Genomic DNA, 576,716 nt, shown 5'->3' with positions numbered 1-576,716 from the left:
CACTACTGGGGCAATACAGCAGTCCAACAGCCACGTTTAGATTGCCACTTATTTCACTCAGTGTTTGCTAGTATAATGGCTTAGTAACAATGAGTTTGAGTGTGCAATGCAGGCAGAGGTGCTGAAAATATCTTTGCACTTGTGGGACGATACAGAAGTCCAACAGCCACGTTTAGGATGCCACTAAGCTCACTCAGTGTTTGCTAGTATAATGGCTTAGTTATAATGAGTTTGAGTGTGCAATGCAGGCAGACGTGCTGCAAATATCTTTGCACTAGTGGGACGATACAGAAGTCCAACAGCCAAGTTTAGGATGCCACTAAGTTCACTCAGTGTTTGCTAGTATAATGGCTTAGTTATAATGAGTTTGAGTGTGCAATGCCGGCAGACGTGCTGCAAATATCTTTGCACTACTGGGGCAATACAGCAGTCCAACAGCCACGTTTAGGATGCCACTTAGTTCACTCAGTCTTTGCTAGTATAATGGCTTAGTAACAATGAGTTTGAGTGTGCAATGCAGGCAGAGGTGCTGCAAATATCTTTGCACTTGTGGGACGATACAGAAGTCCAACAGCCACGTTTAGGATGCCACTAAGTTCACTCAGTGTTTGCTAGTATAATGGCTTAGCAACAATGAGTTTGAGTGTGCAATGCAGGCAGACGTGCTGCAAATATCTTTGCACTAGTGGGACAGATAATGGCGTGCTGGAGGAAAATGTCCGGTTTTATAATGCAGGGACATGTGACATGGACATCCTATCACACATGCCCTTGCGTCTTTGGCTAAAAGTCCACTTAGCTGTGTGTGTGTCTGGGATTGGCTGACATGCTGGCCCGCCCCACAAGACGCACGCGCTTAGGAAAGGAAGACAAGGAAAAAAAAAAATGGCGATCGCCATTATACATACAGCAGTGATCTGAATGCGCTGTTCCCGCACACTATAAACTGAAATGTCATAATAGTGTGAGTCACAGAGTGACTTACACTATTACAGCGGAAAGCCAGCTAGGAATTAGCTGTTTTTTTTTCTGCTAGAACCGTTCTCGAACGTATCTAGAACTATCGAGCTTTAGCAAAAAGCTCGAGTTCTAGTTCGATCTAGAACAGCCCCCAAAATCACTCGAGCCGCGAACTGGAGAACCTCGAACCACGAACCGTGCTCAACTCTAGTTATGACTGTCAATGTGACCTCCTAAACAAGGTACTCAACATTCCTTGCACACTCAGAGGGTACAGCTTGTTCTACCTCTCTGTGCCTATTCAGTCTCTGGCATCGAGAGGATTTGCCTTTTTTGCTTGGCTCCTTTTTACTGCAGCATCTTTCCACTTCATTGGAGGCACAGTCTAAAGTTGTCTATGTCACTTCCTCCAGTATACTGGACCAATTAGTCCCTACTTAACCTGACTTTAGAATCTTTTTCTGGAGCTACCCCATTTATAACAGCCATACTATTTTCAACGCCCTGGCAAAACCAGGTAGTAACAAAAGTTGTCCTTCCTCCTTGATACCATCAAAAACCCACACCCAGGTACAACACACAGCCATTAAAGCCTAGCCACCCCCTCATGAGAATAAGGACACACCAGTGGGCAGGATCAGGCAGATGAGAAGGCCCACCTAGGGGTCCTTAGGTGTCAGGGGTGGGAACACAACAGATCAGTTGAGGAGTTGAAGTAGAGTGGAGTCGAGTCTGAACTGTGCTGACAGTTGAAGTGTAGTTAGGGGTAGGAGCCCTTGGACTACCCGGCTATGTGGCAGACAGTGAACAGGACCACAGGCGACGAAGATTCGGTCACGGGAGACCTTAACTGGACTGGGGCAGGGTTGTAGCCCACGGTGCCGACAGCGGGAATCCAGTCCAGAGGCCGTGCACAGACGGGGTGCCTGGACCTTAGGACGAGGAAGGTTGCATGTCCCGTGTTAATTAACCAGCAGAGGACGAGGTTTCAGGCCTTGTTCTCCCAAAGCTCAGAGAGCGAAATGGAAGCCCAACGTGGGGGATACGGTGTCAGTCAGAACCCACAGAAATCCCAAGGTTCATATTTCGCGGGCCACAGTTCCCAAACAAACACAGAACCGAGAGTGGACTTCTCCGTTCCATGCAAAGTCGTCCGACAGAGGAGACAAACACAGAGTGCTGGAGGAAGAGACACCTGTTTACTAACCAGGGTGTGGGACCCGAATACACCCTCCAACGGCAGCCGGTCACTGGCAACTTGGTTTACCACTGGACTAGTGTGTGAATTACTGAACTGTGAGTACACCATTGATCCCCGGTCCAACCCGGTACACCACCTCCAGCAACTATTACTCCCGTGTACCGACAGCGGGCCCCTGGGACTACACCTCCCCTACCCGTGGAGGGGATCCCATCTTGCTGCCCTCACTCCATCAGCCCCGGGCGCCCCATCACCAGGCAGCAGGCGGTGTCACCATCCCTCACCGCAACCCACGGATGGCATCACAGACACAACAAACCTCCCTTAAATATTTCCCTTTCTGACGGTTGTGAGGACGGACGGCCGTGCGAGCCCAGGTCCGGTCACCACTTGAGCCACAGCAGCGAACCCGGACCCGAGCGGGCCCAGAGAAGCGGCAGTGGCCCCCGCCTGCAACATATTTGTTACCTTTTTACTAGTCCTAGTGCTAAGTTGGACAAACCCACAATTCTCTTTGGTCACCTCTAAATGAGTTCTGTCAACATTAGAAGGCACTAATGCCTTCTCATTACCCATCAACACATGAGTTGGAACCCCTTCAGCCTCCTGCTTTGGTGGGGATTCCTTAGGGCCATTCCAGCTCTTATATATATAACTGGACACTCCCCCTTCTCCCACAAGTCCCAATATAATACAAAATCTCGGCTTAGTATAATTGGATTTGGTAAGTCCAGAACTACACCAACTCAAGTAGATGTAGAAACTTGGCACTCAAGATAAATGTTAATAGTGGTGTTTTATTGAGAGGAACTTGTAGGACCAGCACAAGCACAGACGTTTCCGTCAAAGACCTTCATCAGTGTGCATGCAGAGGGTCCTCACAAGGTGCAGCAACTGGGGTAGTTAGGTATGAGGCGGTGTCCATCGCTGTCTATGTGGCACTATGCCAGTTGCTACATCTTCTGAGGACCCCCTGCACGCACACTGATGAATTTTACAGTTAAAACAGGAGTCCCAAAACATACTGTTAAATGTATCAATATACTCTAATCATTTGTATTCAAATGTTTGGTTACAGCACTGCTCAAACATACAGAACACGTAACAACAGATGCCAGGACATAGGAACACAGCCTCAAAATTCAGCAACAGTACATATTTATAGTTGTGAGGACTGGAGTACAGTTGCCAGTTTCAAATATTCAAGCATGTAGGCAAATAATAAATCACATGTATAATGTGATTTAATTTCCATTTTTGTTTTATTAAAACACTATTATTCCCCCTTGGGAATTATTCCCCCTTTGGGAATTAAAAAACTTAACCATGAATTCTATGTTGTTTGTTAGGTACCTAAAGTAAGTATCATATTTTTCGGATTATAAGACACACTTTTTTTCCCAAAAATTGGGAGGAAAATGAGGGGTGTGTCTTAAAATCCGAATATAGCTTACAGGGAGGTATAGAATTGGCAGGGGGCTGTCTGAGCGGGCTCTGTGTGCGGGCGGCCAGGTGTCTGTCGATGCGTATGGGCGGCCACGTGTCTGTCGGTGCATGCGGGCAGCCAGGTGCCTGTTGGTGCATGCGGGTGGCCAGGGGCCTGTCGGTGGCAGCTGTGGCTGCCTCTCTGTCCCAGCGGCTGGCTGCCTCTTTGTGCCTGTGGGCGGGCGACCTGCTGGCTGCCACTCTTTGCGGGCAGCAGGGTAGCTGTGCAGACTGCGGTGGCTGTGCGGTGGGTGTCCCAGTCTGTCCACGGTCTGGGCTTCAAATAATGGCGCCCGGAGTCAGCGCATGCGCAGATAGAGTTGTTTTATGAGAGCTCCATATGCGCATATGGCATTTCAGGTGCCATTTCTTTAAAGCTCAGACTGCAGACAAACTGGTACACTCCCTGCACTAGCCTGCTCCACACCACACAACCACTGCAGCTTCCTCTGCCGGGACTGACCCGCCGCCACTGCCAGGACTGACCCGCTGCCGCCAATGCCAGGACTGACCTGACTCTGCCAGGACTGACCCACCGCCGCTACTGCCAGGACTGACCCGCCACCACCGATGCCAGGACTGACCCACTGCTGCTGCCATTACTGACCCATTGCCACTGCCACTGCCAGGACTTACCCGCCGATGCCAGGACTGACTCGCCACCGCCACTGCTAGGACTGACCCACCACCGCCGCTGTCAGGACTGACCCGCAGCTGCCAGGACTGACCAGCCGCTGCTGCCAGCAAAGCCTCTGCCTCCTGTGACCCCACTCTACTACCGCTGCCGCCCCTCTCCGGTAAGACAACACCAAAGTATAAGATGGACCCCATTTTTTTTTTACCTTTTTTTATCTCTAAATTCGGGGTGCATCTTATAATTCGGTGTGTCTTATAAAATAAAAAATACGGTAATTTGTAGCAACAAGCAGCAGTATTGTTGTGATATGTATGATTGTTAAAATTGATTACTAAACGTTTGTAAAAAAAATAATCTTTTTGTTTTGCTTTGTTTTTTCGCTTGTAAAGTCATCCCTTCCTTAGAAAAAAATGAAGAAAAAATATTGTCATGAATCACCTGTTATGGAGAGGATTCTGCTGCTGACACTGTTATGAGCGTAATGTCCTCCAATTCTGTACTAATGTCCCATCCTGTTCTATATGCCCCCCATCCTGGTGTATATCTTCCCCATCCTTATCCCATCCAAGTATATATGGCCCTCATCCAGGTATATATGTCCCCATTCTAGTATATATGTCCCTCCTCCTGGTAAACATGATCCCCATCTTGGTATATATGTTCTCCATCCTAGACCTATTCTGGTACATATCTCTCATCCTGGTATATATGATACCTTATCCTGGTAAATATGCTCATCATCATGGGCCCAGCCTGGCGTAATGCCTCTTATCATGCTGCACACATATACTCACCATCTCTCCTCCCCCCCGATGCATGGTGTCCTACTCTGATGCCAGCAAGTAACTTCAGGATGTAAGCAGAGCAGTGCATGATGCACCCCAGTTACACTGCAACGTTATCTGCCAGAATATTCACTGCTAATTCACTACATAATGCTAAGCGTGGGGAATAGTGAATATTTATTATTTTTAATAGCGAACACACATGATAGCCCAGCCACTGCAGAAATCCGGAAGCTGACTGATCACGTCTGCTATTAAAGAGAATGAATATTCACTGCTCCCCAAGTCTATAATAACACCCACCTGTCGGTGCTATCTTCAGTGCCTTGCGGAGGGCACGATTATGTATGTGAGGAGTGAATATTAATTTTCTTTATTAGCAGGAACACTGTTAGCCTCAGTGCTGACCCCTTCCTCCTGTGACCCTGCTCCTACCTCCTGTGACCAGCTCCTCCACCGACACGACCCACACAGCCGAGTACCTCCAGACTACAAGATGCACTCTCCACTTTTCTCCAAAACTTTGAAGAAAAAGTGCACCTTATAGTCAGAAAAAATACAGTAAATACAGTGAAAACAAAAGGCTTACAATGTTTTGAACTTTTGACATTCATGCTCCATATCCACTACATCTTTGAGCTTGAGACTACTTTCATTTTGTATACAATCATCTTGCCTATGTCACATATAAGCTTGACTAGCAACTATTTAGCATATGATTAGATATGCATGATTCTTGTCATGCTACTGCATTGTTACTGTATTGATCCTGCTGTTTGAAAAAAACAATATTCCTGTATACTACAAATTACAACCTCTTCTCACATTCCCTAATAGCTCAGGATTTTATTAGGTTAATTCCCAAGCGAAAGGTCACTGGTTCGATTTGAGGAGCAGCCATGATGAAAATTTCCCAAGAAAAGAGAAACAGCCTCAACCAGCTGATTGATGGCATTCTCTTGGCCAAGAAAATTGCAAAATTGCATCATGTGAGTGTCATGACAGTTGGAAGAATACAAACTGAAGTCCGCCCATCCATCCATCCATCCATTCAAAAACCAAGAGTAGGACATTTAGGCAAAATATTAGAGTCAACAAATCAACTCATCAGAAGGTCTATCAGTTGTAGAGCAATAAACATGACAGTGGAGGTGGCTGCTATACCTCAAAATAGAAAGACTTTCATGCGAGCACCATGCTATGCACATTACACAAGTCTGGAATGGTGGCCTGAAAAAAGGTGAAAAACTTTAACTTTAATATCAAAGTGTCGGCTCGAATTTGCAAAGCAGTATGAAAAGTGGACAGTAGAAGATTAGAAACTACTGATTTTTAGCAATGAGAAAAAATTCAATAGATGAGAGAGAGAGCAAGAGAGAGAGAATGTTTATATACGCTAAAAGTACTATGCCTTTAATCCCTTAACGACCACAGGCAGTAATATTACGTACCTGCGGTCATAGTGTTAATCCCCACCGACTGCTGGTGGGATCCGCGCACATGTCAGCTGATTTGTACAATCGCTATCCACCCATACCTGTTAACCCCTTAAATGCTGCTGTCAAAATGTAACAGCGCCATTTTAATTCACCATCGCGGTAATCGCATACTCACTGGCCTCCACCGGAAGTCACGTGATGGGAGACTAGTAAAATAAAAAAAAGTAAAGAAAAGTTTTAAAAAATTAAAAAAGTAAAAAACCATAAAAGTTCAAATCACCTCCCTTTCGCCCCATTGAAAATTAAAGGGTTAAAAAATAAACAAATATATACACATTTGGCATCATTACGTTCAGAAAATGCCCGGTCTATCAAAATATAAAATCAATAAATCAATCAACCAATCTGATTGGTACATGGCATAGCAGCAAAAAATTCCAAATGTCAAAATTGGGTTTTTTGGTCGCCGCAAATTTTGCGCAAAATGCAATAAAAGGTGATTAAAAAGTAGCATCTGCGCATTAAATGGTACCATTAAAAACATCAGCTTGAGATGCAAAAAATAAGCCGTCACTGAACCATAGATCCCAAAAATTGAGAATGCTATGGGTTGTGGAAAATGACGCAAAACGTGCGCCACTTTTTTGCATAAACTTCAGATTTTTTAACCCTTTAGATAAAAGTAAACTTATACAGGAAGAGAACTGTGGACTTGCACAAGTCTGCTTTATCCTTGGGTGCAATTTCCAGATATCTGAAGGTGCCTCATTCATCTGTAAAAACAATTATATGCAAGTACAAACAACATGGGAATGTCCAGCCTTCATACCACTCATGAAGGAGATGGGTTCTATGTACCAGAGATGAACATGCTTTGGTCAGACATGTGGATATAAACCCAAGAATAAAAGCGAAAGAAGTGAAGATGTTAGTAAGATTTTGTTATTAACCACAGTGAAACGAGTACTTTATCAATAAGGGCTGAAAGGCCACTCTGCCAGGAAGAAGCCATTACTCTAAAAGAAACATAAAAAGCTAGATTAGTGTGTGCAAATGCACACAGGAACAAAGACCTTAATTTTTAGAGACATGTTCGGTGGTCTGATGAAACTAAAATTGAACTGTTGGCTAGAATGACCGTCGTTACCTTTGGAGGAAAAAGGGAGGATCTTTGAAGCCTAAGAACACAATCCCACTGTGAAACATAGGGGTGACAGCATCATGTTGTGGGGTTGTTTTGATTTAGAAAGGACTGGTGCACTTTCCAAAATAGAAAGAGGAATATGTGGCAATACTGAAGCAACATCTCAAGACATCAGCCAGGAACCTAATGCTTGGGTGGAAATAGGTCTACCAAATGGACAATGACAATGGACAACCGGCAGGACTTTAAAACCAGGATAACGTTGCTGGTTCTTGGCAGCTTTTATTTTGACAATCAGTTCCCCTGAACTGGAGAGAACTAACTGACTCCAGCCCCTGTTTTCTACTATACTCTGCTCTACAGATGAGAGAGGAAGAACCACCCTTAGGGTACTGCTTCCGATGTGACAGCATCCGAAGCGATATGCTAATGACCCTCTGCTGCAGGTGTCAGCCAAGGGTCATGCGACTGTGATGCGATCTTGCAATCGCATCACAGAAGCAGAGAATATGGGGGGAGCACTTTCTCCCCATCTCCTCCGTTGTCTGTCTTTGCGTGCACCGCTCTGCAGTTGCATAACATGCAAGTGCAGTGCGATTTTGCACACCCGTGAGCCGAGACTCGGTGCAAAACACAGCATGTCGTGATTGCACCAAGAGCCCTATTCGTGTGGAGAAATAAAAGTACAGAGGACACTGCCTCATTGATTAACACTGGTGCGAGTGCAATCCTATTTTTTATCGAATCGCACTCGCACATAAAAATCGTAAGGGGACAAGATCCCTTACTCAGTGACTATGAAAATATAAAACAACTCAGCTTTACAAATACAAATTGTGCTCTACTGGGAATCACTGATCTGTGATGACCCAGGTACTGACCACCATTGTACAAAATATGAAATCTGGAAAAATGTCATAGCTTCAGGGCATTATAGGAGGCTTTCTGAAACTTCACTATTTTGGGAACTAAGACCAGGCAAGACTTTTTTTTGTGTGTGAACTGCAAATGAATCTCAAAATTTTTTAATTCGTGGGATCTCAGGAAATTCTACTCAAACTCGATCTTCTTTGGATAAATCTGTTCATCTCTATTGTCAACTAGCTAACATTTTACTTGTCTGTTGGAAGTTCTCAACAGAAGTGGAGCACACATATGCAAGATGACATGAAAAAAAAATTACATTTTAGCTCACTGCAATGACATGTTAGTGTACTTCAGATCTGTGCAATTTCTGTGCTTTAAGCCAGCTTTACACCTTACAATTAGGTATGCGATCTCGTATGCGATGTGACACACCCAGGTCGCATATGCGATCTAATGAGATTGCACGTAGGTCGTTCATTTGCTGTCACACGAGCGTTAGTAGTCTATGTTAAATTGATCAATTTTGTGTGCGATCCTTTAGATCAGGTGTTCTGTGACGTATGCATTGGGCACCCTTTTTTTTTTTTTTTATTTATTGACTTGCCAAGCGTGTGTAATGTGTAGGGATGCGTTTTTACTATGTCATCTGCCATTCAGCTCTGCTACATGGCCGCTGACAGCAGACACAGACAGCCATGTAGCAGCGGTGAATGGCAGATGACAGCAGACACAGACAGAGCCGCACTGTCAGAATGAACTCGGGTGAACTTCACCCGACTTCATTGTCATGCTGCGGCTCTGTCTGTGTCGCATCCTGATTAGCGGTCACCAGTGAAGACTCACCAGTGACCGCTAATCCCCTGAGTGACTGAAGTTAGCTGCCCTCTCTCATACTCACCGATCCCCGATCCCCGGCGCTGCACGGCATTCACACTGCTCCGGCGGCTTTTACTGTTTTGAAAAAGCCGGCCGCCCATTAAACAATCTCCTATTCCCTGCTTTCCCCGCCCACCGGTGCCTATGATTGGTTACAGTGAGACACGCCCCCCACGCTGAGTGACAGGTGTCACACTGCATCCAATCACAGCAGCCGGTGGGCGTGTCTATACTGTGTAGTGAAATAAATAATTAAATAATTTAAAAAAACGGCGTGCGGTCCCCCCCAATTTTAAAACCAGCCAGATAAAGCCATACGGCTGAAGGCTGGTATTCTCAGGATGGGGAGCTCCATGTTATGGGGAGCCCCCCACCCTAACAATATCAGCCAACAGCCGCCCAGAATTGCCGCATACATTATATGCGACAGTTCTGGGACTGTACCCGGCTCTTCCCGATTTGCCCTGGTGCGTTGGCAAATCGGGGTAATAAGGAGTTATTGGCAGCCCATAGCTGCCAATAAGTCCTAGATTAATCATGTCAGGCGTCTATGAGACACCCTCCATGATTAATCTGTAAATTACAGTAAATAAACACACACCCGAAAAATCCTTTATTAGAAATAAAAAATACACACACATTCCCTCATTACCAATTTATTACCCACAACAAAGCCCTCCTTGTCCGGCGTAATCCAGCATGATCCAGCATCGCATCCAGCGCTGCTGCATGGAGGTGACCGGAGCTGCAGCAGACACAGCCGCTCCGGTCACCTCCACGCAGCTAATGAAGACAGCCGCGCGATCAGCTGAGCTGTCACTGAGGTTACCCGCTGTCACTGAATCCAGCGGTGGATGCAGCGGTGGCCGCGGGTAACCTCAGTGACAGCTCAGCTGATCGCGCGGCTGTCTTCATTAGCTGCGTGGAGGTGACCGGAGCGGCTGTGTCTGCTGCAGCTCCGGTCACCTCCATGCAGCAGCGCTGGATGCGACGCTGGATCATCCTGGATTACGCCGGACAAGGAGGGCTTTGTTGTGGGTAATAAATTGGTAATGAGGGAATGTGTGTGTGTTTTTTATTTCTAATAAAGGATTTTTCGGGTGTGTGTTTATTTACTGTAATTTACAGATTAATCATGGAGGGTGTCTCATAGACGCCTGACATGATTAATCTAGGACTTATTGGCAGCTATGGGCTGCCAATAACTTCTTATTACCCCGATTTGCCAACGCACCAGGGCAAATCGGGAAGAGCCGGGTACAGTCCCAGAACTGTCGCATATAATGTATGCGGCAATTCTGGGCGGCTGTTGGCTGATATTGTTAGGGTGGGGGGCTCCCCATAACGTGGAGCTCCCCATCCTGAGAATACCAGCCTTCAGCCGTATGGCTTTATCTGGCTGGTTTTAAAATTGGGGGGGACCGCACGTCGTTTTTTTTAATTATTTAATTATTTATTTCATTACACAGTATAGACACGCCCACCGGCTGCTGTGATTGGGTGCAGTGTGACACCTGTCACTCAGCGTGGGGGGCGTGTCTCACTGTAACCAATCATAGGCGCCGGTGGGCGGGGAAAGCAGGGAATAGGAGATTGTTTAATGGGCGGCCGGCTTTTTAAAAACAGTAAAAGCCGCCGGAGCAGTGTGAATGGCGTGCAGTGCCGGGGATCGGGGATCGGTGAGTATGAGAGAGGGGGATAGACTGACATGGACAGAGAGAGAGGGACAGAGATAGTGACGGACTGACAGAGATTAGTGTATGACAGACATTGTGAGGCGCTTCAGAACGCAGCTTTTCAGCTGCGCTCTGAAGCAGACCTTTTTTAAGCTGCGGTGCAGAGCGCACACCTGCGCACATAGCATCAGACACCGAAATCGTATGAGGGATGTCACACGTTACAATTCACTAGTTTCGTACTACCAAACGTCCAATGTATGAGGAATAAACGACGTGTATGCGATCACCGTATTTTCGTTCAATATCGATCGCATGTAGGTTTCACATGCAAATACATCACGAACGATGCCGGATGTGCGTCACTTACAACTTGACCCCGACGACGGATTGAAAGATCTATTGAAGTGTGTAAAGCAGGCTTAACTTAAAGTATTTACCCCCTAGGGCAATCTACTGAGCAGAGCCAACCTAAAAGACAACACAGGGCAAAAACAACTACCTAAATGCTGATTAAGTAAGTTGCAGAATACTATTTCCAAATATAATTGAGTAAAGACTTTTCTCATGTTCTATTATTAAAATTTTCTACAGAATGTAAATTACATTTACTGACCTGCACCTGTCATTAATTAATTGCTACTCCAAGTTTTAATAATGACTGTCCTGATTAGCAGCATTTTATCATTTACTTCCTAATGGCTCAATTTGCACATTGGATGAAAAGCACAGAGATTTTATTTATGCTATAGCACAGTACATACAATTATTTTCTTGGAAATCTTTATTTTTATACTTTTTCTGATGACTACTATTCTAATAAATATGGAAATGCAAAATGTGAATTATATCTCTATTCAATGGAACTTGCCTTACTCCCAACAGAATATTTTCCCAGTTGGCATTAATTAGTAGTATATATTTAGATTTTTTTTCTAGAGCAATTATATGCAACATATGAACTTTAAATGCCTGAGGTCAGGGTCCTACATATAAAACAGCAAAAACAGGGTTCCTCTGGCACTATTTGCTGATACAAAGCTTCAATGGAAAGTTCTCACATCTTTCTTTATTGCGATTTATAAGAATTAGAAAACTTTCCCAACAAACCACACCTATAGGCATTTATGACATACTAGAAGGTGGCCCGATTCTAACGCATCGGGTATTCTAGAATTTATTGTGTAGTTACATAGTTACATAGTTACATAGTTACTTAGGTTGAAAAAAGACCTAGGTCCATCTAGTTCAACCTTCCTCCACCAGTTCTACATTTAGTCACTAAGTCATTTATAACCAACAATGTTTTGTGTACTGAGCAAATCATCCAGCCCTTTTTTAAAAGCTGTTATAGTATCTGCCATTACTACCTCTTGTGGTAGGGCATTCCACAGTCTGACCGCTCTAACTGTAAAGAACCCTTTCCTATTTAGGTGTCGGAATCGCTTTTCTTCCACTCGCAGAGAGTGCCCCCTGGTCCTTAGTATTGTTTTCGGAAGAAATAAGTTATGTGCCAGTCCTTTATATTGACCACACATGTATTTATACATATAAATGAGATCTCCTCTGAGACGTCTTTTTTCTAAGCTAAACATATCTAACTTTTTCAATCTGCCATCATATGGGAGGCCTTCCATTCCTTGTAATAGTCTAGTTGCCCGCCTTTGAACTGACTCTAACTTCTGAATGTCCATTTTAAAATGTGGAGCCCAAAACTGGATCCCGTATTCCAGATGTGGCCTTACAAGTGATTTATAGAGGGGTAACAATACGTTGGGATCACGGGATCTAATCTCTCTTTTTATACAACCTAAAATCTTGTTTGCTTTAGCAGCTGCTGCTTGACATTGAGAGCTGCTGCTCAGCCTATTTGTAATGAGAATACCCAAGTCCTTCTCCTGTTCTGTAGTCCCGAGTTTACTTCCATTTAATGTATACGCAGCTATAGGATTACTCCGTCCTAGGTGCATTACTTTACATTTATCAACATTAAATCTCATTTGCCAAGTATCTGCCCATTCTGACATCTTATCCAGATCTTTTTGTAATATTGTACTATCCAGGTCAGTTTTTAATATCCTACATAGTTTGGTGTCATCGGCAAAGACTGACACTGTACTATCAATCCCATCCACAAGGTCATTAATAAAGAGAGTAAAAAGAATTGGTCCTAGCACAGATCCCTGCGACACCCCACTGCTGACTATAGCCCATTTAGAGAATGTAGCATTTATGACTACTCTTTGTTTCCTATCTTTTAGCCAATTCCTTACCCAGTTGCATATTGTGTCCCCTAGTCCTTGCTTCTGGAGCTTTAGTATAAGGCTATTATGTGGTACAGTATCAAATGCCTTTGCAAAGTCCAAATAAATCACATCAGCTGCATTACCAATATCCAGGTTTGCACTTACCCCCTCATAGAACCCCAACAGGTTGGTTAGACACGACTTATCTTTCATGAATCCATGCTGTTTGTCAGTTATCATATTATTTTCTGCAATATATTTTTGCATGTCATCCCTTAAAATGCCCTCAAAAACTTTGCATACTACTGATGTCAGGCTTACTGGACGGTAGTTGCCTGGATCTACCCTCTTACCTTTCTTAAATATCGGTACCACATCAGCAATCCTCCAATCCTGAGGCACCAACCCTGTTACAAGTGAGTCTAAAAAGATGAGATACAGCGGTCTGTCGATTACGGAGCTCAATTCCCTCAATATTCGTGGATGAATGCCATCTGGCCCTGGGGATTTGTCAATGTTTAATTTACTCAGACGTAGGCGTACTTCATCTTGTGTTAAATTAATTATATCGGGTGGTGGACTTTGATTTTTCACTTGTTGAATGATCCCTGGTACAGTCAGTTCCTTGGTGAATACAGATGAGAAATGTCTATTTAATATCTCAGTCTTTTGTTTGTCCTCTATAACTAACTTGTTATTATATTTTAAGGGTCCGATACTATCCTTTGTTTTCCTTTTGGCGTTACTGTATGATTTTTGTTATATATATAGATGTTGTCTGTACTTGCCAAGTATTTGTGTAGGGCGCTGTAAATGTTCTGGCTGTTATCTGGGTGGGGGGGTGTGAGAACGGTTTTGTATGTGTGTTGCGTTGTTTGTAGAGCGCTGTGTGTCTGCAGCGTTGTGTGTGTGTGTGTGGTGCTGTGTGTTGCATTGTGTGTGTTGTTTGTGGAGCGCTGTGTGTCTGCAGCATTGTGTGTGTGTGTGGTGCTGTATGTGTTGCACGGTTTGTGTGGGTGTGTGTATGTTTTGGGGGAGGTATGTTTTGTGCAGTGTGTGTGTGTGTGTTGGAGGAGTAGTCCTGGAGGGAGAGGAGTATAATAGGAGGAATAGTCCTGGGGGGAGAGGAGGATAATAGGAGGAGTAGTCCTGGAGGTGAGGAGTATAATAGGGGGAGTAGTCCTGGGGGGAGAGGAGGATAATAGGAGGAGTAGTACTGGGGGAGAGGAGTATAATAGGAGGAGTAGTCCTGGGGAGAGAGGAAGATAATAGGAGGAGTAGTCCTGGGGGAGAGGAGTATAATAGGAGGAGTAGTCCTGGGGGAGAGCAGGATAATAGGAGGAGGAGTCCTGGGGGGAGAGGAGTATAATAGGAGGAGTAGTCCTGAGGGGAGAGGAGGATAAAAAGAGGAGGAGTCCTGGGGGGAGAGGAGGATAATAGGAGGAGTAGTCCTGGGGGAGAGGAGAATAATAAGAGGAGGAGTCCTGGGGGGAGAGGAGGATAATAGGAGGAGTAGTCCTGGGGGAGAGGAGGATAATAGGAGGAGTAGTCCTGGAGGTGAGGAGTATAATAGGGGGAGTAGTCCTGGGGGGAGAGGAGGATAATAGGAGGAGTAGTACTGGGGGAGAGGAGTATAATAGGAGGAGTAGTCCTGGGGAGAGAGGAAGATAATAGGAGGAGTAGTCCTGGGGGAGAGGAGTATAATAGGAGGAGTAGTCCTGGGGGAGAGCAGGATAATAGGAGGAGGAGTCCTGGGGGGAGAGGAGTATAATAGGAGGAGTAGTCCTGAGGGGAGAGGAGGATAATAAGAGGAGGAGTCCTGGGGGGAGAGGAGGATAATAGGAGGAGTAGTCCTGGGGGAGAGGAGAATAATAAGAGGAGGAGTCCTGGGGGGAGAAGAGGATAATAGGAGGAGTAGTCCTGGGGGAGAGGAGAATAATAGGAGGAGTAGTCCTGGGGGAGAGGAGTATAATAGGAGGAGTAGTCCTGGGGGGAGAGGAGTATAATAGGAGGAGTAGTCCTGGGGGGAGAGGAGTATTATAGGAGGAGTAGTCCTGGAGGTGAGGAGTATAATAGGAGGAGTAGTCCTGGAGGTGAGGAGTATAATAGGAGGAGTAGTCCTGGAGGTGAGGAGTATGACCTGACGAAGGTGACGCCGAAACGTGCGCGTCGGGGCTGGCATCACATGTGAGCATTGGTATCCCCGTGTCCAGGTAAAAAACCTTTCTTTATGTATTCTTTACAACCATATCTCGGCTGATTTTCTGCCACAGTTACTCCTTGCATAATAGATCTCTAACTATTATGTATGCTCTATCAAACTCTTATCTATACATGCCTTGCATGTACATCCTTTCAACCTCCACTTACACATGTGTATATACACCTTGATTAACCCCTTTTTACACATATTCCTTCTGGTATTGACTTTTATATACTTTTACATGTAAATTTTTATTACTTTACATACCATTGTTACTATCACTGTACACGTGCAGGTTGATAATTGTGTATTTGGCTTTTTGCTTTATGGCTAGTGTTATATATGTTTATCTTTTATCAAAAGAGCTATCTTTTGGTCAACCACCATATACATATTATTGATGTCTATTTGATATGATATTTCAATCTTTTTGAATTTTTCTAGCAACCATCAGCTTTAGTATTGTGAATTGATTTTACATTTTTGTATGTCATTCATCAGCCTCAATATTAACGTTGTAATACCTGTACATTGATACCTGCCCTTACTGCACACAATATTTATACATGTGATGCCCCTGTTTTTAGGTTTTCTGCCAATTGGCAATCATTTTTAATAATAAAATTGTTATACTTTTTGACCTAACCGGTTTCCTTTAGAATTTTTTGTTCTACTCCTCCTGGGGGTAGAGGAGTATAATAGGAGGAGTAGTCATGGGGGAGAGGAGGATAATAGGAGAAGTAGTCCTGGAGGTGAGGAGTATAATAGGAGGAGTAGTCCTGGAGAGAGAGGAGTATAATAGGAGGAGTAGTCCTGGGGGTAGAGGAGTATAATAGGAGGAGTAGTCCTTGGGGAGAGAGGAGGATAATAGGAGAAGTAGTCCTGGGGAAGGGGAGTATAATAGGAGGAGTAGTCCTGGAGGAGAGGTGTCTGATATGTGAAGTAGTCCTGGGGGGAGGTGTATAGGTGCCCAATGTGTGTGGGGGGCGTGGCCGAGCAGGGCAGACGTGGCCAAGCGGGGAGGCGTGGCCGAGCGTGTGGGGGCATGGCCGAGCGTGCGGGGGCGTGGCCGAGGGGGCAGAGTGTGGGGGCGTGGCTGAGGGGGGGCAGAGTGTGGGGGGCGTGGCCGAGGGGGGACAGAGTGTGGGGGCGTGGCCGAGCATGGGGGCGTGGCCAAGCGGGCAGAGTGTGGGGGGCGTGGCCGAGGGGGCAGAGTGTGGGGGGCGTGGCTGAGCTGGGCAGAGGCCGAGCGGGGACATGGCCGAGTGGGGATGTGGCCGAGCGGGGGGGCGTGGCCGAGGGGGCAACTATGCAAAGCGGTTTCCATATTTACCTGATGTGTATCATTGTTATCAGCGTACGTGTGCCGGGAGTCAGGGTATGCTAGTAAGCATGGTACACATCAGGTAAGTATTCAAAGAGACAGTGCTGGGTCACGTGTTGGTCTCCTGCTGTGCAGCACGCATCAGCGTGTGACAGCGGGAGACCAACGATCTGAATGGGCAGGGAACCGGCATACGCCGGTAACCATGCTACACAATATTACCCGATGTGTACCATGGTTACCAGCGTACCCTGCCCCCCGCACGCACGGGAGCCCACACCAGCGTACGCCGGCAACCCCAGCAATGCGAGGGTATGTGTCGGCTGGGTTCCCGGCGTACGCTGGTGTGGGCTCCCGGGGGTACAGCACTCACCTGGGATTCCGGGCTCCGTGTCGGTTCGGGGAATGCATGCGGGGGGCGGGGCCAGAGCGAGCGTGCAATGCGTGAGTAGGGCAGGGCATGGCCGAGTTGCCAATGCGTGCAGGGGGCCAGGGCGAGAGGCCAATCCGTGTGGGGGGGAGCCTGGGCGAGCGGCCAATCCGTGCGGGGGGGCGGAGCCAAGGCGAGGCGAGCGGCCAATGAGACGCTTGTCACGGTAACGACAGAATTTAGGAGCAAGACAGACAGACAGACAGAATAAGGCAATTATATATATAGATACTTTGCATATCCTATAAAAGCCTCAAATGGAAAAACCACTTTGAATTTGATAACAATTGAAAATTATATACTGACTTTACAAATATATTAGAGATGGGTGCATCAATTCAATGCTGACTCTGGAATTCATTCAACAAGGTAAATTCGAGGTTAATGTGAAATGCCTAAAATGACCGCCATCCTTTACTTTACTTCAGAGAATAAAGGAAAAAATCACGGTATGGCTGCGCTGCTAAGGATGACTGTGGGTTTGAAAGGATCGGTTCCCTGCTTACGCCAAGTTGTACACCCTGCAATTCCCTAAGGCTATCTCCCCAGCGTTGTACCTGATGTACAACAGTACCAGGTGAGTGTGTCCATCACACTGTTTTACTCCTATAATCAGTTTTCACACAGGAGCGCCCTCTCTGTCCTTTATTGTTTCAGTCATCCTTAGCAGCGCAGCCATACCGTGATTTTTTCCTTTATTCTCTGAAGCTTGTATCTCCTTGTGGAGCTCACGGGGCTGCTGCAGCTTATCTGGGATTTGTCTCCATCCATCAACGCTTGCCATAAGGGCTGGTGAGTCATCGGCATTGTATTCAGAGGACCGTCCATCCCAGACGAGGAGCTGTAAACTCAGCCCTGGTCCGGTGGCTGTGATCTCCATGTGGGATAATCGATCGTGTGAGCGGCCACCGAGGACAGGACCCCTGTGGGTTTGAAAGGATCGGTTCCCTGCTTACGCCAAGTTGTACACCCTGCAATTCCCTAAGGCTATCTCCCCAGCGTTGTACCTGATGTACAACAGTACCAGGTGAGTGTGTCCATCACACTGTTTTACTCCTATAATCAGTTTTCACACAGGAGCGCCCTCTCTGTCCTTTATCCTTTACTTTACAGAAGATTGCATCAATCATGGAAAGTTTATATAACCTTGGGTGCTGCAGGACAGGCTCCCCAAAATGCATTACAGTAGTCACATCAATTGGTCTAGCTCAGCCAGTCAAGAGGATCTATGATTGCCTGTAAAACAACAAATGTTGAAACGTAGCAGTCATTTTGGAGAGAACCTGGATAGTGAGATTTCAGAGCTCAAACTTAGCAAGATAGCTAAGGAGAGAAACTTATAAAACAGAAGACAAATTTTATAGATGGTGTAAAGTACACAAGAGCAGTAGTGAAAAATATTAGTTTAGTCCAGGGGTCTCAAACTCGGCTGCATGTATGGGCCGCAGATAGAAAAAAAAATAATTTGAGAGACTGTTTTTTTGCAGCACAAAGTGACATTTTAGTGATACCATATTTTTCTTCTAAACACCTTTGGATCACTTTTTTTGAACATTTTTGGCTAGTTTATTTTGTAATTTGAAATGGTATTCATCGTATGGGTTAGGGTACGGTTTTACAATGTAATAAAAAATTCTGAAAAAAGTCACACCGTCAGTTTTTACCAACGTTTCGCCTCTTATATTCAGAGCCTTCGTCTGGGCAAAAATGATCTAATATATGAAAATTAGACAATATCATTCTTCACAAAGGAGGAAATAAAAAATTCTGAAAAAAGTCACACCGTCAGTTTTTACCAACGTTTCGCCTCTTATATTCAGAGCCTTCGTCTGGGCAAAAATGATCTAATATATGAAAATTAGACAATATCATTCTTCACAAAGGAGGAAATAAAAACCAAAAAGCAAATACAAAGTATATACAATACAGGCATGCATAGTAATATGTACTGGCGATACGATCATATAATGATTATATATAACAATATGCATGCTTGGGGAAATTATGCATTGGAATTATACTGGAATCACCAGTATTAAGACACAATTCAAGCTATCTGCCTGTTTGCGGTGCACAGGACGCTTCACTAGTGTACACACCAGTACTAAGACACAATTCAAGCAACCTGCCTGTATGCATTGCACAGCATGCTAAACCAGTGCACACACCGGTACTGAAGACACAATTCAAGTGACATGCCTAACATCCTTACACCATAAGACTGAAAAAGACTGAGCGTCATCCGGCGTCAGCAGCATCCATAAATAGCCTAAGCATTGTTTCAAACAAACTCACACCCAGTCAGTGTGGGTGTCGTTCACTGGCAAATCCAGGGATGCTTTGTCATAAGAGCAGCTAACGTCACTCATCCAAACAGAAGGTGCCACATCACAAGCATGCTCAGTGGCCCATTTTCTGCTTTTTGATTCTGGCAGGGCAGATTCAGCCCGCACATGTGCAGTGGCCTATTTTCTGCACTTAGAATCTGACTGAGCAGATTCAACCAACAGAGCATCACGAGATTCAGCCATTGAGCCATTGAGACCGGTACCTGGGCAGAGCAGTGGCCACAGAGGGAACCTCGGGCAAGGGAGAGAAAGAGGGCACCCGACTCTGGCACATAAAACCTGGGACCCTAAAAAAGGCCCAATAGTAACCCTGACTAGTGAGGGGCAGATGAGGTACACTAGACAACACAACTGCACAAGCAACACACCAGGGAAGTAAAGACAAACATGGGGAAAACTAACAACAAAAAGATATTGCCTGAGCACAGTAACTAGACTAGCAGAAGCTTCTTCACAGGTGACCAAGACACAACTGAGTTTGTATCTTCAGCAGGGAATGCTGGGATACACCACTATTTAAAGCAGAAGGACGTAACTACTTAGTGAATGCAGCTGATCACTCCAGAAGGAACTGCTTTGGAGAAGCTGCAGTTTCAACACTGGCACTTAACCACCCAAGTGCCAAAAAAATTGAAACCCATTTAAATAAAAAGAGCCAGATGAGAGGCTCCAGTCCATAGGCTCTCACTGATCTCAACATGCAGGGAGACAATCAGGACACAAGGTTTCGGCGAACATACCAAGCCCATTGAATTTAAAGGGAGGCCAAACTTATGTTTTGTAAAATGGTGCAGGGGGCTGTAAAAAAAAAAAGAAAAGAAAGCAGAACATACTTACTGAATCTCCGGTGAGGCTGTAACTGCTCCCATGGCTGTACATCAAGGGCTGCTGATTAGCTCTAATCCATATTCACTGCTTTCCCCACCCACTGGTGTCTCTGAATGGCTACAGTCAGACCTCGCCCCCAGACAGCGTCTGTGATTAGTTGGAATCAAAAACTCTGTCTGCAGGTCTATCATGTTATAAAATAAATAAATAAAATTGGCGTAGGGTTCCCATCTTTTGATATAAGCACAGATAAAACCCTTGGTTACTGGCTGCAGCCCCCAGCCATGCGCTTATCTTGGCTGTGTATGAAAATAAAAGGAATCGCATGCAGTTTTTTTAAATACCAGCCCCTAGCCAAGGTAAAGCTCAACAACTGGGGGCTGGTATTCCCAGCCTGGGGAATCCCAGGGTTATTGGGCCCCCAAGTCTAAAAATAGCAGCCTGTAGCTGCCCAGGATTGTCACATCCATTAGATGTGACAGTCCCACCACTCTACCTCGCTCATCCAGATTGCCCTGGTGCAGTGGCAATCAGAGTAATAGGCAGACATTTCAGCATCAAATTTGTACCTCCTGGAAGAAAACTTCACCAAAATGGCGTCAAAACCGGTTTTGTGTATTTATTTTGCAAAAAACTGCATCACTAACGCATCATACAGCCTATGGTAGTGATGTGGGTTTTTTTGCCAGGAGGTGTAGATAGGGTGCAGGAATATGATATAGAATTTTCAGCGCCAAATTTGCACAGTTTTCTGCCAGGATATGAAGTTCTGTGAACTCAGTGAGAGTAATTTGAGGTTCCCTGAAGTTATCTGCGGTCACATTTGGAGGGCCGTGGGAATTAACCTGAGTGATGTCACTGCTGAGCACTGAGGCTCATTCTCTGCCTGAAGTTACAGCAAGCAGTCATGTTTTATGTCCGCACAATGTTAGTTCAGATGTAGCAGAGCTGGAATCTTCATGGGACTTTGTGTGGACTACGTCAGACCTGGGTCTTTTGGGGATTGATAATGGGATGAAAAAGGGTGCTTTTTGTATTTTATTTCAAATAAAGTATTTTTTTCAGTGTTTGTTTATTTCCTTTTACTTAGTTATGTTTATTTAATAAACTAGTTTATTAGTTATGAGGGAGTCTCATAGACGCTTCCCATTACTAATATAGGGCTTAGTGGCAGTTGTGAGTTGTGACAGGACTGAGAATACCAGCCCCCAGTTGTCGGGCTTTACCTTGGCTTGGGTGTCAAAATTGGCGGGACCGCACACAGGTATTTTTATTTATTTATTTAAATTTAAAAAAAGTCTATGTGGTTCCTCCTATTTTGATTCACAGCCAAGATAAGCGCATGGCAGCCTGTAGCCGTGGTCTTTATCTGTGCTTGTATCAATAGATGGGGGACTCTATGCCATTTTATTTATTTATTTTATACCAAAATTTAGACACATTCTTTTAATATCCCCCTAAAGAGGTCAGATAAACGATGAAACGCGCATCGGGAAGAAGGCAGACAGACTTTACAGACCCTGTATAAGGTATTTACTATCCTGTTGCATTGCTTCACTAAGTGGATCTGGATGTAGCGCTCACGCCAGTGCCATCTAACCTAGCATTTTTTCAAACAACTATTATACTGTTATCTTATTGATACATGCCATTTAAGGCATGAGTTTGTTCATCAAAATATACACTGTATAAATAATTATTATTTGATCATACATGCACTTTCTTAAACAAGCACTTTGATATTTATTTATTTTTTCTATTTCTGCAGTTTTTTGTTTGCATCTAACTACTTATATATAGCTTAACCCCTTAACGACCTTGGACGTACTGAGTACGTCATGGTGACATGGTGCTAAACGACCCATGACGTACTCAGTACGTCCTGGCGAAATCGCGGTCCCGGAGCCCCGGGGAGTGAAATTTCTTTACTTAAACGGTGGATTCGGGAAGGAGGGGACCTCTGCCTGACCTCAGGAGGGGTGGTGCCTCCTCCCCGAACCTACAGAGGCTGTGATTGGCTGACGAACGCCGCTCAGCCAATTACAGCCACTGTAATGTTCCAGCCATTGAAAATGGCTGGAACATTGAAATCCAGCCCTGATCAGTGCTGCTGTAGCACTGGTCATTGGCTGGAGCTGGGTGATCGATGCTTCACCCGCCCCCAGCTCTGATTGGAGAGACCGGTCTTGTGACCGCTCTCTCCAATCAATGTGGATCTGCGGCCTGTGACCGTCCCTGGAAGCTGAGGAGAGCGGTAAGTTGCTGTCCCCGCCGCCCGCCCCTGTCCCCGCCGCCCGCGTCCCCGCCGCCCCGCCACTGTCTCCGCCGCCCCGCCGCTGTCTCCGATCCCCCCGCCATGCTCCCGCTCCACCGCCGCTGTCTCCGATTGCCGCGCCATGCTCCCGCTCCACCGCCGCTGTCTCCGATCGCCGCGCCATGCTCCCGCTCCACCGCTGTTCCCGCCGCTGTCTCCACCGCTGTCTCCGATCGCCCCGGCGCCATGCTCCCACTCCGCCGCTGTCGCCGATCGCCCCGGCGCCATGCTCCCGCTCCGCCGCTGTCGCCGATCGCCCCGGCGCCATGCTCCCGCTCCGCCGCTGTCGCCGATCGCCCCGGCGCCATGCTCCCGCTCCACCGCTGTCCCCGCCGCTGTCTCCGATCACCCCGCCATGCTCCCGCTCCACCGCCGCTGTCTCCGATCGCCGCGCCATGCTCCCGCTCCACCGCCGCTGTCTCCGATCGCCGCGCCATGCTCCCGCTCCACCACTGTTCCCGCCGCTGTCTCCGCCGCTGTCTCCGATCGCCCCGGCGCCATGCTCCCGCTCTGCCGCTGTCGCCGATCGCCCCGGCGCCATGCTCCCGCTCCGCCGCTGTCGCCGATCGCCCCGGCGCCATGCTCCCGCTCCGCCGCTGTCTCCGATCGCCTCGGCGCCATGCTCCCGCTCCGCCGCTGTCTCCGATCGCCCCGGCGCCATGCTCCCGCTCCGCCGCTGTCTCCGATCGCCCCGGCGCCATGCTCCCGCTCCGCCGCTGTCTCCGCCGCTGTCTCCGATTGCCCCGCCGCTGCTCCCGCTCCACCGCTGTCCCCGCCGCCATGCTCGCCACTGTCCCCGCCGCCGTCGCACTCACCTTTTTCAGCCGCTGCTGCCCCCAAATCGGCCCCCACTGTTCCCGATCGGCCGCCGCCGCCGCCTCCTTCATCAGCTGCCCCTTCTCCATCGCCACACCTCCTATCCCTCCATGTGCTGCAAGCCACCCTCCCCCCACGTGGGGGGAGGGTGGCTTACAGCACATGTGGGGGGAGGGTGGCTGGCTTGCAGCACATGTGGGGGGAGAATGGCTGGCTTGCAGCACATGTGGGGGGAGGGTGGCTGGCTTCAGCCACCCTCCCCCCACATGTGCTGCAAGCCAGCCACCCTCCCCCAACATGTGCTGCAAGCCAGCCACCCTCCCCCCACATGTGCTGCAAGCCAGCCACCCTCCCCCCACATGTGCTGCAAGCCACCCTCCCCCCACGTGGGGGGAGGGTGGCTTGCAGCACATGTGGGGTTAGGGTGGCTTGCAGCACATGTGGGGGGAGGGTGGCTGGCTTGCAGCACATGTGGGGGGAGGGTGGCTTGCAGCACATGTGGGGTTAGGGTGGCTTGCAGCACATGTGGGGGGAGGGTGGCTGGCTTGCAGCACATGTGGGGGGAGGGTGGCTGGCTTGCAGCACATGTGGGGGGAGGGTGGCTGGCTTGCAGCACATGTGGGGGGAGGGTGGCTGGCTTCAGCCACCCTCCCCCCACATGTGCTGCAAGCCAGCCACCCTCCCCCCACATGTGCTGCAAGCCAGCCACCCTCCCCCCACATGTGCTGCAAGCCAGCCACCCTCCCCCTACATGTGCTGCAAGCCACCCTCCCCCTACATGTGCTGCAAGCCACCCTCCCCCCGGGGCCCCCCCTCCTCCATGTGCCATCTCTCTCTCCCATCAGACTCTGCCCCCCTCCCCGATCTGCTGCCTGCTCTCTCCCATTTTCCATCTACTGCCCCCTCTCACCCTCCTCGATCTGTTGCCTCCTTCATCTGCTGCCTCTTCTGTCTGCTGTGATCCTGCTGCCTAGATCCATCCTGTAAGGTAGGTATCCTCATCTCACCTCCCCCCCATCCTCTGCCGCTCCTCTATCCGCTGCGCCATTTCCCATCCATCCGCTGCGCCATTTCCCATCCATCCGCTGCGCCATTTCCCATCATCCATCCGCTGCGCCATTTCCCATCATCCATCCACTGCACCCTTTCCCATCCTCTGCCGCTCCTCCACCCGCTGCGCCCTTTCCCATCTTCCATCCGCTGCGCCCTTTCTCATCTGCCGCCCCGCCCTCTCGCATCGCATTATCCAGCGCAGTTGCTCGCTTCCAGACTGCAGTGGATGATGCGATGCGAGACTCGTGCATTGCTCTCACGTTTGGCACTGGTCTTGGCAGGCGCTCATTTTTTTTTTTTTTTTCTACTGATGTCTGTATTTTTTATTTCGCCAAACTAATTTTTTTTGTATGGGGGGGGGGTCTAGTTTCCAAAATGGGATCACATGTGGGGGAGCTCCATTGTTTAGGCACCTCAGGGGGTCTCCAAATGAAACTTGGCGTCTGCTAATAATTCCAATCAATTTTACTGTGAAATGGCGCTCCTTCTCTTCTGAGCCCCGCCGTACGCCCAAACAATTGATTTCCACCACATATGAGGTATCGTCGTACTCAGGAGAAATTGCACAATACATTTTATGGTGCATTTTTTCCTGATACCCTTGTGGAAAAAAAAGCTACCTGTTTGAAAAAACAATTTTGTGGTAAAAAAAAATAAAATATTTTCACGGCTCAACATTACAAACGTTTGTGAAGCCTCTAGGGGTTCAAAGTGCTCCCTAAACAGCTAGATAAATTCCATGAGGGGTCTAGTTTCCAAAATGGGGTCAATTGTGGGGGAGCTCCGTTGTTTAGGCACTTCAGGGGGTCTCCAAACGCAACATAGCGTCCGCTAATAATTCCATCCAATTTTGCTGTGAAATGGCGCTCCTTGCCTTCCAAGTCCTGCCGTGCGCCCAAACATTTGATTTCCACCACATATGGGGTATCTGCATACTCAGGAGAAAATGCACAATACATTTCATGGTGCATTTTTTCCTGATACCCTTGTGATAAAAAAAGCTACCTGGTTGAAGCAACAGTTTTGTGGTAAAAAAAAAAAATTTTCTTTTCACGGCTCAACGTTATAAACTTCTGTGAAGCCCCCAGGGGTTCAAAGTGCACATCAAACATCTAGAAACAATATTTGAGGGCTCTAGTTTCCAAAATGGGGTCACTTATGGGGGAGCTCCATTGTTTAGGCACCTCGGGGAGTCTTCAAACCCGACATGGCGTCCGCTAATGAGTGCAGCTAATTTTGCACTCAAAAATTCAAATGGCGCTCCTTGCCTTCCGAGTCCTGCTGTGTGCCCAAACATTTGATTTCCACCACATATGGGGTATCTGCGTACTCAGGAGAAAATGCACAATACATTTTATGGTGCATTTTTTCCTGATACCCTTGTGATAAAAAAAGCTACCTGGTTGAAGCAACAGTTTTGTGGTAAAAAAAATTTTTTTTCTTTTCACGGCTCAACGTTATAAATTTCTGTGAAGCCCCCAGGGGTTCAAAGTGCACATCAAACATCTAGAAACAATATTTGAGGGCTCTAGTTTCCAAAATGGGGTCACTTATGGGGGGAGCTCCATTGTTTAGGCACCTCGGGGAGTCTTCAAACCCGACATGGCGTCCGCTAATGAGTGCAGCTAATTTTGCACTCAAAAATTCAAATGGCGCTCCTTGCCTTCCGAGTCCTGCTGTGTGCCCAAACATTTGATTTCCACCACATATGGGGTATCTGCGTACTCAGGAGAAAATGCACGATACATTTTATGATGCATTTTTCCTGATACCCTTGTGAAAATACTAATTTTTATGGCTAAAGTAACATTTTTGTGTTAAAAAAGTAAAATTTTCATTTTTTCGTCTACATTGCTTTGGTTGCTGTGAAGCTCCTAAAGGGTTAATAAACTTCTTGGATGTGGTTTTGAGCAGAGTGAGGGGTGCAGATTTTAGAATTGGGTCACTTTTGGGTATTTTCTGTCGCCTAGGTTTCTCAAATCACTCCAAATGTGATGTGGTACCTAAAAAATTTTTTTTTGTAAATTTTGTTGGAAAAATGAGAAATCGGTGATGAACTTTGAACCCTTCTAACTTCCTAACGGAATTTTTTTTTTTCAAAAATTGTGCTGGTGTAAAGTAGACATGTGGGAAATGTTATTTAGTAACTTTTTTGTGTGACATATCTCTCAGATTTATGGGCATAAAATTTCAAATTTTGAAAATTGCAAAATTTTCAACATTTTCGCCAAATTTCCGAAATTTTCACAAATAAACGCAAAACATATCGGCCTAAATTTACCACTGACATGAAGTACAATATGTCACGAAAAAACGATCTCAGAATCGCCAGGATCCGTTGAAGTGTTCCAGAGTTATAACCTGTCAAAGTGACACTGGTCAGAATTGCAAAAAATGGCCGGGTCTTTAAGGTGAAAACAGGCTGGGGGCTGAAGGGGTTAATATGTAACTATCTATTGTCTTCAGTGGTCCTTTATTCTCACATCCGTTCCTGTCTTTTTGGAGTGACCTTGTCTTTATAAGCAAATTGTTGCCAGTAGCTACAATAGGAAATGTGTTCAAATTTTTTTTAATTTTTATAAATAATATATATACTTTTAAATTTCTATGTTTAATGGTGTTTTAACTCTTGTGAATGGTATCTTGCCCATTGCTTTTACTTGAGAGGTTTTTAAAATACTTATTTCAAAATACAGACATGCTGACAGGGGCTGTAATTCCAACCAATCACAGATGCTGTCTGGGGGCAGGGTCTGACTGCAGATAATAAGAGATGCCGGTGGACGGGGTAAGCAGTGAATATGGATTAGGGATAATTAGCGACCCTGAAAGTACAGCCACGAGAGCAGTTACTGTTGGGAGACTCAGTAAGTATGTCATGCTTTAACCCTTTTGCTTCCTTTTTTTACAGTGATTTCCCTGGCCAATCACTACTTGGCATGGCTGTGGTGAGGCCAGGAGTGGGTTTCCTGCAAACAAACAGTTATCGAATATTGCTGACTTTTGAGCAAAGTGTTCTGTAAGCCAAGCCTGAACAAAACCGGCCAAGGTTCGTCCCGAATCTGAAATTGGCAAATGTGAACCAAAGAGGTTCGCTCATCTTTACACAGGAGCAAAGACCTTAATTTTTGGAGACATGTCCTGTGGTCTGACAAAACTAAAATGAACTGTTTGGCCATAATGACAATCGTTATGTTTGGAGGTAAAAGGGAGAAGCTTTGAAGCCAAAAGAAGATAATCCCAACTGTGAAACATGGGGGTGGCACCATAATTTTGTGGAATTGTTTTACTGCAGGAGGGACTGGTGCACTTCACAAAATAGATTGCGTTATGAGGAAAGAAGATTATGTGGCCATACCAAAGCAACATCTCAAGACATCAGCCAGGAACTTAAAGCTTGGGCGGAAATGGGTCTTCCAAATGGACAATGACCTGAAGCATACTGCCAAACTGATTACAAAGTGGCTTAAAGATAAAAAAGTCAATGTTTTGGATTTGCCATCACAAAGCCCTCATCTCAATCCTATTGAAAATGTATTGGCAAAGCTTAAAAAGGCAAATGCTAGCAAGGCTACCTTCAAACATGGCTCAGTTACACCAGTTCTATCAGGAGGAATGGGTCCAAATGCCTACCGACTATTGTGAGAAGCTTGTGATAGGAGATCCAAAACGTTTGACCAAAGTCATACAGTTGAAGGTCAATGGTACCAAATTCTAATGAAATGTATTTAAAAGTTTGACTTTGCAGAAAGTACTAAACATGCCTTAAAACATTCGCTCTCTAATTATTGTGGCATTTGGCAAATATAAATAATTTTGGTTCCTAATTGACCTAAAATGGGAAAGGTTTATTCTGATTTCATGTCAAATAGTGAAAAATACTGGTACATGCATATTTGTCTTTTTAGATAGTGTATGTAAAATTCTGGTTTCAACTGTAAGTGGGATATGGTTTCCAATAACATTTTGAATAAGCAATTCTGCTTTCCCAAGAGATTTTTTTATATTACTACAGTCCCAGAAAATATGTTTTAAGTGTCCATTTAAATCACAATCTCTCCAACAAAGGGCAGAGTGAGATTGAGAAATTGTATGCATTCTTTGAGGAGCGACGTACCATCTGGTAGGTTACAATGTTTTGAACGTTTGACTTTCAGGCTCCATATTTCACCATCCACTTCAGCTTCAAATATGAGACTACTTTCATTTTATAGACAATCATCTTGGCTATCTCATAAATTTGAGTTGCAACTATTCAGCATATAATTAGTTATGCAGATTCTTGTCATGTTACAGCATTGTTACTGTTTTGCTCCTAAAAGTCTAAAAAAAAATTATTTTATTAGTATTTTGTAAATCCACCTTGGGATTTCAACACTGCCTGAAGTTTTGGGGGGCATGTTCTTGATTAGATTTCAGCATATATCAACTGAAATCTGATCCCAGGTCTTTTCTACATTTTCCCAATGTTGATGCATACTGTCGACTCCCTTGGGTATATATACAATTTTTTTTTCAACTCTATCCAAAAGTGTTCAATTTGGTTGAGGTCTGGGGACCATGGGGGCCAATCCACCACCTTTCCTTCATTGTAATATCTTTGTCAATCTTGACGTATGCTTCAGGTCATTGTCCAGCTGGAACAATATGTCATCCTTTCATACCCATTCTACTCAAATGTACAAAGTAACTCATCTTGTAGGATACTCGCTTGCAGCTCGGGATTGAGACCTTACGGAGCTGTAAATCCACCCAGTCAGCCACACTCATGTTGCCCCAAACCATGACACTTCCACCACGCTTGACTGTAGGCAAGGCACACTTGTCTTTGTACTCTTCAATCACGTATGCTTGACATTATCTGAACCAAATAAATTTATCATGGTCTCATTAGACCACAGGACATAATTCTAGTAGTCTATGTCCTTAGTCTTCTTGTCTCAGCAAACTATTTGCATGCTTTGTTGTGCATCATCTTTAGAAGAGGCTTTCTTCTGGGATGACAGCCATGCAGTCCAGTTTGTAGCATATGGTCTAAGCACTTTCTGGCTGACCATAAACCCTTTAACTGCTGAAGCAATGCTGGCAGCACGTATACGTCTAATAATGATTCATCTAGTTTAATAAGACAGGTTCCACTCAGAACACACCATGTCTGAGTAGAACATGTCTTATTAAACTGCTTTATGGTCTTGGACACCATGCTGCAGCCCAGTTTCAGGGTGTTAAATTCTTATAGCCCAGGCCATCTTTATGTAGAGCAACAATTCTTTCATTCAGATCCTCTGAGAATTCTTTGCCATTAAGTGCCATGTTGAACTTTCAGTGACCAGTATGAGAGAGTGTGTGAGTGATAACACCAAATTTAACACTCCTGCTCCCCATTTACACTTGAGATCTTGTAACACTAATGAACCACATGACACTGGAGATTGAAAATGGCTAACTGGGCACAAATTGGACAATTTCATTTAGGGGTGTACAGTGTACAGTGGGTATAATAAATATTGAACACCACAAAAGAAATTTAACCATGGATGTCCATAAATTTAGTTATGTGAAATAATGAGAAATGATACAGGGGAAAACTATTGAACATGATTACTGAAATTTATTCAATTTGCATACAGAAGTCTTTGTTGGAGATGACAGCTTCAAACTGCATCCATAATGAAGAAACTAGGCACATTAATCATTCAGGTGTGATTTTGGCCCACTCTTCAAATCCTGAAGGTTCTGTGGGCTCCTTGTATGAACTCTGAGCTTTATTTCCACCTATAATTTTCTATTGGATTCAGGTCAGGTGATTGGTTGGGCCATTCTAACAGCTTTATTTTCTTTTTCTGAAACCAATTGAGAGTTTCCTTGCCTGTTTATTCACCCTCATTTCATCTAGATGGCAGCAGATTTTTATCATGAATGTCTTGATATATTTGTCCATTCATCCTTCGTTCAATAAGTTTGCCAGTGCCATATGATAGAAACAGCCCCACACGAGGCTGCTCCCACCTCCAAACTTCATTGTTGGTATGGGGTTTTATGGGGTGATATGTAAAGCCTTTTGGCCTCCAAACATGTTGTGTATCATGACATCCAAAGAGTTCAATTTTGGTCTCATATGACCAGACTATATTTTCCTAGTATTTCACCGCATTGTATAAATATTGTTGAGCAAATTTTAAACCCGCTTGAACATGCTCTTTGTTCAGCAATGGGGTATTTCATGGTGAATGTGGGTACAGGCCATGGAGGTTGAGTGAATTACATTTTGTTGTTTTGTTTTTTTTAAACAATTGTTCAACAATTGTTAATTCCAGGCCTTACTGTAGCTCTCCACAGGTGGTCCTTGACTCTTTCACAACTCTTCTGATAACTCTTTACACTTCTTTGTCTGAAATCTTGTGGGGAGCACCTAGTCATGGCCAGTCTTAGGTTAAATTATGTTCTTTCCACTTCTAGATTATGGCCCCAAGAGTGCTCACTGGAACCTTCATAAGTTTAAAAAAATGTATGTAACCAAGGCCATCAGTCTGTTTTACAACAATAAGGTTGCAAAGGTCTTCAGACAGCTCATTTGTTTTACTCATCATGAGATGTTTCTTGTGTGCTACCTTGATAATGATATACCTTTTTTAGGCTATCAGTTGAACCTGCTGATATTATTTTTCAAAGTGGCAGGATTGCTTTCTAATTACTAATAGATTTCAGTAGGTGTTATAACTTTCCATGGCTTTTTTCACCTCTCTCACGCCTTAGCAATGCATGTGACAAGTTTCTCCTTACAGGAGGCATCTTGAAGCTGTCATCACCAATAAAGGTTTTGTACAGAGTATTAACTGAATTTCAGTAGGTATGTTTCATACTTTTTCCTTTTGCTATTTTTCATTATTTGATTGACTAATCGAATTTACAAATTAAAAATTCTGCCAAGCTGGTGAATTTGAGTTTTAGTCTGTAAAATACATTTATTTTAAGAGAAAAGCAATCTTTCAAACTAATTACAGTACTTGGATATTTTTCTCATCCCATACCGTACATATTTTTGTGGGTTTAGTAATGATATAAGAGTAATGTTGAAAACCAAGGAATTATTTCACAGGCGTATATGAGACCTTAGCTGTCAAATAAAGAGATAATCCACTATAAGGATATTTAGGTACACCTTATTTATATTCATAGTATTAATAGTAAAAGGCACATTTTCAAAAATACTTGCAACCTGCAAACACTGAAAGTAAGCATTTTCCATTCCTGTGTATACTAGCACTGTATCACTTTACCTGAAGCCAGCAACATTGATGAGGAATATTCATGAGGCACTAGTTTCTATTAAATATATATGATGAATTACCATGAATATTGATTTAGGTTACAGAATACCTGACATCTCAGTGCAGGTGACTGAAGCGTATTAACATTAACAAAGCCAATACATTAGAAAATACATACATGTGAAATATTTTGCACAGCTATTCCTATTTTCTTGTGCAAGAAGATCACAATCCATACTATGCTAAAAAAGAAGAAAATTACCAGTAAAAACAAATGAAATAGCATGCAGTGGATATAAAAAGTTGTCACACTTCTGTTAAAAAGCCAGGTTTTTGCAATGCAAAAATATCTTAACAAGAAGGATAGTTTCAGAACTTTTTCAACCTTTCATGGCCCCTATAATCTACTCAGTTCAATCTTTTCAGGTGGAAAAACAAAAAATAAAAACTATAATAATATGGTTGTATAAATGGCCAAACAGTTATATTAATTCTTTATTCAAGTGCCCTTTGAGTTTATGACAGCATTCAGTTGCTTTGGTCAGGAGTAGGGCTGAGTGGATCCGCACTGTAAAAGTCCTGATCCGAGCGATTTCAGCGCTCTCTGGGTGCCGGACCCGGGCGCGGGATTCCGGGTGCACGATCCGGATTCGGCAATTAAAGTAAAAATAATGATAAGAAGAAAGAAGTGAGAGTTTTATACTTACCGAGACTCGATGTCATGGTGGCACACTGCTGTACTGTCCATCACATACACACAGCTTTCCGTGTTTTCCCTGCCCATCGGCTATCCTCTCGTCTGTGATTGGTTACAGGCTGACGTGCCCCCCCAACCTGTGACAGTCTCTGCTGCAGTCATCGCTCATCGCAGCTCAGTAATAGGCTACACTCAGAGCTGGCAGTCTCCTCTATGGCTGCTAGCTTTGAGATGTAGCAGAGCTGGATGTGTCGTCGTGGGACCTCGTGTGGATTACGCCAGAGCTGCAGGGTGATGGGGATTAATAAAGTGGTGAAGGAGGGTGTGTGTTTTGTACTTTATTCCAATTAAAGGATTTTTCTGTGTGTGCCGGTGTTATCATGGCTGGGGATGAAAATTAGGGGGGACTGCATGTCGGGTTCTTTTTTTAATTATTTATTTAAATAAAAAAAAAAAAAAGCCGGGGTCACACTTACGAGGGATACACTGCTTTTCCTGCCCACCGGCCGTCCTGGCGCCTGTGATTGGTTACACTCAGCTGACATGCTGCCACTCAGGATGGGGGCACGTCTAACTGCAACCAATTGCACGTGCCGGTGGGCGGGCAAAGTAGTGAATATTGACGTGTCGGCTCCAAAAGGGAAAAAGCGTGACCCGGAAGGATTGTGCTACCATGACAGTGCCTTGGTGAGTATGCCGCGTTCGCTCCTACCCCCCTATCCCCTCCAAAAATGTTTTTAATCTCCGGATTCCGGTCCCCATTGACTTATCTGGGCACCGGATAACGGAGTGGATTGGAATCTTTTAAAAATCTGGCAGCGATCCGCCGGTCCCGGTTTTTGGGGCATTTGATCAGCTCTTCTCAGGCTATCAGCTATCAGCAGGGCACATCTAGAATTGTCACTTTTTGCCAACTCTTCCTATTGGTAGAGCTTCAAATCTGTCAGATTCCAAGGGCATCTCCTCTGTACAGCCCTCTTCAGGGCACCCACAGATTTTGATAGGAATCAGGTCTAGGTGCTAACAGGGAGATTCCACAACAGTGATCTTCTGGTAAAGCCATTCTTTTGTTTATTTTGACTTATGCTTAGGGTCATCATAATGGGAAAATTCCTCTTCATTATCAGCTTTTCAGCAGAGGCCTAGAGATTTTGATGCAAAATTCACTGATATTTGGAACTGTTTATAATTCCCTTGACTTTTAAGTATGAGTAAGTAAGCAGTTCCAGCTGCTGAAAAAACAACTTCAAAGCATAATGCTGTCTCCTTCATGTTTTACTGTGGGTATGGTTTGTCCTTCTTGAACTGACCAGTGTTAGCTTTGTGCTAAACATAACTTTGGAAATTATAGCCAAAAAGTTCAACTTTGGCCTCATCAGACCATGTTTTCCCACAACTTTTTGACAGACTTGATTTAGGTTTTGAAAAAATATACCCATTTTGTAAAAAAAAGTTTAATTTTGTCACTCTACTTCAGAGGCCAGACATATGAATAATACAGAATTTTGTCATCACATGCACTACACAACCAGTAGATAAGATCCATAAAACCTCATAGCTGTTACTGAAATCACCACCTCAACAGACAATACCTATAAAAACATATATGTGGAACAAAAAAACAAAAAACAACACTTTTGTTTAAGCGCTCATTTTTCATTAGCTCAATTCTAATATCTAAGACTTGTTCTATGTACACAAAAGGCATTTTTCTCTTATTATTCATAAATTTGTCTAAATCTGTGTTAGTGAGCATTTCTCCTTTGCTGAGATAATCCATCCGCCTCACAGATATGGCATATCTATCTTATTATACAGCATAATTATTGCACAGATGTGCCTTAGGCTGGCCACAATAAAAGACCACTCTAAGATTGAGTAGCACAATGCCACAGATGTCGCAAGTTTTGAGGAAGTGTGCAACTAGCATTCTGTCTACAGGAATGTCCACAAGAGATGTTGAACGTGAATTGAATGTTTATTTGTCTACCATAAGCCATCTTCAAAGGCGTTTCAAGGAATTTGGCAGTACATTCAACTGGCCTCACAACTAGAGATGAGCGAACCGGTCCCGGTTCGGCTCGAGGCGGTTCGCCGAACGGGGGGTCTGGCTCGAGTTCGGCTCGTCGAACGTTCGACGAACCGAACTAGAACCAATAGGCTATAATGGGAGGCAATCACAAACACATAAAAATGCATTATAAATGTACACAAACAGTTAATAAACATTGCCATAACACTTACCGGTCCTCGCGATCCCTTCTGCACTCTGTCTCCTGCCGCTATTCCATCCGATGATCGCTGAATCCTCCCGGTGACCTGCACTGCCAGCAGAGAAGCAGGACCTATCGTGACGTCAAAATAGCCATGTGACCAGTCACGTGGCTATTATCTCATTGGCTACAGACTGGTCACATGACTATGACACGTCATGTAGGACCTGCGAGTGCATCTCTCCGGTACACGGTGCACATATGTGTATCGCCGTGTACCGGCGACATGCTCTAGCACACGGTCGACTCCCCGTTCCGTTAGGGACCGGCTGACACAGCCGGTCATTAACGGAGATCACCGTTGCCATAGCAACGCAGTTAGCGGTGACGTCACCGCTAACCGCGGCTCCGGGAGCACCGTTGCTATGGTAACGCGTCTGTCAGCGTTACCGCTGTTACCGCTAGCAGCCAGCAGTGATCACTCACGGAGTGAAGGCTGCACGCTGCTTCCCGATTGTAGTGAGCATTGTAGTTAGGATGGAGGTTCCCCAGCCCCAAGTGATGCCCCTCACTACAATCGTCACTACTACTACACTAGAAAGAAAGAAGACAGAAGAGCAGGATCGTGGAGGGCTGACAGGGGTAATAAAGATGGAGTCTCTAATGTGTCTGTGTATTTATTTCTATTAAAGTATTTTTTCTCTGTGTGGTGTCTTTTTTTAACCCTTTATTGGAGATTCTTAATGGCCGGGTCAAACGTGCCTGACATTAAGAATCTCTGGCTTAATACTGGCTGGTAAAACAAAGCCAGTATTAACTCATGATTACCCAACAAGCCACCCGGCTCCAGGGCTGTTGGAAGAGTTGGATACAGCGCCAGATGATGGCGCTTCTATGAGAGCGCCATTTTCTGGGACGGCTGCGGACTGAAATCCGCAGCAGAGGCGCCCACAAACCTCGGGCTAACCTGTGCTGCGGATTCCAATCCCCAGCTGCCTAGTTGTACCCGGCTGGACACAAAAATAGGGCGAAGCCCACGTCATTTGTTTTTTAATTATTTCATGAAATAAGTGAAATAATTAAAAAAAACGGGCTTCCCTATATTTTTGGTTCCCAGCCGGGTACAAATAGGCAACTGGGGGTTGGAGGCAGCCCGTGGCTGCCAGCTGTACCTGGCTAGCATACAAAAATATGGCGAAGCCCACGTCATTTTTTTGGTGGGCAAAAAACTTCTGCATGCAGTCCTGGATGGAGTATGCTGAGCCTTGTAGTTCTGCAGCTGCTGTCTGCTCTTCTCCATACAGACAGACAGCAGCTGCAGAACTACAAGGCTCAGCATACTCCATCCAGGACTGTATGCAGAAGTTTTTTGCCCCCTGAAAAAATTATGTGGCTTCGCCATATTTTTGTATGCTAGCCAGGTACAGCAGGCAGGTACGGCTGCCCCCAACCCCCAGTTGCCTATTTGTACCCGGCTGGGAACCAAAAATAAAGGGAAGCCCTTTTTTTATTATTTCATGAATTTCATGAAATAATTAGAAAACAAATGACGTAGGCTTTGCCCCATTTTTGTGTCCAGCCAGGTACAACTAGGCAGCTGGGGATTGGAATCCGCAGCACAGGTTGGCCTGAGCTTTCTGGGCCCCACTGCTGCGATTTGCAGTCTGCAGCCGCCTCAGAAAATGGCATTTTCATAGAAGCGCCATCTTCTGGCGCTGTATCCAACTCTTCCAGCACCTGCCTGCTATACCTGGCTAGCATACAAAAATATGGCGAAGCTCACGTCCTTTTTTTGTAGCTTTTTGGCAAAAAAAAAAAAAAATGCTTCCCTGGATTTTCCATTGCCAGTGAAGGTAACACCAAGCAGTGGGGGTTAGCAGCCAGTAGCTGCTTGGATTACCCTTAGCTAGCAATACAAAAAATGCAGTGGGAGCTAACATATATTTTTTTTAATTATTTATTTAAATAACTAAAAATAAAATGGGCTTCCCTGTATTTTGATTGCTGGACATCACAGTGCTGTAAAAATAAATCTTTAAAAAAATGACGTAGCGCTCCGCGGTATTTTTGATTCTCAGCGCAGATAAAGCAGACAGCTATGGGTTGCCACCCCCATCTGCCTGCCGTTACCTTGGTTGGCAATCAAAATACAGGGAAGCCCATTAATTTTTTCTATTTAAAAAATAGTTAAAAAAAAAAAATTACGTTGGGTCCCCCCATTTTTGATAGCCAGCTAGGGTAAAGCAGACGGCTGTAGCCTGAAAACCACAGCTGGCAGCTTTACCGTGGTTGGGGATCCAATGTGGAGGTCCCCTCAGGCTCTTTTTTATAATTATTTTATAAATATTAATAATTACACAATAAAAGTAGGGGACCCCCCAAATTGGATCACCAGCCAAGGTAAAGCGGACAGCTGTGGTCTGGTATTCTCAGGGTGGGAAGGTCCATAGTTATTGGGCCTTCACAGCCTAAAAATAGCAGGCCGCAGGCACCCCAGACGTGGCGCATCCACTAGATGCGCCAATCCTGGCGCTTCACCCCAGCTCATCCCGTGCCCTGGTGCAGTGGCAAACGGGGTAATAAATCGGGTTGATACTAGCTGTAAAGTCACCTGAGATCAAGCCCAGCAGTTTGTGATGTCATGGCGTCTATTAGATACCCAACATCATAAACTGTCAGTACTAACAAAAACAAAAAATCGACAAAAGAAATTTATTTGAAAAAACAGTCCCCAAAACATTTCCTCTTTCACCAATTTATTGTAAGAAAAAAAATAAAGGGGTCCCACGACGACTCTGGACCGTCTAGAATATGGGGGGGGAGACACTCAGGGAACGTATCCCCCATTTTCTAGGAGTGCGGACCCTTCATGTGAGGAGTGTGGGTGCAATGAATCTGCACTCACTCTCCCCGGGTCCACAGCAGCAGAGTCCATGTCGTAATGGTTGCTACCAAAGCTGCAATGCCCTGCTCATGAGGTAAGGGCATGCCTAATCAGGAGAACTACTGTAGAGGAAGCTCTGCTCACTGGTATATAGGTGCTCAGAGGTAATAATAGATAAAATTAGTGAGTAACCTCGGCACTCTATATCTCCCAGACTAAGTCAGTAAGTCACAACGGATAGTAATGCAAAATCACTCTTTATTGGTCCGTATTAAGAAAATTTTTTTTTCATAAGCATATATGTTTTTGTCCAAAACAAGTTACAAATGACGTTTCGGCCTGAGCCTTCGTCAGATTGGACTTATCTGCATGTAATCATGAAAAATGACAATAATCAGTATCACATAAGAGTGAGAGAACAATAACATAAACTCGAACAATGTAGAGGTACAATTGGGATGCAGCAAAAAAATTGCAACACAGCAAGAAATGAAACACATGATACAAATGTCATAATACAGTACAAGGACAATATAGTAATGACAAATATGGGGTCAGAGTAGACTTAGACAGCTCTGGTACGAAAGAGATGTCAATCATAAAGTAACATGTGCAGTAGGTGTAGAGCTACACTATGCATGGCAGAGCTAATGGGTAGACCGACCATAGAAAAAGTAGAGAAAAAGTGGAGAAAAAGTGGAGAATAAGTGGAACATAAGAGGAGAAAAAGTGGAGAAAAAGTGGAGAAAAAGTGGAGATTAAGAGGAGAAAAAGTGGAGAAAAAAGTGGAGAAAAAGTGGAGAAAAAGTGGAGCATAAGTGGAGAAAAAGTGGAGAAAAAGTGGAGCATAAGAGGAGAAAAAGTGGAGAAAAAAGTGGAGAAAAAGTGGAGAAAAAGTGGAGCATAAGAGGAGAAAAAGTGGAGAAAAAGTGGAGAAAAAGTGGAGCATAAGAGGAGAAAAAGTGGAGAAAAAGTGGAGAAAAAGTGGAGCATAAGAGGAGAAAAAGTGGAGATTAAGAGGAGAAAAAGTGGAGAAAAAGTGGAGCATAAGAGGAGAAAAAGTGGAGAAAAAGTGGAGAAAAAGTGGAGCATAAGAGGAGAAAAAGTGGAGATTAAGAGGAGAAAAAGTGGAGAAAAAGTGGAGAAAAAGTGGAGAAAAAGTGGAGCATAAGAGGAGAAAAAGTGGAGAAAAAAGTGGAGAAAAAGTGGAGAAAGTGGAGAAAAAAATGGAGATAAAGTGGAGAAAAAGTGGAGAAAAAGTGGAGAATAAGAGGAGAAAAAGTGGAGAAAAAGTGGAGAAAAAGTGGAGAATAAGAGGAGAAAAAGTGGAGAATAAGTGGAGAAAAAAATGGAGAAAAAGTGGAGAAAAAGTGGAGAAAAAGTGGAGCATAAGAGGAGAAAAAGTGGAGAAAAAGTGGAGAAAAAGTGGAGCATAAGAGGAGAAAAAGTGGAGAAAAAAGTGGAGAAAAAGTGGAGAAAAAGTGGAGCATAAGAGGAGAAAAAGTGGAGAAAAAGTGGAGCATAAGAGGAGAAAAAGTGGAGAAAAAGTGGAGAAAAAGTGGAGCATAAGAGGAGAAAAAGTGGAGATTAAGAGGAGAAAAAGTGGAGAAAAAGTGGAGCATAAGAGGAGAAAAAGTGGAGAAAAAGTGGAGAAAAAGTGGAGCATAAGAGGAGAAAAAGTGGAGATTAAGAGGAGAAAAAGTGGAGAAAAAGTGGAGAAAAAGTGGAGAAAAAGTGGAGCATAAGAGGAGAAAAAGTGGAGAAAAAAGTGGAGAAAAAGTGGAGAAAAAGTGGAGCATAAGAGGAGAAAAAGTGGAGAAAAAGTGGAGCATAAGAGGAGAAAAAGTGGAGAAAAAGTGGAGAAAAAGTGGAGCATAAGAGGAGAAAAAGTGGAGATTAAGAGGAGAAAAAGTGGAGAAAAAGTGGAGCATAAGAGGAGAAAAAGTGGAGAAAAAGTGGAGAAAAAGTGGAGCATAAGAGGAGAAAAAGTGGAGATTAAGAGGAGAAAAAGTGGAGAAAAAGTGGAGAAAAAGTGGAGAAAAAGTGGAGAATAAGTGGAGAAAAAAATGGAGAAAAAGTGGAGAAAAAGTGGAGAAAAAGTGGAGCATAAGAGGAGAAAAAGTGGAGAAAAAGTGGAGAAAAAGTGGAGCATAAGAGGAGAAAAAGTGGAGATTAAGAGGAGAAAAAGTGGAGAAAAAGTGGAGCATAAGAGGAGAAAAAGTGGAGAAAAAGTGGAGAAAAAGTGGAGCATAAGAGGAGAAAAAGTGGAGATTAAGAGGAGAAAAAGTGGAGAAAAAGTGGAGAAAAAGTGGAGAAAAAGTGGAGCATAAGAGGAGAAAAAGTGGAGAAAAAAGTGGAGAAAAAGTGGAGAAAAAGTGGAGAAAAAGTGGAGATTAAGAGGAGAAAAAGTGGAGCATAAGAGGAGAAAAAGTGGAGAAAAAAGTGGAGAAAAAGTGGAGAAAGTGGAGAAAAAAATGGAGATAAAGTGGAGAAAAAGTGGAGAAAAAGTGGAGAATAAGAGGAGAAAAAGTGGAGAAAAAGTGGAGAAAAAGTGGAGAATAAGAGGAGAAAAAGTGGAGAATAAGTGGAGAAAAAAATGGAGAAAAAGTGGAGAAAAAGTGGAGAAAAAGTGGAGCATAAGAGGAGAAAAAGTGGAGAAAAAGTGGAGAAAAAGTGGAGCATAAGAGGAGAAAAAGTGGAGAAAAAAGTGGAGAAAAAGTGGAGAAAAAGTGGAGCATAAGAGGAGAAAAAGTGGAGAAAAAGTGGAGCATAAGAGGAGAAAAAGTGGAGAAAAAGTGGAGAAAAAGTGGAGCATAAGAGGAGAAAAAGTGGAGATTAAGAGGAGAAAAAGTGGAGAAAAAGTGGAGCATAAGAGGAGAAAAAGTGGAGAAAAAGTGGAGAAAAAGTGGAGCATAAGAGGAGAAAAAGTGGAGATTAAGAGGAGAAAAAGTGGAGAAAAAGTGGAGAAAAAGTGGAGAAAAAGTGGAGCATAAGAGGAGAAAAAGTGGAGAAAAAAGTGGAGAAAAAGTGGAGAAAAAGTGGAGCATAAGAGGAGAAAAAGTGGAGAAAAAAGTGGAGAAAAAGTGGAGCATAAGAGGAGAAAAAGTGGAGAAAAAGTGGAGAAAAAGTGGAGCATAAGAGGAGAAAAAGTGGAGAAAAAAGTGGAGAAAAAGTGGAGAAAAAGTGGAGCATAAGAGGAGAAAAAGTGGAGAAAAAGTGGAGCATAAGAGGAGAAAAAGTGGAGAAAAAGTGGAGAAAAAGTGGAGCATAAGAGGAGAAAAAGTGGAGATTAAGAGGAGAAAAAGTGGAGAAAAAGTGGAGCATAAGAGGAGAAAAAGTGGAGAAAAAGTGGAGAAAAAGTGGAGCATAAGAGGAGAAAAAGTGGAGATTAAGAGGAGAAAAAGTGGAGAAAAAGTGGAGAAAAAGTGGAGAAAAAGTGGAGCATAAGAGGAGAAAAAGTGGAGAAAAAAGTGGAGAAAAAGTGGAGAAAAAGTGGAGAAAAAGTGGAGATTAAGAGGAGAAAAAGTGGAGCATAAGAGGAGAAAAAGTGGAGAAAAAAGTGGAGAAAAAGTGGAGAAAGTGGAGAAAAAAATGGAGATAAAGTGGAGAAAAAGTGGAGAAAAAGTGGAGAATAAGAGGAGAAAAAGTGGAGAAAAAGTGGAGAAAAAGTGGAGAATAAGAGGAGAAAAAGTGGAGAATAAGTGGAGAAAAAAATGGAGAAAAAGTGGAGAAAAAGTGGAGAAAAAGTGGAGCATAAGAGGAGAAAAAGTGGAGAAAAAGTGGAGAAAAAGTGGAGCATAAGAGGAGAAAAAGTGGAGAAAAAAGTGGAGAAAAAGTGGAGAAAAAGTGGAGCATAAGAGGAGAAAAAGTGGAGAAAAAGTGGAGAAAAAGTGGAGCATAAGAGGAGAAAAAGTGGAGAAAAAGTGGAGAAAAAGTGGAGAAAAAGTGGAGCATAAGAGGAGAAAAAGTGGAGAAAAAGTGGAGAAAAAAGTGGAGAAAAAGTGGAGAAAAAGTGGAGAAAAAGTGGAGAAAAAGTGGAGATTAAGAGGAGAAAAAGTGGAGAAAAAGTGGAGAAAAAGTGGAGCATAAGAGGAGAAAAAGTGGAGAAAAAAGTGGAGAAAACGTGGAGAAAAAGTGGAGAAAAAGTGGAGATTAAGAGGAGAAAAAGTGGAGCATAAGAGGAGAAAAAGTGGAGAAAAAAGTGGAGAAAAAGTGGAGAAAGTGGAGAAAAAAATGGAGATAAAGTGGAGAAAAAGTGGAGAAAAAGTGGAGAATAAGAGGAGAAAAAGTGGAGAAAAAGTGGAGAAAAAGTGGAGAATAAGAGGAGAAAAAGTGGAGAATAAGTGGAGAAAAAAATGGAGAAAAAGTGGAGAAAAAGTGGAGAAAAAGTGGAGCATAAGAGGAGAAAAAGTGGAGAAAAAGTGGAGAAAAAGTGGAGCATAAGAGGAGAAAAAGTGGAGAAAAAAGTGGAGAAAAAGTGGAGAAAAAGTGGAGCATAAGAGGAGAAAAAGTGGAGAAAAAGTGGAGAAAAAGTGGAGCATAAGAGGAGAAAAAGTGGAGAAAAAGTGGAGAAAAAGTGGAGAAAAAGTGGAGCATAAGAGGAGAAAAAGTGGAGAAAAAGTGGAGAAAAAAGTGGAGAAAAAGTGGAGAAAAAGTGGAGAAAAAGTGGAGAAAAAGTGGAGATTAAGAGGAGAAAAAGTGGAGAAAAAGTGGAGAAAAAGTGGAGCATAAGAGGAGAAAAAGTGGAGAAAAAAGTGGAGAAAACGTGGAGAAAAAGTGGAGAAAAAGTGGAGAAAAAGTGGAGCATAAGAGGAGAAAAAGTGGAGAAAAAGTGGAGAAAAAAGTGGAGAAAAAGTGGAGTAAAAGTGGAGAAAAAATGGAGAAAAAGTGGAGAAAAAGTGGAGATTAAGAGGAGAAAAAGTGGAGAAAAAGTGGAGAAAAAGTGGAGAAAAAGTGGAGAAAAAGTGGAGAAAAAGTGGAGAAAAAGTGGAGCATAAGAGGAGAAAAAGTGGAGAAAAAAGTGGAGAAAAAGTGGAGAAAAAGTGGAGAAAAAGTGGAGATTAAGAGGAGAAAAAGTGGAGCATAAGAGGAGAAAAAGTGGAGAAAAAAGTGGAGAAAAAGTGGAGAAAGTGGAGAAAAAAATGGAGAAAAAGTGGAGAAAAAGTGGAGAAAAAGTGGAGAATAAGAGGAGAAAAAGTGGAGAAAAAGTGGAGAAAAAGTGGAGAATAAGAGGAGAAAAAGTGGAGAATAAGTGGAGAAAAAAATGGAGAAAAAGTGGAGAAAAAGTGGAGAGAAAGTGGAGAAAAAAATGGAGAAAAAGTGGAACACCCTTTGGTACCTTTCATGTGGCACTAAGGGGTGCTTAGCTTTGTATTTAGCCAAAAAAATGAAAAAAAAAATGACATAGGGTTCCCCCTAGTTTTGTAGCCAGCTAGGGTAAAGCAGACGGCTGCAGCCTGCAGACCACAGCTGGCAACCTCACCTTGGCTGGTAATCCAAAACTGAGGGCACCCCACGCTGTTATTTTAAATTAAATAAATAATTAAAAAAAAAAACCACGTAGGGGTCCCCCAAAATTGGATCACCAGCCAAGGTAAAGCAGACAGCTGGGGCCTGATATTCTCAGACTAGGGAGGTCCATGGTTATTGGAATCTCCCCAGCCTAAAAATAGCAGGCCGCAGCCGCCCCAGAAGTGGCGCATCCATTAGATGCGCCAATCCTGGTGCTTCGCCCCAGCTCATCCCGCGCCCTGGTGCGGTGGCAAACGGGGTAATATTTGGGGTTAATACCAGATGTGTAATGTCACCTGGCATCAAGCCCTGGGGTTGGTGAGGTCAGGCGTCTATCAGATACCCGACATCACCAACCCAGTCAGTAATAAAAAAAAATACACGACAAACACATTTTTATTTGAAAAAACACTCCCCAAAACATTCCCTCTTTAACCAATTTATTAGATTGAAAAACAAATCCAGGTCTGGTGTAATCCAAGGGGTTGCCATGACGATCCACACTGTCCCAGTCAATGAAGAGCAGGATGTTCCCCATTGGCTGGGAGAGCAGTGCAGTGACCTGAGCTAACATCAATGGGTCAGCCCAGGTCACTGCAGGGGATGACAAGTGCTGCTGTCAGCGAGGTACATTACCTGCGCTGATCTCCAGCACACTGACAGCCCCTGTCACTGAGGTCAATGACCGGCGCCTTCACATCAAGTATCGCGAGAGGTCCGTGACGTCACCGCCAGTGTCAGTCTCGGGTCGGAAGCGAGAGGTGATGTGACAAGCGGCGGCCATGGAGGACAGTGACAGCGCTGAGGTCGGGATGGCGGGACTTCATCACCGCAGGTAAGCCGAGCGAGCGAGCGAGCGAGCGGGCGGGCGGGCGGGCGGGCGGGCGGGGGGGGGGGGGGTGGATGTGTGTGTGTGTGTGTGTGTGTGTGTGTATGTATGTGTACATGCCGCGGGCAGGAGGGGGCGGAGCGAGCTGAGCGGGAAAGTGTGGGCTTCCTGCACGTAACTAAGATAAACATCGGGTTACTAACCAAAGCGCTTTGCTTGGATACCCGATGTTTATCTTGGTTACCAGCTTGTGGCAGGCTGCCAGCGATGGCTCCTGCTCACTGTAGCTGTAAAAAGCCCTGCTTTTTGCTGCTAGAACCGTTCTCGAACGTATCTAGAACTATCGAGCTTTTAGCAAAAAGCTCGAGTTCTAGTTCGATCTCGAACAGCCCAAAAATCACTCGAGCCGCGAACTGGAGAACCACGAACCACGAACCGCGCTCAACTCTACTCACAACTGCATACCACATGTAACAACAAAAGCCCAGGACCACAACATCCAGCATCTTCATCTTCAAGATCATCTGAGACCAGCCACCCGGACAGCTGCTACAACAACTGGTGTGCATAACCAAAGTATTTCTGCAAAAACCATCTCAGGTGAGCTCATCTGCATGCTCAATTTCCTCATCGGGGTCTCTACTTGACTGCAGTTCATCATCGTAACCGACTTGAGTGGACAAATGCTCATATTTCGATGGCATTTGGCACATTGGAGAGGCATTTTCATCACAGATGAATCCCAGTTTTCACTGTAGAGGGCTAATGGCAGACTACATGTATAGCATCATTTGGGTGAGCAGTTTGCTGATGTCAACATTGTTAATCAAGTGGCCCTTGGGGCAGTGAGGTTATGGTATGGTGATTCATATTTTATTTACAGCAAACACAAGTGCATTTTATTGATGCCATCTTGAATGCACAGACATACCGTGACAAGATCCTGGGGCCCATTGTTGTACCAATCATCTTCAAACACCACCTTATGCTGTAGCATGATAATGCACAGTTACATGTTGCAAGAATTTGTACATACTTTATAGAAGCTCACAGTTCTTTTATGGCCAGCATACTCACTGGAAATGTCACCTATTGAGCATGTTTGGGATGCTTTCGATCAGCATATATGACACCGTGTTCACATTCCTTCCAATATTCAGCAACTTTGCAGTCATTGAAGAGGAGTAGACCAACATTCCACATGCTGCAATCAACAACCTGATGAACACTGCGAAAGAGGTGTGTTGCATGTGTAAAGCAAATGGTGGTCACACCAGACATTGACTGGTTTTCTGGCCCCCACGGACCACACCAGATTCTATAAAACTGCACATTTGAGAGTGACCTTTTATTGTGGCCACCCTAAGGCACACCTGTGCAATAATCATGTTGTCTAATCAACAATTGAGAGGTGGATGGATTATCTCATCAAAGGAGAAAAGCTCCCTAACACAGATTTAGACAAATTTATGAACAATATTTGAGAGAAAAAGGCCATTTGTGTACATAGAACAAGTCTTCGATCTCTCTGTTCAGCTCTTGAAAAGTTGGAGCAAAAACAATAATATTGTGTTTCAATTATTGTTCAGTGTATATTGATATTAATTGCATCACTTAATATTAAGCAGGATTAGATATGCTAACATCCTCCTGCATACCATATAAGTCTACACACTGCCCTACTATATACATTATGAGCCCCCACACAGGCACCTAAATATAGTATGAGCCCACACAGCCCTCTATATACAGCATCAGCCCCACACAGCCCCTATATACATTATGAGTACCCTATATTCAGTATGAGCCCCCACACATCTTCCTTATATACTGAATGAGCACCCCAATACTAAGTATGAGCCCCCACATAGTCCCCTCATAAAGAGTATGATCCCTCACATAGCATCTTTATACTTAGTATGAGCTCCCACACAGTCCCTCTTTATAGAGCATGAGCCCGCAAATAGTCTCTTTACACACAGTATAACTCCCACATAGCCCGCTAATTTCATTATGAGCACCCAGATAGTCCCTAATATACAGTATGGGACCTCAAATAGTCCTCTATATAAAGTATTAGCTCACAATTTACAGTATGAATCCCCACACAGCCCCTATATAAAGTATGAGCCTCGACATCTCCCCTCAAAAAAAAGTATGAGCTCCCACACAGTCCTCCTATACACAGTAAGAACCCTCACATAGCCTCATTATCCACAGTATGAGACCCAACATAGCCAAGGTATATACAGGATGAGCCTTCACATAGCTTTCGTAAACACAGTATGAGTCACTATATACAGTACGTGACCCCAAATAATTTCTTAATACCGAGTATGAGCCCAACATAGCATATGAAAATGAGCCCCCACATAGCTTCCTTATACACAGTATGAGCCCCATATACTGTATACGCCCCCAAATAATATCCTTATGCACAGTATGAGCTTTCCTATAAACAGAATAGGCTATCACATAGCCCTCCCATATCCATTATGAGCCCCAACAAAGTCTCCAATAAACATTATGAGCCCTCACACAGTGCTTATATGTACAGCCACACATCTCGAATAGATGGAAAAAAAGGCCCACCACATACTCACCTCCCCCCTGTTCCCGCAGTACTGTGCTCTGCTCCGATCTCCGGTCTTCTCCAGTCTGCAGTCCTGCACTGACACAGTGGATGCAATGACATGACGTCATCAGTTGCACATGGTGATTGATAGAAGAAGGAGCTGATGGCTCCGTACACCACCAATGTTTTTGCCACTATCTGCTTCCTCAGAAAGTAGATAGCAGCGATAAGTGTGCAACAGGTGGCGGAGTACATGGTGCAGCCCGCGTGCCACTGGTTTCAGCCCTTTGACTTTCTCGGTCCATAGGCTGGACTGGAGCACCCTGAGTGTCCATCCTTGTGCTAATGCATTAGTTTCTGTGACATAGACAGGTAAATTCTTTTGCCCATTCTGTGCTGTGTGATACTGGATTTTTAAATTCTTGGAGGAATTTTAATTCTTTAATCTGTGGATTTGCCTTTAATTTAAGTCTAAATGGGTTATTAAGCTATTTAAATTAAACATTATCCAGGATGTTGGAGTTTTTGTTCATTAGAGTAAGAACTTACCACTAAGTAGTTGCTAAGTACCATATGCTTTTTACGTGTACAACTAGTATAGATTTACTTACTCCATTACTACTACTTATTTACTTACTCATTTTTCTTTTTTAGTTTTTTTCTAATAGTGGCCATAGTGTGAATGTGAACCGACAAATTGCCCTTATACTAACAGTATGCTGGCCCATGGTTTCGGATTAGCTTTAGATTCTTGTGCGTAGCACATTTGGGGAAGGGCCGCTCTCCTTTGTGTATTTAGTTATCCACGGTCAGGAGAAATCACAGTCAGGTCCAGGTCCACCTCTGCCCCATTTATTTTGAGGACTGCTGGCACATTGCAAGGTGAGTCACTAGTCTTAAGCACTATCCTTCTTGGTTACACCTTGTCATGATGTAATTTCAATGCCAATGTGAAGCCCATCTGCAGCAGTCACCCCAGGGACCTCACTCCACCTTCAGGGACGCCACAGGGTCTTCACTTGGTATTTCTGGCAACAGGTATGTCGGTTTTGTATGTATAGGAGACGTGACGCCACTCACGGTTTGCGGTCAGGGATATGGGTGACTGCCACTGCAGGTTTAACGAGCGTCTGGGGCTGATGGAGTCTGCAGTCGGATGGTGTGGCCTCCCGTGAGTGAGGCTGGCCCCAGGGGCTCGGGTGTATAGAACAACAAGTCCCAGAATAACTCAGTCTCAGTCCAAAATGTCTTTCAATGGATCTATACTCACTTTTAGGTGTTTTGTGAGGTACCCGGGTGATGCTGTGATTAAACCAGGTGAAACCAGGTATCCTTTAGGCCGGTGTAAGGGTAACCATTAACTCGCCTTTCTAGCACTTCTTGTTTCGGATAACCCCTGACTTGAAGTACCGTGGGATTCATCCAGGGAAGTCGCTACTGCCTTTTCTCCCCTTTTTGGCCCGTTTGCCAGCAGCGTGGACCAAGTGAGATGGCTCCAGGCTCGATCCCTCTTATGGGCCCCCTCGTTGCTGCTGAGGGTCGGACTCTAGATGGTTGGTGAGGGACTTGTGGTTCCCCTCACCGGCAGGTTTAGCAGGTAGTTAAACTTGAGCCTACTCTGGGAACCTGTTTCCTGTACGTGCCTAGTCACCAGAGGTCCCCGTACTCGACCGACTGACTGGTAACCGTTCTCCACCGCTAATGGCTACTTCACGTTCAGGGTTTGACTAGAGTGAGCGCGCGTCTGCGTCTCCTAGCAACTCCTGCTCACTGCTACCAGACTGGCTTTCCTCCTACTTTCCTGACAGCCTCTGCAACTTTTTCTCCTAGCTCCTCCACTACACCCTTTGATGAGATGTGGAGGCAAGCCCCCTCTTGAGTCTGCCCAAGGGTCCCATCTAATGGTGTGGGAGACCTGGTTGCTATGTGTCTGTGCGTACACACCCTATTCCAGCCTTCAGGATTACCTGTAAGTATTGCCCAAGCATGGGTGCAGTACTCAGTGGTGCCTGACCTGGTCAGGGGCGCGACACCAACAAAACCTTAAAATTCCTCCCTGCAGGTATGAGATCTTCATGTAAACATGGAATCAGTTTTTAAACAGAGTTCTACAAGACATGAGCCCTGATTCATCAAAGTGCTTTTATAAGAAATGTTGCATAAAATATAGTCACAACATTTTTGCACAACTCAAAGTTACCCAAAAAATGTTGTGACTTTTTTCATTTTTACATCAGTTTGTACAGAAAATCTAAAATGGGCATTTGCCCAGAGAATCTAAAATGGGCAAAACTTGGCGCAGAAGAGGGCTGTAATGCTAAAGCTCATCTAATTAATGATGAATAGTGTCAAGCTTTACACGCACAAAGAAGAAATATGCTACTTTTCAGACAGGTCGGATTCTCTGAGAAGCTTATGCCTCTTAATTAACCAAAGAAAAAGACTGATGGCACATCCTATCTTTCTAATGTGAACAGGTGCGAAATATGAAACATAGTAACAAAAAGGAGACAGTTGCACTGTGTAGTGCTAAAATATGTGGAACAATGAATATGGGAATATAGACATGCAATACTGCAACGAAGAAAAACATGTAAAAATTGAGATACTTTGCACACAAAATTGGCCCATCTACCATCGGCAAGGTGATCTCCTTTTTGTTGGGTCCCTATCAAAATAATGCCTCTGTTTGGGTTACAAAAACCCCTACAATTTATGGGTGGACAGGAACCTGCAAATGGAGAATTAAAATTGTCTGAGGCTGAAGAGCAGGAGTGCATGTCTATATTTCCATATTCATTGTTCCACATATCTTAGCACTGCAGTGTGCAACTGTCTTCTTTTTGTTCTTAATGAACCAGGAGCCTCTGACTCCACCACACCCCCTTATCAAGACCAGTATAGACAGTGCTGGTCTTGCTGAATCGTGGCTACAATTTTTAGCTAATGAAGATTGTATTAACCTTCACCAGTGTTGTGTTAATCAGTAAAAACATTTCTGCAGAGTTTTTTCTATTGATTCCGATGATTCTTCTGTCTTGTATTTTACACAATAGTTGCTTATAATAAATTGTGATTTATATTATTAGAGAAATTATAATTATGAGCAATAACAACTGAAATAGGAACATACTGTGAACAAAAACATATACTTAGCTTCTCAGTTATTACTGTTTTATTTATTGTACCAATACTACGATTATTACAACCTCTTGAAAACATCACAAAAATGTAATCAATTTTGAAGAAATGCTAAGAAATCTTTCCTTACTTGAACTGCATTCATATACATTCTATTTTTTATTTCTTGCTTTTCAACACAATCTGATTCATCTCAAAGTGGATATCAACATACTCTGTGCTCTCTTTCATGTATTGATCATTCAATTTTCTCCCCTTTCATATTTGAATGAAGCGGACCTCAGACTTTCATATGAGCTTTACATACCAAGCAGTAGAAAAATATTGTACTGAACTCATTTAAATTATAAACTAAGAATTTATTAAACTTATCCCTTCTTTAGTTCGGTTACTTTTACACATAAATACTAGTAAAAACACATTTGAAGTTGTTAAAATTTATTTTGCAACCACTTTCAAAAACTTTACATAAGAAAACAGTTATGCTATCTTTTTTTTATTATTGTAGATGGACTTAAGACAGCCACAATCATGATCCATATTACAGATTAAAGGCATTGTCCCACAAATACAACTTGCACAAGACAATGCAGGAAACAAGTGGAACAGTGAGCACCAAATTGTGGAGATGTCGTTATCAAGAGAAGAACCTTGTCTATTTTTGATTAGTTTATTGGCTGCTTTCACATAAAACAACGTGGTTTGGAAAATGGGTTTACTTTATCAAGTTTACATAAAGCCGAATCAGAAATTTTAACCCATAAAAAAGGGGAACAAGAAAGGCAAAGTTATCAGCTCACCACAGGAAGCTGACAGTAGTCCATTCCATAAGACCCATGAGAAGCCACATGATTAAAGACTAGAGATGAGCGAACCGGCCGTGGTTCGGCTCGAGTTCGGTTCGCCGAATGGAGGTCTCATTCGAGTTCGGTTTGGCGAACCACTCGAACCGCATAGGAAACAATGGGAGGCAATCACAAACACATAAAAACACCTAGAAAACACCCTCAAAGGTGTCCAAAAGGTGACAAACAACTCACAACACAAACACATGGGAAAGTGACAAGAACAAATTCTCATGCAAAAACAAAACAGCGTTACAAGGAAAAGAGGATGAGACACAGATATAGGCATGGCATGCCCTTCTAAAATCATGTAAAACACCACAAGGTTACTCCAAGCGGAGTCTCCCTTTTTTTCCAAAAATTGGGCCACACACACCCACTCCTTCAGTGGCAGCACTTGTGCCCCAGTTGTACACTTCACAGCTAGATTTGCATCAAACACATTCAAAAATACGCCATACTTAACTGTCCCCAGGATGACACCGGGGTAGGTAGCAAAGTATTTGCTGAACCATGAATTGTTCATCTTGGATCATTTTTAAAAACACTGTAAGCAAGGGTTACTCCAAGCGGAGTCTCCCTTTTTTCCAAAAATTGGGCCACACACACACCCACCCCTTCAGTGGCAGCACTTGTGCCCCAGTTGTACACTTCATAGGTAGATTTGCATCAAGCACATTCCAAATCCACAAGCATTTACTCTCCCCAGGATGACACAGGGGTAGTAAATTCCTTGTGGATCCTTGACTTGTTCATTTTGATGAACGTTAGTCAGTCCACATTATCACTGGACAGACGCGTGCGCTTATCTGTCAGCACACACCCAGCAGCACTGAAGACACGTTCAGAGACAACGCTGGCAGCTGGACACGACAAAATCGCCAAGGCGTAACTGGAGAGCTCTGGCCATTTTTCAATATTTGAAGCCCAAAATGAGCAAGGCTCCATTTGCAAAGTCATGGCATCGATATTCATTTGGAAATACTCCTGTATTATCCTCTCCAGCCGTTAACTATGTGTCAGACTTGTTGTCTCTGGTGGCCTTGCAAAGGATGGTCTAAAAAAATTATGAAAAGATTCAATAAAATTGCTGTTACCAGCACCAGATACGGTGCTGCTGGTACGGGTAGACTGTTGAAGATGACGAGAACGTCCCATGTTTGTCAAGTTACAACTGGGAGATTCACTCCCTGCACCACAGTTGTTTCGTGGAAAAGCCGAGCTAAGATCGAGTAACAGCTTTTGCTGATACTCCTGCATAAGTGCGTCCCTTTCTATGGCTGGAATTATGTCACAAAATTTGGACTTGTACCGGAGATCTAATAGTGTGGCAAGCCAGTAGTCATCATCACTTCTAATTTTGACAATACGAGGGTCATGTTGGAGGTAGTGCAGCAAGAAGGCGCTCATGTGTCTTGCGCAGCCATGCGGACCAAGTCCACGCTGTGTTTGTGGCATAGAGGTGCTAACCGTTCTTTCTTCCTCTGACATCTCCCCCCAACCTCTTTCAACTGAAATTTGACCAAGGTCTCCCTCATCCACTGAGTCTTCCATGTCCATGGACAGTTCATCCTCCATTTCTTCATGTTCTCCTGCACCTTCCTCAACTTTTCGCCTGCTACCATGAGCCCTTGTTGATCCCTGTTCCCCATGGTCCCATGCCTGCCGCGTTGGTGATGATGAACGTCTAGACCTTGGTGATGTTGTTGTCTCTTGCGCATATGAATCCTCCTGTAGTTCCTCCACTTCTTGTTGTCCCACCCCGTGACTCCGAATAGTGTTTAGCGTATGCTCCAGCATGTACATGACTGGAATTGTCATGCTGATAATGGCATTGTCAGTGCTAAACATATTCGTCACCATGTTGAAACTGTGCAGAAGGGTGCATAGGTCCTTGATCTGAGACCACTCCATCAGGGTGATCTGCCCCACCTCTGCATCTCGTTGGCCCAGGCTATACGTCATGACGTATTGCACCAAGGCTCGATGGTGCTGCCACAGTCGCTGTAACATGTGGAGAGTCGAATTCCAGCGTGTCGGCACATCGCATTTCAGGCGATGAACCGGCAGGCCAAAAGACTTCTGGAGCAATGCAAGTCACTCAGCAGCGGTGGTTGAACGGCGGAAGTGAGCAGACAGTTTTCGTGCCCTGTTCAGAAGGCCATCTAGGCCGGGATAGTGTATTAAAAATTGCTGGACAACAAGGTTCAACACGTGAGCCATACAAGGCACGTGTGTCACCTTGCCCAGGCGAAGGGCCGCACCCAGGTTTACAGCATTGTCGCACACAGCCTTACCAGGCTTCAGGTTGAGTGGAGAAAACCATTTACCAAACTCAGTCTCCAGAGCTGCCTACAACTCAGCCGCTGTGTGACTCTTATTTCCAAGACATTTCAAGCTAAAGACAGCCTGATGCCATTGCGCTCTGCTGCCAGCATAGTAATGAGGGTGCGTGATTCCTTCTGCGCAGTTAGAACACTGGTAGCCTGACCAGGCAGGCTTGGGGCGGAGGTGGAGGACCCAGACGAGGTGGAGGAGGCAGAAGCAGTGGCGGAACTTGGACAGACAGAGGATTGACACACAAGTCGTGGGGACGGCAAGACTTGTGCAGCAGACCCTTCACCATCTATCACCATAGTTACCCAGTGCCCAGTCAGCGACATGTAACATCCCTGTCCATGCTTACTGGTCCAAGTATTGGTGGTGAAATGCACCCGTTCACACACAGAGTTTCTCAAGGAAGCGGTGATGTTGTGCGCGACATGCTGGTGTAGCGCAGGCACACCTTTCTTAGAGAAGTAGTGGCGACTGGGCACAGCAACAGTCATAAGGTCTCTAAAATCCTGTGTGTCCACCAGGCGGAAAGGCAGCATTTCGGTAGCCAAGAGCTTACAGAGGGATAAAGTCAACCTCTTAGCTTTGTCATGGGTCGCAGGACATGGCCTTTTATTTGTCCACATCTGAGGGACAGAGATCTGGCTGCTGTGTGTAGACAGTGTTGAGTAGGGTGTCCCTGGAAAAATGCAGGTTTGTGAAGAAAGTGCAGGCATAGACATGATGTTGCCTTCATCCAACGTTGGTGCTATCGATGTCTGAGAGAGCTGTACACACGCACTTGTTTCCCCTTCCAAACCAACTGACGACCTACCAAGCAAACTGCCTGTTGCGGTTATAGTGGTGGAAGTTGTGCGTGGAAAACCAGGTGTGACAGCTGTCCCCACAGTCCTAGAAGATGAAGAGCGCGCGGATGCACTGGAAGGGGCAGGCGGTAGATGGTTCGCTCCGCTAGGCCGCATTGCAGCACGGTGAGCTTCCCACTGGGACATATGATATTTATTCATGTGACGATTCATGGAAGAAGTTGTCAAACTGCTGAGGTTTTGCCCTCTACTAACAGAATCACGACAAATTTTACATATCACATGATTTGGGCGATCTTTTGCTATGTCAAAAAAGGACCAGGCTAGGCAAGGCTTACAGGGCATGCAACCTGCTGATCCACCCCGACTAGTGCTCAGAGGCACAGTGGTGGCTGAGGATGCAGTTGTAGACGTGCTACCAGTACTCCGACTCTGTCCAGGAAGGCGCAAGGTAACTTCCTCGTCAGTAGCATCCTCCTCCACCACCTCTGTTGACCTCCTCGAGTGCCTGACTGTGGGTTGACAGTAGGTGGGATCTAGAACTTCCTCATCAATTGTTGTGTTTGCACTCCCCTCGCCCTCAGACTGAGCCTCTTCTTGCCCTGACCGAATATTTAAGTTGTCATCCCAATCTGGTATCTGCGTCTCATCGTCATCATTATGTTCCTCATTGTCTATTACAACAGGTGTTTCAGTTTGGGAATAAGGGTCAACATTATGCTCAGAAACTTGTTCATCATGGCCTGAATCTGAGTCACAAAGGTTCTGGGCATCACTGCAGACCATTTCCTGGTCTGTACTCACTGTAGCTTGGGAGCAGATCTCTGATTCCCAGGCTATAGTGTGACTGAACAGCTCTGCAGACTCAGCCATCTCAGTTCCACTATACTGTGCAGGGCAGATGGAGACTTCAGAGCTGGGAGAAAGCAAGTATGATTGGGATGACAACTCAGAGGACTGGTGTTTTTTAGATGCGGTAGTTGAGGTGGCGGAGAGGGCACTTGTTGGAACACTTGAGATCCATTCAAGTATTTTCTTTTTTTGGCCATCATCTACCTTTGTTTCAGTTGTTCGTGTCCATAAAAAAGGGAGCACATCGGATTGTCCACGGTAAGTAGTAGACATCTTACTTTTGCTGGAAGATGGCCTATCTTCAGCAGATGTTAATGGAGCTTTGCCACCTTCCCCACGGACAAATCCTTTTTTTCCTTTTCCAACATGCATCTTCCCCTTTCCACCAGCATCTGTCATTTTGCCACTCATTTTGATTGCGACAAGATTGTGCTCATAAAATGTGGTAGTAAAAATTGAGAGGTGGTGTAGATTGCAGTGGTAATCTAGCTTTATTAACAGCAGAACAAACAACAATAACTATCCCTGACAATGCAACTATGGCCCTTAAACTGGCAGCATAGTTTGCTATTAGAATGGCTTAGTAACAATGAGTTTCAGTGTGCAATGCAGAGGTGCCACAAATATCTTTTAAACCAGAGGGACAATAATGAAGTCCAACAGCCACTTTTAGGATGCCACTAAGTTTCCTCAGTGTTTGCTATTATAATGGCTTAGTAACAATGAGTTTGAGTGTGCAATGCAGTGGTGCTGCAAATATCTTTGCACTAGTGGGACACTAGTGAAGTCTTACAGCCACTTTTAGGATGCCACTAAGTTTCCTCAGTGTTTGCTAGTATAATGGCTTAGTAACAATGAGCTTGAGTGTGCAAAGGGCTGGAGGGTACAGTGGCAGGGTTGTGGGTCTGTGTAGAGGAAAGGAAGCCTCACTTTATATCCCTCCTAATGGGGAAATGCAGCAAGGAAGTCCCTGACCTTAGCTATACAGACGCTCTTATCTGTAGCTGTTAAAATCTGTTTCCACAGACCTGACTGTCACCTATGGCTCTGAGCCTGCTGTTATTAGCCCTTACAAGGGTTAAAAGAAACTTCTTTCCCTATTCTGTATAGCGCTGTGTGTAGAGCGTACACAGCAGTATCGGAGACAGGAGCTATGCCAGCGGGGACTGACACCCAGACGCAGAAGTCAGATAATGGCGTCCTGACGGGGAGATACCCGTTTTTATAATGCAGGGACATGTGACATGGACATCCTATCACACATGCCGTTGCTTCTCTGGCTAAAAGTGCACTTAGCTGTGTGTGTGTCTGGGATTGGCTGACATGCTGGCCCGCCCCACTACACGCGTGCGCTTAGGGAAGGAAGACAAGGAAAAAAAAATGGCGATCGCCATTATCCCAGCAGCAGTGATCTGAATGCACTGTTACCGCACACTGTACGCTGACTTACACTATTACAGCGTAAAGCCAGCTAGTAATTAGCTTGGCTTTTTGCTGCTAGAACCGTTCTCGAACGTAACTAGAACTTTCAAGCTTTAGCAAAAAGAGTTCTAGTTCGATCTAGAACAGCCCCCAAAATCATTCGAACCGCGAACTGGAGAACCACGAACCGCGCTCAACTCTATTAAGACCCTTTCCAAAACACGTCAGGAGTAGAGTGGAGCGATGTTCGAGGTTCGCCAATTTCATGTTCGAGTGATTTTGGGGGGTGCTCGAGATCAAACTCGAACTCGAGATTTTTACTAAAAGCTCGACAGCTCGAGTTACGGTTCAATCACCAAAAGCATGGCTTTTTACAGCTACAGTGTGCAAGGAGCCATCACTGGCAACCTGCGGTAAGCTGGTAACCAAGGTAAATATCAGGTATCCAAGCAAAGCGCTTTGCTTAGTAACCAGATATTTACCCTGGTTACGTGTGCAGGGAGCCGACACTTCCCCGCTCGGCTCCGCCCCCTCCTGCACCCGGCATGTACACACACACACTCACACTCACTTGTTCCCAGCCATGCAGTCACCGGCACTGATGTCCTCAGCGCCACATGGCCCCACTCGGCGCCACCCACCTTGCACTCCGCCACCTCCGCGGCTAACACACATTACCCCGCTTGGCTCCACCCACCTCACACTCTGCACACATTACCCAGCTCAGCTCCACCCACCTCGCACTCCGCACACATTACCCCACTCGGCTCCACCCACCTCGCACTCCGCATACATTACCCTGCTCGGCTCCACCCACCTCGCACTCCGCTGCCCGCAAACATTACCTCGCTCAGCTCCACCTACCTCGCACTCCGCACACATTACCCCGCTCGGCTCTACCCACCTCGCACTCCGCACACATTACCCCGCTCGGCTCCACTCACCTCGCACTCCACTGCCCGCACACATTACCCCGCTCGGCTCCACCCACCTCGCACTCCACACACATTACCTTGCTTGGCTCCACCCACCTCTCACTCCGCACACATTACCCCATTCGGCTCCACCCACCTTGTACTCCGCACACATTACCCCGCTCGGCTCCACCCACCTCGCACTCAGCACACATTACCCCGCTCGGCTCCACCCACCTCGCACTCCGCACACATTACCCTGCTCGGCTCCACCCACCTTGGACTCCGCTGCCCGCACACATTACCCCGCTCGGCTCAAACCACCTTGCACTCCGCACACATTACCCCGCTCGGCTCCACCCACCTCGCATTCCGCACACATTACCTCGCTCGGCAACACCCACCTTGCACTCCGCTGCCCGCACACATTACCTCGCTCGGCTCCACCCCCCTCGCACTCCACACACATGGCCCTGCTCGGCTCCACCCACCTCGCACTACGCACACATTACTCCGCTCGGCTCCACCCACCTCGCACTCCGCTGCCTGCACACATTACCTCGCTCGGCTATACCCACCTCGCATTCCTCACACATTACCCTGCTCGGCTCCACCCACCTCACACTCCGCACACATTACCCCGTTCGGCTCCATCCACTTCGCACTCCGCATACATTACCCTGCTCGGCTCCACCCACCTCGCACTCCGCTGCCCGCAAACATTACCTCGCTCAACTCCACCTACCTCGCACTCTGCACACATTACCCCGCTCGGCTCCACCCACCTCGCACTCCGCACACATTACCCCGCTCGGCTCCACCCACCTTGCACTCCGCTGCCCGCACACATTACCTCGCTCGACTCCACCCACCTTGCACTCCGCACACATTACCCTGCTCGGCTCCACCAACCTCGCACTCCACACACATTACCTCGCTCGGCTCCACCCACCTCGCACTCCGCTGCCCGCACACCCACCTCGCACTCCACACACATGGCCCTGCTCGGCTCCACCCACCTCGCACTTCGCAAACATTACTCCGCTCGGCTCCACCCACCTCGCACTCTGCTGCCCGCACACATTACCTCGCTCGGCTTCACCCACCTCGCACTCTGCACATATTACCCCGTTCGGCTCCATCCACCTCGCACTCCACATACATTACCCCGCTCGGCTCCACCCACCTCGCACTCCGCACACATTACTCCGCTCGGCTCCACCCACCTCGCACTCTGCTGCCTGCACACATTACCTCGCTGGGCTCCACCAACCTCGCATTCCGCACACATTACCTTGCTCGGCTCCACCCACCTCACACTCCGCACATATTACCCCGTTCGGCTCAATCCACCTCGCACTCCGCATACATTACCCCACTCGGCTCCACCCACCTCGCACTCCGCTGCCCGCACACATTACCTCGCTCGGCTTCACCCACCTCGCACTCCGCACACATTACCCCGCTCAGCTCCACCCATCTCGCACTCCGCACACATTACCCTGCTCGGTTCCACCCACCTCGCACTCCACACACATGGCCCGCCCAGCTCCACCCACCTCGTACTCTGCTGTCACAGTCTTCCATGGCCGCCGCTTGTCACATCTCCTCTCACTGCCGGCCCAAGACTGTCACTAGCGGTGACATCACGGGTCCTGCGATACTTGGTTGTGAAGGTGGCGGTCATTGAACTCTGTGACAGCTCTGCTGTCAGGAGTGCAGCGATCACCGCAAGTAATGTACCTCGCTAAGCTCCTGACAGCAGCACTTGTCATGCCCTGCAGTGAGCTAAGCTGACCTATTGATGTTAGCTCAGGTCACTGCACTGCTCTCCCAGCCAATATGGAACATTCTGTTCTTCATTGACTGGGACATTGACTATGGTATGGATCATCATGGGAACCCCTTGGATTACAGCAGACCTCGATTTGTTTTTCTTTCTAATAAATTGGTGAAAGAGGGAATGTTTTGGGGAGTGTTTTTTCAAATAAAAATGTGTTTGTCGTCTATTTTTTTTTATTACTGACTGGGTTGGTGACGTCGGGTATCTGATAGACGCCTGACATCACGAACCCCAGGGCTTGATGCCAGGTGACATTACACATCTGGTATTACCCCATATATTACCCCGTTTGCCACCGCACTAGGGCAACGGGATGAGCCGGAGCAAAGCACCAGGATTGGCGCATCTAATGGATGCGCCACTTCGGGGGTGGCTGTGGCCTGCTATTTTTAGGCTGGGGAGAGTCCAATAACCATGGACCTCCCTAGTCTGAGCATATCAGACCCCAGCTGTCCGCTTTACCTTGGCTGGTGATCCAATTTTGGGGGGACCCCCACGTGTTTTGTTTTTTTTTAAATTATTTATTTAATTTAAAATAACAGCGTGGTGTGCCCTCAGTTTTGGATTACCAGCCAAGGTGAAGCTGCCAGCTGTGGTCTGCAGTCTGCAGTCGTTTGCTTTACCCTAGCTGGCTACAAAAATAGGGGGAACCCCACGTCATTTTTTTTTAAATTTGTTTATTTTTTTTGGCTAAATACAAGGCTAAGCACCCTTTAGTGCCACATAAAAGGCACCAAAGGGTGCAAAATTACAAAATGCAGGAGAGTGGGACATTATGTGTCTTTCTGCCATTATAATGACAGAAAAGAATGATATGAAGTGTAAAAGCACAGGAAAATCACCAGAGCGCTCTACGCTGTAAAAAGCAGTGGAAATGGCACTGGAGTGAACATGTGACCGCTTCATGTAGGTTGAAGCTATAGATCCTGGGTAAATTTATGTATTTTCCCTCCTTCAGTTTTATTGCAGTACGCAAAAAAAACGGAAGTCACACGGATGACAAAAGGATGACATACGGACCGTATACGGTATGGAAACGGATGGCACACGGATGCACCCGTGACAAAAATTGACCGTTTTTTGCGGACCGCAAAAACGGATCGGTCGTGTGAGTGTAGCTTTATTCTGATCTGCCGTTTATAAACAGCAGGCAGAAATAAGTGAATAGCGTACCCCAGCGTCAGAAAATCTCTGGGGTTTCAAGGGGTAGCTGAGACCCTAGAGATCATGATTCAGGCCGGTTTTTCCAGTCCCTGCTCACGTGATCACCGGTATACACCGTATACCGATGATCACGTTACAGTAAATGACAGCGTCGGTAAAAAATTATTTATCTCCCATCTGGCATGAACAAACATATCAGATGGGAGATAAATCTCCTCCCCGGTCCCCTCCGGTCCCCCGGTGTCACCAAAATGCCCTTCCCCGACCCACTCTCGGAAATCCAAGATGGCCGCGCGCACAGCAGTGCGCCGGCCGCATTCACTCTACTCCTCTGATTTCTGTTGCATGTGCCATGACACATGCAACAGAAAACCCCTCCCCAGGCAATGCCAGGTCACCCCCTATAACATCACCGGTGTTCCCCGGTGTTCCACGGTACCTGTACAGCATTGATCCCCCGCAGCCCCCTCTTTCACAATAGACGCTGCCGCATGCACAGAGCGGCTGTCAGCTCAGCTTCCTGTGTTCAGACACAGTGAGTGGTGGTAACCATGCCCTGCTCATGAGGTAAGGAACATAGTTGATCAGGAGAGCTATACTACATTTCCAAATGGAGGTATTTGATTTTATAGTTGCCCTGCTGAACGACTATCAAACATGAGAGTCCGTTATACGCCACAAGAAAACATGTCTAAATAGCGAGCTCTGTTGTTTAGTATTCGTTCAGCTTGATAACTGGACTTAAAGGGGTATTCCATCTCCAAGATCCTATCCCAATATATAGTAGGTGGAATAGCAATAATATCAGCAAATACCAATATTTGGAAATGTAGAATAGTTCTCCTGATTAGGCATGCCCTTACCTCATGAGCAGGGCATTGCAGCTCTGGTAGCAACAGTTATGACATGGACTCTGCTGCTGTGGAGCCGGGGAGAGTGGGTGCAGATTCATTGCACCCACACTCCTCACATGCAGGGTCTGCACTCCTAGAAAATGGGGGATACGTTCCCTGAGCGTGTCCCCCAATATTCTAGATGGTCCAGACTCATCGTGGGACCCCCTTATTTTTTTTCCTTTCAATAAATTGATGAAAGAGGGAATGTTTTGGGGAGTGTTTTTTCAAATACTTTTTTTGTCGTCCATTTGTTTTCTTAGTACTGACAGTTTGTGATGTCAGGTATCTGATAGATGCCATGACATCACAAGCTGCTGAGCTTGATGTCAGGTGACCTTACAGTTAGTATCAACCCCATTTATTACCCCGTTTGCCACCGCACCAGGGCACGGGATGAGCTGGGGTGAAGCGCCAGGATTGGCACATCTAGTGGATGTGCCACTTCTGGGGCACTTGCGGCCTGCTATTTTTAGGCTGTGAAGGGCCAATAACTATGGACCTTCCCAGCCTGAGAATACCAGACCACAGCTGTCTGCCTTACCTTGGCTGGTGATCCAATCTGGGGGGGCCCTACTTTTTTTTTGTAATTATTAATATTTATAAAATAATTATAAAAAAAGAGCCTGGGGTGACCTCCACATTGGATCCCCAACCACAGTAAAGCTGCCAGCTGTGGTTTTCAGGCTACAGCCGTCTGCTTTACCCTAGCTGGCTATCAAAAATGGGGGGACCCCACATCATTTTTTTTTAACTATTTTTTTAAATAAAAAAAATTAATGGGCTTCCCTGTAATTTGATTGCCAGCTAAGGTAATGCCAGGCAGGTGGGGGTGGCAACCCATAGCTGTCTGCTTTATCTGCGCTGAGAATCAAAAATACCGCGGAGCTCTACGTCATTTTTTTTAAAGATTTATTTTTACAGCACTGTGATGTCAGGCAATCAAAATACAAGGAAGCCCTTTTTTTTAGTTATTTAAGTAAATAATTAAAAAAAATATATATGGGCTCCCGCTGCATTTTTTGTATTGCTAGCTAAGGGTAATCCAAGCAGCTACTGGCAGCTAACCCCCACTGCTTGGTGTTACCTTCACTGGCAATGGAAATTCCAGGGAAGCATTTTTATTTTTTTTTTGCCAAAAAAACTACAAAAAAAATGATGTGAGCTTTGCCATGTTTTTGTATGCTAGCCAGGTACAGCAGGCAGGTACGGCTGCCCCCAACCCTCAGCTGCCTAGTTGAACCCGGCTGGGAACTACAAATATAGGGAAGGCTTTTTTTAATTATTTCATGAATTTCATGAAATAATTAAAAAAAAAAACGACGTGGGCTTCGCCCCATTTTTGTGTCCAGCCGGGTACAACTAGGCAGCTGGGGATGGGAATCCACAGCGCAGGTTAGCCCAAGCTTTCTGGGCACCTCTGCTGCGAATTGCAGTCCGCAGCCGCCCTAGAAAATGGTGCTTTCATAGAAGCGCCATTATCTGGTGCTGTATCCAACTCTTCCAGCTGCCCTGATGCCGGTGGCTGGCTGGGTAATAATGAGTTAATACTAGCTTTGTTTTACTAGCTAGTATTAAGTCAGGGATTCTTAATGTCAGGCAAGTTTGACCCGGCCATTAAGAATCTCCAATAAAGGGTTAAAAAAAAACACACCACACAGAGAAAAAATACTTTAATAGAAAAAAATACACAGACACAGTTAGTCTCCATGTTTATTATTCCCTGTCAGCCCTCCACGATCCATGGTCTTTTGTCTTCTTTCTCCTTCAACCCATGCAGCTCTGCTACATCAGCAGCACTGCATGGGAGAAAGACTCTGCTGTTCCCCGTGCAGAATTCACTCCGTGATTGATCAGTGCTGCTGGCTGTAAGCGGTGACGTCACGCCTCACAGGCGCGTTGCTATAGCAACGGTGCTCCGATCATGTGATTCCCGGTGCCGCTGCGGCTGTAAGTGGTGACATCACACCCAACAGGCGCGTTGCTATAGCATCGGTGATCTCAGTTATTAATCGGCTGTGGCAGCCAGTGAATAACGGAACGGGGAAGCAGAACGGGGAGTCGACTGTGTGCCAGAGCATGTTGCCGGTACACGGAGATACACAAACGATCACCTCGTACTGGAGATCCTAGCGTGACGTCAAAGCCATGTGACCAGTCTGTAGCCAATGAGATAATAGACACGTGACTGGTTACATGCTATTTTGACGTCACAATAGGTCCTATCATCAGTGCTGGTTACCAGGAGGATGAGAAACCAAGGAAAAAAATTGTGAAAACATACCCTGCTGTAACTAAATAAAAGCATAGTGCATATAAACATAGGGTACTTAGTAAACACTGTTTTTGATCAAAAAAAGCATAAAGCTATCCCACCAAATGTCAAGGTGTACCCAGTTGGGATAGTACCTACACTCTCTAATATTAAAACCTTACCATGGGTCTAAAATAAGCCTCAATGTGGCTAAGGGCTGAGAGCGACTGGGTCCCAACAGGACACACACAGTCAGTTATTTTGTTTTTTTGTTTTTATTTTGTTTTTTTGTTTTTTTGTTTTCATGTGGTTACTGGGAGGATGCAGAGATTATTGGAAGGAAAAGTGGCTGGAGACAGAGTACAGGACGGATCGCGGGGACAGGTAAGTGTTATGGCAATGTTTATTAACTGTATGTGTACATTTATATTGTGTTTTTATGAGTTTCTGTTTGCCTCCCATTGTTTTCAATGGGGTTCGAGAGGTTCGAACCGAGTCGAACTCGAGCTTCTAGAGGTTCGCTCATCTCTACTGGTAAGGCCTCTTTCACATGTCTGTGCAAAAGCACAAGTTTTGCACTGTCCATGGTGTAGGTGCAGATATGTGTGTGTTTGTATGTGTGTTCAGCGTGTGCTGTTGTGGCGCCCCTGTGGCTTCAGTCGCCACAGAGTATTGCAGCTCATTCAAGTTGTAGGGGGAGAGTTCCACTTGGGGTAGAAGAGAAGCAAACACACACAATCACTAGTCAGTCTACCCGGTACATCAGTTCTGGGACACGACATCAATTCTTTCTTCTCTACACAGGACCTGGGACTAGGGGTGTATCGCTCAGCCGAGGTGCATCACAAGGACAACTCTGACAAGGGATTTTCTTCTTCTTTTCAACACCGGTGACTTTTTCTAACTTATCCGGGGTCGGCGGAGCCCATTACAGCAAGTGACCGCTATTACCCGGGCGAACAGCATGAACTGTGACTAAAGACACCTGGAACCGCAGCAGCAGACTCGGACTCTATATTACCGGCACTGCCGCACCGCGTATCGGTGCCAAATGCCATCAATGCTCTTCTCATTATCCTCCCTGGAGCCCGCTCCACCTATGGGTAACGATACCATCTCTGGCTGCTACCACCATCCTCCCCGGAGGACAGCGACAGCAGCGGTGGCTAATCCCTGACCGCATACCACAGGTGGCATCACGACATTCATCCTACTACTACCCCCCCATCTTCATCTACCCTCCTTATTGGTGTACATCTCGGGGCACGAAGCCGGGCAGGTCACCACGACATCGCAGATCATCACACTAGCCCGGTGATGAGTAACGCAGGTACGAGACACCCCGTGCCTGACATCCCTCTGCCCCTGGGTGCTACACTGTCAGTGTGCTATCCATGTGACATCCGCATAGCTACCGAACAGCATGAATGTTTATACTTACCTGTGTATGGTGCTGATGTCTCCATCCCTGCTGCTGCTTCCGGTCCTCTGTGCAGTGAATAGGGAATGAGTATAATGAGCGGGGGTTGGAAGCAAGTGACATCAGCAGCAGAGACAGTAGTGCTGTAGAAGGTGAGTGTAGAAATTTATTTTATTTCACAGAAGCGTGGTTGTCTCCGGTACGTGTCACACTGATATCACACAAATCATTCGTGTGGTCCGTGTGACACCCATGCTGCTGGAGAAAAAGGGACATGTCTACGTGTGGAGCACACGGACAAACCTATGCTCCACACGGACACATGGTACATGGAAAAACATGTATGTGTGCGCAAACCCATTGATTTTAATGGGTCTACATATGCCCAAGTCTCCAATACGTATGAAAGAGGATGTCACACGTCCCGGAGACACAGATGTGTGAAGGGGGCCTAAAAAAGAGCATATACAACAACACCGAGAATGTGATTGGACAGAGACAATGAGCAATAGACAACAGGTGATCGCCGCATACCATGATTAAAGAAGCAAATGTGAAGGTAAAACAAGAATTTAGCAGGTGACCAGGAACTGACCAAGCTGTGGCTGATCAGGGAGATAATCAGATCACAGAGCAGAAGCTCACTGGTTCCAACCCCAAGACATAACAAGAGGCAAAGGAATATCTGAGTAAATACTCAATTCAAACACAAGACCCCTGTTCATCTGCTGACATCTTTATGTATAGTAAGTTTGTTGAGCTTCTCCTGCAAAATTCAACTGCTTTTGCTTTTAACCTTTTCCTGCTCCATATTCACCAGCAGGATGTTAGCATTTTCTGCCATGTACCAGATATATTATGGCAAGATTCATTTTTTTCCCAAGTTTTCTAATTGACATTACATTTCACCTCTACCTGCTCCTCATTTCTTACTGCGGATAGAAAGGTTGCCTGAGTTAATCAATGCTGATGCTGCTGTGATCACAAGATTATATTAACTAGCAAGCTCCAACTACAGATACATAGAGAGCTTGTAGATATTTGTTCCTGTAAATATACATATGTAACTTTATTTCTTTCTCTCACCAACTAACATAAAGAGCTGCATTAATTTAAGTCTATGTCCATTCTGCCCCACATTAAAATGCAAGTAATGTGCACCTGGGAAATTAATAAGCTGCAGTAATAAAGTGAACAGAGCATTACTTTAGATTATATACTTAAATTTACATAGTTATGTACACATAAAAGGTATTGTATAAAAGGTATACTTAAAGGTTTTGAACTAGAGATATGCTTTAAGGGGATATGTACACTCTAAATATTCATAATACATAGATAGAATACAAGTCCCATGTTATTACTTCTAAAGGAATCATAATCTTGTTGAGTTATAGGATCTAAGGTGTATACTATAGAAATAGTAGAAGTATTATGGGCATATGCAATTTAATGTCATGTATGATAAATTAGGATGATCGAATACCTAAAATATTCGGCTTCGCCTATATAGGTCACCACTATTCGACTATTCGCGAATATTCGATGTGCAATGTAAGTCTATGGGAAGCCTGAATAACAACTATTCTGAACTATTCGGGCTTCCCATAGACGTACATTGCGCATCGAATATTTGCATAGCGGCGACCTATTCGTCGGATATTTGCGAAGCCTAATATTTGAGGTATTCGATCATCCCTAATAAAAATGTATGTTTTTATGCTATTGATTCATATGGGTTGTACAGCATCCTTATAAGGCATCATGTACATAGCAATATTTGCTCAATAGGATTCAGTATGGTCATGGTTTCACTCCAGGGTTTGGTGATCTGTGGTTGTTGGGCAGTTTCCCTCTTGGTTGGACCACAGCCTGTTTGGAGTTGTTCCCAAAGCTGAAGGATCTCTTGTTTTTCTTTCTTATGTTTGCCTTCCTGTTTCACCTCTATTTCAGATATGTACACTTTCTCATTTGTTTTGCCCAATCACATTTGGGAGGTGCTATTTATACTTATTACTCACATGCCTCAGTGCTGGCTATATTTCTTACTGGATGGCTGTCTGGAGTCCTAGCACCACAGTTCAGATGTTCCTACTGAGACATTGCTATTCTATTCCCTGCAGTTTGATTGTGTGACTCCTTTCTCAGTTATCTCCTATTTTGTTTCAGTTAGGTTTGGTAGGGTTTACACATATTGTTATTCTTTTTGGGTTCTTGTAGTCCATCATTCATGTATGACTGTGTTGCATGTTCCTAGACCTGTATCTCACCCTCTGTTTGTGTGCACTTTATTTGTGTTTATTGTTATTTTTGTGTTACACTTGCTTTATAGCTGAGGGTGTAGTTAAGGATACAGAGGATCAGCTATCGACGAGTGGGGGTGCTACTACTTGATCTTAGGGTACCAACCTCTGATGTCAAGCAGGGACAAATCAGGGTCAGGTCTAGGGCAAGCAGCCTGTTTTGGGACCTGTGGATTTCTGGTTTAAAATCTCCCCTTATTTGTCCATCCCCGTGAGAGTGTTAGGCTTCAAGCGCGCGTTCTAAGAAGTGACATGTCACTTCTTCCGTGCGCTTTGCCGGCAGCTCCTGCTCTGTCTATGGGAGGAGCTGCAGTCAGAGCGCATGGATTTAGCTTTTTTTTTTCACTACGGACATTTTCTGCAGCGATTTGAAGCGCACGTGTGAATTTCTGCAGTGACTGTACGCAACGTGCGCACATAGCCTAACAAGTATGTATAAAATCAATGCATCTAGGTGAGAATACCTCACACATTTATTCAATGAACCAAGTAATGACTATTTTCATCATATTGGTTAAGAATCTGTTGAAAAAGATCCATTCATGCCCTTACAGAAGTTGGTTGGATACAGAGGTACACTAAAAGGGTTGTGCTCTCAGAAGAAGCCCTAATAAATTGAATTAGCTTCTTCAACTGTTACCTTATGGACAGCATACTGGAAAATGTTAATATCTAGTAACAGAAAAGATTATGGCAACAACTCTTTTACTATACTTTTCAGAAACAGTTTTCTTATCATGGCTAATTGAGGAAACAATATAATTAGAGCGTGAGTATAGTGATTCTCATGAATGCCTAATCAAAATGTAAATGTCCGGATAGTTAAACCAAGGATAAGCTAACAAAACAACGGAAGAATCATGTATTTCAGAGACAACTACCTCATAAATGTGACGGCAACAATTACAAGATATCCTCTTCAGCGGCCGAACGTTATAGACTCACTGGAAGTACAGTATATAAAGAATAGAGGTTGATGAAAATGATCACTTTGTAAATAAGCTGTAGTTACTGTTTATGTCTTAATAAAGTCTTACTTTGTTTTTGATTTTTTACTCAGAAATATAGCTCTTACTCAATGAACTGCAATTCATGGAATTCAATCTTCTCTCTTCGTTGTTTTTGATTTTTATTCAGAATTATAGCTCTTATAGATCAGCATTTCATTGAATTCAATCTTCTCTCTTAGTTTCCTAACATTTATTGTTAAGTTCTCAGATGTGAAGTATATGATAGAGTAATTTACACCAATCTGCCATACCATTATAACCACTGACAGGTAGAGTGAATAACATTATCTCATAACAAGGGCATCTGTCAGGATTGGGGGGTATATTGAAGAGTCAGTTCTTAAGGTTGATGAGCTTAATGCTGAGAAATGGCTAATATAGGGATTTTAATAACCTTGACAATGGGCCAAACTGTGACCTCTACATTTACAAGAAAATGTAAATGAATCCTTTGGAATTTACTATATTTCTACACTGACTACTGATAAGATGTGGTTAGATTTATATCTAAGCCATAACTCTAGTCTTTTTAATAATCCATCATCCTTTGGTGCACCTAGTATTCTGAAGCTGTAAGAGTTATAACTTGTTCTGTAGTGGAGATGTTGCTTGGATCCAGGAAGGATCCGCAGCTGTTTTTTTAGTTTGAAGCGAGGGTGCCCGGAGAGGTAGCCATGGGCAAGCGTGGAATTTTCATCACCCTGGCATGCTGCTTTTAAATGAGACCTGGGTGTGTATGCAGGTATTGTCTCTTTATCTACCTTCAGGCCAGTCCTGCTGCACTCCTCACCCGGTCCATGGGAATCACCGATAAGGATGATAGACACATTCTTAACAAGGCAGTCTTTACTGGGTACAACACTTGTAAACAGGATATAGCTGGCAGAACACTTCATTTCATCTTCGATACAGAGGCACAATCATGGTGTTTATTGGCAATGGCACTTTCTTGTTAATGGTTTACTAACCGGAAGTTAAATTAGTCCTCCTTCTTTCTATGGCACCAGAGCCCATGGATCGATATGTTTCAATGGGTTCCCTGTCCACTACCACAGACGGTGAACACCTTGAAGGCCACTCTTGGAGCTTCTATCTCTTCACTGTATTCTCAGTCGGGCAGCACCTTCACTTCACCGGGTTCCCAAAGTCTGAGCACCACTTAGTTTCATAGTTTCATAGTCTTTAAGGTTGAAGGGAGACTCTAAGTCTATCTAGTTCAACCCGTAGCCTAACATGTTGATCCAGAGGAAGGCAAAAAAAACCCAATGTGTCAAATAAGCTCCAATGGGGAAAAAAATTCCTTCCTGACCCCACATATGGCAATCAGACTAGTTCCCTGGATCAACACCCTGTCATAAAATCTAATATACATAACTGGTAATATTATATTTTTCAAGAAATGCGTTCAGGCTCTGCTTAAATTTTACTAGTGAATCCCTCATTACAACATCATACGGCAGAGAGCTCCATAGTCTCACTGCTCGTACAGTAAAGAATCCTCATCTGTGATTATGAATAAACATTCTTTCCTCAAGACGTAGCGGATGCCCCCGTGTTCCAGTCGCAGGCCTAAGTGTAAAGAGATCTTTGGAAAGGTCTCTGTACTGTCCCCTCATATATTTATACATTGTGATTAGATCCCCCTAAGCCTTTGTTTTTCCTAACTAACTAACCCCAAGTTTAATAACCTGTCTTGGTATTGCAGCCCCCCCATTCCTCTAATAATCTAGGTCGCTCTTCTATCTACCTGTAAGATTATGCTATTTATAACCTTCTATACTTTTGCTAACAAGAAATGCATCCATTCCTCTCTTAAATTCATTCAGTGAGTTGGCCATCACCACTTCCTCAGGAAGAGAGTTCCAGAGCCTCACTGCTCTTACCGTGAAGAACCCTCTTCTATGCTGATGTAGGAATTTTCTTTCCTCCAATCGAAAAGAATGCCCCCTTGTTCTTGTCATAGTCCTTGGTACAAACAGATCATGGGAGAGATCTCTATATGGCCCTCTGATATATTTGTACATATTTATTAGGTCTCCCCTAAGTCTTCTCTTTTCTAGAGTAAATAGACCTAATTTTGATAACCTTTCCGTGTATTGTAATGCACCCATTCCATTTATTATTTTAGTAGCCCGCCTCTGAACCCTTTCAAGTTCAGTAATGTCTTTCTTCAGCACCGGCGCCCAAAATTGCACACAATACTCCAAGTGTGGTCTGACTAGTGATTTGTACAGAGGGAGAATGATGTTTTCATCTCGTGCCCCCAGACCTCTTCTAATGCATCCCATCACCCTATTTGCTTTGGTGGCTGCTGCCTGACACTGGGCACTCCAATTTAGATTCTTATTCACTAAGATGCCTAAGTATTTTTCCATGTCTGATTTCCCCAGCAGTTTCCCATTTAGTAAGTAATCGTAGCATCTGTTTCTCCTTCCAATTGAAGGAGAAAAAATTTGCCATTTTTTATGAATTGGCCATTTTTTCCAGCCTCCTAACAATGGATTTGATTAATCTTGGACTAAAATAGCTATGTGATTTAGTAGCTTTAAATGGAATATATTAACAATATTATTGGAGAAATTATATGCTAATGTCCGTAGATTTTGTATCCTTGAAAACAGCATACTAAGTCTTACAAGCACAAGAGGAATTAGACAAAATGTACTGTATATATGTAGCGCCCCTGAGCCCCTCAGGGCACTACAAGGAACTGCATCCTCTTGGGGATGCAGAACCTATCCCCTAGGGCCTTGAGTACCAGTGCCGATACCACCAAAGCACAACCAAAATCCTAGTTCTCCACTCCACAACGGTCATAGAGGGTTAACCATGTAAGGCGATGGTCGCCATGGAAGGAACGAGTCCTGGGATTAGCCAGCCTGGTGGGAGGGGTCAGCAGTGAGTTGAGAGGAGTTAAGCACACAGAGAGGTGTGTGGATGTGCCGGAGCTGGTTCCATGCAGCAGTGACCCTGGGGGCATGGGAGAGAGGTCGCCAGGGTGGGTACGGACAGGTACTGCTGGGACCGGAGCACGCGCGGGGCACAGGGCCCTAAATCAGGAGCCAGTTCTACACAGCTTGATAAATACTAGCCCGGTAAGGACACCTTCATGGACTTCACTGAACCAAATAATCCGGGGGTATTAGCAATAAACTAGGAATGGGGTTCGGACACTTACCTCCCCACAGCGTCTGCACTGTCCGCTGTTCGGAGAAGGAGACTGTAACCCCCAAAAGGGACAGTCAGACCCTAAATGCACCACGCTACAGTGACCCAACCAACAGAGAGTCCCGGGGACAGAGCAACCTGGGTCATTACGTAGGCACTGATACTCCAAGGGACCTGAACCAGTAATCGAAGGGCCTGAGTGAGTAGAGACTGTTCAAGACAACCTGGTGTGGTCTCCATTATTAACCTGTCACATCTCCCAGGCATGGCCCTACCTGCAAGGGCCTAACATCATTGCTGCTACCACCATGAGCTCTGGGAGTACACACATTCAGCAGCGGCGGTTCTCCACCTTTAACCACAACCCACACGTGGTGTCACATGAACATTAACTTTTATCTCCCCTGTAAATATTCCCCTTTTACAAAAGAAGCCCCAGGGTATGGGATTGGGCAACGGCCACCAGAGTGACATTCCCATCCGCAACCACCCGGGACCGAGTACCCCCTTCCCTGGGTGCGACATGTACATAGATACATATACACAAGGAATACCATTGCTATGAAGGGATGTTCTTAGTCTGCAATATTAAGTAGGTGATATATTTCAAACTAATAACCACATGAATGACAGAATGCATATGAATAATATCAAAGAAAATATGGTTGAAATTGGACCAGGCCACCCTGTTCATTGCTCTGTGGCCCAGTTTTACTGTTCACATGCCCATTGGATGTGCTATACTGCTTTGCAGCAATGTTTGAATTCCAGGATATGACTTCCTCAGCTGATATTACAGAAATATAGGATTATAGACAAACTACACACATTTGTTTAACATGAACATCGACCCACAGTGTTATTTTCCCACAATCTCCAATAAGAAGGCTCAGTAGTTGAAGTTTGTAGCAACCGGTACCACCTGTTCATGCAAATAAAATCTGTAATAGAGGGATGTGAAAAGTATGATGAGTAATTTGGGTAATGGCATGAGCTGGATGTGATCATCTAAATCAAGGAAGACTGATAAATATAATTTAAATATATCAGCCAAATCACTTACATAGTGAACAAACAATATTGAGACACCTTCTTTATTGGGCAGGCAATTCTGGATGTGCAGACATTTCAGTGCACCAATAAATGCTATTGTGTATAACTGTGAGGGAGTGAACTGTGACCTGCAAACCCCCAGAAAATGTAATTGTTTTATGAGGGTGTATTTATACTAGTAGTTGTTAGTGTGTCTTTGGGTGCTGTGCTACCAGTCACCACTAGATGTCACCGGTCCTGGGTTCCCTAGCTGGAAGGGAAGACTTAGGAAGCAGGCATTGTTACCGAGGTGAGAGGGTTAACCGGATGAAGCTGGCCCACATAGTGTGGAGCATTTCCTGGGTTTAGTTAGTGGAGAGTGGCAGTAAAGTGAAGAAAGGAGATGTAGCAGAGTCTGGAGTGTGGAACTAGAGAGGAGAGCAGCAAGAAGTTGCAAAAGGAAACTTACAGAGGTGACAGTCATCACATAGGCAGCAGGTTGGAATAGACCTGAAGAAAGGAAAAAACAGAACTGAGTGAGTCAAGTGTGTCACCCTATTCTGAGAACGGTAACTTTTACATTTATTCATTGATTGTGCTGTAATAGAATGTATTTTTTGTAAGATTAGTTTTTAGCGGTACCATTTTAGATAAAGCCCGCTTTACACGCTACAATATATCTTACGATGTGTCGGCGGGGTCATGTTGTAAGTGCCGCACATCCGGCATCGTAAGGTGCATTGTAGTGTGTGACAGGTACGTGCGATTGCGATTGAATGTTAAAACGTTCATCGCATGCGCGTTGTTCAGTTCCTAAAAATTGAACGTCAGATTGTTCATCGTACCTGCGGTAGCACACATCGCAGTGTGTGACACCCCGGGAACGATGAACAGATCTTACCTGCGTCCTGCGGCTCCCGGCCAGCAATGCGGAAGGAAGGAGGTGGGCGGGATGTTTACGTCCCGCTCATCTCCGACCCTCCGCTTCTATTGGCCGGCTGCCGTGTGACGTCGATGTGACGCCAAACGTCCCTCCCACTACAGGAAGTGGACGTTCGCCTCCCACATCGAGGTCGTATGGACGGGTAAGTATGTGTGACGGGGGTTAATCGTTTGTGCGGCACATTCAACAAATTGAACGTGCCGCACATATGATGGGGGCGGTTACGATTGCATACGATATCGTATGCGAAATCGTAACATGTAAAGAAGGCTTTATAAGACGCATCCAAAATTTTGAGAAAAAAAGGTAAAAAAAAATGTGGTCTGCCTTAAAATCCTGTGGTCTCTGACCGGGGGGGGTTGGCAGTGGTGGTGGAGCAGGGTCACCGGATGATAAGTGGTGGAGCAGAGCGATGCTATGGGCAATGCGGGCGGCAGGTGTCCCAAATTCTGTGAAGTAGGCAACTTCCAGAAACTATTGGTGGTGTGGACGTCAAAGAAATGGCGCCCGGAGTCGGCGCGTGCAATCTCAGATCTTATCTGCGCACGTGCCACCTCCGGGTTTCCATAAGTTCACTGTTGGGAGATAAAAAAGGCCGGAGGCAGCAAGTGTGCAGATGAGATTTTGAGCCCAGAGCTCCATCCACACATGAGCCACCTCTGGGCGCCATTATTTGAACTCCATACCACCAATATTTTCAGGATGCCCCTGCCTCACAGCTCACCACTCACCGGCCCCAGCACAGCACACCGCAGCAGCAGCCACAGTACAGCCCGCCACTGCACAGGCCCCAGCACAGCCCGCCACCACACAGGCTCCAGCACAGCTCCTGCTTCCTGCAACCCTTCTCCACTATCTCCCAGTAAGGTGCATTTGGATTTTAAGATGCACCCCTTATTTTCCTCCCAAATTTTAGGGAGGAAAAGTGTGTCTTATCCGAAAAATCCGGTATTTTTTTCTGGAGGAGGAGTTGAACAAAACCAGTAATTATTGCATTACTTTTCTTTTTTTAGTAAATGAAACAGCTGTTTCATGATATTTTTACTGATAATCTACTGATAATTGTAATAAAGCAAAAGTTAGGAGGAAGATGCCAGTATCAAGTTATACCTTGTATAAACATTTTGTTTTAATTTACTCATTTTATTGTCTTAATGTAAGAAGTGCTTTTTATAGACAATATTAATTATATTTCTTTAAAAAAAAGTATTTATTCTGATTAATATTATTAGTGATGAGGACACCAATCTTGACCTCATAAATCAAAGGAGGGCATTCTAAGAGTTCATTGAATGAAATAACAAAGCTCCTACTTAACAGAAGTCAAAAGTAACTTGACCCTCTGAAATCTAACTCCTTGATGTAGTCAATTAAACAGCACTTGCTTCACAACAATATTAAAACAGGGGAAAAAAAACCTAGTTTGAACTAAATTAACCACTTGTTGCTGCCGTTTAGGAATGAAGCCAAGTGTTGATGGTGAATGATCAATTTCAATATAAAGTACAGAAATGTGATAGACAAAGAGAGCTCTCTTACGAAGAACACTAGCATGCAAGATGAAATGCATACCTTGAATGACTCTGACCTAAGTCAGGTTCTAGAGAACATGCCGATGAAGACGAACCCATCAATTCTACCAGTGACAATTTAATAAAAATGAAACTGGGCCCTTCACTATGGTGTCAGGTTATATTCTGGTGTTATATTCCTTCAATAAGGGCAAACCATAGAGGTAGGAAGTTCAGTTGCAATGTGGCTCTTAGTGGCTCTTGGAGAGAGAGGGACCAGTCTTTGTTCCGTCCTCCTCCTATGCTGCTGCTATAAGTCAAGACCACCTATGCCGAACTCACCTTTCCAAGGAAACTGTATTGTTTGGAAATCAAGAGGTTAGAGAATTGGGTTAAGAGTTCTGAGAATAATGTGAGGGGGAAAGAAATTACTAGGCTCTTATGTCCCTGTTGAAAAATTCTAGCACCATAATGGGGCCTATGGGTTTCATGTTTCCTTTGGGACTTTGGGTCTCTTCTCTTCTATGTTCCTCTGACCTCCATGTCCATTGGGACAATTTAATAACCAAGTGTTTGAAAACTATGCAGTTCATTCTCTCTATAGATGAGTGTCATCTCCTACTAACCAATATTAAGGCAGATGTAGCCAACTAAAGGCTACTTTACACACTGCGATATCGGTCCCGATATCGCTAGTGTGGGTACCCGCCCCCATCTGTTGCGCGACACGGGCAAATCGCTGCCCGTGTCGCACAACAGCCGTCACACATACTTACCTGTCCGGCGACGTCGCTGTGACGGGCGAACCGCCTCCTTTCTAAGGGGGCGGTCCGTGCGGCGTCACAGCGACGTCACTGAAGCGTCACTGAACCGCCGCCCAATAGCAGCGGAGGGGCGGAGATGAGCGGGACGTAACATCCCGCCCACCTCCTTCCTTCCGCATAGCGGCCGGGAGGCAGGTAAGGGGAGCTTCCTCGTTCCTGCGGCGTCACACGCAGCGATGTGTGCTGCCGCAGGAACGAGGAACAACTTCGTTACTGCTGTAGTAACGATTTTTGAGAATGGACCCCCGTGTCGCCGATTAGCGATTTTGCACGTTTTTGCAACGATGCAAAATCGCTTATCGGTGTCACACGCAACGGCATCGCTAATGCGGCCGGATGTGCGTCACAAATTCCGTGACCCCAACGACTCCGCATTAGCGATGTCGCAGCGTGTAGAGCCCCCTTAAGACTCTTTCTGTTGACTGAGCATATGGCAGCCATATGGGCTTCCTCTATAGCACAGATACCCTAGTATTCTACTTTTCTTAAAGGTATGATACAAACTATTTTAGACTTTACATCTTTCCTTCAGAAACTGCAGTTTGTACATAAATCACTTCTTCTGTGCTTGATTTCCTTAAAGCCCCGTTACACGCAACGACATAACTAACCGATATGTCGTCGGGGTCACGGAATTCGTGACGCACATCCGGCGTCGTTAGCAACATCGTTGCGTGTAACAGCTCCGAGCAAGTGTTAACGATCAAAAATACTGACCTTATCATTGATCATTGACACGTCGTTCAAATCCCAAATGTTGTGCTGCTTTTGGCAGCAACGAGTGGGCGTGTCGTTATTGCAGCTGCTCTCTTCCCCTCTACTTCTATTGGACAGCTGCCGTGTGACGTTGCTGTGACGCCGCACTAACTGCTCCCTTAGAAAGGAGGCGGTTCGCCGGCCACAGCGACGTCGCTAGGCAGGTAAGTCCGTGTGACGGGTCTGAGCGATGTTGTACGCCACCCACAGGGCAGCGATTTGCCCGTGACGCACAACCGACGGGGGTGGGTGCTTTCACCGGCGACATCGCTAGCGATGTCGCTGCATGTAAACCCCCATTTACAGTAAGTAGTCATTGAAATGCATACCATTAATTGCTCCACTTGTCCAGTTGCAGTTGTAAAAAAAGCACAAAATTATGACTTTCGTAGCTTATCTGTTAAATGCAGACATAAAGTTCATATTTTTGTTTAATAAATGGTAAATTAGAAAATGTAAACAGAGAGAAGAAGAAAAATCAAGTGCAAATGCCATTTTATTGAAATTAATTGAAAATACCCTGATCTCCCATCTGAGGTATTCCAAGAGCTTGGTAAAATTAATCTATTTAGATTTTCAGAGATTTCGTTTGTAGAATGATGGCTTTGTTTTCTGTTCTTATACGCAGCCGTCCAACATTAATGTGCTGTTTACTGAGATAATACACAACTCGGTGCAGCAAAAGCCTATATCTTTGGATTTTGTTCTAAAGAACTGTAGAGCCACATAATAAAATATGATTTTAAAAGAAGCAGGGTTATAAAGTGGCTTAGTATAGCTAATAATATGCAATATCTGAGTCTGCAAACATTTTGCATGAGTTGCATGAAACTGACATGTTGCTTGCTTGCTATGCATTTCCAGAAGCATAATTCTGCATTTATGCATAGTAGGTTTAGGTTATTACATTCTGCCAAAAAGAAATACAATTTCCTAGAAAGGTGTATGTAATATTTTATGCCTAGCTATTAATATCCACTTTACTGTTGAAAACAGCAATAAATAATGCAAATTCAAAGCATTTTCTAATGGACTGTCAGAGCTGTAAATAAAAACACGTGCAACCCTGACCTGATACCTAATTATGTGGGTATAGAAAATGACACTCACTAATCAGCAAATATGTGTCACTCATAAGAATATATATAAATATATCGGATTAGTAGAAAACTTGCCTTAGAGCTCCAAGTTCCTAATGCAACATTTGTAAAAAGGCTCAACATCTGTTCTGTGCTATTTATAATTGTTTTGGTCCCTTCAGGCATTAGAGCCAAGAGTTACGTCTGCGTCCTTCTATATCCTTGAGGCGATGGACAAAGAGTATAGTTTCAGGTATATAAAAAATAGCTCATAATGTATAACTTATTACCATATTTGTAGAGTGGTGCGAGGCGGTAGTCACGAGCAAGGGATTGACTCTGGACACACTGGATGTGTGGACTTAACTAAAGGTCAACCTGGAACCTTGATGGTTAAGGGACCTGGACACTTGAGTCCTGCACTAGTAGAAGTCACCCAGTATCTTGACAGTTAAGGAGCTTAGAGGTTACCATTCCATCCTTCAGTTCCTATCGTCTTGGGCCACTCCATTCGAGGATTGGTCTCTAGTTACAACGCTGTTCACACTTTGTGTCTCTGGCCACCCTTGAGATTCACGTTATCTTGCGTTCTATCTGCTTTGCTCCATTGCCACAAACCACCCACTGTATGCAACCTTCATGACCGACTGACTATACATCTGTCATGTTCACTCACTAGCCCTTCATTGATTCTTTCTAGAATGTACCATTCTTTCCTCGAAGAAGACCCCTCCCAGGTTGGACTAGTCCCAACACTTAACTGTATTCTATGTATGTTGCTGGGAAGATCTTTTTTTTTTGTTACAAAATATTCTAACATACAGTAAATATTGCAAATTTCACATTCATTACATTATTACATCCTACATTATATATTTCTCTATCACAACATACATTATACCTTATATTATATGGGAACATTAAAATTCACATACCAAAATATTTACAAAAGACTAGTGATGTGCTAACGTGCTCACCGCTGATCGCTAGTCGATCAAGCATCAGGGTGCTCAGGCTGGCTCGGTGGTCAATCGAGTATAGCTGCTGTTAGAGTGCCATGTCAAGTCCCCGCGCCACATGTTTAGCAGCTGTTTTTCAGCCACTAAATGTGCAGGGAATGCCTGACAATCACAGTAATGCTGTAGCCATGTTGGTTACTGGCATTACTGTGATTGGCTGACCGCATCACGTTGTCTGGTCTATATAAGACCAGGTGACATGACGCTCAGCTCACTGTACCAAGGAATTGTGTAAGAAGAACTGCTGAAGAAGGGATATTGAATTGCCTAACACTCCTTGCTGCTGCAATGTAAAAAATATATTTTATTGACTAGTATGAACTGCATTTAGTGTAGGGAGAGCTGCTGGAGGAGGGATAATGTATTAGAAGCATCTAGGCAGGGATTATAACCTTACAGTCCTTGCTGCTGCAAAGTAAACTTATAAATCCTTTTCAGGGCTAAGTCTAAACCATTCTTTTTTCTAATTATAATGCTTTAAGCTGAATTTAATGTGAGAAGAACTATTATTGCCTTACACTCCTTGCTGCTGCAATATAAAAAAAACACTATAGCCAGTTTCTTTCTTCTCTTTTAATGCTTCTGTACTATGTACTATACTGTATACTTTTAATCATTAAAATAAATTGAGTTTTACAATTTTGCACGGAAACTTTGTACTTGTTGCATTACCTTATTTCACTGTAAAAAATATCTATTCTATTCTCTAATAATACTGTTGTTAGCTGCATTTAGTGTACAGCTAGCTGCTGTAGAAGGGATAGTGCATTAGAGTTATTTAAGCAAGGATTATAGTATGTGATGCAACGTAAAACCAAAAGTACTTTTTTGGCCTACATCTATTCCATTCTAGTCACTATTAATACCGCTCTTAGCTGCATACCTAATTTAAATTTTGCAAGGCTGCGATAAGGGACGAAGATGTGGACATCCTGCTGATGGTAAACACAGAGGCTGTGGCCCAGGGCAAACTGTGAGTATTGTGGGAGCACTCTCATCATCTATACCTATCTTCATATCCCACTTTGCAGAAGGGTACATGACACCACTGTTGAAGCCAGAACAGTGCCTTCCGGTGGTGCGTTTGATGGCAGATAATGGTTTCAGTCTGTTTCCCAGCACCACCCTGTCTTCCACATGGTCTAGTCTCACTAATGAAGAGTCTGTACTACATAATTCTCTCCCTGATCCTCCTTCCTCCTACCATGGCGAGTTCCAGGAGAAAAGTGATCACAAACTGGGACACTCTGAGGAGCTCTTAACCCTTTAGTGACGGAGCTAATTTTCACCTTAATGACCAGACCAAATTTTGCAATTCTGACCAGTGTCACTTCATGAGGTTATAACTCTGGAACGCTTCAACGGATCCCGGTGATTCTGAGATTGTTTTTCGTCACATATTGGACTTCATGTTAGTACCAAATTTAGGACAATATTTTTTGTGTTTATTTATGAAAAAAATTGAATATTGGCAAAAATTTTGAAAATTTAGCAATTTTCAACTTTTGAATTTTTATACCATTAAACCAGAGATTTCTGTGACACAAAATAGTTAATAAATAACATTTCCCACATGTCTACTTTACATCAGCACAATTTTGGAAACAAAATTTTTTTTTGTTAGGAAGTTAGAGGGGTTCAAAGTTTATCAGCAATTTCTCATTTTTACATCAAAATTTACAAAACCAGTTTTTTAGGGACCACATCACATTTGAAGTGACTTCAATAGGCCTAGATGACAGAAAATACCCAAAAGTGACACCATTCTAAAAACTGCACCCCCCAAAGTACTCAAAACCACATTCAAGAAGTTTATTAACCCTTCAGGTGCTTCACATGAACAAAAGCAATGTGGAATGAAAAAAAGCAAAAATTAAATTTTACCTAAAAATGTTGCTCTAACCCAAATTTATTCACTTTTAGAAGAAATAACACAACAAAATGGACCTCAAAACTTGTTCCCCACTTTCTTATGAGCGCGCCGATACCCCACATGTGGTCAGAAACCTCTGTTTGGACAAATGGGAGGGCTCGGAACAGAAGGAGCAATATTTGAATTTTGGAAAGCAAATTTGGCTGAAATAGATTGCGGGCACCATGTTGCATTTACAGGTCCGCTAAGGTACCTAAACAGAAGAAATCCCTCACAAGTGACACCATTTTGGAAACTAGACCCCTCAAGGCTTCTATCTAGGGGTATAGTGAGCATTTTAGATCCACAGGTACTTCACAGATTTTGTTAACGTTACGTTGTCATATTGAAAATTTTAATAATTTTCTCAAAAATGTTGCTTTAGCATCAATTTTCTCACTTTTTCAAGAGGTAATTCCAAAAATTTGACCTCAAGGTTTGTTAACCACTTTTTTATGAGCGCGGTGATACCTCACATGTGGTCTGAAACCTTTGTTTGGACAAATGGGAGGACTTGGAACGAAAGGAGCAATATTTGAATTTTAGAAAGGAAATTTGGCTGAAAAAGATTGCGGGCACCATGTCGCATTTGGAGGTCCCCTAAGGTACCTAAACAGCAGAAACCCCGCACAAGTGGCCCCATTTTGGAAACTAGGCCCCTCAAGGAATTTATCTAGATGTTTGGTGAGTACCCTGAACCCTCAGGTGCTTCACAGAATTTTATAACGTTGAGCCATGAAAAAAAAAAAAAAAATTTTACCACAAAATTGTTATTTCAACCAGGTAGCTTTTTTTTTTACAAGAGTAAAAGGAAAAAATTCAGCATAACATTTATTGTGCAATTTCTCCTGAGTTTGGCGATAGCTTATATGTGGTGGAAATCAACTGTTTGGGCGCATGGCAGGGCTCGGAAGGGAAGGAGTGCCATTTGACTGCAAAATTGGCTGGAATCAATAGCGGACGCCAGGTTGCATTTGGAGAGCCCCTGAGGTGCCTAAACAGTGGCGGCCCCCCACAAGTGACTTCATTCTGGAAACAAGATACCTCAAGGCTTTTATCAAGGTGTATAGTGAGCAGTTTGAATCCACGAGTACTTCACAGAATTTGATAAGCTTAGGTTGCCATATTGAAAATTTTCATTTTTTTTCACAAAACTGTTGCTTTAGCATCAAATTTCTCACTTTTTCAAGAGACAACAACAAACCGTGGACCCCACAGGTTGTTATCCAATGTCTTATGAGCACAGGGATACCCCACATGTGGCCAAAAACCTCTGTTTGGATAAATGGGAGGGCTTGGAATGGAGGGAGCACCATTTGAATTCTGGAAAAGTTGAAATAAATTGCGCGCACCATGTCACATTAGCAGGGCCCCTTGGGTACCTATACATCAGAAAACCCCCACAAGTGACCCCATTTTGGAAACTGGATTTTATTCAGGAGTATAGTAAGCATTTTGAATCCACAGGTACTTCACAAAAATGTTGCTGTAGCAACAAATGTCTCACTGTTAGGCTCTGTGGCCATGATCCAGCGACACGGCATCTAGTACACAGTGTCAGCCTCCTGCAGAGATGTGAGTGTTGTCCACGGGAGAACGCAGCTGCCCAAGCCCACGATTTGGGTTCAGGCCGCTGTGGAGCTCTATGCTACCTGCAGAGAACACTCATCTCCGCAGCATAAATTGACATGCTGAGGCTCGGGAAGCTGCGCCACAGGTCCGTTTATGCTGCGGAGAAAAGAAGCACATTGGGCATGGGATTTCTAAAAATCCTTCCACTGTGCTTCTACTGCACAACGCAGCATTATGGACACAGGGAAAACACTCTGCGCCCAAAACGCTGCAAACCCTGATTGTGGGCACACAGCGTAAAATGCTACAATGGATGAATGGATAGATGTCAAACAAATATAACGTCCCATTCTCCTGCATATTCTAAGCTGGCGCCCTTTAGTGCCTTTCATGTGGCACTAAAGGGTGCCTAGCCTTGTATTTAGCCCCCCAAAAAAATTAATAATTAAAATAAACGACGTGGGGTCCCCCCTATTTTTGATAGCCAGCTAGGGTAAAGCAGACAGCTGTAGCCTGCAAACCACAGCTGACAGCTTCACCTTGGCTGGTGATCAATTTGGAGGGCTCCCCAGGCGTTTTTTAAAAAAAAAAAAAAACGTGGGGTCCCCCCCAAATTAGATCACCAGCCAAGGTGAAGCGGACAGCTGGGGTCTGGTATTCTCAGGGTGGGAAGAGCCATGGTTATTGGACTCTTCCCAGCCTAAAAATAGCAGGCCGCAGCCGCCCCAGAAGTGGCGCATCCATTAGATGCGCCAATCCTGGCGCTTCGCCCCAGCTCATCCCGCGCCCTGGTGCGGTGGCAGACGGGGTAATATATGGGGTTGATACCAGCTGTAATGTCACCTGGCATCAAGCCCTGGGGTTAGTGATGTCACGGCATCTGAACAGATACCCGACATCACTAACCCAGTCAGTAATAGAAAAAAAAAAGACAAAAAAAAAATTTATTTGAAAAAACACTCCCCGAAACATTCCTCTTTTACCAATTTATTGAAAATAAAGAAATTCCGGTCGCTGTAATCCATTTTGGAGGTCCCGCGCCGACTCTGGATCTTCTAGAATATGGGGGGCACGTTCAGGGAACGTATCCCCCATTTTCTGGAAGAGCAAGCTCTCCATGAGCAGTGTGGGTGCAGTAATCTGAGAATACTGCACTCACACTGCCCCGGTCCAACCTAGGGCAGAGTGACCTGCAGTAACCTCATTCCAGAATATGAGGGGCACGCTCACAGAACGTACCCCCCATTTTCTGGAACAGCAGCCTCTCCATGTGAGGAGTGTGGCTGCAGATCACTGCACTCACCCTCCCCCGGTCCACAGTGGAGCCTGTGCATCAGCGACGTCAGCAGGATCCCTGCTTGCAGGGATCCAGCTGACAGCCGCTGTCTGCGCATGCGCCGCCAGCATTGAAGAAGGAGGCGGCGATCGCGGGCCCGGAGCGGCAGACAGGTAACGTATAACCGGGGGCTTGGGGGGGGGGGTGACCTAGTGGGACCTGGGGACACCTTTCTGCCGCATGTGACGTGTCACATGCGGCAGAAAGAGCAGAATGAAGGCGGCCGCGCGCTGTGCGCCGCCATCTTCCACGCTCCGGAGGGGGGAGGGGGGTGGTGGCTCTGGAGAACCGGAGGGGGCTCCGGTGACCAGAGGGCTCCGGTGGACCGGAGGAGGGGTCAGGGGGAGGACATTTCCCTCCGATCTGAAATGTTTGATCATTTCAGATCGGAGGGAAATGACTGCAGAGCCGGCGCCGGAGGCAGTTTTCTGTGCGCTTCGGCGCCATTTTGGATGTCCGGTGGGGGTAGGGGTGGGGGTGGGGGGACTCTCCGGTACCGGGGGCTTTGGGGGCACTAGGGGGTTAGATTTCTTTCTCATCTGACATGTTTGATCATGTCAGATGAAAAAGAAATCAGTTTTACCGGCCATTTCTTTTTTTTTCATGTGTTCGTCGGTATACGGTGTATACCGCCGATCACATGATCGGGGTCCAAAAAAAACACCCCGATTCATAATCTGGGGGGTCTCAGCTACCCCCGGTAGCTGAAACCCCCGAGATTTTCGGTCGCTGGGGGGCGCTACAGGGTTTTTTCGGGCCGCCGCTTTAAAGCGGCGGAACAGAATAAGTACCCTGTTTTGCCGCCGCTTTAAGTCATACGGCCGTCGTTATCAGGTTAATATTTACATGTATTGATTCTAGCCTCTTGGCCTGCATGTTTCAAGAGGGACATGAGGAGATTGTGCAGTGATGCCTAAATATATGAGCTACCACGGTCAGAAGAAGATGATGGTGGGGAATGGCAATTACTGTCTCAAGAGGTGGATGATCATGAGACACTGTTGCCAACAAGTCATGTGATTAAGTCAACACGTCAGCAGTAGGGCCACCGTGCAGAAGTGGAAGATGAGGTGGTGAATGATAATGTCCTTGGCCCAACCTGGGAAGGTATTTGGTAAAGCACAGACAGCAGTGCAGAGTGGGAGGCATCCGCAGCATCATAACAGGTACAGTAGGAAGAGGCACTGGGATGGCGATAGGGAGAACACTGGCAACTGTTCCTGAGAGCACCCAAACACGGCAAGTTCCCAAGCCAAGAGTTAGGTGTTCCCCATTCTGCCGTTTTTTTACAGAAAGTGCAGAAGACAAGAAAATTGTAATTTGCATCCTGTGTGGTACCAAGCTCAGCAGGGGCCAGACCACTACTTGCTTCATCTCCAGCATGCTCAGGCACATGTTTTCTAAGCACCTGACTAGGTGGTCTGAGCGCCTGAGTCCACAATCAGTGTCTGCGGGTGACCCCACTGCCTCTTCCCCTGTGCTATGTGGTCAATCAACTGGTCAATCACCAGTCCAGGATGCAGGTATGGATGTCTCCAGTCCTGCACCTGTTATTATATATTTGCAACAACGTCCACTTCCTTGTCCCATGTGACGGGGGTGTACAAGAGAGCAAAGGATGGACGAGGCCGAGGGACGATCCAACAGGTTTATTCACAAGAACACTGGAACAGCACACGATAAGTCCACGTAAAACAGATTCGGGGGCCCTTCCCGACAATCCTCGGACCGGATAACAAAGCAATCGTCCTTACAGTAGTCCAAAGTGTTCCACACAATCCCACGGGCCGCCACACAGGCCTAGCTCCGTCCGTGTCCACAGCCACCCAGGCTGGAGCTCCTTCCTCTCTTCAAGTTTCAGCTCACTCTGAAGTTACAAAAAGGGAAAATGCATTGTCTGTGCTCCTTGACCAGCCCACCATGTTTGTTCAGGGGGTAGGGGTCACACATCCTGTCCCATTGCCGCATTCAGTTGTCTCTTTCCCATGCCTTGGAATACCAACGGAAATACGCAGCCACCCACACAGAGGCCCAAACACTAAATGGGCACATATGCAGACTGCTTGCCCTGGAATTGTTGCTGTTTAGGCTTATGGATACTGAGGCTCTCCACAACCTCATGGCAGTGGCCTTCTTTCATACTTGGTCCCCAGCAGCCATTATGACTCCTGGTGTGCTGTCCATGCCTTACACAAGAACGAGTCCCATAACATAACTCGTGCCCTGACCAACAGCTACTGTGAAGGTCCACTTAACCACCAACATGTGGACATGTGCTTGTGGCCAGGAACTCTACATTTCCCTGACGGCAAATTGGGTAACCAATGTGGAGGCTGGTACCAATTCGGACCAAGGAACAGTTCACGTATTACCGACGCTTAGGGTTGCGGGTCCTAGTTCAATCAGGGTATCTCCCATGTCCTACACTGGTTCCTGCACCCACTACCAAAAAAAATGTTCTTACCTGTATGTGTATACCCCCAAGGGGTAAATGTTTTTCAACCCTTGCACTCACTGCATAGGTTTTACCAGTGTAGGAGTACCTCTTTTTTAAAAATTGTCTAAAAAAATTTTTCTGAGACCTTCCTCTTTGTGTCTACCAGAGTGTATTGCAATACCGCCTTTAAATTTTTGCTAGGCCTTGAACTTAGTGCATAGGTTTTACCAGTGTATGAGTGCAATTGTCCAATAATTTAATCTGACGCTATTCTCTAGATGTCTTCCAGGGTGTATTGCAATCCCTCCTTTAAATAAAAGCGGTGAAATTGATGAGAGTTGACCCAGCCATTAAGATGCTATGTTCACACATTGCATTTTTGCTGCGTTTTTTTGCAGCATTTTTTTCATGAGTTTTATGCAAATTAAAAGCTGATTTTTACAGTACCAGCAAAAACTAAGAGATTTCATAGATCTATTGCACACTATTGTTTTTTTTCCTGTCAGAAATGGAAAACTGTTGCTTTTTTTTCTAAAGAAGCAGCATGTCAATTCTTTCAGTGTTTTTGCAGCTTTTTTTTCAACATTGACAGCAATGAAAGAATGCAAAAACAAATGTGAACAAAGCTTAAGAGATGGAGAAGGCAATTTTTTTTGGCTTTTTCAATTTGTGATCAGCCTGTGTCCAACACCTGGCACCCCTGCCAATCAGCTGTTCTTGGTGCCGGCAGCAGGAAGTACTCAGTTGCAAAGCTACTCTATTTTCTGAAAGTGGCTGCAGCCGGGATCTGCACCCCTGCCTTTCATTGATTTGAATAAGAGGCGGATATGCAGTACCCAGTCGTGGCCACTATTAGAAGACTGAGCAGCTCTGGAACATTTCTGGTCACCTGCTGCCACCGCCAGCACCAAAATCAGATAATCTGCAGAGGTGCCGGGTGTTGGACCCTGGTAGATCAGACATAAATGTTTAAAGGGACTCTGTCAGGACGCTTTTGTTATGTAATCTAAAGCCAACATGCTGCATGAGTTAACATGAATTTTACAGGCAGCTGTCTCTTATCTCTGCCCCCTTCTGATTATCAGATTATATCTATGTAAATGTACACTTAAAGCCTCCTGGGCAGCTCCCAGAGCTCTGCTACATACAAAAAATAAAATCTTTCAATATATCAGGATGGCGGCAGCAAGTAATCTAAGTGATACATTGTTAGATTCAGAATCTCTTTGCCTACATCTTGCTGCTCTTAGATGAGGTAGATAAAACCCTACTGACAGATTCTCTAAAAGTAGTGGACAACCAGTTTAAATGTACTGAACCTATATTTTTAAATAATAATTCTTTATTGTTTGCTTTACTCATATCACAAAATGGAAAGTAAATGTGGCTCACTATAACCTTCCTACAGGTTTCCTGTAGCATTGTGTTTCTCTTTTTTTTTCTTTTTAGAGCACTCTTCATAATTTGAAGGAAGCCAGAGGTAGAAGCTTCTCTCATTGCCAGCCAGAGGTGGAAGAGCCAGCTTATAGATGGAGAAAAGCAGGGTGAGGAATTTGAGAAGAAATGTCCAAGGCATATGACAGCAAGACGTTATGCCTACAAAAGTTGGCCGGGGCTCTATAGTGCATACACACTTAGTTTTGTGAGCAGTGCTAGTCACAGCATCAGTGATGAAAAGGTACAGTATCTTGTCTCGTCAAGCTCCTTCTCCTCCAAATGCATACACTTGAGATACATAAAATTATGGTAGCTGATTAATTTGGCATAGTGAAAGAGAAAATCACACACCAAGATGCAGGGTTATATGAGGCAGAATAGTTAGGCCTTACAGTGCTTCATTGTAGGGTTGTCAAGCCGGAATACAAGAGAACAAGGGATGCTGGCGTCCCTCTGTACGTTGTGCAGTGTACCTGCTTCTCTCTTCTCTGCCGTTACGTATAAGTTCAGTCACCGGCTGTTGTTCCCGGTGGATGCTCATGTGATGGTCAGCTCTGCTCTCGTCTAGGCTGTAGGTTCTGCACATGTGTGGGGTATCCAGCTCTCCAGCCTAGGAGGGGCGCACGCGCACACTTACTCATCTTTTATGGGGAGATGAACGCACCTTGCTAAGGTGTGCCCAGTAGGGATGGGCAAACCCAAACTGTAAAGTTCGGGGTTTGTACCGAACACATAGTGTCCGTGCACAAGGTCACGAACACATGTTTTGTGTTACAGTTCGGGTCTAGGGGCTGTAAAAAAACCAAAACCCTCCGACATAGTCCAAAGGCGAGCATCTCTTCAGCTCTGCTACATCTGTGTGAGGAGACAAACACAGGTCTGCTCACACAGACAAGCAGGCACAGTCAGATATGCCCTGGGTAAGCTCCACTGACTACAGGACCTTCCATGATGTCATAGCCATGTGACCTGTCTGATGTGAATATTGTTACCTTGTAGGTTACAGCACCTTCTGTGACGTCATAGCCATGTGACCAGTCTGGTGTGAATGTTGTTGTGACGTCACTGCAACACTGTTGAAAGTGAGTGCTTGTCGGTGGTGAAAGTGGTAACGTCAGCTGTGCCCTCGGCTAACCCTGACTCTGACATCAGCGCTCTCACTGCTGACAAGCGCTCACTTTATGGCAGTGTTTCAGTGACGTCAGTCAAGGTTACCCGGGGCACAGGTGACCGGCCTCAGCTGTGCCCTTGGGTGAAGTCTCTGACAGCTGTCAGCTGAGTCTGTACCTGAGTTTGTGTGAGCAGACCTGTCTGTCTCCTCACACAGATAGAGGAAAGCTGAAGATGCTCGCCTGCCTTTGGACTACTTCAAAGAGTTTTTTTGTGGGTAATAAAGATAGAGTCCTAAATATCTTCTGTTTTATTTGTAATAAATATTCTCTGTTGTTTTATTTTATTTTACTGTTAAAATAACAGACAATCACAGACGCTGTCACAGAGTGGGCGTCTGTGATTTGATGCTGGAGTAACCTGAAACCAGCCCATACATTCTAGCATCTAGAATGTATGGGCAGATAACAGGTTACTCCAACAGCGTGACAGCGTCTGTGATTGGCTGTTGGGTCCCTCACACATATAATAGTGTAAAAAATAATGAAAAAAATTTAAAAAATGATATAGCGCTCTGCGGTACTTTTGATTCTCAGCGCAGATAAAGAGGACGCCTAAGCGCTGCCACCCCCATTTGCCTGGCTTTATCTTGGCTGGCAACCAAAATACAGAAAAGCACATTAATTTTGTTCTAATTATATTTATTTTAAAAAAATAATTAAAACAAAAATGCGTTGGCTCCTGTCGTATTTTGATCGCCAATCAGGTAAAACAGGCAGCTGAGGGCTGGGATTCTCCGCAGCGAGCAGCAACCCTGTAAATGATGCATTGTTTCTTAGCACCACTTCCAGGCACTTTACCTGGCTCATCCAGAGGCCCTGATGGGGGTTGTACGCTGGGTAATAAAGGTGTTAATACCAGCTTTGTATTCTCAGCTGATACTAAGCCCGAAATTCATGGTGTCACGCCAAATTACACATGGCCACCATGAATTTCTAGTAAACAGTAAAAAGAAAAACACAACACATAGAATTTTTTTTATTAGTAATAAAACAAAAAACATTTAGAGACTCCATCTTTATTATAAAAAAAACATTTGTCCGACGTAGTCAACAGGGAGAGCAATGTCAGCTCTGCTTCATTGCTCTTTACAGACAAATGTCTATGCAGAGCAAGAAGCAGGTTGACAGTGACAGTGAAAGTTCAATCCATGGCTAAGCCATGGACTCAGGTGAATCCGGCAACGTGAACATGGCCGAAAACAGCCGAAGACTGCCGAGTGATGAGCAGTGCAGTGAATACCACTGGAAGTTAATTATTGGACCCAGAAGCAGCCAGGAGACAGCGGCTGAGCGGATCTGCAGGACGCGTCATGGGAGCGGTAAGTATAATGACAATGTTTATTATTAACTATATTCTTTATTTTACAGTCCCCCCACCCCATCCCATAACTGTAAAGTCCAAGGTCAGTATTCCTACGCACGTTTGCGTTATCTCTAACCCTGAACTCTTACGTTACAAACAGTTCGGGCGAGTCTCCCAAACACGAACATCGGGGGTTCCACCCATCACTAGTCCCCAGCTTATTGCTGAGAGGCACCAGCTATTTAAGGCTTCTCCCCCCCGATTGGAGAGGCAGAGCATTTTATATCATTTTTGTATGTGTCTTGACATGTGATTCCTGAAGGACTGGTGTCTTCTGTTCCTGAGTCAAGTATACTAGCAATCCCCCTGGACTCCAGCCTGGTCCTGTATTCCTGAAGAGCTGGTGTCTTCTGTTCCGGAGTCCAGTATACTCCCTGAGTCAAGTCACCTGTCTGAAGCTGGTATCCTGTTTGCAGTCCGGTTAACCATTGTCCCGGGTCTTTAGGTATCTGCATATTCAGGGATCGGCGTATCTGGTTACTGGTATTCCCCCTGGACTCCAGCCTGGTCCTGTGTACTGTATTTGTGTTCCTGCCATGTAATGTACCCTGATATCCTGCTGTGTGATGTACCCTGATATCCTGCCATGTGATGTACCTGAAGGCCTGCTGTGTTACTTGTTATCCTGCTGTGTCCTGTACCTGAAGTCCTTCCATGTCCTATGAATAAAGTTGTGTTTTATGTAACCTGACGTCTGGATGTACCTGCTGTGCTGACATTACTCTGCTGTGGTCCATGCCTGTGCCTGCACTGTCCTGTTATGGTCAGTGCCTGCTGTACCCGATATCCGGTGTCTGATGACTTCTGCCTGGTGTCTGGAGCCTGACCTGATGTCCATGACCTATGGCTGAGGACCTACTCTTGGTGTCTCATGCCTGATGTCTGCTGGTGCTTAAGTTGCTCGTTCCTGTTCAGGTTCCTGCTCTGTATTGCTGCTTCCTCAGTCCGGCTGTCACCCTGGCCCGCTCAGCTGCCACAGTCCCGATCGCCTGCCTTGGGGGTGGCACCTGATTTCCCGCCTTGCGGTGGGCACTTATTCAAGCCCCTCCCTCTGCTAAAGGGTAAATCCGGGTTCCCCCTGTGGTCCAGTGGGTCCACTCCTACACCCCGGATGCTCGTTGCCTTCCTGGATCCGCTGGCGATGAGGTCGTGACAAGGGTAAAAAGCTACCTATCAGCATAAAACGCAGCAAATTTGTCAATAAGGTAGTTTTCCTACCCACATTTAAAGGTTCAACAAACTATCTTAAAACAGGTTAAGATATATTAAGGGCTCATTTTTGACAGACAAAATGAGAGTGTATTTTATAATTAAAGATTCTGCAGTCAACAGTTTGTTAAAGAAAAAAAATCAATGACCAAAAGCCATTCTCTGAAAAGAATTTATAATGATTACTTGATTCATCACCGGCATGAATGTCAACATTTCTGGTGAAAGGTATGAATTAGATTAGCTGTTGTATCACACTACCCGATTCACCCATTTTAGGTGAGCTGGGCGAAACTAGTGTGAAAATGGCAAAAGTCTCAAAATGTTCATCCTCAAATTGTGCAAAAATTTGGCAACTGCTCAAAGTTGTTTAACACCAGATTTCTGGAAAAAAAAACACTTTGAAAAATCAGGGCCTACATGTCTGAAAAGGGTATGCTGTCTTACAAAAAAAACCCAAATACAATATTAGGAAATTATAATTTAACTAGATGGGGGACCGATTCTAACGCATCGGGTATTCTAGAATTTATTGTGTAGTTAATGTATGATTTTTGTTATATACAGTGCCTACAAGTAGTATTCAACCCCCTGCAGGTTTACACATTCGGAATTAACTTGGCATTGTGACATTTGGACTGTAGATCAGCCTGGAAGTGTGAAATGCACTGCAGCAAAAAAGAATGTTATTTTTTTCTTTAAATTGTGAAAAGTTTATTCAGAGGGTCATTTATTATTCAACCCCTCAATCCACCAGAATTCTGTTTGGTTCCCCTAAAGTATTAAGAAGTATTTCAGGCACAAAGAACAATGAGCTTCACATGTTTGGATTAATTATCTCTTTTTCCAGCCTTTTCTGACTAATTAAGACCCTCCCGAAACTTGTGAACAGCACTTAAGCTGGGTTTACACACTGCAACATCGCAAAGGACATCGCTGTAACGTCACCGGTTTTGTGACGTAACAGCGACCTCCCTAAGTCTCTGCTAAGTCTCTGGTGAGCTGTCAAACAGGCAAACCTGGCCAACAACTCAACAGCGATCCGGACCTGCAGAGCGACCTAGCTGGTTGTTGGGGACGTTGATAAGCAGCCTTTTGAAAGGGAAGTTGCTAACAAAGTCTCTGCAAAGTCTTTCACACACTGAAACTTTCCAGCGATGCTTGCTGCACAGCTGGAAACAAAGGACCTAGGAATGGTCCTGAACGATTTGTAACGATTACAACTTCACAGCAGGGGCCGGGTCGCTGATAGGTTTCACACACTGCAACATCGCAAACAACATCGCTATTGCGTCACAAAACCAGTGACGTTACAGCGATGTCGTTTGAGATGTTGCAGTGTGTAAACCCAGCTTTACACTTGGTCAACATGGGAAAGACAAAGGAGCATTCCAAGGCCATCAGAGACAAGATCGTGGAGGGTCACAAGGCTGGCAAGGGGTACAAAACCCTTTCCAAGGAGTTGGGCCTGCCTGTCTCCACTGTTGGGAGCATCATCCGGAAGTGGATGGCTTATGGAACTACTGTTAGCCTTCCACAGCCTGGACAGCCTTTGAAAGTTTCCACCCGTGCCGAGACCAGGCTTGTCCGAAGAGTCAAGGCTAACCCAAGGACAACAAGGAAGGAGCTCCGGGAAGATCTCATGGCAGTGGGGACATTGGTTTCAGTCAATACCATAAGTAACGTACTCCACCGCAATTGTCTGCGTTCCAGACGAACCCGTAAGGTACCTTTACTTTCAAAGCGTCATGTCAAGGCTCGTCTACAGTTTGCTCATGATCACTTGGAGGACTCTGAGACAGACTGGTTCAAGGTTCTCTGGTCTGATGAGACCAAGATCGAGATCTTTGGTGCCAACCACACACGTGACGTTTGGAGACTGGATGGCACTGCATACGACCCCAAGAATACCATCCCTACAGTCAAGCATGGTGGTGGCAGCATCATGCTGTGGGGCTGTTTCTCAGCCAAGGGGCCTGGCCATCTGGTCCGCATCCATGGGAAGATGGATAGCACAGCCTACCTGGAGATTTTGGCCAAGAACCTCCGCTCCTCCATCAAGGATCTTAAGATGGGTTGTCATTTCATCTTCCAATAAGACAACGACCCAAAGCACACAGCCAAGAAAACCAAGGCCTGGTTCAAGAGGGAAAAAATCAAGGTGTTGCAGTGGCCTAGTCAGTCTCCTGACCTTAACCCAATTGAAAACTTGTGGAAGGAGCTCAAGATTAAAGTTCACATGAGACACCCAAAGCATCTTGATAACTTGGAGAAGATCTGCATGGAGGAGTGGGCCAAGATAACTCCAGAGACCTGTGCCGTCCTGATCAGGTCTTATAAAAGACGATTATTAGCTGTAAATGCAAACAAGGGTTATTCCACAAAATATTAAACCTAGGGGTTGAATAATAATTGACCCACACTTTTATGTTGAAAATTTATTAAAATTTAACTGAGCAACATAACTTATTGGTTTGTAAGATTTATGCATCTGTTAATAAATCCTGCTCTTGTTTGAAGTTTGCAGGCTCTAACTTATTTGCATCTTATCAAACCTGCTAAATCTGCAGGGGTTGAAGACTACTTGTAGGCACTGTATATAGATGTTGTTGTGTGTAGTTGCCATGTATTTGTGTAGGGCGCTGTAAATGTTCTGGGTGTTGTCTGGGTGTGGGTGTGTGTGAGAGCGGTGTTATTTGTGTGTTGCGTTGTTTGTGGAGCGCTGTGTGTCTGCAGCGTTGTGTGTGTGTGGTGCTGTGTGTGTTGCGCGGTTTGTGGGGGTGTGTCTGTGGGGTACGTGTGTGTGTTTTGGGGGGAGGTATGTTTTGTGCAGTGTGTGTTGCTCGGTGTGTGCGTATATTTGTGTGTGCCGCGGTGTTTGTGTGTTGGGTGTTGTGTGTGTGCGGCGTTGTCTGTGTGTGTCGGTGTCTGTGTAAGGCGGTGTTTGTGGTTCCCAGTGTGTGTGGTGCATTGTGCGGTGCGTGTGTGGCAGTGTGTGTATTTTGGGGGGAGGTGTGCACCCCCATCGTGCTCCATCCCCCATGCTGCGCACCCCCATGGTGCTCCATCCCCCATACTGCGCACCCCCCATCGTGCTCCATCCCCCATGCTGTGCACCCCCCATCGTGCTCCATCCCCCTTGCTGCGCACCCCCCCATTGTGCTCCATCCCCCATGCTGCGCACCCCCCATCGTGCTCCATCCCCCATGCTGAGCACCCACATCGTGCTCCATCCCCCATGCTGCGCCCCCCCATCGTGCTCCATCCCACATGCTGTGCACCCCCCATCATGCTCCATCCCCCATGCTTTGCACCCCTCATCGTGCTCCATCCCCCATGCTGTGCACCCCCATCAAGCTCCTTCCTTCATGCTGCGCACCCCCATCGTGCTCCATCCCCCATGCTACGCACCCCCATCGTGCTCCATCCTTCTTGCTGCGCACCCCCATCATGCTCCATCCCCCATGCTGCGTACCCCTATCGTGCTTCATCCCCCATGCTGTGCACCCCCCATCGTGCTCCATCCCCCTTGCTGCGCACCCCCCATTGTGCTCCATCCCCCATGCTGCGCACCCCCCATCGTGCTCCATCCCCCATGCTGAGCACCCACATCGTGCTCCATCCCCCATGCTGCGCCCCCCCATGGTGCTCCATCCCCCATACTGCGCACCCCCCATCGTGCTCCATCCCCCATGCTGTGCACCCCCCATCGTGCTCCATCCCCCTTGCTGCGCACCCCCCCATTGTGCTCCATCCCCCATGCTGCGCACCCCCCATCGTGCTCCATCCCCCATGCTGAGCACCCACATCGTGCTCCATCCCCCATGCTGCGCCCCCCCATCGTGCTCCATCCCACATGCTGTGCACCCCCCATCATGCTCCATCCCCCATGCTTTGCACCCCTCATCGTGCTCCATCCCCCATGCTGTGCACCCCCATCAAGCTCCTTCCTTCATGCTGCGCACCCCCATCGTGCTCCATCCCCCATGCTACGCACCCCCATCGTGCTCCATCCTTCTTGCTGCGCACCCCCATCATGCTCCATCCCCCATGCTGCGTACCCCTATCGTGCTTCATCCCCCCATGCCGCACCCCCCCCATCGTGCTTCATCTCCCCATGCTGCGCACCCCCATCGTGCTTCATCCACCCATGCTGTGCACCCCCCATCATGCTTCATCCCACCATGCTGCGCACCTCCCATCGTGCTCCATCCCCCATGCTGCGCACCCCTCAGAGAGGAGTATAATAGGAAGACTATAATAGGAGGAGTAGTCCTGGAGAGATAGGAGCATAATCAGTGGAGTAGTCCTGGGGAGAGAGGAGTATAATAGGAGGAGGAGGAGTCCTGGGGAGAAAGGAGTATAATAGGGGGAGGAGTCCTGGGTAGAGAGGAGTATAATAGGAGAAGGAGTCCTGAGGGGAGAGGAGTATAATAGGAGTAATAGTCCTGGGGAGAGAGGAGTATAATAGGAGTAGTAGTCCTGGTGAGAGAAGAGTATAATAGGAGGAGTAGTCCTGGGGGGAGAGGAGTATAATCGGAGGAGTAGTCCTGGGGGGTGAGGAGTATAATAGGAGGAGTAGTCCTGGGGGTGAGGAGTATAATAGGTGGAGTAGTCTTGGGGGGAGGTGTATAATAGGTGGAGTAGTCCTGGGGGGAGATGTATAGGTGCCCAATATGTGTGGGGGGCCGGGGCCGAGCGACCAATGTGTGCGGTTGGCGGGGTCGAGTTGCCAATGTGTGCGGGGGCGGGGCCGAGTGGCCAATGTGTGCGGGGGGTGGGGCCGAGTGGCCAATGTGTGCGGGGGGTGGGGCAGAGCAGCCAATGTGTGCGGTTGGCGGGGCCGAGCGGCAAATGTTTGTGGTTGGCGGGGTCGAGCGGCCAATGTGTGCGTGGGGCGGGGCTGAGCAGCCAATGTGTGCGGGGGGCAGGGCTAAGCGGCCAATGTGTGCGAGGAGCGGGGCCGAGCAGAGCAGCCAATGTATGCGGGGGCGGGGCCGGGCCGAGCGGCCAATGCGACAGTTGTCACTGTAATGACATCATTTTGGAGCAAGACAGACAGAATAAGGCAATTATTTATATAGATAGATTAGGGTTTCCTTTTAAGGATCAGTTATATTTTAGACTATGCACACATCATTCTTTACAATATTGAACAAAAAAAAGTGTATGGATATGTATAAAGGAAACCGGGTGTCTCACTGTGCTATCACCAATCACCGGATTCGATAAAATTATTTCACGTCTTTATTAGATTGCCAGGTTCAGGTCAACGTGTTTCCGAGGTCGCAGCCCGATTCCTCCGAAATGTGCCGAAATGCATTGACCTGAACCTGGCAATCTAATAAATACATGGAATAATTTTATCTCATCTGTCTGATTGGTGATAGCGCGGCGAGACACCGGGTTTCCTTTATATATATATCCGCTTGAATCCTTTCGGGCTGCAGCTACTTGACCTCTTTACTACGCGATTATAGGAGTTGTGACTGACACAACCCCTATAGGTGAGTCTACCTATTTTATTCTTCTTGTTGTTTTATCTGGTAAGACCCTATTGCGCTACTTTTCCACAGCCTTAAGCGGGCTTTCCACGCTACGATATCGTTAATGATTTATCGTCGGGGTCACATTGTTTGTGACGCACATCCGGCGTCATTAACGATATCGCAGTGTGTGACACTTATGTGCAACCTAAAACAATCGCAAAAGCGGCCAAAATCATTTGCCGCGGAGAGGTCATCCTAAAACAAAAAATCGTTCTCTTCTAATTAGCGATATTGTTCGTCGTTTCTGCGGCAGCACACATCACTGTGTAAAAACAAAAAAACAAAAAAGTGAGCCGGAGAATGAGATGGTATACATGGTACTTGTGAGACCATGTTCACACTGGCCATGAGACAAAGAGAAACCAAGGAAAAAATTGTGAAAAATACCCTGCTGTAACTAAATAAAATCATAGTGCATATAAAAATAGGGTACTTAGTAAACACTGTTTTTGATCAAAAAAAAGCATAAAGCTATCCCACCAACACCAAGGTGTACCCAGTTGGGATAGTACCTACACTCTCTAATATTAAAACCTTACCATGGGTCTAAAATAGGCCTCAATGTGGCTAAGGGCTGAGAGCGACCGGGTCCCAACAGGACGCACACAGTCAGGGGGATTCACAGATTGAAATGTCCAGCTCGCTGAGAAGGGGGCCACTCCCTGTTTTTACTGAATACAAAAAAACTACATAAAAACAAAAAAGTGAGCCGGAGTATGAGATGGTATACATGGTACTTGTGAGACCATGTTCACACTGGCCATGAGACAAAGAGAAACCAAGGAAAAAAGTTGTGAAAAAATACCCTGCTGTAACTAAATAAAAGCATAGTGCATATAAACATAGGGTACTTAGTAAACACTGTTTTTGATCAAAAAAAGCATAAAGCTATCCCACCAACGCCAAGGTGTACCCAGTTGGGATAGTACCTACACTCTCTAATATTAAAACCTTACCATGGGTCTAAAAAAGGCCTCAATGTGGCTAAGGGCTGAGAGCGACCGGGTCCCAACAGGACACACACAGTCAGGGGGATTCACAGAATGAAATGTCCAGCTCGCTGAGAAGGGGGCCACTCCCTGTTTGTACTGAATACAAAAAAACTACATAAAAACAAAAAAGTGAGCCGGAGTATGAGATGGTATACATGGTACTTGTGAGACCATGTTCACACTGGCCATGAGACAAAGAGAAACCAAGGAAAAAATTGTGAAAAAATACCCTGCTGTAACTAAATAAAAGCATAGTGCATATAAACATAGGGTACTTAGTAAACACTGTTTTTGATCAAAAAAAGCATAAAGCTATCCCACCAACGCCAAGGTGTACCCAGTTGGGATAGTACCTACACTCTCTAATATTAAAACCTTACCATGGGTCTAAAATAGGCCTCAATGTGGCTAAGGGCTGAGAGCGACCGGGTCCCAACAGGACACACACAGTCAGGGGGATTCACAGATTGAAATGTCCAGCTCGCTGAGAAGGGGGCCACTCCCTGTTTGTACTGAATACAAAAAAACTACATAAAAACAAAAAAGTGAGCCGGAGTATGAGATGGTATACATGGTACTTGTGAGACCATGTTCACACTGGCCATGAGACAAAGAGAAACCAAGGAAAAAATTGTGAAAAAATACCCTGCTGTAACTAAATAAAAGCATAGTGCATATAAACATAGGGTACTTAGTAAACACTGTTTTTGATCAAAAAAAGCATAAAGCTATCCCACCAACGCCAAGGTGTACCCAGTTGGGATAGTACCTACACTCTCTAATATTAAAACCTTACCATGGGTCTAAAATAGGCCTCAATGTGGCTAAGGGCTGAGAGCGACTGGGTCCCAACAGGACACACACAGTCAGGGGGATTCACAGATTGAAATGTCCAGCTCGCTGAGAAGGGGGCCACTCCCTGTTTGTACTGAATACAAAAAAACTACATAAAAACAAAAAAGTGAGCCGGAGTATGAGATGGTATACATGGAACTTGTGAGACCATGTTCACACTGGCCATGAGACAAAGAGAAACCAAGGAAAAAATTGTGAAAAAATACCCTGCTGTAACTAAATAAAAGCATAGTGCATATAAACAGAGGGTACTTAGTAAACACTGTTTTTGATCAAAAAAAGCATAAAGCTATCCCACCAACGCCAAGGTGTACCCAGTTGGGATAGTACCTACACTCTCTAATATTAAAACCTTACCATGGGTCTAAAATAGGCCTCAATGTGGCTAAGGGCTGAGAGCGACCGGGTCCCAACAGGACACACACAGTCAGGGGGATTCACAGATTGAAATGTCCAGCTCGCTGTTTTTTTGATCAAAAACAGTGTTTACTAAGTACCCTATGTTTATATGCACTATGCTTTTATTTAGTTACAGCAGGGTATTTTTTCACAATTTTTTCCTTGGTTTCTCTTTGTCTCATGGCCAGTGTGAACATGGTCTCACAAGTACCATGTATACCATCTCATACTCCGGCTCACTTTTTTGTTTTTATGTAGTTTTTTTGTATTCAGTACAAACAGGGAGTGGCCCCCTTCTCAGCGAGCTGGACATTTCAATCTGTGAATCCCCCTGACTGTGTGTGTCCTGTTGGGACCCGGTCGCTCTCAGCCCTTAGCCACATTGAGGCCTATTTTAGACCCATGGTAAGGTTTTAATATTAGAGAGTGTAGGTACTATCCCAACTGGGTACACCTTGGCGTTGGTGGGATAGCTTTATGCTTTTTTTGATCAAAAACAGTGTTTACTAAGTACCCTATGTTTATATGCACTATGCTTTTATTTAGTTACAGCAGGGTATTTTTTCACAATTTTTTCCTTGGTACACATCACTGTGTGTGGCACCGCAGGAGCGACGAACATCTCCTTACCTGCCTCCACCGCCAATGCGGAAGTAAGGAGGGGGGCGGGATGTTTACGTCCCGCTAATCTCCGCCCCTCCGCTTCTATTGGACGGCTGCTGTGTGACGTCGCTGTGACGCCACATAACCTGCCCCCTTAGAAAAGAGGCGGATCACCAGCCAGAGCAACGTCGCAGGACAGGTAAGTCCATGTGACGGGGGTAAGCGAGGTTGAGCGCGACGGGCAGCGATTTGCCCGTGTCGCACAACCGACGGGGGCTGGTACGATCGCTTGCAATCTCGCTAGCGAGATCGCAGCGTGTAAAGCCCGCTTATATCTCGTGATCCAAAATAAAGTGTATAACATACCATAAACAATTTTTTAGGAAAATGTGCAATACAAGGTAATATTGTAGTTTTGTAATTCAGCCTGAAGAAGGAGCCTTGATGCTCTGAAAGCTTGCTAATATAATTTTTCTGGTTAGCCTATAAAAGTATCACTCCTAAAATACTTTTGTCATTCTTGGGACATAGTATTTCAATTAGGAAAATGTAAAACATATTCCCCTGTATGAATAAAAAAAATATTTATCTTTTTCATTCTGCCAGTCCCATGAAAATTGAACTGCATTCGGATGTCATCTGAGTGCGGTCAGATTTTTTTGCCTGGACCCTTTGACTCTGAATGTCCAGTCCCATCCAATTTACAGGGGTAGCTTGGCCATGCTGCAATTTTTTTTTATTGGACTAACTCTGTCCCATGAAAAACTCGGCCATATGCACAGTTCTATAGAATAATATTGGTCGCAGTGTGATCCAATGTTTCATCGGATCGTACTCGGACCTCAAATATGGTCTACACGAGCCTAAATACTGTGAAATACTTTGTCTCTTTAGGCAGAGATGTTTAAACAGGAAGCACAGGCAAACCACAATCTAAAATGAGGTCTGGTCAAGATGGTAGAACTACAAAAAAAATGTAGGCAAATCGAAAAGAAATAGATTACTACTGCTGTGTCTCTGAAGGGGGAGGGGGGTTTCCATCTCCTGGGGTATATTTTTAGAACAAGGCAGTGCACAAATTTCCCCAGAAGTCAATGTGCATAGAAATATTTGGTAAGTGCCATCTCTATGCCTTATGTAAAGTACAAAAACGTGTTAAAGGAATGTCACCAGGTGTTTGCTCTCCCATCTGAGAGCAGCATAATGTAGGGGCAGATATCCTGATTCCAAAAACGTGTCACTTACTGAGCATTTTTTGTCATCTTGATAAAATCAATGTTTCTCTGCTGCAGATCTAGCTTAGGCCTCCAACACACATCCATTAAAAACACGCACGTGCCGCGAGACACGTATTTTCCCTGCGTGTTGCATGTGGTAAGTACGTGTCTCGGGTACGTGCGGTCCACGTGTGTTCTCCGTGTGCTATCCGCGATAGCACACGGAGAACCGGTAATTTGCATACTCACATGGTCCGCGCTGCTGTCCAGGGTTCTGATCTTTGGTTCCAGCCCTGCCCACTCCCCGCTGATGCTGCTTCCGGCCGAGCTGAGGGGTGGAGATCAGCGCCTGTGACAGCACGCCCACCTCCTTTACACGCTCATAACGAGCGGCGGCCGGCAGGAACATTTTGCAGTGGAAGATTCTGCAGGGCTGGTGGAGGTGAGTATGTGTTTTTTTTATTTTTAAATTAATGACTTGTGTTCTCCGGCGCGTCACATGGAACCGCATGCACACTACATCCGTGTGGTATGGGTGCGGGCCGTGTGACACCCGTGCTGCCGTAGAATACGTGGACATGTCAGCATGAGAAAATCACGGACGCATGTAAGTACGGGACGGACACACGTTCCGTTCCAAAATACTTACGTGCGTCCAAACAATAACGAAAACATAGGTCCACGTGTCTCCGTGCCGCCGGTACGTGAAAAAATTGCCAAACACATACCGGCGGCACGGATGTGTGTCTTAGGCCTTATACCGAGATTATGAACATGCTGGACTACCTGGCAAGTAGTCCTCTAATGATAATCTCCTGCTGATTTTATTAAAGCTACACTAAGCAGCCCAGTAAGTGACATCACTGGAATCAGGATCTCTGTCCCGACGTCATGCAGCTCTCAGATTAGGTGGCAAAAATCTACTGACAGATTCCCTTTAATAAACTAGATTTACAGAAATTTCAAGACCATAAATTTGTGCTCAGAAAGCATACTTGATATTTTTTTTTTCTATTTTAGCAATACCTCGGTGTTCATGGTATAAGCGTCTTCTATTTAGCACTTTCTTAGAACTAGTTTGACATTTTTAACAAACCAGCAATGTTCCTTAAATTCAAAGCACTCCATTTATTTAAATGGACGTCTCAATCACATCTCCATGACAACACTAAATGTACTCATACATATTTATCTAAATGAACACAATGTAAGAGTCACTTTTGTAGCCTGATTTTACCAGTAACTTTCTGCACTCCCTTTGCATGAAGCACGCCTGATTGCAATCACGGAGGAACAAAAAAGAATATGAGCCATGCAATATTTATCTTATACAGCCACCTGACTTCTAGAATTCCTGGAAGTAAATCTTGGCACTGACCTATGCTATATGCAGAAAGTGGCAGCATCATCAGTTCTGATTGCGGAGGCAATGACTGGCAGTGGAAGCGAATCTGCCGGGTATGCGTTAGAAGCAGGTGCTGACCTTTCATTACATTTTGATTGTTTTTCTTTGGTCCATATTGATGAGAATATTGAGTTAAATTTGTTATTTTTCAGATCCCAAAGAATCATGACAATTCTCGAGAGCTTCTGAGGACCTTTTTCCAGTTTAATTCAAAAGAGGCTTTATTGATCCCCTATGTTTCAGCACAAGTGTTTAATGATTTGTCCTTAGTGAGAGATTCTCACTTTCATTGTCAGCGTGAGTCTATAAGCAAGTAATCTACTTGATTTGTCTTCCTTTTACCATAAAGTATTTCCAATTTACACTCAGCGTCTATAAGACAAACTCCTTTAGTCATTTCCATTACAGTTTATTAATACAGGAGGGTCGTCTATTATATTTTATTCTCCATTTCTTCCTACCAGATATTGGCTAATATGCACACTTTGGCATCTTCTAAAAAAACAACACATTTTCTGTGTCCTAGATTTTGCTTGGCCTTTATTCAGCCAAGAAATGTCCATCTGCTCCATATCTTTAGTTCATAAGTATTTAGATGCAAGTGGAGACTGAACAAATTGTAACCCATCATATTATTATAATAAAACAAAGAAGCAAATATTTGTTTTTATCAGTCTAGATTTGTGTTTTGTTATATCAAGGCCACAAAACAATAGTGCACTGACGAGGGATAATCATCCCGAAACACTGTGTCTGCAAACTGAGGTTCTGATCTGGCATAAATCCTGAAAAGGCCTGTTAAATGACCCCTTTTGACTTATAGGATTGTCACTTCTAATAGGTGGCACAAGAGTTTGTCTCCATCCTACCTGGAGAGACAATTTGAATATTTCCCAGAGGAGCATTGCACAGCTATAAGACTCTTCACTACTGACAGCCAGATTTGTCAGTCTCCACACTGGTTTGTCAGTCTCCACAAGGAGAAAAGTTATCCCCTTCTACCCCAGTATAGCTTCTCATTCAGCCAGATCAGATCTCATACTTTGCACTGATGAGGGACAATCATTCCAAAACATTGTGTGTGCAAATTGATGTTCTGATCTGGCATAATCCTAGGTCATATGAAAAGGCTTGTCAAAAGACCACTTTTGACTTTTAGGATTGTCACTTCCAATAGGTGGCACTAGAGTTTGTCTCCTTTCTCCCTGAAGAGACAATTTGAAGAAATCTTCCAAAATGATGCAGAAAGATCACAGCATAGATAAAAGTTAATGTTTGAGGGTTAATAGTGTTGTAAAATATCAAGGCCATAGGTTAGGTGTTATGGTGCTGGTTAACTCCATCACACCAACTACTTAGCCCAGGAGGACCTGGTGTTTAACTGGTTCCGATTTCTTTTTCATCATTCTAGGAAGAATCTGTGGACAAGTTACCAAACCCCTATAGAAATACAGCACCTCAGTCCACCAAAGAAAATTAACAATTCTATAAGGTAACACGTTGTAGGATTCCTAACTATTGGAAGACACGGACAATTACAACAATTGCGGAACGATTTGGAGTGGTGAAGACCTTGAAGTAATCAAGAAGGGCAATCAAAAATAATTTTCAGACCTGGTCCCAGTGGTTACATATAATTACATAGGCTGAAAAATACCTAGATCCATCTAGTTCAACCTTCCTCTACCAATTATACATTTTGTCACTAAATCATTTAGAACCAACAATGGTTGTATGTACTGATAAAAATCACCCAGCCCTTTTTTAAAAGTTGTTATAGTATCTGCCATTACTACCTCTTGTGGTCGGCATTCCACAGTCTGACTGCTCTAACTGCAAAGAACCCTTTCCTATTTAGGTGCCGGAATCGCTTTTCTTCCATTCGCAGTGTATGCCCCCTGGTCCTTAGTATTGTCTTTGGAAGGAATAAGTCATGTGCCAGTCCTTTATATTGACCACACATGTATTTATAAATATAAATGCTTTCTCCTCTGAGATGTCTTTTTCCTAAACTAAACAAATCCAGCTCTTCCAACCTCTCATCATAAGGGAGGCCTTCCATTCCTTGTAATAATCTAGTTAACCACCTTTGAACTGACTCTAACTTCTGAATGTCCTTTTTAAAATGTGGAGCCCAAAACTGGATCCCATATTCCAGATGTGGCCTTACAAGTGATTTATAGAGGGGTAATCTATATATATATATAGGGGGATCACGGGATCTAATCTCTCCTTTTATACACCCTACAATCTTGTTTGCTTTAGCAGCTGCTGCCTGACATTGAGTGCTGCTGCTCAGCTTACTTGTAACCAGACTACCCAAGTCCTCCTGTTCTGTAGTCCAGAGTTTACTTCCATTTAATGTATATGCAGCTATAGGATTACTCCGTCCTAGGAGCATTACTTTTCATTTATCAACATTAAATCTCATTTGCCAAGTGTCTGACTATTCCGACATATTATTCAGATCGTTTTGTAATATTGTACTCAATTTGTACACATACTGTATATTCATGATGAGTAGATTGTCAACCCATGCTTAGGTTTTCCCCTGGAAACATGTTTTCTGGAATGTTCACATGACTCTAGCGCCCCTTTAGAAAACGTTTTCCTCCTGGAAATAGTAGTACCTTAATCAGTCTCTTATTGCAAATTGTGTTGTTCTGTTGATGTATCGTCTTTTTCAAATTATTATTAAAAACAACAAGAACAAAAAAAAGACTTACTAAGCTCATCCCCCTCTGAAAAAATGTCCATAGTAGTAACAAGGGCTGTGACCGTGGAACACATGCCGATGATAGGATGCACCAATTTGGAATTTCGAAAAAAAATATTCCGGATTCATCAAATTGGCGCAAGAATCATAAATTTGGCTCTAACTGTTAAGGGTGCTTTACACACTGCGACATCGCTAGTGATCTCATTAGCGACGTGACACGCCAGATCGCAGATAAGATTTTGCCAAGATCGCACATAGGTCATTTTTATAGCGCCGGTCATATGTGCGATCTCGACAAATCGTATGTGCGATCTGGTGTGTCACATCGCTAACGAGATCGCTAGTGATGTCGCAGCGTGTAAAGCACCCTTTAGACACTTTTTACTTGTACACACCAACTCAAATCAAGTATAAAAATACATCAATGTTTAGTGAAAGAAAATTGCTCATGTCATCAATAAAATGTAATAATTTCTCTATTTTCCCACCACTTTTTTTTGGTACTTTTTGAACAGGTATCTAAAAAAAAAAGGGCATAAAAAGTGTGTTAATAACATAATAAATTCAAAGAGAGCCATGTAAGACATTTTTGGCTATTGAAAAAAAATTGACTGCTTTTAGGGCTCATGCGCACGTTGCATTTTTTTTTTGCATTTCTGCAGCGGTTTAAGCTGCAGCGTCACATTGTCAAAATGCATGCGTTCTGCTTCTCCAGCAAAGTCTATGAGAATCATGCAAAATTCGTGCGCACAATGCTTTTTTAAATACAGCGTTTTGATTGTCAAAAATTTGACAAAATCTCTGTGTTTAAAAAAGCAGCATGTTACTTCTTTTGTCCATTTTGGCAGCGTTCTACACCCATTGAAATCAATGACTTGTAGAAAAACGCTACCAAAATGCTAAGCAGTGCGTTTGCACTGCATTATTGTTGCGATCCACATGTTTATTTGACATAACAAACACAGGTCTTTCGGTCTCTCTCTTTCTCTCGGTCTCTCCCTGCCACCCTCTCTCTCATACTCACCGATCCCCGGCGCGGCACGGCGTTCACACTGTGGCGGACTCTCCTCTTTGAAAATGCCGGCCACTCATTATTCAATATCGTATTCCCTGCTTCCCCTGCCCACCGGCGCCTATGATTGGCTGCCCCACGGTGAGTGACAGCTGTCTCACTACAACCAATCACAGCCGCCGGTGGGTGGGTCTATATCGAGCAGTAAAAAAAAATAATTTAAAAAAAACGACGTGCGGTCCCCCCAATTTGGATACCAGCCAGGGTAAAGCCACACGACTGAAGTCTAGTATTCTCAGGATGGGGAGCTCCACATTATAAGGAGCCACCCAGCCTAACAATATCGGCCAGCAGCCGCCCGGAATTGCCGCAACCATTACATGCTACAGTCCCGGGACTTTACCCGGCTCATCCCGAATTGCCCTGGTGCGGTGGCAAACGGGGTAATAAGGAGTTAATGGCAGCAGCCCATAGCTGCCACTAAGTCCTAGGTTAATCATGGCAGGCATCTCCCCGAGATACCTTCCATGATTAACCTGTAAGTTAAAGAAAATAAACACACACATCCAAAAAATCCTTTATTTGTAATGAAAGACAAAAAAACACCCTCTTTCACCACTTTATTAACTCCTCAAAAACACATCCAGGTCCGACGTTATCCACGCAAGGTCCCACAACGCTTTCAGCACTGCTACATCGGAAGCTGACAGCGGCAGTAGAACACTGCAGCTCCTGTGAGCTCCATGCAGCAAATGAAGTGAGTCACGCGATCAGCTGTGCTGTCACTGAGGTTACTCGCGGCCACCGCTCTCAGGTGCAGGACTGCAGCTGTGGCCGCGTGTAACCTGAGTGAAAGCACAGCTGATTATGCGGCTCACTGCAGTCACTCAGGGGATTTGCGATCACAGGTGAGTCCTTCACGTGTGACTGCAAATCAGGCTGTGACACAGAGAGAGAGACATGCGATGTCAGTGAAATCGGGTGAACCTCTGACGTCACTGCTGCGGACTCCTGTGTCCTGGCACTGACCTCGAAGGTTCATCTGAGTTCATGACAGCACACAGAGCCACGCGATGACAATGAAGTTGGGTGCAGATCATCCGAGTTCATTCTCATCGCCCGGCTCTGTCTGTGTCTGCAGTCAGCGGGCATGTAGCAGAGATGAATTGCCGGGGGACCGCACTGACAAAAATGCATCCAAAACACATGTAAAATGGATGCAAAATGCATCCAAAATACTAGCGTTTTGGATGCATTTTTTTTTGTCAACATGCAGCGTCAAGTCTGCCAGAGGGTGCATTTATTTCTGCACTGGCCAGGACGCAACGTGCGCATGAGCCCTTAGAGTGTCCTAGGATACTGGTTAAAAGGCTGTGCCTATGGAAGAGAAAGACAACTATCAGAATATATGTGAAAAATGTAAGTTCTGCAGTGTGTGGCCAAGCTAGCTATCCCTCTAGCGAGCTATTCTGTTATTTCTTTCTATTCTTTCTTTTTATCTATTCTATGTTCTTTTTTTCTGTCTACTCTATATTTTCTTTCGATCTATCTATTCTTTCTATTTCTTTCTCTTCTTTCTATCTATCTTTTCCAGCTATCAATTATCCTATCCTATCATATTTTGTTTCTCCTTTACAAAACACATTAACAAAATTGCGTCAAAAACGCTGCAAAAAAGCGGCTAAAATGCACCATCATTACAACCCTTTTCTTTTTTTTACATTTCCAGGCTTCCTGTGACAAGGTGCAGTTTTGGTTCCAGTTTAACCCCTTCACCCCCGGCCACTAAAACACCCTAATGACCGGGCCATTTTTTGCAATTCTGACCAGTGTCACTTTGACAGGTTATAACTCTGGGACGCTTCAACGGATCCTGGCGATTCTGAGATTGTTTTTTCGTGACATATTGTACTTCATGTCAGTGGTAAATTTAGGCCGATATTTTTTGCGTTTATTTGTGAAAATTTAGGAAATTTGGCGAAAATTTCGCAATTTTCAAACTTTGAAAATTTATGCCCATAAATCTGAGAAATATGTCACACAAAATAGTTACTAAATAACATTTCCCACTTGTCTACTTTACATCAGCGCAATTTTCGAAACAAATTTTTTTTTCGTTAGGAAGTTAGAAGGGGTCAAAGTTCATCAGCAATTTCTCATTTTTCCAACAAAATTTAGAAAATAATTTTTTTTAGGGACCACATCACATTTGAGGTGACTTTGAGAGACCGAGGTGACAGAAAATACCCAAAAGTGACCCCATTCTAAAAACTGCACCCCTCACTCTGCTCAAAACCACATCCAAAAAGTTTATTAACCCTTTAGGTGCTTCACAGGAACCAAAGCAATGTGGAAGGAAAAAATGAAAATTTTACTTTTTAACACAAAAATGTTACTTTAGCCATAAAATTTTCATTTTCACAAGGGAGAAAAGAGAAAGTGCACCCTACAATTTATTGTGCATTTTCTCCTGAGTACGCCGATACCCCATATGTGGTAAAAATCAATTGTTTGGGTGCACAGCGGAGCTCGGAAGGGAAGGAGCGCCATTTGAATTTTTGAACGCAAAATTAGCTGCACTCATTAGCGGACGCCATGTCGGGTTTGAAGACCCCCTGAGGTGCCTAAACAATGGAGCTCCCCCACAAGTGACCCCATTTTGGAAACTAGAGCCCTCAAATATTTTTTCTAGATGTTTGATGAGCACTTTGAACACCTGGGGGCTTCACAGAAGTTTATAACGTTGAGCCGTGAAAAGAAAAAAATTTTTTTTTACCACAAAACTGTTGCTTCAACTAGGTAGCTTTTTTTTTCCCAAGGGTATTGGGAAAAAATGCAACATAAAATATATTGTCCATTTTCTCCTGAGTACGCAGATACCTCATATGTGGTGGAAATCAAATGTTTGGACACACGGCAGTGCTCGGAATGCAAGGAGCGCCATTTGAATTTTTGAACGCAAAATTAGCTGCACTAATTAGCGGACGCCATGTCGGGTTTGAAGACCCCCTGAGGTGCCTAAACAATGGAGCTCCCCCACAAGTGACCCCATTTTGGAAACTAGAGCCCTCAAATATTTTTTCTAGATGTTTGATGAGCACTTTGAACACCTGGGGGCTTCACAGAAGTTTATAACGTTGAGCCGTGAAAAGAAAAAAATTTTTTTTTTACCACAAAACTGTTGCTTCAACTAGGTAGCTTTTTTTTTCACAAGGGTATTGGGAAAAAATGCAACATAAAATGTATTGTCCATTTTCTCCTGAGTACGCAGATACCTCATATGTGGTGGAAATCAAATGTTTGGACACACGGCAGTGCTCGGAAGGCAAGGAGCGCCATTTAAATGCAAAATTAGCTGCACTCATTAGCGGACGCCATGTCAGGTTTGAAGACCCCCTGAGGTGCCTAAACAATGGAGCTCCCCCACAAGTGACCCCATTTTGGAAACTAGAGCCCTCAAATAATTTTTCTAGATGTTTGGTGAGCACTTTGAACACCTGGGGGCTTCACAGAAGTTTATAGCGTTGAGCCGTGAAAAGAAAAAAAAAATTTTTTACCACAAAACGGTTGCTTCAATTAGGTAGCTTTTTTTTTCACAAGGGTAACAGGAAAAAATGCACCATAAAATGTATTGTGCATTTTCTCCTGAGTACGCAGATACATCATATGTGGTGGAAAGTAATTGTTTGGGCGCATGGCGGGGCTCAGAAGAGAAGGAGCGCCATTTGACAGCAAAATTGGTTGGAATCATTAGCGGACGCCATGTCACGTTTGGAGACCCCCTATGGTGCCTAAACAGTGGAGCTCCCCCACAAGTGACACCATTTTGGAAACTAGAGCCCTCAAATAATTTTTCTAGATGTTTGGTGAGCACTTTGAACACCTGGGGGCTTCACAGAAGTTTATAGCGTTGAGCCGTGAAAAGAAAAAATTTTTTTTTACCACAAAACGGTTGCTTCAACCAGGTAGCTTTTTTTTTCACAAGGCTATCAGGAAAAAATGCACCATAAAACGTATTGTGCATTTTCTCCTGAGTACGCAGATACCTCACATGTGGTGGAAAGTAATTGTTTGGGCGCATGGCGGGGCTCAGAAGAGAAGGAGCGCCATTTGACTTTTCAAACGCACAGACGCAGTGCACTGATCGGCCGCTGCAGGACGCACGGTCGGATGCGATAAAAAAAGCGTCGGGGATACGTAAAAAAAAAAGTCACGCCAAAAATTGACCATGGATGCAGATATGTTATGTGCATCCCTGATCAGCGCTCGGCGGGACGCACAGACGGATGCCATACAAAAATTGTCGCGAATACGGAAAAAAGTCACGCCAAAAATTGAGCAGGGATGCCGATCCGTTATCTGCATCCCTGATCAGCGCTCGGCGGGACGCACGGACGGATGCGATACAAAAAGCGTCGCGAATACGGAAAAAGGTCACGCCAAAAATTGAGCAGGGATGCCGATCCGTTATCTGCATCCCTGATCAGCGCTCGGCGGGACGCACGGTCGGACGCGATACAAAAAGCGTCGCGAATACAGAAAAAAGTCACGCCAAAAACTGACCACGGATGCAGATCCGTTATCTGCATCCCTGATCAGCGCTTGGCGGGACGCACGGACAGATGAAGTGTAAAAATGGACAGGATAGGATACAAGAAAAAAAAAAAAAAAAAAAAGTTATACTCACAGTACCAAGAGGATCACTGACCAGAAGAGTTGCAGAGGAACAAGAAGGCAGTGAGATAGACAGCTTTACACCAGCAGCAGGCAGGACGTTGGACAGATCAGCAGAAGGACCCAGCGATGGAGGCAGATGTGATCGGGCCAGTGAAGACCTCGGACGACCCGTGAAGGCAGGTAAGAGGACGTCGGGGGGGGGAAGGGGGGGATGGGGAGAGGGGGGGGCAGAGGGGGGGCAGATGGGGGGGGTTAGAGGGAGAGCAGAGGGGGCGGAGAAGCAAAGGCAGAAGGAAGGAACCTTGGAAGCAAAATAGAGATGACAGAGGAGGCAGGCAGATCGCGTGGGGAGCAGATCGGGATGCCGGGGGGCAGATCGGGGCGTAGGGGGGCAGATCGGGGCGTAGGGGGGCAGATCTGGGGGGGCACGGGCAGGGGCCTTCACGGGAGCGCGCAGGGGCCTTCACGGGAGCGCGCAGGGGCCATCGCCGGAGCGCAATACTTACCTTTGGAGCTGGCGCGGTGACAGCAGAGGCGGCGTCTGCGGCGGCAGCAGCGGTGGCGTGGTACCAAAAGTACCAGCCACTCCACGCTGCAGCCATGTTGGGGGAGGGTCCCCAGAGCAGTACAGGCCTGGGGAGGGCGGCCACCGGCAGATCAGACCGCCCCACTGCACACTGATTGGAGCGATTGCGCGTCATAGCACGATCGCTCCAATCAGTGCTGCAGGGGCTGGGGGCGGCATGTTTGAGGTCCACCTATGATATGCTGCAGCAGCTGCGGCATCTCATAGCTGGATCTCACAGGATCGCACTAATTCGGGCATTATTTTTGCCGAAATTAGTGCGATCGATGTGGTTGGCGGTTCAGATTTGAACAGCCAATCACATCGATCGTCGATAGGGGGTGGCGATGCCACCCCCCCTGGGGTCAAGCAAAGGTCCCCTGCTGTAAGAAACAGCAGGGGACATCATTTGAAAGCCGTTGCTATGGCCACGGCAATCAAATGAAGTTTAGGCAGTAAAATTACGTCCCTGGTCGTTAAGTCACGTTAAAATAGGACGTAATTTTACTGCCCGCGGTCGTGAAGGGGTTAAACTGCAGCGTGCGCATATAGCTTAAATCTTCCATTTTCTTCCATGTTAAAGGAGCCTTAGAATAGATCACTGCTACGTAGGACAGTCATACGTCTGGAAGCTGCAGAAGGATCATCTCTACTCTTTTTCATTCTTCATTCAAATTCATATCCTTTTCATACAAAGCTCTGCAGATCACATTGATGTTAAATAATTGAAGAATATAATTTTTCTAAAGGTTTGGCAATTAGTGATTTCTTTTCTCCTTTTAACCCTTTGACGACATTTTCCATACGTGTATGGTGCATGCTTAGACCTCTCCTCTAAACTGCAGATGTACTACACAGCCAGCATCTGCCTCCAACAACAGCCATCAAAGTTGAGCTCAAATCAGTGCGGTTAACCCCTTAAGTGCTGCTATTATTCTTAGGCAGTGGTGTTTAAGATGAAAGTCATCCCTTTTATATAAAAGGAGAAAAAAAAACACCTGAAATAGGATCGACAGAGGAAATATTTTGAAGATACTTTTGTAACTAAGGCCAGTGTTCATATTATTGCCCTAATATTCAAGCCTCACTCACTTTTTTTTTTAAAGTGAACTACGATGACGATAGAACCATATGGTCCTGGCTCAGTTCAGTAAACTAGAAAAGCACCGGCTGCATAAAACTCTCATAAGGTGTTGTGTTGAATACTACTACTTAGTTTCTTACATATTTTCTCACTTAAACTTTTGCTAGTTTCAAACAACTTTGCATAAACCAATAGTACAGGTGAATTTATGAAACTTTGTAATATATTTTATCAGAAAATTCTACTTCTTTCTCTTCTTATAAGTCACCTTTTCCCTCCAACTTTCCTCTGCCTCCTGAACTCGACATCCACTTTGATGATCAACTCAAATCTGTCTTGGACTGGTAGCTCATGGAGACATCAGATTAGACATTTTATTATTCTGTATGGAGGGGTGGGAAGCGGCGAGCAGTAATCCGCACATAGACGGACAGGCAGGCACAAGAAGAATGAGCTGCAGTTTCAAACAACTGTTTTAGCGGACTAGAACTGGATTTACAGCTACACAGCGCAGTACTGCTGTATAAATGTTTTTGATGCTGGTGCTACTGCTTCTGTTCATGTGGTGCAGAGAAATGTGTTTCTCTGTATTGTGAACAGGAGACATCATAACATCCACCAACTAACTTTAAAGTAATGCACTACTACAGCAGGGTTTTTTTTCAGTGCTGCAGTGGTGCTTTTACTGCCCCCAGTCTAAGGGGGGCTTTACATGATGCAACATCGCTTCCGAAATATCGTCGGGGTCACGTCGTTAGCGGCGCACATCCGGCGCCGGTAGCGACATCGCAACATGTAAATCCTAGGTGCGACGATAAACGATCGCAAACGTGTCAAAAATCGATATCTGTGTAGCGTCGGTCATTTCCATAATGTCGGGTCGACCGCAGGTACGAAGTTTTTTTTTTCGTTCCTGCAGCTCCACAGATTGCTGTGTGTAAACCCACAGGAGCGACAAACATCTCCTTACCTGCGTCCCGACGGCAATGTGGAAGGAAGAAGGTGGGCGGGATGTTATGTCCCGCTCATCTACGCCCCTCCACTTCTATTGGCCGGCCGATTAGTGACGTCGCTGTGACACCGAACGCACCTTTCCCTTGAAGGAGGGATAGTTTGGCAGTCACAGCGACGTCGCCGACCAGGTATGTGCGTGTGAAGCTGCCGTAGTGATAATGTCACCACATCCGGGGGCGGATACTATAGCCAATGCTAGCGATGTCGCAACGTGTAAAGTACCCCTTAGACTCATACTCCGTTTTTTTCCTCTTTCATCAACGCTGCTCCGGTACCATGGCACCATCTTGTGACAGCAACTTTTGACCGGCCAGAAGAAACATCAAAAGCTCTCAATGCGAGTATATGAGAGACAAAATGAGGCTCCATAGCCTTGCACTGAAGTATGATCTCCGGCATGCTCCATCAAACACTGGAGCAGCCGTCAGGTTACAAACTACCGTAGACCAATGGAAGTGGCAGTGATATAAGGTGAAGACGACGAAGGATGATTAAGGTTAAGCATAAGTGTAGTGAACTTAAATTAAAAGCACCACTCCAGTGGTGAAAAACAAACGCTAGAGTAGGGAGAACCTGCATTATGAAAGCTGGTGAAGGTGGTATATACAAGCCATATAATGGACAGAAATAGTGTATTTTCTCATGTGCACATACCAGTGCATATTTTGAAAATATTCCTGAAAAGGTAAGTATACTTTAACCCCTTAAGGAATGGATGATTTTCCATTTTTTCCTTTTTTGTTTTCTCCTTCCCTATTCCAAGAGCCATAACTTTCTTTATTTTTCAGTTGATATAGCAGAGTGAATGATTATTTGTTGCTGGATGAGTTTTACTTTTAAAATACTCCATCCATTTTATCATACGATGTAATGGTAAGCAGAAACAAAATCGTCCTAATGTGAAAAGTAGCAAAAAAAAGTAAAAAAAAAATGTTTTTTTATTTACAGCACTCACTTTACCATAAAACTTACCAGGCACTATGATTCTCCAGGTCAGTATGATTACATAGATACCAAACATGTAAAGTTTTTGTTTTATTTAAGTGGTGAAATTTTTTTTTTAGAAATTTGAAAAAAACTTTTTTTCTTGTGTCACTTTTCGAGAACAGTAACATTTTCAATTTTTGGGACCTGGGTCTGTGTAAGGGCTTTTTTCTTGTATCCCGAGATGTTGTTTTTATTGATATTATTTTGAGAGTATATACAATGTGTTGATTGCCTGTTATTACCCTTTTTCTGTTGTCACGGAGAAGAAAGGCAGCAATTCTGGCGTTTTGATTTTTTCTCATTACACTTTTTACTGATCGGATTAATTTATTTTATATTTTGCTAGATCAGACTTTTACCAATGTAGTGATACCAATCGTGTTGTTTTTTTTTCATTTTTTACTTATTACTTAATTTTTACTTTGGTAAAAGGGGGTGACTTGAACTTTTAATTTATTTCCATATTTTTAAAACTTTTTTTTTTTACTACTTTGCAATGTATTGAATAGTCCCCTTAGTAGACTTGAACCTGCAATAGTCTAATCACTTGTTCTATATACAGCAATGACACAGCATTGCTGTATATGGAAGAAATCACAGTCTCTTATGAATGACAGCCATCAGCTGGTTTTCATGGGTGCACCGAGATGACAGACAGAGGGGTCATCAGCTGACCCCTGGCGATCATGATAACTTATTAGTATCCCACGATTGCGCCACGGGAGCACCAATGAGGGCTAGAGAACAGCAGGCCCCCCTGCAGGCACATGTTAAATGCTGAGGTCTGAGGTTGACAGTGGCACTTAACAGATTTATAGCCATTGGCTGAGTGCCACTCTACCCAAGGCTGTTGAAAGCTGATTTAATTAGCCAATATTTGCCTGTATCTCCAGGGAATGATGCAGGCTCACAGGGAGACAACTTCTGACATACGTAGTACGTCATAAGACGCTGAGGAGTTTAAGAGGACTTGTCAGCTCTCCTGACATGTGTCTTAGTAAAATCATATATTAATAATGAAATAACTGAATACAGGAATACAACAGAATTCTAAGAAACAATGCTCCAGTACTAATTTTTTTAATGAGGTATAAAAATATTTCCCAATATATGTCAGGAGTGGTGACTGATCTTCGTCATACTGAGTTTCCATCTTCAACACACTGAGTTTTTTGAACAGGTAAAAAATCAAGAGGTTTTAAGCAGAAATCTCTTTACGAAACTCCTGTATTAGGGAGTTTTGGGAGGAGTTTTTTTTTGTTATGAAGCAGTTTAGAACAGTTTGGGAAGCGATTTTTCTTGAAGTGTTCTTTGAAACCTTTTGATTGGACAGTGCCTAGCTCGGAGAGGTTTCCTTCAGGATCCTATGCAAAGAAGTGACATGCACTTTCTTCCTTCAACCCGGCATAAACTAAAAAAACCAAAAACTTATCATATGAACAGCAAAGGAATTTCTCATATAAATTAATTGGAGAATAGGAACTGCTCCAACAAACATCTAAAAACTCACTGTGAAGATAACCTAGGAATATACTGAAAGTATTACATGGTAATAGGGGTGCGGTGCATGGAATACCATTCAATCTACAGTGATATGAAAAAGTTTGGGCACCCCTATTAATATTAACCTTTTTTCTTTATAACAATTTGGGTTTTTGCAACAGCTATTACAGTTTCATATATCTAATAACTGATGGACTCAGTAATATTTCTGGATTGAAATGAGGTTTATTGTACTAACCGAAAATGTGCAATCTGCATTTAAACAAAATTTGACCGATGCAAAAGTATGGGCACCTCAACATAAAAGTGACATTAATATTTTGTAGGTCCTCCTTTTGCAAAAATAACAGCCTCTAGTCGCTTCCTGTAGCTTTTAATGAGTTCCTGGATCCTGGATGAAGGTATTTTTGACCATTCCTGTTTACAAGACAATTCCAGTTCAGTTAAGTTTGATGGTCGCAGAGCATGGACAACACGCTTCAAATCATCCCACAGATGTTCAATGATATTCAGGTCTGGGGACTGGGATGGCCATTCCAGAACATTGTAATTGTTCCTCTGCATGAATGCCTGAGTAGATTTGAAGCGGTGTTTTGGATCATTGACTTGCTGAAATATCCATCCCCTGCGTAACTTCAACTTCGTCACTGATTCTTGCACATTATTGTCAAGAATCTGCTGATACTGAGTTGAATCCATGCGACCCTCAACTTTAACAAGATTCCCGGTGCCGGCATTGGCCACACAGCCCCAAAGCATGATGGAACCTCCACCAAATTTTACTGTGGGCAGCAAGTGCTTTTCTTGGCCTGCCACTTCTGAGCTTAACAAGAACTGTACCTGTGTTCTTCCATTTCCTTACTATGTTCCTCACAGTGGAAACTGACAGTTTAAATCTCTGAGACAACTTTTTGTATCCTTCCCCTGAACAACTATGTTGAATAATCTTTGTTTTCAGATCATTTGAGAGTGGTCTTGAGGAGCCCATGATGCACTCTTCATAGGAGATTCAAATAGGAGAACAACTTGCAAGTGGCCACCTTAAATACCTTTTCTCATGATTGGATACATCTGCCTATGAAGTTCAAAGCTCAATGAGATTACAAAACCAATTTAGTGCTTAAGTAAGTCAGTAAAAAGTAGTTAGGAGTGTTCAAATCAAGAAATTGATAAGGACGCCCATACTTTTGCACCGGTCAAATTTTGTATAAATGTGGATTGCACATTTTATGTTCATACAATAAACCTCATTTCAATCCAGAACTATTACTGAGTCCATCAGTTATTAGCTATATGAAACTGAAATAGCTGTTGCAAAAACCCAAATTGTTATAAAGAAAAAAGGTTAAACATTAATAGGGGTGCCCAAACCTTTTCATATGACTGTATAAAGCTCAGATTCAAGAAAGAAATTTTCCAGCAAATGCAGATAAAAATAAAATATACCTTTTATTCAAGAATTAAAAGCATAGATAAATTAATGAAGGCATAGAACAGATGGGTCTACGCGTTTCAGGCAAACGTGTCCTTTAAAAATAAAATATACCTTTTAATCCAAAATGAATAAAGGACACGTTCGCCTGAAATGTATAGACTCGTCAGTTCTATGCCTTCATTAATTTATCCATGCTATTAATTTTGAAATAAAAGGTATATTTTATTTTTATTTTCAGTTGCTGGTAAAATTCTTGGATCTGAGCTGTATCATTTTTGCATCTTAGACTATTCGAGAGTGTAGAGTTGGTTTTATTATTTTGTAGCATCATGCCACGTGAATCCTAATTGTTGAAGGCACTTTTGTAGATCTGTTACAAAAATATATAGACCTTTTTTGTTGCATCTATCAGGATTTCATAAAATGACTTTTGGGCACCATCACAGCACGCTTGCCTGGAAATACTGACCCTGCTGGGCAGAAATACCTCATACTATCATATTTGATTTTCAGATAAAAGACTGATCCTGGGTGGTCCTTTAAAAAAGAAACACAAATAATCCTCCAGCAGACTACACTATAGTTCGAAAAATATATTTACAGTCTATTACAAAGATTACAAATGGGTGTCTATGAAATGGAAATATTGTAAATGTACTTTACTATATTTAATGAAACATCTTAGAAATGACTTTTTTTATTCTAACAATCAAATAAATAAAAGATCATAAAATAACAATGTATAGAGATTAAAATGACTGTAACTTAAAGTAAGCAGAAGAGTATATCCATTTGTGTTTTCTGCAGCCATCTTTGGTCCTATATGATAAAATACATTATGTAGCATTGAAATACCTGTTTTTATGAATCTCTGCAAGTAAAATAGAAAAATATAGTGCATTTTCGATGTATTCAGAGCTCACTACAGAGAAATGTGTATACAAAACAAGACAGTATAAATAAAATTTACACACTTTACACTGAAACATTTACAATTCTGTGGATGCCCACATAATCGAAGACCAAATTCTCATCGATCCCTGGGATCTTTCTTTAAACAATCCGAATCTGTTCTACATGATGGGTCGTCCACCATCTAAACATATTTTACAAATATATTTCTTACTCTAAAGATATGCACAAAGGGAATATCTAGAAAGACACAATTTATTATTGCTTCTGGTTGACAGGAGAAAAAAAAACCAAACCAAACAAACGTCTGCTCATCAGATACCTATTTATAAAAGCTCAATTCTATATGTTTTAAGTATTAACTTTCTGCTCTAAGATGCCCATCTCTCGAATGGTAAACAAAAGAGTTTCCCTTGTCACCCTGATATATAGAGCTAAATATAAAATCTAAACCGTACAATCAAACATGGATTGCATTCAACAAGATCTTGTAGAAAATATATTTTGGCTATTTCAAATCTATTGTACAAAAAAATGTTGATTCCTCCGTCACCTTGCACTTATTTGCAGGCAGTGAAAGGTTTAGACAGTGACTATGCCACGAGAGTCTTTTGTTTGTTTTTTTGTGTTTTTTTTTATTGAAGTTGACATTCGCATAGGGAAGGCTTTGTATTTTACAGTACTAGTTTCTAGTATGTAGGTTAGGAGACCCTGTTTTTTCAGAGAATTAAATAACTCTCAATTTTAGCAATTTTTCATGACTTAAAATTTTTCACTGTTTTCTATATCAAAGGTGCCATGGCCGCACAGAGTGCCATTTATTGCTTTGTATTCAGCAAGTCCTTAGAAAATATGTAAAAAGAAGCAGTTATTAACCTGTAGAGTTTTTACTTGCCTGCTGTTCATTTGCCAATGTCTACATAAATATCTAAGTCAAATGCCAGAATAACAGCATTCAAAATATAACTCTAACCATGCTAACGATATTAGTCTCCTAATAAATGTGCAATTAAACATATCGACTGACCCTCTCCGAGAAAACAAATCTAAGGAGAATAACACATTAAAAAATAAGATTATATCATAAAACACAGCTTAAGGAAAATAGTTTTGCCGTATTTACCAATAATCTTGAGATTTTGTCCAACAAATATATTCTTTTTTTTTTAAAATGAATTATATACAGTACATTTGAAAAAGTCCATTGGGCAAAAAGGAGGTTAGAGAGCTCTGTTTGTTCTGTATTCAGGTAGTACTTTGTTATTACTGCTGTCATCCTTGCCACGTGAGTCTGAACCAATTTCTCTCTCGGGAAATGTCTGGTGGCACTTAGGAGTTCAAGTCTGTAGGTGCTTGAGGATCTAGTTGGTTTTGATCTACAGCAAAACGCTGTAGTAGAGAGGACTCAGTTAACTGAGCAGATTCTAGCAGCAGTTCTTGTGTAGTGAAGGCCAGTGCTGTTGTCTCATAGTCTTACCTCCCTCATGAGGGAGGCCTGTCTATCACACCTGTATTCCGGTTCCATGAAGATGTATCATTTGTGCTCTCATAGTCTGAATACTGCTCATTATCTTCTTTTGATGGCCAACCAATGAGATTCCTAAGCTCATGACATCACTGCAAAGAAAAGAAAAAAAAAATCGCATAGTTTACAATGTCAAATCATGTAGAAGCAATAAATGTGTGTACTAAGATTTGTCACATGCATACACAAAAGGAAACTGTACACAAGGAGCAAACACCAAGCTAACAACAGTATCGGGTGCGTAGAGTTGCTTGGCCAGGTGAGTGTTGATTCTTTTGTTCTCTTACATCATTCTGCATGTTACTTTAAGTGGCCACAATACCTTCTTTAAAAGGAGTTTGCTAAGAATTATTATAAAATAAATACCGTATTTTTCGCTTTATAAGACACACCTGATTATAAGACGCACCCCCAAATTTGGTGAAGGAATAGAGAATTTTTTAATAAATGGGGTCCGTCTTATAATGCTAGTGTCCGTCTAACAAATAATATAGGGTATATGTCCCTCATAGCCCCCTCATCCTAAAATTAGCCCCCTTAATCTGGATATGGCCACCTTATATTGAACACGTCCCCCAGTGATGCCACATTTCCCCTATGGCTGGCACACATCCTCTATGGCAGGCAGACAGGCCCACTGTGGCAGGCAGACAGGCCCACTGTGGCAGGCAGACAGGCCCACTGTGGCAGGCAGACAGGCCCACTGTGGCAGGCAGACAGGCCCACTGTGGCAGGCAGACAGGGCCACTGTGGCAGGCAGACAGGGCCACTGTGGCAATCAGACAGGGCCACTGTGCAGGCAGACAGGGCCACTGTGGCAGGCAGACAGGGCCACTGTGGCAGGCAGACAGGGCCACTGTGGCAGGCAGACAGGGCCACTGTGGCAAGCAGACAGGCCCACTGTGGCAGGCAGACAGGCCCATTGTGGCAGGCAGACAGGGCCACTGTGGCAGGAAGACAGGGCCACTGTGGCAGGCAGACAGGCCCACTGTGGCAGGCAGACAGGCCCACTGTGGCAGGCAGACAGGCCCACTGTGGCAGGCAGACAGGCCCACTGCGGCAGGCAGACAGGCCCACTGTGGCAGGCAGACAGGCCCACTGTGGCAGGCAGACAGGCCCACTGTGGCAGGCAGACAGGCCCACTGTGGCAGGCAGACAGGGCCACTGTGGCAGGCAGACAGGGCCACTGTGGCAGGCAGACAGGGCTACTGTGGCAGGCAGACAGGGCTACTGTGGCAGGCAGACAGGGCCACTGTGGCAAGCAGACAGGCCCACTGTGGCAGGCAGACAGGCCCATTGTGGCAGGCAGACAGGGCCACTGTGCAGGCAGACAGGGCCACTGTGGCAGGCAGACAGGGCCACTGTGGCAAGCAGACAGGCCCACTGTGGCAGGCAGACAGGCCCATTGTGGCAGGCAGACAGGGCCACTGTGGCAGGCAGACAGGGCCACTGTGCAGGCAGACAGGGCCACTGTGGCAGGCAGACAGGGCCACTGTGGCAGGCAGACAGGGCCACTGTGGCAAGCAGACAGGCCCACTGTGGCAGGCAGACAGGCCCACTGTGGCAGGCAGACAGGCCCACTGTGGCAGGCAGACAGGGCCACTGTGGCAGGCAGACAGGGCCACTGTGGCAAGCAGACAGGCCCACTGTGGCAGGCAGACAGGCCCATTGTGGCAGGCAGACAGGCCCACTGTGGCAGGCAGACAGGCCCACTGTGGCAGGCAGACAGGCCCACTGTGGCAGGCAGACAGGCCCACTGTGGCAGGCAGACAGGCCCACTGTGGCAGGCAGACAGGGCCACTGTGGCAGGCAGACAGGGCCACTGTGGCAAGCAGACAGGCCCACTGTGGCAGGCAGACAGGCCCATTGTGGCAGGCAGACAGGCCCACTGTGGCAGGCAGACAGGCCCACTGTGGCAGGCAGACAGGCCCACTGTGGCAGGCAGACAGGCCCACTGTGGCAGGCAGACAGGCCCATTGTGGCAGGCAGACAGGCCCATTGTGGCAGGCAGACAGGGCCACTGTGGCAGGCAGACAGGGCCACTGTGGCAGGCACACATCACCCTCTGTTACATATCGCCCCCATGTTGCAGCTTATAGTATAATAAACTCTTTACCTTCTACAGCACAGTCCTGTCTCGTGTGTGTTCCTCCTCGGGGTTGAACTCCTCCTGTCTCCTGCATTTCCTACTTCCTAGTTCTAGTGGAAGTCATGTGATCGGGACAGCAGAGAGAGATATCTCTGCATGCCTAATCACAGCCAGCAGGAGGGAGACGGGCAGACGCTGGAGGAGGTGAGTAAAGAGTTTATTATTTTACTATGGGCAGCAGCAGCACGGGAGGCCATATCTAACACAGGGGGAGGGGGGATCCTGTGCAATCAAAGGTAAGCACAGGCAGATAATATGCACAGCTCCCCCAGCACCATGCTTCTGATTGACAGCGGCTGTGCATATTATATGAGCGGGAGCAGGAGATCAAACGCTGCCGCTCCCAGCCCCAAGCAGTCCCCAGCACCGCTCCAGAGCTGCCCGCACCTCCACTGGACTCTGTGTGTGTATATATATTGTGAGACTGTGACCGGGGTTATCTATGACGGCCGGTATGTCTCGCCCCGGTTGTGCTCACTCCATGATAATCCACTATAGGGTTAATGCTGTTTTCCCTACAGGCTGAAGGGAGGGATAAATAGATTCAGGAACAAGGGCAGGTGTGCCGGGTGTGAGGGGGTGATCACATCTCCCTGAGTTCTCTGCCGGAAAGGCACCTATGTACTATTGTGAACTTTTTCTTTGGAATAAACCGTGTGCTGTGAACCTTGGTGCCTGGATCCCGTGTCTTCTGCAGCGCAGCCGACGACGCTACCTCACATATGGTGGAGAATCGGCGGGCATGACAGCCGGTGAGGTGTAGCATCCATTCCTGGTGACCCAGCTGCGCATGTCCTGGATTCGAGCGGCTATACTACAGCCCAAACCCGGCGACGCCATGGAGGACATACTAAAGCATTTGGCTCAGGCTAATGCACAGCAGCAACAGGCTAATGCACAGCAGCTACAAACCAATGCACACCTGCTCCAATCCTTGCAAATGCAGGAAAAAAAATTCCAAGAACAGATGGATCAGGCCAATGCACGTCAGCAGCAATCCTTGCAAGTGCACCAAGAACAGATGGATCAGGCCAATGCACGTCAGCAGCAAGCCTTGCAATTGCAGGAAAAAAGGCACCAAGAACAGATGGTTCTCCTGGCCAAGTCGATCCGTGCCAGACCGGCAGCAACAACCCCGGGACCGGATGACGACGGCAGCGTCCGGAAAGCGGTGAGACAAGCGTTGCAAAAGATGACCCCGGGTGATGATGTGGAAGCGTTCCTGGCGGTGTTTGAGCGGGTGGCCGAGCGGGAAAAGCTGCCGACCCCGCAGTGGGCTGAGGTATTGTCGCCCTATCTGACGGGGGAACCCCAAAAAGCGTACCTGGACCTCTGTACCGAGGACGCCATTGACTATGTGACCCTGAAAGCCGAAATACTGGCTCGGTTGGGGGTGAATACCTATGTACGGGCTCAGCGGGTAAATCAGTGGTTCTTTGAGGAAGCCAAACCCGTACGCTCCCAGGCCTATGACTTGTTGCATCTTGTAAAAAAGTGGTTGCAGCCTGACACTCTGAGCCCGGCGCAAATGGTGGAAAGGGTAGTAGTGGATCGTTTTGTGCGCACTTTACCCGTCACCGTTCAACGGTGGGTCGGACAGGGTGACCCGAGTACCCTGGACCAATTAGTGTCCTTGGTAGAGCGGCATGTGGCTACGCAGGACTTGATACGGGACACTGAGACTTTGCGTACCGCCCGTCGGTCCGGTCCCTCTAAGCCTAGGGCCAAGGACCCACCGCTGACACCGGTGCGGGAGTCCGCTACCGTCCCGTCTGAAACCACACCCTCCGTCCCTGAGGTCCGGAAAACTACGTACCCTAAACGACAACTCGTCAAGGGGGTGTGCTTCCCTATTAGATGTTGGCGGTGCCAGCGGGTGGGACATATGGAAGCCCAGTGTCCACTCACCCCGGAGCCCATGGATTGTGGGGTTACCCGGCGGGGTTCAATGTATGCTCAGGTGGTGTGTACCGCTGACCTGGTCTACCCAGAGACTGAGCCCCACTTGTGCCAAATTCAGGTGAATGGATGTCCGGTTACAGGCTTGTTGGATTCCGGAAGCTTAGTGACCCTTGTGCGATCAACCCTAAGGGCTAAAGTAAAGGCCACAGGACGTACCGTGGGGGTGGTTTGCATACATGGGGACTGCCGAGACTATCCCACGGGGATAGTCACCATCACAGCACCTTGCGGTCAGGTGCAACATGAGGTGGGACTTATTAATACTCTTCCCTATGATGTGATCCTAGGAAGGGATCTGCCCTATTTTTGGACTTTATGGAAGGGACCTCATAAGTCCCCTCAGATATTGGTCAGTCCGGGACCTGAGCCCTACAATCCTGAATCCGGGACGCCTGCCGTAGGGGTCCCCATGATAGGGACAGGATGTGAACCTGATAGGTCGCCCCTAGAGGTATTGGCAGGAGAGGCTGAGACGGTCGAGCCCATCCCGGAGTTGGAGGCGTCCCCGGATACGTTTGGGACAGCCCAACTCCAGGACCCTACGTTAATACATGCCCGGAGTCGGGTGACAGTAGTTGACGGGGTGGCACAGCTGCCTGGTGCCCAGGTAAGATACCCCCATTTCGCTCTTAAACAGGATTTACTCTACCGGGTAGATGAAATACGGGGCGTAGGGGTGGAGCAGTTGGTGGTGCCCCAGCCGTATCGCCGGCGGGTCCTCGACTTGGCTCATAAACACCTGATGAGTGGTCACCTAGGGGTCAAGAAAACGCAGGAGCGAATATTGCAAAGGTTCTATTGGCCCGGGGTCTTTGGGGAGGTAAAACGGTTCTGCGAAACCTGCCCGGAGTGTCAGCTTACCGCACCCCTGACCCACTTTCGCAGTCCGTTGGTACCGTTACCCATTATAGAAGTCCCTTTTGAACGGATAGGGATGGATCTGGTGGGGCCCCTCGTAAAGTCTGCTCGAGGGCACCAGCATATCCTAGTGATCGTTGACTATGCCACCCGGTATCCAGAGGCGATACCTCTCAGACATACTGCAGCCAAGCTTATAGCTCGGGAGTTGTTTGCTGTGTTCTGCCTGGTGGGGTTGCCCAAGGAGATCCTTACGGATCAGGGGACCCCATTCATGTCTAAAGTGACCAAAGAGCTATGCCGGCTACTCCAGATCAAGCAGTTGCGTACGTCTGTGTATCATCCTCAAACGGACGGTTTAGTCGAGCGTTTCAATAAAACCCTGAAAACCATGCTAAGAAGGGTGATCTCAAAAGACGGGAAAGACTGGGATATGATGCTTCCCTATTTGATGTTTGCCATACGAGAGGTACCACAGGCATCCACGGGGTTTTCGCCTTTTGAATTGTTATACGGGCGACATCCCCGGGGATTGTTGGACCTGGCAAAAGAAACATGGGAACAAGAGCCCACCCCCCATAAAAGTGTGATTGAACACATTTTGGGTATGCAGAACCGCATAAGCGCGGTCATGCCAATTGTGAAGGAGCATTTACAGGAGGCTCAGGCCGCGCAAAGCGGCCGCTACAATAGACAAGCCACCATGCGGACCTTTAAACCCGGGGATCGGGTGTTGGTATTAATCCCCACGGCGGAGAGTAAATTCCTGGCTCAGTGGCAAGGCCCCTACGAGATAAAGGAAAGAGTCGGGGTGGTTAACTATAAAGTATTGCAGCCCGGTAGGCGGAAACCTGAACAAATATACCATGTCAACCTATTAAAACCTTGGCAGGAACGGGAAAGCCTGATGGCTGTTTTTTCCCCACCTCCCTCCTCTTCGGGTCGTTCACATCCGGCTCAAGCGACCTCCGGAGAGGACGAACCGGAAGTAAGGATTGGAGAAGCCCTCACCAAGCAACAGAGGCGAGAGGCCAGACGGTTGGTTCAGCAGAACCCCGATGTCTTCTCCGAGCTGCCCGGTAGGACCAGTCTGATACGACACGATATTGTCACCGAGCCCCACCTGAAGGTACGCCTGAAGTCATACCGGGTACCGGAGGCTCGACGACAAGCCATATCGGAGGAAGTAAAGACAATGTTACGCCTGGGGGTCATCGAAAAATCCCGAAGTGAATGGGCTAGTCCGATTGTCCTAATACCAAAACCCGATGGCTCCTTAAGGTTCTGCAATGACTTTAGGAGATTGAACGAAATATCCAAGTTCGATCTCTACCCCATGCCCCGGGTGGATGAGCTGATTGATAGGCTGGGACAGGCGCGATATTTTACCACGCTCGACCTGACCAAGGGGTACTGGCAGGTGCCACTAACGGAGTCCGCCAAGGAGAAAACCGCTTTTGTTACGCCGGAGGGTCTCTTCCACTATGTTGTCTTGCCTTTTGGGTTACATGGCGCTCCGGCCACGTTCCAGAGGTTGATGGACTTAGTGCTGGAACCCCACCAGGCGTATGCATCAGCGTACCTGGATGACATCATTATTTATAGCTCCGATTGGCAGACCCACTTGGAACAGGTACAAGCGGTGGTGGACGCGCTTCGAACAGCCGGATTGACAGCCAATCCCAAGAAATGTGCATTGGGACTCACGGAAGCCCGCTACTTGGGCTACGTGATAGGCCAAGGAGTGATTAAGCCCCAAATTAACAAGGTTGAGGCGATCCAGAAGTGGCCTAGACCCCTGACCACGAAGCAGGTTAGGGCCTTCCTGGGTATCGTGGGGTACTACAGGAGGTTTGTAAAGGATTTTGCGGGACTATCAGCCCCCTTGACGGACCTTCTCAAAGGCAAGAAGTCCGTCATGGTGCGCTGGACTCCGCAGGCCGAGGACTCCTTCCGGGCCCTGAAGGAGGTCCTGTGCGGACAGCCCGTTCTGGTCAACCCTGATTTCCGGAAGGAGTTCATTGTACAGACTGACGCCTCGGAGGTCGGCCTGGGGGCAGTGCTGTCTCAGGTGGTTCAGGGGGAGGAACACCCCGTCACCTTCTTGAGTAGGAAGCTCACCCCTCCCGAGCGGAATTATAGCGTAGTGGAGAAGGAGTGCCTGGCGATCAAGTGGGCCTTGGAGTCCCTACGCTATTATCTGCTGGGACGGCAGTTTCGCTTGGTGACGGATCACTCTCCACTGGTCTGGATGAGGTCCGCCAAGGAACGGAATGCCCGGGTTACCCGGTGGTTCCTTTCTCTGCAGAACTTCCGGTTTACGGTTGAACACCGGGCCGGTAGGTTGCAGGGCAACGCCGATGCCTTGTCCCGCGGCCCGTGTTTGATGGCTGGAGTTCAACCCCGCACGCTTGAACTGAGGGGGGGGGTATGTGAGACTGTGACCGGGGTTATCTATGACGGCCGGTATGTCTCGCCCCGGTTGTGCTCACTCCATGATAATCCACTATAGGGTTAATGCTGTTTTCCCTACAGGCTGAAGGGAGGGATAAATAGATTCAGGAACAAGGGCAGGTGTGCCGGGTGTGAGGGGGTGATCACATCTCCCTGAGTTCTCTGCCGGAAAGGCACCTATGTACTATTGTGAACTTTTTCTTTGGAATAAACCGTGTGCTGTGAACCTTGGTGCCTGGATCCCGTGTCTTCTGCAGCGCAGCCGACGACGCTACCTCACTATATATATATATATTATATATATATATATATATATATATATATATATATATATATATATATATATATATATATCTATACACACACATACCCCCCCTCCCGTATATTCGGATTATAAGATGCACCCCCTACTTTCCCCCAAAATTTGGGGGAACAAAAGTGCGTCTTATAAAACGAAAAATACGGTAATTAAAAAGTACACATTTAAATATTACATTTTTTTCTAAATAAATACCTTTTATTTAGCAAAAAGGTATGCTTTATCTAGTGAACTCTGCCAGGATTTTAAAGAATGAACATCCATTTCAGTCAGCCTGACAGGTTTAGTGCAGTGAGTATGTGTGTCTTGCGCCAAACACTGCTCGTCCTAGGATGGCTGCACACTGCTAGATGAAAGTTGAGATATTTAAAACCTTGACAGAGTGCACTTGATGAAGCATAACTTTTTGCTAAATATTTATCATATCACATTTTTCAGAGAAACCCCTTTAATTATGTATCTAGACAACACTAATCCACAACATAGAAATCTATAGGCCTATATAATGCTTCTGATATTTTAAACAGGATTTTGTGTGTCCTGTTCAATTAGAAACCTAATTGCAGAACTACTGTCTCCTAGAAGCATTTCTTATGGACCCATGAGGACTCATAAGCCATGGAAAAAGCTGTACAAGGCATTCTAACATTCATTATATACTTACTTAATTGTCATTCCGGCAACAGCTTCAAGTGAATTGTATCCTGCAGAGCTAAAGTTTTCCTTATACCGTTCCATCTTGATAGCTTCTAACCACTCTCCGACAGAGCAGAATGTTGAGAAATCAGGGGTATTCTGGTCCAGAAGTGGGCTGACAGGTCTAAACATTATAATAAGAGATAATTAGAATTAATATGACCCATAGTGTTTGAAAAATGTACTATGTATGTGCTGAGGCTAAATTGTTGTTTTTTTTTTGCATATATGTAATTTTATTTATCTACTTGTATTAAATAAGGAAATGAATGCCTCACTGACCACCCCATACAAAATTTGCTGTGTACAGTAGCTGCAATCCATTTCTTGTCTTCCCATCTAGGTCAGGGGGTGTCAAACTCATTTTTCCGTGGGCCACATCAGCATTATGGTTCCCTTCAAAGGGCCGCTTAAAATTATACAGGTTTATGCAGATCAACATGCAACATGGTACGAGCATGGACTGCAATGCACATACTGGTTAGAGACTATAAGACAGCTGTCCCTGGATAGAAAGCCTCTACAAGAGCCATGGCTATACATAAGCTGTCCCTGGGTAATAGGGCTATACCATAGCTGTCCCTCGGTACTAGTAAAATAAAAGAGCTATCCCTGGGTAGTAGGGCTATAAGAGAGCTGCTCCTGGGTAGCAGTGATGTAAGACAGTTGTCCCTGGTTAGTAAGAGTATATGACAGTTGTCCCTGGGTAGTAGGGCTATATGACAGCTACCCCAGGGTACTAGGGCAAGGGTGGTAGGGCTATCCAAGAGCTGTCCTTGGGTAGTAGGGCTATGCACCAACTATACTTGGTTAGTAGGACTATAAGAGAGAGTGGTCTCTGGGTAGTAGGGCTATAAGACAGCTGTCCTTGGGTGCTAGGGCAAAAGGTAGTAGGGCTATCCAAGAGCTTTATAGACAAATAAGAATTTTAAGTATCAGCCTACAGTCATATCCATAGTACTCCTCAGTTCCTGATGCACGGAAACAACCAGGGCTTGGACTCCCGGAGGAAAGTAGCTTCAGACACCATAAGACAATAATTCAGCCCCAGGGAAAAAAAATCTAGGTTTCCTAGAATTTTAATATATCTGTCTATGGATTTTAATATGGGATCCAATAAAAGTTAAATTTTAATTTATGATGAAGCCTTTTTTCCCTGGTGCTGGATTATTGTCTTATGGTATCTAAGAGCTTACCTGAGTTATAGGGTTAGGGACGCTGTCCCTAGATTGCAGGGCTATGGTTGCTGTCCTTGGGTTGCAGGGCTACGGGTGCTGTCCCTGGATTGCAGGGCTAATGGCGCTGTCCCTGGGTTGCAGGGTTAAGGGTGCTGACGCTGGGTTGCAGGGCTAAGGACGCTGACCCTGAGTTGCAGAGCTAAGGGCACTGACTCTGGGTTGCAGGGCTAAGGGCGCTGACCCTGGGTTAAATGGCTAAGGACGTTGACCCTCGCTTGTAGGGCTAATGGTGCTGTCCCAAACCTCAGAGTCCAAGATAGACTGTTCCCTATGCTAAGTATTGGCTGCATTTGCTCTAAAAGATGGAACCTGGTCCCTTTGCTTTTGTTGGACTCCATGCTAAGTACTGGCTGCCTCTGTGCTGATTTCAAGGATCAAACATGAAACATGCTCCTTATGCTCATGACACCCCCTTTGTTAAGTGCCTCCTGACTGAGTCCCCTTGATTTCAAAGATGGCACCAGCTCCCGTTTGCTGGCTCCGCCCCTATGCTAAGCGCTGTCTGTGTCGGGATAAAAACGCAGCCAGTACATATTAGATGAGGTGGTGCCAGCACAGGGGGAGGGTGCCATCTTGAATTTTGAGTCAAATTACCTGCAAACACAGATGGAGGGGTGTGGGAACCTCCAGCTTTGACCACAACTAACCTGAGTGATGTCACTACTGATTACGTGGCTTACTCAGTCTCTGCCTAAAGCTTACAGCGGGCAGTCATGTTCTATGGCGCCCGCTGTGACTCCGCTGTAGCAGAGTTATAATCGTCGTGGGACCTCGTGTGGATTACGTTGGACCTGCTCGGGTGTTTCTGGAGTTAATAAAGTGGTGAAAGAAGGTGTTTTTTAAAAATTTTAATTTCAAATAAAAGGATTTTTTCAGTGTTTGTGTTTTATTTATTTTGACTTACAGATCAGTAATCGGGGTTCTCAGATGCCTCCCTTTACTAATCTAGGGCTTAGTGGCAGCTGTGCGATTACATTAAACCCTCATTACTCTAATTGCCACTGCACCAGGGCAATTGGGATGAGCCGGGTAAAGTGCCGGGATTGTCACATCTAATGGATGCCGCATTCTTGGGTGGCTGCAGGCTGCTACTTTTAGGCTGGGGGGTCTCAATAATCATGTGTCTCCCCAGCCTGAGAATACAAGCCCCCAGCTGTTGGGCTTTATCATGGCTGAGTATCAAAATTGGGGGGGCCACACGTGGTTTTTTTTAAAAAAATTTCTACACTGCCAAGATAAGCACATGGCTTAAGGCTGCTGCTTGTAGCTGTATCCTTTTTCTGTGCTGGTTATCATAATATGGGGGGACTTTATGACAATTTATTTTTACTGTACAATAGACCCACAGACTGGGTCTTTGATTAGAAGCGTCAGACACGCTGTCACTCAGCGTGGTGACCCATCTGACTGCAACCATCACAGACACCGGTGGGCGGGGAAAGCATGGCATATGCATGAAGCTGATAAGCGACCCTGGAAGTGAATGAGCGGCTGCAGGAGCAGATACAGCTGCACCAGAGCCTCATTAATCATGAAGCGCTCACTTCATTCTTATTCTCTTTTTTTCTCCTTTTTCTTCATTTCCAGAATTGTCAGATCTAGATCAATGCTCGGAATTACCTGAGAATTCCGGCCCCGGCACTTTGGTATGTTTGAAACCGTGCGGATCCGGACTTTTACAGTCCGGGTCTGCCCATCACTACTGGTTACACATCTGCTTCTTACAAAATCAGTTTTACTAGAAAGAAATGTTTCCTCACAAATATCCCTTTGAGAACCAAAATCTTCCTTAAGTTTTAGTTTTTGTTATTACCATTTACATTACTAGTATGAACGTTAGCTAAAATAAGCAATGGTTTCTTTTCTTGTATTTTAGTACCTTATTCTTGTTCAGATTTTTGTAATGTAACATCCAGAAAGCTATATATAATTGGCAGAAGAAGCCATTATCTCCGTATTAGAAAGATGTGTTATTCAAAAATCTGTTAAGTAAAGCAAAGCCAGAATTTGTTGCGGCCTAATTACATTTTGGCCAAGGACGACACTGCTCATTTGGAATAGATCGATAAAAAAAAACCAAAACTGTTTCAGCTCAGCTGTAGAATTAATATGTCAGTTAATACATGTTGAAAAAAAATAAAGCATGCATACTAAAGTTCTGTGTGCATAGTACATGGTGTCTTTTTAAGAAACTACTGTGGAAATGACTGCTGTGTTATGACTCGGTGGTTAAAGTCTTGGCAGTTTCCCCAAGTTTCCGCTTTCAAATTCAGTAACATTAAGAAATGTAACTATTCTAAAATGGTGATCCTCAAAAGACCTCATAAGAATATACATGAGTACCGGATAAACACATTTTCATACTTGTGAGTCAACTAAAGCTGACACTTAAAGTCTAAAAGAATTTCATATGCGTCCTCTCAATATATCTGTACATTAGTAGGAGTAACTGTGTGAGCCATATGTTAATCTAATCATTTTGCTAAACATGCTGTAAAAATATGTTGAGTCAAGCAAAAAGCGGTTTTACATTTCTTTTAAACTTTGTAGACTAGATAGGTTAGAGGCATTACAACTGCTGTGGAGTGGAGAGAAGGTGTCATTTACATTAAAATAACAGACTTGAATAACAAAGTAAAACACTAATTTATGCAATAAAACAAATATTTGTTTTATATTATTTCATATTCGCATATTTATTGTGCAAAAAATAACATGCAGAAATGAGCTTGGCAACATTATAAAATGGGATACACATACATGTATTTAAAAAGCACTCCCACCATAGTTTTTATCCTCTTAATATATTGCAATCATCATATTATATAGCAATGTGTTCTTACAATTGATTATTTTGCCTTTCTACCCAGTTCATTCATCTCTTTTCCATTAGATATACAGTATGAGATCACATGGTTAAAAACAGACTAGCTGAATCCTACCAAGGTCTATGTAGAAACAGGAAGTCCCTTATCCCAGTATGACTCATCCTCTTCCATCTGCTGACACAGTTGCTCCACTCTTCCCCCTGCCAGGAACTATAAAGTGATGACTCAAGCAGTGAAAAGAGACTTCATGATTCTACATAGAACTTAGTAGGATTCAGATAGTCTGTTTTTAACCATGTGATGTCATGGACCTAATGGAAAACAGTAGAATGAACTGGGTAGAATGGCAGAATGAGAAATTGTACCTTTCTGTGAATGAATAGAAAAAAGTTTTTCCCCCACTTTTTAGCTTATAATGTATGTCAACTCAACATTAACATGAAGAACTAAGAAAAAAAGAGTTTATTATACCAAATCCATATTTTATTAAAGAATAAAAAAATACACAAAGAAATACAAAAAATACAAACAATAGACCCAAGTGACAATGTTTAACAGACAAAATTGCAGAAATAGCTCATCATCTTATAGCAGAAATATATTAAAGGGGGCTTTACACGCAACGACATTGCTAACGAGATGTCGTTGGGGTCATGGAATTCGTGACGATCATCCAGCCTCGTTAGCGACATCGTTGCGTGTAAAGCGTACAAACGACCGCTAACGATCAAAATTACTCACCTAATCGTTAATCGTTGACACGTCGTTCTAATGCCAAATATTGTTGCTGTTGCAGGACGCAGGTTGTTCATCGTTCCTGAGGCAGCAAACATCGCTACATATGACACCCCAGGAACGAGGAACAGCAGCGTACCTGTGTCTTACGTCAACGAGGTGGGTGCGTCTTTCTTTCGGCTGCTCTCCGCTCCTCTGCTTCTATTGGACGGCTGCCATGTGACGTCGCTGTGACGCCACACGAACCGCCCCCTTAGAAAGGAGGCGGTTCGCCGGCCACAGTGACGTCGCTAAGCAGGTATGTGTGACGGGGACTAACGATATTGTGCACCACGGGCAGCGATTTGCCCATGACGCACAACCGACGGGGGTGGGTGCGATCGGCAGCGACATCGCTAGCGATGTCGCTGCGTGTAAAGTGGCCTTAAGTCTATAGATGCAAAAGTGTATAAAATCCTTCCAAAAAGTATTTATATGAAAAAATAAAATGTTTAACAAGAATTTTTTTTAAATTCACTATATAGTTAATTACATTTTTTTTTTATTGTTAACATTTTTTTTTTCCATATAAATACTTTTTGGAAGGATTTTATACCCGTTTGCATCTATAGACTTAATATATTTGTGCTATAAGGCGATGAGCTAGTCCTGCAATCCTGTCTGTTAAACATATTGTGACTTGGGTCTATTTTTTGTATCTTTAATAAAATTTAAAAATCTTTAGAGTTAAAAAAACTTTAAAAAATATGGATTTGGTAATATATATTCTTTTTCTTGGTTCTTCATCTTTCTGTGAATGAGCAACAATAAATGTTTTTTTTTTCAAAGTTAGGACTACCTTTCACAAATGAAGAGTGTCTACAGTATGGAGCACAATTTAAGACCTGATTTGAAGAAATTTCCAAGAAATTGTGATAAGAGAGCACTTCAGGCAATATAACTAGTCAGGAAGTGCACATATAATGTCAAGTATTAGGTAGGTGAGCATACATTATTTTGCTTCTCATGTGCAGCAGACATGAATACAATGAGATAAAAGGAAGGATCAGTAATCAAACAACATAAGCAACTCTTTGAGGTTTAACATACTGCACATGCAGATAATGTAGTTCTATCACCATGTAAATAGCCTGAGCAAGACGTTTTATAAAGGTATCTTGTCAGTTGTGGTAAATCTCTATTTTTTTTTATAAATGCTTTAGGAAAAGCAGTATAGTAAGGTGTATGGACATACCTACACACCTCTCCTGTCGAGAACAATCAGCAATTTTGTAAGCTTTACACTTACTCTTAAATTTAAGAAATTATTTTCTAAACTATGCAACCCTCACTTTTATTGTGCTATTGTTTCTTTACTTTGTCTTACCTGTTGCATGTTCCCATTGGAGTTTTCAAGCTATTGGGGTTCCGGATCATTTTGTCAAGAATACCAACAATCTGCTCAAACTTAGGTCGTTCCCCACGCTCCTTCTGCCAGCAGTCCAACATTAACTGGTGAAGACCTGCAGGACAATCCATTGGTGAAGGCAACCGATAACCCTCCTCAATAGCTTTAATAACCTACAACAGAAAAATACAGCAATTTTATAAAATGAGTGTAAAGAACTAGTTGACTCTATAAATCCCATCAACAAGTTAAGACCAGGATTGTGGTCTGTGGCCATAGCTCTTCTTTCATTTTATGTGAAAATATTTATTAAACTTCCCATGCTTTTCTTTTTATCGCCCACGTTAAGCTGTTAACAAATGATACCAATTTTCAAAAAGTTTAGGTTAACCTGCATTTACACTGCAATGTAATTTTAAATAAGCATTGTTAAAAACACTTGTTTCACGATTACCTTGTAGTCTAAACATGCTGCTAATCACCTGCTACACAAGCAAAATGCTCATTCATTAGGTGAAATCTTTGTTTTTAGTGGTACATTATCAGGTGTAAACAGGACTCTCAGCACTGTGGACAACCTAGGCAGCCTTTGCCTATGTATGATTTAGTGTAGATCGCTCAGTACAAATAGTTTGCTTTAGGGGTGCTTCACACACAGCGAGCTCGCTGCCGAGGTCGCTGCTGAGTCACGCTTTTTGTGACCTCATTAGCGATCTCGCTGTGTGTGACACTGAGCAGCGATCTGGCCCCTGCTGCGAGATCGCTGCTCGTTACACACAGCCCTGGTTCATTTTCTTCAAAGGCGCTCTCCCACTGTGACACACAGATCGCTGTGTGTGACAGCGAGAGAGCGACAAATGAAGCGAGCAGGGAGCAGGAGCCGGCGTCTGACAGCTGAGGTAAGCTTGTAACCAAGATAAACATCGGGTAACCAAGGTGGTTACCCGATATTTACCTTAGTTACCAGCCTCCGCAGCTCTCACGCTGCCTGTTCTGCCGGCTCCGGCTCTCTGCACATGTAGCTGCTGTACACATCGGGTTAATTAACCCGATGTGTACAGCAGCTAGGAGAGCAAGGAGCCAGCGCTAAGCAGTGTGCGCGGCTCCCTGCTCTCTGCACATGTAGCTGCATTACACATCGGGTTAATTAACCCGATGTGTACTGTAGCTAGGAGAGCAAGGAGCCAGCGCTCAGTGTGCGCGGCTCCCTGCTCCCTGCACACACAGCTAAGCGGTGTGCGCTGGTAACTAACGTAAACATCGGGTAACCATACCCGATGTTTACCTTAGTTACCAGTCTCCGCAGCTTCCAGATGGCGGCTCCGTGCAAGCGCAGCGTCGCTTGCACGTCGCTGCTGGCTGGGGGCTGTTTACTGGTCGCTGGTAAGATCTGCCTGTTTGACAGCTCACCAGCGACCATGTAGCGATGCAGCAGCGATCCTGACCAGGTCAGATCGCTGGTCGGATCGCTGCTGCATCGCTATGTGTGAAGGTACCCTTAGTCTCCTGTGTAAACAAGCATCTAAACCATCACTGATCTGTAAAAGTTTAATGAGTGGCAGTCGTATTGTGCGGTTGGTCAATCAAACTGTGTAACTAGACCCTTAACGCCTTCATGACATATGACGTAAACTTACGTCATATGCCATTTCCCTGCCTTTGATGTGGGCTCGCACGCTGAACCAACATCTTTCCCTGCACATGATGGCTGATTTAATCAACTTATCATGTGCCTCTAACAGTTGCGGGAGAATTTTGAGATCTGCTGCTAGTGGTAACCAGTTAAATCTCGCTGTCAATCTCTGACAGTGGGAATTAACATGTGGTAGCAGGGAGCGCGTCATTCCCAGACTCCATCTGAGCGCCTGTGACATGATCGTGGAGTGCTGATGGGTTGTTATGACTACTAGGAATCAGATGATGTCCCATGTCTGTCATTAGGATCCTCCTGGAAACACTGACTATAAGCTTGCGTTTATGAGGATCGAGATAATTGCTATACAGAGCAGCGCTGATGCATTGCTCTGTATAGCACAAGCGATTAGGCAATTGTAGCTTCAAGTAAGCGTTAAAAAGACTAGTAAATAAAACAAAGTGGAAAAACAAGTTTTTTAAAAAATAAACCCCCCCCCCATAAAAGTTCAAATCTTCCCCGTTTTGCCTCATTGAAAATTAACCCCTTCAGCCCCCAGCCTGTTTTCACCTTAAAGACCCGGCCATTTTTTGCAATTCTGACCAGTGTCACTTTGACAGGTTATAACTCTGGAACGCTTCAACGGATCCTGGCGATTCTGAGACTGTTTTTTCGTGACATATTGTACTTCATGTCAATGGTAAATTTAGGCCGATATTTTTTGCGTTTATGTGTGAAAAGTTTGGAAATTTGGCGAACATTTTGAAAATTTCGCAATTTTCAAAATTTGAAATTTTATGCCCATAAATCTGTGAGATATGTCACACAAAATAGTTACTGTGTAACATTTCCCACTTGTCTACTTTACACCAGCGCAATTTTCGAAACAAATTTTTTTTCCGTTAGGAAGTTAGAAGGGGTCAAAGTTCATCAGCAATTTTTCATTTTTCCAACAAAATTTACAAAAAAAATATTTTAGGTACCACATCACATTTGGAGTGACTTTGAGAGGCCGAGGTGACAGAAAATACCCAAAAGTGACCCCATTCTAAAATCTGCACTCCTCACACTGCTCAAAACCACATCTAAGAAGTTTATTAACCCTTTAGGAGCTTTATAGCAACCAAAGCAATGTGGAAGGAAAAAATGAAAATTTTACTTTTTTACACAAAAATGTTACTTTAGCCATAAAATTTAGCATTTTCACAAGGGTATCAGGAAAAATGCACCATAAAATTAATTGTGCAATTTCTCCTGAGTACACCGATATCTCATATGTGGGGGAAATCAATTGTTTTGGCGCACGGCAAGGCTCGGAAGAGAAGGAGCATCATTTGAATTTTTGAAAGCAAAATTGTCTGGAATAATTAGCAGATGTGATGTTGCGTTTGGAGACCCCCTGAGGTTCCTAAACAATGGAGCTCCCCCACAAGTGACCCCATTTTGGAAACTAGACCCCTCATGGAATTTATCTAGATGTTTATTGAGCACTTTGAACCTCTGGGGGCTTCACAAAAGTTAATAACTTTGAGCAATGAAAATAAAAAAAAAAAAAATTACCACGAAATTGTTACTTCAACCAGGTAGCTTTTTTTTTCACAAGGGTATCAGGAAAAATTGCAACATAAAATGTATTGTGCATTTTCTCCTGAGTACACAGATACCTCATATGTGGTGGAAATCAAATGTTTGGGCGCACAGCAGGGCTCGGAAGGCAAGTGTCAGGTTTCCAGGTTTTCCAGTTCTCTTTTGATTGCCCTTGCCCTCGGTTAACATGGAGGTTACCGTTCTGTTGCCCTACTTCCTGTCCAGCTGCTTAAAAGGCCGCCTCTAAGTCCAGTCCAGTGCCTGAGTATACTGCCTGCTGTGTGCTCCTGCTGTGTTGCTGCTTATTCCTGATTGCCTCTGGATTCCCCTAAAAGACTACCTACCGATTGACTCTGGACTGTACCCGGCTCTTCAAGGCTGTGCCCGGATTCTGTTTACCATCTTCGGTCAGCACTCCGCCTGGTTCTCTATTGGTTCGTAACCATTCTGGACAAACATTTCCCGTACGGACACTCATTGACTTTACCGCTTGCTCCTTATCCCGGCTGCTGCGCACTTAGGCCTTCCGGGGTAGATTGCCAGACAGTCCCTGTATAGGGGTTCGCTCTGGTGGTCTCCCTGGGGGAGTCCGGTGCGTGGTCCCGGGAATTCCCTCCGCGTCGATTCCGGAAAGTATTGCATGTGTTATTGTGTTGCTGTGTTGTTCTGTATCTACCGTGGTTGCATACTATAAAACATCTTGTACCCGGAACTCGTCTCTGATTGTCATTGCCCTACGCTATCGAAATCCTCAGAACATAGAATAAGTATTACATTATACTCAGGCCATTAGAGGATTTCGCTGGGGCAATGACTGAGACACGAGTAGATCAGCTGTTCTCCATGATTAACTCCCTGCAGCAGGAGATGGAGGTGGTGCAGACTAAGCTTAGAGATGTGGAGGCGCAGCTGGGCCATGATCACCAGGTACTGGGTCCGGCTATACAGGATTTGCAAGTCAGAGTGGAGGCTCAGGAAGCCGTCCCCACTGCGTCCGTATCAGCTGCCGGTATGCCTAGGTTACCCCCATTCCGTTTCAATGGTGATCGTAGTCAGTTCCGTGGATTTGTTAACCAATGTATACTGTTTTTCGATGTACATGCTGATTATTACCGTTCTGACCGGTCAAAGGTGTTATGTATCATCATGTTATTAACCTCACGAGCACTGGCTTGGGCTAATCCTATGATAGAGAACCGGGACATCCGTTTAAATCACCTAGATGACTTCCTGAACGCAATGGCACAAATGTTTGATGATCCGAATCGCCGTGCTACCGCTGAATCGGCTCTCCTTTCCTTACGTCAGGGAAAGCGTTCTGTCGTTGAATACGCCACTGAGTTCCAGAGGTTAGTGGTAGACACCGACTGGGGAAACAATGCATTATTGTCCGTTTTCAGAAAAGGTTTGTCCGGTACCATCAAGGACGAGTTAGCCCGTTCTGAATCCCCAGGGGATTTTGACCTGTTTCTCCAGCACTGTGTGCGCATAGATACCCGTTTGACGGAACGTAGACAGGAAAAATGGGCAGCTATAAACCGTGTAAATAATAATACGTTTCCTTCCAGAGAACCCGCTCTCAGGACGCCACGGGAGGCCGAGGACGTTCCTATGCAAGTGGACTCTCTGCAAAGACGAGAGACCAACGAACGTCGTGAACACCGGCTCCGTGAGCGTTTGTGTTTCTACTGCGGTCAATCGGACCATTTCTTAATCGACTGCCCGAAACGTCCGAATCGCCCAAATAAGGTATTGGCAGCCATGGCAGAGTGTGACAACACGGACGCAGAGTCGGATATCTCTGAGGCAAGTGGACACTTGGATGCGGTATTTCCCTTGACTGTAATGTCTACCTCACCGAAGGACTCAGAAGGGAAATATACCCATTGTTCACTCCCCATTCAGATCCGGTGGGAGGGACAGCTAATTCCTACCTCTGCAATGATAGACTCTGGGGCAGGGGGAAATTTCATGGACTTTTCTTTTGCCAGAAAACACGGTATCCGAACTCAGCAAAGATCCTCACCGGTTACCATGGAGACGGTAGACGGATCTCCGTTAACCTCTGGACCAGTGGATCGGGAAACAGTACCGCTAGAATGCGTGATGAAACCAGGTCAGCAGGAGACCCTTATTTTCATGATGATCTCTTCTCCACATTTTCCGATTATTTTAGGTATTCCGTGGCTACGGTCTACAAATCCGGTCATCGATTGGGAAACTAAGGAAATATCCTTCCCACCGCAGAGTGGTTCGGCCATTTGTCCAACTGTTCCGGTTCCGGTAACACCACATGCAGAAGGCACGGTACAGGTACCTGTTTTACCCCCGGTTTATCGTGACTTCGCTGACATATGCGACAAAAGAAAGGCCGATCGGCTTCCTCCGCATAGACCGTATGATTGCCCCATAGACTTACTCCCAGGGGCAGAGATCCCGTTTGGTCATGTTTACCCGTTGGCGGCACCTGAGCTAGAAGCCCTAAAGGAGTATATTGATGAAAGCCTGGCCAAGGGATTTATTCGCCCGTCTACCTCACCCGCAGGGGCACCCATCTTTTTCGTGAAAAAGAAAGAGGGGACTCTGAGACCCTGTATTGACTACCGGGAACTGAATAAAATAACCATCCGGAACCGGTATCCGTTACCGTTGATTCCGGAGCTATTGGAGAGGGTCCAACAGGCAAAAATATTCACCAAATTGGACCTCCGTGGGGCATATAATCTGCTTCGTATACGTCCCGGAGACGAGTGGAAGACCGCGTTCCGATGTCGGTACGGACATTTTGAGTATTTAGTGATGCCTTTTGGACTTTGTAACGCTCCTGCGGCATTTCAACATCTAGTTAATGATATTTTTAGGGATATCATGGACCAATTCATGGTGATCTATCTGGATGATATTCTAATCTTTTCTGATTCTCTCCAGGAACACCAGGAGCACGTCAAGACCGTACTTACCCGGCTGAGGGAAAACCACCTGTACATTAAACTGGAGAAATGCGAGTTCCACTGCTCACAAATACAATTCTTAGGTTATGTCATCTCTCCTCAGGGGCTGAACATGGAGTCTAGCAAGATACAAGCAATTCTAGACTGGCCGGAACCGGGAAACATCAAAGAGGTACAACGCTTTGTCGGTTTTGCCAACTTTTACCGACGCTTTATCCGTAACTTTTCAGAGATTGTTCGTCCCATCACTCTGTTGACTAAGAAAGGACAGAAGTTTGTATGGTCCGCCCAGGCCCAGGAAGCGTTCCATCGTCTCAAGGGATGTTTTACCTCAGCACCCATACTAGTACATCCGAATCCCGCACTTCCCTTCATCGTGGAGGTCGACGCTTCTGACTATGCATTAGGGGCCATTCTTTCTCAAAGGACCGGGGACAAGAGTCTCCTGCATCCGTGTGCCTTCTTTTCCCGCCGGTTGTCCCCTGCAGAAAGGAACTACGACATTGCGGATAAGGAATTATTGGCGATTATTTCCGCTTTCAAGGAATGGAGACACCACTTACAGGGAGCCGCGCAGCAAGTGATAGTACTCACAGATCATCGTAATCTGGAATTTCTTAAGTCTGCCAGGTGCCTGTCTCCACGGCAAGCCCGTTGGAGCCTATTTCTTAACCAATTCAATTTTGTCGTTACATACCGTCCAGGTTCACGTAATGGGAAAGCCGATGCCTTGTCCCGAATCCATGCCGTGGACTCCGTGCCTGGAACCCCGTCTCAGACCGTGTTATCGGATGCCAATTTCGTTGGAGTGATCCAGGATCAGGACTTATGGAAGGACATCAAGCTGGCCTATGATGGTGATGTATTTCTTGCTGCCCCCCCGAAGGATGTAACTCTTGTTCTTCGGAATGGTGTGTGGTTGAGAGAACGACGCATTTATGTCCCGGAGGCCGTAAGACTTCGGGTTCTCAAGTTGGTCCATGACTCCGTGTTGGCTGGTCATAGGGGGGTACAGAAGACGCAGGAATTTCTAAGCCGTTTTTTCTGGTGGCCTACCTGTTTGAAGGATGTGAAGGACTATGTCCACTCCTGCGTGGTTTGTGCCCGGTGCAAGGTCCCTCGTGTGGCTCCTACGGGACTCCTCCAACCGTTACCCGTGCCATCTCGCCCTTGGGGGTCTATCTCCATGGATTTTATTGTAGAGTTGCCAGTCTCTGGCGGGCACAATACCATCTTAGTGGTGGTGGATCGATTAACTAAAGCTGCTCACTTCATTCCGTGTACCGGTCTTCCCTCAGCCGCAGAGACAGTGGATTTAGTGATCCAGAACGTATTCCGTTTGCATGGGGTACCAGATGAGATCATCTCTGACCGGGGCGTGCAGTTTACGTCTAGGTTCTGGAAAGGCTTTTGTACGGCACTCCAGATTGATGTCTGTTTGTCTTCTGCATACCATCCTCAGACTAATGGGCAAACCGAACGGACGAATCAAACCCTGGAACAATACCTTCGATGTTACGTCAGCCATCTCCAAGACGATTGGTTGAAGATGCTTCCGTTGGCGGAGTTCTCCTATAACAACACTCAGAGCAGCTCCACTAAGGTAACTCCCTTTTTTGCCAACTTGGGTTACCATCCGAATGTGTTACCTAGGTCCCCGGTTGCGGTTTCAGTACCGGCGGTGGAGGACAGAGTTTCAGAGCTTCGACAAAATCTGGAGGTTCTGAAGGACACGGTGGCTACGGCCCAGGAGCGTTACAAGAGGTCAGCGGACGCTCACCGGAAACCGGCACCCATGTATAAGGTAGGGGACTCTGTATGGTTATCCACCAAAAACCTTAGATTGGGTGTTCCTTCGCAGAAGCTGGGACAGAAATTCATCGGTCCATTTAAGATCACCGGGATCGTGAGCCCTGTGGCCTGTCGGCTACGGTTACCGCACCATCTAAAGGTACACCCGGTTTTTCATGTGTCTCTCCTCAAACCCGTTTCCCCTAATATGTTTCATGGTCGTGTCGTGCCTCCTCCTCCGCCTGTGATGGTCGACGGCGAGGAGCAGTTCGTCGTCGAGGACATTATTGACTCCCGGCTCCATCGACGTCGGCTTCAGTATCTGGTACATTGGCAGGGGTACGCCCCCGAGGACGATTCCTGGGAACCGGTGGGTAACATTCGGGCACCCCGGAAGATCGCTCAGTTTCATCGACGGTACCCGGACAAACCTGGCCCTGATCCGTCCTGAGGCCGTCTCTGGGGGGGGGGGAGTAATGTCAGGTTTCCAGGTTTTCCAGTTCTCTTTTGATTGCCCTTGCCCTCGGTTAACATGGAGGTTACCGTTCTGTTGCCCTACTTCCTGTCCAGCTGCTTAAAAGGCCGCCTCTAAGTCCAGTCCAGTGCCTGAGTATACTGCCTGCTGTGTGCTCCTGCTGTGTTGCTGCTTATTCCTGATTGCCTCTGGATTCCCCTAAAAGACTACCTACCGATTGACTCTGGACTGTACCCGGCTCTTCAAGGCTGTGCCCGGATTCTGTTTACCATCTTCGGTCAGCACTCCGCCTGGTTCTCTATTGGTTCGTAACCATTCTGGACAAACATTTCCCGTACGGACACTCATTGACTTTACCGCTTGCTCCTTATCCCGGCTGCTGCGCACTTAGGCCTTCCGGGGTAGATTGCCAGACAGTCCCTGTATAGGGGTTCGCTCTGGTGGTCTCCCTGGGGGAGTCCGGTGCGTGGTCCCGGGAATTCCCTCCGCGTCGATTCCGGAAAGTATTGCATGTGTTATTGTGTTGCTGTGTTGTTCTGTATCTACCGTGGTTGCATACTATAAAACATCTTGTACCCGGAACTCGTCTCTGATTGTCATTGCCCTACGCTATCGAAATCCTCAGAACATAGAATAAGTATTACAGCAAGGTGCGACAATTGACTTTTCAAACGCAAAATTGTCTGGAATCGTTAGTGGATGCCATGTTGTGTTTGGAGACCCCCTGAGGTGCCTAAACAATGGAGCTCCCCCACAAGTGACCCCATTTTGGAAACTAGACCCCTCATTGAATTTATCTAGATGTTTACTGAACACTTTGAACCCCTGGAGGCTTCACAAAAGTTAAGAACGTTCAGCCGTGAAAATATATATATTTTTTTTTTACCATGAAATTGTTATTTCAACCAGGTAGCTTTTTTTTCCACAAGGGTATCAGGAAAAAATGCACCATACAATGTATTGTGCAATTTCTCCTGAGTACACAGGTACCTCATATGTGGTGGAAAGTAATTGTCTGGGCACACAGCGGGGCTCAGAAGAGAAGGAGCGCCATTTCACAGCAAAATTGGTTGGAATTATTAGCGTACGCCATGTTGCGTTTGGAGACCCCCTGAGGTGCCTAAACAATGGAGCTCCCCCACAAGTGACCTCATTTTGGAAACTAAACCCCCATGGCATAAATCTACATGGGTAATGAGCACTTTGAACCCTCACGTGCTTCATACATTGAGGCATAAAAACAAAAAAGTACTTTTTTTTTCCACAAAATGTTATTTTAGGCTCCATTTTTTAATTTGTACAGGGGTAACAGGATAAAGTGGACTGCAGAATTTGTTGGGCAATTTGTTCTGAGTACGCTGATACCTCATATGTGGCAGAAAAACACTGTTTGGGCGCACGGCAGAGCTCCAGAGGGAAGGAGCGTCATTTGACTTTTTAAATGGAAAATTAGCTGGAATCGTTAGCCGCACCATGTCGCGTTTGGAGATCCCCCTGATATGCCCAAACAGTGGAGCTCCCCCACATGTGACCCCATGTTGGAAACTAGACCCCCCCCCCCAATACAAAGAAATATTAGTTTGGCATAATAAAAAATAGAGACGTCAGTAAAAAAAAAAAATATATATGCACCTGCAACTGACACTAAGGCAAGTGCCACACGTGAGAGCAATGCACAAATCTCGCATCGCATCACCCGACACAGCCGCACACTCCTGTCTGGAAGAGAGCGACCGTGCCGGATGATGCGGTGTGAGACTCGAGCATCGCTCTCATGTGTGGCACTGGGCTGACCCTTACAATATTCAGTAAAAAATACTGTAGTTGATGATTACTACAGTATAATTTTACTGGCCCTAAACTAAGTTTATTTGTATTTCTTTCTTAGTTTACAGAAAAAAAAATTAGGACGAACGCACAGATGTACTGCAAAAAGGGGGGGTACTAGGTGGGATGGAAAAAAGATGGATGGAGGATAGAAGAGGGCGCAACGGATGCAGGAGCGGCGGAGGATGGGTGAGGAGCCAAGGGCGGAGGATTGGTGAGGGGGCACGTCGGAGGATGGGAGGGCGTGGCGGATGGAGGAGCGGTTGAGGATGGGTGCGGGCACAACGGATGCAGGAGTGGCGGAGGAAGGGGGGGCGAGGGGAAGGGTGGAAGGGGAGTGGGAGGTGAGATTGGGGATAGCTACCTTACAGAATGCATCTAGGCAGCAGGATTGCAGCAGATCCGGGAGGGGGGGAGGGGGCAGAGGATTAAGGGGATGAGAGAGAGCAGGCAGCAGATAAGGGAGGGGGCAGAGGCTGATGGGGGAGTGAGGTGGCAGATGCAAGGGCGCAGAGGCTGATTGGGGAATGAGGTGGCAGATGCAGGGGCGCAGAGGCTGATGGGGGAGTGAGGTGGCTGATGCAGGGGCGGTGGAGCGGCAGATGCTGGGGCGGTGGAGCGGCAGATGGGGAGAGAGCAGTGACTGATGGGGAGAGGGGAGCGGCAGATGCTGGGGCGGTGGAGCGGCAGATGGGGAGAGAGCAGTGACTGATGGGGAGAGGGGAGCGGCAGATGCTGGGCGGTGGAGCAGCAGATGGGGCGAGAGCAGTGACTGATGGGGAGAGGGGAGCGGCAGATGCTGGGCGGTGGAGCAGCAGATGGGGCGAGAGCAGTGACTGATGGGGAGAGGGGAGCGGCAGATGCTGGGGCGGTGGAGCAGCAGATGGGGCGAGAGCAGTGACTGATGGGGAGAGGGGAGCGGCAGATGCTGGGCGGTGGAGCAGCAGATGGGGCGAGAGCAGTGACTGATGGGGAGAGGGGAGCGGCAGATGCTGGGGCGGTGGAGCAGCAGATGGGGCGACAGCAGTGACTGATGGGGAGAGGGTACGGCAGATGTTGGGCGGTGAGCAGCAGATGGGGCGACAGCAGTGACTGATGGGGAGAGGGGACGGCAGATGCTGGGCGGTGGAGCAGCAGATGGGGCGACAGCAGTGACTGATGGGGAGAGGGGACGGCAGATGCTGGGCGGTGAGCAGCAGATGGGGCGACAGCAGTGACTGATGGGGAGAGGGGACGGCAGATGCTGGGCGGTGGAGCAGCAGATGGGGCGACAGCAGTGACTGATGGGGAGAGGGGACGGCAGATGCTGGGCGGTGGAGCAGCAGATGGGGCGACAGCAGTGACTGATGGGGAGAGGGGACGGCAGATGCTGGGGCGGTGGAGCAGCAGATGGGGCGACAGCAGTGACTGATGGGGAGAGGGGACGGCAGATGCTGGGGCGGTGGAGCAGCAGATGGGGCGACAGCAGTGACTGATGGGGAGAGGGGACGGCAGATGCTGGGCGGTGGAGCAGCAGATGGGGCGACAGCAGTGACTGATGGGGAGAGGGGACGGCAGATGCTGGGGCGGTGGAGCAGCAGATGGGGCGACAGCAGTGACTGATGGGGAGAGGGGACGGCAGATGCTGGGCGGTGGAGCAGCAGATGGGGCGACAGCAGTGACTGATGGGGAGAGGGGACGGCAGATGCTGGGGCGGTGGAGCAGCAGATGGGGCGACAGCAGTGACTGATGGGGAGAGGGGACGGCAGATGCTGGGCGGTGGAGCAGCAGATGGGGCGACAGCAGTGACTGATGGGGAGAGGGGACGGCAGATGCTGGGCGGTGAGCAGCAGATGGGGCGACAGCAGTGACTGATGGGGAGAGGGGACGGCAGATGCTGGGCGGTGGAGCAGCAGATGGGGCGACAGCAGTGACTGATGGGGAGAGGGGACGGCAGATGCTGGGGCGGTGGAGCAGCAGATGGGGCGACAGCAGTGACTGATGGGGAGAGGGGACGGCAGATGCTGGGCGGTGGAGCAGCAGATGGGGCGACAGCAGTGACTGATGGGGAGAGGGGACGGCAGATGCTGGGCGGTGGAGCAGCAGATGGGGCGACAGCAGTGACTGATGGGGAGAGGGGACGGCAGATGCTGGGCGGTGAGCAGCAGATGGGGCGACAGCAGTGACTGATGGGGAGAGGGGACGGCAGATGCTGGGGCAGTGGAGCGGCTGATGGGGAGAGTGCAGCGGCCGCCGTGACGCTCTCCTCCTGCTGCGCCACCCCCTGCATCTGACGCCGCTTGCTCTTACTGCTGAGTAGCGGCATCACATGCAGGGGCGCAGTGGGAGAGCAGGGGCGAAGCACATGGAGCAGGGCAGCGGTGGATCGGGGGCTGTGACTCACAGATGGGCGCCTGCAGGGATCGCTCTCCTCAGATTCCACGGAGGGAGAAGCTAAGGAGAGCGATCTCCTACAGCAAGCTCACCCGGTTCCAGAGGCACGGTGCTGCTTGGAGAAATCGGTCACAAGGCCGATCTCTCCAATCAGAGCTGGGGGCAGGTGCAGTAAAGCTCACTGAGCTCCAGCCAATGGCCAGTGCTGCAGCTGCACTGACATAGCTGGATTTCAATGCTTCAGCCATTTTCAATGGCTGAAACATAACACTGGCTGTGATTGGCTGACGAACGCCGTTCAGCCAATCACAGCCTCCGTAGGTCCGGGAAGGAGACACCACCCCTCCTGAGGTCAGGTACAAGTCCTCTCCTTCCCGAATCTACAGTTTTTTAAAACCGATCGCGGTGCCCGGTGCTCTGGTGCCGCGATTCCGCCATGACGGATCTAGCCGTCATGGGTCTTTAAGTACCAGGGCACCATGACGGCTAGATCCGTCAAAGGTCGTGAAGGGGTTAAACAATGGAGAAAAAACAAAACATATTCAGTATCGATGTGTTCAAAAAAAATACCCTCATACGGCTATATTGATGTAAAAATAAAAAAAAGTTATGGCTGTTGCAAAAAGGTGAGGAGAAAAGAAAAACAAACCAACGGAAAATGACCATTGCGTGAAGGGGTGAATGTCTCATAGTTTTCCAAAGCAAGAAGTGACAATGTAACACCAATGGCTCCCATGAGAACCGTTCACTTATCAGAAATGGCTTCTATAAATTCCACAAAGAGGGTCATTTACATTTACTGATCATGATGATATGATCAAAAAAGATTCCAGATTCCTTCATATCCATCTACATTTGGTAATAACAATAACTATTGACAAAGCTACATCATTTGACTCTAGGAGTGTTTCTTCTTGATGCAATTGCATTGTTTGGGCTGCACATATTTTATATATGATCATTATACTTGCACTGTATAAGAAGAATATCAATAAGCACAGAATATCTAAAAATGAAGTACAAAAAAAAGTGTATTGTAAAAAAACAAATCAATGCAACTTGGGAGAATATTTGTGAAACTAGATACTGCTCATATTCAATAAAACCGTTAACTAATTCAACCATCGTGGCTCATACGACTTCATGGAGAGGGACTACGTATTATTATATTGTCACCCGAAATAACTACTTTCAGAAAACAGAAAGAGAAAAAAATCTTCTAGAAAACCTAACAATTCATTCAATGCAGCACACCTATGACAAGGCAACAAAAAGAGTTAAACGTGATCCCACTGCGGTTTTGTGCTGAGTCCTGCTTTCATAATAGAGAAACCTTTAACTGCAAATGTGGTGGTTAAGTTAAAACATATTGCTGCAAACTTCATTAAACCCTGGAGACCTGAGCAGAAATGCACGGAGAGAATCAATCAAAGGGACATGTAAAAGGTTAGAATGATGTTATAAGGTAATTCATGTCACTGACATTGAGTTATAAAGCACTTGGAAAAAACACTGGTGTAGTATTCATGTTCTTGAATATCATGCAGTGAAGGATTGTCTGAAATTGACTTGTGGGAAGACTGCGACACAAAAGACTTTCTCAACCTGAACAGGGGAAACAAGTTTGACTGGTGAGTGGCAATTAATTCTTATCCTGATGGCAATGCAGTTACATGAAAGGACCAATTCATAAATAAAATGGATTTTTATTCACAAAACTCTGAACTCATCTGGAAATGAAAAATTAAGATGTTTTTCATTTTTAGTAAAATAGATTTATAGACTTTTGGAATTTTCACCTTGACAAGCAAAAAAAAAAAAAAAAAAAAAATAAATATATTATATATACATATACATATATATATATATATATATATACACACATATATACATATACATATATATACACACACACACACATTTATATACACACATTTAAATACATATACACTAGGTTGACTGGATCTCATAGGGGGGGGGAAATGTTGGAATCTTGTTCGTTTGGACCCCACACAAAACGATTCCCCTTTCCAGATATTGAGATAGCCAAAATTTGAGCTCGATCAAACGACGTTAACCTGTGCTGCTCGCTGCTCAAAGTTTGAAAAAAATATAATTTTTTGGCCAAAAAGCTGACATATGGAGCCATAACTCCAGAACGGTAAACAATAAAAACACGCTTCATATCTCAAAAGAAAGCTAATGTTGTTCTTTAAAATTTATATGTTACACACAGGGTGCATGTAATTTCTATTTTAGTGATGGTGATTTTACTTCAGCGTACAACCGACCTTTTATTTATTCAGTTTAGTTTCTAAAGTGCCTTTGAGCTGGTTAGATCGAACAATTATCCAGTGAAGATATTTTAACGTTTTTTTTTAAATTTTCCAAGTGTGTGTGTTATTGTTTTTATAGCTATTATAGTATTATTTTAAAAGATGTTTGAAAATATTTTATTGAAATTTAAGTTTGTAATATATTTTGTTTCGTTTTTCTAGTTAACTGTTATTTACCTATTGGACTCTGAAATGGCATTCACATCAGGTGTACAAAGCCGGAACAAGGATAAAATATTTCTTGTGGGCTATCCCATCCACCAGATCACCGGTTGTAAACTACCCTCAAATTATCAAGTCTTATGTGCTTTATTTTATAATTTACATACTGTGAAATTAACTGTAAGAGAATCAGCAAAACTGACCATACGAGAAGTGTTCATTTTTTGGGGGAAAGCTCGATCCCGACTAAACATGAGCAAGATGCAATTACTAAGCTGGAAAAACTTCACGCCGAGTGGAGAAGTCTTCAAAAAGACCGGAAGAAAAGATCGGAAACGGCCAAGAACAAATTTAAACAGTTTGTTGAAAAGTTGAATGATCTCCTTGATATTGTTCAACAAGATACCTTGGCTCTGATGAAATCAGAAGAAGATAAGGCGTTTCTCGTGAAACAGAGGCAGAAGGGTCGCCCAGGTTCCATGGCTGGAGTGGATCTCAAGTTGTCTCGAGCTGAAGAAATCAAGGCGCAAAAGGAACTTGCAAAAATGAACCGACAAATTAATTAACTGAGAGTCACCCCAGAGATGACTACAAGGAGCTCTTGCAGTTGGTTCTCGTATTTGTTGGATCACTAGACGGCTATGTTGTGGGTTTTAGAACTCCAGGAGCCATTCATCAAGCTAGGTGGATGGCAAAGGCTATTTACTGCTTAATAATTGAAGGGCATTGACATCTTGCATTGTGGTATTAGGGGGGGAGATCTTAAAAAGCAGTTGGCACAATTGGAATGTCGGTGGATAGTCACCTTGGGTACCATGACACCGAATGGGCTCAACGAAAAACTCAGTTTTGCATCCTTTCTCTAGTAAGACAGGAGTAATATGATATGAATGGTGTTTTCTGATTCAATTTTAATTTTGTTTTATTCTCTGCTTTTAAGTGATTATTCATCTGTAAAGGTCGATGATACATAGCCTTATGAAGTTGGGATGTATCGAAATACCATCTGTCCATGTGGATCCTCATTTAATCTTGGAAGGATATTTCGGCAATATTATATTCATTGAAGGAATATGCTGTTATTGATGATTTATGTAACCCTCTGTATGGTAATTTAAATTGATTCCTTCTTTTTGGGGGTAATTGTGTATGAAGGTTTATGAGTGATGTGAGTCTCGTTGATATTAAAATGGTCACACATAATCTAAGAATAATAATAATAAAACACATGAACAAATGTATATGTATATAAATATAATAAAATAATGGAATTAATTATGTGTCCTGACTGGCATCATTTTAGAATGTTGTCCGTTTATTTTATGTGTGACCCCATCCATGTACTTTGGTCTCCATTCATATGGGGGCGGTACATGTGGTGTATTCATATTAAGTTTAGTCCGTATCACTCAGGACCTATTTGATGTCATAAGGTCTTGTGGGAATACGTTATGATATTGATGACTCATGTAACCCATTATATGATAATTAAAATTGATTTCTTGTGGATATTTGTGTGTGAAGGGTAATGAGTGATATGATTCCTGTTGATATTAAATGGTCACACATAAATTAATGATTACAATAAGAAAAAATATGAATTAATATATATATATATATACATTTGGATACAATAAAACAATGGTATTAATTATGTGTTCTGATTGGCATCATTTCAGAATGATGTCTGTTCTTTATGTGTGACCGTGTTTATGTACTTGGGTCTCCATTTATATGGGGGCGGTACATGTGATATATCCATATGAAGTGTAGTCTGTATCACTCAGGACCTATTGTAATACCACAATGTCCTATATACATTGAAAATCTCTGAAAACCCCCCCTTTTTTGTATGTACATGCATATTTGTACCCATGTATATAAACATTACTGGATGCTGTTATTATCAACTCTTCTGTATGTAATTGAAAGCATATAGTGCCTTATTAAGTGGGATGCACTATGTGCTTAATGAGAATAAAGCTATAATCACCTAGTTTACTTACATATAATACGCTTTGCTCTTAAACATACTATCTTTGTATGTGGACATACATCTATTTTGAGGCATATTAGGTCATTAGGCATTAAAGGTATGTGAATATATATGCTCGAATCCCCTTTTGTACTATACGGTGATGTGCGCCGTACGTGCGCGCGCTTTATGACAGCCTTCCCCGGGTGTACACGTTCTGCGGCCTCCTTATGCCCGATGCGCATGCGCATTGACGTCATCGGGAGATTTCTCCCCGGGCATGCGCACCGTGGCTGGAGAGCTGCATCATGTTGCCACAACAACCGGGGGCTGTGCATTGCGCGTGCGCCGACATGACGTGCGCACATCACCGGCCGACTAATGAATGGATCAGGTGTATTTAACGCTGTGATCAGGGAATGAACGCACTTCCACCCCCGCCTCCAGCCTGCTGAGGAAGCGAGAGCGATACGCGTTCAGGACTGGGAGCTGCTTGTCTTCCCCCCACAGTTTGGATCTCCTGCCCTTTTTTCTGTCCTTTATATGGGTAAGCCTTGATACATTCATAAACTCTACTTTGATATCTATATAGAGTTGGGCGATTACCCTGGGACAGTCTTTAGGCTTCATTTTTCTACATATATGTGCAGCAGTTTTTTGACTTAATCTGGCCCATTAGGGACGACACACTTTTTATTGAAGCAGATATTTTGTTATTGCTGCCAGTATAGATTATGCAGGTTTGCATTTATTGATTGGGATCCACACACACACTTATGTGGGGGGTGATTGCTGGTAAGAAGTCCTCCTTATACCTCTAAACATCTTGTTTATTGATGAATAATGATATTTTAAATTCATATATGTATGTCCTTTTTTTCAATAAAGATTGTTATATTTTATGGAAATAGTACTCCTTTGTGTGTGGTTCATACACATTTTTTGCAAATTGTATAGATGGAGTTTTTCCGGATAATTAATCCAATATTTGGGGAATCACTTTGAAATATATTCTTGGGTTATATAATGTACCTACCGAATTTTTCCCTCCGGTCTTTGATCGTGTTTATATTTTTACTGCTTAATAATGTTCATTTTTCGTCGTCAATTTAAGATGTCTAAAGAAGAAGAAAGTTCTGTGCGTGCCATTTCTGTTTTCCTAGTTAAAATTTATTGTAAAGCTTGGTTCAATGCTCCAAAAGCTCATCTTGCGCCAAAGCAAGATTTAGGTATTTTGCAAAGTCTGTTAGACTATAAAGAATGTGACAACGACATTGCAGAAATAGCCCTGACCAAATTTTCGAACCATTTGTGGTATTTGAATGCAGAGTTGGTGGGATTATTGTTTTTTGATCCCACCATTACAGACGATGAAAAGTTGTTAATGGCTAATAAATTGCTCAGTAGCACAGATGAACCATCAGAGCACGCTAGGGTTGTAAATCCAAAAGTTAGGAAAGAAAAATTAAAAGAGATAGTTGATGGAGGATTGGTAAATTTACTTACCAAAGAAACATTTACATTCTTTGACCGATTTAATATATAAAGAGATTTCCTAAGACAAAATCCAAACACCTGGCCTCAAAATAATGACTTCCAAGAAGGATTGAAAATTGTCAAAACATTAAAAGTAGTTAATGATATGGCTGAGCGTGGTGTTAAATAACCGACTTAAACGACCTTCTGACAAAAGATGAAGAACAAAAGCAATATGTCCTGCAAGTTGTAAGCAAATGCCGAGCATTATATTCTGACGTTTCAAAAACTACTTTAACAAGAGCTCTAGAATAGATTAGATAACTATGTAAAATTATCAACTCATGTAGGTACTACGTCTGTATCTTTTCTGTGTCTGTTTTTTATGTATTACCGTATTTTTCGCTTTATAAGATGCACTTTTGTTCCCCCAAATTTTGGGGGAAAGTAGGGGGTGCGTCTTATAAACCGAATATACAGATTATATACTGCAGGGTCCAGGGGAGGTGGAGGCCGCACTGGAGCGGTGCTGGGGGGGTTGGTAGAGGCTTGTGAATCTGCGGGAGGCAGCCTTTCATCTCCTGCACCCGCTCATATAATATGCACAGCCGCTGTCCACCACCATGGTGCTGAAACTGCACCGCGGCGATGGGCTGGGGGAGCTGCGCATATTATCTGCCTGTGCTTACCTTTGATCGGACATGCCCCTTCCCCCTGTGTTAGCTATGGCCCCCATGCTGCTGCCCATAGTAAAATAATAAACTCTTTACTCACCTCCTCCAGCGTGTCTGCCCGGTCTCCCTCCTGCTGCTGTGATGTTGCACGCAGAGATATCTCTCTCTGCTGTCCCGATCACATGACTGGCACTAGAACCAGGAAGTAGGAAGTGCAGGAGACACTGGAGGAGCTCAACCCCGAGGAGGGTGACACCAGACAGGACACTGCTGCAGAAGGTAAGGAGTTTATTTTACTAAAAGCAGCAGCAACATGGGGGCGATATCTAACAGAGGGCCTGTGTGCCTGCAAACAGTGGGCCTGTGTGCCTGCAAACAGTGGGCCTGTGGGCCTGCAAACAGTGGGCCTGTGGGCCTGCAAACAGTGGGCCTGTGGGCCTGCAAACAGTGGGCCTGTGGGCCTGCAAACAGTGGGCCTGTGGGCCTGCAAACAGTGGGCCTGTGGGCCTGCAAACAGTGGGCCTGTGGGCCTGCAAACAGTGGGCCTGCAAACAGTGGGCCTGTGGGCCTGCAAACAGTAGGCCTGTGGGCCTGGCCACAGTGGGCCTGGCCACAGTGGGCCTGGCCACAGTGGGCCTGTGTGCCTGGCCACAGTGGGCCTGGCCACAGTGGGCCTGTGGGCCTGGCCACAGTGGGCCTGTGGGCCTGCCACAGTGGGCCTGTGGGCCTGCCACAGTGGGCCTGTGGGCCTGGCGGCCACAGTGGGTCTGTGGGCCTGCCACAGTGGGCCTGTGGGCCTGCTACAGTGGGCCTGTGGGCCTGCCACAGTGGGCCTGTGGGCCTGGCGGCCACAGTGGGTCTGTGGGCCTGCCACAGTGGGCCTGTGGGCCTGCTACAGTGGGCCTGTGGGCCTGCCACAGTGGGCCTGTGGGCCTGGCGGCCACAGTGGGTCTGTGGGCCTGCCACAGTGGGCCTGTGGGCCTGCTACAGTGGGCCTGTGGGCCTGCCACAGTGGGCCTGTGGGCCTGGTCACAGTGGGCCTGTGGGCCTGGCCACAGTGGGCCTGCCACAGTGGGCCTGTCACAGTGGGCCTGCCACAGTGGGCCTGTGGGCCTTACTGGGGGACGTGTTCAATATAAGGTGGCCATATCCAGATTAAGGTGGCTAATTTTAGGATGAGGGGGCTATGAGGGACATATACCCTATATAATTTGTTAGACGGACACTGGCATTATAAAACGGACCCCATTTATTAAAAAATTCTCTATTCCTTCACCAAATTTGGGGGTGCGTCTTATAATCAGGTGCGTCTTATAAAGCGAAAAATACGGTATATACCTCATTTTTATATTTTAAAATAAAAAATGTCATTAGACTTATCAGTATTACTTGTTTTTTTGTTATATTTCTACTTTAAACTCAAAAATATACCAAAAAAACAAAATGTATCACTTAATAACAAAATATACGAAGTATGCTCCTAGTGGTACCAGGTCACGTTCTTGGGGCTAAAAGCTGTTGTAACTCAGTTTGACTTAAAATAACAACAATTATGTATAAAATTATAAATTTTGAAGAACAACATTATCTTTCTTTTGAGATATTAAGCGTGTTTTTATTATTTACCGTTCTGGAGTTATGGCTCCATATGTCAGCTTTTTGGCCAAAAATTTGGATTTTTTCAAACTTTGAGCGACGAGCGGCACGGGTTAACGTCGTTTGATCGAGCTCAAATTTTGGCTATCTCAATATCTGGAAAGGGGAATTGTTTTGTGGGGTCCAGACGGACAAAATTCTGACATCGATTTTTTGCGGTCACCCTAATATACATATGTGTGCATATATATATGCCTGTGTATATCCATATATACATACACACACGCACATACTGTATGTCGATATATATATATGTGATTGTGTATATATATTTATATACATACACACACACAATAGATAGACTGGATAAGAGCGAGATATGGCTCCTCCCTTCATTGTGTTACCCGCAACAAGAAGATAGATTGGGTTCCAAAAAACATATTTTTTTTATAGAAACATTATCATACAGATGCTTAATTGTGGGACGAGGGGGGGGCAGAGGTAGGATGAGAATTCATACATTTCAGAAGTTAAAACAAAATGGTGGTACTTTGAAGCCTTGGTAATGCAGTGAAGGAAAGATGAAGTTTGGTTGCTTAAATATTATGGATGCATGTTACCTGTGGCACAGCTGTCCTGGTGTATTTGTTTTATTGCTAATGCAAATATTCATTTACTTCTTCATAGTTGGATCTCTTAACCATTTAGTGACCAGGTATGAAAGTGCCCAATAACTATACATTTTTTTATTCACAGATGAGGCTTTTTTTAATTTATTTAATTTAATCTTACCATTTTTCAGGTGGTGTTCTAGTGTACATAAAAATGACCATGTAATTTCCATATTTTTTTTGTTTTACTTCTGACTTAAACTTGGAAAAATAAGCAAGTTTTGGTTTAATTTCTTTTTGTTTATTGTTTTTTAACTGCTCATGTTTCACACCAAATAATCTGCAGAATATACTATCCAGGTTATTACAGATTTACTGTTTTGTGAATATATTTTTATTCAATAAGAATTTTTTTTGGGGGGGGGCTGGAGTGGGGGTGAAGGGGGAATTAATTAGGAGAAGTAAAATAATGTGCTTGCAGAAGTGTGAACACCCTCATATGACTGAAAAAGTGGTTGTATCCACAAATTATCTAGTCACATTTAAATTCACATTAGATAGCAAGCAGCACATAGCTGCCATAATTTAAAGTAATTCTGATTAACCTCATAAAGATCAGCTGTGCTAATTGCATTTTACTGACTTTTTCTTACAACAAAACAGAACAACTCATAACATAGCAAAAGTATCACATTGTTGAAAGTTGTTAGTCAGGAGAAATGTATTAAAAAAATTCCACGCCATTAGATATACCATGGAACACAGTGAAGAAAGGTAATTGAGAAATGGCTTACATTTAGCACAACAGTGAGATTACTGGTCATTCCTCAAAAATTGATAAAAAGAAAATTAAAATTGGTCCAGGAGGATGCCAAATTCCTATTGCAACATTAAAGGAGCTGCAGGAATTTCTGGTACGTAATGGTTGTGTAGTGCATTTGATAATACTCTCCCATATTCTACAAATGTCTGGTCTTGGGGTGGAATGGTAATAAGAAGGCCTTTTCTAACAAAGAAAAAAAGTCAAAGTCCACTATGTTTTGTCAAAATCTAGATCAAATTTGCCAACAGAATGTGGAAAATCATTAGAAAAAAAGGTAGACTTTTTGGTCAGAATTCCAAAAGGTCTGTTTGGCACCAAGCCAACAATGTGCATCATCAAAAGAACATCATACCCATAGTGAAGCATTGTGTAGGCAGCATTTGCTTTAAGGCAGTTTTTCAGCAGCTGGAACTTGGGCTTTAGTCAAAGTGGAGGGAATTATGAAAAGTTTCAAATATCAGTCAATTTTGCATCAAAACCTTCAGGCATCTGCTAAAAAGCTGAAGATTAACCAGAATTTCACCTTTCAGCACAGCAAGAACAATAACTCTAAGCATAGCTCCAAATCAACAACAGAATGGCTTTGCCAAAAGATGATCAATGTTTTGGAAAGGCCCAGCCAAAGCCCAAAAATATGCAGATTAGTTTTGGACACCACTAAATAGAAAGGTTGCCCTGGAGATAAAAAAAATAGTACAAAGAAGAGCCACAAAACTCATAAGAGGCAAGGAGGATTTTAGTCATGACCACAGATTAGTGTAATTATCTGTCTTGAGAAGACAGCACTTGTACAGACCAATTGTGAGCTGTCAAATGACTAGAAATCAGTTGCATGCAAGCTAATAAGCAATCAATTAATAGTCCATTTAGAGAGGCCTATTGCACTTTCATGCTCATAAGGACAGAGGACATATAACATCATAATTTTAAGCAGCAGATGTTCTGTTTCACAGAGAATTATAATTTTTAAGCAAGCCTAAAAAATAAATTCATCCAATGAGTGAGGGTTTTTCTCACTCTTCGGGTGATTGCCAGCTTATGTTAGAATGGTCCTGAAAATAATAATAGTTGAACTGGCGGGTCCTTTGACTCTACTCTGAACATAGGTGGGTAATAAATTATATATCTTGCTACAAAACAACCAAAGCAAAATGGTTATATACAGTCATGGCCGAAAGTGTTGGCACTCTTGAAATTGTTACAGAAAATTATTGCAATTACACATGTTTTGTTATACACTTGTTTATTTCCTTTTGTGTGTATTGGAACAACAAAAAAAATCAGAGGAAAAAAATGGCAAATTGGACATAATTGCACACAAAATCCAAACATTTTGGATAAACAATTTGTTTCAAGCATGTGATGTTCATTCAAACTTCCCTGTGGCAAGTAACAGGTGTGGGCAATATGATAGTTAAATCTGAAACCAGATACAAAGGGGATAAGTTGACTCAATTTTTGCATTGTGTGTCTGTGTGTGCTACAATAAGCATGGAGAACAGAAAGAGGAGAAGAGAACTGTCTACCGACTTGAGAACCAAAATTGTTGAAAATATCAACAATCTCAAAGCTACAAGTCCATGTCCAGGATTCTTGATGTTTCTTTGTCCACGGTGTGTAACAATCAAAATATGTATAATCCATGGAACTGTAAATTCTCTCTCTGGACGTGGGCCACAGAGAAAAATTGATGAAAGGTTGAAACACAGGATAGTCTGGATAGTGGATAAGCAGCCCCAATTAAGTTCCAAAGAAATTCAAGCAGTCTTGCAGGCTCAGAGTGCATCAGTGTCAGCGCAAACTAACTATCCAAATTTGCATGAAATGCGGACACAGACGCAAAAAAGCTAGACTGTAGTTTGCTAAATGTATGCGACTGAGCCAAAATCCTTCTAGGAAACCTTTCTGGCAAAGCACATCATTCTACAGTTTACCAAAAATGGAATGAGGCCTACAAAGAAAAGAACACAGTATATACAGTGAAATATGGTGGAGGTTCAAAGATGTTTTGGTGTTGATTTGCAGCTTCTTGCACTGAGTGCCTTGACTGTGTGCAAGGCATCATGAAATCTGAAGATTACCACATGGTTTTAGGCTGCAATGTAGTGTCCAGTGTCAGAAAGCTGGGTTTGCCTCCTAGGTCATGGGTCTTCCAGCAGGACAATGACACCAAGCATATTTCAAGAGGCATCCAGAAATGGATGGAAACAAAGCGCTGGAGAGTTCTGAAATAGCCAGCAATGAGTCTGGATCTAAATCCCATTGAATACCTGTGGGGAGATCTTAAAATTGCCGTCAGGAAAAGGAACCTTTCAAATATGAGAGACCTAGAGCAGTTTGGAAAAAAAGAGTGGTCCAAAATTCCTGTTGAGAGGTATAAGGAGCTTGTTGATAGTTATAGGAAGCGACTGATTGCAGTTATTTATTCCAAAGGGTGTGCATCCAAAAATAGAGTTGAGGGTGCTAACCATTTTGTCCAGACTATTTTTGGAGTTCTGTGTGAAATATATCCAATTTACATTTTATTCAGTTTTTTTTTTTGGGTTGTTCCAATACACACAAGGGAAATAAACATATGTATAACAAAACACATGTAATTGCAATAATTTTCTTGGAGAAATAGTTCATTTTCTGGAACAATTTCAAGGGTGCCAATAGTTTTGGTCATGACTATATATAAAATATTCTCTTTCAGCATATCTTAGAAAGTATTGTATGAAAAATGACGCTTTGAAGGGCCGAAATATGTGACTTGTTTTTTTCCTGTGATAAAGTAAGATGGAGTAGTACAAGGATTAACAGTAGCAGCAAGAAAGTGATGATAAACGAACCTCCTTGCATGGGAATATAATATGATAGGAAAAGCACTAGATATGCCTAACAGTCTTCAATAACAGCCTGTCCAAGGATGATTTGTCTGATGAGACCACCCACCGTTAAGAACTAGATTCAATGAAGATATCACTGCTCAATAACATGTTTGTTAATTCTGCTACAAACAGGAGTGTGACATTAGAGACGGCGGTTAAAGACGAAAAGCTGAAAGTCAATTGGCGAGCTGCTCAAGATAAGACATGCTTAAAATTAAACTTTGAAAACACCGCAGCAAGTGACTTATGAATTGAATCTCTTCACAGCTTATGTCCAGCTCGGGGATAAATACAGACGAGAGCCTTCTAACTCTGCAAGCTAAACAATAAATGATAAACCCCACTTCCCGTGCGCTTGTTTGAATGTTAAGCAGCTGTAGCTTTACAATCATTTTATATTCTTGTCAGAGATGTGTATGTTTGCTGGTAGAGCTTGAGGAAGGTGTCAAAGATATGAAACTTTACTGAGTACCAAGGGGAATGTAAATATTGCTTTTTCCCAACCCAAAGGATTTGTTTGCACATATTTTGACAGTCCATGAAATCTTTGACACTGAGCCCTGTCAGATGTTAACAACTTTGCACTCTGCAAAAAAAAAAAAAAGTACGGTTCGTCACAAACTTTATCTTTTTCAGGGTTTGTGATCTTTGTCTCCAGAACAATCATGCATGAGAAAGCTTAATTTGGCTGAAGTGAATGAGTTAGATTTTACAGCATATAAACTGAGCACTATTTTATAAAGAAAAAAAAGTATTCATTAGTTAGTGGAAATAAGGACAAGTTAATGTCTTAGAGAATAACTACCATATACATTTTTCTGATAAATTAATTGCACACCTGAAAATAAAAAACTTTGTAATTTATCTTATTAGAGACATTTGTTTCTTTCTCTTCCTGGACTGACCAGTCACTCTCTGGTTTGCATCTTTTTATTAACATTTTACAAATTTTAATACAAGAAATAGAAGGAATAAGGGAGGAATTAGGGAAGGGAAAAAGGAATAGACATAAAGGAAAAAAGGAAAAAACAACAGTTAAGTGTCGCCTTCATGGCCAATGCTTCATTCTCAAACATCTTAATTCAGAGGTAGAATCTGTCTTCAGTGACTACAGATTTTACCATTACTGAGGTAGTGCAAAAAGTTTTATAAAGAACTGTCCCAAGTAATAGAAGTGAAGATGATGTCACTCCCCGCAAGATTGAAAAATGTTCTTTGTTATCTCAGCAAACAGTAAAAATAAGATGGGGAGAGTACAAGCAGACAGCAGACTGTTGACACGAAACAGCATTAGCCTGTGGTTGTTTGCCTGTACTCTCCCCAGGCAATGAGATAAGAAAGAACATTATTCAATCATGTGTTGATGTCATTTTCACTTCTATTACTTGGCATTTTCAGTGACGTTATGTATAAATACAGTGCACCATCACTGCAGCTAGCTATGTGTATGGACTTTACCTGGGTATAGAGATGGGCAAAACTGAACTGTAAAGTTTGGGGTCTCTGCCGGATACCTAGTGTTCATGCATGGACCCTGAAGAAGGACTCCTCAGGGAAATCCGTATAACTGCTCAGGTTCAGCCACCCAGATAATGATAGAACTTTTTTAATAAAAGGGGAAAGAAAAAAAATAAGGAACAAAGCAGAACTGTTATACTTACCGCCCTTCCCCACGACTGTCACACTGCTTCCAGGTCCGCTCATTAACCCTCATACATATTCACTGCTTCCCACGCCCACTGTCAGTCCCAGTGTCTGTGATTGATAGCAGTTAGATCGCTCTCCATGATGTGTGACAGAGTAAGTGATTGGTTGGAGTCACACATGCTGTTTGCAGCTGCAATTTATTTGCTAGGAGATGCAGATTTCGTGCAATAAATTGGTGTATAGGTTTCAGTACCAAATCTGCACATCTAGGCAATAAAAAATGTGATTTTCTGCCAGAAGACGCAAATCTGATTGAACTCAGTTTACCTGAGATGAGGTTACTGTGCTCAATCAGTTCACCTGAGGTGAGTTGACCTGCGGTCATAGGTGAAGCTGAGTGGGAGCCTCTACAAGTGACCGCAGTTAAACTCAGTGACATCACCGCTCACAGCTACGGCTCAGTCATTCTCTGCCTGAAGCCGCAGCAGGCGGTCATGTTCTGTACCCTCACGCTGCAACGTCAGGATGTAGCAGAACCGAGATCGTCGTGGGACCTTGTGTGTTTGTGGGGGTTAATAAATTGGAGAAAGAGGGTGTTTTTTCGTACTTTATTTTAAACAAAGGATTTTTTTGGTGTTTGTGTTTTTCTTTTCACTTACAGGATTAGTAATGGGGGGTGTCTTATAGATATCTCTACATTACTAATCTAGCGTTTAGTGGCAGCTGTGAGCTGTCATTAACCCACTACATTAACCCGATTGCCACCGCAGGATGAGCAAGATAAAGTCCCGGTATTGTCGCATCTGATGGATGCACAATTCTAGGTGGCTGCAGGCTGCTATTTTTAGTCTGAAGGTCCAAAATAGGCCTCCCAAGCCTGTGAATACCAGCCCCCAGTTGTCGGCTTTTTCTTGGCTAGGTATCAAAATTGGGGTGACTGTACGCCGGTTTTTAAAATGATGTATTTATTTAAATAGTTAAAATTAAAAAAAAAAAAAAAAAAAAAAAAAAAAAAAAAGGCTGCATAGGGTCCTTCTTATTTTCATACACAGCCAAGATAAGCACATGGCTGGGGGCTGCAGGCTGTAGCTGTATGCTTTATTGGTACTGGGTATCCCAATATGGGGGGGGATCCTATGCCAATTTATTTATTTATTTTTATACCACTATAGGGACGCAGATTCCAACCAATAACAGATGCTGTCACAGAGTGGGGGCACGGTCTGACTGCAACCAATCACAGATGCCGGGACTGACAGTGGGAGGGGGAAGCAGTAAATATGTATGAAGGTTAATGAGAGCACCCTGAAGCAGTGTGACAGCTTTACAAGAGACTCCATAAGTATAACATTCCTGCTTGAAACTCCCTATTACGGGTCCCCATAGACTTATATGGGGTTCAAGTCCAGTCCCGAATGTCATATTTTTTTAAAGTCACACTGAATCGGTCAAACGCTAACATCTGCAGCAGGTTTACGTATCACTACCTGTGTACATCATCATGCATTTATGGGATGAAGACAGCACTGCCAAGCGGTTTCCTTTTTGCCTTGTCTATGGAGATTTGTAGTGTCGCTTTAGGAAAATTTGTGTCTGTCTCTTGCTCTTCCCTCTGCACCACCTGTCATCTCCGACCTCAATAATAGGAAAACGTGTTTTCATTAAATACAGATATTCTACATGAATTGAGAGTAAAAGATCAATCTAGGAGTATAAAAAAGTTCTCTGATAAGATATATTACAAAGTTGCTTATTTTCACATGTACTTTTATTTTATGAATTAATAATTAAAAAGGTTACTCGTTAAAGCAGTCACCAGCTTTCACAAAACAAACTGCATATATTATAACATAGATAGCATAGGCCTCATCTTTGTACTTTAAAGCACCACTTCAGCAGTTTTGTTTTTTTTCCAGTGGTGCTTTAATCATAAGTTCGCTGTCATATAGTTACCTTTCAGAAGCTTCACCTTTTATCAATACCACTCCGGTGCTGTGGCGCCATCTTATGACTGTAATTTCTGACTGGCCAGAAGTCATGTTACGTCACAAGGTCTCAATGCATCTCTACAACAGCCAGAACCAGGCCAGAAAGAGGCTCTCAGGCTTGTGTTGATTTGTGACCTCCGGTACGCTCCATGAAACACTAGGAGCTGTTGACAGGTCACAAATCACCGATAGGAGCAGTGGTGATAGAAAGTGAAGCCGCTGGAAGAGGAATATAATACAGAGGGAAGGGGAATTGCATTTAAGGTACCACTCCAGCGGTGTGATAAAAAAAAAACCCTGGAGAAGTGCTTTAACAATGTGTAAAATGGCTAATATATTCATGATTGTAATATAATCATTTATGAAAAGGCTTCAGCTGGACTCAAAATCTTTTATGAAGTAGGAAAAATTTCAAATATTTTATAGCCATTTTGACATGGTAAGTAAACCTGTCTCATCAGATTTAAGAAATTTATTTAGTAATGTCTTCAGTTTTTATTGTGTAGACTGGCAAATGATCATTTTCAAAACTTCTGATTTTTGTAACGCTTACATCCTGGTTTGACATATCCCAATAAGGCCTTTCACCGTACGACATTACTTCCCACATTACAATTCCATAACTCCATACATCACTGGCAGATGTAAATTTGCGGTATTGGATTGCCTCTGGAGCTGTCCATCGAACGGGGATCTTTCCTCCCTAACAAAACAAATAACATTAATTAAATATAATAAAAATAGATGTGTAAGAAAAATAAAAAATTAAAGTTGATTTCTACACTAAACATAACATTTACAATATAGAAAAGGTTAAAAAAAACACAAAAAAAAAAAAATCAGAAATACAACACAAAGTTGGGTTTTACTGTTGAACTGCAAATTTATAAAATGTTAGCTGTGACATACTTATGCTTTTAGAAATTCCAAACCTGCATTTTAAATTGAAACATTTCAAAGGAAACATTGTCAAAGCAACATGTATTGTATATAGGCAACTTTATAGCCATTCTCTTCATTTAGGGTACCTTCACACTTAGCGATGCAGCAGCGATCCGACCAGCGATCTGACCTGGTCAGGATCGCTGCTGCATCGCTACATGGTCGCTGGTGAGCTGTCAAACAGGCAGATCTCACCAGCGACCAGTGAACAGCCCCCAGCCAGCAGCGACGTGCAAGCGACGCTGCGCTTGCACGGAGCCGCCGTCTGGAAGCTGCGGAGACTGGTAACTAAGGTAAACATCGGGTATGGTTACCCGATGTTTACATTAGTTACCAGCGCACACCGCTTAGCTGTGTGTGCAGGGAGCAGGGAGCCGCGCACACTGAGCGCTGGCTCCTTGCTCTCCTAGCTACAGTACACATCGGGTTAATTAACCCGATGTGTAATGCAGCTACATGTGCAGAGAGCAGGGAGCCGCGCACACTGCTTAGCGCTGGCTCCTTGCTCTCCTAGCTGCTGTACACATCGGGTTAATTAACCCGATGTGTACAGCAGCTACATGTGCAGAGAGCCGGAGCCGGCAGCACAGGCAGCGTGAGAGCTGCGGAGGCTGGTAACTAAGGTAAATATCGGGTAACCACCTTGGTTACCCGATGTTTATCTTGGTTACAAGCTTACCTCAGCTGTCAGACGCCGGCTCCTGCTCCCTGCTCGCTTCATTTGTCGCTCTCTCGCTGTCACACACAGTGATCTGTGTGTCACAGTGGGAGAGCGCCTTTGAAGAAAACGAACCAGGGCTGTGTGTAACGAGCAGCGATCTCGCAGCAGGGGCCAGATCGCTGCTCATTGTCACACACAGCGAGATCGCTAATGAGGTCACTGCTGCGTCACAAAAAGCGTGACTCAGCAGCGATCTCGGCAGTGAGCTCGCTGTGTGTGAAGCACCCCTTACACTGTAGCACTCGCACTTAGGAGATTGAGCTAAAGTAATTCAAAATGTTATCATTTATCTGCCTAAACCAATTTCAGATATAGCTGCAAACAGGGACTTAACCATAAAATAATTAGCATGAGGCTAGGCTTAAGGCCCCTTTACACACTGAGACTTTCTGGCGATCCCACCAGCGATCCCAACCTGGCCAGGATCGCTACAAAGTCTCTGGTGAGTCGCTGGTGAGCTGTCAAACAGGCAAACCTGGCCAACGACGCAACAGCGATACGGACCTGCAGAACGACCTAGCTAGTCATTGGGGACATTGTAAAGCAGCTTTTTGAAAGGGAAGTCGCTAACGAATTTGCTGTAAAGTCCCCGTTACACACTGAAAGTTTCTAGCGATCATGCTGCACAGCGGGAAACAAAGGACCAAAGAATGGTCCTGAACGATTTGTAGAGATCAGCAACTTCACAGCAGGGGCCAGGTCGCTGATGTGTTTCACACACTGCAATGTCGCTGGGGAGGTCGCTATTACGTCACAAAACCGGTGACGTTACAGCGATGTCATTTGCGATGTTGCAGTGTGTAAAGCCACCTTTAGACTAATGCATTTTCTAATATAGCAGTTCTGCTCAGAGCCAGTGACTTCACCAATTGGCTGCAGCTAGCTCTGTAGACGTTAGGTGAGTGCTGCACTCAATGAAAGACACGGAGCAGCAGTGGAGGCCCAGCATTGGACCCAGGGAGAAGAAGGAGTAAAGAGACATTTTTTCATTTTATTATTATTTTTTTAACAAACTGCAGCTACGGTACAGGGGTTTACTGAAACCAGAAAGTCCCCTTAAAAAAGAATCTGTCATCAGGTTTTTGATAACTCATAATGTAGGAAAAAACCTGATTCCAGTGATTTATCACTTAAGGCCGCTTTACACGCTGCGACATCACTAGCGATGTCGCTAGCGATCGCACTTGCCCCCGTCCTTTGTGCTTCACGGGCAAATCGCTGCCCGTGGCGAACAATATTGCCGGTATGCGTCACACCAACTTAGCTTCCTAACGACGTGGCTGTGGCCAGCGAACAACCTCTTTTTTAAGGGGGAGGTTCGGTGCGGTGTCAGAGAGACGTCACACAGCGGCCCACCAAGAGTAGTAGAGGGGCGGACAGCAGCCACATTAACGACATGCCCACCTCGTTGCCGGAGGACGCAGGAACGCTGTTGTTCGTAGTTCCCGGGGTGTCACACATAGCGATGTGTGCTGCCTCAGGATCGACGAACAACCTGCGTCCAGAACGAGCAAAGATATTTGGGAAATGAACGACGTGTCAACGATCAACGATTTGGTGAGTATTTCTGATCGTTAGCGGATGCTTGTAGGTGTCACACGCAACGACGTCGCTAACGACGCCGGATGTGTGTCACGAATTCCGTGACCCGAGCGATATCTCGTTAGCGATATCGTTGCGTGTGAAGCGGCCTTTAGTTTACTGGGTGCAGCAGTTGTGACACAATCAGTTTATAGATGTAGCAGAGCTGAGAAAACTAACCCTGCCCACAATATAGCTTGTTATGTACATTGTGCTCGTATATTGACAGGAACCTGCTAATGAGTGCTGGGGGGTGTGGTTTGACCTGGTCTTACATGGGCATCTAGTCCAGGCAGTGATAATCTCCTGCTAATAAAACACTCATTGTATTGAAAAAACAGCGCACAGCCTAATAAGTGACATTACTCAGTATCTCAGCCCCTGCCCTTAGATTATATAACAAAAAACAGCTGACATATACCCTTTAAGAATTACAAATTCTATGACAACTTCTGTTATTATTTATTGTAGGTAGCCTACTAAAACCCCTACTCTGATTCACTACCACCTTAGTAATATGTCAGAGTCAATGGCCTGAAATCTCTTTACCATGTCTTTAGAACTAGTGTTTCAAATTCCTTTCTCTAGAATCAAGTACATTCATTAGGTTTTTGTTCTACAGTGACCCCCGCGAACAAACAGAAATAGCTGAATAGCACTATTGTTTGATTATATATACATAATAGTAATGGAAGGTTATTAACAAATTTTGCCTTTTCAATAAACACAGAACAAAACAAGAACTAAACAGCAATATGGGTGAACAGTATTATTTTCTCAGATTATGTGATCCTGTGTGAATTTCATTGTATTGGGCTGACACAGAGAAGCTGAGATTGTAAAAAAGAAAACGAAAAATAGAGGTGTACATTAACCCAAAAATCGTGATCTTATTTTAAGACAGTGTGAAGTTAAAGGCTTTAAAACCACAAAAAATACATATTGCAGCTGTTAAACTGGAAATAAAGATACACTGTGTCAGTGCACTAGAGCCAAACATACTCCCGTGATTAAGGAGTAAAAGAGTAACTTCAGTATTGACATGTCAGTTACTCTTCTAGTCCTTAAGATATTATTAGAGAGGTGCCAGACGTTTTGATCAGTGACGGTCTGGGTGCTTAAATGCCCATCAACAGGAAGCTCTTCCGCCTTCTATAATGAGGGGTTAGAAGCGCTCCTTCGAGTGTTCTATCGCCTTTCTAGCTGTAGACAGAATCTAAGAGCCTCTTTAGAAAGAGGATTGCAACCATAGACACACCAATCAAAACTTCTGACATCTTTTATGACGATAAAGTTTCTGTGAAGGTGCAGAACCACATGTTCAAAGCCATAAGTCAAAAACTGAAAACAGTTGGGGGAGGTTTATTATTGGGTTTTGATTTCAAATTGTCAGTGACAAATTGAATTCTGGAAAACATTCAAGGCAAAAAAAAAAAATTAGAAGAGTTATAAAGACCCAACAAGGTTTATAAATGGTGATGAATATGATCAACTTTCAATTTAAAAGGTGTGCACTTTTTGGAAGATGCTGGCTTTCAAATGCAGACGAAAGGCAACAGTCTCTCTCCTATTAAATAGATGCATAGTAGTAATGGTGAGATCAATGTTAGATGTTACATTGGCACAAGTGACTGCGTGGTTCCTGACTTTTGGTTGCCTGTGGATTAGCTTTTAATGATATGTTATCTTAGTTTTGATTCAGTAAGCCCAGTGAAGCCTTCTCTACAGTCAATCTAGTAACTGAAGTAAATAAAACTCCTATTACAAAATACAGCTAAATACAAAATATATCTAAATATATATTACTTACAGTAGTTGTATACACTGCATCTGGGTCATCTTCTACAACTCGAGATAAGCCAAAGTCCGATACTTTGCAGACAAGGTTACTGTTGACAAGAATGTTGCGAGCAGCAAGGTCTCGATGTACGTATCCCATGTCGGCCAAATATCTCATTCCTGCTGCAATGCCTCTCAACATCCCCACCAACTGAATGACGGTGAACTGTCCATCATGTTTCTAAAACAATAAAAAAAGCTCAGTGAAGAAGTGACTTGTGCACAGCAGAAAACTGACTGATATGTCTGAAATAATGGGAACATTGTGTTTCCAACAGTAGGTCTTTATCCATGAGGTTGAACCGGAAATGGATACATTGTCTGAAAATCAGTGAACTTATGGGAAGCATGAAAGCTAGAGATGGCTGAGGTGCGTTTACCTGTGCATTTGATCCCGGAGTGTTTAGTGTTTGGACTTTTATGGACATTGTCTGAGTAGATCCTGAGCGTTTAGTTTTTGGAGGTGAAGTAAACCATTCCAAACATTTCTAAAGCAGAAGATGATCACAACTTAGTTTGCCTTCTATGATATATTAACTTACTAGAACAAAGCACAAGTACTATGAGAACATAACAAAAAAATTACATGATCAGATGAAGTTCTACTATAATTAGATTTTGATAAAACCACTTGAAAATGTGGAAAATAATATGACCAAAATCTTTGTAAAATTCACCCTTCTTTGCCCATCAGTTCTATCAGGACTCAGAGGAGGATTATTCTTTCTTTAAAGGAAGCAGAAGCATGTCAATGCTCCAACATGTGCTTCCTAATTCTTAATGGTGGTCAAGTGCACATATACAAGACTGGTGTAAATTACTAGTAAGTACTATTAAATCACTAAAACTAGTAATTATTACAAAGTAAGTTAATAAAAAAAAATATATATTAGCCCGGTTTCGAAGGTCCAATTTGCACAGTCCAAGTACAGACTGCAATGTACAGACCAGTTGTGGGTCTCCTTACCTAAACTCAAAAGGCGTGTATGCAGCTGTTGAGTCTGCATGAGGAAACTGGTCAGTACATAGTGGTCTGTAGCTGTGACCATGATTTATTTCTGATCATTTTGTTAAGGAGGTCAAAGATGTAAAAAAAAATTTTTCCAAATGGCAGCCAATGCAGTAGTGGAGGCAAAACTCGGTCAAAACAACAGCAATGACTGTTGTGTCAATACAGAGAGCGTTCCTGTTTTACCTTGCTGTTGGTGATAAATAGAGATGAGCAGACCCAGACAGTAAAGTTTGGGGTATGTACTGAACATTCAAGTTCTTTAAGGGTGCTTTAAGTATACTGGCCACTCGAGTGAGCATCAGTGTGCTCAGGTACAGTCGTTTCTCAGCCCAGTGTGAGACACTTGCACTGTTTGAATGGCTCGCACTGGGGGTAACAACAGTGTTATCTGATGTAATGTGTACAAAAAAAAAGAGAGAAAACCCCCAGAAATGCTCTGCTTATGGCTGGCTGCATGTGGGCGGAGAGCCGAACTGCCCAATCAGTGAATTCCAATGGTGTCCAGGTCAAGTCCAGGTCCAGAACCGAACTTTAAACTCCGGCTGAACCCGCCGAATTCGATCTTTCACGGTTCATCTCTAGTGATGAGGACAAACAGAAGGCTGACAGCTGGTAATGTACATACAAATAAGCTATATCCATAGATGGAGCAGATGTGATCATATCAGAAAGATTAATGAGGAGGGATCTGATACAGGCTGCTGTGGGTGAGAACTTTTTCCTAACAGAGTGTCTGCCAGTGATATACACTATGGTAGAAAAAGATGTCCCATAGCCTGCATCCCCTTTAATCCGCCTCATTCTTTCCAATGTGTCTGCCACTATTCTGCCTATGGATATAATTGAAATGTACACACATTCCCTCAAGGCTGGCTCCTGTTTCTACACATGTTTAATATCACAGAAGGTAGGAGAGTTCTCTCAAACGGTATTGACACAACTTGTACTTTTCTGTCTTTATGATGGGTTTTGTCATCACAAATGTGATGGCCATTTGAAAGAAATTATTGTACTCTTGACAAGATAACCCCAAGAATCTAATTAAAAGTATTTATCAAAGTATTTTTAACTATGTATTTTTTCATCAATTATTTTATTTTTCCTGGAGAACTCCTTTAACAATCCAATTTTAGCCCTACATACACTTATGCTCATAGTATACTGTAACAGCAGGGGGATTTCACTTTTACTATCACAAACCCTCATCATTTCCTCATTATCATGGCTGTCCTACAGGGGTTTCATTAATCTCAAATCAGGACTTGCTGACAATTCTGTGATATTAACTGTATAAAATATAATCCTATTTTAGAGCTTAAACCTAACCTGTCAGCAAATTTTTACATTCAGAAATAATGGTATGGCTGTGTAGGCTCCTGTCCTCCTATAAGAAAAGATACCTTTATGTAGAGATCTGATGTGCCAGTCATACAAGATCTGTCATATTACGCTATATGCAAAATAGGCTAGAAGTGCACTAGGGTTGAGCCACATTGCTGTCCACATGCATAGACACACCCCCAGTGTACTTCCAGGCTGATTTGCATACAGCTTTTACACTAGAGTTCTCATGACTGGCACATCGAATCTGATAGGCATGTTTCCTGGTGGGCAAGCGACTATACAACCATATCACTATTTACATATGTAAACAATTGCTAACTAGTTCTCAAAGTTAAAATGACAGCCATTAATTGATACTATATTAGGAAAGCAGAATTCCACCAAAAAAGTTAGAGAAGGACTCCATGCCGGACTTCACTATCGTAGTTTGATGTTTGAATCTTTTTAATGAAGAGGTGAATTACTTAGTTGCAACCACACACACTTATTTGCTTAGTTTGGTCATTAATGTCGTTCAACCCAGTTGTAAATAATACCGGAGGACAGACAATAAATGTTTCTGGCATAATGTTGAATGAAAAAAACTGCCATTTTGGGTTGTTTTGGAAACAACAAATATTACAGAATTTGTCAGTCTTGGTCATTCCGCTGTACAATTTATATAATAGAATACATGTTTAATGCTGTAATCTGAACATGTAACCATACCCCAATAACCATAGTATCTACATTTGCATTCATAGTAATTATTTTAACTGATGCACATTCAATGGACCCACTGTCCAAAATTGTGTAAGCACAGTCACGAAAGGTACAGCTCTCCTTGTATTTAGATGTAGGTAAACGTTAAGTAACTTCTCACAATCCAGCCACATTTCAGAATCACAAGCAGCATGGTAAAACCTATTAAAAAGCATCGGTCTCTCTTGACATGCATGTTTCAGTACCAGTCAGCTATAAAGTTTCTTCATACTCTCCTAGGAGGAACAATAGGGAAAAGACACTGAACAAAGCTCTAAGATAATATACTCAAACAATAATTTGAAGGAAAATACATGTTTAGAGAAATCAGATATATCAGGGGAGCTGACAGAAACATTTTACTGTACCGCACAGAAGAGTCGACTGGTCCTCCTTACTGCACCAAACAAGAGAGCTGAGAAGTCCTCCTTACTGCACTGCACAGGAGAGTGGATAGGGCCTTCTTACTGCCCCACACAAGAGATGAACAGGGCCTTCTTATTGCACCGCACAAGAAAGTTGACAGGTCCTCTTTACTGCACCGCACAAGAGAGCTGAGAAGTCCTCCTTACTGCACCGCACAGGAGAGTGGACAGAGCCTTCTTACTGCACAGCACAAGAGAGTGGACAGGTCCTCTTTAACAAACAAGAGAGCTGAGACGTCGTTCTTACAGCACCACACAATAGAGTGAACAGGACCTTCTTACTGCACCGCACAAGAGAGCGGACAGGCTCTCCTAACTGCACAGCACAAGAGAGTGGACACGCCCTTCTTACTGCACCGCACAAGATAGCGGAGAGGTCCACCTTACTGCACCACACAAGAGAGCAGACAGCTCACCCTTACTGCACCACACAATAGAGCTGACAACTTCTCCTTTCTGCGCCACATAGGAGAACTGATGGGCTCTCTTTTCTGCACACCATAGGAGAGCTGACAAGTTCTCTATTCTGTACCACAAAGGAGAGCCAACAGGTTCTCTTTTGTGCACCCCACAGAAGAGCTGGCAGGTCCACTTTACTGCACTACACAAGAGAGCTGATCGGTCCTCCTTACTACACCACACAAGACAGAAATCAAAGACAAAATTCACACAGTTGTAATAAAATCACATTAAAAAGAATAACAGCGTACGATGCTCACAATGAATGCGGTCGCATCATCGCTGTGGATCTGTGCGCGTGCCTGCTGCACTCCGCCTCCTGTCCGGGATCGCGCCGCTGTCTATAGGCGGCACGCGGGTACTGGCTTATTTTAGTCAGTATTCGCGTGCTTCTGCCACTGACGAGCGGTGGTCCTGGGGCGGTGGGCGGATAGAGGCATGCACGCGCCGTTAATGATCCACAGCTGGTGTTATGGGGTAATGGCAGCTATATAAGATGTGAGGTGCCGATTAACGAGTAGCCCCCTGAGGAAGCTCCATGTGAAATGCGCATCGGGGCGTAGGAGGAGACACCTGCCACATACCAACATGGGTATGTTTTACTTGCCTGACCTTATTACTTTAGCTGAATGGATCTATTGATCTTAAAGATATGGCACACATGCTTTTGCTGCACCTGATAGATCAGGAGCAGATTTCTCTTTACTGATTTGAACTGGGTTTTTTTGACTAGTGGTATAGCCTGTGACCTTTGACTTTTCACTTTTACTGTTATATGTGTAACTGATTTATGCTCTTTCGTCTTTGACCTACTGCATACTGACACTCTGTGGCTATTTAGTCTACCCAGTCTCTTGATATTTCCATTTGATACACGGTATAATTGAGACTGGAGGATGTCAGCTCTACACTGACGTTATATTTGAATCAGATTTCAGTTACCATTTGTTACAACTCTATCTAACTCAGTAGGTGATCCCCATCTGAATGAACATATATATTTGACTAGGCATCGCCTTAGTATCTAATATATGTATTAATAGTTCACACGCATGCAAATATATATTTAATTGATTCAGCTCTATATACTCAAAGATATTACCAAAGTGTGGTGTTCATTTAGATCATAGACTAATACCATTATTATATCAATAACTATGACATAGCAATTGTTGCTTCTGTTATAATTCAGGCGGTAATTGAGGGTACTCCAGGTGTCCCTTCTTCATTGTGAGCATCGTACGCTGTTATTCTTTTTAATGTGATTTTATTACAACTGTGTGAATTTTGTCTTTGATTTTTGTACCAATAAAGCTCTTTGTATTGTATTTATGTGTAATTACTCCTATTTTCTTTATTTAAAATCTCCAATGGAGTTAGCATAAAAATTTATTACGCAATAATGAAAAACTGGATTTTTCTATGTTTGACCACACAAGACAGCTGACAGGCCCTCCTTACTGCTCCATACAAAAAAGCTGACAGGTCCTCCTTACTGCACCACACAAGAGAGCAGACAGTCCATCCTTACTGCACCACAGAAGATTCTCCTGTCATAACACATAGGAGAACTGACAGGTTCTCCTTTCTGCACTGCAGAGTAAAGCTGACAAGTTCTCCTTTCTGCACTACACAGGAGAGCTGACAGGTCTCATTTCTGCACATCAGAGGAAAGCGGACAGGTTCTCCTTTCCACGCCGCACAGGAGACCTAACAGGTTCTACCTTTCTGCGCCTCACTGGAGAGTTGACAGGTTCTCCTTTTTGTGCCCCACAGGAGAACTGACTGGTTCTCCTTTTTATGACGCACAGGAAAGATGACAGGTCCTCGCTTCTGCACCGCACAGTAGCGTTCACAGGTCCTCCTTTCTGTACCACATAGGAGAGCTGACAGGTCCTCTTTACTGCATACAGTTGACAGAAATCAGCGGACAGACAGTTGACCAAGAGATGACAAATCAGTTGTCTATCTACAACCTCAATTCCCCAAAAATTGGGACACTGGGTGAGATATAAAGAACACAAGGATGCAATGACTTGAAAAGCTATTATAGCCATATTTTATGCACAAAAGAACATAGAACACATATCAGAAGGTAAAAATTAGAATTTTTTCCATTTCTCTTGAAAAAAATTAACTTAGTTAGTAACTGATGCTATCAACTCATCACCAAAAAGTTATGACAGGGCCATCGCTACCATTGTGTAGTGTCCTCTCTTCTTTTTACAACAGTCTGTAAACATCCAGGAAGTGAGGAGATCAATTGCTGGGTTCTTAGGAGAAGAATGATATCCTATTCTTGTGAAATGTAGAATTCTTGCTGCTCAGCAGTCCTGGGTCATCTTTGCAGGATTTTCCATTTCGCAATGCATAAAATATTTTATTTTGGTATAAAAGTATGGACTGCAGACAGCGAGTTCATCATCCAAACTCATCTGTGAAGCCATTCTATTTCTCATAGATTCAGTATATGGTTTAGAATGGACTTGCTGAAATAAGCAAGGCCTTCCCTGAAATAGACATATGGATGGGAACATATGTGGTTCTAAAAGTTCTATACAATTTTCACCATTGATAATGACTTTCAAGATGTGACCATGCTATAGGCACTGTTGAAACCATCAGAGGCTTTAATCTTTTGATAAGCTGGATGGTTCCTCTCTACTTGAGTCTGCGGTTTTGAGAAAGATTTTCAAATTTTGATTCATCTGATCACTGATAGTTTTCCATTTCGCCTCAGTTGATTTTAAATTAGCTTTGGCAGAGAGAAGGTGGCAGTATTTCAGGATATGAGATTCTTCTTTACATTATAGAACTTTAATAACTTGCATATGTGTATTGCACATCAAATTAGGTTCACAAGCATTGATATATGGAAATATTCCTGAGTCTATACAGTTATTTGGAGATCAAATAATGCCTGTTTATCATGCAGTGCCGTCTGAGGGCTCAATCATCTGATATGTTCAGTCTGCCTTGGCCCGTATACTCATGGATTTCTCCAGAATCTTTAAAGCTTTTGTTATTATATACTGTACATAATTATAAATCTTTGGAATTTTATGTTTAGGTAACAGTTTTCTGAATTGCTCCACAATTTTTATTTTACAAATTGGAGAACCTCTGACCATCTTTGCACAGAGAGACTCTGCCTCTACAACATGCTCTTTCATACACAGTCATGTGACTTAGTTGAAACGTGATCCTGCAGCAGTTTTTCATTAGTACAACTTACTTTTCCAGCCTTTTGTTAACCTTAACCCAACTTTCTTGAGATATGTTGCTGCCATGAGTTAATTTTTTTTTAACTGAACTGAAAAAATGTCTTACTTTCAGTTTCTGATATTTACAATGTATCGTTGTGAATAAAATATGGCTATAAGACATTACCAAATAATTAAATTATTGTTTTCCTTATATTTTATACAGCATCACAATGGTTTTTGAATTATATAATGCTTGATGATACATTAACAACAAAAAATTACATCTGTATATCGAATGACTGACTAAAAGAGACAAATACATAGATAATAATTTCAGAAGATTATTTGTTGTTGATTTAGTTGCTTCTTCAAAAGAACATAGCGAGTTAATACCAAATAACTGGTTAAAATGTAAAAAATTTGAATATTGGGATGATTTGTATGCTTACTAGACATGAGCAAGCACTAAAATGCTCACGTGCTTGGTCCTCGAGTCGAGCAGGTCAGGTGCTCTGAAAGTGCTCAACTTGAGTAACAAGTATAATGGAAGTCAATGATTGGGAGGTCCAGCTCTCCGTCCACAAGCAGCCAGACATAAAGAGAGCACTTTTGGGGAGAGAGAGAGCGGATTTTTTTAAATTTGACACACTACTTCTGAAAATGTTGCTTTAACCCCAGAATGGCTCTCCCTGCGGTAACTGCACACACCATGCAGTGAAGCAAGGCAGTGCGATGTTCCACAGACTAAATAGCCGAGCATCTGAGATACTCTGCCATGTTCCATGAGTACCCGAGCACCCCGATGCTTGATCAAAGAAAGAGCAGTGCTAAGCACGCTCGCTAACCACTAATGTTAACCTTTACAATTTAGATGTAATCCGATAAAAGTGAGATTGCATAAAATCTGGTACTTACAGTATGTAAAACATCAGCAATAGTAATAAGAGCATTCATGTAATAGTAATAAACAGCAGTATTATAAAGACTATCTAAAGGATATTATACATGCTCATACTCATGACTTCAGCAAAGCATACAGTATATTGAATAACATCAGTGGTATGGGAGCATATACTTATATGGTTGGCACTGTCTTTTTTCACTTACCAACCAGGAAAACAAGCCTAGCTCCAATAGAAGATGCTGTTTATGTAAAAAGAAAAGGTTTCTTATTACATACTAATTGAAATTACTAAAGGGAAGGTAAAAGTAAAACACATACCCCATACATATTTATGAAACACTAAACATTCATTGTACAATCATTTATGAAAAGCACTCACCCTTAAAAATGCGTCTAGAGCTCCATTTTCCATGTATTCAATTACAATCATTACGGGTTTCCCTAAAACATGAAACATTCAGTGTTTGTGAGACTTTTTCCAAACCAGAACCAACATCCATTTTGATAAGAAACATCTTGCTCTACTTGAAAGTTTCCACCCGCGGAGTGGCAACAATGATAATAAGATAAACAGCTGTAAGTCTCTGTGTGTAGCATGGATGTAATTTGTGCACATAAATAATAAGAAACAATATGTCAGCGTGTCCTGGAGATGGCAGGAAAGGGACACTTTTCTTACTATTGAATTACTTTATTGTTTGCATGCCTGTCATAAATCTACGAGAAACCTTATCTCCGTTTACTAATTTCCCTCAAGAACATTTGGACATAATGAATATTTATGACAAGGTTTAGGTCCTTTAACTTGTGCGTAGCGAAAACCTCAAACCACAGAATTTCTACTTACCACGCGTTACTACTCCCTCCAAATGAACAACGTTTGGATGGTCAAACTGGCCCATTATACTCGCTTCACAGAGAAAATCCCTTCTTTGTTTTTCCGTGTAGCCAACTTTCAGCGTTTTAATGGCAACTGCTACATCTCTTTTTCCTGGAAGCTTTAGACGACCACTGCAAACTTCTCCAAACTCTCCTAGAGAGAATAAATATAGCAGATAAATGTAATTTTTACTTTTAATTTACATTACAAGACATTTACATTGTCTGTTACATAATTATTAATGGTATTAATTACAAAGTCACAGTAAGAAAATCAATCCATAGAGGCTGATGCACCGATTCATGATTGCCTTTCAGCATTTTTTTTTTACTAGTTTCCTGATTTTGAGCATTTTCTTTGCTTGTACCCAATCCATTATTCTTTTTTTTTTATTTTATATTTGCTTGCCTGTTTTTTTTCCACTTTGGTCTGCAGTCTTGCAATTCCAGGTGTTTTTGCCTGATACATCAAATTGTGATTTTTTTTAAAATGTTGCAAAATTTGGCATAAATTCACTATAGTCCTACCTGGTGTATTTCTCTGTACATCAAACTTTTGGTGTAATTTTACTGAATTTTGGTGTTAAATAATTGCAACTTTCAGCTGAAAATTCGCAAAAGCAGTCCAATATACAAGAAAAAGAACAATTTTTATGAAGAAAAAAATGGAATCACTCCTTTTCTTCAGTTAAATTTAAAGACATTTAACAAATAAGCATATTAGGTATTGTCATGTCCGCAAAATTCAATTACTAGATTTTAAATAGTTTTTTATTTTATTGATATAACAGGCAGTTAATGTTAAGAAATGAAAAAAGATTCCAAAATAGTAACAATTAAAACCATAGCTCAGCATGCAGTAACCAAGCATATAGACCGCATAGCTCAGAAAACCACATATGGACCCATCAACAAACAGACAAAAATAAACTGAAAAGTTATGAGTCTGGAAAAATGACAGCACAAGCCAAATTTTTCTTTCAAAAAGCTCATAATTTTATTTATGACACTAAAGCAGTACCAAAACAAACAAAAAAAAAGACACTATACAAGTTTGGTGTCAGCAAAAAACACACTGACCTGGAGAACCATGTAGCTTAGTTATTTTGCAGTGTATGCCGTAAAAAAAAAAAAGGTAAAATTAAATTTTTTTATTTTTACAGTTTTGCTTCAATCTTTTTCCTCCCATTTTTCAGTACGTTGTACAGTAAATACTCCTGCCACAAAATACATATGACTATGAAGGCAAGAAAAAAAAAATCAAAAAATATATGGCTCTTTTCAGAAGGGTAGAAAAAATTAAAATGAAAAAAAACAGAAGTTGTTGTGTTCTTAAGAAGCTAAAGTTATTGATAAAGAAACACTAAAAAGGAATGCAATGTAAAAATGAGTTTCTGTGCTTTGAGTTTCTTTTAATTGTTTGAAGGTTCCCAAAAAGTGGTTTAAAAAAAGTAACGTCTATTCTTTGGGCAGCTTGTGTGACACTATTTTACACATCCAAAGTAAAAAAAAACCCAAAACAAAACAAAAACACCAAACAAAACACCATTCGCATTTAGAAAACTCAGCAGGTACGCTGGCTCCTAAAACACATCATGTGCACATAACCTAAATGTACATTCATTCCTCTTTTGGATAAATTCAAGTTTTAAAAAATTTAAAAATTCACTAGAACTAGATTCTGTAAACACATCTTGAACATAAGAGTGGCATTTTGAAAAAAATTGGTAAATTTCAGAAATGATTGACTCTATTTACCTGAAATTGAATTAAAGCAGAATTTTTTGAAATTCACAGGTCCCCTTGATTTTGAATAATGTGAGACTGGATTCACGTTGATCTTCCAAAAACGTGTGTCACCATTTTTACACATTGAGGTAGATTGTATCTGTCACAGCATGCTACATGAGCTTCCCTTGTAGCTGTACGACAGTCGGTCATTGTACACAGGATTCACATGGCCATAAACATCGTGACTAGCACAGATTCTCCTATGAATGCCAATCTCACTTCCAAATAACTAGTCCCTTAAACACATTTACCCCTTTATTACCTTGGAGGTACCTATACGTTCAAGGTCGTATCTGTCCCTTTAAAGCAATCTCGCACAGTGAGCTCGCGTTATCTCTGCATATGTCTGCTGGTCTGATCAGCAGATATGTGCAGCTAACAGGCGCAGCTGTTAACCTGCAACTAGTTAACTGTTAACTAATCTAACGCGCTCCAAAGGGGATCGCGCTGTTCCCATCCGTCATTGGTTGCCCCGTGACGCGATCACAGGCCACCAATGGGTTGTCATGAAAGCGGGGGATAAGTTGATGATGCCTGTCGCTGTCATAATGTGCATTTCTGCAGATCAGAGCAATGCTGAAGCGAAAAAAAATCTAAAGCGTCAGCATTACGTTTTTTTGGTCACTGCAACACCGCATTAAATGCCATAAGAGGCAATCAAAACATAAAATCTACCCAAAAATGGTATAGTTAAAAAAGTCAGCTCAATACGCAAAAATTAAGACATCACTGAGACACAGATCCTGAAAAATGAGACAGTTACAAGTCTGAGAAAATGGCGACAAAAGCCTGATTCTTTATTTTGAGAAATTGCTGCATTTTTTTCACCACTTAAATAAACGTAAAACTATACATGTTTGGTATCTACAAACTCGTACCCATCTGGGAAATCATAATGCAAGGACAGTTTTACCAAATAGTGAACATGGTAAAAAGAAAACCCAAAAAACTATTATGCAATTGCACTTTTTTTGCAATTTCACCGCACTTGAATTTTTTTCCCCATTTTCCAGTACAATATGTGGTAAAATGAATGGCATCATTCAAAAGTACAACTCGTCCTGCAAAAAAACAAGCCCACATATGGCTACACTGATGGAAAAATAAAAAAGCTATGCCTCTTGGAAGAAGTGGAGGAAAAAACTAAAATAAAAAATGGAAAATCGCTGCACATAGTACTAGGAAATGTCACACTGTAAAGCCTCTTTCACATGTCAGTATTTTGCATCAGTGTTTCATCAGTATTTGGATGGCAAAACCAGGAGTGGAACTTACAGAGAAAACTATAATTGAAAGACTGACATTTGTCTCTGTTTTGGAGACAATCTTTCTTTTGGCATTCAAATACTGATGCAAAATACTGCCATGTGAACTTAGCCTAAGGCCCCCTTCACACGTCCGTGAAAAAAAGATCAGTTTTTTCACATACGTGTTAAAGGGGTGGTTTGCTCCCAGTGTGCCGTGTTTGTGGCACATTCCTGTTCACCGAGTGTTATACGTAATAACACACGGAGAACGAAAAGTCCCGCCTACCTGCATCATCCGGCGCTGTCTGTGGTGCTGAATGACAGCGTCTGGCACAGGCCACACCCCACTGACGCTGCTTCCGGTCCCCAGTGAAGAAGACGCGTTGTTCATAATCACTGGGTGTCGGATGCAGGTGACAGCCGCAGCAGAGACTGCAGGACTCGTGGAGGTATGTGTTTTTTAAGTTTTTACAATTCCACGTGTGTTTCTCCGGTGCGAGTCACGTGCACCCACATCCACACTACTTCTGTGTGGTAGTGTGCGGGACCGTGCTGCCGGAGAAACACTGACATGCATCCGTGTGGAGCACACGGCACACGTCTGCTTCACACGGAGGCACGGGCCACTGGCAGAACACGTGCGTGCACATATACCCATTGATTTTAATGGGTATACGTGTGCCCGTATCTCCGGTACATATGGGCACGGACCTAGCACATACTGGAGATACGGACGTGTGAAGGGGGCCTTAGGGGGTACTTTGCACACTACGAAATCGCAGCTGCGATGTCGGTGGGGTCAAATCGAAAGTGACGCACATCCGGCGTCGCTGTCGATATCGGAGTGTGTAAATCGTTTTTGATACGATTAACGAGCGCAAAAGTGTCAAAATCGTATCATCGGTGTAGCATCGGTCATTTCCATAATTTCGGAAGGACCGATGTTACGATGTTGTTCCTCGTTCCTGCGGCAGCGCACATCGCTGTGTGTGAAGCCGCAGGAGCGAGGAACATTTCCTACCTGCGTCCTGCGGCTCACGCCGGCTATGTGGAATGAAGGAGGTGGGTGGGATGTTTACGTCCCGCTCATCTCCGCCCTTCCGCTTCTATTAGACGCCTGCCGTGTGACGTCGCTGTGACGTCGCACGACACGCCCCCTTAGTATGGAGGCGGTTCGCCGGCCAGAGCGACGTCGCAGGGCAGGTAAGTCCGTATGAAGCTGCCGTAGCGATAATGTTCGGTGCGGCAGCTGTAACACAATATCGTATGTGCGACGGTGGCGGGGACTATCGCGCTCGGCATCGCAAGCATCGGCTTGCGATGCCGTAGTGTGCAAAGTACCCCTAAGGCTGGAGTCACACTTGCGTGTGACTCATGCGAGTATCGGATCGCACTGCCTGCACAGACCACGGCTCTCCTGATAGGAGCGGGTCAGCATCACAGAAATACATACAGCGGAGCGGCTCCTGGCAGAAGAGAAGCCAACCGGAATCGGTCCAGGCATTGCGATCTGATACTCGCATGAGTCACAAGGCTGAATTTACACTATCGAATTTTCTCCTTTCCAGATGAAAGGTTCGATTATGCTAATCAGATTCTGAACATAGTTTGATACGTTTTTCTTGGAAGTGGAGAATGAAAATAAAAATGTTTCTCCATCTTCTCTCTTCTGTCAGTCTATGAAATTTGACCTGCACTCAGATGTCATCCGAGTGTGGTCAGATTTTTTTCCCGGACCCAAAGACTTGAATGGCTGAGTGCCATCCAATTCTTTATGGCAAATTGTGTATGCTGCAGTTTATTCCTTTGAATGAGGAAAAAGAAAATTCGAACATGGCTACTGCTTCATTGAATAATATTAGTCTGATCAAATTTTTTGACGGATAGCACTCAGACCACAAAAATGGCTGTCTGCATGGATAAGGGCTCACATACTTTCAGCATGATGAAACTATTTGTAATTCGAATTTTTGATAAAAAAAAAAAAATCACCTAACCTGGCAATGGCAATTTCAGAAGTTTTAATTACCTCTACTAAATCAATTCCAGGTCAGTCTAATTCACCAGTTTGCCGCTGCTATTCGATTAGGCATTTAATAAGAATGATTTATAAAATATTGTAGAAATAAATTATGCTAATGGGTTGTCCCTTCACATGATTTTCATTACTTCCAAGGTATAGGTCATCATTATCATGTAGGTGGGTGTGAGACACCCCTCATTTATCAGCTCCAGCGCTGGTTGGATGTTAGCAATGAATAGAGCTGCACTGCATGTGTGTGTAGAGGCTACTGCAGAATACTGCAGATCAGCTCTTACTGGATAGAATAGATCACTGATATCAGATCAGTAGTGGTCTGACACCCAGCATACTAATTCATCAGCTATCAGTAGCTGCAGCTAGATGTAAACACTGTATAGTGCTGCAGTGCACAGCTTCATTCAATGTGTAGTGGCTGCTGCCGAGGACTGCAGATCAGCTCTTAGTGGAGAGAATAGATCACTGATATCATATCAGTAGTGGTTTGGCACCCAGCACTCCCATTGATTAGCGTTGTCATTAGCTCCAGACATGTGCCAGACTTGCTCTGCACTGCACACCTCCATTTAATGTGTAGCAGATGCTGCCAAGTACTACAAATCCTGCTCCTATTTTCCTGTGACTACACAACCCTTTCAACAACAATTTAGATTTCTAGAAAATGACATGACGGTCTGGGACCGGTCTCACGTGAGAGGAGAGCTGCTAACTAAAAAAAAACCCTTTAGATGACCCTCCCTATTGTCAAATTCATGAGGATCGGTTAAGGGATCCTCAGCCACCACAGAGTTAACCCTTGATGGGAATGAGTGTTGCTTTCTGAAGCTCTAAGATGGAGCTCCTCTATAAACTAAAAACATGTACGTGCACTTCTTTTATATTTTCTCTGCAGGAATCTAACCTGAATATTTATTCTAAAGTGCATTCTATGCTTATTGAAAGCAAAATAGAAATGTATTAAGCAAATTGGTGTAACCTTAAGGCAGCTTGGCTCTAAACACGCACTATCAAACTCCAATAAACATGCTTTATTGGCAAGTCTACTGCTCATAAAATTTTGACTAAGGAATAAAATAAAGATGTGTTTGATTTCTGGGTATCTGTAAAATTGTGTTAGTGAAAGCCGTGTGTGCTGCTTGAGGTCTGGCGCCATCACAATGAAGCGGTTTGTATCGAGCCCCAGGTTTACAGTGACAGACAATAAACAAAGGACATTTCGGTGCAGTCACTAAACCTCAGAAGGCTTTTTGTTCTGAAAGTCTCTTATCAGAGATTTCAGAAAATGACATACACAGTGTATAATTTAGAGCTCCTATCCCGCCAGAATTAACACTTCATCCTGCCAGTCGACCGGGAACTGATATTTAATATCTTTGTCCTAATGACAACCTGCTTTTGTTTTTTTAATCTTGTGCTCAATTATACATAAAATCAGGAAATGGGATTAGCTCTATTCACCTGTAGGACTTAACTAAATCAGCGTGTTTATGGGATATCTTACTTAGTCCTGTCTAATTATGGGTTAGATGAGAGGTGCTGGGAAGTGAATTCTTACTTTAATCATTTATCACTTGAGTTTCCTAAGGCGACAGACATGTTTGTCAGTCAAAAACTGCAGATTAAGTGGACTATTAATATTAATGTAATCTTTGTACATGGATAGGACTTCATGCCAGTAAAAGGGAGTACATTTCTGTAACTGTAACGAGAGGCATTATTTGGGAAAGATACCATGAATTTTGCTTATCATAGAGAATTCATAGTACAAATAAATCTAGAATATTGGCCACTACTCAGTATTATCTCATTGTATGATGTAATGGATAATTTTTTTCAGTTGTGTCGAGCAAACTATAATTCCGCATTAATCCACCTAAATAAACCTTAGATAACAGCCATCTCCCCAGATACCACCATACAAATGCATGGTCAAGTCAAGAGTATTGTTTTATATTGTTAATAATTGTTGTACGTATACCCTCTTTCACTTTTAAAGCGCCATGGAATAAATGGCGCTATAATAATAAATAATAATAATAATAATAATAAAAAAGTGAGCAGCGTTTGGCAATGGCTTACTCTGTCATCCCTACTGTGACACCTCTGTTGGCAGGATGTCTTCTAGGAAAACAAAAGGCTTGGAATTGGAATTTAATTTGTACAGTCCTTCTATTCTCTGACATCATCTATACCGGATCTATACCGGAGAGTAGTACTAGCCAAATTAGATGGTCACCTGGTCTCACTGAAATTGGTGGAGATAGATAACTTTAAAAGGGAAACCAATATTTACAGAAATGCTATTTGTCTGCAAAAATAGGGGTAATTTGCAGTTAAGAGTTCAAAGGGGCACTTTCATGCTATAAAATAAGCAAGATTGCTTTTTACTGCTTCTTTTTGCCTTTATTATCTGACAATGAGAGCTGTTATCTTATATAGTGCACAGCTTGTTAGCGAGTAGACGTGCAGTATATTCCAGGAGTAGTGATGGGCGAACCCCGCGATGTTCGTGTTCGGAAGACTCGCCCGAGCTTTTTGTAAAGTTTGAGTTCAGGTTCTGAGATAACGCGAACTTGCGTCCGAACCCCGAACTTGGACTTTACAGTTATGTGATAGGGCGGTGGGGTAAAATAAAGAATATAGTTCATAATAAACATTATCATTATACTTACAGATCCCGCAAGACTTTCTACAGACCCGCTCAGCCGCTGTCCCCCGGCCTCTTCGGCTTCAGGGTCCAATCATTAACTTCCAGTGGTATTCACTGCACTGGTGTCACGCGGCAGTCTTCGGCTGTTTTCGGCCATGTTCCCGGTGACGTCAGGGTTCACCCGAGTCTATGAGCCATGGACTCAACTAAACTGACTGTCACTGTGCGAGTCTCGCATCGGTATCACCCGGCACGGCACACACTCCCGTTAGGAGCAGGTCGGCTGCATGTATTTCCATTTTGATGCGCTCCTGTCAAGAGTGTGCACTGTGCTGGTTGATACCGATGCGAGACTTGCAGGAATCATACCCTCAGTGTCAGCCTGCTTCTCGCTCTGTTTAGACAGAACATTTAGAGACTCCATCTTTATTATAAAAAACTCCTTAGTCCGACTTGGTCCACAAGGAGAGCCATGTCAACTCTGCTTCATCGCTCTGTGTAGACAAGCGTCTATACAGAGCGAGAAGCTGGGAGAGCCATGTCAGCTCTGCTTTATCGCTCTGTACAGAGCGAGAAGCAGGCTAACAGTGAGGCTATGATTCCACTTGTGTATGACTCGTTCGAGTCTCGCATCGGTATCACCCAGCACAGCGCACACTCACCTGACAGGAGCGATTTAGCTGCATGGAAATACATATAGCTGACCCGCTCCTGTCAGGACAGTGTGCGCTGTGCCGAGTGAAACCGATGCAAGACTTGCACAGTGACAATCAAAGTTCAATCGAGTCCATGGCTCATGGACAAGGGTGAACCATGACGTCACCGCGAACATGACCAAAAACTGCCGAGTGACGAGCAGTGGAGGGAATACCCCCGGAAGTTAATGATCGGCCCCGGAAGCAGAAGTGGCTGGGAGACAGAGTGTGCAGGATGCGAGGTCGGAATCGTTACATAGCTGCTGTGTGACAGGGTCCCAACGACCAACGAGATCGTTATACAGGTCGCTGTATCGTTACTAAAGTCGTTGGGAAAATGACTGTGTGGCATCTCACCAACGATTTAACAACGATCCGGAAACTGTTACGTAGTAACGATCTTTTTAACGATCTCGTTATGTGTGACTGGACCTTTACCGCTATCTGGGCAGTGCATGGAGGTGTTAGTCACTGCTGACTCTACTAACCAGGGCTATAATCACCCCTTGGTGGCATAACTGCTCCATACTCGACCACAATGTCTGAAAGTAAGTGGCTGAAGTGAGAATAAAACTTAATTTTCTCCCTGTAGCCTTTGCTCCAGTTAGCTAGCTAAACAGGATTCAAATACTATTAGTAGAATTTCTGAACATGACAAGTTCACTTCAAAGGGAATGTCTCATGAGATTTTTGCCACCTAATCTGAGAGCAGCATAACGTAGAGACAGAGCCCCCGATTCCAGAGGTGTATCACTTACTGGGCTGCTTAGTGTAGTTTTAATAAAATCTCTGTTTAATCAGCAGGAAATTATCCATAGAGGACTATTTGCTGTGCTGCTAGGTAATCTAGCATATTCATAAACTTTGTATAACCCCACCCCCACCACTGATTGGCAGATTTCTATGTGAGCTTTACATGGACAAAAAGCTGCCAATCATTGTTGTGGGCGGGGATATAGATCTCCTCAATCAAATATCTGCTAGAACTGCAGCAAAGGAAACAGTGATTTTATCAAAATGACAGGTTCTCTGTGTGCTATCGCGGATAGCACACGGAGAACACACGTGGACTGCACGTACCCGAGACACGTACTTACCACATGCAACACGCAGGGAAAATACGTGTCTCGCGGCACGTTTTTAATGGATGTGTGTTGGAGGCCTAAGCTAGATCTGCAGCAGAGAAACATTGATTTTATCAAGATGACAAAAAATGCTCAGTAAGTGACACATGTCTGGAATCAGCGTCTCAGTCTCTACATTATGCTGTTCTCAGATGGGGGAGCAAAAACCTGGTGACAGATTCCCTTTAATCTAATGTGTACAGGTGCCCTAATGATTATTCACACAGTCTTACATTTATACAGACAATAATCCTGAACAATATGTGAATCTTTGAGTTGTCGCTCGCACTTCTTCTTCATGTGCTGATACCATAAGCCCCCAAAAAACACATAGTACCTTTTAGACATTGACATTGAAAACACCAATGACATAAACCTTGGAAGAGAGAAGACTAGTGATGAGCGAGTACTAAAAAGCTCGGGTGCTCGAAGCTCGGGCCGAGCCTCCCAAGATACTCGTGTACTCGGCCCGAGCAACGAGCCCAATGTTATCCTATGGGAGACCCGAGTATTTTTGTGAAATGACCCCCCGGCAGCATGTAGAAACCCTAAAAATGTCACAAAAGTCTCAGAAGAGTGCTCAAATGACATGGCAACAGCATGGGGAAGACCCCTTGAAGCATTTATCACTCAAAAGTCACAGCTGTGAACAATTTTGTCCGCGTTTTACGCCATTTTTACGGACTCACCAGAAAACCTTCCAAAATGACACCAAAATGAATTTTCATGGCGGAAATGTTAAGGGCACATACCCAATAGTGGGATAGAGCTGGTGTATGTTACTTTTTGAGATTAATACATGAAAGATTTTACGTAAAACATTGTGTGGCACTCCGATGTCCAAAACGCACGTTTTGTGCTTTTTACTAACGATGTCGGTCATTTTTTTTTTTCTATCTCCCGTCGGTCGGTCTCGCTCTGTCTGTCTCTCTCTGTCTTGTCTGTCCCCCTCTGACAGTCTGTCGGTCATTCTCCCCCCTCTCTCTTACTTACCGTTCCCCGATCTCCGGCGCGGCGCTGCACGGCTGTTCACACTGTTCCGGCGGCTTTTCCTCTTTTGAAAAAGCCGGCCGCTCATTAATCAATCTCGTATTCCCTGCTTTCCTGCTTTTCGGCGCCTATGATTGGTTGCAGTGAGACACGCCCCCGCGCTGAGTGACAGGTGTCACACTGCACCCAATCACAGCAGCCGGTGGGCGTGTGTATACTGTGCAGTAAAATAAATAAATAAATAATTAAAAAAACCGGCGTGCGGTCCCCCCCAATTTTAATACCAGCCAGATAAAGCCATACAGCTGAAGGCTGGTATTCTCAGGATGGGGAGCCCCACGTTATGGGGAGCCCCCCACCCTAACAATATCAGTCAGCAGCTGCCCAGAATTGCCGCATACATTATATGCGACAGTTCTGGGACTGTACCCGGCTCTTCACGATTTACCCTAGTGCGTTGGCAAATCGGGGTAATAAGGAGTTAATGGCAGCCCATAGCTGCCACTAAATCCTAGATTAATCATGTCAGGCGTCTCCCCAAGATTCCTTCCATGATTAATCTGTAAATTACAGTTAAAAAACACACACACCCGAAAAATCCTTTATTAGAAATAAAAAACACTAACAAAGTCCCTCATTACCAATTTATTAACCCCGACAAACCCTCCATGTCCGGCGTACTCCACAGTCCTCCAGCGTCGCATCCAGCTCTGCTGCATGCAGGTGACAGGAGCTGCAGAATACACCGCCGCTCCGGTCACCTCCACGCAGCTAATGAGATGAGTAGCGCGATCAGCTGAGCTGTCACTGAGGTTACCTGGATCCAGCGGTGGATGCAGCGGTGGCCGCGGGTAACCTCAGTGACAGCTCAGCTGATCGCGCTACTCACCGCCGCTCCAGTCAGCTCCATGCACCAACTGAGGTGAGTATAGCGATCAGCTGCTGTCACTGAGGTTAATCGCGGCCACCGCTGGATCCAGCGGTGGCCGGGAGTTACCTGACTGACAGCAGCTGATCGCGCTATTCCCTTCATTAGCTGCGTGGAGGTGACCGGAGCGGCGGTGTATTCTGCAGCTCCTGTCACCTCCATGCAGCAGAGCTGGACACGACGCTGGAGGACTGTGGAGTACGCCGGACATGGAGGGTTTGTCGGGGTTAATAAATTGGTAATGAGGGACTTTGTTAGTGTTTTTTATTTCTAATAAATGATTTTTCGGGTGTGTGTGTTTTTTAACTGTAATTTACAGATTAATCATGGAAGGAATCTCGGGGAGACGCCTGACATGATTAATCTAGGATTTAGTGGCAGCTATGGGCTGCCATTAACTCCTTATTACCCCGATTTGCCAACGCACTAGGGTAAATCGGGAAGAGCCGGGTACAGTCCCAGAACTGTCGCATATAATGTATGCGGCAATTCTGGCCAGCTGCTGACTGATATTGTTAGGGTGGGGGGCTCCCCATAACGTGGGGCTCCCCATCCTGAGAATACCAGCCTTCAGCTGTATGGCTTTATCTGGCTGGTATTAAAATTGGGGGGACCGCACGCCGGTTTTTTAATGATTTATTTATTTATTTTACTGCACAGTATAGACACGCCCACCGGCTGCTGTGATTGGGTGCAGTGTGACACCTGTCACTCAGCGTGGGGGCGTGTCTCACTGCAACCAATCATAGGCGCCTGTGGGCGTGGAAAGCAGGGAATATGAGATGGCTGTGTACAGAGCACAGCGCGCCGGCCGGTATAAAGGCTCGGTCACGCTGTGCGGGCCGGCCAATCACTGCAATTCCACAACTAACAGGGCTGTGGCATTGCAGTGGTCTGCCAGCCAATCCCTGCATGAGGGCTGGCTCTCAAAAGAGCGCCAACATGCAGGGATGACGAGTAAAGCACGAGTATTGCAAAATTACTCGGTACCCGCCGAGTAGCCCGAGTACAGTGATACTCGTGCGAGTACCGAGTAGTTACAAGCATGCTCGCTCATCACTAGAGAAGACTATTGCTCAGCCTTTGATCCACTGGACAGGACTTGCAAATTCTGAAATTCTGACCAGCGAGTATTCATACTAGGCTTATACTTTCTGTTTTGTACAAATAATCTTACAATTTGTGCAGTAGGGGCATCAGCAGTCGTATCATTATTGTGGGAGGGCAAATGTCAATCAAAGGTAACACAAATAGTATAAAGCTGCAGACCTATACAAAAGGATCCATTACTGATCATAAAAAATAGAGAAAGCACGGTAACTACAATACATGTCATATCAAAAAGCCTCCCCTATAGAAATTCATTTTATGACTTTTGCTGTAACATCTTAGAAAAGACCACTGGTGTTATAAATATGTAATAAAATGAATGAAAAGTGTAACCAGGACAGCAAACATATGAAACAAAATGCTTCTGCATTTCAATTAGTAAAACATTAAGGTGAAACATACCCTTTAATCAAAAAGCTATGCAATGAATTGTTCTACATAATGTGATTGCTACATAGCAGCCTCATTACAGGAAAAAAAATAGATTTTTTTTCAGCTTTCTCGTTCTCAGACAAACCCACCATGTTTTCAGAAACAATGCAAAAAAAAAAAAAAAAGGTTCAACACATACGTTATCATCACTTTCCTGTCATATCATGTCTGGGATTCAATTCAATGGCTAAATGGAAATGTTCAGTAAAGAAGGCACAGCGTCTTACCTGAACCAATCACACGCTCGATTTTTATACAAGATGCATCCAACTCCTTGGCAAATTGATGGACAGCTCTATTCGGATCTTCATATGTTTCAGGGTCAATGTAAGTTTTGGTGCCTGGAAATTTAACTGTAATGATGTCAGAAAGCAGAACGTTGATGAAGAAAGGCAATGTTCATATAACTAGAATGGGCTCTTCAGTGCCGTTAGGAAAAATGTCAGCATGAATAGCAATTTATATATACTGGGATCGGAAGCAAGATTTCCAAAAAAAAAATGTGCAGCTTTTAACGTATTATGCTATTTGTTGGGTAACCAAGTGGCAGTGCCACCATTCTGCACCGATGTAAGTCATCCAATATTCTTTAAACATGGAAAGTTTTAAAGACTTGTGGCCTTACATTTACATTTCATTTGCTATAGAAAAGAATTTATATCTCAAAAACTATTGTTTAACTTATAGCAGGAACATTTATTATAGTTATTCATCATAGAATCAGAAACATATGTATAAGGACTTGTTTCCAACGGCTGGCGGCTATTTAATAGCCTGTTAAAACAGGCCGATCCAACTTCAGATGCAAACTGAACAATCTATTAAAGCCTCTTTTCTCAGTTGGTCTACAGACCGGTTACTCAATGAGAGTGAGCCATGGAGAAACAAAAGAGGAAATGCTCAGTGAGCAAACCCCCCAAACCCGACTCATTTTAGGGCTGGGGTCACACTGGCATATGTTTCTCATGCAAGAGCATTGTACGCGATATGCTAATGACATTCGCCTGAAACTCTACAAGCGTGAGCTGAGTGTAGTTATACTGTGATCAGATTCTCTGGCATGTGAGAATAAGCGCACAGGTGAGAAAATGAAAAAATGTATTTCTCCATCTTCTCCATTGCCTGTACATCGGACTGCACTTGGACTTTAAAAGAGTACAGACAGATATTTTGCACTCACCCATTGACTTGAATAAGTGTGTGCCATACGAGATATTCAGCAATTGTTTTCTCATGCTGAATAGGTATGAGAACAAAAAACGATAGTTAGCACTGGTCCATAGTATCAGATTGAGCAATTAGAAGAAAAAAGTGGAGATCCAGCAACCGACTTTCTAAAAATGCAAAACTTAATTATCCAGATATTAAAAACTATTCCAAGACGGTAGTACAAAAAAACATAGAACCAACAGATGTCAAAAACAGACGAGTTTTGGATATTATTCCTTGTCATTGTTTCATTGTTCTGTCTGGCATCACAGTGTTCGTGCAATAGACCCTCTACAGGAGAAGGTGAGCTCAGAAACTTATTTTTTCATAGTATAAGATTGAGCCGAGTCCTATCCGATAAAACGTTACATAGCATTCGTCTGCGTTATATGCAAATGTGAGCGAACCCTAAACGGAACCTTTCACCAGGACAATGCAGTCCAATCTGCGGGCACCATGTTATAGAGTAGGGGGAGCTGAGTAGATTGAGAAATAGATTTTTGGGAAAAGATTCAGTATAACTTGTGTTTTATTTATTTATACCTTTGCTCATTTTGGAATTTTCAGTCCAGTGGGCGGTATAAGTGTGGATACAGAGATAGCAGTCGAGTCACTGATAAGATTACACCATTTATTTAGCCACATGTTGTACTGGAAAAAGGAGAACAAAATTCCAAGTGTGGTGAAATTGCCAAAACGTGCAACTCCCTAATAGTTTTTTCGAGCTTTTTTATTTATTACCTTTAGCATGAGGTCAGTATGATTTCATGGCCACCAAACATGTATAATTTTTTTTTAATTACTATTTTATTATTATTTAAGTGGTGAAAAAAAATTGTGAAATTAGTCAAAAAAGGAACTGCACTTTAGGCGTCATTTTCTGAGGCTCGTAACATTCTCATTTTTCAGGATCTGGGGCTGTGTGATGACTTATTTTTTGCATCCTGAGTAGTCGTTTTTAATTATACCATTTTTGGGTAAATGCCTCTTATTGTATTCTATTGCAATATTATATACACCAAAAATAATTGTGCAAGCCAAGAATTAAATTTCAAGCAAAATATTTTTTATTAACAACAAAATTAAATGAATAATAACACAAATGGATCAGCCCAGAAAGGACGGATGGCAAAAGGGAAACATTGGGCACTTGTTATTCAGTTACTGGACTGGCAAACATAGGCAATGCATATAAGAACATAAGTGTCCAAGCTGATTCTAAGTTGCAATCCCAAGTATCTCTAGTAAATATCAGTTGATATACATAATGTAAGATTATAGCAAAAAAACAGCTAAATTGGCATCCCATAAGTGAAGAGCATTTACCGTAAATGGTAAATTTGGTAAATGCTCTTCACTTATGGGATGCCAATTTAGCTGTTTTTTTGCTATAATCTTACATTATGTATACCAACTGATATTTACTAGAGATACTTGGGATTGCAACTTATAATCAGCTTGGACACTTATGTTCTTATATGCATTGCCTATGTTTGCCAGTCCAGTAACTGAATAACAAGTGCCCAATGTTTCCCTTTTGCCATCCGTCCTTTCTGGGCTGATCCATTTGTGTTATTATTCATTTAATTTTGTTGTTAATAAAAAATATTTTGCTTGAAATTTAATTCTTGGCTTGCACAATTAGTTTTGGTGTATATCTATGTTTGGTGCAATTGAGCCCATATATATATATATATATATATATATATATATATATATATATATATGTATGTATATATATATATATTATATATACACACATATATATATATATACATATATATATATATATATATATATATATATATATATATATATATATATATATATATGATAGTGTTTTTTTGGTGTTATTCTATTGCAATATTGCGGTGACCCAAAAATGTAAATCTGGGATTTTTATTTATTTATTTACTTTGTTACCAATCAAATTAATTTATTTATTAGTTTGATAGATGGGGAATTTTTGAATGTGTATTTTAATTTTTTTTTTTACTTTTTTTTAATTTTCAGTGGGGCAAAGGAGAGCGGATTTGAACTTTTGTATTTTATTTTTTCCATAATTTAATTTGTTTTTACAGTTTTTATTGTGTTTATTAGTCTCCTTATCTGATTGCTTCTGCTGTAGAAAACAGCTGAGCCGGCGTTAACAGGTTGGTGTTCATCATGATAGTGACAGGGGTTATCAGCTGACCCCCGGCTGTCATGACAACCCATCAGCACCCCATGATCATATCACAGGGCTGCCAATGGGGTGGGAAAGGATGAGTTCCCGACGTTTCACATTAAACCTGCTGTCAAAGACTGATAAGAGACCGGTTAGAGACACATGTGGGCTGATCTGACTAACTGTCATGTGCAGGCAAACATGCAGGCTCGCATGTTTCCCTACATCAAAGGAAGTGACATAACCTATGACGTACCAGTACATCATAGGTCGTGAAGGAGCTAACAAAAATTTTATATTGAATCTTTTCTCACAATACTATTATAAATCTGCTCACCTCCCCGTAATCTATAACATGATACCCACAGATTGGACTGCATTATCATGGTGACATATTCCCTTTAAAACTTTTTTCTCTGAAACACCACAGCCTTGTCCTTATTTCATGCTGTCATGGTTGGGGTAGCATGTATCTACTGACAGGTTCTGTCAACAGTTTTAATCTCAGGTATTTTTATTTTAAATCAGTTTGTCTGTCTCTGGAATTTTCTGCTGCAGTGTGGTTCTGTTTTACATAGTAGGGTAATGGTCCTCCTTAAATTGGTTCTCTCATCATAGATATTGACGGGCATATTCAAAGGCTACATAAAATGTTTAAAAAAAAATGTGGACCTTGTCTTTAGGACCCATCCTGTTTTGGAACCGGTGTTCTTTGAATTCCACTCCATTAGGTGGCTTGATCTGGGTGTATACCATAAGGCCATGTGCACATGTTAAGTATTTGGTGAGTTTTTTTAACTCAATATTTGTAAGCCTAAACCAGGAGTGGAACAATCAGAGGAAGAGTATAATAGAAACATGAGCACAACTTCTGCATTTTTTACCCACTCCTGGTTTTAACTTACAAATATTGAAAGTAAAAAACCCACCAAATACTCAACGAGAGCAAGTGGGCTAAATGTTCATGGTGAAAAACCCATCTAAGGTCACATGCACATTGAATATTTGGTGGCTTTTTTTTACCACCAATAAATTTAAGGCAAAACCAAAAGTTGGTGAGAAATGCAAAAGTGGTCCCGGTGTTTCTATTATACTTTTCCCTGATTGTTCCACTCCTGGTTTTGGCTTAAAATACTGAGGTAAAAAACTCACCAAATTCTCTATGTGTGCACGTGGCCTTAAAAATACTGAGGTAAAAAATTCACCAAATAGTCAACATGTGCATGTGTCCTTACAAATACTGAGGTAAAAAAAACTCACCAAATACTCAATGTGTGCACGTGGCCTTACAAACACTGAGGTAAAAACTCACCAACTTCTCAATGTGTGCACGCGGCCTTAAAAATGCTGAGGTACAAAAACTCACCAAATAACGTGTGCACGTAGCCTTACAAATACTGAGGTAAAAAAACTCACCAAATACTCAATGTGTGCACGTGGCTTTACACATACTGAGGTAAAAACTCATCAAATACTCAATGTGTGCACGTAGCCTTACAAATACTGAGGTAAAAACTCAACCAACACTCAACGTGTGCAGGGGCCCAAGGAGGAGGGTTTAGAATAAAAACGCTCTGTAAAAGTTAGTCATCCACTGTATTGACTATCTTGTTTAGAGTTATATACCTGTAAGATATCATAACTCAATGCTAATATTGCAAATGAAAAGAACAAAACCCGGTGATTTATTTTCTTTATATTTTACTATTCAATCGTACTGAATCAAAACATTTCCACGGTGAGTGCAACGGTGAGGAAAGATTATATACAACAAAGATTACTGAATAAATTAATGTTTCCTAGAGAGACTTCTATTTCTGACTTCTCATTTGAATGAATCAGAATTTCCTGACAATATGGAGCCGCACTTTGAATAGGAGGTAGGCAATTAATTTATCTTTTCGCTCTGATTTGCATAATGCAATCGGTTATGCTGTTATTTATTTTAATGTTATCTTTGCAGACGTCTTATCTGTTTGTGTGTATGGAAAATAAACATGAATGGCCAAGAAAGGGCGTAGGAAACAATAGGTTAACCTCCTACACAGTGATTTCAGGCAGGCAGATGGAGAATGAGCCACACTCTCGTTTTTTTCTATGATAAGCGGCCTGGATTCCAAGTAACCTCGTGCATCTCAAACGGGCCTCTGATGGTTCTTTATTCAAGCTGTCATAAAACATTTTGACAGGAGAAAGCTACTCTGGCATACCAACATGAAATAGTGTTGGCTGGGATCTCAAGGCATTGTTGGTTGGAAACCATAGAAGGAAATAAAAATGTAAATTGCAATTGCTTTCGTAAACACGGCCATTGTTTTTTTCTGTTTGTTTTTTTTTAGAGAGCTTGATTCAATGAAAGATTGAAGCGCTCAGAAAATTAAGGAACAGTACGGCCTTTGCTAACCCAAGTTTAATGCTTTAGTTCCATGAGGAATAAATCAATAAGAAAAGCATTCATACTCCTGAAAATTTGCTTTATACAAAAGAACAATAAAACACGACCAACTGTAAATAGCTGGTGACCACTGTGTTTTGTTGCTGCTGATGCAGTCAGATTAAATTAATCACACGCTTTCCCTACAATGCATGCTGACAAACGAGTTCAGCAAAGAAAAGAAAATGTAGCCTTTTCCAAGAATATTTTGCTCAGAGCTGTGCTTCTCGCAAACGCAAAAACATTGCATGTTCAAAGAAATGATATTATAGAAAGACAAGGCTGGATAATATAGATCTATCAAATTAAAGACTGCACGATAGAAAAGTGTAGATGTAATCTGAGAACAATAATGTTATCCTGGACTGTCCATACACATTAGATATCTGATGGCAGACTAAATGTCTGCCAGAGAAGTCCACGACATCTGCTGTCAGGAGAATAAGGGATCGGACAACGTGGATATTTACCTGTCCATACTAGTTCCCAAGAGTAGACTATGGCAGACGCTTATCTCCTTTGTCTCTCTTTTGAAATAATATGTAGGCAAGCCAGACATACAAATTAAAGGGATTGTGAAGAAGGACGCAGGGGGACTACACACAGTGAGGGGGGTGCCCCTTCTTACGAGCCACAGAAGAGAAATGCTAGTGAAATTCCACTCTCTCGTTTCTGCTTCCCTCAGCAATCCATGGATTACATGGCTGGCTGCAGCAGCGGAAATATATAGACAGCGATATCACACAGGATTTTAAAACCTGTCTCGAGACATTCAGCTGAAAAAAAGGTTCTGATGACATCTTATTTAGGGAAGAGTCACACATCCGTATAATACACTTGAAGATCGCAACAAAATAGTCGGGACTGGCCGTAGGAAGACAGCTGCATAGAAATATATGTTGTCATGCTTAGGTCAGGAGAGCCACCGGCCAGTCCGAACATTGCGTTATGAATCTCATCTGAGTTATACAGATGTTTGACTTTTCCCATAGGGTATGTTAACATGGAGCAGATATGCTAAGAATTTTCTGGAGGAATACTCACAGTGCATTTCAGTGCAGGCTGTACAACATAAAATATTGGCATAAATTGACCTGAAGTACAGATTTCATTTCTTTAAAAAGGTTGCCACTACTAGAACAAGCCCTTCTGATTTCACGTTTTTCCAAGGTAAAGTAAAAAAGTCAATACTCACCTCCCATGCCGTTCCAGCAGTGTCGGGGCTTGTGTGCCGTTGTGATGTCATGTGAGCTATGCGTCCAATCAGTGCTGGATTCTGTCTCCCGCCTTTGGACAAACAAGTTAATCAACATGAACTGAGTAATGAGGCTGTAACTCACTTTCTGTTGATTGCTCTGGCATCCGAAGGTGGGGAGACAGAAGCAGACACTGATTGGACTCGGAGCTCGCGTAACGTCACATAAGCGCTGGGAGTGAAAGTCCTGGCACTGTTGGAATGGCATTGCCATAGGAGAGGAGTATAGACTTTTTAATTTTAACTAGTGAAACATGTAGAATCAGAAGGGGTTGTCCTAGAAGTGGAAAAATCTTTCAATTTATGTTGTAGATTTTTACAAAGCATAGGGTGAAATTTGCTGCAAATGCGCATGTATATGAGAAGCTTTTGAATAGATCACTTTATTGAACTGAATTGTAACAATGCAGTCTAGTACAAGTTTTATTTCATAATAAAGCACTTTACTGGTTATTTCCACTAATTAAACCGCTGTTAAAAAAACTTGCATTCTTTTTATAGTATAAAAAAAAGAGATTATTAAAGTGATCTAAACACCATTAAAAATGAGCATGGTGCTGGTAGCCTACTGTATCAGCAGTTTCTAATTTCTGTCATACATATAAAATGAATTGCGTTCTTCATCTAATTTCCATGTCCTCATTTTGTCTGCGAAGATTGATGCTCACATCCATTGTCTGTGCTCTTATTTATAATTGCTTCAACTTGCTGGGATGTTTCTCAATTGTGAATCAAAACAGCAAACCATGTTGGAACTGAAATAATGAACTAGGCCAAAGTCAAGCAATTCTGCTGTATGTCAATAGTTACAGTGCCATTTGCATATTCTGCAAATCTACAATTTACACATTGCAGGTTGTGATGAGTCTATTTTTCCTGACGTTTAGCAGATTTATAAGATCCAGCCACAACTGGAATAAAACAAAAGAATTCTATACATATGACAAGCTCTGCATAAGTAGCTTCACTTTCACCCTATAGGTTTGATGATTGACAAGAGGATGTGAAAAATAGCAAAGGGCAAAGAGCAACTTCCACTCTGACCTTCAAATTACTGAATCTCAAGAGAGAACTTCAGAAAAGCGTGAATGTCACAAAGAGAAGTTAGGTTCACCTGTGATAGAATGGCTGACCTTGACCTCAAAAAGTCTTAAAGGGAATTTGTCACCAGGTTTTTGCTACCTAATCTAAGAGCAACATAGCACAGAAACCCTGATTCCAGCAACAGGTTACTCACTAGGCTATTTAGTGTAGGTTTTAGAAATTAACAGTTTTGTCAGCAGGATATTACCAGTAGAATACTAGGAAATCTGCTGCCATGTAACCCAATTGTATCGTGCCACAGAGCAGTAGCCATGGGCGAGGGACTAGATTTCTTTGCCCTGGGACACAGAAAGAAGGAGTTCCAGGGTGTGTGAGATGTTGTTGTTAGAGTGGACACGTTCACTTTCAGGCCTGCCATAGTCTGTCCGGCATCCGACCCCTTTATCCTCAGGACAAGGCAGTCAAAAAAGTGGGTAAAAGCAAAGTTCTCTTTACTTGAATATAAACTCAAGTACCCAGGGAATTAGGCATTATACTTCAAGGATACTTCCCTATCATACAAATATAATGGTGGACAAAAGAAAAACGGGTATATGCCGCGCTTAAAAACCACTGGGTTGGAAATGATATAATATTTCTCTTTTATTTACAGCATTCCTACGCGTTTCAGAGACAACAGACCATCTCCTTCTTCAGGGAAAAAAAGAAATCATCATACAGAGATACATTCATCACAGTTACAGGTGATGGTACTACTTGTGTACAGTATACAAGCTGAACAGATAAAGTGAACCTCCATCTTTCCGGTACAGGGCCACATGGGTCAATATATTACGTTCTGAACCCTACACCCAGACGACTGCACTGGCTGTGATCCCTGACATGGGTCGCTCCTAGAGCCGCTATCTATTTTGACATGTCCATAGCTGGGCACATCCTTTTCCTCTCTAAGGTCCCCCCATGTCTGGTCAACAATGGACTCACGTCCCTAACAAATCTCTCTCTAGCAGATAGCCACTTGCCTGTGTGCTGAATCTCAGTCGCCAATGAGGTTACTGGTTGGACTTACTGCCTCGCACAGAACACACATACCCATAGACTTGTCTGCTTTCTAAAGGTCTCCACTACACACTAACTGGAAAAAGTCTCTTTCTCTGCACTCTAGCCCCTCCCACTGTGGGCTAATCACAACTGTTAAGGCCCAGTCACACTAAACAACATCGCTAGCAACATCGCTGCTAACGAACAACTTTTGTGACGTAGCAGCGATGTTGCTAGCGATGTTGTTGTGTGTGACATCCAGCAACAACCCGGCCCCTGCTGTGAGGTCGTTGGTTGTTGCTGAATGTCCTGGGCCAATTTTTAGTTGTTGCTCTCCCGCTGTGAAGCACACATCGCTGTGTGTGACAGCGACAGAGCAACAACTAAATGTGCAGGCAGCAGGAGCCGGCTTCTGCGGACTCTGGTAACCACAGTAAACATCGGGTAACCAAGAAGCCCTTACCTTGGTTACCCGATATTTACCTTCGTTACCAGCGTTTGCCGCTCTCAGGCTGCCAGTGCCGTCTCCTGCTCTGTGCACATGTAGCTGCAGTACACATCGGGTAATTAACCCCATGTGTACTGTAGCTAGGAGAGCAGGGAGCTAGCGCTAAGCGGTGTGCTGGTGCCTGCACATTTAGTTGTTATATCTAACAGCGCACCAGCGCACCAGCCAGCGCTGGTGCGCTGGGTTAGTTACCCGATATTTACCTTAGTTACCAAGCGTAGCATTGCTTCCATGCGGCGCTGCTGGCAGGGGGCTGGTCACTGGTTGCTGGTAAGCTCACCAGCAACTCGTGTAGCCACGCTCCAGCGATCCCTGCCAGGTCAGGTTGCTGGTGGGATCGCTGGAGCGTCGCAGTGTGACATCTCACCAGCAACCTCCTAGCAACTTACCAGCGATCCCTATCAGGCTGGATCGTTGTTGGGATCGCTGGTAAGTTGTTTAGTGTGACTGGGCCTTTAAGCTTCTTTCACACATCAGTTTTTTGCAATCAGGCACAATCCGATGATGTTCAGAAAAATCGCATCCGTTTTTTTTTGCTGCCGGATGCGTTTTTTCCTCATAGACTTGCATTAGCGCCGGATTGTGCCGCATGGCCTTGCGTTGCGTCCGTTTTTTGCCGGATGCGGCATATTTAGCCAATGCGGCTGCAGGATGGAACGTTGCTTGTAGCTTTTTCTGTAAACCGCATCGCGCCGGATCAGGTGCGATTTACAATGCAAGCCTATGAACGCCGGATGCGGCGTCCTGCAACAAAAAACGCATCTGGCGGCCGGATGCGGTTTTTTGAACTGCGCATGCTCAGTATCAAACCGGATCTGTCAAAAAACGGACGACCGCATGGAAAGACTTATGCAACGGATCTGCTTTTTTCGCCGCATCCGTTGCATAGATTTTTGAGCCGGATTGTGTCTGATGCAAAAAAAACTGATGTGTGAAAGCAGCCTTAACTGTCTCTGACCCTGCAGTCTGTTGCTGAACAGACTTGAACTTTCACTCAGTTCTATGCAAACATTATAATACCTTACCAACACTGCTATGATTTACACCTTAGCCTAATAAACATACATTACATTATCAACACTGCTACATCTTATATATTACTATATTACATTATACAGTACATTCCTACATCACTGATATACATAATTATTACAGGATACATTATACAGAAAAGCAGTAAATTTCCCGTTACATCAATATGATTGCTATCTACAGACAGAAAATGACAGCCCATCCACCTCCTTACACAATTACTCGTCTATCACTCATTGGCAGCTATCTGCCTATACACAGTGTACACAGAAAGCTGCCAATCTGCGGTGCAAATGGGGGTATACAGAGCTCAGCGCATTCAGAGAATTGCACTAGATATAATTGTCTTAAATAAAAACCGCAGCACCCAGTAAGTGACAAATCATTGGAATCAGGATCTCTGGCCCTACCTCCTGCTGCTATCAGACATGGAGCAAAAACCTGGTGACAGTATTACTTTAGGCCTCTCATACACAGACAAATATCAGCTGAAACTGCAGATATCAACAGATTTGTGAATGGGACAACTGATTGTCAGGGAAAATATCTATTTAGAATGTCTCATTTCGGACTGCAGATCGGATTGTCTCCTTGAGATAAGCCATGGCCAGGGATGGCACATTCATTAAGAACACAGAAGAACTCGGCCGAACAAGTGCTCCTATGTATGTGAAAGCTGGACAAAATGGTGGCTGGTTAAACAGCCATCTAATGTGTATGACATCCTATGTTTACTCAAATTCAACATCATCATCATTACTATTATAGCTGGTTAAGGTTTTCCAAAATATAGGAAACACTTACAATGGAAGTATAGCTCTTCATCTCCTTCTTGGTCAGCCTTGCTATAGCCACAATGCCTGTGAAATATACAATTAGAAAAAAAAACAAAACAATTTTATATACATTTTCTTATACTGTGGTAAAGTACAGACATATGAAACGATATGGGATTCTCGTGGCCATGTATTTTTTTTTTGTAAAGCAAGAACAGGAAATCTAGCCACGTTGTTTTTGAATTACACTCTTATTGTTATAGTAGAACATGAAAGTTTATTGCTAGTTTTTGAAAAAACAATTAAAATGCATAAATTGATATCTAGCTAGAAGCACCAACACAAACTATCATTCTTCAAGCGATTGGAACGATTATTTTTTGAGAAATCCATATCTGTGATATAAAAGGCAATCGTGAGCAACAGTGAATGTGATTGGCCAGAACCTATACTAAACCCATGGTTTTATATTTGTGGACAGGAAAACCTCTCACATATATGTCACCTTTAAGTTACATTTCCTGAAAAAAAATGCTCAGGTAAAAATCCAGTAAGTATTGCAAAAACAATAAAAATATAAAACATTTTTTATAGAGTTAAGGGGGTAATCTGGAACATTAAAGTTGCATTCAAAGGATAAGCCATAAATGTCTGATAGATACAAGTCCCATTGTCTTGAAAACGAGTCCTTGGCACGTGCTCTTAGGAGTAGAGAGGCATCAGCCAGTGATGAGAAAGCACTACCAAGCTCGGGTGCTCAGTACTCGAAACGAGCAGGTTGGACAGTGGAAGTCAATGGGAAACTCAAGCATTTTTCCTGAAGATCGTCTAGAAAAATTCTCGAATTTCCCATTGCCTTCCATTATACTCGGTACTCTACTCAAGCCCGTCCAAGCGTCCAGCCTGCTTGTTTCGAGTACCGAGCACCCGAGCATGGTATTGCTCTCTCATCACTAGTGTCAGCGTGTATACAAAACTCTCCATTCATTCCTATGAAAGCTCAGAAAATTGGAAGGACCTGCATCTATAAGACACGTATGACATATCTTATGAATATGTCATAAATTAAATTACCATCAAAAGATGGGACAACCCCCTTATATATATTAAACAAAAAAAAAAAATGACAGAAGCTGTTCACTGAGACTGGATGTGGCAAATATATATATATATATAAAAAATTTACAGCAGTTTTTATCCATCTTTTTATGGCATACAAAAATCACGATAAATGATGCTATAAATTATGATCAGATGACACAATACCAAGTATCTCTACATTTTATAAGTATGTATTATACATCATAATATATTGTAACAATGAGCATTTATTCTTTGTACTTTTAATTTAACTTTTTTATTGTCATGGAGCATTTATTTTTTTAAACTTTATAGAATTGGCACAGATCTCTATAGTGGTACATTTGTTGTAGACCAGTGGCACAGATCTATATTGTGGTACATTTACCGTAGACCAGTGGCACAGATCTGTATTGTGGTACATTTACTGTAGACCAGTGGCACAGATCTATATTGTAGTACATTTACCGTAGACCAGTGGCACAGATCTATATTGTGGTACATTTACCATAGACCAGTGGCACAAATCTATATTGTGGTATATTTACCGTAGCCCAGTGGCACAGATCTATATTGTGGTACATTTACCATAGACCAGTGGCACAGATCTATATTGTGGTACATCTACCGTAGACCAGTGACACAGATCTATACTGTGGTACATTTGCTGTAGACCAGTGGCACAGATCTATATTGTGGTACATTTGCTGTAGAGCAGTGGCACAGATCTATTTTGCAGTACATTTGCTGTAGACCAGTGGCACAAATCAATATTGTGATAAACTTACCGTAGACCAGTGGCACAGATCTATATTGCAGTACATTTAGCGTAGACCAGTGGCACAGATCTACATTGCGGTATATTTGCCGTAGACCAGTGGCATAGATCTATATTGCACTACATTTGCTGTAGACCAGTGTTCCTCATCTCTAGTTCTGAAGAGCCTGCAACAGATCATGTTTTCAGGATTTCCTTTGTACAGCACAGATGATGGAATTATCACCTGGATAACACCAAGTGAATCCTAATGATCTGTTGGTGGTTCTTGAGGACTTGAGTTGGTGAACACTGCCTTAGAACTAATGGTACACAGACAGCTGTTCACACCTTAGCATGTCGTAACAGAAAATATGGACAGACAGACATGGATTCCTGTAATGGATTCTAGATTGTCTGCCCACATCTTATGACAAGGATCCCTTTAACAGAATATAGAAGGGGGTCTCACAGTCTCTTCCTTGGAATGCCTCGAGCAGCATTGATAACGGCATTCAAAATTCTTCTAATTTACACTAGTTCAGCATTGCTGTCACTGAGTATTAAAGCAATCGCCACACTTCTGGCCAAATGAGCACACATAAAAGACATGTATGCTCAAAATGATGCTCAAAATAAGCATATTTCTCACTGGTCCTCAATTGAGTCCCACATTTTGTTTCCCAAAATATACACAATTATTACCTTCTTCCGATGATAAAACCAAAGACCATGAAGACCAAAATAATAGTGCCTGCCACTGCGACAACAGCAATTATAATGACAGGGTTCTGCTCACTGGATACGGCAGTTGCTGTGAGAAGACATACAATATAATCAAAGAACAAACTAGTATAAAAGACACAAATATATAATCCGTAATGCTTTCATACTGCAAACTATATAACACAATGGCTCTGAACTATCTTGATATTGCACTGGATTGACATGAAGAAGGGAATTTTGTTACTTACCGTAAATTCCTTTTCTTCTAGCTCTTATTGGGAGACCCAGACGATTGGGGTATAGCTACTGCCCTCTGGAGGCCACACAAAGCACTACATTAAAAGTGCAAGGCCCCTCCCCCTCTGGCTATACCCCCCCCCGTGGTATCACGGGTTCTCCAGTTTTAGTGCCAAAGCAAGAAGGAGGAAGCCAATAACTGGTTTAAACAAATTAACTCCGAATAACATCGGAGAACTGAAAAACCGTTCAACATGAACAACATGTGTACCCGCAAACAACAAAAAAACATCCCGAAGGACAACAGGGCGGGTGCTGGGTCTCCCAATAAGAGCTAGAAGAAAAGGAATTTACGGTAAGTAACAAAATTCCCTTCTTCTTCAGCGCTCTATTGGGAGACCCAGACGATTGGGACGTCCAAAAGCTGTCCCTGGGTGGGTAAAGAAATACCTCATGTTAGAGCTGCAAAACAGCCCTCCCCTACGGGGGTGTCACTGCCGCCTGCAGGACTCTTCTACCTAAGCTGGCATCCGCCGAAGCATAGGTATGCACCTGATAATGCTTGGTGAAAGTGTGCAGACTGGACCAGGTAGCTGCCTGGCACACCTGTTGAGCCGAAGCCTGGTGACGTAATGCCCAGGACGCACCCACGGCTCTGGTTGAGTGGGCTTTTAGCCCTGAAGGAACCGGAAGCCCCGCAGAACGGTAGGCCTCTAGAATTGGTTCTTTGATCCATCGAGCCAGGGTGGCTTTAGAAGCCTGCAATCCCTTGCGCGGACCAGCGACAAGGACAAAAAGTGCATCGGCACGGCGCATGGGCGCCGTGCGGGAAATGTAGATTCTGAGTGCTCTCACCAGATCTAGCAAACGTAAGTCCTTTTCATACCGGTGAACCGGATGAGGACAAAAAGAAGGCAAGGATATATCCTGATTAAGATGAAAAGAGGATACGACCTTAGGGAGAAACTCCGGAATAGGGCGCAGCACTACCTTGTCCTGGTGGAACACCAGGAAAGGAGCCTTGGATGACAGAGCTGCCAGCTCAGACACTCGCCGAAGCGATGTGATCGCAACAAGAAACGCCACTTTCTGTGACAGCCGAGAAAAGGAAACTTCCTTCAGAGGCTCGAAGGGCGGCTTCTGGAGAGCAACTAGTACCCTGTTCAGATCCCATGGATCTAACGGCCGCTTGTACGGGGGCACAATATGACAGACCCCCTGCAGGAACGTGCGCACCTTAGAAAGACGTGCTAGACGCTTCTGAAAAAACACGGATAGTGCCGAAACTTGCCCTTTAAGGGAGCTGAGCGACAAGCCCTTTTCTAACCCCGATTGCAGGAAGGAAAGAAACTTGGGCAATGCAAATGGCCAGGGAGACACTCCCTGAGCAGAGCACCAGGATAAGAAAATCTTCCACGTTCTGTGGTAGATCTTAGCCGAATTCGACTTTCTAGCTTGTCTCATTGTGGCAACGACTCCTTGAGATAATCCTGCAGATGCTAGGATCCAGGACTCAATGGCCACACAGTCAGGTTCAGGACCGCAGAATTCTGATGGAAAAACGGCCCTTGGGACAGTAAGTCTGGTCGGTCTGGCAGTGACCACGGTCGACCGATCGTGAGATGCCACAGATCCGGATACCACGACCTCCTCGGCCAGTCTGGAGCGACGAGTATGATGCGGCTGCACTCGGATCTGATCTTGCGTAGCACTCTGGGCAAGAGCGCCAGAGGCGGAAACACGTATGGGAGCTGAAACTGCGACCAATCTTGAACCAAGGCGTCTGCCGCCAGAGCTCTTTGATCGCGCGACCTCGCCATGAATGCCGGGACCTTGTTGTTGTGCCGGGATGCCATTAGGTCGACGTCCGGCACTCCCCAGCGGCGACAGATTTCCTGAAACACGTCCGGGTGAAGGGACCATTCCCCTGCGTCCATGCCCTGGCGACTGAGGAAGTCTGCTTCCCAGTTTTCTACGCCTGGGATGTGAACCGCGGATATGGTGGATGCTCTGTCCTCCACCCACATTAGAATGCGCCGGACTTCTTGGAAGGCTTGCCGACTGCGCGTCCCTCCTTGGTGGTTGATGTATGCCACCGCTGTGGAGTTGTCCGATTGGATTCGGATCTGCTTTCCTTCCAGCCACTGTTGGAAGGCCAGTAGAGCAAGATACACTGCTCTGATCTCCAGAACATTGATCTGAAGGATGGACTCCTGCGGAGTCCACGTCCCCTGAGCCCTGTGGTGGAGAAACACTGCTCCCCACCCTGACAGACTCGCATCTGTCGTGACTACTGCCCAGGATGGGGGCAGGAAGGATCTTCCCTGAGACAATGAGGTGTGAAGGAGCCACCATTGTAGGGAGTCCTTGGCCATCTGGGAAAGCGAGACTTTCCTGTCCAGGGACGTTGACTTCCCGTCCCATTGGCGGAGAATGTCCCATTGAAGTGGGCGCAGATGAAACTGCGCAAAGGGAACTGCTTCCATGGCTGCCACCATCTTCCCTAGGAAATGCATGAGGCGCCGCAAGGGATGCAACTGGCCCTGCAGAAGAGATTGCACCCCTGTCTGTAGGGACCGCTGCTTGTTCAGCGGAAGCTTCACTATCGCTGCTAGAGTATGAAACTCCATGCCAAGATACGTTAGTGATTGAGTCGGTGATAGGATCGACTTTGGAAAGTTGATGATCCACCCGAAAGACTGTAGGGTCTCCAGCGTAGCATTCAGGCTGTGCTGACATGCCTCTTGAGAGGGAGCTTTGACCAATAAATCGTCTAGGTAAGGGATCACCGAGTGTCCCTGAGAGTGCAAGACTGCTACCACCGCCGCCATGACCTTGGTGAAGACCCGTGGGGCTGTCGCCAGACCAAATGGCAGAGCTACGAACTGAAAATGGTCGTCTCCTATCACAAAACGTAGAAAACGTTGATGTTCTGTAGCAATTGGCACGTGGAGATAAGCATCTTTGATGTCTATTGAGGCAAGGAAGTCTCCTCTGGACATTGAGGCAATGACAGAACGCAGGGTTTCCATCCGGAACTTCCTGGCGTGCACATGTTTGTTGAGCCGTTTTAGGTCCAGAACAGGACGGAACGAGCCGTCCTTTTTTGGAACCACAAAGAGATTGGAGTAAAACCCTTGCCCTTGTTCCTGAGGAGGGACTGGGATCACCACTCCTTCCGCTCTTAGGGAGCCCACCGCCTGCAGCAGAGCATCTGCTCGGTCTGGATGTGGGGAGGTTCTGAAGAACCGAGCTGGAGGACGAGAATTGAACTCGATTCTGTACCCGCGAGACAAAATGTCCGTCACCCACCGGTCTTTGACCTGTGACATCCAAATGCCGGAAAAGCGGGAGAGCCTGCCCCCGACCGGCGATGCGGAGGGAGGGGGCTGGAAGTCATGAGGTAGCCGCTTTGGAAGCGGTACCTCCATTTGCTTTCTTGGGGCGCGTGTGAGCCCGCCACGAATCTGAGTTTCTTTGCGTCCTCTGAGTCCCTTTGTACGAGGTAAATGGTGTCTTGCCCGAACCTCGAAAGGACTGAAACCTCTGCTGCCACTTTTTCTGCTGAGGTTTGGTTGTTCTGGGTTGTGGTAAAGAGGAGAGTCTTTACCCTTAGACTGCTTAATGATATCAGCCAATGGCTCGCCAAACAGTCTATCTCTAGATAAAGGCAAACTGGTTAAACATTTTTTTGGAACCAGCATCTGCTTTCCAGTCCTTTAACCACAAGGCTCTGCGCAAAACTACCGAATTGGCGGACGCCATTGAGGTGCGACTGGTAGATTCTAGGACCGCATTGATAGCGTAAGACGCAAACGCCGACATCTGCGTGGTAAGGTGCGCCACTTGCGGCACTGCTGGATGTATGATAGCATCCACTTTTGCTAAGCCAGCTGAAATAGCCTGGAGTGCCCATACGGCTGCGAATGCCGGAGCAAACGACGCGCCGATAGCTTCATAGACAGATTTTAACCAAAGGTCCATCTGTCTGTCATTGGCATCTTTAAGTGAAGCGCCATCCTCCACTGCAACTATGGACCTAGCTGCGAGTTTGGAAATCGGGGGGTCTACCTTTGGACACTGTGTCCAGCGCTTGACCACCTCAGGGGGGAAAGGGAAACGCGTATCTTTAGATCGTTTAGAGAAACGCCTTTCTGGGTGAGCGTCGTGCTTCTGGATTGATTCTCTGAAGTCAGCGTGATCCAACAAAGCACTCAATTTACGCTTGGGATAAAGGAAACGAAACTTCTCCTGCTCCGCAGCCGCCTCTTCTGCTGAAGGGGCTGGGGGAGAAATATCCAACAGCCTATTGATGGCTGAGATAAGGTCGTTTACCATGGCATCCCCATCAGGGGTATCCAGGTTGAGAGGGGTTCCAGGAATGGATTCCTGATCACTCTCATCAGACACATCACAGGGAGACTGATTGCGCTGAGACCCTGAGCAGTGTGATGACGTCGAGGGTCTTTCCCAGCGAGCTCGCTTAGGGTGGCTGGGGCTATCATCTGACTCATAATCCTCGGCCTGTGAAGCCGGGGACTCCCCTGTGGGCTGGATTAATTCCAAGTGAGGGGGACCTGAGGACAGAGGCCTCGCCGTGCCCAAAGACTGAGCCCCATGCATAGATTGCAAGGTTTCAAGGATTTTTGCCATAGAGACAGACATATTATCAGCAAAAACTGCAAAGTCTGTCCCTGTCACCGGGGCAGGACTTACAGGCGTCTCAGCCTGGGTCACTCTCCCTCCTGACACCGGCTGGCGAAGCAGCACCGGGTCGGAGCATTGCACACAATGGGGGTCATCGGAGCCTGCTGGTAGATTAGCCCCGCATGCAGCACACGCAGTATACACAGCCCTAGCCTTGGCAGCTTTGCGTTTTGAGGATGGCATGTTGTTGCTTCCACAGAGTGATCTGGGAGATGCAGCCAGAAGCGACCTTACAGTGCAAGAAATACAATATCTCTATATCCTACACAGTACACCAATACACCGTGAGGCACTAGAGGGACCAGCACAGAAAAAACGCTTACCGCCCGCTTAAAAAGCGGGTGTGTGGTCGCCAGATAGCCCCTAGTCCAGGTCTCCCAGAGCCTTGCGTCCTTCCTCCAGCCAGACTGCATGTAATGGCTGCCGGCATCCTGAGAGAGAAGGGGGGCGGGCCCTGGGCGTTCCTGGCTAAGAGCGGGAAGCCTGCTTCCCTCTGTGCCTAGTGTGAGGGCTGGAGCATGTAAATCAGGCTCCAGCCCTCGTCGCTGCTAGCGAACAGCGTCTCTCCCCTACCCTGAATGACAGGGTGGGGGCGGGAACGAATCGGAGCTGCCGGCGTCCTAGGCCCAAAAAGCCGGGGACTCAATTTATAACCGCCGCCGCCGTAAAAGCGCGGACGGCGGATCCCCGGCGCACCACAAGTCACAGCAGCGCCGCCCGGTCCAGAGGGGGTCGGCGCTGCGTTCCCATACACAAACGATCCCCCAGTAATCTGTAGGGACACTAGCTCCAACGTTGCGGTCCCCGGCGCACTACAACACCCAGCCAGCCCGGAGTGTGTCTGTGCCTGCCGGGGACACAGAGTACCTGTATGATGCAGGGCCTGTCCCTGATCGTACTCCTGCTCCGTCTCCATCAGGTTCTAATGGGTCTGTGGATGGAGCCCGGCGTCAGAGCTGAGAGGCCGGCAGGATCCCACTTCCACAGAGCCCTACCAGGGGATGTGGAAGGAAAACAGCATGTCAGGCTCCAGCCCTGTACCAGCAATAGGTACCTCAACCTTACAACACCATCCAGGGGTGAGAAGGGAGCATGCTGGGGACACTATATGTGTCCTCTTTTCTTCCATCCGAAATAGTCAGCAGCTACTGCTGACTAAAATCTGTGGAGCTATGCATGGAATGTCTGACCTCCTTCGCACACAAAGCTAAAACTGGAGAACCCGTGATACCACGGGGGGGGTATAGCCAGAGGGGGAGGGGCCTTGCACTTTTAATGTAGTGCTTTGTGTGGCCTCCAGAGGGCAGTAGCTATACCCCAATCGTCTGGGTCTCCCAATAGAGCGCTGAAGAAAGGCTTTTGATATTCACATACTAGAATATATTCAGCTATTCATTAGCAATTGTAATGAATCAAAGTAGATTTTTGCTTAGAGAATAGTAAAAACTTTACCAGTAGCTTCCTCCAAGGTAGTAACATCGAGCCTAGGACTGTACATTCCATAACCGGCGGCAGTGAAAGCTCGAATCTGAAACACGTAAACTGTTCCAGGTCGAAGATTATTGACTGAAACAGATGTTAATTTGGTTTTCAGTGTAGAATATGTGCGTTCCTTCTGATCCTACAAAAAAAGATAAAACAAAGTATATTGTTAATGTGCTTGAAATACAGCTAAAAAACATCTGACAACTGCAATGTGCAGCAATAACTAAATCAGGCAAGTCCTTCATGGCACCAAAAGTGCATTTGCTGATTAGGGTTGAGATGTAACAGATGGGATGACAGTCCGGCAATGAGATGTAGGTTTGAGTCCAAAGAAATAGTTTCTATCTTTCCTAAGAACCTAATTTGGTTAATTGGAAAGTCCTATAAGCAGTGATATTCCATCACCTGAGATGTGATCAGTGACATTGGACAATGTTTCTTTGCCTTTGATTTATTTTAATTTTCTATTGAATTCCCAGCAAGACATCACTTAGAGAAGCCGTGTCCAATGCAGTTTTTCTTTATTTTGGAAACAACAACAATGGATTGATGGTTTCTAGAGGCTTTGAGGGTGAAGGAGGAATGATTGTGAAAAATGAAGAGGCTTGAGTAAAAATGACTCAAGGAGGAAACAGGGTTGTGATATTGAGGTAATTGTGATGAATTTCATTGTGATGGACACAGCGGGTGCCAAAGAAACCAGAGGGTTCTACAAGAACATGTAATGAGTAGCTCTATCTTAACAGATTTCACTAGATGGCAGGCAGCATGCTGGGACTGAAGCCAGGCCTTGGAACAAATTATATGGCTTATGAGGTAGGAGAAGAAGTATTCTGAGAAGTTTGTGTTCGAGAACTGATTTCTAGAGGATAAATAAGATGGGATCAGGCTTAACAGAACACGGGGATATTCCATTAATCAGAGTGGTTGAAGAGACTAGGTAGGATGAGATTTAATTTAAAGTAAATAGAATAGATAAGAAGAAATGGATGGAACAAGACAGGTAAGTTAGAGAAAGGAGATTAATACAGAGATACGCCTAATAAGGAGAGCTTGGGATAGCACTATAGTAATAGCTTTTATGCCCGAGTACATCATTAAATGTTAAAATTAAGCCACTGCTAATTACAAACTAAGGAGACTACAGACGATGCAGTGTTGAAATATAGAGTAGCGTAGTCTCTTCTACTGCTTGCTGCACTGATAATATCTACCCTGATATAAAAAGCACAACAGCTAATGATAATGCATAGCTTTCGGAATGAGCAAACACCGCAATAGTATGGAGAGGGAAAGTTTATACTGTATATTCAGTTATTTGTTTGGGGCAGGGCTGTCCAAATGGCAGAAGTTCAAAAATATGTTTTTGGCCCCTGCTTTGCTAAAAGCTGTGGATGACAAGAAGTATTTACTATTCCTGGAAGTAGCTGGACTATATCAAAGGTAAAATGTATGATCATTTCAAGGCTCCTATCTCTCAGGGCAGCAACTGTACTAGTACATCACATTAACTGTATCTAGCTTGACGGCATAAGCATACAACTATGATAGAAAGAAACAGACATTACTATGCTGCTGCTGGTTTAGAAAACCACATTTGAGATATTCATCATGAGCCAAGCAAGTCTCATGCATATAAAATGAGCATGTCAAAATTATTACAGTTTGCATATAGCTTTAGAACTTATCCATGTGAGAGTATTCATAAAGCCATATTTGTAATCTCCCTGAAAACTTCCCCTTAGTAATTATAAACCTTTATGAACTAATATCAACATAATACCGAATGATTAGAGTTGAGCAAGTACCTATCTATTTGTACTCGCTATACTCATAACGAGTACTGTCTAATCCTCGCATGTTCATTCTGAATAGCATGTGCAATGCAAGTCAATGGGAAATACTCACAATGTAACGACTAACCCGAATTCTGCACTATTCGCTACTCGCACGAATAGTATGACATTCGGGTTACTCGTTACTTTGCGAGTTTTTCCCCATTGACTTGAATTGCACACGCTATTCGGAATGAATACACGAGTAGTAGATAGTACTCGTTATGAGTATAGCGAGTACAAATAGTTAGGGACTTGATCAACTCTACTAATGATTGATCCTATCTCCATGAAAAAGCCTATAGACAAAGTAAGGAGAACCATAAGTCAGCCGCACACATTTGCTTTGGTAGAAAGCACATATTCCATATGGGTATGAAGACAAGGTGCTGCTTATATCATAGAAATACAAATGATTGGGCATGTTGACATCCAACATGCCTAATTCTTGTGCCTTTAAGTAGTTTGCTGGGGCTATAGAAATTAGATTGTAATATCTGCTAATATTTCTTTAAGGTGTATGAGGGAAAAAAATCAGATGCAGTTACACTATGTGAACAGGCAACTTGAAGTTGATCCACTATTTCTTTAAGCCCTACATACACATTATATGAAAACAGGTTGGCGAATGATCATTTGTTAGCTGAGTGAGCAATCTTTAGTTGATGGCCCCCAAAGAAAATCACAGTCTAGATCGGCCAATATACTTTTTTTGTTAATGCCATTTTTGTATCCAAAGTATATGGGCTCCTTTATATTCTTAGAGAGTAAGTAAAATTATGTGTTATTATTTTTTTAAATTTAATTTAAATTTTAGCAGATAAGGGTGAGTCCGGTACTGAGACTTGTATTAGTGCTCAAAACACCCCTTAGAAGTGCACAGCTTCAGAACTTGGAGCACAGAGTCTCTAATTAAGTATGCATACAAAGTGGAGTACAGATGCAATAGAACATTAAAGGCTTGCTACTGTATCCGTACTCTGCTGTGTTTGCGAGACTTCAGGTAGGAGCTTGTGTGCTTCCTGAATGGCACACTTCGAATAGGTCTTTTGAGTGATCGTAGAATTGTAGATTTGGAAGGGACCAAGGCCCATCAGGTCCAACCCTCTGTAAGTGCAAGTTATCCTAACTGATTCCAGCTATATATTTTTCCAGTTTCCGCTTAAAGATTTCCATTGATGGAGAGCTCACCACCTCCCATGGTAGCCTGTTCCATTCTCTGATTTTCCTCACTGTCAGAAATAGGGGGCTTTTAGGACTACCAATTATCTGCTTGGAATTTAATTATTATATAAAAGATGACTTACTCTTTAAAAGTAATAAACTCTATAGAAGAAATAGGAACCTTTAGTAGGAAAGTAACTATATAATATTGAACTGTATATTTAGCTTAAGGTTTGCTGAAAGCAGGGAGTAGACCTCTATGGCACTGTAGACAGAGCCAAAAAGTGTTTTTTATTTCTGGATTTGTTACTCTCACAATAAGAGGGAAATGCCTGAATATATTTTTTAATTTAACCAGACTGAAAACTTTTTTTATTATTAATATTTACTTTTTTTATTAAAGGGGTTGTCCACTACTTGAACAACCCATTCTCATCAATCCAAGTCTAATGCGGGCGTCACACGAGACGATCTATCGCGGGACATGTCGTTGGGGTCACTATTTTCGTAAAGCACATCCGGCATAGTTTGCGATGTCGTTTCTTGTGACACCTCCGAGCGACTCTGCAAATCGGTAACAAATCGTGTATTGTTGACACGTCGCTCATTTTTAAAAAGTTGTTTATTTTTCTTTGCGCCACTTGTTCATCGTACCTGGGGCAGCACACATCTCTACGTGTGACACCCCGGGAACGATGAACACAGCTTACCTGCATCCGTGGCTCCCGCCGGCTATGCGGAAGGAAGTGGGCGGGATGTTTACGTCCCGCTCATCTCCGCCCCTCTGCTTCTATTGGCCGGTGGCTGGGTGACGTCGCTGTGAAGCCGAACGTCCCACCCCCTTCAAGAAGTGGATGTTCGCCGCCCACAGCGACGTCGCTAAGCTGGTAAGTACATGTGACGGCGGTTTAATGACTTTGTGCGCCACGGGCAACTAATTGCCCGTGACGCACAAACGACGGGGGCGGGTACGATCGCTCGTGCGATCGCACGATAGATTGTATCGTGTGACGCCCGCATAAGGCCTCACGCTAAAACATGTAGGATTGGGCTGAGTAACTGAGCATTAGACTAATGGGGTCAAACACAGGGAATGAGAAGACGTTGTCTGAGTAGTCAACAACCCCTTTAAAGCTATGGAGCTTTCTACCATACTTTGTATGTAACATTTGTAACAATTTTTGGAACATTTTTAATATTTGTGCTTCCTTGTGAGGACTGGCAGCATTATTTCCTATTTGCAGAGGCATCCCTTGTTTGACTGAAAGAGATGCAAGCTATGATTTATTGCATCAAAGTGTTATTTGGACAAGAACAACATTAGACATTTTCCACTCACAAAAAGAAAAGGAAGATGTTGAAAAAAAAAATCAAAATGAGAGGTATATGAGAAACTTGTAAATATGTTGATTATAGAATGATTAAGTTTTATTAATATTAGCCCAGAATATCTATTTAAGAAAGGAATGGGTAAATACATTTTCTGTGCACAGGGAAGTGGCTAGATTAAAAGCAGAGCCCTTGATTCAAAACATATTTGAATATCCGATTAGGAGACATAAGCCAAAACAGAAACACAAAAGCAATGTATAACATGTAGAAGACATTTACTAAAACTGATTTTGTTTATTATGGTTTTATTGCAAATTATGAACATTAGCAATTTCCTGTGTTAACAGCTCTTACTTTCTCATAATACTTGATTTCATATTCGGTGATGACTCCGTTGGGATGTTCGGGTTCCTGCCAGGATAGATCGACAGCGCGCTGCAACACTCTGTCCTTCATTACCCCACTTACTTGAGATGGTGCTAGAGAAAGCAAGATGATAAAAATAAGCACGTTTGCTATCATCCATCACATAAAACTCTACATTTGATCAGTCTCTCACAGTGTGACTTTAATTATTTCATTAAACTAAAATAAAGCACCTTTTTCATAAAGTACAATAAAATGCAGATACTAATGAATATTCAAACAAGGCCTTATTATACTCATAAACTATAATCGAAATGTAAATTAAAGTGCAAACAGCAGAAGACAGCATTGTTGGAGTTAGCGCAAACAGGAATTGATGGGATTATACTGACAATTAAGCAAATGAATTCTAATTAAGCCAAAAATCGCAGGCTTTCAGATTAATCTCTTGTGATACATTGACAGACCAAATATTTATTATACATGAAAATAGCACAACAATACAACAGAAACAAACATTTTATGGCCATTTGGAGTATTACATTTATTGGAGTCTGCCAATTATCTGGGAACAACTTCATTTAATCACCATACATGTACCTAATAGTGAAACCTATAATAATACCGCCTGCTATATAGGGTGGCTGTAAGTAATATCAATGTCTACTTACTCTGTCTATACATATGGGCTGACTAAAATTCGTTTTCTCACAATCTGACCTTGAAGTCTGCCCACCATCTAACCCTTTTTTTTTAAAAAAACTTGATATACCTTTTGACCAAAATTTGATTTTATAGGAATATTTAGAAATGTATCCATTACAAAGTACTATGACAAAAACTACCATACACTTAACTATCGTGTTCTTAGTACACTAGAATAGAGAAGAATACAAGCTCCAGGATAAAAGCTGGTATCCATCAATCATTAGAGCTCAAACAACGTACTCCAACAACAATGATGGTCTGGCAGTCGAAAGTTTCGAAAGAATTTTAGATGGATATATATTAGTGGTACAATAATAAAAATGTATGACATCTATCTTTAAACACATTGGAGATCATGTATGAATATCTTTGGAATAAATGGCTAAACGTCATCAGAAAATATGGTGCACAAAACAGGCCACATATTTAACAAGATTGTCTAAACATCAAGTGCTTCAGGAGCACACTGCTCCTTTGCCTCCAGGCTTCCTACTTGTTGGGGGAAAAGTGGTGCACTTCAGAGTGACATTGTTGAGCTGAGCATCTGAACTATATGCAGTTCGTTGCTGTAAGCGGATGTAGCTTTTCATCTGCAATGCTGAAGGGGCGCAGGGGCACTGTAGTTGGCTGGATCAAAAGATCAGGGCAGTGCCTTCAAGCTTTAAAGCAAAGAGCTAGTAAGCACTGGGCTCCTTGCCTAGTAGACTGGCCACCACAGACAGACTGCAGAGGAGACTGTTAACCGTAGCAATAATTAGCACATAACAGAATGAAAAAATCCCTTGTTCTTCAGAACAGAGATGATTTTTTAATAAGAGGTACAATACAAAGTGGCTTGTTTTTATGAGAACTTTGCAATTTTAACCATTTATGATGTTGAACAATTCCTTTAAAGCACCACTCCAGTGTTTTTTTTTTAATGCAAGTTCCCTGGCCCAGTCTTAAACTCACCTGTCACAGTCTTCATCTTTTTCCAATGTCATTCCAGTCAGTCTCTTGCTATTTGTGGCCTGCCAGCATCTCCAGTGTTTCATGGAGCCAGAGATCACAAATCAATACACTCTACGAGAGCCACATTCTGGCTCTCAGTTGTATTGAGAGTTTGTGGCGTAACTTCTGACTTCCAGTCAGTCATTAGTTATGGGAAGAGATGAGTGAACCTGTGGATGTTCGGGTTCTGCTGATCCAGCTGAACATTTTTAAAGTTCGGATTTGGACCCAGACTTGAGCTGAACTTAATTTGAAGTCACTATTTGGGCAGTTCGGGTCTCCGCCCACATGCAGCTAGCGATAAACACATTACTTCTGGGGTGGTGGGCGTGTTTTTTCTTTTTTTTTTGGTATACACTACATTTGATAACTCTGTTATTACCCCTAGTGTGAGCTGATAAACACAGCAAGCAGCTTGCAGTAGGCCAAGCACCACGCATACCCAAACATAGCGATGCTCACATGAGTAGTTTGCTTCCATAAAGTACCTGAACTCCGAACCCGAACTTTATTTTCTTGGAAAAATCTGAGTTTGTACAGAACACTGAACTTTATGTTCGCTCATCTCTAGTTACGGGCACAAGATGGCGCCGCGGAGACTGATATAAAGCATCTCTCCAGTGGTGAAATAATAAAAAAAAAAACTGGAGTGGTGCTTTAATGACAAAGATGAAAATTTGATGTTACTGTTTAACTAATTCTTTTTATGACACTTATTCAATTATAATAGCGTAAAAATTTACAGCCAGCGAAACCGGTTGTACCTAGTGCACAGGCTTTTCTTCAGTTCAAGTTGATAATCATACAAATAACACTTTATATACATCCTCATTGTCTGCTCTGTACAATCTCCTCAAGGTTTTCAGAAGTGACAATGTGAATAAGGCTTTATCATCGACTAAACTAAGGGTCCTGTTACACCTAGCGACGTTCCAGTGATCCCGACAACGATACGACCTGGTGAGGATTGCTGGTATGTCGCTACATGGTCGCTAGTAAGCTGGCAAATAGGCAGATCTAATTAACGACGCAGCATTGATACGGCGATACCTGAACCTGTCACACAGCAGTTATTCTGACGACTGAGACCTCGATAGAGGCGTAGTGTTTCCACCCAAGCGTGCCAACGAGGTTGCTTGTTGTTGTTATGGCGTCAAACACAGCGATGCATGCTGCCCAGCGGGACATCAACGATCAAAAATTGAACCAGGACGTTCAGGTACGATCGGCAAAATCACAGGGGGGAAAGGGGGGCTCGCTGCTATGTGTCACACATATCAAGATTGCTAGCAAGGTCGCTGTTACGTCCCAAAACCTGTGACGTTTCAGCGATCTTGCTAACGACATTGCTATGTGTGACGGGGCCTTAAGCCACTTCACTTTAGAAAAATAGCCCACAATCTTTCATGGGTAATGGATATATTTAAACAGGTGATATTTGTTAAAATGGGTGTTGAAAAAAGATAAGTAACTGCATTGAGGGTTCATTTAGTTCAGCTGATGCAGTTCACTTCATCTAGATATAATTCACACATTCAGTTTTTAGATTTAAGTTTTTTCTCAATATAATATTGAGGTATATTGAAATAATTGGTCACATAAAACCCTAAGGCGGGCTTTGCACACTACGACATCGCAGGTGCGATGTCGGTGGGGTCGAATCGAAAGTGACGCACATCCGGCGTCACTTGCGATGTCGTAGTGTGTAAATCCTAGATGATACGATGAACGAGCGCAAAATCGTCGTCATCGTATCATCGCTGCAGCCTCCGACATTTCCATAATGCCGGGGGAGCGACAGGTACGATGTAGTTCCTCGTTCCTGCGGCCGCACACATCGCTGTGTGTGAAGCCGCAGGAGCGAGGAACTTCACCTTACCTGCCTCCCGGCTGCAATGAGAAGGACGGAGGTGGGCGGGATGTTTACATCCTGCTCATCTCCGCCCCTCCACTTCAATTGGCCGCCTGCCGTGTGACGTCACTGTGACGCCGCACGACCCGCCCCCTAAGGAAGGAGGCGGGTCGCCAGCCAGAGGGACGTCGCACAGCAGGTATGTGCATGTAAAGCTGCCGTAGCGATAATAATCGCTACGGCAGCTTTCACTATATATCGAACGTGCGACGGGGGCGGGACTATCGCTGCAGCATCGGTAACACATTGTTACCGATGTTGCAACGTGCAAAGCCCGCCTAAGGCCACGTGCACACGTTGAGTATTTGGAAACCAAAACCAGGAGTGGAACAATCAGAGGAAAGAATAATAGAAATAAGGGTACCACTTCTGCATTTATCACCCACTCCTGGTTTTTGGCTACAAATACTGAGGTAAAAACTGACCATATACTCAATGTGTGCGCGTGGCCTAATTGTTTATTTTTCTTACACAAATCATTTACACCGACATGAATGTCTCACTGTACTTGTAAACACAATTGGAATGTGTCATCCAAAAAATTGCAGACTGTTGATACCACTGTTTTTTTTTTTTTTTTTTTTTTTCTAATTTAAATTTGTATCTTCCATATCACAATTTGTATTTTTTTTTTTAAAAAAAATCTTGCCATTTCCACATTGGTCACTAGGGCTATTTCCAACTGGTACTTGGTGGACTTTCATGTGCGTTAGCAACAATAAGCTGACGTGTGTTATAGCATCTAAACACCATATGTAGTACTGTACATTGGCTTCTGTTATCCATAGATGGATCAACGCCAGGTGGAGAGGCAGGAGGAGTAACCTTGTCTTGAAAAAAAAAAACAAGCCCTCATATGTTTATGTGCATGGAAAAATATGGCTCTTAAAAGAAGGGGAGGAAAAATTGAAAACTAAAAAAAAAAACAAAACAAAATAAAATGGAAAATTCCAGTCATGAAGGGGTTAAAATAGGAGATATGACACTAAGACTATTGGGGCACAACTTTGGGTAGCAGTGTTTATTTAAGTAGATTACTTATTAGGGTACTTATATAGGGTCAGGGGACGCAAGAACGGGGATGTCATATCACATATCTAATTGGGGTGCCAACCTCCATGGTCAGGCAGGACATTATGGCAGCGTAACATAGGGACACATTTTTGCTTATTGCACGCCATCTCTATACATTGCTATTTAATTATATTAACCCTGTTTGGGATAATTTGATTTGCGGACATTATTTGCATATCTATCGTAACTGTATGTCAATGTTTGCATTCACTGCTATCTTGCTGATACTAAGGCCAAAGTGTCCTTTTTTTACCTTCGTTCTTCATCATTCCGCATTGCATTGATTATCTAGGTATCTGCCTAAATAGGACATCACGCTTCCAGCAGGTTTATGCACTATTCATGAAATCATTCATCAGCGTGAGCGGAGCCTATTTTCAAATATTTTGGGCACGTCCTCGCCTATTAAAATGTGTGTACAGGGAATGGAAATCATCTTGAAATTATTAATGGCAACCAAAATTGCTTGCAATTTGCACCCCTTGGATTTTATCTCATCTCATCTTTTCTTGTTTCTTCAGTGACCTTATTTTACAGTGATTCTACTATTGCTCATCTCTGGTAATCGAGTGAAAAAATCAATGCATTTACCCAGGGACACCACTTGACTCCAGGTCATAAGAAACAGACAAGCCATGCATGTTTAATTTAAATTCTTGTCCTACTGCATTCTCCTCCTTGTAACCATTTCTCAGGCAGCAGTTATAGGAGAAAGTGAGAGGTGTGAATTACAGATTCATCCCTGTGTCTCAAAATCTTCGATTAAGTGTTGCCTCCGTTTTTTTCCAGCATGTACATCAAAATCCAATAAAGCTCAATTGCACTGCCAGAAGCAGGACTTATTTTTTTCACTTAAAAACGGAAAAAAAGCACAGCTCTGAATGCAGCCGCTTTGGCACAACTGTACAGGTAAAATGCCAGATATTTGAATTACAACATGATCCCTTTTTCCTTTGAAGCTTAATAGTTCATATATTCCTCTTCTTCTACTTCAGAGACTGAAATAGCTGCTGAACGTTGTACTCACATTACATTTACTGCTATGTGGAGGGTTTTTGGGGTAGTTTGTATTACTAAATAAATTCTTAAGATTTTCAGATTTTATATTACAAATCCCTGTGAAATCATACAGTAAGGGTAATTTTAGGCAGATCAATAGGATTAAACATACTAATTTATGGCTTATATATGAGTGAGAAAAGGTTTAACCCCAAATGGAACACCTTCATAGTTTTGGTTCAGCTGTCACCATTAATATTGGTAATGATCAGATTTCCACATTCTTTATACTGTGGTTTACGCCACTCTGTATGGCAAAACGTAGTACATTTAGTGACCCCCTATGTTTGGTATTGTAAAGCCACTATGGCAAGTACAAGGTGTGAAGTACAAACCAATGTAAAACCTAGTAACAACAATAAAGTAATTGCGTTTGTTAACCTGAACACTGTAATCCCCTGAAACAGATGGTCAGCGCAACGTTTGAGAGTCAGGACCCTATCGCCGTAATATTGATAGCCTATCCTATGATTAGAACCTGAATTTTAGAAACCTGGATAACCCTTTAAAACCTGCTTCTCTCTTGCTAATGTCAGCCATATATGAGCTAACCTTCATTTGGCAGATCTGTCTCTGGACTCCCCTATAGACATGATCTTTAGGCTCAGAGGAGCATTCTTGTATTTTCAATGATAAATGGGGAATGACAAAGCTTTTGATAATGGAATGGCCATTGAAATTTCACCTGCCCAATACTTTATTCTGTAACATAAGCTGTCAGTGGACAATCAAGATGTCCTGATACATATCACTTGGTTGGTATATTTTGCGTACATTCATCTAGTGTATATGGGGGCTGTTAGTGTCGTTCTCATGAAGTTTTTTCCCCTGCCTCAAAGATTGCTAATAATGTAATGATATATAGGAGAAAACTTGTTAGGGTAAGCTTCCATAATGAGGATCAGGATTTCCTTGTGTCCAAAACGCTACGTTATACAGTTGAAGCACAGTGGATGGGATTAATAGAAATACCATGCTTAGTTGTGCTTCTTTTTTGTGCAGTGTAAACTGACATTAGGCGTGACTTTCCAAACTTCAGCAGGTCAATTTCTGCTACAGAAACGCAAATGTTCTCTGCGGGAGAACACAGCAAAAGTCTGCTGCGCCCAGAATCCTGATTGTGAGCACAGATTGCTGCATTCTCCTGCGGAGAACACTTGTATCTTCACAAGAGAGGACATGCTGCGTCTAGAACACAGTCTGTCTGGATTGTGGGCACATAGCCTTAAGGCCCCGCTACACGCAACGACGTATGTAATGATATATCGCCGGGGTCACAGATTCCGTGACGCACATCCGGCATCGTTAGCGACGTCGTTGCGTGTGACACGCATGAACGACCGTTAACGATGGAAAATACTCTCCAAATCGTCCATCGTTGACACGTCATTCATTTTCATAAAATCATTGATTCTTGAGGACACAGGTTGTTCGTTGTTCCCGAGGCAGCACACATCGCTGTGTGTGACACTTTGGGAATGACGGACTACAGCTTACCTGCGGCTGCCGGCAATGTGGAAGGAAGGAGGTGGGCGGGATGTTACATCCGCTCATCTCCGCCTCTCCGCTTCTATTTGGCGGCCACTTAGTGACACCGCTGTGATGCTGCACGAACCACCCCCTTAGAAAGGAGGCGGTTCACCGGACACAGTGACGTCGCTAGGCAGGTAAGTACATGTGACGGCTCCTAACAATTTTGTGTGCCACGGGCAGCGATTTGCCCGTGACGCACAAACGACGGGGGCGGGTACGCTCGCTAGCGATATCGCTGTGTGTAAAACCCCCTTTAGAGTGGTGGGTATGGAATAGGTGAATCTGAACTATAGTTCCTTCTCTTACCAGGTACACCTCTACTAGATGGAAGAAATGTCCATGGCTGCCTTGCTCAAAATATAAAAATAGTTGATCATTGGTGCATGCTTTCTCTTGCACTTGTTTTCATATTGACCACACTACAAGAGAAAATTGTACAAGTCAGTGATCAACAGTCACCTAATAGGTGAAAGCATCGCAGCAATGTCAGCAATATCCGTCTTTTGTACTTCACTCTGATGTAACAAAATATGTAGAGAATTGTTTAAAGAAAATAAAATGGTACATTGTGAAGCAACCTAATTTCCACCAATCAGTTTTGATCATCAACATGTCAAATAGGTTAAAGAGTAAAGGGTAACTACGGTAGTCTTTCTTAGCAATTTTGTTTTGCACTAATTCCTGGGAGCTTTACAATACATTGCTGTGAACCAAATCTCAACTATTAAGGCAGCTAAATAATAAGCAAGACTACATCTTTAAGGACCCAGAAAAAGCGATGAACTTCGACGCAGCTGGGTTCCATAAAATTCATGGAGAAAATAGCTCATTTATCACTCTGTGCTGTGCATTTAAACTCATGTGCTCCGCCATAAGCTTCCTTGGCAAGAAATGTTCCAAAGAATGAAATGGGTCCATGCAGGGGTATTAGCTGTCCAGCAGGTGTTCAATAAAATATTTTAATGTACAAAGCAGTGACAGCGTGTACGTTTAAGCATAAGGCAAATTCCTTATAGTTAAAATTTAAAATGGCCAGCACGTTTTTATCTTGATAACAATTGATAATAAAAGGAAATATGTTTCCTTTTACTTAAACAGTAGTATATTTATTTGCATGCTGGGAGCAATAGAAATTTTTACAATTTTTAACGAATATGTTTGCAATTACATTTGTGTGTACATGTTGTGCATATGAGTTTTAACCGTTTTTACACTCTGACCTGGACAGTTAAAGCAGAAAACGTTCTTTCAATCAATCACTATATGACATGACAATCTGATGAAGGTATGAAGCAGACAGTCAAAAAAAATTCAATCTAATATGACCAGTGAGTAGCCTTTGTAGTGACAAAAGTTGCACTTTAAAAGGATACAATATGGCTATGTGGAGGAGACAAATTTTGTGCAGAGCTTTGTGTGATACAAGAAATATTCAGCGTGTAAATGTATTGAAGAAATGTGGATTGTGCAGATGTGAAATGCATATTACAATCCAATTAAATTGAAATTACAGTACATAATAATAATAATCTTTATTATTATATAGTGCCAATATACTCCGCAGCACTTTACATACATAAACACGCATATAGGTTTAGATTTTTGTTTCTAGCGTTCGTTCCTCCTGAATTTCCCTTCATTCCCTGCAGTCACTTTGTTTACCTGTGGCTCTACCAAACTTAGCAGCTCTCTAGGCTTATTTACCTAACCTCACCAAACCTCAGTGTGCAGCCTCGCTCACTACCCACCCACTGCACACTCATTGGCTGTCAGGAATCTGCCCCAGCACTGCCCTCTGCAAACTTATTGGCTGTCAGTAATCTGCCCCCCTGCCACCCTCTGCCCGCCAGTACACACTAATTGGCGGTCAGTAATCTGCTCCCACCTCACCCTCTGTCCGCCCAGTGCACACTCATTGGCAGTCAGTAATCTGCCCCCACGCCACCCTCTGCCTGCCCAGTGCACACTCATTGGCGGTCAGTAATCTCACCCCACGCCACCCTCTGCCCGCCCAGTGCACACTCATTGGCGGTCAGTAATCTGCCCCCACGCCACCCTCTGCCCGCCCAGTGCACACTCATTGGCAGTCAGTAATCTTCCCCATGCCGTCCTCTGCCCACTCATTGGCAGTCAGTAATCTCCCCCCATGCCACCCTCTACCCGCACAGTGCACACTCATTGGCGGTCAGTAATCTGCCCCCACGCTACCCTCTGCCCGCCCAGTGCACACTCATTGGCGGTCAGTAATCTGCCCCCACGCCACCCTCTGCCCGCCCTCTGCACACTCATTGGCAGTCAGTAATCTGCCCCCATGCCACCCTCTGCCCGCCCAGTGCACACTCATTGGCAGTCAGTAATCTCCCCCCACGCCACCCTCTGCCCGCCCAGTGCACACTCGTTGGCGGTCAGTAATCTGCCCCCACGCCACCCTCTGCCCGCCCAGTGCACACTCATTGGCAGTCAGTAATCTTCCCCATGCCGTCCTCTGCCCACTCATTGGCAGTCAGTAATCTCCCCCCACGCCACCCTCTACCCGCACAGTGCACACTCATTGGCGGTCAGTAATCTGCCCCCACACTACCCTCTGCCCGCCCAGTGCACACTCATTGGCGGTCAGTAATCTGCCCCCACGCCACCCTCTGCCCGCCCAGTGCACACTCATTGGCAGTCAGTAATCTGCCCCCATGCCGCCCTCTGCACAATCATTGGCAGTCAGTAATCTGCCCCCATGCCGCCCTCTGCACACTCATTGGCAGTCAGTAATCTGCCCCCATGCCACCCTCTGCCCGCCCAGTGCACACTCATTGGCGGTCAGTAATCTGCCCCCACGCCACCCTCTGCCCGCCCTCTGCACACTCATTGGCAGTCAGTAATCTCCCACCCGCCACCCTCTGCCCACCCAGTGCACACTCAATGGCTGTCAGTAATCTGCCTCAGCGCTGTCCCCTATCATCACTCCAGCATTGGAAATAACAGAGCAGAAATCCTGGGAAATGCAGCACAATCACTCCACACCACATCCACAGGGTGATTGAGCTTCACATGTCTCCACATTACCCCTGACATATGAAAAGTCTATAGTGATGTGTGTGTGCGCGCAAGAGTATATGTAGATACACACACGCACATCATTACATAGTCCTTATAACCTCATAATACACTTTAGCTACTGCAGAACCTCGTAATACACACTTCAGCTGCTGCAGAAATTCTGTCTATAGTGATGTATGTGTGCAAGAGCATAAATATCTGGTGTGGATAGCTATATCTTATATATATATTATATATATATATACACACACACACACACACACACACACACACACACACACACACTCACACACCTCATAATACACTTTAGCTGCTGTAGAACCTCACAATACACGCTTCAGCTTCGGCAGAACCTCATAGTTCACATCTCAGCTACGGCAGAAACTTATATGTCACCCCTCGGCTGCTGAACATCCTCATAATACACAATTCAGCTGCTGCAGAATCTCATTATAGACACCTTAGCTGCTGCAGAACATACATACATACATCTTAAGCCTCCTTCACATGTACGAGTAAAAGTGTGGCATGGTCTGTTTTTACCATCCATGTGACACGTACCGAAATAAAAAGCATTTAAGAAATTACTGATTTTTATGTGTTAATGATCTGCAAAAATAATGATAGAAAGATAGATTAACTATTTCATACTTTGAGCAAGTTAGCCACAGGTGTTTCTTCCATGAATCGGGAACAGCTGGCTAAAGTTCCAGGACTGTCGCATTTATTGGATGAGACAATCCTGGGCGGCTGCAGGCTGCTATTTTTAGGATGGGGTCCCAATAAGCATGGGTCTCCCCAGCCTGAGAATACCAGCCCTCTGCTGTTGGGCTTTATCATAACTGGGGGCAGGGGGGAGGGGGTAGACCGCACGCTGATTTTTAAAAACTATTTAAATAATGATGATAAAAAAAGCCGCATGCGGTTTCTCTTATTTTGATACACAGCCAAGATAAGCGCACGGCTGGGGGCTGCAGCCTGCTTTATCTGTGCTGGGTATAAGAATATGGTGAGACCTTAGGCCAATTATTTTTATTTATTTTTATAACACGATAGTAGTCAGACACTGTCACACAGGCTGGGGGCATGTCTGGCTGCAACCAATCAAAGATGCCAGGACTGCCAGTGGGCGGGGGAAGCAGTGAATATGGGGAAAGCTGAGAAGGAAAAAGGCAGGGCACTACTCTATATAGTCAGGATCAGTTCACAACCAAGCATGTCACTGCTGTACACTCTGCTGGTAATGTGTTTAACTGTTTTTTTGCCAGGATAATCACAGCTCCGTGGTGCTCATATACAAAGTCCACAAAAGTTCAAGGCATAAAAGGTAAGAAAAAATATGAGCACTCACCGGTTATTTGCTGTGTGGAAAAACCTTTTATTCAGGCATCGGAGTTACATGCTGTGCAGGGAGGGGAGAGGGAAGGAACAGGCAGCACGTGTAGACGACGATCGTTTCGCACAGCTGCGGTGCTTCGACGGGTCTCCGGCAGACCCGTCGAAGCACCGCAGGTGTGCGAAACGATCGTCGTCTACACGTGCTGCCTGTTCCTTCCCTCTCCCCTCCCTGCACAGCATGTAACTCCGATGCCTGAATAAAAGGTTTTTCCACACAGCAAATAACCGGTGAGTGCTCATATTTTTTCTTACCTTTGAAGCAGTGAATATGGATGAGCAATAATGATCAGCCCTGAAGAAGAATGAGCGGCCTGGAAGCAATTACAGCCACACTGGACACTCGTTAAGTACAGCATGCCTGCTCTAATACCCATCCCTTCTACTACCTATTTAAGTGCCGTATTCTGTTCCCCAATAATGTATATGGAGACCGGTGTCCGGACAGATATCCAAGATCAATTACAGACTGGAAACGTTTTTGTTTTTTTTAAAGTCCGGTTTGTCCCAACGATCCAGGATACCTGTGAATTCGCCCATTACTAGTAAGTACCATGCCTTTATCTTTGTACACCTCAGTCTTCACCTTTGGAATGCCATATAGTATTGAACCCATCAGTTTCAAAACCATTTACCTTGGTTTCGCCACTTCAGAGTATAGAGCCCTAGTAGTCTTCATAGTTTTCAGTATGGGCCCTGGAAAATTGTAGGTGTGCTTTTTTTATTCATTGGCTTTAGGAAAGGCTTCTTTCATAGACAACATTCATGCATGCAGTTTCGTTTCCATGTACACAATATTGTGTCACAGGAAAAACTCACACAGGTTTGCTCCTGCTTAAGTGTAAACTTCCCTGGTCGGCCCGAACATCTTGATGAGACGGTTGCAGTTGCATTTTTTCTCTCACTTTCCATATAGTATTCTGCCTGATAAGTAAAGCTTTCCTGATCTTCTTGTAGCCTTATCCTTTCTTGTGAAAGGAAATTATTTTCTTTCTCAGGTCTTGTGACATTTCTCTTCAACATGGAGCCATTGCTGACAGCAGCAGAAGGGGTTTTCTTTATTAAATAATGAGCTATTATAGTCACTGTCCGCTGGACACCTGTTTAATAAAATCTGCTGTTGAATTCTTAATTAGCAATTTGTAGAAAAAACTTCAGCTTTAGTTCTATGATTTTGATTGGGGTTACTCAATTTTGGAACATGGTCTTGAATTAATTTGTTAGGAATCTTATTTTTTTGGGGGTGCAAAATAAGAAATCTTGTTTTTAATCAATGGCTCTCATTTGTGGTTGTATTTTGTAGTATTGCCCCCCCTAGAAAATATTGATTCTGAAAGTAAACTAAATGTTTTCTGACAAATGTATTAGGGTGTACTCATTTATGCTGAGCCCTGTATGCACATTTTTACAGAATCTTTAAACATACAATGGGCATGAGTATTCCTGAAATAACATCCACTGTATTGACCTGTTAAATGCATCATATCTTCTGCACAAAAAAACCCGGAAAAAAACCCTCCTGCAGCCTTTATGCTTGATTGGAACATGTCCTAAGGTACCGTATGTGCACACAATGACTTTTTTTTTTAGGCATCTGATGACTAAGATAGCAGTAGGGATTGAAACATCACACTGACAAGTGTTTTTTTAATCAAGGATATTAATAAATTGTAAGTTTAATTGAGTTCCCTTTGCATTGGTCCTTTTTTAGGCTTTTTTTTTTTTTAGGAAGGAGTGATGCATTTTGAGCATTTATTACATTTATTTTCATAGCAGTTATTCTCAGAAATCACAATTTTAAAACTAGGTTGAGAACGTAGCATTGTCATAATATATTTGATGCGGCCATTTATCTTATAGTACATTATTTGATTATATATATTGTGCAAAATTGTTACTCCTAAGGCCATGCTAACTTCTAATATTACAGCAAAGTGCAGAAATTAAATCAGAATTTGAAAAACAATTACAAGCAAATCATTTTTCAATTAAGAAAACTTATAGGCCATTTACAGAAAAGAATAGACAGCTTTCACAGTTTATGTGATCAAGTAGCGTGTCCTTAAGGAAGGAGATAACAACGCTTTCTGTTGGACAGATGAAGCATTGCAAGTTATCTGCTTTAAGGATCACATTCTACTAATCAACCACGTTCAATACCCCAGACTTATTTGTATTGTTGTAAGCTGGAACGTTGCGTCTATATGTTCTGGAATCAATCCGGATATTTAACAAACCATTTCTGTATGACATGACAACCACCAAGCATTAAACTCGATACAAAGAGGAAGCCTACTGTATGGGCAAACAGCTGTCAAGCATAGAGCCACCAGTTAATTTATTGAATTACCAGCGTGTCACTTTGTTCTCATAATGAAAGACAAATGCTTGTACCAAAAACTGAATAAGGTCAGTGTTTAGCTTTGCCGATATATGAAGTACAATTCTAAACATTTGCTTTCAAATAAATTGAAACAAGTGATAATGAATTTTTAGTTTATTAACATTTCTAAAAACGACCATGATAAGAAATCAAAAATAATACCGTATGTGAAGATGTGAGCAAGAGTTTGTAGTTATTGAATATCTGTTACTCATAGAATTAGCCTCATAAAAATGTTTATGGGAAAATCTATGGCAGCTATGTTCAGCCTATGGTGTAATACTATATATAAAGCAATGTATCCTGTAACTCAAAGGCACATAATTAAAGATAAGCAAATTAGCAAAAATTAGGCCAATTTCCCCTAAGGTAAATAAAATGCAGTCTTAAAATATAACTGCCGTTTTTATGTGATTTTCAAAATAAGTGGTCCTGTGTGTGTACACTATTAACACTGTTTCTGGTCATTATATGACTTGTATCCTGCATTTTTAATGAGTTTTCCCTCTGCACTAGAAGCCTCAGCAGGTTCTCCTTTTTCATTTCTGCTTTGTTTTCCACTAGCTTCCTCCCCACCCCTCTCCATATACTTTTATAAGCAGAAGATGTAATTTCATCTTTCATTGAAGACATTTGTAAAATCGATTTGAAGAGGTTTTGAAAATGTCAAGGCAGGAGATTAAAAAATGACTAATAAGTAAGGAGAGATGCATTTTCTCTAATAAGATATATTACAAAGTGTGGTCCCTTCACTTGTGCTGTTGATTTATGAAAAATAAAAGTATAAGGAATCTATATTATAACATTATAGCCTAAACTCTAATATTATATTCTTGGCTTTCCTATGCATGGGGAATACAGATCCATATACTGTACACGAATAAGTATTGCATGGAAAATAAAAACACCACAAAGTGCTTCCCAATGATGAGGAGTGTTTAGGGGTGGTTATTAAAGGAGTGACTAACATATTAATGACCAATCCAGACAATTGGTCATTAATATATCAGTGGGTGTGGACGAGGTCAGACCACCAGGATATAATATTGATGACATCTGGTACCCTCGCTGATCAGCTGGTATTTGCTCTGGCATATGTTGTCAATTTACAGAGAAGAACAATGCAGCTCTGTACATTGTTTAGTGGTCACTGCAGATTATGTCACATTTGCATAGATTTCCTGGCACAAATTTACACAAATTTCTACAATAAATATAGTAAATTTCTCGGACCGTATTTGATCCTGCCCACATCCACTAAATATCTTATAAAAAGGCGGCAAGTGGTGAAGAAACTAAAAATAATAGTACATTATAGCAGAAATTTTCCAGGCGACCAAGATTTGGGCTTTTTTCTGCGTAGGTGGAATGACTAATTCCCGCCTTTGAGTCTTATTTGCTGCAAAATGATAAGTTGTTTCCCCTATAAAATGTTTTCAGTTCTACATGTAAATTATTATTTTTATTTATTTTTATAACGCCATCAATTCCATGGTGCTTTACATGTGAAAGGGGTGTACATAATAGGGACAAGTACAATAATCATAAACAATACAAGGCACAGACAGGTACAGGAGGAGAGAGGTCCCTGCCCGCGAGGGCTCACAATCTACAAGGGATAGGTGAGGATACAGTAGGTTAGGGTAGAGCGGATTGTGCCGTGCTATATCAGACTGAGGCCGGATTAGGCTGTAAGCTTGATAAGAGATGACATTTCTATGACTTCGGACACAATTTGTACTTAAGCACAATCTAAGATTTGTCAGATAATATATTAGTTAAGCACGTCCTAGAGTCAGCAGAGACTTGTGTGTGAGGTATCAATCATTCATAATGATAACCTGTTGATCTACAGTAAGAAAACAATGGGGTCTAAAATTAGGAAAACATTGTATCGGTCAGGAAAATATGCTTCCATTTATATCCTGTCACATTTTATTATTGATTGTGGCGTTTTAAGGGATTTTACATGTGGAAAAACTGTGACTAGAACAAATTTCTATGTGAAACCACTAATCTACAATAATATATATTCATGTAAGTTTTTTAAGAAGAATTTGTGTTATACAAATTTAATATCAAGAGATGAGTGAATTTGAGGGAATTGAACTGTCCCAAAAAATCATATTTTCTAAAATATGGAATTGTAAAAGTAAATTGAGGACCAAGCATATGATTTAAAAAAAACAAACCAACACTTGCAATTATCCCTGAAGCTCATTGTCCGTACGTCATGTCCGTCTGTATTGTCTACATCTTTTCCTTTTCCCATTCCCCCTCAATTGGATTGTCTTTTGTCTCTTCACTCCGGTTTATAAGTTCCAGCGCATCTATGCCTCTGACATCCCAGCATGGCACACATCATGACGTCACATGGCATGCAATGACGTCTGAGGCCTGGTCATGCCAGAAGTAATGACCTGGAGTAAATAGACCGAAAAGAATCCAGGTGATAACGAAGGGGAAAAGAAGAGGTGAGTAGGATCGGATGGCGGACTTCGGACATGGCAGGACACATGAGCAGTGAGGTAAATATTTTTTTTTAAAACATATATATATATATATATATATATTATACTCTAGGGTCTGCGGAGACCCAAAAGCCTAATAAGGAACATTCAATTCACAGAGAGTCACTTTACTGCAAATCGAAATTTCCTGTAAAATACATGTGAATGCAGAATTTGAACCTCGGCAGATCAACTCATCTCTATTAATATATGTATATCAATTTACACCTCTGACTATAGGTTCTAAAATTCTTTGTTTATGCATCAAAACAATTAACAACATGTCTCACCATGTGTGTGCAGCTCTGGAATGAATGGTACAAGTGACAAACCAAAACCAAAGTGTAAACAGCTAAACCTTTATTCACTATCACAAAAATAGTCGCAATTCCTTACAAACATTAGCTGACACTAAATATAGTAAAACTGCACTGTTGGTAATAAATTACCAGTTCCTTCAATTTAAAAGAAAATGCCAAGGAACAAAGATGCCACATTTACTAAGATTGACATTTTGAAATGAAGGAGCCAGTTGGAGTGATCTGTACCAGATTTAGGCCAAAACTGCCATCAATCCTCTTATTCTACATAAAAAATATGGTTTAAGCTATGTTCCTTTGGAGATTTTAGCACAGCAATGTTAAACATCATCACTTATGATATGATAGTGGCACACAGTACCCCAAATTATATTGCCTAAGGAACTTTACGAGCTGAGAAGAAAATTTTGAATTTCCTCTATGTAGCAAATTGTGCCAGTTTGTGATGGGCATAGTAAAAAATATCTGATATTCCTCATACAAGTGGAAACAAGTATGCAATTGCATAGTGATGGCCACGTGCCAACTAGACTCTCCTGCGCTTCTACACTGAGTGAAGCATGGCAGAGTCTAGTTGGCAGGTAACTGCCATTATGGAAATCATACACTTGAGGCTAGTGACATGGGGAATACAAGGGAATCATACACCATGTGTGTTCATTGAACACTGCCACGATTTGAGTCTTCAGTCCCAAAAAATGACTGTAGACTTGTCTTATCAGACCAGAACGCGCCTGTAAAAAAAGATTAAAAGTAGCAATAACTAAGAAAAGTGAAAAGGAAATATTTTTGCCAGTGTGTAAAATTTTTGCATCTTCTTGAAACAGTTAGAACACAGGGGCTAAATTCTGTTCAACACCTTAAGGACATTAATTGGTGAAAAACGAAGAGCTTATTCTTTGTACCCTACTGCAGACTGTACAGAGGAAGGAATTTCCATCACAAGATATTTGTCTTACAGACACAGGAAAGTGAGAAGGACAATGGGGAATTGTTGAGCTCCAGAGACACTCAAAGAGGTTTTATTTTCTATATTTTCTAAGTTTAGTGGTTTAACTGCAGTCTATACTGTTTGTAACCATTTACTGCCCTGTGAGAATACATCAGCCAATAAAATATGAGACTGAAAACTTAGTAAGGAGTCCAGACTTACAAAGTGACCACAAAAATTACATACATATATATGTATATAGAATGAACAAAAATATAAATGCAACACTTTTGTTTTTGCTCCCATTTTTCATGAGCTGAACTCTAAGGTCTAAAGGCCCCGTCACACGCTATGATATATCTAACGATATGTCGTCGGGGTCACAGAATTTGTGATGCACATCCGGCATTGTTAGAGGTGTCGTAGCGTGTGACACCTCCGAACGACTGATAACGAGCAAAAATACTCACCTTATCGTTGCTCGTTGACATGTCGTTCATTTTCATAATGTCGTTCCTCCTTCTGCGCGCAGGTTGTTCGTCGTTCCTGAGGCAGCACACATCGCTACATGTGACACCCCGGGAACCACGAACACAGCTTACCTGCGGCCACTGGCAATGCGGAAGGAAGGAGGTGGGTGGGGTGTTCCGGCCGCTCATCTCCACCCCTCCGCATCTATTGGGTGGCCGCTGTGTGACGTCGCTGTGATGCCGAAAGTCCCACCCCCTTCAGGAAGAGGATGTTCGCCGCCCACAGCGACGTCCATAAGGAAGGTAAATACGTGTGACGACGGTTAACGACATTGTGCGCCACGGGCAACGAATTGCCCATGACGCACAAATGACGCGTGTGACGCACCTTAAGATTTTTTCTATGTACACAAAAGGCCTTTTTTTTCCTCAAATATTGTTCACAATTTTGTATAAAGCTGTGTTAGTGAGCACTTCTCCTATACCAAGATAATCCATCCACCTCACAGGTGAGCCATATCAAGATGCTGATTAGATAGCATGATTATTGTACATTTGTGCCTTAAGCTGGGGTCACACTAAACGACAGCGACAACGATGTCGCTGTTACGTCACCATTTTCTGTGACGTAGCAGCGACCTTGTAAGTCGCTGTTATGATCGCTGCTTAGCTGTCAAACACAGCAGCCGAAGCAGCGATCATAACGACACGCGTCGCTGTTCTGCAATATGTGCAGAGAGCAGGGAGCCGCGCACACTGAGCGCTGGCTCCCTGCTCTCCTAGCTACAGTACACATCGGGTTAATTACACGATGTGTACTGCAGCTACATGTGCAGAGAGCAGGGTGCCGTGCACACTGCTTAGCGCTGGCTCCTTGCTCTCCTAGCTACAGTACACATCGGGTTAATTATACGATGTGTACTGCAGCTACATGTGCTGAGAGCAGGAGCCGGCGCTGGCAGCGAGAGCGGCGGAGGCTGGTAACGAAGGTAAATATCGGGTAACCACCTTGGTTACCCGATGTTTACCTTGGTTACAGCTTACCGCAGCTGCCGGCTCCTGCTCCCTGCTCGCTTCATTTCGTCGCTCTCTCGCTGTCACACACAGCGATCTGTGCGTCACAGCGGGAGAGCGACGACCAAAAAATGAAGCTGGACATTCAGCAACGAGCGGCGACCTCACAGCAGGGGCCAGCTCGTTGCTGGATGCCACACACAGCGACAGCGACGGGACGTCGCTGCAACGTCACAGAAAATGGTGACGTAGCAGCGACGTCGTTGTCGCTGTGTGTGACACCACCTTTAGGTTGGCCACAATAAAAGGCCATTATAAAATGTGCAGGTTTACAGTATTTCTGGGGGCGGTAAAAAAAACAGTCAGTATCTGGTGTGAGCACCATAGCCTCACCCATTGCAACATATCTCCTTCACATAGAGTTGACCAGGTTGTTTATTGTGGCCTGTGGATTGTTGGTCCATTCCTCTTCAATGACCAATGACTGTGCAGTTTCTGGATATTGTCAGGAGCTTGAACACACTGTAATATACGTAGATACGGAGCATTCCAAACATGTTCAATGGGTGACCTGTCTGGTGAGTATGCTGGCCATACAAGAACTAGGATGACTTCAGCTTCCAGGAATTGTCTACAGACCCTTGCAACATGGGGCCGTGCATTATCATGTATGTAAGTGTATAGATACCCACACATCAGATATAACACCTATCAAGTAGAACTACTATTTTACAACTTCACTTGTTACATACTTTGGTTATATTTACAGAGAGAACAGTGAACAAGCATCAAAACAGTATAGAAATAAGAAAACTCAAGACCAAATCAGAATAATGTAATCAATGTGACTAAAAGCACACATATCCTGCTAGCTTGCAGACCCTCATGTTGTTAGATGATGGCATGCTGCTTAAAAATCATTAGCAGACTAGCCTGACTCTTTTACAAACACAGTTGTCAGCTCATTGTCCACTTTCTCTACAACTGTCAACATTGGTATCAATCAGGTCTGATCTTATGTCGCGTTGCATATAAAAGTGCTAAAACTGATTCCCAATGCAGACACCAATGTTTCTCCTTCAATGAGTTTTGACGTATCTGGCACAAATCTGAAGCTTAGCAAACATGCTGTAGTGATGGCAAATTCTCACAAAGAAGGACTAAGTGCTACTGATACCTTCCTTGTTTTTTTTTTACCAAATAAATGCAGAGTATGTATTTTCTCCCTCTTTCTAGGAGAAATTCACTGGAGCAGACGCCGATATTCACCTGATGTTATACTTGTAAGCAATTTGTCATGAGATTAATGTATGCCACCTGCTTCTGAACAAGAGATTTGAACCCACAGGCTCTGCATTTTGTTAATGTTTCCCAAAGGCAAGGAGACATCTTTATTCCTTGCGGCCTTCTCATGTGTGCTTTCCCTTCCTCTATTATTCATTGTTTGTGACACGTGTCATTTATAGATGCCAGTAAATCATGCTTCAGATTCACTTATATCATATCTTTTCAAGCAGACAGTAAAATAAAGGTAAACAATTACAAAAAATTAAAAAAAAAACTAAAACAAAAAAAAAAAAGACGCTTTAACAGCGATCATGCTAATTCATTTGACTTCAAACGCAGATGTTCCTGACATGAAAGCACATATAAATGTCAGGCATGGTGTGCACAGCTTTGTCAAATTTATTATTTATGAATAAAGAAGTGGAAAACAGATTCAGAAAACAGAGACATTTTCTTAGAGTGAATGTATCAGACAATGACATCATATTTAAAGAAGATTTTAAATTACATACCTGCTTTTATATTTTTTGGGGGGATTTTTTTATTTAACTATATTAATACAAATCTTAAGATATTCCAGTTTGCGCACATAAACTCACAAAAGTGACTGTTTTCTCCACTCTACTTTTAGTGCTGTGTAGACTTTGTGACAATCAACAGAGTCATCTCGTTATCATCAGAGGGAGGGGAATTTATCACAGATGATAACTCTGCGGTACATTTAAACATTTACATTTAATATTAATTCCCAATTCTAAATAGAGGTACTCAATATCAGATCAGACCAATTTGCTATTGATCACCTAGCCTAAAGATAATGTGGAAACCTATTATAACCAGTTCAACCTCTGCAAAGCACATTTTCTACATGCTAGTTTCTGGGTGTTGTTAGCGTTTTATTGCTGTCAGTAATATTAATGGGGATATATTACTTAGCCCTACTCCTGCCTAGATTTGCTGCTAACCCTGAAAGAACACGTTAATCTCCAAAATCGACAGCAGTATATAGGTGGTTCACAATTGGAGGGCACCCTCTCTGCCACCCGTCATGTACTGTTACATGATAACAGCGTCAAATGTGTTGTTATAGCTGGTGGGGGTATTATGAAGGCCTGTATGTCTGTAATTTCACTTTTGCTTTTAGAATCTGCCATTGGTTGTGTCTCATAGGATGCTTTTCGGCATCATGCTAAAGTCAAAATACAATGCAATATAATAGAAGGGATTTTGTGCATTAAAGGGAACCAATCACCAGGATTTCCGTATATAACCTAAAGCCAGTGCTATACTGGCACTATCAGGCTGATACTATATATACCTGTAGTGGTCAGCTCGGATGTTTAGGTTTTGAAATTCAAGAAAGTAAAGTTTATAAAATTGGCAGGTTTTTGAGTGACAGCAGCTGAAGAGCAGATAGTATATTCATAGTTATCCCCTCCCCGTTAGAATTAGCATAACTATTATACAATCGATTCACTTTTTCACTGTCAATGAAAGGAGCAGAGGGCACTCACCATAGCAATGTAGTGTATATTATTTTATTCAAACAAAATACATGGCAGGCAGGAGGGGGGTGTAGAGGGGGCACAGAGGATGACAGCATGTTTCGCACCGCACTGGACGCTTTGACAGATCCATGCTTTTTCACTTGCAAGACCTCTGTGAGGTCATACCCATGTGACCAGAAGGGGAGGGGCCTCAGCCAACGAAGCTGATACCAGGAAGCAATATTTTTCTGTTGGCTGAGGCCCTGCTTCTTCTAGTCACATGTGAATGACCTCACACAGGTCCTGCAAGTGAAAAAGTGAATTGATTGTATAATACTTATGCGAATTCTAACAGTGGGAGGGGATAACTATGAATTCCTCCCTCCAGATATTATCTGAGCCTCAGCTGCTGTCACTCAAGAAGCTGCTGATTTTATAAACTTTACTTTCTTGGAATTCAAACCTAAACATCCGAGCTGACCACTACAGGTCTGTATGGAATCAGCCTGATAGTGCCAGTATAGCACTGGCTTTAGGTTATATACGAAAATCCTGGTGATTGGTTCCCTTTAAAAGAACGATTGAGCTAACTGCAATGTAAATCCCCTTGAGATACTACAAAAAATATATTCAATTTTTTGAAAAATATCCACCTTAAAAATGCTTTATAATGAAAATACACAAAAGAAAAAAAAATGCATATCATGAGGTGCTGCATCCGTAATGAAGCAACCAAGAAGGGGTGCCAGGACATAATGTATCATAGTAATTTATTACAATATATTAGGTACAATTCATAAAAACAACATGCAAGCATAAAGATAGTTATGAATCAATATTCATTAATGTAAGTAAATATCCATGAAGAGGAGTCTATACAAAGGTACTAGTATAACCCACTGGAGGATAGGAAGTAATACATTTAAGGAATACATAATACTGAGCTTAGTAATATTTATTACTTACACTTATAACTTCTTATCCTCCAAAGGGTTATAATAGCACCTTTGTATAGACACCACAGCATGGATATTAATGAAAGGTGAATACATTATTAATATTTTACAAGGTTGAGTATTTTATATAAAATAGGGCTGTTCAGGAAGGGGGCCCTTCTTTAAGTCTAAGGCTATGTGTCCACGGTAGAATGTACCTGCGGATTTTTCTGCATGAAAATCCGCGACTTTCGCGGCAAATCCGCACCTTATTTTTGCCGCGGATTTACCCCGAATTTGCCGCGGATTTTTTTTTTTCCCCATTCTATACCCAAAATCCGCACCAAAATCCGCAACAATAATTGACATGCTGCAGATTTTTCCGGATCAAAATCCGCGGCAAATCCGCCGCGGAAAAATCCGCAGCATGGACACAGCATTTCCAAAATGCCATTGAAATGGCTTGGAAGTGCCGCTGCTGCAGATTTTCGGAAAATCTGCGGTAAATCCGCGGCAAAATCCGCGGTAAATCCGCAGCGTGCGCACATAGCCTAAGCCCCCAAAAATAAAACTAGGCTGTAATTTAATGACCTTGTGGGCTAAACCTTTAAGGACCAGGATTATTTGCGCTCAAAAGGCCTTATTTTTTTTTTCTTTTTCATTGATGCATTTCTAGAGTATATTTTTTTTCAGTATATTTCATTTAGCACAGTTCAATACACAAAGTATAGCATGTTATCTTTTTTTTGCAGGTCAGTATGATTACTGAGATGCCAATTTTTGTATTACTTTTGCACGGGAATAATACATTTTGTAAAATAAATCTTTTTGTTCTGTGGCCATTTTGGCAGCCTTTATTTTTTTCATCAGCAAAGCCGTCAGAGCTCTTTTAGTACTATTTTATTGTACATAGGTCTTTTATTGCATTTTAATCAGATGGTTGGAAAGATAGTATAGGCAAAAAAAGGTATTTCTGATGTAATGTACGTCACACCTGGGTAGTAGGTGCAGGAGGTGCCAAATGGCAGAATACCTTTTTTGTGGTGTTGGGCAGTTTGGGGTGTCATGGTTCTCCTACCTGGTTCCTGGTGCTCCAGACCCACTTCCAGGGTACATCTAGATGATTTAGAGGTAGGTAAGTAGGAAGAAGGAAGACCAGACCTTGGTATGAAAAGATTGTCTGGAAAGGTACTTAACACTAGCAGAACTTGTACCCTACTCCTGAGCTCTAGCCAGGCCTGTCTGAACTGCCAACTGTAAACTCTCTCTGATGACCATAATGACCTGACTATTGAGAATGTTGATCAGACATTTATGCCGTCACCTGTTGGTCTCCAGTGGTATTACAGAGCAATAACTTACATTTAATTTGACACAATGATACCAGGAAATACATCAAAACAGGAATTATTCAACATGCTCCTATGAATGCAGAAATGTTTGTAATGGTCCCTTCTGGGTCATTACACTGGCACTGCTTGTTAGTGGTGCTTTTCTACCTTAACCATGCTGGTTAAATAAGATAATTAAATAATTTTGGTAAAACATTACTATGCTTTACCAGTGATGATGAGATCTGCAGCCAATCAGTGGCCAATATTGGACTACTGCACACACACTTCTTTTGTCCAAACCTTGGAAAGACGGAAGTAGTGAGAGTGAAGCAGCCCCATAGTGGCTGCTGATAGGTTTCATGAGCTCTGCAGTCAAACAAGGTCATGTGAACCCCATGAGACCTGGGGCTAGCATTGCTGGAACAGCGCTGGTACAGGAGGTGATTATACAATATGTTATTTTTATTTTATAAAGGGGGACTACTTTATTCAAAATGGGGTTGTCCAGGTAGTGGGCAATACCTTTACTTAATGACACAGAGACTGATATGTAAACTTAGGGTTCGCTCACTAAGGCTAGTTTCACACCTGCGTTGGACGGGATCCGTAGCATTGCGTTGTGTGACGCATGTAACGGATGCGTTGCATATAGTGGCACAACACATGCTACAGATCGTACAAAATAACGCAATCCGTTATAGTTTTTTTTCCTTGACTTTACACATCTGAGCATGCGCAGTTGTGTAAAATCAGCTGCGTTAATGGAATCCGTCAAATGACGCATTCAAACGCAATCCGCCACCATAGGCGTCCATTATAAAAACAACGGACGCCTAACGGATTCCTGCCGGTTGCGTTTTTTTGACACTCCGCCAAGCGCAGAAAAACGTTACATGCTGCGTTCCATCCGCCCGACGCAGCGTCAAAATAACGACGCTGCATTGTCCAGCGGATGCAACGCAGACACTTGCGTTACAGTGCGTCGTCAATACAAGTCTATGGAGAATAGCGCAGTGCGTTAACGGACTGCGCTATTCTCCATAGTGACGGAATGCGCTGAACGCAAGTGTGAAACTAGCCTAAAGCGTATTACATGGATGAGTGCTATGTAATGATTTATCAGAAAGCCCTGCGACAAATATTATACTATGGGGCAGTGCCGATGTGTGTATTTTTTTCTCATGCAGATTCCGCATAAAAAAATAAATAAAAATCACAGCATGAAGTGAGTGACAGCCTATATAGTATGATGTTCAAGTTTAAGGGTGTGTGGAAATCAACAAACTGCACTTGGATGACCTGAGAGTGCAGTCCGATTTCCATGGACTCATAGAATGTAGAAGACGGATACATTTTGTTCTCCATCTTCTCCTTACCTGTTATCTGAATCTCTCATGCAAAAAAATCAGGACACCTGGCTCAAACGGATCAGAATTTGATAGGACTGTCATTTTACCATAATCAATCCAATTCTCTTGAAAAAGAGACTCATCATTCGTGTGAGTGCAGCCTTAGAGGGATTCTCAGTTCAGAGACATTGAATTCATTTTGCTTTGAACCCAGTGGCCTTGAAAAATTGATGAATTAAATGAAAACAGCAACACTAGGGAAATAATGTGTCATGTCACACCTTGCCTTCTTGTATCACATGGCTGGCCTCTCATTCAATAAATTGGACACTGATTACACATCTTAGCACCAACCCCTGCCCAATTAGGACATAGTTTTGGGTGAGAATCCACTTGGCATGCATTCATTTGAATGACCACTGCAATAATGCATATCCTTGAGAAGTGTGACTCTCAATATATCCAGACCTGGTGATATCACCCGATCACCGGAAGTTTAGTCTTTAAACCCACAATGAACAAATGAGGCCTTAAATAGAAAAATGTCTGAAATATACATATTTTAAAACCACAATTTATACCACCATACATAACTATAAAAAGTCTCTTTAAATGTCTATGAAGGAGGATGTCCCATAATAAATCTTTTAGATTACTCAAAACATAACACATTTTCAACTGTAATCAATTTTCATGGAGTTTTATAGTTCTAATTTATTTAATTTTATTGCTACATAATTATTTTATTATTCTAATAACTATACCCTTACTGTTAGAACTGTAATACTAAACTAACTTTATGGGACCCCTGCAAAGCTTTTATTTACAACATATTTTGACTAATCATCACGGATTCTTGGCAGCAATTCCAAGGACGTCCCAGTCGCTTTGAGACAATTAACAACATCTGCATAATAATTATTGTATGCTAATACACAGCGATCTATCCATTTTTCATTACACTTTTTCCACAATATTAAAAGACCATACCGGCAATTCTCTCTATGAGGTCTGCGCTGAATAAAACAAAGATGTCCCAATTTGCTCACTGTGCCAGAAAACATCAAAGGCTTCTATGCTTCTGCCCACAATTACATTATCAGCCAAGGGAATCACGATATTGTAGTCTTTCCTCTTCAATAAATCTGACATTCATTATAGCAAGGATACTGAATTATGTCATGCTTATATAATGATACAGTTTGCTTTTTTTGCCTACCACAAAATTGACAAAGACCACCCAAATACTTTTATTTTCCTTTCTGAGATACAACGGTCCAAAACAAGCAATCAAACACTAGATTCCTCATGGAAGCATGTCTAGCACAAATTTCTTATTAACTATATACATACACAAACTCTATGATTGTTTGTGACCCTTGTATGTATTTTCATAAAAAAAAAAAAAATATGCCATAGATTGCATCTAAAGATTTCACGGAGTAATATAAATAAAAAAAAAAATTATGGGGCCAATTCATTAAGACTGGCATTGTACACACCGGTCTTAATGACGTAACGAAGGTAATAAAGTGTTCACTGCGTACGAAGGGTCAAATTCATTAAGAGGAGCATGTTGCTTATTAAATTCAGTGTATCTTTTCAGTGGCATGTGCCTTTCCAGAAATGCCACTCCAGTCGGCAACTGGCATAGCATTTTTGGTGTAAAAATTGCTCAGAAACACTTTTTGGAATTTTGGCAAGAGGGTGTAGCCATTCCGCACCCTGGCTCCTCCTTAGCTCTGCCCATTTTGCTGGAGCTGCTACAAAAAGCATTTGACGCTAGTTCTGTGTTGAAAAAGCTTCCATGAATTGCCATCTATACCTTTTTTCTTAACTTGTCTCCATTAGCAGCCGTGCCTTAATAGATCAGTCCTAACCTGTGTTGACGCCTAGATTTTCCTCACCTGCACTGTACAGTCTATGCTGCTACTGAATGAATTCTGCTAATGCAACTAACTTAGAGAAACAATTATAATGCTGGCACCTATACTAGAATCATTATTCTACAGAACTGAAGGAATGCAGCATATACAACAAACAAGTGGATTTATATATTTGGGTAAAGAGCTTCATATCACTTTTGGTCTGCTTAATAGTTGACCAGTTGGTGCAGCTTTACCCAACAAAATAAACTACAGTGGAGCCTTGGATTACAAGCATAATTGGTTCCGGGAGTGAGCTCTTAATCCAAGTTACTCTTATATAAAAGGAAATTTTCCCATAGGAAATAAATGAAACGCAGACAATTCGTTCCACAACCCAAACATATTTACTGTATTTATACAAACTTCTTACAGTAATACAAAATAATGTACTGTATTCATAGAAAATTATCACAGTACATTAATACAAAATACTTTACAGTTCTATAAAAAAAACATATAAAACAAATTAAACTGTACTTTAACTAAAGGCCGCTTTACATGCTGCGACATCGCTCAAGCGATCTCGTTGGGGGTCACGGAATTGGTGACGCACATCCGGCCGCATTAGCAATGCCGTTGCGTGTGACACGTTTGAGCGATTTTGCATCGTTGCAAAAACGTGCAAAATCGCTCATCGGTGACATGGGGGTCCATTCTGTAATATCGTTGCTGCAGCAGTAACGAAATTGTTCCTCGTTCCTGCGGCAGCATACATCGCTTCGTGTGACACCGCAGGAACGAGGAACTTCTCCTTACCTGCCTCCCGCCCGCATGCGGAAGGAAGGAGGTGGGCGGCATGTTCGTCCCGCTCATCTCCGCCCCTCCGCTTCTATTGGGCGTCTGTTCAGTGACACAGCTGTTACATCGCTGTGACGCTGAACAAACCGCCCCCTTAGAAAGGAGGCGTTTCGCAGGTCACAGCGACGTCGCAGGGCAGGTAAGTAGTGTGACGGGTCTGGGCAATGTTGTGCGCCACGGGCAGCGATTTGCCCATGTCACACAACCAATGGGGGCGGGTAACCACGCTAGCGATATCGGTTACGATATCGCAGCGTTTAAAGCGGCCTATATAATAGAATTGTTGGTATGTAGGAGGTACAGTACAAGCAATATGCTGTACTGGTTATCAATAAGAAAGTACAGTACTGTATTCACAAATGCAAATTGATAGACAAGCTATATAGTATATACTATGCAATGGTATACTGTATACAGTACATACGGACAGAAAGTTACCTCCAGAGCAGGTCAGAACGCGATGAAAGGACGGAACCAGAAGTGTGCACGGTGAGTATTTGCTCTTATTGCAAATCATTGCTCTTAAAGCATGTTACAAATTTGTAAAAAGCTTTGCTTGTCTTGCAAAACACTCTTAAATCAAGTTACTCTTAATCCAAGGTTCCACTGTACTCATAATGAATGAGGGTTTAAGCATGCTTACTTTGTTTTTTACAAAAGAATGTTATGATAGATGTATCACATGAGTGACACCGTTTACCTGAAAGGGATTTTCCGCAGACTAATAATAATATAATGCCTGCATACGAGATGTAATCAACAATTAGGCATTGCACACGGAACATGTTTAAACTGCCATTGATAGATTCTGAATGTTAGTAAAGATCATTCCACGATCATTGGCTCGTGTAAAATACCCTCAACAAGATACAAGGTCTGATTAGTGTAGCAATTCCTCTTCCTTTCATTTATTCTAATTTTTGTAATAAGTAATTCTTTAGGCCGACTTCAGATGATGTCAGGGGCTTCCAAATGGATCCACAAGAAATCGGATCCAGCCATGCCCCAAAAGGAGCCATTGACTGCCATTGATAAAGTAAATGCAGACCAAAATATGAAACTCTAGACTCTGCTTTACTATATTTCGATTGGTGTGCATTTCTTTTTTTATCTGGACAAATTAGCATAACAGACTATACACAAGAGTTGATGGAAATTTATTTTCATGTCCCATTCCATTGGCCACAACAATGCTCTATAGCCACCGCACAAGAGCAGGAGTAATGGCCCTTTTAATAATTAGCGGCCTGACACAATTGTGGTGTAAGAAGAATATGATGTTGCATCAGGCCAGCTAATCAAACGAAGAGCCAAAGATATGGCTGATGAAAATGGCCATGCAAATCAATTTGCACCAATTCAATAAGACACCTGAAATAAGGTCAAATGAGTACAAAATTTCATGTTTTGGACTCTGTTAGCCTTGTTGAAGTCAATAAGTCCATTCTGAATTACTGAAATACGAGATTCACACTTCTCTGCAAAGGAGCCAATGAAGCCCTTGATGGAGTTATGAACATAGACCTAAGCATGGCCTGAAGCCAGCCTTACCATTGTATATAGGTTATACACTTTGTGAGTTCTAGAATATACAGTGACATGCAAAAGGGTAACAATGTTTTGAACCTTTGACTTTCAGGATCCATATCTCATAATCCACTACAGCTTTAAATGTGAGACTACCTTCATTTTATAGACAATCATATTGGCTACTTCATACATGAATTTGACTTGCAACTATTTAGCATTTGATTAGTTTTGCAGATTCTTGACATGTCCCTGCATTGTTACCATTTTGCTCCTAAAAATCTTTCAACACTGCCTAAATCCTTCTGGGCATGTTCTCGATCAGATTTTAGCATGATCCCAGATCTCTTGTACATGGTCCCAATGTTGGTGCATACTGGTCGGCTTACTTGGGTATGTATACAGCTTTACCATCAACCCTACCCACAAGTGTTCGATTGGGTTGAGGTCTGGGGACTGTGGGGGCCAAACCAACACCTCTACTTTACGGTCATTGAACCATTTCTTCCCCACTCTCGAAGTGTGCTTCGGGTCAGTGTCCTGCTGGAAAACTATGTTGTCCTTTTCAAAACCATAGTACTCGAGCGTACGAAGAAACTCATCTTGCAAGACACTCATATATAACTCATCAATGAGACCACCATCTATCCTGGTCAGGTATCTAATGCCTTCGGGCTTTTTACAACCCCATATCATCAGCCTTCCTCCACTGAACATAACAGTTCATTCAATTTTTCAATCCGTTATCCCCTTTTTCCCTTGTTTCTTCCAGACCCATTTGCACCCATCAGAGCCCAGTCTATCGACTTTTGTTTCATCGCTCTAAATCACCCGTTTCCAATCTCCTACTGTTCACTTTTTGTACTTCTTTGCAAACTGGAGCCAACACTTCTTATGATGATATCGAAGTTGAGGCTTCTTCCACTTTTTTCAGGCCACCATTCCAGACTTGTGCAATGTGCGTTGCACAATGCTTGCATGGATGTCTGTGATCTCAGTATTAAGAAGCATATGAACCACTTTCATTGCCATATTTGGTGTTCCAGAACGGATAGGCCTTGTGATGAGCCGACTTGTTGACTCTGGTATTTTGCCTGGTAATGTACCTCTTGCCTCTTGAATGGATTACGGACTTCATTTTGCATTTTTTAATCTGTCATAGCAACCAAATGATGCAGTTTGGCAATTTTCATGGCCTGGAGAACGCTATCGATAAGCTGGTTGATGCTATTTCTCTTTTCATGGAAATCTTCTTCCTGACTGCTCCTCGATTCAGACCAGTGACCTTGCTTGGGATTCAACCTTATAAAACACTGAGCTATTAGGAAATGTGAGGACAGGTTGTAATTTGTAGTATACAGGAAGAAAAATAAGTTTCCAACACCAGGATCAAAACAATAACAATGCCATAAAATTATTAGAATCTGCATAACTAATCATATGCTAAATAGTTGTAAGTCAAATTTATGTATGAGCTAGCCAAGATGATTTTTGTAGTGTCACGCTCAAAGCTGAAGTGGATGTTGAGATATGGAGCCTGAAAGTCAAATGTTTTACAACATTGTTACCCTTTTGCTCATCATTATATAACTTATAACTTCAAAAAGAAAGTACTGGTCTTCTAAGGAAAGTTATATTGATTCAATACTGATAGTCAATTGCTGGTTGCTATCCCCTCTTGTGTTCTCCTTTCACTCTTTATTGACCAAATTGCTTTTTGGCCTTACTGTCCTGTCACAATTTAGGTTTTTATCACATGCTATTTTAACAGATATAATTATTACTTTGCATTTACCAAACAAAAATGTCTTCTTTGTATATATCTGACATAAAGCTGGTAATAGAAGAAAGCCCTGTTCTAGGTATAAATGTGATCATGAAAGCTGGGACTTACAGGACCCTATATGTCTGACACAGGTTTAGCATTTCAGAAAGTGGTCATGTGGTTTATAGCTATTTAATAAGAATAGTTAAAATTCCTAAACAAATGGCATAATAATTTTGTTACAAATGAACACAGAACAATACCTCGGAATCATCTGCATCAATTACTCTGGGACACCAAAAAGTGCTACTCCAATGTCTGCAAGGAAAAAAGTCTCGATGTCTCAATAAGCTTAACCAGCCGAGTCTATTCATCACATTCTCTGACTTGTATGAGTCTGCAACAATCCAACCCAGACTTGTAAAAGGAATGTCCTTTATGAGTAACAAACTTCAAGAAAGAAACCAAACTAAATCAAGCCTAATCCCCCTTTCAAAAAATAAAATAAAATAAAAAAGCAGCAAAGCACACAGCTGGTGCAATGCCGGCCTGCGGATTAATCAAACCTAATCTGCAATAAATTCAGGATGTGATCTCTTATGACCTCATCAATGAAATCAGCTGAAAGTTACTTTATAAATCCTTCAGTCATTCTTTAACAGGATGAAAGCCTAGCAAGTTACCCCTCCTTCCTCCTTGAAGAGATTACATTAAGAAAGGCCTTAATTTCAGAAATTCTTCAATATGTTAAAACGAGCTTGTTACAAAGACAGCTTTCGTTCTATATTTGAGCAAAAAGAGATGGAGGAAAAAGTGTTACTGAGAGGACACAAAAAAGAAGAAAAGATTTACACTGGCTGTTTCTCTGCTTTTATAGGACCCATTTTACGCATTAAGCTTTATCTTGTTATTTTTATTGAAATGCTAATTCTTCCACAGATTAGTGAGAATGGGATTTGTCAAGTACAGTAAAGTGGCTAGTCTCCATAATAAGAAATAAAGATGCTATTGATGGCAACAGCAAATTATTTGTTGCAGTCGAGTGCATTCAAGCTGCCATAAATTCATCTACACATGTACGCCAACCGGAAGAATAGCTCCTAATAATGCTACTTTTTGGAATAACAAATGGACAGGAACTTATTTTAAATGGTACTCTTTGAGGGTAACCTCTCATTTGGCTTGTTAGAGTTAAAAGAGACTCTGTCAGGAGGTTTTTGCTATGTAAGCTGAGGACAGCATCCTGTAAGAGTTAAAAAAACAAACAAAAAAAACAAACAAAAAACTATTCACATATTCTAATGGCTTTATTACCCAGTGATTAACATTGCAGAACTAGAAACTCACATGCATGACAGTCTGACATGCCCCCTGCTATGATTGACATCTCAGTGTCAATGAACAATCTCTATTGAGAGTCCCCTGTGGGAGGAACAGCTCTCTGGGCTGACCGACATGCTTAAAACTCAATTCTTTGATTGTGACAGAAGGGCTGCACCCAGTAATCTATGTGATACACAGTTGAATTCAGAATCTCTTTGCCTCCATTATGTTGCTGTCAGATGAAAACCTCTTAAGGCCCCTTTACACACTGCAACATTGCTAGCGATATCGCTGTAAGGTCATCGTTTTTGTGATGTAATAGCGACCTCCCCAGCGACATTGCAGTGTGTGACACACATCAGTGATCTAACCCCCGCTGTGAGGTTGCTGATCGCTACAAATCTTTTAGGAACATTTTTTGGTCCTTTGTTTCCCGCTGCGCAGCATGCATCAGTGTGTTTGACACCGTTACAACAACATCGTTATCGACTTGGGGGTACTTTACACGCTGCGACATCGCTGCCGATATATCGTCGGGGTCACGTCGTTAGTGACGCACATCCGGCGGCGGTAGCGACATTGCAGCGTGTAAAACAAATGAGTGATGATCAATGAGCGCAAATACGTGCAAAATCGTTGCTCGTTGACACATCGCTCATTTCCATAATATTGGTGCTGCTGCAGGTACAATGTTGTTTGTCGTTCCTGCGGCAGCACACATCGCTATGTGTGACGCCACTGGAACGACAAACATCTCCTTACCTCCGTCCACCAGAAAAGGAGGAAGGAAGGAGGTGGGCGGCATGTTCCGGCCGCTCATCTCCTCCCCTCCTTTTTTATTGGGCGGTGGCTCAGTGACGCTGCTGTGACGTCGCTGTGACGCTGAACGAACCGCCCCCTTAGAAAGGAGGCGGTTCGCCGATCACAGCGACGTCGCAGAGCAGGTATGTGCGTGTGACGCTGCCGTAGGGATAATGTTCGCTATGGCAGCGATCACCACATATCGGCCGTGCGACGGGGGCGGGTACTATCGCGCTCGACATCGCTAGCAATTGCTAGCGATGTTGCAGCGTGTAAAGTACCCCTTAGAACCCAGCCCATAGCAGTGCTATAGCGTTCCCTTTCCCGCCCCCTTACGTCCGATTGGTGGTCGCTGTTGTGTTCTGATTGGTCGGTTTCACTGAAAAGAAGGCAACTTTAGCGCTTCCGTCCTTTGTTTCAAAGCTACCTTATTTCTGAGCGTGCTGGTTTGCGGATCTTTAGAGAGTTCTCCAGTCTGCAATACTATAAAGCCTATACGGTAAGCATCATTTGATTGACGCTGTATTGATGCTGTATAGATAAACCAGTGTGGAGTCGCCGCACAGAGAACTCTACAAAGATCCGCTAAGCAACAGAAGCTCAGGAACAAAGGCTATACAAGCGCGACTTTTGCCAATCTTTCCAAGCTCGGGGTCGCCAATAAGAACGCACTAGCGATCACCAATCGGAGCTGAGGGGGGCATGTAAAAAGGACACCTAGGTGGCTTCATTGCCAAACACCACGCCCCTAACATAGATGTGAGTCGTCAAATAGCTGCTGTGTGACAAGTCCTCAACGACCAGCAAGGTTGTTCTGCAGGTCCGTATTGCTGCTGCGTCAGGCCAGATCTGCCTGTTTGACAGCTCACCAGCGACTGTTTTGAGATTTTCCAGCGATCCATGCTAGGTCGGGATCGCTGGTGGGATCGCTAGAAAGTCTTAGTGTGCCTTTACAGATTCCCTTTAACATCTAACAGCAACAAAACTTTCTAACTAATGGCGTGATTAGAAACAAAAGACTGTTTCTAGTATTAGGAAATGTTGCCTTCTCTATATCAAAACTAAAAAGGTGGACAAACCTAACAACCATCTGATACTAAAGATCCCATCTGAAATTGTTGCAAAATAAAATAAAAAACATAACCATCCAGTTAAAAAATAAAGTCAATAAAATAACCAGTCAGTTATAGTCTATAAAAGAGAACAGGTTAAGTTTGAGGTTACAATAAACACTGCGTTGTTGTCCATTTTAATGCAGTGCCTAGTTAGAACGTCCAAACGTCTATATACTTACATTACTTGGTCATTTTCTTGTACAAGGAGAAAAATAATAAAAAAGTAAGTAAGTATCTCCACGTTCACCATTCCACTGCTTTGTGAAAATCGGACTCACTTGCCATGCCCATAGCCTTTCATTGCTGATTTTGGTCCAACCCCTAAGATCAAAAACAGACATGTGCATAGCCCATGGAATATCGATAGGTACGACTGCCATCTGTGAAAACCACAGATAGCACTCGTACAAGCCCTTACAGAGTATATTATTTTCTACTGAAAAGCCTACAACAAAGTGATGCAAATGAGTATACCATAATGTTATGTCATTTCATTGTGCTCCAAAGAGAGCATGCTGGGCATAGTTCATTAAGTTATAACAGATCACCTGCACCACATATTTAGGTCAAGGATGGTAACAAGTACTGACAAATTGGGGCAGATTTATGAATACTATTACAAGCTGTGGTATTATGTAAAAACTCATTATTTGAGCAATTTCTGAGATACTGTATGACTAATTTGTCTAACACTACAGACTGTAGTTGGCAGATTTATTAATAATGGCTTAATGTATCACTGAAACACAAGCTGGTAGATTTAGTGCTTCATGATGCATGTCAGACTTTAAACATCACATCTTATGTGGTTTACATAAAAGTAGTATTGTGCGTCAAAAAACATAGCATGCGTATTTAATAAATCTGAGCCAAATTACAACTTAGAGCGGAAACTATCAAGATGTGTGGGCTGCGCTAAGGGGAAGGAGGAGATCCGGAGAGTCAAAGCAAGGTTTTTTATTAAATTCAACGTGCTTTGGTGCCAAACAGGCGACTTTCTCAAGATAAAAATAAAATTGGCACACTTAGTTTTTTATCTTGAGAAAGGTGCCGATCCGATCTCCTTTTTGTGAGCGCAGCCAGCAAATTGTGATATTCTCCGCTTTGCCAAACTGATGATATTCCCCTCCAGCCATGGAGTTGCATCTATGGCCTATCAGGCCTCTACAGGTGTTGTATTCACACAACCTCTACAGTTAAAGGCTACCATCACACTCATTCCAATTTTGTTCCTTACGATACTGCACTCTCTGTTCATCTTTGTCCCATCTAGATCCTCCCAAATTGCAACTTAGTCATACCCGGTTTCTAGACACTTTTTCAAATGCTCAACCCACAATTTGCCTATAACACATAATAAATGTGGTGTACTGTATTGCACTATATTTAAGCCAGAATTCAAGGTGCTCTAACTTTGATAAATCTTCTGTGGCTCTGATTTGTCACACTTGTGCTCCACCTCTGTGGACTGAGGTTTAGTGGGAAAATTCAGATAGGTACCTTCAATCTCCAGATCAGTGGTATAAAATATAAAGCCCGGAGCATGCAATTGCTCATATTTTCACATGCCCATTTATATAATGACTTTACCATAAAATTAACATGCTGTGAGAAAGTGAAGACCTCACTTGTGTAGTCAGATAGTTTAGTATGGGCTTAATTGCACCATTTTTTGACAGTTTATTGCACCTCCACAAGACATTTTATCTTTAAGTGGTAGAGGGCCTATTGGACTCTACAGGGATAGAAGCCAAGTATTAGTGGATCCTCTACCCCTGTTATTGCTATTTAACTTGGATAATCCCCATGGATTCCATGTGAGACAGACTCAAGCTGTTTTATTATACAGCAACTTGTGACTGCTGTTAACGGATTTCTACAGAAACAGCGGGGAATCTAATTTTCTCGACTCAACACTGCTCCTTTTCCAGAAAGTTAAATGCTAACTCCATGCTTGCACCAGGTACACTGGTTTCCTCCCATGCTCCCAAAACATTCTAATAGGTTAATTCACTTTCAGAGAAACTGGCTCCAAGTTTGCACATGAGTCTGGGTAAATGAAATTAGATCAAAAGCACTATTGAGTATGGGGACCAACGTGTCTTATTTGAAATATGAGGGCATTATGCTAAATATCTGGAAATTAATAAATATGTATATAAAGAGCATGAGCAAATTATTTGCTTAAATTTACAAAGCTTATAATTGATCTAGCAGTGTAATCCCTTAATTTTTTTCGCTTTTCCCGTAAACGTGAACATCTACTTGTAACAAATCCCAATAGGTCTTTGGTTTATCTAGCCTTACAATAGCAATAACAAAAAAGCTCAGTGAAATATTCATCTTACATCCTGATCTGATATGGTTATAAGCTTGAATGTTTGAAACTCCTAAAGCGACAGGGCAAACAGAACAGATTTCCTGCAACTGTTTAAAAGAGGAGGCTGCCAAATGGGAGAACAATTGGCTAGGCGTTCGTGCACATGGCTCATGGCTCCTGCACAGATCTGCAGACACAGATAGGCTAATAGAGTATGGACATATTGGACACAAACAAGACTGCTGGAGGCCGCACAGACTTACCCACAAAGTCAGCATGCAGAAAACCTGTGCCTGAAAAGGACTTCACATAAATGAATCACTTGCTGAATATTTATCTGTCATTAATTTCTGCAATATTAGGTGCAGTAGATAAAAATGGAAATAATATTTGCACAATCATCACACTATAAACCAAGTTCAGCAAATTAAAAATGATACTTAAAGGGCTTTTTCCACATGCAAAGTACATTTTAATCAATAAATGTTGGAATGTTAAATGGGTTGTCTAAGTTTGGCATAAATGTCTGCAGTCACTATGTGATTGCAGACTTGTGAATCCTCACATCTCGTATAGCACGCGCTGGCAGGATGCTCTGGAGTCAGGCGCGAGACCAAAGAGGTGTCATGTATCCACCAGAGTCCGCTCCTGCGACTTCTGCTCCGATCACCAGGCGCAGCCGAATTTCCACCGTAGGCAATGCTGCTGACAGGGGAGGAGTCGGTTCCAGTGGCTTTGGTAGGTTCAGGCTCCGCCCATCCACTAACCTGAGTTTCACTGGGACCTGCAGTACCATTGGCTGACGGTGGTGGCATGTGTCTTCCAGCTGAAATTACCACCTTTCAGCTACAGCCAATGGGAAGGCACCACACCCTTATTCCTCCTCCTGTCTGCTGGTCGCCATCAGATATAGTCTTGTAGTATACTGCTTGTCTGTGGTTCACACCCTGCTCCAGAACTTTTCATTCCCATGTTTTGACCCCTGCCTGTTCTGACTACTCTCCTGCCTGTTGTGTTTTGTACTTCGCTGCCATCTCCGGTTTGACATTAGCCTAATTTCCAGACCACCCTCTTGCCTGCCGATTTTGTCCCTCATTGTACCTTCTGGTTTGGACCCTGTTACACAAATACTCTTCTCTGGACTGCAGCCTTCTATAGGCAGCGATCCTCTGTACCTTGTTGTAATTCCAGGTCCCTGTAGAGGGGTTAAAGGGTTTTGGGGTTCTTGGGATCCTGCTGAGTGAGCAGCTAGCCTCTATTCTGTCCGTGACAGCCCTCTTGAGTCTGTAGTCCCGGGCAGACTTCACAGGAAGTCAAGTGACTGCAAGTATATGATATACATACTTCCAGCCATATTCCGACTAGACATTCACAGCCTTGCTTAGTTCACCTGTAGATGTCTAGGTGGAATGAGGCAACGAGTATACATATTGCTAACTTTCACCAAAGAACTCGGACAGCGCGCGTTATGCACAATGTGAGGATTCAAAAGTCAGCAGTTACAGAGAGTGAAGGTGGCTTTACATGCTACGATATCAGTACCGATATCGCTAGCATGCGACCCGTCCCCATCGTTTGTGTGAAACGGGCATATCGCTGCCCGTCGCGCACAAAATAGCGCACTCGCGTCACACATACTTACCTGCATAGCGACGTCGCTGTGTCCGGCGTACCGCCTCCTTTCTAAGGGGGCGGTCCGTTCGACGTCACAGCGACGTCACTAAGCGGCCGCCCAATGAAAGCGGAGGGGCGGAGATGAGCGGGGCGAACATCCCGCTCATCTCCTTCCGCATTGTGGCCGGCGGCTGGTAAGGAGATGTTCCTCGTTCCTACGGGGGTCACACACAGCGATGTGCACTGCCGCAGGAACGAGGAACAACAACGGCAAAGCGATAGTATCGATAATTGGGAGCGGACCCCCATGTCAACGAGGAGCGATTTTGGACGTTTTTGCAACGATCCAAAATCACTCCATGGAATCACACACTACGAGACCACTACAGCGGCCGGATGTGCGTCACAAATTCCGTGACCCCAACGAGATCACTGTAGCAAAATCGTAGCGTGTAAAGCCCGCTTGACTGCAGAATTTATGCCAAACCTGGATAATGCCGTTAATAAGCTGCACAATTGGTTGGGTCTCATATATGTGCCCCTGCTATGTACTGTGTTATTTGACGTGTTCCACCATATAAAGCTGCTGTTCATGGTAATGGCATATATATCTCCTGGCCAGTGGAGAAAGAATAAGTGAATATATTGATGATTATACAGAGATACTCAGCTACATTAGCTCATCATAAATGATCCTGATTAAGAAGATACACTTTCAAAATGTGTTGTCCACTTCCATCATCTCAATAATTCATCATCAGTGTGTTGGCTCTCTCTATACAAGTTTTGTCCTTGCGTCTAATTTGCTGTCACCCATTTTTCTGGGCTTACCTAACTGGAGCAGCCCCCATCCACTATTTGGAATCATTCACTGTGGAAGGGTCTATAGATAGCAAGCACAATATCAGACAAGCTTCTAAATTTTGGTATTTTACTATACTTGTGTCCAACACTGATCTACTAACTCAATAGAGCGCCATTATTTTATTTTATTTTTTTTTCCATAGAAGACTTCATAAATCAAGTCAGTGACATAAGAGCTGTCAGCCCAAACCCACCCCCCTCTCCCCGCCCTTTCCTTGGAGCTCATACATCACTGACTTGATTTATGATGAGCCTGCAGAGCTGGTGACAGGGCAGAAGCACTATGATGATAGAATGGGGGAAATGTGTACCATCACACAAATGAGCTGCTGAGGGTCCCTGCTGTGTTTCCAGTATACAGTATTCACTTAGGCTTTCTGTTCTGGCCATGGGCTCTGTATGTGCAACCATGAACTGCAGCAGTTTTACATGGTCAGGCACGGCCAATACACAGCACATAGCAGGGGTACATTTCTAAGGTTAGTTTAGCACAGGAACAATTTTCTTTTTTTTTTAAACACATCCAATTATATGGAACGCATTATTATTCCAAGATCCATTGATTAAAATGGACATTGTTTATGGGACAATTCCTTTAATATCGTAAAGAATATATTTCTAAATGTGCTAAACATATGAAAGGATGTCAGTGTAACCAAAAATACATGCAGGAACCTAAAAGCAGTCAATTACCATATTTCTACACAATGCTAATTGTGCACTCTCACTTTAATACAAGGCCAATATGTATTTGAACTAAAACATTAACGTATAAGCAATCATTCTATTTTTTAGGGTTGATAAATACTCAAAAAGGTTCTGCCTTTGTCCCACCTCCTAGTAGCAGTAAGGCCTCATTCGGATGTACGGTTTTTTCACATATGAGAAATATGAAGGATTTTATTGGTCAATGTAATGTGGGGGTCATCAAAGTTTGGTCCAAGTGTCATCAGTTTTTCTCGTCAAAAGTAAAAAAAAAAATTAGCAGTCCATGAAAATCAGACTGCACTGGAATGGCGTCCAAGTGCTGTCCAATTTTTTCAAGGACCCATAGACTTGCATTGCCGATTTGACACTTGGACATGTGATTTTGCACAGACCACTCAGTCTGTAGAAAATCACAGACGTGACTGACCGCATTCACTATTATATGTACCAGTGCTATATGTCAGAAACAGGGATCGCACTCATACACCAAAAATGAACATCTGAATGAGGCCTAATACAGCATTTAGTAGCCAATAATAGATCATATAAACTGACAATTTGGTGAGCTGAGCTGTGATTGGTCAGAGCCCTCACTATGGCTTCAGATGTCAGATTCAATCTAACCCTTTGAATTAACTCTAAAGTGAAAGCTGTTTAAAAGGAATTGCCTCTACTTTTAAATTACTTTAGATACGGAACCATAGTGGTCTTAAAATGAGAAAAAAAAAACAAAAACAAAACATAAGCCCACCATACCACCTATTTATTAGAAAAATGACAATGTTTATTTATAATTTCAAATTATGATCTATATAGGAAAAAAAAAAAATTGGAACTACTGACCACTTGGGCTATCTTAAACTCATTGTTTCTGTTCTTTTGGGACAGCTCCCAGCAGTTTCCTTATCATCACAGGCAGGATTATAATGAAAGGTAAAACCTCTACACACAGCTAATAATGCAGGTCAGGAAGCACCAATTACAATAAGTCATTTCACACCTCCCCTCCCTACACAATGACCTTTGCACACGTTCATTAGATGCAACAATACAAAGGATACGGTCTGCGTCACTGTAGAATTAATCCAGTGGCCAGTGTGAAAATTGCAAGATATTATACTAACCTGCGGGGTGGTCCAGTCTTGATCCAGCGCATCCTCTTTTCTTATATTCGCTGTCCTTCTTCCCTGCTTCGGGTGGATGATGCGTCCTTTGTCATCCACTCAGTGTCCTCCATTGCACTCCTGCGCACTTCTCTCTGCCCTGCTGAGGGCAGCTCAATGTATTGTAGTCCTTATGCACCGGCGCTCTTTGACCTTATGCACATGCGCATTATTGCATGGATGACATAGGATGCCTCATCCACACAAAGCAAAACGAAGGATGGCAATCGCAAGAAGAGAGGAGGAAAGAAGACAAGTGGACCATCCCACACGTGAGTATAATAAAGGCTGTTTTTTATGTATTACAGATTGGTAGGCACTTATATACAGCATTTTAAAATCCTGTATATAAGGGCTTACTGGTGGTGGTGACAGGTTCCCTTTAAAAAGAAGTCACTTTCGAAGGGCACATTTTCTTTAAACAATAAATTGTGATGTAATAGACTAAAGGCCGCTTTACATGCTACGACATCGCTAAAGCGATCTCGTTAGCTTCACGGAATTTGTGACGCACATCCGGCCGTGTTACATAGTTACTTAGGTTGAAAAAAAGACCTAGGTCCATCTAGTTCAACCTTCCTCCACCAGTTCTACATTTAGTCACGAAGTCATTTATAACCAACAATGTTGTGTGTACTGAGGAAATCATCCAGCCCTTTTTTAAAAGCTGTTATAGTATCTGCCATTACTACCTCTTGTGGTAGTGTATTCCACAGTCTGACCGCTCTAACTGTAAAGAACCCTTTCCTATTTAGGTGTCGGAATCGCTTTTCTTCCACTCGCAGTGAGTGCCCCCTGGTCCTTAGTATTGTTTTCGGAAGAAATAAGTCATGTGCCAGTCCTTTATATTGACCACACATGTATTTATACATATAAATGAGATCTCCTCTGAGACGTCTTTTTTCTAAGCTAAACATATCTAACTTTTTCAACCTGCCATCATATGGGAGGCCTTCCATTCCTTGTAGTAGTCTAGTTGCCCGCCTTTGAACTGACTCTAACTTCTGAATGTCCTTTTTAAAATGTGGAGCCCAAAACTGGATCCCGTATTCCAGATGTGGCTTTACAAGTGATTTATAGAGGGGTAACAATACGTTGGGATCACGGGATCTAATCTCTCTTTTTATACACCCTAAAATCTTGTTTGCTTTAGCAGCTGCTGCTTGACATTGAGTGCTGCTGCTCAGCTTATTTGTAATGAGAATACCCAAGTCCTTCTCCTGTTCTGTAGTCCCGAGTTTACTTCCATTTAATGTATACGCAGCTATAGGATTACTCCGTCCTAGGTGCATTACTTTACATTTATTAACATTAAATCTCATTTGCCAAGTATCTGCCCATTCTGACATCTTATCCAGATCTTTTTATAATATTGTACTATCCAGGTCAGTTTTTAATATCCTACATAGTTTGATGTCATCGGCAAAGACTGACACTGTACTATCAATCCCATCCACAAGGTCATTAATAAAGAGAGTAAAAAGAATCGGTCCAAGCACAGATCCCTGCGGCACCCCACTGCTGACTATAGCCCATTTAAAGAATGTACCATTTATGACTACTCTTTGTTTCCTATCTTTTAGCCAATTCCTTACCCAGTTGCATATTGTGTCCCCTAGTCCTTGCTTCTGGAGCTTTAGTATAAGGCTATTATGTGGTACAGTATCAAATGCCTTTGCAATGTCCAAATAAATCACATCAGATGCATTACCAATATCCAGGTTTGAACTTACCCCCTCATAGAACCCCAACAGGTTGGTTAGACACGACTTATCTTTCATGAATCCATGCTGTTTGTCAGTTATCATATTATTTTCTGCAATATATTTTTGCATGTCATCCCTTAAAATGCCCTCAAAAACTTTGCATACTACTGATGTCAGGCTTACTGGACGGTAGTTGCCTGGATCTACCCTCTTACCTTTCTTAAATATCGGTACCACATCAGCAATCCTCCAATCCTGAGGCACCAACCCTGTTACAAGTGAGTCTAAAAAGATGAGATACAGTGGTCTGTCGATTATGGAGCTCAATTCCCTCAATATTCGTGGATGAATGCCATCTGGCCCTGGGGATTTGTCAATGTTTAATTTACTCAGACGTAGACGTACTTCATCTTGTGTTAAATTAATTATATCGGGTGGTGGACTTTGATTTTTCACTTGTTGAATGATCCCTGGTACAGTCAGTTCCTTGGTGAATACAGATGAGAAATGCCTATTTAATATCTCAGTCTTTTGTTTGTCCTCTATAACTAACTTGTTATTATATTTTAAGGGTCCGATACTATCCTTTGTTTTCCTTTTGGCATTAATGTATTTATAAAAGATTTTGGGATTTATTTTAATGTCATTGGCGATTTTTGTTTCAGTAGCTATTTTCGCTTCTTTGATTTCTTTTTTGCATTGCCTATTGATATCTTTATACTCCTGCAATGCTATTTTTGTATTCTCAGCCTTTAAGATTTTAAACGACCTTTGCTTTTGTTTTATTATACTTTGTACAGTCTTATTTATCCATAGTGGTTTCTTTTTATTCCTGGACATTTTATTACCAGAGGGTATACGTTTTTTACAGGACTCTAGTAGTATATCCTTAAACTTACCCCATTTATGTTCGGTATCCCCAGTTACCATGACTCTGTCCCAATCTACACATTTAAGCTCTTCCCTTAATTTGTTGAAATCAGCTTTCCTAAAATTCCAGGTTTTAGCATTCCCCCTTTGAAATGTTCTATTGAATATTATGTCGAAGCTTACCATATTATGATCGCTGGTGCCCAAGTGCTCCCGGACCTCTAGATCTGAAATTGTATCCGGTCTATTTGACAGGACCAGATCTAGCAAATTATCTCCCCTGGTCGGTTCACCTACCATCTGAGAGAGGAAATGGTCTTGAATGGTAGATAAGAACTTACAGCTTTTAGCAGAACCAGAAGATTCTATGTCCCACTGTATGTCTGGATAGTTGAAATCCCCCATAAGAACCCGATTATTATTATTAGCTGCCTTTTCAATTTGTTCCAGCATTTCACCCTCTATTTGTTCAGGTATGTTAGGAGGCTTATAGCAAACTCCAATTAGCATTTTTCCATTATTCCCCTCCCCATGTACATTTACCCATACTGACTCTACATTGTTGCTGTTCCCCTTAATGTCATCATACAACACAGGTTTTAGGTTAGATTTGATAAATATACACACCCCACCACCTTTTTGGCCTTTCCTGTCCTTCCTAAATGTACTATAACCCTGTATGTTTGTCACCCAGTCATGGCTTTCATCCAGCCAGGTTTCCGTAATGTCCACCACATCATAATCCATGGTTGACATAAGAGTCTCCAATTCATTCATTTTGTTTGCAAGACTTCTTGCATTTGCCAGTAGACATTTAATCCTATTAACACCTTTATTACTCCTAGCCTCCCTACGTTCCTTGTATGTCCCATCCCCCCCAATCCTTCATTGACCCCTACCGTCTCCCTGTCTCTATCTGCTCTATCCCCTTATTTGCTCCACTACCCTCCCTCCCCCCCGATCCTAGTTTAAAAGCTCCTCCATCCGTCTGACCATTTTCTCCCCCAGCACAGCTGCACCTTCCCCATTGAGGTGCAGCCCGTCCCTACCGTAGAGCCTGTAGCCGACTGAGAAGTCGGCCCAGTTCTCCATGAACCCGAACCCTTCCTTCCTGCACCAATTTCTTTAGCAATGTCGTTGCGTGTGACACCTATGAGCGACTTTGAAACGTCGCAAAAATGTGCAAAATCGCTAATTGGTGACATGCCCCCTCTTCCCAATTATCGTTGCTGCTGCAGTAACGATGTTGTTCATCGTTCCTGCGGCAGCACACATCGCTATGTGTGACACCGCAGGAACGAGTAACCTCACCTTACCTGCGGCCGCCCGCAATGAGGAAGGAAGGAGGTGGGCGGGATGTTACGTCCCGCTCATCTATGCCCCTCCACTTCTATTGGGTGGCCGCTTAGTGACGTCGCTGTGACGCCAAACGGAGGCGGTTCGCCGATCACAGCAACGTCGCTAGGCAGGTAAGTAGTGTGATGGGTCCGCGCGATTTTGTGCACCACGGGCAGCGATTTGCCCATGATGCACAAACAATGGGGGCGGGTACGCTCGCTAGCGAGATCGCAGCGTGTAAAGTGGCCTTAAGGCCTCATTCATATGTCCATGAATCACGCACATGTTTTATCCAGGATAAAGGTAAAATATATCTTTGTATCGTGTTGGCTAGTAGAGATAAAAAAAGTGTTTAAAGGGAACCTGTCATCAGAAATTTAGCTATAAAGCTAAAAGTTCCCCCCTCTGCAGCTCCTGGGCTGCATTCTAGGAAGCTTCCTATAGATTTTGTGTCACCTTTTATCCCAAAATAAACACTTTATAAACTGGTACCTTTTCGTATGTAAATTTCTTAATTTTCCATGTGGGCGGGCTGCCTGATGTACGTTGCTGTTCTTCCATCATATTGACGCCGCCCCCGAACGCTGAATTTGAAAGTTCAGGACACCGCCCCTGGGTGCCCGTGGTCCAGCGCATGCGCTGTTCCACTGTAGCGGTGCCGTGCACTGTGTGCACGTGCGACCGCTGTGACGCTTTGCGCGGGCACGAGGTTATGGGCGGCGCTGTTAGTGTCATCAGTAAGTGCCGCCCATAACCTCGTGACCTCGTGCTGAGCATGATGGGAAGGAGGGGACGTCCGGGCATCATTCCTCCAGCGCTTGCGCATAACGCTGGAGGAATAGGGGAAAGTGCGGTCACGAGGTTATGGGCGGCACTTACTGATGACACTAACGGCGCCGCCCATAACCTCGTGCCCGCGCAAAGCGTCACAGCGGTCGCACGTGCACACAGTGCACGGCACCGCTACAGTGGAACAGCGCATGCGCTGGACCACGGGCACCCAGGGGCGGTGTCCTGAACTTTCAAATTCAGCGTTCGGGGGCGGCGTCAATATGATGGAGGAACAGCAACGTACATCAGGCAGCCCGCCCACATGGAAAATTAAGAAATTTACATACGAAAAGGTACCAGTTTATAAAGTGTTTATTTTGGGATAAAAGGTGACACAAAATCTATAGGAAGCTTCCTAGAATGCAGCCCAGGAGCTGCAGAGGGGGGAACTTTTAGCTTTATAGCTAAATTTCTGATGACAGGTTCCCTTTAAAAGAACTGAAGTCCTCAGTGTTTGATACCTTTAATGGCTAACTGAAAAGATGGTAATAATAGCAGCTTTTGAGACTATGTAGGTCTCTTCATCAGCCATGGTATAACACAAAATCTGAAGAATCACATATTTATACATAACAGGACATAGAATAGTGCAGTAAAGAAGACAAGCTATGTGAAGCAGAACTATCAGTATGGGAAGGGGTCAATCAGTTATGGCAGTAAATATTGCAGCAGTTCATAAAAAAGGAGTGTGAAAGTTTTATTAACCTCTTATTGGGGTCTGGTCCAGAGTTGGGATGTCCTCAGATGATCTGAGCACATTTCTTTATGTCTTTTTACATCAATTAAGAAATGTGCTCCTCAGACCATCTGCTGCAATATTTACTGCCACAACTGTTTGTCCCTTTCCCATACTGATAGTTCTGTTTTACATAACTTGTCTTATTTACTGCTGATTTTGTGTTATACTGAGCCTGAAGAAGAGACCTGAGTAGTCTCAAAAGCTGCTATTATTACCATCTTTTCAGTTAGCCATTAAAGGTATCAACCACTGAGGACTCTCCGTTCTTTTTAACATTTTTTCTATCCAGGATATTTACAGATAAAACACATACCCATTAAAGTCTAACGTGCTATCTACAAGTCTATTTTGACTGTCTACAAAAAAAAAAAAATCATGAAGACGTGTTTGTTTTTGATCCAAGTCTTGGATAAGAATTACTCATACAAATCTATAGGTCTTTGAAAAATCACAGACAACATACACTGCCGTTCATGGTCTTAACATTACAATGAATTTATTTTTTCGCATAAGAAAAATCACTGATGAAACACTGATGATAAAACTGACATACTGATGAAATTCGAGAAATTCAAGAAAAATCACTGTCGTCTAAATGAGGGCCTAAGGGGCGATGCTCTAATTTCTAAATGGTAAACCACTGCCCAATACAAGGCTTCAATTATTAAAGGAAAATATATTTCTTCAACCAGGTTCACAACACACAGCTGAATAAAGTAAGTACTGCTGGATTCTAATGTGAGAAACAATGTAAGGGTACTGTAAGATGGCAGCTGGACATGTCATGGAGGGGAGATATGTATCACAGACGTGGTTAACCTCAGTGATGTACATCTTAAGGGTAAGTTCACACACTCCGTTTTTTTGACGCTGCGTTTTTGTGCGTTTTTTCCCGCAAAAACCGCACACAGCGTCCAAAAAACGCATGCAAAAAACGCATGCGTTTTTTATGCGTTTTTGCTCACTGCGCTTTTATGCGTTTTTTAGCAGTGAACAATGCCATTAAAGATTTTTGAAGAAAAAAAAAAAGGTCTGATGTCATTTTTCTTCAATATGTTCTTCATTCTCCACTAGTGTATGCAGGAGAGCAGACAGTTACAGAACTAAATGGCTCAGCATGCTCCATCCAGGACGGTATGCTGGAGGGAGAGGAACTACAAGGCTCAGCATCCTCCATCCACTAGTGTATGCAGGAGAGCAGACAGCTACAGAACTACAAGGCTCAGCATGCTCCATCCAGGACAGTATGCTGGAGGGAGAGGCAGCAGAACTAAAAGGCTCAGTATACTCCATCCACTAGTGTATGCAGGAGAGCAGACATCAGCTGCAGAACTGCAAGGCTCAGCATGCTCCATCCAGGACTGTATGCTGTAGGGAGAGGCCGGGGAGCAGAACTACAAGGCTCAGCATACTCCATCCACTAGTGTATGCAGGAGAGCAGACAGCAGCTGCAGATCTACAAGGCTTAGCATCCTCCATCCAGGACTGTATGCAGGAGATTTCCCCCCCCGCCCCCCAAAAAATGACGTGGGCTTCGCCATATTTTTGTATGCTAGCCAGGTACAGCAGGCAAGTATGGTCTGCCCCTATTTCCCAGCTGTATATATGTACCTCCGCAGTAATCCTAGGTCAAGGGTCCCGCGCAGTCCAATCCAGATCCAATATCATCTGATCGGTTTGCTGGAAAGCAAAGCGATCAGATGATGTGTCAGGTTCAAGGACGTGACTCACATCACACATCAGCTGATTGTATAAAAGCCGTTTATACAATCAGCTGATGCATCAGTGCAAAAAAACCCCAAAAAACTACTTACTTCTGTGCAGACTCCTGGCCGATGCAGGACCCGGCGGTAATCAGCTGATGAAGTCTCCTGACCGCATCAGCTGATCGTTTAAGCCAGCCGGGCGGTAAAAAGACGGCCTCACAACTGCACTTATACGATCAGCTTATGCGTCAGGTGACCGCATCAGCTGATCAGCGGCAGGTCCTGCAGCTATCGGACGTGCCCGGGAGTCTGCACACAGTCGGAGCGGGGGTGGCGGTACCGGAAGGAGAAGCTGGGAGCGGACATGCCTCGGGAGCCTGCAGACAGGTGAGTATGACATTTTTTTTTTTCTACTGTTCACGTTTGATTTTGCTGCTGCTTCCACCTCCCGTCCGGACATGGTGCAGGACGGGAGCGGACATGGCGCCGGACGGGAGATGGAAGCAGTGGTGGCGGTACCGGGAGAATTCACGCTTCTGTATTTACTAACAGAAGCCTGAGTCCTCTTCCTGTACATGTCACTGTACTACCCACCCCTTACGTTTATAGCTGCGTTTTTAGTCATAGAAACACACTAAAATGCAGCTATATTTGCAATCTGCGTTTTTCATTGCGTTTTTGAACATCTCATTGAACTCAATGGGTGGAAAATGCAGTGAAAAACGCAAAAATAATTGACATACTGCGTTTTTGTGGGCATCACAAAAATGCAGCTAAAAAAACGCTGTGTGCAGACAGTAAAAATGAAAACTCATAGACTTTGCTGGGGAAGCAATGTCATGCAGTTTTCTGAACAAAAACGCACCCGAAAAACGAGCAAAAACGCCGCGAAAAACGCACTGTGTGCACATGGCCTAAAACAAGATCCAGTATGTATAGTATTGAGAGTGTTATTAGGGCGTAACAAGGGCTAGGTTTACGAGCAGTCAGACAGATGGGTGGGACTGGTTGCTCACACATTCCCATTCTTGGGCGTAGTATGGTGGACATAAAGTCCAGGTAAAATTATTAGCTATCTGTGTGTGGAGGTAAGAAGTCTTTCTGAGTGAAGTCTCCATGCTTGCACTTTTATGCTGGACTAATACTGTAGTGTCGTTGTTAAGACTGTGTCATTGCTAAGGCCCGTTTTCCTACAAAGAAAGGCCATTTATTTTCCTTATTTGTGGCTTGCTTTTTGGAGCTTTAATAAAGCAGCCTGGACATTTTGTGTAAATCGACTCCCGTGCCTACTTTGTGCATTTTTTACCAATTCCTGGCTTTGGCTTACAAATACTGATGTAAATACTGACTAAAATGCTGAATGTGGGAATGTGTCCTTATCTGTAACTATGATTTTTGCTACCTCATCTGAGGGCAGCATAATATAGGAAGAGACCTTGATTAGAACAATGTACCACTTAGTTTACTAGGTGTAGCAGTTGTGACACAATCAGAGTTTTTAGATGTAGCATGTAGCAGATATCAGAAAGCTAACCCTGCCCACACCACAGCTCTCTATATACAATGTCTATTGATAGTGAAGTGAGCTGCTTATCAGAGGAGGTTGTGTGGTCAGTCTAATTCGGGCTTTACACGAGACGATATATTGTGCGATATGTCATCGGGGTCACGGTTTTTGTGACGCACATCCGGCATAGCGCACGACGTCGTCTCGTGTGACACCTCTTAGCGACGCAGTATTGCTCACAAATCGTGAGTCGTGTACTCGTCGTTAACTTTCATAATATCGTTTATTTTCATGGGTGCAGGTTGTTCATCGTTTCCGTGGCATCACACGTTGCTCCATGTGACACCACGGGAACGATGAACACAGCGTACCTGCGTCCCACGGCACCCGCCGGCTTAATGGAAGGAAGGAGGTGGGCGGGATGTTTACATCCCGCTCATCTCCGCCCCTCCGCTTCTATTGGCCGGTTGCAGTGTGACGTCGCTGTGACGCCGAACGTCCCTCCCACTTTAGGAAGTGGACGTTCGTCGCTCACAGCGAGGTCGTCCGGAAGGTAAGTGCGTGTGACGGGGGTTAAACGAGTTTGTGCGCCACGGGCAGCGATTTGCCCGTGACGCAAAAACGACGGGGGCGGGTACGATCGCTCGTGCTATCCCACGTTTGATAGACTCGTGTAAAGCAGGCTTAAGACTATGTGCCCACATTGCGTTTTTACATGCTTTTCCGCAGCGTTTTCAACTGCAGCGTTTTATTGCCAAAATGCATGCGTTTTGATTTCCAAGCAAAGTCTTAGAGAAATAGGGATTTCTTGTGTTGTTCAAAACGCTGCTTTTAATTTGCATATTTTTGGGCAAAAACGCAGCGTTTAAAGAAGCAACATTTCAATTGTTTTTGCCATTTGAACTGCGTTTTGATAACAGAGTCAATGAGAAGATGCAAAACGCATTCTACATCAAAATCCTAGCGTTTTACATGCTTTTTGGATGCAGAAAACAAGCGTTTTTGACAATTTAATTGCCTGCGTTTTTGACATTATATTAAGGGCATGATATGTTCCTTTACACACACAAATAGTCCAACAATTCAAATTAAGAAAAACATTAACTTAACATTATTTTATACATAAATATTAACAAACATTTATTTTAATAAAATCAGCTATTTTGTTTATGATTATAATATTGATATTTGTTATCATTGTTTTCCATTTTTTCATAGTTTTTGTATGTTAAAACTTTATTTAGCAGTGTATTTGTCATCAAAACGCATGTAAATCGTAGTAAAAACGCAAGCGTATTTATAGTGTTTTTGTGGTCAAAATTAACTTTGGCAAATACCATTTCTGCCAAAGGGTGCGTTTAGAATTGCAACTACCTCGACGCAACGTGGCCACATAGCCTAACAGGCACGTGAGATGCAGTCCAGGCAGTGATAATCTCTTTGTGATAAACCAATCATTGTATAAAAACAACAGCACACAGCATAAGTGACACAGCAGTGAATTCAGTGTTTTAACACCTACATCATGAGTCCTCAGATTACACAGCAAAAATCTGCTGAAAAATGTCTTTTATTGAAAAACTAACGGTATTATACTTTTTTTTTTTTTTTTTTTATCCACTCCTTGTTTTGGCTGCCTAAGAACACATAAAAAATGTCACTGGACTTCAGAGTAAAAAAGCTCCATATTGGAGCTGAAAGGTACAATGGGCACTGCACTGTGAATCCATAGAATAGAGGTCTTAAATATGGTTGTGTGCATGAACTCATGCCAATTTCAGGGGTTAATAAAATAAAAAAAGACTGCAAAATATGCAAAGAAAAAACTTATGAAATTACAAATATATAGCAGTATAAAAACAAAAAATCCTGTACGTGATTTTCATTTTTCACACTTAATTTACTGAAGGATATATAAAAAAAAATTTCATTTCAAAATATTTTTTGTAAATCTGCATACCTTTAATTAAGAAAAAAAAAATCTGTAATCTTCAGCTTAATGGACATTCTCAAATTTCTTGAAGCATAATTGCCACGCACATGCTGATAGAACATAATTTTCTACACATTGAACATTTACAGGCATTCTTTTAATTGGTTTCCTCTCTGTAAATGATTAAACCTCAACTTGCAAGCACATACAATTAAAATCATTTTTCTTACTGACTCCGATATCAAATATTCTTTCACCATGACTAGTCTATGTATTATAGAGCCATTACTCATAGAACCCTGCTAATAGTTTAGTCCAAGAACTTTTCTATTTAATTACTGGGCTTTTCTTCAGCCTGGATTTAAAGGGGTTGCCCGGGATTAAAGAAATACGGCTTCTTCCTAAAACAGTGCCACCATTTGTCTACAGGTTAGATTTGGTATTACAGCTCAGCTCTACTGAAATGAGCGTGGTACTGTGCTTGAAATATAAGCAGCAATGGGGGGTTTTATGCCCTTCATATAATATTTGCTTTTGATACTTGGAATTTGGCCTTTACAAAATGTTATTGATATACTCATGTACAGACTACATGCGTTTTTGACGCATTTCCGCTGCAGAAACGCACTAAAAATGAGTTGTTTTTTTTACTTACGGATTTTCTGCATCTAATATAAGTCAATGAGAAAAATCTGCACATAAAATTTGCAAGACAAATTGCCATGTTGTGCAATTCAAACACGCACCGCAGGTCGGTTTACACAGAGTTATTAAAAAAAAAAAAAAAAAAGAGCACTGTAGGCATGAGATTTTTATCAATCCATCCGCTTTGCTGGAATTGTATGACGCTTCACTTAGTTTTATTTGTGCGAGAAAATACGTAGTGTCCTAAACTCACCATAAACTCATTGTGGGCGCACAGCCTAAATGAGGATACTTTTTTTCCATTGTGTTTTTGAATTTTTTTTTTTTTACATGTGTTTTTATTGCTGCGTTTTTTGTCTCTTTTTAGTTGGTCATGAAATAAACACTGAGGTAAAAAACTCAACAAGTGATCAATGTGTGCACGTGTCCTTACAAATACTGCGGTAAAAACTCACCAAATACTCACTGTGTGCATGTGTCCTTACAAATACTGCGGTAAAAACTCACCAAATACTCACTGTGTGCACGTGTCCTTACAAATACTGAGGTAAAAACTCACCATATACTCAATGTGTGCATATGGTCTATCATCATTTGATATTAATATTTCCTTGTATTTGGCTTTGACAAAAGTTTACCTGCAGAGTTTCCAAATCTAATGTAGTTTGGGAAAATGCCACACAGAAGGCTCAGTATACCCGTAAGAAAAATTAACATGTTGCAGATTTGAAACACACACCACAGGTTGGTTAAAGCGGAGTAAATAAAAAGCACAGTGCGAAAGAGGTTTTATATAAATGACATCCACTTTGCTTGAAATGTAAGGTGCGCTTTTTTGTGCAGTGAAAATACAGAGCCAAAAACTCATTATGGGATCTTAAAGCGTAACCGTTGTTATAATTTGTATTTCATAAATCTATAGTACACATGAACATAAACAACTTTGTAATATTTCTTATCAGACGCATGTGATTCTTTCTCTGACAGAATTGATAAGTCATTATCAAAATTCTCAATTCTGGGGTAAAATCTGTCTTCAGTGAGGACTTCCCATTATTGAGAGAGGAGATGGCAGCTATTGATAAGATTCTATGTGGAAAGAAGAGGGAGGAGGGGTGGAGCTCTGCATATAGCTCCTCCTCCTCTTCTCGTCATAGAATCTCATCAGTAACATCTGCCATCTCCAATCTCAGTAATGGGAAAGTCTTCACTGAAGACAGAATTTGATAATGACTGATCAGTTCTGGCAGAGAAAGAGGCAGATTTGTATGATAAGAAATATTACAAAAGTTACTTATTTTCATGTGTACTATAGATTTATTAAATAAAAATTAAAACGACACTTATGCCTTAAACTTACCACGTCTTTATGCTTGGGTTTTGTGTGTAACACTAGAACTTGCCATGTGATTATAATAGTAAAATAAAATTCACTCCAGTTTCATCAACTCTTTCACCCGATCATAAAAAAATAAAGATAGCAAAAAAAAAAAAAAAATGTTATGGCAGTCAGGAAGCAGTAACATAAAAATGCCTTACTTTTAATAAAACTGTGCAAAAGTAGCTGTAGTAGTAGTAACTGTCTCTCTCCCAGTTGCTGTCTGTCTGTCTCTATCCTTATCTGTCTGTGTCTATATCTCTGTCTGTATTTGTATCAGTCAATCTGTCTCCATCTCTGTGTCTGTCTCTCTCTTTCCAGGGCTGTCTCTTTCCAGGTCTGTCTCTTTCCAGGTCTGTCTCTTTCCAGGTCTGTCTCTTTGCCCAGTTCTAAAGGATAAGGCACTTCTACCGAATTTCTAGTTACCAGGGTGCTCAGGTAGGTTTCCAGACCATATACAGTAGTAATATATATACAAGGCACTTCTGAATTCAGTAAAATATGATGATTTTTTATTATTTCATACTCAGTATAGTCAAGTCAGACGTTGCAGCCCAAACATGGCATTCATCAGTAACTGAATCTATTTCAGTTACTGATGAAGGCCATGTTTGGGTCGACTTGACTATACTGAGTAAGAAATAATAAAAAAATCATCATATTTTACTGAATTCAGGAGTGCCTTGTATATATTACTACTGTCTCTTTGCCCAGTCTGTCTCTATGCCCATACAAGGATAAGGCTGCACATCAAACTTAGATAATGGTATAATGCCTCAAGCATAGGGAAAAATATTGGAAAATACAATGAAAAATGCTACTTGCTAACTTGAACATGTGAATAATGAATTGCATACCTGCCATGAATATTAGGAAAAGGAGATATTTAGCAATCGCATTGATCAATGTAACTGAGCCCCAAAACCTCGTCAAAGTATATCTCTATATTGGGGTCCCTAGCTCTGTGACCCTAACTGTGTGTCATCTCATTGCAATTAAAAACTGCTGTGGGTGGAGAGGGGTAACCAAGGACTGTCTTATATAGGAGCTGGAAAAAACATGGCCGAAAGGGGCGGAGTTATGTTCACATTCAGAAAAAAAACTACATATAACTGAATAGGATAACTGAAGTGAGCACTAATATATATATTCTGAGTGCAAGCCAAAAAAATACATACCATATAAGTATAAGGCTGCACATCAAGCTTAGATAATGGTATAATGCCTCAAGCATATGGAAAAATATTGGAAAATACAATGAAAAATGCTACTTGCTAACTTGAACATGTGTTCATATGTAGTTTTTTTCTGAATGTGGACACAGCTCCGCCCCTTTCGGCCATGTTTTTTCCATCTCCTATATAAGACAGTCCTTGGTTACCCATCTCCATCCACAGCAGTTTTTAATTGCAATGAGATGACACAAAGTTAGGGTCACAGAGCTAGGGACCCCAATATAGACATATACCTTGACGAGGTTTTGGGGCTCAGTTACATTGATCAATGCGATTGCTAAATATCTCCTTTTCCTAATATTCATGGCAGGTATGCAATTCATTATTCACATGTTCAAGTTAGCAAGTAGCATTTTTGATTGTATTTTCCAATATTTTTCCATATGCTTGAGGCATTATACCATTATCTAAGTTTGATGTGCAGCCTTATCCTTATATGGTATGTATTTTTTTGGCTTGCACTCAGAATATATATATTAGTGCTCACTTCAGTTATCCTATTCAGTTATATGTTGTCTCTATGCCCAGTCTGTCTCTTTGCCCAGTCTGTCTCTTTCCATGCCTGTCTCTGTCTCTCTTTATCCGTCTCACCACCGACCTCTTATTACCTCACACATAAGCTTCTTATACTAGTTTATTTTGTTCCTATAGCAACCACTGACAGTTGGTATTAATAGCCAGTAGCTCTCACCTACATTCAGTATAATGGAGGCAGGATTTTGGAGACTAACTGTAAAGCACGGGGTTAAATTTTCCTGCCAAAACATAGTCTATGACATTCCCTGGGTCACATGGGGCGTCTGTGCAAAATTTCGTAATTGTAAATACGACGGTGCAAATTCCTTTAGTGGACATACATACATACATACACACATACACTGATATATATATATATATATATATATATATATATATATATATATATATATTACACACACACACACACACACACATATATATACATAAATAAATGTATGTATATATATTCCTGCATTCATGCATACTAGTAAACTAAAAGGTGCCTCAAAATTTTTAGTGTATGTTGAACAGCATGAAAAGAGTTTCAGAGAACAATGGCAAATAAGGTATTTGCTTTCTTTCCCCTCAAACAGAATTAATAGAGACTAATCAATAAATTGTGAGTGTCAAAATGGTAATATTGAAAAAAAAATACATCTCGTCCCATGCAAAAGAAAAAAAACCCCAAACCTCTGAAACAGAAAAATAAGAACATTATAGCTTTTTGATTGTAAAGCTAAAATAAAAAAATGACTGGTTATTAAGGGGTTATTGGGATCAATATAAATATTTACTTTCTGTATATTGGTACAAACTAAATTTTAATTATAACAAAAGAAGAAATAAGAGACAAATGCTTTTTGGCAATAAAACAGAATTCACAGAGAGAATAAGAAACATGTCAAGAAATGAATTTTTCACTTCGTAGACTTTGTAGAAAGAAGGAACACGTGGAGTTAATTATCTACGGTCTCCCTGATGGGTACTGCTATGTAAGTTTTTGACTTTCCTCCCTCAAGTACTTTCTTGCTAAAGTTCTCAGATCAGGCATTTTTAATGATGATCTATTTATGGCCGTGTGCCTTTCTTTTCTAGGTTTTAAAAGAAATGTCAAGGAATTATCTTTCAAGCGCAACCCCTTGTGTCATGTCCTTTTGTTTAACCTGACCTAAACTCAAATTATACATCATTGCTACTGCAAAAACTAAACATTTATGCCTTGCTCACACGCATTTTGACACGTTGAAGGTACTTAAACTTATATGGGCGCAGTATTATCAGACAGAAGAAACTATTACCACACACAAGGAACGGTGAAAAATAATGCATAGTATTACAGTATAGGAGTAGGTTTCCACATGTGGTTTTCATTGTTGGGTGTTTGCGAATGTAATTGAACACATATGGGAAAAAACCCTGCAGATTAGTAAATAAATTTGCAGGACTGTAGTCTAGAGGCCAGTCCGTATCTGGCATCCCCAATAAATGGCTGTCTAGAGTGTAGTAGCTCAGCTACCGTTGTGTATGAGATACAAAGAACTGCAGGGTGGGGAAACCCTATCAATTAGTGATGAGCAAACACTACCATGCTCGGGTGCTTGGTACTAGTAAATAGCAGTCGGACATTCCGACGGACTTGACTCGTGTACCGAGTATAATGGAAGTCAATGGGGAACTCAGGCATTTTTTAGGAAGATCTTCAAGTTTCCCATTGACTCCATTATACTCGGTACACAAGTCGAACTAATCCGTTCATGTAGTGCTTGATCATCACTACTACCTGTCTTATATTGACGTCTTATCCTATGAATAGGTCATCACTATATAAATCCCAGAGCAAGTATTTAACTGAAGCCAGCCTGTATATGTACAATGTAAATGCTTTTTTTAAACATACATTTATAGGTGTTCTCCTACTGCATCAGTGCTCAACCGGCTGTTGGTCAGTGCCGGGGCATAACTACAGCTGCTGCTTACTACGCATAGACCATTGACTAACAACACCCTGGCCACGCCTCTATGACTGAAAGCTCAAGACTGCCGGGAGGAATAAAATTAATTACCTCCCGGAGGTGGGGCTCTCCCCACTGTGTGAGAATGATAACCTGCAGATTAACCCCATATCTGGAGGTTTAATAGGGTTTTTTTTACATGACGGATTCTCTTCAATTCTAAAAGTGAAACTTATTTTTGAAGATCTTTGAATGTCATTTTTGTCCAAACCTAACCTTGTCATGGACATCACAGAATGATCATCTGGTTAATGACCTAGTATGAAGAATTGTAAGGTGTTGCTCTTAAATGAAGAAACACATAGCTCCTTAAAGGCTAGAATAAATGAGTACAACACAAGGGCTTTCATGCTAGTCTAGCTATTCCCTGGGCCTATTCTGAATAGCGATCTGTGTAGCCAACATTGGTTTTCAGGCCTGTGTGGTAAAACAGAGCCACTCAAGCACACACAATTCAGAAGGGCTGCCTGCAATAAAGGCAGAAATTGGATACTTGGTAAGATTAATTACCTAGATAGGGTCTTATAATGCAAGTCAAATGGGAAAGTAATTAAAGTGCACCTTCCATGAAAAATATTCATTACTGGCATATCAGGTGACAGATAAATCAAAAGGCATTTAAAAAGCTATAGGTTAACCGGCAGAGGGGCTTTTCCTTCTCTAGACCTCCAAAGCAAGGAGTGATATTGAATTCACTTTACCAGGCTCACATTATGTTCCGAAGGAGACAAAGGCACAGATTGTAATGGAAGCTGCAAAAAAGAGATACCACAACAATAAGACTGTGTCTGAAAACAAAAAAAAGAGTTCAGATAAAGGAGAATCAGTCGACTGTCAGCTTTCTGATTTGTATCCAATACTGTTATTTTACCTTTGCAAAGGATTGCAGCAATAAAAAGGATGCGAGTGATGAATTAATACGTTTAGTGGTCCCATGGGTGTGATTTCTGCAGATGAAAGGTACTATACTCTTTAGCAATCAAGTACAGTTGTATATTAAAGAAAATCGAACAAGGCGAGAAGATTCTCACATCAGTAGTACCAAATAGACTCTTTGAATCAGACCTTATTATAGTGCTGCCGATAGAGTTATTTACATAATTCAGTAATTATAGGAGACAGCTTTTTTATGTGGCAATAATTATTTTACCCAAGGGAACTGAAGTCATAATTAATAACACTTTTTTTTACCATTCTGCCATAATTCTAAAACACAAGATATAATTAAAAGAAGCTCTAAACACCATTATTAGGGCAAAAGCACAAAATCTGAAACTACACTGCAGGCACTTCTGTCATATTCTTAAAGGGAAGCTGAGGACACAATTTAAGCTCTCAATCCAGGACGTTGAGGTTCATAAACATGAATTTGTATCGTCTGGCAGATTTGGTATAAGGTGGAAAACTAACTTTGAATGCTGTATTTAAGCAGAAGTAAAATATAATTAGAGTGGAGAATCTATACTGAACATTCATGCTGGCCAGTGCTTCTTCTGTCTTGAATGACATTTTACAAGCCAAATTTGACATCACAAGTAGGGCTGATCGAATCTGCCAAACTTCGGGACCGGCGAATCCCTGCTGGATTGAAAAAAAAAAATCCGGATCGGCTCCAGATTCCGGTGCCCATATCAGTCTATGGGGACCAGAATCCGCAGATTAAAAAACGTTTGTGGAAGGGATACGGGGGTAGGAGCATGCGCAGTATACTTACCTGAGGCTGTGTCATAGCAGCAAACTCCTTCCGGGTCACGCTTTTCCCTTCTGGAGTCGACAATTCAATATTCATTGTTTTGCCCACCCACCAGCGCGTGTAATTGGTTGCAGCTAGACGTGCTCCCACACTGAGTGTCAGCGTGTCAGCTGACTGCAACCAATCATAGGCTGCAGGAAGGCCGGTGGGTGGGGAAAGCAGTGCAAGTGTCTGCGGGTCAGTATGCTGAACGTGCATGTTTCCAGAAACACATGCACGTTCCTGTCAGAAGTGTGCGGCTGTGCCGGTGATGTCATGTCAATGTAATTAAGCAAGGCACTCCCGAACTTGGCAGCCCTCAAGCAGCGGTGGATACCGTGCTTCACGCCATCCTGTGCCTCCAGTTCACTCTACTAATGTGCAACTGAGGAAGGTCCGTAGTGGACCGAAAATGTTATTTTTCATACATATTTAAGAAACTTGCATCACTTTCAAATTCGGGAGTGCCTTGTTTAATTACATTGTACGGCTTTGGAACTTAAAGAGCACCCCTATTTCTTTTGTTATCCCTACAAGGAAGTTCCAGTTCTTCTTTCTACGGTGATGTCATGTCAGACTTGTACGACTCTGACATCGCATCAGCCGGCCAAGCCTGCGCTCTCTGAACATGAGCGTGCATGTACCTAGAAACACATGCATGCTCCTGTCAGAAGCATAGGCAGCTGTGACGGTGATGAGCTGTCAGACTCGTATAAGTAATAACAAATAATTTAAAACAAAACCGATGTGCAGTCCCCCTAATTTTCATCCACAGCCATAATAATGTCGGCTGAGGGCTAGTATTTTCAGCCCACAGCCATCCGATATAGCTGCATCTATTAAATGTGACAATCCCAGTGCAATACCGGTTCTTCTCGATTGCCCTGGAGCGGTTGCAATCGGGGTAATAGCAGGGGTTAATAGCAGCGCACAGTTGCTACCAAACCCTAGGTTAGTAATGGCAAAGGCGACTATGAGATACCTGCATCACACTAACCTGTATGTGAATGTAAATAAACACACACAGAGAAAAATGCTTTATTTGGAATAAAGTACAAAACACAGACCTCTTTATTAACCCCCCACACCCTGCAGCTCCGGCGTAATACACACGAGGTCCCACGCCGCTTCAGCTCTGCTACATAGCCAGCGGCCTAGAGGACGACCGCTGGCTGCGCAGACAATGACAGCCGCTATGACTGCACGGCAGGCAGACACTGTCACGGGCTGAGGGCGCATCCGCCTGCAACCAATCACAGACGAGAGGATGGCCGGTGGGTGGGGAAAAGACAGAAAGCTGTGTGTATACGATGCACAGCACAGGAAGTGAATGCGCAACCCGAAAGCAGTGTGCCGCCATAACACCAAGTCTCGGTAAGTATAAAACGCTGTTTTATTTCCGTTTTTCTTTATTTTTTAATTATTTTCCACAGTGCCGGATCCGGATCATGCACCTGGAATTCCAGATCCAGCACCGGCACCCGGAAATATTTGAAACCGCGCGGTTCTGGACTTTTGCAGTTTGGATCCGCTCAGCCCTAATCACAAGTCAACTTGATTCAGCATCTGTGCTAAAATTGGAAGTGTCATGAACTTAGCTTCATACTAGCACTATGCGTGCACCAGATGCTGCTAGAGGTGGCTTCTTGGGATGTCCTCGGTCTATGGCATGTCATTTAAGTTAGCGAGGTTGGGAATAATCAGCATGACTGCTCTTCACTCCACCACCAGGACTTTTTACTCTTGTTTCAATACAGCGTTCAAAGCTATTTAACACTATAAGTCCCAGAAATGTCGAGCTCCCCCCTGAAGTCCCGAAAGAGGGTCAAATGACCCTTAAGGTACCATCACACTAAGCAACATCGCTAGCAACATCGCTGCTGAGGCACAACTTGCTAGCGATGTTGCTGTGTTTGACATCCAGTAACAACCTGGCCCCTGCTGTGAGGTTGTTGGTTGTTGCTGAATGTCCTGGACCATTTTTTAGTTGTTGCTCTCCCGCTGAGCAGAACACATCGCTGTGTGTGACAGCGACAGAGCAACAACTAAATGTGCAGTGAGCAGTGAGCCGGGTTCTGCGGACGCTGGTAACCAATGTAAATATCGGGTAACCAAGAAGCCCTTCCCTTGGTTACCCGATATTTACCTTCGTTACCAGCGTCCGCCACTCTCAGCTGTCAGTGCCGGCTCCCTGCTCACGTAGCTGGAGTACACATCAGGTAATTAACCCGTTGTGTACTGTGGCTAGGAGTGCAGGGAACAGGGAGCCGGCACTGGCAGTGTGAGAACGGCGGACGCTGGTAACAAAGGTAAATATCGGGTAACCAAGGGAAGGGCTTCTTGGTTACCCGATGTTTACCGTGGTTACCAGCGTCCGCAGAAGCCGGCTCCCTGCTGCCTGCACACGTAGCAGAGTACACATTGGGTAATTAACCCGATGTGTACTGTGGCTACGTGTGCAGGGAGCCAGTGCTAAGCGGTGTGCGCTGGTAACCAAGGTAAATATCGGGTTGGTTACCCGATATTTACCTTAGTTACCAAGCGCAGCATGCTTCCACGTGTAGCGACGCTCCAGCGATCCCTGCCAGGTCAGGTTGCTGGTGGGATCGCTGGAGCGTCGCTTAGTGTGACATCTCATCAGCGACCTCCTAGCAACTTACCAGCGATCCCTATCAGGTTGTACCGTTGTTGGGATCACTGGTAAGTTGTTTATTAAGGCCCAGTCACACACAACGACTTACCAGCGATCCCGAAAACGATGCAACCTGATAGGGATCGCAGGTAAGTCGCTGGGAGGTCGCAGGTGAGATGTCACACAGTCAGATCTTACCAGCGATGCAGGAACAATACAGGTCGCAGTAGCGACCTGTATAACGATCTCAGCAGTCACTGTGACCCTGTCACACAGTGTCAAACACAGCGATGTGTCCTGCTCAGCAGGACATTGCCTTTGAAGAACATGGCCTGGACCATTCTGCAACGACTAGAGATCTCACAGCAGGGGCCTGATCGCTGGTAGGTGTCACACATAACAAGATCGCTAACGGGATCGCTACTGCATCACAGAAACTGTGACTCAGCTGCGATCTCGTGATGTGTGACGGTACCTAGTGTGACTGGGCCTTTAGTCCAAACTAAATAGAACTAACTAGAAACTAAATGGCTAAACTCAATGGAAAACAACAACCTCCTGTGGTGCAACAGTAATGGCCTTAATTACAGAACAAAAGACGGTGATTATAGGATGTTAGCTAAAATCCTTCAGGTCATTCGACCCATCTCTGGGTTCCAAAGGTAGAAATGTTAAATGGCCCCTCTGGGACTTCTAGTGTTAAGGGCTCATGCGCACGTAACTGCAGAATATTCTGCAGCGATTTGACAGCACATGTGCATGTCAAATCGCTGCAGAAAGACTGCATAATGAATGCAGTTTTTTCTTAAATAAAGCAGATTTCATGCGCTCGGGATGCTGCCCCCACCATCAACAGAGTGGGAGCTGCATCCAGAATGCAGAAATAATTGACATGCTGCTTTTATGAAAGCACGGATTTGGGCCAAAATTTTAGCACCAAATCGCTGCGTTCATAAAAAGCAACGTGCGCACGTCTCATGCACAATCTTCATAGATTGTGCTGGAGACGCAGGACGCATGCATTTACGCTGCAGTTCAATACACAGCGTAAATGCATGCTATTACGCAACGTGCGCATGAGCCCTAATGCTGAATCTGCTAGTAAAAGAAAAGAACACCCCTGAGCATGCATCACCAGTTTGGGGCTTGAGCTCTGAAGACAGTATCCAGTCTAGTAATTATGCAAAATGTTATATTTTTTAATGAGATTAGTAAAAAATACCACTGTATCAAGACGTTTCTGTTATATTCCAGTTCTAGCACCTCCTGCCATTCTTTTGATTCCCTCTCAGCGTTTTCACCTATGTGTCCAGTGTCGGTAGCGGTATTACAATGAGAACTCATTAAGATGTCGATATTTTCACAAACAAGAAAGGTGATGCAGCTCAGCACTATCAACTGAACCAGGAGGGTGGAGTTCTCAATATTGGATTTGTTAACATAAAAATAAAAAAAACAAAAAAAACAAATGCGGTGATGCTCAGCTCTCAAACCCCTGAAAAAGGAAGCAAACAGCATAGAATTTAACGAAGAATAAAAGATGCACTCACCCAATAGAATAACATCTTTAGTAAAGTCCTTTAAAACATATAGGACGCAGGGAGAGGAAGAGCAGATGCAACTAATCAGACGATGGCCGTTTCACACACGTGGATGCTTCTATGGGTCTGATGTCTATTTTTTTTCACATACAATAAAAATGGTTCTAGTTTCATCAATGATTTTGTGCAGAGCTTCATCAGCTATACATCGAAGTTGGTAGAGTTTCAGAAGTTTTTCTTGGATGAGAAAAAAAATAAAAGTCTCCCTACTTTCTCCTAGCTAGTAGTTCGTAAAAAACGGATAGCACTTAGATGACATTGTTTAATGGCTCCAAAGACTCACACACAGTTCAATATTGCACATACACTGAACAAAAATATTAACACAACACTTGTTTTTTTTCCATTTTTCATGAGCTGAACTCTAAGATCAAAATTTGTCTATATCTGTGCTAGTGAGAACTTCTCCTTTGTGGAGATAATCCATCCACCTCATAAAATGTTTTTTATTGTGTGAAGAAGGTAAAAAACAAACAAACCCAGAAACACATAAATGTGGTATACCTTCAATTGTACATACCCGAGGAATAAAGCCGTGTTATCAATTCTACCAAACAGTGAAAGACATAATAAAATACATTTGTGAATTGATGGTTTTTGTTCATTCTGCCTCCCAAAAATTGGTATAAAAGGTGATCAAAAAATATTACCAATAAAAACATCAACTCACAAAAAACAAGCCCTCACATGACTTTGTCAGCAGAAAAATGAAAAACTTTTAGCTCTCAAAATATGCTGATGCAAACAATTTTTTAAAGTGTTGTTTTAGTATGTGATAGTAGCCAAACATAACCAAAGATAAACCTGGTATCGCTGTAATCGCACCGCCCTGATGAACAAAACTTATCACTAATACTGCATAGTGAATGGCATAAAAAAAATTAAATAAATTCTTGACCTGCTGTTGATTTGTTTATTCTGCCTCCCAAAGATTGCAGTAAAGCTCGGCTCACATTTATCCTGTGCTTTATGCTAAGCACTTATACTGGGTTTACTTGTAAATCTTAGAAATACGAAATTCAAATGGAAACCCCGATGGAACATTCCCTATAAAGAGGCAGATGGAGACAGTATAGAGTCTCTCTAGCCTATGAACTAAGCGTTCATAAAAGCTCGGTTGGCCACAGTTTTGTGCACTTGTGAAGTGACTGATACCTCTGAAGAGAGGCCAGAGAAAGTAAAAAGTAACTGCTGCCTTATTATAGTGAATAAATTCCTCAGGGGTGTCATCTGAATAACATCATTGAGAGATTTAGATGTAAACCCCAAAATAAGTGCTCAGAGTGGAGCACAGGATAAATGTGATCCAAAATGTCATGTAAAATGTTCCCAATAAAAGCATTAAGTCATTCTAGAGAAAAAAAAAGTCCCCAATTCAGGTCTGTCATCTGTTAGGCCTTGTGCCCACAGGGCGTTTTTATAGCGTTTTTCATTGCTTTTTTTAATCAATAAAAGCAAGGAAAAAGCATCCAAGCAAAGTCTGAGAATCGGGACTTGCTGTGCCCACGTTGCTTCTTTTTCAGTTGCTTTTTTTCTTGCTGAAAAAAAGAAGCAACATCTCAATTGTTTTAGAGTTTTTTCCTGCTTTTTTCCCCAATTGACTTCAATGGAGTAGGGAAAAAAAGCAAGAAACGCATATGTAATGCCCACGTTGCTTTATATTTTATGCATTTGGGCGTTTTTAGGGAGAAAAGAAAGCTATGGCTATGTAGATTCCTTCATAGAAGAAAGCGACATAGCCAGCATCCGCAGCTATTTCCTTATCTCCCATTGTTTACCCCGACACCTCTGCAGGGACCTCCGCTGACGTCACAAGGTAAAGAGTTTATCCCAGCTGGGGATCTCCAGGAAATCCCACAGTAATCCTCCTGTATGAATTGTATTCACCTTGTGACATCCCCGAACTTGTACAGCGAAATGTCAAGGTAAACAATGCAGGGACCCCCCCTCCGCTGATGTCACAAGGTAAATACTTCATCCCAGCGGGGATCTCCAGGAATGCTGGGGGGCATTGCTCAGTAATCCCCCTGAATGAATTGTATTCACCTTGTGACATCCCCGAACTTCCCAGCAGTGACATGTCACGGTAAACAATGCAGGGACTCCCGCTGATGTCACAAGGTAAATACTTCATCTCCAGGAAACCCCCGGGTATTCCTCCTTAATTAATTGTATTCATCTCCTGACATCCCTGGACTTCCCTGCAGATAGATGTCATGGTAAAACACTGCAAGAATACTGAATGCCTGGTGCACAGCTTAGGCTAAGTTCACATTTCCGCTAAAATCTATCAGTCACAATCCGCTGCTCTTGTAAACAGCGGAATCCGTTTAGCGGATTCCGCTGCTCCCATAGACTTGTATGAGCAGCGGATTGTGACTGATGATGCTGCGTTGCACCCTCCGCCCGACTAATCAGTCGTGGAACGACTGACCGCCGGGCGGGAGGAACGCAGCATGTAACGTTTTTTGAGCAGCGAGATCCGTCGGATTTCGCTGCGCATGCTCTCTGGCTCCCTGCACACGTCACCAGCTTTGGTTGGTTACCCGATATTTACCCTGGTTACGGTGCAAGGAGCCAGCGCTAAGCGGTGTAGGCCCGTAACCAAGGTAAATATCGGGTAACCAAGGTAAACATCGGGTGCTTTGCTGTTACCCGATATTTAGGCTGGTTACGTGTGCAGGGAGGCCGACACCTCCCCGCTCGGCCCCGCCCCCTCCCGCACTCCGCACATGTATGTACACACACACACACACACACCTGTCCCCAGCCATGCAGACAAGCACTGACACCCTCGTCTGGCCCCGCCCCCTCCCGCACTTTGCATGTGCACACACACACATACATACATACATACATACATGCACATACACACACTCACTCACACATACACTCACCTGTCCCCAGCCATGCAGACCGCAGCACTTCTACTGACATCCTCAGCACCTGGCCCCGCCCCCCGCTCGGCTCCGCCCCCTCCCGCACTTTGCATGTGCACACACATACATACACACATACATACATACATACATGCACATACACACACTCACTCACTCACAGATACACTCACCTGTCCCCAGCCATGCAGACCGCAGCACTTCCACTGACATTCTCAGCGCCTGGCCCCGCCCCCCGCTCGGCTCCGCCCCCTCCCGCACTTTGCATGTGCACACACATACATACACACATACATACATACATGCACATACACACACTCACTCACTCACAGATACACTCACCTGTCCCCAGCCATGCAGACCGCAGCACTTCCACTGACATCCTCAGCGCCTGGCCCCGCCCCCCGCTCGGCTCTGCCCCAGAACTCCGCCCCCGCACACAACGGAATCCGACAAAGAATTCTGTTCTTTGTCATCCGTTGTACAGCGTTGAACAGCGCATCAGTCACATGCGTCAAGCGACGCATGTGACTGATACAAATCAACGGAAATGTGAACTTAGCCTTATGCAACATAAATGCAGGGAACCCCCGCTGACGTCAAGGTGAACCCCGAAAAACCCCAGTGATCCTCCTGCATGAGCTGTGTTCACCTTGTGCCATGCACCAGGCATTCAGTATTCTTGCAGTGTTTTACCGACATCACTCTACAGGGAGATCCAGTGATGTGACAAGGTGCATACAGTTCATGTAGGAGGATCACCGGGATTTTCTGGAGATCCGCCGCTGGGATGAACTCTTCACCTTGCTCACCTCTCTGCAGACTCCCGGGTCACGTCCGATGGGCTCCAGGACTCGCCGGTAAGCCGCTGATTGTTTACGTCCAGCGGTGAAAACACTGCCGACTTTTTAACAATCAGATGATGAATCAGCTGATCTTGCTGGACGTAAATGATCAGATGATGATATCAGGTGACCGCATCAGCTGCTTACTAGCGGGTCCTGGAGCCCATGGGACTTTTAGACAATCAGCTGATGTGTAATCTGATTCAGGTTCAAAGACCTGAATCCAATATCATCTAATCGGAAGGCAAACCAATCAGATCTGATTAGTTTGCCTTGTGATCATATGATATTGGATCTGGATTGGACAACGCGGGACCCTCGACCCAGGACTATGGCGGAGGAGGGTTCTTTAGTTCAATAAAGATGGAGTCACTAATTGTGTTGTGTTTTATTTCTAATAAAAAATACTTTTCTCTGTGTTGTGTTTTTTTTATCTTTACTACAAATTCATGGTGGCTATGTTTAATAATGGCGTGACACCATGAATTTCAGGTTTAGGGCCAGCTGATAATACAAAGCTGGCCCTAACCCCATTATTACCCAGCGAGCCACCCAATACCAGGGCCACTGGAAGAGTTGGATACAGCGGCAGAAGATGGCGCTTCCTATGGACGCGCCATTTTCTGGGGCAGACTGTAATTTTCGGTGTGGGGGCCCAGAAAGCTTGGGCCACCCTGTGCTGTAGACTCCAGTCCCCAGCTGCCTAGTTGTACCTGGCTGGACACATACATTTGGCGAAGCCCATGTCGTTTATTTTTTAAAATTATTTTATGAAATTCATGAAATAATTAAAAAAAGGGCTTCCCTATATTTTTGGTTTCCAGCTGGGTACAAATAGGCAGCTGGGGGTTGGGGGCAGCCGGTACCTGCCTGCTGTACATGGCTGGCATACAAAAATATGGCAAAGCCCATGTCGATTTTATTTTTTTTTAAATTCACTAAAGAAAAAACAAAAACAAGCATATAACCCAAAAGAGTTAGGGGTAAAGAAAATAAATGCGTAGGCTCCCACTGCATTTTCTATTGCTAGCTAAGGGTAACCCAAACAGCTACTGGCTGCTAACACCTACTGCTTGGTGTTGCCTTCACTGACAATGGAAAATCCAGGGAAGCAATATTTTCTTGAGGGTTTTTTTGCCAAAAAACTAAAAATAAATGACGTGGACTTCACCCGATTTTTGTGTCCAGCCAGGTACAACCAGACAGCTAGGGACTGGAATCTTCAGTGCAGAGTGGCCCAAGCTTTCTGGGCCCCCTGCTGCATACTGCAGTCTGCATCTGCCCCAGAAAATGGTGCTTTCATAGAAGCGCCATCTTCTGGCACTGTATCCAACTCTTCCAGCGGACCTGGTCTCGGGTGGCACGCTGGGTAATAAGGCTTTAATACTATCTTTGTTTTACCAGCTGGTATTAAGTCCGAGATTCTTAATGCAGGCCAAGTTTGACCAGGCCATTAAGAATCTCCAATAAAGTGTTACAAAAAGACACCAGACAGAAAAAATACTTTATTAGAAATAAATACACAGACACACTTAGGAACTCCATCTTTATTACTCCCTCTCGCCCCTCCTCGATCCTGGTCTGCTGTCACTGATCTAGCTCTGCTATATCAGAAAGCACGGGGAGAATAACGCTTCTGCTCCTCGTGCTGTCTAATCACTCAATGTGTGAGCAAAGACTGCGGGTTGCTAAGCGGTGACGTCACCACTGCCACCATTGCTATAGTAACCTAATTAGAGGGTTACTATAGCAACGGTGATCTCCGAGCACCTGATTCCCACCGTCGCTATTCACCTGAATGAGCCGGTGAATAGCGGCGCCGGTAAACGATCTAATAGATCATCATTTTCCTATCACTTTTATTCCAAAATGGAGATTGAAGAAAATGGTTTGAACAAGGAAATTACATCAGAACACCTTTTTTTTCCACATCCAACTTTAATGAGCTGAAACAAGCATTCAATAGTGACAAAAAAGCATGAAAAGAAGCATGAAAAAAAAGCAGGAAAAAAAGCACAAAAGCATGAAAAGAAGCATGAAAAGAAGCATGAAAAAAAGCAAGAAAAAAAGCAAGAAAAAAGCATGAAAAGAAGCATGAAAGCATCAAAAGAAGCACAGAAAAAAGCTGCTTTTTTGTGCTGAAAAAAAAGCACCGTGGGCACATAGCCTTAATAAAAATATTGGGAGCTTCCATGTTACTGGTAACTGTGTGAAAATATAAAATCTGAGGCTAAGACAAAATAATTGTGGTAAAAATAATTATTTTTTCTTTATCACCCAATGGTATAAAGGTTAATGCCTCTTCTTTGGTGTAAATATGCTCACTGCACCGCTAGATGAATTCTTTGAGGTGTATTTTGCAAAAATGAAGTCACTCATGGGGGATTCTGGTGTTCTGGCACTTCAAAAGGTTTTGCCAATGTGACATGGCACCTGCTAACCAGAACAGCAAAATATGCCCCGCAATATGGCACTTCTTCCCATCTGAGCTTACCACAGTGTATGAAATGTAGTTCCCGATTACATGGAGAGTATTGATGCACTCAAGAGAAATTGAATAACAAACTGTGTGGTCCACATTTTTCCTATTAGCCATTATAAAAATTAAAAACTTGGGGCTAAAAACATTGTAGTGGTAAAATTGTAATTATTCTTCCTCACCATCGAATGGTATAACATTCGGTGAGGCACATGTGGTGTCAACATGCTCACTGCACCCCTAGATGATTTCATTGAGGTGTAGTTTGTAAAATAGGGTCACTTATCAGACAATGTTAGAGTTGGAAGGGATCTCCAGGGTCATCGTGTTCAAACTCCTGCTCAATGCAAAATTCCCTAAACCATCGCAGACAGATGTCTGTCCAGCCTCTGTTTGAAGACTTCCATTGAAGGAGGACTCCCCATCTCTCATGGCAGCCTGTTCTACTCACTGATCAGCCTCACTTATGGGGGGGGGTCTGCTTTTCTAGCACCCCAGGAACTCTGCAAATGTGACATGGCACCTCAAACCATTCCAGCAAAATCTAATCTCTAATCTCCAATACGGCGTTCCTTCCCTTCGGAGCTCTGCACTGTGCCTCAAAAGTGGTTGTCTAGCACATATGAGGCATAGGCGAATTGAGGAGACATTGTGTAACAAATCGTACCATTCGTTTTCTAAAACTTGGACCAAAGCAATACTGTATTGAAAAAAAATGTGAAATTTTAATTTACTTAGCCCAATGTTATACGATTTTGTGAATCTCTTGAGCGTGAAAAATGCTCACTTACACCCCTAGAATTCCTTGAGAGGTGTAGTTTCCAAAAAGGGTCACTTGTGGGGGTTTCTGCTGTTTTGCCATGTGATGGGCTTTTCAAATATGATGTGGCATCTGCAATCTATTGCAGCCAAAATGGCGCTGTAAAATACAAATAACGCTCTTTTTTCTCCTCAGATCCCTGTTTTGTACAACAAACTGTATGGTCCATTTTCTCCTATTGGTCTTATGCAAATTAAAAATTTTGGACAAAAGCAACAGGATTGTAAGAAAATGTTTTTCCTTTTCATGGTTCAACGTAAAAAAATTCTGTAAAGCATGGCAAGTTCACGGTACTCACCACACCTCTAAATAAATTCCTTGAGAGGTATAACTTCCAAAATGAGGTCACTTGTGAGGGGTTTCCACTGTTTAGGCACATTGGAGGCTTGACAAACATGACATGACGTGCACTATTTCAGCGAAGTTTGCACTCCATTAGTCGAATGGTGCTCCTTCCCTTCCGAGCTCAGCCATATGCTCAAACAGTAGTTTTCTATCGCATAAGAGGTATCTGTTTACTCAGGAGAAATTTCAAAACAAATTGTATGGTCCAGTTTCTCTTGTTACCTTTATGAAAAAGCAATATTTGAGACAAAAGCAATAATTTTTTTGGAAAAAGTAAAAATTTTTATTTTTTCCTTTCATATTGTTTTATTTCTTTTGACGTACAGTAAGTACCAAAAGGGCTAATAAACTTCTTGAATGTGATTTTAAAAATGGTGTCACCTTTGGATATTTTCTGTCACATAGGCCCCTCAAAGTCACTTCAAATGTGATGTAGTCCCTAAAAATATTGGTTTTGTAAATTTTAAGGGAAAAAATGAGAAATTGCTGACAATTTTTTAATATTAGGAAGTTAAAAGGTGTTTAACATTATGTTTCAAAAAATGATGCTGATATAAAGTAGACATGTGGTAAGTGTTATTTATTAGCTGTTTTGTGTGACATAACTCTCTCGGTTTAAGGACAACAAAATTAGAAAATTCGAAAATTGCAAAATTTTCACCAAAATGCTGATATTTTCACAAATAAAAAATTTCAACCTAAATTTACCACTAACATGAAATACAATGTGTAGTGAAAAAAATTTCCATTAATCGCTGGCATCCATTGAAGCGTCCCAGAGTTATTACCACAAAGGGACACTGGTCAGAATTGTAAAATGTGGCCTAGTCAGGAAGGTGAAACCACTCTTTGGCATTAAGGGATTAAATGACTAGCCCCACCATGATGCACTGAGCGCTTGCACTTGATTTAAGCAGCCATATTTTGTTGACATAGCCCCTGCTCTGTACATACAGGTTGCCGAGCAGGATGTCAATCAATGTGCCCGGGAATGTTAATAGTGTCCTCACTGTACAGTGACCAGTGACCGTTTTAGCCCTCGTAGCACCCCAAAGACTGGAAGCAAGTGGCTGCAGGGAGAATACAACTTCATTTTCTCTCATCAGCCGAGGCTGCGATAAGCTACTAAACAGGAATGAATGCTATTTACCTGCAAATAAAGCATATGTCTGCATATAAATAGTGTTTCTGGATGTTACAGGTTTATTTTAAGCATAATTGTGCATTATATAATAAGTATATAGCCAGGAGTTAAATTTCTGTAGGCTGCTACTACAATCAGTCAACACACTGTCATTGCCATAATTCTAGTCCGATATTCTAACTATTGACAGTGCACACAGCCTTCTTTTACTAGAATTGAATGCACCCAAGACAGTTTTGCAGATCAACCACGAGGTTCAGCAGCACACACCACTGTGAAAACTAATGAGATTGGTTGAGAATAGCGTGTATGACAAGCTGTAACCCAATATAACAAGACAGGTTTTCTGTTGCTCCCCAATGCCCATAATGCCTTATTCTGCTGTGCTATAGTTACCTATCAAATTTATTATGAGGGAATGGAATCTGTCAGGGTTCGAAAGGATCTGTTACACAATAGATTTGTCATGGGTCCTGTAATTATGAAAGCCATGATGGGAGTTTGAACACACACCTAGCTTTTAGCACACAATGCAGAGAATAGGATAGAGCTAGACAGCTGCCTGGTAGAAATGAATGAATTCAGCACTTTGCACAAGTAGATACATTGGAATGGAAAAATAAATCATAACTGAACTCATATTTGGCTCCAGTATCTCCCAGGAATCAGGATTGTTGCATCTGCATCAGTCTGAATGCAATACTGCACTCAAGATGGCCAGGTCTACAAGTCTAGTTCTGACACAGAATAATGTAGTACTAAATGCACATATTGACATGATGACTGCAACCATCATTTTTCTTGAATGCAAAAAAACCCAAAACAAAACAAAATGAAAAACCAGAAAAAAGTTCATTGGTGTTTTTGATCTGATTTTCATCAATGTCATTTGCGTCATCGGTAATTTTCTCGTATGAAATAAATTGCAAAATGTTTACTATTCATTGTAATGTTTAAAATGGACAACATGCGAATGGCAAAGTTTGCTGTCAGTAATTTTTCAGAGACCCATAGATTTGTATAGGTAATTTTGATCAGTGACTCATATCAAAAATGGCCATGTCTCCATGATTTTTTGCGGACAAACAAGTAGCAAAACAAAAAATTGTATGTGAACAGCATAATAGTTTTTAATGGGTATGTGTTCTATTTGTGAAAAGCAACATGTGAGTGAAAAGCAACATGTGAGTGAAAAACAGATGTCTGAATGAGGCCTAAGAGCGCTTTGTTCTGGTGATCATGGGTCCACTACCAAGAAAGGAAATTGATCAAGACATATAAAAAGAATTTGACGCCTCTTTGGTCTGTCTGTATCAGGCCTTTTGTCATGCCACTTTTTCTTTAAAAAAATGAGGGCTTTCCAGACAAAAAGACACAAAACTGGTGTATGTAAAACATATCTTTTGTACAAAACACAGCAGTTTCGTATTTGTACTTGCCCACTAAGGCTAAGTTCATACTTCCATTGTTTTCCATCAGTCACAATCCGTCGTATTGAGAAACAACTGAATCATGCAGAGCTTCAGTTTTTCCCCCCATAGACTTGTATTGACGACGGATTGTGACTGATGGCCCTGCGTTGCATCCGTTAATCGACTGATCAGTTGTGAAATGACTTGACAGTCGGGCGGAAGCAATGCAGAATGTAACGTTTTTTGGAGCGGCAAAAAAAAAAACGCACCGCGCAGAATTCCGTCGGCATCCGTCATGGTTATAATGGAAGCCTTTGGGTGCTGGAATCCGTCGGAATCCGTTAAGTGACTGATTCCAGCGACGGATCCATTTTTAGCAACAGAGCATGCTCAGAAGTGGAAATTCCTTTCTGGTTAGTAGAAAATTTTCTCTCTCTCTCGGTCTCTCTCTCTCTGTGATATCGGTCTCTCCCTCCTTCATCCTCACCGATCACCAGTGCGGCGCTGCACAGCTGTCACACTGCTCCGGCGGCTTCTCCTGGTTTTGAAAATGCCGGCCGCTCATTATTCCATCTCGTATACACTGCTTCCCCCACCCACCGGCAGCTATGATTGGTTGAAGTTAGACGAGCCCGCACGCTGAGTGACAGCTGTCTCTGGTGGGCGACTCTATATCTTGCAGTAAAATAAATAAATAAATAAATAAATAAATGAATGAATGAATGAATGAATGAAAAAAAAAAAAAAAAAAACGACGTGCGGTCCCCCCAATTTTGATACCAGCCAAGGTAAAGCCACACGGCTGAGGGCTGGTATTCTCAGGATGGGGAGCCCAACGTTATGGGAAGCCCCTCAGCCTAAAAATATCAGCCTACATAAGCAAGGATGGTTGACCTTAGGGAGATCAACATCCAACACCGCGGAGACACCATCACATGTTTCTCAACGCAGTGATTCTAGAGCAATGCTCCCTGGGAAATATTCAAAACAAGAAAGCCTGTGGAGACACCATCACATGTTTCTCAACGCTGGCAGGAAACTAGCCAGGTCTTTCACCGGGAAGGAACAACCACGGGAATGGCAGTCTCCAGTCAAGGAGACCACCTATGCCAAACATGGCATCCATCCACAGACAGCTGTTTCGGGGTATTTGCCCCTCATCAGTGTGGAGTAGAAAACTGGCTAGTGGGAGCATTGCTTAGTAGAAGACTACATAAGCAAGGATGGTTGACCTTAGGGAGATCAACATCCAACACCGCGGAGACACCATCACGTGTTTCTCAACGCAGTGATTCTAGAGCAATGCCCCCTGGGAAATATTCACCTTCCCGGTGAAAGACCTGGCTAGTTTCCTGCCAGCGTTGAGAAACATGTGATGGTGTCTCCGCAGGCTTTCTTGTTTTGTTTTAAAAATGTCAGCCAGCAGCTGGCTGGAAATGCCGCATCCATTAGATGCAACAGTCCCAGGACTCTACCCGGCTCATCCCGATTGCCCTGATGCAGTGGCAATCGGGATAATAAGGAGTTAATGGCAGCCCATAGCTGCCACTTAAGCCTGCTTTACACGGGACGACCGATCGTGCGATTTCACGATCGATCGTACCCGCCTCCGTCGTTTGTGAGTCACGGGCAAATCGCTGCCCGTGTCGCACAAAGTCGTGAAACCCCCGTCACACGTATTTACCTGCTGAGCGACGTCGCTGTGGGCGGCGAACGTCCACTTCCTGAATGGGGAGGGATGTTTGGCGTCACAGCGACGTCACACAGCCGCCGTCCAATAGAAGCGGAGGGGCGGAGATGAGCGGGATGTAAACATCCCGCCCACCTCCTTCCTTCCGCAAAGCCGGTGGGAGCCGTGGGACGCAGGTAAGCAGAGTTCATCGCTCCCGTGGTGTCACACGGAGCGTCGTGTGCTGCCACGGGAACGATGAACAACCGGCACAAGTAAAAATAAACGATATTATGAAACTGAGCGACGAGTACACGACTCACGATTTGTGAGCGATACTGCGTCGCTCAGAGGTTTCACACGAGACGACGTCGTGTATGATGCCGGATGTGCGTCACGAAAACTGTGACCCCGACGATGCATCGCACGATCCGTCGTCTCGTGTAAATCACCCTTAAGTCCTAGCTTAGTGATGGCAGGTGTCTATGAGACACCCCCAACACTAAACTGTAGTGAAAGTAAAGTAAAGTAAATCCTTTATTTGAAATAAAAGACAAAAAAAACCACCCTCTTTCACAACTTTATTAATCCCCAAATACCCCTCCAGGTCTGACGTAATCCACATGAGGTCCCACGACGCTTTCAGCTCTGCTACATCGGAAGCTGACAGGAGCGGCCATAGAGCACCGCTGCTCGTTGTGAGCTCCACAGAGCAACTGAAGTGAGTCGAGCTGTCAACATTGATGTCATTCAGGTAGTGCCGATGTGTGTGCTGTCATGATGGGGGCGGTATTACCTGTGTGTGTGCGGGGATGATGGGGTCGGTAGTGCCGGTGTGTGTGTGGGGATGATGGGGTCGGTAGTGCTAGTATGTGTGCGGGGATGATGGGGTCGGTAGTGCCGGTGTGTGTGCGATGATAATGGGGTCGGTAGTGCTGGTGTGAGTGCGGTGATTATGGGGGCAGTGATGATGGGGCAGTAGTGCCAGTGTGTGTGGTAATGATGGGGGGCAGTAGTGCCGGTGTGTGCGCGGTGATGATGGGGGCAGTAGTGCCGATGTGTGTGCGGTGACGATGGGGGCGGTAGTGCCGGTGTGTGCGGTGATAATGGAGGCTCACTCTTTCTCCCCTTTGCCAGGTAACGGATCAGTTTTTTTTAACGGATCCGTCCCATCAGTTGTACCACAATCTGCAACGCATCAGTCAGAAAACTGATTGTGACTGATGCAAAACAACTGTAGTGTCAACTTAGCCTTAAGGCCCCGTCACACACAGAGATAAATCTTTGGCAGATCTGTGGTTGCAGTGAAATCATGGACATATTGTTCCATTTGTACACGCCACAAACCTGGCACTGATTGTCCACAATTTCACTGCAACCACAGATCTGCCGCAGATTTATCTCTGTGTGTGACAGGGCCTTTACAGTATTTCACTTTCATGAAAATTACTAAGTGCTCATTCACATGGCAGTTCTTTAACGTAAGGGAAGAATTCAGAGTTTCACCAGTAGTTTTGGTCAGAGTTTTATCTGGGTTTCATAAGAGCTCGGTCTGATTTTGATCCGAGTTTTATCAGTTTGTCTCCTATGTGAAAAAAATTCTCTATCCTTTACCAATTCTCCTAAAAGTCTGTGAAAATTGGACTGCACCTGGAAGGCCTCCAAGCGCTGTTTTTTTTTCACGAACCCATAGAACTGCATTGCTAATTTTGATCTGACACTCGAATCAAAGTCAGACATATCTCAGCGATTTTGCATGGACTACTTGGTCTGCGGAAAATCACGGACATGTGAATGACCCCATTCCCTATTGTGGGTATAGGCGCTATCCAGGAAAACAACGGATAGCACTTATTCGTGAAACACTAAAGTCTGAATGAGCTGTAAGAAGAAGACCTACATTCCTTTATGGCAGAAGATTCTAGATATCCCTCTAAAATCATGATGTTGGAAAAAATATACAGGACTTCACACAGACTTTCAAAATGTGTTATACCACAACAGTTAAACACATAAGCAGTAGTCATCCATAGCTGATACATTTAGGAGAACTGTGAACATATATATAAAATATTAAGATTTTGCAAATTTTTTCTCAACTTCTAGAACATAGTTCTAACACTCCCCCCGGATGCTCTACAATGTCTGAGATCTTATTCCTCTCACACCACCACTCTCTTAGCAGACTGAACTCTTAATGCCCCAAATTGGAGATAATCTCTAGTATCACCAATTTCAAAATGCTTAACCATGGTGGAAGAACCAGCCATGTCAAATGAATGAGCCATTACTAACAGCTCATATTCGCACTTTCTTCTGATTTTGCAAACCCTGGCAAAACAACTTTTTTCTTTACACCAATTCGGCCACATGCACACGTTGAGTGTTTGGTGAGTTTTTTACCTCAGTATTTGTAAGCCAAAACCAGGAGTAGGTAAGAAATACAGAAGTGGTGCTGTGTTTCTACTGTTCCTCTGATTGTTCCACTCCTGGTTTTGGCTTCTAAATACTGAGGTAAAAAACTAACCAAATACTCAAAACATGTGCACATGGCCTTAGGTAGCACAAATGCAGTGACCTAAAGCCAAAAAAAAGTCCACGCCTATTTCACAAATCACATTTGCTCCGCTGATAAATAAATAATTATTCTTGGTGGTTTATCGTCCAGTGTAAACAGGACTCGCACTGCTATGGCAATGTATGCGCACTGAGCGATCTATTAGGCTACTTTCACACATCCGGTTTGAGCAGTGCGGCTCAATCCGGCTGTGAAACCTATGCAACGGATGCGGTGAAAACACCGCATCCTTTGCATACGTTTTTTACATGCGGCCCGTCCGGTTTTTGCCGCTTGCAGCATGCTACTGAGCATGCGCAGTGGCAAAAACCGCATGCGGCGGCCGGATGCGGTTTTTGCCGCATCGCGCCGCATCCGGCATCCATAGGGAAGCATTGAGAAAAGCGCCGCATCGGCCGAATGCGTCGCGATGCGGTTTTTTTTTGCCGCACAAAAAAACGTGCCAGGCAACGTTCCATCCGGCCGCCGCATCGGCTAAATCTGCCGCATGCGGCAAAAACCGGACCGAACGCAAGGCCATGCAGCACAATGCGGCACTAATTAAAGTCTATGCAGGAAAAACAAGACCGGCAGCAAAAAAAACGGTTGCGTTTTTCCTGCAAAGTGCCGGATTGTGCCGCATAGCAAAAACCGGAGGTGTGAAAGCAGCCTTACAGATTGCTCAGTGTGCATTGTTTGCTTTGTTCAAACTGTGTAAACTGGAATTTAAGAGACTGCTAATTGGTAAAAGGTTTATTGATTGGTGGTCATATCATGTCAATGCTCAGATACCTAACTTATAGAGTACGGTAGTAGATTATGTGAATATGTTACTCAGATCATAGTTAGGGCTTGTACAGACAACCATATTTTTGGATCACGCTCGGATCCATGTTATTCCATGAGGCAGTGCACATATTCATTTTTTTTTCTTCTCCACAACCAAGAAAAATAGCTCTCACTCTGATCTAACTCGGATCAGAGTTGGATCTGAGTCTGAGTAGCATAATCAAATGTTTTTTTTCTCATATTAAGAAAACATGGATGTGTGACCCTAGCCATACTGTGATCACTATTTTCACACACTTTTTTTTTATTTCATGAGTATACAACAAACCTGGTTCCTAACTATCATAAGTTTATACGGTAGACCTAGTCGCAAGAGACTGAGGGAAGTCTCCTTTTCTACAGGACCTATCTGAGTAAGGGTGTGTTGTAGTGGTGACACGCCCGCACTGGGGCCTGGGGACCTTGTTACCGAGCAGCAGTTCTGCTCCTGGGATGCCGCGGTGGCGAGGCTCGATTCTGTGAACCCCGGCGGTGACGTTTAGGGAATAGGAAGGCGATGATGACAGTTTATTTGTGATGCCACCTGTGGTATGCGGCAAGTTAGGTGCCGCCAATGCAAGATGGGGACCTCTGGGGCACATGGTGATGCTGCTTAGATGGTGCAGCTCTCCACAGGCAGAGTTAGGCCCCAGGGCGGATGGGGGTAGTAGTAGCAGGCAATAGCGGGGGTTGCTGGGCTGGAAGCACAGGCGAATAACGGAGTGACACAGGGATGCAGTCTCAAGGTTTTTACTCACTGTAGCAGGTTCCAAGGTAACATGACATTCCAGTGACCGCCTTAGGAGTGCAGGGGTTTTACTGTGATGGGCTCCAGCCGATCCCGTATAGTTTGGAGGTCAAGTCCGGTGCACCTTTCTTATATGTACCTTCCCTGGTCGTCTTCCTGAGCTTGCTTCTCCCTCCTGCTTTGCGCCCTCATACACTGCACTCTGTGCCGGTGCCCGTGGGCCCTTTTGGGTGGCGTGAAGTTCTATCCCATGGCCCCATGGGGTCACCTTCCAGCAAATGCATGTGCAGATGTGGCCTCAGTGCTTGCAGTCACCTCAGCCGCTGGTTTTACTAGCAGAGTATGTAGGTTCTTCTCCTCTAGCCTAGGGACCAGTCCCCAGTCCCCGTGGTCTCTAGGACCCCTTCTGTTTTGCGCCTGGGTCGAGCCGCGCCAGCTCCAGACCACAGGTCTTTCCTCCTCCACTGCTCCTTCACACTCTACAGACACTACTGTGTGTTCCCATTCTTAAGACTCTGCCCCCCCCCCCTTGGCCTAGCTTCAGGTATAATACACCATTGCCATGTCTGATGAGGTGTTGCTGAGTTAGAGCGCTGTGTGTTGTGTGAACCGGTGATGACCTCCTACATACCCAGGATGGAATACTACACCTCTTGATGAGGTGCAATACCTGTGTGCCGACTGAAGCCTCAGGGGCGCCAGACTCCCCCACAGAAAATCCCAGCACGTCCTCGGGCTGGAACAAAGCAAAAATACAGTGGTATTAGGACATCCAAATTTTTGTATGCTGTAAACGTGTAAACACTTTCTTCCCTTTATGGGAGGCATTATCTTGAACATTACCAACATGATAAACGTTTGCATTACAAATTAAATCATCATTTGGTTGGGGACCCATGATGCCAAAGTTCCTTGCACCGCTCCTGATTTGTGCAAAAATCAGCAACCACAAAGAGAACAAAGTGGAGGACCCGCCACCAACAAACCCCCAACGTAGGCTCTGGGTGGGCGACAGAGCGTTCTTGATACGCCCTTGCCATGTCTGATGAGGTGTTGCTGAGTGAGAGTGTTGTGTTTTGCATGAACCGGTGATGACCTCCTCCATACCTAGGATGGAATACCACTCTGGATGAGGTGCAGTACCTCTGTGGCGACTTAAGCCTCAGGGGCGCCACAGTGGCAGATGTGCTCATACAATTTTATCAATTTGCATACTAAAAATGCCAAATATATAATGCAATTTAACAGAAAATAAGCTAAAAAAATACATAATTTCTCATACATTATGTATCATATATTAAAAGAAAAACAAAAAATATTCAATATTTTTTATTCTAATAAGGTCTTATTTGCGCCACAGCACTAATGCTGTCCTTTAAAAATGACGTATTATTTTGTAGGTCGGCATACACAAGTAAGTCAAGACCAGTCCGGTGGGTCTAATCAAGCCTCCCTGAGTTGGAATGAGATACTCAATACAGTCTCCATTTTGGTAAGACGGTCGTTACACCATGCAGAAGCGTGAGGTTTCTCACAGTCATATGATGGGTGTGATTAGAGGACCGGAGACCAGTCTAGTCCTTATTTATTCGCATATGCCAAGCTGTAGAATAAAAGTTTATTTTTAAAAGTAACAATATAAGTGTGGCATTAAAGACAATATTAGAGTACAGAAATTGGTATATTTAACATAGATGGGACAGTTCAGGAACTGGCGGTTTGGAAAAATTATGGAACCAGACAGTTTCCTTTTTATAAAAATATTCCGTTTGCGTAGAATATACGATATATAGAACTTACAACACAGGGTGCTGCTAATTAGTGTGTCTGCGCGTGTGTGTACTACGTGTTTACTTTCTCACCTGTCAGTAGTACATGGCTTAGAAAGTTAAACACCTGCAAAATTTTGTGTTTACGGAATTGTTAGTCGTTAAAAACTATTGTAGCAGTTTTTGAAAAAAAATAAAATGTGTTCAGGCATGTTTATTTTACAATGTGGCAAATCAATGGAGTTAAACAATATATTATTTCTAAATCAGTTTTCTTTCAACACAATCATCTTTTACTATAGCAAAGTGCTATTCTACTAATGTGTATTTTAGCATGTGGCTACGCATCATTTCTACTGAATCGAGTGAAAAGGTAAATTTGTGTTTGTAGAGAATGATAAAACTGAAAAAATGTTTCAACCATCAGATCTGTGTAAACAAGAGAAAAGCAGCCAGATTCCCCAACTGTTCCCTTAATTCACTCAAACACAGATCAGTTGGGGTCTATATAATTACTGAAGGGAGTTTAACAAGTTTTCTCACAAACTTAGCTGCTATTAGTCAAAGTGGAAAAACAACAACTGTCACAGGATTAAAGGCCAAATCCACCACATAGGGACCTAGATCTTGACAGAAGTAAATGAGTACACATAAGGCACCTTATATTGTTAACGGATGATGTTATCTAATCTGTTATCTCTCTCGTGTTCTGGCTGGTTAACTTCTCCAAACTAAGTGCAATAGGCCAAATATATTCTGTTTAGTGGACAAGAAAATGTGGCTACAGAGTACAGCAATAGATGTTCCTTCATCCATAAAAACAATACATAAATTAAAGGAAAACATTACTTGGGAACAATCCCTACCTATTAAAATGATCATATTTTCAAAATCCTACCAAAAAATGTAATTAGTGTGTCAGTTGATCAAATTAAGTGCAGAAATCTAGCGGAGGGTATTGTTCTACTTGCGTATGACTCATGCGAGTCTCGCATTGGTATCACCTGGCACGGCCGCACACGCTCCTGACAGGAGCGGGTCAGCTGCATGTATATATGCAAGTGGAACCATACCCTAATTCTTGAAAATAGATAGCCTGCCATGAAGAGCACCCAAGAAAATTCATTTATACACATCTATCTCCTGCCTTGAAAATGTTCAAAGGAGTCATCTTGTTGATGTTTCTGACTACACATATGAAATCACTTTTATTAGCTAATTTGGGTGGATGGGTCATAGTTAGTGATGCCTGAGCACTACCATGCTCATAACAATTGGATGCTCGAATGGGAGTCGTGTACCAAGTATGATGATAGTCAATGGGGGGCTCAAGAATTTTTCCACAAGATTTTCTGGGAAATTGCTCGAGTCCGCCCATTGGCTTCCATTATACTTGGCACTCCAGTTGCACCCATCCGAGCATTCAACTCCTCGTTATGAGCATGGTAGTGCTTGTTCATCACTAGTTATAGTGACAGATGCCCAATAACTGTCCCATAGCCAACTTTAAATCATCCTTGGCATCAATTAGAGTTCAACATATTTTTTACAAATATATAGACAGTCGCCCTTCTCCAGGACACATTGCCGGCCTTTAATCTTGGCTATATGCACCCAATAGGTACTTCTCTAATAGGACTTTTCATACATGCCCTGGGGCACATAGGAAAACCATTTTGACTTTGTAACAATGACGTAACTGGGAGAAAGGGCTGAAAAACGCAGTAAAAAATGCAATTGACATGCGGCAGGATTTTCTGCACTAAATCTACAAGGAAAAAAAGCAACATGTGCACAACACTTCAGAATGCTCATTTACTTTGCTGGCATAATGATAGGCACACAGATTTGACAAATCTGCCCCAAAAACACATACAGCATCAGAAACGCACATGGCCTTATTGTTAGTAAATGAGTGTATCCATGCACAGAGAGCAGTGTTAGATTGTTTATAGACATATATATTCAGTTAGTAATTTATTTATACATTTTTATGATGTTTTCATATCACAAATACAATACCTGTCCAGCTATTTACTAAAACAGACATGTCAAGAATAGTAGAAAATTGAATATAGGGGCAAATGTATCAATACTGCATAATTCTTAGACCATGTAAACCTAGACTAGACAGTCTTTAAATTAGCAAAGCTTATCAAAAGAGTTCATGCGTAAAAGACTATACAGTCAGAGTTTGCACCAACTATTGGCTGGCTTACTTAGTGTAAAAAATTTAAGCTACAATTTTATTATTTGTACATAATGTCACACATTAAATGGCTGCCTTTTTTAGAAAGGCTACATCTCTTGCAAAACAAGGTACAGAAAGTGTCTAAAACTCGTACTAAATATATGGTGAAAGTCATGTAAGATAGTTTGTTTGTAGCAAATCACTCAGGAATTAGCTTTTGATTTGTATCAGAAATCATTACATATATTCTGAACGTTTTACAGACTCAATAGTTTTGTTATGTTTAATGATTGGACGTTGATGAACATATGCAGTCAAGAGATCGAAAAAAATAAGAAATTCAGTCCCATAGAAGATGCTTAAAGGGAACCTTTCAGGTGCAATATGCTCCCAGAACCACGAGCAGTTCTGAGTGCATATTGCTAATCCCTGCCTAACCGTCCTTGTATACACTAGCATAGATAAAGCGATCTTTAGAAAAAGTATTTCTAAAGATCCTGTATAATATGCTAATGAATCCAGGGACTAGTCGCTAGGGCGTTATATACCCCGACTAACCGCCCTCTTTGGAAGGTAGCATGCCCACAGGGGCAAACTAACATGCTAATCAATGCAGTGTCACCAGCGGTGACGCGCATACCTGTGTTCACTGTCAACACACTTATGAATGCCGGGCATTTCCGGTCAGAATTCCGTTCAAAAGTGCCTGGCATTCTGAAACGAGGTCACAGCAAACACAGGTACGCGCATTACCGCTGGTGACACTGCATTGAATAGCATATTAGTTTGCCCCTGTGGGCATGCTGCCTTGCAAAGAGAGCAGCTAGTCGGGGGATATAATGCCCTTGTGACTAGTCCCTGGCCTCATTAGCATATTATACAGGATCTTTAGGAATACGTTTTCTCAAGATTCCTTTATCTATGCTAGTGTATACAGGGACAGTTAGGCAGGGATTAGCAATATGCACCCAGAACTGCTCGTGGTTCTCGGTGCATATTACACCTGACAGGTTCCCTTTAAACTGGAATTTTCTTTATTGCTTGCTCCTTGGTGGATTGTTAGCTCAGCTCCGTTATGGCAGAACTGTGTTCCTGTAACTATAATATAGCTATAGCTTCTTTGTGGGGTCTGCAATAGTCCGAGACCAACCTCTAGTCTCATCATCAGTTCAAACAGCTGCTGCTTTCCCGTCTTGCCGCTCAGCCGCTTTCCCGCCTTCCCGCTCAGCCTCAAGCTGCTGTGTACAAACCATTCTATCACATGCTTACCATGAAAGTCAGAGTATGGAGAGCCAATTTCTATTAAAGCAAGGGCAGAATAATTCTAAAGTAAAAACTACTAAACCACCAGTGGGGAAAAAATTATCACACACGCATAAACTGAAACAAATAAGCCTTAAGAAAGGGGGAGTCTCGGGGGTCACTTTAATTATCTGGATGTAGGAATGTCATGGTTGTTTTCCTTTTAACTATATCCTTCTTTCGTCCTTGTCTTACTGACCAGGCAGGAATAGCAGATTTGCACAAATATCCCTTGTCAGATACTTTGCTACAGGACATACATCATCCTTTCCAGCTCATCCCCGATTAAATTTACTAGCTAGCAGCAATTACCTCTTCCCCAGAGCCTGACCCACTGGTAAACGGAATAGACATTGCCTGGCGTCTACATTCCCTGCGATTGAGCTCTTCATTTCTTTTTTCTTCATTTGCTCCCACTATGTGCTACTGGTTAATTCATCAAAAATATAAAAATATAAATAATTACTATTAGCTGAAAAGAAATGTTTCTGCCTTCCCAACTGATGTATCTGAAAATGTAGTTCTTGATTATGTTCTCCCATTTAGCCCTATTACTTGGATCAGTTGTTTAAAGCTGTTAATGATCCATCTGGATCAATGTCTTTGCTTGTAGATATAATTTACTGCATTGTTAGATTAGTACAGATGTTTTTATAGATGGCTATGCTCCATTTCACTGGCTGCCTTTCCACATCACATTTCTGTATCTAGGCACAAATGAAACAAATATAATTATGACGCTTTTTTATGTGATGCTCAGCTGCAATCAGCCACCAATTAATATTTTTAGCACAGCCTCTTATGCATATAAAGAACATTATAATTATCACTGCAAATGTAATCTTATTTTCAGAATGTCAGCACTCTCGTGGTCATGCGTGCGAGAAAGCTGTCAATTTTAGATTTATACATAATGGAGAGTTGATCAAACCAGAAATTGCGGCTTTACTTTCACCAGGAAGGGAATAAAGAAGGTAGAGTTCAGTTCTAGCACATTACATTTGATGGCTTCTCTGGGGCTAGGTCGATGACTTTTATTAAACAGACCATATAACATGCTCATACTTTGTAATCTATTGCTTAGTCCCCGAATGCCACTCTCAATCCGAGCATCTACAAGAGGGAAACGTTTGCCTATATAGAGCTTGTCCATGGATGAAGAATACATACACAGGGATCTATATGCATATCCATAGCCCATGGAATTCCTGAATGTGAAAAAAAGAATCAAACACTGCTGCTCCATCTGAGCAAAATAATCCCCCGGTGATCATCGCTGTTCTCACATACACCAGCTTGCTTTGGCCATTTGCATTTTTACTTTAGGCTGTATAGAAATCCGATATAGGAAAGACTAACTCTTCCATTGTGTTAGAAATAAGCTCAGCTGTTAGCGTTTGTATGCCAACAAGCCTACTGACTGTTTCCAATGATGACTGCCAAAATCATAACTCTTAACCAGTGGCATAGTATGTTTCGCCAGTGCCTTGGGCAAGATGTGCCCCCTAACCCATGGGCCGTTAGCACTTCCTATGGCCCTTATACAAATTTTGTATTGAACCCCTTATCTTCTAAGCAAATTTCTTCTATTTTAAGAAAATTCTAATTTATATATAGTTTGCCTTTTGAACTGCTATTTTCTGCCTTTTGCTGAAATCCAACATCAAATTAAAGAAGTTAAAATGGTATAAAGTGACACAATTTTTTTTTATGTTTTATTACATTTTTTTTTTTTTTTAAGTACCGTATTTTTCGGACTATAAGACGCATCGGACTATAGGACGCACCCTGGTTTTAGAGGAGGAAAATAGGAAAATAAAACTTTAAGCAAAAAAATGTGGTCATGACACAGTGTTATGGGGCGAGGATCTGCTGCTGACACTGTTATGGGGGTAATGTCCCCAAATTCTCTACTAAGGTACCCCATCCTGGTAATGATCCTCCTGCCTTGTATATGCTCACATTCTCCCATCCTGTTCATATACCCCATCCTGTTCATATACCCCCATCCTATTGATATACCCCCCCTTCATCCTGCTCATATTCCCCCATCCATCCTGCTCATATACCCCCATCCTGTTCATATACTCCCATCCAGTTCATATACCCCCCATCCATCCTACTCATATACTCGCATCCTGCTATATGCCCCCATCGTGCTCATATACCATCCTGGTATATGGCCTGTATCCTATAGCAGAGAGAAAAAAAATAAACGTTTATACTTACCTTTTCCTCACTCCCTGCAGCACCGATCATCTTCCTCTCTGCACCACTGACCTGTGTGTGGAGCCGTTCCCCTGCAGCACGCGATGTCTTCCTGCCTGTGCCTATCAGCTGATCAGCATAGATCAGCTGACCGGCACAGACAGGAAGACATCGCGTGCTGCAGGGGGACGGCTCCACACACGGGGACGGGTGAGTACACTGATTCACTGCACCCCGCGCTGATGATGACGGGCGGGGAGCAGTGAATACAGCCACACATAATCACTCCAGGCTGCAATTGCCAGGGGTGATCATGCGGACCGGCTCTTTACTATGCGCACGTCCCCGCTCGTCCTCCATCCCACCTATCAGCGCCGGCTTCTGCGCTGAGAAATGGGCGGGAGGATGGGCGTGCATATGTAATAAGCGGGCCCACGTGGTCACAGCAGGCTGCTACAGCCTGCTCGTGCCCCCGATGACCCGCTCCACCGCAGCCCCCTCATTCCCGGCCGCAGCCCTATAGTCAGACCATAAGACGCACCCCCAACTTTCCCCCAACATTTGGGGGAAAAAAAATGCGTCTTATGGTCCGAAAAATACGGTAACTACTTTATTACACTAGCCTTATCTCTACATATATTCTTATATTACCACTAAACCTAGCCATAATCCTAACCTTAGCGTGAATCCTAACCCTAATCCTAAACTTAACCCTACTTCAGATTATAAAAGCTCTTCGTAACAAATGAGGACAATATGAATAACGTTTACTGCACTACACATGAGTCAAAGCTCAATTTATTCAATTGCTGTTCAGCTTGTCATCTGTTATTGCCCAAATAGGAGTGCAGCAGCCAAAGATAAAGTCATCCAGACTGCTGTGCTCTGCATAGACAACACTGGGCAGGCACTAACAATGTCACTGTTTGCCGCCACCTCTCATTTGATAGTGGGGTCTGGAGAGGGCCAAAACTTTGTAATGGGTCTATCACCCTTGAGACCCACCCCACAGCGCGCACGCGCACACACACACACACACACACACACACACACAAAATCAGTATAATTTAAAGGAGTTACTCTGAAATACAAAATTGATGGCTTATTGTTAGGTGAAAAATTTCAGGTCACTGTCATTGAAGGGGCTAGGGCTGAGAAGCTTTAATTGTTTACCTCGCATAGCTCAACACTAGTGATGAGTGAGCAATAAAGTGCTCCAGTGCTCTTCACTCAGAAATGAGTATAATGGAAGTTAATTATTGGGCAGTTCAGCTTTCCGCCCGCATACATCCAACCATAAACAGAGCATTTCTGGGGAGGGCAGGGTGTCTTTTTTTGTTTGTTTTTACCCCCAGGGAGAGCCATTCAGAGACTACAAGCAGCTCTCACTGGGGTGCCGGCTCCCATCATTCACTGAAGAGAGCCAGCTCTTTGCGTTGGATAGTTCGTGAACAACACATCCGAGCACCCACAATATTTGGCCGAGCACCTAGCGTACCCGAGCACCCCGATGTTTGATCAAGTATCGAGCAGTGCCGAGCACAACTTGCTCATCATGACTCAACAGTTTAAAAAAAAAAAAAAAAAGGCTTAATGATGAACTGAAACAGGCATAGGTTTGCTTTATCCCAGCAAACCATACATACTTGCATTCAAGTGTGGCTATGCTACAGTTCCCTGCACAGTGAGTGCTTGGAGCATTACCATGCAAATAAAATCAGTACCAGTACTACAGCAATTGATTAGTGCTGTTGCTCCTTTATTCTTAAAGGGACTCTGTCACCAATTCTTTGCCACCTAATCTGAGGGCAGCATAACGTAGGGGCAGAGACGCTGATTCCAGCGGTGTATCACTTACTGGGCTGCTTAGTGTAGTTTTGATAAAATCACTGTTTAATCAGCAGTAGATTATCATTAGAGGACTACTTGGCCTGCTGCCTGGTAGTCCAGCATATTCATGAGCTCTGTATAACTGCTAGATCTGTAGCAGAGAAAATATTGATTTTATCAAAATGACAGCTCAGTAAGTGACACATCGCTGGAATCAGGGTCTCTGTCTCTACATTATGCTGCTTTCAGATGGGGGAGAAATACCTGGTGACAGATTCTCTTTAGGTAATAGCAGTCAGATCTTCAATAAGAAAGTGATCAGATACTGCTAGAGTATGTGATCACTTCCATTAGTGGGAACAAAAAATTATAGGAACTCTGTCAGCATAGAATGACTGTTCAAACCAAGCACAAGCACTCTGTGCTCCCCTGGCACAACTAAACAGTCAGTACATCTTCCTACATACTTATTTTCTCTCTTTAGTCACCCTCCTCTTCCTTAATGCTAGAGAAGTGAAGAGATAGATGGAAAATAAGTAGATGGGAAGGTGTACTGAATTGTTTGGCTACGTCAAGGATGCACTGAGTACTTGTGCTTGGTTTGAACAGTCATTCTATATTGAGACTCCATTTCATTGTGGAATATTGATATTGTTGTCCTACACAAGACTACTAAATAAACCTAACTTGATTAATGGAAAAGTATGCAAGAAAATGAATTACTACTGAAAGAAGTTGTCCGACCATAAACTGCAACATTTTTTATAGCTAATCTATGCTGTATTTTCATCCCTACATTTTTTTTGTTTCTAAATTTTGTTCCTCATGAATTATCACTTTATTTTCTGCAGACACTTTATTTACCTGCAGCTCAAGCAAACCTGACATCATCCTGTGCTTGATTGCCAAACTTCACAGTCAGAGCTGGCACCGCCCGGCCTCACTGTCCAGCCCCGCCCTCTGCACACTCATTGGTTGTCAGTATTCTGCCCAGCACTGACCTCTCATCACTCCAGCATTGGAAATCACATGAGAGATCCTGCTTCTCTCATCTGCTGCGACAGCACAATCACCTCACATCACTTACAACGGTAACAGATAGGATTTTTACATGCTCCTCATCCCATATAGCTAAATGAATACTGTGTAATGAAGAATATATAGTATATAATGAGTCTATAGTAGATATGTGTGTATGTATATGTGTGTATATATATATATATATATATATATATATATATATATATATATATATATATATATATATATATAATTATACACGCACACCCACGCACACACACACACACACACACACACACACACACGATAAGCCAAGTTTTTCAGCCCATTTTTTTATGCTGAAAATACCGCCACGGCTTATACTCGAGTGAGGGTCCCTCAAAACATTATTCTCACCTGTCGTCCGTTCCTGTGGTGTCCCGTTACCTGCTTCTTGCAGACCGCATAAACCCCTCAGTGATCGCAGCCGGTGCAGGGGCCGCCACTGTTGTCGTCAGAGCTTTACTTCCCTTGAATGATTTGCGGCGTCAGAAAGCATTCAACTGAAAGAAAGCACTGATAACAGCGGTGGCCCTGTGTATCGGCCGCAATCACTGAAGGGTCTATGTGCCTGCAGTCCGCCAGAAGCAGTTAAGAGGACACCGCAGGATAGGATGACAAGTAAGAATAATTTTTGTGTGTGTATGTATATATGTGAACAACAGAATAATAGGGGACAATAAGGGGACCGAAATGAGGACATTACTAAAGAATGGGCACATTACTACAGGGCACAATATGGGCACATTGCTACAGGGCACAATATGGCCAAATTACTACAGGGGATAAGATGAGCACATTACTGCAGAGGACAATATGGCACATATAATGTATTAATGTGCCCATCCTTGTCCCCATCCTGTAGTAATGTGCCCATCCTTGTGCCTATCCTGTAATAATGTTCCCATCCTGTAGTATTGTGCCCATCCTTCTGCTCATCCTGTAGTAATGTCACCTTTCCTGGTCTTCTTCTTGTAGCAATGCTCCATCCTGTAGAATTGTCCCCTATTGTGCCATTCTTCACACACACAAAAAACAAAGCCAAATCTTCTCACCTGTCCTCCATTCCCTCTGTGTCCTGTTTCCTGCTTCTTGCGAACACAACCCCCTTGATGATTGCAGCCAACACAGGGGGCCACCACTGACCGAGCTTTTTATCAGATGACAGATTTCCGGGCCCTGAGCAGGGAAGAGCTCTCTATAAAGCTACACCAATGCTCAGTTGATGTCCTCTGATTGGTCGGTGGCTGATCACTGGAGTAGCTGTATAGAGAGCTCGCATCTGCGCAGCCCTGGAAATCTGTCATCTGAAATAAAGCGCTGATTGCGCAGACCCCCACCACAGGCAGCGATCATAAAGGGGGCTGCAGGATGCAAGAAGCATCAGGGGACGTATGCGGCATGCGAGCTGCGTATTTCAGACTACTGCACTACAGAATGTGTGGGAGGGTTGCCTGGGAACAGGGGAGGGAGGGGCGGGAACTCCAACACACTGTCCATGCTTCAGTTAGCAGCAGGGCGGCATCATGATGTCGGCTGTGATGCCTGTCAACAAGGTGAGCATAAGCTCCTGCCCCTGTTGACGTGACATCACAGGAATTAGTAAAATCACAGCAGGAGTGGTCACGTGACCACTCTGAGCCTGGAGAGAGGGGCTGACAGCAGGGCAGGTAGGTAGTTGCTATCTATTTACATGCCCCAATGTAGCCCAACAGTGAAATAATAAATAATAAGCAAAATAAGCCGGCTAATAACTACTTACATGCTAGGTATGGTATGTTCTAAGTGATATCATGTAACGCACCAAAGTAACTCAATGCAGCAGCTTATTCCGGTCATAGTCATAAATATGACATCATAGCATGACCTCTAGTACTGGTCTACAATAGGTATATTTATGTAAACGATAAAACAAATTCAAAAGACAAATATTCTTGAACTAACACAATTCTGACCAAGAACTGATAATTACTCATAGCTACAAGTTTCTAAGTCTATAATATTGCTTTGTGAATTGTGTGACTTGGTATTAGGCAGGATTCACACACCCGTGAAAAACGGACAGTTCTTCCATAAGAAGGCCTGATAGCTTGGTCTCCAAACATGAGCTAGCTGCTTCATATATTCCTAGTAAGGAATAAGCTCAGATCTGGCTATCCAGGTCTTCTCGTGTAAGAACGGTTCATGTTTCAAGGATGTGTGTAACCTACCTCAATGCCTATGCATCTCTCGTTGCAAATCCAAATTACATTAAACCACTCATTTAGGCAATTCATAAATAACGTATTTAAAGGAAAGCAGACTCATTAAAAATAAAGTCCTTTCTGTGGGCAGAATGGTTAAGACCAGAAGGAGATCAGCAGATTGATATAGTTTTGTGGGAAAAGGTTCAGTATGCCATGTATATTTTTATTCCTTTAAATCCTTGCTCAATATGGAATTAGGAGTCGAATTGGTGGTCCTAATCAGTGATTGACAGTGATCTCTGTATGACCAATGATAACGGGAAGACTGTCAATTATTGAGTCATCTGTCTACTGCGCTAACAGAGTGTGATGACCGAGAAAAAATTTACTGAGAAAGTAATTGCTTAATTATCATTTTTTAGTAATTATACCATGCAGAAATATTACTTACCAGCTTGACCAGTGGTAACACTGACTGCAGCAAATAGTCTTTGTGAACGGCTAAGGTCAGAAACACCATTTACAGCTTCAACTTCAAAGGTGTAGTTGGCATGGGCAAGAAGGTCAACAATAGTAATGTAAGTATCTATTAATCCACTTTGCTGAGGCACGTATCCCACAGTATTCCCACAGGGTACACACTCCCCCTGCTCCCAGCTGCATCGTTTGCATATAACGCGATAGGTGACATCGATCCTTCCACCATTATCCGCTGGAGGACTCCATTCCAGGCTCACTGTGGTCTGGTTGATGTTGTAAATCAGATTTTGTGGAGCTGAAGGTGGTCCTTTTAAAATGAAAAATCAAAATACAAAACTATTAAACAAGCAAAAAATATTCTAAAGGTAATTTTTACATACCGTATGTATAATATTGTCACTTTATGTATTTTGTACCATATGCTATAAAAAGGACACAAATGATAAAAATGTGAAAGGTAATTTTGCTTAGATCTACTACTTTTGTAGTGAGAGTCTTACGAATTATTCTAAAAATAAAAATTTAGCTGTGACGTTCAGATGAAGTTGTAAATTGCCCATTATAGGGGAGAAATATCTTTATTTCAATTCACAGTAATTGAATTTCAATCCCTTTATTTTGCTAAAAGAAACTGTGTGTGGTGGTTTATTTTATTTATGTATTTGTTACATCTGACTGATCTACCTAAAAAGATACAGACGCCACTATGGTCGGTTGAACAAAAATTGATGGAATCGGGAGAAATATGTCTACTGATCTCACATGGTTAAATATGTTTATGAAGATAAGATTTCACCAATGGTGAGGAAAAAAAAAAGTTATAGTTAAAAGATATTTTGTGTATTAAAAGAGGAACCATGCCTACTGCCACTGATACGGATCCAAATGTTGGAGAATGTCTTCTCTTTTTATCCGCATAATTCAATATTTCACAATCTCCACATGTGAAATTATTCAAAAAGGGAAATATCATCTCATCACAATGTGAAATGAAAAAGTAAAAAATACACAAGCTTGGTGTAACAGATGCAAAAAATAGTCCAAAAAAGTATTTAAAAACCCTTAAAAATGGTCACATATTCATCTTACATTCTGAAACAGACAATTTTTCAAAGGGTGAGTTAACACGACTGTGTGAGTGTGTGTGTATACATATATATATATATATATATATATATATATATATACATATGCCATCCAAGTGGCATTTGTTTTTTTATGTTAGCAGTTAATAAATAATGATATTTGGTCTTGTACATTTTAAGTTGATTGCAATGTGTCTATAAAGTAAAAGTGGATGCCATAGAGTTGATCTACATGGGATCCAACTTTGTTTTTGCACACCTATTGACTTGAATAGGCAAGTCTCATCTCAAAAACAGAATAGACTAGTGCATGCTAGTCTATTCTTCACAAAATCAGGTCCGTGAACAGCATAACTGAATAACATTCGTCCGACTTGTGTCTATCCCTGTTTGGGTATGTTCACAAGGCCGTACTTGTGGTCCAAGTGCAGTCCATTAAAAAAACTGACCCTAAATAGTTAGAACTTGGACTGAAAATACCCAAAGAGTGATGTAAAGGCTGCTTTACACACAACGATATCACTAGCGATCTCGTTAGCGATGTGACACGCCAGATCGCAGATACAATTTGCCGAGATCGCTCATAGGTCACCGCTTAAAAACACGACCTATGAGCGATCCCGGCAAATCGTATGTGCGATCTGGCATGTTACTTCGCTAACGAGATCGCTAGTGATATCGTTGTGTGTAAAGTGGCCTTTAGTGTCTTGATTGGCTGAAAGCTATACACCGTGTGCAGAATTATTAGGCAAGTTGTATTTTAGACAATTTTTTTATTATTTATCAACAACTATGTTCTCAATCAACCCAAAAGACTCAAATATCAAAGCTTAATATTTTTGGAAGTTGGAGTGGGGTTTTTTTTAGATTTGGCCATCTTAGGAGGATGTCTGTTTTTACAGGTAACTATTACTGTGAAGAATTATTAGGCAACTTAATAAAAACCAAATATATTCCCATCTCACTTGTTTATTTTCACCAGGTAAACCAATATAACTGCACAAAATATAGAAATAAACATTTCTGACATGCAAAAACAAAACCCCCAAAAATTAGTGACCAATATAGCCACCTTTCTTTATGATGACACTCAACAGCCTACCATCCACAGATTCTGTCAGTTGCTTGATCTGTGTATGATCAACATTGTGTGCAGCAGCCACCACAGCCTCCCAGACACTGTTCCGAGAGATGTACTGTTTTCCCTCCCTATAGATCTCACATTTTAGAAGAGACCACAGGTTCTCTATGGGGTCAGATCAGGTGAACAAGAGGGCCATGTCATTATTTTTTTATCTTTTAGACCTTTACTGGCCAACTACGCTGTGGAGTAGTTGGATGTATGTGATGGAGCATTGTCTTGCATGAAAATCATGTTTTTCTTGAACGATAGCGACTTCTTCCTGTACCACTGCTTGAAGAAGTTGTATTCCAGAAACTGGCAGTAGGTCTGGGAGTTGAACTTCACTCCATCCGCAACCGGAAAAGGTCCCACAAGTTCATCTTTGATGATACCAACACATACCAGTACCCCACCTCCACCTTGCTGGAGTCGGAGTGAAGCTTTCTGCCCTTTACTGATCCAGCCTCTGGCCCATCCATCTAGCCCATGAAGAGTCAATCTCATTTCATCAGTCCATAAAACCATTGAAAAATCAGTCTTAAGATATTTCTTGGCCCAGTCTTGACGTTTTATCTTTTGTTTCTTGTTCAAAGGTGGTCGTTTTTCAGCCTTCCTTCCCTTGGCCATGTCCCTGAGTATGGCACACCTTGTTCTTTTTGATACTCCAGTAACGTTGCAGCTCTGAAATATGGCCAAACTGGTGGCAAATGGAATCTTGGCAGCTTCACGCTTAACTTTCCTCAATTCATGGGCAGTTATTTTGCACCTTTTTTGCCCAACACGCTTCTTGCGACCCTGTTGGCTATTTGCCATGAAACGATCACGCTTCAAAAGTTTGGCAATTTCAAGACTGCTGCATCCCTTTGCAAGACATCTCACAATTTTGGACTTTTCAGAGCCCGTCAAATCTCTCTTCTGACCCATTTTGCCAAAGGAAAGGAAGTTGCCTAATAATTAAGCACACCTTATATAGGGTGTTGATGTCATTACACCACACCCCTCCTCATTACAGAGATGCACATCACCTGATTTACTTAATTGGTAGTTGGCTCTCAAGACTATACAGCTTGGAGTAGGACAATATGTATAAAAAGTATCATGATCAAAATACTAAGTTGCATAATAATTCTGCACACAGTGTAGAACTGTAACAGACTTGAAGACTGGGGAGAATGAAACCAAGCATATCACATTTTTCTAAACTGGACATCACCAATAAATGTCATAGTGCAGAGTTTTTAATAAATACAATACAGGATTTTCATAATGTGCTTTATGTCCACATTATGATAACTATGCTACTTCTGATTCCATGTTTCCCCCCCAGGTAAACCAAAAAAGCTTATACTCCCCTCCGTGACCATTCCAGTGGTGCCGCGACTCACATTCCCAAAGCTCAGGTGACGTTTTGATGTCACAGGCTACCTGAGTCCAAGCAGCGCCGACTTCTGTCTTTCCGCCTTCGGACAAACATGTTAATGAAGAGGAAGTGAGCACTGTGGCTGCCGCTCACTTTCTGTTGATTGCTCCAGTGTCCAAAGGCGGAGAGACAAAAACCGGCACTGATTGGACTGGGGGCTCACGTGATGAGCCCCAGCATGGCTGGAATGATGCCGGCTGTAGGGGTAAGTATAGGCTTTTTTATTTTACCTGGGGGAAACAGGTGGAATCAAAAGGGGTTTTCATAGTAGTAGACAACCCCTCTAAAAGGTGTATTTACACTGTAAAGCCAAAAAAAATATAATCCCAGTATTGGTTAAATACACATTCAGTTGACAACAAAACTTCCAGAGCAAAAGGTGTGACTACCTATCTGCAGAAAAGCTATCATGGCAAACTTCTCAAATGTTATAGCAATGTGAAACTGACTCCAGATGACGATAACGTCCATGATTTTATGGCCAAATCAGTACTTTATTCTAAAGTCTCCTGAATAATTTTGGATAACTTGAGCATCTTGTGGAAGGTGGCAACTTTAAAAACAAAAGGTCAGGATAATATGGCCCACTATAAAGAATCCTGTCTTCTCCACCGTTTCCACACATATATTTTGGATGAAACTGTATTTTCCTTGCTCTTTAGCTACCATGTCAATGTAGCAGCTTTCATTAGTTAATGTTAAGCATAAATGAAGACTTGCCATTTTTAGATATGGGATGCCAAATTACGTATGACAAGTTTCCGGGTGATTAAGCAATGTCATATAAATGATGAACTCACTTGTACACGCAATATATGATGGATCAGAATGGGCTCTGTAATAACCATCTTCACAGTCACAACGAGATGAGCCTTCCCTGTCAGAGAAGCTATGTGCTGGGCATCGGGAGCACTGCAAGTCTTGTGATGAGGATTTATAGAAGCCACGGCCACAAGCTAGAAACAGGAGATAGAAGAAAACGTTTACTCACACATATTTATAGCTACAGAAATATTTATTGATTTCATTCAAAGGGATTAACCTCAAAATCAATTTATAATTAAGATGTCAGAACATGTTGAAATATTTTAGGTAAATTTACATGCCATTACTCAGTTTACTTTATTATGATACCACCACTCTTGCTGAGCCAAGAGGAAAAGGAAAAGGAAACAATAAAATTGTATGCTGCATAAAAGAAAGCGCTTGCTTTAAGCTTGGCACGTCATATTTATTAGCTGCTAGCCTCACCTACTGGGTCTGATAAGAGTTTCTACTTCATTAGGCCTCATTCGGACATCCATTTTTTGCATACAACTGTTATCCAAGTTTTTCATGAGTAGCACGTGTATCTATGATAGTACATGGGGTCATTCACATGTCCAGGATTTTCCGCCGACCAAGTGGTCCATGCAAAATCGAGGAGACATGTCTGATTTTCTGATTTTGATCAGATCATTAGATTAAAATTGTCAATGGAAGTCTATGGGTTTGTGGAAAAAAAAAACAAAATCAGACAGCACTTAGATGCCATACAAATGCAATCCAATTTTCACACACAGCTAGATTGGAAAAGAATATAATTTTTTTTGTTTCCACATATGAGAAAAATTGATGACACTTGGATCAAACTGCACAAACTCTAAGCAAAACCAGTCCGTTTTCCTTGTATGTGAAAACTGAATAAGGCCCAGGGGTGTAGTCTCACTTGACAAATCTGCTGTGGAAAATTTCTGCCATTGTTCCATTCATCTGAATGATGCTTGTAGAAATCTTTTTGCCAATATATTAGATGCTAGCCTTCAATAACTGCATGAAAGACAAAAATGTCCTCATGCTTTTTTTCTTCCCTTTACCTTCAATCTTTTTATGCTAGCAAGAAGAGGGAATAATTCTATTAAGATGATAAACCATATTAGTAGCTAGACAAAGAAACATTAGTCAAACCTCAGAGCTCCGAATGGGATTATACACAACCTTCAAACGTTTCAAATACCACTCCCCTGAAGCTAACTTATACCACTGTTTGTGGTCGTGCCCAGTTATCCGACCCTTCTAGACTAGAATACGGCAATATACTACCACACATTTCACAAATTTTGCCCCGATGAACCTCTATGGGCCATTTTTGGATAATTAGACCCAGAAAAATACAAATACTCTTTAGGGGCCAGTAAATTATTGCATTTCATTGCAGCAGCTGGCATTAAAGCCATTCTGCAGGTGTGGATCCATGACCAACCTCCGCCTTTCAAAATCTTCTTGGATGAACTGGCATTTCTGCATCAGATGGATTTGGCCAAGGCGTCCCTCCATAAGGAAAGAATTGTACAGTCCTTTTTTGAAACCTGGGAAATTATTGTCTCTCCGCTACTACAATGCATTAGGGAAAATATTAGAACCTGCTTTCAGCCAACGGTATGGTATCAGGAGCAACTGTTATTTGAAGACGCACCTATATAGAAACACCTTGAGGTGAATTGATGTATATTCAGATCTAACCAAAACATTGGTTGGAAGTCTATTCTAGTGTTGGTGGGTCCCGCACAACCTACAATAGGTGACAGCAGAGTCTGTGCACCCATATCGGATGTTTGAAATCTGAGTCATACCTAAAGTAAATATGTTAACCCAACCCCCCCGTCTTTCCCCTCCATGTATGATTGCAATATATCTTTTACCATTTAACTTTCCTTGTCAAGAGAGTCTGCGGGAAGTGAAGTTTACAGCTATCTCTTGTGCATCTGTATATGTTTTTTCTGTATATTTAAAAAAAACAACAAATAAATAAAAACAAACAATGTATAAAAACAAAACTCCGAGAATTTTACCTTTGATGAATACAAGGTCTACAGGACTGACAAAGTCTTTTGCCCCTTAGCACTATATAACATTATTATTGAATGCAGCAAAATTGAATCAAGGTTATTCACATTTGGAGAAGAGATGAAGAAAAAAAAAAAGGAGTCAAAAGGTGCAAAAGTTTTAATCCAATTTACAAAGTTATTTATAAGCCAAAATGGAAGACGAGAGCACTTTATAGGGCTTCTGTTTGCTCCTTCTACTGAGGGTGGTCCTGACTGAGTAGGAAGGGTCTGCTGCCAGCACCAATCTGGAACTCCAAGAGCAGTCAGAATTCTTTAGCCATTATATTAATTGCAGCATTAATTTGTATAAAAGAATATAAATTATTGTATTTAGTGTTAATGAGATTTCTGGCCATAATTACAGCAATGAATCTGTGCATAGACAATTATGAGGCTGTAAAAGCAAATCCCCTGTGATCTGTTATTTGGCGTGAAAATGCTCTCTGGGAAGTCATGTAGGGGTCACAAAATGATGTCCTATTGCTGTTCAGAGAGCCACACTAGTCTTATGATGAATGGAGGATGAAGAAGTAAAAAAAAAAACTGCATTTTAAATAAATTGTTTTAAGAGCCTACTCGATCCTAATGGCTTTGGTGAATTTTTTTATAAGAATAATTATACAATTCACGATGCAAAATAAAAGATCATGCAATATTATGTGCAAATAGAGAATTTGTCATTTGTCCCGTGCATATGAATGAGCATTGGAAATATCCCAAACAAATTCTGCAGAGACAACCTAATAGTAGCTTCTCGTGACCGTAAAAAACTGGATAGAATTTCATCCAGAAAACTCAGACGATTTTTTTCCTCACTTTAGTACAATCTAGTTTTTTTATAGTTATTAATAATTTACAAAATACATTTTTATTTTATTTCCATAGTAGTTTTGTTGATGATCAAATCGGATTGTACACAGCACTACGACCCCTAAAATTAGACTTACAGGGACCCACAAATTGAAGAGGGGCTGTACTATGATCGAGCTCTAAATATGTGTGATAATAAATGGATGCAATTATTCATCGCATTATAGGACCAGAACAAGTATAACATCCTAAGTTGCACCAGCTGGCCAAACAAGTGAAAACATACACAGAATAAAAGAGTTTCCATTTTTGTCTTCTTTAACAAAGAAAATCTATTGTTAGAACCGTGGTGAAGGGACTTGCCGTGGAGTCATGTGAAAAGTATGCAGCGGAGTTGCAGTAACAGCGGCAGAGCCATTTAGCTTTTATTATATTTTTGATTAAGATGTTAACACTACAAATATTACTATGTGGTCTCTAGAGGTTTTCCTATATTCACCGTTTAATAATACAAAATGAAAAACAGCAAGGAAGATGGAATGAAAATGCTGTCCTTAAAAGGAAATATTTCCCACCCTACAACGTTCAAACAATTTTCAGTTCTCCTTTTATTTTTTAAATTAGTCATTTTGCTTTTTGCTTGTCACCAAATCTGGTAGAAAAGAGAGATCAAAGGCTATCAATGTGCTACAGACATCAGCAGAAGTGCTACAAGTCACAGATGGGGGTGCGTATTCAGTACAAGGCAATGTGGTGTAATAACACATCCCTGTAAGGAAGAGTTCTTATAAAATATGGTGCATAATACAGCTGTAAACCAGGAAGGACTCTCAGAAAATATCTAACTTTTGTGCCATTTGTCCGTACACAGAGTACTTTCTTAACACCTGTTTTGCTTTGGTCCTCCACTGCACCCAAGAGACACCACTCTAACTCTCCAAGTCGTACAGAATCCTATGTTTGGCCAGGGAGTCATTCTATATGCATTCTTATGAGGATTAATTGACAAATTTGCATCTTTACTACTAAAATGTTATATTTTCATGTCCCAATGTTATAACATTCTGTGAGGCACCTATGAGTTCAAAATACTCACTACACCTGTAGATGAATACCTTAAGCAATGAAGTTTCCATTATGAGGCCACTTGTGGGGGTTTCTGCTGATCTGACACCTCAAGGGCTCAGCTGATGGAGGCCACAATCTATTTAAATGGAATCTGCATTCTAAAAGCTAAATACTGTAACTCTGCTTCCAATCCCACTCCCACCATGTGCTCAAACAATGGGTTACAACCAAATATGGGGTAATAGTTTTCAAATCTAAGGCTATGTGTGCACGTGTGCGTTTTTCAGAAAAAGGAGGGAAGGGGTGCACAGCCAATATCTGATTATGATGTAAAGATAAGCTCAATGCTAACCCATGCAGTGAAGAGCAGAACAATATTAAGAAGAAAAGAACTGCATATTGGGAAGCAGAGTCCAATATTATTTATGAGAAGCAATTTTTATTGTAGCAAAAAATTCATAAAATCATTTAAAATAGGAAAACACACTAGATAACATGGTGTGAGTCTCCCCACCAACTCACAATAATATAATGGTATACCATAGTATTACATAATAGACAAAAAGAGACGAGATATACCTCTCAAACAAGAGCCACAATATGCAATACTGCACGTGCATGAGAGAAATATGCTTAGAGTAGACAATATAACATAGTCATGAATAAGGGCATATAGTATAATACATACTCTCACAGTATATATACAGAGATTTTCTTCAATTATAAGAGAAAAACGTGCATGCCACTGAACCTACAGGTGATTCTATTTGCGATTAATCATTAAGCACATTTATATTTTGTTGTGGCAAGTATCTGCACACACTTGCCCTGAGGAAGCTGATGATGCAGCGATACACGTGGGTCCTTGACCACGGGACTTTTTTTTGTACTCTCCCTCCCCTCTCCACAATCATTGAGCCTTGATCTCCGCCTCGTTACTGACCCCTTGTTGGGGTATTGTGCACTATGGATGGTTCCCCTGTTATGTTGTCAGTATAGTATTACCACCTCACCCTGTTGCTGGCCAGGACTCATAGGGTTACAACCTTTCCAGATTTATGCTTTTCTATCAGAAATATCCTGGGTCTGCCACTTTATATAATAGAACTGCATGCACGTTTTTCTCTTATAATTGAAGAAAATTTCTGTATATATACTGTGAGAATATGTATTATACTATATGCCCTTATTCATGACTATGTTATATTGTCTACTCTAAGCATATTTCTCTCAAGCACGTGCAGTATTGCATATTGTGGCTCTTGTTTGAGGGGCATATCTCGTCTCTTTTTGTCTATTATGTAATACTATGGTATACCATTATATTATTGTGAGTTGGTGGGGAGACTCACACCGTGTTATCTAGTGTGTTTTCCTATTTTAAATGATTTTATGAATTTTTTGCTACAATAAAAATTGCTTCTCATAAATAATATTGGACTCTGCTTCCCAATATGCAGTTCTTTTCTTCTTAATATTGTTCGTGTGCGTTTTTCATGCCTTTACGCTGCGTTTTGCACTGTAGCGTAAATGAATGCGTCCTGCGTCCCCAGCACAATCTATGAAGATTATGCATAATCCTTCCGCACTTTGTGTTTGAGAGCGCAGCGATTTGCATGCTGAAATTTTGATCCAAATCGCTGTGCTTAAAAAAGCAACAGGTCAATTATTTTGTGCTCTTTTGGATGCAGCTCCCACTCTGTCTATGGTAGTATCCCGAGCGCATGTAATCGGCATCTATTCTGCAGACACACTGCATCTATTACGCAGTGTTTCTGCAGCAATTTGAAGTACACATGCACTGCCAAATCGCTGCAGATTTTTCAGCATGGACGTGCGCACACAGCCTTAATGTGTTAGGCTATGTGCGTACTTTGCGTCGAGGTAGTTGCAGTTCTAAACGCATCCTCTGGCAGAAATTGATTTTGCCAAAGTTGCTTTTGATCATGAAAACGCTATAAATACGCTTGCGTTTTTACCGCGTTTTTTGCACTTTTTACATGCTTTTTCATTGCATAAAGACAGATGCGTTTTGAACATAAAGACACTGCTAAATAAAGTTTAAACAGTCAAACACTGACTGAAAAAAAACTGAAAAAATTATAACAAATCTATTTAAAATCATGCACAAAATAGATATTTTAATTGAAATTAAAACTTTTATTATATTTATGCATAAAATAAAGTTAAATTATGGATTTTTATTATTTTAATTGTCGCACTGTGTGTGTGTAAAGGGACATATCATATCATTATTATAAAGGCATAAACGCATGCTTTTATTTTGTCAAAAACGCATGTTTTCTGCATCTAAAAAGCATGTAAAACGCTGGTATTTTGATGTAGAATGCGTTTTGAAATTTCTCATTGACTATAATGTTAGCAAAACACTGCCAAAATGGCAAAAACAATTGACATGCTGCTTCTTTGAACGCTGGGTTTTTGCCCAAACATATGCAAATTAAACGCAGCGTTTTAAACAGTAAAGTGCGCACAAGAAATCACAAAATACCATAGACTTTGCTTGAAAATCAAAACGCATGCATTTTGGCATTAAAACGCTGCAGTTGAAAACACTGCGGAAACGTATGTAAAAACGCAAAGTGCGCACACAGCCTTAAAGTTTTGTGAATCACTTGCAAGATAAAAAAAAAACAAAAACAGTACATCACTAGATGAACTCCTTTAGGGGTCCAGTTTCCAAAATAGGGTCACTTGTGGGTGGTTTCTGGTTTTGTTTCGTTTTTTTACCTCAGGGGCTCTACAAATGCCACATGTCATTCACTAATCTATCCCATACAAACATACTCCAAAAATCAAATAACACCCTTTTTTTTCCAAACCCTGCGATGTACCCAGCCATCCATGTGCCCAAATTGTAGGGTCCATTTTTCCTATTATCCATTGTAACAATAACATATGTGGGGTTAAAGCTACATTTTAGCAGAAAAAAAATGAAATTTTAATTTTGGCATCCACATTTTAAACAGTTTTCTGTGAAGCATGTATAAGCTCAACATGTTCAAAATCCACATAGGTGAATTCCTTGATGGGTCTAGTTTTCAAAATGTGGTCACTTTTGGGGGTTTTTGCTATTTTGGTAAGCTCTGCAAATGAGACATGGTGTCTTCAATATATTCCAGCCAAAATTATCGGTACATTCCTAATACCAAATGTTGCTTCTTCCCTTCTGAGCTCTGCCGTTTGTCCAAACAGAATAAATGGGGTATCACCGTGCTCAGAAGAACGTAGATAACAAACTGTAGAGAACACGTTTTTGTGTTACATCTTGAAAAAGTGAGAAATTTAGGGCTGAAATAAGATTTTTGTGAAAAAAAAATTAATATGATGACCCAATGTTATTAAATTATATGTAGTTCATGTGTGGGTTCAAAATGCTCACTATACCCTTGGATAAAATCCTAGAGGGGTTTAGTTTCTAAAATGGGGTAAAATGTGGAGGGTTTCCATGGTTTAGGTACATTTGTGTTCTAAAATTCAAATGTTGCTTGCCTCAGAGCCCGGCCGTATGTCCAAATAGAGGTTTCTGACTAGTAATGGGTGAATAGCAACTATTCGTGTTCGGATTATTCGTAATAAATCCCAAAGTACTATTCCTGTATTCATCACAAATAATTAACCTAATGCAAGTCAATGGAGTACCTGAGCATTTTTCTTGTATTGACAAATACTGGAATAGTACTCCGTATTCGGTAAGCATTATCCGAACGCAAATAGTTACTATTCGCTCAGCACCATTTCTGACCACATGCGGGGTATCAGTGCGCGTAGAAGAAGCTGGGTAACAATTTCTGGGGTCCATTTTCTTGTGCTCTCCCTTATAAACATTGGGGCTAAAGCAATATTTTATTGGGGAAAATTAATGTTTTTTTTCATTACACTTTGCATTATTTCTTGTGCAGGACCCCAGCGGTTAAAAAATGTATTCTATCTCTCACTGTTAAAATTAATCTACGCTTAGAATTATAGAGACTGTTTATGCTTTTGTCAGTGGGCAAACTTACAAAATTAGCAAGGGATCAAATAATTATTTTCTTCACTGTATATGGTTACTGAAATTCCATTTAAACGTGAAAAGGTCTCTAAAGAAACAGGTTTGGTAAATTTCTTGGAAAAAAATGAGAAATTTGTTGCTAAATTTTTAACTCTAACATACTAACAAAATAAACTGACATTTGAAATATGATGCAGATGTAAAGTAGGCATATGGAAATGCTATTTATTGATTATTTTATACAGCATTATTAACTGGTTTAAGGATATAAAAATTGAAAGTTTAAAAACTGTGAATTTTTCAACATTTTTGCCAAAATTCCAATAAATTTACGACTAGCATAAAGTACAATAACTCGAAAAAAAGATCACTCACTGGGATTCATTGAAACGTTCTAAAAGTTATTACATCATAAATTGATACTGGTCAGATTTCCAAAACTCAGTGTGGCCATTGAGGTTAAAATTGGCTCCATGGAGAAACAAAAAAGTTGGGATCAACCCACTTTTAGCCCATTAAAAATAAAGCTAAAGAATATACATATGTGGTATTGTATTGCACATCCATCAAAGTCCGATCTATTAAGGTATATAAAAGTAATTAGCTTGATTGGTAGACAGGAAAAAAATTCTAAAACAAAATAATTTTGGATTTTTGTCACTGTAACCCTGCAAAAAATGCTGTAAAAAGCAAAATGTCATATTCACCTCAAAATAGTCACTAAAACCCCACTGGCCCCACAAAAATAAATCCTCACACAGCTCCATCGACCAAAAAAAGGAGAAAACATTACAGGTGTTAGTAAATGGTCACACAATCAGAATTTTTTTTTTCTACAAATTTCCAATTTAATTTCCAACACTAAAATAATTAAGAAAACTAGACAAGTTTGGTAACGGTATAATCATAGTAAGGGTACAGTTCTACTTGCGTTTTGAACGGATGAGTGCATACTGATAAAACATCCGATTGCACACACACCAGTGGAAAACTATGGGGCAGTGTCTATCTGCGATTGATTTCTCATGCCATATCGGCCTGAGACATGAATCACAGCATGCTGCTTTTAGTAGCGATTCTCGGCTCGCGCACACCCATACAAGTTTATGGGTACGTGTGAAACATCGCACTGTACTCGTATGTCATCCGACTGCAGTGCGATGTACGCAGAGACAGGCCAGGGAGGAGATGGGAGAAAGTGTTCCCTCCCTCTTTTCCGCAGCTGTGATCTGATCGCAAGAACGCATCACAGTCACATGACCTTCGACTGACACTGGCAGGAGAGGATCATTAGCATATGACTTTCCTTCTCCATAGGTTCCGATGTGAGAACGGAACGGGTTTTGCGCCGCGCTAAAAACCACAGATGCAGTAGATAAAAAGACTTCCTTTTTATTTTTACAAGTCTACGCATTTCAGAGACATCTCCGTCTCAGAAATCATGCTTTTTTCCTGATGAAGGAGTCGGAGATGTCTCTGAAACGCGTAGACTTGTAAAAATAAAAGGAAATCTCTATCTACTGCATCTGTGGTTTTTAGTGCGGCGCAAAACCCGTTTCTTTCTCCATTTATTTTATAATTGTTATCTCGGGGCAGCTGCTAACCACTAAACACTCGCAAGCTTGTGAAAGGGGTTGTGACTGGCACAACCTCACCAGGTGAGTGTATTCCTTTATACCATTTCTACCCCCATACCGGGTAAGACCCTATTTGCGCTTTTTCCCCATCACAGTGTTACATCGGAACCTATGCGCAAGTGGAACCATACCGTAATGAAGAGAATCGTATTGCCAAGTCAATATCACCACACAATGCACGACATACAAAACATTTTTTAAAAACTATGCCAGAATTGCGGGTTCATTTTTGCAATTGAATCACTTCTGGAATTGATGGTTAAATGCGTGGTGTCAATTAAAAGTACGACTCGTCCTGCAAAAATCAAGGTCTTGTACAGCTGTGGACAGAAAAAATAGGAAAGTTATGGCTCTTGGAAGAAGGAAGAATGAACAAAATGCAAAAATGGAAACTGGCCGTGTCGGGAAGGGGTTAAAGACGTCATCCAAGAGCCGTGTTTTACCTGTTCACATTAAAGTGTAGCAATCTATGTGTATGCATCTTTTTGGATGAAGAGGTGAATGGATATGAGATTGAATATGTGATTAATCCAGGATCAGTTTATTCTAAGTGAACAGAACTCATTTGACATTACAGAATGTTACAAATGTCAAACGAATAAGTCACAGTGTTGAAATGTCATTTACTTTCAGAATTAAAATGTAAAAAAATGCCACAAGCTTGTGGTATTTTAGATGTCAGATGTAAATTCATACGTGCAGAGGAGCGGAGCTGTTGAGAGAGACACCTGGGAGACCGAGAGGCAGCCACAGAAAGGCAGGAAAGCTTTGCATAATGCATTCCTGTTGTATTTAAGCTTTCTCTACTTGGATTTCACAGGTTATCGCACTAATGCCACGCTAAGTATCGGCATTAGCAAATATCTGTGTAAACTGCAGCAACTAAACTTACGTAACTGAATAATGTAGTCGGAAGCATTTACAAAATGCACAATGTTTATTTATTAGGGCTTTCATTTCACCACTCCCAAAAAACAGGCAAAATGAGCTTGTGAAGGAAAAGGAACCTGAATCTAGTTTATATGCTCACGGATTAAACACCTTGTAATCTGGACATCCCAAACAGTGAAGGCTTCCCTTATACTGTCTTATTGCATATGCTAAATAAATAGGTGGCAACACAAAGGATATTAAGAAAACAGCACGTCAGGCATACACAACTGGGGCTCATCATATACCAGGAAACTGCTCATTTACTAGATACATTATGCATATGCATAATCAATTTCTTAAATGGATAATTAAAATATAGCCATCATTAGTAGAGATTTCCCTTGAAACAACTGTCACATGAAGAAAAAGTAAACCGCCTCATCTTGGAAGTCGGAATTCTCAAATGAAATGCTCCCAGTTTCTGAAGGATATAAATAGAAGATGTAGAAATAGGAGGGAACAAAGTGTCAGGATTTAAAGAAAGGAGAACAGAAATTTATACAAATCAATTCAAGCGCTTTAGAAATCTGAAAAGGACAACTGAAATGTGTTTTTTTTCTAGCTATTGACTCATGGATTCATTTGTTCTTCTCACTTAAAAATGTTTACTCTCCCAAGGTAGTTAATTTTTTTAAACATTCATATATTTATTTTATATTACGTTTTTTAATAAGTCTGTCAACAATATTGGATAAAAATATAACATCAACCCTTACACACCATTCAAAAGGTAGCAGTAAGCCTACAATGTTCTTAAAAGGTTAATCCCAACATTCAAAGTTCTCATCTACCCCCAGAATAGGTAATATCTTGTGGATTGAAGGACGTTTGACCATAGAAATGTACACTAATCTTGAAATGCTGTACTCACCTTTTATCAGCTGTCCAATTAAGAATGAGTACAGCGGTGGCATACATATGAATCCACCAATCTATTCCAATGGGACATTTCAAAGTCCCGGTCTTGGGATCAGTGGGGTCTTAGTGGTTGCACTAAAACTGATACACAAGTTATCACCCATCCTCGGGATAGGTTATAACTAGTTATGAGAGAACAATACCATGCTCGGGTACTCCATACCCATAATGGGCAGTTGAATGCTAGGATGGGCGCGACTCAAGTACCCGAGTATAATGGAAGTCAATGGGGACTTCAGGAAAAATCCTGGAGTCCCCCATTTACTTCCATTATAGGGTACTGGAGTTGTGCCAATCAAACATTCAACTACTCATTACGAGTACTACCCAAGCATGGAAGTGCTCCCTCATCCCTGCTTATAACCTTATATGTTGGAAATAGTCCTTTAGCTATTCCACATACTATTAAAAGCGGTCTCAAAACACACAAGAACTGTTCAAACCAGCCTTGCTCTGGACATAGCTCTTATAAAAATTGCACCTTTAGTGTCCAATTGTGTTTGCCAGAAATAGTTCTTTCTTCGTATATGCTAATGAGGCATAGGGTGCAGTCTTGATGTGGTCAAGGAGTTCAATTCAGTGCACCTTGCCAGTTACTTGACAGCTCTGGTTTACAGAAGCCAGAGGAGGCTGGAGAAAGTTAAGTCAGAAAATATGCTAAACTGCTTAGACATATCAAGGGTGCGCCAAGTATTCAATTAGGATATATAAACAAGTAACAATTTCTGGCAAATACATCAACGGGATCAAACACTCAAAAAAATAAATGGAGTTTAGTAACTTGTAAAAATCCCTGAGCTCGACTTATTCTGCTTCTATTTGCTGTTTTGCACTACGTTGCTCAATTGTAGATATTCACATTTGTTGCTTTTGTAGCGCACTATGTGAAATCTCTGGTTGTAAAGCAACTGACCCTTCTTCAGTTTTTTCTGTTGGCATGTGCTTCCCCCTTCCCTCACAGATGCTACCAATTATAGCTTCGCAGTATACCACTTTCAGACTTTTTTGGGGATCGGTGTACCGCGAGTGCAGTGCGATTTTTTTCTCGCCCCATACACTTGAATGGGTGTGAGAGAAAGAGACTCGCATTACAGTTGCAGCATGTTGTGATTGTTTTCTCGGTCCGATTAGGGCTGAGAAAATAATCGCTCATGGCTGCTGGCACATAGGCTACTATTGGTCCGAATGGAATGCGATGTTTTATCGCATTCCACTCGCTACGATTTTCATGCCGTGTGTCTTAGGCCTAAAACTAAGCCTCCTGCTCCCTGTCCTATACTTACCTTCTGACGTTTTCACCCTTTTTTGGCTCCAGTCTCACAGCGCCATCTAGTGCACGTAACTTCTGTCTGAGCAGAAGTCACATTACAAGCTCTCAATACAAGTCTATGTGAGTCAAAATGAGGCTCTCAGAGTTGTATTAATTTGTGACCTCCGGCACGCTCCATGAGATACTTCAGCTGCCAGCAGGTCACAAATCACAGGAGACCAAAGGGAGCAAAGCTGGAAACCGATGAAGACGGTGGCAGGTGAGTATAAGACAGCAGGCAGGGGACTTACATTTAAAGCACCACTCCAGGGTTGAAATAAAAAATGCTGGAGTGGTGCTTTAAAGTATGACATACCAAGAAGAGACCATAAATCGCAGCACCAAAAACGCAATAACAACACATGTAAAAAAAAAAATAAAAAAAACTAATTACCCAACTTAAATAATAGGTGCAGATATTGTAGAACATCAAAAGCGCACCAAAAGCTTATCGTAAGAATGAAGTTTTGGCCTCCTATTGTTGGAAACAGTGGAAAATGTGCTGCTTATCTGCACTTTCTGGCCTTTAACATTAATGACATCATTAAGGTGACAAAGTCAAAGTAGGATAACCCCATTTATTTCAACAAGACTTAATGACTATTTTATGTGTAGGCCTCCAACTATACTCATATGTGCACCAAGTTTACATGTATACTTGAGGGGGTTCTCGAGGTGAAATAGCTGTCGGGTAAACAAGAGCTGACGGTAAATGAGCACCTTTATTCTGTCCTTAGAATTGACTTGTAGGACTGTAAAGTCATTTTACGTTCTGTTTAGTCCTTCAGCAAGTCCCTCTTAATGTCTCCTCAAGGACATCACTGCTCCATGACAGCTGTATCTATTAGACCAAGAAGTCATTCAGATGTATTGTTCAATGAATATATCAACATATCTTTTTTTATCTTGAAGGAGAATCAGAGCAATGATAATGTATGGAGAAACGAGGATGCCCCGTACTACAGAACAATTCTTTGGATATTTCTACTGCTGTGGACACTTTAGAGCTGAAATACTGCAGGATATAAAAAGGCATTTTACACAAATATATCTTAGTATTGGGCACTGACAAACTATAATGATCATGCTGACAATCTGCACCGTTAAAATGATGCATTATGACTATTACCTCTTGAAAAATTGTTTTATTACAGTATATAATGTCTCTCATATATGGGAGGTGGTGCAAGGATTCCTACCGTACTTCTCTCACTGGTAGGGACACTTTCTACCACACTTAGTGGCACATAATCTACCAGAGAGATAAATGCAACAGATCCTTTAGTAACATTTGAGGAAAGGCATATTCCCCTTGATATCCAATAATATGGCCTTCTTTGCTATTGTTTATTTTGCATACAACTTTTGGCATCTTATCTTGGAATATAAAAATCCCTTAAAGGGGTGGTTCACTACTTATTTTCCAAGAAACATCAATATAATGTTGGGAAACAAGGCTTCTCTCAAATACCTTGTGTTGGCAATAGTGCCTGTGACCGGCACTATTGCTCATCCCCATAGTGTGACCCCCGGGACCTCTGATGTCTAGTGATGTCACGTCAACTGCCAAATGATTTGACATCACCAAGGCAGGACCCAGTCTCTTTGAGTGACTGAGCTATGGGCGGTGTTTCACCGCTCGTCACAGCCCAGCATCGCTCCTGCTTGCGGTGCTCTGCAGTGAAGGATAGAGCAGGGAGATGCTGAACTGTGATGCTGTGCTGTGATAAGAGGTGATATGCTGCTCAAAGCCCAGTCACTCACGGAGACTGGGCCCGGCCTCGGTGGTGTCAGGTCAACTGGAAGATGACGCAACATCACCAGACATCAGAGGTTATGCAGCCCGGGGGTCATGCGATAAGGATAAGAGGACTGCAATAGCGCCATTTATAGGCACTATTGCCAACACAAGGTATTTGTGAGAAGCCTTGTTTCTCTACGTTATATCGATGTAGTCAGTAATGCTAACTAGTGAACCACCCCTTTAACACTAGAAGCCACAGGAATTTCGAGCTCCATAGGGTTTCAATGGTAGAAATGTCAAATGACCCCTCTCTGGGACTTCTAGTGTTAAATATCCTGCAATAGTTACATTTTGTTAACTTCTACTCTAAAAGAAGTAAAAATGAATAAGGATGACCGAGACGCAACCTGGGACTTTTCCTTACGGTAGTGATAATATATTCTTGACTGAAGAACAGGTAACAAATAGAGATCTTCTATTAGGGACAATTACAAGCATGGGTAACGGCACATATGGCGAGCCGCAGTTTCCAAAGTCATAGGATTCACAATGTGAGCCTTCAAATCTTCCTGTCATGTTAGTGTCTGCTCTGCTATAATTCAGCACAGAATGCACAGCTTGCAGGAAGAGTGCTCCCACAGCCAGTGCTGCTGACCTCGTCTGGGATGGACAGCTCCAGAATCTAGGTTTAATCATATTGACAGCGCACACTGGGAGTAATTACAACAATCAGACTCAATTCCAGACCTCCTGTTTCACATACAATGCAATTTCTCAGACTGAAAATGAGCTGCAGTTGATATATCACAAGTCAGAAAATGCAGATCAAGATGCTTGAGCAGAAGAAACAAAGTGCTTAAAAGCAGCTCAAACGCTACACGGCAAAACATAAAAAAAATAAAAGGGTCATACACCCATTCCACTCCTCACAGTGGCTAGAATTAGATTTGCACGGGCTACAGTTTTTTGCCTATCTACATGCATTTGTAAGGGAAAAGCAAGCTTTATAATCAAGAGTAATAAACAAGTAATAAGAATAACATGCAGTCAGTAATTGATATCTGTAAACCCCAAACCCTCAGCACCCACTGGATGAACTAGGATTAGATATCTTGGTTTATACAGTATTCCTCACCTCTACCTCCTGGGAGGGGCAATTCTCCTTTGTGCGGGGCTTCCCTAAGGACACAGTGAATACATGCACATTGGTATGCATACGGCAGATGGTTGAGGTGTACAAATGTATAACCTTAGCAATTTCCAATTTCTTTGCTAAGGTCCATTGGGACATTCGGAATTCTGGAGGTCTATATTCCTATGTCACTTTGATGTTACTAATATCTTCTTTCTATATGATTTTAGTGTTGTTTTTTGTAGATATTCAGTTGCCTATGAACATAAAGTCAGTTACCAAGTGAGATATCCTAATTACAGGGTGGTTTGGTTCAGGGACCATAAATTCATGACAATTACTTTTTTTTTAATCTTCTATTAACTGAATAACTTCAGTGAAAAAGTAGATTTGAATTCGCTAAAGAACAAACAAAGAAACAAACAAGAAAGCCCAGGAGCTTATACATTGTATCAGACCTCTTCTATTCACTATACACTCCATAGTCAGTGTCATATTTTAAAGACGTTTATCTAGAGATTGCTAATATGTATTTCGCCATCCATTATTAAAACACACAATTACATATACAGTGGAACCTTGGTTTACGAGAACAATCCGTTTTGGGAGTGTGCTTGTAAACCAAGTTAGCAAAGCAAAATTTTCCATAGGAAATAATGCAAGCTCATTCAATTCGTTCCACAACTTGTTCAATGTCCCATCCTGGTCTCCTATTGTGCCATTCCACGCATGCACAAACACACACAAACACACACACACATATTATGCTCACCTTAACTTCCGTTCCATCGCCGGCCTGCTGGTTCTTGTAGTTCGCCGGTACAGGATGTGTATTGGATAACCATCGCGACCAATGCTGGAGCTTCCGCTGCCAGCCACTTTTCAAAGGCAGCGTGCTCACCAATCAGAGGCAAGCGGCTCCTGCCTTTGACGTCAGCGCACTGGCAGTGGAAGCTCCGGCATCGGTCGCGATGGTTACTAATACACATCCTGTACCGGTGAACTATAAGAACCAGGAGGCCTGCGCAAGGGAACGGAAGGTAAGGTGAGCATAATATGCGCGTATGTGTTTGTGCGGACTGCAAGAGTGGGTCAGTTCGCATTGAAAGTGCGGAACCGGAAGTGTGTGTGGTATTTGCTCATACAGCAAAGCTTACTCATAAACTAAGTTACAAATTTACAGCAAGCTTTGCTCGTATAGCGAAATACTCGCACACCAAGTTACTCGTAAACCGAGGTTCCACTATATACACACACACATGCATGGTATATATATCTACTGTATATTATCATATGACTGTGGCCACTGTAAAAGATAATTTTTCATGATGGCTAAGACCTATTTACAGCAGATAATACAGAATTACACCATTAACAAGAAGTGATGGCACAGCTCTTGCACGGTGACCTCTGTATAGGACACAGTATGGCTAGAAAACTCTCAAGTCCTCATAAAAGTCAAAAGTTGGAGTAAATTTTTGGCTGTTTATGGTGTATGTGGCTGCTGTAAAGCATAGCTACTACTAATGAGTATGCACTACCATGCTCGGGTACTTGGCATACGAATCGAGCCTATCCGAGCTTCCAACTGCTCATTATGTGTACTGACTATAATAGAAGTCAATCGGGAACTAGAGCAGAGTTTCTCATTGACTTCTATTATATTTGGTATACAAGTCGAGCCCATCCGAGCGTCCGACTGCTCATTACATGTACTGAGCACCTGGCATGGTAGTGCTCGCTCATCACTGATAGTTACATATTCTGCCAACAGAAGCTCAGGTAAGATGGCTGCACCCATACAACTTACAAAAAGAAAAAATAGAATTAAAATAAAAGTATAATTCATTATCTGGTGTTAATTATTTCAAAATGTTACAGGTATTACCGTATTTTTCGCTTTATAAGACGCACTTTTCCTCCCCAAATTTTGGGAGGAAAATGGGGGGTGCGTCTTATAAAGCGGTAGCGGGGGGGGGGGGGTCCTGTCTGAAGCGATCGGGCGGGTGCCTGTGGCTGCATGCAAGCGGCCGGGTACCTGTACTTGCATGCAGCGGCAGCCGGGTACCCGTGGCTGTGTGCGGGCGGCAGCGGGTGCTGTGTGGGGTCGGCAGCCAGGTACCTGTGCTTGCATGCGGTGGCAGACGGGTACCCATGGCTGTGTGCGGGCGGCAGCCGGGTGCTGTGTGCGAGCGGCAGTCGGGTGACCGTGCAGGTACCCGGCTGCCGCCCTCACACAGTCACCCATCTGCCGCCCGCACACAGCCATGGGTACCCGGCTGCCACCGCACGCAAGCACAGGTACCCGGCGGCTTGTACGCAGAGTGGGCGGGCAGCCTGCTGGCTGCCACTCTGTGCATGCGGGGCGGGCGGCTGTGCAGCTTACCAGTTGTCCGCGGTCCCACTTTCAAATGATGGCGCCGGTGGAGCTCTTGGATGAGAGCTCCATCTGCGCACGCGCTGCTCCGGGAGTCAGCGCGTGCGCAGATGGAGCCCTTGGATGAGAGCTCCATCTGCGCATGCGTCGCTCCGGGCGCCATTACTTGAATCGGGACCGCGGACACACTCCACCACTGAGCCGTCGCCGCCGCTCCCACCACTGAGCCGCCGCCGCCGCCGCTGCCACCACTGAACCGGGACCGCGGACACACGCCACCACTGAGCAGTCCCTGCCGCTGCCACCACTGAGCAGTTGCCGCCGCTCCCACCACTGAGCCGCCGCCGCCGCCGCTGCCACCACTGAACCGGGACCGCGGACACTCACTGCACCGGCCTGCTGCACGGCTCTCATGCCACGGCTGCTGCCGCCACCACGGACCCCACTGATCCTGCCACCGCGGACACCACCGCGCCTGCAACCACGGACGCCACGGCACCTGCAACCACGGACCCCGCTGCCACTGACCTGCCGCGCCTGCCAGCACAACCTGTGCCTCCTGTGACCCCGCTTCACCACCACTGCTGCCCCCCTCCGGTAAGAGAACATCGGAGTATAAGACGGACCCCATTTTTCTTTTTTTTACCTTTTTTTATGTCTAAGTTTGGGGTGCGTCTTATATTCCGGTGCGTCTTATAAAGCGAAAAATACGGTACATCCCCTTTACAGCAGTCTGTGGCATGTTTTGGAGTCTGGAAACGAAGGCTATTATTTAAGCAGTACTATTACACAGAAAGCTGAATGTGAAATCTGCTTGCAAAAAATACGTCTCTGGGGCCCGAGTGGCACATATTTCATACTGCCTGATATAAACGATTCAGCTTCACAAAACAGCCTGGCAAATGCCAATATCATTCTCATTCCAGAATCATTCTTGCTGCATAAGAAACACAAAGTTTCTTCCTTTCTCTTCCACAAGCAGCTTATTGTGGCAATAGTTAGATCTCACTTCCATGAATTGTCTACAAAATATTAACAATATCCGACAAAGCCACATTTCACTTAACCTGATGACTGAATACAGAAGATACTATTTTAGGTTTCCTCTTGTAGATTATTGAAATAATTGGCTTTTCCTAGAATGAACTGGCACCTAAACATGCCTCTAATTATTCTATTCAAAGCATGCTTATTCATTAATGCCTGCGTTTTCCTTTTGACAAACTGGCAGTCGACAGCCCTGTTACCCAATTTATGAAGAATGGTCGCTCATAATATACTAACAATTGCAGCATATGAAACGGTTATGCACAATTGACATTTACAAAGAATATCTATCCTAAACTTCCAAGGCATTTTATGTTCTTTGATATCCAATAGTGATCCAGAGTATCTTCTTTTTTCTTCACGGACATTTCAAAAAGTGACATAATATCAAAATAATGGTATAATACCAGGATTGGTGCAAAATTGCTCATGGGCCTCTTGGATGAGTCTCATCTTTTCATTCAGTAATCACAGAAGGGGTCTGTCCTCCCTCTCTCCCAGGCCCCCTTCAAGGAGTAATCACAGCAGCCCCTCTTTCACAGCAGGTCTCCCCTATCTTCTACAAATAATCACAGCAGGCCCCCTTTTCTGTAGCATCTCCGTAGTCTTCTGTCCTTTCCCCTTGGCGACAGCAGTACTTCATATACTAACCTCCAAAAGCTACTAGATGTGAAGACGGGAAGCTTCATGCGAGTAGACAATTCCAGACTGCAGCAAGAAGCTTTCCACATCAATCTCGTCTAAGGAAGTTTGATGCAGAACTATCCCACCGTGACTGCCAAAACCATCCTCTCCATGATTCTTTACAGCAGGGCTGTTCATAGGCTTGTGCCTTACTAGTTCTATGGGATCATAATTAAGAGGTTAGGATGGGTATCCATATGGAAAATTCTTAAAGGCTTCTACATCACTAATTCTTGATTTAAAGGCTCCTAAAAGGGTTCTTGGTTTTACTCTGGACCTAAAGTGAGAGTGTGCCAGTCAATAGAGATGAGCGAACCCAAGGTTCGGTTTTTGATCCGAACACCAATTTAAAAAACAGAGCTCGTGTTCGGATGCTGTACGCGTGAACATACGTCACGCAAGCAACGCTGTGCTCAGGTATACTTGGTGCTCAGCCCTGTGCGAGCCTCTTGCAGTGTTTGAAAGGTTTGCACTGGGGGCAACAACAGAGTGATCACATGTAGTGTGTAACAAAAAAAAATTGGAAAAAGCCCTTCCACCTCACCTGGAAGTGATCTGCTTATGTCTGGCTGTATGTGCACGGAGACTCAAACTGCCAATCAGTGATTCTGAACCTCCTCGGGTCAAGTTCAGGTCAGGTCAGTGGAGGTTCAGTTTGTTCGCTGCCGGCGAACCAAACCTTCAAAAAGGTTCACACATCTCTGGGCATTCCTGTTTTCAGATACATCATCATACAATTCGGTTACTAAAAATAATATCTTAGGATGACATACCTAATAAATAAAGACAGCAACAAGATGAACTTATTGCTTCTACAATACGTCCATGGTGAACCTTCAAAAACATTTCATTCTCCTACTCATTCTTCTCATGTAAATTTAATGACAACGTAATACAATTTACATATTATTTAATGAAAAGTAGTTTGCAATGGTTTGGCAAAAGTCTAATAGACAATATGTCCAATGTTCACACGCAACTTTTTTATGCAAATATAAAGCTACATTTTATATTATCAACAAAAGATATAAGATTTCAGAAATTTCATAAACCCTTTTTAATGATTGAACTGGGGAACTGCAGCCGTTTTGAAATCTGCAGCATGTCAATTCCTTTAGCCATTTTGCTATTTTTGATGCATTTTTGATGAATAAACCTAACATTATTAAACATGTACTGTGGCCAAAATACACATGGAATCCATACCACAAAATGCAGCTAAAAACTTTACAAAAGTGCAGCAAAACCTGAGTTTCAAACACAGCACTTTTACTGCCAAGAGAGAAAGTTTTGGCTGCTGGAAAAAAAACGCAACAAAAATGCTACATGTGAACATGCACTAAGCCTCAACTCCAAGAGCTAATCCTAGGAAACTTTGTGCACCATAAAATAGTCACCACTTTAAAGGGAACCGGACAGCTGATATAAATGATGCCTGTGGATCAGGAAGCATGAAAGGCACAGGCTGTATGATCTCAGCCAGGTATGTTGACTCTGAAACACTGCAGCATATCTGAGAAAATCATACTTTAGATGACGGCGAGAACTAAGCCACACAGGAAACCAATAGGACAAGTGGGTCCCCGGGAGCTTTTTCCTGCCCGTTAACTGGATTAACAGGTCTCTACATACGTGACTATATATATGGGGAGAAACCTGTCACTACAGGGCAGTATGCGGGGAAAAAGCCGTTAGAGATCCACCTATCCAACTAGTCTCGAATTTGGCTTAGTCCCCAGCAGCTTCTAAAGTAAGTTTTTGTAAGAAACACAGCAGCGTTTCAGAGTCAAACAAACCTGGCTGAGATCACACAACCAGTGCTTGATACATAATACCCATGGATCCGGCAGCACATATTAGCTATTACGTCACATTGACACTTTTATGGAATTACTTCTTTATTTGGGATTCACTCTTTACAGACTAGGATTTAAAAGGGAATCTGTCAGCAGTTTTTTTTCTATGCAATATGAAGACAGCATGCTGTAGGGGTAAACATTATCGGGGTCTGTGCAGTTGTTTTGTTTGGTTTAGCTTCAAGAGATTATCATTCCCAGACAAGGTCAGTTCAGCTAGTCCGACATGTTGTGATTAGCAGCTCACTGTCTATAGACATTGTACGTACAGATCCCGCATATCCCGTACATATACTGAGCCTAATTTTTGTATATGAAGAGACATAAACCTAATCAACAGTGCATCTATACATAAAAATCAACTACAATATGTTTTTATGTCTTGTTAGCTGCATAGACGTGATGATTAAAATTCGACAGTGAGAAGAGAAATATGAACACAGATTAAACATTCTCTTTCGAAGCCCAGGAGCATTTAATATCTTTGATGAGTGATATGAATTCAAGGTTCTTGAGAAAGGACTGAAACATTGTGAGCTTGTCAATGATGTGTTAACCGACAGTGAGAGTTTTACGGTTTTAGAAAAGTTGTTGTCCATTGTGTCTGTCCAGCCTGTGTGCATTGTCAAAGAGGCTTCATCATTCTTGAATCTCATTAAAAGTGGAGGTCAGAAATGGAAGCAGACGGCTTAAGTTACGTAGTGGGGAGCAACTTGAAACTGCACTGGTGAAAGAGGTTAACCTTTCATAAACTGCACAACTAGTGAAACTACCAGCAAAGCCATAGATTGTACCCAGATCAGGTCCTTAAAAAGGATTGATAGACAAACAGTACAATCTAATTCTACAATTATTTTATCATATCACTACCTTCTTCAATCCCAAAGAAGTTAACACGGCAGGCAACATGCATGTGCTCCACACAGGAGACTTAAAAGGAATTTGTCAGTAGGATCAACCCTCCTAAGCTGTTTACAGTGAAGGAAATAATTATTTGATCCCTTGCTGATTTTGCCCTCTGACAAAGACATAAACAGTCTAGAATATTAAGTGTAGGTTATTTGTAACAGTGAGAGAATATCCAAAATAAAATCCAGAACATCACTTTGTATAAATTATATACAATTATTTGCATTTTGCAGCGAGAAATAAGTATTTAATCCCTTTGGCAAAAAGACTTAATACTTGGTGGTAAAACCCTTGTTGGCAAGCACAGCAGTCAGACGTCTTTTGTAGTTGACGATGAGGTTTGCGCACATGTCAGAAGGGATTTTGGTCTACTCCTCTTTGCAAATCATCTCTAAATCATTAAGATTTTGAGGCTGTCGCCTGGCAACTCAGAGCTTCAGCTTTCTCCATAAGTTTTCGATGGGAATAAGGTGTGGAGACTGGCTAGGCCACTCCATTAACTAAATGTGCTTCTTTTTGAGCCACTCCTTTGTTGCCTTGGCTGTATGTTTTGGGTCATTGTCGTGCTGGAAGACCCAGCCACAACCTATTTTTAATGTCCTGGTGGAGGAAAGGAAGTTGTCCCTCAGGATTTACGGTACATGGCTTTATTCATTGTCCCACTGATGCGGTGAAGTAGTCCTTTGCCCTTAGCAGAGAAACACCCCCAAAACATATCTCCACCTCCATGCTGGACAGTGCGGACGGTGTTCTTTGGGTCATAGGCAGTATTTCTCTTCCTCCAAATACGGTGAGTTGAGTTAAGGCGAATGAGCTCAATTTTTGTCTCATCTGACCACAGCACCTTCTCCCAATCACTCTCAGAATCATGCAGGTGTTCACTGGCAAGCTTCAGACAAGCCTGCACATATGCTTTCTTGAGCTGTGGGACTTTGCGAGCACTGTAGGATATTAAGCCATTACAGCGAGATGTGTTACCAATGTTTTTTTTGGTGACAGTGGTTCTAGCTGCCATGAGATCACTAACAAGTTACCCCTGTGTAGTTTTAGGCTGATCTCTCAACTTCCTCATGATCCTGGATACCCCAAGAGGTGAGATTTTGCATGGTGCCCCAGATCAATGTCGATTGACACTCATTTTGTATATCTTCCATTTTCTTACTATTGCACCAACAGCTGTCTCCTTCTCACCTAGCATCTTACTTATGGTTTTGTACCCCATTTGAGCCTTGTGCAGGTCTATGATCTTGTCCCTGACATCATTAGAAAGCTCTTTGGTCTTGACCATGTTGTAGAGGTTAGAGTGAGACTGATAAATTGAGTTTGTGGATAGGAGACTTTTATACAGGTGACAATTTAAGACAGCTGTCTTTAATGCAGGTAACGAGTTGCTAGGGAACATCTAACTGGTCTGTAGGAGCCAGAACTCTTATTGGTTGGTAGCAGATCAAATACTTATTTCTCTCTGCAAAATGCATGTATACAATATGATTTTCTGAATATTCTATCTCTCACTGGTAAAATTTAACCTACCCTTAAAATTATAGACTGTTCATGTATTTGTCAGTGAGCAAATTTACAAAATCAGCAAGGGATCAAATAATTTTTTCATTCACTGTACATGGGCATGCAGGTCATGGTAACACCCCATTTAATTTAAAATAAGCTCTATAGGCAGATTCCCAGGGAGATCTATGTCCGGCCCAGAGATCTTAACACCTCATTTAAATATAAAGAAAAACATGAATTTTTCGGGAATAAGACACTGGATTGCAAATAGCAATGTATCATTTTATTCAACTTTTTGTGACCTGCATACCCATACAGATGGCTTGGGAGGGTTAATTTTACTGACATATTCACTTTAAGGATTCCCTCTCTCAGGAATCATACATTTAATACTTAGCCCGTGGGATAGAATAATGTCTATGTCTTTATTGGAAAACCCCATGGCACCAATGTTACATGCACTAAATGGTTATATTCTGGTCTTGCTTTCTGCAGGAAACAATATAGGCACCAATATAAAAAAAAGCTGCAGAATTTTGCATTTTTATTATGTTTAATTGCTTTTCTAAATAGCTTGAATAAGGGATCAGAGCTTAACTCATAAGCAGTGGTTGAACTGCTGCTACAAAGATCAATGGGGGCTGAATGTGGAAAAGTCCCCATGGTGGCAACGCATGTCTTGCGGTTATAATGGTAGAAAGGAAACATACAGTAGCTGGAAGAATGCCTGAGGAGCCCCATGGATGGATAGCAGCATATTATTTACAAGGAAAAAATGTAAATACCGTAAAACTATAATGATTTCACAGGAGAACATTAAAAGAAAGATCAAGCAGTACAGCCTTCTCTAAATACAAACCCCTTCATTGAATCACATTTGGTGTCCCAGTGGATGCACCCGCTATGTGTTTAGTACAAAATATACAATAGATACCTCTTTACTAGACAACTATAGCTTCCAAATAATGTATTTGAAAATACTATCCCTAGCTACTGATTTATTCACCTATGACGTGCATAGCAAGAACAATTACATTGAGATCATCTATCAAATTAACTTGCATAGTGCTATTCATGCAATATAAATTTACAAATATATACGTGCGCGCACACACACAGCGGGCAAAATAAGTATTGAACACACCACTAATATTCCGAGTAAATATATTTCAAAATGTGCTATTTACATGAATTTCTCACCAGATGTCGATAACAACCCATCCAATCCACACAGAGAAATCAAACTATAAATTTCCATAAATTTAGTGATGTGTAATAATGAGAAATAACACAGGGAGAAAGTATTGAACAGGCTTACTGAAATGTAATACTTCATACAAAAGCCTTTGTTTGGGATGACTGCTTAAAAAAAATGACTCTTGTATGGAAAATCTGCATTGTTCAGGTGTGACTTTGGCATATTCTTCCACACACTCTTCAAATCTTGAAGGTTCCTTGGGCTCCTTCTGTGAACTGTGAATTTTCAGTCCTCCCATAGATGTTTTTTTTTCTATTGGATTCAGGTCAGGTGATTTGATGGGTCATACTAGCAGATTTATTTTCTTTTGCTGAAAACAATGGAGAGTTTCCTTGGTTGTGTCTTTGGGATCATTATCTTGCTGAATTGTCCACCCTTGTTTCATCTTCATCATTCTGATAGATACCAGCAGATTTTTATCAAGAATGTCTAGGTACATTTGTCCATTCATTCTTCTTTAATTATATGAAGTGACACCATGATGATCCCACCTCTAAACTTCACTGTTGATAAGATGTTTTTGGGACGATATGCAGTGTGTCTTAAATTTCCAAAGATGGTGTGTATTATGGCTTAAAAAAACAAATCTAATTTTGGTCTCATCTGACCACACTATATTCTTCCAGTATTTCACAGGCTTGTCCAAATGTTGTTGCGCAAGCTTCAAATGCACTAGAACATGATATTTTTTCAGCAGATGAGCATGCATACAGGACAGGTGAGTGCATTACTTACTGTTTTCATTGAAACAATTGTAGCATTTAATCCCAGGTCTTTCTGTAGCTCTCCACAGATGGTTTTTGGCTCTTGGGCAACTGTTTTCACTCTCCTGGCTGAAATCTTGGGAGCACCTGTTAATTGTGAGTTTATGATGAAATAATGTTCTTTTCACTTCCGGATTATGGCCCCAAACCATGCTCACTGGGACCTTTAATAGTTTTGAAATTCTTCTGTAACCATCATGTTTTGCAACAATAAGGTTGCAAAGATCTTGAGACAGCTCACTGGTTTTACCCATGATGAGATGTTTCTTGTATGGCACCTTGGTAATGAAACACCTTTTAATAGGCCATCAGTTGAACCAGCTGATATTTTTCATGAATTACATATAGATTTGAGCAGGAGTCACAACTTTTAATGGCTCTTCAAAATATTTTTTTTTCCTGTTATTCAATACTTTCACCTGGAGTCATTTCTCATTATTACACCTTACTAAATGTATGGATAGCTATGGTTTGATTTCTTCTCCTGTGTGGATTGGATGGGCAGTTACCAACATCTGTTAAAAAAATCATATTATTAGCACCTTTAGAAATATATTTAGAGAACTGGTGACATGTTCAATACTTATTTCATCCACTCTATATGCACTTAGAAATGATCTAATGTTGAGGCTACTACTAATTACTACTCCTCATGATAGTAAAATAAAATGTTAAGGATCCATTTTCCCTTTTTAGACTTCTCATGTTGAGAATACCATAATTACAAGAGTCAATGATCCCTATAAAATATGCTTCTATCTGTCCAAAGCTCTGCTCTTTGGAAATTAACATTTGATTGTTTTTACATGTAATAGGGCAATGTTTCTTTATAGACAGCGCCGACTGATTTCAGGGTAATAAGTGACTACATGGGTATGTGTACACAAGATCCTTAAAACTCATGCAAACCTGAGATTTTAAGCAGAAGATGCTTCCAGAAACTTTAGTGGGTATTTTTTGCTAAGTGTGGCCAGCGTGTAAATTTTTTCAGTACTTTCTTGGGTGTCTTATCCTACATAGGCATGTTCTTCCCATGATTTTTGTGAAATCTGTTTCACAGTCAGTAATTTTCCATTTGTTTTTTTCACTTCATGATTTTTCATTTTTTTTTTTTTTTTTTTAACAAAAACGATGACAAAAATGCTCCAAAAGGCATCAGAGGGTCTTCCGGCCATTTTTTGATCTTTCTCCCTGACTCACACTGTAAAGTACAGAGTGTCTTCTGAATGGTCAGGTCACTTTTTTTTAACCCCTTGGCGTTTTCAGAACCTTTAAGAGTATAAAAGGAGTTCAAAACCCTGAACACTTGCACAGCAAGTCATTTTTACATAGAATAGATATGTTCATTTTTTCGAGTGTTTTCTGATATTTTTTTCAGGCAGTTTTTTCCCTGAAGAAGATGCTTAGTGCATATGCCCTGTGTATGGTTTCTAAAAAGTTAATCATATTTTACAAGACAAAAAGCTAGATAGAAAAAAGAATGATCAGCAATAAACAAATAAAATAAATAGTCAACAAGCAGACGAAATAAGAAAAAGCATCTCGGCCTCACTCATACATTCTTGTTTTGCAAAGTGCCACTTAAATGCGGCATAAGCGCAATGGTTTAAAGATAGCTCCTTCTTCATCTCTGCTGTCTTTGTTTCCTGTTCTTACCTTTTTATCTGTAGTTAACCTTCACTTATTGTAAGAAGAGCATGGCAGACAGTGAACAGAACACAGACACATAGAAACCACTTATGCTTGTGCATCCTGAACGTGAGAAGATATGGCGCATTTTGAGAATTTTAATGTGGCACTTGTATATGAAAGTATATCAATGTTTTCCAAATACACTTTTATGATACGAATCACTTCTGCCATTGGGGATCCCACAATCGGGAATTGCATAAAATCACAATGTTTGTTGTTCTATTAGGCAATGTTCACACCACAACATTTTTCAACTACATTTAGTTTTATGGTATAGCGTGGGGAATTATGCTACTAAATCCTTTGAAATATGTATACGTATACTTTAACAGATATCATTAGGCTTTGGGTGAAGGATGTCTTTATAGGTCATCTGACAAAGATATTACTTAAAAGGGGTGATCCGATAACTATAATTTCCTTTATAAATTCACCTTCTGCCAGGCTTTGTAGTGTAGAGATATATATACACACACATATACATATATAGTATATATATATATATATATATATATTATATATATATATATATATACATACATGCATATATATATATACATATATATATACAGTTAGGTCCAGAAATATTTGGACAGTGACACAAGTTTTGTTATTTTAGCTGTTTGCAAAAACATGTTCAGAAATACAAGAATATATATAATATGGGCTGAAAGTGCACACTCCCAGCTGCAATATGAGAGTTTTCACATCCAAATCGGAGAAAGGGTTTAGGAATCATAGCTCTGTAATGCATAGCCTCCTCTTTTTCAAGGGACCAAAAGTAATTGGACAAGGGACTCTAAGGGCTGCAATTAACTCTGAAGGCGTCTCCCTCGTTAACCTGTAATCAATGAAGTAGTTAAAAGGTCTGGGGTTGATTACAGGTGTGTGGTTTTGCATTTGGAAGCTGTTGCTGTGACCAGACAACATGCGGTCTAAGGAACTCTCAATTGAGGTCAAGCAGAACATCCTGGGGCTGAAAAAAAAGAAAAAATCCATCAGAGAGATAGCAGACATGCTTGGAGTAGCAAAATCAACAGTCGGGTACATTCTGAGAAAAAAGAAATTGACTGGTGAGCTTGGGAACTCAAAAAGGCCTGGGCGTCCACGGATGACAACAGTGGTGGATGATCACCGCATACTTTCTTTGGTGAAGAAGAACCCGTTCACAACATCAACTGAAGTCCAGAAGACTCTCAGTGAAGTAGGTGTATCTGTCTCTAAGTCAACAGTAAAGAGAAGACTCCATGAAAGTAAATACAAAGGGTTCACATCTAGATGCAAACCATTCATCAATTCCAAAAGTAGACAGGCCAGAGTTAAATTCTCTGAAAAACACCTCATGAAGCCAGTTCAGTTGTGGAAAAGTATTCTATGGACAGATGAGACAAAGATCAACCTGTACCAGAATGATGGGAAGAAAAAAGTTTGGAGAAGAAAGGGAACGGCACATGATCCAAGGCACACCACATCCTCTGTAAAACATGGTGGAGGCAACGTGATGGCATGGGCATGCATGGCTTTCAATGGCACTGGGTCACTTGTGTTTATTGATGACATAACAGCAGACAAGAGTAGCCGGATGAATTCTGAAGTGTACCGGGATATACTTTCAGCCCAGATTCAGCCAAATGCCGCAAAGTTGATCGGACGGCGCTTCATAGTACAAATGGACAATGACCCCAAGCATACAGCCAAAGCTACTCAGGAGTTCATGAGTGCAAAAAAGTGGAACATTCTGCAATGGCCAACTCAATCACCAGATCTTAACCCAATTGAGCATGCATTTCACTTGCTCAAATCCAGACTTAAGACGGAAAGACCCACAAACAAGCAAAGCCTGAAGGCTGTGGCTGTAAAGGCCTGGCAAAGCATTAAAAAGGAGGAAACCCAGCGTTTGGTGATGTCCATGGGTTCCAGACTTAAGGCAGTGATTGCCTCCAAAGGATTCGCAACAAAATATTGAAAATAAAAATATTTTGTTTGGGTTTGGTTTATTTGTCCAATTACTTTTGACCCCCTAAAATGTGGAGTGTTTGTAAAGAAATGTGTACAATTCCTACAATTTCTATCAGATATTTTTGTTCAAACCTTCAAATTAAACGTTACAATCTGCACTTGAATTCTGTTGTAGAGATTTCATTTCAAATCCAATGTGGTGGCATGCAGAGCCCAACTCGCGAAAATTGTGTCACTGTCCAAATATTTCTGGACCTAACTGTATATACATACATATATATATATATATATATATATATATATATATATATACACATACATACACACACACATTATATATATATAAATATGTATATGTATATATATTATATATACACATATACGCACACACATATTATAATATATATATATATATATATATATATATATATATATATATATATTATATCACGCCCAAAAGATAATTTCAGAACTTTGCCAACTTTAATGTCACTTATAATAGGCACAATTTAAATTAAACTGAAAAACTGAAACATTTTAGGGTGGGAAAAGAAAGGTAAAGCACTAAATTAATGTGTTTGTATGAATATGCACACCTTACACTAACACATTATCAACCCCTTATTAATAGACAATTTTGATCTTAGTGACCAGGCCAAATTTTGGAAATCTTGATGTGGGGAATTTGGGGAATGCAATTCAAATGTGCATGAAATGTCTTAAATGTTTGCAGTTCAAATCAAGAGTCAAATATCTGCATGATTGCAAATTATCTATAAAGACCAGAGACCAAAGGCTATGATCAAAGCAGGAGGACTAATTTATTTAAGGAAGTATAAGTATATTATAGAAAGCCTCTTGGATGGGATCCAAGGGTGCATATTCTCTTACTATTGGCCAAGCTCCTCCGACTCTCCTGAAGAAGCCCACGCAAAACGTGTGTTGTGGTACATGCCCTCACTGCCTTGGAGGTACAATGGGTAAGTGTCTCTCCACAGTAAGCCGCTTTAGTGATTTTTGATTCTGCAATTGCACTTTATGAAGGGTGGGAACTGGTGGCCCTGTACTTTGTGGCTGCATCTAGCTATGCTGCTATTGCACTTGAGCACTTTTTCTGTGGGCCAGTTATCTTCCATTGTGTGAAAAATCACTGAAGCTGCTATTTTGCATAGGCACTTTTATACCCACCTCCCTATTACAAATTGGTCAGTGTCTGGGTGCCCCCCCTTTTTTATCTCTTCAGCAGCACTTTTGTTCTAATTGCATGTTTTATTGGTGTTTTTAAGATTAATTCATTAATAAAATTATACTCTTTTTCATTAATATAGGTTTATATGTCTGTTTGAGTCTCTGGCAAGTATTTTTTCATTATAGTCCTTGTATGGTATCCACTTTAGACCATTATTTACAGTGCCTACAAGTAGTATTCAACCCCCTGCAGATTTAGCAGGTTTGATAAGATGCAAATAAGTTAGAGCCTGCAAACTTCAAACAAGAGCAGGATTTATTAACAGATGCATAAATCTTACAAACCAACAAGTTATGTTGCTCAGTTAAATTTTAATACATTTTCAACATAAAAGTGTGGGTCAATTATTATTCAACCCCTAGGTTTAATATTTTGTGGAATAACCCTTGTTTGCAATTACAGCTAATAATCGTCTTTTATAAGACCTGATCAGGCCGGCACAGGTCTCTGGAGTTATCTTGGCCCACTCCTCCATGCAGATCTTCTGCAAGTTATCTAGGTTCTTTGGGTGTCTCATGTGGACTTTAATCTTGAGCTCCTTCCACAAGTTTTCAATTGGGTTAAGGTCAGGAGACTGACTAAGCCACTGCAACACCTTGATTTTTTTCCCTCTTGAACCAGGCCTTGGTTTTCTTGGCTGTGTGCTGTGGGTCGTTGTCTTGTTGGAAGATGAAATGACGACCTATCTTAAGATCCTTGATGGAGGAGTGGAGGTTCTTGGCCAAAATCTCCAGGTAGGCCATGCTATCCATTTTCCCATGGATGCGGACCAGATGGCCAGGCCCCTTGGCTGAGAAACAGCCCCACAGCATGATGCTGCCACCACCATGCTTGACTGTAGGGATGGTATTCTTGGGGTCGTATGCAGTGCCATCCAGTCTCCAAACGTCACGTGTGTGGTTGGCACCAAAGATCTTGATCTTGGTCTCATCAGACCAGAGAACCTTGAACCAGTCTATCTCAGAGTCCTCCAAGTGATCATGAGCAAACTGTAGACGAGCCTTGACATGACGCTTTGAAAGTAAAGGTACCTTACGGGCTCGTCTGGAACGGAGACCATTGCGGTGGAGTACGTTACTTTTGGTATTGACTGAAACCAATGTCCCCACTGCCATGAGATCTTCACGGAGCTCCTTCCTTGTTGTCCTTGGGTTAGCCTTGACTCTTCGGACAAGCCTGGCCTCGGCACGGGTGGAAACTTTCAAAGGCTGTCCAGGCCGTGGAAGGCTAACAGTAGTTCCATAAGCCTTCCACTTCCGGATGATACTCCCAACAGTGGAGACAGGTAGGCCCAACTTCTTGGAAAGGGTTTTGTCCCCCTTGCCAGCCTTGTGACCCTCCACGATCTTGTCTCTGATGGCCTTGGAATGCTCCTTTGTCTTTCCCATGTTGACCAAGTATGAGTGCTGTTCACAAGTTTGGGGAGGGTCTTAATTAGTCAGAAAAGGCTGGAAAAAGAGATAATTAATCCAAACATGTGAAGCTCAATGTTCTTTGTGCCTGAAATACTTCTTAATACTTTAGGGGAACCAAACAGAATTCTGGTGGTTTGAGGGGTTGAATAATAAATGACCCTCTGAATAAACTTTTCACAATTTAAAAAAAAAAAAAAAGAAAAGAAATAACATTCTTTTTTGCTGCAGTGCATTTCACACTTCCAGGCTGATCTACAGTCCAAATGTCACAATGCCAAGTTAATTCCGAATGTGTAAACCTGCTAAATCTGCAGGGGGTTGAATACTACTTGTAGGCACTGTATGTCCCCCTCTCTGTTTATATTCAGATGTATTTGACATAAAATATTTTAGGATGGAAAAAGAAAAGTAAAGAACTAAATTAATGTGTTTGTATGAATATGCACACCTTAAACTAACACATTATTAACCCCTTAGTGACAGACAATTTGATCTTAGTGACCAGGCCAAATTTTTGAAATCTTGATGTGGGGAATTTGGGGAATGCAATTCAAATGTGCATAACAGGTCTTAAATGTTTTCAGTTCATATCAAGAGTCAAATATCTGAATGTTTACAAATTATCTACAAAGACCAGAGACCAAAGGCTATGATGAAAGCAGGAGGACTAATTTATTTAAGGAAGTATAAGTATATTATAGACAGCCTCTTGGAAGGGATCCAAGGGTGCATATTCTGTCACTATTGGCCAAGCTGCAGGAAAGAATTTAACTGATATATACAGAATGTCTATATGTATTTCATCATTTTATTTTCTGCTTATTCAGCATGAATCACCAAACGATTATGATTAAAGTGTTATGATTTCTGAGCGCAGACATCAGTGCAATACACAGTTCAAGCGTTATTTTGAGTACTGTTATTTTTGGGTATCTTCATATAATCATGTCTATAACAATCTGACACAATCTGACCAGTGTCACTTTATATGGTTGTTTTTCATGACATATTGTACTTCAAGATAGTGGTAAACTTAGATCAAGATTTTTTGCATTTATTTGTGAAAATATTAGAATTTTGTGGAAAATTTTGAAGATTCACAATTTTCACTTTTTTTTTACAAAATAATAAAATCCATTTTCCATATGTCTGCTTTACATCTTGCATCATTTTCAAACGTCATTCTATTTTGTTAGGATGTTAGAAGGGTTAAAAATGTAGCAGCAAATTTTCAATTTTGAACAATTTACAAACCCTGTTTTAGCAGAAACCCCCCACAAGTGACCCTATTTTGGAAACTACAACCCTAAAATATTTTATACAGGGGTATATTGAGCATTTAGTAACCAGATGTACTACCCATAATTTGAAAACATTAGGTCGTCATATTGAAAATTTTCTTTTTTTTTTTTTATAGAAAAAAAATAATTTAACACCAATTTTTTTTTCACATTAGCAAAAGGTAACAACAATCTGGACAGTACAATTTGCTACCCACTTTCTTTTGAGCATGGTGATACTCCACATGTTGTCAAAAGCTCTGTTTTGACAAACGGCCGAGCTCGGAAGGGGACAAGCGACATTTGGTATTTGGAATATAAATTTGGCTGGAATAGATAGATTGCAGATGACATATCTCACTTGCAGAGTCCATGAGGCAACAAAGCAGCAGAGACCCCCTACAAGTGACCCCATTTTGGAAACTAGACCCATCAAGGAATTGATCTACAGGGGTGATGAGCATGATGAACCTGTAGGTGCTTCACAACTTTTTAAAATGGGGACGTGAAAACTAAAATATTGTTTTAGCTCCAAATTTGTAATTTTCATAATGGATAAAAAGGAAAAACCGGGTCCCATAATTTTTTACGCTATTTCTCCAGAACGTGATGATACCTCATCTGCTCTAAAAAACGTCTGTTTGGGCACATGGCAGGACTTGGAAAGGAAAGAACACTATTTGATTTTTGGATCGTAAATTTATCTGGAATAGATTGCGGATGCTATGTCACATTTGCAGAGCCCCTGACATGCCAGAACAGAAGAAACCTCCAACAAATGACCTCATTTTGGAAACTAACTAGTGGTGTACTGCGCATTTGTAACCTACACAAAATTCAAAATTTTTGTTTTTCCATCTAAAGGTTATAATTTTTTTCCACTAAAATACTGTTTTATCACCCAATTTATAATTCACATGAGGGGTAATAGGAGAAAATGTACAGGACAACTTGTTAAGTAGGTTTTATTGAACAAGGCAGTACTCCATATGTGAGTGTATACTACTGTTTGAGCAGATGGTGGGGATTAGATGGGAAGCAGTGCTACTTGGCTTTTAGAACACAGATTCTGTTAAAGATTGAGGCCTCCATTAGTCGAGCCCCTGAGGTGCCAGATCAGCAGAAACACCATACGCGACTCCATATTGGAAACATCACTACGTACGGTATTCATCTAGTGGTATAGTGAGTATTTTGAACCCACAGGTGCCTCACAGAATTTTATAACATTGGGAGATTGAAATATAACATCTGAGTAGTATTTTTTTTATTTTTATTAGTAACAAATTTGTGTTAGACGTTTACTGAGATATTTCTCCTGAACTCAGTGATGCCCTATATACGTCATCAGAGACTACTTTTTGGCCACACGGCAGGACTGAGCAGGAAGGAGCGATATTCGGCTTTTGGAGTACAGATTTTGCTGGAATAGTTTGCAAGTGACATTTGTGGAGTGAGGTGTCAGACCCCCTTATAGAAACTGCACCTCTCAATGAATTCCTCTATGCCTGTAGTGAGTATTTTGTAACATTCACACCATGTTTTTTTTGGGTGGGGGGGGAAATTGCAAACATGCCAGCCTAGTGCCCATATATTGCGCCCAGCTTGTGCTTCTGGCAACATGCACCTCTAAATTGTTAATTGGACTCTCCCCAATACACTAATGCTACAAACATGGTCGCTTACTGCGGGTTAGCACACTGTGGGGGCTAAGTGGGAGGGGAAATTTGAATTTGGGAGCACAGATTTCACAGGATTTTATTTGAGGGGGTGGGTGTTGTCACTATTCTAGAGTGTTTGTTCTACCAGTAACATTGGAACTCCCGATATTTCCAGTGACAGATGATGGATCTGAGTGGGGGCTGGTTTTGTGAGGGATAAGTTAAGGGTTTTTTCATCGGTAATATTTTGGGGTACATAACATTTTTGATCGCTTTCAGTATAAGGTTGGGATCACATTCTTGTTTTCTATGCTGAGCACTTTTGCCAGGGTTTCCATGTAAATCCCACAAAAATGCAATTCAAGTGAAACCAGTGATGGAACAATTACCTATAATGAGGCAGATTAAGTCACTCTGGACTCCTTTTTGCATCTGTTCAGGTGTCCATCTTTTTAGGAGTACAGAGAACTGTGGTGTTCCACATTTGCATGCTAAAATACGCCTAAAATGATGGGACACGGCCGGAAAAGAGACCAAATGTAGTACAAAGTATCTCCATCTGCTTCATTATAGTGATTGATTCAGTCGGGGGTGGGTGGTTTGTCTGAATCGCTATTTGAGGCATTTGCATGGAAACCTGACGTACGCAATCGCCAGAGGTCACGGGATACATGTGAACAGTCTTATTTTGATTTTTTGGCGGTAGAATGATCAAATAGACAGCAGTGCATCATGAGCCCCACAAACAAGCATAATCCTCCTCTGCTTGTGTGTGGGGATCATGAGGAGGATTATGCTTGAGTGAGTGGGATCGTGATGGTTTAGTGCGGCCTGTGCAGACAAGACACAGCTGGCTTACCAACGCACACAGCACTGATATCTGATTTTTTCCTCCACTGCAAAATATCCTGCACACTATATCTGGCTTGTGCAAAATAAGCTACAAATCACTTTGGGAGCCTCCTGATGAACCGACCTAGGGGAAACAAGTCAAGGCAATCTTCTTACCTAAAGTAAGCAACTCAGCATCTGGTGCGTATATTTGGAGCCTTTCTCAACATTAAGAGACCATCTGGACCGCCTGTTACTCCTGAACGCCTACATCTAAAGATCTAAGTAAACATACAGCTTCTATTAGGTTTATGAGATACGTGTATCAAACTACTATGGACCATACCTTGCCTGCCCATTCCTGAAATTCCTAAAAAGTTGTAGTATCAGGGTGGATTAGCCACTGTGGAACAGGAGTATCTCTATGTTTAGGGTTTCCCCCTTGATAGGCAGGGTCAGATTTTATAGGGACATATAAGGAACCTAGACCTCCAGTTCTTTGTACATAGCCTCTGTGTTAGATATTTTATATATCCTGTTTTTCCAAAAATAATACCTCCCCCAAAAACAAGCCCTAGCAGAGATTGTCAGCATTTTCGTAGCAAGGCTTAAATATAAGCCCTCTCCCGAAAATAAGCCCTAGTCGCGCATCAATAATGAAGTGTCCGTGCAGTTAAAAAAGGACTGTAGGATACTTCATTATAGACAGCAGATACCCGGCAATCATACTCACCAGACACCAAGCGGGAGGACCTGCAGTGGATCATACACCCACACACATCCGATCACACCCACACACATCCGTTTTCACACACAAACATTGGATCACACTCACACTCACCACATCCAGCGACACCGATTTCTTCTCGCCGGCAGAATCCTGAGAGGCTGTGCGGTGGAGCGCAAGGACCTGCCGCAATGCTAGGTTACAGAACCTGCGGACACGTGACTTCCTTCCATCATTCCCTGCGGCCGGAAGCATTGTGTAACGCTGGATGTGATGAGTGTGTGTGTGACCTGCTGTGTGTCAGACAGAAGCAGGGGAGGACAGCGTGAAGCACCCACCGGAAATCACAGGGAGGACTTGGGAGCCACGCAGACGTCCACGTCTGGTAAGTATGAGTCTCCTGGGAAGTGGGGTGTCTGCTTTTTTTTTTGGGGGGGTAAGCTTACCCCCCAACCATGTTTCTCCAAGACCTACATACACAACCGCATGTGACCGCATCTTGCCACGAGTCCATTGGAAATGAATGCAACTGAAACGCATTTTTGACGCAGCAAAATACCGATGATGTGAGCGCTGCCTTAGACATACAAATTAGATACAGAAGGTTGAGGCATAGTTTTTAAAATGAAGTCACAGGCTGGTCATTAGACTTCACACTGTCAGCCAAGTGCATAGCCTGCCTAAGAAAACATGAACAGTACTGAGATCCCGGTATAAGGTGTAGAACTTAACAGGTGTTATATATAGGACATATTCCGCTGTATTCATATACAGTCAGATATGTTACAGCTTTCCATCAGATGTCTACACAGGGCATCCTCTTAACGTATACCCCTCAAAACGTGATGTGAAGATATCTTTACACTCACAAGCTACTGGAGGAAACATTTCTTATTTGACTGCATTTTCTGCCCCGGTAAAATAGGAATTTGTAAGAATTACTTAAATCTTCTAGAAGACATTTAATTATTTACAAAATGCAATGTTCCGGAAAATGGCAAATGCAACATTTATAGAAATAATTCTATTCTCAACTTGCTTGTAATGTGTCAATAATGAAATGACATTAAAGTTGCAAAAGCCTTCATTTCCTGCTGAAACAATTTATTATTTTACCAGATGCAAACATAAAGCAAATAGATTGCTATGGAAGCTGTGTGTGTAGGTACAGACGAGCCAGATCACGTTTCTTAGTAGTGACAGACTGATCTGTAAATGATAGTATGGCGAGGCAGATCTACATCTGTCAAGAGAAATGACCTGAACGGCACCAATTTGTGACAATGAATGCTTTATCATATGCCTCTATAAAAATACCCAATTAAATAACTATTAAATAAAAAAAGTCTGTTAAACTGTGTTATTGAAATATATTAACTATGAATGAGTGATAATGTTATTACCGTACACATGACCAAAGTTATTGTTTTGAGGACCCCACAGAGGTTATATGGTCACCACTATCCATTGAAAAACTACAATACATATAAATATAAAAGCATTACTGTGCTGTTTAAACTACCATTTTGAAACATAGGATTTGCAACTGAAGATAGATTGAAAGATTATCTCAACCCAAATTTTTTTTTTACAAAATGTTGGCTCATGGCCATTAATTTGTTAAAATTTGTTTCAGCTTTGCTCAATTGCATGGACACATTTTAAAAAGGAACCCATTTCTCGCTTCATGCTGCCCAACCCACGGGAAGAATGAATCAGGAACTGGATGCACAATTGCGGGTAGGTATGTTTTTTCCTCAGAGAAAACATAGTTTGAAGAGCAGACTGAGAACTACAGTAAGTCGAGACCTGACTAGTCTGATGCTGCTCCTGGCCGTCTTCTCCCTGCATTGCTGTAGTTGATTGACAGGTCCCTCCCATGTTTATACACAGGGAGAGATGTGTCAATCAACTAGAGCAGTGTGGAATGAAGCCAGCTGGGGTGGCACTCAACTAGTCATGTTTATTGCCATTGTCCTCAGCCAGCTTTTCAAACTAGGTTTTCTCTGAAATGCTTTAACCCTTTCACGACCGGCCGATTTTTCGCTTTCCGTTTTTTTTTTTCGCCATTCTTTTTCTGAGAGACGTAACTTTTTTATTTTTCAGTCAATATGGTCATGTGAGGGCTCATTTTTTGCGGAACGAGCTGTACTTTTAAATGAAACCATCAGTTTTACCATATTGTGTACTAGAAAATGGCAAAAAAATTCCAAATGCTGAAAAATTGCAAAAAAAGTGCGATAGCACTATGGTTTTTGAGATATTTTATTCACTGTGTTCACTATATGGTAAAACTGATGTGTGGGTGTGATGCCTCAGGTCAGTGCGAGTTCGTAGACACCAAACATGTATAGGTTTACTTTTATATAAGGGGTTAAAAAAAAATCGGAAGTTTGTCCGAAAAAAGTGGCGCACGTTTTACGCCATATTCCGTGACCCGTAGCGTTCTCATTTTTCGGGATCTTAGGCGCAATGACGGCTTATTTTTTGCGTCTCGAGCTGACGTTTTTAACGGTACCATTTTTGCGCAGATGCTACGTTTTGATCGCCTCTTATTGCATTTTGCGCAAAAGTTGTGGCGACAAAAAAACGTCGTTTTGGCGTTTGGAATTTTTTTGCCGCTACGCCGTTTACTGATCAGATTAATTGATTTTATATTTTGATAGATCGGGCGTTTCTGAACGCGGCGATACCAAATGTGTGTATATTTTTTATTTTTTTAACCCTTTAATTTTTAATGGGGCGAATGGGGGGTGATTTGAACTTTTAGGTTTTTTTGTTTTTTTTTAATTTTTTAAAACTTATTTTTTTACTTTTTTTTTTTATTTTACTAGTCCCCCTAGGGGGCTATTGCGATCAGCATTCCGATCGCTCTGCAGTATCTGCTGATCACAGCTGGAAGGCTGTAAACAGCAGATACGCTGTCTTTCTCTTTTGCTGTGCCCCGGGCACAGCGAAAGTGAAACCAATTCATGTGTAGTACAGGAGTCATCACATGACCCTGTACTACCATGACAACTATCGGGAGTCACGTGATCGCGTCACGTGACTTCCGGTTTCGGCGGTAAGTAAAACTTTACCGCGATTGCGCTTATAATGGCGCTGTCATGTATTGACAGCGCCATTATAAGGGGTTAATCGGCACGAGCAGATAACGATTCTGCTCGTGCCTAGCAGGCACACATCTCAGCTGTGAAAATCAGCTGAGATGTGTGCCGATCGCGGCATGCTGCCGCCGGAGGACCGCGGGCAGTAAGATTATGTCCTTTAGGACGTAATTTTACGGCCCGCGGTCGTTAAGGGGTTAACTGAAATTGTGAAACCAGCCACTGATTCTTGCTGCTTGTGATTTGGGTAGCATGAGTTGAGTGATAAGTTCCCTTTAAACCATCTTTGGTATGGATAGATACATCATGAAATCTAGTTAGTGTGGATGACATCTTTATCTTTTAACTCCTTCCTGGCAACTCTCAAACTCCTCCCTTCCTCATCAAGCTTTGTCCTCTATGTAGCGCCTTCCAAAAACAAAATTTAACTGAAGGTACTAACTGTGGCCTACAAAGTGCAACTGAAGATACAATATTTGTCTTACCCAAGAGAGGAGTGCAGTGATATAGATGTAGTCCTTACAATGAATAGCTGCAGAGTTGTAAAATTCCCGACTATACTGTCTATTAACGCTATGTTGGAATCTTCAGTGTGCCATAAGAGTGCCATATATGTGGATATTTTTTAATTACTTTTTCAGTCAGCACTTGTAGGGGGAAACTATGCCAGTATAAACTTGTGCTGCTTTCAACTTTGCTGTGGGGCCATTATACTTTGGGAGGAGCCTTGGAAACTTTGTTGGGAGGATCATAGTTTATGGGGGAGCTGTGGAGGCATCCTATTGAGGGGACATGAATGATAGCGCCATACAATAAGCTTCCTACTGTGGGAAATGTTTGGCGATATACTGCATGGGGGATGAGTGGAGGCCTCATACTGAGGGGCACACCATATTATATTTTTTTTCACTGTGGGAGTATCATACTCGATGAGGATCATGAAAGGGGTATCATAGCAAATGAGAACACTAAGGGGCATCAGGCACAATTATCGTGTATGTGCTGCAATAAATGTCTCTTTCACGGTTTCTAGAAGTTGGGAGGCATGACTATCTAGGACTGCACCTTACTGCCGATAACCTGGCTACGCCATCAAATATTTGTATCTTTTTATGGAGAGGTGAACCCAATTAGGATGCTCTGGGGCCACATAATTTTTATAACTTTTACTGGCCATGGCGGATTATATTTGGGGAATCTCTAGTGGAAATCATGGATGGCGCTAATGTAATTTTCTGTCATTTCAATATTACATGTGAAAAAAAGATCAGAGCTGTAATTTCCCTTTAATGAAAAAGAGTAAGCAGCGAGCTCTGTGGTTCATATCTGGCAGCAGCATATTAAAAATAAGGGTTGAGACTTCATGTATATACAATATACAAAACAATATTGAGGTTCTGTAACTGTAGCACAAAGCACCTTATTTCCCTTTTTTTCTTTCTTTGTCTGATAACTGAAATCACAGCTTTGCTGACAATACGAAAGAAAAAGAACTTCAATCCATACAAGTGATTTCTTCAGAGACCAGGCGGGAGAATAGGTGAGAATTAACCATTATTCTGTATAATGAAAGTGGCTACATCTTTGCACTGAAGCCCTGGCCCCCTCCACATTAGATTAATCAGGAGAATAACTATTCTATCTCCCATGGTAGATGTAATCTATGCAGTCCCGGAGTGCACTTCTGCCTGGCTAACTCGAAGGGAACAGCTGGACACAATGACAATGTTAAAGCAGCTGTTAGCTCCGCCAGTCTGACACGTCCCTTCAGACCGAAACAAAAGAAGACATAAACGGCCTTCTTCACCCAGCCTCACAGTATGACGTGGCGCTAGTTGTGCCGTACAACCTAAGCCCACAATTCACACTGGCATTCAATATATTACCTCTACAACCAGATGTTTGGTATCAGTTGATGTAAATCTAGCATTTCACATTCAGTAATTGAATGGCTGCTAGATGGCTTTCTGCTAAAATAATTGGTCTAGGTAAAGTGATTTGTGCTGTGGATTGCAATATAAGAAATATTGATAGTCATAACCTGCAAAATTAATTGCATAAATAATAATAATAATAATAATAATAATAATATATTGAATAGAAGGAACGAAGCAAAAGAGGAAGACCAGCAACCTGATGGCTCCATAGTATCAAGAGAACGGTGGAGAAAACCCTGGCGGACCTACTTAGGCTTGCATAAGATCGATCTTCTTACAGGATGTTCACTCAGTAAGTCGCCATGGCTCAAGATCAAGTTGAAGGTCGTATAATATTAATAATAAAAATATAGACAATAATAATACACATAATATTGAAGTAACAATTTTACTGAAAATGCTTATGATAGAAACATGAAATTATGTTCTGGATTGAAGGCTGTGCATAAAGAATATAAAGAGTTAAGTTCTGATAACCCAAGTGAAATATACACCTCTGCAATAATCATAATCAGATGTGTCTGGCAGCCACTTATCACACATAGAAATAACATGTGGAATGGGAATGTTATTAAGGGAGTCCGGGAAGATAGCTCTCGGCAGAAGCTTAACTTTTTGGGTTGTTGTCAGGATTTTCCTTCCCTGGCTTTCTAAATATATATGGACACACATGCACAATGCTCTGTGGACTGCCTGAGGCTAGAGCTTCACAGTGTAGTTGAGATGCAGCAAAAGCAAACTTGCATTTGCTACACTACAGAACACTGAACGCTATAAAGATCTGATATATCACTGTCGGAGGCTGTGAAGAGTGGGGATCTCCAGCTTGAAGGCCTCAATGACCTCTAGAAAGAGCTGCCGTTTGGCTCTGCTCACCCCACTGTCCCTTCACCTTCTCTTTCGAGGTTTAGCACATGACATTTGCCGTATACTGTAGTTTGACTCGAGGTTAAGAATATAACAGTTTAGGCTGAAATAAGCAGAGGACCCAACAGGAGCCTGCCCCTCTCCTTTTTAGATGGCGACGTAGATTAGACAGCCAGTATAATAGGTAGCCATCATAAAGAAATAATAAATCCAAAAGGTCGGCACCCCTATGTGTACTGAGCGATCTCTGCACATTATCTATAGTACTGTATTTATCACTGTTGCCATTAAAAATATATCAATTATAAATATATTCATTACATAAATGATAAAGGACAAGATAAAAATACATATCAGGGCTCTGTGCAGGAGCCATATAACAAGTCCTATCTGATCATGCACTAAATAAATATTCTTCTAGTATAGTAGAATATCACTTAAAAGCGTGATATATTTTCCTCTGGGACAACCCCTTTAATTTCACATTTACAGGGAAAACTACCCATCTGAAAAACAAAATCCTTTCTTGTACAATTTACAAAATTCAAATATAAAGGAAGCCGCACAGAGCTAGGTGAGAGAAATGCAAATCATGTCACGTAGACTGCCATCACCTCCAGAACAAAACGGAACGGTGCAGGTGCAGGCTGGTATACAACACCAAACTGGTCACATTGCATAATCTCATGCATTTCAGAGATTAGCCACAGGATCAAAAGTCCATTTCTTTTCGAAAAGGGCTGACTCCGAGACTCTCAGATCCCTTAGACTGGCCCCTACTCCTTATACTAACTCACATCACAGTACAAATCGGACGAGTGCAAACCGATAAAAAAATGGATTGTACTCAGGCCAAGGTTATTCAATTGGGCAGTGTTGGTGAACTCTTTTTTTTTTTTCATACAGATTTGGCAGGACAAAAAATAAATAGACAAATCTCGAGCATGTCACAATTTGACTCTGAAATTAGATGAGACTGACCCATTCAAGTCTACGTGTATGAGAAAATAAAAGAACACATGCACAGTACCCAGTATGGCAACCACTTCTTACAGAGACATTGCAATTCTGTAACGTAGGAAACTGGAAATGCTCCTGTAAATGATTAATAGCTGATAAGTAAAAAAACAAACAGATTATATACGGATGACAAGTGAGAAAAAAAAATCGTTCTACTTTTCTGGATGAGAATGGGGCCGATTTTATACTGTCGTGTAACCCTAGGCTTGCTCTAGTCCTAACCCTAGTCCTAGCCCTGATTCCTTGTGCACCAACACTAGTCCAAATAAATCTAAAAAAATAAACTTCATAGTAGTTGTTTCTTTTCTTTTACAGGACACACATTTTTAAATTTAGGACACGTCCCTAAGTAGAGCTCTGTCTCCCAGCACATAAAACTAAAAGTGAGAGGAGAAACAGGGAACAGTCCTTATCACCTCAGTCGCTGCCTAAGCAGAGTGAAGTCAAGAAAGAGGAGTTTGTTACTGGTTTCTGTGCTATACCTGGCAGCTACCAACATGACAAAGATCATTTCAGTATAACGAGAACTTTATCCTCTCAATAGTTGGCCAAGCAGAGCGCAGCAGCCAAACACATACATATCTTGCTGCTGCACTTTGCATAGGAGTCTGTGGCAATCTTACTTATGTAGCTTGCCGCTGACCAACAAGAAGCTGGGAGGGTAGAGGGGCGAAGATAGAAATTTTGCACACCCACAGAATTTGCCTACAGGGGCACCTATCCCTGTGGCGTCTACACAATACCATACCTCCCAACCGTCCCTGATACAGCGGGACTGTACTGGATTTGAGCGGGTGTCCCAGTGTCATGATCGTGAGCCATGTGTCCCGTGGCTCCGCCCACCCGCTCTCTCCCCGTCTGACTTTCTCCCCCTCCTATCCACATGAGCAGAGCCGAGCGCTACTTCCCTGCTCTGGCTCTGTGTGCTGCCGCTGTTATGGGTCGGTGGCAGCAGCACTTTCCTGGCTGCCAGCGCTTTAAATCCGGCACCTGCAGCCCAGTGCACTGCTCTCAGCTGGGCTGCTTGTGTACGGAAGTGCATCTGTGGGCGGAGCTACCACCGACATGCTGAGCTCTGTCCACAGATGAAAAGACTGGAGGAAGAGGAGCTGCAACACCAAGGAACGCTGCATGTGACCCCCCCACCTACCCAGAACTGTATGCCCCAGCCCCCACCTCGCCAGAGATATATGCCTCCAGTCACCCCCCTCACCAGATCTGTATGGCCCCCTCACCAGACAACAGTGGTTGTCCATGTGCAATCCGTGATACGTGATCCGTACTCAGTGATTGCACATGGACATATACTCACCTGCCCCTGCTCCTGCTCTCTGTGGTGCTGAAGAGTCCCGCGATTCAGCATCCAGCCTCCGCTCTCTCACATCTGCAGCTACTTCCGGGTCGGCTCTGGCTGCATAAATGAATATGCATGCCATAATGAACCAGGCAGGTAGAACCAGAGAGCAGCTGCCAAACTCAGCATCGCTGGAGAAGGTGAGTTGAAAAAGCGTTTTATTTTAAATGTCCGCGTTTCTCTGGTACGGGTTTCACGGATCACACCATAGTGTGGTCCGTGAGGCATCAGTGAGTCCGGAAAAAAACGGACATGTTTCTGTGCGGCAATCCCATACACGCATGTACGCCGCATGGAGACACAGTCAGTGAAAAATCACTGATGTGTGCGTAGACCCATTGATTATAATGGGTCTGTATAGGTCAGTGATTCTGGTACGTATAAAAACTAGCACATACGTACCAGAATCACTGACGTCTGAAATAGGCCTAATATGTATACCCCTCAAGTACTGTCTATGCCCCAAGACCCTCCTGTGATGTATACAGTATAACCCCAGCCCCTCCTGTGATGTATATACTGTAGCCCCCAGCCCCTCCTGTGATTTATATACTGTAGCCCCCAGCCCCTCCTGTGATGTATATACTGTAGCCCCCAGCCCCTCCTGTGATATGAGTATATAAAACCCCCATCCTCCCTTGTGATACATACACAGCGGTGTCAGTGTGCACTGTGCGTGGCTGGGTCTGTTAAAGTGATGCCAAGTGATCACATGCCGAGGAGGAGCTGGACAGAGACAAGCGGGGTCGGCGAGTGCGGCTGCTGCTAGCTTCCTCATATTATTACCTCCAATGTGTGTATATGTATGATGTATATATCTATGTATGTCAGTGTAGATGACTGTGTATAGATTTGTCTGTTTATATGTATTTTAGGGAATTTGTCTTCAAATATGTACCGTATATGTGCGTATGCCTGTACCCAAAGATCAGGACTCACTGTGTCCTGGAGGTAGCGTGTTCTGACTAGCGGGGCTGCACGTCTCCTCCGCAGGAGAACGCAGGAAACCGCAGCCGCCTGTGCCCATGATCAGGACTCGCTGTGTCCTGAAGGCAGCGGGTCCTGACCTGCGGGGCTGCACGTTTCCTTCACAGGAGACCACAGCTGCCTGTACCCATGATCTGGACTTGCTGTGTCCTGGAGGCAGCGGGTCCTGACCTGCGGGGCTGTATGTCTCCTCCGCAGGAGACCACAGCTGCCTGTGCCCATGATCAGGACTTGCTGTGTCCTGGAGGCAGCAGGTCCTGACCTGCGGGGCTGCACGTCTCCTCTGCAGGAGAACGCAGCTGCCTGTGCCCACGATCAGGGTTCAGTGCGCTGCGGTCTCCTGCTGTGTTCTCCCTACGGAGGACGCATGCAACTGCAGCAAACAATTGATATGCTGCAGTCTGGAAAGACGCTCCACAGGTCAGTGTTTGCTGCAGAAAAAACAAGCACAGTGGGCACGGGATATCTAGAAAACCCTCCACTGTGCTTGTACTGTACAACGCAGCGTTTTGGACACAGCAAAAACACGCTACATCCAAAATGCTGCAAACACTGATCGTGGGCACGCAGCCTTAAACAATGTGATCAGCAGTGCTGAAAAGGATTGGATGTGGGCGTGACAGATTGCAAAATGGGTGTAGTTAGGGGTGTGTCCTAAAATTACCACAGCGCGCTACACGCGCCGCAGACTTTGTCCCTCTTTCTCATCTTTAAATGTTGGAAGGTATGCAATACACCCCTTCATCTCACCTACTATATCCTGGAGTACACTGTATACATTCAAGGTGTACTCTCATAATGTGCAGCAATCCAAACAGTGCCTGGCGTAAGGAGCCAATATTAATGTGCATGCATGGAAGTAAAATGTGACGCCCTGGGCAAGCCAGGGGTCACAGGTCATAACACCACCACACCCTACACCCCAGTTAGGAACAACTAGGCTTCCAAAATCCTTGTTGCCTTCCTCCAGGGGCTGGTGTTCACACCAGGGGGTGGGCCAGGCGGTTGGCTCCACCCACCGAGGAGTTCACAGCCCTGGAGGCGGGAAGAACCAGGAGAACAGTTAAGGAAGTGGAAGTAGAAGGAAGTGGTAGAGGAGCTTGAGTAAAGGAGTAAAAGTGAGAGTAGTAAAGCCTGAAGTTAGTCCGGGTGTGGGCCCCGGACAGTGACAGCAAGGTCAGCAGATGGCGGTGATAGTCTGCAGGGGGACTGCTCGGAGGTTGCTGGAAGGACCGCGGACGGGTGGTGACCCGGCGGTCTGGAGCAGTATACGAAGAACAGTCAGCACCAGGGCAGGGGCCTTTCGGATCCCGGCAAGGCTAGGAGTCGCCAGAAATTGCCAAATCCGTCAGTGAAGGGGACGTCTGTCTCCTAACAACCAAGTCCCGATTGAAGGCAACAGTCCAACCGTTACAGAGAGACACCGCCACCGCCAGGGCACCAGTTTCTCAGGGCCAGCGCCTGCGGGCAAAGTAGGGCTCCTCCGGCCCATATCCAAGCCGGGGAGCGGGTTACCGGTGGGAACCAATCGCAACCATCATCATTTTAGGTGCAGGAAAAGGGACCATCACCGTCACCTACTGGGGAAAAGCAAGTGCAGCCGTCCGTGGGAACCGTCTTTCCAGCCGTGTATTTTACCGAGAACTGTGTCACCGTCTCAGGCTGAGTGAGTACCACAGTGCCGCAAGGCACAGCGCTGCCCCCGCGTCCCTGCGCCCACCAAGCCCTGCATCACACACCCCATCACTGGGCCCCGGGATCACCAACCCCTACCCACGGAGGGGCAACACAACAACTGGCTGCTCCATACCATCACTCCCGGGATCCCCAGCCAGAGCAGCGGTGGTGTACACCTAATCACCACAACCGTGGGTAGCGTCACGGACAATAAACTATCCCCACACCCAAAACCCCTTTCACTCACGGGCGAGGAGCGCCGCTCGAGTCCCCGGGATCCGGCCCAATCGCTCGAGCCACCGAGCAACAGCAGCAGCAGGCCGCGGCAGCCGCAGCGGCAGCCGGACCCGAGCAGTGGGAGAGCGCGGCGTCCCCTCCTCCGCCCGCGACAACTTGGCGTCACGAACAGGATCTTACCGCTCTTCCGTTGGGTAGAGGTGCGCTTTGTGACCGCCGGAGGTATCCGGCTGAAAAATTTCAGAAGTCGCCATCTTTGGTGCGAAAAGTTCCCGCTCGAGCGTCTTCTCGAGTAGCAGAGGCGCGAAGGCCAAAAACCCCGCCCCAATAGAGGATGGGCCGGAAAGAAGCTAAGGGGGACGCGATGGCGGCTGGACGCATGTGAGGTGGCTATAAAAGCAGGGACGCCAGGACCCTGTGGCCATCTTGTTGCTACTTCCTGGAAAGCACGACTGCCGAGATGTCCGCTCCAGCTAATAACAGCGAGACCCCCGCGCCCGGCACGGCGACGTGGTTGAGGGACCGGACCGTCCCGCTGAGTAATCGTCTGCAGGTCCATATGCAACTCCTCCTGGAGGAGTGGGAGACCGACATGGCGGATGTGGTGGCTGCTATGTGGAGACGCGAGGTAGAAGAGGATTTGGAGGAGCGGGTAAGCGACCCACACCCCTGTATTCCTGAGGGATCGGCCATTGGAGCTGAGGGGCCCGGCCGGCTTCCGCTCACCCTGCCTCTCTCCCCGCTACCCGTGATAGCTGCTGCCGCTCCACCATTAGGCCCGCTACCTGCCCAACCGGTAGCGATACCCTGCCCAGCCGCTCCGGCGGACTAGCCGGCTGCAGACGTCCAGGACGGCCCCGAAGTGCATCAAGAAGAACCGCTAGGACCGCGGCCCCTTAACAGCATGGTGCCAGAAGTCCCGGCAGTGACCGTGCCAGACCCTGGGCCTGGAACCGTGGCCTGGATGAAGGCCCGGGTGATGCAATTCCACCAGCGTCAGCAGGATCAGATCTTCCGGATGATGGAGCAGTGGACCAACGAGGTGGAGGAGCCGATTACAACTGCCCCGATGTACGGAGGAGAAATGGATGTAGCAGAGTCGACTGGTGACCCACGTCCCTATGTCCTACCAGGACCGGCCGCTGCGGCTGAGGGGCCCGGCCTAGTCTCGGCCTATGCATCACCCTTGCCGTTACTTATGGGGCGCCTCAGTGTAAGCTCGCCTAATATGCTGCTCCGTGCTACCGCGGAAGGGTCTAAAATGCTGGATGCTGGAGGCCAGGAGGCTGCGGCAGCTGGCGGCAACCCGCCTGACGCAGGAACAAAAGATGACGACTCCTGCCCCAGCCCCGGGTCCGCTGTTGAGTTTGAAGAGGCAAGTGAGCGTTCCCGCTATGTAGGAGACCCCGTGGTTGTCCATACCCCGCGTACCGGTGGAAATGGGTACCGGGTACCCCTGTCACAGCAGGCATGTCAGTGCATGTTTAATATGCTGGTGGCAGAGGATGGGTCCGCCTCAGCAGAAGAATCTGAGTAAAGGCAGCGGAGGCCCGCTGCAGTAGTCCCCGTTGGGACCACCACTGAGTGTTTGTTTTGAAAGTTCTGCTGATAATGATAAGCAAAATGATTACCGTAAAAGTCATCTGATTCTACCGTGATTGTGAGAAAACCGGCCGTTGCCGGCACCGTTGTCCCCGTGGGGACCGTTTAAAAAGTTGCATGGAGAACTTTCCATGGACAAGCCCGTGAACTTGCAGGGCAACCACAAACGTTAGTGGCATGTAAATAAGTTGTTTTACCGTTACCGTTTCCGCATTGCCGCCTCCGGAGAGGCAGGTTGGAGGGAGGGCCCACAGCAGAGCAGACTGGGGCCCAGCCACCACAGGAACCGGTGGCTACCCTCTGGAGGGGAAGGACAGATCCCGCTCGGGTAACTTGTGCTGGACTTGGGTCAAGGGGTGCTGCCTGGGTTTTAGGGGCAGCATCAGGGCCAGGTTGCTTGGGTGGGAGAGAGCGGAAACCATAACCGTAAACCGTTTGCAACGTTTAAGAAATGTGCCTCCCGATGTGGGATGATGTCATGAATTGTTATGTTACCGTTTTACTTTTTTATATATTTTTCAGAAAATAAAACCGGTGTTGGACGGGCAGCCCGCGGACGGTCTGCATTTTGCTAAGGGGGAATGTGACGCCCTGGGCAAGCCAGGGGTCACAGGTCATAACACCACCACACCCTACACCCCAGTTAGGAACAACTAGGCTACCAAAATCCTTGTTGCCTTCCTCCAGGGGCTGGTGTTCACACCAGGGGGTGGGCCAGGCGGTTGGCTCCGCCCACCGAGGAGTTCACAGCCCTGGAGGCAGGAAGAACCAGGAGAACAGTTAAGGAAGTGGAAGTAGAAGGAAGTGGTAGAGGAGCTTGAGTAAAGGAGTAAAAGTGAGAGTAGTAAAGCCTGAAGTTAGTCCGGGTGTGGGCCCCGGACAGTGACAGGAAGGTCAGCAGACGGCGGTGATAGTCTGCAGGGGGACTGCTCGGAGGTTGCTGGAAGGACCGCGGACGGGTGGTGACCCGGCGGTCTGGAGCAGTATACGAAGAACAGTCAGCACCAGGGCAGGGGCCTTTCGGATCCCGGCAAGGCTAGGAGTCGCCAGAATTTGCCAAATCCGTCAGTGAAGGGGACGTCTGTCTCCTAACAACCAAGTCCCGATTGAAGGCAACAGTCCAACCGTTACAGAGAGACACCGCCACCGCCAGGGCACCAGTTTCTCAGGGCCAGCGCCTGCGGGCAAAGTAGGGCTCCTCCGGCCCATATCCAAGCCGGGGAGCGGGTTACCGGTTGGAACCCATCGCAACAATCATCATTTTAGGTGCAGGAAAAGGGACCATCATCGTCACCTACTGGGGAAAAGCAAGTGCAGCCGTCCGTGGGAACCGTCTTTCCAGCCGTGTGTTTTACCGAGAACTGTGTCACCGTCTCAGGCTGAGTGAGTACCACAGTGCCGCAAGGCACAGCGCTGCCCCCGCGTCCCTGCGCCCACCAAGCCCTGCATCACACACCCCATCACTGGGCCCCGGGATCACCAACCCCTACCCACGGAGGGGCAACACAACAACTGGCTGTTCCATACCATCACTCCCGGGATCCCCAGCCAGAGCAGCGGTGGTGTACACCTAATCACCACAACCGTGGGTGGCGTCACGGACAATAAACTATCCCCACATCCAAAACCCCTTTCACTCACGGGCGAGGAGCGCCGCTCGAGTCCCCGGGATCCGGCCCAATCGCTCGAGCCACCGAGCAACAGCAGCAGCAGGCCGCGGCAGCCGCAGCGGCAGCCGGACCCGAGCAGTGGGAGAGCGCGGCGTCCCCTCCTCCGCCCGCGACAGTAGCACTTGGGCAATGTTTAAATAATGGTTACATATGCTCAGTAGCGCAGCCCTACTACATTTATATTCTGGTATACTAGAATTTTTTTTTCACCACAATTTAAACACATTAGGTGGATCGTCTGGGAGAGAATATATAGGAACAACAAAGGACGTCATAATAAAAGCAATATCTAGGAAGATGAGGATTGTAGAATTTATGTTGTACAGTACATGTACACGATCTACATTATTTCATTCAGCCTTATTTGTGGCTTTACCTCTTTGACTTGTGCTATATACCTAAGACATACAAACCATACTACATTTATTCCAATATCACAACAATCATTCTTTCCACGATCACACAATTAGGCACAGCACATTTGGCCATCTCTTACAAATATCCACGCTTATGGAGCTGGAAGAAATCTCTGGTGGGGAAGTCAATGGTATTTCCTATTACAGCATGATTGTATTGTGACATTTAAAGTAAACCTGCAATGCAGTTTGGAAACATCTGAGATCAATAGAACAAACTGAGTAAGGGAGTACGGCTTATTTCACATTAGTGTATGTGGCTCTGGTTTTATAAAGGAGGAAAAACAGTAACGGAAGACATTGAAGGGCAGGGGACCATTAGGAGCTGTTTTTTTTCCCATTGATTTGTTTTAACGATTTTCAGAGAGATCAAAAGCAGAGCATGCACTTTTTGTTTCTGATGCAGTTTAGCAGGATACTATATCACTGTGAATACAGAACGGATCTCATGGCTGTAACTGACACTAATATGCACAATATAGTCATGTTTAAAGGGATTGTCCAGTCTAAAATGACATGCTTGCAGTCACTATGTGGCACACTGTGTGACTGCAGACTTGTGGATCCTCACATTGGTGAATCCTCACCGCACACAGTGTGCACAGAGTCAGAGCCATGAAGTCAAGCGGTCACAAATATGCAATATACAAAAAACACAAAAAACCTGAGCTGAAACAATGTTCAGTAAACATGCAACATTAAGCATGTGAATTGCAGCCTTAGGACTAGAAAAAAAAACCAAAGAGAAAATTGCATGAAAAATACCCTGACTATAAATATATATAAATTCAGTTGCATGTTTACTGAACATTGTTTCAGCTCAGTTTTTTTGTGTTTTTTGTATGTTATCTTGCTTTTTTGCAAGTTGGGGGCGCAGCCCTCCTAATACTGAGACTGAACAACTAATGGCGTCTCACTTCACTGTGTATTTAATCTGGGACACAGCTGACCACTTGCCACCATTCATATTGGAGTTTGACATGACACAAGTCAGGTATTGATAATGTTTTTAACTTCAGTAGGTTAGGGACTGTCTCAGATGGGTACACCGTGACGAGGTGAGACAGCTTTTTACCTTTTTGCAAAAATGTATACACTAAGTACCCTGTTATTAAGCACTTGCAATTTATTTATTTATAGTCAGGGTATTTTTCATGCAATTTTCTCTTTGTTTTTTTTTTACAAATATGCAATATGTAGACTCCCGGCCATATTCCGACTTGATGGGGGCGGCCTCACTTAATGAAAATGTATTGAGCATGGCGGTGAGTTAGTCAAATTCTGGTCTGAAAAGAGTAAAAGAATTTTTGTAAAATTCCACATTTTGGGAAAAAAAATTGTGACATTTCAAAGCTTTTATGCCACAAAATGTTAAATCTTTGATTAATCAGACCTGTTGTGCTGTACATTAGCAGTAAATTTAGTTTCATAATTTCTGAATTTATTAATTCGCATGATCTAATGCAAAAAGTAATAATTGGAAAAATTAACCTTAAAAGGGAAAAAACAGCGACATGATTTTTCTTTATGCAAGATTAATCCTCTATGTGCATAGTCTATTCTTTGGATGCACGGCATGGTTCATAATGGTAGGATTGTCATATGCTGCGATGGTTTCCTGGAGCCATGTTGAATTTGCAGAGCCCCTGATGTATTAGTGCAGAGGATACCCCTCAGATGTGACCCGATTTTTGGAAACTACCTCTCAAGGCAAATCAAGAAGTATAATGTGTGACTATTCTGGCCCCCAAAAAGGGTTCATCATTTTTTTATGTTTTTTTATGCATTATTATTATTACTACCATTATTTTCCATCAATCGCCAGGAGAGCTGAATGACAAGCGTCTCAATGTATTTTAGAAACCTCTTTCTTATACTTTGCTGGTGTGATGCACACAAAACCCAGCCTTATCACAGGGACCATAGACAGATCACACATCATCTCTCTCCTGTCCCTGCAGACTAAGAAAATACACAAAACGCATTTCTTCACCTCAGGTATCATTTTAATCAGTATGACAGAGTCAATATGGCCCTGTCTGTAATTTACTTCTTAAAATGCTGCTGTCAGGTTCTCCTTAGTATGTTACAAAACTATTTATTGTTTCCTATTTCAATGAATTGCAAAGTATTAAAAAAAAAAAGAAAAAAAAAAAAAGGAGCTGTATGGGTGGTCCGTGTGGGATCCGTTTTTTTCTGGCACATATAGATTTAATTATGCGAGTCTGACCCGACATATGGAAGAAACTAGTGCATGCAATTTTTTTTCTGAAGTACATTCGGTCGGTGAAAAGAAAAAAATGCTCATCTGTACTGCTCAATGTAATAACACTGGTCTGTCTAATGCTGGCCGTCTGCTCCCCATTTTTTCATGAACAGCACTTGGACCAAAAATACACTCATTTATACCTACACTACCTAAGGCCCCATTCACACGTCAGTGATTCTGGTACGTTTGTGCTTTTTTTTTTATACGTACCAGAATCACTGACATACGCAGACACATCAGTGATTTTTCACTGAACTTGTCTCCGTGCAGCGTACACGCATGTCCGTGATTCTGCACAGAGACAAGTCAGTTTGTTTCTGGCATCACTGATGACCCACGGCCCACACTATGGTGTGATCCTTGAAACACGTACCAGAAAAACACTGACATTAAATAATAAACATTTTCAACTAACCTTTCCAGCGATTCACTGTGCAGCCGCCGCTCTCTGCAGCTCCTGCTTGACTCATGAATATTCATGAAAGCAGGAACAGCCGACCCGGAAGTAGCTGCAGAGAGCGGTGGGCGTACGCTGCAGAGCCGAGGAGTTCAGCACCATGGACAGCAGGAGCGAGGGCAGATGAGTAATGTCCATTTGCAATCACAGACTGCACATGGACAACCCATGTGTGCCGTGAATCATGGAACATGGATGGACATGTGTGTGTTTTACACGTCAGTGAAGAACGTCAGTGTTTTTCACTGACGTGTGAAGGGAGCCTAAGGCAGAGGTCACATTAGCGTATAGCATCCAATGCGAGAGAATCAGATGTAATATGCTAATGATACTTGGTACAAACTCTGCTGCGAGTGTGAGCCGAGTGTCATTCACTGTGATCTGATTCTCCTGCATGTGAGGATCAGATCACAGTGCAGGAGAAGGAGAGATTAATCTCTCCATCTTCTCCATTGCCTGTCTCTGCGTATGTTGGACTACTATCGGATGTTATCCAAGTAAAGCCCGATGTTTTATGTGCTCCCATAGATCTGTATGGGGGCACATCATCCGAGATATACACGACCAAACATATCATGCTGCGATTTTTTTTTTTTCATGCCGATACAGCATAAGAAAAAATAAATATAAATATATATCAGATCTGCTTTGCCTAATTGAATAATATTGCTTAGGGCTCATGCGCACGTTGCGTGCTCACATGCATTTACGCTGCGTATTGCACTGCAGCGTAAATGCATGCATCCTGCGTTCCCTGCACAATCTATGAAGATTGTGCATGAGACGTGCACACGTTGCTTTTATGAACGCAGCGATTTGGGTGCTAAAATTTGGACCCAAATCCCTGCGTTCATAAAAGCAGCATGTCAATTATTTGTGCGCTATGGATGCAGCTCCCACTCTGTCTATGGTGGGGGCAGCAGCCAGAGCGCATGAAATCGTCTTTTTTCTACAAAAAAAACTGCATTCATTATGCAGTGTTTCTGCAGCGATTTGACACGCACATCTGCTTTCAAATCCCTGCAAAAATTTCTGCAGGGACACGACGCAATGTGCGCACACAGCCTTAGAGTGCAATGCAAGCTTTTCTAGCATTGCCCTCCTATATATTATGCATCAGTGTGAGCATAGCCTAAAACTGAAATTCTCAGCTTCAGGGTATGTGCGCACGTTGCGTACAGTCACTGCAGAAATTTCTGCAGCGATCTGAAGAGCACACGTGCACTTCAAATCGCTGCAGAAAATGTCCGTAGTGAAAAAAAAAAGCCGATTCCATGCGCTCTGACTGCAGCTCCTGCCATAGACAGAGCAGGAGCTGCCGGCAAAGAGCACGGAATAAGTGACATGTCACTTCTTAGAACGCGCGCTTCTGGCAGCAGCCGAAGCGCTGCGCTCTAAGACGCCACGTGCGCACGGCCCCTGCACAATCTTCATAGATTATGCAGGGGACGCAGGACGCATGCAGTTACGCTGCGCTACAAAGCGCAGCGTAACTGCATGTAATTACGCAAAGTGCGCACATAGCCTTAGGCAGGAAATGTCTTGCCAGGCTAGGAGCAATTTTATGCGCTGAGATCATCTAGGAGATGGTCCATATAAGGCTATGTGCGTACGTTGCATTTTGGTTGCGTTTTAAACTGCACTGTGTCAATAACAAAATGCATGCGTTTTGCTTATCTATCAAATCCTATCCTATATTTTATTTCTCCTTTAAAAACGCACTATCCAAAACGCAGCCCGAACGCATCTAAAACACATGCTTTTTACCGCTTTTTTTGTCAGACGCAGTGTTTACATTTTTCAAGAGTCTGCCAGAGGGTGCATTTTTGTTGTCAAACCAGAGCGCAGCCTAAATCTTCTGGAGAGTCCTCGTCCTGCTATTCACTGAGTGGACAACTGTACTTGGTCCAGTACAGTTGGGGTGTGGGCTCTTGCCATCATAGAATGTTCTCACTCAAGCAGTTTCAACCAAAAGCTCATATTTAATTTGAGCAACAAAAAAAATGTAAACAAAAATTTGGGGTTAAATTGCAGCTACATTTGAGCTCAAAGCAGCTCCTCAGTATTCAGCTCAAACACTTAAAAAAAGCACACCTCTTCTCCCTTAAATACACCATATGCCATTACCCAGTCTTAAAAGGCATAAACACTTGACTGAAATGATAAAAAAAGAACATTTTAAACATACCGTATTTATCAGACTATAAGCAGCACTATTTCCCCAAAAATTTAGGAGGGAAAGTGAGGAAGATGGGTTGTCTTATAGTTTGAGATGTACCTGGCCTGCTGTGGAAGGGTGGTGGTGGTGAGGTGGGGGTCTAACGAGGCTGGAGCAGGGTCGTCGTTGTAGAAAGCTAGCGGTGGCAGTAGTGGGGAGATAGTGTGTGTCCGCTATTAAAAGGAAATTAATATTAATTTCTCCCCTGGCCCATATTACCCACCTCTCGGCACAAAGGTCAGTGATAGTAAATTGACTGATGCTGGCGCCGAGATGTGGGTGGGATTATGGGCATGGGGACCAGTGAATATTGATTTTGGATTAGCGGGCAGCTGATGTCAGCGTGTGACTGGACAAGCTTCGCAGTGACATCATATGCTTCCCATCGCTTACATGCCAAAGCCGGCTGTTGGCATCAGAAGAGGACACCCAGCGCTAGGGGAGTGGAGGAAAGGTGAGTAAAATCATTTATTATTTGTGTGTGTAAAAATAAAAGCTGCATAACAGGATGCATATACGAGGATGACACAATTCTGTTTCTGAGCTCCTTGGGCAGTTCCTTTGACCTCATGATTCTTATTTGGTCTGACATGCACCGTGAGGTGTGAGGTCTTATATAGACAGGTGTGTGCCCTTCCAAATCAAGTCTTATCAGTTTAATTAAACACATCTGGACTCCAATGAAGGAGCAGAAACATTTCAAGGAGCATCACAAGGAAATGGATAGCATGTGATGTAAATATGAGTGGCTGAGCAAAGGGTCTGAATACTTATCACCATGTGATATTTCAGTTTTCCTTGTGTAATTAATTTGGAAAAATTTCTACATTTCTGTTTTTTTCTGTCAAGATGGGTTGCAGAGAAAAAAAAATGAAATTTTTGGAATTTACCAAATGGCTGCAATGAAACAAAGAGTCAAAAATTTAAAGGGCTCTGAATACTTTCCATAGGTATTGTATACTAGGATAGGGAACATACACATCAGGATGGGTCACATAAAGGGCTAAGATGAACGTTCAACGTTAAAGTTCAGTTTGGCGGGGTCAGACGAACTTTACATTAAACTTTGGTTTGGTACCCGAACTTGGCCTAAAACCCAAATCCACTAATTGGGCAGTTTGGGTCTCCGCCCACATGCAACTAGCCATAAACCGATCACTTCTGGGGGCAGGGTTTTTCCATTCATTCATTTTACTTTTAATGTTTGGGTGCACACTACATCCAATCATGCTGCTATCACCAGTGTGCACCGTTCAAGCACTGCAAACAGCTTGCACTGGCTGAGCACCGAGTGCACTCGAGCACAGCAATGCTTGCGCAAATGAAGCTCATACATAAGGCTGGGGCCACACGGGGCACTAGTGCGATCATCGCATGACACTCGGCTCACACTGGCAGCACAGAAGGAGCAGAGTATCATGCGAGTGTCATTGCGACTGAGGTCCGACTGTGCAAGCGGACCTCAGCTGCGGGGGGCAGGCCAGCACTGAGGAGGGGAAAGAGGGATTTATCTCCCTCTCTCCTCCGTAGCCTGCTATTGCGATTCTCGCTCTGCACTCTCAGTACACCGGTGTACCGCGAGTGCAGTGCGATTTTTCTCTCGCCTTAAACACTTGAATGGGTGCGAGACAAAGAGTCTCGCATTACAGTTGCAGCATGCTGCGACTGTTTTCTTGGTCCGATTAGGTCTGAGAATATAATCGCTTATGTATGCTGACACACAGCATAATATTGGTCCGAGTGGAATGCGATGTTTTATCGCACTCCACTCGCACCGATTTTCTCGCCGTGTGGCTTAGGCCTAAAGCCCCTGAACTCAGTTTTGTATTTTTTTTTTTTTTTATAAAAGTCCGAACATCGAACCTTGGGTTTGCTCATCTCTAGTCACGAATACAGTATACCAAAAAGGGGCCCAACATGGAGGATATTAGCCCCATAACAGTGTCAGCAGCAGATTCCCCCATAACAGAGCATCATAACCACATTTTTTTGCATCAATTTCTTTTTTACTATTTTCCTCCTCTAAAACCTAGGTGCGACTTATGGTTCGGACAAAAGGAGCTTACAATCATTTTACAGATCAAGAAAACAACCAAGTCATGCAAAAGAAACAAAATATAGCATTTCTGTCTGTAGCTCTACCTCACGGGGCCTTAATCAGATGCAGACTATAAAAACCTTTCACACCCTGCACTCAGGTAAGATGGTGATGCTGGAAACAACAGTGGACAAAGAGGGACATTTGCTTGCCAGGAGGAGAAAAGAGAAAAATGACATTTTTGTGTACTTATCGTAAAATGTCTTTCTTGGAGCCTTTCATTGGGGGGACACAGACAGTGGGTAGTATGGTATCTCCAGGGGAGGCGTGACACTAGATTGAAAAAGTGTTAGCTCCTCCTCCCACAGCATATACCCTAGCTAGGCAGGAAACAAGCTGACTAGCTGACTAACAACTGCAGTGAACACATATCAACACTGCCAAGAAACCGAGCAGTGGCCACTTATAAATGGGCCACTGCCGCCTGAAGGACTTGTCTTCCAAGAGCAGCATCCGCGGAGGCATGTGTATGCACTCTGTAGAATTTTGTAAACGTGTGCACACTGGACCAGGTAGCGGCCTTGCAAAGTTGGGCCGCCAAAGCCTGATGGCGGATAGCCCAGGAAGCACCCACTGCTCGCGTAGAGTGGGCCCGCACAGATTGAGGGGGAACAGAACCTTGTGCTTTGTATGCCTCACAGATGGCAGTCCTGATCCATCGAGAAATCGTTGATTTAGAAGCCTGGTTGCCCTGTGTCCTTCTGAGAGGACGAGGAGGGCATCGGACTTGCGCAACGGCGCTGTTTTGGAGATGTAGATCTGCAGAGCCCCAACAAGATCTAGAGTGTGAAGGGCTTTTTCAAAGGAGTGGACCGGACAGAATGACGGCAACACAATGTCTTCGTTCGAGTGGAAAGAAGATACGACCTTCGGAAGAAAGGTGGGGGAAGGCCGAAGGACCATCTTATCGTGATGGAATATCAGGTAATGTGAGCGACAGGAAAGGGCCGCCAGTTCGGACACTCGTCTGATAGAGGTAATGGCGACTAAAAAGGCAACCTTCCAAGAGAGACGTTGAAGAGAGATTTCTCTTAAAGGTTCGAAAGGAGGAAGCTGAAGAGCTCCGAGAACCAGATTCAGATCCCAGGGATCTAAGGGGTGGCGATAAGGAGGGACCAAATGTGCTACCCCTTGAAGAAAGGTACGGACTTGAGGGCAAGAAGCAAGCTGCTTCTGGAAAAAAATTGACAAGGCAGAAACTTGACCTTTAAGGGTACTGAGGGCTAGTCCCGAGTCCAGACCGTCTTGCAGAAAGGCAAGCACATCAGGGATTGAAAAAACAAGGGGCGACTGGTGATGACGGTCACACCAGGAAAGATAGGTCTTCCAGGTCCTGTGATAGATACTGGCGGAGGAGGGCTTCCGAGCATTAAGCATGGTATGAGCTACCTTAGAAGAAAGACCTGACTTGGCTAGAATCAAGGATTCAAGCGCCACGCCGTCAAATGCAGCTGTGCTGTATTCTGGTGGAATATTGGACGCCAGGGAGTGTCGCTGAGAAGTTGGAGAAGCTCTGGGTACCAGGCTCTCCTGGGCCAGTCCGGGGCCACGAGGATCACGGGAATTCCCTCCGCCTTGATTTTCTTGATTACTCTCGGAATGAGAGGAAACGGAGGGAAGATGTAGGGCAGGCGAAACTGCGACCACGGGAAGACTAGAGCGTCGGAGCAGAGTGCTAGCGGGTCTCTCGACCGGGATATGAAGGGATGTACCTTGGCGTTCATCCGAGACGCCATGAGGTCCACATCTGGGAGTCCCCAACAAAGAGTGATCTGATGGAACACTTCGTCGTGGAGGGACCATTCCCCTGCCGCTAGACCCTGTCTGCTGAGAAAGTCTGCGGCCCAGTTCTCTACTCCCGGAATATGGACAGCTGAAATAATGGGAATGTGCATCTCTGCCCAAAGAAGAATCCTAGATACTTCTTTCATTGCTGCCCGGCTGCGAGTTCCTCCCTGACGGTTGATGTAAGCCACAGCCGTGGCATTGTCGGACTGGATCCGAACAGGGAGACCCAATAGCAAGGGCTGAAAGTTCTGAAGGGCCAAAAATATGGCTCTGATCTCTAGAACGTTGATGTGAAGGGAGCGTTCGGAGGGAGACCAGCGATCGTGAACAGTGTGGTGGAGAAACACCGCTCCCCAGCCTATGAGGCTGGCATCTGTCGTGACTACTTGCCAGTGGACAGGACGGAAGGATTTCCCTTGAGATAGGGATGAGACTTGAGTCCACCAGACGAGGGAGTGGAGCGAAGTCCGAGATAAGCGGACTGACCGGTCTAGAGAAGCTGGATTCTTGTCCTAGAAGGATAAAAGAACCAGGTGTAGAGGGCGCAGATGGAATTGGGCAAAGGACACGGCTTCCATGACTGCCACCATCTTGCCCAACACTCTCATCCCATTCCGAAGGGATGTGTGACGGCGGGAGCGGAGGGATTGGGCTGCCCGGATGAGGGAAGACCTCTTGTCTTCTGGAAGAAAAACCCGGGACTGAGCCATGTCTCAGTCCCGGGTTTAGGTCAGCATACCTAAAAAGGTGATGCGCTGACGAGGAATGAGGGATGACTTCTTGAAGTTGATAAGCCACCCTAGCCTTGACAGCGTGTCTAAGCATATCTGCACGCTTTCTGAGCAAACTTGAGGAGAGTTCCCCTTGACAAGTAGGTTGTCCAAATAGGGAATGACCAGAACGCCTCTGGGGTGCAAAATGGACATGACAGCCGCCATGACCTTTGTGAAGACCCGAGGCGCAGTGGCCAGTCCAAAGGGAAGGGCCCTGAATTGGTAATGACGGTGTCCTACGGCAAAACGAAGGAACAGTTGATGGGATACACATATGGGAATGTGTAAATAAGCATCTTGAACATCTATGGAGGCTAGGAATTCTTCCGGTTCCATGGCAGCTAGTACTGCTCTCAATGACTCCATTTGGAAGGTCCGAATGCGTACGGATCTGTTCAGTCTTTTGAGATCCAGGATAGAGCGGACAGAGGCATCTTTTTTGGGAACGACAAAAAGGTTTAAATAGAAACTTTTGCCGCGCTGTTCCATGGGCACTGGAATGATAACGTTTGCTTTTTGTAACGAGGCTATGGCCTGAAATAAGGCCTGGCTTTGCGTTTTGGACTTTGGGAGACGAGAACGCAGAAACCTGCTGGCCGGCAGGGAATGGAAATCGATCTTGTAACCTGAGGTGACGATTTCTCGAACCCAAGCATCGAGAGTGTGGTCTAGCCAGATATCCCGAAAAAGCAGAAGCCGCCCTCCAACAGGAGTCGGATCTGAGGGATACCTGGCGTCATGCTGAGGGAGCCTGTGCAGGGCGAGGTCCCTTAGGTTTAGGTTGTTTGGAGTGGAAACGCGAAGAAGAGCCCCTTGAGGGGCCGGATCCTCGATCTGAGTGTTGGAACGATCCTTGTACTGAAGGTTTTTGGGAGACGGGCCGAAAGGACTGCCTGCGCCAAGAAGATTTTTTAAAATTCCTGGATACAGGGAGCTTTTGTGGTAGAATGGTACTTTTTCCACCCATCGTCTCAGATATGAGTTTGTCCAGGGATTCTCCAAACAGGCGAAGACCATGGAAGGGGAGTGTGGACAGGGATTTCTTGGAGGCACTGTCCGCGTTCCATATCTTTAGCCACAGGACTCTGCGGGCAAAAACAGTATTGGCTGCCGTTAGGGCCGACAAACTAGCTGCATCTAGGGAGCCGTGAAGAAAATAATTAGAGGCTAGGGAGATCAAATCAAGGATCTAAAAGCCTCCGGAGGAATATTACAAGAGCGAAGCATCCTGCGTAGGTTCTTACTCCACACACCCATAGCTCTCGCGACCCATGTCAAGGCAAACAGGGGGCGAAGAGAGGAGCCTGAAGCCTGGAAAATAGACTTGACCGCCGCATCAACTGCGCGGTCGGATGGGTCCTTGAGAGACGCGCTGTCTGAAACGGACATAACCATGTGTTTAGCCAGCCTGGATACTGGCGAGTCCACAACGGGGGGTACTGACCAGGTCTTAACCATTTCAGATGGAAAAGGATAAGCGAATGAAGTGAAAGGTTTTTTATTAAACCTTCTATCAGGGTGATCCCACCGTTTAGACACGATTTGACGAAAAACCGGATCCTGGGCAAATGACTTAGGAGGCTTCTTGGCCCGCTTGATTGCCGACTGAGAAGTCGGGTCTGGAGGCTGATCAGAAATCGACAAAGAGTGATTGACAGCCGAAATTAGTGTGTTTTCTATATGCCTAGACTCGGAAGGGACATCTGAATCAGAGTCAGAGTCTTGGGAATCGTGACTACTAAAAGTCACAGAGCCCGGGTCAGACTGACCATTGTCCGAGTCGGAAGAGGCGTAGAGGTCGCAATGGCGCCTCTTGGAAGCAGCCTTTTTACGTTCTGGGGAAGAAGGACCAGACGAAGCAGGCGGGCTCCTCTGAAGGAGCTGAGCCGGGGGAAGGCTGCCTGAGGTTTGGGATATCTGAGTGACAAGGTCATCTATCCTTTTAGACATTAGAAGAGGCCATGCAGGAAGAACATCATCAGACAGGGGTGCTGCCTGGCCGGTGGCCGGGGCAGAATCCAAAACCTGCGCGGCCTCCTGGTCCGGCAACTGGGTCTGTTCTGACACGGTAGTAGGGGCATCACAGCCCCGGCATAGTGGATAGCTTCGGGCATTAAAAAATGAGTGTCCACAGGTGGTACAAGCATAGTACAGGTCCGTGGAGGATGCCTGGGAAGCTTTATCACCCTTGCGGTTACGCATGTCAGCCACAGAGTCCTACAGCCCTATATAGGGATATGCCGCTGTTAGTATGAGTGAGGAGCCACTAGCAGTATTATAAAGTGACTGCTATGCAGAGCCGGTATATACCGATAGCAAAATGGCATATACTGTCAAACAGTCGGCACATACCTGCAAGATGGGGGATGATCAAAAGAAATCGGGTTAAATGCTGCGCTTTAGCGCAGCATTTAACCCGATTTCTTTTGATCATCCCCCATCTTGTTGCAACATCGGGGCTGCAGCTGACCATTTTTGTATTCATTTATTCCATGCTGACAAGGAGTTGTGCCTGTCACAACTGAAGCAGGTGAGTACCTGTCCTATTCCCTGCACCTATATCTATCGGTTAAAACCCTATGTGCGCTTTCTTTCCACAGTTTTTGCTGGCATATACCTGCAGGCAGAGCCAGTATATACCGCTAGTAGCTGATATACACCGCTAGCCAGCAGGCGCACACCGCTAGAGAGACAGCGATATACCGCTGAGCAGAGTGGTATATAGCGCTGCAGAAGTGCAGAGCCAAAGATCACCTGTGTCTGCTCCCCACGTGGAAAATGGCATCCAGTGTTCCTGGCAGCCTGGAGGAGGGAGACGGCCCCCGGAGACTGATTGGTCTCAGGGCTGGGACTAAGCGTGACGGCCAATCGGAAAGGAGCTGCTCCTGAGTGAGGGAGCGGCTTCCAGAGCAGTGAGAGGGGGCATTGCTAGAATGCAGGCCGACGCCGGGGGCTAAATTAATGATGCTCCCCGGGATCACGACCTGCATCGCCCCACCGGCGCCTTTCCAGGCGGCGGTTTGGATGCAGGAGACAGATGACTCGTCGTCTCCCTACCCGCTGCTGGCTCTGTCTGAAGACGCGTCGGTGATGGATGCGGGGATCTCAGGGACGCATTTTCGGCTCAAGGCTGAAGCAGGTCATCGGCTCTGCTTAGCCCTCTGGAGCTACCTTGGTGTGAGGTGCTTCCAGGGAGCCTGGAGGGGTACGCAGACCCGACCACTTGGGCGCGAGGGAAGACTGACAGCTTGTGCACGCCAGGTTTCCTTTGCCCGTACGCGGGGTGAACGAGGGTGGCAGGGCACCCCGGTATTGCCCCATAATCAAAAATAGAATGATTAAGAAAAAACAAAATAAAAATAAAAACAAAATAAGCTGGCCTAAGGCACCTGGTAGAGCTCAGGCCAGACATGTCAGCCTCCCTGCTGACACTAGAAAAAAACTGAGCTAGTTTCCTGCCTAGCTAGGGTGTATGCTGTGGGAGGAGGAGCTAACACTTTTCAATCTAGTGTCACGCCTCCCCTGGAGACACCATACTACCCACTGTCTGTGTCCCCCAATGAAAAGGCGAGAAAGGAAACAGACATACTTGTCAGACTTCCGGGATTTCCAGTTCTCTTTTGAAAGAGCTTGCCCTCGGTTAACATGGAGTTTGCTGTTCTGTTGCCCTACTTCCTGTCCAGCTGTTTAAAAGGCCGCCTCTAAGCTTAGTCCAGTGCCTGAGTATACTGCTTGCTGTGTACTCCTGCTTTGCTGCTCTTGGTTCCTGATTGACATTTTGGATCCTCCCGAAAAACAACCGACACCGACTTTGGACTTCACTCGGACTCATCAAGCTGTGCCCGGACTCCGTGTGCCGTCTTTGGTCAGCACTTCTGCCCGGTTCCTTCCGGTTCGTAACCACTCTGGACTCTCATCTCGTGCGGACATTTTTGGACTATACCTCTGGCCCTTTGTGTCCCGGCTGCTACGCATTTAGGCCTTCTGGGGTGATTGCCAGACAGTCCCTGTATAGGGGTTCGCTCTTGGTGGTCTCCCTGGGGGAGTCCGGTGCGTGGCCCCGGGAATTCCCTTCGCTCCGATCCTGGAAGGTATTTCCGGTGTTTATTGTTCTACTGTGTTTTGTTCCGTTTATGTACATATCGTTGGTTACCTGTTATAAACATTTCTGCACCAAGAACTCGTCTCTAATTGTCATTGCCCTAACGCAATCGAAATCCTCAGTACATACAATAGTATTACAATACTAATAATGCACCATTCAACCTCCTCCCCAACACACTGTCATTTGTGTGCTGTCTGTATACAATCCATTTATTTACTCAGAAGCCAGAGTGTTATCATTGACGCGTCCCTATCTTACAGAACAGTAATGCATATGTAAGTCGGGTGTCATACTGATGGTACATATGGCATCCGATTTTTTTTCTTGCATGCTGCAATTTTTTTCTTCTGATGCAGAATACAGCTGAGAAAAATACAGATCTGCACGCTCATTGAATAACATTGGAGTGCAATCCTTTTTATTTAACAGATTGCACTTGTCTGATGTATCCGCTCTTGTGAGCGAGCCCTTAAAATGAGCCGTGAATTGTTGCTACAGTCAGGACCCAGCCTGTTAATATGAGCCGTTCCTTCTGACTTCAGCCCACGTGAAGGAGGAGAGAGGGGAAAGCTGTAGCTGCAATCCAGGCTGAAAAGTGGCCATAAAAACATCCTTTACTACTGACCTGCCACCCTGCAAGGATGTAGGAGAAAATAATTTCAGCAATTGAGTTTCCAAAAATAAATAAATCACCATTTACTCTTTATAGCCTCTGTGTTGCACTGTGTATTGTTGGCTGTAGAATGAGTTATCAAGCAATCCATCAGTAAACTCAATCTAGTGGTAAGTTTGTAACCATTGTCGGCCTTTTCTGAGCTCTTCTCCGCAGATATAGGAGCACAGGTGACATCAAAGGAGAGAATAACTTAAAAGTATTAAATCAGCTTAGAAGAGCTCAGAAATAGACAGTTATAAACTCTCCTATCAGAAGGAGCTGACTGATAGATTCTCAGTTAACTAATTCAGCTGCCAGCCATTGCCAGAGCAACAAAGTTATAAACACATTTTGTAATGGGATATAATTGCAAAAAATATTTTTCTAGCCTAATTTTTATTTAAAGGGGTTGTCCATTACTTGGACAACCTCTTCTCATTCTCGTTATTTACCCCCGTAAAAATAAATAAGCCTATACTCACCTCCGGTGTGGCCGCCATTCCAGCGATGTCTAAAGCCGCGTTCCCGGGGTCAAGTGACGTTATGACACACGAGCCCTGTGACCAATCAGTGGCCAGCATCTGTTTCCTCGCCTTCGGACATTTGAGCAGGATGTGAGTGCAGTGCTAACTACCTGCTCAAACGTCCAAAGGCGGGGAGATGGAAGCTGGTGCTGATTGGACGCAGGGCATGCGTGTCATGACAATAAGACATGGGTCCCGGAAGCGCGGCTTTAGAAATTGCTGGGAATGCAGCATTGCTGGTACGACTGTGGTTCCAGCAATGTTTAAAGGGAACCTGTCACCACTTTTTTGGCGTATAAGCTGCGACCACCACCACTGAGTTCTTATACATAGCATTCTAACATGCTGTATATAAGAGCCCAGGCCTCTGTGACTACATAAAAAACACTTTATAATACTTATCTAACGGCCGCTCGGTTGGCCAGATGGGCGTCTCCGTTGTCCGGTGTTGGTGCCGCCTTTCGACCATCTTCGTCCTCCTTCTTCTCTAGCCGCGGTGCATAACGCTTTCGACGTTATCCACACTCGCCGGCATTCAGGTCCTGAGCAGACGCAGGACTGGCGAGTGTGTATGACGTAGGACACGTCATGCACACAGGAGTCAGAAGGAGGACGAAGACGCCCATCTGGCCAACCGAGCGACCGTTAGGTATGTATTATAAAGTGTTTTTTATGTTATACAGAATGTTAGAATGCTGTATATAAGAGTTCTGTGATGGTGGCCGCAGCTTATACGCAAAAAGAGAGGTGACAGGTTCCCTTTAAACATTGCTGGAACCGCAGTCGTACCAGAGGTGAACATAGGCTTATTTATTTTTATGGGGGTGATCAAAACGAATGAAAAGGGATTGTGCAAGTAGTGGACAACCCTTTTAAGAGTAATAAAAAAACAAAACATTATTATTATTATTATTATTATTATTATTATTATTATTATTATTAATAATAATAATACAATATATATGCACCAAAAAGGCGTCCATATCGTTTATGTTGCTTCTAGCACTAGAACACCCCCTTGACAAAATCAATTTCATGGATGCTCTAATCTGGCGCCAATCTGCTTATAAATGCATAGAGATGGTAGATTATGACCTACTCCACCACATTTTGACCACGTCCCTCAGCTTCCCTGATATTAGGCTGCAATAGAAAAGTGAAAATTAACATTATAGGAAACGGGGCAAATACTCTTTTTAAGAAAGTGACTTTGTTCTCAAATCCAGACTTTGCATGCATCAGGTTGATGTGCAGACGCCTCATTTACATCTCATTATTATCCACAGAACCTTCAATGTTTCTTTAAATTACTATATTATACTTTGTATTTCCCACTACATGTAAAACGGTGCTGATTATAAAGCTGAAACCTTTTGAGATTGCAAATGTGCTGTGAAGCCCTGCACCTGCGCATATATAAGTATTCATGACTCTTCCCGCCTGTTTTTTCAGTCTAACGTTTCTCCTACCAGTAATCCAATTAACCCCCATGTGAATATGTAAGGCATATGTATAATGACATGCAAATTTATAATTCAATCTTTGGGTCAAAGAGGTAAATTTCAGCTAGAATTATTGAGGAAGCCGTAGCAGAGCAACATATGGATCCAAAGCAAACAGACGAGAGCAGGCAGCCGTTGTGTTCTGAAGTGTCACGTACCATTATTACCTTGGTGACATAACTGTTTTTATAAGGTCATGGAATATTAACTTAATTTACACTTGGTTTAGAATGGCCTAGTGTCAACAATAGAGATGTCCCTGTTCGGCTGATCTGAGCTACAATGTGACAGAGAGCTGCCACCGGGAAGATGGATGATTGCACAGCCTGACCCCTATCCCCCCTATCGTGCCACAGTTCAGTCTCTTCAGGATCTCTACAATAAAAGGCCTTCTCTGAGCTCCCAGTGCTCCTCAGCTTTATTGGTGCTAACAGGTCCAGACATTTCCATCGATCGCTTTCTATCCTTCTTAAGCACAAGAGCTTGCCCTCTTTGGCGCGCTAAACCTTGGCACAGATGTCTTTTTTTTTAATTGCTTCTCTGCTGTCTGTTGGGAAGTATGCAATCGGACAAGCGAAGACCGCGTCAACACAGAAAATGCCTATCCACTTATCTCAGGTTCCCCATGGCATTTAAAGGAAAGTGATATGTGTTTAGCCTCAAGACGTTAACCACTTCTTCACTTACATTGCATCCTCTTTCCACTTTTCCGCACTTATATAGTGTCACGTGTTATCCGAACACAACGTGCACATATTTTCAGGCAAATGTGAACATCACTTCTAATCATTTTTCATTTTTGGTGCATAATTACGTTTGATTTGCTATCATGCTTAATCACTTGATAACCTGCTGGGTAATAATCTCTTCCTCTGCAATACAAAAACATGGAAGGAAAACTCTATTTTATGCATATGAATTAGAAAAGTAATACTTCATCTTTTTCTAAATCCACAAGTACCATATATCCATAATGTCGTATTCTGCAAAGCCCCAAGGCAGCACTCTATACCTGCTGGCCTATAAGCAGCATTATGTTATATGCTGAGCTGACAATTGTATATGGCACTGCTGCAGCGCTAATGATGAAGCCAAATACACGAGGCATCCCTACAGGCCGAAAATGGTAATTAACATTAATTGTATTAGGGTATGGGAATCGGGAGCTAAAGACGCTCTGGTTCATATATGTTGGTGAATGGAATACATCAATTATGTTCTATATTAAATGATGTTATGAATATAAAAATAGTGCCTTTAAAGGGGGTGTGCGGTCAGAAAAATATCGGATTCAAATGCTAATAAAAATGTACAAACATAAATGTTATATCAGCCCCAGTGTATTACAAAACAGAAAAAGAGCTGTCCCTTTCTTCATTATGACACCAGTAATGATATGCTTAAAGAGAATCTGTCAGTAGGTTTTTACTATCTCATCTAAGTGCAGCATGATGTAGGCAAAAAGATCCTGAATCCAACAATGTATCACTTAGATTACTATGTGCAGCCGTTCTAACACAATCACAATTTTTAGATTTAGTCATGGATCTAAGTGAGCTTTCCTGCCAACACCAGGCTCTCAATAGAGACTGTAACATTGACAGAGGAGGGGGCGTGCCGGACTGCCATGCGCATGACAGTGTAGTCCAGCATTGATAAGGGTCCTCCTGCTTAAATAAACAACAAATCAGACCCTGACAAGACAGGCATAGCCGACTTTTATGTATTAACCCTTGCAACATGCTGGCTTCAGCTTACATAGCAAAAACCTGTTGAGAGATTCCCTTTAAAGGGAGTTGGTGGTTTTATGCTGTAAACTACCTAAGGCTGGGGTCACACTTGCATATCACTTCTGATGCGAGAGCAATGGATGCGATATGCTAATGACCCTCGGCTCAGGCACTGCTGTGAGCATGAGCAGAGTGTCATGCGACTTTGACCCAATTTTGCGATGGGGTCAAAGCTGTGGAGGAGAGGGCGGGCACTGCGGAGGAGAGAGAGGGGTTAATCCTCCCATCTCCTCCATTGTCAGCCTGTGTATATATCGCACTGCACTTGAATGACATCCGAGTGCAGTCCGATCTTTTTCTCGCACCTATAGACTTCTATGGATGTGAGTGATATGGCTCTTGCAGACAATCATAGCATGCTGTGATTTTTTTTCCTCAGTCTGTTTAGGGCTGAGGAAAAACTCGCAGATCTGAGCTGCAGCATTGTCTTAAATGGGGACGAGTGCAATGCGAGATTTTCTCACATTGCACTAGTGCGAGTCATACACTAGAGGGGGCAGTTACCTCTGTCGGAGCAAATCTGGAAATGGAAAGTGCATCAGACTGGTGGTGAAATAAAAATTCTAGGATTGAATTCAGAATGATAGTATATTAATGGTAGAACAGGCTTTTTTATCTGGCTGGAAAACCCCTTTAAAGTTGATTTTAATTAATAGATCTTGTAAGAAAAATAGGTTCCACAATTGGATGTGTTAAAAAATATAATAAATGTTCCTGTGCTGATTGTAAAAATATTCCCCTGCTATGTGCTGTGTCATGGCTGTGTCATGCAAAGTTGATCCACAGCTCAGGGGGAAGAGAAGCACAAGAAAGTACAGTGGAACCTCGCTTAACGAGTAACCCAGTTAACGAGAATTTAGATTAACAAGCAAAGCTTTCTGTAAATTTGTAACCCGGTTTACGAGAAAGCTTTGCTGTACGAGCAAAATACTCACCGGACACACTTCCGGTTTCGTACATCCACCGTGTTCTGACCCGCTCTTACAGTCCACACAAACACACACAAGCACGCACAAACACACACGCACACACATACAATATTATGCTCACCTTACCTTCCGTTCCATCGCCGGCCTCATAGTTCTTGTAGTTCCCTGGTACATCGCGACAAGGGAGGAATCCTCGCGGTGAACTACAAGATCCAGGAGGCCGGCGATTGAACGGAAGGTAAGGTGAGCATAATATGTGTACCTTCCGTTCCATCGCCGGTCTCCTGGATCCTGTAGTTTGCCGGTATAGGCTGTGCATCGGCAACCATAGCGACAAAGCAGGAACTTCCTCTGTCACCGCTACTCAAAGGCAGAGCACTGACCAATCAGAGGCAAGCGGCTTCCGCCTTTGACGTCAGCGCTCTGGCAGCGGAGGTTCCTCCATCGTCGTGATGGTTACCAGATACACAGCCCGTACTAGCGAACAGCAAGTCTCAGGAGACCGGCGATGGAACGGAAGGTAAGGTGAGCATAATATGTGCGTATGCGTGCTTGTGTGTTTTTGTGTGAGTTTGTGTGTGTTTGTGCATGTGTGGAATGACACAATAGGGGACCAGGATGGGAGATTTAACAAGTTGTGGAACAAATTGTCTGCATTGCAATGATTTTCTATGGGAAATCTTGCTTTGCTGAACGAGTAACTTGGTTAACAAGCACACTCCCAGAACGGATTGTTCTCGTTAACCAAGGTTCCACTGTATACAAACAAGACAGCATGGGATCACAGATGATTTTTCCTTTGAGGTAAAACATGTTTTTAAAACACACAGGGAAATGTTTTACCTCAGAGAAAGAATCAGCTGCCATCCCATGCTGTTCTGTCTTTATACTCTTTTGTGTCCTCCCCGGCCCAGGAGATGTGGTATCATCCAAACTCCTGCATGGTCAGACACGGCCATTACACACCACATAGCAGGGGCACATATATAAGATTATGTCAGCACAGGAACATTTTAATTTTTTTAAACACATCCAATTATGGAATTATATTTTTTATATTATATTACATTTTTATTCCAAGATCTTTTGATTATAATGTACTTTTTGTTTGTGGGACAACCCCTTTAAACCAGGGTCTGGTGAGATTCATTTAGCAGACGTACATTACAGTTCAAAAAATGTTTAGGGTCACTTCGATATTTCCTTTTTTTTTTTCTTTTTCTTTTTTTAAAAGAAAAGCACATTTTTTTTCAATGAAGTAACATTAAATTAAACAGAAATACACTATATATTGTTAATGTGGTAAATGACTATTCTAGCTGCAAACGTCTGGTTTTTAATGCAATATCTACATAGGTGTATAGGGGCCCATTTCCAACAACCACCACTCCAGTATTCGAATGGTACATTGTGTTTGCTAACTGTGTTAGAAGGCTAATGGATGTTTAGAAATCCCTTGAAAACCCTTGTGCAAGTATGTTAGCACAGCTGAAAACAGTTTTGTTGATTAGAAAAGCTATAAAACTGACCTTCCTTTGAGCTAGTTGAGAATCTGGAACATTACATTTGTTGGTTCCATTAAACTATCAAAATAGCCAGAAAAAGAGAACGTTAATGTGAAACGCGACAGTCTATTCTTGTTCTTAGAAATGAAGGATATTCGATGAGAGAAATTGCCAAGAAACTGAAAATTTCCTACAATAGTGTGTACTACTCCCTTCAGAGGAGAGCACAAACAGGCTCTAACCAGAGTAGAAAGTAAAGTGGGAGGCCCCGCTGCACAACGGAGCAACATGACAAGTACATTAGAGTCTCTAGGTTGAGAAATTGACGCCTCACAGGTCCTCCACTGGCAGCTTCATTAAATAGTACCGATAAAACGCAAGTGTCAATGTCTACACTGAAGAGGCTACTCCGGGATGCTGGACTTCAAAGCAGAGTGGCAAAGAAGAAGCCATATCTGAGACGGCCAAATAAAAGGAAAAGATTAATATGGGCGAAAGAACACAGACATTGGACAGAGGAAGATTGGAAAAAAAAGTGTTATTGACAGACAAATCAAAGTTTGAGGTGTTTGGATCACACAGAAGAACATTTGTGAGACGTAGTACAACTGAAAAGATGCTGGAAGAGTGCCTGACGCCATCTGTCAAGCATGGTGGAGGTAATGTGATGGTCTGTGGTTGCTTTGGTGCTGGTAAAGTGGGAGATTTGTACAAGGTAAAAGGGATTTTGGCAACTCCATTTTGCAGTGCCATTCCATACCCTGTAGACAGCGCTTGATTGGAGCGAATTTCATCCTACAACAGGACAATAACCCAATGCACCCCTCCAAATTATGTATGAGCATTTAGGGAAGAAGCAGGCAGCTGGTATTCTATCTGTAATGGAGTGGCCAGCCCAGTCACCAGATCTCAACCCTATTGAGCTGTTGTGGGAGCAGCTTGACCGTATGGTACACAAAAAGTGTCCATCAAGCCAATCCAACTTCTGGGAGGTGCTTCTGGAAGCATGGGGTGAAATATCTCTAGATTACCCCAGCAAATTAACAGCTAGAATGCCAAAGGTCTGCAAACCTAGAATTGCTGCAAAGGAGCATTCTGTGACAAAAGCAAAGTTTGGAGAAAGTTATTATTTCAAGTAAAAATCATTATTTCTAATCTCGTCAATGTCTGGACTATATTTTCTATTCATTATGCAACTCATTTGATAAATAAAAGTATGACTTTTCATGGAAAAAACAAAATTGTCTGGCTGACCCCAAACTTTTGAACTGTAGTGTATAAAGGCATACAAATCAGAATTTTAGTAGAAAAACTACGGGGGAAAAAAAAGCCCAAATCATGAAATCTGTGATCTGCTCCAGTAGCGATTTTCCTTGTTATATCAGTTACAGTAAATTTCCTAATTGGATTAGGCTGCTTTCACACTACGTCTTTTTAACATGCGTCCTGAACGTTTTTTTAACGCAGAAACGGATCCAATGCAAATGCGTTTTCATTTCAATGCATTTGCAATGGACTCACGTTAACATGCGTTCACCTGCGTTTGCGTGCGTTATAGTGAGGATCCAGCGACTTGCAGTTTTTTAACATCTTTCAAAAACGCTACTTGTAGCGTTTTTGAGCTGCGTCCAACTTCTGCAAATTGCTGGATCCTGACTAAACAGCACGCAAACGCATGTGAACGCTGGCATGCTGATAGACAGGATCCTGCTTGCTCTACTGAGCATGCCCAGAAACCAGCCTCCGTGATCAGTCTATCTCTCTCCTCCCTCTGTCTCTCTCCCCCTCTCTCTCCTCCCTCTCTCTCTGTCTCTCCCCCTCCCTCTCCTCCCTCTCCCCCACCTGAGAGCTGCGGACACTCGTAACCAAGGTAAATATCGGGTAACCACTTATCTTAGTTATCCGATGTTTACGTTGTAACGGTGCAGGGAGCCCGGCTCCTAGCAGCTGCAGACGCTTGTAACCAAAGTAAATATCGGGTATCCAAGCAAGTATACCCGATGTTTACCTTGGTTACGAGCCTCGCAGCTCTCAGATGCCGGCTCCCAGTCTGGCACGTTTAGTTCCCATCACTCCCGATCACGTGACTCCAATGCCCGCCCCTAAACATCCAGTGACAGGATCCTGCAAAGTAACACATGCGTTTGCATGCATTTTTTGCTGTAAAAGCAGGATCCGCTTTTGCAGCAAAAAACCGTTCAGGACGCATGTTAAAAAGACGTAGTGTGAAAGCAGCCTTAGGCTATGTGTCCACGGTAGAATGTACCTGCGGATTTTTCTGCATGAAAATCCGCGACTTTCGCGGCAAATCCGCACCTTATTTTTGCCGCGGATTTACCGCGGATTACCGCGAATTTGCCGCGGATTTTGATGCGGATTTTTTTTTTTTTCCCCCATTCTATACCCAAAATCCGCACCAAAATCCGTAACAATAATTGACATGCTGCAGATTTTTCCGGATCAAAATCCGCGGCAAATCCGCCGCGGAAAAATCTGCAGCATGGACACAGCATTTCCAAAATGCCATTGAAATGACTTGGAAGTGCCACTGCTGCAGATTTTCGGATAATCCGCGGTAAATCCGCGGCAAATCCGCGGCAAAATCCGCGGTAAATCCGCAGCGTGGGCACATAGCCTAACTCTGCTCAATCTTCTGCTCTGTGTCAGTTCAGTGTGGGAAATAGATGTCTGATCATCAAATGCCTGTCTGAACAGTTTTCACTATACGTTATTAGGTGAAAAATAGCAAACACAAACAGGCATGTAAAAGGAAGGTGTTGTTTGTATGTATGTATGTAGTATGGGGGGAAAAACTAAAAGAGAAAATTTAGCTACTATCTTGTGATAAATTCTCTGTTGATAGTTCAGTTTCTCTCCATTTTTTCTTATGGTTACATTTCAGGCTAATTTCACACATCAGTTTTTCTCCATCAGGCACAATCCGGAAAAAAAACCGGGTAAAACGGATCTGGCGCCGGATCCGTTTTATCCCCATTGCTTTGTATTAGCACCAGATTGTGCCTGATGGCCTTGCATTGTATCCGGCTTTTGCCGGATCCGTCTTAATTGCCTAAAGCGGCGGCCAGAGGGAACGTATCTTGTAACGTTTTTTTGTCCAGTAAAAAAAAACGCATTGCGCCGGATCGGGCGCAGTATGGCGTGTTTTACAATGGAAGCCTATGGACGCCGGATGCGGTGTAATGCGGTAAAAACAGATGCGGCCGCCGGATCCGTTTTTGTAAACTTAGCATGCTTCAATGTATTGAAAAAAACGGATCCAGCAAAAAAAAAAAAAAAACGGACGAAAAAGGATGCAAAAATGGATGCGCCGGATCTGTTTTTTGACGGATCAGGTATATTGGAACCGTCAAAAAAAGGATCAGGCACATCAGTTTTTTGCATATTCTGCGCCGGTTCCGTTGCATCAGGCACACGCCGGACTGTGCCTGATGCCAAAAACTGATGGGTGAAATTAGCCTTATTTGTACTTTCTTTGTGAAGTATTGAACATAGTGGTTGTTTATATGACGCTTTAAGGCTATGTGCGCACGCTGCAGCTTAGGTGCAGACATTTTCTGCATCAAAAGCTGCACCTTGTGGCAGAAAAAAAAACACCAAAAACACCACAAAACAAAAAAATGCAGGTGTCAAAATTGTTGATTTTTTTCTATCATTTTTAAATGTCTTCATTGAAGTCAAAGGGTGAAAAATGCAGTGAAAAAATCTGTAGCACCCACGGGGCAAGGGGTTAACCGTTTACTCGCCGCCGGGTCGGTGATGTTGGCTTTGGGGATGTCACGGGTGGCCCTGCCCGGCTTTGTGGCCCCGAGGTGTAGAATAAAAGGGGATTGATGATGGGAATGGTTTTGTCTCGTGACACCACCTGTGGTACGCGGCCAGGGATTAGCCGCCGCTGTTGTTGCTGTTCTCCGGGGCAGATGATTGTAGCAGCTAAGCTGGTTCTGCTACCCACAAGTGGAGCAAGCCCCAGGGAGGATGATGAGGAGAGTAGTGGCCATTGGTGCCAAAGCACGGGGCAACAGCGCTGGCAAGGACAGGCAAACACAGTCTCTGCGGTTTCAAGGTTTCATTACTCACAGACCCGATTACAACTCCCGGAGTACCGGTCTCTACCGTGATGGGCCCCAGCCGATCCCGAGCAATTCGAGGTCACCAACGGTGTTCCCACTGTGAGTCCTTTCTGGTTGGGGTCCCTCCAATCCTGGTTCATGTGGAATGTGAAATGGGCTTCGGGTGTTTCCTGCACTCTCCGCAGACCCTGGAATCCCATGTGGCTGTAGAGAACCCTGGCTGAGCTTCAGGCTCCAAGGTGCCGGACTCGTGGTGCTCCGAGAAGGGTCTGAAGTGATGGTGTCTGGACTGGAGTCCAAACTCTGCTTCCTACACCAAGCTCTGCCTGGGAAAGTCTGCCCAAGTGTGAATATGCTCCTTCCCTTTTTCCCCAAGTGGTGCCCGCCCCCCAGATGGTTGTCCTAGTGACCAGAAAAGTCCCATGCTTCATGATGGCTACCCCCCTATCTACCCCAGGCTATCCCCCCGGTGGGAAAACACCTAACTGTGTGGTTTGTGAATGTGAGAAACACCAGCGATTAATCTCTCTTTACCCAGGATGAGTACCACACCTTAAATGAGGTGCAGTACCCTGTGGCGACTAAAGCCTCAGGGACACCACAAATGCACCAAGAATTGACATGCTACAGATTTTTTCTGCATGGAAAAAAAGAAGCAACACGTGCACAGCACTTCAAAATTCTCATCGACTTTGCTGGCATAACAATAGACATACATTTTTGTGACAAAACTGCACCAAAAAAACGCGCCATGCACACACAGCCTAAGGCTATATATTCACATGCAGCATTTTTGCAGCTTTTTTTTTATGAAAATTAAAAGCTGCTTTTAACAGTACCAGCAAACCCTATGAGACTTCAGAAATCTCATGTAAACCTTTTTTCTGATTGAACAAAACCATGTTTATTTAAATCTGCAACATGTCAAGAGTTTTTGCATTGTTTTTTTTATCCCATAGCAAGCAATGAGAAGGTAAAAAAAAATGTTGAAAAAGCAAAGCAAATGTTTTTGCAGTATTTTTTTAATGACTAACACTACAGTAATTCATACGTCCCCCAACTTTTGAAGAACAGAAAGAGGAACAAAACATACGATATGCACAGCGGCAGCAGCAAATTTTGACCACGCCCCTAGCCATGCCCCAAACCACACCCATTTGGCAGTGAGTGATGTTCAGCAGATGCCCTGGTCTGTTCATTCATGCATAGCAGCAAGAACTTTCTCATATTTATATAAGCGTCACTATATGACATGTTACGTTTTTGTGTCTATAAGGTCGTGTTCACACGTTGCATAAATCCTGTGTGTTTTATTTTCTTCAGGTGTCCGCACCAAATTATACACTATCTTCTCTGATTATTGCACTTTTGCTGCATCTTTATGCCTTTTCAGATCCCCACAAATAATCTGATATTCTGTATTGCTTGGGTTGTTACGATTACAAAGACACCAAATATGTCCATGTTATTTGCTGATTTGTGATATTTATTATTTTTTTCAAAAGCGCAATAAAAATTACATTCTATGTTTTTATTATTTTTAGTAATTTTGTTAAAAGAAAAAAAAATCTTTTACTCTGCCTCTAAAACACAGCACAAAGAGATGCTGCTCTGTACAGTGGAGCTTTATGTCCAGTGTAATCTGCTGTGTAAGAGGATGCAATGCATATATATCTATATATAGATAAATATACATATACATATATAGATATGAATAGATATATATTTTCTGTACATTTTTCTTCTTCTCACATCATCAAAGCTGGTGGCTCAACAGCTAGGACAGCTAGGGCTTCTCTAATGTGTTTGAAAGTTGCTGGCTTGATTCCAAATAGGTGGTGAAAAAAATAAAATATTATATTTTCGTCATTTTTTTCTCATTTTCTAGTAGTTTTATAGCAACAAAATATTTTTCCTTCCCCTACATAGAGATGCAGTATATATATCTATCTATGGTACATCCCTATGTAGCTGAATAATCTTCTTCTGGCTTCTCTGCCTGCAATACAGGTCAAGATTACCAATTCCTCCTCTATCTCAGGCCCCCTTCACACGTCCGTGATACACGTGCGTGTTTGGTCCGTTTCCGTATATACCGGAGACACGGCCAAACGTGCACCAATGTTAATCTATGATTGTGGTCACACGTGCGTTATTTCATTATGTCCGTGTGTGCGTGTCCGTGATCCGTATGTGTTTGCGTTTTGCACGGATGCATGTCCGTTATCTGCACGGAGCACGCACACGTGGACACAATGAAAGTCTATGGGTATGTGCACACACACGTTAGTAAACACGTATGCATCTACCTATAGTCCGTGTCCGTTTGGTGTTTTTATTTCTAGTGATGTCGGCTATTCTTACTATTTCTGTGTATGTCGGTCAATCTCCCTGAGTCCGTCGGTCGGTCTCTCTGTCGGTCTCTCTGTCTGTCTGTCCCTCTCTCACAGTCTGTCGGTCAGTTTCCCCCCCTCTCTCCTACTTACCGTTCCCCGATCTCCGGCGCAGCGCTGCACGGCATTCACACTGCTGCGGCGGCTTTTACTATTTTGAAAAAGCCGGCCGCTCATTAAACAATCTCCTATTCCCTGCTTTCCCCGCCCACCGGCGCCTATGATTGGTTGCAGTGAGACACGCCCCCACACTGAGTGACAGGTGCCTCACTGCACCCAATCACAGCAGCCGGTGGGCATGTCTATACTGTGCAGTAAAATAAATAAATAAATAATTAAAAAAAAAAACGGCATGCGGTCCCCCCAATTTTAATGCCAGCCAGATAAAGCCATACAGCTGAAGGCTGGTATTCTCAGGATGGGGAGCTCCACGTTATGGGGAGCCCCCCACCCTAACAATATCAGTCAGCAGCCGCCCAGAATTGTCGCATACATTATATGCGACAGTTCTGGACTGTACCCGGCTCTTCCCGATTTGCCCTGGTGCTTTGGCAAATCGGGGTAATAAGGAGTTAATGGCAGCCCATAGCTGCCAATAAGTCCTAGATTAATCATGTCAGGCGTCTCCCCGAGATTCCTTTCATGATTAATCTGTAAATTACAGTAAATAAACACACACACCCGAAAAATCCTTTATTAGAAATAAAAAACACACACACATATACCCTGGTTCACCACTTTAATCAGCCCGAAAAAGCCCTCCTTGTCCGGCGTCATCCAAGATGGTCCAGAGTCGCATCCAGCGCTGCTGCATAGTATAGACACGCCCACCGGCTGCTGTGATTGGGTGCAGTGAGGCACCTGTCACTCAGTGTGGGGGCGTGTCTCACTGCAACCAATCATAGGCGCCGGTGGGCGGGGAAAGCAGGAAATAGGAGATTGTTTAATGAGCGGCCGGCTTTTTCAAAATAGTAAAAGCCGCCACAGCAGTGTGAATGCCGTGCAGCACCGCGTCGGGGATCGAGGAACGGTGAGTATGAGAGAGGGGGGGAAACTTCAGTCACTCGGGGGATTAGCGGTCACCGGTGAATCCTTCACAGGTGACCGCTAATCAGTACTCGACACAGACAGAGCCGCGGTATGAGGATGAAGTCGGGTGAAGTTCACCCGAGTTCATTCTCATCGCGCAACTCTGTCTGCTGTCAGCCGACATTTATAAACGACATTGTGCATCACACACACGGACATTCCACGTACACATACACGTTAATTCCACACGCACACACGGACGTTCTACACACAAACACGGCTAGCATACGCAATTCACACAGGTGCCACACGGACCATAAAAACGGACACAAAAACGGGACACGGACCCGAAAAACGGCCCGTAACACACGTGCGTGTTTTTAACAGACGTGTGAAGGGGGCCTCACAGTGTGAGCAGTAGCTCAGTGGTAAAGCTGCTGCCTTCTCTTCTTGACTTAATTTATTCTCTGTACTGAGGGGAGAAGCCGGGGCAAGATCTGTGAACAGTGGGACTGAAGAAGACAGGCAGGGACAAATTGGGACAGTCCCGCTGAATCTGGGATGGTTGGGAGATATGGTAATTTAACTAATTAAACATGTACTGTAGACAAAGCACAAACTTAAGGGTGCTTTACACGCTGCGACATCACTAACAATATATCGTCGGGGTCACGTCGTTAGTGACGCACATCCGGCGCAGCGTGTGACACCAAGGAATGACGATCAACGATCGCAAAATAGTTAAAAATCTATGATCGTTGACACGTCGCTCCTTTTCATAATATCGTTGGTGGGACATCTCCTTACCTGCGTCCACCGGCAATGAGGAAGAAGGTGGCCGGGATATTCCGCCTGCTCATCTCCGCCTCTCCTCTGCTATTGGATGGCTGCCGTGTGACGCCGCATGAACCGCCCCCCTAGAAAGGAGGCGGTTCGCCGGTCACAGCGACGTCGCAGGAAAGGTAAGTCCGTGTGACAGGTGTAAGCGATGTTGTGCGCCATGGGCAGCGATTTGCCCATGTCGAACAACCTTCGGGGGCGGGTACGCTCGCTAGTGATATCGGTACAGATATCGCAGCGTGTAAAGTGGGCTTTAATCCAAACACAGCAAAAATGCTGCAACATGTGTATTGTGAAGGCAGCGGTTGTTACTGCAGTAATTATGCTGTGTGTGAACATATGACTAAGGGTTGATTCAGCCATCAGTTTTCATCAAGTATGCAAAAAACTGTCCTAGTTAGTTTCAGAGTGCATTCAGATTCTCAGAGTTTCAACAGACTTTGGGCCGAGTTTCAGTAGTTTTTCTCAGATAAAGTATAAAGTTTGTCTACCTTCTCCTATCGAAAAAATGCACAGCACTCTGATGGAATCTGTCCGATTTTTTCACAGACCAATAAACTTGCATTGCCAATTTTGATTTGACACTCAGATGAACATAGGAACACTCAGTCTGCAAAAAATAAATAAAAATTGAACACGTGAACAGCCCCATAGAATATACTATTTATATAAAGTGAAAGCTGCACACCAAATTCAGAGAAATATGAATAAGCATAACTGCTCTATGATACATAAAGAATGAAAAACACACTTAGCAATATGAAAAATTGAAAAAAAATTGAAAAATGTGACATTGCATGACTGCTGAGGATTATTTGAAAAAAAAAAGAGATTTTGCTAATGTATTGATCATGTGTAACAGCACTATACAGGCACGGGAGCACAGTAATCAACAAATAAGGGCACAGCATTAACTATACGTCACTGCAAACAGGTGCTGCAGCACCAAGTTACCCATTTTTATTATTATTTATTATTATTATTATTTATTTATAGAGCACCATTGATTCCATGGTGCTGTACATGAGAAGGGGGTTACATACAAAATACATGTACAAGTTACAGTAGACAGACTAGTACAGAGGGAAGAGGGCCCTGCCCTTGCGGGCTTACATTCTATAGGATTATGGGGAGGAGACAGTAGGTGGGGTGTAGGTGGGGCGGCAGCTCCGCACGGTGGTGGGGCGGCAGCTCCGCACGGTGGTGGGGCGGCAGCTCCGCACGGTGGTGGGGCGGCAGCTCCGCACGGTGGTGGGGCGGCAGCTCCGCACGGTGGTGGGGCACCCATTCATACAAGGGTGCCCAGTCTGACTGCCACACATGAATTTAGGCATAAAAGCGCCATATACACTTGATACCTAAGCAACAGCGTGAGCAAAACCCTATGAAAAAGGGTCAAAACATTGTGTATTAATCGCAAAATTCTTTTGAACATATTGCTGGCACCTACGACTGGTGCAACATATCTATAAATAAACTGAACAATTTTGCAAGACTATCCCTAGGACTGTGGTGATTTATAATATATATGATGAGGCATTTTGAGCCCATCTACCAGCACCTCCCCGATGATCGAGTGCACACCATCAGCTCTTATAATTCATATTACACTTATACTAAGACTAGTGATGAGCAAGCACTACCATGCTCTGGTCTCGAAATGAGCAGCTGGACACTCGGACAGGACAGGCTTGACTAAAACGAAAGTCAATTGCAAACTTGAGCATTTTTCCGGAAAATCTTTGAGAAAAATGCTTGAGTTCCTCGTTGACTTTCATTATACTTGTACCCAAGTCAAGCCCGTTCAAGCGTCCGACTGCTCATTTCGAGACCCAAGCATGGTAGTGCTCGCTCATCACTAGGAAGTGTGCTGGCCCTTATTTTTGGTTTTGCTTATGTACATCTCTCCATGAAAAACACAGAATAAGGGAAGTGTGAATAAGCCCTAATCTGTATAGATGATGCTATACAGGGTCTCCATTGTATACAGAGCATTACATATATGGGTAGCATGAAGACGACTTCTCATATAGTTTTGATGGAACACTTTTAATCTTAGGATTCCCTGGGTGTTTCAGCAGCTACCTTTCTGGGAAAGAATATTGAGTTGAATAGAAATTGCTCCACACAAAACACCAAATTAGTATAGTTGTGTATATACTGCACAACGTCCTGATGGATAGCATATCCAACATAGTAAGCTAATATTACCAGTCAGCTATTTGCAGCAATCAGAGTAATGCTTTCCACATTGCCGCGAACAGCTCAGTTAGTGGCTAATATGTAATATTGTCTGAGACAATAAATCATGAGTTTAATACATTTAGGCCCCTAAAAACCACATGATATGTGTAGCGAAATGAAACGCATCTCCCACCAATGGTGAGAAGACTGGAGGCGAGTTACATTAGTTTTATTGTTATTGTATGTTCTGAACAATAATTAAGACATGAGATAACAACATTTCTCTACGAAGCCAAGCTGTACTCCGGAATATAAAATCTTACACGGCTGCTTGGGAAATCAGGAGTACAATGAGAAAATTGCTATTCAAGGTTTAGCACTGTTTGTAATATCAATTGTGACAATTCACAATGCAATATCTTCTGCATACCCACAACCTAAATTAAATTGACAAAGCTTTCCTTTTGCGTGACCTTGGCGTCACCATTTCCATACTATAATCAAAACCAAGGGCAAAATAGTGCTGAAAGCCTTCACGGACAGGATTACTTCACCTGAATACTATATACTTTACACAATTTATTCCAAATCATCTGAAAATGAAAGGCTGTACTGTTCTTACTAGAAAACAGCGATTAAAATTTGGTTTATGGCTTAGATGAGACTGTGATAGAAGGGGTGAAAGTGGTGGGGAAAATGATCTCCGAGGATGATCATCTTCAGGGAGTAGGAGCCATTACAGCAATTATTACCTTCTACTCTGCTCCTCCCCATATACAACTCCCAAGCTGTTTCCATTGTTTTATCAGTCTTCTAATCTGTTGTGTGAGCACACTACAGAACAATTAATGTGACAGTGATTGGTAATGTATGCTCGAGTAAAACTGAATGAAAGTGTGACAGTGATGGATAGTGCGAGTGTAGGAATGACAGGGGCTCCGTGCTGCCCAGTGTGACAGGAAGGGAAAGCGCGCGGCTGAGACAATGAGTGCGGAAATAGCGAGCAACAAGAGCCCCAGTGCTGCAATTTATTCTCCTCTCTAAACGTTGGAGCATCACATACATCTCCAAGGCTAAAGAATGATTAAAAGATACCAAAAACAAAACTTCTATGATAAACCTATGAGCAATACACAGTGGGTATATATACACACACACACACACACACAAATTTACACACTCCTGTAAAAATGCCAGGTTTTTGTCACCATACAGAGAAAAATCATTCAGAACTTTTTCCATATTTAAATGTCACTTACTGTATAATCTGTACAATTTAATTGAAAAATAAAGAACTAAATAAATGTGGTTGCATAAATATGCACACCTTAAATTACTTTGTGGAAGTACTTTTTGAATTATGACATCATTCAGTAGGAGTCCATCAGCAAGGCACGTTGAGAATTGGCAATGTTTGCTCACTCTTCGTTGCCACACAGCTTTAAATCTGTCAGATTGTGAGGGCATCTCCTGTATATAGTGCCTTCTTCAGGTCACCCAGAGAGCTTTAATTGGGTTCAGGTCTGGGCTCTGGTTTGGTCACTCCAAAACTTCTGGGGAAGCTATATTTTCTTTTTATCTGGAAGCATGCTTTATTTGGAAGCATGCTGATATTTACAACTGTTCAGCATTTCCTCCACCTTAGCTAAAGCCACAGTTCATAGTATCATAGTATCATAGTATCATAGTTTTTAAGGTTGAAGGGAGACTCTAAGTCCATCTAGTTCAACCCGTAGCCTAACATGTTGATCCAGGGGAAGGCAAAAACAAAACCCCAATGTGGCAAACAAGTTCCAATGGGGAAAAAATTTCCTTCCTGACTCCACATCCGGCAATCAGACTAGTTCCCTGGATCAATACCCTGTCATAAAATCTAATATACATAACTGGTAATATTAAATTTTTCAAGAAAGCTAACAAAAAAAAAAAAAAACCCCTCAAACACACACAAACACACACACACACACAGCTCCAAAGCCTAATGCTGTCTCCTACATACTTTACTGTGAGTATGGTGTTCTTTTGGTGATGTGCAAGGTTGGCTTTATACAAAACATATTTTATGTCATTATAGTCAAAGTTCAACCAGAATTTTATCAGACTATAAGGTGTTTTCTCACGTGCCTTTTGCTGACTTGATGTAGGTTTTGGGAAAACATAACTGGGTTAAATGTTTTTCTTTGTAAGAATAGACTTCCATTCTATCCCACAAAACAATCTTGCATATTCTTCACATGTATGGTGTCATGCAGTGCATGACCAGTACATACCAGATATTCCTTCAGCATCTTTAATGTTGCTGAAGTTTCTCTTGGCAGCCTCCAGAAACAATTTTCTTCTTGTCTTTTTATCATTATTTGAAGTTCTAGATAATGTCTCGGTTGTGCCAAATGTAAGTCACTTCTCCTGTGATGTACCACAATGTATTTTTGTAGCAGTCTAATCTAAGGCCTACACAAAAGTCAGTCACTAATTAAAAGGGGCAATACATTACTAAAACAACCCCTGTTTGAAGAATTCATGACCACAATTAAAATAACCATACAATAGGATAAAGATTTGCACACAAGTCACAATGTATATGGGAATGATGAAAAGCAAAAATAGAGATTACCTTGGCGTTGGTTTTGGGGCTCTTTTGCATTGATCAATACAATGGCTAAACATCTCTTATATTACTATTATTCATAGCAGTTATGCATAGTCCAGTTTTCAGGTTTTTTCACTTCTGCAGATAGTTCATTGTGTTTTTCAGTCTAGTATTCCCATAGCAGTTTTGCTTTTCATCATTCCCATATACATTGTGACTTGTGTGCAACTCTTTATCCTATTGTACAGTTTTGTTTTTTGAGTCTTGCACCATGTTCACACCATTGGTGCTCCAGACATACATTCTTTAGTCACAATTAAAATAAAACTGTGGATACTCACCTCCTGCAATAGCGCCATTCCAGTGATGTCAGCGCCACTGTTCCTGGCTATGTGTCGGCTGCACCCAACAAGCAGCCACTTTTCAACTACAGCTTTTACCCTTTCATCAGAGTGGACGTCCGCCTGTCAAGTGTATTAATGAGTGTTTAATCACATACTGTGGCTGGCACATGACAATGTCATGTCACTGCGGGAACAGTGGGGCCAACATTGCTGGAATAGCGTAGCAACCGGAGGAGAGTGTTTACTGAGTTTTATTTAAATCGTGGCCATAAATTGACTATGTGCAGTTGTGGACAACCCCGTTATATTACGAAACCAAACGTATCTTAATAGCTTTTTGACTTTGCTTTGTGGCATAAACAATCCAAAAGACTTTTACCCTTTTTCAAATGTAATGTACACCCTATATGTATTAGAAACACAAGGGCCTCAGATTCCTTATTGCCCTTTCTTACATTATCTGATATAATTTGCTGTTCATATTTGTACCTTATTCCCTGTTTTTGAGCCACTTTTTAAGTGGCTTTCCTTTTCAAGCCTCTTTTTTTTTTTATTATTTTTTTTTTTTTGCATCTCACTTTACTCACTGCCCAGACAAAGGATTTTGAGGCAAATGTGCAACTATTTAAAAGGTTTTACGACTCTTTGCTCTAAAAACCCCCAAGAGTCGGTAAAAGACAAAACTAAAAAGCATTTTTATTTTCTTTATTAAATATGGTGCATGTGGTAGATTATGAGGTGCAAAATATCAGCAAGACAAATGAATGAAAAGCGATTTCAATAAATCACAAACTTTATCAGGGCCAAAGATCTACTTAAGTCACTTACACTAGAATTACATATTCTAAAGTGACAGAGTTAGAAACTGGAATGTACTAGTCAAAGATCACTACATTCCTATGCTGGGCTATGAATTTGGATTAACAGTCTACACTACAAGAAAACACTGGAGTCGTATACACACCATATTCTGGTCACTTTCACACCATGTCCTTTATTGCAACTTGCTCACATAATATTGACATGTGAATTGTTTCTGTATAGAATTCAGTTTAGGATTGAAGGTCCACTAAATACAGAGCAAAGCTGTCTACAAAATATCTCTAGCCTGAAAAACACCATTACTTATACTTCTTCCCTTCTTTGGTCTGCCTCATTAACACCTCCAATGACAGTCTATTGGTAAAATGTTCATTGCCCTACTAGTAGCCCATGCAGAGTCTTCACAATGTCTTAGGTATGTCCATACAGGTAGGTCATGTTGAAAGTGTAGCACCCACGGGGCAAGGGGTTAAACTTGTTACTTGTCGCCGGGCCTGGTGATGTCATGGGTGGCCCTACCCAGCTTCGTGGCCTCGAGGTGTACAATAAAGGGGGGCATGATAATGGAAGTTTGTCTCGTGATACCACCTGCGGTATGCAGCCAGAGCTTAGCCACCGCTAATGTCGCTGTCCTCTGGGGCGGATGGTATTAGCAGCTAAGATGTTTCTGCTCCCCACAGGTGGGGCAGGCCCAGGAGAAGATGATGGGAGTAGTGATGGCGAGCGCCGAGACGTGGGGCGATGGCACCAGCAAGGACAGGTGGACACAGTCTCTGCGAATTCAAGGTTTCTTCACTCACAGTTCTGGTTTACCAGGGACATGCCGGCCACTGCCGTGCTGGGGCCCAGTCGATACCGGAGCAATTCGAAGTCACCGCCGATATTCTCACTGAGTCCTTTCTGGTTGGGGTCCCTCCAATCCCAGTGTATGTGGAATATGGAACGGGCTTCGGGTGTTCCCTGCACTCTCTGCAGACTCTGGAATTCAGTGTAACTGTAAAGAAATTGGGCTGAGCTACCTGCTCCAAGGCACGGGTCCTCTGGTGCTCCCAGAAGTGTGAAGGTAGAGAGAATATGCCTGGACCAAAGTCCCAACTATGCTCCTCACCCCAAGCTGTGCCCAGGGCTAACTGACTATGTGTGCCTGCCCCCCCAGGTGGTTGTCCTAGTGACCGGGACAATCCCATGCTTCGTAATGGCCAACCCCTGGTGGGAAAGCACCTAACTGTGTTTGATTTGTGAATGTGAGAAACACCAAGCAATTAACCTTTCCATACCCGGGATGAGTACTGCATCATAAGGGAGCTGCAGTACCCTGTGGCAAATGAAGCCTCAGGGGCTCCACAAAAGCACTATGATACATTGAGAAGGCATTATTATATGATAGCTATCATGTTGAAAGCGATCACTAACCAGAATACACATTTATTCCTGGCAATATGTACCTTGCTAGTATTAGGTCACTGACAAATCTATCAATCTCAATATAGAAAAACACAGATCTTTTACAAATATTTAGAGTCTTATCTTAGTACATGGAATGTGAAATGCCAGTCTTGTATTATTATATATGCGGATTTCCGCAGAAAAAGTACCAACCCCTCCCCCATAATCACAAACGCCTTCAGCGCTGTTTAGGGAAACTGAATGCCTGGCATGATGCTTTTTAGGGGCTGCTGGGCGACTGCGGCGTTATATGTCTAAATGGTTTGTGCATAGACTCACAGCATGTCTATCAATCAATGTCACGGCTCTCTGGGATTGCTGTCATCCGTTAGCGTCTGACTGGTTATGAATAATAAGAATGCCATGTCTCCCTACATATTCACATAGGCTTACAATGGGGGTATGATCAGCGGGGGATTCAAAGGTGGATTAATCATTTCATTTCAACACTTCAGTAGAAAACAAACAAAGGGGAAAGAAAAACAACACGGCTACAATTTCACTTACTGACTGTGTCCCAAAAATCGAAGGAAACATTTCAGTACTCAAAAGGGTGAACCATGTCCTGCTTGTTTTATTTACTGACACCTTCCAAAAAAAACAGGGGTAAAAAGGAAAACAGCTGTGGATTCTAATCTGCAATTATTTTCTTGTACACAAAAACAAATGACCGATTTTGTAGATTTCTTTGGATCAGATTTTCATCACAGGGGCACTTATTATCATCAGTTTTATTTCTTTTTAATTTTTGGAGTACTTTTTTTTTTTCTATCAAGCATGTCTTACCAAACAAACATGTAAATCGGACTGTTACACGGATGGCATCTGCGAGCTGTCCGATTTTCTTCACTGACACATTGACTTGTATTTCTGAGTTTGATTCGGGACTTGACTCAAAATGGGACAGGTTTTGGTGCAGATCACTAGGTCATGAACAGCCCCATATAATATAACAGATTCCAGCTGTGAAACTAATACATGGAGTTATGCAGTAGAAGAAACAAAACAAATAAAACGCACCGCAGAACGGTCTACGCAAAGCTACAAATGAGCCATTCGAGTAGGATTTCTCTTTAGGTAGACCTTCAAATTAGAATCTGGTCACTCAATATGATGTTCCACGTCCGTGTTGGTCCAGGAGCTCCACCTAGAGTGACCATGGACCGATCTTGGCTACTAATGTGTACAAATAGGTCTTCCTGATGGGCTCATCCCCTCCCAAACCCCCTCCCCCCCTTCATGCACCTCACTCATCACAAGCTCACAAAGATAGCGCTCTCCAGAACACTTCTTCTTCCTCCTCCAGAACTGTTGTTGCCAGCGGGATATTGCCGGAAAGCTCAGAGTTAAAGAACGTTTGGAGAATTGCACATATTTCTATGTGAAAAGCTTCTCATGTAGCAGGAATATCCCTTTACAAGAAGCATTAGGATACTAAGGTCATTCTATGCAGTTTTTAAAGCCAAAACTAAGAGTGCACAGTAAAAAAAACCAAAAACACACATAATGAGAAGTATATGGTATATACACTTCCTGATAGTTTTTTTATTCACGCTTTCCTTTGGCATCAAAACAGTGTGTGTGTGAATGAACCCTTAGGTATTACAGAGTCTGTGGGACTGACATAGATAAAGCTTTGCGGTCAATGGTGAATTTCTTTCCCTGAATAACAAACTTCTTGGGTTTTATCCCGCAGAGTCATTATTTTCTTCAAGAAGTTGTGCTCAGGGACAGCTAAAGCAGATTTCCAATGTGAAGTTCCTACAAACAGAACCGCAGCACAGCTTCACTGACCCTGCGAAGAGAACGTAGGATGTGCTTAACCTGCGAATTCAATGTTCAGAGCTTTAGTTGCGTCGAGATTTTAACTGTTCAGGGGAATAAAATCCTGCCCAGAGATTGTCCAGAGCACTGCTGTATGGACACATTCTTAAGATAAAGTTTTACTAATTGTTTGGCATACTAGTACATTCATATTTTTTCTACATTTTGATGATACAACTGTTGATTTAACCTTCGTCCGGCTGAATAGGTACAATTGTAACTATTCCCTTTTTAAATTGCAATAATTTTTTTTTTTTTTTTTTAAAAAAAAAGCCGTAGAGGGCTGAAATTTCCTGACATCTCAGCAGTTTTGGTCCAGAATATATTGGCCAAATTTCAATAAAATATCTCCACCCCCTTCCGAGATAAGGGGTCGAGAAATTTTGGCAAAATTATGCAGCCTGACGAAGGTTAAAAGGGATATTCCAGGTCAGGGGAAATTTTGTCCATTCTTATCTTCTCTTTATGTTAACAGAGGAAAGAATTATGTGTGTGCAAGACACATACATGAGGTTACAGGATGGCTGCTTGAAGTGGCAAGCAGAGCTGACTCCTAACAGTGTGTGTTCTACACCCAGCATTTGCTACAGTGCTTGACAAAAATTGCTTTTGAAATCCCCTGTAGAGTATGAGCACACGGCATCTTTATTGCTATGATACTGCGGTGCACGTTCCATCTCAGGTCACTGCTTCCAACTGCTTGAGGAATCGGAAACCCTGATTTAGTTAAAATAAGTGACTTATTCAATCTTTGGGCGCCTGCCGTAAGCTCTTAACAGTATAGACTAAGTGACGGCGCTCAAAAAAAATTAGGGCACAGACAATTCAGGAAAAACGGCCACTGGTATTTTCATGAAATGGCTTCACCTGGCAAAACACAGCGGCTGCGCTGGCGTCTTAGAGGGAATCTGTCAGTAGGATAAACCCACCTAAGCCGTAATATATAATTATATGACATTTAGGTCATAGAAAGCTGAATAAAATGACATATTAATATCTACAATCCAATGTCTTAGTCCAGAGAAATTTGCACTTTTCCTAATACGTAAATGAGATTTTAAAGATGTACAGGCCAGACATAGATCTTCCTGAGAATCTGCCTCCAGAGCTTATTTTAAAAGAAAGGAGGAGATACCAGTGTGAGACATTTAGATCACAAGAGCAGGCTGTTGGTCATTACATGTCTCAAAAAAAAAAAAGCTCTGGAGATATATGTTCAGTTCATAGATCTTAACAGCTAATTTACATATTAAGAGAAAAGTGGATTACTTTGGAATAAGACACCAAAAAAGGTATAATTTATTTCCACAATTTTTGTGCTCCTAGATGGTTTAGGTGGTTTGATCCTACTGATAGATTCCCTTTAAAAGACACCATATGCACACACCCTTAGGCTATGTTCGCACGTTGCGTTTTTTACCGCGTTTCTGCAGCATTTTTGGCGGCAGAGTTTTTGTGCTAAAACGCATGCGTTTTTGATTTCCAGCAAAGTCTATGGGAAAAGCAGAAATCCTGTCTGCACTTTGCTTTTTTTTCAGCAGCGTTTAATTTGCATATTTGTGGTCAAAAACCATGCTGAAAAAGAAGCAGCATGTCAGTTGTTTTTGCCATTTCTGCAGCGTTTCCTTAACATTGGAGTCAATGAGAAATGGCAAAATGCAACCAAAAGCACAATTCCTGCGTTTTTCATGCTTTTTACCTGCTTTTCCACTGCGTTTTTGGCTCCAAAAACGCATGCTTTTCTGGGCAAAAATTAATGGGCTCTAATGTTCCTTTACACACACACAATAACCGAAAATTTACATGTTAAAAAATAATAAACTTCAACTATTTTTCTGTTAAAATGTGCATAACCACTATTACATTAAAATTGTTAATTTCCCATATTGTTTTAATAAAAGTTAATTTTATCCTTTTTTCATTCTTTTTGACTATTTCAACTTTATTTCTCAGTGTCTTGATCTCAAAAACGCATCTGCAGAAACGCAGGTGAAAAAGCAGGTAAAAAGCGCTAAAAACGCAGTAAAAACGCATGCGTTTTTAGCGCAGAAAAATGGCCAAAAGCCATTTGGTCAAAAAACCAAGGGAAGGAAAACGTGCAGAATAAACTGCAGGTACTCCGACGCAACGTGCGGACATAGCCTTAAAGCATAGGGCACTTTTCCTATAAAATGAGAAATTTGGAAAGAAAAGTTATATAAACTGCATATTAATAAAAAGGAAGAATCCAATGGCATACTGGCAGCCAAAAGCTGAGTGGTCGTGTAAACTTAGTTTTTAGATAAGACAGACCGGTACAGGAGGAGAGAGGACCCTGCCCACGAGGGTGCACAGTCTACATTTTGACTTTAAAAGGACTGATTATTGATCATTACAGTGTGATTTTGCAGATTTAGCATAACAGCACTGGTAACACCTTACCTGCACTCTGACATTGTGACAAAGAACGCTTATTTGGGTTTAGCGAGATTCGCTCACATTTGCGCATAGGGTTTTCTGTGTGCGTTCCAGAACCCTTAAAAATGGATTGTCAAATCTGGCGATCCCAATTGTAAGTCAATAGAATCAAAAGCATTGATTTTCAAATCAATGTCATAGCAGTTATGGTTGTAACATGTGAAGGTCTTATAGGGTTAAAATTCCAACATTTCCCCCCACCACCATTATATATATATATATATATATATATATATATATATATATATATATATATATATATATATATATATATATATATATATATATATATATATATATATATATATATATATATATATATATATATATATATATATAGTGGCTATTTATGTATCACTTTTAAGCAAGCTTCCTTGGAAAAAAAACAATTGACTTTCTAGTTTTCCCTTAGCTATTGTTCTCGGTGTGTTGTGGATTTGTATATTTTGGTAGCTAGGTAAAAATGCAAGAATTTATATAGTGGGAACAGAAAATGCATCCGAGCAAACAAGGTTCTGAAGAGGATTCGAGGTTTTTCATTAACAGGAGCAGTAAAGCAGCATTAATGGCAAAGTAAAGCGAAGATAAAAGCTGTACAAAGAGAATACCAGTGAATAATGGATAAAAAGCATCAAATACATAGGACAAAAACCACACAGAACTCTAAATGCTATTAGATGGAAAGTGTTAACCTTTGCACTGCCGACAACACGATAAGCTGATGAGAGCATAGAATGTTACTGGAGGCGCGGCACACGTTGGGAGTCTGGGTGTCAGCTATAAGAACATCACAATTTAGAAAATTACATTAATAGAAATGTCGGGGTATACATGTTCAAGGAATTACTAATTAAACCTAATTGAAAACTACTAAGAAAAAAAAAAAAAGAAGTATACTCTGAAAATATACCGGAACTTTTCACTGTGTTATCACCCCCATTAACCATACAGAGGATATGTCCCTTGTTGTCATATTTAATTTGTTTCTTTTATAAATGGCATTATAATATAAATAGTTGCATACATACTCATTCCCTATGACATGTCTATCTAAATTGCTAAAATGATGGTCTTTTGGTCTAAGTAGTTAGGTTGAATAAGTGAGATACATGCAAGTAAACATGGACATAAGTAGCGCGCGCGTGCGTGCGTGTGTGTGTGTGTGTGTACACACTGCACAACCTAAGGGCTCATGCGCATGCAACTGCTGAATATTCTGCAGAGATGTGACAGCACATGTGCGCGTCAAATCGCTGCAGAAACACTGCATAATGGATGCAGTTTTTCTTTACAAAAAAAAAAAAAAAAAGATTTCATGCGCTCGGGATGCTGCCCCCACCATAGACAGAGTGGGAGCTGCATCCAAAGCACACGGAATAACTGACATGCTCATTTTATGAACGCACAGATTTTGGTCAAAATTTTAGCACCCAAATCGCTGTATTCATAAAAGCATCGTGTGCACGTGTCATGCACAATCTTCATAGATTGTGCAGGGGACGCATGCATTTACGCTGCAGTGCAATACGCAGCATAAATGCATGCAAGTACGCAACGTGCGCACGAGCCCTAAAGGTTTTATTTTTAGAAGAGTGTTTTACTTCTCAGGCTCTATTTAGTTCTAACTTGACTATAAACTATAGCGCCTTGTTCACGTGTTTTTGCCACATTTTTTCTGCCTGGTTTTCACAAAACCTAAAGGGCTTCCTGCAGCCAACTAAGGGAATGAGATTCCTGAAGTCTCAAGCACACGTTGTTGATTTTCTCCTCCCAGATATGAAATTGAAATCTGCATCACGTCAATTCTCGAATCATTTTTGGTGCAGATTCCAATCCACAACAAAAAAAGGCATGTAATAAAACCTGGTCAAAAATGCAAATGTATTTTACGCTGCGTGTTTCCTACCAAGAGATGCAGAAAGTTTTGCAGCAAATACTTAACGAGTGCACATACCCTTATGCAAAAATTACATGAAAAAGTGCTCAGAACTGCAAAGCGCTGGGTGGTGTGTTTACATTGTGCCAGATCTCTACTTTTAAAAAAATAAAAAAAAAAACAAAAAAAAAAAACACGGTCAGAAGGGGATAGTAGGATTTTTATCATTATTTTATGACCGTTTTTCAAAAGTGAGAATTTTTGTGGCAGTAAAAGGAGTTATATTTCATGCATCCAACTGTGAAGTCATGTAGAGCATACAGAATGCAGCGATATAAGTGGGGGGGGGGATTCAACTTTATACCCAACACAGACTGACCTTGTGTAATGTTATATGAGGATGAAAAGACACCAATTTATAATTCAAATAGGCATGACATTAAAGGGATTGTCTCCAATATTTGTGGACCCCAGGGTCCTCTCCTGGCACAGCTGACTTTGCGGCCAGGCATTTTTTATGTGCTGAGGAAAGCTAGGATTACATGATAGTCAGATGAATGGCTGTTCATTTCATATCGGGAGAAGGGATTGGCAAGTGTACTCGCCCATCGAGCATAGTTTCTCCGACACAAAGAGAATACTGAGTATAATGGAAGTCAATGGGAAACTGGAGCATTTTTAAAATTCAGATGCTTGAGGCTCAAGTGAGTAACGAGCTGTGAGGAGCACGCTCGCTCATCACTGATCAGGATGACTTGTCCACCAGAACAGGGGCCATGCTGCTAATATAGCCCCCCTCACCATCCCATACCATGTTTTATCAGTGCTTAATTCATGGAACAGCCCTGAAAATGACACCTTCTTCTAAAACTGTAGAAATGGCAATATTAATACTATTGTGACTTCTAAATGTGCATGACAATTGTTTTTTTAAGTTGGGTTAGGTGAGGGTTGATCTAGAAGTATAAAATTTTTGCTAATGTCCACAGCTTTACTTCTATGGTCTCAGGTATATCATGCTATGTTATAGCAAGAATATATATAAAAAAAAAAAAAAAAATTATGACACAGACACACAGACACACAGACCGGTTTAATATGGCACTAAATACTCAGTCTAACTATGGTCAAAAACAAAAAATTAAAACCGGATTGCAGTGAAAATTGGAAATAAACCATGCAACTCTTTGCCAGTCATCTGATATGGAAAATTTTCTGTAAAAGTCTTTTTGCTGTCTCATCCATGTGGTGGCCACAAAAAAAAAAAAAATAAATAAATAAAAACACACTAGTCAGAAAGAAGAAATGGAGTTTTAGGGTACTCTTACACTGTTGTATAAAACAGACGAGTGCAATATGAGGATGTAGAAAGGAAAGGGGGAGGGGACGCCCTGAATTCAGACCAATGTTCCTCAATGAGGCAGAGCAGATCTGAGAGTTTTTCCACACCTCAATTCGGACGGCTAGTGGTAAGGGAAATAAATCACAGCATGCATTCGATAATCAGATGACATGCACCCATACAAGTCTATGGAGGCTCGGAAATCATTAAACTGCCCTTGGATGTCAGAGTTCAGTACGATATATATGCAGACACAGACAATGGAGGAAATACGCAGAATCTGATCACAGTTTACACAGATTACACAGATTCGGCCAGATTCTCTTGCATGAGTGAATATTACGCCTTTATCAACAACCCCCTATGGGCTCATGCGCACGTAACTGCAGAATATTCTGCAGCAATTTGACAGCACATGTGCACTTCAAATCGCTGTAGAAACACTGCATAATTGTTGCAGTTTTTTTGTACAAAAAAAAAAAGTCGATTTCATGCGCTCTGGCTGCTGCCCCCACCATAGACAGAGCGGGAGCTGCATCCATAGCGCACAGAATAATTGACATGCTCATTTTATGAACACACGGATTTGGGTCAAATTTTTAGCAGCCGAATCGCTGCGTTCATAAGAGCATCGTGCACACGTATCATGCACAGTCTACATAGATTGTGCAGGGGACGCAGGACGCATGCATTTACACTGCAGTGCAATACGCAGCGTAAATACATGCAATTATGCAACGTGCGCACAAGCCCTAAAAGAAGTCAGACTACTTCCAGGATTGCCATCTTCTTCCCTTTTGTCCATCTATGCAATTTTAAAAGGTTATTCCAATCTCCAAAAGCCTATCCAAATACGTAGTTTATGTAATAGGATAAGCAGCACATACCTCCAATTAGAAATGTAGTATAGTTCTCCTGATTAGCTATGTTGCTTACCTCATGTGCAGCAATGCCCTGCACAAGGTAAGCTACTTAGCTAATCAGGAGAACTATACTACATTTCTAGTTGGAGGTATTTGTTAATTTTGTTATTACTACATCTACTACATATTGGGATAGAATCTTGGAGATAGGAATACTGTTTAAGTATAATACACGTAGATAACTTTTAGTAAAATTCCATAAAGTCTTAAAAAAAAGAGAAAAAAAAAAAAAGCATCAAAGTCCTAAATGCTCTATGCCAAGAATATAAGTCATGTAGCGGTTTCAGCAACTAAGCCCGCACCACATAAGGCAGATGCCGGCTTTGATACATAGCCTCCTTCCGCCTCCAACAGCCACATTCGCTGTTAACCCCTAAAGTGCTGCTGTTAAACAATGACAGTGACAATTAAGAGCTTGCAATCGGGACCGGATATTTGTTAAGACATCTATCACCCCAATCCCACAATGCGATCATGGGCTGCCAATGAGTTTTCATGAACCTGCTGAAACCCCTCTTTCCTTCCATGTTTTCCCTCCTAGGAGACTAATCTTTACTAATAGGGCTCGCCTACACGAGCGTATAAATCGGACGAGTGCAGTCCGATAAAAAATTAATTGTACGCAGACCAATATTACATAATGCAGATTTGCGTTTTTTTTCCGCTGTATTTGGCATGAGAAAAACATTACAGCGTGCAGCAATTTGACTCTGAAATCGGTGCAGTGCAAGAAAAGGAAAAATTGGATGCCATATGGACCATCGGTATGGCCTCCCATCTTTAGTGAGATTACAATTTTGTAAGATGGGAAACTGTAAATGGTCCTGTAAAAGATAAAATACCTGCCGAGTAAGTTAACAGATTGTATATGGACAGCACAAGGCTGAAGAGTGAAGAAAAAAAAAAAAAAAAAAAAAACCCACCACACACCACATTGTCCCACTTTGCTGGATGTGACTGGGACCGATATGTTTTTATACCGCGTGTGACACTAGCCTCAACTGCAATACGGCAGTATTCAGCATATAGTGAGAGCACTTATAAAATGAACGGTAAAATCCCGTATGGGCACTAAAGAAATATAGAAATAAAAACGAACATGTTAGAAGAAAAAAAAATAAATATTTAAATAAAAATTTATATTATTATATAAATATCTATCTATATATATATTTTACACATACAAGTTTGGTGTTGCCACATCTGTAAAAAGTCAGAAATCTAAAAAGTATCAAAAATATAATAGTTATTTATTGTATTGTATTTATCCATAAGGATTAAAGAAAAAACAAAAAAGGCAAATGTACCTGGGCTTAAGTTTGAGTCTCCAAAAATATTAAATAAAAAAAATAAATAAATAAATATGCAATTAAAAAAGGGATTGTAACTGATAACAACAGTATCAAATAAAAATTGACAGCTTGGCACATGACATATACATACATACATACATATAAAAATTCAGACTACTGGTGGTAGGAGAAACAATCACAGCATGCATTCATTAATCGGATGACATGCACCCATACAAGTCTATGGGGGCTCGTAGGTCATCGAACTGCCCTTGAGTGTCAGAGTTATATATAATCTCCATCCTTCTACAGTACCAGTGATGGAAGAACAAAAATCTAAAAAAAAAAAAAAGTTATGGGTCTAGAAAAATGTTGGCAAAACAAAGCAACATTGTATATGGAAAAAATACCAAGTGTGGCAAAACGGGATGGGGGGGGGGGGGGATTACTCCCCCCCCCCCCCCAGCTTGCCACACTTGGTATTTTTTTTTCCCATAAAACTAATGATGTTTTTTTTCAAAACCACAACTTGTCCTGCAAAAAAACAAAGTTCTCCTAGATCTCTGCTGTTGGTGGTGGGTAATAACAGCTAATGCTCTTTGAAGCAGTAGAGGAAAAAATGAAATGAAAAATGGTTTAACCCCTTCACGACCTTGGACGGATCTATCCGTCCAGGATCGTGTCCCGTTAAGCCCCGCCCCCTGCCGCGGGCAGGCGGCGTGGATCGGCACACATATCAGCTGTTTTCAACAGCTGACATGTGTGCCTGCTAGCCGCGGGTGGAATCGCTTCCACCCGCGGCCATTAACCCCTTAAATCTTGCTGCCAAAGTCTGGCAGCAAGATTTAAATGCGCGCGGCCATGTTTGTTACTCACCGCCGCCCCCACCGGAAGTCACGTGTGTTATCACGTGACTATCGGTGGTTGCCATCGTAGCACAGGGTCATGTGATGACGCCTGTTGCTACGATGTTTCACTTTCATTTTCCCTCGGCCGAGAGCAGAGGGAAAACCAAAGTGACTGAATCTGCTGATTACAGCGGTATAGCTGTGATCAGCAGATAGCGATCAGCAATCGGATTGCTGATCGCTATAGCCCCCTAGGGGGACTAGTAAAATAAAAAAAAAAAAAAGTAAAAAAAAAAGTTTTAAAAAATAAAAAAAAAAAACAAAAAACCTAAAAGTTCAAATCACCCCCCTTTCCCCCCATTGAAAATTAAAGGGTTAAAAAAGAAATAAATATACACATATTTGGTATCGCCGCGTTCAGAAATGCCCGATCAAAATATAAAATCAATTAATCTGATTGGTAAACGGCGTAGTCGCAAAAAAATTCCAAACGCCAAAATTACGGTTTTTGGTCGCCGCAAGTTTTACGCAAAATGCAATAACAGGCGATCAAAACGTAGCATCTGCGCAAAAATGCTACCATTATAAACGTCAGCTCGAGACGCAAAAAATAAGCCATCACTGAGGCATAGATCCTTAAAAATAAGAACGCTACGTGTTTCGGAAAATGGCGCAAAACGTGCGCCACTTTTATTGGACAAACTTGTGAATTTTTTTTAACCCCTTAGATACAAGTAAACCTATACATGTTTGGTGTCTACAAACTCGCACCGACCTGAGGCATCACAGCGACACATCAGTTTTACCATATAGTGAACACAGTGAATAAAATATCCCAAAAACTATTGTACGATCACACTTTTTTTGTAATTTTTCCGCACTTGGAATTTTTTTGCCGTTTTCCAGTACACTATATGGTAAAACTTATGGTTTCATTTAAAAGTACTTAAAAGTACAACTCGTCCTGCAAAAAACAAGCCCTCATATGGCAAGATTGATGGAAAAATAAAAAATGTTACGCCTCTCAGAAGAAGGGGAGCAAAAAACAAAAACGCAAAAACGGAAAGTGCCCGGGGGCTGAAGGGGTTAATGCACTGAGAGTCTCCTTCATTATGGAATGGTGCTGCAGTGGTAGAAGAGGACATACGAAACCCGTGCACGTAACATTTGGAGCCAGGACCCCAGTGCCATAAAGGACCCATTAAACAACTGACAGAGCTCTTGATTCTTCATATCTGCCACTCTTAGGCCAGAATCACACTTGTGAGAGACTCGCGCTAGTCTCGCCTCGCATCACCCGGCATGGCCGCACACTCCCCAGACAGGAGCGGGATGGCAGCATGTATTTCGATGCAGCTGAGAACCTCCTGTACAGAGAGCATCAGGCCGTGCCGGGTGATGCGATGCGCGAGTCTCTCACAAGTGTGACTCCAGCCTTAGGTGTTAAACTGCTCGGTGTCAGTTCATTGAGGTACATGCATCTAGAATTACAGCAAATTTATTTTTTTCTATAGTGAAACAGGCTTATAAGTGATTAGTGTACTGTACAGGGCGGGTACTAGAAATTCTCATCTTTAAAAAAAAAAGATAGTCAAAGAAACAAAAGCTATATTAAAATTATCCACAAACATTTATGGCACAAATGCAAATAACTAGGACAGCATGACCCTAGAATCTCTGACCACTGCTGATTGTCTCCACCACGACAGGGTGTCGGATGTACTACCCCTTTAAGAAAGTTCAGTTTCTGACTCCTGAAAGTGGTGTATATATTTTATTGTAATTTGCGTTACAAGGCTATAGCCAGGTTTCAGACAGAATAAATCCAGTTGATTTTCTGACTTCCCCGAGTCACTTGGTGGATTTAGAAATAATGACACAAGCCTTCAGCTGCAGAACAATTTGCCCTATTGTGCGCACCTATCAAGTTATGCCTTCACAGCGGCTCTCTGTTTGGAGGATAAAAGAATGAAACTGAAGCCCCGTTTCCCTTTCTCTTCCATTCTGAATGATTAAATCACAGTACAATTTGGGTAAAGCTCATCATTACATAGCTGATGCTTTGACGACTTGATTGAAAGAAGTAGTTCCAAGAGCCGTAATGCTCTTCTGTGTGTTTAATAACCGGCAATGAAGAGGAGCCAAGCACTCGTTTATCTAGTCCCTGTTATGCTCATATTTAATGTATGTGCATATTACTAAGTGCTAATAGAAGGCTTGGTATACCGGCCCATAAACTAGCTCACCTACCGGACTTATGTGCTGCACAACGCTCCAATGAGAAACAAATTAGGTGTTATCAAAAGAAAAAAAAGTTATTCTATAAAATATTAACTGCATTTCCACCAAGACTCGATGCCTATTAGAAACCGTGACGTACAGTAAAGCATTTCCACATTTGTTATTGCGAGCCCGGCTAACAAGGAAACACTAGAAAGAGGGAATTGACTGAAGCTGCCCGATCATGCATTATTAACGCTCAAGGCAAATTAATTCCTGCACTTGAGTTCTTTGTGGTGATATATATAAATTGTATGTATAGCTGCTGGCCTTGATAAAGATGTAGGCAGGCTGCCTGTTCTCCCAGGTGAGAAGTTACTGGAACAGGCAACATGACCACACTAATTAAACTAATCTCTGGAAATATAGTGATACTGGTGCCCAAAACGCGTGAGGTCTGATGGCAACAGATAATATACTGCGTCTACTGTGTGTCCCTGTCTCTAAACACTGGAGGGATTTAGGACAAGCTCATGTTCTGCTATACCGGCCTGCTGAGCCATCAATCAAGCCTCCTACACACTTTTTTTTAGCGGCTCTAAGCATTTTATTTTTAGTACATTTGCCATTCTTATTAGACGGTCACATTTGTGTACAGTTTTTGAAGCTTATGGGGAAATAAAATGCAAATCAGTAAAGCTTATTAGGTTCGGAATATAAAACCAAAAATATCCCACAAGTAAAAAAAAAACAGAGGAAGACAAAAGAGGATAAATAAATGCAAAAATACTCTAAAAACATGACTTTATTCAGACTAAAAAGAGTTAATGTTTCATACGAGTGATGGTGAAAGGCAGCACAAAGTCAGGGCCATCAGCCAGCTAATGATTTAATAATGAAACCTAGACTCATCTCCTACAGTCATCGAGGCAGTAATCTCCGGGTTTCTAATCATTTCTATAAACGATCTCTAATATTTGCCTCTATTTTTCTCGCCTGTTCCTTGTATAATCTGCGTGGATATGATTTTTAGTTTGGCACAGAGAACACGAGTAAAGCTTTGACCTGGAGAGAGATGGCACCGAGTGTATACGGATAAGGTGGATCAATGATCAAGAGCACTGGCGAGTCAAGTATTCCATCATAGCTGTGGGGAATTCATGGCCGGGCTGCCAGGTCGGCGCAGGCAGAAGCTGATGTATGTTCCTAGTGCAAAGCATTTTCTCTGCAGTTGCTTGGGACGAAAGCCAAGGAAGGGAATTATTGTAGCAAACAAGCACAGTGCAACTCTCCAGAATAAATGACAGCACGAGCACATAGTCAACATTTTGCTGCTCAAAATTAAGTACCCTGTTCAAGAAGGCTTTGTTTTACATGGCTCCGAACAACTCAGGCTTTCCCCTATAGCAGGCGGGCTACACATGGAAGGATGTGTTCATTAGGGGACCTCACGCTCCACAGACTTCGCTCATAATGAAGAGGGATCTAATATGTGCCGCCTAGCCTTTAATGCGGTTATGAGCTTAGACACAGTGCTGTGCGAAATGCCCGGCCAACCTCTAACCTCTATTTCTAACTAGATTAGACTTCCAACTTTCCAACTTGCTTTCAATTTCTCTGCTCCAAGTGTTAAAGTGGATTGTGCTCAGCCGCTGGAGTGTCTGATCAGCGGCACCGGAATCCACCAGTGCTTAGCAATTACACATCAAACCTTATTAAAAGAAAGTCATTTGAGTTTCCCGAGGATTAGAAAACTGCACTTCGCGTCTACAGACGTGGCACACGTAATGAAACAGTGCCCTGCCAGAGCCCGGTGATAGCGCTCATTGAATTTCAGGCTTAACGTGTTAGAATTTAACTCCTGGCAGGAGATAAATGTGAGAATGTTGGCATCACTTGTACCATTAAATAGTATTTAGCTGGCCGGTGTGTGACTGCAGGTATATAGCATACAGAAGGGCGTGAAGTGGGGGAGATTTCTCGAGAAGTGGAAGGCTAACCTCAGTGATTGTTCCCCTATGTACTCCATTATTGATAGATGGAGGCCATATTCTATGCCTTGATGCTCTTGCTCGTTACTCTCCGCACATAAATATCATCTTTTTCATGTTGCAGAAGTGAAATGTTAGGGGGGGGGTAACTATATTTTGTGCTGCCCTGATACATATTTTCAGTCACTTGGAAGACATAAGTATATGTTGCTGGCTCTGCTAGATAAACCTCTATTGGTATGCATTTGAGGAAGCTGTGCTCTGCAGGAGAAAGATCTTACATTGTTTGGAGCCAAATTCTACATTACTGTGATTATAGAGCCTAAACACTACGGATTATTCTTATACCGTCCGCATAGGAGAGCTGGGACACCTCCCTGAAGTGGCTGCGGCCCGATCCTTACTAGCCCACATGATAAACCCCAATCCACTTACAATCATATAGTCACCGCTCGTATTCACCACCCTTAGACTATGAGTAGAGCAAACGGAAAACTGGATCAGACTTACGTTCACAAGTATCGCCTTTTTGCTGATAACCTGCTTTGCAGATGCATTTGCCAATGGGCACCAGCCATTCGCCTTCAGCGCTGCAGTGCATCTTGGGAGAATTATCCGCTTCTTCCTCCGCGTTGCTTACACATGTCCCTCTTACTTCGACCAAGGATGAGAATTCAGAGCCGGTGACAGTGTCGGGGAAGACGGCTAAATTCTCAATAATGGTCCAGCACTTTTTGTAGTACACCTTCACAGACACCAGGGCAATGCAGGCTCCGACATCCTGAAATGCCAGGTAGAACCCTTTCCTTGACAAAGGTCCTATTTCCCGAACTTCTGTATTCAGTTTCATTTTCCGCTCTCCAAGATCTCCTTGGGTAAAACTTTCATCTGCAGCGATAGTGTCTATTTTCACATATTGATTTTCTCTCATGTTCCTGCCAGTGTCGTAATCTGTTTCATAGTAATACAAGTTAAAGGTTTCCTTGCAGGTTCCCAGTACGCCAGGAAGACTGTTACAATCCCTTAAAGTGAACTTTAGCTCAACAAAAATCCTTTGTGCGTTGGCTTTTGAAATCCAGTTAGTTCGTAGCCAGTTGTTCTGGTTGGGTTCCAGGACCTGGCATACCTGATAAGTTCTAATTGGTGTGTAATTTTCATCCAATCCACTGATTTCTTCCCACTGAAAACAGATAGAACTCATATCAGTCCATGTAACAAAGCAAGCATTGTTTACTGGAAGACATTCCTAACTGCTTCACCCTCATGCCCCGGCTAAACCCCGCACTGTACATGGGATCCAAACGGCATATAGGAGCTTGGAGGAACCAAAAAGGTGTGCAGTGGCAGAAAATTTACTTATAATAATAATTTTATTAATTTATATAGCGCTATTAATTCCACAGCGCTTTACATACATTCCCTCGTATAGAAAAAAAAAAAAATTGACAATTAGAATTCCCTGAATCTTGAAAAAAATTACACCTACTACATTTTATTAAACTGTACTGCTTAGTTCAATATTAACAAGGTGTCAAAAAATAAAAACAATTGAGATTATATATCTCTAATAACTGACAAAATCACTACAAAAAAAAAATAAAATGTATATTTTTCATGAAGCAAACTTGATGATGTACTTTCACTAATTATAGAACTAGGAAAAGCCATATTTAAAGGAGAAAGTGACAGGTACGCAAGGTGCCAACTCAGATATTTTATTATGTAGTGCAACACTTGTCAATATTGATTGAGATGTGAAGAAGGGTATATGTATGTGTATGTATGAGATCTACAAGGAACAGATGCCAAGGAAGAGAACAGACGGAACCAGGAGAACAATACCTGCATTTTGTGTACATGGCAAACAAATGTATCATGTGCTTGAGTGATGTGAGGTATGTCATATATTATATACACACACACTGTATAATATTATATATATATATATATATATATATATATATATATACACACACACACACATTATTTTTATATTTTTCCACTTTTGTCACTATTTCTTCTTTCCAAAATCATAATTCCCTGTAGCTTAATTAACCTAAAACAATTATTATGAATACTCTATTATTCACGTAAACCTCTTAGCATCCGGTACTAAGGTCGCTAAAAACTTTGGTCCTCCAATGATTTAGGATACTCCCTGTGCTAGCATAATTAATGCCGATTTTTTTTGCCACAGTTAATTTTATAGAAAACACTTTTTTTTTTTTAAATAAACATTAGGCGTATATTGTGCAAAAAAAAAAAAAAAAAAAAAAAATGTACATTAATATTAGTTTAATTCTTTATTTTGCAAATTGATGGTAAAATAAAGGGTCAAACTGGCTCCCTATTTTCTGTTGGTCGTTCTGATACAGAATATCTTTAATTGCTGAGCAATTCTAAGGATTATTATGGTTCTTCCACCTAATCTAGGGCAGGGGTGGAGGCTGTAACCCTATAATGTACTCTTGTAATGGTGCAGGTTTAGAGGTCAGGACCGGGCATCATAGATTTACGGCACGTAGTGGATGACTGGGTAGAAGGGCCAGTTCTTGCTCACTGGTGTCTCCCAATGTTGGCTGTGAACTCTATTTCAGAGGACAGTATCTGATAGGTAATCTTATGTCCATTGGTAATTATTTCCCAAGTACTGAAGCGCTACATGAAAAGCATGTTAATGTGTGATCCAGCATCCAGTAATAGCCTCCTATAACGTGGGAATGACACTTTAATTTGTGGACTAGATAAAGACACGCAGAGTTAATACAAAACTAAGAAGGTTGTAGAGTCAAGAAGGAATTGTGTGTTTAACATTTTTTCCCCCCAAATTCTGAAACTTGGTCTCCCCCTCCACCACAAGTAATCTAAATCCTTTACCACGGCTTTTTTTTCCCTTTTTAAAAGCACACATATTCTAGAGTTCCTAAGCCAGCCCGCTTGCTCCGAGCATGTCAAGCATGAAATGAACTTTTCTTCTGGGATTACTTGGAAGAAATCTTACCCCACTGGACGGAGAGGAGATCCATTCCAGTTCTGTCTGTTGTGCTTTGGAATCCAGCAATATAACTGCAAAAAAATAAAAAATAAAGCTATGGTCAGATCACATGTCAATGATTCGTGATTATTGAAGTAGACAGTTATATAGACCAAACCCGACAGAGGCTGAAACATTGCACTTTGAGCTAGGTATGAAATGGATTTGGGGTTTTCAGGGCTTCTTTATGTCCCCTCTCGCCTATCTATGTTATGTATTAGATTTGTGCAGTGTCTTTGGATAGCCAAGTGGTGTACATTACATGATTTTTTCATTTTTCTTAGTAAGGCTACTTTCACACCTCCGGCTTTTGCAATGCGGCACAATCCGGCACTTTGCAGGAAAACCGGTTGCGTTTTTCCTGCATAGACTTTAATTAGTGCCGCATTGTGCCGCATGGGCTTGCGTTCGGTCCGGTTTTTGCCGCATGCGGCAGATTTAGCCCATGCGGCGGCCGGATGGAACGTTCCCTGCAACGTTTTTTGCTCCGGCAAAAAAAAACCGCATCGTGCCGCATCCGGCCGATGCGGCGCTTTTCCCAATGCATCCCTATGGATGCCGGATGCGGCACGATGCGGCAAAAAACGCATCCGGCCTCCGCATGCGGTTTTTGCCACTGCGCATGCTCAGTAGCATGCCGCAAGCGGCAAAAACCGGACCGGCCGCATGTAAAAAACTTATGCAAAGGATGCGGTGTTTTCACCGCATCCGTTGCATAGGCTTCACAGCCGGATTCAGCCGCACGGCTCAAACCGGATGTGTGAAAGTAGCCTATGTGCGCACGTTGTGTACAAGCCCTGCAGAAATTTCTGCAGCGATCTGAAGAGCACATGTGCGCTTTAGATCGCTGCAGAAATGTCCGTAGTGAGCGCCGATTCCATGCGCTCTGCCTGCAGCTCCTGCCATAGACAGAGCAGGAGCTGCCGGCAAAGCGCAGGAAAGAAGTGACATGTCACTTCTTTTTGCGCAGCGCTTCGGCAGTAGCCGAAGCGCTGCGCTCTTAAACGCCACGTGCGCACGGCCCCTGCACAGTCTCCATAGACTGTGCAGGGGACGCAGGACGCATGCAGTTACGCTGCGCTACAAAGCGCAGCGTAACTGCATGTTTTTACGCGACGTGCGCACATAGCCTTAGCTGGCCACATATACCTTACTAGGTTTTTTTGTTTATTTCATTCTTGTAACTCTTGAATCTTAAAACTAAAAATGTTGTTTACAAAACTTTAATATAAAATAAATAAATAAAAAACAAAACCACAACAGATTTGGCGACCGCGCGGCAATAACCCCTCTCCTCTCCAGCACTGAAGATTTACCTGGCCACATGGGCGACAAAAGTCGGACCATTTTTGTTATTTGGCAGCCGTGTGCAATCTATTGTTTGTTTTGTTTTTTTTTTTACAGTAGCAGTTAATTTACAGTTTTTTTATATTACACTACTGGAATATATTGGTAAGAAATGACTACTATACTGTGGCAGCCGCCCCCCATCGCACCCATAGACTTCAATGGGAGAGTCTCCTATGATTTGCTTAGGTAAATAATGCATGCTATGATTTTTTTTCCTCCTTGGACCCCTTGGTTTGAGGAAGAAAATAAAAACAGTTGGATACATGCACTGCCTCCCTATATAACATTGGTCCAAGTGTGATCTGATTATTGTACGGATCGCACTAGGACTGGAAATACGGTCGCCTGCGCAAGCCCTTATACTCGTACTCATAAAGGTGAAGCAAACAGCCTAGACGATCACTAGGCTGGGGCAGCGGGCCTTCCACCATTGCAGAGGTGAATAGGTCAGCCTCATTTAGGAATGCAGCCAGATATTAACTCTATGTGTAATGGTCATATTACGAGGGGCACTTTATCATACTATTGGCTTGTTTAACACTAGAACTACTGGACTCGTGACACCTATATAGAAATACATGGTGCAAAGTAGTCAAAATGACTACCTCAGTAGTTCTAGTGTTAAGCCTGTTTAATACCATTTGTAGAGAGCTGCAATGTATGAGAACTCTTGTGATCCAGGTATATCTAATCCCATTTTCTGCCCGCTCGTCAGCGTACAACAAAGCCTGAGCTGCCAGTGGCAGACAGCGATATCTGACTTCATCTCTTCCCATTCCTACAACATGGAGAGCGGATACATGAGAAACCAGGCAGATATCCTCTAGATCACAGCGGCATATCTTATACCATGGAGGGACCCGATCTATGACGAGATTAGTATACAGTAACAGCCGCAACCCCAGCATGTAAGGTCTGCCTGCCTCTTTAAGACATTATCCCGTCTGCTGAACTTTTTTTTCTAGAATTTGACTATGGTATTATAAATTATATAGGAAGGATTAGCGCAGTCCAACTGCTGCCTGCCAATGAACTGACCTTTCCAACCCATAAAATATGTATTGTGTAGCTGGGCGCAGACTGCTGAACCTAAGGATGTGTGTCAGCATTACCCCACAGCGCACACTTCTACATCACTTACTGGGTGTAATGCTTCTACAATCAGACGTGTGGATTCAAGCAGAAGGACAAGAAATGGAGATGTTTGCCTGCAAGCGCTGGAGACTGATCTTTCTGCACAGACCCCTATTCCCAGGACTATTGCTAGAAAGCTGCTCCAGGAAAGGCAGCAGCCTCTGCTTATCTTGTGCCCTGCTTGGCTGGATCACTCACTGCTGACACGGGCTGTGATCTGCAGAATGCATCCATAGCCAGCTACAGTACCATCCTGGGAGACTGGCACTACTGTGCTGCCCAACACTAAGGAAGGTGCCCGATATCTGCCCCTCCGGGCGGTCACTAGTGCACATACATGGATTACTTTTATTACAAACCATCAATCGCAGAACTTAATCTATTTTATATTGGAGGATGTATTATTACATGGCCCATACTATTTTAGAACATTGTACGTATTATTCGTATTATTACACAGCCCATGCCATTTTAGAACGCTGCAAATATTATATGTGTTATTAGATGGTCCATACTATTTTAGAACATTGCACGTATTATTACGTGGCCATACTATTTTAGAACGCTACACATAGAATGGGCCTTGTAATAATACATATAGTATATACAGCATTATATAAAAAAAATATATAATTTATATATTAGTGTATGGGCCATGTAATAATACATATAATATTTTATAAAGCTGCAGGTATTACATGCCCCATATTGTAATACATATATACAGGTATTATAAAATAGTATGGTCCATGTAATAATATACGGTATATACCAGTAATGTGTACAGCTTTATAGAATAGTATGTAATAATATAATATTTACAGCTTTATAAACTATATGTATGGGTTATTACATGGTCCATACTATTTTAGAACATTGCACGTATTATTACATGGCCCATGCCATTTTAGAACGCTGCACATAGTATGGGCCAAAATATATATATATCATATACAGCATAAAATTATATTACATGCCATATACCATTTTATATCGTTGCATATGTATACTTATTATTACATGGCCCATTCCATTTTAGAACACTACACATGTATTATTTGCGTGCTCCATACTATTTTATGTCACTGCACATATTCTACGTATTATTATATGGCCCACACTTCTATAACTCCTCACATACTCCACACCATTTTAGAATGCTGAATATACTATATACATTACTACATGGCCCATACTATTTTATAAAGCTGCACGTTCAATAGGCATTAATCACATTGTCCATAGTATTCTAGAACACGGCACACATCACAAGCCCCATCGTATTTTATAACACTGCATTCATTATTCCATACTGTATATCTCGGCACAGGACGCAGTGTCCTGACATAAGGTGATGATGAGGGGGGATGACACATGAAGTTGTACTTTAGGCAGGGTGCTGTGTGGTCACTATGCTCCTTCTACAGGCGCCAGCTGGAACTTTCCCTCCAAACAGGCACAAAAGCTACAGTATGGGAAATATGCACACGGGCACCGCTCTGTTCATCAGTACGGCATTATTACTGTTACACTGTCATTAATGAAGACTCTAATGCAGCCATAGCCCCACATCCAAGTAAGCGGCAGCAGCCACACATACACTACCCCATGCCCATCCACAACACCCGTGTGCAGCAGCAGCCTCACACAGCCCATTACACCACCTGTACAGGTGACTGCAGGCCACGAGCCCCCCGACTATGGAGGGTGGGAAAGGGGCACGGGACGTACTGCCCCAGGGGCAGGCTGGGAAAAGATAAAGTATCAAAAAGAGTGACACCACAATATTCGGGTTATCTGCACTTTGTGTGACATCACATATTACACGAGTAATACTCCTGACATAGTGGTAATAGATCACTCCACAGTAATGTACAGCAGCCAGGGACAGATACCACCCAGGTAATAATACTACCCACACTAGTGACAGGAACATCACACAGTATTAGTGCCCAGGTGTAATAGACACATCACAGCATTGGGGTCTACATAACAACCCATCATGCATACTGGGAGACTATACCCCCACTGGTGTGATCGGAGAGATATATAGTGACATCCCACACTGAAACACAGGTAGTAATAATGTCACACATAGGTCAATAAGCACAAAAATACATTAGATGGATATCTTCACCATTTTCTGCATTGACCTATGCGCACTATTGCTTATGTGTGATATTACAAAAACAGTAACAAAAAAAAAAATAAAATTATATATATATATATATATATATATATATATATATATATATATATATATATATATAAAATACATACATACATACATACACACACACACACACATACACATCTGCACTAGTTGTCCGCACGTATGGCATACATACATCACACAGTATAAGTACTCAGGTATGTGGCATACGATATGTGTCCAGTGCCCAGGTGGATGGCAAACAGCAGTACCCAGGCACGCAGTAGTAGTGCCCAAGTAAGTGGCACACACTGTTAGTGCCCACACTGCCCAGGTGGGGGGTACACACACCATTAGCGCCCAAAAGTGGGGGCACACAGCTACAGTACCTAGGCACACAGTATTAGTATCGGGGTAGGTGGCACACACTTAGTGCCCAGTGTATGGGACACTATTAATGCACATAATACTAGTGTCCAGGTGTATAGCACACACTATGAGTGCTCAGGTGGGTGGCACAAAGCAGCAGTACCAATGCACACAATATTAGTGTCCATGTGTGTGGCAAATAGCGGCAGTACCCAGGCACACTATTAGTAGCCATGTAGGTGGCACAAACTATTAGTGCCCAGGTGGGTGGCACAGCAGCAGTACCCAGGCATATACTAATACTGCCCAGGTGGGTGGCACACAGCAGCAGTACTCAGGTGGGGGGGGGGCACACACACTACTATTACCCAGGTGGGGGGGGGGGGCACACACACTACTATTACCCAGGTGGGGGGGGGGCACACACACTACTATTACCCAGGTGGGGGGGGGGGCACACACACTACTATTACCCAGGTGGGGGGGGGGGGCACACACACTACTATTACCCAGGTGGGGGGGGGGGCACACACACTACTATTACCCAGGTGGGGGGGGGGCACACACACTACTATTACCCAGGTGGGGGGGGGGCACACACACTACTATTACCCAGGTGGGGGGGGGGGGCACACACACTACTATTACCCAGGTGGGGGGGGGGCACACACTTATTGCCCAGGTGGGGGGGCACACACTATTATTGCCCAGGTGGGGGGGGCACACACTATTATTGCCCAGGTAGGGGGGGGGGCACACACTATTATTGCCCAGGTAGGGGGGGGGCACACACTATTATTGCCCAGGTAGGGGGGGGGGCACACACTATTATTACCCAGGTGTGGGGGGGGGGCACACACTATTATTACCCAGGTGTGGGGGGGGGCACACACTATTATTACCCAGGTGTGGGGGGGGCACGCAGCAGCAGTTCCCAGGTGGGGGGCACACAGCAGCAGTAGCACGCACGAGCGGTGCCCAGTGCTGGAGCAGGCGCCCGGGGCACGGAGCAGCTCCCGGTGTGATGACGGCGCTGCCTCCGGGGACTGCCCTATACTTAGCTCTCTGCTTCTTGCCATGACGTGCGCAGAGTTTCTCCACAACCAAGAAAACTTCTCTCCCGTCTCCTGTGATGTCGCCCATCAGCAGCGCGCATGAGGAAACTTTGTGGCGCTCTTACCTTCCTTGGCAGTCTGCGTGTGCCCGGTGTGTGCCAACAGGAGCCAGCTGAGGAATAATGTAATCCAGCGGACACGGGGGGACATGGTGCGCGGAGGGGCCGGTCACTGCTCTGCTGGAGTTAGCGCCGTGTGCAGCCGCCGTCACTCTCAGGTGCTGTTGGCGGAGTACCGGCGTGCAGAATACATTCCTGTGCACGGAGGGATGCGCCTGCTCCAGCGAGGGCACTGCTCCACAGAGCTGCACTGCCAGCCTCTGACTGCCGGCTACAGCGGGAGCCGAGCGGGTTAAAGGAGCTGGGAGGACGTCAGTGTCATGTGACCCGTGTGGGCGGAGTCTGAGCGGCCTGTGATCCTGAGTGCTCAGAGAGATGCGAGTAAACAGGTACAGCGTGGACGGGAGATGCTCCGTGTACACTGTGCGGTATATATACTCTGTGCGGTACTGTGCGGTATATATACTCTGTGCGGTACTGTGCGGTATATATACTCTGTGCGATATATTATATGCATTATATACTGTGCTGTATATATACACTATGCAATATATATACACTGTGCGGTACTTTGCGATATATATACTCTGTGCGATATATTATATACATGATATACTGTGCTGTATATATACACTATGCAATATATATACACTGTGTTACAGGAGGTCAGGGGGCCACATCCACTTCCAGAGCAGGTGGGATTGTGCAATATGATGAGCTCTTGGGCTGCAGAGGGCCCATATACTGTACTTGCACAGGGGCCGTCTCCTGACTGTGTCCTCCAGAGCTGTGCGATATATATATACACTGTGTGCTATCTATACACTGTGCAGTAATTGTATACCGTGCTACACATGTCTACTATGCAATATGTATACATACTTTGGTACGTGTGCGATTATTATACACTGCAGTAATTATATACTGTGCTCCACATATGCAATATACCATATTAGAGACACTGTGCCATATCTACATTGTGTAGTACATGTGCAATATAATAGACACTGCTGTACTGTGGTGTATATGTACACTGCGATATGTATACACAGTGCGGTACGTGTGCTATTATTACAGTGCTATATGTACGTTGTGTGATTATTATACAGTGTGATACATGTGTGCTATATATACACTCGGCGATACATTTGTGCTACATATACACTGCGTTACATGTGTGCTATATATACACTGCGTTACATGTGTGCTATATATACACTGCGTTACATGTGTGCTATATATACAGTGTGTTACATGTGTGCTATATATACACTGCATTACATGTGTGCTATATATACAGTGTGTTACATGTGTGCTATATATACACTGCATTACATGTGTGCTATATATACAGTGCATTACATGTGTGCTATATATACACTCGGCAATACATGTGTGCTATATATACAGTGCGTTACATGTGTGCTATATATACAGTGTGTTACATGTGTGCTATATATACACTGCGTTACATGTGTGCTATATATACAGTGTGTTACATGTGTGCTATATATACACTGCGTTACATGTGTGCTATATATACAGTGTGTTACATGTGTGCTATATATACACTGCATTACATGTGTGCTATATATACAGTGTGTTACATGTGTGCTATATATACAGTGCATTACATGTGTGCTATATATACACTCGGCAATACATGTGTGCTATATATACAGTGTGTTACATGTGTGCTATATATACACTGCGTTACATGTGTGCTATATATACAGTGTGTTACATGTGTGCTATATATACACTCGGCGATACATTTGTGCTACATATACACTGCGTTACATGTGTGCTATATATACACTGCGTTACATGTGTGCTATATATACACTGCGTTACATGTGTGCTATATATACAGTGTGTTACATGTGTGCTATATATACACTGCATTACATGTGTGCTATATATACAGTGTGTTACATGTGTGCTATATATACACTGCATTACATGTGTGCTATATATACAGTGCATTACATGTGTGCTATATATACACTCGGCAATACATGTGTGCTATATATACAGTGCGTTACATGTGTGCTATATATACAGTGTGTTACATGTGTGCTATATATACACTGCGTTACATGTGTGCTATATATACAGTGTGTTACATGTGTGCTATATATACACTGCGTTACATGTGTGCTATATATACAGTGTGTTACATGTGTGCTATATATACAGTGTGTTACATGTGTGCTATATATACACTGCGTTACATGTGTGCTATATATACAGTGTGTTACATGTGTGCTATATATACACTGCGTTACATGTGTGCTATATATACAGTGCGTTACATGTGTGCTATATATACAGTGTGTTACATGTGTGCTATATATACACTGCGTTACATGTGTGCTATATATACAGTGCGTTACATGTGTGCTATATATACAGTGTGTTACATGTGTGCTATATATACACTGCGTTACATGTGTGCTATATATACAGTGTGTTACATGTGTGCTATATATACACTGCGTTACATGTGTGCTATATATACAGTGTGTTACATGTGTGCTATATATACACTGCGTTACATGTGTGCTATATATACAGTGTGTTACATGTGTGCTATATATACACTGCGTTACATGTGTGCTATATATACAGTGTGTTACATGTGTGCTATATATACAGTGCATTACATGTGTGCTATATATACACTCGGCAATACATGTGTGCTATATATACAGTGTGTTACATGTGTGCTATATATACACTGCGTTACATGTGTGCTATATATACAGTGTGTTACATGTGTGCTATATATACACTCGGCAATACATGTGTGCTATATATACAGTGTGTTACATGCGTGCTATATATACACTCGGCAATACATGTGTGCTATATATACAGTGTGTTACATGTGTGCTATATATACACTGCGTTACATGTGTGCTATATATACACTGCGTTACATGTGTGCTATATATACAGTGTGTTACATGTGTGCTATATATATACACTGAATTACATGTGTGCTATATATACAGTGTGTTACATGTGTGCTATATATACACTCGGCAATACATGTGTGCTATATATACAGTGTGTTACATGTGTGCTATATATACACTGCGTTACATGTGTGCTATATATACACTGCGTTACATGTGTGCTATATATACAGTGTGTTACATGTGTGCTATATATACACTGCATTACATGTGTGCTATATATACAGTGCGTTACATGTGTGCAATATATACACTCGGCAATACATGTGTGCTATATATACAGTGCGTTACATGTGTGCAATATATACAGTGCGTTACATGTGTGCTATATATACACTCGGCGATACATGTGTGCTATATATACACTGTGCGATACATGTGTGCTATATATACACTCGGCGATACATGTGTGCTATATATACACTCGGCGATACATGTGTGCTATATATACACTGCGATACATGTGTGCTATATATACACTGTGCGATACATGTGTGCTATATATACACTGCGATACATGTGTGCTATATATACACTGTGCGATAGATGTGTGCTATATATACACTCGGCGATACATGTGTGCTATATATACACTGTGCGATAAATGTGTGCTATATATACACTGCGATACATGTGTGCTATATATACACTGTGCGATACATGTGTGCTATATATACACTGCGATACATGTGTGCTATATATACACTGTGCGATAGATGTGTGCTATATATACACTCGGCAATACATGTGTGCTATATATACAGTGTGTTACATGTGTGCTATATATACACTGCATTACATGTGTGCTATATATACAGTGTGTTACATGTGTGCTATATATACACTGCATTACATGTGTGCTATATATACAGTGCATTACATGTGTGCTATATATACACTCGGCAATACATGTGTGCTATATATACAGTGCGTTACATGTGTGCTATATATACAGTGTGTTACATGTGTGCTATATATACACTGCGTTACATGTGTGCTATATATACAGTGTGTTACATGTGTGCTATATATACACTGCGTTACATGTGTGCTATATATACAGTGTGTTACATGTGTGCTATATATACAGTGTGTTACATGTGTGCTATATATACACTGCGTTACATGTGTGCTATATATACAGTGTGTTACATGTGTGCTATATATACACTGCGTTACATGTGTGCTATATATACAGTGCGTTACATGTGTGCTATATATACAGTGTGTTACATGTGTGCTATATATACACTGCGTTACATGTGTGCTATATATACAGTGCGTTACATGTGTGCTATATATACAGTGTGTTACATGTGTGCTATATATACACTGCGTTACATGTGTGCTATATATACAGTGTGTTACATGTGTGCTATATATACACTGCGTTACATGTGTGCTATATATACAGTGTGTTACATGTGTGCTATATATACACTGCGTTACATGTGTGCTATATATACAGTGTGTTACATGTGTGCTATATATACACTGCGTTACATGTGTGCTATATATACAGTGTGTTACATGTGTGCTATATATACAGTGCATTACATGTGTGCTATATATACACTCGGCAATACATGTGTGCTATATATACAGTGTGTTACATGTGTGCTATATATACACTGCGTTACATGTGTGCTATATATACAGTGTGTTACATGTGTGCTATATATACACTCGGCAATACATGTGTGCTATATATACAGTGTGTTACATGCGTGCTATATATACACTCGGCAATACATGTGTGCTATATATACAGTGTGTTACATGTGTGCTATATATACACTGCGTTACATGTGTGCTATATATACACTGCGTTACATGTGTGCTATATATACAGTGTGTTACATGTGTGCTATATATATACACTGAATTACATGTGTGCTATATATACAGTGTGTTACATGTGTGCTATATATACACTCGGCAATACATGTGTGCTATATATACAGTGTGTTACATGTGTGCTATATATACACTGCGTTACATGTGTGCTATATATACACTGCGTTACATGTGTGCTATATATACAGTGTGTTACATGTGTGCTATATATACACTGCATTACATGTGTGCTATATATACAGTGCGTTACATGTGTGCAATATATACACTCGGCAATACATGTGTGCTATATATACAGTGCGTTACATGTGTGCAATATATACAGTGCGTTACATGTGTGCTATATATACACTCGGCGATACATGTGTGCTATATATACACTGTGCGATACATGTGTGCTATATATACACTCGGCGATACATGTGTGCTATATATACACTCGGCGATACATGTGTGCTATATATACACTGCGATACATGTGTGCTATATATACACTGTGCGATACATGTGTGCTATATATACACTGCGATACATGTGTGCTATATATACACTGTGCGATAGATGTGTGCTATATATACACTCGGCGATACATGTGTGCTATATATACACTGTGCGATAAATGTGTGCTATATATACACTGTACGATACATGTGTGCTATACGTACACTCGGCGATACATGTGTGCTATATAAACACTGTGCGATACATGTGTGCTATATATACACTCGGCGATACATGTGTGCTATACGTACACTCGGAGATACATGTGTGCTATATATACACTCGGCGATACATGTGTGCTATATATACACTCGGCGATACATGTGTGCTATATATACACTCGGCGATACATGTGTGCTATATATACACTCGGCGATACATGTGTGCTATATATACACTCGGCGATACATGTGTGCTATATATACACTGTGCGATAAATGTGTGCTATATATACACTGTGCGATACATGTGTGATATACGTACACTCAGCGATACATGTGTGCTATATATACACTCGGCGATACATGTGTGCTATATATACACTCGGCGATACATGTGTGCTATATATACACTGTGCGATAAATGTGTGCTATATATACACTGTACGATACATGTGTGCTATATATACACTGTGCGATACATGTGTGATATACGTACACTCAGCGATACATGTATGCTATGTATACACTCGGCGTTACATGTGTGCTATATATATACTCGGCGATACATGTGTGCTATATATACACTCGGCGATACATGTGTGCTATATATACACTCGGCGATACATGTGTGCTATATATACACTCGGCGATACATGTGTGCTATATATACACTGTGCGATACATGTGTGCAATATATACAGTGCGTTACATGTGTGCTATATATACACTCGGCGATACATGTGTGCTATATATACACTCGGCGATACATGTGTGCTATATATACACTCGGCGATACATGTGTGCTATATATACACTCGGCGATACATGTGTGCTATATATACACTGTGCGATACATGTGTGCTATATATACACTCGGCGATACATGTGTGCTATATATACACTCGGCGATACATGTGTGCTATATATACACTCGGCGATACATGTGTGCTATATATACACTCGGCGATACATGTGTGCTATATATACACTGTGCGATACATGTGTGCTATATATACACTCGGCGATACATGTGTGCTATACGTACACTCGACGATACATGTGTGCTATATATACACTGCGATACATGTGTGCTATATATACACTGTGCGATAAATGTGTGCTATATATACACTGCGATACATGTGTGCTATATATACACTGTGCGATAAATGTGTGCTATATATACACTCGGCGATACATGTGTGCTATACGTACACTCGACGATACATGTGTGCTATATATACACTGCGATACATGTGTGCTATATATACACTGTGCGATACATGTGTGCTATATATACACTGCTATACATGTGTGCTATATATACACTAGGCGATAAATGTGTGCTATATATGCACTGTGCCATATGTTCATCACCTTCTCATCTGCTTTCAGGACGGCTCTGTGGCTCACTCCGCTGTAAGAAGATCTGGACTTTGTAAAATTCTCACTGGTTAGTCTGGATGTTTTCTAGTATATTCAGTCCCATGTAAAATATGTTCCGTGTGACCTTAGAAGCTTTATGGTGGATTGTCAATATGTTCTGTGTAATTATAGAAGCATTCTCTTGTGTGCAGTCCCATGTAAAAATGTTTGTGATCTTAGGAGCTTTCTGATGTGTGCAGTCCCATGTAAATAATTTATCTGTGATCCTGTAAGCTTTCTGGTCTGTGTAATCCTATATAAAATATGTTCTCTGTCATTCTCGAAGCTTCGTAGTGTGCACAGCCCCATGTAAAATATGTTCTGTGTCGTTTTAGATGTTTCTCTGTCTCTGCAGCCCCGTGTAAAATATGTTCCGTGTGTTCTCTGGGATTCTGGAAGATGCCTGGTTTGTGCAGTCCTATGTAAAACACAGTTAACCTCAGGAGCTTCATGATGTAAGTAATCCAGTGTGAAAGCACGTTCCGCAGGATTTACTTATTGCTGAATGTCCAAAGTTCTCGGCACTTGGCGTGGGAAAAGCATTTTTGTACAATCTTGGAAGATTTCTTTACATGCAGTCCCATGGAACAGCTTACACTTTGGCTTTAGAATATATGACGTATTTAAAGAATGTTCTGCGAGATCTTGAATAAGTCTGCAGTCCTATGTAAATGTTCTATGTGTTGTGTCCTGAACAATCTCATGTGTGCAGTCCCATGCAAACCATGCTCTATCGATCCTGAGAACTGAGTGTAGAGCATTATGAAGAAGAGTGTCCTGTAGAATACTAAAACCTTCTGGTATGTTAAATGTTTTCTATGAGAGTTTGGACACTTTCTGATGAGAGCAGTCCTATGTAAAATTTTCTTTGGTAGGATTCCAGACGTTTTCTTTTTTCTTTTCTTTTCCCAATCTTCTTGCTGTTGCAGCTTTCTGTTGTACGGTCCCATGTAAATGTGTGTTCTCTTTGCCTTTACAAGATTTCTAGTTTGTGCAGTCCTATGTAAAAAACACACATTTTCCAAGCTCTTGGTTTCTGCAGCCCTATTCAAAAGTGTCCCAAAACATCATCAATGTCTAAAAAGTGTATTTTATTATTTCTTTTTTTTTTTAAGATTTCCAGAATCCCAATTTTTGGTTTCTACAACAAATGCGTTTTTAGACTAATCTCGGATTTGCCTACATAACCCCCGTTTAACCCTTTCCTCCACCCCGCCATATATTTGCAGCACAGAGCCATACTTATAGGGCACGGTGATGCCGGAGCACAGGAGTGTGCCCATTGTTATACCAGCAGGAGGGCAACGTTTGCTTTTACATCCAGACCATTTGACCCTTTGATTGCTGCAGCATAATATAAACTAGCCCCAGAATTAATCCCTCCGTAGGGATGAAAGAGATGGCTCTGCAATCTAAGTGTAAGTCATTTGAGCTGCTTCACATCAAAAGTAGAACTGGGGGGAAAAAAGCTAAAAAAACAATCTCTTTTTTCACCTGGACAGGGAAAGCGTCTCGCCCAATGCAAAGATGGTCATTAATGAAGAAATAAAAACCGCGGGAGCTGAGCCATCCTACAGAGGCAGCGCACTGTCCTCACGGTCACCGAGAAGAGGCGAGCGCACAAGAAGGATCAGAAGGCTCGTCCAAATCCGTAACAAGCTGGCTGACATGATACCCCTCATTGAAGATATTTCTTGCCTCGTGGAGATAGAGGCCAGACTTAATGAGCTTTTAGAAAAGGTCTCCTCCATGGTACCTGTAAGGGGTTGTTTACGAGGGGGTGGCCATCTCCAAAATCAAAAGTCAATCCACTTGTCAAAAGGAAGCGTTGCAAACCAAAGCGGCCAACAAACAAGCTGACCGTGCATTGTGTACAGCTGAGGTGCTTCACTTGTAAGGATGGATCAGACTGATATCGAGAGTTAGAGGTACTTCGCACATAGCGAGATCGCTGCTGAGTGACGGTTTTTGTGACGTACCAGGGATCTAATTAGCGATCTCGCTGTGTGTGACACTAAGCAGTGACCTGGCCCCTGCTGTGAAATCGCTGATCGTTACACACTGTTCTGGTTCATTTTTTGCTCATTGGTCTCCTGCTGTGCAGCACACATCGGCGTGTTTGACGGCGGGAGACCAATGAGCAACGACTCTGTGTAAGCAGTGTACGCTGGTAACCAGGGTAAATATCAGGTAACTAAGCAAAGCGCTTTGTTTGGTTATCCGATATTTACCCTGGTCACCAGCGTACACTGCTTAGCGCTGGCTCCCTGCACACATAACCAGGGTAAATATCGGGTAACTAAGCAAAGCGCTTTGCTTAGTAACCTGATGTGTACCCTGGCTACGTGTGCAGGGAGCCAGCGCTAAGCTGTGTACGCTGGTAACCAGGGTAAATATCGGGTAATCAAGCAAAACGCTTTGCTTAGTTACCCGGTATTTACCCTTGTTACCAAACGCAGAGTGGCTGATGGCTGGTCACTGGTGAGATCTGATTGACAGCTCACAAGCGACCATGTAGCGACGCACCAGCGATCCTGACCAGGTCATATTGTGGTCAGTCGGAATCACTGGTACGTCGTTTAGTGAGACGGTACCCTTAAGTGTAACTGTATGAGCAGTATACTACTCTGGAAGGCTTGGTAGATGCCCCAGGACATTGATTGACACCCTGCTCTGCAGCATATGTGTGCAGAGCAGCTGTCAATCAGTGTATCAGGGGGCATTATTACACTGTATAGTGAGTGGTGACTGTAACCACTCCCTCCACCTTCTCGATGACTGGAAGTAAGCAGCTGCAGGGAGAACATAACTTAAATTTTTTCTCTGAAGCTGCTTCAGTGACCCGGTTGCACAAGTCTTACATATATATATTAAAAACAAAAACAAAAAAACAAAAAAGTGAGCAGGAGTATGAGATGGTATACATGGAACTTGTGAGACCATGTTCACACTGGCCATGAGACAAAGAGGAACCAAGGGAAAAATTGTGAAAACATACCCTGCTGTAACTAAATAAAAGCATAGTGCATATAAACATAGGGTACTTAGTAAGCAATGTTTTTGATCAAAAAAAACATAAAGCCATCCCACCAACGCCAAGGTGTACCCAGTTGGGATAGTACCTACACTCTCTAATATTAAAACCTTACCATGGGTCTAAAATAGGCCTCAATGTGGCTAAGGGCTGAGAGCGACCGGGTCCCAACAGGACACACACAGTCAGGGGGATTCACAGAATGAAATGTCCAGCTCGCTGAGAAGGGGGCCACTCCCTGTTTGTACTGAATACAAAAAAAACTACAAAAAAGTGAGCCGGAGTATGAGATGGTATACATGGTACTTGTGAGACCATGTTCACACTGGCCATGAGACAAAGAGGAACCAAGGAAAAAATTGTGAAAAAATACCCTGCTGTAACTAAATAAAAGCATAGTGCATATAAACATAGGGTACTTAGTAAACACTGTTTTTGATCAAAAAAAGCATAAAGCTATCCCACCAAACGTCAAGGTGTACCCAGTTGGGATAGTACCTACACTCTCTAATATTAATACCTTACCATGGGTCTAAAATAGGCCTCAATGTGGCTAAGGGCTGAGAGCGACCGGGTCCCAACAGGACACACACAGTCAGGGGGATTCACAGAATGAAATGTCCAGCTCGCTGAGAAGGGGGCCACTCCCTGTTTGTACTGAATACAAAAAAACTACATAAATAATAAATATATATATTGCAGTTTAGTCTCATATCTGCAGGTGGTTTCTAGATGTGACCATTTCCAGTCATAAAGAAATATATCTAAAAACAGCTTAAATTGTTATAAAAGAAGGCATTCTCCCTTTACATGTCCTCTCCGCTACGGCTCTGGTGATTCCCAATCTTTTTATGTCCCTGCAGCCGATCACAGTATTTACATAGCGACATGGTACGTGATCAGCTAGGGGATGTAAAGAATGAGGGAGGACCGGAAAGAAATAAAGATCCTGGGGATCTGCAGATTGTCTATGATGTTATTTCACTTTATAAGAGTGGAGACTGTTTCCAATTTGATTTTTTTTTTATGGTTGGACAATTTGTTTAATTTTTGAACACTGAGAGCGGATGTAGATATAAGACTATTACCTGGGAAGGTGCACTGACCTGCTTAGCTATAGCTCCGCTGAGTACCTGTGCTTAGTTTGGACAGTCATCTTGTGCTGACAGACTCCTTTAAAGAGAATTACTACTGTATCTGAGAGCAGAATAATGCAGATCCCCTGATTCCAACAATGTGCTACTTACTGAGCTACTTGCTGTAGTTTTAATCAAATCATTTTATCAGCAGGAGATTATCACTAGAGGACTACTAAACCTGCTGCTATGTAGTCATATATTTATTGGTGCTCTATATATCTCTGCACCCACCACTGATTGGCAGCTTTCTGTCTACTCACAGTGTACACAGAAAGCTGTCAATCAGTGGTGTGGGCGGAGTTATACAGAGCTTGGCATTCAGAGGACTGGTAGGTCTGCAGTAGAGAAAACTGTGAATTTATCATCAAGCAGCCCAGTAAGTGACATATCACTGGAATCAGGGTCTCTGTCCCTACATCATGCAAATGAGATAAGGTGTAATATATTTTCCAGAAATAGCAGCACGCACCGTCCTGTGTGTGGAATTGGTGGAGGTAAATGAGGTTGACTGTAATACCAAACTCTCATTATCTAAGGTGGTGCAGCTCCTGGAATAAACCCACCCTTTTTTTCTCACACTGTACAACAACATATATTATAAGGTAACAGAAATGGTGACTTGTTCGCCCATCCAAATTGTGTTACTGGCTGAGTATGAGAGCCCTTTGTACATTGCCTGCGAGCGAGGTGATTGGAAATGTTTCCATACACCACTGCGCGAGCAGAAAGCTGCTACGTGATCGCTATATTACATAGTTGTGGCTTTTGTTGTGTTCTACCCCCCACCGATAACACTTCTGACATGTCTGTGAGCCGCGGAGCACTCCGGTGCAGACAGTGCCTGACTCCTGGGACCCAGACCATGGCTATTACATGGGTATGTATATATTATTTGTGTGTGATATACTAATGTTTAGAACATGTTCACTGCAGTCTCCGGATTCTTATTCTGTTCCTATAAATTATTTTTATGGTTATTTATTGTTTGCTCTTTGTCCTAATCCTTTGTCACTTTATCTAGCTTATATTGTAACAATAATTTTTATTGTTTTTCTAACATTATCATCTCAAGAACGACGACATTTCTCCCATTTCATTGTCATCTTTTGGCTATGTTCACATGCAGCATTTTTGCAGCTTTTTTATGCAAATTAAAAGCTGGGGGGGGTTTTATTATTTTTTTTTTTAGATAGCTCATACACATGCTTGGGTTTTTTTTCCTTTTTTTTTTCTTCGCTGAATTTGAGAACTGCAATGTTATTTAAATCTACGTGATGTCAATTATTTCAGCATTTTTGCAGGGTTTTTTTTCTCTCCCATAAAAAATGTGAAAGGGGAAAAAGCCACAAATGGGCATCCTTTTTGATGAATAAAACTAGCTTTATTGAACATGTACTGTAACAAGGCACACATATAATCCGCACTCAAAAACTCTTCAACATTTCAGAGAAAATGCGTTCTGGACAGGTTTTTACCTCCGGGCTGCAGTAAGACATGCTGTATCTGGACGTAGCTTTCAGCTTTGTTCCGACCATAAGTATTTGTTGAGTTTTTGATGCAGAATTTCTTCACTTGTTTTTGTATTTTTTTTAATGTGCGTTTTTGTCTCTTCGGTCTTTGTGTAATTTCCTCCCAGCAGCAGGGTTTAATGTGCAGGTGACGGGCAGGTTCAGAACGCTATTAACCTGCAGATTAACCCCATATCTGCAGGGTAATAGCATTTTGCCACATGGCAGTTTCCCTTTAATACAAGGCGTTCTTTAAGTGGTTCATCGTTATCAAATAATGATTTCTACATTGCACATCCATTGTCGGGTTTGACAGCAAATCTGCAGCATCCGTACTAAAATTTATATTTTGTTGTAGATTTGCTTTAAGATTTAACCTCGCGTAATGCAAATGGTGAAATCCGTCAAGAACATCTGCAGAGAACAATTGCTAGAGTTCACGGATTAAATTCATTCACTTTGCTGTGAGTTTTCTGCTTGGAAATCGAGACATGAAATGTAGCGTACATAAACATACCTTTAGAAATAAAACCTCCTAAGGGCTCGTTCAGATGAGTGTATGATACAATCCGGATGTCACACAAACGTAAAAATATGGTCACATGGATGATTATTCGCATGCTCGCCCAAAGCCGGCCTCAGTATCTATATTTGTGGGATTAGTACGTCTACTTTAAAAAAAAAACAACATATATAATTTATATATATATATTTATATATAAATATATCATATATGTATATATATATATATATATATATATATATATTTATATATATATTTATATATATATATATATATATATATATATATATATATATATATGTACAGTGCTGGCCAAAAGTATTGGCACCCCTGCAATTCTGTCAGATAATACTCAGTTTCTTCTTGAAAATGATTGCAATCACAAATTCTTTGGGATTCTTATCTTCATTTAATTTGTCTTCAATGAAAAAAAAAAAATTGTCATAAAGCCAAATTGGATATAATTCCACACCAAACATAAAAAAGGGGGTGGACAAAAGTATTGGCACTGTTTGAAAAATCATGTGATGCTTCTCTAATTTGTGTAATTAACAGCACCTGTAACTTACCTGTGGCACCTAACAGGTGTTGGCAATAACTAAATCACACTTGCAGCCAGTTGACAGGGATTAAAGTTGACTCAACCTCTGTCCTGTGTCCTTGTGTGTACCACATTGAGCATGGAGAAAAGAAAGAAGACCAAAGAACTGTCTGAGGACTTCAGAATCCAAATTGTGAGGAAGCATGAGCAAACTCAAGGCTACAAGTCCATCTCCAAAGACCTGAATGTTCATGTGTCTACGGTGCGCAGTGTCATCAAGAAGTTTAAAGCCCATGGCACTGTGGCTAACCTCCCTAGATGTGGAAGGAAAAGAAAAATTGACGAGAGATTTCAACGCAAGATTGTGCGGATGGTGGATAAAGAACCTCGACTAACATCCAAACAAGTTCAAGCTGCCTGCAGTCCGAGGGTACAACAGTGTAAACCCGTACTATCCGTCGGCGTCTGAATGGTAGGATACCCAGGAAGACCCCACTTCTTACCCCGCGGCATAAAAAAGCCAGGCTGGAGTTTGCCAAAACTTACCTGAGAAAGCCTAAAACGTTTTGGAAGAATGTTCTCTGGTCAGATGAGACAAAAGTAGAGCTTTTTGGGAAAAGCCATCAACATACAGTTTACAGAAAAAAAAAGAGGCATTCAAAGAAAAAAAACACGGTCCCTACAGTCAAACATGGCGGAGGTTCACTGATGTTTTGGGGTTGCTTTGCTGCCTGTGGCACTGGACTGCTTGACCGTGTGCATGACATTATGAAGTCTGAAGACTACCAACAAATTTTGCAGCATAATGTAGGGCCCAGTGTGAGAAAGCTGGGTCTTCCTCAGAGGTCATGGGACTTCCAGCAGGACAATGACCCAAAACACACTTCAAAAAGCACTAGAAAATGGTTTGAGAGAAAGCACTGGAGACTACTAAAGTGGCCAGCAATGAGTCCAGACCTGAATCTCATAGAACACCTGTGGAGAGATCTCAAAATGGCAGTTTGGAGAAGGCACCCTTCAAATCTCAGGGACCTGGAGCAGTTTGCCAAAGAAGAATGGTCTAAAATTCCAGCAGAGCATTGTAAGAAACTCATTGATGGTTACCGGAAGCGGTTGTTCGCAGTTATTTTGGCTAAAGGTTGTGCAACCAAGTATTAGGGTGCCAATACTTTTGTCTGGCCCATTTTTGGAGTTTTGTGTGAAATTAACAATGATTTGATTTTTGTTTCATTCTCTTTTGTGTTTTTTCATTGGAAGCAAAATAAATGAAGATAATAATACCAAACAATTTGTGATTGCAATCATTTTCAAGAAAAAACTGAGTATTATCTGACAAGATTGCAGGGGTGCCAATACTTTTGTCCAGCACTGTATATATATATATATATATATATATATATATATATATATATATATATATATATATATATATAATTTTTCTTTTTTTTTGTAAATGTAATTTTTATCAGTATATTCACATGTCACATCTCAAGAAGGCATTAATATCTATCTGCTGCATTTGTAAATCAAACAGAGACTCAAAAAAATTCCACCCCAAACATATCTAAAAAGCACTCCATGTAACCCCTGCCGGAGGTATAAATCCACCATGGGCAACATGGGACAGAAAGGCAAGAAAATGACTGTGTCATCAGGGAAGGAGAGCGCCTGCTGCACTCATACAGTCTGGAGTTCCTGTGCAGCGCCCCCTAGCTGTTGGTTTTCATAGAAGAGCTTAGAATCTGCACTAATGGCTGCAGCTGTCTTTAGTTTACCAACATTTTTCACTCATTTTGTACTTATTTAATGTTCTACTTAGTTTAAAAGACTAAAAACAGAATTGGAGTGAGATTTTCAGCATGGACCTTCTGTACAGGCCCAGATATATTCTTGGTCAGTTTGGTGGGACCCAAGTAGGAAACATTTGAGAAACCCTTCCATACAGTGTGCAGCCAGTTGCCTATATACTGTGTCCGCTGTGTGCGGGAAGCACCCCGTCAATTATCTCTCACCCCCTTGTCTCACTGTTTGGCCGGAGTATGTACATGTGGAATATACACAACATATTTCTATTCAAAGACATGAAGTAAGATCAGTAAAGTTCATGGGAACATGGCCAAACCAAGAGAGCATTATTATTTCTCCCAGGACACTTGTACAAGTGACTTAAGGCGCCGCTTACATTCATGAAAGCCCCAATTAATGAATGCATTGATTAATATATGCATGGGTAATGTGCGTGATTGACAGGAGCACAATATCAAGCGGGAAGGACATTGAGACTTCCCTGCAATACATAATGAAGTTTGGTGCGACCGCTCATTATTATCTCTGTCTACATTCCTGCAAAGTACAGCGATGAGAATGTGGTTACCATGTCACTCCGAGTGCTGGAGAAGTGGACACTGATCAATACTCTCCTGGCTAACGGAGCTCCAGGGATCTGCGCTTCTACACTCAGCCCAGTCCTTGCTTGCTATCATTTATTTTCCTGCATGATTATTTAGCTGAAGTCACAATGTGGACTGACTTTTTTTCATTAGTCTGCTGTATCTCTATATTGAAATAGAGTGTGGTCTGCAACTTGCAGCTCTCCAGACGTTTTATAAGTGCGAGGGCATAGTCTCTAATGTGAGAGAATCAGCCTGATTATGCTAACGACACTCGGCACTATTGCTGCTGCGAGTGTGATCTTAGTGTCACTCACTGTGCTCCAATTCTTTCGCATGCGAAAATCAGATCACTGGTGTAGAGAAGGAAATGAATCTCTCCATCTTCTCCGCTACCTGTCTCTGCGTATATCGGACTGCACTTGGTTGACGTCCAAGTTCAGTCCGATGTTTTCCACGCATCCACAAATTTGTATTGGTACATGTCATCCAATTATCGGATGCACTCGCAGCGCGCTACCATATTTTTTTCATGCCGAAATAAACATGAGGGAAAAAGTGCAAGTCTGCACTCTTCTATAGTATAACATTGAGCCGCTTGTGTGAGCAAACCCTAAAGCTAAGAACTTGTTTCCACAGATTTTTTTTGTAGGAGCTCTGAACTAAAGAGGTGGTCCACTACAAAGCATGGTGGCCATAGCGGTATAAAACTGAGACAGAAGGATTTTTCTAAATACCTTCTGTTGGCAATAGTGCCTGTGAGTGGCGCTATCGCTGTCTGCTCATCCCTATGACATGACCCCCGGCTGCAAGGACCTATGATGTTTGGGGATGTCACGTCAACTTCCGGAATTAAAAGTTGACTCAACATTACCGAGGTGGGACCCAGTCTCAGTGAGCGTCTGGGCTGTGGGTGGAGTTTACCGCCCCTCACAGCTCAGTATCGCTTGTTCTTGCAGCACTCTGCAGTGAAGGGGAGAACGTGCAAGATGATGGCCTGTGATGTGCGGTATAAGGCCAGGTGCCCACGGGGAAGGTGTCCTGTGGATACATCTGCAGGGCATTCCGCAGGAGCTCCCAGAAAACCGCAGCACAACTTTGTCTAAGTTGTGCTGCGTTTTTGGTGCGGAGGTCCTGCGGGCATTCTGCATTGAGGATACAGTACCATGGCTTGGGCACTGCATCCTCAATGCAGAACAAGTGCTGGAGTGATTGGAGAGTTCATACTTACCTGTATCGCACAGTAACTTGGTTTCCGGCCGGCTGCCGGACGAGCTCCGGCTGTCAGATGACCGGAGCTCAGGCGGTCACATGAACACAGCTCGTGCAGGCCCCGCCCACCTCTTGCAGCCCACTCCTAGCTCCGTCCCGCTCTTCTACACTGAAGGAAGAGTCTCCGGTGTCTTCAATCAAAGCAGGTAAGTAAATCCGTATGAATAATTGACATGCAGTTACATGCGGCTGCGGGAAATCTGCAGCATTTTCCACAGCCACACATACCGCAGCATTGATACAGCACTCCCCAAATCCCATAGGATAACATGGGGAGTGTCTGTACTTGCATAAACCTACAGATTTGCCTGGAAAATCCCAAAAATCTGCAGGTTTTCCGCGGCAAAATTTGCAGGTATTTTCTGCCTTGGGCACACAGCCTGAAGGGTACTTTACACACTGCAACATCGGTAGCGATCTCATTAGCGATGTGAAATTCTAGATAGCAAGTGCGATCTTTCGGGATCGCACATGCGTTAAATGACCTATGTGCGATCCCGAAAGATCGCACTTGCTATCTAGAATTTCACATCGCTAATGAGATCGCTAGCGATGTCGTATTGTGTAAAGTACCCTTAACTCCGCCCACAGCCCAGACATTCATGGAGACTGCGTCCCGCCTCAATAATGTGGTCAATTTCTAATTCTGGAAGTTGACGTGACATCAGAGGTCTTTACAGCCGTGGATCACGTGATGGGGATGAGCGAACAGTGATAGCGCCGCTCATAGGCACAATTGACAACAGAAGGTATTTAGATAAAGCCTTCTGTTTCAGCTGTATACCGCTGTGGCCACTATGCTTTGTAGTGGACCACCCCTTTAATAGACGGGCATATTTCCAGTCAGTGCACATGAGCAAATTACCACATGGACCTCAGCAGTCGGCACTATTCTGGTTCGTAATCTCAGGCATTTTTGTACCTGTTTTCAATGTGCAATGGTACACACAGCTACACACAGACCAAGACATATCCACAATTTGCAGAAGTGACTTTCGCAATGATTTCAATGTGGGAACCAATAATTCATCGGCTTTTGTTGACATTTATGTTGTGGTTTCCATTAAAACATTGGTATCTTTTACTTAAATGATACTACCAGCCAGGGGTCTGTTGGGTCCCTCCTGTTAAAAGAATACACGACCAAGAATTAGGTGTACACATGGCCTTAATGGTGTTTTTTTTTCTGTATCAGAAAACCCTTGTTCACTGGCTGCAGTTTGTTTTATAAAAAATGGTTATTTACTCACCGTCCCCTGGTCCAGCACTGAGTCTCCTCTGCTACCCTGGTGTCTGCTTTTGTGTTCAGCACAGACGTCATGTAGACAGAGCCACAGCCAATAATTGAACTCAGCAGCTCTGCTAAAGTTGACAGCTGAAGTCGCTCAGAGCCGCTGAGCTCGCTGATTGACTGCAGCATTGACGTCAGCGCTGCAGACAATAACAGGTGTTTGGAGCACTGGTAAACATACAGCTCTTGACTCGGGGAAGGTGAATAAAACCCCTTTAAAGCCCATTAGGTTGATGTAAATTGTACATTATTATTAATAATAACTAATGTGTATTTCTATAGCACCAACATATTCCACAGCACTTTACAAATCAGAGGGACATGTACAGACAGTATAAGGCATTATGACATAATACATAAGAAGTAATGGCCCTGCAATCTACGAGGAAATAGGGGAGATACGAAAAGTTGCTTGTATTGCAATGGGGGCATTCAAATAGCATTGCGTGAACCAGCCATGAGTCAGTATCTGTGTAAGTACAGATACCAAGGGGCCGATCCATCCAGACTCGCTTTGGTCTCATCACATTATACATTAAAGAGCACTAATATTTTTTTGCATGATGATTTCTTAAGTCTCTATAGGTAAAATCTAGATATTTGGTGGTCCATAATTCTGGCATTGCCTTATGTTGTCGTATGTTTCCTCTGTTTACAGCCGGGAGACATTGATGAATGAATCCACTCGTATTTTCACGATATGTACCGTAGATTCTTATTTATTACAGCCCTTGTTAAAATAATCATACATGTTTTTCTGTGTTTTGTTTCCTGTCTCAAAGTCAGCAGTTTATTTACAACTGATTGGGCGTTCTAAGAGCAGACTTGGTAACTAAATTCTAGCTGAAACTTTGGGCCACATATTCCATGACTACATTTTTAGCTTTTTTTTAGTTGAAAGGTCTTTCCTGCAATACTTTTACTCGGATATGTCACTTATGGATAGGTAGCTTCCAAAATACTTGGCCTCCAAACAGTCCTTAGAATAATCACTCAAGGATAGGTGGCTTCCAGATGCTCGGCTTCCAACCAATCCTCAGAATAACCATCACTGGGATATTCCATTACTTATGGAGAGGTGGCTACCAGGTGGTTGGCCTCCAACTAATCTTCAGAATAACCAACACTAGGATTTGTCATCACTTTCAGATAGGTGAGTTCCAGCTACTGGGCTTCCAACTAATCCTCAAAATAACCATCACTAGGATACTCCATCACGTATGGATAAGTGGCTAACATATGATAGGCCTCCAACCAACCCTCAGAATAACCATCACTGGGATATGCCATCACTTATGGATAGTTGACGTCTAGATGCTAGGCCTCCAACCAACCCTCATAATAACCATCACTGGTATATGCCATTACTTCTGGATAGAAGACTAAAGGCCACTTTACACGCTGCAATATCGGTATTGATATCGCTAGCGAGCATACCCGCCCCCGTCGGTTGTGCGTCATGGGCAAATCGCTGCCCGTGGCGCACAACATCGCTTACACCCATCACACAGACTTTTCTTCCCTGCGACGTCCCTGTGGCCGGCGAACCGCCTCCTTTCTAAGGGGGTGGTTCGTTCGGCGTCACAGTGACGTCACATAGCAGCCGTCCAATGGAAGCGGAGGGGCGGAGATGAGCAGGCGGAATATCCCGCCCACTTCCTTCCTTCCTCATTGCCGGCGGCCGCAGGCACAATGTAGTTCCTCGTTCCTGCGGTGTCACACATAGCGATGTGTGCTGCTGCAGGAACGACGAACAACCTGCGTCCTGCAACAGCAACGATATTCGGGAAAGGAACAACATATCAACGATAAGGTGAGTAATTTTGATCATTAACGATCGTTCCTGTGTTTCACACGCAACGACGTCGCTAATGAGGCTGGATGTGTGTCACGAATTCCGTGACCCCAACGACATCTCGTTAGCGATGTTGTTGGGTATAAAGCGGCCTTAACAGTTGTTGGACCTCCAACCAATCCTCAGAATAACCATCAGTATAATACTCCATCACTTATGAAAAGATGATGTCCAGATGCTGGGCGTCCAACAAATCCTCAGAATAACCAACATTAGGATATGCCATCACTTACAGATAGGTGACTTCTAGGTGCTAGGCTTTCATCCAATCCTCAGAATAACCATCACTGGAATATGCCATCATTTAAAGATAGGTAGCTGCTAGATGCTGGGTCTCCAACCAATACTTAGAATAACCATCACTAGGATATGCCATTGCTTACAGATTGTTGGCTTCCAAATATTGGGCCTCTAATGAGTCCTTATAACAACCATCATTGGGATGTGCCATCATTTACGGAAGGATTTCTAACACATGATGGGCCTCCAACCAATATTCAGAATAACCATCACTAGGATATATCATCACTTACGGATAGGTGCTTCAAGGTGCTGGGCCTCTAACTTCTCAGAATGAAAGAGTAGAATTGCTGCCTATTTATGGGACTGCTGTAGCTAGCAAAGTACATTGCTAGTCTATCTCCTGCAGTCCCATAGTCTAAGAACCGAGCAGTGGTTCTTATGCATGGCCATCATTTATTCAGAAGGCTACGTCTCAGGCAAATTGGGAATGGTGAGGTCTTAGCAGCGAAAGCCCCAGTGATCATCCAGTTGAGACAACCCCTTTAGACAATGTTCCCATGATAAGCTCTTGGTGAGTTTTTGATGTTGCAGAATTTTTTGCATCATTTTTGCTCTTAAGTAAATTAGGTTACTTGCATTTTTTTTTACTCTGTGATTTTTGTCTCTTTTTGGTATGCCCTGTGCTAAATAAAGTTAATAAAGTTTTTTATATTTTCTGGTATTTGGCTTTGACAACTTTATTGATACAGTCTTGTGAAGATTATATGTCTTTTTTGTGTGTTTCAGCAGTGGAAATGCACAAAAAAATGCAACACAAATTGACAAGTTGCTCATGCACTGCAGGCCAGTTTATGCTGTGTAAAGAGATAAACATGCTGGGCAGGAGATCTCTATAAAACCCATCCACTTTGCTGGAACTATAAGATGCTGCGTTTTTGATACAGCGAAAATACGCAGGGTCAAAATCTCATCGTAGGCACTTGTAAGTATTTTCACATGAATTGATTTTCAGGATTGCACCTCTTACCCTCCTCCTTTCGGGGGATGGTGCACATCCGGTACTTTTTCAGGGGGCTACCAAAAAACCTTATACACGTTTAAGACCCTGCACAATAAAGGGGACAAAAATGCCGCTGAACAGGTCATAAGCTGACACAACCTTGCTTCCTTAGTTCTCATGATCGATGAGCCCTCAAATTTGACATTTTCAGAATAGCCATATAGTGTCATCTACTATATATGACCGCCTCACATAGACTATAAGCTCCTTAAGGTTACAGTTATCTATCATATGTGATATATTCCAATGCAACTGAAATGATAGTAGATAAGACTTCTACAAATGAAGGCTTTAATAGCATCTACAGTAAATGCAGAGAGATCACATTATTAATGGATATTGCTTAGATTTCAATCAATAATTACATATTTCAGTGCTTTTAATTGCAACATGATATTATGCATTTACTCTCAGGGCAATGCTAAGGGTTAATGAGAGAAAATGGATTCTCAAAATCTTCTGATGCTTCCTGTAGAAGCATCTTTGATCTCCAGATAGTCACTTGGCAGACGTCTGTAATGTATAACTAGTTTATTATGTACCTTAATGCTTAGCTTGGCATCTATTACTGCAGGTGTAAGGGAAGGCACATAATGGAGATCACTTTAAATACTGTTGAAATAAGAAAATGCTACATGTAGAAAAGAGAAAAACACTGGTAGTACCATAATACGCAAATGGCCATTATTTAGGAGGTCCGTGATTTTTGGAAAGTTAACCTTACCTTTGAAATCCTGAATAGATCTAGAGGTGAGAAAATCTACTCTAAAGTAATATATTCACTGTGAATTTCTCAAAGAAAAATAGATTCCAACAGGGATTCAATTTGTGCAAATCCAGAAAAAGAGGGAAAAAATACAATTTAGTCACCTCTCATTGGCCCACCCTATACATGCCCTTCCATTGGCACTTCCCAATGTGAGCAGTGATACACATCAATGAAGTGTTTCCTAATGGTTCATTGATGGGCACGGTGCCCAGTTGACCACATGGGGTGCATTCAGCAGTGACATCTTCTGGAAGACTGGAGGGGGTTGGAAAAGGAAGATCCACTGATTGAGGAGTGGTAGTGGTGGGACAGATATGGGGGGCCAATGAGAGGTAAGTAGAAGTTTAGTATTTTAACCACTTCACAACAGATTCAATCTATCAAATTTATTCTTTGAGAATAGAATTTCTACCAGTGAATGGAGCAAATTCTTGCTCCAGAGAATGTCGGCCAGGTCCATGGCTTCTCAGCAGTGCCCACGCTATGTTATATATGATTTATTTTTATATGGAGATGCTTTTTATCGTCAAGTATAGAGATGAGCGTATCAGGCAAAATTCAAATTCGCCTGTTCACGTGGATTCTCCACAAATTTAATGTCCCTTTTTATGGTCTTGGGTCTTCAAACCAGAGAACATAAGATATATAAATAAAATCTGTACACTCGCCTTACTGCTCACCTCCCTGACCCTTCCACTCCTCACCGTCACCCATCTGGTCCTCTTTACTTCTTCGGCTGAAGCTGAAAACTCCAGTCCTGATGAAGCCAAGGAGGGTTCTGTGCAAGTACATGGAAGGTCACACTTGCATAGTGACCTAACATGCACATACATAGTGACCTAACATGCACATGCATAGTGACCTAACATGCACATACATAGTGACCTAACATGCACATGCATAGTGACCTAACATGCACATGCATAGTGACCTAACATGCACATGCATGGTGACCTAACATGCACATGCAGGATTCCTTTTCATGTGGCGGTCGTGAGCAGCCAGAGTGGTGAGCAATAAGGTGAGTATAAACATTTTTTTATTTTTTACTTTTTGTTTGCTTTCTATAGATTAGAAATATGGCATCTGCCATATTGTAGAATCTGTAATTTAGTAAATGTAATTTTTGAGAATTAAATTCCATTTGAATATAATTGGCTTATCTCTAGTGAAGTATATAAACTTATTGCCTTCCAGTGAAGTTTGTTGTATTGACATTGTCAGCGCTGCTGTATGACTGGAAGCGCTGCTTGTGTGTCACTCTGCTTTCATTGCCGGGTGTTTGGTATGTTAATCAGGTATTCTGGTGTTTAACTGGAGAGCATCTCGGGTTCAGGTATTCCAAATGTACAACATCATTATCCACTTGTCACCCATGCGCGCTGAGAATTACATTCCTGAGAAGCAAGAATGGGATCCCTGGAGCTCGAGCCCAGTAAACAACATAATGTGCCAGTCTCCGTTCACATTAGAGGACACGGATAAACCACATAAAATTATTACAACCACAGATTAAATATGTAATCTCTACTGCTCGGTCTAACCATACAATATGTTCCTTGTTTTTTTGGTGGCAGCACAGAAACCATGTATTGTTTTCTAGATGTCTAAATTGGACACAAAGAAATGCAGTGACTGGAAATAATAAAGCGCTTTCCGGAGTCGGTGTACTGAAGCTGAAGTTAACAGAATTAGTTTGAGGTCTGTTCTTTAAAATTACAGTTAAAGAGAAGAATTTATCAAGATGCAATCTCTTCCCGTAACAACTTCAAACATGGGCTTTTCTCTAACAGGAAAGAATGGCCAGACTACTGCGAGGGATGATAGCGACAGATATTCCACTGGTTTTAGTCCATTTTTGTGTCCAAAAATGCTACAAATCTTAGGCAGTTATCTGATTTTAACTTTTTAAATAAGTATTGATAACATGTTTTTTTGTTACATTTGATTTTGAGCTAGATTAATCCAGATGTTAAAAATATTCACAAAACCTTTAAGGTAAAATCACATTCATATATGTCATTATGGCGTAATCATGTGTGGGGTGTCACGCTGTAGTCTAGGATGTCCTAAAGCAGTATAGCACAGTAATGTGCTACAGAGAAGATTCCTGGAACTACCTAAGAAGGTAGTTAGCAGGTAAACCACTAGAGGGCGGTAGAGTGGAGAAAACGTATGAGCAGAGTATTCCTTAGCAGAGGTAATACTAGTCAAGGCCACCAGATGGCAGTAGAATCGTCAGAATGCCGAATCACAACATGAGGTTGTGTAAATACACAGGGGCAAAGTCAACATGTAGTCAGGTGGAAGCAAGGAGTCGGTAGCCGGGGAGTCAGAACTCAGAAGCGGGGAAGAATGGTAAGAGAACAGGAACGGAATCAAGGTAAGCAGACGAGGAACGAACAGTGAGACGGGGAGAGACACTAACAGGACGGGAACAGAGGTCAATAACAGGTCAGGTGAACACAGAGGTCAGGAGGGGGCAGGGTCAGGAGTAAATCATGACGGGGGGGGGGGGGGGGGGGGGGGGTAGTCTCCGAAGCTGCACTCTCTCCACGCACATCTGATGCTGGCTGTAGCTGAGCTCTGCTGATCCCTGCTGATAATACTGTTCTAAATAATTTCAAAAGTTGTCACGTTCAGTAATGAAATCAACCATTTCTTAATGATTTTGACCTTTTGAATTCCAATCTGATAAATCTGAACATTTTTACTTGCCTGTTTCTTTGATATCAAAGAGTTTTCCTTTTACTCCTACATATAATTAATGCATTAAAGTTTCAGAACTTTGAGACATTATTATTTTTGCAAATATAAAGATGCAGAAAATTTTGTTATGCCAATGTTAGGATAATATTTATTTAGAGGAAACTTAGCAACAATTCAAATAACTAAACCATGTCTAAACACTATGGCGAATGATAAACAGTTACAGAAATTACACTACAAAATTTGGTTTTCATTCACTGACAAATTTTTTTGCTTGTCTCTTGTCCTTCTGCATCAGATCATCTCCTATAACTGTCCAACAGTAATGTGCAAGCATTGATGGATTCCATTTTCCTTGATAGCTTTTCTCTATAGCTGCAATTACCTGGTGAAATCTCTCACCATGCTCGTCGCTCACTGCTCCATAGTTTGGATGCGAATGTAAGAAACGGATCTTTAACTCCTTCATCACCCAGCGATTTTCCATTTTTTGTTTTCATTTTTTCCTCCCTTTTTTGCAAGGGCCATAACTTTTTTTAGTTTTCCGTCAATATTGAATTAAGAGGGATTGTTTTTTGCAGGACAAGTTGTACTTTTGATTGACACCATTCATTCTCCCCATATTGTACTGGAAAACAGGCAAAAAATTCCACGTCTGGTGAAATTGCAAAAAAGTGCAATACTAGCATTTTTTGGGTTTTTTATTTACCATGTTCACTATATGGTAAAAATAACCTGGCAGTATCCCCAGGCAAGTACAAGTTTCTAGATTCTAAACATGTAGTTTTTGTCTTTATTTAAGTATTAAAAAAAAAATGCAGAATTTTGTCCCCCCCAAAAAAAATTGCGCTTTTTTGACCATTTTCAGATAGCCCTAGCATTTTCAATTTTTGCGATATGAGGCTTAGGCGTGCTGTACACGCTGTGACATCGCTAACGATATATCGTCGGGGTCACGGTGTTTGTGATGCACATCCGGCATCGTTAGCGACATCGCAGCGTGTGACAGGCTGGAGCGACCTAAAACGATCGCAAAAAAGACAAAAATTGTCTTGGAGAGGTCGTTTAATTACAAAAAATCGTTGTCAGGTAAGTAGCGATGTTGTTCCTCGTTCCTGCGGCATCAAGCATCGCTATGTGCGACACCGCAGGAGCGACGAACATCTCCTTACCTCCGTCCCGCCGGCAATGAGGAAGGAAGAAGGTGGGCGGGATGTTCAGCCCGCTCATCTCCGCCCCTCCTCTGCTATTGGGCGGCCGCTTAGTGACGTCGCTATGATGCCGAACGCACCTCCCCCTTAGAAAGGAGGCGGTTCGCCAGTCCCAGCGACATCGCTAGGCAGGTAAGTGCGTGTGACGGGTGTAAGCGAGGTTGTGCGCCACGGGCAGTGATTTGCCCGTGACGGACAACCGACAGGGGCGGGTATGCTCGCTAGCGATATCCATACCGATATCGCAGCGTGTAAAGCACCCCTTAGTGATGGTTTATGTTTTGGGTCCTAAGCTGATGTTTTATTCATTCCATTTTTGGGTTTATGCAATGTTTTGATTTTCTTGTTTTCTTGTTAAAGGGTTACCAAACAGATTAATTTATTTTATATTTTGATAGATCGGGCGTTACTTAACGTAGCAAAACAAAATATGGGTATTTGTTTCAAGTGTTTTATTTTCAATTAGGCGTGATTTGAATTTTTCTGTTTTTCATATTTTTTTAAAAAAAAAATGTATACTTTTTCTTGTTTTTACTAGTCTCCTTAGGGACTTGAAGCTGATACACTCTGATCACTTGTGCTGTACAGAGCGGTGCTTCAGCAGAAATGCTGAACTCCTGTGAACGTCAACGCTCAGCCAGCATTCACAGGAAGTTTATCATGACAGTGAATGGGGTCAAAAGCTGACCCCAGCTATCATGACAACCCATCTTCACCCCCTGATCACGTCACGGGGCCTTAGATGGCGTCGTCGAACGGTACGCTCCCTGTCGGCATGCTTTAAATCCTGTTGGTAGAGATTAACTGCATGATTTAACTGGTTAACAGGCTCAGTTGTATCTTAGATCCACCCACACCTGTTAGCGGCACACTTCAGCTGATCAGATCAGTCTACATGTCCCTTACAAGCCAACATTATGGTACATCATAGGTCATGAAAGGGTTAAGGATATGTTATAGCTAAAATTGTTACATGATTTGAGGAGATTTTCTACCAACCCCTCATGGTTATCTGCTCTTGTGTTTACCAAAAAATTAGTTACCACTAATGCGAATGGTATCCATGCAGTTTTTTGGGTTTTTTTGCTGCAACAAATGAAGAAACTTCTCATCTTGAAGAAGCTTACGAATCTAAGGACAAATAAAGTCTCCTTCCCAGTGGCCTAACTAACATTTGATGGGCATGTTGTTCAGATGTATGAGCCCCTCTAGCATTCTAAATCCTATAAAGACATACAAGTTGTCCTCCCCCCATTATATAGTAATGTCACCCATCCTGTTGTAATGTACCACATCCTGGATGCCTTCTAAGTAAATATGTCCCCCATCCTGGTATATATGTCCCCCATCCTGGTATATATGTTCCCATTCTGGTAAATATGTCGCCCATAATAAGCCCCATCCTGGTATATTTGTCTCTCATCCTGGTAAATATGTTCCCATACATGTCCTTATCCTGGGCCCCTTCCTGCTATATATGTCCTCATCTTGATATACATGTTCTTATCCTAAGCCCCTTCCTTGTATATATGTCCCCATCCTGGTATTCATATCTTTATCCTAGTCCCTGTGCTGTTATTTATGTCCATATCCTGGTATGCATGTCCTTATCCTGGGCCCTATCCTGGTATATAGGTCCCCATCCTGGTAAATATGTCCTCTTCTTGGTATATGTTCCGATCCTTGGCCCTTCCTGGCATATATGTCCTCATCCTGGTAAATAGGTCCAATTCCTAAAAGTATATGTTCACATCCTGGGCCCCTCCTTGTTTATATTATATGTCCCCATCCAGGAAATTATGTCCCCTTCATGTTACATATGTCTCCATTCTGTCTCTAGAAAAAAACCCAGTCTACTCATGTTCCCCGGGTCCCATGTCACACGGCAACCTTTACAGCCAGCGTGCAGTGGCCGGCAGCTGACATCGGAGTCCATGTTATAGCGACGCATGATGTCACTGTCATGCGCCCCCAGTCATAGTCCGGCGATCTCAGTTGCCATCCACTGTTTGCTCGGTAAGTTATATTGTAGCACAGGGACCCAACGCAAAGGCACTTCTCTGCGTATGAAGTAAACACTATCCACTTTGTTAGTGCAAGAACAAGGCATGTTTGAAAAAACATATAGAGACATGTCAATATGCTAAGAAACAGCTAATAAATCCTAAAACTACATAAATAGCATTTTTAAAAGTAGATGATGTAACTAATTTGGATTATGTTATCATAGCTGATTTGGTATTTTTTGATTGGTCACCCTAAGGGGCACTTTGCACACTGCGACATCACAGGTGCGATGTCGGTGGGGTCAAATTGAAAATGACGCACTTCCGGCATCGCATGCGACATCGCAGTGTGTAAAGGCAGGATGATACGATTAACGAGCGCAAAAGCGTCGTAATCGTATCATCGGTACAGCGTCGGCGTAATTCATAATTACGCTGACGCAATGGTCCGATGTTGTTCCTCGCTCCTGCGGCCGCACACATCGCTGTGTGTGAAGTCGCAGGAGCGAGGAACGTCTCCTACTGGCCTCCCTGCGGCTTCCGTAGGATATGCGGAAGGAAGGAGGTGGGCAGGATGTTTACATCCTGCTCATCTCCGCCCCTCCGCTCTGATTGGCCGCCTGCCGTGTGACGTCGCAGTGACGCCGCACGACCCGCCCCCTTAACAAGGAGGCGGGTCGCCGGCCACAGGGACGTCGCATGGCAGGTGAGTGTGTGTGTGAAGCTGGCGTAGCGATAACTTTCGCTACGCCAGCTATCACCACATATCGCTGCTGCGACGGGGGCGGGCACTATCGCACTCGTCATCGCAGCATCGGCCTGCGATGTCGTAGTGTGCAAAGCCCGCCTAAGGCTATGTTCACACTGGGCGTTTTTGCAGCATTTTTTAGCTACGGATTTGCCTTGGTTTTATGCAAATCCATGCTAATAAAATGCTACTTTTTACAGTCCCAGCAAAGTCTATGAGATTTCTGAAATTTCATGTACACACACAAAACACCTCCAGGAATTTCCTGACGGTTTTGTGAACCATTTCCGGTTTTGCTGCGTTATGAAATGAATAAACATGTCATTTCTAGGTTAAAAACATCTGTGTTTGGGCAAATGCCACTATTTGGACTACAAACCTCCATGTATGGGCAGCTAGACTCCTGCTATAAAGATTATGCACATAGCCTGGTTGTAGTCCGAATAGTGGCATTTGCCCAGACACGGATGTTTTTAACCTAGATAGTGGCATTTAGGTTAGGTTCCCGGATTATAGAGATTACCTTGCCGTTGGTTTCTGGGCTTACATGCATTGCCCAATACATAAACCAAATATCTCTTTTTTCATAAATTCCTATAGCAGTAATGCAGTACCAAAGTTCCCTTTAGACATTGTTGGCTTCTCAGTGTGCAGCTGTATGTATTTTCTAGTTACTATGTTTTTTTCGCACACACTTGCTGGATGTATGGGTCAGTTTTTTCAAATATTTGTTGTAGTTGGATGCAGTCAGACGCTGTCACGCAGGCTGGGGGCACATCTGACTGCAACCAATCACAGATGCTGGTGCACTGGGAAAGCAGTAAATATGCGGCTCCGGAAGTAGGAGGGGCTGCGGGAGCAGGTACGATTGAGCCTAGAATGTACGGGCTCCTTCCAAGTTAGTGGGCATGACCAGCTGGGTTAGTGGGCGTGACCGTCTTGGTTAGTGAACTTGGTGATGTTTTCTCCTTTCTACTATATCATTCTTCGCCCCCCTGACCCCCATGTGATAGGGGTTATGTTGAAATGACGTCATATCTGGAAGGAGCCCATACACGCTAGCATCTACCAAGCACGTGCAGCGATGCCAGAGACTGGTAAGTATAGCGCGCTTGCTATACTTTTTTTTTTTAACTACTCGAGTGCAGGACCCAGGTCAATCCCAGCCTGCCCAGCACTTGGGTATTTTTGAACCCCTGCTGGTCTTGACATCACAGAAAAAACGCTGTAAGAATGCCACAAAAACCACAGATGACTCCCAGGAGACATCCTGCCACAACATCAGGTTTTGGTCAGGGAAAAAAATGCTGCAAAAATGTCCTGTGTGAACATAGCCCAATATGATAGAATACTATGGGTTCAATAGACTAAATAGATGATGTAATGGACTAGCTACTGTGACGCATTAAAGGTATGGTGGACGGTATGGGATGGGAGATATATAAGTCAGAGGAAGTGCCCTTTGCACTGGCGAGCAACAGGGAAAAGGTCAAACCCTGACTTGGATCTTCTATTTTGGGTTTTGGGTTAACTTGCACAGCTTCAGGATTAGCACAGCATAAATTGACAGCCCTAACTCCTCAGTACAGTGTGGGTCTTTGGGCTAGAAACCTGAAGCAGGTTCTCAGTGAATAATATGCACTGAATATCACAATTAAAGAACAATATATCATCACTTTCTTTTTTCAGAAATAGTGTAATCTACATTGATTAACATTTGAAGTTTTTTTTTGTAAGGGATACATCATGCCACTAGAACAGGGTTTTAAAAAGATCCAAAGTTTATCAACATAAAACCTTTATTTTGCCCAAAACGTGCTGATCATAATTAGAGAACAAGTGTAACAGTGCCAAAAACTATAGTGCTCACAAACTAACGTATTAAAAGGTTAATAGTCAATGACGTGTGTAGGGCAAATGAGGAACAACTTACTTGTTTGGAGGATGAATCAGACTAGGTGAACCTTCGAACCCTTATTGAACAAGACACTACTAACACTGCCTCTAACCGCCCTCAGGTGGTTGAAACTGAGAGCCCTACTAGTCACAACTATATACAGTCATATGAAAAAGTTTGGGCACCCCTAATAATGTTAACCTTTTTTCTTTATAACAATTTGGGTTTTGCAACAGCTATTTCAGTTTCATATATCTAATAACTAATGGACGGAGTAATATTTCTGGATTGAAATGAGGTTTATTGTACTAACAGAAAATGTGCAATCCGCATTTAAACAAAATTTGACCGGTGCAAAAGTATGGGCACCTCAACATAAAAGTGACATTAATATTTTGTAGATCCTCCTTTTGCAAAAAATAACAGCCACTAGTCGCTTCCTGTAGCTTTTAATGAGTTCCTGGATGCTGGATGAAGGTATATTTGACCATTCCTGTTTACAAAACACTTCCAGTTCAGTTAAGTTTGATGGTCGTCGAGCATGGACAGCACGCTTCAAATCATCCCAGAGATTTTCAATGATATTCAGGTATGGGGGCTGGGGTGGCCATTCCAGAACATTGTAATTGTTCCTCTGCATGAATGCCTGAGTAGATTTGGAGCGGTGTTTTGGATCATTGTCTTGCTGAAATATCCATCCCCTGCGTAACTTCAACTTCGTCACTGATTCTTGCACATTATTGTCAAGAATCTGCTGATAGTTGAATTCATGCGACCCTCAACTTTAACAAGATTCCCGGTGCCGGCATTGACCACACAGCCCCAAAGCATGATTGAACCTCCACAAAATTTTACTGTGGGTAGCAAGTTCTTTTCTTGGAATGTCGTGTTTTTTTGCCTCCATTCATAACGCCTTTTTGTATGACCAAACAACTCAATCTTTGTTTCATCAGTCCACAGGACCTTCCAAAATGTAACTGGCTTGTCCAAATGGGCTTCTGCATACCCCAGGTGACTCTGTTTGTGGCGTGCTTGCAGAAACGGCTTCTTTCGCATCACTCTCCCATACAGCTTCTCCTTGTGCAATGTGCACTGTATTGTTGACCGATGCATATTGACACCATCTGCAGCAAGATGAAGCTGCAGGTCTTTGGAGGTGGTCTGTGGATTGTCCTTGACTGTTCTCACCATTCTTCATCTCTGCCTTTCTGATATTTTTCTTGGCCTGCCACTTCTGGGCTTAACAAGAACTGTACCTGTGTTCTTCCATTTCCTTACTATTTTCCTCACAGTGGAAACTGACAGTTTAAATCTCTGAGACAACTTTTTGTATCCTTCCCCTGAACAACTATGTTGAATAATCTTTGTTTTCAGATCATTTGAGAGTTGTTTTCAGGAGCCCATGATGCCACTCTTCATAGGAGATTCAAATAGGAGAACAACTTGCAAGTGGCCACCTTAAATACCTTTTCTCATGATTGGATACACCTGCCTATGAAGTTCAAAGCTCAAGGAGGTTATAAAACCATTTTAGAGCTTTAGTAAGTCAGTAAAAAGTAGTTAGGAGTGTTCAAATCAAGAAATTGATAAGGGTGCCCATACTTTTGCACCGGTCAAATTTTGTTTAAATGCGGATTGCACATTTTCTCTTAGTACAATAAACCTCATTTCAATCCAGAAATATTACTCAGTCCATCAGTTATTAGTTATATGAAACTGAAATAGCTGTTGCAAAAACCCAAATTGTTATAAAGAAAAAAGGTTAACATTAATAGGGGTGCCCAAACTTTTTCATATGACTGTACACAGAGATATCGTAAACTGTGACACTCCAGAACCCTGGATACTACTGAAATCTTCAGCAGTGCCATTCCAGTCTCAAATCAATTTTCCACCCTCTCCGCATTAGAACATGAGATCCCCACTTCTCAAGCCCTTATTAATATTCCATGCACCCCCAATACAGGTGTTCATCCAAAGAACAATCGTGGGTATTCCCGCATGGGTCCTTCCTTTGTACCCAGACGTATTGAGAAAAATGCCTTATTACATAAAGTACCATCCACTAAAATAACAAGCATGTTTCATGGCAATAATCCTAGTATTAAACCATCTCTTACAAGACCCGGACGCCCACGCACTCATCTCCTACCCAATTCCCAACCTCACCCAAAACGGGAATTTTTCAGGCCCTTTCAAAAAGAACCAGGAGAAGTAAGAGGGGTGGGAAATCAACAGTCAGTGATCCACACCTGACCCAAAAAATATACAACCTCAGTTCATACCAACTAACTAAAGATGAAGAATCCCTTCTACAGAAGGGTCTTAAGTTTGCTCCCTCTAGAGAAACAAATCAATTCCAACTTTTTATTAGTGTCAAAAAGTACATGCGCAATCTTGCCCTCAAGAAATGTTTCCTAAAAAAACAGCCTTCGGTCCCCATGATGGCTTCTTCCCACTCACACTATGTCCATACCTCATTCTGCAATAAGTCAATATTTAATCCGGTAAATGAATACTCCGATGCCATGCAGGCTTTTGCTAAATTAGTCACTGATGACATTAGGAAACTAAAACCTCGTAACAATAAATATATACCACATAATCTTACAGTTAGAGAAAGGCAAAGTATCTCCACCTTGCAGAACAATGCAGATAAAGGAGGGGGCATCGTTACTATGGATTTCACCATGTATCACAGGGAAGTGACTCGTCTGCTGAACGATGCATTGACATATAAAAAACTTAATTATGACCCCACAAAAACCTTCACTAAAGAGCTACACAATTTGGGTCTGACAACAGGAATGCTGACCAAAAAGGATTTTTTCTTTGTGTACAATAAAACTCCCTCTATTGCTGCCTTTTACCATATTCCCAAGATACAAAAGGATCCCCTCCTTCCCCCGGGCAGACCTATTGTCTCCGGTATAAACTGCCTAACAGCTAATTTATCCCAATATGTAGATTTTATCTACAGAAATGCATGGCCCACATTCCAGCCTATCTAAAGGACACAGCCCACATCACTAGGTTATTAGAACCAATAATATGGAACAGTAATTATTTATTAGGGACATTGGATATTAAAGCACCGTATACAGTCATCAATCACACCAAAGGCTACGATGCAGCCTTCTTGAACTTACATAAACTTAGCGATTATCAGGACACCCAGATACATTTCTTAGTGGAATGCATTCTGTTCATCTTGAATCACAATTACTTTAATTATAATGGACAATTTTACTTACAAACATGGGGAACAGCAATGACGACAAAGTTTGCCCCCAGTTATGCTAATATTTATGTTGCCAAGTGGGAGGAGTCCTCTATATTTTGTAATAATTGTCTGCGTAATGGCCTGATTTTGTGGCGTCGTTACATCGACAACGTTATTTTCATCTGGGACCGCACCCATGGCCAGGTCCAAGAGTTAATGCAAAGCATTAACGCCAACAGCTTTGGTCTAGAGCAGTGATGGCGAACCTGTGGCACTCCAGCTGTTGCAAAACTACAATTCCCATCATGTCTTCACAGCCAAAGCTTTTGCTTTGAATGGCCAGGCATGATGGGAATTGTAGTTTTGCAACAGCTGGAGTGCCACAGGTTCGCCATCACTGGTCTAGAGTTTACCTCTACCATCAGCAATTCACAGGTCAATTTTTTAGACCTTACTATTTTTGTGGGTAGGTCAAAGCTGTCTACCAAAAGCTACAGAAAACCAGCAGACGCTAATAGCTTTATTCCTATCTCTAGTTGCCACCTACCTTCCTGGCTCCTAAATATTCCTAAGGGTAAGTTCCTACGTTTGCGCAGTAACCACCCATTCACGAGATTTCAAATTAGTAGCCACACACATTAGGAAACAATTTTTGGAAAAGAGTTATCCTGAGGAAACTATTCAGGGTGCCCTAACATTAGCAGGTGCAACCCAAAGAGCTTCTCTTATTTCCTCTAAATTTGAACAGATATCGTCACCTAATATTCCACAACAACTTTCATAATTACCATTCATCATGCAGTATCACAATAATAATGAGGCCATTAGGAAAATTATGCAAAAACACTGGCATATTCTAGATCAAGATAAATGTATAGAGGGGTATTTGCCACCTAAACCTCGGTTTGTCTTTCGCAGAGCCCGTACACTAGCCAACTTGGTGGCTCCAACAGTCAGTAGTATGAACACCAGTTTCAAACAACCAAACATTATCACTTGATTGGAACACATTCCATTATCTAAAGGTTTCAAGACTTGCGGCACTGGTATTAGTTGCCGCAAAACAAGGTCTCGCAGATCCCTCATAACACACTTTATTAATACATCCAATAATAACTTTTTTTCTATACGCCAACACATCACATGTTCGTCAACAGGGGTCATTTATATCATCACATGCCCCTGTGGTAAACAATATGTTGGACGCACCAAAAGACCCTTGTCCATCACAATCAATGAACACTACAATAACATAAAAAAAGGATTCTTGGGGCATCCGTTATCCCGCCACTATTTTGAACGTCACAATAAATCCTGGACAGGATCTACTTTTTTGGGCGTAGAGTTGGTGGTCCTAAATTTGGAAGGGGGGTGACTTCATTAAGCAGATGTCACTGGCAGAATCCAAATGGATCTTCTCCCTAGACATTTTGGTCCCCAGGGGTCTGAATGCAGAATTAGCAGAATATAAATAAATAAATATATATATATATATATATATATATATATACTGTATATATATATATATATATATATATATATATATATATATATATACTGTATATATATATATATATCTAATATATAAAGCTGAATGTGTGTATGTGTGTGTGTATGTATGTCCGGGATTGGCATCTGCACCGTCGCAGCTACAGCCATAAAATTTTGCACGCTCACACTTCTGGACCCCGAGAGCGTCATAGGCTATGTTTTGAGGGGAAATTTTATCCCCACTCTTTACAGTTATTCGCCAAAAAACCTGCCTCCATTAAAGCGAATGGAGCTGGGAGCCACAGTGCAGCCAGAACTTCAGAAGAATGCGCAGCCACGCCCTTATATGGAATGTTGGCGTGTCACAATGCAGCCAGGGAAAGACACAGACATAGACAGGGAAAGAGACAGACAGGGAAAGAAACAGACATAGACAGGGTAAGAGACAGACACAAAGAGACAGACACAGACAAAGAGACAGACAGGGAAAGAGAGGGAAAGAGAGAGACAGGTTAAGAGACAGACAAAGAGACAGAGACAGACACAGGGAAACAGACAGACAGGGAAAGAAAGGGAAAGAGACAGACAGGGAAAGTGACAGATAGACAGTGAAAGAGATTGAGACAGATGGAGAAAGAGACACAGTCAGAGACAGACAGGGAAAGAGACAGACAGACAAAGAGAGAGACAGAGATATATACAGATCTCCCTGCTAACACGCTCGCCCCTCTCCAGTCCATCCTTAATGCTGCTGCCCGACTGATCCACCTCTCGCCTCACTACCACCCCGCTTCTCCTCTCTGCATGTCCCTTCACTGGCTCCCAATCTTCCATCGTATCCAATTCAAACTACTAATACTGACTTACAAAGCCATCCACAAATTGTCTCCTCCATATATCTCTGAACTAATCTCTCGCTACACTCCAAAACGTAATCTCCGGTCCTCCCAAGATCTCCTTCTATCCTCCTCTCTCATTCGCTCCTCATGCAACCGTCTCCAAGACTTCTCCCGAACATCCCCAGTCTTCTGGAACTCACTGCCTCAACACGTCAGATTATCTACTACACTTGCAAACTTCAAACGGAACCTAAAGACTCATCTGTTCAGAAATGCCTATAACCTTGAATGACCTCACTGCCCCACCACCGTGCGGAGCTGCCGCCCCACCACCGTGCGGAGCTGCCGCCCCACCACCGTGCGGAGCTGCCGCCCCACCACCGTGCGGAGCTGCCGCCCCACCACCGTGCGGAGCTGCCGCCCCACCACCGTGCGGAGCTGCCGCCCCACCTACACCCCACCTATTGTCTCCTCCCCATAATCCTATAGAATGTAAGCCCGCAAGGGCAGGGCCCTCTTCCCTCTGTACTAGTCTGTCTACTGTAACTTGTACATGTATTTTGTATGTAACCCCCTTCTCATGTACAGCACCATGGAATCAATGGTGCTCTATAAATAAATAATAATAATAATAATAATAATAATACAGATGGGGAGACAGACATAATTACATTTATATCTGTAAAATTGCGATGTTGTAAACGTGCAATATTCTCAAAATCATACACTTGGAACAACCAACTTCTCTTGCTATAGCTGATAGGGTCACCCCTTTGGCCTTCATCTGGACAACCTGCTGCCGAAGGGTTTCAGTCACTTTGGAACAGCACACCATTTTTGCAAAATCAGTGCAAACTAGAAATTAAGCTGCCAGTTAAATAGGGTTTGTCAGATAATTAAGGAAATTACAATCAGGTACCAGACTAACACCAATAACTTGCAGATATCTCAAAGTGTTCTCTAATTTTGACCAGTGTTCGTTTAGATTTATCTCATTTACATTTTTCTTATGTGCTTTGGAATAAATTCAATTTATGAAATAAGCTTAAAATACTGCTAGCTTACTCATGGTAGGATATAATCACATAGGACTTCACAATGACCTTAACATTTGTGTGCTGTTCCCTAATCTTGATCTCCAGTGCACATGAATGGACTGGCACATCCAGGACCTATGCTATGCTGTTTGAGAAGCTGGACTTTGCCTTTCATCCCTAACTGAAGTAAGACTGTGTTTTTCCTGTTTGTTACCAGTGGGAATAAATAAAACACGTTTTTGGATTGAAACCTGTGAATGCCTCTTTACTGTGTCTGGCTATTGTCTACCAGAGAAGATTCCATATACTACTTATAATGCAATAATGATGAATAAATAATAGAGATGCAGGTTTTCTATAAACCTGCATGAAAAGTGCCATAAGTAGTTATAAGTTATAACCTCCTCTGAATTTAAAAAATTATAGCCATCAGCAAGCTTAAGCATCATATTCATTTTCAGTATGAAAAGGTTAGCTGAGGTCAACTGTTCTTGTCTCTGAACCAATTTGGCTGTACAACAGTATAATCATTAAACGCTGCTCTCAATCTCTGACAGTGATGTTTACATGTAATGCATGATGCACATGCGTATATTGACTCCCCTTATCTACCCCAGGGATGCAATTGTGAGTCACCAATGAGCTGTCATGACATTCAGCCTGCTGAAGGCCTGTATTTGTGCCATCTTGGTGCTCCTGTGAAGCGCAGCCTATGGCGGACCTTCATAAAAGATATTTTCGCTATATACTCTGCTATTGCAGTGTGTAGTATACAGTCATATGAAAAAGTTTGGGCACCCCTATTAATGTTAACCTTTTTTCTTTATAACAATTTGGGTTTTTGCAACAGCTATTTCAGTTTCATATATCTAATAACTGATGGACTGAGTAATATTTCTGGATTGAAATGAGGTTTATTGTACTAACAGAAAATGTGCAATCCGCATTTAAACAAAATTTGACCGGTGCAAAAGTATGGGCACCCTTATCAATTTCTTGATTTGAACACTCCTAACTACTTTATACTGACTTACTAAAGCACTAAATTGGTTTTGTAACCTCATTGAGCTTTGAACTTCATAGGCAGGTGTATCCAATCATGAGAAAAGGTATTTGAGGTGGCCACTTGCAAGTTGTTCTCCTATTTGAATCTCCTATGAAGAGTGGTTTCATGGGCTCCTCAAAACAACTCTCAAATGATCTGAAAACAAAGATTATTCAACATAGTTGTTCAGGGGAGGGATACAAAAAGTTGTCTCAGAGATTTAAACTGTGAGGAACATAGTAAAGAAATGGAAGAACACAAGTACAGTTCTTGCTAAGCCCAGAAGTGGCAGGCCAAGAAAAATATCAGACAGGCAGAGAAGAAGAATGGTGAGAACAGTCAAGGACAATCCACAGACCACCTCCAAAGAATAGCAGCTTCATCTTGCTGCAGATGGTGTCAATGTGCATCGGTCAACAATACGGTGCACGTTGCACAAGGAGAAGCTGTATGGGAGAGTGATGCAAAAGAAGCCGTTTCTGCAAGCACGCTACAAACAGAGTCACCTGGGGTATGCAAAAGCCCATTTGGACAAGCCAGTTACATTTTGGAAGAAGGTCCTGTGGACTGATGAAACAAAGATTGAGTTGTTTGGTCATACAAAAAGGCGTTATGCATGGAGGCAAATAAACACGGCATTCCAAGAAAAGCACTTGCTACCCACAGTAAAATTTTGTGGAGGTTCCATCATGCTTTGGGGCTGTGTGGCCAATGCCGGCACCGGGAATCTTGTTAAAGTTGAGGGTCGCATGAATTCAACTCAGTATCAGCAGATTCTTGACAATAATGTGCAAGAATCAGTGACGAAGTTGAAGTTACGCAGGGGATGGATATTTCAGCAAGACAATGATCCAAAACACCGCTCCAAATCTACTCAGGCATTCATGCAGAGGAACAATTACAATGTTTTGGAATGGTCATCCCAGCCCCCAGACCTGAATATCATTGAAAATCTGTGGGATGATTTGAAGCGTGCTGTCCATGCTCGGCGACAATCATACTTAACTGAACTGGAATTGTTTTGTAAACAGGAATGGTCAAATATACCTTCATCCAGGATCCAGGAACTCATTAAAAGCTACAGGAAGCGACTAGAGGCTGTTATTTTTGCAAAAGGAGGATCTACAAAATATTAATGTCACTTTTATGTTGAGGTGCCCATACTTTTGCACCAGTCAAATTTTGTTTAAATGCGGATTGCACATTTTCTGTTAGTACAATAAACCTCATTTCAATCCAGAAATATTACTCCGTCCATTAGTTATTAGATATATGAAACTGAAAAAGCTGTTGCAAAAACCCAAATTGTTATAAAGAAAAAAGGTTAACGTTATTAGGGGTGCCCAAACTTTTTCATATGACTGTAAGTGATGGTATGATTGCTGGTCAAAGTTGCCTAAGGGAACTAAAAACGTAGTGTTTAAAAATATAAAAATATATAAATGAGGAAGAAACAAAACATATGGTATTGCCACATCTGTAAAAGTCTGATCTATCAATATATAAAGTTAATTCTCCCAGTTGGTAAAAGCTATAACAAGAAAAAAAAAGTCAAAACAAAATAAGTTTTTTCATTCATCACTCCTCCAATAGAAAAGTGCAGTAATAAGTAATCAAAATGCTGTTTGGAGCCTATAATTGGATTAATTCAGCTGTTAATTTGCCACTCAAAAAGCAAGCCCTCACACAGATCAATCGAGAGAGAAAAATGTGACGGGTCTCAGAATATGATGACAGAAGCCCTAATAAAAAAAAGTTTCAACACTTTTCAATTTTTTTCACCACTTAACGAAAAAAAAATGTATGCCAGTTTGGTATTGTTCTAATCATACTGATTAAGAAAATCATGCTGCTAGGTCATTTTTACAGAAAATTAAGATTTTAAAAACAAAACTCCCAAAAAACACAGCCAAATTACATTTTATTTTGTACATTTTCACTGTCATTCATGCTAGTGGGAATATTTAAAAATAAACAATCAATGAGAATTATTCAGCCAATTTATTGGGGTTGTTCTGAGTAAGTACACCAGTCTCATCAATTTTCATATATATATATTTATATATATTTATATATATATATGTATATCTCTATATATAGATATCTATATATATAATTGCCTTATTCTGTCTGTCTGTCTTGCTCCAAAATGGCGTCATTACCGGGACAACCGTCGCATTGGCCGCTCGGCTCGGCCCGGCCACGACCCCGGCATGCATTGGCCGCTCAGCCACGCCCCCCGCACACTGTGCCCGCTCGGCCACGCCCCCACACACTGTGCCCGGTCGGCCACGCGCCCCACACACTGTGCCCGCTCGTCCACGCCCCTCACACACTTTGCCCGCTCAGCAATGCCCCCACACACTTTGCCCACTCGGCCACGCCCCCCACACACTTTGCCTGCTCGGCCACACCCCCCACACACATTAGGCACCTATACACCTCCCCCAAGGACTACTCCTATTATCCTCCTCCCCCCCAGGACTACTCCTTCTATTATACTCCTCTCCCTCCAGGACTACTCCTATTATACTCCTCTCTCCCCAGGACTACTCCCCCTATTATCCTCCTCTCCCCCAGGACTACTCCTCCTATTATAATCCTCTCTGCCCAGCACTACTCCCCCTATTATACTCCTCTCTCCCCAGGACTTCTCCTCCTATTATCCTCCACTCTCCCCAGGACTACTCCTATTATACTCCTCTCCCCTCAGGACTACTCCTCCTATTATACTCCTTTCCCCCTAGGACTACTTCTCCTATTATTCTCCTCTCCCCCCAGGACTACTCCTCCTATTATACTCCTCTCCCCCCCAGGACTACTCCTCCTATTATATTCCTCTCCCCCCAGGACTACTCTATCTATTAGACTCCTCCCCCCAGGACTACTCCTGCTATTATCCTCCTCTCCCCCAGGACTACTCCTCCTATTATACTCCTCTCCCCTCAGAACTACTCCTATTATACTCCTCTCTCCCCAGGATTACTCCTCCTATTATACTCCTCTCCCCCAGGACTACTCCTCCTATTATACTCCTCTCTCCCCAGGACTACTCCTCCTATTATACTCCTCAACTCCAGGACTACTACTCCTATTATACTCCTCTCTCCCCAGGACTAATCCTCCTATTATACTCCTCTCTCCCCAGGACTACTCCTCCTATTATACTCCTCTCTCCCCAGGACTACTCCTATTATACTCCTCACCTCCAGGACTACTCCTCCTATTATCCTCCTCTCTCCCCAGAACTACTCCTCCTATTATACTCCTCTCCCCCCAGGACTACTCCTCCTATTATACGCCAATCCCCCAAGGACTACTACTCCTATTATCCTCCTCACCCCCCAGGACTACTCCTCCGATTATACTCCTCACCCCCCCAGGACTACTCCTCCTATTATACTCTTCTCCCCCCAGGACTACTCCTCCTATTATACGTCTCTCCCCCCAGGAATACTCCTCCTATTATACTCCTCTCCCCCAGGACTACTCCTCCTATTATACTCCTCTCCCCCTAGGAGTACTCCAGTTATTAGACTTCTCCCCCCCAGGACTATTCCTGCTATTTTCCTCCTCTCCCCCAGGACTACTCCTGCTATTATACTCCTCTCCCCCAGGACTACTCCTTCTATTATACTCCTCACCTCCATGACTACTCCTCCTATTTACTCCTCTCTCCCAAGGACTCCTCCTCCTATTTACTCCTCTCTCCCAAGGACTACTCCTCCTATTATAATCCTCTCCCCCCAGGACTACTCCTCCTATTATACTCCTCTCCCCTCAGGACTACTCCTCCTATTATCTTCCTCTCCTCCCAGGACTACTCCTCCTATTATACTCCTCTCCTCCAAGGACTACTCCTCCTATTATACTCCTCTCCCCCCAGGAGTATTCCACCTATTAGACTCCTCCCCCCAGGGCTACTCCTGCTATTATCCTCCTCTCCCCCCAGGACTACTCCTCCTATTATACTCTTTCTCCAGAACTACTCCTCCTATTATACTCCTCTCTCCCCAGGACTACTCCTCCTATTATACTCCTCTCCCCCCAGGACGACTCCTCCTATTATACTCCTCTCTCCCCAGGACTACTCCTCCTATTATACTCCTCACCTTCAGGACTACTCCTCCTATTATGCTCCTCTCTCCCCAGGACTACTCCTCCTATTATACTCCTCTCTCCCCAGGACTACTCCTCCTATTATACTCCTCTCTCCCCAGGACTACTCCTCCTATTATACTCCTCACCTTCAGGACTACTCCTCCTATTATACTCCTCTCTCCCCAGGACTACTCCTCCTATTATACTCCTCACCTTCAGGACTACTCCTCCTATTATACTCCTCTCTCCCCAGGACTACTCCTCCTATTATACAACTTTCTCCCCAGGACTACTCCTCCAACACAAACACACTGCACAAAACATACCTCCCCCCAAAACACACACACCCACACAAACCACGCAACACACACACCACCACACACACACAACGCTGCAGTCACACAGCGCTCCACAAACAACGCAACACACAACGCAACACAACAACATCTATATATATATATAACAAAAATCATACATTAACTACACAATAAATTCTAGAATACCCGATGCGTTAGAATCGGGCCACCTTCTAGTATATATATATATATACTGTATACATACAGTATATATATATATATATATATATATATATTTAAAGATTGGAATATAAGAAAGGGTTTATCTCCTGTGCTGCCACAGTCTAAACGCCGATGTAGATTAAATATGATTTATTGGTCAATGTGTTTCAAAGCCCTCAGAGGCTTCTTCATCAGGACAATCATATACCATATATGTCATATATGATTGTCCTGATGAAGAAGCCTTAAGCGGGCTTTACACGCTACGATATATCTAACGAGATGTCAGCGGGGTCACATCGTAAGTGATGCACATCCGGCATCGTTAGTGATATCGTAGCGTGTGACAGCTATGAACGAGCAGAAATACTCACTTTCTCGTTCATCGCTGACACGTTGCTCATTTTCTAAAAATTGAACATCCTGTTGTTCATCGTACCCGGGGCAGCACACATCACTCCGTTTGACACCCCGGGAACGATGAACTGCAGCTCACCTGCGTCCCGCCGGCAATGCTGAAGGAAGGAGGTGGGCGAGATGTTTACATCCCGCTCATCTCCGCCCCTCCGCTTCTATTGGCCGGCCACTGTGTGACATCGCTGTGACGCCGAACGTCCCTCCTCCTTCAGGAAGTGGATGTTCACCGCCCACAGCGAGGTCATTTGGAAGGTAAGTACGTGTGACAGGGGGAGAATCAGAGACACACAGACACACACACAGACACACACAGAGAGGGAGACAGCTAAACAGAGAGGGAGGCAGCCTGACCGAGAGGGAGACAGACAGTCAGAGAGGGAGACAGACAGTCAGAGAGGGAGACAGACAGTCAGACAGGAAGGCAGACAGTCAGGGAGGGAGAGTGAGAGTGAGAGACAGAGATACTATCCTGGGCAACGCCGGGTACTACAGCTAATACATATATAGCATGTCACAAAAGTGAGTACATCTCATCACATTTGTGTAAATATTTTATTATATCCTTCCATGGCACAACACTGAAGATATGTCACTTTGAACAATGTAAAGTAGTTAGTGTGAAGCTTGTATAAGAATATAAACTTGGTGTGACCTCCAAATAACTAATCACAGCCATTAAAGTCTAATCCTGTGGCAAAAAAGTGAGTACTACCCTCTAAGTGGAAATGGCGAAATTCTCACCAATTAACCATTTTCCAGCCCCGGTTACAAGGTCTCAGTTGTGAATAGGGAGCAGGTGTGTTACATTTAGTGTTATTGCACACATACCTGCATACTGGTCACTGGAAGTTCAACATGGCACCTCATGGCAAAGAATTGTCTGAGGATGTGAAAAAAGGAATTGTTGCTCTACATTAAGATCTAGGCCATAAGAAGAATTACAACACACGGAAACTGAGCTGCAGCACGGTGACCAAGACCATATAACGCTTTAACAAGACAGATTCCACTCGAAACAAGCCTCACCATGGTCGACCAAAGAAGTTGAGTGCACGTTCTCAGCATCATATCTAGAGGGTGTCTGTTCAAAACAGACGTACGAGTGCTGCCAGTGCAGTACCCCACGGGGAAGGTAGTTAACTTACTTGTTGCTGGGCCATTGCGGGTCAGGTCTGGCGATGTCATGGGTGGCCTTGCCCAGTTCCATTGCCCCAAGGCATGCAGTTAAAGGAAGGGAAAGCGGGATGCTGGGAAAGTTTGTTGTGACGCCACCTGTGGTATGCAGCCAGGGAGTAGCCGCCGCTGCAAAATTCCTCGCCGGGGCAGGCATTATGGCAGCTGGGAAGGTGTCGCTCTTCACAGGCGGAGCGGGCCCTGGGTGGATGACGAAGAATTTGGCAGTCCCCTGGGAGTGCCGGAGCGCGGGGCGAAGCCGTCACTAATCAAAGTCTGAGTCAGCAACTGCAGTTCCAGGTTCTTTTAATCACTGATTTAAAGCTGCACCCAGGTGCTGGTCTCTGTCGTGGGCTCCGGTCAAAGCCGAGCAAGTGAGGAGCCACCACCAGTGTTTGAGGAGAGAGGGAGAGAAAGAGAGAGTGTCCTTTTCCTAGGATGTCCCCCTCATCAGTTAGGAACACGGGCTGAGCTCCCACTCCAAGACCTGGGTCTAATAAAGTTCAAGAGTTCCAGAAGTGTCTTGGTCCCGACTCATCTGTGGCATGTGAGTGTGTTGCGCCTACTTCTACCCCCAAGTGGAACCTGCCCCCAGGTGGCTGTCTTCAGTGACCGGGGAAGTCCCATGCATCATGATGGCCACCCCCCTATCTACCCTGAGCCAACCCCCTTGTAAGAAAGCTCCTAAACTGTATGTGAAGTGGGAATGGGGAACACCGGTGATTAACCCCCCCCTTACCTGAGATGGATACCGCACCTTAATTGAGGTGCTGTACCCTGTGGCGACCAGAGCCTCAGGGGCGCCACATTTCCCCATGGCAAATGGCAGCACTCCCTTGCTGCAACAAAACACAGTTAACACCGCAATTTTTATATGAATGCAACAGATTAACAGGAAAGCATCCTTTCCTTTATGAGAGACAGGAATAATTTCAAAACATTTCAAAAATTTTCAACAATACCGGTCACAGGTTATCAAAACATTTCAAGGCTAGCAAATATCAGCAATTAAAGAACATTCTGGATATGAAAAACATTAACAATTATTATTTCATGGCTGTTGGTGTTTCCAGAGGGCCGGTCCCAACCCCCTGGCCCGGAACGATCACTGGACATCGTCGATCAAAATATCCAGCCTTTTTACAGGGACAACAAATAGGTATTAAGACATCCACAGTACTAGAGGTAGGCTTCCTCTAGGGACTGCTCAAGGATAGTGCTCCATGATAGTCTGCTGCAGTGGTTGGATCGCGACTACCTCAGTTTTCCTTCCACCATGGCGCTCCGGGTGATAGAACTGCCAAGACCAAATCCCTCCAGGACTCGGGTAGACTGAAGGCGTCATCTTTACTAATCCAATTTGTGTGTATCAGCTCACCCTGTATATGCTCACTCCTGGCTTCTCCCTGGAGCATGGACAGGCGCTGCCACAGCCCAATATTGCAAGAGAAGAAAGAAGAAAAATCCAGCTCTTCAGGCGAGGAAAGCCACGGTCTTTATTTTAGCATGCAGAAACAACGGATAGCGTGACCAGCACTACGCGTTTCAGGTGAAACAATCACCCTTAATCTTGATTAAGAGTGATTGTTTCACCTTAAACGCGTAGTGCTGGTCACGCTATCCGTTGTTTCTTCATGCTAAAATAAAGACCGTGGCTTTTCTCACCCTAAGAGCTGGATTTTTCTTCTTTCTTCTCTTGTCATCTTTACTGCCGCAGCCAAGTCTGGTGTTACAGACAGGTTGCAGGGCCCGTCTGCACCTTCACCCTGCGGTTGCAGTGTTGGCAAATTCTGATTTTTTTCCTTACTGAAGGAGTCCGGTATCACAGGAGTCATGGTTGCAAGGGCTAGAACAACCTGGTCCCCGGTGTCAATTGCCAGATCCTTTTCCTCCATCAAGTCGCCCGAAGTTGTGAACCCCACCTCCAGCAGTGGATCCCCTGTTCGCGTGGTTTTCAGGGTTCCGCACCCAACGGCACCTCTTCTTTTCTTTCCGTGTGGAATGGTGATGGTCAATGGTTGTTCCCGGCAGCGGGACTCTTTAGGAGCGTCTCCTGCGCTTTCACGCCTTCGCCAGGTTCTGCCCACGAAACCTGCCTCCTCTTTTCCCACGCAGAATGATAAATGTCGACTTGTTTTTTTTCGTCAACAACAAGTGAACCAGTTTAACACAGTTCTGTAGGCGCACAGTACCTGGTGAATGGGCACGATATCCTGTTCGTGATGCCAAATGCAGCACCCTACAGGGCAGGTGGTTAACCTACTCGTTGCCAGGCTGTTGCGGGTCGGGTCTGGCGATGTCACCAGTGGCCTCTCCCGGTTCAGTTGCCTCAAGGCATGCAGTAAAAGGAAGGGAAAGCGGGGTGATGGGAAAGTTTGTTGTGTCGCCACCTGTGGTATGCGGCCAGGGAGTAGCCGCCGCTGCAGAATTCCTCGCCGGGGCAGGTGTTATGGCAGCCGGGATGGTGTCCCTCCCCACAGGTGGAGCGGGCCCCGGATGGATGATGAAGGGTTTGGCAGTCCCCTGGGAGTACGGGGCGACGGCGTCACTAATCAGAGTCTGAGTCAGTTCCAGGTTCTTTTACTCACTGATTTAAAGCTGCACCCAGGTGCTGGTCTCTGCCATCGTGGGCTCTGGTCAATCCCAAGCAAGTGAGGGGCCACCACTGGTGTTTGAGGAAAGAGAGAGAGAGAGTGTCCTTTTCCTAGGCTGTCCCCCTCAGCAGTTAGGAACCCGAGCTGAGCTCCCGCTCCAAGCCCTGGGTTTAGTAAAGTTCAAGAGTTCCAGAAGTGTCTTGTCAGAACTATGGTCCTGACTTGTCTGTCGCATGTGAGTGTGTTGCACCTACCTACTTCTACCACCAAGTGGAACCCCCCCAGGTGGCTGGCTTCAGTGACCGCGGAAGTCCCATGCATCGCAATATCCACCCACCTATCTACTCTGAGCCAACCCCCCCTGTAAGAAAGCTCCTAAGCTGTATGTAAAGTGTGAATGTGGAACACCGGTGATTAACCCCCCCCTTACCTGAGATGGATACCGCACCTTCACTGAGGTGCAGTACCCTGTGGAGACCAAAGCCTCAGGGGCACCACACCAGCATTTCTACAGAATTTGAAAAGGTGGGGGTCAGCATGTCAGGGCTCAGCCCATATGACACACACCGCATGATATTCATCTGCTAAGTCTGTATGGGATTATGTAGAGTTAAGGCTGCTTTACACGCTGCGATATCGTTACTGATATCACTAGCATGCGTACCTGCCCCCATCGGTTATGCTACACGGGCAAATCGCTGCCCGTGGCGCACAACATCGCTCAGAACCATCACAAGTACTTACCTGCCTAGCGACGTCGTTGTGACCGGCGAACCGCCTCCTTTCTAAGGGGGCGGTTCGTTCGTCATCACAGCGACGTCACTATGCGGTCGCCCAATAGAAGCGGAGGGGCGTAGATGAGCGGAAAGAACATCCCGCCCACCTCCTTCCTTCCTCATGCGGGCGGGGCGCAGGTAAGGAGAGGCTCCTCGTTCCTGCGGCGTAACATGTAGCGATGTGTGCTGCCGCAGGAACGACAAACTATATATTTCCTGCAACAGCAACGATAATCAAGATTAGGGGGGCATGTCACCGATTAGCGATTTTGAACGTTTTTGCAACGATTCAAAATCGCTCATAGGTGTCACACGCAACGACGTCGCTAACGCGGCCGGATGTGCATCACAAATTCCGTGACCCCAACGACATCACTTTAGCGATGTCGTAGCGTGTAAAGTGGCCTTAAGTGTCATTCCTCTGATGATTCTTAAAAGAGAGGAAATGCATTGGAAGATACAGTGTTTGGACAGTCAACAGACATGTATGATTTAAGCTCAGCTGTGGACAGCCCTTGTCAGGGCACAAGCACTTTTGGGATTCCAGGGCCAATATAAGATAGGGCCTTCACAGGGCATCGGTATCCTCCCTTGACAAACCATCTGACTGCATCAGTGGCGGAACTGGACTGAAGAGTATTTTTCTCTTGGATCAACATAACTGGTGAGATTGTTCTAATTATACTCTCATTATAGTTGATATACTGTGCAGTGGAGTTTTGTTTGGGCTCAGTCCCGCTGCATGGAGAGTACAATTTCACCACTGTGACTGGTGCAGGTCATATATATACCGTATATACTGTATTGTAGGAATTCAGCTCTGGTAGGCAATTGATGGCAGGCACAGGCTCATTCGCATCCTGCACGTCTAATGAGCGTTCAACTAATCAAGAACCAGGGGCCAGCAACGGTATGGCATTGAGATCCACAGATAGGGGATACAATAATTTGGACAAAATCATGCAGACTGGAGCACAACGGAAAGGCTATAAGAAAAATAATGCAAATAAATTGCAGGTGATTAATTTGTCTGAACACAAATTGACGTATACTCAAAAAAAATTACTTGAAAGAGGGTTGACCTTTGTTCCCACTAATGTTTTTGATCTCTTTTCAGTCATAAAGGACGTCAACCTTTTCTCAAGAAAATGAATTCTTCAAAAACTTCACTACAGGAACTCTGATGTATCCATGACCATGCTGGATGCTTTAATGGGGGAAGAAACTTTGAGGAATTTGAACTCACTGTTGGACAAGCAGGATGGGATAAATTATGGTAAATATCCAAAACACTTGTACCCTAAATCGACGACTTTCCCCTCTCTATCAGTATATTCTGCTGCGGAGATCTTCACTAACCTGGTCATACGTGACCTTGGGGAGATCTTCACGGCACGACGGGTTGACAATCTCATGAGAGCCGAACGTAAGGCTCTGCGTGAGTTGCAATCACTTGATGACGTACTCATCAAACCGCCAGACAAAGGGGGGAACGTCATGCAGTGGCCAAAAGTGATGTATGAAAAGGAGGCATTGAAATAATTAAGGGACAAAACCACCTACACAAAGCTGTCTACAAATCCAACAGTATCTTTTTCTGCAGAATTAGATTTGATATTGTTTGACGCCTTTACGCAAGGCATAATCCCCAAGAAAATTTATGATGGCCTGACCTTTAAATATCCCAAGACACCAACAATTTAATTTATTCCGAAAATCCACAAAAATTCCACCGAGCCACCAAGGAGACCAATTGTGTCAGGCCTGGAGGGTCTTAGCGATTCGGTATGCAAATTTGATGATTTTTATTTACAGCCTTTGGCGGAGGATCTCCCATCGTACCTCCAGGACACCACGGATGTACTAACAAGAATTGATGGGATACATCTAGAGGAGGATATGTACCTCGTGACTGCGGACATCGTATCGCTTCACATGTGTATTGATCACGAACAGGGGTTTGAGGCGGTGCGCTTCTTCCTCACTGGCAGCAACTGGGATGGCTCCACATGTGAATTGGTCCTCGAGCTGCTCGAGTTCATCCTCACACACAATTTATTTTTCCTTTAAAGAACAACATTATCTACAGAGGAGGGGTACCACGATGGGGGCAGCCTGTGTGCCTTCGTTTGCAAACCTCATTCTGGGATTTTGGGAGAGAGGTTTATGAGGGGCAAGGGTGCACAGGCGGCGGACCATGTACCCCTCTGGCTAAGATATATAGATGACATTTTGTTTATTTGGCAAGGAAGTGAGGATGAACTCCAGCAGTTCATGAGACGTCTTAACATAAATAACTTTAACATCAGGCTGACTCATGTGTATTGCGGGAAGAAGGTGGACTTCCTGGATATTAAGATTGAGGTCTATAGCAATAGACAAATACAGACAGACCTATTCAGGAAGCCCACTGCGGTGAACTCCCTGCTGCATACAGAGTCTAGCCACCACTATGCCACCATCAAAGCCATCCCAGTTGGGCAATATTTGAGGATGAGACGCATCTGCTCCACCCTACAAAAATTTGAACATCAAACTGATTTATTGAAAAAACGATTCCAGTCACGAGGGTACAGTAGAAGATCTATCAAACAGGGCTACAATAGGGCAAAAAAATTCACACGTGAAGCATTACTTCAGCCCACTTATTATTCATTACAACTTGCAATCCACAATGTGAGGAAGTGAAGGGAATTTTGCAGCGACATTGGTCCATACTTCAGACCAAGCCCAGTTTGCAAACCATTTGCTGGATTACCTACATCTCAAGCATTTTTTGGTTAGAAGCCACTATGTGGCGACTACCCACAAACTTTTCGGCACAGGCCCTCCAATTAAAGGATGTTTCCCATGTGGAGAATGTATGGCATGTGCCAACATGTGTAGAACAAAAACCTTTAAGTCATCTGGGGGTGACAAGGAGTTTTAAATACGCCAATATATCACCTGCTCTAACACGCAGGTGATATATTATGCGACTTGTGGCTGCGGTCTGATCTATGTAGGGCTGACATCCCGGCAATTGAGAATCAGGACCAGGAAACATGTCCGCGACATTATCGCTGCAAAAAATATTATAAATCTGGAGGAATTGAAAACAATTCCTCAACATTACAAGTTGAAACATGGTAGTGATCCCCGTTCCTTTGTTGTGAGAGGGATAGAACATGTATCTGTAGGAATCAGAGGTGGCAATATTAAAAAAAAAATATTACAGCAGGAATGCAAATGGATCACAATGTTGGGGACAATGTCGCCACATGGATTGAACAAAACTAATTAATTTGCTTGTTTCTTATGAGACGATTACTGTTTAAATATAGTAATACAGTACAGACCAAAAGTTTGGACACACCTTCTCTTTAAAAAGTTTTGTTTATTTTCATGACTTTGAAAATTGTAGATTTACATTGAAGGCATCAAAACTATGAATTAACACATGTGGAATGAGATACTTAACAAAGAAGTATGAAACAACTGAAAATATGTCTTATATTCTCGGTTCTTCAAAGTAGCCACCTTTTGCTTTGATTACTGCTTTGCACACTCTTGGCATTCTCTTGATGAGCATCAAGAGGTAGCCACTGGAAATGGTTTTCACTTCACAGGTGTGCCCTGTCAGGTTTAATAAGTGGGATTTCTTGCCTTATAAATGGGGTTGGGACCATCAGTTGTGTTGTGCAGAAGTCTGGTGGATACACAGCTGATAGTCCTACTGAATAGACTGTTAGAATTCTATTATGGCAAGAAAAAAGTAGCTAACTAAAGAAAAACGAGTGGCCATCATTACTTTAAAAAATGAAGGTCAGTCAGTTCGAAAAATTGGGAAAAGTTTGAAAGTGTCCCCAAGTGCAGTGGCAAAAACCATCAAACGCTACAAAGAAAATTGGCTCTCATGAGGACCGCCCCAGGAAAGGAAGACCAAGAGTCACCTCTGCTGCAGAGGATAAGTTTATCCGAGACACCAACCTCAGAAATCGCAGGTTAACAGCAGCTCAGATTAGAGACCAGGTCAATGCCACACAGAGTTCTAGCAGCAGACACATCTCTAGAACAACTGTTAAGAGGAGACTTTGTGCAGCAGGCCTTCATGGTAAAATAGCTGCTAGGAAACCACTGCTAAGGACAGGCAACAAGCAGAAAAGACTTGTTTGGGCTAAAGAACACAAGGAATGGACATTAGACCAGTGGAAATCTGTGCTTTGGTCTGATGAGTCCAAATTTGAGATCTTTGGATCCAACCACCATGTCTTTGTGCGACGCAGAAAAGGTGAACGGATGGACTCTACATGCCTGGTTCCCACCATGAAGCATGGAGGAGGGGGTGTGATGGTGTAGGGGTGCTTTGCTGGGGACACTGTTGGGGATTTATTCAAAATTGAAGGCATACTGAACCAGCATGGTTACCACAGCATCATGCAGCGACATGCTATTCCATCCGGTTTGCGTTTAGTTGGACCATCATTTATTTTTTAACAGGACAATGACCCCAAACACACCTCCAGGCTGTGTAAGGGCTATTTGACTAAGAAGGATAGTGATGGGGTGCTACACCAGATGACCTGGCCTACACAGTCACCATACCTGAACCCAATTGAGATGGTTTGGGGTGAGCTGGACTGCAGAGTAAAGGCAAAAGGGCCAACAAGTGCTAAGCATCTCTGGGAACGTCTTCAAGACTGTTTGAAGACCATTTCCGGTTACTACCTCTTGAAGCTAATCAAGAGAATGCCAAGAGTGTGCAAAGCAGTAATCAAAGCAAAAGAACCTAGAATATAAGACATATTTTCAGTTGTTTCACACTTTTTTGTTAAGCATTTCATTCCACATGTGTTAATTCATAGTTCATAGAATCTACAATTTTCAGAGTCATGAAAATAAAGAAAACTCTTTGAATGAGAAGGTGTGTCCAAACGTTTGGTCTGTACTGTATATTGGTTCCATCTATATCATACTGAACACCTGTCTACTTCTCAGCATAATTAGTAGGATGTTAATACTACTTATTATCGCCATTGTCCTTCATTCACAATTTTTAATCGGTTTTATTAATTTTAATTCACTTACAGCAAACTCTCGCTATCCCCAAGGATCATCTTTAAAGTTGACATACCCATTACAGATGGAATAATATTCATAAGATGCATGCTCTGTTTTTTAAGGACTTGATGCATGGTATCGCCATAAACAAGGGACTATTGATATTGTAAATATAAATATAAGTATTATCGGGTCCTATGTATAATATTATTTTGATTAGAGAGAATTGCTATACATGCACCGGGTTTTGGTTTACAGAGCTCTATATGAATTATAGCATAGGTTAAAAAAAATTGTAATGTGCATATGCCACATCTTTAGTACCCAAATAAGGTGCAAATGTGCACCCTTTCTATGTGATCATGCAAATTAAAGGCAAACATCCATTGTATTGACAAAGTTCTAGCAGAGGCAATGCCTATAATCCTTTACACCGATGTGCCTGCTCTGTATATAAATACAATAGAGACTCCCCTCAGCTCTTATTGCTAGGTACACATAGTTATGCTATGTGGTTAGATAACAACAAAGTTTTAAATTCTAACAGATAAAGGGTACAATTGCTGGACTGTGGAACATATTAGCATTGTCATATCATTACCCATGTGTTGGAGTGTGTCAGAGCGCAGAGCATCCACCTACACCCCGATGCGCATTTCGCGTGGACGCTTCCTCAGGGGGCTATTGGTGACCAGTTTTCCCACGTCTTTTGAAGTGCCTGTTCTCATAATCAGCAGCAGTAATCCATCACCGGTGCATGTGTGCTTCCGTACACTCATCCCCCGGACACCCCGCTCGTCAATGGTAGAGGCGCATGCGCACTGGCCCGATGTAGTCAGTGCACACGAGCCGCCCCATAGACAGTGGTGCGATCAGTGTCGGAGAGTAGAGTGCAGAAGGCACGCGCACAGGACGCCAGTCAGTGAAATTAGTTAACCTATGCTGATACAAGTAAAATATATCTTTGTACCGTGTTAGCCAGTAGAGATAAAAAAAATTGCTTTTTTTTTTGGGTTCGTAGTCTGTAGTAGTATTGTTGTACTTCTTGTTCTGTGCTTTCTGGAAGTGTCTTCCTTTGTGTTTCAAATTCCCTCTGGATTTTACTCTTGATGCTGTAGAAGACATGCAAAAGGTGGTTCCTTAGTCTCTCAGAAGTCCTGTGACAAAGGTTTTGTGCATAATGGGTATTGTAGGTATGTAGAATTGTGTTTGTAATCCAGAGTCCTTTGGGGATTAGATTCTCCTTTTTGCATTTGGATAAGAAAAATATGTCGCTGTCCAGTTGTGCGCGTTTCTTCAGAAGTATCTTTAGTTCCATAAAGATGCGGTACATTCTGGTATCCTCCATTTTGATACAAGTAAAATATATCTTTGTACCGTGTTAGCCAGTAGACACTTCCCGGACCAGACCCTTATCAAAGGACAATAAAACTTTCACACTGAACTGCAGCAGTATTTATGGCCCCACAACAGTTTGCCCCCCTGCCATAGTGATAGTTCTGTTTCATATAACTTGTTTTTTTTTTTTTTTTGTTTTTTTTTTACTGCACTATTCTAAGTCCTGTTGTGTATAAATATGTGACTCTTCAGATTTTGTGTTATACCATGCCTGATGAAGAGACCTGAGTAGTCTCGAAAGCTTGCAATTATTACCATCTTTTCAGTTAGCCATTAAAAGGTATCAACCACTGAGGACTCTCTGTTCTTTTAAACAATTTTTTTTATCTCTACTGGCTAACACGGTACAAAGATATATTTTACTTGTATCAGCATAGCTTAACTAATTTCACTGACTGGCGTCCTGTGCGCGTGCCTTCTGCACTCCACTCTCCGACACTGATCGCGCCACTGTCTATGGGGCGGCTCATGTGCACTGACTACATCGGGCCAGTGCGCATGCGCCTCTACCGCTGACGAGCGGGGTGTCCGGGGGATGAGTGTACGGAAGCACACATGCACCGGTGATGGATTACTGCTGCTGATTATGAGAACAGGCACTTCAAAAGACGTGGGAAAACTGGTCACCAATAGCCCCCTGAGGAAGCGTCCACGCGAAATGCGCATCGGGGTGTAGGTGGATACTCTGCGCTCTGACACACTCCAACATGGGTAATGATATGACAATGCTAATATGTTCCACAGTCCAGCGATTGTACCCTTTATCTGTTAGAATTTAAAACTTTGTTATCTAACCACATAGCATAACTATGTGTACCTAGCAATAAGAGCTGAGGGGAGTCTCTATTGTATTTATATACAGAGCAGGCACATCGGTGTAAAGGATTATAGGCATTGCCTCTGCTAGAACTTTGTCAATACAATGGATGTTTGCCTTTAATTTGCATGATCACATAGAAAGGGTGCACATTTGCACCTTATTTGGGTACTAAAGATGTGGCATATGCACATTACTTTTGAAATATCGGTCCTGTGATTTTGACTTCACATGGAATATATACTCTTTAAAGGGACTCTATTGGAAGTAATTTGAACACTGTGTATTGATAACCAGAGCATATGCAATCATTTATATTTACAACAGTGTGGTGACCCACCTTTACCTTGTGTGTATTGTACACTGCAGCACTTCAATTTTAATGTGTCTTATGTATTTTTTGTATGTCTTTGATGAAAATAGTTGTAATAAAATATTTTTGTACACTATATGTGCAAGTACTCCTTCCTGTTTTTGAGTTTAAATTAATGGCAGGGATGCAGTAAAGAGGCATACACAGATTTTCAGTCCAAAAAGTCAGTGTTTTATTCACACTGGCTACAAACATAAATGTCTTACTTCAGACAGGAATGCACATCAAAAGTCCAGTTTGTCAAACGGCAAAAGGTTTTGGAGGTGCCAGTCCATTCAGTTATATCATTCCCACAGAACCTTCTTCAGCTTTCCAGCCAACCATTGAGAAGTTAATTTATGCTGTGCTAATCCTGCAGCTGTGCACCTTGGGCGTTGCCCCAAAAACCTGGAATAGCAGAGAAGGTCCAGGTCAGGTTTGACAGGTCAGGTTATATTTTTGTGCAAAGATGTACCACCTTGATATGTGCAAAGATGTACCACCTTTGAAAATACGGGGAATACAAGAAGTTACTCTATTACATTCAATATAACCTGTAAGACCGAAATGGTGATCTATCATGCAAGTTGTTCATGCAATATGATATATATTCGCATGACAACTAGACAGCTGAGAGTCAGAACTTTAGAGCACATCCGAGACATCATTAATGCTAAAGGATGCAAAGATATAAAGGAACTAAAAACCATACCAAGGCATTTTTTCACCCATCATAAATGCAACCCCACTAGCTTTAAAGTAAAAGGCATTGACCATGTGAGTTTAGGAGCCAGAGGTGGAAATTACAAAAATGAACTTTTGAAGAAAGAAACTAAATGGATAGTGGTGCTTGACACTATGACCCCAAGGGGGTTAAATGAATCCTTGAGCTTTAAGTCCTTTTTGCCTGTATAGCGCGAATTTTAAGATAGACATCTTCATTATACAGTATTTTAATTTTCCCTGTTCTTCTTTTTCTTTTATGTTTGTGTCCCAATTTACAGCACTATAAAGGTGATGGACTTTAGTAAGGAATAACCATCGTCCTGAATATATGGATTTTCCATATGTGAAATATGAACAAAAATTCAAAAATATAATCAAACTCACACAGATGAAGAAAATCTACAAAACAACAGTATCTATGGATGAACGTATTTATTATTTTGTAATGTTCATCAGGATCTGAATATATAGGAGTTTGTATATATATATATATATATATATATATATATATATATATATACAAGATGTGCACAGGGATTGTTTATATTACTGTAAAGAAATTGTGCTTTTGTATGAATAATGTTATTCTCTGTGCACTATATGATGGTATATGTAAATATTCCTTGCACATTATTTGATTTCACATGTGAATGCTCTTAAGTAAATGTTAAAATCAATAGTCCAATGCCCATCACTGCAGTTTGTGATTTACGGTACATGATCTGATCCGGCTGCTAACCGGTCTGGGGGGACGCAGTGGCTGTGTGCGCTGTGCATTTCCTGGGCGCGACTTGCTGACAGAGAGAGTTGGCATGGAGACCGGATGATACATCCGGTCTTTCATGTCGGCTCCGTGTCACGTGTTCGCTGGCCGCGTGACACGCGGCCATGTGACGCGTGGCGCGCTCGACAAGCGACTCGCGCGCAGGATGCGCATCACGCAGTCACGTGCGCCCACACACCGGATGGGGAACGCGCACCTGGATCCGATCATGGATGCTTTATAAGGGACACATAACAAGCATGGCACATACCTCCTGATGAAACCGGCAGTGCGGTGAAACGCGCGTCGAGGTTGGGGCAGGTGCAATCGGTGGCGCTACATAGGACCCTCACTGTTTACTAATGGCTACAGGTAAATTGACTTATCTATGGGGCAATGCTGTAAATGGGAGCTATTGATGTGGGCGATCAATCCCATACTGATTACAGGAGAATATATATATGTTGTATAGACTCCTCTTGACCATTGTGGCTACGAGGGGTACTTCCATATGATATAATATAATCAATAGCACCCCATTACAAAACGAAAAATCAATATGCATACTATGCCCTAATTTTAGAAGTCCTTCTGCCATTAAAATATGCCTATTTATAACATGCCTATCTGCATATAGGATATTACTGCAGGCTAAGGCTAGGTTCACACACTGCGTTTTTTTGACACTGCGTTTTTGTGCGTTTTTTGCTGTAAAAAACGCACAAAAACCCACCCGCGTGAAAAAAAGCGACACAAAACACGTGCGTTTTGCCGCGATTTGGTGCGTTTTTTGCTGCATTTTGCTGCGTTTTTGCTCACTGCGTCTTTATGCGTTTTTTATCAGTGAACAAATAAAAAGGTCTGATGTCATTTCCTTCTTCAATATGTTCTTCATTCTCCACTAGTGTATGCAGGAGAGCAGAGAGCTGCAGAACTACAAGGCTCAGCATACTCCATCCAATAGTGTATGCAGGAGAGCAGACAGCAGCTGCAGAACTACAAGGCTCAGCATGCTCCATCCAGGACTGTATGCTGGAGGGAGAGTCAGGGGGAGCAGACCTACAAGGCTCAGCATCCTCCATCCAATAGTGTATGCAGGAGAGCAGACAGCAGCTGTCGAACTACAAGGCTCAGCATCCTCCTTCCAGGACTGTATGCAGGATTTCTTTGCCCCTCCAAACAAAAAAAATGACGTGGGCTTCGCCATATTTTTGTATGCTTGCCGGGTACAGCAGGCAGGTACAGGCTGCCCCCAACCCCCAGCTGCCTATTTGTACCCGGCTGGGAACCAAAAATGTAGAGAAGCCCTTTTTTTTTAATTATTTCATGAATTTCATGAAATAATTAAAAAAAATGACGTGAGCTTCGCCTAATTTTTGTGTCCAGCCGGGTACAACTAGGCAGCTGGGGATTGGAATGTACAGTGCAGGGTGCCCATGCTTTCTCGGCACCCCCGCTGCAAATTGCAGTCCGCAGCTACCCCAGAAAATGACGCTTTCATAGAAGCGCCATCTTCTGGTGCTGTATCCAACTTTTCCAGCTGCCCTGATGCCGGGTGGCTCACTGGGTAATAATGGGGTTAGGGCTAGCTGTATATTATCAGCTGGCTCTAAGCCCGAAATTCATGGTGTCACGCCAATATTAGACATGGCCACCATGAATTTCTAGTAAAGATAAAAAAACCACAACACACAGAAAAATATTTTTATTAGAAATAAAACACAACACAATTAGTGACTCCATCTTTATTGAAATAAAGAACCCCCCTCCGCAGTAATCCTGGGTCAGGGTCCCGCGCCGTCCAATCCAGATCCAATATCATCTGATCGGTTTGCTGGAAGGCAAAGCGATCAGATGATGTGTCAGGATCAAGTGCCTGAATCACATCACACATCACCTGATTGTATAAAAGCCATTTATACAATCAGCAGATGCATCGGTGCAAAAAAAAAAATAAAAAATACTCACTTATGTGCTGATTACCGGCAGCTCCTAGAGCGAGTCTGATCCCGTCTGATCGCTGCAGGAGCTGCCGGTAATCAGGGATAAAGTCTCCTGACGCATCCGCTGATAGGTTAAACCGGCCGGCCGCTGGCGTCAGCCCGAGACTTACGATCAGCTGACGCGTCAGGTGACTGCATCAGGTGATCCATCGCCAGGTCCTGCATGCTGCTGGCATACGTACCCAGGGAAACTGCACACACCCAGAGCGGCGGTACCGGGAGGAGATGGGAGCGGGCATGGCACCGGGAGTCTGCAGACAGGTGAGTATGACTTTTTTTTTTCTACTGTTCACTTTTGATTTCGCAGCCGCTTCCACCTCCCGCCCGAACATGGCACCGCACGGCAGAATACATGCACAGGACGGGAGGTGGAAGCGGCGGTGACGGTACCGGGAGTATTCACGCTTCTGTGTTTACTGACAGAAGGAATCCTCTTCCTGTACATGTCACTTTACTACCCACCTCCTGCGTTTATAGCTGCGTTTTTGGTCTTAGAAACGCACCAACACGCACCAAAACGCAGCTATTTGCGTTTCTCATTGATTTTTTCAACATCCCATTGCACTCAATGGATGAAAAGCGCAGTGAAAAACGCGGGAATAATTGACATGCTGCGTTTTTGTGGCACCACAAAAACGCAGCTGAAAAAAAACGCTGTGTGCAGACAGCAAAACTGAAAACTCATAGACTTTGCTGGGGAAGCAAAGTCATGCAGTTTTCTGAGCAAAAACGCACCCGAAAACTGCGCAAAAAACGGCGCGAAAAACGCACTGTGTGAACTTACCCTAACTGGCCCAGATATTGTAATTGCCACCAGTGTTGCACTACTCCCTTTAGTGCGACCTTACATCCCTCCCTATATTCCAAATTTTCATCCTATGTATAATGAATTTTATGTAAATATCTACACAAGCACTTTTGTATCAATAAATTTCTACTTTTTTGAACATTAAAACTAAGATTCCAGAGTCTTTTATAGGTTGCAATTGAACTATATTTTTGTATTTGTATGATGTTGTTTGTCTGTTAACATTTGTTGATTTTTAAACTAAAATTAAAGTTTAATTTTTATATGATAGGTTCACTTTTTTGCTTTCCCCACATTTGATAATAGTGAGCCGAGCTTGGGAGTGAAGCAATCCTTCCCCATCTTTCTGCTAATTCCTTCCCTTTAACAGATAATAGAAAAGTGACACCTCTATATTAGTAGGACTGTCATGAATGCTATAGAGAGAGTGGAACACTTTGAAAGCCTACTGACTTGTTTCTCATAAGCCTAAATTAATAAAGGTCTGTCCTGGTGACAGATTCCCACTAAATGATTTTGTACAACACTTGTAATTAAATGAAAGGAAAGAAAAGGGGTCAAAGCGTGTCAAATATTTTTTGTCATGAACACAAAGTAACTTGCTTTTTTTATATTTTTTTTAGTTATGGTAATCCCATGATTTTGCTATGACTTGTGCATGACCCTATGATTCTGTGGAAATCTGGTATTTTGCGGTAATATCCCCAATCCCATTTTCCTGTATAATTAGGCAGAATTGCTCTTTAAGACTGTAATTAAAATAGGTAAAAAAAACCAACTCTGTGGAAACTGTAATTGCAACCACATTGGTTTGTTTCTAAAATGAGTATAACTAATAGAAATACCTAAAATCTATCTACCGTATCTCTCCATCTGTCTATCACTCTCTATTTGTCTGTCTATGGCTGCTTCTGTACCTGTCTATCTACCTATCTACCACTTCTGTCTGTCTATCGCTCCTTCTATCACTCTCTATTTGTCTGTCTATGGCTCCTTCACACTACCTGTCTATCTACCTATCTACCACTTTTTCTGTCTGTCTATCGCTCCTTCTATCACTCTCTATTTGTCTGTCTATGGCTGCTTCTGTACCTGTCTATCTACCTATCTACCACTTCTGTCTGTCTATCGCTCCTTCCATCACTCTCTATTTGTCTGTCTATGGCTCCTTCTCTACCTGTCTATCTACCTATCTACCACTTCTGTCTGTCTATCGCTCCTTCTATCACTCTCTATTTGTCTGTCTATGGCTCCTTCTCTCTACCTGTTTATCTACCTATCTACCACTTCTTCTGTCTGTCTATCGCTCCTTCTATCACTCTCTAGTTGTCTGTCTATGGCTCCTTCTCTCTACCTGTCTATCTATCTACCACTCCTGTCTGTCTATCGCTCCTTCTAACACTCTCTATTTGTTTGTTTATGGCTCCTCTCTACTTATCTGTCTATCTCTGCTTCTATCATTCTCTGTTCGTTTTGTCTATGACTTCTGTCTATCTACCGTTCCTTTTGTCTATCTATCTATCTATCTATCTATCTCTACATGTCTGTCTATGGCTCCTTCTCTTTACCTATCTGTCTATCTATAGGTCCTTTTGTCTGTCTATCATCTATCTATTCTATCTCTCTATTGCTCCTGTCTACCTAGCTATCTGTCACTCTATTTGGCTGTCTATGGCTCCTTCTTTCTACCTATCTGTCTACCTATCTTTTGCTGCTTCTGTCTATCTAGCTATCTATCTATTTGTCTTTCCTCTATCTGTCTATGTGTCTATCGCTCCTTCTATCACTCTCTATTTGTCTGTCTATGGCTCCTTCTCTCTATCTGTCGATCTGTCTACCACTCCTTCTTTGTTTTTATCACTCTCTATTTGTCTGCCTATGTCTCCATCTCTCTATCTGTTGATATATCTATCACTCCTTTTGTCTATCTATCACTCTGTATGGCTCCTTCTCTCTACCTGTCTATCGATCTAGATCTATCGCTCTATAATTGTCTGTCTATGACTCCTCTCTATCTATCTATTCCGCTTTATTTGTTTGTCTATGGCTCCTTCTCTATATCTATCTATCTATCTACTCTATTATCTATTTATCTATCTATCTATTGCTCCTTTTCTCTACCTATCTATCTACTCCATAATCTATCTATATATCTATCTTTCTATCTGTCTGTTGCTCCTTCTATCTATCTATTGCTCCTTCTCTCTACCTATCTATCTATCTATCTATCTATCATCTATCTATCTATCTCTCTACCTATCTATCTATCTATCTATCTATCTATCTATATATCTATCTAACTATATTCCTTTTATATTAACCCCCCAGATGTTACATTTTTCTCTTTTCTTTTGGTTTAGTTTACAGAAAAGTTTCCGGATTTGAATTAGCTTGGCTTTTCGTGTATCCGTGGAGGAGAATCCAGAGAAGCATGCATTGCTTGGCAACACTGAATTTAGCTATTTGTCTTGCCAAGGACTTTGCATTTATTTCTACTACATCATTTGTTTTGCAGATGCTGAGAATTACCAGAATGAATTTTATTGTCTGCATTTTTTCTCGTTACCTTCCATTTTGAAAAATAGGAAAAGCAAGACATATTTGAAAAATCTATTAAGTGGAAAACTACTTTACTACTAACTGCTTTATTTCAGGATTTTATTTCACTTTGAAAGTATAACCAAATGCTTACAGATGTGCTGATTGCATTACATGCCAGATTGTCGGAGCGGCCTCAGCCACTCTGCAGTGTACTATTTCTACCTGAAAGAGGTGACAGCAATAGCGTGTCAGTATTTCTCATGGATGAACAGGCAAGCCAAGTGCCATATTCAATCTCATCTCTGTAATGTTATTAATAGGTTATCAGGAGTCCACAAAGCAATTATTTAGCTGTGCAAAAGATGTTTGAATTATCACCTAAAAGAGACTAAACAGTGCTGGAAAGCAAAGGTGTGCACGCTCATATTCTAACACGTCGCTGATTGATTGTAGGCATTGTATCCACCAAATGGTACTTACTTTTTGGTGTAGACTGTTTGCAAAGTTGTTTCTTTTTATTTTATTTCAGCAGTATCAAGGCTTGCCAAAGTGGACATTTCCTATAAAAGGGTTTTTCCTGCTAATTATATTATGGAAGGGAGTCAGACCTGTTAAAAATAATAAAACAAATTATACTCACCCCCAGCGATTCTCAGCGCTCTGGTTTCTACTTCCCAGTTCCTTCCTTGTCATACTGGAAACTCTGCCTCAGCTAATCATAGGCTAAATGGGATCACTACTCTGATTCTCTGATTGGCTATTTCCAGTGTGATAGGAATAGCACCAGGCAGCATGACCTGATGGAATCTGGTGGGACTGCTGGGGTGAGTATTGTGGAGACACGGAGGTCAGTGGGTGCCCTTTAGAAAGATGGTGTTCTCTGCATTTGTCCTGAGGAAGAGGACGGATATGTCCTTGAAACGCGTAGACCTGTGAAAATAAAGAAAAGAGAATTACTTCTTCATCTTGATTCCTGTGGTTTGGCGCGGTATTTAACCTGCTTTTCTCCTATCATCCGAAACTACTCTACTATTGCAGGACTGCTGCCTTCCACGTTTGTTTTATGCGATTAAGGGTGTTGTGACTCACACAACCCCACCAGGTGAGTGCTTCCATTGCACATTCCTTATTCCATTTGTTATACCGGATAAGACCCTATTTTGCGCCTTTTTTCCCACAGTTTATTTCATTCTTTAGAAAGACAGCATGGCACAGGGCTCATCCCAACTGAACGCCCGACCTCCTTAACCGTGGGCAGAACACCACTCAGACAATACAGGATGAGGGAATCACAATATTAAGACTTTATTGGATCTCCAAACAATTAACGGCACATAGCACATAACCAGCGAAACCACAGAATGTAACCGGCAACAGTTTCTCACCCTTCCGCTGGCTCACCAGGGATTAGAATGTCCATGCCTGAGAGCTTCCAGGGCTACTTACTCCAAACAAGCAGCACCCCGCTTTCGGCAGGCACCCACGAAGAATGGAAAAACGCCAGATTTAGGAAGCTGGCTGAGGTCTGCAAAGTCTGTAGTCAGGTGACCAAATTGTCCCAACCTGGGTTTCTTCCTTAAGTAGTCTCTGGTATGATGATATGATATAATCCTGGCAGCCAGAGTCAATCCCTAGACTGTGGTTATAGTCTCCAATCGGAACCTGAGTCCCTAGATTGAAGCCATGTAGCCAAGTGATTCTCAAGTTGGAGCCAAAGTCCCTAGACCGAGTCCACAAGGCATCTTGGTTCTGATCCCCTAGCCGGCTCCAAAGAGCTTAGACTGGATCATGCAACATCCATCAACCCCTGGTGACTCCAAGAAGTCCCTTTTTATAGCCCGAGCCTTCCCTTAGGATATACTGTGCCCTTATCGGATTGGCTGTACAAGGTTGCTTCTCTTATTGCATGAATTTTAAGCCGCATGGATAATGTTCATTTAAATGATGTGGACAGAAAGACTGAGGATATTTACATGTAGTCTGCAATCCACAAACTAGACAATGGCCACTGAGGTAATTTACATTAGATTAGAAATACACAACTACATTACAATGAACGCTCTGAGGGGTCTGGCAGAAACAATAGTTTACCAAACATGAGTTAACATGCAGAAGAACAATACATCTGGCTAATGTAAGAAATTTAACCAAGGACACACATTGAAAAAGTCTGTGTCGTCACAAGTATTATTACCCTTATTACTTCTGAAAGATTTTAATATTTTCAACAATAAATTTCACCAACTGGAAAACCCCTTTAATATTAGAAAACCTGCCTATCTGGTTCAGCAAAATAACTTTGGCAATTTAGAGCTGTAGTCTAGACTGCTACTGCTACTTTTAACCATATCCAACCTTTCATGGTTACATTACGTATGTGATTGTAAATTACCAACATATGTTATCTACATGAAGCTTAATAACTGTACAGACGTGTAGAGTTTTGCAACTTTAGAATATACTAGCTGTAGTACCCGGCGTTGCCCGGGATAGTAACTGTCTCTCTGTCTCTCTCCAAGTCTCTGTCTGTCTGTCTCTCTAGCTCTCTGTCTGTGTCTTTCCCTCTCTGCTTCTGTCTGTCTCTGTCTGTCTCTATCCCTGTCTGCTTCTGTCTTTCTCTGTCTGTCTCTTTCCATGTCTGCTTCTGTCTGTCTCTCTGTCTGTCTCTGTCTGTGTCTTTCCCTGTCTGTGTGGCTTTGTCTTTCTCTCTGTCTCTCTCTATCTGTTTGTCTCTCTCTGTCTGTCTACTTCTCTGTCTGTATCTGTATCTCTTGCCTGTCTCTGTCTGTCTCTCTGTCTGTCTCTCTGTTTCTGTCTGTCTCTCTCTCTGTCTCTGTATATTTGTCTGTCTCTTTCTGTCTATCTGTGTGTTTATCTTTGTCTGTCTAACTATCTGTCTCTGTATCCATCTCTCTGTCTGTGCCTCTCTATCTCTCTGTCTCTCTCTATCACTCTGTGTGTCTGTCTCTCTTTCCCTGTCTGTCTATTTCGCTATCTCTCTGTGTATTTGTCTCTCTCTGTCTGTCTCTTTCTCTTTCCCTGTCTGTCTCTTTCCGTCTGTCTCTTTCCCTGTCTGTCTCTGTCTGTCTGTCTCTTTCCTTATCTGTCTCTTGCACTGTCTGTCTGTTGCCCTGTGGGTCTCTTGCCCTGTCTCTCTGTCTCTTCCGTCTGTCTCTTTCCCTGTCTGTCTCTTTCCCCGTGTCTTTCTGTCTGTCTCTTTCTGTCTGTCTGTCTGGTTTGTTTTCTTATCTGTCTGTCTCTGTTTGTCTCTGTCTCTTTCCCTGTGTGCCTCTTTCTCTGTGTGTAGAGAAAAATTGTATGAAAAATACCCTGAATAATAATAAATAAAATGCAACTGCTTAACAACAGGGTACTTAGTATATACATTTTTGCAAAAAGGTAAGAATCCATCCCACCTCGTCAAGGTGTACCATCTGGGACGTTCCCTAACCAACTAAAGTTAAAAACATTTTCTATACCAGACCTGAGGCTAAACAACTAATTTGCTTCCCACTGTGCTGTGTTTTTAATCAGGGACCCAGGTGACCACTTGCTACTATTTACATTGGAGTTTTGATAGACACAATCAGGTATAGAAAATGTTTTTAACTTTAGTTAGTTAGCGACCATCCCAGATAGGTACACCTTGACGAGGTGGGATGGCTTCTCACCTTTTTGCAATAATGTATATACTAAGTACCCTGTTATTAAGCACTTGCATTTTATTTATTATTCAGGGTATTTTTCATACAATTTTTCTCTTTGTTTTTTTCCTGTCTAGAGGCTGCCATTTACATGCTTGTATTGTTGCATGTGTACTGATTTTTTGTTACAGCTCAGTTTTTGTTTTTATTTTGTTTTGATTTTCTTTTTCTCTTTGTCTGTGCCAGCCTGTCTGTCTCTGTCTGCATGTCTGTCTCTGAGTCTGTGTCTGTCTGTGCCTGTCTCTCCACCGACATCATATTACCTCACACATAAGCTTCTTATACTATGTATGTCCATTGTTCCTATAGCAACCAATCTCAGCTGCTATTAATAACCTTTAGTTCCCAGTTACTTTCACTTTAATGGAGGCAGGTTTTTTGAAAAGTAACTGTAAAGCGTGGGGTTAAATTTTCTTGTCAAAACATAGTCTACGACGTTCCTTGAGTCATGTGAGGCGTCTGTGCAAAATTTTGTGATTGTAAATGTGATGGTGCGGATTCCTTTAGGACACACACACACACACACACACACACACTCAGCTTTATATATTAGATATTGTATGTGTTGCTATAGACAAACAGTTTAAAACCTTAGGGGTACTTTGCACACTACGACATCGCAGCTGCGATGTCGGTGGGGTCAAATTAAAAATGACGCACTTCCGGCATAGCATGCGACATCGTAGTGTGTAAAGGCTCGATGATACGATTAACGAGCGCAAAAGCGTCGTAATCGTATCATCGCTGCAGCGTCGGTGTAATCCATAATTACGCTGACGCGACAGTCCGATGTTGTTCCTCGCTCCTGCGGCAGCACACATCGCTGTGTGTGAAGCCGCAGGAGCGAGGAATATCTCCTACCGGCGTCACTGCGGCTTCCATAGAATATGCGGAAGGAAGGAGATGGGCGGGATGTTTACATCCCACTCATCTCCGCCCCTCCGCTCCGACTTGCCGCCTGCGTGTGACGTCGCTATGACGCCGCATGACCCGCTCCCTTAACAAGGAGGCAGGTCGCCGGTCAGAGCGACGGTCGCAGGACAGGTGAGTCCATGTGAAGCTGCCATAGCGATAATGTTCGCTACGGCAGCTATCACAAGGATATCGCTGCTGCGACGGGGGTGGGTACTATCGCGCTCGGCATCGCAGCATCGGCCTGCGATGTCGCAGCGTGCAAAGTACCCCTTAAAGGGTTATTCCTATTGCCAAAATCCTATCTCAATATGTTGTAGGTGGAATGATAATAATTATATTAGCAAATACCTCCAATTAGAAATGTAGAATAGTTCTTTTGATTGACTATGTCACTCTCTTCCTTTTCAGGGCATTGCAGGACCTTAGGTATCCATGGTTACAACTACTCATATAGTGGGAGTTAGCCAGTTAGTTGCTCGTGGTCATAAACATGCATACCTAAAGTCCTGCAATGCCCTAAACACGAGGTAAGCGACTGTTACAGGGTTGGCGGCTTAGGAGAAGGATGGTTCATTCAATCCCAAGCGCAACTCGGGCTCCACTGTCCTATGGATGGAATATAGTTGCTAAAAGCCCAGAGAGCAGGACGGACAACTATGGGCTTCAGAATATTTAGGTTCAAAATAATAAGGCGCCACCTGTCAGTGTTATTCACTCACCAACACGAGTGAACAGAAAAGCAAATACAGCGGAACCTATGTGAATCTGCACAGTGGCACATGCCACAAATAATAAAGTGCCATGCAGTAATACACTTAAATAGCACCGCTACACAGTAGAGGAGAGACAACCTAATAGATAGCCATGGCAACCCCAATGCTATCGCTGCTGGTATATACAGCTCTGGCAAAAATTAAGAGACCACTGAACAGTTCTATAAAAATCAGCTTCTCTACATGTCGATTCCAGAGTCAGTTGAATTCCAACCAGAGTACACTTCATTCTACTGGCCAGGAGTGGCACAAGGTCCCCAAAAAGCAGTGGGAAAGACTGGTGGAAAGAATGCCAAGACACATGAAAGCTGTGATTAAAAATCATGGTTATTTCACAAAATATTGATTTCTGAACTCTTCCTGACTTAAAACATTATTAGTATTGTTGTTTCTAAATGATTATGAACTTTTCTTTGCATTATTTGAGGTCTGAAAGCAATGCATTGTTTTTTTATTTTGACCATTTCTCATTTTCAGAAAATAAATACAAAATGTATTGCTTGGCAATTCGGAGACGTTGTCAGTAATTTATAGAATAAAAGAACAATTTACATTTTACTCAAAAATATACCTATAAAGAGAAAATCAGAAAAACTGAAAATTTGGAAGTGGTCTCTTAATTTTTGCCAGAGTTGTATGTGGGGAACAGCAGAAGCCAACCATGTTTAACCAGCACGGTTGCCTTCTTAATATTACTCAGTATCGGTTAATAAAAGGTGGTGAGACCTGCCTAACCAATTCTATCGCCGCAAGGCTATTAAATGCAAGATTCAAGTGACCAGTCTAACACCCTCTCGCCACAAAGGCAATTAAAGACTGAGCGCCGTCCAGCATCGGCAGAATCCCTTTATCAAGTAAGCCACACCTTCTTGGCTTACAGTCCAATCAGTGCAGCCGACGTTACTCCAGCAGTCAACAGCCAATCCCGAACTACGTCACACGCAATGTTCCAATCAGCGAAGCAAGCATCACAGCAGCCAAATACAGCCAATCTGGAGAAGACACGTCACGCACATGCGCACTTGTCTGCTTTTCAGACTTAAGCGTGCTTTACACGCAACGACATCGCTAACGAGATGTCGTTGGGGTCACGGAATTCATGACGCACATCCGGCCTCGTTAGCGACGTCGTTGCATGTGAAACGCACGAACGACCGTTAACGAGCAAAATTACTCACCTAATTGTTGATCGTTGTCCGGTCGTTCTAATCCCGACTATCGTTGCTGTTGCAGGACGCAGATTGTTCATTATTCCTGCGGCTGTACATATCGCTATGTGTGACACCGCAGGAACGAGGAACATCATCGTACCTGCGGCCACCCGCAATGAGGAAGGAAGGAGGTGGGCGGGATGTTCGGCCCCCTCATCTCCGCTCCTTCGCTTCTATTGGGTGGCAGCTTAGTGACGCCGCTGTGACGCCGAACGAACCGCCCGCTTAACTGGAGGTGGTTCGCCGGCTACAGCGACGTCACTAGGCAGGTAAGTATGTGTGACGGGTGTAAGCGATGTTGTGCGCCACAGGCAGCGATTTGCCCGTGATGCACAACCGACGGGGGTGGGTGCTTTCACCAGCGACATCGCTAGCGATGTTGCTGTGTGTAAAGTCCGCTTTAGTCTCTGATGACTGTATAGCCGCACGTAAAACAGTGGAGGATTGGGCCAGGTGCTGTGAACGGTGCCGAGGAGGGACTGTATCTACAGAATGGGTATCGGGAAGCGGACAGACAGTGGGCACCCTGGCCCTGACTCAAGAGGTAAGACGCCTCCGGTCAACAGCTGTAACAGCGACATAGTGAATCAGAAGAACTATACTACATTTCTAATTGGAGATATTTAATATTATTATTATTACACCTACTACATATTGGGATAAAATCTTGGAGATGGAAATACCTCTTTAATCTTATTGCTATCAGGAATGAGTGCCCATCATTAGTTGTATACATTTAAAATGCATAAATTTATAACTATAATGCTGGACAAACACTATGCTTCTGTCTCACATGAGTATTTTTTGCATATCAAATTTAATATAAAATTGTAAACTGGATCCTTAATGAAAATGATCAACTTAAAGTATAAGGCCTACCTTCATGTTGATGGAAGTCTAAATCACGTTTCCTCAGGTGACTAATGGGTACTCCAGAATCTTCCAGGATTTCTTCTGAAACCAAGCCTTGGTAGATTTTGAAGCATGCGTGGTATCATTGTTCAGTTGGTATGTTCAGTGATGACCAAGCTTCAGCTTCCAAACAGAAGGCATGATGATTTCTCCTACAACTTACTTATACTTCATTGAATCCATCTTGCCCTCCACACGCTGCACATTTTCACTTTCAGGGGAAACTAAGTAGCCCCAGTGGATTACTGAGCCATCACCATGCTTCACTAGAGGCATCATCAAGCAATCACCATGCTTCACTGTAGGCAACACAGAGCCACCACCATGCTTCTCTGTAGTTATGGTATTAATTTTTAGACTGTACTTGATTCTTCCTCCTGATCTGATCCATATTCTTCAAAAGTTTCAATTTTATTTCATTACTCCAAAACTTTTGTGGCTTATGTTGTTTTGAGCATACTGAAGGTGACAGGGGTCAGGGGACTTCGATTTAGAGCACCACTCCAGCAGTTCAATTAAAAACCTCTCTCGAGTGGCACTTTAAAAGACTTAATTTGCAATGGGGTGTAGAATTATTTTGACGGCAACAGTAAACAGTTCATCAGCATGGGTATTTGGTGTGAGCTACATATCATGGCACTATATGGCATCATATTTCTGATAGATTCTTCTAAGAGCATGTGGAAGTATAGTGAGACACTATATTACAGCTCTGTCCATCAGCATAAAGCCATTATTTGGTCATATTCAGAAATCCTCATGTCACATTCACTCAGTCATTTGTTTCTAGTAGTAGCAACATCAGCTCACCTGTTATAAAGTGCATCGGATCCAAAAGTCCCAGCAGATAGCAATGTCCAAAAAGTCATGATCCAGCATAAAAAATCTCACTTTATTTGTATATTTTTTTTAAATCAAACATATAGAAAAAGCGAGCAGAAAATCCAGTGGTAGCCATGTCCCGGTCTACACAATTTGAGGTATTCAACTAGGTTATGACTAAGAGGTGGATACTTTGAAATGCGTAAACCAGGGCTTGTTCCATCTTCAGGATCATTTCCCTGCTGCCGGTTGCAGCAGGTCCTAGTGCCCTCACACACCACACACTGACACAGCGTTTTCTGAACAAAAACATCTGTTTACTTGTAACATCTCGCCAGCGGCGGGCACATTGCTTTCTAGTTACAGGGGGCATCATTCTTAATAAATATCGTCCTTTAAACATATGTAGAGCGCTGCTACATCCCAGGCCCTTGGGATACTCTGTTCCGGGCGGTGGAAAACGGGGATCACCGTGCCCATGCCCAGTTCCGTGACCTGAGGGGTGCTCAGTAACAGAGTTATTTTATATGTCACTCGTGACGCCACTGGCGGGTTGCGGTAATAAGATGTCCCGCCGCTGCTGTAGTTTTAGGGACAGATGGTATAGCAGCAAGTGTGTTCGCACCCTCCGTCAGTAGGGGCTTAAGTCCCATGTAGGTGTACTGTGCCTTGTGGTGCGCCAGTAATAGACATGACACAGTTCTTGCTGATTAACTGGTATTTACTCACTCGATGTTGCAAGTGCAGTTTAGTATAGCTGGTCAGCCTATTTTCCTTTGTCCCGATGCTGACGTGAGTCCCAGTTGAGCCCTCCGTGCACATGCAGAGCTGATGGTCTCTTTGCCTGAAGCTGTTGGTGACCTGCGGCGCTCCGCTCCTTTGTCTTTCCGGGCCCAGTATGACATTCTTCGTGGTCCCTTGTGGGGTAGGCTACTTCTCTGTGCCCTCTCCCAGGTCCTATATATGAGGATGTGTCCCTGAGCCTATGGGTGGTGTGGTACCTGGAAGTCACCACACACGGCTGGATCAGCAGACCGCCTGGAGCTGTTGTCTACTCTGGAGTCCAGTACCTCATCGTGTGTAGTACTTGGGATCTTCTGTTTACCCTCAGGCTACTACCTCCTAGTCGCCCTTTTGGGGGTCTCCTCACAATCCTCACACCCCTTTCACTCACTTACTCCTTTCAACTGTCACTCCTTCAACCGTCGTTTTTCCTCTGCCTACTCTGCCTAGCAACCCGTGTCGCTTCCCACTAGCCATGCCTCTTCCCCAAGCTAACAGCTAAGGGATTGGGTCTTATATCTGCCCACTGTTAACCTTCTACATGCTGCACCCAGTTCTCAGGGAATGTGCCCCTACCTGTGTGTGAGGTGTGGGTTGTCAGCAGAGGGCGTTCCAGAAAGCTTTAGGATCCTGCAGACCACTGGGGTAGCAAATGCCAGAGTGCTGCACATACGCTCCGGCTTTTCTCTTCAGTTGTTGCCATTAGTGACTGGAGCCACTCTTAATATGTACATTTTTGCCGGTCAGCCATTTCCCTGGTACTCAGGCTCCTGTTAGGATCCCTAAGCTCCTCATCCTCCGCTTCAGCTTCACTATCCACAGCAGAATCAACAATCTTTCCGGTCAGTCAGGTCCTACTCTTCTTTTAAGAGCCCACTGACCTTCCGCTGATTGAGGGGATTCATTAGGTATCTGCCAGGGAATGGCCACCACCAGGGTTCGACCCAGAAGGTCACACCAAATTAAAGCTATTGGGTTTTTCCTCCACCACGTCTCTCACAGATGCAGTCCGCTCCTCTCTCTGAGAGATTCTCTTCTCACCAACTGACTTCTTAAATGCTCTTTTTCAAACTAAGCCCCTCCCCTTCACTAACTCCCTTTAGCCTGGGAGCACCAGGGAAGCAGCTTACACACTGTGGCCACCTAGTGGCCGTTTAAACACATTACACCATAACATAAACTTTAGACATTACATTTTATAGACAGTAGACAAGCCGGTGTGGGGCGGCTGAGCCTTACACCTTCTTACAGGATTAAAACTTTTTGACATTGCAATCTATTTGTTACTGTACTATATGTCTATGAAGCTGCCTAGGTTGCTTCAAAAGATTCTTGGACAGTACTTGGCCCATGGCACATGGATATCTGAATTCGACATTAAACTAAAGCCTGCTTTACACGTTGCAATTTCGCATATGATATCATATGCGATTTGCAACGCCCCCATCGTATGTGTGGCACGTTCGATTTGTTGAACGTGCCACACACAAACGATTAACCCCCGTCACACGTACTTACCCGTCCATACGACCTCGATGTGAGCGGCGAACGTTCACTTCCTGGAGTGGGAGGGACGTTCGGCGTCACATCGACGTCACGCGGCAGGCAGCCAATAGAAGTGGAGGGGCGGAGCTGAGCGGGACGTAAACATCCCGCCCACGTCCTTCCTTCCGCATTGTGGGCCGGGAGCCGCAGGACGCAGGTAAGATCTGTTCATCGTTCCCGGGGTGTCACACACTGCAATGTGTGCTACCCCGGGTACGATAAACAATCTGATGTGCAATCCATGAGGAATGAACGACGTGCGTGCGATGAACGTTTTACCGTTCAATCGCAATCGCTGTAGCTGTCACACACTGCAATGTACCTTACGATGCCGGATGTGCGTCACTTACGACGTGACCCCGCCGACACATTGTAAGATACATTGCAGCGTGTAAAGCGGGCTTAAGAAGACATGATCTTGAGGACCCATGAACCTTGTCATTGAGTATAGACTGTATAGATTATTTGCATTGTTTATTCTTTTTGAGTGTATATATAGATATATGTATTGTCACAGTCATAACTGCACTGATCAGACCTGTTTGGTTTAATTCTTAAAGCAGTTGGTTAGAAAAACAGATGGTTGGAAAAACCGAGGTGGAGAAGAATGTTAGCTACTGTGAACTATTTAACCAGCCCTGTAAATCTTAGCTGTGTTTATCCACATATAATCTGTATCTAGAATTACATTGTTACCTCTTGCTGCTTCTTTTTGCTTCAGTAAACTGTTGGATGGCAGGCTCGGTAGTATATCTACAAACTGCATTAATAATTCTCTTCTGAGGCAACAACTCAAATTTGCTCACATGAAGCATAAACCGCTGGTCTTTGTAGCAGTAAACAATGAATCTGCATGAAATTCCCACCCTCCATATTAAAATCTCATTTCCAGGATTTAAGAAAACTGCTGGGTTTTCTGTCCAAGGCAAACATAATCACAAGAGCGAGTTGTGTTGATTTGGATATTCAATGCGTTGGATGATTCAGTATAAAATTAGTATGAAATGACTTATCTGCTGAACTGTAAGGCTGAAAATTAAGCAAACTATTTTAATGTGTGATTTCTCCCTAGCCCTTTGTGCTGAGCGGAAGAATTCATGACACCGTCTGCACACTTCACTAGGTTCGGGTCATTTAGTGATCTGTTTTCCAGTGATACTAAAACAGCTGTAATTACATTGTTAAACATTGATTAATACACAACCTACATCGCTAATGTATGAAACGAGCAACATTCAATGCTCTGAAAGATTTAGTATGAAATTTCACAGTCCTTTGGGGCAAGTGGATTGTGGGATTCCATCAATATTAATTCTTTTTAAGCAGGACCCAATTTGCTTACGCAGCTCCATTTTGCACTACCTTTAGAGTTTAGCTAAACAAGCACATTTTACTTTATGCAAAATAATTAGGTGCATTGTCAAACTTGTAGAAACAAATGATTAAAACAGCAAAAATAATTTAATGTGTTTTAGAACCCTCATTTTTCATATGCATTTTCCTGCGCTGTGGTTATGCATTTATTTCTTCACAGAACTGTTAAATTGTTAAATAAACCTAATGAGGTTTTTTTTGTCTCCATGAATTAAAGGAATCTTATCCTTCTTCCTTACCAACATCAACCACTTTACGGGATTTGATAGTAGACTATCTGTAACGTGGCCAGGGTCGGTAATCATGGATGAGGGTTGCAGTCCTCAACCCGCTCCGGCACGCTACATACACGGGGGCCACAGTGGTGTGTGGAGTGGGTATGGAGGTTGTACCCGCTTGCAACAGTCCGGACTTCAGACAGCTTTTCTGGATCCAATTCACATCGTGCGGCAACACATGCAGCGTTATCAGAGAGGAGTCCACAACCAGTTAACACAACGGCTTTACTGCATATTCATCTTAAACAACGTTTCCAGTTAATATTCATAGGCTTGACACCACATTCTAGGTAATTTCTGTACTATTACTTCTGGCTCTCCCATTATGGCAATCTCCCACCGGTTTTCATAGAGTATGAGGGTTTGGCGCTGCTGGTGGTAGGCATTGTGTTGCTCCCCCTGATGGCTACGCTACTTAACCAGGAAAACTTGTAGTCTTCTATCCTGTGGTGTCAGTGGCTCTGTCAGTCAACACAGACTCCGCCGACTGTCCGCACCATTCACATTTATCCACTTGAGGGGGGGGGGCTGTCTGGTCCCTTACTCTACCTCACTGAAGCCTGCCTGCTACCAGCCGTATTTTTTGGTCACCAGATGTCTGTCCACCTCCACACCTCACTGTTCCACTATGCTGCATCTGCTACTTGCACTTGTCTCTGTTATTCTTCCCTATCTGACTAAAACCAAGAAATGTCTTCCGCTATATCCTTTCACTTTGGGTTGGACCTATTCAGCTAACCCTTTCATTACTGCCATTATACTTTCTATCTAGCCTCCCTTCCCTGCTAAGGAGCCCATTGCCATCTAGTGGTAGCTGACAGTACTGCGACATAACCCACACGACAAGGCAATTTGACATTTCCACATTACACCTAAAAACACACAGGTCAATAACAGTTCTCTTAATCACACATCTAAAAGGCATGACATCTTCAGGGGCGGCAGGGCACTGGACACCTCTTACGTAGCCACACTTCCACTTGCGTTATTCTTAGACATTTTCTATGCTACGTTTCACCAGATACCCTAGTATAAAACATTGCATACAAAATACTTATATGGGTTTTCCATTTTTTTTTTAATTAAAAATGAAAATAGAATAAGGTATTATAAAAAAAAAAAGAGTAGTCATATCTATTTGACTTGGCAATCCATCTCCGATCCTCTAATGGCCTTTTCAGGCTTCTTAGTTTACTTCTGATTGCTTTCTTCAAGTGTTTTGCCTTGTGATTACATGTTGACCGCTTGTAAGGTTCGGGAGGAGCATTGGAACATCAGTGTTGGAATGCTGGGGTAAAGAATTTTGTTACTTTATACAATTTTTAGCTGTTTTATTTTAGATGTTTTGAAAGTTGGAGAACATCTGGAGTTTTCTCTGATGTTCATATTTGGATCTTGCTGTGGAGCCCTAAGCGTACATTCATAAGGTTTTTTTATGAGGCTTTTGAAAAGAATTCAAATTCCTTTTTTTAATAAGGCTAGATACAGACACCCATGAAATACAATCTTAGTCCAAACCATAGTTTCCAGAATGACTGAGAATCTTCATTCCTGACCTCAACAGCCTCATAGGTATAGTCTGGAGACATGCCGACCATCATGAAATTGTGGTCCATGCCTAGATGTCTAAATTCGGCCTAAGCTTCCTATTGATATTAATGGTGAAACGCTTCTATACCAAAAATACAGTAGAGCTGCTTTTCTTGCATATTACTTTACAAATCAAAAAAAGTCTGTGAAGCCTTTGTTAGGAGTCTCGACACAGAAAAATAGCCAGATATCCCTCCGGGAAGGACCCAGCCAAGGAGTGGCTGTTTTTAGGAGACCACCATAACCATCATATTAGGTGGCCCTTTTAGTCACTATCCAACTCTTTGACAAGTTTAAAGATATGACAAGGGAAATACCAAGGCCAGGTATCCATCCACAGGAAGTTGGCTGGGTCCTTCACGGAGGGCTATCTGGCTATATTTCTGTGTCGAGACTCTTAACAGAGGCTCCACAGACTTTTTTTGATTTGCATACTTCCCAGGGGGATATGCACCTAGGATTTCACTGTTCTGAGCTCCTTTGCTGGCTGCTGGCAGTGTTTTCTCTGGCTGGTCTCCCCGAGATCAGTGGTTCTTTTTTCCTGTATATTACTTTGGGCATCTCTCATTAAAATCAGTAGGATGTTTTTTCAGAGTATTTAAAGTTGTTTTTCATGGAACAGAATCAGCTTTAAAATCCATGTAATAATAACTTCTGCATCTTTATATGCAATGAGTCTGATACTGTACCTAAGCTCCATTCAAATAATAATAATGATGATGAATTTTCATGGAAAGTCTATTAAGTAAAACAATATCAGAGCTGAGTGGCCCCATAACAGAACTGAAAAGGAACTCACCCTCAACAATCCCAATGATTATGCAGAGATAAAGCTTACAGCAGTGAGTAGTTTGTGTCATGAAGTCCGGAGGTGGAATAATAGGAGAAACACATGAGGTCTGTCCCATGACATCTGCCATCCAAAAAGTGCTTCAGTGAACTCAATCACAGTGCTAAGAAAGGGTCTCAGTCATGGGGAAACATACCATTGGTGTACTCTGTGTAGCTGCACAGGGACCCAAGATGTTAGGGGGCTCATTTCTATTTTTATGAGCTATTGGACTGCAAAGGCCCATATAATATTCTTGCACAGGGGCCCTCTCCTGACTGTGTCCACCAGTGATCTCAGTACAGGTAATATTTGATTATTTGCCCTTTCAGGCTAATTAGGATTGTACAAGGGAATTTTTGCCACATGATTGGATGAAGGTGTATTTTTTCAGACCTAAAATAATTAAAAACCTGAATAAAACAATTTCATTTCGGATAATGTTTACTTGACACTTAGCACTACATACAAGTCACTTTTGCCTTTGATGCTCTATTATCTCCTAATATCACAATATATATAATGCTAAATATAATTATCACATCGTCTTAACTAACACAACTAACTGTACGATCTAGCTGTTAAAAGGTTTCTTCAGCCCTCAGCTAAATTTCTTTGTCACTGCCAAATGACCAAATCCTGATAACATGCATTATGAACACTGTAAGGATTCTACTCTGTTCTCTATTTTAGTGGTCCACACATGTCTGCAATCTGTAATTTGTATGCTCACGATCACATACCAACTAGCACATTTTCCTGTTTTTCTCAATGTTCTATTGAGAAGACGATCAGAATCTAGTCCTTATGCAAGTATGCAAATCACATACCGTACTTACAGTCACGTGTTGACCCCGGATCAGGCAGCAGAGCGGAATCCTGACAGTGTGCATTTGCAAAGTGAAGGTAAACTGAAATTATATAGCATGACAACAAAAAAGTAGCTGAAGTATTGAAAATTCTTTAATTGGACCCCCTTAGATGAAAACCTCTCCAATTGGAAAGTCATATTGGTCTTGCTGCCTTTAACATGGCATTCTTAAAGCTTTACCAACCCTCTCAATTGATCTTAAACTGGAGGCTGACAGTTGGAATGAAAGACTTGCATATTGCCCCTTTCAGCACTGAGTATAAATAAAGATCTATATATATATTTTTATATACATGAAGAAAAAAAATAAGCCACGCATCACCTCCTAAATGTGGTTCTTCTGGACTATATATGCTGAATGGTGTGTAGTACATCATTTTTACCAGTATGGAATGTACTCAATTGTTTTGTTATTGTAAAATCATTTTATCATTGTTATGTACATAAAGAAAGAAGATATTGTGCTACTCTGAATACACGCTTTCCATGTAAAGTTACTACCTCTCCCTATAAACCTGTGAAGAAACACATAGCTTAATCAAACAGAAAATATTCTAGTTTTGTTTTCCTCTGTTTGGTTACTCTATTCATGAAACATTCCAGCAGTTTTCCACTAGTGACATGGGAAATTATCACTGCCAAATCAGCCATTGGTATATTTTTGACATCAGTGACACAAGTAGCATGTACGTGTCAGTAGCCCCTCGTGCACTTACACTCCAAGTCCTATGAAGCTACCCACCAATTCTCCCATGCTCACTAGGTGTTCTTACATACTGTCACCATTGAGACAGTACCACCTAGCATATAGACCAAATGTTTTATCAGTTCAATTTATAAAAATGTTATGCAAAGTGGAAAGAATTGATTTACTTACCTAGAAAGTGTACCTCCAACAATGAGGTATGTATTATTACTCAATTCCATTCACAAAGGAACCAAATGGCAGGTATAATGGAAAAATATTGTCCAATGCTTTTGGCTGATCCCATCCACAGCAGTATTTACCGCTAAACCATCAATTATGGCATGTAGTTCTCAGAACCGTAGGGATCACCTGGTAAGGATCCTCATACTACCCAAGCCATCTTGCTAGCCTCAACATTTGGTAGATCTATTTCCAAGGGGTGCTGTGTCACACGGGATTTGGCTCATAACTCTCCGGGTGCCATGGCGGCATCATACGCTGTTCACACGACAGACTCTAACATTCCATACTGTGGGTTCTCTGGTGCTTCTGAGTTACACAGGCAGGCTCGGGCATCAACCAGCTGTGTGTTTATTTGTGATCAGGATGACAGGATTTAATTTCTACTGGCCTGCTGCTAATCTTTGAGATCACATGTTGTGGGAAGACCTATCACAGCTACTCCCTGCCTTTTTAAGATGGAGGAATCTGTCTTTCCATGCCGACGATAGCCTTCCGTTTGCTGTTGTATCATAGTCCTGCTGGTGATTGTAGTGCTTTGTGCATGGAGCTGTTGTGGAGTTCTCTCACTGTATTGCTGTTTCCTCCCTGTTCTTATTTTCCTCCTTATAACTTGTTGTCTTATACCTGTGTGTGAACGTGCTGAGTGGATGAATTTTGGTTTCCTCTGTTTGTCCATATCTGTGGGTTCTGTCAATCCTGTCATGGCCCTCTCCTGGGGTGAGGGAGAGGGGTTATTAAATTAGGGCTGTACAGGAGCAGGGCTAGGAATCCAGCCCAGACATCATCACCATTAAACATAACTCTGGGATCAGGGTCAGCTGGGGCCCTTCTAGCCTGAGGACCAGTTTAGGAACCCAGGTCCCCGGTTATCATATCACACCTCGTGATATGCTGCTCACAATGTGGAAAATGTGTGGTATGTCCAAACATTGACCACGCAAATAATGGTCTATCATCAGACAGCGAAAAATACATGTTTATCGAGAACATTACATGTTCTACGAAAGTGGTGTTATATCACGTGACATGCCCATACTATACAATCAATGTGGGGCTCACTACACGACCCTTCAAGGTAAGAGTGATGGAACATGTTAGAGATATTATAGCAGCCAGAACAAGTGAAGATGTTGAACATCTGAAAACAATACCCTAGACACTTCAAGACATACCATTCTTGTGAGCCCTCAGATTTTGAGTAAAAGGTATCGACCATATTCACTCCACATAGGTGGTGGAAACAGTTGTCACTCCTCACCCAGAGATAGGTGAAAAGTGGATCTGGACCCTTTATGCTACAATCACATAGTGTTAAAGAAAGAATCAATTTCGCCAATTTTTCTCCTTTCCTTTGATTGTTATTAGTAAATTGTGATCGGCATCAACTGTGCTATATGTGGCATATTTGTTACTTTTTTTTCATTTCTAATCTCTGTTGCTATTTATTTTTTTATCATTGTTTCATCTATATAGGCCTGGGACCAATACAACAATTTTGCATATGGACTTAGTACCAAGCAATATATACGGTATACATATATATTTTCTTTTCACTCAATAATATTTGTTTGGCATTCCATCACACTTTATCTTTTGTTATTTTACCTACTACTCTTTAATATGTTTTTCTATTTTCAAAGTAATTATTACAGCTATCAACAATATTTCCATTTGTTTTCAGATACTCTTGGTCTACTCTTTATATGTACTATTCCAATTCACACAATGTAATGTGTGCATTACTTACATGTATATCTATATACTATATATATATATATATACAATGTATGTTTGGTTTCGTAATTGCATGTTGGTCTGCCTCTAACAATGGTGTTTACAGTCCTGCGTCGTTGCTTTGTAGACCGTGTGTACCTTCCTCCTCCAATTACAGGACCTGATGCCGGCTCATATGACCCCAGGGGGCATGGCCTTCAGGTCCCGTGATCGTGACGCTGTGCTATGGAGTTGTAGTGCCCCTGAAGCCATCAGGGATCTACAATGTACTGCATCTGCACCAGGATGCAGAGCCTACCCCTAGGGACCCAGAAGACCAGTGCCGGTAACAACAAAACATTCCAGTTAATTCCTATTTTGCTCCCCAATTTCCCCAAAGACTGGTGACAGACTAGGGTTGGACCCAATGGATGGCCACCTAGGGATGGAGCCTATTCAGTCCACTAGACGACCAGGTGGGAGGGGGAACAGAGTGGACAGACAGTCAGTTAGTCAGTGACAGTAAGCGTGAGTGGAAGCACTGACAGGAGTGTAACGGTGACCTGAGGGCCCAGGCATGTGGTTGCCGGTGGAGTACGGTGGAGTACTCCCAGAACCATAGCACCGACTGGGTACAGAATCCTAGGTCAGGCAAACTCTCCAGGCAGACCTGATAAAATCTGCACAGTGAGGGGACCATCAAGGACATCACTGACCTTGAAGTTTGGGACACAGTAGCAACGGAAGAATCGGAAAACCTGACCAGAGAAACCAACCCCACAGGGTTCATGCTACCATCATACGGACTAAAGTTGAGAGACTACCAGGAGGGGACCCCCAGATGCTCCAAGCCACGGGGACCTACCAACCAGAGACAGGTTCAGGGGAAAGAAGCCACAAGGTCACTACACCGGCACTGGGACTAAGGGGACCAGTGGTCAAGATCAGCCTAACTTGGGTGACCAGTTTCCATCTTACTGTTAGTAAAGGAACCAGTTACACTGCAACCCGTTGTGTGGCCTACCTTCTTTCTGCGCCCATCAACATCATCTATCCTCTGGGGCCTGGCCTTACTTGCGGAGGGTCCAACATCCAGGGTGCCACTAACACCAGCCCCAGTAGTGAGAACTGTGCAGCGGTGGCTCCACTAAATAGCCGCAACTTGCAAGTGGTGTCACGATATAAGCTTTTACCTAATCTCCCCTATACATATACGCCTTTTAAAAAGCATTCCTAGGGTCATGGAACTGGGCAAGGGCCATCCAGTGACAACTCCCCAGCAATACACCGCCCGGGACCGAGTACCCCATAGCCCTGGGCGACACAGAGTGATGCACCAAGTGTGAGCTCCAATAAACGCCGACCTTTGTTTTACTCAGAAACAATATTATACAGTATGTGAAGCTTTTTCATTGATCCCCTGCTTATATTTAAACACATATGCCATGCTGTGATGCCACACTTCCGGAAGAAGGCACTAGCACCGTAAGGCGCACTGGCAACCTGGCATCGCACAACATCTCTACGTAAATATCTCTATTACATCTATTGCTATTACTGCATGTTCTCATTTTTCTCTAACAACTCTACTAGCCTGATTCTTCATCAGTTAATCTCCAATGATATCTTTACCTGTGCTAATCCCTCTCACCACTCATATCCTTGGGATATTACTGTTATTCTATGCACATTGTTATAATTACACTACACTGTCTTACCATGGCACTTGCTTAGATTCTGTTATACAATGCTTGTCTCTGTTTATTTTATACACCACTATACCAATTGATGTATTGTATATGTAGCTACACAGCCTGTATGTGATACTTTTATTAGTCTGAATAGTTGTGTAACTAATCCTAATAACAGTGATTACATTTTATTTATTGTTACCCCGTGTGCTGTGTAGCCATGCCACTTGGCTGTTTCATTTTAAGTTTTTATCTATTGCTGAACCTACTCTTAAGGGGGCTTTACACGGTAGCAATATCGCTAGCAATTTGTAGCGATAGCGAGCGTGTAAGTACCCGCCCCCGTCGCCCATGCGATTGTTTGTGATCGCTGCCGTAGCGAACATTATCGCTACGGCAGCGTCACACATACTTACCTGGTCGGCGGCGTCGCTGTGACTGCCGAACAATCCAACCTTCAAGGAGGAGGGACATTCGGCATCACAGAGACGTCACCGCAACGTCACTAAGCGGCCGACCAATCAAAGCGGAGGGGCGGAGATGAGCATGACGTAACATCCCACCCACCTCCTTCTTTTTGCATTGTGGCCGGCGTCAGGTAAGGAGACGTTCCTCGCTCCTGCGGTGTCACACATAGCGATGTGTGCTGCCGCATGAGCGATGAACCACCTGGATAAACAACCCTTACCGATTTTTGAGTTTGGGACGACCTCTCCATGGTGAATGATTTTCACCATTTTTGAGGTCGCTTAAGGTCGCTGGTAAGTGTCACACGCTGCGATATCGTTAATGACGCCGAATGTGTGTCACTAACAACTTGACCCCGACAACAAAACAACGATATCGTAGCGTGTAAAGCCCCCTTTAATGTGTTCTCTATATGTTTAATAAATCATTTTTTTGTCTAACTTTTGGCATTGTTCATCATTTTCTTCTTTTTACTGTTCATATTCCACTAGTGCAGAACCTTTAATACTTTAGTCTCAATAGTGTTATGTTACTAAAATATATTTTTATACTACAAGATTTATACAGCATTCACCTTGACTTATAGCCAATTTATATACACTATATGGTAAAATTAATGGTTTCATTCAAAAGTACAAATCGTCCCGCAAAAAACAAGCCCTTATATGGCTATGTTAACAGAAAAGTAAAAAAGGTATGGCTCTTGAAAGAAGGGATGGAAAAACAAAAAATTGATAGATAGATGGTGAAGGTGTTAAGGTGGAAATAAGTGAAGACCAATGCAAAAAAAGAAGAAGAAGTTAGCAGCATTCACTATGTAATATTTTCTTTATAAGTGTAAATCCATTAAAGGAAATCTGTCAGCAGGATTTTGCTATGTAATCTGAGAGCACCATAATGTAGGAAGAGAAACCCTGATTACAATGATATACTTACTAGGCTGTGTTTTGCTTTTTCACTACAATCAGTATTTTATTAGAAGGAGGTTATCACTTCAGCACAACTGGCCTCATGCCTCCTAGTCAAACAACACCCCCAGCACTGGTTAGCAACTTTCTATCACTATATAATGCACACAGGAATCTGTGATGTGGGCCAGGTTATAGACAGATCAAAAACTGAGTTCTGCAGCTACTTCAGAGAAAAATGTGACTCTATTATATCTGTTGTACCAAGTAAACTAAATAATACATCACTGGAATCAGGGTCTATGTCCCTATGTCACTCCTTCTGTCAGATAACCTAGCAAAAACCTTCTGACAGATTACTTTTAAAAGCAATAAAACCAGGCCAGTAGATTTTTTTCCTAGGCATTATGCAGCCTGCTTCTCTCAAAACTATGCCCAAGACTTCGGGGTACTTTGCACACTCCGACATCGCAAGCCGATGCTGCGATGCCGAGCACGATAGTCCCCGCCCCTGTCGCAGCTGCGATATCCTTGTGATAGCTGCCGTAGCGAACATTATCGCTACGGCAGCTTTACATGGACTCACCTGTCCTGCGACGTCGCTCTGGCTGGCGACCCGCCTCCTTATTAAGGGAATGGGTCGTGTGGCATCACTGCGACGTCACACGGCAGGCGGCCAATAGGAGCGGAGGGGCGGAGATGAGCGGGATGTAAACATCCCATCCACCTCCTTCCTTCCGCATATCCTACGGGAGCCGCGGTGACGCCGGTAGGAGATGTTCCTCGCTCTTGCGGCTTCACACACAGCAATGAGAAAGGAACAACATCGGATTATTGGATAATTATGGATTACGCCGAAGCTATACCGATGATACGATTACGACGCTTTTGCGCTCGTTAATCATATCATCTAGGCTTTACACACTACGATGTCGCCTGCGATGCCGGAAGTGCGTCACTTTCAATTTGACCCCACCGACATTGCACCTGCGATGTCGTAGTGTGCAAAGCCCGCCTTCTTCTGAACATCCCTTAAGCACGCTTTGCACACTACAATATATCTTACGATGTGTCGGCGGGGTCACGTCGTAAGTGACGCACATCCGGCATCGTAAGGTACATTGTAGTGTTTGACAGCTACGTGCGATTGCAATTGAACGGTAAAACGTTCATCGCATGCACGTCGTTCATTCCTCATAAATTGAACGTCAGATTGTTCATCGTACCCGGGGTAGCACACATCGCAGTGTGTGACACCCCGGGAACGATGAACAGATCTTACCTGCGTCCTGCTGCTCCTGGCCAGCAATGCGGAAGGAAGGAGGTGGGCGGGATGTTTACGTCCCGCTCATCTCCGCCCCTCTGCTTCTATTGGCCGGCTGCCGCATGACGTCGATGTGACGCCGAACGTCCCTCCCACTCCAGGAAGTGGACGTTCGCCGCCCACATCGAGGTTGTATGGACGGGTAAGTACGTGTGACGGGGGTTAATCGTTTGTGCGGCACATTCAACAAAATTGAACGTAGTCTGAAATTGATTACCTCAACCGATCAGACTCACTCAAACTTTCAAAGGTATCCTACACTAATAATGAAGATTTCATGCTATGGTAAGGAAATCTAAATTGTTAGATGGAAGGCAACAAAGAAGGTTGATTTGAAAATCTACACATAGGATGATAAAAGCTTGCATTAGAATTGTAATAGAAAGCAATGCTCTTTGCTTTCTCAGTCAAAAAGCACATTGAATATATAAAACTAAAGGGCCCGTTACACGCGTCAATTTATCGTGCGTTCGCATGTGCGATCGCACCCGCCCCCATTGTTTGTGCGTTACAGGCAATTAGTTGCCCGTGTCGCATAAAGTCGGTAACCCCCGTCACACGTAGTTACCTCCCGAACGACCTCGCTGTCGGCAGCAAACATTCTCTTCCTGAAGGGGGAGGGATGTTTGGCGTCACAGCAACGTCACACAGCGGTTGCCCAATAGAAGCCCACCTCCTTCCTTCAGCATTGCCGGCGGGACGCAGGTAAGCTGCAGTTCATTGTTCCCAGGGTGTCACATGGAGCGATGTGTGCTGTCTCGGGAACAATGAACAACTGGTGCGCAGAAGGACGATCGATTTTTTGAAAATGAGCGACGTGTCAACGAGCAACGATAAGGTGAGTATTTTTGCTCGTTTACAGTAGGTCGTAGCTGTCACACGCTACGATATGTGAAACAATGCCGGATGTGCGTCGCTAATGACGTGACCCCGACGACATCGTTAGATATATCGTAGTGTGTAACGGGCCCTTAACACTAAAGTGGGCTTTACATGCTGCGACATCGCTAGCATCGGCTAGCAATGTCGAGCGCGATAGCACCCACCTCGTCGTACGTGCGATATTGTGTGATCGCTGCCGTAGCGAACATTATTGCTACGGCAGCGTCACACGGACTTACCTGTTCTGCGACGTCGCTCTGGCCGGCCAATAGAAGTGGCGGGGCAAAGATGAGCGGGACGTAACATCCTGCCCATCTCCTTCCTTCCGCATTGCCGGTGGAGGCAGGTAAGGAGATGTTCGTCGCTCCTGCGGTGTCACACACAGCGATGTGTGATGCCGCAGGAACAAGGAACAATATCGCTAATAAGCATTAAACAATTTTTTGTTTCAGGACGGCCTTTCCGCGGCAAACGATTTTGACTGCTTTTGTGATCGTTTAAATCGCTCAAAAGTGTCACACGCTGCGATCTCGTTAATGAAGCCGGATATGCGTCACAAACACCATGACCCCGACGATAATTCATTAACGATATCGTAGCGTGTAAAGCCCGCTTTACTCTATGATCATAACTTAATCTGATAAGTTTATGTTCTACCACATTTATGGCATGGTGAGGATTGGGAGAAAGCCACACAAGGTTGTATCATGTTAATTGACCGGACTGTTGGTGACAATATCATATGATCAGCTTTCATGCACTCATACTGTCCACTGTAACTGCCTACCAACTTTTAATTCCCACATCGTTCATTCTCAGCATCACCACCAATGCTGTTTATGTTGTGGGAAGGGGGACAGACAGCAGGGGGGCTGCTTGAGATGCTCGGATCCGGGGTCGTGGCGGTGGCTCGAGGGGAAGCCGGACCCGGGCCTGAACACCTGTCTGTCACCCGCAAGTGAAAAGGGGGTTATTATATAGGGGAGGTGTTGTCAGTGACGCCACCCGTGGTGTGCGGTGATTGTTGGTGACACCGAAGCTGCCGCTGGAGGTGACGTCCGGGACTGATAGAGTGGGGCAGCTGGATGTTATCCCTTCGACAGGTAGGGGAGGTGTTGTCCCGGGGCCCCAATGCAGGTGGGATGGTGCTGCGGAGCGCAATCTGCAGGATTGGGCCGGGTGGTATTGGTGTACTCACAGTTCCTGAATAAATTCACACAGAGTACAGATGGTAAACCAAATTGCCAGTGACCGGTGACCTCCGGCAGGTGTGTTCAGATCCCACACTATGGTACAGCAAACAGGGGTCCCTTCCTCCTGCACTTAACGTTTGTGTCCTTGTTGGTGACTACTCCGCATGAAACGGGGAAGTCCACTCCCGGTGATACTGTGTTTTGGGAAATGTGGCCCACGACAAATGACCCATGGGATTTTAGCAGGCAATCGCGGAGCCCTATCCCCCTCGTGGGGCTTCTGTCTCGCTCTATCTGGGCCTCCTGTGGGGAAAGACCTGAAATCTTGCCCCCATCTGGTCAATTAGTAAGGTGCTTGAAGCTGTGCTTGCTCAACGGTGCAGGTACCCCGTCGTGCATGGCCTCCGGACCGGATTCCCGCTGTCGGTACCGGCAGGCTATAACCCTGCCCCGTCCACTTAAGGTCTCCTGTGACCAGATCTCCATCGCATGTGGCCCTGTCTGCCGACTGCCACCTAGTCAGTAGTCCGGTAGTCCAGGAGCTCCAACCCCTGACTACCTGGTCACTTCACACTCCGCTCTCTTTCCCTGTCTCTCTTCAACTGTCTTGTTTCCTCCCAGAACACCTCAGAATCCCTAGGTGGGTGTCACCATCTGCTTGCCCCCCCCCATTGGTGTGTCCCTATTGTCATGGGGGGTGACTAGGCTTTGCTGGCTGGTGTTGTGTACCTAGATGTGGGGTTTGTGATGGAGGGCCAAGGAGGAGGGAATCCTGCACCGGGAAGAGGGGTGCAGTCATCTGTGACACCTTTATTTTGTCAGGGCATCACACTCCCCCTTGGTAGAACACAGCCCGCTCGGGCAGTCCGGCCACTGACGTTTATTAAACTGCTTCTGAAAAAGGTGAAAGCATAACATAATATAAAACATTAAACCTTTCATCCCTTGACAGGGAGGCACATTACTTGAACGTCGTAAACAGTTCTGTTTTTCACCAGTCCACCCCAAAGAGTCCCAATGTTCCGGAACCCTCTGGCCTGGAGGTTAGCCACTGGTTTTATTAGTGACTGGGCCTCGGCCGACTCTACCGCAGGCCCTTCCTACAACCAGTCCTCTCCAGTTGGTGTCACAATCCTGGTGGGCAGAGGAACAAGAAGGCAAATGGGGGATATTTACAAGAACCCAATAAAGTTTTTGGGTGGCCTCTGCAAGTCCTGGGGCCATGGTCCATAAACAACAAACAAAAGGGTAAGTTGGGGTTAAAACATGGAAAGAGGTAGCTGGGTTCCGCTACCTATTACTCCTTCTCATTTTGGTGAAGGTGACGGTGGGAGGCAAGGCATGGCTTCTCGTCAACCATTGCCCACTTCTTCACATCGAGGGCAAACCACCCTCGCTCTCTATAATGCCGGGTCTAGCTCACCAAGTCCCCAGGTTCCAGATCCCGATCTGGATGATCGGTTGGCAAATGAGGGGCTACATCCCTGCGGGACACAAAGATTTATGCTTCCATTCCTGGCTTATAGATGAACCCCCAACCTTTTCAGCTGGGGTATAGATAGAAACGGGTGCCGCCTGCATAGCAGCCGAGCTTGGGGCCGGGCCGGATGTCTTCGGCAGTGTGGCCAGGTTCGGGGCCAGGACGGACGTCATCGGCGGTGCGGCCAGGCTCGGGGCTGGGTCAGATGTCATCTGCGGTGCTGCCAGGCTTGGGGCTGAGTCAGATGTCATCGGCGTTGCGGCCTAGCTCGGTGCCGGGGTGGTGACTAGAACGGGATTGGAGGTTTCAGCAGCTGGGTCCTCCCCGTTAGAGGCTACGGGTTCCGCTGCCGCTGGCTGGGGCAACGGGTCAGTTGGGACATTGGGCGCGGGCAGGGGTGGTGATGGGAATGGCGTGGCAGATGGGAGCGGGCCGGGTCCCTCAGCCGGGCAGACCGGTTCATAAGGAACATAAGGGCATGGGCCTCCACTTACCCGATCCTCAGCGGTCGTCTCCACTTCACGCGCCTGAATGGTTGCAGCCAGGTCCTTCATCTCCGACGTCCACTCTGATAGCATAAGGTACACTTGGGCCCTGACCTTCCGACACATCCTCCTAGTTTGCTCCTCCACCCAGTCGGCAGTCCCGGGGACGGGACTTTCTGGACACCATCTGCTGGGCTGCGCTGACATCCTGCCGCCTCGGTATCCAGGAACAGGTTTCTGCAGAGTCCTGGCGTCCCTGCACTTTATCAGCTCTGATCACATGCCGCACTCTCGCCTTCCCCTCTTGGTTTTTCCACAGCAGTCTTGCGGCACCCACTGTCCTTTGCTGTGCCCTACTCCGGAGGTCACCAGGTTCCGGCTGCGTTCGCAGGAAGGTGGACGGAGCTTCAAACTCACGCTCTTTTCGGGGATGAAGATGGTGAGGTTGTCCTTTTTGGCACCAAAATGGCGGGCAAGATGGTGGTGGTCCAAAAATATTGCAGCGTTTCAAGGGTCAACAGTCCAGGAAAGACGCATGTCACCCAGGTTAGTGGATGGGGTAAGTATCCTGTTCATGACGCCAATTTGTTGCGGGCAGGGGGACAGACCACGGCAGGGGGGCTGCTCGAGATGCTCGGATCCGGGGTCGTGGCGGTGGCTCAAGAGGAAGCCGGACCCGGGCCTGAACACCCGTCTGTCGCCCGCAAGTGAAAAGGGGATTATTATATAGGGGAAGTTTTGTCAGTGACGCCACCCATGGTGTGCGGTGATTGTTGGTGATACCGCCGCTGCACGTGACGCATGGGACTGATGGAGTGGGGCAGCTGGATGTTATCCCATCGACAGGTAAGGGAGGTGTTGTCCCGGGGCCCCAATGCAGATGGGATGGTGCTTCGGAGCGCAATCTACAGGATTGGACCGGGTGGTATTGGTGTACTCACAGTTCCTGAATAAATTCACAGAGTCCAGATGGTAAATCAAATTGCCAGTGACTGGTGACCTCCAGCAGGTGTGTTCGGATCCCACACCCTGGTACAGCAAACAGGGGTCCCTTTTTCCTGCACTTAATGTTTGTGTCCTTGTTGGTGACTACTCCGCATGAAACGGGGAAGTCCACTCCCGGTGATACTGGGTGTTGGGAGCTGTGGCCCGCGAGAACTGACCCGTGGGATCTTAGCAGGCGATTGCGGAGCCCTATCCCCCTCGTGGGCCTTCCGTCTCGTTCTATCTGGCCTCCTGTGGGAAAAGACCTGAAATCTTGCCCCCGGCTGGTCAATTAGTAAGGTGCTTGAAGCTGTCCTTTCTCTACAGTGCAGGTACCCTGTCGTGCATGGCCTCCGGACCAGATTCCCGCTGTCGGTATCGGCGGGCTACAACCCTGCCCCGGTCCACTTAAGGTCTCCCACGACCGGATCTCCATCGCCTGTGGCCCTGTCTGCCGACTGCCACCTAGTCAGCAGTCCAGTAATCCAGGAGCTCCAACCCCTGACTACGTAGTCACTTTACACTCCGCTTTCTTTCCCTGTCTCTGTTCAGCTGTCTTATTCCCTCCCAGAACACCTCAGAACCCCTAGGTGGGCATCACCATCCGCTTGGCCTCGCCCACTAGTGTGTCCCTATTGTCATGGGGGGTGACTAGGCTTTGCTGGCTGGTACTGTGTACCTAGATGTGATGGAGGGCCAAGGAGGAGGGAATCCTGCACTGGGAAGAGGGGTGCAGTCATCTGTGACACCCTGATTTTGTCAGGGCGTCACATTTACAACTGCACTTTCCAATGTCACCATTCAACAAGACACCAAACTTATCACAATGCTTACCCTCTGACAGAATACTTCAAGGACCATAATTATAACATAACATAACCTAAGTTATCACTATAGTTCTTTCCTCACTATCCATTTAAAAGGAACTTGTCACCAGGTTATGCCACCTAATCTTAGAGCAGCATAATGTAGAGAAAGAGATTCAGATTCCAGCCATGTGTCACTTATTGGGCTACTTGTTGTAGTTGTATAAACCTCTTGCTGATAAAACTGTGATTTTATCACTAGAGGACTAGTAAACCTGCTGCCATCTAATCAAGCATATTCATGAGCTCTGTATAACCCCTCCCCCTCCATTGATTGGACGTTCTCTGTGTATAGTGAGCAGAAAGCTGCCAATCAGTGTTGTGGATGACAGAATCCCTTTAAAAATCTGTATAATGAAGAACAGGCTGTGAGCAGGTTGAACCTAGTAAATCTACTGTCATCAAATCATCCAGACCTGCCAAAATAGAATTGCAACCCTTAAAATGTATACATAACATTAAAACGGTTCCTCAGGCAGTCCTGAGGCAAAAGTAATCCTACCAGCTATTCAGTAGAGATGTCAAATAAGATGTAAGTACAGAACAGACAATGAATCTGCTGACTTTAAGTGATATTGAGACAAGAGTCAGTTCAAGAGACCAGGCCTAAAAATGTTAGTATCATAACGACCATAGAAATAATAAAGAAATGGATGTGGAAGCTTAAAGTGTAACCGTCCTTTTTATTTTTATGTCATAAATCTATAGTACACATGAAAATAAGCAACTTTGTAATATTTCTTATCAGACAAATCTGCTTCTTTCTCTCCCAGAATTGATCAGTCATTATAAAATTTTCACTTCTGAGGTAAAAAAAGTTGTTACTAAGGAGATTCTATGTAGCTAGAAGAGTGAGCAGGGGGCAGGGCTCTGCCTCCAGCTCCTCCCTCTGCCTCCAGCTCCTCCCTCTGCTTCCAGCTCCTCCCTCTGCCTCCAGCTCCTCCCTCTGCCTCCAGCTCCTTCCTCTGCCTCCAACACCCCCCTCTTCCTCTAGCTCAACCCCTCTTCCTCTAGATCAGTGTTTCTCAACTCCAGTCCTCAAGACCCACTAACAGATCATGTTTTTAGGTTTTCCTCAATATTAGACAGGAATAATTCCATCACTTGTGCAACATTAATGAAATCCTGAATACCTGATTGAGGAAAACCTGAAAACATGATCTGTTGGGGGGTCATGAGGACTGGAGTTGAGAAACTCTGCTCTAGATCTTCCCATCGTCCTAGATTATCATCTGTAACAGCCACCATCTACTATGAGGGAAGGAGGAAGGGCAGATTTCTGCCTGTAGCCCCGCTCTGCCTCTAGCTCTTCGCTCCTTCCATCATCCTAGTTTTTCATCAGTAATAGTCACCATCTCTTATGAGGGAAGAGGGGTGGAGTCCTGCCTTTAGTTCCTCTCTTTGTCTCTAGGTTTTCCTGCCTCCCATCTTCCTAGATTCTCATCAGTAAAAGCCGCCGTCTACGATGAGGGAGGAGGAGTGGAGCTCTGCTTCTATCTTCCCCCTCTGCTTCTATCTCCTCCCTCATCTCTAGATCCTCCCTCCACCCATCCTAGATTCTCAGCCACCATCTCTTATGAGGGAGAAGGGGCGGAGCACTGCCTTTTGTTCCTCTCTCTGTAGGTCCTCCCTCCTCCCGTCTTCCTAGATTCTCATCAGTAACAGCTGTCATCTCTTATGACAGAGGGAGGAAGGGCGGAGCTCTGCCTCTAGCTCCTCCCTTTTCCCATCATCATAGAACCTCAACATTAACATCCGCCATCTCCTATCTCAGTAATGGAAAATCTTCACTGAATACAGATTTGACCTTGAGAATTTTAATAATAGAATCAAGTTTCTATGATAAAGATATATTACAAAGTTTTTTATTTTCATGTGATTTATGACACAAAAATTAAAAACAGTTACACTTTAAAATGGAAAAATAAGTGAAGAATCATAAAGAGCTAAATAGTGATGCCAAAAATCCCACATGCTTCCAGAAACAAATGACTGTTTATCAGACATTACACTGTCTGGGGATGATCAATGGCTCTGTTATAACCATTCGGTCATAAAAATTATGTGTTGCAAAAATAATTATACAATGAATTCATGACTGTTACTTTTCCACGGATCAACATTTCACACTGCAATGTAATATCATTAACCGTGAGACGTTAAAGGCAGCACATTATACATCAAGAAATTGTTTTCATTACCCATGCTACGTCTTATCTGTAAAGATAATAATAGAAAGGAGGAATGCGGCATATTTTTGTGGAGACCATTTAATCCAGTTTGTGAGAATCTTTTTTCTTTAGATAACACTAATATATGTGTGGGGTGGGGGGGGGGCTATAACACTTTGATTGTTGCATGCGGCCAGATCTCTTTATAAAGAACCTAATACTTCTTTGCGGTTGAAGGAGAAAGCCTTTCACATTTTCCTTTGCGGATTTACTTGTCCAGTGAAAATGACCGATGAATAAGAAGCTGGCTATCATAAAAGACAGAACTGTGGGGATCCTCATTAATCTGCTAATAGTTTTTTCTGTCATGCCTCTTCAAAGTTTCATGTCTTGTAAAGAATGCATGTCATGGCAGCAAAGGCAGCCTGGCCTTCCACTCATCACCAACATCAAGGCACGTTACAACAAAGCCAGTATGGCCTTTTAAATTGTCTTCTGCTTAACTTAACCATGGCTGAGGTTAACAGGGGAAGGGGAGAAAAAAATCTGTTTATTTAACTGTACTCACAAATCGAAGAAAGTACAAAAAGCACCTATTTTAGTGAGTAAGTTAACAAATAAGCTTACGAAATGTACTAATTCCACATAGGATTATGCCTTTGAGTTTAGAAAGAGGAGCCGAGTGTTCCTTAACCAAGTGCCAACTGTTCAACTGTCATGGCTTCCATCATGTTATAATCAAGGATTATTATGATAGCCTCTCCATGGGACTTATGGTATCAAAACCTTTAGTGCAGTTCATCTTCACTAAAGTGAGAGAAAACATATGGGTGTTCTCTTTAAGAAGTCTTTAATTTAGAGAACTGAAAAATAAAAAATGTGCAAAAAAATCAAAAGGTACAAAGAAAATAAAAAATGTGCAAGAAAATCAAAAGGTACAAAGAAAATATAAAATGTGCAAGAAAATCAAAAGGTACAAAGAAAATAAAAAATATGCAAGAAAATCAAAAGGTACAAAGAAAATAAAAAATGTGCAATAAAATCAAAAGATACAAAGAAAATATAAAATGTGCAAGAAAATCAAAAGGTACAAAGAAAATAAAAAATGTGCAAGAAAATCAAAAGGTACAAAGAAAACAAAAAATGTGCAAGAAAATCAAAAGGTACAAAGAAAATACTAAAACTGTCCAATAGGGAAATACTTAGTGTAATTCTTGGATACAAAGATATCTTAGAATGGTAATTGGACATTTGCTATTGTGTTTACACCACTTTTTGGCATAAAAGTTGTAATTTTTGGCTTATGTCATATACTGTATGTGCTATAATTTGCACATTTTTAAACTTTCACCCTTGTTCACACTACTGTTATGTAAAAGTGGCAAAACTTTTCAGAAGAGGGCATGACCACAATCAGACCTAGAGAATTGCTATAATTTATACATGAAATTTGCCTAAATACACTATTTTTCGTGTTATAAGATGCACCGGATTATAAGACACACCCCAAATTTAGATAAAAAAAGAAGGGGTCCGTCTTATCCTCCAGTGGTGTGTTACCGGGGAGGTGGGCGGTAGCGGTGGTGGAGCATGTTTATAGGAGGCAGGGGTGGTGCTGAAGTAGGGCAATGCTGCAGGCACTGTGGTGGGGGCTGTTCTGGCTGCGAGGTCCATGCTGGCTGTGTGGAGCTGGGCGGTGTGGCGGGTGTCCCAGATACTCTGTTGGTGGAGCGGGCTTTAAAAAAATGGTTCCCAGAATTTGCGCATGCGCAGATTGAGCTCTTAAGTCAATAACAAGCCGAGATCTCATCTACACACACGCCATCTGCGGGCACCATTTTCCTTAAGTCCGCTGCTGGGAGCTCAATTTGCCAGAGGCAGCACGTGCGTGGATGAGATCTTGAGCCGAGAGCTCCACCTGTGCATGCACCGACTCTGGACACCATTATTTGAAGCTCGCACCACCGACAAAAACGCTGAATTTCAGGAAAGCAAAGTTTGATCAGCTTAGAGAAGACCTTCGCCAAATTGATTGGGACAATGTCCTCAAAAACGGGAGCACAGAAAATAAGTGGGAAATTTTTAAATCGGTATTAAACACCCACTGCGAGCTAGCCATACCATACGGAAATAAAAGGGCTAGGAACAGGAGAAAACCAATGTGGCTAAATAAGGATGTAAAAGGGGCAATGAATAATAAGAAAAAGGCATTTACAAAGCTAAAACAAGAAGGCGGCGAAGAAGCATTAAAAAGATATAGAGAAAAAAATAAAATGTGTAAAAAACAAATACATTTAGCAAAAGTAGAAACTGAGAGACTCATTGCTAAGGAAAGCAAAATGAATCCCAAACTATTCTTTAATTATATAAACAGAAAAAAGATTAAAATTGATGGTGTTGGTCCTTTAAAGAACAATGAGGGTAAAATCATAGAAAGCGATGTGGGAAAAGCAAATGTTTTAAATACTTTTTTCTCAACTGTGTTCACACAGGAAAGGCATATGCCACGGGAAATGCAGAGTGATAATGTAAATGCTTCATTAAGTATGACCTGCCTAACCCAGGAAGAAGTGCAGAACCGACTTAGTAACATTAAAATTGACAAATCACCAGGCCCTAATGGCATTCACCCTCGGGTATTAAGGGAGTTACGTAATGTGATAGACAGGCCTCTATTCCTTATATTTAAAGACTCTATAGAAACTGGGTCTGTTCCACTGGATTGGCGGCTAGCAAATGTGGTACCAATATTCAAAAAAGGGTGTAAAAGGGAACCTGGAAACTATAGGCCGGTAAGCTTAACATCTGTTGTGGGTAAAATGTTTGAAGGGTTTTTAAGGGATACTATTATGGAATGTCTCAATGTTAATAATTGTTTAACTCCATATCAACATGGATTTATGAAGGATCGCTCCTGTCAAACTAACCTGATCAGCTTCTATGAGGATGTAACCTCTCACATGGACCGAGGAGAATCATTGGATGTCATTTATCTCGACTTCGGTAAAGCATTTGACACTGTCCCACATAAAAGACTGCTAAGTAAAATGAGAAAGCTTGGGCTTGGGGACAATGTGTGTAGATGGGTAGGTAGCTGGCTTAGTGATAGAAAACAAAGAGTGGTTATTAATGGCGCATACTCAGATTGGGCCAGGGTTACTAGTGGGGTGCCGCAGGGGTCGGTATTGGGCCCCCTACTATTTAATATATTTATTAATGATCTGGTGGATTGTTTACAGAGTAAAATATCAGTATTTGCAGATGATACAAAACTATGTAAGGTAGTTAACACAAAGGAGGACAGTTTGCAACTACAGATGGATTTGAGTAAATTGGAGAATTGGGCTGAAAAATGGCAAATGAGGTTTAACACAGATAAGTGTAAGGTTATGCACATGGGAAGGAGAAACAGATGCTACGATTACCTACTAAATGGGAAACTGCTGGGGAAATCAGACATGGAAAAAGACTTAGGCATCTTAGTCAATAAGAAGCTAAATTGGAGTGCCCAGTGTCATGCAGCAGCCACCAAAGCAAATAGGGTGATGGGATGCATTAGAAGAGGTCTGGGGGCACGAGATGAAAACATCATTCTCCCTCTGTACAAATCACTCGTCAGACCACACTTGGAGTATTGTGTGCAGTTTTGGGCGCCGGTGCTCAAGAAAGACATTACTGAACTTGAAAGGGTTCATAGGCGGGCTACTAAAATAATAAATGGAGTGGGTGCATTACAATACACAGAAAGGTTATCAAAATTAGGTCTATTTACTCTAGAAAAGAGAAGACTTAGGGGAGACCTAATAAATATGTACAAATATATCAGAGGGCCATATAGAGATCTCTCCCATGATCTGTTTGTACCAAGGACTGTGACAAGAACAAGGGGGCATTCTCTTCGATTGGAGGAAAGAAAATTCCTACATCAGCATAGAAGAGGGTTCTTCACGGTAAGAGCAGTGAGGCTCTGGAACTCTCTTCCTGAGGAAGTGGTGATGGCCAACTCACTGAATGAATTTAAGAGAGGAATGGATGCTTTTCTTGATAGCAAAAGTATAGAAGGTTATAAATAGCATAATCTTACAGGTAGATAGAAGAGCGACCAAGATTATTAGAGGAATGGGTGGGCTGCAATACCAAGACAGGTTATTAAACTTGGGGTTATTTAGTTTGGAAAAACAAAGGCTTAGGGACTATGGAACTCTCTGCCGCATGATGTTGTAATGAGTGATTCACTACAAACATTTAAGCAGAGCCTGGATGCCTTTTTTGAAAAATATAATATTACCAGCATGTATATTAGATTTTATGACAGGGTGTTGATCCAGGGAACTAGTCTGATTGCCGTATGTGGAGTCAGGAAGGAATTTTTTCCCCATTGGAGCTGTTTGACACATTGGGTTTTTTTTGCCTTCCTCTGGATCAATATGTTAGGCTACGGGTTGAACTAGATGGACTTAGAGTCTCCCTTCAACCTTAAAACTATGAAACTATGACAAAGCATCTGGGACACCCGCTGTACCACAGTGCTCCACACAGCTAGCACAGCCACCGCAGTCCCAGCACAGCCACCGCTTCCCCAGCACAGCCACAGCAGCCCTAGCACAAGCCCCAGAGCTCTAGTACAGCCTCTGCAGCCAGCACAGCGCCCATTCTCCATCTCCCGGTAAGCTGCATTCAGATTTTAAGACGCACCCCTCATTTTCATCCCAAATTTTTGGGAGGAAAAGTGCATCTTATAATCCAAAAAATACAGTAATAGTGCAAATCTACACCAGTCTATGGCTGTTATAGGTTTGATTCTTTTGGTGCACAGACAGCAAATTACAGGTCAGTTTTATGAAAAAAACATGCATTTTGCAGCACCAGGCGATTTGGTAAGATAGGAGTTACAGTATATCACAAAGGTGAACACACTCTCACATTTTTGTAGATACAGTTAGGTCCAGAAATATTTGGACAGTGACACAATTTTCGCGAGTTGGGCTCTGCATGCCACCACATTGGATTTGAAATGAAATCTCTACAACAGAATTCAAGTGCTGATTGTAACATTTAATTTGAAGGTTTGAACAAAAATATCTGATATAAATTGTAGGAATTGTACACATTTCTTTACAAACACTCCACATTTTAGGAGGTCAAAAGTAATTGGACAAATAAACCAAACCCAAGCAAAATATTTTTATTTTCAATATTTTGTTGCGAATCCTTTGGAGGCAATCACTGCCTTAAGTCTGGAACCCATGGACATCACCAAACGCTGGGTTTCCTCCTTCTTAATGCTTTGCCAGGCCTTTACAGCCGCAGCCTTCAGGTCTTGCTTGTTTGTGGGTCTTTCCGTCTTAAGTCTGGATTTGAGCAAGTGAAATGCATGCTCAATTGGGTTAAGATCTGGTGATTGACTTGGCCATTGCAGAAGGTTCCACTTTTTTGCACTCATGAACTCCTGGGTAGCTTTGGCTGTATGCTTGGGGTCATTGTCCATCTGTACTATGAAGCACCGTCTGATCAACTTTGCGGTATTTGGCTGAATCTGGGCTGAAAGTATATCCCGGTACACTTCAGAATTCATCCGGCTACTCTTGTCTGCTGTTATGTCATCAATAAACACAAGTGACCCAGTGCCATTGAAAGCCATGCATGCCCATGCCATCACGTTGCCTCCACCATGTTTTACAGAGGATGTGGTGTGCCTTGGATCATGTGCTGTTCCCTTTCTTCTCCAAACTTTTTTCTTCCCATCATTCTGGTACAGGTTGATCTTTGTCTCATCTGTCCATAGAATACTTTTCCAGAACTGAGCTGGCTTCATGAGGTGTTTTTCAGCAAATTTAACTCTGGCCTGTCTATTTTTGGAATTGATGAATGGTTTGCATCTAGATGTGAACCCTTTGTATTTACTTTCATGGAGTCTTCACTTTACTGTTGACTTAGAGACAGATACACCTACTTCACTGAGAGTGTTCTGGACTTCAGTTGATGTTGTGAACGGGTTCTTCTTCACCAAAGAAAGTATGCGGCGATCATCCACCAATGTTGTCATCCGTGGACGCCCAGGCCTTTTTAAGTTCCCAAGCTCACCAGTCAATTCCTTTTTTCTCAGAATGTACCCGACTGTTGATTTTGCTACTCCAAGCATGTCTGCTATCTCTCTGATGGATTTTTTTTTTTTTTCAGCCTCAGGATGTTCTGCTTCACCTCAATTGAGAGTTCCTTAGACCGCATGTTGTCTGGTCACAGCAACAGCTTCCAAATGCAAAACCCCACACCTGTAATCAACCCCAGACCTTTTAACTACTTCATTGATTACAGGTTAACGAGGGAGACACCTTCAGAGTTAATTGCAGCCCTTAGAGTCCCTTGTCCAATTACTTTTGGTCCCTTGAAAAAGAGGAGGCTATGCATTATAGAGCTATGATTCCTATACCCTTTCTCCGATTTGGATGTGAAAACTCTCATATTGCAGCTGGGAGTGTGCACTTTCAGCCCATATTATATATGTAATTGTATTTCTGAACATGTTTTTGTAAACAGCTAAAATAACAAAACTTGTGTCACTGTCCAAATATTTCTGGACCTAACTGTATTATATATCTTCATTTCATGGAATAACACTGAAGATATAACACTTTAATGCAATGTGTAAAGTAGTCAGTGTACAGCTTGTATAAGGCTATGTTCACATGTCCTGTAATAGTTTTCCTTTTTGCATCTGTTTGGAAAATCAAAAAAGGATCTGTTAACGATCCATTGACTATAATGATGATGAATCCATTAACGAATTGGTCAAAACTTATCATCCATTAGGTTCAATTCGTCAGTGTTCCGTTGTTGTTGATGGACGAAAAGTCCTGAGAGCAAAACTGTTCTTGTGCGGATCAAAGTACGGATCACTAACGGATCCGTTAAAGCATAATGGTAGTCTGTGGGCAATGGATCCGTTACTAAAGCATCCATTCACCTATCAGTTAACAGATCCTTTGCCCATAAACTCCCATTATGTTTTAACAGATTTCTTGCCTATAACTGCTAGATAGATTAGAATAGAATAGATTAGAATAGGATAGGACAGGATAAGATAGATGATAGATGTGCAACTCCTATATAATATCCCACCTCCCTGCATATTGTAAGCTTGCACTCTGGGTGTTTAGCCTTGTTTATAGTCCCAAATTCAATACTTTAACTACCCCCAAAAGAAAACAAAATAGGGTCCTCCTTATTTTTGGTAGTCAGCTAAAGTGAAGCAGACAGCTGCAGCCTGCAGCCTGCAGACAGCAGCTGTCAGTTTTATCTTGGCTGGTAATCTAAAACAGAGGTCACTCCACACTGTTGCTTTAATTTATTTAAAATTAAATAAAATATTTAAAAAACATCAACATGGGGTTCCCACCAAAGTAGATCACCATCCAAGGTAATGCAGACAGCTGGAGTTTGGTATTTTCAGGCTGGCGAGGCCCATGGTTATTGGACCCTCCTCAGCCTAAAAATAGAAGGCCGCACCCCCCCAGAAGTGGCACATCAATTAGATGTGTCTATCCTTGCGCTTCACATCAGCTCATTCTGTTGCCCTGGTGGAGTGGCAAATGGAGTAATATATGTGGCTGATGCCAGCTGTGAATTGCCAGATGACATCAAGTCCTGATATTTATAATGGTTGGGCATTTATCAGACACCCCGATTACTAATCCAGTAATTAAAAAAAGAAAACAAAATTATTTGAACAAACACCCCCTAACTAAAGCCCTCATTCACCACTTTATTAAAACATTTTCTTTTAAAAAAAAAAATTCACATGTAACCCTCACAGAAGACGTTCCCCAAAAGCAAACCAGAAAGAAATAAAAAGGGAAAATTAGTAAAATAAGAAAGATAAGAGACACCCTCATTCACCAATTTATTTTCGTGACAAATCCCTAATCCAGGACTGGCATAAACTAATAAGGGGGTCCAACGGCCGCGGGTGTGACGAGCAGTGACATGATTACATTAGCTTAGTTCAGTGCTGGCTGCCATTCTCATGCAAAGTATCGTGGGAGCTGAGACTGTGACGTGCAGTGATGTCGTGTGAGAAGGGCCAAAGGCATTGAACTCAGTGAAGAGCGGTGACAACATGAATTCAGCTGAGTTCATTGCCACGGGCAATGAACTGAGTAGACCTCATGACATCACTGCTCGTTAGGGCCGCTCACACACTGCTGTGTGAGCCATTGCAGTTACCTAGGTTCTCACACAGCAGTTTGTGAGGCTGGAGTGACTCTTCTTCCAGCCAATGGGAAACATTCTGTTCTTTATTGACTAGATCAGCAAGCATGGGATCATCGTCAGATGCCCTTATTTGATTACGCTGGATGTGGATTAGAAATTTGCCAGGGAAATAAATTGACGAAAGAGGGTGTCTCTTGTCTTTTTTTTTTTATATATAAATTTTCCCTTTTTATGTCTTTTAGGTTTGCTTTTGAAGAACATCGTGGGATGTTGCTATGTATTGTGTTCGACATTTTTTTGAAAAAAACTGTAATAAATTGGTGAACGAGGGCTGTCATCAGGGTTGTTTGTTCAAATAAAATTTTGTTTTCATTTTCAAACTACTGGATTAGTAATGGGGGTGTCGGCCAGATGCCCACCCATTACTAATACCAGGGCTTGATGACAACTGGCAATTCACAGCTGGCATTAACCCCATTTATTACCCCGTTTGCCACTGTACTAGAGCAATGGGATACGGCAACATGCTAGGATTTAATGCATCTAATGCATCCCCACTTCTGGTGCGGCTGTTTTTAGGCTGGGGAGGGCCCAATAACCAAGGGCCTCCCCAGCTTAAGAATACTAGACTCCAGTTGTCCGCTTTACCTTGGCTGATAATGAAATTTGGGCGGGAGAGACACCCCACGTTTTTGTGTTTAAATTATTTATTTAATTTTAAATAAAGCAACAGCGTGCGTAATAGTTTACTTTGATGTGGCTTCAAAATAACTCAACAAACAACCATTAAAGTCTAAGCTGCTGGCAAAAAAAGTGAGTACACCCCTAAGTGAAAATTGTTAAATTGTGCCCAAATAGCTATTTTTCCATCTCTGGTGTCATGTGACTTAGTGTTACAAGGTCTTAAGTGTGAATCGGGAGCAGGTGTGTTTAATTTGGTGTTATCGCTAACACACTCTCTCATACTGGTCACTTGAAGTTCAACATGACCCATTATGGTTTCATCCAAAAGTACAACTCGTCCCACAAAAAACAAACTCTCATGTGGCTATATTGACAGAACAATAAAAAAAGTTTTAGCTCTCGGAAGAAGAGGAGGAAAAATGAAAATGAAAAACGAAAAACTGCACTGGTGTGAAGGCCCTAACTAACGGTCTTAGAGCAGCATGAAATCCCTAGTATAAGAGACAAGAGAGAACACATGAAAGAAGATAATTGATTTTCTATCACTTCTAAGATATGCTATTTAGTAGTATCTATATATATAATTGCCTTATTCTGTCTGTCTGTCTTGCTCCAAAATTGTGTCCTTACGGTGACACAAAGCGGATTGGCCGCTGGCCTCACCATGACCTCGCCCCCCCGCACGGATTGGTCGCTCGCCCTGGCTCCCCCCCCACGGATTGGCCGGCCGCTCGCACAGGCTCCGCCCCCCACACGGATTGGCCTCTTGCCCCGGCACCCTGCACGTATTGGCAACTCGGCCACGCCCCGCCCCCCTCACACAATGCACGCTCGCTCTGGCCCCACCCCCCGCACGCATCCCCCGAACTGACAAGGAGACACGACTCCCAGGTGAGTACTGTACCCCCGGGAGCCCACACCAGCATACGCCGCCGACCCAGCCGCCGTATGCTGGTTTGGGCTCCCGTGCGAGTGGGGGACGTGATGCGCTGGTAACCATGGTAGCATAGTTACCAGCGCATCAAGGTCCTGCAGCGGCGGAAAATACACACACGCACACACATAACAACAGACACACACACATACACACACACACATCAGATCACACTCACTCTCACACACACCTCACACACACACACATCAGATCGCATCCACATACTCACAGCATCCGGAGATATCGCTTGCTTCTCGGCCGCGATACTGTGCTGTGAGCTTCCAGGACCTGCCGGAGGATCACATGGCCAGAAGCATGTGGTATCTCCGGATGTTGTGAGTGTGAGCGCGTATGTGCAATATCGTCAATGTGTGTGTGAGTGTATGCGATCAGGTGTGTGTGAGTGTATGCGATCGGGTGTGTGTGAGTGTATGCCATCGGGTGGGTGTGAGTGTATGCGATCGGGTGGGTGTGAGTGTATGCGATCGGGTGGGTGTGTGTGTGTGTGTGAGTGTATGCGATCGGATCTGTGAGTGTCGGCAGAGGAGCACGGCGTGCTGGAGGACGCTGGGAGGAGAGAGGCTGATCCTGGGGAAGGCTGGGAGGGGGAGGCTGATGCTGGGGGAGGCTGATGTTGGGGGAGGTTGGGAGGGTGTAGGCTGGTGCTGGGGGAGGCTGATGCTGGGGGAGGCTGGGAGGAGAGAGGCTGATGCTGGGGGAGGCTGATGCTGGGGGTTGCTGGGATGAGAGAGGCAGATGCTGGGGGAGGCTGGAAGGAGAGAGGCTGATGCTGGGGGAGGCTGATGTTGGGGGAGGCTGGGAGGGTGTAGGCTGATGCTGGGGGAGGCTGATGCTGGGGGAGGCTGGGAGGAGAGAGGCTGATGCTGGGGGAGGCTGATGCTGGGGGTGGCTGGGATGAGAGAGGCTGATGTTGGTGGAGGCTGATGCTGGGGGAGGCTGGAAGGAGAGAGGCTTATGCTGGGGGAGGCTGATGCTGGAGGAGGCTGGAAGGGGGAGGCTGATGCTGGGGGAGGCTGGGAGGAGAGAGGCTGATGCTGGGGGAGGCTGATGCTGGGGGAGGCTGGAAGGAGAGAGGCTGATGCTGGGGGAGGCTGGGAGGGGGAGGCTGATGCTAGGGGAGGCTGGGAGGAGAGAGGCTGATGCTGGAGGAGGCTGGGAGGAGAGAGGCTGATGCTGGGGGAGGCTGGGAGGAGAGAGGCTGATGCTGGGGGAGGCTAGGAGGCAGAGGCTGATGCTGGGGGAGGCTGGGAGGCGGAGGCTGATGCTGGGGGAGGCTGGGAGGTGGAGGCTGATGCTGAGGGAGGCTGATGCTGGGGGAGGCTGGAAGGAGAGAGGCTGATGCTGGGGAGGCTGATGCTGGGGGGGGCTGGGAGGGGGAGGCTGATGCTGGGGAAGGTTGGGAGGAGGTAGGCTGGGAGGAGAGAGGCTGATGCTGGGGGAGGCTGATGCTGGGGTAGGCTGGAAGGAGAGAGGCTGATGCTGGGGGAGGCTGATGCTGGGGGAGGCTGGAAGGAGAGAGGCTGATGCGGGGGGAGGCTGATGCTGAGGGAGGCTGGGAGGTGGAGGCTGATGCTGGCGAAGGCTGGGAAGAGGGAGGCTGGGAGGAGAGAGGCTGATCCTGGGGAAGGCTGGGAGGAGGGAGGCTGGGAGGAGAGAGGCTGATGCTGGGGGAGGCTGGAAGGAGAGAGGCTGATGCTGGGGGAGTCTGATGCTGGGGGAGGCTGGGAGGAGAGAGGCTGATGCTGGGGGAGGCTGGGAGGAGAGAGGCTGATGCTGGGGGAGGCTGGGAGGAGGGAGGCTGGGAGGGGGGAGGCTGAGAGAAGAGAGGCTGATGCTGGGGGAGGCTGAGGCTGGGAGGAGAGAGGCTGATGCTGGGGACAGAGAGGCTGATGCTGGGAGGAGAGAGGCTGATGCTAGGAGGAGAGAGGCTGATGCTGGGAGGAGAGAGGCTGAGGCTGATGCTGGTCCAGCATGGGGGACGGAGCACGATGGGGGGTGTGCAGCATGGGGGATGGAGCACGATGGGGAGTGTGCAGCATGGGGGATGGAGCATGTTTGGGAGTGCACAGCATGGTGGATGGAGCACGTTTGGGACTGCGCAGCATGGCGGATGGACCACGTTTGGGAGTGCGCAGCATGGCGGATGGAGCATGTTTGGGAGTGCGCAGCATGGCGGATGGAGCACGTTTGGGAGTGCGCAGCATGGCGGATGGAGCACGTTTGGGAGTGCGCAGCATGGCGGATGGAGCACGTTTGGGACTGCGCAGCATGGCGGATGGACCACGTTTGGGAGTGCGCAGCATGGCGGATGGAGCATGTTTGGGAGTGCGCAGCATGGCGGATGGAGCACGTTTGGGAGTGCGCAGCATGGCGGATGGAGCACGTTTGGGAGTGCGCAGCATGGCGGATGGACCACGTTTGGGAGTGCGCAGCATGGCGGATGGAGCACGTTTGGGAGTGCGCAGCATGGCGGATGGAGCACGATGGGGGGTGCGCAGCATGGGGGATGGAGCACGATGGGAGGTGCACACCTCCCCCCAACACACACACACACACAACACACCACACACACACTGGGAACCACAAACCGCCGTACACAGACATTCACACACACAGACAACGCTGCACACACACAACACCCAACACACAAACACCGCGGCATACATAAATATACGCACATACCATGCAACACACACACATTGCACAAAACATACCTTCCCCCAAAACACACCACACCCACACAAACCGCGCAACACACACACACACAACGCTACAGACACACAGCGCTCCACAAACAACGCAACACACGCAACACACATACAACACCGCTCTCACCCCCGCCACACCCAGACAACACCCAGAACATGTACAGCGCCCTACACAAACACTTGGTAACTACACACAACAACATCTATATATATATATATATATATATATATATATAACAAAAATCATACATTAACTACACAATACGTAAATTCTAGAATACCCGATGCGTAGAATCGGGCCACCTTCTAGTATATATATATATATATATATATATATATATATATATACAGTCATATGAAAAAGTTTGGGCACCCCTATTAATGTTAACCTTTTTTCTTTATAACAATTTGGGGTTTTGCAACAGCTATTTCAGTTTCATATATCTAATATCTGATGGACTGAGTAATATTTCTGGATTGAAATGAGGTTTATTGTTCTAACAGAAAGTGTGCAATCCGCATTTAAACAAAATTTGACCGGTGCAAAAGTATGGGTACCACAACATAAAAGTGACATTAATATTTTGTAGATCCTCCTTTTGCAAAAATAACAGCCTCTAGTCACTTCCTGTAGCTTTTAATGAGTTCCTGGATCCTGGATGAAGGTATATTTGACCATTCCTGTTTACAAAACAATTCCAGTTCAGTTAGGTTTAATGGTCGCCGAGCATGGACAGCATGCTTCAAATCATCCCACAGATTTTCAATGATATTCAGGTCTGGGGACTGGGATGGCCATTCCAGAACATTGTAATTGTTCCTCTGCATGAATGCCTGAGTAGATATGGAGCGGTGTTTTGGATCATTGTCTTGCTGAAATATCCATCCCCTGCGTAACTTCAACTTCGTCACTGATTCTTGCACATTATTGTCAAGAATCTGCTGATACTGAGTTGAATCCATGCGACCCTCAACTTTAACAAGGTTCCCGGTGCCAGCATTGGCCACACAGCCCCAAAGCATGATGGAACCTCCACCAAATTTTACTGTGGGTAGTAAGTGCTTTTCTTGGAATGCCGTGTTTTTTTGCCTCCATGCATAACGCCTTTTTGTATGACCAAACAACTCAATCTTTGTTTCATCAATCCACAGAACCTTCTTCCAAAATGTAACTGGCTTGTCCAAATGTGCTTTGGCATACCTCAGGCGACTTTGGCATCACTCTCCCATACAGCTTCTCCTTGTGCAACGTGCGCTGTATTGTTGACCGATGCACATTGACACCATCTGCAGCAAGATGAAGCTGCAGGTCTTTGGAGGTGGTCTGTGGATTGTCCTTGACTGTTCTCACCATTCTTCTTCTCTACCTTTCTGATATTTTTCTTGGCCTGCCACTTCTGGGCTTAACAAGAACTGTACCTCTGTTCTTCCATTTCCTTACTATGTTCCTCACAGTGGAAACTGACAGTTTAAATCTCTGAGACAACTTTTTGAATCCTTCCCCTGAACAACTATGTTGAATAATCTTTGTTTTCAGATAAAAAAATTGTTTAAAAGAACAGAGAGTCCTCAGTGGTTGATACCTTTTAATGGCTAACTGAAAAGATGGTAATAATTGCAAGCTTTCGAGACTACTCAGGTCTCTTCATCAGGCATGGTATAACACAAAATCTGAAGAGTCACGTATTTATACACAACAGGACTTAGAATAATATTCTAAGTTTCCCAGATATAAATAAGAAATATTCTAATATTTCCCAGAGGGGCATTGCAGCTATAAGTCCCCTTACCTGGCAGCCAGACTGGCTTGCAAAGTCTCCTTAAGGAGAATAGTGTTCCCCCGTGGTCCCCACATAGCTTTCTCATGAGCCAGATCAGACACCCCCATACTTTGCACTGACGAGGGGCAAGCACCCCGAAACACCGTGTCTGCAAATTGGGATTCTGATCTGGCTTATATATCCTGAGTCATATTGCAAAGGATTGTTGAAAATCCACTTGTGACTTTTAGGATCGCTACTTCCAATAGGTGGCGCTGTGCTAGAGTTTGTCTCCTTTACTGGAGAGACAATCTCAATATTTTGTTATATATCTTTTGTTGGCAATGACAGAGGTCAAACGTTTTCTGTAAGTCTTCACAAGCTTGGCACACACTGTTGGTTGGTATGTTGGCCCATTCCTCCATGCAGATCTCCTCTAGAGCAGTGATGTTTTGAGCCTGTCGCTGGGCAACACAAACTTTCAACTCACTCCAAAGGTTTTCAATGGGGTTGAGATCTGGAGACTGGCTAGGCCACTCCAGGAACTTTATATGCTTCTTACGAAGCCATTACTTCATTGCCCAGGCAGTGTGCTTGGGATCATTATCATGCTGAAAGACCCAGCCACATTTAATTTCAATGACCTTCAAATTAAAGGAGGATTGTACTCAAAATCTCACAATACATGGCCCCATTCATTCTTTCATGTACACGGATTTGTCATCCTTTGCAGAGAAACAGCCCCAAAGCATGATGTTGCCACCCCCATGCTTCACAGTAGGTATGGTGTTCTTTGGATGCAACTCAGCTTTCTTTCTCCTCCACATTGAGTTGTGTTTCTACCAAACAGTCCTACTTTGGTTTCATCAGACCATATGACATTCTCCAAATACTCTTCTGGATAATCCAAATACTTTCTAGTAAACTTCAGACGGGCCCAGACATGTACTGGCTTAAGCAGGTGAACACGTCTGGCACTGCAGGATCTGATTCCCTAGCGGCGTAGTGTGTTACTGATGGTAGCCTTTGTTACGGTGGTACCAGCTCTATGTAGGTCATTTACTAGGTACCCCCGTGTACTACTGGGATTTTTTCTCACCATTCTTGTGATCATTTTTACCCTATTGGGTGAGATCTTGCTTAGAGCCCCAGATCGAGGGAGATTATCAGTGGTCTTGGATGTCTTCCATTTTCTTATTATTGTTCCCACAGTTGATTTCATCACACCAAGCTGCTTGCCTGTTGCAGATTCAGTCTTCCCAGCCTGGTGCAGGTCTACAATTTTATTTATGGTGTCCTTCAACAGGTCTTTGGTCTTTACCATAGTGGAGTTTGGAGTGTGACTGTTTGAGGTTGTGGACAGGTGTCTTTTATAATGAAAACAAGTTCAAACAGGTGCCATTACTACAGGTAATGAGTGGAGGACAGAGGAGCCTCTTAAAAAAGAAGTTACAGGTCTGTGAGAGCCAGAAATCTTGCATGTTTTCAGATAACTAAATACTTATTTACCACCATAATTTCCAAATAAAATCTTGCCAAATCAGACAAGGTGATTTTTTGGATTTGTTTTCGCATTTTGTCTCTCATAGTTGTGGTCTACTTATGATGTCAATAATAGGCCTTTTTAAGTGGGAGAAATTGCACAATTTGTGGCTGACTAAATACTTGTTTCCCACTGTATATATATAATATGATGTATACCTTAATTCTTTGTGTCGCCATTGATATTTTTTTTTCAATATATACATTTGGCAGCATTGTATTATTCAGTAATTTTAATGAATTATTAAGTTATATATTAACAATCTTTTCCCTTGAAGGTGAGGTGTTTTTCGGTGGTGGGTCTGATTAGAATCCCAGACTATACTGTACATTTGCTTTCTCTCTGTCCTGCACTAAAGTTATGGCAGGGAAGACAAGCAATGTCAGCAGCAAGGAGAGAGTGATTTGTGTGCTCTGTCCTGCTTAAAGTCAGTGCACATATAAAAGAGCTTTATCTTCAGACAGCACTGGCTTTGGGGAAGCCAGTGCTGTCATCAACATAGAAGTGTCTGTAATTTAACTAATAGTGGATCTACGAGTATATATTTAGCTACACAAATACTGTACTAAGCACCTAAAGTTGTTTTAGGGGCAACACAGGAACAGATTGAAAAACAAAATTAACAATTTTTATTGTTGTCCGTCTCCTACAAGGCTGTGTAGTTACTTTAAAGTGAAAATTTGGGGTAACAGACATCCTATAACATTAGTATTATTCATACTTAGTGATGAGCGGACCCGAACTGTAAAAGTCAAAGATACCCACGTGCCAGGTATTTGATCCAGGTCCGGCACTCGAGAAAGTAAAAAAATAAAGGAAAAATAAAGAAAATAAGAATGAAGCGAGTGCTTCATGCTTACTGAGGCTTCGTCATGATTGTACACTGCTCCCACAACCTCTCCTTCACTGATTGGGCTGTTCATCCATATGCACTGCTTTTCCCACACACTGGCTGTCCTGGCATCTGGGATTGGTTGCAGTCAGATGCGCCCCAGCCTGTGTGACAGCCTCTGACTGCAACTAATCACAGCCGCTGTCTGTGGATCAGTGTCATGGTATAAAAATAAAAAATAAAACAATTGGCATAGGGCCCCCCATATTATGATACCCAGCACAGATATAGTATATGGCTACAGGGTGCAGCCCCCAGCCCTGTGCTTATCTAGGCTATTGATCAAAATAAGAGGAACCACAAGCGACTTTTTTTTAAACTGTTTAAATAACAAATGAAAAAAAAGTTTTGATACCTAGCCATGATTAAGCCCAACAGCTGGGGGCTGGTATTCTCAGACTGAGGAGGCCCATGGTTATTAGGCCCCCAAGCCTAAAATTAGCAACCTGTAGCTGCCCATTAGATGCGACAAGCACGGCGCTTTATCCGGCTCTTCCGATTGCCCTGGTGCTGTGGCAATCAGGGTAATGAGGAGTTAATAATAGTGCAGAACTGTCATCAAGCCCAAAATTAGTGATGGGAAGGAGTCTATGAGACCCCCATCGCTAATCCTATAAGTAAAAAGAAATACACAAACACCGAGAAAAATCCTGTATTTGGAATAAAATACCAAAACAACACCCTCTTTCACTTCTTTATTAACCCCCAAAACACTCCTTCAAGTCTAACGTAATCCACACAAGGTCCCACGAAGCTCCTGGCTTTGCCTCATCTGAGCCTTCAAAACATGTCTGATCTATCCAGGCTCTGGGAAGAACTGACAAGAAGGACCCGGCTGCTAGCAGTGACGTCACTCAGTTCACCGGAGGTCATACCCTTATTCCCACGGTATGACCTCTGGTGACCTGTAGCACTCTGGCTTGCCCCTGCACCCGCCAAGCCTTTAAAGCCGGCAGTCGGAGGGTGCAGCCCACACCCCTTTGCTGGTACTGTTAAAGTGCGGGGCCGTGCCCCGCATTCCCCAGCTTGCTCAGTCACTGTTAAAGGACTGGTGAGAAACATGACATGGTGGGTTTTTTGCTTAAGGTGCGCTGTCTCTTTAAGAAACTGAACTTTTGAATTGGGAGCTGGAAATCGTAGTGCAGGCCATTGAGACACCATGATAAGATTCCTAGGGTATATATATATATATATATATATATATATATATTACATGTACTGTTATACATGTACTGTTATATATGTTATACATATATTTTATGTACTGTTTTTGTCTTATATTCCTATGGGACAATAAGGAATAAACTTGACAAATGTGAAAATATTCATGTGACTGGGTTAGGAAGCACAAAGAGTTTTCACTTTGGTGATCTTTAGGTCAGTCTTTAACCCCCTATGGGCAGAGCCAATTTTGACCTTAGTGCCCAGGCCCAAATTTTGAAATCTGACCAGTGTTAGTTTATGTGGTAATAGCTCTAAAATGCTTCAACATATCCCAGTGATTCAGATTTTTTGTGAGATATTGTACTTTATGTTAGTAGTTAATTTAGATCAATATGTTTTGTATTTATTTGAGGAAAATATCAGAATTTTGGTAAAAAAAATTAAAAAATTAGCACTATTTGGCTTTTGGAGCACAGATATTGATAAATTGGTTTGCAAGAAATATTTGCAGAGCCCCTGAAGTGCTAGAACAGCAGAAAAAAACAAACAAAATTGAAGCCATTGTAGAAATTTCACCTTTCAATGAATTGATCTAAGACAATTTATCTATCCACAACTTGCTTTTGTTTTTAAAAATTGCAAATTGTAACGCTTGCCATAGAAGATGGTAAAGCGGCGAGCAGTAATGGACCCACTGAAGTTGGAGTGGCTTGACTAAACGCTCACTGTGAGGCAGACACCAGGTGCCACTCCCAGGGCAGTGACTGTGACTGTGACAGCTGACTCCTAGGGCAGGAGCGGACACAGGGACAGGCAGACACAATCACTAGTGTGGCAAGGACCTTCGGCGTAACTAATGCTGTTGGCATGGCCAGGTGTTGTGAATGTCAGTTATGCTTTTGCTGCTGTGAGGCTCCCTCTTGTGGCCAGAAATGGTTTGGACAGAGACCAGGTGTGTTGAGAAATGGGCGTTTCCATTGCTAACTCTCTGCCTATTTAAATCCTGGTCTGCTAGCAGGCTATGCCGGATGTCAGTTGTTCTTTGTACACCAGCCTGCTTCATCCTGCTCCAGACCACATCTACCCCAGATAAGTGCTTGTCTCTTTATTTGTTGTTTGGTTCTTTTGCTCTTATGTGAGTTTGTCATTTGCTGTGGTTGTTTTCAGTTTATTTGCATGCAGGAGTCTTCCCTCTCAGTTGCTTAGCTGTGAAGCTCCCTGCAGCTATGTTTGGAGTATTGCTCCTATAAGTCCATGTGTTTGTTGCTTCTTGAATTTGTAATGGTTCTTGCTTTCTGTTCATTGGTATGACAAGAGCGCCTGGTATAGGACGGAGTTCAGATCTAGCGATCTGAGGACTTTTTGTAGAGGTTTTTGGATTTTTGCAAGGTTTTTCTCTGGCCACGATCAGTCCCTTTCCTATCCTGTCCTATTTAGTCAGTAGGGTCTCACCTTTTGCTAATCCTATCATCTATCTGTGTATTGTGTTTTCCTATATCACCGCAGTCTTTGAATGTGGGGGGCTTGCTATTCTTTATCTATTTTCTGAGGCAGAGAGTTATTCATCTTTCCTTCCTTTAGGATAGCTAGTTCTCCGGCTGGGTTCGCGGTGCACAGGATGTTAGTTCACCCCTAGCTACTTCTAGTGTTGATGGTTAGTAAGGGGATGGCGGCGAGATTAGTTGCCATTGCTCTTGTCACCTTTTACCAATGATTTATGGTGGTCTTCCATGGTTCAGGATCATAACAGCCGGGATGGACAGGCACAGTCTCTAGTATAGCAAGGCCTCCATGGTAGCTGAGGCTGGTGGCATGACCAGGGAGGATGGTCACAGAGTACCAATGGGACCTGAAGACAGGCAAGGGCTCTGTGTACTGTAACAGAAGCACAGCGTAAAAGGAGACCTGACAACTTGCTGGCTAGGATAAAGCACCACTTACTAACTGAACATGTTGATCAGGCCCCTCTCCTAGTAGGAGAGTGCCGTACCTAGTGCCTCTCGGCGATATGATACGAGACAATTCCAGGAAATGGTGCTCTAGCCCTTTAAGAGAAAGGCAGCGGTGTGCGAACCCACCCTAGGAGCACTCCCGATGACACTGTGTCGCATGCACAGGCCCCGGGAGGAGGAAGCAAGGAGCCCCCACATGGGGGAATGCAGGGGTGTGGTGAGAGCCGGCTGTGGCGGTGAGTAAGTGTGCGTCGCTACAGGACGGGAAACAAGGAATGCAGGGATGCCAGCGCTAAACAAATATGCCAGTTTAGTGCCCATACATTGTGCCCAGCTTGTGCTTCTGGAGACACACACCCCTTTACTTGTTAATTCGGCTCTTCCCTCTACAGCAGGGGTTGGGAACGTTTTTACTGCCGGGGGCCATTTGGAATGTTCTACGAACTGTCGGGGACCACACAAAATTGTCAACTTGAAAATTATTTTACTATATTTGGTCAAACAATTAATTAACTCACCCTTAAGGGTACTTTACGCGCTGCGATATCGGTACCGATATCGCTAGCGAGCGCACCTGCCCCTGTCGGTTGTGCAACAAGGGCAAATCGCTGCCCGTGGCGCACAACATCGCTAACACCCATCACACGGACTTGCCTTCCCTGCGACGTCGCTCTGGCCAGCAATCCGCCTACTTTCTAAGGGGGCGGTTTGTGCGGCGTTACAGCGACGTCACACGGCAGCCATCCAATAGCAGAGGAGGGGCGGAGATGAGCAGCTGGAACATGCCGCCCACCTTCCTCATTGCCAGTGGACGCAGGTAAGGAGATGTTCGTCGTTCCTGCGGTGTCACACATAGCGATGTGTGCTGCAGCAGGAATGATGAACAAAATCGTACCTGCGCAGCAACGATATTAAGAAAATGAACGACGTGTCCAGAGCAATGATATTTCATATTATTGCGCTCGTTGATCGTCGCTCATTGGTGTCACACGCTGCGATCTCGCTAACAGCGCCAGATGTGCGTCACTAACGACGTGCCCCCGACGATATATCATTAGCGATGTCGCAGCGTGTAAAGCTCCCTTTAGGGTACTTTCACACTTGCATTGTTCGGCAGCTGTTGCAATCCGCCGTTTTGGGAAATAGCGCAATCCGTTAACGGATGTGCGCTGTTTACCATTGACTTGTATTGATGACGCATTGCGACGAATGGCCTTGTATTGTATCCACCGGCCGATGCTGCGTTGCATCCACCGGGCGGAAAGAACGCAGCATGTAGTGTTTTTCTGCACTTCACAGAGCATCAAAAAAACGCAATGTGCTGGATTCCGTCGGCGTCCGTCATTTTTATAAAGGAAGCCTATGGTGGCGGAATCCGTCAGAATCCGTCATTTGATGGATTCCTGTGATGGATCCGTCTTTACACAACTGCGCATGCTCAGTTGAGTAAATTGCTGAAAAAAAAAGCTACAACAGATTCCGTTGTTTTGCAGGATCCGTCGCATCAGTTGTGCTACTATATGCAATGCATCCGTTACATCCGTCACACAATGCAATGCACCGGATGCCGCACAACGCAAATGGGAAACTAGCCTTACTGTCGTGGCTGGAGCTCCATCACTTTGGTGCAGCTGTGATGTTTAGTGATATTGATCATGTTGTTTCTCACAACTGCCTTTCCAGGTTTAACTTGGCTTTGAGAGGCTGGGGGTATAGACTATGCTCCCCTAGTGCTCTGTACTCCCCAATGCTGTATACCCCCCATGCTGGGTGCTGTGTACCCTCAGTGCTGTGTATTTGCCACTGTTGTTAGTGCCCTCCTGGTGAAGTCTATGCCCCCTTCAGTCCTGTCTGTACCCACTTAGTGCTACGTCCTGCCACATAGTGCTGTCCATCCTGTCACCTAGTGCTGTCTGTAACGCCACCTTATGTATACGCCCCAGCCTCTCCTGTGATGTATATGCCCCTTCTGTGATGTACATGTCCCAGCTTCTGATGTGATGTATATGCTCTCAGCCTCTCCTGTGATGTATAAGCCCCCAGCCTCTCTTGTGATGTACATGCCCCAGCCTCTCCTGTGATGTACATGCCCCAGCCTGTGCCCCCTAGTGTGGTCTGTGCCCCACTAGACATCTCTAGTGGGGCACAGACAACACTAGGGGGCACGGAAAGCAGTGGGGGTTGGGGGTTACACAGCCCTAAGGGGGCACACAGCACTGGGGAATAAAATAACACAAACAAAAAAAAATATTCCCCCAACCAGCTTACCGGTACTCCCTGATGTGTGGATCTTTAGTATGGTCTGAAAATAGAGTCTGCAAGGAAAACAGGGCAGGAGCCAGCCACGAAAGTCCAATGCAGTAATAATGATCCAAATTCCAGCGGACAAATACCAGGACTCAATAGTTGTTTTTTTAAAAAAATTCCTTTTGTAAAGTAGTTTTATTTGAAGCAAAGTAGTTAAATATCCCCGAGAACTTGTCCCAATCCCCGAGAACTTGCATCACCCCTCAACCCCCCTCCCCACAACAATCCAAAACATTATAAACTCCCCCCGTGCTACATGACCAAATCCGTTTTTACTCCTTTCCGTATGTCTGACTGACTGTATCACTTTAATGAGCTGCCATTTTAAGTTTGGCCAGGGAGCCCTGCAGGTCCTCAGTTACCATTCTGTGTATGTGAATGAAGATACAATCTGCCTTATCTCCTCCTCCAAGCACATGTGTGTTATCAAGGCTCGCTACTTTCCAAAAAATTTAGCCATTAGCTTATCTTTATTTCTATCCACCTCCAATTTGTCCAAATTGAGCACAGTTTTCAGTCGATTTAATAACTCTTCCTGAGATGGTACCTCTCTCACCAACCATTTTTGAAGTAGTGCGCTTTTGCCCAACATCGCTATATAGTGAAACAGATTTGGTAACCTTTCCCCCCGTCATCCCCTCCCTCCCCTCCTTCTTGCTGCCAATAATGGAATAACCATATTAAGGGCTCCAGCTCCACCCTCACCTTTCAAAGTTCTCTCATTAACACCTGCGCTTGCTTCCAAAACTTCTGCATCTCCCCACATTGCCATATCCAATGATAAAGATCAGACTTTTCCGCATTACAGTTTGGGCAGTTCAGACGTTTATCTGGATTTCACGTGTTAGGGATGTTAAATCCGTAGATAGCCCTGTGGATTAACCTAAATTGAGTATCCCTCCAGCTCTCGTTGGTGATATATTTCCGTACGACCATCCATCCCCTCAGGATCTTCTTTTCTCCCTTCTGATCTTCTATTTACCGTGCCCAAGTCACGAGAGTTGTGCCCTGAATGTTGGGGACTAGTACCTCCCTCAGCTCCCTATACAGGGTGGAGATATTTATTTCATTGATGTCTCTCATTATGACCTCATCCATCTCGTTAGCCCTGTTTTTCTTGGTGATGAAGTTTGATTTTACCCGCCGTCTAACCTGCTCATATTGAATAGTTTGAAATGGTTGCAAGCTAAACCCCTCTTTCAGTTCTTCCCAAGTAAGCCATCTCGCCTCCATGCCATGTATTAAGTCCTTAAGTGTCCTTAGGTCTAAGACACACGGCATGAAAATTGGAGCGAGTGGCATGCGATTAAACATCACATTCCACGCGGGTGCAAAGCGATCCTTGTTTCTCTCGCACCCATTCAAGTCTATGGGGCAAGAGAAAAATCGCACTACACTCGCAGTACACCAGTGTATGCGAGTGCAGAGCGAGAATGGCAATAACCGGCAACGGAGGAGAGAGGGAGATAAATCCCTCCCTTTCCTCCGCAGCGCCTCCCCTCCCCTCCGCAGTGTCGGGCCTTCCCTATTCAGTGCCGGCCTGTCCCCCCACAGCTGTGGACCGATTGAACAATTGGACCTCAGTCGCAGTGACACTCGCATGACACTCGGCTCTTGCTGTGCAGCCAGCATGAGCAGTGTCATGCGAGGATCCCAGTAGTCCCCCGTGTGGACCCTGCCTTACCCCTTCTCTCTCCACTCCTGGAAACGTTTGTTTTCTGGCCCCTGCGGAAAGTCTGGATGAGCTCAAATATTCAAATATTTAGAAACACACTGTGCTTACCCAAATTTTTTGCACACTGCTTTCCACGCTAATACCTTGTCCCTACAAATCAAAGAATGTTTTATTTTAGCTGGTAAATTCAGAATACAGGTGTGTAAATTGGATCTCAAGTCCCTGGGTTTACAGCACTCCACCTCCAATGCACAGTCTGAGTAGCGATTCGTCCTCCTCCACCAGTCCGCTACATGTCTCAAGATACAGGCCATATTGTAGCCTCTAACATTGGGTAGTTTGATCCTCCCTCTTATAGTTATTATTTTTACGCTGTTGTTTTTCTTGTGGTATAAGTGATAAGGCGACTTTATTCTTCAGGTCAGTGCGATTACAGGGATACTATATTTATATAGCTCTTTTATGTTTTCCTGCAATCACATGCTAAAAATCATTTTTTTTTATAAAAAAAATATTTTTTGGGCAGCATATTCTGAAATCTGTAACATTTTTATTTATTTATATTTTTTCATCAGTTTTAATTCAAATGTTTCAGATGCAAAATGAACAAAACCTACAATTTAGTTATTATTGTTATTTTGTGCAGTTCACCGTGTGGTAAAAGTGATAAGACTATTTATGTTCAGGTTAATATGATTAAAGAAATACCAGATTTATATCCTTTTATTTTATGCTTTCATGCTTTTAAAGACTGAAAATTACATTTTACTAAAGTGAATTTGATTTTGCATCGCCACATTCTGAGAGCTGTAACTTTTTAATTTTTTGCCAAATGAGCCATATTAACCCCTTCATGACCTAGGACATACAGTTTATGGACAACCTGAGTCACCTCCCCTCCAGTTACCCCTAGAGATGAGAGAACCTTTCAAAGGTTCAGTTCAGTTCGTCTTCGCCAACTTTCCCGTTGTTCGCTGAACAGCTCGACGCAGGGCCGCCACTAGGAATTTCAGGGCCCCATACTGGCAAAATTTTCGGGCCCCCCTGGGACTCCGCCCAGGCTCCACCCCCAGCTCCGCCTCCACCACTCAAACTTCCTACAGTCTCACTGCCACTCTTGCGAAGACATATATGTATGTACAGTATAATTACATATATATATATATATATATATATATATATATATATATATATATATATATACTGTATATATATATATATATATATATATATATATACATACACACATATATACAGTCATGGCCAAAAGTGTTAGCACCCTTGAAGTTGTTACCCTCAGAAAATTACACAGACAGACTGTATACACAGAAAGACTATATACACAGACACCAGTATATACAGACAGACTGTATACACAGACAGACTGTATACACAGACAGACTGAATACACAGACAGACAGACTGTATACAGACTGTATACACATACAGACTGAATACACAGACAAACAGACTGTATACACAGACAGACAAACTGTATATACAGACAGACTGTATACACAGACAGACTATACACAGACAGACTGTATATACAGACAGACTGTATATACATACAGACTATACACAGACAGACTGAATACACAGACTGAATACACAGACAGACAGTATATACATACAGATAGTATACACAGACAGACAGACTGTATACACAGACAGACAGTATACACAGACAGACTGTATACACAGACAGACTATGCACAGACTGACAGTATACACAGACAGACAGTATACACAGACAGACTGTATACACAGACAGACTATGCACAGACTGACAGTATACACAGACAGACAGTATACACAGACAGACACAGTATACATAGTATACATAGACAGACAGACAGTATACACAGATAGTATACATAGACAGACAGACAGTATACACAGATAGTATACATAGACAGACAGTATACACAGGTAGTATACATAGACAGACAGACAGCTACATATTGCACACTATACAGGACACACATATCTTATACATAACACATACAGGCAGCACATAACACATACAGGCAGCACATAACGCATACAGGCAGCACATAACACATACAGACAGCACATAACACACACAGGCAGCACATAACACATACAGGCAGCACATAACACAGAGACAGGCAGCAAATAACACATACAGGCAGCACATAACACATACAGGCAGCATATAACAGAGACACAGGCAGCACATAACACAAACACAGGCAGCACATAATACAGACGCAGACAGCACATTACACAGACACAGACAGCACATTACACAGACACAGACAGCACATTACACAGACACAGACAGCACATTACACAGACACAGACAGCACATTACACAGACAGCACATTACACAGACAGCACATAACACAGACACAGACAGACAATAACACAGACATAGACAGCACATTACACAGACACAGACAGCACATTACACAGACGCAGACAGCACATTACACAGACACAGACAGCACATTACACAGACACAGACAGCACATAACACATGATTCACAATATACTCACCTGCCCGTGATGCAATTCTGCGCCCTCCCGTGAATCTAGCTGAGGTAAGGCAGGGGTTGGGGTCGGCAGGCCCCCCCAGTCTGAGATCATCTGAACCTGGCTCGGAACAGCGCCCCTTCCCCGGGCTGAGAGCAGCGGGCGGGCCACCTCACCACCTGAAACCCCTGGTCTGAGAGAAGCGGACCACCTCACCCCCCCGATCTGAGATAAGCGGTCCCCCTCGGGCTGAGATGAGCAGGTGGGCCACCTCACCACCTCACACACCCCCGGCGAATGTCTTCAGCTCACAGCGCTTACCTGTCCAACTGGCTGCCGCGTCCTCGCCACCTCGGCCGCTCTTACTTGCAGGAGTGTAATGAGGTCGCAGAGTGATGACCTCACCACACTGCTGCAAGGCCCAGCAATTACGTGCTGGCGCCCTGCTCTGCTCCAATCACCCTGCCTCCACTACAGCGCATGGCTAATTTGCATGCGCCGCCCCGTCGCATGCAAATTAGTCATGTAAGGAGGTGAAGCGACACCGCCGGGCAGCTGTGACTGGGGCCTGGTGAAGAGGAGGGGCCCATCCTGCCGGGGCTTAAGAAAAGTATTTACCACGGGCCTGGCCGGGCCCCCTCTCTTCACCGGGCCCCCTACATCAGGCACAGTAGTAATGCCCTGATGGCGGCCCTGGCTCGATGAACATAACAGAACATCTTTGAATTCAATTGGAGGCAAAACCAATGTGTTAGTAGGTGCTAGGGAGGCTGATGTTAGCAAGGGCAAGGGGGGCTAGTGTTAGTAAGTGTTAACAAGCCTGCAAAAGAAAGACAATAAGGAATTAGGCATGACAGTTATACTGTACTTACTGAGTCTCCCATGCTGCTGTCACATTGCTTCTGGGTCCGCTCATTAACCCTCATACATATGCACTGCTTTCCCCGCCTACCAGCAGTCCCAGTATCTCTAATTGGTTGCAGTCAGACCACACCCCTAACTTGTGTGACAGCATTTCTAATTGGTTGAAATCACACACACTGTCTGGGTTCCCTAATGGAAATTGACATAGGGTCCCCTGTATATAGATACCCTGCGTAGCCCCCCACCATGTGCTTATCTTGACTGTGTATAAAAAAATAATTTAAAAAAACCGGTGTGCGTCCCTCCAAATTTTGAAACCCAGCTAAGATAAAGCAGACAGCCAAGGGCTGTTATCTTCAGGCTGGGGGAGACCTATGGTTATTGGGTACCCCAGCTTAACAATAGCAAACCGCAGCCTCCCAGAATTGTTGCATCCATTAGATTCGACAATCTCGGCACTTTACTTGGCTCATCTCAATTGCCCTGGTGCATTGGCAATTGGCGTAATATAAGGGGTTAATGATAGCTCACAGCTGCCAATAAGCCCTAGATTAGTAATGGGAGGCGTCAACGAGGTCACCCCATTACTAATCTGTAAGTGATAAAAACAAACACAAACACCGAAAAATCCTTTTTTGAAATAAAATACAAAAACACCCACCTTGTTTCACCCCTTTATTAACCCCCAAAACATCCCGGTCCGATGTAATGCAAACAAGGTCCCACGACAATCCCAGCTCTGCAACATCTTGCAGTCACAGAGTGGGCACAGCATGGGCACAGAACATGTCCACTCACTGCAGTTTCAAGCAGAAACTAACTGAGCTGCAACTGTGAGTGGTGATGTCACTGAGTTTATGTGCAGTCACAGCTGGAGGTTTCCATGGTATCCCACCTGTAACCATAGGAAAACTCAACTCATGTGGACTAATTGAACTCAGTGACCTCACCTCAAGTGAACCTCGAGTTCAATCAGACCTTTATCTCCTGGCAGAAAACTGTATTTTTTTGCCAAGAAATGCAGATGTAGTGCTGAAATTTCTACACCATATTCCTGCATCAATCTGCAACTTTTGGCAAATAACGCATCAATATGCGATGCGGTTTTGATGCGGTATTGATACGATTTTTTTGCCAGGAGATGCAGATTTGGTGCAGGAATATGATGTATAAATTTCAGCACCAAATCTTCATTTCTAGGCAAAAAAAATGCACAGAAAAGGTTTTGATGCAGCTTCAGTGTGGATTTCTGCCAGGAGATGCAAATTTGCTGCAATAATTTAGTGTATAAATTTCAGCACCAAATCTGTATTTCTTGGCAAAAGAAAAAAGGTTGTCTGCTAGGAGATGCAGGTCTTATTGAACTGAATGAGTTTACCTGAGGTGAATTCACTGAGTTCATTGAGGTCACCTGAGGTCAGTTTACCTGTGGTTCACCGTGGGAATCTCCAACTGTGATCACAGATAAACTGAGTGACATCACTTCTCACAGCTGCGGCTCAGTCAGTGTGTGCCTGAAGCCACATCAAGCTGTCATGTTCTGGACCTATGTGCTGTGTTTTCGGTTTGTTGCAGAGCCAGGTTTTCTTTGGACCTCGTGTGTAATACATTGGAATTGGGTTTTTGGGGGTAATAAATTGGAGAAAGAGGGTGTTTTTTGTATTTTATTTCAAATAAAGGATTATTTTGGTATTTGTGTTTATTTCTTTTTCACTTACAGCATTAGTAAGGTCTCATAGACGCCTCCCATTACTAATCTGCTGCTTAGTGGCATCTGTAAGCTGTCATTGACCCTTTATATTATCCCTAATGCCTCTGCACAAGGGCAATCAGGATGAGCCAGTTCTAATGGATGCGACAATTCTGGGTGGGTGCAGGCTGCTATTTTTAGGCTGGGAGGCCCAATAGCCATAAGCCTCCCTAGACTGAGAATACCAGCCCCCGGCCGTAAGCTTTATAATGGCTGGATGTCAAACTTGGGGGGACCGTAAGCCATTTTTTAAAAATTATTTACTTAAATTATTTAAAAAAAGCTGCATGGGGTCCCTCTTATTTTGAGACACAGCCAAGATAAGCAGACGGCTGGGGGCTGCAGCTTGTAGCTATTTGCTTTATCTGTGTTGGGTATCATAATATGGGGAGAACCTATGCCAATTTATTTTATTTATTTTCGCCAGGTAAGCAAACAGCATGTGTGATTCCTACCAAACACAGACACTGTCTCACAGGGTGTGGCGCAGTCTGACTACAATCAATCACAGGCGCTGGGACTGACGGAGGTTGGGGGAAGCAGTGAATATGCATGAGGTTTAATGAGCGGACCAATAAGTAGTGTTACAACCACGCTGAGACTGGTAAGTATGTTGTGCTTTAACCATTTTGCTTCCTTTTTTTAAGTGATTTCTCTGGCCATTCACAGCCATGCCAATACTTGGGGCCAGAAGTGGATGGTTTCTGTAATAGTGTCAACATGAACAGTTACCGAACTTTGCCGATTTTTGAGAAAAGTGTTCATGAATCCAATCCCGACCAGAGCAAGCCAAGGCTCATGACGATTTTGAGATTAGCAAACCTATTTTGAACAAGTTCGCAGTAACCCCTGCACATGTCTGCTGATGTGATCAGCAGGCGTGTGGCTCACGGGCATGGGTGGATCTCTGATCCACCCGCATCTGTTAACCTCTTAGATCGCACTGTCAAGCTCTGAGAGCACAATCTAACGTGCTCCAGTGGGAATCGCGCTCTTCTCCACCACCATTGGCAGCTCTATGATTGCCCTGATCAGTACAAGCAATCAGACTGTGCAGTTATGATGTCCCCTAGGGGGACTAGTAAAATCAGTAAAATAAAATAAAAAGAATAGCTTTAAAAAATTTAACAAAAAAAACAAAAAACCTAAAAGTTCAAATTCCTTTTGCCCCATTGAGAATAAAACAATATTTAATTATAAAAATATAATTATTAATATATTATATAAAATATAATAATAAAAAAACATATTTGGTATCACCAAGTTCAGAAATGCCCAATCTATCAAAATACAAAATCAATTAATCTGATTGGTACACGTCATAGCGAGAATAAAATTCCAAACGTCAAAAGTACATTTTTTTTTGGTCCCCGCAACATTGCATTAAGTTGCATATGCAAAATAACAGGCTATTAGAAGATCACATGTATGCACAAATTGTATAATTAAAGCTCAAGACACAAAAAATAAGCTGTCACTGAGTCCCAGATCCAAAAAAATGGGAACTATTCCTAGGTGGTAAGAAGAGGCCACTCACACTGCTGTCCATCATGTAGTTATGATCTATTACTGAAGATGCAGTAAGCTAAGGTAAGAAAAAGCTGCTCACACTGCTATCCACCCTGTTTTTCTGATCTAATATTGGCTATACCAGGGATGCTGAAGTAAGAAAAGGCTGCTCACACTGATATCCACTCTGTCTTTTTGCTCTAAAATTGGACATGTCAGGGATGGGAGGGTGTAGGGGGGGTCAGGTAAGAGAAGTTTGCTAAAATTGCAATTTACACTGTCTCTTTAATTTTATACTGAAGTAAGGAGAGGCTGCTCACACTGCTGTTCATCATGTGTTTCTGATTTAATAAATACCAAGAGTATGGAGGTAAGAAGAGAGAGCTCACACTCCTGTCTACCCTGTCTTCTCTAAAACCGGAGATTCCAGGAATGTTGCGGTAAGAAGAGGCTCCTCACACTGCTATACACCCTTTTATTCTGAATGACAATGCATGGCAATTATATCTAGGTGACAGCAGAGGACCTTTCAACTGCACATGCTCACAGGCACCTGTACTAAAATTTTAGGACAGGTTTCTCTCATGTCAGCGTACCAGGATGGCAGCCAATTTAATTATACAGTGAATACCTCACTAGACAAAACTACTGTGCTTTAGGTTTTACTTTATACTGGTATTTGCTTTAGTTATTTTCTGTTTGTTTTCTATTTGCATAGATGAATCATGGTCCACAGACTATTGATTATTGGATAGTAGAAATTGTTCTGTATGTAAGAAGCAGATATGTCTGTGTCCAAATATTAATACATTATGGCATGTTACATGCTTTTTCAGAAAGCTAAATATTTTATGGATCAAACCCACATGTGATAAGACTAAGAGGTATTGATATCTGTTGAATTGTTAGGAATGTTGAACATAGGAGCATATTTAATACCCATCTGTTCTGTTTTAGGGAAAGATATATTGGTTTTGACAATCCCTTGGTTTGATGAATCATAATGTGAAATGAAAGGAGTTGAAACAGTGGTCAACAAGTAGAGAACAGCTCATGTTTTCATCCTGAGCTGTCAGTTGTAGCATGTTTCTATGGCTGTATAGATATCACTTTATCATGCATGCTTCTTTCCCCATGTGCATTCTCTTATCTAAATATGTGTAGTTACATCCCTGCTAACAGAAGAAACAGACGGTTGACAGAAAATCAAAGCAAGCTTAGATTTAAGATGCAAAAACATATGTGATGATGTTTTACGTGTTGCGGTAGTGTAACTATGATTTCTTAGTCATCAGTCTAAAATTATTGTTATCAGGTCAATGGTTGTATGCCACATAATTAATAAAATCTAAAGATACACAGTAACACTGTCTCCTTATGAAATACTTTCTTGTTAGAACTTGCAGATCGTGCTTTACTGTAGAAGGATGAAATGATTTGCTGCTTAGGACAGGATTGCAATAATTTATTTGAAACAAAGAAACTACATATTTCTTTACTCATAAAATACAGCTAAACCTAACACATCTGATCTGCCACAAGATCATTCTGTATTACATAAGTACCGAGACAGGCAAATTATGTTCCTTCTTGTCCTGTGAAGAGGATGTATAAAGTAAGTATTTAAAGGGAACCAACCAGCAGAATTTTCATATATAAAGTAAAGCCAGTGTTATACCGGTGCTAGGATGCTGAATGTAAGCATAGCTTTTGTTCTGAGATTGAATGTTTTGTTTCAGAAATATATGCTAGTAAAGTTCCAGCAATGCACTGCTATTTGATTGACAGGTGCAGCAGGAAGCGAATACGTGGGTCAAGTTTTGCTATTTATTCCTGCCCCTGACTGTTGCCTGGCCTATGTATGCTAGGGTGGGTGTCCACGATCAGTGTTTGCTGCGTTTTAGATGCAGCATACTTCAGCTGCGTTATTCAGTACAAGCATAGTGGATGGGATTTCTAGAAATCCCGTGCTCACTGTGCTTTGCCTTTTCCACAGCAAACACTGACCTGTGGTGCGTGTTTCCAGACCGCAGCATGTCAATTGTTTGCTGCAGATTCACATGCGTTCTTTGTAGGGAGAACATAAGCGAGAGACCGCAGCGCACTGAACTCTGATTGTGGGTATGACCAGCTGCAGTCTCCTGTGTTCTCCTGTGGAGGAGACTCATGGCCCTGCAGGTCAGGACCCTTGTGTCCAAGACACAGTGAGTCCTGATCTTGGACACATACCCTCAGGAGTACTTTGCACTCTGCGACATCGCAAGCCGATGCTGCGATGTCGAGCGCGATAGTCCCCGCCCCCGTCGCAGCAGCGATATCTTGTGATTGCTAGTGTAGCAAACATTATCGCTACACCAGCTTCACATGCACTCACCTGCCCTGCAATGTCGCTCTGGCTGGCGATCCGCCTCCTTATTAAGGGGGCGGGTCGTGCGGTGTCATAGCGACGTCACACGGCAGACGGCCAATAGCAGCGGAGGGGCGGAGATGAGCAGGATGTAAACATCCCGCCCACCTCCTTCCTTCCGCATTGCAACCGAGATGCAGGTAGGAGATGTTCCTCGCTTCTGCGGCATCACACACAGCGATGTGTGCTGCCTGCTGGAAGGAGGAACATCATCGTACCTGTCGCTGCACCGGCATTCTGGAAATGTCGGACCCTACACCGATGATATGATAACGACGCTTTTGTGCTCATTAATCGTATCAAAAAGGATTTGCACACTACGATATCGACTGTGGCGCCGGATGTGCGTCACTTTCGATTTGACCCCACCGACATCGCACTTGCAAAGTCGTAGTGTGCAAAGCCCCCCTTAGACTGTATAGGTTTCTTCCAGGTATGAGTCATTGCTGTCATGTGATAGGGGCGTGTTAGAAATGCAGCCCATACAGTCTAGCATTTAACAAGGCCAAGCAGCAGACAGGGGTGGTAATAGATAGCAAAACCAGACCCACATTTTCCCCCTCTTGTTTCATCTGTCAATCATACTAGCAGTGCAATGCTGTAAATTTACTTCCACATATTTCTGAAATAAAACATCAAATCTGAGAACAAAAAGATATGCTTACATCCTAGCACCAGTATATCACTGGCTTTACTTTATATATGAAAATCCTGCTGGTTGATTCACTTTAAAAAACACTCATGCAAAGTCACCAATTTCAATCACGACAGCTGATCAGAAATTATTTGTTACTATTTATTTGTTATTGGTTATTATTTATCTTAGATGGTGGGTAGAAAATGAAAGAGCATGCTGAATTTGTACATGCCCAATCTCTTGTTCTCAAAAGAAATAGGCTTTTTCACACTTGGACACTTGGGAAAACCAAATGTGCATGTGTAAAGGGAGGATAGGAGGACCAGCGGTTTGGCTAGCAACTATTATATATGTAGGTCACCTTAAAAGCTTTTTCAGCTACTTTAAGGGCTCATGCGCATGTTGCGTGATACATTTACGCTGCATATTGCACTGCAGCGTAATTGCATGTGTCCTGCGTCCCCTGCACAATCTATGAAGATTGTGCATGATATGTGCGCACAATACTTTTATGAACGCAGCGATTTGGGTGCTAAAATTTTGACCCAAATCCGTGCATTCATAAAAGCAGCATGTCAATTATTTGTGCGTTCTGGATGAAGCTTCCACTCTGTCTATGGTGGGGGCAGCATCCTGAGGGCATGAAATCGGCTTTTTTAACAAAAATATTGTATTCATTCTGCAGCGATTTGAAGCGCACATGTGCTGTTAAATCGCTGCAGAATAATCAGCAGTTACATGCGCATGAGCCCTAACACTTCTTGTGGTGGGAAATAAAAAACCCGAAAAACTGTACTTAGACCGATGCCGCTCCTCTCCAATGGTTATTGGGTCCTACACCTGTCTTCTTCTGTAACTAATGTCCTCTCATAGCTGCAATTTTTTTTATTCTCCACCCCAGGCCTATGCACAGTAACTTTTAAAGGAAACCTTTCACCTAATTCATGCTGCTTTAGCTGCGAGCAGTATGAATCAGAGCCGGGCGGCATAATTGCAGCAAAATTTAATATTCTCTGAAGTGTTCTAGCTTTTCAGAGAAATTTTAACATAAGGATCTAACTGGGGACCATAGCTGGAGATGAGAATAGGTCAGTTTCATTCCCTGCCAGTATTTTCCTGTGCCGTAGGGGATGATTAAAAGGTCTTTCCCATTGCAAGAGACCTGTCAATCAGCCTTAGCAGCACTGGAACAAGCCAGCTGGAGGCAAAGCTGAACTAGTCTCATCTCCAGCTATGGATGTATCTTTAAATGATAATTTATCTGCAATTTTAAAGAGGTTGTGCAGTCTCCTGATAAAAGTCTGTAGTGACTGTATGTAACTGAAGATTTCTGAATCCTCACAGTGTCCAGTATGCACTGATACTGCCGGTGCGAGCAGATGCTCTGTGACCACAGGTATACATTTTTCTTAGTTGTCGTCACATGACAACTAGACGTGCTCGGCATCCCTCAATTCTCACTTGTTTTTGAGAGAACACAGGCATGTCTAGTCTGTATGTGCTCACAAGTATGCCATGACCATCCTATTTGCTTCGTAGTAAAAACTGAAATGACGAAGAAAGGGGGGGGGCACAAATGGTGTCTTATCCGGTGGTACCAGAAAGAATTTAAATGGGTACATTAACTTGGTGCGGTTGTGTTATAGACGCAACCATTAAAAACCAGTGCTAAGGATGGCTGTTGCAGAACACAGGAAGATAGCGTTGCAAGAGATAGAAGAGAAGGGTTAATCCGCGCTGCCAAAAAAAGATCACTGAAGATCGATGGAGATTAAAACATCTGATTTTATTGTTCTACACGTTTCGTAGCTGTATAATAATGTACATTATTGATTTTGTTCCTGAAGAAGGGGTTAAACAGCTCAGAAACGTGTAGAAAAAAAAATCAGATGGTTTAATCCCCATCGATCTTCAGTGAGCTTCTTCTGGCAGGGCGGATTAACACTTTTCTTCCATCTCCATCAATGCATCCTATTTCGTTAGCATTACTGGTGAATCCTGACAGTGTGTGTACTGCAGGCTGTTAGGATTCAGAAAAGTAACCGCAGACTTTTGTCAGAAGACCAGACAACCCCTTTAATCCTTTATTAGTACTCATATAGCTAAGACTCCAGGTTCTTAATTTATCTGTAACATCTGCACCTTCCCTTGTATAGTGATGCCCTCTGGCGCTGTCCTTGCAGCTTCAGTCACCATGATTAGAGCTTTGAAATCAATAGTGTATTAATAAGTTGTAATGCACTTTCTACTCTGCTCAGTAAATGTTATTAATGCATTTCAGAAGAGCCCTTAAGAATGAACGCAGATCAGAAGTAACTAAGGAAAAGTATTGAGATGTTGTTAGAAAGTGTTCATGAAGGGATCAGTGTTATCACGTTTCCTGTTCTTATTTCGCACGTTGAAAATGATTGTAACATCCATTATTGTGACAAACAATTGTATTTTATGATATGTTGCTCGAGTATTGTTTGGTTTTCTTTATCTGAGAAAGAACAAATGAAGCTTCAGGCCCTAAAGACAAGGCAGAACACGGAATAAATTTATGATAAATTATTGTCTGATATAGTTGCAAGTAAACACCAAAGGAAGGAAGACCTTCATTTCAGCTGTCAGTAAAATTAGTTGCTTTTTCTTTTTTTAACATTTTTTTTTGTGTCTACAGGCACGAACAGTGTGAAGTATAGCGGAATTTTTATGCTGAAACCCACCTGAGCGGGTGGTGCCGAGGAGCACTTTTGAATTGTGGAGATGTCAGGGTTTCTGACAAGCTTTCTTCTCTTGAGTGGTCCAAAGGGAGCTGGTGACTCGGATGAAAAGAGGAAAGAAACACTTGATTTTCATTCTACAACCAAAAAATGAATATACAGAAGAAATAAAGATTTAACACAAAACAAGTCAATTCATATGGGAATGTCTTTAAAGGGTGATCTTCCAAAGACTGGTGATTTAGAATAACTTATTTACTTGTTAATTAGAAGACAACTTTATAAGGCAACACTGAGATATCCTACAAATGAATAGAATTAAAATGATTCAACATAGACATGCTTTGTATGGAAAAGATCACCTGTATACATTATCTGGATACTGAAATGATGGCTTAATTCACCGCAGGGTACATCAGTATGTTCCAAAACATCAAATATGGGACTAATTATTTTGTTATAAATTCACTGTGAAAACAGGAAAGTTAATGGTTTAAAAACAAGAAATATTTAATGGACAAAGTGGGGCAGCTTGGATCTGTACACCTGTTTTAGCTTATAAGCAAGGTCTGACAAAGTCCATCTGTATCTGCCACAGGCCAGGAGTGGAAAGGTTAACTCCCCGAGGGGAAAGAAAAACAGACACTGCTGGCAGAAGCCTCCTGGCCGCCCCCTCTCTTCATCGCAGAGCTATACATTGGGGAGATGAAGTCTTCAAATCTCAAGCCAAAACTTTCTTCGGTTTAACAATTTATTAGACTGAATCAGATACTTCTATGGTTTTAGCAATGATTTTACGTAATGGAATAACTATTTGCTTATTTTTTATACATTAATGGAAAGAAGTTCTGGAATTCTTTGAATATGTGACAGACTTTGTAGGATGGGTTCCTGTTATCATGTTACAACACATTTTCCGATGTTACTGATGTCACTGTTAATTTCCACAGATCATCATAATGAAATTATAGTGTAGCCATTACTGATGATTATTTAATTTACCACTAACTTTTGTTATAAAAGCATCACAAAGCTCACTAGTTGTTTGCACCAGTGACACCGGGATTTTAAAGCATTACCGAGTTGGCGTAAGGAGACTTATAGGCCATGCTATGCTCCTCTGGGAATTTAAATATTCAAATAGCTTCTTCAGAAGTATCTCTGGCACCACCTATTTGATATAGCAATCCTAAAAGTTAATATCGACTCTTTAACGAATCTTGCCACATGACCAGAAAGTACATTTGAAGACACATGCTTTGGTGTGTTACCTCACAAGCTTACAGATTCACAAATCCCTTATTTACAATAATAAAACTACATTTTAGTTTATATATTTAAAATAACACACAAGCAAATAAGGTGATACTTAGTACAAAAAAGCTACTTGCGCAAAAAATGTCGTAAAGGAAAGGGTGGGCAATGCAGCCTTGGAAAGAAGGCGGGCAAAAGGCAAAACAGAGTATACCACTTACTGTACCCTAATTTTTGCCCTATCTTTCATCGGAGGTTGGCACTGTGGGAATCATTATAGCTTCCCCACTCACTGACGGCTGAACCTAAAACTTTCCCTCGCTCCCTAAGACTGAAATAAAAAAATAAAATAACAAAAAAAACATGCTTAACTAGGGGTGGTAAAACATAAATGCTATTAGGCCACTTTAGTTAATAGCACTCCATGCACAATGGCAATAAAGGTACTTGTTTAATAACAAGGGTCACAGAATTAAATACCACTCCTGAACAATAAATACACTTAGCTCAGTCATGTCTTGTATCTTGGCACAATCTGTAATCTGTATGTTGCCCCATAACCTTTAAATCTCATTATATCGGCTTGGCACGCTCCTCAACCCCAGTCTGAGACCTCGCACCTAGCCTAATCCGATCTCCTGTTTTGCACTGAGGAGAGGCCACACCTTGAAGCACATGTATAGAAATTTTTAGATTGGCTTATTACCCTAAAGCGGGCTTTACACACAACGACATCGCTAGCGATGTCGCTGGTGAAAGCACCCGCCCCAGTTGGTTGTGTGTCAAAGGCAAATCGCTGCCTGTGGTGCACAACATCGCTAACACCCATCACACATACTTACCTGCCTAGCAATGTCCTTGTGGCCGGTGAACCACCTCCTTTCTAAGGGGGCGGTTCGTGCGGCGTCACAGCGGCGTCACTAAGCAGCCACCCAATAGAAGCAGAAGGGCAGATATGAGCAGGCCGAACATCCCGCCCACCTCCTTCCTTCCTCATTGCGAGTGGCCGCAGGTAGGGTGATGTTCCTCGTTCCTGCGGTATCACACATAGCGATGTGTGCTGCCGCAGGAATGACGAACAACCTGCGTCCTGCAACAGCAACGATAATTGGGATTAGAACGACGTGTCAACGATCAACGATATGGTGAGTATTTTTGCTCATTAACGGTCGTTCCAGCGTTTCACACGCAACAACGTCGCTAACAAGGCCGGATGTGCGTCACGAATTTTGTGACCCCAACAACATCTCGATAGCGATGTTGTTGCGTGTAAAGCCCCCTTAAGTCATGTGGCAATGCTTCTTAGATCAATATTGACTATAAGGCCCCTTTTACCCATCAGTTTTTTGCCTTCAATCACAATCCATCGACTTTAGAAAAAATAGGATCTGGAGACTAATGCCGCTGTATCTGCTTTTTTCTCTTCGACTTGTATTAGCGACGGATTGTGATGAATGGCCTCACGTTTTATCCGTCGAAAATTATTTGACCGGCAGACGGAGACAATGGACAAAGTAACGTTTTTTGGCTACGTCAAAAAATCGGACAGCGACGGATCCGTCGCCACACGTCGTTTGGTAGAATGGAAGACTATGGGCGCAGGATGCATTGTCGCGGGCGGAGGAGGGGACGCTGTGCTCACCCACTGCTCGGGTCCGGCTGCTGCTGCTGCTCGGTGGTGGCTCGAGCGGTGGGCCGGATCCCGGGGACTCGAGCGGCGTTCCTCGACCATGAGTGAAACGGGGGTTGGTGTGTGGTTTGGGGAGATATTGTCCGTGACGCCACCCACAGTTGTGGTGAGATTGGTGACACCACCGCTGCTCTGGGCGGGGATCCCGGGAGCGATGACGGGGAGCAGCTTGGATGTTGGTTCTCCCCTCCGTGGGCAGTGGGGTTGGTTGTCCCGGGGCCCGGTGAGGGTTAGGGATGGCAGGCGGGTTATGGGGCCTAGTGAGGTGCAGGGTCGTGGGGGCAGCGCTGTGCCGCACGGCACGGTGGTACTCACTCAGCCAGTAATTCACACAGAGTCTCTGGTCAAACAAACGGCTGGATGGACGGGTCCCACAGGTGGCTGCGGTTGTTCTCCTCCCGGCAGGTTGATGGTGACTGCCTTTCCCTGCACCTGTGTTGTGTTTACGGTTCCAATGGCTTCCCACCGATAACCCACTCCCCAGCTTGGATGGATGCTGAGGGAGCCCATTTTGCCTGCAGGCTCTGGCCCTGGGAACTGTAGCCTTGGCGGTGACTGTGTTGCCCTCTACGGTGTGAGCTGCTGCCTTCAATCGGGTCTTGGCTGCTGGGAAACCCCGCAGGTTCCCTTCGCTAACGGATTTGACCGGTTTTACGGCGACTCCTAGCCTGGTCGGGGTCCGTAGGCCCTGCCGAATGGTGCTGGCTTCTCTTCACTTCCCGATCCGGTATCGGTGGGCCACCGCCTGTCCCCGGTCCGTACGGTTCACTCCAATCAGCCTCTCCTGCAGACAGTCACCACCATCTGCCAACCTTGCTGGGTGCCCGGGCCACACACCCGGACACGGTCAGGCTCCTCTCCTACCACTTCTCTGTCTCTAACTCCAAAACTCCTCTGACTCCTTTTTCCCGCCTCCAGGACTGTGAACTCCTCAGTGGGTGGGACCAACCGCCTGGCCCACCCCCTGGTATGGACATCAGCCCCTGGAGGAAGGCAACAAGGGTTTTTGTTTGACTTAGATGTGCCTAGCCGGGGTGTAGGGTGTGTTGGTGTAGTACCTGTGACGACCTGGCTTGTTCAGGGCGCCACACCATCATAATCCGTCAAATAACGGAATCTGGCAACGGATTCCTTTTTTTTAACTAAGCATGCTCCAATTTATTATTTAGTATCCACTAGTTGGATCTGTCACATTAGTTTTTCCACAATCTGCGACGGATCCGTCGATCCATCGAGCCAACGAATTGTGACTGACAGTAAAAAACTGATGTGTGAAAGGGGCCTTAGGATTGCTAGATCAAATAGATGGCTCTGGAAATGATATTAGCTTTATAGAGCCTTGAAGCTAAACGCCAAACTATATAACTATGTAACTAGCATTGAACATCTGGTTAAATGGACTGTTCCATGAGTTTAATTTATCATTTATCTGAGCACAATTTATACATATATATTAATAAGGTATACCATTTGTTGATACAGTATATTTCCAGTCTATTTCAGGTCATCCCTCTAGTTACAACTCTGGTTCTTGCAGGTCCACTTCCAGTTTTGGTTCAACAAATAACTGTTTCCTGTTTTGGCATTTAACTAGAGCTGTTTTTCAAGGGGTTTACCTAATCACTCATTTTAATAGGTATGCCAACCCCTTCTATGTCTATACAGTGGCTATGTGAGCAGCAGATCAGGATGGAGCTTGTGGAGGTTGATCCGAAGGGATCTATGAGTTTGATCCAACTTGCAATAAGGTGAGTGCAATTCATGCACATCTTTTAACCAACATATATGGATTTGAACTACTACATTTAGAGTGGTGCCGTGTATGTCCCTTTTTATCTCTAACCCCTCAAGTTTTACCTTCGTATACAGTGGCTATGACAAAGAATGGTGCTGGGGAAGCTTTTGAAAGGAGCAGTTAGCCAGCCTATTTACACACAGATTTGGTCAGCTCCTGATACAGGAAATATTGTCCTGTGATGGGAACAAACTACTAGTAGATCTGCTGGGCCCTAGACTGCGAACTTTATATTGCTTAATTTTTAAATAATATTTATTGATAGTGAGCTCAGTGCAGCCTTGGCATGGCTGAGTAGACTAATGCACTTTCCCACCTACTTGTTTTCCATGTAGCTCCTATCCTCCTCTTCCTTTATTGGCAGCACTGGCTTTTCAGAAGTAAGAGAAAGGGCTCATACGCACGTTGCGTTTTTTTTTTATGTTTCTGCAGCGTTTTAAGCTCTGCTACATCGGAAGCTGACAGGAGTGGCAGTAGAACACCGCTGCTCTTGTGAGCTCCATGCAGCAACTGAAGTGAGTCGCGCGATAAGCTGTGCTGTCACTGAGGTGACTCGCGGCCACCGCTCTCAGGTGGAGGACTGCGAGTAACCTGAGTGAAAGCACAGCTAATCGCGTGGGTCACTGCAGTCACTCAGGGGATTTGCGGTCACAGGTGAGTCTTTCACGTGTGACCGCAAATCTGGCTGCGACACAGAGAGAGAGACGCGCGATGTCAGTGAAGTCAGGTGAAGCTCTGACGTCACTGCTGTGGACTCCTGTGTCTTGGCACTGACCTCGGAGGTTCATCTGAGTTCATGACAGCACACAGAGACAGAGACACGGGATGACAATGAAGTTGGGTGAAGTTCATCCGAGTTCATTCTCATCGCCTGGCTCTATCTGTGTCTGCTGTCAGCGGGCATGTAGCAGAGCTGAATTGCCGGGGGACCGCACTGACAAAATGCATCCAAAACGCATGTAAAATGCATGCAAAATGCATCCAAAATACATGCATTTTGATTGCATTCTTTTTGTCAACACGCAGCGTCAAGTCTGCCAGAGGGTGCATTTATTTCTGCACTGGCCAGGATGCAATGTGCGCATGAGCCCAAAGGCAGAAATAGAGAACAAATAAATGGGAAGATACACTGCTTGCCACACTAAGTGTGCACTGAGTTCCTGTGCTTGGTTTGAACAGTCATTTTTTTGCTGTCAGATTCCCTTTAAAGCCTCATTCAGATGTCTGTGTGGCACATATACTCAATGTTGTATCCATTTTTTCACGCATTCAACACTTACCCATTATAATCTATGGTGCTATTCAACTGTCAGTGTTTTTACAGTTTCACACAGACTGTATTCATGCAAAACGTCTATAGGTCTTTGAAAAACACATACAGCACATGGATGACATCTGTATGCCATCCATGTGCTGTATGTGTTTAACATGTCAAAGTATAGGAAAAGCTTTGTAAAAAAAAGCCTTGTATTTACTTAATTAGTGATTAGGGATGATCGTATACCCTATTATTCGCTTCACCGAATATCCAGAGAATACCTCGCCGCTATTCGAGTATTGGAGAATATTCGACCCCCAATGCAAGTCAATGGGAAACCAGAATAATTTCATGTTGGACCTGTCGGTGAGCTGTGGTGACTGAGGAAGAGGCTGAAATGGATGGGAAAGGCAGAAACAGTATGGATACAGCCTGTAGAAGCTGCCTCACTGCATTTCTGTCCCCTCCCGATTCATCCAAGATGTCACGGCGCACACCAATGCACTGCCCGCCTTCACCCTCTTCCTCTGATTTCTGTCACATGTGCCATGACACATGCAACAGAAAACTTCTCCCTGGGTCCAGCTAAGTCACCCCGAATACCCCCCTGGTGTTCCCCTGGTGGTTTTACCTTTTTGAAGAGTTGATCCCCTGCGTTCGCTCCTCCTTCACAATAAACGCTGGGCGCATGCGCAGAGAGCGGCTGTCAGACTCAGCTCAGCTTCCTGTGTTCAGTGTGAGCTGCGCTGGCTGCACGCACACTGCTGCTGTGACCGGGGGAGAGTAGGTGCAGATTCTTTGCACCCACACTCCTCACATGGAGGGTCTGCACTCCTAGAAAATGGGGGACACGTTCCCTGAACGTGCCCCCCCATATTCTAGAAGGTCCAGAGTCATCGTGGGACTTCCAAAATGGATTACAGGGGATTTTTTTCTTTACAATAAATTGGTAAAAGAGGGAATGGTTGGGGAGTGTTTTTCAATTATTTTTCTTTTGTCGTCTATTTTTTTTTCTCTATTTTTTTACTGACAGTTGGTGATGTCGGGTATCTGATAGACGTCATGAGATCACCAACTGCTGGGCTTGATGTCAGGTAATATTGCACATCTGGTATCAACCCCATTTATTACCCCATTTGTCACCGCACCAGGGCAACGGATAAGCTAGGGCGAAGCACCAGGATTGGCGCATCTAATGGATGCGCCACTTCTGGGGTGGCTGCAGCCTGCTATTTTTAGGCTGGGAAGGGCCAATAACTATGGACCTTCACACCCTGAGAATACCAGACCACAGCTGTCCGCTTTACCTTGGCTAGTGAAGTTTGGGGGGAACCCCACTTTTTTTTTTAATTATTTATTTACAAATAATTATAAAAAAGAGCCTGGGGCCTCTCCAAATTGGATCCCCAACCAAGGTAAAGCTGCCAGCTGTGGTCTTCAGGCTGCAGCCATCTGCTTTACCCTAGCTGGCTATCAAAAATGGGGGGGACCACACGTTGCTTTTTTTTATTTTAATTATTTATTTTTTGGCTAAATACAAGGCTAGGCACCCTTTAGTGCCACATGAAAGTCACTAAAGGGTGCCAGCTTAGAATATGCAGGGAGGTGGGACATTATATATGTGTTTGACATCGGTCTGCCTGTCTATTTATCCATTTATCCTCTTTTATCTATCTATCTATCTATCTATCTATCTATCTATCTATCCCTCAATCTATCTATCTATCTATCCCTCTATCTATCTATATCAATCCATTATCTATCCATCTATCTATACCTCTCTCTATCCATCTATCTATATATCTATCTTTCTATCTATCCAATAGATAGATAGATAGATTGATGGATAGATCAATGGATAGATAGAGGGATAGATAAATGGATAGATAGATGGATAGATAGATAGAGGGATAGATAGAGGGATAGATGGATACATATTACTTACAGCAAGATGGGCTGCAGTGTGTACATCGCCCTGGCCAAAAACTAGTACTCTAGCAGGATACAGCTAAACCCCCACTAAAGTGGAAGCGTCACAGGTGCAGGAGGAGCAAATCACACACACACCTCCATGGAATGGAGGAGGGCGATTGCTAGATGATAAAACTGCACACTAGTGGCTTGCATAGAGCGCTGTTCACATATGCAGATAACACAGTCACAAACCCGCAGCCTATTAGGTGACGCCCATACTATTAGATCAGGCGGGCTGCCAAGCCGTACCCCACTATGTATCATGCACGGACAGACACTCTACAATGCAAGGCCCAACAGAAAGGGGCCTGGCTCTATCCTGTCCAAAAAAATAAATCTGAGGTTTTTGTTGGTATTTATGGCCATAAAAACGTAAGCCTACAACCCGCGTTACGGAACCTCATGCTTGTAGGTCCCTACACTAAATATAAACATAGCAACAAAAAGAGGAAAATATCCTCCAAAAATTAAGTATTACTTACAGCAAGATGGGCTGCAGTGTGTACACTGTGCACTGTAGAGTGTCTGTCCGTGCATGATACATAGTGGGGTACGGCTTGGCAGCCCGCCTGATCTAATAGTATGGGCGTCACCTAATAGGCTGCGGGTTTGTGACTGTGTTATCTGCATATGTGAACAGCGCTCTATGCAAGCCACTAGTGTGCAGTTTTATCATCTAGCAATCGCCCTCCTCCATTCCATGGAGGTGTGTGTGTGATTTGCTCCTCCTGCACCTGTGACGCTTCCACTTTAGTGGGGGTTTAGCTGTATCCTCCTAGAGTACTAGTTTTTGGCCAGGGCGATGTACACACTGCAGCCCATCTTGCTGTAAGTAATACTTAATTTTTGGAGGATATTTTCCTCTTTTTGTTGCTATGTTTATAGATGGATACATAATCGATAGATAGATAATGGATTGATAGATGGATAGATGGAGAGATAGATAGATGGATAGATAGATAGAGGGATAGATAGATGTATAGATAGGTAGGTAGATAGATAGATAGATAGATGGATAGATAGATAGATAGATAGAGGGCTAGATAGATAGAGGGCTAAATAGATAGATGGATAGATAGATAGACAGACAGATAGATAGGTAGATAGATAGATAGAGGGAACATAGAGGGATAGATATATGGATAGATGGATAGAGAGATAAATAGATAGATAGATAGAGGGATAGATAGAGGAATAGATAGATAGATAGATAGATAGAGGGATAGATAGAGGGATAGATAGATAAATAGAGGGATAGATAGAGGGAGGAATAGATAGAGGGATAGATAAAGGGATAGATAGATAGATAGAAAGATAGAGTGATAGATAGAGGGATATATGGATAGATAGAGGGATAGATAGAGAGATAGATAATGGATGGATAGATGGATAGATAGATGGATAGATAGATGGAGAGACAGATAGAGGGATAGATAGAATGATAGATGGATAGATGGATAGATAGAGGGCTAGAAGGGCTTTTTAGTGTTTAATTTCAAATAAAGGATTTTTCGATGTTGTGTTTATTTACTTTACTTACAGATTAGTGATGGCATGTCATAGACGCTGCCATTACTAATCTTGGACTTAGTGGCAGTTATAGGCTGCTATTAACAAATTATTACAACGATTGCCACCGCATCACGGCAATCAAGAAGAGCCAGTGACACGCCGGGATTGTCAAAATAGATGCTACATTCTTGGAGCAGCAGTGGGCTGATATTCTCGGTTGCAAGAGGGGGGCCGCAACCATGCCCCTCGCCCTCCCCAGACTAAGAATACCGGCCCACTGCTGTGTGCTTACCTCGGCTGGGTATCATTTGGGGGGGGACTGCACGTCTTTGTTTTAAATTATTTATTTATTTATTTTACTACACTATATAGATCTGCCCACCGGCGGCTGTGATTGGTTGCAGTGAGACAGCTGTCACTCAGCATGGGGGCTTGTCTGACTGCAACCAATCATAGGCGCCTGTGGAATGGGAAAGCAGGGAGTACGAAATGGAATAATGTGCGGCCGGCATTTTCAAAAGCTGGAGAAGCCACTAGAGCAGTGTGACAGCTGTGCAGCGCCACGCCTGTCATCGGTGAGTTTTTTTACTCACTTTTTTTACTCACTTTTTTTTACTCTCTTTTTTGAGAGAGGGAGAGACCGACTGACCAAATAGGCCGGTGGCTTATATAGCCCCTATGACGCTGTGCGGCCAAACCAATCACAGTAACACCACAACAAAAATGGATGCGACGTTACTGTGAGGGCAAGCAGCGTTAGATGTTTTCATTGGCTGGAAAAAGGCGCCAGGAAGTCAGAAATGAAAATTAAAGTATGGGAGCAAATACCATATTAGCCGTCGGATACCAAATACCTTGAATACCCCATTATCCGTCGGATACAGAATAGTGGCGAATATATTCACTCATCCCTATTAGTGATCCATCCATGAAAGACACGGATGACACACTGGTGGTAAAAACAGACATGAAATACTGGCGTGTGAATGAGGCCTTAGGCATGGCGATAAATTGTATAGATACTGTATAGATATATACACTAAGTGGGGGTCTATTTTTATAATGTATCGGATTTTGAACATTATATCCGATCAGTTTGCTAAATTGCATAAGACAGTCTTCTTTTTATTTAAATATTGCCGTAGTATTCCCATTTCAAATCACAGCTTGAGAGTCTGTCATTATCTGAAAAAATGCACAAAATGGTTATTGATGAGATCTTGTTCTGCAGATTGAAGAACATTTGGAAATCCTGGATTTTGAATTACAACAGTTGCTGCAAAAACCTGGTGGTAGTGTGACGAATACATTTCTTCTGACAATCGGCTCAATTGATTTGACATAAACACCTGACACATTGTTAATACGCTGCTTCTCAGTGATTCATTATTAAGAAAACCCTTAACGAATCTTTTACATTTCAGTTATCTGCCTTGTTATTTATATTGTTTACCACAAAATAAGAATAAAATATATATTTGTGATTTCAGATTATAGCTAGAGAAGAGCGAGTATTGAAATATTCATAATCACTATACTCTTAACTAGTACTTTGTAATATTCGTGTATTCGCTCCGAATAGAGAGTACAATGCAAGTCAATGGGAAATGCGAGTCATTTTCTGCTGGACCCAACAAAGAGTTCTGGGGGCCTGAGGAAAAGGCTGAAATGGATGGGAAAGTGATGAAACTAACCACAAAGATGCATAGCAATTCTTTTTGTGTTTCGTCCCTGAGATTCTCAATACTGATGGGAGGACTTGCAGATGAATCCTCAACTGATTCAGGGTCAGCAGGTGATTGATCCCTGGTAAAAATAATTTATGAGGACCAGAATCTAGCGCAAAGGGGTAGGAGCAAGTGCTTCATACTCACCGATCACCGGGGCAGCTGTCACACTGCTCCCGTGGCCTCTCCTCCTTCTCAGGCTGATCATTAGCCTCATTACATATGCACTGCTTCCCTTGACCACTGGCATCTGTGATTGGATGAAGTCAGATGAGCCCCCACGCTGAGTGACAGCGTGTCTAAGGCTTCCAATCACAGGTGCCGGTAGGCGGGTCTATATCTCTGATCGTGTGACTCACTTCAGTTGCTGCGTGGAACTCACAGTGGGCAGTCTTGTTCTATGGAGCTCGCCGTAGGTGTCAGATGTAGCAGTGCTAGAAGTGTCGTGGGACCTGCACGGCATTTTTGTGGTTAATAAAGTGGTGAAAGAGGAATCCTTTTGTGTTTTATTTCAAATAAAGGAATTTTTGGGTGTTTGCGTTTATTTACTTTCACTTACAGATTTATGATGGGGGTTGTCTCATAGACGTCTGCCATCACTCATCTAGGACTAAGGCGGGCTTTACACGTTGCGACATCACTTCCGAAATATCGTCGGGGTCACGTCTTTAGTGACGCACATCTGGCGCCGGTAACGACAGCGCAACGTGTAAATCCTAGATGTGCCGATAAATGATCGCAAAAGCGTCGAAAATCGGTGGTCTGTGTAGCGTCGTTTATTTTCATAATGTCGGGTCGACCGCAGGTACGATGTTGTTTGTCGCTCCTGCGGCAGCACACATCGCTGTGTGTAAACCCGCAGGAGTGACAAACATCTCCTTACCTGCGTCCCGAAAGCAATGCGGAAGGGAGAAGGTGGGCGGGATGTTATGTAACGCTCATCTCCGCCCCTCCGCTTCTATAGGCCGGCCGATTTGTGATGTCGCGGTGACGTCGCTGTGACGCCGAACGCCCCTCCCCCTTGAAGGAGGAATAGTACGGAAGTCACAGCAACGTCGCCGAGCAGGTATGTGCGTGTGACGCTGCCGTAGCGATAATGTTCGCTATGGCAGCAATCACCACATATCGCATGTGCGACAGGGGCGGGTATTATCGCGCTCGACATCACTAGCCGATGCTAGCTATGTCGCAACCTGTAAAGTACCCCTTAGTGGCAGCTATGGGCTGTTATTAACTCCTTATTACCTCAATTGCCACCGCACCAAGGCAATTGGGAAGAGCTGGGTAAACTGCTGGGACACATCTAATGGATGTAGATAAAATGAAAAACAAGGAGCGCATGTGTAGGGTCACAATGTAAGCGGTGAGAACAAATGAATGAAATTTGGTCACCTGATAAGGTTGTGCAGACCCTGCACAACCCTGGTAAAAGACGTGATAAGTTTGTATAAACTTCCGGTCAGGGACTGAGTCCAGGAGATCCTTCCAGTAGATAAACCACACATGCTGCTGTGCCAGGCAGGTCTCCTACAGCCGAGGAGTTAATCCAGGAAAGCCCCCGTGCGGCTGGTCTGGAGGAGTCACTAAAGATCAGTGTTCCTGATTGCGAGTACTACCTCCGTCCAAGCAGCTCCTGCCGTGGGTCCCCAGAGGGGAAGAGATTGTAGGAATGAAAGAAACACGGTCTGATGGAGCGCTATAGAGGCCACGGGGAAGTAAAAGTTCAATGTTTTTTATTAATTCACATAAACCACAACGCATTTCGATATAGTCCAATATCTTCGTCAGGTGGACCAATTGGACTATATCGAAACGTGTTGTGGTTTATGTGAATTAATAAAAAACATTGAACTTTTACTTCACCGTGACCTCCATAGCACTCCATCAGACATCTAATGGTTGTAGCACTTCTGGGTGGCTGCTTGCTGATATTTTTAGGCTGGGGACTGTAAAATAACCATAGGTATGCCCAGTCTGAGAATACCATTCCCTAGCTTTGGGGCTTTAACTTGGCTGGGTATCAAAATTGGGGGAACTGCATGCTGTTTTTTAAAATTATTTATTTAATTATTTTACAGTACGATATAGACCCGCCCACCGACATCTATGATTGGTTGCAGTCATACAGCTGTCCCTCAGCATGTGGACATGTCTGACTGCAACCAATCACAGATGCTGGTGGTCGGGAGAAGCAGTGAATATGTATGAGCCTAATGAGTGACCCTGGAAGAAGAATGAGAGGCAGCGGGAGCAGCGTGACAGCCACGCCGTGGCAATGATCGGTGAGTATGAAGCGCTTGGAGAGAGAGACAGAGAGAGAAAGAGAAAATTAATTTATTCTGGAACAATGTGGGTGACCTGCATTTTTGTTGACAAAATGGCGATGGATGGGTTTTTATAGACCCTATGACGCTGCGCGGCCAGCCAATTACAGTATTGCCACAACCAAGATGGCTGCGGCATTACTGTGATTGGTTAAGAAGCCCAGCATGTTTAGTGGCTGCAAATCATTTGCCAAACCTGCTGGGCAGGAGATATGATTTGCGAGGCGAACACACAAAAACTCGCAAGTAACGAGTAACCCGAATACTGTATTATCTGTGCGAGTAGCGAATAGTAACAATTACACTCACTCATCTCTCATTATAACTTATACAATTATTAATTTATACATTCTAAAAGAAAATATTATCATACCACTGATCACATTAAAATGGCAGGTACAGTAAGTTTCGGTTACATTGAGGAGCACAGGATTCATCTTGGCATTTCAGAGTAGTTGACAGAATTTTCAAATTTTAAAATCACCCAAACTCGCAAATTGAATGTTTTGTAAATGCGAATTATAGTATGAAACTGATCAGGTGATGTGTACCTGGGTAATGAGGGACTGTCATGGGTGACAGACATTCATGTGATTTCTGGCCATTGAAGGTCACAGCATTTGGCTACGCAAAATGCTCCCTGACTTTCTATTTTTCCTGCTGTTTGTAATCATTATATAATCAAATACATCCGGTGCATCATAAAGATTTTTACGTATGGAAACTCCCAACAATATAGAACCTCAAAGAAAACGGAGTCATAATCCAAAATTACGTTAAAAAGGTATACATTTTATTCAATACAAAATTCATAAAAATAACACAGTAAAAGGGGAAATAAGGTGCAAGGGACAGCAAAAATATTGCAGTGAAAGTCATTGGTGAGTATCAAAAATTCCAATGGCATATAGTGCAAAGAAGTACATCCCTCATCAATTATAGATGGTATTTGCGTAATGGTGCTGGTTTCTGGGTCAGTCTAGTCATTATACACACTGTAGTAACACCAATAAGTATGGGAAACCACCTTCCACCATATGGTATAGACTAACGTTAATAACACAATATATATGTATAATACGGTGGTAGAGACAGGAATCCCATTGCATGGAAAAGTGCTGCCAGTGTGCAGTAAAATGCAGGCACCCAAAACTCAAAACATGTAATGGAGTTAGTTAAGTCAGCTGTCCATCAAAGCTGCACTACAGCCACTAGTATACAAGTTGTATAAAATTACAAGTGCTCACCCATGATGTGAAGATTGCGGTAATGCTGTCCAGGGGGCCCCGACGCTGCGTTTCGCGTAGGGCTTCCTCGGGGGGGCCATGACTTGATTGTGTGTGTTGGGCTACTTAAAGCCCCAAATGAACATGAGATGACCGCCACCTGCGGCGCATGCGCAGCGCGAGCGGGCGTCGCGGACGCATCACTTCCAGTCTCAGAGTGACGTCGCGGGTTAGGAAAATCCCTGGTGACGTCACAAAATCCCGCCCACATCACTCGTAGAGACCTTCCGGGATGCGTCCAAGCTGCCAGCTCCCGGCGCGCATGCGCACCAGCCATCTCACGAACAAATAGTAATCAGAAAGTCATATAACACGTAAGTATAGGAATAGAGATTATGCATAAGATCTTGACAAGAGTATAAGAATTGTATTCAAACAATACAAACAAAAGAGCAAGAGTTGTTTATAGAGATATTCATCATAAATAATTTTTATTGCTCGAGGAGATGATGTCAACTCTTGAGAAAGTATATGGATCCCATCAGCCTATACAAAAAATAGAAAGAGAACAAAAAATAATAAGAAGATTAAAAAAGACACACCTTAAAAACAAAAGGACCCAAAAAAAGAAGAGCTCAGCACAAATTACAAAAAAGGAGCAAAGCTCTGTTGCTCATTAAGACCACCTGGCCTAAGTGTACCCAAAATGTGAATCCAACGACATTCACGTTGTGCCAGAAGGCGCTTCATATCGCCCCCTCTAGCACCCATCCTAACCTGTTCAATGCCACGAACCCTGAATCCAGCAGGGTCACAGTTATGATGGGCATGAAAATGCCTCGGTATGGGTTTGAGGAGGGGCGGCTCTTTTGCGGTGCGTGCTGCCAAGATGTCTCTTACGTGTTCGCGTGTGCGAACATACAATTCCCTAGAGGTGAGGCCCACATAGATTAAATTGCAAGTACATGTGGCGTAATACACCACATATGTACTGCTGCATGTTATAATGTCTAGTATTTTGAAATCTCTTAGCCTGTCCGCCGATGAGAATGTTGTAGACCTCACCATATTGGAGCACGCACAGCAGTCTCTGCAAGGATAGAAGCCGACCCTCCTCCTACCCACAGTCCAATGACTATTCACCTTTGCCACATAGTGGCTTTTTACCAAATGGTCCTTCAGGTTCATACTCCTCCTGGCCGTCATCAGAGGAGATGTAGGCAAAACACCAGCCAACGTTGGCTCGGTGAGCAAAATGGACCAGTGCTTCTGTAGAATTTGACGCATCAACCCCCACTGGTGGTTATGAGTGGAGATAAACCGAATAACCCCAGGAGACGACTTCCTGGAAATGGGTGTTAAAAGATCATTCCTGTTGCTGGATTTGGCCCTAAGATATCCCCTCCTAATGCACCTCCTGCTGTAGCCCCTCTCAGTAAATCTATCTTTTAGATCATTGGCCTGTTCCTCAAAAAGTGTGCCAGTGGAACAGATCCTTCTAGCTCTGAGGAACTGGCCTGTGGGAATTGCTCTAATGGTAAATGGTGTGTGGGCGGAGGAGGCATGCAGGAGAGCATTAACAGAGGTCTCCTTTCTGTACAGATCGGTATGTACAACACCATCAGCCTGTACCAGGATTTTTATATCCAGGAAGTCAATCTCCTGTTTGTCAGCCTTGTAGGTGAGTCTGATGTTGGAGTCATTGCAGTCCAATCTTGTCATAAACATATGTAAATCATAAAGTGAACCCTGCTAGATGAACAGTACATCATCAAAGTACCTGTACCATCCTTGTACCTGGGGAGCAACATCTGCCCCACCGAAAATGCCCCTCTCCCAGAGTCCCAGGAAGAGGTTGGCATACGACGGGGCACATGCCGCTCCCATGGCTGTACCCTGTTGCTGTAAAAAATACCTGTCCTTAAAAATAAAGAAATTATGGGTAAGTATGAACTGCAACAACTCCAACACCAGACTGACCAAATACACATCAAGGTTAGTCATGGTAAGGAAGAATCCAAGCCATCAGTATGTTTTATACTTGTGTAGAGGCTTTCAACATCAGCAACCACCAGAAGCATGTCTGGTTCCAAGGTCATGCCATCAAGACGTTGAAGGACGTCCATAGTGTCTCTGACATAGGAGGGCAGCGTTTCCACCAAGGGGTGCAAATAATGTTCTATAAATTTACAAATTGGGTCGCATAGCCCTCTTATGCCAGAAACAATTGGACGTCTAGGTGGATTCTGAGGATCTTTGTGAATTTTTGGCAACAGGTAAAATGTAGGAATGATGGGATTTTTTGCCATCAGACCATCGAAAACTTTTTTAGTGATGGTACCTGCATTAAGAGCCTTCTCCAGAATTTTAAGTAGAATGGAAGAAAAGCCTCCCACGGGATTATGGGTCAGAATAGTATAAACCTCCTTATTACGGAGCTGCCTAAATACCTCACGCTTGTATTTCTCCACAGGCCAAATGACCACATTCCCCCCCTTGTCCGCAGGTTTAAAAAGTACGTCATCCCAGGATTTAAATTCACACAGGGCAAGTCTTTGATCCGAACTAAGATTATCTTTTTCTTTTTAGTACTGATCTTTTTCAGATCATTAGCCACCAACTGTGTGAAGATCTCAACCTGGGGACAGATGGACAGTGAGGGGAACGTGGTAGACCTGGGGAGAATGGGAGAATGGAGCGGGGAAATTTGTCAGATATATCGGGGATGGACTCACTTGCCAATTCCTCCAGTACATGAACCGCCTCCCGTTCAGCACGACTGTTGAGGCCCAATTCAGAAAGATTGTTCTTGGAGTGTAGTTTTTTTAAAATAATTTTCCTTGAAAAAAGGTGCAGATCCTTTAGGGCTGTAAAATAATCAAAATGATTAGATGGTACAAACGTGAGACCCAGGGACAGAACCTCCCGTTGTTGAGGGGTAATGGAGTGAGAAGATAAATTAATTACCTCCAAGGTTCTGTTCCTGGATCTCTTGTCAGTCTGTGCAGGTGGTGTTGTTTTACGTTTGGTCGGTTATGTGGTAGACCTCAAATTTCTGATAAAGCCCATCCGATCATTCCCAGCCTCAGCATCCTCCCTCCGAGCTGAATTGTCCTCAACAGACGAAACTGACGAAAATGAGGCAGAACGGTCACGTGGCAAGTGTCTAGAATTTTTATATTGTTTCCTCCACCTGTTGCTCTGAAAATCCAAGAGATCCCTTTGATATTTTTTGGTCTTGGTTCCTATGATCTCTTTTTCCCACTTTTGAATTTCAACATCGAGATCAGCATAAAATTTTGAAGATCTCTCAGAAGAAAGTGATTTCCTAATGTCATCCTGGGCAGTACCCAGATCGACATCAATTTCAGTTAGGGAATTTTCATTGGATTTGATCAACAATGAAATGAAACCCCTCGAACAGGTGGTTGCTAGTTCCTCCCATTGATTTTTAAAAACATCATCCTCCGTGAGGAAGGCAGGAAAAACCTGGACCCGTAAGCCTCTAGGAACAAGGCCACAGGTCAGGTACCTCTCCAGGAAGGCTTTATTCCACCACAGTCGAAGTGTTTTATGCATGAGCTCTTTGTACTTATTGGTAAGGTCAGTAAAATTAAAATCAATGCTCGCACCACTTTCTCCCCCAAAAACTTGGTCAAGTTGGGCACGCCTTGTCTGTTCACGTGCCTTAAAGTCCATTTTACCAGATGGTACAGCTGTGAAAACACAGAGCATATACAGTGCCTACAAGTAGTATTCAACCCCCTGCAGATTTAGCAGGTTTGATAAGATGCAAATAAGTTAGAGCCTGCAAACTTCAAACAAGAGCAGGATTTATTAACAGATGCATAAATCTAACAAACCAACAAGTAATGTTGCTCAGTTAAATTTTAATAAATTTTCAACATAAAAGTGTGGGTCAATTATTATTCAAGCACTAGGTTTAATATTTTGTGGAATAACCCTTGTTTGCAATTACAGCTAACAATTGTCTTTTTTAACACCTGATCAGGCTGGCACAGGTCTCTGGAGTTATCTTGGTCCACTCCTCCATGCAGATCTTCTCCAAGATATCTAGGTTCTTTGGGTGTCTCATGTGGACTTTAATCTTGAGCTCCTTCCACAAGTTTTCAATTGGGTTAAGGTCAGGAGACTGACTAGGCCACTGCAACACCTTGATTTTTTCCCTCTTGAACCAGGCCTTGGTTTTCTTGGCTGTGTGCTTTGGGTCGTTGTCTTGTTGGAAGATGAAATGACGACCCATCTTAAGATCCTTGATGGAGGAGCGGAGGTTCTTGGCCAAAATCTCCAGGTAGGCCGTGCTATCCATCTTCCCATGGATGCGGACCAGATGGCCAGGCCCCTTGGCTGAGAAACAGCCCCACAGCATGATGCTGCCACCACCATGCTTGACTGTAGGGATGGTATTCTTGGGGTCGGATGCAGTGCCATCCAGTCTCCAAACGTCACGTGTGTGGTTGGCACCAAAGATCTCGATCTTGGTCTCATCAGACCAGAGAACCTTGAACCAGTCTGTCTCAGAGTCCTCCAAGTGATCATGAGCAAACTGTAGACGAGCCTTGACATGACGCTTTGAAAGTAAAGGTACCTTACGGGCTCGTCTGGAACGGAGACCATTGCGGTGGAGTACATTACTTATGGTAATGACTGAAACCAATGTCCCCACTGCCATGAGATCTTCCCGGAGCTCCTTCCTTGTTGTCCTTGGGTTAGCCTTTACTCTTCGGACAAGCATGGCCTCGGCACGGGTGGAAACTTTCAAAGGCTGTCCAGGCCGTGGAAGGCTAACAGTAGTTCCATAAGCCTTCCACTTCCGGATGATGCTCCCAACAGTGGAGACAGGTAGGCCCAACTCCTTGGAAAGGGTTTTGTACCCCTTGCCAGCCTTGTGACCCTCCACGATCTTGTCTCTGATGGCCTTGGAATGCTCCTTTGTCTTTCCCATGTTGACCAAGTATGAGTGCTGTTCACAAGTTTGGGGAGGGTCTTAATTAGTCAGAAAAGGCTGGAAAAAGAGATAATTAATCCAAACATGTGAAGCTCATTGTTCTTTGTGCCTGAAATACTTCTTAATACTTTAGGGGAACCAAACAGAATTCATGTGGTTTGAGGGGTTGAATAATAAATGACCCTCTGAATAAACTTTTTACAATTTAAAAAAAAATAAAAAAGAAATGACATTCTTTTTTGCTGCAGTGCATTTCACACTTCCAGGCTGATATACAGTCCAAATGTCACAATGCCAAGTTAATTCCGAATGTGTAAACCTGCTAAATCTGCAGGGGGTTGAATACTACTTGTAGGCACTGTATATAATCAAATACATCCGGTGCACCAAAAAGATTTTTACGTATGGAAACTCCTAACAATATAGAACCTCAAAAAAAACGGAGTCATAATCCAAAATTACGTTAAAAAGGTATACATTTTATTCAATACAAAATTCATAAAAATAAAACACAGTAAAAGGGGAAATAAGGTGCAAGGGACAGCAAAAATATTGCAGTGAAAGTCATTGGTGAGTATCAAAAATTCCAATGGCATATAGTGCAAAGAAGTACATCCCTCATCAATTATAGATGGTATTTGCATAATGGTGCTGATTTCTGGGTCAGCCTAGTCATTATACACACTGTAGTAACACCAATAAGTATGGGAAACTACCTTCCACCATATGGTATAGACTAACGTTAATAACACAATATATATGTATAATACGGTGGTAGAGACAGGAATCCCATTGCATGGAAAAGTGCTGCCAGTGTGCAGTAAAATGCAGGCACCCAAAACTCAACACATGTAATGGAGTTAGTTAAGTCAGATGTCCATCAAGGCTGCACTACAGCCACTAGTATACAAGTTGTATAAAATTACAAGTGCTCACCCATGATGTGAAGATTGCGGTAATGCTGTCCAGGGGGCCCCGACGCTGCGTTTCGCGTAGGGCTTCCTCGGGGGGCCATGACTTGATTGTGTGTGTCGGGCTACTTAAAGCCCCAAATGAACGTGAGATGACCGCCACCTGCGGCGCATGCGCAGCGCGAGCGGGCGCCGCGGACGCATCACTTCCAGTCTCAGAGTGACGTCGCGGGTCAGGGAAATCCCTGGTGATGTCACAAAATCCCGCCCACATCACTCATAGAGACCTTCCGGGATGCGTCCAAGCTGCCAACTCCCGGCGCGCATGCGCACCAGCCATCTCACGAAGAAATAGTAATCAGAAAGTCATATAACACGTAAGTATAGGAATAGAGATTATGCATAAGATCTTGACAAGAGTATAAGAATTGTATTCAAACAATACAAACAAAAGAGCAAGAGTTGTTTATAGAGATATTCATCATAAATAATTTTTATTGCTCGAGGAGATGCACCATTACGCAAATACCATCTATAATTGATGAGGGATGTACTTCTTTGCACTATATGCCATTGAAATTTTTGATACTCACCAATGACTTTCACTGCAATAGTTTTGCTGTCCCTTGCACCTTATTTCCCCTTTTACTGTGTGTTATTTTTATGAATTTTGTATTGAATAAAATGTATACCTTTTTAACGTAATTTTGGATTATGACTCTGTCTGTAATCATTGTACAAATTAGCTTTCCTGCTGGATTTTCATCTCTCCCGCTTTTGGACCCAGCAGGAGCTCGCCTTCCACCCAGCTGCTGATCATCAGTATTCTCTTGGTGCTTAAATACTCTCTTCTTTTCTGGACTGGTGCTGGTGTTATTATTCAGTTCAGTTTAACTCTGGTTAGAGTCCTGCCTTTTTCATCTGTGGATAAGTAGTACATGCTTTTTCCCCCTTGTGTCCCCCTTGTACCTTCCTTTAGCATTTACAGTACTAGTGTTGACGGAGACTCTTACATCAACCACGGATTACAATGTGATGGGCATTACGGAAACCTGGCTAGATGAAAGCCATAACTAGGTGACACATGTAGAGAATTACATTCAGAAAGGACAAGAATGGCAAAAAAAGTGGAGGATTGTTTAAATTTGTTAAATCTAATGCGAGCGCCACACGAGACGATCTATCGTGCGATGCATCGTCGGGGTCACGGTTTTTGTGACGTACATCCGGCATCGTTCACGACGTCTCTCGTCTGACACCTGCGAGCGACGCAGAATTGGTCACAAATCGTGAGTCATGTACACGTCGCTTATTTTTAAAAAATTGTTTATTTTTCATGGCGCCGGTTGTTCATCGTACCCGGGGTAGCATACATCGCTCCGTATGACACCCCGGGAATGATGAACACAGCTTATCTGTGTCCCGCGGCACCCGCCGGCTATGCGCAAGGAAGGAGGTGGGTGAGATGTTTACGTCCCACTCATCTCTGCCCCTTCGCTTCTATTGGCCAGCGGCTGTGTGACGTCGCTGTGACACCGAATGTCCTTGCCCCTTCAGGAAGAGGATGTTCGCCACCCACAGCGAGGTCACTCTGCAGGTAAGTGTGTGTGACAGCTGTTTAACGACTTTGTGCGTCACGGGCAGCGATTTGCCCGTGATGAACAAACGACGGGGGCGGGTATGATCGCTCGTGCGATCGCACGATAGATGTACCGTGTGATGCCCACATAACTTGACACTTTGCTCAATGACGACATTGAGGGGAGCTTTGATAATGTAGTCAGTATGGGTACACGGGAAGTGCAATAATGCAAAACTGCTAATTGGAGTTTGTTATAAGCCTCCTAATATAACTGAACAGGTAGAGAATGAAATGTTGCAACAAATTAAAATGGCAGCAAATAATGATAATAATTGAGTCCTTATTATAGGGGATTTCAACTATCCAGACATTCGATGGGACATATACTCTTATGGTTCTAAAAGCTGCAAGTTCTTATCAACAATTCAAGACAATAATCTTTTTGACTTTCAGGCTCTATATCTCACCATCCACTATAGCTCTGAGCGTGAGACCACTTTCATTTTATAGACAATCATCTTGGCTATCTCATACATAAATTTGATTTGCAACTATTTAGCTTATGATTAGTTATGCAGATTCTTGTCATGTCACTGCATTTTTACTGTTTTGCTCCTAAAAAATTAAATTTACATTTTTAATATTTTTTTAGCATTTGGTAAACCCATCTTTGGCTTTCAACATTGCCTGGATCCTTCTGGACATGCTTTTAATCAGATGCAGGCATGTCTTGACTGAAATCTGATCCCAGATCTCCTCTGCGCAGTCCCAACATTAGTGCATTTTGCTAGACTCACTTC

The 576,716-nt window shown here is 43.3% G+C and overlaps 1 protein-coding gene and 1 long non-coding RNA gene across 5 annotated transcripts; one reads left to right on the top strand and one right to left on the bottom strand.

The window, feature by feature from the left end:
* Nucleotides 1-117,266: 117,266 nt before the first annotated feature.
* Nucleotides 117,267-424,276, bottom strand: EPHA7 (EPH receptor A7). 4 transcript variants are annotated; one of them, XM_075340118.1, is made up of 18 exons: nucleotides 423,992-424,275; nucleotides 417,774-417,838; nucleotides 415,283-415,952; nucleotides 311,923-312,078; nucleotides 307,466-307,801; nucleotides 214,662-214,786; nucleotides 209,944-210,112; nucleotides 203,527-203,635; nucleotides 201,013-201,068; nucleotides 189,746-189,871; nucleotides 176,479-176,664; nucleotides 176,011-176,072; nucleotides 167,921-168,028; nucleotides 167,512-167,721; nucleotides 163,011-163,160; nucleotides 133,642-133,835; nucleotides 127,443-127,598; nucleotides 117,267-119,128 (listed from the first exon to the last, which is right to left on the bottom strand). In XM_075340118.1, exons 1-18 carry the CDS (start codon nucleotides 424,074-424,076, stop codon nucleotides 119,014-119,016), a joined length of 3,078 nt encoding a protein of 1,025 aa, XP_075196233.1. In that variant the 5' UTR covers nucleotides 424,077-424,275; the 3' UTR covers nucleotides 117,267-119,013. The 4 variants fall into 4 exon arrangements, with proteins under 4 accessions (XP_075196233.1, XP_075196234.1, XP_075196235.1 ...); XM_075340119.1 differs by having other exon boundaries at nucleotides 189,746-189,859; XM_075340120.1 differs by lacking the exon at nucleotides 167,921-168,028 and having other exon boundaries at nucleotides 423,992-424,276.
* LOC142296471 (uncharacterized) lies at nucleotides 424,193-433,018 on the top strand. Its single transcript, XR_012751638.1, has 4 exons — nucleotides 424,193-424,374; nucleotides 430,881-430,938; nucleotides 431,266-431,365; nucleotides 432,413-433,018. It is a non-coding gene; the product is annotated as an uncharacterized LOC142296471 (long non-coding RNA).
* Nucleotides 433,019-576,716: the final 143,698 nt, after the last annotated feature.

This window comes from Anomaloglossus baeobatrachus, chromosome 3 (assembly GCF_048569485.1).
Source record: "Anomaloglossus baeobatrachus isolate aAnoBae1 chromosome 3, aAnoBae1.hap1, whole genome shotgun sequence".
Taxonomy (NCBI): domain Eukaryota; kingdom Metazoa; phylum Chordata; class Amphibia; order Anura; family Aromobatidae; genus Anomaloglossus; species Anomaloglossus baeobatrachus.
This window is presented reverse-complemented; position numbering and strand designations above follow the sequence as displayed.

Excerpts from the sequence above, each read along its gene's own strand:
- EPHA7 (XM_075340118.1), bottom strand. The coding sequence starts at position 424,076 with ATGTCCCCCCGTGTCCGCTGGATTACATTATTCCTCAGCTGGCTCCTG. Across the intron at positions 176,073-176,478 it reads GGAGGGAGTAGTAACGCGTG|GGAAACCCGTAATGATTGTA; the intron begins GTAAGTAGAAAT and ends TTCATGTTTTAG. Across the intron at positions 163,161-167,511 it reads ATGCAGTGTATACAACTACT|GGAGGAAAGATCCCCGTTCG; the intron begins GTAAGTAATATA and ends TTGTTTTGTTAG.